The sequence below is a fragment of the Miniopterus schreibersii genome, assembly GCF_964146895.1.
Source record: "Miniopterus schreibersii genome assembly, chromosome: X".
NCBI lineage: Eukaryota > Metazoa > Chordata > Mammalia > Chiroptera > Miniopteridae > Miniopterus > Miniopterus schreibersii.
In genome coordinates, this window is record NC_138104.1 from 80,112,918 (window position 1) to 80,689,633 (window position 576,716).

Genomic DNA, 576,716 nt, shown 5'->3' on the forward strand with positions numbered 1-576,716 from the left:
AGGCTGGGCTCAAGTGGGACTATCCACTAGAACACCTATATGTGACCTCTTTGTATGGCTTGGACTTCCTCCCAGAATGGAGCCTGGGTTTCAAGAGGCAATGTCCTGAGAAGTAGCATATGGAGAGTGAGTATATCAAGGGAACCGGACAGAAGCTACACGGTCTCTTTTGACATAGCCTCAGATGTCATGCAGAATTACTTTAATTACATTCCATTGGTTACAAGCAAGTCAGCCCAGAGTAAAGAAGAGGGCTTTCTTGAAGGGGAATAGCAAGCTCTCATTGCAAAAGAGCACATGGGATGGGAGATACAGCTGTAGCCATCGTTGGAGAAAAACAATCTGCTACAACATTTTCGATGGTTGTTTTTGCTCTCTGTTTTCTGACTGTTCAGCAAAACTCCTCATCTGGAGCCAGGCTATCTTCCCACCACAGAGTAATAGCCACCTCTACAGTAGCTTCTCTATTTTTTTTTAACACAAATTTATTATTTTACAGTTCTGTAAGTTCAACACGGGTCTCACCAGGCTAAAATCAATGTCTGCAGGTCTATGATCTTTTCTGCAGACTCTAAAGGAGAATCTGTCTCTGTTTATTCAAGTTGCTGGCAGAACTCAATTTCTTATGGTTATAGGACTGAGATCCCATTTCCTTGATGGATGTCAGCTGATGGTTGTTCCCAGCTTCCAGAGGTCTCCTGAACTCCTTGGTCCGCAGCCCGTTTCCACTGTCTTCAAAGCCAGCAATAGTGGATGGTTTGAGTCCCTGTCACATTTTGAACTTCTCCTGCCTCTTCTTCATATGCTAAAATCCATCTGCAAAGTCCCTTTTGCCAGATAATATAACATACAAAGTTATAATCCCAGGGATTAGGGTGTGGACATCTGGGGGGGAGGGGGAGGCATTATTTAGTCTACTACAGTGACTCCAGGTGAGAGCATCACTTCTCTATTTCATTTTTTTATTATTGTGATATATATATATATGTATGTATATATATATCATAAAATTTGCAATTTTAAGTGCTCTATTCAGGGGCATTAATTATATTCACAATATTGTGCACCCATCACCACTAGCCATTTCCAAAGACCCTTTCATCATTTCAAACAGAAACTCTGTAACCATTAAGAGATAACTCCCCACTTCCCCGTCCTTCCAGGGAACTACTAATTAACTTTTTGTCCCTATGAATTTGTCTATTCTATATATTTCATAACAGTGGAAACACGCAACGTTTGTCCTTTTGCATCTGTCCGTGTTGTAGCATGGGTCAGAACTTCATTCCTTTTTATGGCTGAATAATATCCTAATGTACGTATATACCACTTTTTTTTTTCATTCATCTGTTAACACTTGGGTTGTTTTCACTCATTGGCTACTGTGAATAACACAGTTATGAACATTGACATACAAGTATTTGTTTGAGTCCTTGATTTCAATTCTTTTGGTTAAATACCTAGGAGTAGAATTGCAGGGTCATATGGTAATTCTATGTTTAACTTTTTGAGAAAAGGCCAAGCTTCTTTCTAGAGCAACTGCATCATTTTACATTCCCACCAGCAATGTACTAGGGTTCTAATTTCTCCACATCCTCACTAATACTTACTATTTTTTATTTCTTTAAAAAACCATCCTAATAGGTATGAAGTGGTATCTCACTGTGGTTTTGATTTGCATTTCCCTAGTGACTAATGATGTTGAGCACCTTTTTATTCTTATTGGCCATTTGTATTTGGAGAAATGTTTATCGAAGTCCTTTGTCTATTTTTTTTTTTTTTTTAATACTCACCCGAGGACATTTTTTCCATTGCTTTTCAGAGAGAGTGGAAGGGAGAGAGAACGAGAGGAACATCAGTGCAAGAGAAACACACATCGATTGGTTTCCTCCTGCACGAGCCCTGACCATGGCCAGGGATTGAGCCTTCAACCAAGGTATGTGCCCTTGGCCAGAATTGAACCTGGGACCTTTCATTCCCAGGCCTATGCTCTAACCATTCAGTCAAACTGGCTATGGCTCCTTTGTCTATTTTTAACTTAGGTTGTTTGTCTTTCTGTTGTTGAGTTGTAGGAGTTCTTTATATATTCTAGATATTAAATGCTTTCCAGATATATGATTTGAAAATATTTTCTCCCATTCTATGGATTGGCTTTTTATTCTCTTGATAGTATCCTTTGATGTACAAAAGTTTTTCATTATGATTAAATCAAACTTATCTTTTTTAAATCTATTTTTTCTTTTGTCACCTGTGATTTTTGTGTCAGATTTCAGAAACCATTGCCAAATCCAATGTCATGAAGCTTCTCCCCAATGTTTTATTCTGAGTTTTATAGTTTTAGCTCATTACATTAGGTCTTTGATTCATTTTGAGTTAATTTTTATATATGATCTAAGGTGGGGTCCAACTTCATTCTTTTGTATGTGGTTACCCAGTTGCCCCATCACCATTTGTTAAAGAGACTCTTCTTTCTCCCATTGAATGGTATTGGCACTATTGTTGCAAATGAATTGGACACTTCTCTACTTTTGAGCAACTTTCTTAGGATAGTCACTACTTGTTGCTTCCTTAATTTTTCCCCTTTTGTTCTCATTAGCCATGTTAAGTCTATCCTCAGAACATCACAGTGGTTCCTCTAAACTAAGGTCAAGGCTATTTCTCTCGGTGACCAGTGATCAATCCATTTGGTCCCTCCCCAAGCCCTATCATACTGTCATGTAATTTTTCACTATATGTATTCTCCCTGGTGGAGGATGTCCTATTGACTCACAGTACATAAATTGTCCTCCTACTCCTCTTTCAATGGCTTTTTAAAAGGCCACCGCCCCTTCTTTGTTCCAGGTTGTCAGAACAAGCTCAAAGAACATTTTCAGGCCCTGCTTCTTATTCTCCCAAAGTAACAGGTTCCACTGTGGCCCCAAGTTAAAGACTCACTCACTCATTCATTCATTAAATATTTGTTAAATACTTCTAAATGCCAGGCACTGAATTTCATGCTGGAAATTTCCATCCTCTGCCCCATTTCTTTAGAGTGATATTTCATTCGGGCCAGCTCTTTGGTTGTCGACTGCAGCTCTGCCCCGGTTATAGTGTTTTAAGTACCTTTGACTCTATGCCTATCCTTCCTCAGGTTCCTGGGTTTGATCCTGATGCCCACTGCTTGGCTAGAAACAGAGATCACATAATTTTCCTAAAACCATTACATTTCTCTTCATGATAATAAAAGTGGCTACCTTGTATTGATACCTACTATGTGCTGGGTGCTGGGCTGGACACTTGACAGGTTATCACTAATGCTTATTCTGCCAATCACTGTTCCAAACACCGAGGATACAATAGTGAACAAAGCAAAGTTCCTACCCAAAAGGGACTTATGTTCTCTCGCAATCCTTGACATGGTTCAGCAGGGTACAGAGAAGTTAAGTAACCTGCCCAAAACCACACAGCTATTAAGTGACAGAGCTGGAATTTGAACCGAATTCTCTGATCCCAACACTTATACTCTCTTTACTGAGTCAAGCTACCTCTCATGATCACACTCCAGGCAGTAACTCACTTTTTCTAATACAAAATTGCTCAACACCAAAAATCTCATATTTTATAAATCTATTAAAACCTTGATGAATGATAACTGCAGAATGCATATTAAGATACATATAATTTGGAAGTTAACTAGACATTTTTATTTGTTTCAACCTTAATTCTTAACATTCTTTAAAATATATTAGTTGCCCTGGCCAGTTTTGCTCAGTAGTTAGAGCATAGGCCCGCGGGCTGAAGGATCCCAGGTTCAATTCCAGCCAAGGGTATGTACCTCGGTTGCAGGCTCGATCCCCAGCCCAGGTGGTCAGGAATCAGAGTGCGTGTGGGAGGCAACCAATCAATCTCTCTCTCCGCCCCCCCCCTCCTTCTAGTCTTGAAAAAAAACAATGGACAAAATATCATATATATATTAGTTAACGTTGCTTCTATTAGAATAGTAATAGTACTCCCTTAGACAATTCAGGGTTTTCCTTTATCTTACAGTTATTATTCTAAGTAACATTATAGATTCTCAGTGTGGCACTATAGAGAAAAAACAATGGAGTAAATTGGATTAAAAATTCACTTACCCAAGGACATATAATAGAAAGTAATTTTTACATTTTTATTATATTCTTGATATAAATCTATTTTGTCTTTTGTCTTTTATCTTTTTCCTCAAAATGGGTAATGCTAAAAGAAATCTGTTCAAGTGTAAGTGAATACACCTTGAGTTAGTAGACAGTATTCTAGTTTTGGCTGCTACAGTGAGATAAACTTGAGCAACTTAAGCCCATAAAATGAAAGATAATGGATTACCAACAATACTGTTTGTGCAGCACTTTACAGTTTGCAATGCAATATATTTATGTTATCTGACTTGATCATAGCAATAACTTCATTATCCCAATTTTATATATGTTTCAAATTAGGTTCCGGGACATGCCCAAGTGGTAGAGACATAATTTTAACCTTTATCGTCAAACTCTAATCCCATGTTCTTTCAGAGGTGAGAGGATCTCCAATGTCCTTTGAAATTCTAACAATCCAAAATTCTTACATTCTTACAGCCTGGCTAGTTGAGCTCTGGTTAATCAAGGTTTTATTTACTCCAGCTTTATTTTATCATCTTTCTAAATATGGGCTAATATGTCCATAAGTATAAACAGTATAATTATGTCAAAATTTGTTGGAATTTGCGTTCCTAGAAATGAAAAACTTTTTACTTTGCTTAGAAAATAGCTTGAGTATGAATAATTGATACATATTGAGTGCTTACTATGAGCCAGGCACTATTCCAACTACTTTACACATGTTAACTCACTTAAGTCTTCAAACAACCCTATCAAGTAGATAAAATTATGATGCCCATTTTTCAGATGATAAAAACTAAGGAACAAAGAGGCTCAGCATCTTAAGTGAGGTTCCATGGTGTGTTAGATTACATTATTTGCTCACAATTTTTCCTTTTTGCCCTTTCCTCTCTCCATGGAAGAAGTATTCTTCTCCATTCCATTGGTATAAGCTTTGGATAATGGAATGTTAGTTGGCGTGACACAAGTAGAGGTTTTAAAAAGGTCTGTGTAGTTTGACTTTCTTTCTTGCACTTACACTATCCACCATGAGGGAACATACCTTGAGTAGCTTCTCCAGAAAGAGATATGTGGAACAGACCAAAACCCAACCTACAGCCAAGCCCAACTGATCTCAACTGAACCTTACAGAGCCATATTCAATCCACCGGCTTTCAAGTGAGAAAAATAAAGGAGATTTGATAATTATTTGTTATACAGCATTATTTCAGCAAAATTGTGACTAATACATACAGCTCAAATGGGACACAACCAGAATTCAAACTGCATAGCCTACATTTTATTTGAACCACTTCAAATCATCAGAGCAATGACTCTAAAAGTATTCAGTTCATAATACAGGGATTAGTGTGGCCCATGAGCAAGAATAACATGCAAATTTGTGAATTGTTCCATATTTTTAATGTACAGTGTAGCGAATATAGTCAATAACATTGTAATAACTATGTACAGTGTACATAACTATGGTTATGAAACATTGTGGTGATGATTTTGTAAAGTATATAAATGTTGAGTTACTATGCTGTACACCTGAAACTAATATAATATTGTATATCAACTGTTAATAAACAAACAAAAAAACAAAGTTCACAACTATTTGACCTGGAATACTCAAAGTATTGCACCTTGAAAGCATGTCAAGGATATAAAGGGGGTGTTATTGCTACCATAAAGAGCAACTCAAGGCAGACAGCCTTATATTTATTTAGATTTGCTCTAATTCTACTAAAAATAACTGATGGATTTTACTCTTGGGGGCCACATAGCCCAATTCAATATATTCTGTAAACTAATTTGGACAAAGAGATGTGTAGTCAGTATCTTTTCTTAGGTTTACTAATGGCTTTATTTTTCTTTTCTAATAGAATCATAAACTTGGACAAGATGTCCTGTTTTATGATGCTGAACAAAGGACATGTGAAGTCTTATAATGGTTCTTTCAAGATGTTTTCCCCCTCTGCTAGCACCTGAAACAATGCTATGAATTGTGTTTGACTCCATGTGGCAACCATAACATCCAGTAGTTGCCTCTGCCCACTAGTCTGGCTCGGTTTGTTTGTATGAGGACAATTCTGATGGTGCCTTCACTCTCAGATAACCTCCCTGCCACACCTAGATGCCTAGCTCAAGATACTGGAAGTCTTAAGTAACCCGGAATGTAAATCTATTCACTCACTCAGTAAATATTTATTGAGCATTTGCAGGATGCGACATTGTGCTAGACGGGCACTGAAATGTTATTTATTCCTTCTACACCATAAACGGGTGACAAAAGAGGATGCAAAATTGAGATGTGGGCAGAGTGAGCCTGCAAAGCTTTCCTGCCTCTTCTCTTCACTTCTCTTCTAGTGAGTCTTGTTGTCAGCCCTCCCCCACCACTACCACCCCAGGTATCCTTCCAGTCTTTCCCAGCCCTGTGGAACCCCTGGCTACCCTCTTTTATTTCCACCCCACACACGTATGCCCTTTCCACAGGCAGAGGGTCTTTTACATATAGCCTTAAGGAATATCATTTCCCCCTTTACATGTGAAATAAGGCTCCTTAACTCCAACTCAGGAACCTGACACTTAGGGACAGCTGATATTTCTGGTATATGTAGATAAGGCATCACCATTGGTAGGATGAAACTGCTATTGACAATATTTCAGAACACAGAGGCACAGAACATAGTGTGACTTTGATATGCTTAGCCTGCCTTCACCTCTTTGAGCCTCAGCCCCCTCACTTACAAAATAAATACACACATATGCACACACACAAAACAACCTGAATGTCCCCCAACAAAAGACTGGTAAAAGAAAATACGGAATATATGTGGGATTCTATGCTAAAATGAGTAGCTTTATATAAACTCATGTGAAGAGATAACTGTTATTAAGAGTAAAAAGCAAGTCAGTATATACATGATCCCATTTATAATGCAAAACATATATATTATTAGGGCTTACTATAGTCAAGACCTGTGCTAAGCACTCCTCAAGTGTGGTCATATTTAATTTTCATAATAACTCTGCAAGTTAGGTGCTATTATCCCTTCCACACATACACATTACAGGTGAGGAAACAAGAGGTGATAAGTAATTTCCAAGACTAGTAAGTGTTGGGAAAAGGATTTGAACTTCAGACCCCCTATTTTCCTTGAGGAATAATTTTCCTATAGAGAAAATGGAGTTTAAAAAGAGTAAAGCATTGTTCCTGGTCTCTCCCTGCTTATAGGCTTTTAGTCCTTCCAGAACAGCAGTTTCTCATTGTGCAGAACTTGTACTACTGCAGGAAGTAGAGATAATTTCAGGGATGGCTTTAGCAGTCCTCACACCCACCATTAAATAACATTAAGCCACATAGTGAGAGCATTAGTCCCGGTACAATACTTTTTAATCCTCTGATTACATCACTACCAAAGCTTCAACTTAAGGCTGGTCTTTTAACACCCTCTAACAATTGTTGATCTTGTGGGGGGTTTTGTTTTGGTTTTGGTTTTTTTTTTACAGAAAGTCAACCTCAAGCTCTGAGAGTGAACAGAGTGTTATCTAGTTAGACTTTAGTAACCTTGTGCTGTTTTCATTGTATTTATATTTATGGTTATCTTCTATTTAAGATAAGTGATACAGGATATTTATTTATTGTAATGATAAAGTATTTACTCTTTTAAGGAGATGTAGTTAAGACTTTTCTTCATTTAAGTGTGTTAACTTAAAGAAAAACATTAACTAGCAGGATAGGAGGTATACAAATATAACAAAGTCAGTACTTCTAGGGCTAAAATATTAACTACTTCACTGTGCTAAATAATAAAGCAAATAGCCCAAATAGCCATGAAACTGAAGTTACCGTCTACCACACCAACCATTTGTCAACCAGTTGATACCAATAAGATAACACAAATAATAATTATTTTTGTATAAATTTGAATTTTAAATGTAAATAAATTATACTGCTACTCAGTTAGGAACTCTAAGAAGAATGTAGTCAAGGACATAATAACCAATGATCATTTATCACTTAATAAAAGCCAGGCACTAATCTAAGAATTTTATATATGTTCACTGACAACAACACTGTAAGATGGGTACCATTATCTCCATTCTACCAATGAGTTAACTGAGATACAGAAAAGTTAAATAACATATCCAAGGTCATATAGATTATGATTCTGACTCCAGAGATTATGTTCTTTTTTTTTTAAGTTTTTTAAAATAATCAACTTTATTGTGATATAATTTATGCTTAATATAATGCACATATTTTATTGTACAGTTCTCTGAGTTTTTTTTGTTTTTGTTTTTAAGTTTTATTATTGTTTAAAATATTACAGATGTCCCTTTTTCTCCCCAATGACCCGTTCCACCCCGTTCCTTCCCCCTCCCCAGTCCCTCTCCCCACCATTGTCCGAGTCCTTGGGTTGTGCATATATGCATATAAATTCTTTGGTTACTCTCTCCCCCTCCACCCACCCGCCCTCCTCCATCCCTCTGACATTCATCAGTCTCATCTATGCTTCCATGTCATTGAATCTATTCTGTTCATCAGTTTATTAAGTTCTTTAGATTCCACATATAAGCGAGATCATGTGATATTTGTCTTTCGCTGCCTGGCTTATTTCACTTAGCATAATATTCTCCAGGTCCATCCATACTGTCCCAAAGGGTACGAGATCCTTCTTCTTTACAGCTGCATAGTATTCCATGGTGTGAATGTCCCACAGCTTTTTTACCCACTCATCCACTGATGGGCATTTGGGCTGTTTCCAGATCTTAGCTATTGTAAACTGTGCTGCTATGAACATCGGGGTACATATGACCTTTCTGATGAATGTTCCAGGACAGAGATTATGTTCTTAATCATTATTCTATACTAACTCCTGAAAATAAAATTACTGTAAGTATTTATGCAAATTCTTAATCTTCTTCCTAACTGCTTACTGGGACTCCAGAAACTGAATCCCAAATTTCAGTTGGCACGCCAATCATTACCTTGCCACCCATATTCTCTTCTTAGAAAACCCACTTCATTTTCCATCATAGAAATGTGATGACATGGCATCCCTATCCTAGTACAGGATCTACCTCAGATTTGGAGCTGAGGCCAAGCTTTTCTCAGGGGTTTACACCTGACTTTCTCCTGGGAATTCACAATTTGAACCACTATGAAACTTAATTCATAAATTGGAACACTGAGAGACTTAATCTTGGAAATAAAATCAAGTAGAGACAGGGCAGGAGTCAGTGCCATGGCAAGCCAACACCATACATGAAGTGAAGTCCTGAAGGTGTGAAAAAGCCACAAGAGATAGGACCCAACAACTCTGCCAAGGAAAGAAATTGTTCTGTGGCTCCACAAGAGTTGGCAAGACCCCTTACAGTGCCTGACATCCCAGTTCCCATTCCTGTGTAGCCTGACCATAATACAGTTCTTATCCTCAAGTGTCCATGAGAACGTTGCATTTCATGTTTAATCCTGCTTCACTTCAAGCTAGAGTGAGTCGATTTCTATCTCTTACTGTCAAACATGCCTAAACAGGAGTAAAGTTTCATACAATAGATCTTGAGAGAAAATGTAGAGTGATGGTAGTATTGATGGTAATAAGGTGCCCCCAGTCCCAAGATGGGAAAATGGTAGTCCGTACAGTGGCCGGGAAAGCAACGGCTTAAGTTATAGTCAGCTGTCTCAAGGATCTCCGAATAGGCACTTATCAAGGAGGAGGATTTGCAGGACTTGGTAGCCAAATGTAAGGATAGCTGAATGAGTTGGTTTCATCTGGTGGCTTAAATAAAGAATATCAAGAAAGAGATAAATTTCTTCTAGAGTGCCCAGCTAGAGGAAGATAAGGAAGGAAAAGCAAGACACTTAAATAAACTTCAGGGGCCATTCTTCCTATCTGTAGCAGTGTGTTACAGGGCAATACTGGAGACATCCTAAGGTTCAAAACGGCTTCAACAGTGAACTTTATCAGACTCTACGGGATGATGCTTTGGAAAGTTGTTAGTAGGCCTGACAGTCATAAATAAGCTATCTTGCAGAGGTTATTTAAATTATACATCATTGGTAATGATTATTCAGGTGCAATGAGTTTATTTGATTACAAGAGTGGGTTTTTTAAGATGATGTAATAAATTCTAGTGTTAGTTTGTTGTTTGAATTATGCGCTAGTGGGAATGATTTTAAATTTTAAAGCATTTGATTTGCATTAGTTGTGAGAGATATTTTAAAATATGTAAACAAGATTGGTGCTTTCCTGTAGCCCTGGATTACTCTACCTGTCACTAAAAGATAAGGCTTTGGTTAATGCTCAAAGGCTCCTATTTTGAGGCAGTTATCTCAAGCAAATTCACAAAGGCCAGTTAGTTATTGGTTCTTGTCCCCTCCAACCAAAGGGATGGAAAAGAAGAAGAAAGAAAAGAAATCTTGTTACCAACCACTCCTCAGCCAATTGAGAACGGCTGACAGCCCCCAGGTACAGTGAACTATTACATAAGCCCGTCTTCCTTGTTCTTCCCTCTCCAGCTTAACATGGACCAACTTGGAGATCCAGGGGTTAGTCAAAGTAACATTTCGGTGAGTATATATGTCAGCCATGGAGGTATGCTGCTCAGATCAACCTTCAAGCATGAACTTGCCATTCAGTGCCAAGGAGCTCAATCAGCTGACAGCCTCCAGCTGTAACACCTTCAGGATCTGCCTCAGCTTTACAGCTAAGGCCAAGCTTTTCTCAGGCAGCCCCAGCCAATGACTCAGCACTGCAGAAGTGCAGGGACTGGCTATTTCTGCCCAAAGCAAGACTAATAGCAACCTTTCTTCAGAGTTCATGGTTGGGTTGATAAGAGTTTTGCTAGATCTGCATCTCAATCTGCAGGCTTTCCCTGCCCAATGCTGTTTTACCCCCTTTTATCTTTCATAAGCTTTACTCTCAATAAACCTATTGTACTCCTAACTCTGTCTCCATGTTGGCTTTGCAGAGGACCCACTGGGACAATACAATTTTACATTTGGCTACTGCCATCCCTGAACAAAGACTTACACTATTTTTCATAAGGAGTTGTTAGATAGGAAAAGAACTTGGATGAAAAAGGTTCATAAAATCTTCCACTACTGATTTTAAGTCATAACTGACCCAAAATGATGGAGGTTTGGGTCTAGAGGGACCCAAATGAGAAGACTATTGTGAGCCTAGTTGCATGTAGTCGTGAGCCTGCTGAACAGCACTATCTGGCTTCCATGCTCTACTGGGTTCCTTGAGTTCAAATTAATGCCCTAATTGGAAAAGATTCAAATCTTGGTCATTGGAATGAGAATGTCATAGAAGAGCCAAAGGAATTAAACCCTGGGACTCCTCCAAAGTCCTGAGTCCTCCCAGATGTACAAATGTGATTATCCCTCCAAATATAAGGCCAAACCTAAGATGCAGCTGGGCTAGTTAAAAGCAAAAACCACTTAAGTGTCTTTGTGTCAAATACCAAGCTAGGCACAGAAGACATAGCAAGGGGGGAAAAAATTCCTGCCTTCATTAAATGTGCATCCTCGTAGGTAGGGTGGGGAGAAGGAAACATAATAAAAAGGTAAAGTTATATATTAAATAGTTATAAATGCTGTGGAAAAAAATTAGCAGAGAAGGGGGAATAGACTGTGGTAACAGAGCTGCAATTTCAAATAGGGTGTTAGAGAAGGCCTCACTGATAAGGTGTTGAGTCAGAGGTAAGGAAGTGAGCCATGCATATGTAAAGAAAAAGACATTCCAGGTAGAAAGAATAGAATTTGCAAAGACCTTGAGATGGAAATGTGTTTATTATATTTGGGAAACATTCGGAGTGGTAAGTAGGACATGAGGCCAGAGAGGCAGCTAATGTCATATCATCAGGGCCTTGGTGGCAACTATTAGGACTTTTTTAACTTTGATAAGAGCAAAGAGCCATGGGGGATTTTGATCAGAGGAGTGGCATCATCTGGCTCATTTTAACACGTTCACTTTGACTGCTATGTAGATTATAGACCATAGAGGAGCTTGAGTGGAAACAGGAAGGCCAGTGACAGGCCACTGCAAAAATCCACAAGAGAAATGATATAGTGATAATGGCTTGGAATAAATGGGGTAGCGGTGGAGGTGAAACGAAATGGTTGGATTCTGGAAATATTTTGAAGTAGAAACAATAAAATTTGCTGATTGATTGCATGTGTGAGGTATAAAAGAGAATTAAGGATGACTTCAGAGGTTTGGCCAGAGTAACTAGAAGGATAAAGTTATCATTTCCTGTGCTGAAGAACATTGTAGGAGGAGCCAGTTTAGAAGGAAGACCAGAAACTCCATTTAGGACACATTAAGTGTAAGATGCCAATTACACCCAAGTGGACATGTTGAGGAGGCAGTTATATCATCAGAAAATTCACAGGATCTTTTCTTGACTCAAACAAACCCAGCAAACAGTCTATCCAAGTAACTGCTAAGTTTCAATTCAAAGGATGCCAACCCTTGCCAGAAAGAAACCATTTTGATGATACCTGCCCTCCACAAGAAAATCCTCCTCAGTTTTCTTCCCCATATGTTCCATATCTCAGTAAGTAGTAACACCATATATTATGAAACCCTAGAAGTTACTATCCTCTCCCTAAATATCTCACCTACCACATTCATATCAAATCAACCACTGAGTTATTTGTTCTCCCTCCTCTATATGTCTTAAGTCCATCTACTTTTTTCATCATCATTGCTGTCCCTCTGGTCCAACTATCATCATTTTTCACTTGGACTGCTGCATTAACCTCCTATCTGGTCTCCTATGTTCTCTTACCTCCCTTCCATCCATTCTCAGTTCCACAAAGGGAGGGAAAGTTAACACAAAAGTTTGCACAGGAGTGCCCAGAATTTCCACCTCCCTCCCCACCAGCCATTGGACTCAAACTCTAGAGGGTGTGAGGGTTAGAAACTCACACATAGTTGTGTAGGAATTCAATAATATCAGGAGTGATGTTGCATAGTGGCAAATAATTGACACACTTTTGAATTGGATAATAACAAATAATGATCATTGAATTTGGGGGGAAAATAATAAATTGGAACAAGCATACTGGAAAAGGGATAGAATAAGTTATGTGTTTTAGACAGTTCTTTGATATAAAGCTGAGCTTGATCACATAAAATAATGTTATATTTCTTTGTACATCTGCATCACAGTAGGTGCTATCAACTTGGTTCAATGGGCCATTATCCTTCCATCTGTACATACTCTGTCCTCTGCCTGAATGCCCCCCCACCCCAAACAGATTGCTATTTATCCTTCAGATCTCAGCTTTAATGGTTTCAACAAAGAAACCTTCCTTGACCCCAGATTTGATCAGTTCCCCCTTATATCTGCTCTTATCATTTTCTATATGTCCTTTATAGCACTTATCACAAGTGCAATTGTACAATTACTCATTTAAGGCACATTTTAATGTTTATCTCCTCTAGAATGTAAGCACCTGAGCAGGGACTGTACGTACCTGTCATGGCAGATGAACAAAATGTACCCTATATCCCAAGGGCATAGCACGGTGTCTAGTATATAGTACATGCTCAGTAACTATGTGTTGACTGAATAAATGACTATGGATATTTTGCAATAGAAATCTGGAATTTTTCCTTCCTTTCTCATATCCACCATCAATCAGATAACCGGCTCTGTGCCTCAGGGAGGTATGTGATAGGGCAGAAATTTTAAAAAAGGATGTGCATCTTTCAGGTGTTTGTTTTCTAAAAGCCTAAGTCTTTTGGAGAAGAAGATCTGTAGGTCTGTATAGAGTTTCTTGAAGAAACATGTAGGGAAAAGGGTTTTCCTCAGACTAAAAAAAATCTCCCCAGACTGTCAGAGGCAAGTTGTTGATGGGTCCCTAGAGCAGGGAGACCATAGTCTCACTTCTCAGCAATGCCCTTGGGGAAGGAGCAAGACTGGAGAGAAGAATGGGTGCCACGTGGTCAGGGCTCTCCTATTTCTCAGTGTGTACCAATCACAGACGACCAAATGCACACACACACACACACACACACACACACACACACACACACAGAGTACCTTGACTCTGGCTAAGATCCCAGAGATGGATAACAGCCTTTAGGAAAGAGAAACCCAAAAGTGACTAAAGTGACATTTTAGAAAAATGTAAAGATCATTTCTTATACCCATGGGTTTGTGGAATGAGATTTGTTAAAGCTACACCCTTGTTTTATCAAAGATGTATTTATATACAGCTTAGCTTTCATGTCATATGCAATTTATTCTAGCTGAATAATTTAAAACTGGACCCCCTGTATAATGTTGGCAAAATCTTTTATACTTTACAATCACATTTGTTCCTTGTAATAACCCTGTAAGATAAAGAGAATATGTATGACTCCCACCACCATCTCATTTTTCAGGTGAAAAACCTAATTCAGAGAAGTCAAATGAATGAACAAAAGTCACACTATGCTAGAAGCAAAGTTGACCTTCTGACCTGTAATTGCATGAGATTCTTTATTTAATACCATGCTATTTCTATTAATCAACATGTTGATTTATGAGACAATTCCATCTCCTGACAACATTAAACAACTATGAGCTTTCTGTATTTTGGATCAATTTTTCCCTGCAAAGTTAATTTGCATTTTTCCAAATTCAGTTTCAATTTTCAAATATTCTGTATAGAACTGATGCTACATTATTTGTTAATTGTTGCTTAATTGTTGAATTTTCTTGTCTGTTGGTACAACTAAACTTTTTTTCTTTTGGATGGGACACATTCTGCTAAAATTACCTGCTGTTGTTTGTGATTCCGGTGGTGATGCAGCCAGCTGGAGAGAGGGGAGGCAGCTTGAGTGAAATTCTCATGTTTGATATCTTCAAAGTGGGGCCTGCAATTACTTCCCTCAATTTTAAATTTTATGGCACAGTGGGGCTACTCCGATTGTTCAATGTGATCCTAAGGTTTTTTTATGTTCTCCCAAATTCTGAGGCTTGTTTTAAAATCATGACTGCACAAAAATTCTCAGTGGCTTAGCAGACTAATTTACATGATTACAAAGAAAGCTCACTTCCATGAAATAATCATGAAATAAAAAACATTCTCTTGGTATTCAGCTATGTTAATGCCATCTGGAGGATGATCCCACGTTAGTCCCTCACCTTAACATTGTATATTGTTATAACAGCATTCCAAAGGCATTTGTCAAAAATAAAAATATGATAGGCCATTTCTTTCTAACATATTCATATAGAGGGACAGGGGGGGCAAAGTACTAAGCAGAAATTATTCTGTAAATACAAACATTGATCAGTGACTACTTGAACAACATGATTAAAACACACACACACACACACACACTATGATAAAAGGCCTGCTTTGTCTAGTTCTCCATTTTCATCCCAAAAGCAAGCATATGGTTTACAGTGAAAACCAGTTTCACTAAGCATATGACTATAAAGACAGAAACATGATGGTGCAGAGCAAAGGATTCTGGGCCAGGAAGACAGCCATGAGGGCTGCAGGCCAGGTTTTGTTGCTGGCTTGTCAGCAAATCATTAGCCTCTTTACGTGTAAGAGTCTTATTTGTGAAACGGAGATCCCTCCACCTGTTCTTAATCAAGTATAAATGGCTGTTAGGGGGATTAATTGTACAATCCCTTGAGCTCCACGGCAAAGGTGAGGTGTGCAGGCAATAGCTGAAGTGTTTTAACTGGATGCTAATATATCACTGTACCAGCAGGTTGCCTGTTCGTTCCCTTATTTAGGAAAGCTAAGCCATCAGAAATGAATGTTTAAACTAGTCATAGCTTTCGAATAAAAAAATAATAAAATATAAACATTATTTATCATTATATTAGAAGAGCCTCATCAATTAATCCATCAAATTAACAACCAAGAGTAAATGCACCATCTAGCAATTTGCTTCTCCCTATTGAACCCTATATGAGAGATAGATATTATCCATGGACACATGGACACCAAATTCTTTTTCTCATACAAAGAGTTCCGTGCATAAGATCCCATGCTACCATGTAGAATCAGAATGAAAAATTGTAAATATAAAATTTCAAGCAAGTATTATGTCCTAAAAAGTCATCAATTTTTAAAATTAAATAAGCTATATCTGATCACTTATTGTTCTTATTAAATATATTTTAATGAATAATAATTGTTTTAATTGTCAGGGTTTTAAAAACTGGACTAAGGCAATAACATAAAAAGTTAAGAAGTCTTAGCCAGCACACTTAAAACATTTATAGGACCTATCAGTTTTATCTCTCAGGTAATTGTTGCCATATAATAGCTGGTCTTATACCCCTCATAAACTTTCAAATTAAGCTTCTACATGCTCTCCTGATTCATAATTTTGTTCTCATGGACACCACTGATATCAGTTAAAGTCAAATCGCCTAATGGCTTTCTCTCTAGGAAACTCACTTCTAGCTGTTCATCTTACTTAGAAGGAACAATTATCTTTATAAGAGATTGAAATGCACTAACTGCACACAAAGGGAGTGGATAATAAAGAACAATAACCAAATGTGAACATGGAGCCCTTAGCCTAATCTTTGACTGAGAGAGGGTTAGCTCTACCGTTCCTGAGTGATAGAACAAAATTTACCCAGTGCTTATAAAGTCAGATTCTGTCATTCAAAACATAATACAGTTAAGTTATTCACAAATTAATCAAAACTTGTTTTAAGGAAATTTTTTTTTTAATTTTTCTTAGAAGCAAGCAATGAGCATTTAGTAAATGCAAGGCCTTAAAAACATAAAGGGGATATTAAGATGCCATGTAGATTCTTCTGCTTGGGGAAACTGGCTCCTAGAAAGAAGATAAGCATTGAATCAAGGGGAACACAAATTGAATGATAGTAATGTAGTGTTCAAAGTGAGCAAATACTCATTTTTGTTTTTCATGACCTCTAAACAATCTCATCACTGTTTATCTCACAGGACATAGTATTCATATAGTGTATCCATTTTCTAGTGCTGCATAACAAGTTACCACAAACTTAGAGGTATAGAACAACACACATTTATTATCTCACACTTCTGTAGGTTAGAGTCTGGGCACAATGAGCCTGGATTTTCTGCTCAGGGTCTCACCAGGGTGACAACAAAGAGTTCTTATCTGGGGCCCAGGGTGCTCTTCCACTCTCACTGGTTGTTGGCAGAATTCAGTTCCTTGGGGCTGTAGAACTTAGATCCCATTTTCACGCTTGCTGTTAGCTGGGGACTGCTGTCAACTTCTGGATGCGGCTCCTAGTTCCTTGCCATGTGGCTCCCACAGGTAGTTCACATGGATGTTTACTTTTTCTGAGCCAGCATGGAGTGTCTCTCTGCCTTCCTCTTCTGTGACTCTAGCCAGAGAAAACTCTGCTTCTAAAGGCCTCACTGGATTACATCAGCTGCACTGAGCATAATCTCCCTTTCTTAAAGTTTTTATAACATAATCATGGGACTGACATCCAATCATATATATATATTTCCCTCCCACATTCAAGGGGAGAAGGTAATATAAGGGTATGAGCCATTGGGGGTCATCTTAGAATTCTGTCTACCAAATATAGTTTACAAAACATTTCCACATAGCTTATAATTTCACACTCTCAGAAACCTTATGCCCTTTTTAAAAAAAAAGAAGAAAACCAAAATAGGAGTAAGACAAAGAAGGTAAGGAACCCTACTGTGTTCTAGGACAATACTGGTGATCTAATGCAGTATTTCTTTCCATTTTTACAAAACATGTAAGATGGTAGCCTTATCTCATTTTTTAGATGAGAAAAACTAGGCTCAGGTTTGATGAGCAATTTGCCCAATGTCACAAGCATGTAAGAAGTGTATCCAAGACTTGCACCCAAGTCTTTTCATTCCAATTTCTTTTTATCTTTTCCTTTTAAATTTTTATTCAGAATAACAACAAAATGCTGTGTGTGATGTGTACTTGACAAAAAGAAGACTAGAGTTACTGATATAAGAGAATCTCTTAAGTGTGGCAGGTGAGTGGAAAACAGACAAATGTGCAAGTATGACTCAAATACAGCGGCGGTGCTCAGAAGAGAATATAGGACCAGCACACTGGACTAACTTTGTGGAGGACAATGTAGACACAACTAGCAAAACTACAAAAGCACATACCTTGAACTTTGCAATTCTACTTCCAAGAATGTATCCTACAGATATATTTGTTCGTGGAAAGAATGAAACACATACCAGTTTTTTCAGCACTGTTTGCAATAGAAATGAATAAAAACATCCTAATTGCTTATTTATATGAGGCTGGTTCAATAAACTATAACACATTCATGCAATGGGATGCTATGCAGCCATAAGAAAGAATAAGGAGGCTCTTTATGCATGAAAATGGAGATTATTTCACTATTTTGTTAGGTGAAAAAAGGAAGATGCACAATGGTATGCATAGTATGTCACCATTTTTGTAAAAACAGGGGAAGGAAATATAGATATATGTATATATATAATATACATGCTTGTGTGTGTGCATAACTTGTACATGCATAGAATATCTCTGGAAAAATGTACACACATGAAAACTAGTAACATAATCCACCTCCAGGCAAGGAAACTGAGAATAAAAATTGAATACAAACTTTTCATTGTATAGGCTAATGTACCTATTGGACTTTTGAACCATATGAATATATGTTATACAAGTAGGTGGTCTACTGGTGTGATAAAATGATACAAAAGGGGAAGAAAAGGCTCAAGAGACATGGGAAATATTTGCATATAGAAATGTTTACTAGGCAAGGGACATGGAGTCATGTCTAAAATTTTTGTTTGAGGAATATTTTAATGTACATCATTGTCTATTAAGTCCAAAAATAATAGCACAGAAAAATAATAGTGAGTAGAAGCCACTAAGAGAAGTATAAGGCGCAGAAAGTGCATTTAGAATGTAAATGAGCAACGAAGCAGTGTAAGAAGTCTGATGGAACCAAGACTGGAAATATGAGAAAAACACTGAAATGAAAGAAGTTACAGTATTACTTTTGGTTCATGCCAGGCAGGTAGAGTAGATTCAGTTTATTATCTTGAAACTTCTAATGTTCTTGATATATTTATGCTTTTCACTAGAACATAGCAAATACTCATTTGTTTTCCTAAAGCAACTACAATTCTTCGGAGCTGAATTGGGTGTGGAGGCTGTCACTGACTTAATAGCAGAACATGGGAGGGAGAAGGAATTTAGATATCAGTCATTGTGACCCACCTGGGGCCTGTCTAGTGCTGAGAAAACAGTTCATCCAGGCAGCCGATCAATGACGACTCTCTCATCATTGATGTTTCTATCTCTCTCTCTCCCTCTCCCTTCCTCTCTCTGAAATCAATAAAGATATATTTTAAAAATTAAATAAATAAATAAATAAATAAATAAATAAATAAATAAATAAATAAAAACAGTTCATCCTCAAACCTTCAACATAAAGCTTGGGGTTTCTGGACAGCATCTGTTTTAAAGGCTCCCGGGATTTGCACACACAACTTCTCTAGAAAACAGCCTCTTTGAGCCACACTCTTCTGAGGCTGTCTGGTGGTGTTTAGTGTCACGGGGCAGGGACGAATGGGGGAGAAACTCAAACAGTAGAAAAAGGAGCAGGCCCAGAGGTCAGATAGGATGCTTTCCTTTTTCGTACTTGCTCTGTCCTTAAAGGTATCGTTGCCTCATCTCAGAGCCAAGGAATATGAGATTTAAATATAGTTGGATTATGCCTTGTGTACCTAGGCTGACACCAGAGAGTATCTAGCGTTAAGGTCATGATTCTGTTATACCTATGCTCTCCTCATAACCCTGCCTTTCTATTTTGCACCAGAACTGTCCACCTACTGGACCCTCATGGTCTACTGGTAGTTTTTGGCCTTCTTGGATAGCCAATCTACTCCAGAGTACACTCCTCCAGCATTTCCCTGAAAAAGCCTTTCTTTTTATTTTTCATTTGAAAATAAAAAATGTCCCTGTAGGTGCTATGACCACAGGGGTTCAGGTCTCAGTTTGCCCCTGAAATTGTATACATCCTTTTCACCCACACTGTTTCTTAAAAACTTGGTTTCTGAAAAGTGTCCTTTATTTTTGTCCCTTCCTCTCCCTCGCAACCCTCAGGGGATGGAAATTTCGGTAATTAAAATCTGAAAGAAAAACTCTAACTTGCATTCCAGCTTTAAGATGAAATTATTTTGCTGCAGAAAGTGCCACTGCACTATATCTAAAAGTCGTGACATATAATGGGACCTGCAAAGTTTAGTTGAAATGAATTAACTCAGTGTATTGTAGCCTTACAGTTCACAGGACAGTAGTAGCTTTATGGAATTCCATGTTTAATCAATCCACTGGGGACAAAGAAATCTTTTCAGTTTAGTCACTGACTGCTTATTTGATGGGTTTAAGTTTGGAAAATCCAAATAAACCCTAAATATTTGTGCTCACATTGCTTGGGAAAAATTAGGCAAAAGGGCCATCGAGAGCTGTAAAGACAAAACTGGAGGCCATGTGTACCAATTGTTGCATATTTAAAAACCCCAGAGGACAAAGGGCGCATGCATCTGCCACATCTAGGATGCTGGAGGGAGAAAACCCAACATTCAAATAAGAACAACAACCTCTGTGCTTCAGAGGAAGAAGATTTTGAACTATGGAAGAATAAATAGCATTGTGAATGTTTTTGAAAAGTTTCCTTAATGATTTGAGACTAAAATTTCCACTGCTTATTATGAACTCTATGAATCTGAGAGCTATTTTGAAAGTAGTCTTAGGTAGGACTCAACTCTACTGACCTTTGTTTCTTAGATTGTAAATTGCAGAGATTATAAAAGCTACACATAGGAGTAATTCTGATTACAGGGTAGTTTATCATTGTAAAATGTAGGTGAGGAGAGCTTTTGGGCTCTCCCAAAAGCAGACCCTGAGACTGGAATATAAGTAGTTTATCTGGAAGGTGAATGAAACACCCAATAGCAGGGTGAAGAGGTGGAACATGGAAGGGAAAAGAGCCAACAAAGCTGCCTATTTTCACTGTAGGAGATTTGCACTCAGGTCCACTGGGAGCCAATGGAGCACATACACCTCAGAGTTATTCTACCCAAGAGGCCAGGGAGCTACAGTATTTAGACACCAATTCCTGTCATTTATTGGCTGAGCAATACTCCCAAGGGAGCATTAATTTCTCAGCACTTCTGGCCTGCCGGATGGAAAGCAAAGCAAGCTCTGGAGGCCAGGGAAAATCTTCAGGCCTGTATGCTTGGAAGTGGTAAGAGCGAAGGGATCTGGGCAGTGCACCATTAGCAAGTGCTACCCTCTCTCATTGTCACTGCAGTTTTCCACTGAAGTAGTGACTATAACTGCATTTGTAAATCTTTTTTTTAAGTTTATTTTTTATTGTTGACAGTATTACAGGTGTCCCTTATTTTTTCCCCCGCTTCCCCATTCCACTCAGCCCCTGCCCCACCCCAGGCCTTCACCACACCATTGTCTGTGTCCACGGGATATGCATATATACATATAAATTCTTTGCTTAATATCTTCCCATCCAGAATAGATTCAATGACATGGAAGCATAGATGAGACTGATGAATGTCAGAGGGATGGAGGAGGGAGGGGGGGTGGAGGGGGAGAGAGTAACCAAAGAATTTATATGCATATATGCACAACCCAAGGCCATGGACAATGGTGGGGAGAGGGACTGGGGAGGGGGAGGGAACGGGGTGGAATGGGCCATTGGGGAGAAAAAGGGACATCTGTAATATTTTGAACAATAATAAAATTAAAAAATATATATATCTTCCCTTCCCCCCAAACCCCTCCCCTCTGAGACTTGTCAGTCTGTTCCATGCATCCTTATCCATGTCATTGCTGACCTCTAATCCCCATCCCTTTGCACAGTGCTCTCACATGGCAGCTCCTAAGACATATTAGTTGAATGAATCAACAAATGATTTATTCCATCCATTATTATTATTACTGTAATTTAAAGGAAGCAAAAGCTCACCACACAATTTTGAAACTGTTTCCAAATGTGTTCACCTCCCAAAACAACATCTAAAAAAACTAAGCAGTATGGCCAAGGGTGGGAGGAAATAGCAATTTGCACACTGTTAGTGTGTAAATAGGAGCAAGCTTCCCAGAGACCAAATTGTCAATATTTATCAACATTTTAAAGGTACATATTTTGTGACTCAATGACTACACTAGCAGGAATTTTATCTTACAGACACACTTGTATAAAGGTACAACAATATGCATATAAGATGTCCACTGCAGCTCTCTTTGTAGTAGTGAAACCCCGGGTAATAAGTTAACTGTCCATCAACATCATCAAGGTTAAATAAATTATAGTGAATCCACACAATGAAGTGTTGTGCAGACCATGAAACAATTAAAAAGAATGAGGTACATCTATATAGGATGACAGAGAAAAAGTCCAAGATATATTAAAAGAAAGTACCCAATTCTAAAACAGCATGTTCCCTATGATCTCATATGTGTCAAATAATGAGGAGGTTGGATATTTACAACACATGGATGCTTATTTAGGCAGATAAAATACCAAGAAATCAAACACCTGGGTTTCCAAATCTAGTCTTTTAATTTAATATAGCCCTTACCCTCCAACTAAATTGATTGGCTATTTTGGCAACTATATGTTACATATATTTCGTCCTTACCAAAAGTCCCACAAAATGAGTGGTAACACCCTCAATAGTAGTCGCTGTCCATACCCTATCATATCCCATGACCCACCCCAGAGGTCTCCTAATACCTTCCTTCCTGCATATCTAAGCTCTGGGTGCAGGAGCCTACTCGACCTGCATGAAGTGTGGGCTGGAAGTGCCAGGAAATGACCCTCATGCAGCGAGTGATAGGAGTTGGTAGATAAATACCCCAACTTCTGTGGCTCTCAGGCAGAACATGTTCAAGGTGTGTTCTACACAGTGTCTCAGAAGCTCCCCAGCAGGACTGAGTCCTTGCCCACAGCAGTGACCTACTCATCATGCACCCTTTTTTGATTTCTCTTTTCCTTACCTCACTTTTCCCACTCTTTCATTGGGCTTCCTATAAAATCCTTCCGAATGAAACAATTGCACCAAAATCCTCATCTGAGAACCTGTTGACCAAATGTTTACCTCAGGGTCTGCTTAGGCTACATCCACATTTAATAGGCTAAGAAACTGAGAGTCTTAAAAGTTTAGGTAATGCACACGAGGCCACATGGCTACTAGGTTGAACTATATGAAAATGCCATTCCTAAAGGTCATAACTGGTTAAATATCAGCAATTTCACGGGGTTTAACCTCATAATATTAGAGCAGAAGTTTGAATCCACATTGAGAACAAAGCTTGTGGTTTCAAAAGTGAACCTAATAGGTGTGGCCCAGGGTTGAATAAGCTGTGCTTAAGTGACAGTAAAGGTATGTTGGTTAGGAGCTTGAGCTTTGGATTGAGTCAGACTTGGGTTCAAATCCTGCCTCTTACTAGTATGCAATGTTGAGCAAGTTACCTAATTTCTGGGAACCCCCATTTCATCACATATACAATGTAGCCACCTCATAAATTTCCTGTAAAAATCATATGAGATACTATGTAGCAAGAGCCTGGCACACAGTAAGCCCTCAATAAATGGGTACTTGCTCAAGACGGGGAAATCAAAAATTTGGGGTTTTTTTGTTTTGTTACAGTGGACAGAAACTTAAATAAGCTAAAGCAGAAAAGGGCTTGTGCTGGGTCATGAGACCAAACAAAGAACATGGCTAAGCTGGCTTTAGGTAACTAAATTCAGGGACTTTGGACACCTTTTTCTACCCATCATTCTTGCTTCTCTCTTTTTCATTCTCTGAGACATTTTTCAGGTGTCAGAGGCCATGGCTGTAGCTGACTACTGGTGAAAGGGAGCTCTTTTCCAGGGAAGGTCTCTGGCTTTGACTCATACACTCTGTACTAATTCCTGTGGCCAAAGAAAAATGGTCAGGCCTGAACCATTTACCCATTTACTGGGATGAGAAGAGGAGGCCTGCGACCAGCAGAAGTATGTAAAAGGAGTTCTTGGCAAACAAAAATCAAACCTGTTTATGTATATTTTAGCAGTCATTATCATAAACAGGAATCTTTTAATTACAGTAGTTCCGCCCACCTTATCTGTGGTTTTCATTTCTGCAATTTCAGTTACCTGTGGCCAACCATGGTCCAAAAATATTAAATGGAAAATTCCAGAAATAAACAGTTTGTAAGTTTTAAACTATGCACTGTTCTGAGTAGCTGGATGAAGTCTCTTGCTGTCCTGCTCTGTCCCACCTGGGACATGAATCTTCCCTTTGTCCTGCATCTCCATGCTGTTAGTCATTTAGTAGCAGTCTCGGTGATTAATCTCGGTGATCACATTCATATAACTTTTATTATAGTATACTGTTATAATTGTCTACTTCATTATTAGTTATTGTTATTAAACTCTTACTATGTCTATTCATAAATTAAACTTTATCATAGCTATGTATTTATAGGAAAAAACAGTGTCTATAGTGTTTGGTACTCTCTGCCGTGTCAGGCTTCCACTGGGGGTCTTGAAACTTATCCCTCAAGGACAGAGAGAGGAAAATACCGTAATAAATTTTAAGGTTTAAAGAAGTTGTAGGTTTAGAGGAAAAAATGAGCATAAAATACAAAAATTTCCTATATAGTCCCCCCCCCCCCGCCCAGTTTTCCCTATTATTAACGTCTGGCATTGGTATGGTACATTTGTTACAATTGTCAAACCAAGATTGATACCTTATAATTTACTAAAGTCCATGGTTTACACTGTGGTTCACGCTTGGTGTTGTACAATTATGGGTTTTGCCAAATGCATAAGGTCACGTATCCAGCATTATAGTATCACACAGAACAGTGTCACCACCCTGAACATCCCCTGTGCTCCATCTATTCATTCTTTCCTTCCATCCTCCCCCAACCACTTATCTTTTTACTGTCCCTATAGTTTTGACTGAAACATTATTTTGAATAAACACCAGCAGAAGATTTGAAAAATATATAATTTAGCTTAAACGAACTTTCCAGGACAGCATGGATGTTATTTTACAAACCGGTAAACTTACTTTTTTAAATAGACAACTTCTGTAGCAAGTCCTCTTGCGTTCTCACAAATTGTCTTACCCCAGTTTGCCTCTTCTCATCCTCTGCACTTGAATACTCCTCTCCCTCAGTTCTGGCATCTTCTGAGCTGCAAAACCCATTGCATTTAGGTTAATTTAGTGCCTGTTAATTGGAAATCAAAGCCTCAGTACTTGGCATGATGTTAGATGATTGGATAGGTAACTTTTTGTGGATTGGCAGCAGGAGGAAGGGCTTCAGGGGGATAGTAGTAAGGGCATGCTGTTTGGCACTTGTTTGGTTTTCTTTTTCTTTTTCTTCCAATTTTATTTCTGATCCCGATTGCAGCGGGAACTGATTTAGGAGCTGTAATGTCACTTGCAGCCTCTTGACATTGCTAGCAATTTGTTTATTTCTTCTCTTTATTGCTTCCTTCAGTTTCCCCCCCAACCTAATTTCTCTTCTAAAGCATCTTGTCCAAAAACAAACAAATATCTATTATAAGGAAAACCTATAACTAAAAATCCACACTGCATTCTTCATATTAAAAAGCACTTTAGGGATCGCCTTTATTTCTACTAACAAATAAACATTTTCCCAAGGCTTAAGCAAAGGTACCGCTTTTACAGTCTATAAAGAGACTGGCAAAGTCTGATGCTATATTAAAACACTGATGCTATCATGTTAAAATTTTATACAGATAAGGTATAAAGATTATATTGGCTGAATAATCTGTTTAAAGGTATTTCAGCACCACTTTATTACATTTTATTATTGGTGGTACATTTAACAATGTTAAAAAGCTTCACAGTGATTTTATCATATGGTTCTCTCTGAAAGGGAGAGAGAAAACCAAGAAAATTCTGTATTTTTCAAGTCCGTAGTAAGCTGTTGAGTTCAACCAGAATGGATTGGGTATATACTGTGGCAAGGTGTTACGATTCATGAATACAAAAGTGGTCTGTGTCACAGATTGGATTATCCAAAAGCAAACAGTGAGATGGAGTTTGGGGTACATGATGGTTTTAGGGATCAACACCTTGAAGGGAATGTGTAGGGGGCGAGGGGACAGGATTGGGCAGAGAGAAGTTGAACTGCAATGCAAGTCCTATAGAGTCTCCCCCAACCCAGCAGGGAACTCTGGAGCAAGAATTTTTCATAAGAGTGGTCCTGAATCTGGCTAAACTGGCTGTGACTAAATGTCCTGTTCGATCAGTCATTGATAGTGAGCTACCAAGGGAGAGACACAATCCAGGGCCAGGGGGCTGTCTGCAATAGAAGCAGACCCTGAAGGGGTTGACCACACTTCCCACAGCTAGGCAGCAAGTCCTTCCTTGAATGAGGATTGGGCAGCACATCTCCATGTCTACCCATAGTCTGATGGGAAAAACATACTGAAATATAATTTATCACAATGTAGGGTGAACTATGATACATGTATGTGCAGGTTGCTATGGAAGCACGGAGCAAGACTGGGCCAGGGAGGGTATCAAAAAATAGCTTCCAGCCAGGCTGGTGTTGCTCTCAGTGGTTGAGTGTCAATCCTTGAACCTGGAGGCCAATGTTCAATTCGAGGTCAGGGCACATGCCCAGGTTGCTGGCTCGATCCCCAGTAGGGGGTGTGCAGGAGGCAGTGATTGATGATTCTCTCTCATCATTGATGTTTCTATATCTCTCTCTCTAACTCTCTTCCTCTCTCTGAAATCAGTAAAAAAAAATTAAAAAAGAAAAAAAAGGCTTCCAGACTAGGGGCTGAAGAAGTGGAGGAAGATTTGAGTTTTCAGAACTTATTTTTCTAAGGCTCCCAAGCATTGACTTCATTTGGTACCTCACTGGATTGGGACTTAGAAGAATTTAATTATTTCCCTTTCACAGCAGGACTGAAATTAGCTATTGAAGGTAATTTAAGCACAGAGCCAGGAAGAAACTTCAGTAGTTTTTGGGGCCTGTGTGTTAACCTCTAATTCAATGGCAAGACTCAAATGGTTTGTCAGTTGAGTAAAATATTCCAATTTGCTAAGGACAGGCTTAGTGGGATGAGGGTTTCTGGAAGCATACAGAGGTTTAGTCTAGTCATCAAAGGTTGTGTTCCCATAGTTTGTTGTATAACATGAAATCTCTAGCTCTGGGGAAAGATCAAGGTAACTGAATGAATGTTGCACATTTTAACGAATTATGGTATCAAGAAGACACAGTCAAACTATTACTGTCAAACTGTACAGAGAAGAAATAACATCAAAAAGTGGCAGAGGTGGTTATTACCACACATAAAACTTTTTTTCATCACCAAAATTTGCAGAGGCTAGTTCTAGCTATCATATTTTGCCTAATGTGATAAAAAGGCCATTGTATCTATGTGTGACAATAATGACAACCAGGGCTGGCTTCATGGACGTGTGACCTATGCAGTTGCACAGGCGTCTGAGCTTAGAAGACGGCCCACAATTCATTTAATGTTCTGCTGTTTTTGCTGTCTTAGTATTTGTCACAATTTTAGAACAAGGAACCCTTTTTTTTTTTTTTTTTTTTTCATTTTATCCTGGGCCTCACAAATTATGTAGTCAGGCTCAATTATAAACAATTGCTTAAATTAAGCAAGTTTGTTTTCTGGGTGTATGTGAAAATCTAATTGTTAGCATGAATTTAAATTTTTTGATTTGGTATTAGAGAGAAGAATGGGGGGGGGAGTATTGATTGATTGGCTGCCTCCTGCGTGAGCCTGACCAGTGATAGAACCTGAGCAACCTGGGTATGTGCCACGACCAAGGATCCAACTCATGACCCTTCGGTGCACAGGATGATGCTCCAACCAACTGAGCAACACCAGCGAAAGATGAATTTGAATTTTTAAGACCTGGAAATTGGAAACATTTTGCCTTTTTATCTACTATATTTAGTTTGTTAGAAAAGTACGTGTTCATTGTAGAGCATTTAATAAGTATATAGAGTATAAAGAAAATCACCCAGAAATATTCTTTCTTCATGCCCCCTCTGTGAATGCAAGTAAATTATTAATAATGTTTTTGATTAATCTTTCTTTGATTATTTCCTGTAACATTTAAAACATTTCTAGAGAAATGTATTTTGTACTAGGTTCCCAAACTAGGGATGTGGAGAGAATACAGAGCAGATCCACAAGAATGCCAAAAATGTTTTTTTTTGGGGGGGGGGGGGAATGGTGAGAAATGATCAGGACAATGAGAACTTAAAGATGAAATATGTGTTTTCAGCACAGCTCCAAGCAGTTAGCAAAAACCCAGACCTCAACTGTGCTCCCTGGGGTTCCCCCAAGTTTGAGCATGGTGGGCAGGTTTCAGAGGGAACAGACATATTAGCAGAGTCTTGTTCACCAATGTATCGCCAAGTCTAGCATGCTATTAGAAAATATTTGTTCAATCACCATTGAATTGGATGAAGATTTTGATATGCAGAGAAGTAGCAGCAGAACACTCAGACAATAGGAATACATAGGGTGAAGCTGTGAAAGAGGAGGTGTGTTTGGAATGAGCCAATAAGAATGAAGCTGTGGTGGGCTGAATAATGTCCCCCCCCAAAGATGGCCAAGTCTTAATCCCAAGAACCTGGGTAAATGTTGCCTTACATGGCAAAGGGGACTTTCCAGATGTGATTAAGGATTTTGAGATGAGATTATTTGGTAAGCCCAATGTAACACAAGCTTCCTTAAAAGAAGGAGGCAAGAGGGTCACAGACACAGAAGGCAGTGCGATGATGGAAGAACACGGGGGGTGGGGGGGAGCAGAAGGAGAAAGAAAGAAGAGAAAAGAGAGAAAAGGAGATAAAGGAAGATGCTATGATGTTAGCTTTGAAGATGAATGATGGACCATTATGAGCCAAAGAAGGCAAGTAGCCTCTAGAACTTCGAAAGGCGAGGAAAGAGATTCTCCCTTAAAGCCTCCAGAAGAACACAGTCTTGCCAATTCATATTAGGACTTCTGACTTCTAGAACTGTAAGAAGAAAAATAGTGTATTGTTTTAAGTCACTAAGTTTGCAGTAATGTGTTACAGCAGCAATAGGAAGCTATTACAGAAGCGAAAGGTTAACTTGGGGAAATGGGGCAGATAATTCTAGAAAGATCAAGTTTTCAAGTAAATGAACATTTTATTCATAGTATAATGGTGAGCTAGTCTTAATCCCCACAGAAATCAGGGAGATGTATCAACTGTAAAATCATTAGGCACTTTCATTCATCAAAGAAGATTGTGGCATCTTCTTCAGGAAGAACTTAGAAACTGGAAAGGTTGTATTTACCACTCTGGTACAGATTAGGTGGAATCCCACTAAAAGCAGGGCCAATACTAAGCATTTATGAGTTGCATAGTTCACAAATGACCTTTCACTAAATTTGTTTGTATTTCCCTATGATTGGAAAGGGTTTAGGAGCAAAGCCCAGAGATTACTACAGAAAATATGTATTAGAAAAATGGATAAGATAATGGGAGAAATTCCTTTCCTACAGTTTGGATCTAGAGTTATATGACTAGCTTTCCTATTAAGATATTCGACAACAGATTTATGGATGCAGAAAACAGGCAAATTTAGAAGAAGAAAAAGGGAGGGTAAAAGTGGAATTACTGCCCAGCCAGTATGGATCAGTGGTTGAGTGTCTACCCATGATACCTGGAGGTCTCAGTTTGATTCCCAGACAGGGCACATGCCCGGACTGTGGGCTCGATCCCCAGCAGGGGGAGTGCAGGAGGCAGCCAATCAGTGACTCTCATCATTGATGTTTCTCTCTCTCTCTCCCTCTCCCTTCCTCTCTCTGAAATCAATAAAAACTTTTTTTTTAAAGTGGAATTACCAAACATTACTTTTCCATAGCCATTGTCTCTGTTTCACTATATTGGAACCTTGCTGCTTTTGAAAATCCTAATTCCCACAAATGATGATGACCACAAATATAATTTTTAGCGAATAGTCCCTGGCACCTATTTTGTTAGTGGGAAAAATAAAAGTACTATTACTATAATATTTTATGTCTATAAATAATGCTTTTTATAATCACTAATCCTGCTGACTTAATCTCCTAAATACATCTCTAATCTGTTCATTTCCTTGCATAGCCTGTCACAACCTATGTTGGTGAGGGTACTGACAGGAAACATGTGACATACTCAAGTTAGTATAATTGGAAGAATAATTACTTACAAAGGGGTGATGCAGAGAAACCACGTGGAATAGATAATAGAGAAACCTTTGGCAGTAAGAGCAAAGCTATCACAACACTTGGGCCTAAAAGGACTAGAGGACAGAGCAGTTACCTAGAAAGTGAGAGTCAGGTACAGAAAGTAGATTTGAGAGGAATATGAACTGATGAGGGACACTGCCAGCCAGAGGCAACCCAGGAAGGAGGGAATTGGAGAAATAAATACCCTGATATCATTCTCCTCCAAATGTCCAGTCTCCTACAGGGGCTCCCCATTGGCCAAACTCATCCAGAAGCCAGAGGCCACAGGATCCTATTTATCTAGTTCATACAGTTCAGCTTCCTAGGGCATAAAACAGGACAGAGAAGGTGGAGAGTAAACTTGGAGGGGCAAACAGAGAAAATCCAGCACACCACCCTCATACAATCTATTGTCATCTCTCTACTAAGCTACAGCATAAGTGGTTTCTCACCATCCATTTTTGCTTCCATCCAATATATTCTCCAAACTGCAGTTGAAGTCATCTTTTCAAAGTGCAAATCTGATTATGGCAAGTCCCTGTTTAAAACCCATCAATTGCTTCCCAAAGGGATCCAAATCCTTACCATGCCCCCAACCTGACCTAGGGTCGCTTTCCCCCTCATTTCCTTTGTTCCTGTACACAGGGCTTCTTTCAGTTTCTAAAAGCCACAAGGCCTTTGCAGAAGCTATTTCTTCTGTCTAGATTTCTACACCCCCAACCCAACCCTTGGCCTAGTTAAAGAACTATCCTGGAGAAGCCTTATCTGACCTCCCCACCAGACTCCCAGTGTAGGTTAAGTTCACACTTTATACACAATGGTGACTTCTCTGAAGGCACTTAACCTTTATTTACAATTCTATACCCATCTCCTGTGATCCTTGCAGGATGCTATCCTCCTTGGTTTTGTTCCCCCTGGTGCCTCCTGTGCTAAGTAAGTGTTGTGCCAGGCACTAAAAGAAAGAAAGAATGGAAGAATGGCTAATATTAAAATTACTTTTCAATTGAGTTTATGTCTTTGAATTCAAGCAGACGCTAAAATGAATATGGAAAAGAAAATTAACGTTAAACCCCAGTTATATAGGAACTTACTAAACAAAGCCATTTTTCCTTGCCAAAATGTGTTCCGTCCCTTCATTTCTGAGAGCTATGATGCCTTCCGTCACTCTGCTGTAACCGTTTCCTCCAGCACAGCCTCAGTGCCTGTCTCCCAGAGGAGGTAATACTTCCCACAAGTGCCTGGTAAGGTACAATAAAACTGCCTCTGTGTTCCAGACATAAATGATGACTTAACTGGAAGTCTTTCCCTGCTTTCCTCCTCAGCATTTGTCCTACCTCCCAGGTCACAAAGGATAAGGATTCATGATTCAGGAAATTTCAGCTTAGAGCCCAGCTGCAATGATTATTCCTCTCAATCAAAAGTCTGATGTAGAAGAGATCATAGTGGTAAAATTATTTGTGTGTATATTGACATGTAATGACTTTTAATGGTGGGTTTTGTAACTTTGAATAACCCCAGGTTTAAAAATATGATTCCCTATGTCTTAAAGTTCTCTGAATTCTAAACATTCAAGTTTTACCACAAGCCTACTACTTATTTAGTTGCCTTCATTGAACTGTTCATGAGGAAATGGGCATCTTTTGATTAGGCCTGAGAGCCTCAACTTGCCATCCCAAGTAGTCTATGTGATCTTTTATGTGATAAGCCCACTCAAATGATATTCCTTGTCTTTTTAAAATATTTATTTTATAATCAAGGACTCTAGTGTTGTTTTTAACATTTGTTACATTGTTTTCAGAAAAATTAATTGTAAGGAAAATAGTTCACCAGAGAGACAGTTTGCCCAGGTGTTTCTTCTAATTAAAAAGCATCACATTGGTTAGAGAAACTGCATTATCAAAAGAGCCAGAATCCTTTTCCAGTCCTTTTTATATTCTCAAGTTCATAGTCGTAAAGAATGGCTAGAGACTTTTAGGCCTTCTGGGAATGAAGCAATAATTTTCTTGTGCAACTGTGTGCTATGTCTATTCCTTCCATTATACCTGGATGTTTTGAGCTTATGGCAGGACTACATTCTTTCACTTGACCAAAGTCTTGTTCCTGTTTGTTTATACATAAGCAGATAGCACTTAAGCCTACCCCCAAGTCCATTCTTGCCACAGATGACTGGATTTCTCCTTCAGCCTAATGTACAGTCCTCACAATAGTATCAGCCTTGGTCTGCTCAACAGTATCAGCGTGGAGTGCTTTTTTAAACTTAAACTTGCTTCAATCAGAAGTTCCTCAGAAGTTTTAACATGTCATAGCCTTCCCTGACTCTCCAATCCCCCAGGATCCTCCAGCCAAGGTATCTGTCACCCTTTTTCCTCCTTTCTCTGGAAATAGTGCTCTCTGGCTCACATCCACCAGTTACCGTACTTAAGCTAAAAGCAATCTGTGATTTAACTGGAACTCCGGGATGAAACCAAGGGCTGTACCTTAGGGACTCACACTAGTTGCCATTCTGCCCTGCCAACAGGCTTTTAAGGCAGATACTCTCTTAAAAATTTCTAGGTTCTATCTCCAATGAGTTGAAGGTGTTATCTTTGGTGGAGAAAGAAAGACATAGAATGCTTATAGAATAGAAATAAGGAAACCAAACTGCCATCTTGATTCCATACTTAGAAGCAGTTCTCACTTGAGGGGGAGGGGAGAGGAAATGGCATAATTATGAGAGGCCTTTTGTCAGAACCCTTGACAACCACAGCTACCCACACTCTACCCTCAACTAGGTGCTCTGTGATTTCTCCAACCACAGTGACCAAACCTAGCAAGCAGTAGTTTGATTCATTTTTTTGAAGACCTGGCTAGCTAAGTCTGGTGACAGTTTAAAGCATGACTGTTAGGCTCAGGGAATGGGTTCAAATTCCATCTCCACCCGTGTGACTCACTGTGTCACTTTAGGCAAGTGATTTGGTCTCTCTAAAACTGAGTTTGCTCTACAAAATGGGCACAATAGAAAGTTCTATCATAGAGTTGTTTAAAAGATTAAAGTAGATAAATGTTTTAATTATACATTAAAATTTTTTAAATTTGCAATGATAACAAAGTACATATAACAAAATTTATCATTTTAATCATTTTTATGGCTTTTTAAAAATGTATCTTTATTGTTAAAAGTATTATAGATGTTTAATTATTTTTAAGTATACAGTGTTCAGTATATTCACATTGTTGTACAATCAATCTCGAGAACTTATTCATCTTACAAAACTAAAATTCTACACCCATTAAACACTAACTCCCTATTTCCCCTCACCTCAACCTTGGCAACCACCATTCTACCTATTGTTTCTGTGAGTTTAACTACCCTTCATACCTCATATTTGTAAAATCATACAGAATTTGTCTTTTTGTAGCTAGCTTATTTCGCTTAGTATGATGTCCTCAAGGTTCATCCAAGTTGTAACATGTGGCAGAATCACCTTCCTTTTTAAGGCTGACTAACATTCCACTGTGTGTACATACCACATTTTATTTATGCATTCACCTGCGGATAGACATTTGGGTTGCTTCTTCCACCTTTTGGCTATTGTGAATAGTGCTGTTATAGACATGGGTGTACAAATATCTTTGATACCCTGGTTTCAATTCTTTTACAAATATATCCAGAAGCAGTATTGCTGGATCTTATGGTAGTTCTATTTTTAATTTTTTGAGGAACTTCCATACTGTTTTCTATAGTGGCTGTGCCAATTTACAGCACCAACAGTACACAAGTGTTCCAATTTCTCCACATCCTCACCAACACTCATTAGTTTTTTGTTTCTGATAGCAGCCATCCCAATGAGTGTGAGATGATATCTTATTGTGGTTTTGACTTGCATTTCCCTAATGATCAGTGAAGTTGAGCATCCTTTCATGTGCTTTTTGGCCACTTGTATATCTTCTCTGGAGATATGTCTATTCAAGTCTTTTGCCCATTTTTAAAATTTTTAATTAAAGTATAGTTGGCATATAATAGTGTATTAGTTTCAGGTGTACAACATAGTGATTCAACATTTATATACCTTATGATGTGATCACCACACTGTCTAGTAACCATCTGTCACCATGCCAAGTAATTACAATATTGATTATATTCCCTGTGCTGTACACTACATCTCCATGGCTTATTTATTTTATAACTGAAAATTTATGCCTCTTATTCCCCTTCAGCTTTTCCACCCACCCATCCTACCACCCCCAGATTTGTTTTGTTGTTGTTAGATTGTAATGGATGTGAGAGTGATCTGGCTGCGACATCTGTCACCCCATTGATCACCAGGGTTGATTCGGTTGATCTGGCTGGCTCAGCAGGCATCCCCCTCCTCCCTCCCGATCCATGTTCATCCCTCCCAAAGCTGTATGCTCAGTCAAAGAAGATGACCTTCCCCCAGAGGAGAAGACTGATCTTAGGCCAAGTGTATATGAGTAGCTGCACTCCCCTGCTAGAACCTCCAAACAAGCTCTGAAGTTGTAAGAGTTCTTCATATATTTTTTACATTAACTGCTTATCAGATAGATGACTTGCAAATATTTTCTCCCATTCTGTAGGTTGCCTTTTTACTCTGTTGACTGTTCTTTTGATGCACAGAAGTTTTTGGTTTTGACGTTGTCCAATTTATCCTTTAGCTTTTGTTTCCTGTGCATTTGGCATCATATGCAAGAAATTGCCAAATCCAATGGCATGAAGCTTCTCCCCTGCTTTCTTCCAAGCATTTTAAAGTTGTAGGTCTTTAATCCATTTTGAGTTATTTTTATATGGTATAAGTTATGGGTCCAACTTTATTCTTTTGCATGCAGATATCCAGTTTTCTAAACACCATTTGTTGAACACATCATCCTTTCCCTATTGAGCGGTCTTGGCACCCTTGTGAAAATAATTATACATTTGCTTTTCTGATTATTTGATTCATGCCTACCTCTCTCACTAATTTATAAGCTCCAAGAGGGTAAAAATAAAGTTGCCTTTGCTCACTATTCTCCCCTCAGTTCTTAGTATATCATACAGTCTCAATAAAAGTTAATTGAATGAGCAAATAAATGCTTGAAAAACACTTTAGCACAGTTCTTGGCACTAAATACAATTTTATTTATTTATTTTTTTAAATATATCTTTATTGATTTCAGAGAGAGGAAAGGAGAGGGAGAGAGAGAGACAGAAACATCAATGATGAGAGAGTCATTGATCAAGCCCACAACCGGGCATGTGCCCTGACCGGGAATCGAACCCTGATCGCCTGGATCCCAGGTCGACCCTCAACCGCTGAGCCATGCCTGGCCGGGCTAAATACAATTTTAATAAGCAGGAGCTACTATTGTCATTGTTGTTGCTATTTACCCTATTTTACCCTTTACCTGAAATGCACATTGCTTAATCTGAAAAAAAAAAGAAAGAAAGAAATTAAAACTTATTGCCTCAGAGAAACACAAGAAAACCAATATCAGGGTGTGGAATGGTTCATGCTTTGGGATCTGGCAGATTTGGTTCAAACATTGGTTCATCTCTTTTCTAGCTGTGTAATCCTTGGCACATTACACAACCTCTCTCCAAGTCTCAGATTCCTCATCTGTTAAATGAAGGCAATAATATCTATCTCATAAAGTTGTTACTTGGATTAAATGAAATATGTGTAACATCTTTGCATAGTGTCTGACATTTATAATAAGCCCTCAATATGTGGTTCTTCTGTTATTTCTTTACAGACCATTAGACTCTCTATCCTTTCCCCTTAGTTTGCTATTGTCTTTTAAAAGGTTACTTTCTTAGCTATTGTCTTCATTTGCAAAACAATTTAAAATAGATAACAAGGGTAAATAAGCTTGAATGGGAAATATTTGATTAGAATACTTAAGGCAAAATATCACTGAGGAGTTCCTATCTGATCTGGGAATTGCCACAAAGAGTCTTTGGAAAAGCTAGTAGTTAATTTTTCTCTTGACCAAAACAGAAAACAACTTATTAGTGCAGATCCTGACACTATAGATTATCTCTATGAGAATAAAGATTTTTCAGGAAAGGAGTCTCCATTTTTTTTAAAGCTATCACTTATGAGAATGTATAATAAGAAGGAAAATATCTCCTTAAGAGTTTTGCAGGCTCATACTGCCAGAAAAGACCACCAGGATCTGCTTCATCCATGCCCTGAGGAGGGTAAATGATTAAACCTACTAGTGCTGATAGGCTTGTACTTCATATTGGTGACTTATTAATCACTTGACCTTTTCCACAGTGCACTTAACATAGTAAATTATACTCCTTTCTATTGAGGTCTGGGTGACTCACATGACTCTTTGCAACTTAGCTAGAGCTGGGCTTAATATAAGTCACCCATTGAACACGTTGCAGCTGATTGTGCATTTTTACCATGTAGTGTGACAGTTTAGTGGCAGCTTGGAAAGAAAGCACCAGGAAATACAGAAAAGGAAATTAAGGAGAGGGTACCAATTTAATTTCTCATTCTACCTTCAAAATCTCTCTTAGCTAAGAAAGAAGGAAAAATTCCAAATGCTGTGTGAGATTTTAATTTGTTTCTTCTACACAAACGATAGATAGTAAAACAACTTTCAATTAGTAAAAATAAATTCAATGCCCTTTTTTTTCTGTCCCTGCTCTCTTTGATACTTCTTCAGCTCTGAGACTATTGGCTCTCCGGTCCTCTGTGACAATTGTATTTCTTCTGTTACGCAGTTTCTTCACAAGAACACAACCACTGTAACTGTTTCTTTTGGCTCTTTGATCTCTTTCTGATAATGACTGGTTCTCTAATCCAATTCAAGAAACATATAGTCATTTATTTATTTAACAAACATACATGGAGTACTTACTATGTTCCAGACACTTTCTAGGTTCAAGGGTTGAAGGAGAAAGGCTATAACTAAAACAAATAAAAGAGAATTCCAGGAAGTGATAAGGGCTATGAAGCCATTCATTCATTTATTCACGTTCAAAAAATGCCTTTTAAATAACTACTGCATACCAGACACTGTTCTAGATGCCGAGAATTCCTTTCTGTGGACCTGAATTGGGCCTCTCCATGGTGAGCAGTATGGGAAAAGCAGTTGGAGGCAGGAGCCCAATGAGTAAAATGAGGCTGGGTTGATGGGGGAGTGAACTGGGGTGGAGACTGAAGAAGTGGAAAATAAAGGGAGAATCTAAAAGAAATTTTGATAGAAAAATTGACAAGATCTGATGACTAGCTGAACATGGAGAAAGTAGAGTGCTGAGAAAAAGCCAATGCCTGTATTTGGGTGACTGGGGGAACAGGGACCCTTCCCACCATTCATTCTGCCCTCTCCTGCCTTTTAAAGTGTCTTGATTTTCCTACCCCTCCATGCTCAGTCAGGAAAATGATTCCCATACCCTGCTTGAGGGAGGGGCCTGATTGGTTAAATTATTCAGTGACTCTCTCTCCCTGACTACAGTAATTGGTTCATGGATGGTAATGTGCCTTAATACAAGGCCAATGAGAGAGAGTGAATCCTACAACAATGGGCAAGATCTACTGAATAAGACTCCTCTTTTCCTGGATGTTGATATACAAGAAGGTGAAGTCTGGAAAGGTGGCAGTATTTTGCTACTTTAAGGTGAAAGAATGGAGCTTCGGGGGGCAGGGAGGGGCATCTTGTAGAGCCTAAGGATGAAGCCAGTACCACAGAATGCACAATAATGAATCTGGAAGAAAGTGGATCTTCAGCAACATCATTTGAGTACAACTTTTCAGTTATGTGAGCTGACTTTTCAGTTATGTGAGCCAAAGATTCTCTATTGTTAAGTTGGTCTGAGTTTTCTGTAACTTGCAAACAAAAGAATCCTGACTATTGAAGTCCACATTAGTGCATAGTACAGTGTTGAGTCTCCAGGAGGTCAATGAGTACTTGTGATCTTAAGTGGCTCAATGAATGGATATCTTTTGGTTAACTTTTAAGTTACATGTTCTGTGTATACAGGCACTGCGCTGTGTCCAAAGGCAATCTTGTTTCTGTCAGATAAAAGTTTCCAGTGACTTGTTTATTGATATTAAAGGAAGAAGGGTAAAATTAATCTTTTGACAGAGATTTACAGAAGGAAACATTTGTATTCAGATCTTTTTCTGTTCCCTGAAGTGTTCTTTTGCATTTGTTATGGTTTCTCCATCCTAGTGATGAAGTCAGCCCTGGATCCTTTTTTTACAGTGAGGTTATTCAATGGCCAGTGTTAAGGAAGTGGATCTTAATTTTCAGGTGTACAAAACTCACTTATAAATATACAGATCCCTGGGACATGCTCCAGAACATTCATATTCAGTAAGTCAGATTCAGTAGGGCCCAGGAATCAACAGTTTTAACATTTTTTTCATACACCCCCAGGTGATATGAATGCAGTTGTCACTTTGAGAAACACCATTGTCTTAGGTTACATTCACCCAAAGCAGATCCTGATAAGGGGATTCATTAAGGAACAGGTTCCCAGAAGAAACCTATCGGTGAATGAGAGGAGTAGGAAATGGAAGGGGAGGGAACTAGGCAAAGTCCTGAGGAGGGGAGCTCAGGCTATAAGTAATCCCTTAGAGTTGTCACCTCTCCCCTGGGGAAAGGAATTGGGCTTTCACATTCCTGCACTAACAGCCAGTTCAGGGAGACCTAAAGTCCCAGACACTTCCATGTGGGCAAAATGATCCCAGTAGCTTGTGAAAAGTCTTCTAAAGTCACAGGCATGGACTTTGGAAGAAAACATGCCGAAGCTGGGGGAGGGGCACGCAGAAAAGGGATTGGTGGGGATTTGAGTGGAGCACCTACAGTATCAGCTCAAACCATTTAAGAGATTTCATATTTAGTACAGGTGTGTCTGCATTTTAAAAGTAACTAAGGGACAGAACAGTGTGCACCAAGTACAAAGGGGAGAGTTACTTAAGATAGGATTCCGTTCATGATGGGGCTTCGGGGATCTTACTCTACACATAAGACCAGTGCCACTGAAGTCCAGAGTCTTTTAGTAGGTGAACTTTTTAAAATGATTGGTTGCCTTTTTGTTTTGTTGATGGTTTCTTTTGCTGTGCAGAAGTTTTTAGTTGCTATAGCCCCATTCATTTATTTTTGCTTTTAAAAACTCATAGACACAGACAACAATATTGTGGTTTACCAGAGGGTAAGGGGGCTGTGGGGAGATAGGAAAGGGTAAAGGGGGTCAAATATATGGTGCCAGGAGAATTGACTTTGGGTGGTGAACACACAATACGATATACAGATGATGTATCATAAAATTGCATACTTGAAAACGATATAATTTTATTAACCAATGTCACTCCAATAAATTTAATAAAAGTTTTTTAAAAATTGGAAAGAGCAGAGACCATGCCTGCCTTATTTGTAGCTGCAGCCTCTGTGTCTACCATAGACATTCATTGAATGAATATAAAATAAATGAGTTGCAACATGATATTGGAGTATAAATCTAGCATATGTAACTTTTTCTGGAGATATTAATGGTGTCTTTCATTTGCGCTTAAAGCATCCTGCTTATACCAACAAGCAATAACTTTGTTCCAATTTAAGACTGTCATTTTAAATTTTATTCAGTTATTCAGCAATAATTTATATGCTTAAGTAATCATAGCTACAGGATGAAGCTCAACCCTGAATTGCCTAAATTAACCCTCCACGCTAACCTCTGTGTTGTACTTATGCTAATATTTCTCTAGAGTGTGTTTTCCTCTTCTATCTGTGTCAATTTGAAATTAAGTGAGAGCCCAACAACCTGAGAATGTCCAAAGCAGTTGTGAGGAAGTCCAATACCTCTAAGTCACTGAAGATTTTCACTGACATCTGAGAATCACATTCTCATTTAGCATCAACCCCATCCTGGTGGGTTTTTAGATGGTTCTGATTTTTTTTTTTTAATATATCTTTATTGATTTCAGAGAGAGGAAAGGAGAGGGAGAGAGAGAGTTAGAAACATCAATGATGAGAGAGTCATCGTTCAAGCCCACAACTCGGGCATGTGCCCTGACTGGGAATCAAACCCTGATTGCCTGGATCCCAGGTCAACGCTCAACCGCTGAGCCATGCCCAGCTGGGCTGGTTCTGAATTTTTTAAAGGCCTATCAATTATATACTCAAGGTATATGTACACTGTGATTAAGATATGGAATTATTTTTCTTTTTTTAAATATATCTTTATTGATTTCAGAGAGAGGAAAGGAGAGGGAAAGAGAGAGATAGAAACATCAATGATGAGAGAGTCATTGATCAAGCCCGCAACCGGGCATGTGCCCTGACCAGGAATCGAACCCTGATCGCCTGGATCCTAAGTCAATGCTCAACCACTGAGCCACGCCCGGCCGGGCTGGAATTATTTCATTGATAATTTTATTCACCTTGGAAATACTGCTGATTGGCTGCCAAAGCACATTCTCCACCTGCTTCTCCCTTGCCCACCTTCAAAGAGGAGGCAGGAAAAGTCAGCTATCCATTTTCCCAGCTTCTCTTACAGGTGAGCTGTCATGTGACTCTGTTCTGACAGTGAGATGGGAGAGGATATTTTCTTTCCCTAATAAGAGATGGGAGACAAAGCAAAATGGCCTTGCCTATTCTTGTTGCCCTCCTGATTCCTGCCTTTGAATGCAGTTTGATGCTGGAAATTGTAACAGCCGTCTCATGATGATGAAGCAACAAGCCTAAGAATGAGAAACTAGAATATCAAGTATGGCAGAGCGGAAAGAAAGAACCTAGGTCACTGATCACACTGTTGTGTAGCTGATCCAATTTTAGTAACCATCCACCTCCAGACTCCTTGCTCTATAAGAAAGATAAACCCCTCATTTGTTTAAACCACTGTTATTGAGTATTCAGTTATTAACATCTGAACACAATCTAACTGATGCACCCAGTTACTTTAACATTTTCTTGGTGGAAACTAAAACAGAACTAAATTATTGACACCTGATCATTTATACTTAAGCTTATTTGTTGGCAGAGTATTGGATTTTTGGAAGAAACCAGAGAAGAATTATCTTCATTTAAAAGGTTTGGTCATTTTAATTGCAGAAGCAGAGAGTGGCCACCTCTAGCCACAATGCATGGTACAAGTTCTGAGGGATGTGTATTGCAGGTAACTTCTTTCTGACTAAATACCACACTGGGAGCTGGGAGGTCTAGGTTCAGGTTAGATGCTCAGCTAAATATGTGATCATGAACATATTATTGTCTCTGAACTCACTTTCTCATCTGCTGTACCATTTGTAGGATGCTTTCTTTGAAAGGAACAGAAAACTCAACTCAAAATGTCTTAAACAATATGGAAATTCCTTTCCCTATATGATGGAAAAGTGTAGAAAGTTGGCCAAACAAGAGATTGATAATGTCTTTGAAGTCATCTCCACCCTGCTGCCCCTCAGTTCCACCTTCATCTTAGGTCTAACTACCTTCATGGCTGCAAGATGTTTAATGGCAGCAACTGAGGCTGCATACTTGTTTATTCAAGGCGAGTGTGGTGTTTGGGGGTTGAGGGGGGGGGGGGTATTTCCTATTCAAGGAAGGGAAAGTCCTGAGCTTTGTGGTGATTATAAGACCTTGAACCAATCAAGGCCAGTGACCAGGGAATGCCAAGAGCTGATTAAGTTAGCTTAATGTGGCAAGGGGGCTGCATTTATTACTTTAATTAATCAGGGTCAACCTTTCCAGGTGAGATGGTTACAATCACACCTCAAACCCAGAGATCCTACCTCATGGTGGAGGGGAAGAACGGCTCTGGGAGAGCAACTCCCACATCCCCCACATCTGTAAATAACTGAGCTGGACTAGCTGACCTCTAAGGCTCTTTCCAGATCTAAACAGGTGGTGATTCCATGAGCAGAGTGTAAACCTATCTTTGTAGTCATCTTTTTTATTTAACTCCACTTTCTTTTATTTTATAATTGTCCTTTTCTACCTCTGAACATAGGCTTCTGTGGAAAATAACCCCAAAATGAAGTTGACAAGCCTTGGCATAGCTCAGACTGGGGCTGGGGAAAGGAAGTGAAGCTGACAAGGTGACTTGTGAGGGTCACTGCGCACTTCAGAGCAGAATGGAATGATGCCTTATTCATTAGGCACCAGGTGGACATGCCAACTTGGGGTGAGTGACTTGGAACTGTGGGACCCTCAATGGAGGAGATGTTTCTCAGGCTCTAAAGCTCCCTTCTCTAGAAAATGCCCAAGCTCATTAGGAAAGGAAGAAAACCTCATAAAATTATATTTTCCCTTTGATTTGCATTTTTAAAAGGTTTAGTATTCAAATCCTTAACACTGACAAATCTCTCAGCCTCTTGAGGGAGTGGTCAAGGATTTGCACAAAACGTTTTTGAATAGAAAATAGGCTGTGGGTCTCCACCCATCCCATACATGTTGGTAAATACTATCTTTTCTTTCTTTCTTTCTTTCTTTCTTTTTAAATTACCACACTGAGAATTTTACCAGATGATATTCTAGAAGCTGACTTATGAACTAATTGGGCACTTCCGCTGTGCAGAGAAACAAAGACTTTTTTTTATTGGTTCTCAACTGAGGCTTATACCTGTCTGATGGCGTTGGCTCGTTCCGCACATGCTCAGTCGGACAAAAATGTTCATATTGAATACAACCTAGCACAGCGGCAACACCCAGAACCTCACTCCCTGGCTGACCCGGTGCATACTCTCTCTAGTTGTATTTTTATCCTGAATTGTCTACAATTTATAGGGAGTATGGAGAGCAGAGTAGGTCCTGGGGGCCTGGGGAGGGCAATACACAAAGGGGCTTAAAGTCTATGTCCCTGCCTTCCTGACCTCTCTCTAGCCTGTCTCTAGCAGGGGGCAGGCGCTGGATAGATTATTTATTGAGTTTGGGCAGAATGCGGGCGAAGCTGTCTCTATAAATTGCCATTTGTTGTTGCACACCTTCCCGTACAGTTTTTGTTTGGTCTTTCCTTGTAGGTGGACGATCCTCCTTTCCCCAGGCCCTGTATTCATTAACGAATGACAATGGCACTAAAGGCATCCGCCGCCTAGCACGGTCTCGAGTGACAACTTCTACACCTTTTTTCTACCTTTCCCATTCATCAGGACTCGTTCCCAGCAAAAACTGGGAAAGGCTTCCAGCGGTTACAAAAGAAGGGGATGGGGGCGGCCGGAGTTCCGAGCCTCTCCCTGCAGACGGTCGAACACCCGCATTCCCTAGTGGACCTTTTGTCCCCGGCCCCTTCAGCCGCTTGGTCGCGGAGGTGACGACCCCGCCAACCCCCACCTAAGCGGCTGCCGCCCGCGCACACCGCGGGCCAACTCCCCACCCCTTCACGATCCCCCGGCGCCCGCCCATTCGCCGTGACGTGTCCGGCGGCGCGCGCATGCGCCGCTCAGTCCTGTTCCCTTTCTCCCCCTCCTCCCCCCGCTCCGCCACCGCCTCCCGACCGGCTGGAGTGGGCGGGGCCTGTGGGTCTGGAGGCCGCAAGGCTGTAGCGGGAGGAGGGCGTGCGTGCGCGAGTCGGGTGCGCGAGGCTCCAGAGCTAGTCGGAGGCTCAGGCGGCGGAGGAGGAGCTGAAGGCGGTGGCCGCAGCTCCCGCCTGCACTGAGAGCCAGTCCCGCGAAGCCCCCTCCCACTCCCAGGCGGGCGGCGGCAGCCGGAGGAGGGGTAGGAGGAGGGAGCGTCTCTGCCGCCGCCTCCTGGTCCCCAGCGGGGATCTGCCGCCGCCACCTCCCTCAGCGGCGATACTCCCTCCACGGTCCTGCCGCGGCTCCCCCTGTCGCCAGAGCTGCCCCGCGCCGCGCCAGAGCCAGCCTCGGCAGAGGGAGCGGTCGCGGCCTCGCGGCCCTCGCGGGCTGACGAGCGGAGAGCGCGGCGCCGCGCGGTCCCCGAGGATCCGCACGCCGGGCAGCGCGGCCCGAGCAGCGGGAGGAGCAGCGGGCGGGCGGGCGGGCGGCGCCGGGCCCGGGCCGCCCTCACTCCCGCGCCCCGGCCCCGCCGCCCGCGCCGGGGTGGTCGCCCGCAGGAAGGCGCCGCAGTCTCCGGGCCTCGCAGCCCCACTCGAGCGTCCTCAGCACCGAGGGCTCGCGGGTCCTGAGAGGAGGAGGCGAGCCAGGGGCCGGGCACTGAGCTCTTTGGCGCCCCCACCCCCGTTTTTAGAGCCCTCCACGCTGCGGCCGCTGTCCCCTCCGGACCATGGCCGACGACGACGTGCTGTTCGAGGATGTGTACGAGCTGTGCGAGGTGATCGGCAAGTGAGTCTCCACGCGAGGGAGCGGGAGTGTGGGAAAATGCATTTCAGTGATGCCGGGGTCTTGCCGCACCCGTACCCGCTCCGGGCCTGACCCCTGCCCTCCATCCCCTCCCCCGCCCTCGTCCTCCTCACCCCTGAGTATTTATAGACGTGTACCTGGACCTCCTGCCGGGAGGCGGACTGGGGGTTCCCAACGGTCGGTGGAGGCCCACGAGCCTAGGACGGCCACCCCACGAGGCGTGGAGCCGGCTGAAATCTGCTGTCTGCATTTTATCTGACGGTTGCACAGGGACGTGGCCGAACCGATTTTATAGTTGCTTCCTGGGAACAGTTGGGGTTATTGTTACCTTGCGTGTACCATAGACTATTAACGAAAAGAGCAGCTTGCATTTCCTTTGCTTTCGTGGAGAGAAAGAGAAAGAACGGCCAGGGTTTTTAATTGTGGGGTGTGTGTCTATTGTGCAGGATATTAGATAGATGCCTTTGTGTTCACCCCATGCCCGGATAGGAAGGGGTCATTTAAGAAAGGGTGGGTTCGTTTCAGCAAATTCCTCACCTGGTGTAGACAAACGTGGAAAGAGTTGGGGGGATAGGAATTTTTAATGCCTCGTTATGCAATGACTGTTAAATCAGTGTTCGAGGCTTCCCTCGACTGTTGTTTAGGATGGTGGTTAGCGTGGTAGAGCCGTCTGCTTTGAGTCACCGAGCTAGTCTAGAATATAGAACTGACAGTCCAAATGCTCATCCTTTCATCTGTGTTGTATAATTACACTAGGGAAAAGCAGGGAATCAGATTAATCACAGTGCTGATTGAGAATTAAATCTGCAGTTCCTCATCTAATTGTCCATTCCTTAAATCTGTTTTGAATAGTTTCCTTTTCATTCTTGTCAAACAGTATTCCAAGTGCACAATCTTGCTAATCTGCTTGTGAGGGAAATGCTGGCAATCTGAAGTTGATTTCCTAGTTCAGTGTGTATTCTGTGGCTTTTGAAGTTGAGGAGATAAGATTTAAGAGCAATTTTAGCTTATTTATGGATTGCTAGATAGCTATCATTGAAATATTTTACCTCTTTTTGAAAGTGGTGCTTTATTATCTATTTTAAGGTCTGCAGTTGGGAAATGAAACCAAGACCTTAGAGCAGTTGGCTCTTTCTCTTTTAAGTTGTCTGCAGTGCTGGATTTCAATTTGGTTAAGTGCTGATAACTCATTTTTTTTCCTTCTATGTTGAGGTATTACAATATTGCCTCACAAGGTGATTGTGGATAGAGCTTGCTACACACTTTCCTCAGACTCAGTTGATAAGACGACATGTTACTCCTTGCCCCTATTGTTTGTTACATGACCAGACTGTGTATTAGAAGAATATCCAAAAGTGATTGTGGAAGTGCCCTAGAGCAGCGCTGTCCAAAAGATATAGAATGTGAGCCATATTTGTAATTTTACCTGTGTAAATTTTACTTGTATAAATTTTCTAGAAGCCACATTTAGAAGATTAAAAACAAATAGGTGCAATTAATTTTAATAAAATATTTTCTTTAACCCCATAGATCCAAACAATGATCATCTTAACATGTAATCAGTATAGAAATTATTAATGAGATATTTTACAGCCTATCTTTCGTACTCAGTCTTTGAAATCCAATGTGTATTTTATACTAACAACACATCTCAATTCTGACACTAAGCTATTTTTTCAGAGGAAATACTTGATGTGTATTTAGGTTTCATAAAATTTGCATTTGCAAAAGTAGAGTCATATGCTCAAGTTGTTCCAAACATACCTAAAAGTTTTCTAATAACAGAATCAGGTATCGCTTTCTAAATTTAAATTTAAATGAATTAAAACTAAATAAAATTCAAAATTTTATTCAGTTGGACTAGCCACATTTAAAGTGCTCAATAGCCCTGTGTAAATAGCACAATTCTAGAGAGGCAGATAGGTCAAAAAAAATCCCCTTGGTTTCTTCATTCTTAACACCCAGTAAGGGTGAATTAGGTGTTTCCCCAAAGCCCCCAAATGATTGTGTGTGGGGGGGTGAATGATGTTTGTTATGTCTTAGTTATATTTGATTTAAATGAGCCAGCCAAGTCATAATTGGAAACTGTGAGATTAAAATGTTAATTATATTGTGATGACGGAATATAGCCATCATTGAATCAATGTTAGGCACTAGTTCTGATTCTTTAAGGTCTGGAAAAGTGATGATATTGCTCTTTGGATATCAAAAAGAAGTGGTCAGCATCACATTAGCACAATCAATATTCTGCCGACTTATAATTGATAGAATATTCTCAGGAAACACTTCTGATAGGACTAAATTCATCTCTTCTGTTGCTTCAGAGCTGCATAAGGAGAGAGAGCAAGCTAATTTTGAGGTGATAGGTAATCTCACTACCTTAACTACTGTGAGTATGAAATCTCATTCATATCCTACAAAATCTGACTTGGTCAGTGCCATTTACATCATTACATGCAATAATGAATTCAGGATAGCCTTTGTGGTAAAGAATGTAATGGGTTCCTTGTCCTGTGTAAAGGTTGAAGGTTTCTCCCTTAAATTGTCTCAGCATATATTGACCTGGAAATTGAAATTCACTTGAGATTTTCTTGCAGGGACCTTGACAGCATACATTTTAACTTAGAATTTGTTCAACTTTGGATTGAAACAGAAATGCCTTGAAGATGTTCATTTGTACTGAAAAGTTTTTTGTTGATTTCTATCCAAGTTCTCTGGAATTGTGATTTTCTTTTATGCCAAATTAGTATCACAAATTGGTTTTGACCCCTAGGTACTAATAGGTTTAAATTTTCACTAAGGTACTTTAAAATAGATCTCACTTTTCAAGATCAGCTGAACACCCACTGACTTCCTACCTCACCACTCTCATCCACTATCTTCAAAGGAATCACGTGCCTGATTCCTTATGAATGTTGAAAAGATGCTATCTCTTTTTTTAAAAAATTAAACTTTCCCCATGTTTCTTATTTTTGAAAGTCTTACAAAAGGTCCTTTGAATGCCTATTGTTTCCATAACATTTTCCTACCTAACATCTTTCAAGCAATTGAAACAAATCTCCAATGATGGGACCTTATCATAGTCCCAAAACTTTGTCTCAGCAAATGTAGCAATGACTGGAAAGGAAAGGTGTTATGCAAATATAGATAATTGGCTAATTTTTTTCATGGTCATTTACTGTATCTTTTGTAGATTTTTAGTTTTATAGGTAAGTAGTATACAATCAGTAATATTACATGAAGGAAATTGTAAGATGATTCATCCAAATGAAAACATAGAAATGACTACCTTCATAGTACAGCAGTTTCTGTGAAAGCAAATAGCAAAATGCACACAGTTTTCATCTTGCATAGGCTGAATATTTGCCCGAGTATTCAGTAACCTGTAACTTCTTACTTTCTAGCTTTGGTAGGACACATACTGAAATTGGAATGCTGCAGCATGACCCTGACTGAAGGATGACATGTAACGCATGCTGTATTTGTGAAGCATGATGTATTTGCTTACACCTCAAGAGTACTTATCATATTAATTACAGTTACTTATTTATGGATCTCTCTAGTTAATAGGGAGCTTCTTGAGGGCAGGGGACATATCTTGCACATCTTTCTCCATTACTTAACATAGTGCCTGCAATGTAACAGTCTTCATTAGCTATGGAATGAACTGAGTAGTTTTAATAAAATCTCATTAAAAGGCAAAAAGCGTATTTATCAGCCTCAGAGCAATTATTGTCTGAAAAGGCTGTATTAGTTTAAAGTAGTGGTTCTCCACCTGGCTGCATATTAGAATTACCAGGGGAGCTTTTTAGAAAGATCAATTGCCATGCCCCTGTGTCAGAGCAATGAAATCAGAATCTCTGGGAATGGGTCCTGGTCATTGATAATTTTTTTTAAGCTCTCTAAATGATTCTAATGTGTGGCTACAGTTGAGAGTCATTGGCTTGTGTATGTAATGTTTTGGGACTGGCTTTTCAGAGGCTTACAGTTTTTTAAAAGTAGAATGAATGTTTTGGGGGGAGATATTGAAGCCAAAAGAATAAAACATGGATTTTATTTTCTCTGCACTGTGTTTGTGCACCCTGTTGTGTAGGAATTTTGTTTTAGCCTGTGTTTGGCTTTGATTTCTTGGGTCTTTTAAGTCTCACATTGATTCATGACACTCATCTAATGATAGCATGATGATTGTCTGATGGTTGGAACAACACAGAACAAAGATTGCTTCAATAACAGTTGATGATGGCTATCCACTAGAATGACTCACTTTAATATTAAGAAATTTATCAATTTAGTATGGATTGTGTTTGCACATACACTCACTAAAGAGTATGGTTAAGTTGCTTATATACTTTAAAGTCCATACTTGTGGTTCCAGTAATGCTATTTACCAGAGAAATGAGTTAAATGCAGCCTTTATGTTAATACTGGATTAATAATATGTAAATATATAATTTAACATAGAGAAAATTTTAGCCTTACTATTTATACTAATTACTAAGGCTTTCACACATGTTGATTGACCCACTGATTTGGTTTTCTAGTACCACGGTGGGGGAGGGGGTGGATACTACATTATGTTGGAACATCTTTCCTAGAAATTTTATTTAGACATTGTAAGTAAACTAGTTTTTTTGTTAGGAAAAGGTCAAGTGTGAGCCTGAAGGAACTAGGAATTGTCCGGAAATGAGTAGTTATTCCATAAAGAAGTGCTTTATCAACTGACAATCATATAACAAGGTAAAAGAAACACAATCTCCAACTAACCTGCTGGTGGCCCAGAAGGATCTAAACTGTGGGGCTTAAATGGATGTTCCACAGAGGAAAAACCTGTTAAACATAGGGTGTGGATTCTTACACACAGCAGGCCTTATTGGGAGTAGGTAAGCAGTGTTGATCCTGGTGATGAAGTTTGATTCTGGTACCATTTTGGATGGAACTGAGCTACTCAGTTGCTTTTCTGCATTTGCACAACCTTCTCTGAGTCTCGTCATATCTGCTTTTTACAGACTGCCTTAGGAATTGGAGTTTCTGGAAGTGTGGTTTGCACGTTGTCTTCATAAATACTTCCTGTGATTCCCTTACCTTCCATGACTGTGACATGCTTCTATGTCCTTGACATACACAGTTCACTCCCCTTCATTTTCCCCTTGTATCTGCAGCAGTTTCACCTGGCAGTATCTAATGTTCCTTAAATTGTGTTCCTGGATATTTCTTTAAATTGAAAATTCTTTTGCCATATCCAGTTGTAGCTCTACTCAAGAAATTAAAGAAGCAAGTATAGCTTATTTTTTTAGATTGTTCTTGAATTAGCTCATTTTCCTAAATGTTTTCACATTTTAAATGTGGCAGAAGCACTGTTTAAAGGAGCTTTGACATAAGATTGTTTAAAAGGGAAAAAAAAAATCTTTATAACTTAATGCTTACTTCAAAGGGGATTGACATGTATGCCTTCTCATGTTAGGTGTTTTACTTGCATTATCTCCTCTACTTGTACCCATTTTATAGAAAAAAAAACCCTGAGATTCAAAGATGTGTGAGTAACTTGCCCAAGATCACATGGAATTCCAACTGGTTCTAAAATCCATTTATTTCATGATGTGTTGGGTTTCCTTAAAGTAAGGCACATGTCTTTAGAGTTTATTTACTGCAAATTTTAATTGTTTGATTTTCTAGTTAAATTTCTTACCTCTTCAGTAGAGGTTCCATACTACTATTCATTGTTTCATCAGTTTCATTTTTCTTTTGATCTTTCTCTTTAATGAAATATCAGCATTTGTCACCAAACTAGTAAGTATGCATTGTTTAGCAATGGAAATATATAATCTTGGCCATTCATCCAAAATCTAATTTGTTTTGAAACTATCTCTAGCCCTTTTATAATCCAAGTTTGCCCTTCCAATTCCCCTGCCCCAACAGCCAGAATAGTTGATTAATTACTTCCAGCTTGCCAAACCAGAAGTAATGAGGTTTCAGAGAGAGGTGTTTTTTGGGAATGGGGTGGGGTGGTTTCCACAGGGTAGTTGTTCCTATATCCTGTTATAAAAATACTGAAATTGTTCTCTCTGACTCTGAAAACCATGTACTGAACCACAGCTGCTGAGTTGTAAGCATCTCAGCTGTCAGCCAGCACTGCACACCTACATAATCAAGTGACTGAATTACTGCTGCAGAACAGGTACCTGACCCCAGCCAACAAACTGATGGGGTGTGCGGCTCTCACATTTGGGTTTTATTTTTTAGTTGCAACTGACAGTACAGACTCTAAAACTACCAACTATCGCTCTGGACTTATGCTACAGGGTTCAAGGCGCTGTAAGACCTGCTCTCCATTCTTTCTATCCCGGGAATGGGTAGCCCCATTTCAACTGAGTAAAATGGAATTACCTGATAGCCATTGTGATACTGTAGTATGATTGGTTGTAGAGCCCAAGTCAGTATTGGAAGAGTCTCTCTTTGACTTTCTATACCAGGAAGATTTCATTTCTAAAGCTATTTGACTCTTTTTCTATTACTTTATCAATTATCTAGTTTTTTATGAAATAAATTATAAACATGACTTAAAAATATAGATGATAGGTAAATGGCAAGTCTCTCTCCATTCTCCCACCATCTATAGCCCCCTTCTCCAGAGGTAACCGTTGTCCAGTTCTTGTGTACCTTTGTAAGGTTTTTGTTTAAAAAACAGAATGGGATCTTATTTGTACACTATACTAAAATATTCATTTTCAGTTGAAAAATAGTATATTTGATGGCCTTTCCATATCCATCTATGTATCTGTCTAACTCTGTCTCTTCTTAAACTGCTGCCTAATAGTCCGTGGTGTGGATTGGTACGTTGCCTTTGAATTAAGCGCAGGCCTATTTCTAAGGGGATATTTCTGGAAATGCCTGACTGGAGTTTGGGTGAGATACCTGGAATGACAGTAAAGATTTGGAAATCATCTGTGTGGAAGTGAAACTATGAGTGAATGAGTTCTTATGGGTTGACTGAGCTGGGGGATTGTGGTTTGGAGTATAACTCACACAGAATAATCAGGATAGCTCAGCATCACAGAAGTTTCAAAGAGTAAATGCCAGCACACTCTGACTGGGGACCAAGAAAAGGCTTGTCTTTAACAGAGATAAACACTTTTAAAGCATCTATCAAGATGAATGTAATGTGTTAATATTTGGTTCATAGTGTGAAAAGCAAGGATCTGGCTTCATTTCTGGGAATGTTGGTAATATACTATCTCTGTAAATATTTTTCAACACCAACATATTTAGGGTTAAAAAAGAGTAGATAATTTTTTCACTATAATTGTGTTTTGCAGATCGTGATAGCTGGCTTTTAGGTAAAACCATTTGGTTTTCCTAAGATTGGGTCTTCATGATTCCAGAGCTTGGTGTATAACTTTTTTCTTTCTTTCTTTTTGTTTTAAACATCTAATTTCAATTAAATGGAAACCTTTAATGAAATGATGAAGAGCATTTTAGATACTTTAAGTTCTTGATATTTGTCAAACTTTGTTATTTTCTTTAATACTTCCCCTATAGGGAACATAATTCTTTCTTGCCTCAAGGTTTTCGGTCCCAGTTGGATAAGTGCAGTACTCTCCTCCCCTTTCACATTCTTCTTTCCTACCCCCAATGAAATTTGTTTATTGCCCTTTTTTTAGTTGTCCACATCCATTCACAATAAGAATTTATTACTTTATTGCACCTAAGCCAGTTTTTTAAAATCTAAGTGCATATTATTTCATTTCAGCATCTTGTGTTCTCTTACTGGGCTGTTGCACATTCTTTTTTTCAATCTTTTTATTTCTTTTAATACATTTTTTTTGCTTTGAATATTTGAGTCATTTACAGGTAGGAATGATGATTGTCCCCCTCTTTTGGTGTAGTTTAATAATATCAAATAAATACTATGTTGAGTCTGTATCAGGCTTTTCATTTTAACCCTGAGTTGAGAGTATTTTGGTGTGTTTTAATATATGATGAAAGTATTATTATATAACCATATGCAGATGTAATGTTTTTTTAAAACACTCTTGATGTTAGAGGTCTCTAGCCTTGCTCTGAAATCCAGATTACCATTATACTGCTGCTGTTTTATAGAATCTAATTTGTGTTTTTAGGAAACTTCATAGGTTTTTGGCCTTTCTGCTTGCCCTTGGTATGTACTTTCCCCAAACATATGGATCAACATTGCTTTGTAGCTTGTAAGTCAGCCCCCTATGATGTGATCTGGTAACCTTTGGGCACAGTGTGGCCATTTTCTCCTTATTTATTGAAGGAATGATAGCTCCTTCACAAGCCATTTGCATGGATTAGTGATTGTAAAGTGCAGCATAAGTATTTTTTATTTCTAGAATGTCTCCGAGATACTCAAATTACTTTTGGCAGCTATGTAGATAAGTTTACACAATTTCCAAATGTGCACTTTCTCAGCACTTAAAACACAGACTCTATTACGTAAATGATATCGTGAAATGAACATTCTTTTCTACCCCATGCATGAAATTTTTAGTTAACTTTTATTTGTTCATTTATGTATTCATTTCTAGCTGTGTGGTCCTGGGCAAGTTAGTTAACCTCTGAGCCTCAGTTTCTTTATCTATAAAATAAGGGTGATAGAATATACCTTGAAGGGGTGTTGTGAGAATTGAATATAACATGATCTATATAAAATGTCTAACGGTTGTTATTTTAATTGCCATTAATATTATTATTCACCAAATACTCAAGAATCTCTCTGTAAATGGGAGAAGTTGGCAAATAGTTCATATCTAATCTAACTAGACCTTAAGTCCTGTTATGGCCAGGGTCATAACTGATTTGTTCACCTAGTGTCCTCAGCATAACTGGGTAACTGGCACGTGGTAAGTACTCACGAGTTGAAGGAGTGTGTTAAGTGAGCAATCCATAGACTACAGCCACTGCATAGAAGTAAGTTGGAGAAATCTTTACAGAGGATGTGAAGTTTAAATGATTTGTTGGTCTTCTTGGGTAACTCATTTAAAGTCTTTAAGTCTGTTTTCTAATTTAGAAAAAGGAGTAGAGGAATACAGGTAGAGAAAATAAAGAAATCTTTAAAAAGTTTTAAAAATGTTTATTCTATTTTATTTCTTAATTAATAAACCTCATTTTTAGAGCAGTTTCAGGTTCTATTTTCACACAGGTACTATATATAAGAAATTCATGTAATAAGTGTAAAGTTAAAGTTTTCAGGGACAACTTTAGGAATTCTTTGATTTCTTTTTGGTTCTCAAATTCTATGGCTTCAGTGCTCATTATATGTTGGACCAGATGTTACATTTTTTGTATTTTTCTAATTTAACCTTGACCACAACCCTTCCATTTCAGGCATTCACCCCCACCCCATTTTATAGATGAGAAAACTAGGAAAAGGGAGATTAGTAATTTACTCTGGGTAAAGTGGCAATAAGAAGTGGCAGCATGGGGATTCACATCTGGGGGTATACGTGACCCATCTAAACACCTGCTCTGCAGTGCTGTTTTACTGCTTGTAGTTCAGTATGAGCATAAACTGTTTGTTTTTTTAAGGTGTATTCCTAAATATTAGACTTTTATATTCTGATTTTGTATATTTTAGCTGATTAATATAATGCCTTTCTTGGTAACATACTTGAGATATAATTCACGTACCATACCATTCAGCCATTTGAAGTATACAACTCAGTGCTTTTTAGTATATTCACAGAGTCACGCAACCATTATCATAATAAATTTTTGAACATTTTTATCACTCCAAAAAGAAACCCTGTATACTTTAGCTCTTACCTCCTTTCCCTCCCTTGACCTAGGTAACAACTAATTTACTTTCCGTCTCTACAGATGTGCCTATTCTGGACATTTCATATAAGTGGGATCATATAATGTGTGGTCTTTTTGGGACTGTTTTTCTCTCTAAGCATAATGTTTTCAAGGTTCATTCATTTTGTAGATACATCAGTACTTTATTCCTTTTTAAGCCCAGTGATATTCCATTGTGTGAGTATACCACATTTGTTGATCAGTTGATGGGCCATTTGGGTGGTTTTCACCTTTTGGCTATTGTAAATAATCCTGCTATGGACATTCATGTACAAGTTTTGGTGTGGACATATTTTCTCTTGGGTATATACCTAGGAGTAGAATTGCTTGGTCAAATTATAACATTTTGAGGGATGCCAGACTGTTTTCCAAAGTGTCTGCACCATTTTATATTTCCACCAGCAGTGTATGAGGGTTTGAATGTTTTTAGTCAGGTGAGTACTATCAGAGTTTGCCTATAGAGTCTGTTCAACACATGAATGGGACATAAATTAAAGCAAATTTTATGAGTTGTTGACCAACATTTTTATCTCATGAGCATATTTGTAGTTATTTTCAACAATTTTAGGTATTATAGACAAAGAGTTGGCAAACTCTCTGTAAACTAACAGATAATAAATATTTTAGGGTTTGTGGGCCATATAGCGTCTGTCACAGCTATTCAACTGTGCCATTGTAGCATGAAGACAGCCACATGAGAACAAATGAGTGTGGCTGTGTTCCAGTAAAACTTTATTTACAAAAATAGGTTGTGGGATAGATTTGGCTCTTGGAATATAGTTTGCTGATCCTGTCATAGATTAAAAATGAAACCGGAGCTTATTGTCTAGTGCCCATTCTTGTTTACCCTCAAGGTTGGTATGTTCTTTCTATGGTCAGATTAGCCCCATAGTGAGTAGGTTGTTTTTGCAAAATGTAAAAATATTAAAACTAATCTACTGAACTGTTTTCACTGTTAAATGGGGAAATGCTATATATTTAGTAATTTTTCTTTCTTTTTAAAAAACTGCTTTTGGATTCCCTTTTTGATCCTGGGTTAAAAGGAAGAAAACCATCAAAATTCTTCTAAGTTGACTAGAGGCAATATACATGTAGAGTTCCTGGGGAAAAAAAAATTATTTCCTTCATTCTAGCTTAGTGCCTGTAGAATGGATGAAAATAGAGCTGAGAACATACTAAAAATTATCAGAAATGAACTATTTAAAATATCAGATTTAGTAAAGTTAGGAGGGAAATCGCTAACTAAATCTCCATTACTAATTGGAGAGTTGTGATATGCCATCCATGTCTATTTTATGACTTCACCAAGAGCCCCTGATAGAGTAATTATTTGGGATTAGGGTGTGTGTGTGATATGTAAATAAAACTTCAAATATTATTTTATATCTGACATCCATTTTACTCAATATATTTTGTGGTAGTAGACATACACTATTTAGAGTGCTTTGCAACTTTTAAAAAATTGTCATTACTTCTTATGTACATAGGAAAGAGTATTCTTGGGGGTTATAGATTTCATAATTTGTGTCACCCCAATAAATTTAACTAAAAAGACTGTTCTAGGTTATAATTATGTTAAAAGGGGGAATTTTGTATCACAGCCTTTGTCTTTGCATTTGGGCATACAGCAGATGATTTAATTGTTCAAAATGTGTGATTTCAGAACTGAGACAAGGAAAATCACAGAATATATATTTAGTAAACAGCCATATACAGGATTTATGAATATTATAGTGTTCTTTTATGTAACTTCCTCAAATTTTATTATATCCACATCTAACAGCAAGCAAAATGAGTTGCAAAGAGCCCTGGCTGGGTGAGTGGTTCATTTGGTTGGAGCGTCATCTCATCCACCAAAAGGTTGTGGGTTCAATTCCAGGTCAGGGAACAAACCTAGGTTGCAGGTTCAATCCCTGCTTGGGGTTCGTACAGGAGGCAGCCGATCGATGTTTCTCTCTCATATTGATGTTTTTCTCTCCTCCTCTCTCTAAAACCAGTAAAAACATATCCTCAGGTGAGGATTTAAAAAAATGAGGTGGAAAAATCCTAAAGTTGTAGTCAGTCTGTGATAGGATTGGGCACTGAATCTAAATTACCTAAATTTACAGAACAGCATTTCATCTATTAGATCACATTACTTTGTCATGTGGTGGGAAAGTGATAATGTTGGAATCTATTTAGACCACTTACTTCGATGAAAATACTTCTTAGGTTGGCTTCAAAGACAATAAAAGGTGTTTTCCTAAGATAATCCTCAGAAAGTATTATTTATATTGCACTATTTAGGTTAGATATTTTTGCTGAATTCCAGCTGAGCCATTAGTTCCAAAGCAAAATGGTTAGCCTTTATTAATATAGAATCTTACCTAGTCTTCTTAAGCTTAATATATCATCTTAACTGGGTTTTTGTTCCAACAGTAATATATGGCATTGAATTTGAAATTATCTTTTTAATGAGTAATTTTTCTTTAATTTAGTCCCTTGTAAAATAATAACTTAAAAAACAAACAGGAAGGTGTTTTCACTGAGGACTTTCTTTAATTATATTTCAGATAAATTATAAAAAATTGTTCAGATCACAGTTTAATCTCACATTATAATCAACATATATAATACTTTTAAATGCATGCTAATAAGTGGAAAAAACCCTCTATTGACCATATGTATTGAAGGTTATGCTTCTTGCCTTCTTTCTTTTTTAAAACATGTCCCTCTTATAATGGGTATGAAAATGATTTGTGTAAATATCTATTCAAATGAATACACTTTCATTATCATTATTGCAGAAAGAGCCTGGGATCTGGAGGGGGAGCATCTAGGTTTGCTGCTGTACGTTTTGGATTATCTCCATTCATAGTACTCCCATTGTTGAGTGTTTGTATTGTACTGCTGGAAGGAATCACCACATTTCCATAATCTGTGACCTACTTGCACTAAAGGTCGAGTGTGCTTTAAATTGCTCTCTGATTAAAGTTCAGGCTTCTTGGTAAGACTTGCCCAGGTGGCCTCAGAATTCGGCCCACGAATGTGAATATGGACTTGAAGATCTTAGAATATTTTTCCCCATGAAGATACATTCATAGACATAGTCCTGAAAAGATACGTATAAGTTGGATTTGATAAATAGTTTAAAACTTACCAGGAAATATATTTTAAGGAAAATTTTTAAATAATTGTGACAGATCACTAGTTTGTTTTCCTCAGTTTTTTCATCTTGTAAAAGAAGGGGATAGTAAAGGTTATATTATCTACCTCATTGGATTCTTTTCTTAAAATATATCTTTATTGATTTCAGAGAGAGGGAAGGAGAGGGAGAGAGAGAGATAGAAACATCAGTGGTGAGAGAGAGTCATTGATAAGCTGCCTCCTGCATGCCCCCAACTGAGGATCAAGCCCACAACTGGGCATGTGCCCTGACCGGGAATCGAACCCCGATTGCCTGGATCCTAGGTTGACGCTCAACCGCTGAGCCACACCCGGCCAGGCCCTCATTGGATTCTTACAAACATAAAATGACAGTTCTTCAAAAGTCTTATATGTATTATTATTTCGCTTTTATCGAAATCAGGCACTTCTAATTAGAAATGGGCTTAGTTGAATTTTCTTTGATTTTGCAAGAATCATTTACCTTTGTGTTTAAAACTGATTTTATTTTCATGTTTGATTTCTAGAGCTTAATACTTAGCTCTTTATATGACTTAGAACATGTTAGGTGAAAATGTTGAATAAAGAGATTTGGATGAATTATGTGTATTTTACTGATGGGACAATGTTTACACTAAAGTCAAAGCAAAGAAAAATTCCCAACCGGTGTGTTTCCGTTGCTTCTCTTTAACTTATTTCATTTTATTTGAGCTTTGAAGTTTGAAACTTACTACACGTAACAAATTTTTGTTGCCAAAATTAGGCAGCTACTTAAAATATTGACCTTCCTATTTAGTAAGGTCTAGAGCAGTGGCTCTCAAAGTGTAGACATCCTGATCATCAGCAGCATCACCTAGGAACTTGTTAGAAATGCAGATTCTTGGAGCCCCACCCCAGCCCTACAGATCAAAAGCTCTGAGGATGGGACCCAGCAATCTCTATTTTATCAGCTCTCCAAGGTATTCTAAGGCACACTAAAGTTAGAGAACCGTTGACTTAGAACTCTAGATCAGGGATTAGTGAAGTTATGGCCCATGAGCCAGATTGGTCCACTGTCTGTTTTTGTAAATAAAGTGTTTTGGGAATACAACCACTCTCCTTCATTTAAATATTGTCTGTGACTGCTTCCACACTACAAGGGCAGAGTTGAGTAGTTTCAGCAGAGACCATATTGTAGGCCCACAAAGCCTACAATATTTACTTTCTGGCCCTTTACGCGAAAAGTTTGTTGCTTTAATTTTTTTTTTACAAAAAGTTTTCTGCTTTCTGCTCGAGTTGAAGCTTTGGTACTGTTTTCTTGCCCATAATACTGAACTGCATACATCTAAAATTAGTAGGTAAACACCTCTTTTGCCTTTACATTTGACTATTATTTCTACAAACCCTTTCCTCTCCCTGATATCAAACTATTACTCAGTGATTAGAGACTTGTGAATGAAAATAATATACTACTGTGCCCTTTCCTTCTGTTTTGTAATAGTGATTGCCTATTTAACAATTCTGTGATATTTCCTCACTAATTCTGCACTGATATGCCCTTGGTTTTTAAGTACTCCAGAGTAATGTAACTTAATTATCTATTACAGTCTTCATTTCTCCCAATTCTTACTGCCTTTTTACTTCTTCAAGAGAAAGCCCACCTTGGGACTGCTAAGCATAGGAATTCGTGGGAACTGTTTGGTGTACTTTGAGCCATTGAAATAGTGCCATTTCATCTGGAAAATTTTTTTCCTTGGTCTGGAATGCTGTAGCCACTGTACTTCACAACAGTGTTTGTGAGCACATAGATACCAAATATTGTGGGTAATCTTAGAATGTCTACCAGACGAGTTTTTGTTAGCCTTCCCATAATGAAGAATCACCATTTCTTTCCTTCCTTAGTTGGAATATCATAATGCACCCTTTTTTTTTTTTAAATCCTCACCCGAGGATATTTTTTCCATTGCTTTTCAGAGAGAATGGAAGGGAGGGAGGGAGGAAGAGAGGGAGGAAGAGAGGGGGGTGGAAGAGAGAAAGAGAGAGAGAAACATTGATGTGAAAGTGACACATCAATTGGCTGCCTCTTGGGCACGCCCTGACTGGGGCCAGGGATCGAGCCTTCAACCAAGGTACATGCCCATAGCCAGAATCAAACCTGGAATCCTTCAGTCCTGGGCCAATGCTCTAACCACTGAACAAAACTGGCAAGGGCATAGTGCACTCTTGATATGCTTTTGTACTTCACTTTCAGTCAAAGTGATTGGTCGTCAGTGTCATATAAAATACAAGAACTGAATTTTGACATCGTCCTTGTTGATGCACTTGGAATTTTTCTCTCTACACACCACTGAAGGAAGTGTAATAGCTTTTGGGGGGAAAAGGCCTTCTCACAGTCTCCATTAGTTGTAGTAGCAAGATCAGGCAAAAGTGTTGTTTTTGTAGCTGTGTATCCATGGTTGTACATGACCGATGTTTTTAGTTAAGAAATATGACTTGGCCAAGTGATACTGAGCTATATTACTGGTGAGTTTGTTTGGTCCATGGTTTCTTTCAGTAAGTTCAAGTTGAATACTTTAGTAGGGGATCCAGGAAAGAGTGAGATTGAAACTGGAAATAACTGAGTTGGATCTTTCATTTAGGCTTTCCCAATCACCTTAATTCATACCTTTTGCCCTGCTTACTCATGGTGGAGGTGAGGTACAATGAGAGAGGGTCAGACAAAGGCCAGCTCTCAGAGTGTGGCTACTTAGGTTTGTTGCCAAAAGCAGCCCATCTACAGGAGAATTTGAGCTTTACTGTTTTGTACAATATAGTGTGGAAATGCTGTGTTGTTAAAATTAAATAGTTATTTATAGCAATGAATAAAATGTGAACTCTATAAAAGAGAGCTGTGTTCTGTAGCCTTATTGTCCCAGTCAACACAATAGCCACCCACACGAATCATCTGAACAACCTCATCATTTCTGTTTTATCTACCTGAAATAGGGGTCAGAGGTGGGTGGTGATGAAAACTGGAAATCATGCTGTACTTTAGGTAAGAGAAGAGAAATGGTCTGGTAACTCTTGCTGTGCTGTCCTTCCCTGTGTGCACAGGAGTCTGGGACAGTCCCTCAGAGCTGGAGGTAAGCTTTCATATCCCTGGTGCCTTGGCAGCTGGCCATGCTTGGGAGCTGGGTGCTACTTCCTTAAAAGAAACTGCTGTAGACAAGTCCTACCAAATGCGTGGATTTTGAGCCATTTTAAAGGCTATAATATTCACACTCAGAATTTCTTAGTAGGTACAGAGTGTCATTTAAGGGTACTTATGCTGCAGGGATAAGGTTCATTATGAAATAGACACGGCAACAAGGCCTCCATGTAACATAAACTTATTGGAGATTGTGTACTTTTAAAACCATATTTATAGATATATCTACATATATATCTAAATACATATCTTTAATATATATTTTAAGCTTCATTCGGTCAGGATTCATGGCTGTCATAGTCATTGCTGTATCTTTACACCTAGGACAGCATCTGGCACATAGTCAGTGCTCGTTATATAGTTGTTGAACCAGTTCAAAGAAGAGGAGGAAGTAGCTGAACACATTAGAAAAGATAAAATCTGGCCCATAATGCATAAATGACTTCAAATTTTCATTTAGTGCTAATATTTTGCTGCTTCAAAAACCATCTAATTGTCATCATGTCCCTTTGAGATAGGTTAATAGATACAGAATTTTACAATATATGCTGAACATAATGGTGGAATCCTGAATAACACTTAGCTTCCCTAGTTGAGATTTGTAAGATCATTGCTATTATTAAACTAGATGAAGAAGTTTCTAAGGTTAAAATGGAGATTTTTATAATGAGTAAAATTACTAATCCTTGCTTACCTGATCTGTCTAAAACTGCTTCCTTATTTGTAAAATGGAGACAGTAGAATCTATCTGATAGGATTGTTATAAGGATTAAATGAAACAGTGGGTATAAAGCACAGTTCCTGGAATGTTGCAAGTGCTTAATAAATGAGAGTTGCTTTCATCATCAAGAGTAAGTTTTGAGGCCTTTCTAAGTGCCAGGCTCTGTGCCAAGTACCTCTTCTTTCCAGGTGTTGCTCCAATTTCCCTTTCCTCTCTCCTTGCTGCCTCACTCCTGGTTCCATCTGGGACATCTGGAATGAGTCATGAAGCTGGGCTTGACCTTCATTCACCTAGCCATTCCCACCTGACCTTGAGCAAAGGTAAGGGAACAAGATGCTAAATCCTGCCATCTGCCTAATACTATAGCCACTAGCCACATGTGGCTATTGAAAGTTAATCAAAATTAAATAAGATTTAAAGTTCATGGAATATTTTTCCAAAGAAGATTTACAAATGGCCAATAAACATATGAAAAGGTGCTCAGTATCCTTAGTCATTAGGGAAATCAAAATCAAAATCATGAGATGCCACTTTACATGCACCAGGATGGCTATAATAAAAGAGACGGACAATAACAAGTGTTGGTGAGGATGTGGAGATATTGGATCTTTCATACATTGCTGGCAGGAATGTAAAATGGTGTAGCCACTGTGGAAGATACTTTTGCAGTTCCTCAAAAGTTATATTTTCCATACAACCCAGCAATTCTACTCCTAGATATATACCCAAGAGAATTGAAAACATATGTTTACACAAAAACTTGTATATCAGTGTTCACGGCAGCATTATTCACAAGAGCTAAAAGGTGGGAACAATCCAGATGTCCGTTGACTGATGAGTGGATAAACAAAATGTGGTAGTTGTATCATACACAGTAGAATATTATTCTGCCATAAAAGAAATGAGGTACTGATACATGCTACCACAGGATGAACCTCAAAAGCATTAAGCTAAGTGAAAGGACCAGATACAAAAGAGCACATATTGTGTGATTTCATTTATATGAAATGTCCAGAATAGACAGATCTGTTGAGACAAACAGTTTAGTGGTAGTCAGGGGCTGGGGGAAAAGAGAGGATGGTGAGTGGCTGCTAATGGGTATGGGGTTTCTTTCTGAGATTATTAAAATGTTCTAAAATGGGATAATGCTTACTGATCGAGAAACATATTTGTGACTATACTTAAAAAACACTAAATTGTATACTTTAAAAGAGTGGACTTTATGATATGTGAATTATATCTCCATGAAGATGTTATTTTTTAAAAATTCAGCTACTTTGTTGCGTCAGCCACACTTCAAGTAGTCAATAGCTACATGTGGCTTAGTGGCTACAAAGTGGATGGTGCAGACTTGGAACATTCCCATCACCACAGAAACTTCTATTAGACAGTGATGATCTAGAAGAACTGAGTTTCTCAGTCTGGGACAAAAAAAAAAAAAAGGAAGGAAAAACCACAGTCTAAAAATTGAGGGAAAATGGAAGACATATTACGTGGTTATGCTTTGGAGAAATGTTACTTTTGGATAATTTTATTCTTTGTTGCCTTTTGACTATTCCACTGGGTGACCTCAAAATTATTTTTATTTAATTCTCAAAACAAACCCCTGGGGTAGGTACTATTATTCTCACATTTTACAAATGAATTAATTGATGCTTTACTGAGTTTAAGAGATTTGCATAGCTAGTGAGGGCAGAGCCACGTTTCTAACCTAGGCTGCATTGCTCCAAAGGTACTTCACTTCTGTGTTACATTGTTTCCCTCTTTTCACAGTATTTGGGTTTCTTGCAATCCATCTTCCACTCCCACTTTGTTGCTAGCCCAGTAGAGCTATTTACAGTGCCCTAAACGCACAGTGCTTTCTGTGCCTTAGGAGATACTAGTCTGTTAGCCAACCCTCTGTCCTCCCCAGCACTAGTGTGTACATGTGCCCTACTTACCTGAAAGCACAGCTCAAATAGCTCTTGCTTTGTGAAACTATCCTACCCTTCCAGGTTTAGCAGCCTTTTTTTCTGTTTCCATTTCTGTAGTTAATTTCTAAATATTCCCCAAGTTAAAAGATATTTATCCACTAAGGAAACAATTATGTCAAGCAGTTTTGGGGGCTGCTGTCTCACCCCACCCCAGGCCTTCACCATACTATTGTCTATGTCCATGGGCTGTGCATATATGCATATAAGTTCTTTGGTTAATCACTTCCTGTTCCCCCCCTAAGGTTTATATCTTTTCTGATTCTTCACTCATGATTTCTAGAGGGAGGCAAATAAATTATTCTATTCAGTCAGCTCTGTTTAATCAAAAGCCCCTCCCTCCCTTGAAACACTGTCTTTTCTTGGATTTCCCATTACTTCTTGGACATCTGCTTCCACCATTAGAATATGAGCTGCATAAAGGCAGGAATGGGGCTTTTTATCTCAGCATTTGCATACTGTCCAGAGTGTAGTAGGATTATTAAATGAATGAACTTTAAATGTGTGCCGCAACCCACACATTCAAAGTTCAGGCAATTTACAAGTTTGCCTTCGCTTTTGCTTTCCCTTGTGCAGAAATTTCAAATCAAACAGTGAAATACTTCTGGTAGATAAGTTAGGAAGCTATCCTCTTTTCCTTGATCCTTATTTATTATCCACAGTGCATCTAATACAGGACCTCCCATGTGTTCAGCCTTCCAGAACCCCAAGAATATGTCAGAGCAAGCCCCCTATGGCTGTCTCATTCCCCAGATCTCCCTTTTACATGTTTGGCTTGTCTTGTTTGCCCCTAACCAGTATTGCAGGTTTAGGTAGCTGTGATGTTTGATTTTTTGCCAGCAATCCCTATTTTTTTCAACAGTGCTGCAGGCGTGGGGCTTTCCCTTGGAGCTCCAAATCAGGTCAGCTCCCTTTAATGGCAGGTGTTCACAGAGCTACAATGTCACAGACTTGTAGTGGGGGGAATGGAAGCAGCCTCAAGATAAAAAGCAACAGACCCTGCTTATCTTGCCTAGGCTTGTTAGTAGCTAAGGTCATCACTCTGCCATGAGAACTCCTACCCCCACCTTAGATTTTCAATGTATTTTTATACCCATTTATAGTTTGATAGCTTTTCATTTAGTATAAGCAATTCCTTATCTCTTTGATGGTTGTGTATCATCTCATCGTTTCAGTGTCTCTTAAGTTATTTGATAATTCCCCTGTTGTTGGACATCAGATAATTACTTGTTTAATTGAGCTCCCTTTCCCAACAGGCTCTGAAACTCAGAGGGTTGGGACTATTTGCTTACTATTGCATCTTCAGTGCCTGACACAATAATTTATGTTAAATAAAGATATTTTCCCCCAATTTTAAAATATTATAAATAATGCTTTGAGGAGAATCTTACTGCCAAAGCTTTATTCAGATTTCAGATTATTTTCTAAAAATGGTGTTCCAGAAATGGAATTGCCTTCCCCAAGAATATAGACATGTTTAAGCCTCTTGACATAGGTTACCAGATAGATTTCTCAAAAGGTTCTACCAAAATGTCTTCTTTCAGCAAACGGTATTCCTATCAGTTGCACTGTGCATTTGGTAACATTGAACATGCTAATTGCTTAAGTTTCATTAACCTAATAGGCAAAATAATGTTATCTCACTTAACTACTTTGTGTCTTTTTATTAACCAATGGAACTATTCATTTTCCTCATGTTTATTTTTTTGTATTCTTTATATAAATTGTCCGTTTGGTTTTCCCCCTATTTTCCTATTGTTGCCTAGTCTTTTTCTTGCTAATTTATGTAAACTTTATATATCAAACATATTAGCCTATTACTGTCTTTCAAGTATTTTTCAAGTTCACTTTTTTATTTTCCTGATGAGTGGATATATGGAAACTGAAAATCATACAGAAGAAGCCTCCTTATTTGGTGTGATTAGATCTCATAGCTGGTCTGTTTAAAAGGAAGTGGTATCTTTAAAAAGTTTACCTATGTATCTTCAACATTAGAGGTACGGAATACACATTAAGTAGCTAATCTTTTCATTTTGGGCTGCCTTGAATGAGTCTTAACTGATTAGAAATCTACTATATATTTATTTTTTATATCTCATTCAAAATGCATCATCAGTCATTTCTAATTTTGGTTTAAAGTAAAGTGGAGTGATACCTTAGTAAGCTATAATAGATGAATTTTTTGAGGTATCCTACAGATCCCCCCAGTCTTTTGCAGGTATGTCACCCACATTTAATTCAGCATCACCTTTGTCTGATCTTTCCAGCCAGTTCCTCTCTTTTTGCTCTTCCATTCAACTGATTTAACCTATAATTAAGAATTACAGTAACAGTTACACAACTGTCATGAAAGGAAACAAATTTGGGACTAAATATAACTGTTAGTAAGTAGGCAACTTAATTTATATGGCTTCATGGGCAGGTGTACTACACAGTAGACTGTTAGCAGTGAGCAGTCAGCATGCTATGGGCATTTATTAGGTTTCTACACAGGAGCTGGGGAATGGGACAATGTGAAACTGGTTAAATGGAGGTTGATTAGGAGAGCTTCTACCATAATCAAAATCTGTCAGTCCTTCCCCTTTATTATTTCTGTTGTTTTGCTGCTTAGACAGTCCTTCCCTTCCTCGGAGTCATGTGGAAATTCACCTACATTTGTCTCTTTGTTTTGATTTTTTTTTAAAAATATATCTTTATAGATTTCAGAGAGAGGAAAGGACAGGGAGAGAGAGAGATAGAAACATCAATGATGAGAGAGTCATTGATTGAGCCCGCAACCGGGCATGTGCCCTGACCGGGAATCGAACCCTGATCACCTGAATCTTAGGTCGACGCTCAACCGCTGAGCCACTCCCGGCCGGGCTGTTTTGATTTTTTATATTTAATTCTGATTCATCTAAAATTTATTTTGTTTTTCAGTATGAGGTAAGGATCTAAATAGATTTTCCATTATCAAATAATGTGCCATGTTTTTTCAGTATAGCAAGTGCTTTTCTTACACCTTGCTGACTGGTCCCAAGTATACACGTTTTTCTGTGTCCACACGTTGCTGACCAGTCATGAGATAAATTGTGTCTGCACTTACATTAATTTAAGTCATTTTAAACACCTTGCTGACCAAAGTAGCTGGCTGCACGGGCAAGTTCTGGCTTGAAATAGCTGGTCAGCAAGGTGTTAAAAGCGACTGAATAACAGTGTCATTTCTAGTTCTCAACTAGTCTAGTCTTGGGAGTGGAAGGTCAGTATCATCCTTGGGGGCTTAGGGCAAGGCAGATGGAAAATAAAGTGGGATTTTTTTTTTAACCTTACTGAAGGATATTTTTTCCCTTGATTGTATAGAGAGTAGAAGGGAGGGGGAGAGACAGAGAGAACCATTGATGTGAGAGACACATCTATTGGTTGCCTCCCACATGTGCCCAGTCCAGATTCAGCCTGCAACCAAGGTACATGCCCTTGACCATAATCAAACCTGGGATCCTTCAGTCCATAGGCTGAGGCTCTAACTTCTGAGCCAAACTGGCTAGGGCTAAAGTGGGATTTTATATGTACATGCTAAGGATAAAAAGAGAGCTGGGAAAGAAAATGGGTAAGAACAGTTAACAAGAAGTGGGTATTTTTCAAGGAACTCCTTTTTAGAACTCAGGCCCTGCCCCAAATGGTGCTTTGAAGGGGAAGCTAGGCTCTCTATTTGGATACTAGTGGGGTAAACTAGTATATTCAGCAGCTTAATAAACATAAACAATTAATAAGTAGTTTATTAATAAAGGGTATGCCAACAAAGGAAGAATTAAGCAAAGTTGTACAGATACTGTCAAGCTCAAAAGCGTGATTTACCCCCATCTATTTTACCAGTTTATGCTGGGACATTCTTATGATAATATCTCAGTCCTTTGATTTGTGGTATGTTTCGTGTAAGCCTTTCTCTGGAATAAATTGACCTCTCACTGTAATTATTGCTTTTTCCTGGGCCATGGCATTAGGTCAATTAGTGAAATACTGGCTCTAATACTGTTTAAGGCTGTGAACAGCTTCCAACTATTATGTGGAAAATATGGGATTAATATTAAGAAACTGCTGTAAAGCAAATGGTACTAATGGAAAATTTTATTATACAATGGTACTTATGCTGGTTTTACATTGTAAAATGTTTTCTCTTTAAATGCCACTGTATGAATTTTACTTTCAAAATATTGTTTGGTGTTGACCACTGTATGAATTTTACTTTCAGAACATTGCTTGGTGTAGATAGGTTCTATTTAATCTTTTTTTAATTTATTTTTTATTGTTGAAAATATTACAACTACCCCCCCCCCATTTAATCTTAACAACTTTTATTTGTGTTATAAGTTAGTCACTTCAAAGTGACTCATCAGCATTGTATTAAAGCAAACCAACAACCAGCCACCATGAGAGATTTGTTTCAGCTGGAGGGCCTTATTCTCTTAAAGCTGTTTTCTTGCCTTGTTCTGGAAAGTACCAATTGCAAGCCCTTTTTCCTTCTCAGTTTTATGTTATTGGGGTTCTTGCTAGCATGCATAACAGAGCACATATAGCAAGTGTCCCCAAGTTTTTCAGACCATCTGGAGCTACCTGTGGCTGCTGTGTAATCTAAAACTTAGATGGCTTTATGATCTTTTGGCAGGTGGCTAAATTGGAATCTTTGTGTTAGAGCTATAGTTTATCTTATGTTTTCATTACAGAATAGAAAAGTGAAATAAACAAAGAAGATGTTGAAGGTTGTGATATTTTTTGTGAATTTGAGAAGTATTGACATTTCTCAGATAAATATGACAATAGATTGATGTTTTACTGCTTTGGATTTTTTTCTTTAGAGTTATATTTCTTCACCTGGAATTAGCTGGGGAAAAGTGGCATTTGTAGTGGGTTGATGGTTTCAGGAGATTTGATTTTGTTTTTGGTGCCTTCAGAGACATGGCTTAAACTAATTAGAAAGATATCACTGCTTTGTGTGAGTCTTAAAAAGATTGTTGTTAAGCTTTTAATTCAATATCTGCTGAGCCTGCTGTACCTGATACATTAAAATAAAAGGTCTTATGATTTACTGGAAAAGCTAAAAGTTCCCTGATCTCAACCACTGCGATGTTTGAATCCAAGGTGATTCTTCAACTTGATACATTAAGTTTTGACATTTCACTGTATATCTATATAGGACATGTCTAGAATATTCAAGTGCATTTATCTTCAAAATGTACATATGTATCATACCAAGTTTTATTTGCTTAGCAAGCAGATAGACTTCAGAAATTTAAAATATTTGAGTATTAGGTTAGGAATATAACATTTGTACAAGAAAAAACACAACATGTGGACTCAGCTAGCCTAGAAAAAGATAAATGCTGTGTGGTCTGAAGCCGGGAGTGGGGAGACTTAGGACAACCTGATTTGGGATATACTTGTGGTGAAGAATTTGCCCTCTATCATAGTCTGTTTGGGCTGCTATAACAAAATACCATAAACAGAGTGGCTTCAAAAACAAACACTCATTTCTCACAGTTCTGGAGGCTGGAAAGTTCAAGATAAGATCAAGGTGCTGGCAAATTTGTTGTCTAGTGAGGGCCTGCTTCCTGTGGCCATCTTCTCATTGTGTCTTCACATGACAGATAGGGAGAGAGAGCTTTCCCTTTTATAAGGGCACTAATCCCATTCAAGAGGGCTACACCCTCAAGACCTAATCATTTCTCAAAGGCTCCGTCTCTAAATATTACATTAGGGATTAGGTTTCAGCATATGAATTTTTTTTTGGGGGGGGCATAAACATTCAGTCTATAGTGCTTTGATTTCTCTTCCATGTGGCTGAACTTGAAGGTCATGCAGTATTTTATTTTTATGTTTTGCTACAACTTTTATTTCTCCACCATTTTCCTCAGAAGGTGCTATTTTCAGTTTAGCAAAATCTAGTAGAATTTATTAAGTAGCAGTGTACAGATAACTTTGTACAGGAGAATATACAATGTATTTTAAATCTGTTTTTGCTTGTACAATTCTCTAAATCATCTCAGATGATGCCCGTTGTGGATAGTAATAGCAAGGGAGAAAGATGTTAATATCACAGCTTCTAGCATGTCTCCTGATTTTGCTGTCTATGCCCAGTGTCAAAAGTATGCTACAGCATACCTGTTACATAGAGTGCCTTTTAGAAGTTACTGAGCCTTTATCCACATTAGCCAAGCAGGAGGATGAATTGGACAACGGGATATATCTAGTAATTTTATCTGTGGCAGGTTTGAAAGAAGCTTTTGAAAGAAGCTTTTATCTTCTCATCTAGCCAGAATGTTTTGATTTTTAACTTGAAATTTCCTAACTCTGCTTGCATGTCCTTATTTGTTCATTTTTTAAAACTAAGCTCTTTAGGATGTAGAGGAAAGGGATGCACTGTTGGTGAGATTGTAACTTGGTGCAGCCACTATGGAAAATAGTATGGAGGTTCCTGAAAAAAAATTAAAATAGAACTACCATATCACCCAGCAACTCCACTTCTAGGTATTTATCCAAAGAAAATGAAAACACTAATTAATTGCAGCAGTATTTACAATCATTATTTTTAATAGCCAAGATATGAAAGCAACCTTGGTGTCCATTGACAGATGAATGGATAAAGATGTGATGTATGTGTATACACACACACATACATACTTACAATGGAATATTACTCAGCCATAATAAGGAATGCAGTCTTGCCATTTGTAATAGCATGGATGGACCTAGAGGGTATTATGCTAAATGAAATAAGTCAGACAGAAAGACATACCATATGATTTCACCTACATATGGAATAAGTTTTTAAAAAATCTAAAAACTAAGGTCCTTTAACATTTAGACACATTAATTTATAGTACTTGGAGAATAATCAGTTGTGCTAGTCACATATATGCCTTTTATTTTCTATAGTTGGGATCTGTGTTATATTTTTATATTCAGTGTGTAAGGTATTCCAAAAGTGATCTGAGCAAGCTTAAACTTAAAGATGTCTTTGCAGTTTTTTTGCACATTGTTAGTGTTTGCTTTGTAAAGTCTACTCAGTTTCCAAGCTTCTGTAAGTTACATTTCTAGGCTTTCTAAGAGGTTCTAAATGGTTTCAAAGTCTCGCCCGGCCGTGGACCTAGGATCCAGGCGATCAGGGTTCAGTTCCTGGTCAGGGCACATGCCCGGGTTGCGGGCTGCAGCTGATCAATGACTCTCTCATCATTGGTGTTTCTATCTCTCTCTCTCCCTCACCCTTCCTCTCTCTGAAATCAATAAAGATATATTTAAAAATAATAATAATAATAATAAAATAAATGGTTTCAAAGTCTCAAAAAGGAGGTTGAAGTAAGCACTGGAAAATTTCATTGAACTTCAGCTGGGAATATGTATGTAGATCCTATTTTAAAGGCCACTGACAGTAAGATGTTAATGAGTATAGTTTTGTATATTACCAAAGCTTATCTAAACATTGAAACTTTAATTACATTTTTGTCCTGGGTACTAAGACTTAGATCTCAGGGGTTACTTCACAGCACTCATTGAGGGTAGAGGTCATAGGTTATTCACTATTTTAATAATGACAAGTCATTATATTTGGTAGGCAATCAAATATTTTCTGATTTAATTAAGCTTGCCTAGTTATTTTTACCTTCTTGTAAATTTTATTCTGTAGAGCAGAAGAGATTTCTCCCCTCTGAGTTTAAGAAAATACACATATGTATGATAAACTTCACCACCCCTCTTTCCTTTTAGAAAGATTTACCCAATAGGATAAAAACAATTCTTCCATGAATGCTAGTGTTATTTCTGCCTGGTGGAATTAAAGCTGTGGAAATGTTTGTAATATACCCCTGATCTTTCTGTGCTTCCCCCACCCTACCCCAGTCCATTATTTCTTTGGTGTAAAATCAGAAGACTGAACTCTTTCTTAGTAGAGTTCTCTGTACTGCTACATAAGACAATTTAACCATGTACTGGAAATGAATTTAAATTTAGATGTTGAGTATTTCTAAAAGCAAATTATGCTAGTTATGAAAAATAAATGACATATTATAGACTTAATAATTTACATGTTCATAGTAATTTAAGGTCCAGTGTTTTTTCACACTCATTTTGTATATGATCTTTACATCAACCCTCTGAGGTAAGTAGATTTTCCTATTTTGTTCCATCTCACAAATGAAAGAACAAGTTTTTATTTTTATTTATTTATTTATTTTAAATATATCTTTATTGATTTCAGAGAGAGGAAAGGAGAGGGAGAGAGAGAGATAGAAACATCAATGATGAGAGAGTCATTGATCGAGCCCACAACCCGGGCATGTGCCCTGACCGGGAATCGAACCCCGATCGCCTGGATCCTAGGTCGACGCTCAACTGCTGAGCCACACCCAGCCGGGTGAAAGAACAAGTTTTTAAAGAAAATATGACTGGTCTGGAGTTTTAGAATTAGATTATATAATTTGATCTGAGTTACTTGACAGGTGTAGAAATCTTGACACTTTTTCTCCATTGTAAGGTCTGTAATTTTGTTTGAGAATCCTAGAACTCTAGAGCTGGGAGAAACTGAAATTGACAAAATGGAAAATAGGTTCCATGTTGGGTGTCAGGCAAATAGATAGATCAGTTGAAACTTGGAGTCAAAACAGTTTTGTTAGATATACTTCCAACTTAATTGGGAGAGAGTGCCCTGATTGATTAACTACCTCCGAAGTGGACATGAGGGAACATATGGATGGCAAACATGTGGCATTCAGGCTAAGTAAACCTAAGGTACCTGATATAGTTTTTTACAGATTCTATTTTTTACTAACATAAATTTGGTTAATTCTTCAGTAAGTTATAGGATTCTGTGTGTATCAGTTAAGGAATTGAATTTTGCTACATGGCACAGAAAACCCAGAGCATAGTGGCTTAAATTTGAGCTTATTTTTTACTCATGAAATGTGACTTCCAAAATTAAGCATTCCAGGGCTGGTATGGTGTCTCCAGTATATCATTAGGGACCTACATGCCTTCTAGACTTCTTCTCAGCCACCCTTAGTGTATGTTCATGGTTACAAGGTAGCTCCTGAGTCATCCCATCCCCGTTTTAGGCGGTCTGGAAGACAGAGGAGGAACAAAATGGTGCCTGCCAGATGAGTAAGATGTCTTTAAAGAACTTTCTTGTAAACCACATCCAGTGAGGTCTGCTTTTGTATCCTTAACCAAACTATTTCACATGGTCACTTCATCTGCCATGAAGCTGGGACATGTATTTTTACTTCATCACATTGGAACACAACAACTTTGGGTTTCTGATTGTGAGAGGGACAGGGAGAATGGATATTAGGTGGGTAATTAACAGTATTTGCCACAGTACACCCCTTTAGCTATCCAGTCCTTATTCAGTCATCGTCCCACAGAAGAAATATGCTCACCCCCTCCTCAGTGGAAACACCCCCATTTACTTTATTCAGTTTCTAAGTCCTCCTTATCTTGGTGATACACAGATACACTTGGGTCTTCCCCATTAGGTTTAAGTATGGCTTGTGGTCTGGTGTTCCATAAACTGCCTCCTCTTGCATTATTACACGTGTAGAAAAATAGGATAACTTTACTGAAAGTTCCCATCCCATCCTCCCAAAAAAGTAGGAATGGGAAAGGTAGCAGTGATCAAATCCTACTGGTCAGGAAGAGCAAAGACTCCCCATTCTGGCAAAAGAGAAAGTTTCTTGGATGGCCTATCCAGCAGTCCCTGGTTCTGCTCTCTTGTTGGATTTCCTTTGCCTGGGAAATAAGTTTGTGAGGGGAGTCCCAGCTTCTTGACGAGCTCTGTGATTGCTCTTCCCTGTAGGTCAGAAATTACAGTGGAAACTGCCACCACTGAATTGGCAAACCGCAATATAGCAGTGAGCAAAATTAGGTTTACAGTTGTGAGTACATGAAACACAGTTTATTCTCCACCACCCCCCCAAAAAGAGTGTACCAACATTTTTTTTGTGTGTGTGGTAAAATACACATAACATAATATTTATCACTTTAACCATTTTCAAATGTATGGTTACTTTAGTGGCATCAAGTACATTCACATTGTTGTACAATTATCACTGTCACACATCTCCAGAATTACTTTTCCATTTTCTTAAACAGAAACTTTGTGTCCATTAAACAATAACTCTCCATTCCCTCCTCCCTCTAGTTCCTGGAAACCACTAGTCTACTTTTTGTCTCTATGACTTTGCTACTCTAGGTATGTCATATGAATGTAATCAAATAATATTTGTTATTTTGTGACTGGCTTATTTCACTTAACATGCTTTCAAGGTTCATGTTGTAGTATGGAAACACAGTTTATTATTGTGTTATTCATTAATTATTGTGTTATTTGTGTTATAACTATAAGCCTACTTTTGCCCATTTCTGTACAGTGAGATCCTGGGGTGGCAGAGACCAAATAGCACTCATTCACCAAAGGCAAGGTAGGCATGGTTTTCTTAATGGATAGGAGGGTCAAATCAGCAATTGGAATAATCTGAGTAATACAGGGGGATTTCTTTTGCCCCAGAATAGGCCCCTAACTGTTCTCTAGAGATTTTTTTTTTTGTCCATTCTTTTCCATAGCCCTGTCTGAAGGTACTCATTGGGAATCATAATTTTCTTGGGGAATGTACAGCTTTCACAGCTAATGTTCTGTTGCTGTGGGTTTGGGGCCATGAATTATTTTAGAGACTTAATACTTGATGGCTGCTGAATGGAAGTTTGGGGTTTTTGTGATAATATTATTTTCTCAAAAACTTAAAGGTTTTTATATTTTTGCTTTTAGTAAGCTCCACGTGGGAAAAGTCACATCTAGACATAGTTTTTTTGTTTGTTTGTTTTTTAAATATATCTTTATTGATTTCAGAGAGAGGACAGGAGAGGGAGAGAGAGAGAAACATCAATGATGAGAGAGTCATTGATTGAGCCCGAAATCCGGGCATGTGCCCTGACCGGGAATTGAACCCCAATCGCCTGGATCCTAGGTCGACGCTCAACCGCTGAGCCATGCCCGGCCAGGCTAGACATAGTTTCTTAGCTTGAAAATTCTTCTGCTTACTGGCCTCTGTGCTCAGCAATTTTCCTATAGCTTTTAAATTAATAGTCATCTGCCTTGAGGTAGGCAATATCCTTAATCTGAGTTTTGCTGGCCAGTTTTCTTCCTTGTCCTGAAGAGAACACTTAAAAAGCTTGGAGCTGTGGTCTTATCCTGCTAAGATAGTTACTTTTCTGAGTTACTTCTTATAATCACTTCAATTTGAGGTACAGAGTCTGTTGATGTTTACAGCCCTACAGAGCTTCAAATTATGTGACTCTCAGTCCATCTAGATTGAAGACTGCAAGCATAGAATGACTAGCTTTAGTTTTATTTGGTCCCTCATAGACAAGGCTCGAAAGCTGTAAGAAAAAGCTGTCATACACCCATATCCTGAAGTTCTCCTGTATTTCCCTGAACTGTAGTCTTATTTGCTGTATGGCATTATTAAATGTTTTGCCACCACCTAACAAGAGTAACCAGCATTAAGAGTCACTAAATTGGTAAGAGACTGATGGCATTAGTTCTTAAGACTACTTTTCCATGAAGTCTTTCCTTTTCCTTGATATAGTTACGTTGCAGGCATTGATGGGCAGTTTAGGGTTCATTTGCTTTTTAGTTTCATTAATTAGGAGGAATCAGGACTAGGGGGGAAGCTTTTTTCTAAGGGCAGGAACATTTTGAAAAGACAAAGAAAAAGTATGAGAGACGAAATATATGGACATAATTGGCAAGAAGGGAGTTAATCAGTGATGGGTAAATAAATGGTAAAAAAAAAAAAAAAAAAAAGGGGAGTGTGTTCTTTGTATGATCCTGTTAAGGCTGAATAGATATTATGCCAACCATTTTCTTACTTCAGCCACCAGCTGATGAAGTTTACCCAGAGTCTTGGTTCCTGTCCACAGTGAGAAGTACCGTGGTTAAGTAGAAAGTGAACTTACTAATAATTTATACCTTCTCCAATGTTAGCACTTTTGGGGTGGGAGTCCCAGAAGGAGCAGAAAATGAGAAAGGTGTAGAAAGTTTATTTAAAGAAATGATAGAAAACTTCCCAAATCATGAGAAGGAAATGAACATCCAGATCCATGACACCCAAAGCACCCCAAATAGGCTGAATATCAAGAGGTCTTTACCGAGACATATTATAATCAAATTGTCAAAAGTGAAAGATCAGCCAGTGTGGCTCAGGGGTTGAGCATCAACCTATGATCCAGGAGATCGTGGCTCAATTCCCAGCCAGGGCACATGCCCGGGTTGCAGGCTCGATCCCAAGTCAGGTGCGTGCAGGAGGAAGCCAATCAATGACTCTCTCATCATTGGCTTTTCGCTCTCCCTCTCCCTTCCTCTCTCTGAAATCAATAAAGATTTTTAAAAAATGAAAAAATCAAAGGCAAAGGATATTTAAAGCAGCAAAAGAAACGTGACTTAGATATAAGACTCCTTTCTTCTTTTCCTTTCTTCCTCCTTTTTGTCCCCCACTCCCTCCCTTCCATAAGGATTTTAGCACATTTCTCACTGGAAACCTTGTAGGTCAGGAGAAAGTGGGATGATATAATACAAGTTATGAAAGGAAATAACTTCCAACCAAGAAGATGATCCAGCTAGTCCATATCTGGGTATTTATCTGAAGAATATGAAAATACTTGTTCGAAAAGATATATGTACCCCATGTTCATTACAGCATTGTTCATAATAGCCAAGCTTTGGAAAAAACTGTAGTGTATATCACTAATGGATGACTGGATAAAGAATACCTATTCTTAGGTCCAAGATGGTGGCAGATTGAGTGGAAGCTACAATGACAATCTCCTAGGACCAATCTGGATTTACAACTAAAACATAGAAAAACCATCCTGAATAATCAACTGGAGACTAGCTGGAGGGCACCCTCATAACCAAGGAGGAAAAGTAGAGACCGCACAGAGACTGGTAGGAAGTGCAGATGCGAGAGGGCTGGCTGGGCTCCCACAGGCAGCAGCTGAAGGTCCAGAGGGATATCTCAGCTGTGGGGATTCCCACTGAGGATACTGGGGCCTGACCCCAAGGCTGTGCTTCCCACACAAGAGCACCAGAACTGAGAAAGATGCCCACGTAACATCTGGCTGTGAAAAGCAGCAGAGTTTCTGTCTGCCAAGGAGAGGTAGCTGGAACTGCAGGCACCCTCTTAAAGAGCCAATGCATGTTTCATTTGCAGCCACTCACCTTGGGCTCCAGCAGAGGGGGCGTGGAGTAGACTGGAGCTGTGTGGGGAGAGCCTGGGGTTGTGAACTCTAGAGAGTGAGATCAGGGGACACCCATCTGGATTCCTGTGCCAAATCATTTCCCCAGACTGGAGGACATCTTTCTCGGGAGGGGAATTTTCAGCTTTTGCCTGAGGGGCAAGGCAATTGCCCCACCCTGCTGGGAAGCCTCTTGTCCTGCCCAGAGGAGTTTCTGCAGCCTGAGGCTTGTTAACAGACTGGTAACAACCAGCCACCCCGCCCTGTAAGGCTTCTACAGACTGAAGCTCATTAAGAGAATCAGATTAATTAGTCTGCAGGCAGAGGCAGACCTCAGGTTGATTTGAGTCTTTGCCTGATGTGCTTTGAGACCCAGGCCTTAGAAAAGCAGACTTTGGTGGCATCTTGGTCCTGTCAAAACACAGCCAGAGCCATAAGTGGAGACCTCAAGCCTAGGGTTGTTAATAGCTCCAAACAGGGTACTCAAGGCCAGTCACAAAGTGTGTCTGATATTGGCCTGTACCAGAGACCCTCTAAAAAGACTGAGAATCCTAGGAGATCTACCTAACACTTAAAAACAAAAACAAAAAGTAGCCAAAATGGGGAGACCATAAAACAAGCCTCAAATGAAAGAACAAGAGAAGTCTCAAGAAAAAGAGCTAAATGAAATGGACATAAGCAATCTCTCAGATATAGAGTTTAGAATACTGATTGTAAGGATGCTCCACAGCATGAAAAAAGATATGGAAACTATGAAAAATGACCAATCAGAAATGAAGAATGACAGCAGAAATAAAGAATACATTAGAAGGAATAAACAGCAGATTAGAGAAAGCTGAGGACCGGATCAGTGAATTAGAAGACAAGGTAGAAAAAAATCAGTCACAGATCCAAAAAGAAAAAGTATTTAAAAGACAGTCTAAGGGAGCTGTAGGACAGCATTAAACTTAACAATATTCATATTATAGGAATGCCAGAGGAGGTCAAAAGTAAGCAAGGGTTAGAGAACCTGTTTGATGAAATAATGGCAGAAAACTTCCCTAACCTGGCCAAGGAAAAAGCCTCACAAGTTCAGGAGGCACAGAGTGTCTCAAGCAAGAAGAATCCAAAGAGGCTCATGCCCAGACATATCATAATTAAAATGCAAAGAATTCAACACAAAGAGAGAATCTTAAAGGAAGTTAGAGAAAAGCAATCTGTTAACTAGAAAGGAGGCCCCATAAGGCTGTCAGCTGACTTCTCATCAGAAACTCTACAGGCCAGAATGGAATGGCATGAACTATTCAGAGTAATGCAAAACAAGGATCTGAAACCAAGACTACTCTATCCAGCAAGATTATCAATCAAGATAGATGGTTAAATAAAGAGCTTCCCAGACAAAAAAAAAAAAGGCTAAAAGACTTTATCACTGCAAAACCAGCATTACAGGAAATGTTAAAGGAACTGCTATAATTAGAAGTAGAAATAAAGAGAATGAGAAACATAAGCATAAAGAAAAAAATGGTAGTAGATAAGTAACTTTCAGTAATAACCTTAAATGTAAATGGATTGAATTCCCCAATAATAAGATACACAGTGGCTTAATGGATAAGAAAACATGACCCAAATATATGCTTTCCAGAAGAGACCCACCTCAGAAAAAAAGACACAGGATGAGAGTGAAGGGATGGAAAAAACTTTTCCATGCAAATGGAAATGAACAAAGAGCTGAGGTAGCAATACTCATATCAGACAAAGTAGACTTCAAAATGAAGACCATAACGAGAGACAAGAAGGGTCATTACATAATACTAAAGGGATCAATCCAACAAGAGGATATAACCCTAATAAACATATATGCACCCAATATAGGAGCACATAAATTTATAAAAAACTTCTAGAGGACTTTAAGGGAGAGATTAACAGCAATACAGTCATACTAGGGGACTTTAACACCCCAACTTACTTCACTGGATAGGTCTTCCAGACAAAAGATCAACAAGGAAACAGTGAGCCTCAATGACACCCTAGATCAGATGGATTTAATTGACATTTACCGAACATTCTACCCTAAAGCTGCAGAATATACATTCTTCTCAAGTGCACACGGGTCATTCTCAGAGATAGACCACACGTAAGGACACAAAGCAAGTCTCTACAAGTTCAATAAGATTGAAATCATATCAAGCAGCTTCTCGGACCACAATGGCACGAAATTAGAAACCAACCACAATAAAAACACTAAAAACATTCAAACACATGGAGGGTAAATAGCATGTTTTAAACAATGAATGGGTTACCAAAGGGATCAAGAAAGAAATAAAAAACTTCCTGGAAACAAATGAAAATGAACACACAACAACTCCAAATCTATGGGACACAATGAAAGCAGTCCTGAGAGGAAAATTAATAGCACTACAAGCTTACCCCGAAAAGAAGAAAAACTTCTAATAGACTCTAACCCTACAACTGAAAAATTTAGAAAGAACAACAAGAAAAGCCCAGAAAAGGGGAGGGAAAGAAATCATAAAGATCACAGCAGAAATAAATGACATAGAGACTAAAAAGCATAATACAAAAGAACAATGAAACCAAGAGCTGGTTCTTTGAAAAGTTAAACAAAATTGATGAAACTTTAGCCAGACTCATCAAGAAACAAAGAGAGAGGACCCAAATAAACAAAATCAGAAATGAAAGAGGTGAAATAACAACTGACCCAACAGAAATGCAAAAGATTGTAAGAAAATATTATGAACAACTATATGCCACCAAGCTGTACAACCTGGATGAAATGGATAAATTCCTTGAAAAATACAACCTTTCAAAACTCAATAAGGAAGAGTAAGAAAGCCGAGATAGGCCAATAACTGCTGATGAATGTGAAGCAGTAATCAAAGGGCTCCCAACACACAAAAGCCCTGGCCAGGATTGCTTCACAGAGGAGTTTCATCAAACATCCAAAGAAGAATTAACACCTATCCTCCTTAAACTATTTCAAAAGTTTCAGGAGAAAGGAACACTTCCAAACTCTTTTTACGCAGCCAGCATTGGCCTCACTCCAAAACCAGATAAAAACACTGCAAAGAACAAGAATTATAGGCCAGTATCCCTGATCAACAAAGATGCTAAAATCTTCAACAAAATATTAACAAATTGAATCCAACAATATATTAAAAAAGATCATACACCATGACCAAGTGGGATTGATTCCAGGAATGCAAGACAGGTACCATATTTGCAAATCAATAAACGTGATACATCACATAAAAAAAAACTGAAAAACAGAAATCACACGATCATATCAATTTGATGCAGAAAAAGCATATGACAAAATCCAACACCCATTTTTGATAAAAACTCTCAGCAAAGTGGGAATAGAGGGAGCATACCTCAACATAATAAAAGCCATATATGACAGACCTACAACCAATATCATGCTCATTGGGCAAAAACTAAAACCATTTCCCATAAGAATGGGGATGTCCACTTTCACCACTCTTATTCAACATAGTACTGGAAGTCCTAACCACAGCAATCAGACAAGAAGAAAACATAAAAGGCATCCAAATTGGAAAGGAGGAAACAAAGCTGTCATTATCTGCAGATGACCTGATATTGTATGTAGAGAATCCTAAAGACTCCACCAAAAAACTTCTAGATTTAATAAATGAATTGAGCATGGTAGCAGGATACAAAATTAACACCCAGAAATCAATGGCATTTTTATGCAACAATAATGAACTCTCAGAAAGAGAAACTAAAAAGACAATCCCATTTACCACTGCAAATAAAAAAATAAGATACCTAGGAATGAACTTAACCAAAGATGTAAAAGACCTTTACTTAGAAGACTAAAGGACACTGAAAAAAGAAAGAGAGGAAGATATAAACAAGTGGGAAATATACCATGTTCATGGATAGGAAGAATGAACATCATTAAAATGTCCATACTACCCAAAGCAATCTATAAATTCAATGCTATCCCTATTAAAATACCAACAGTGTATTTCACAGATCTAGAACAAACACTTCAAAAATATATATGGAACCAAAAAACACCCCAAATAGCCACAGCAGTCTTGAGAAAGAAAAACAAAGTTGGAGGGATCACAATACCATATATCAAGTTATACTACAAAGCCACTGTCATCAAAACAGCCTGGTACTGGCACAAGAACAGACATAGATCAGTGGAACAGAACCCAGAACCCAGAAATTGACTCACGCCATTATGGTCGATTAATATTTGACAAAGGAGGCAAGAACATACAATGGCGTAAAGACAGTCTTTCCAATAAATGGTGTTGGGAAGATTGGATATATACATGCAAAAAAATGAAACTGGATCACCAACTTACACTGTACACAAAAGTAAATTCAAAATGAATAAAAGACTTAAATGTAAAGCATGAAACCATAAAAATCTTAGAGGAAAACAGGCAGTAAAATCTCAGATATCTCTCGTAGCAATATGTTTGCTGATACATCTCCTAGGGCAAGAGAAACTAAGGAGAAAATAAAGAGATGGGAGTGCATCAAAATAAAAAGCTTCTGCAGAGCAAAAGAAACCATCAACAAAACGAAATGGGCGCCCACTGTATTGGAGAACATATTTGCCAATGACACATCTGATAAAGGATTAAGTTCCAAAATATATAAGGAACTCATACAACTTAACAAAAGGAAGACAGACAATCCAATTTAAAAATGGGCAAAGGACCTAAATAGACACTTCTCCAAGATGACATAGAAATGGCTAAGGGACATATGAAAAAATGTTCAACATCGCTAATCTTCAGAGAGATGCATGTTAAAACCACAATCAGGTTTCACTTCACACCTGTTAGAGTGGCTACCATCAACAAATCAACGAACTACAACTTCTGGTGAGGGTGCAGAGAAATAGAACCCTAGTACACTGCTGGTGGGACTGCAGACTGGTGCAGCCACTATGGAAAGCAGTATGGAATTTCCTCATAAAATTAAAAATTGACCTGCCATTTGACCCAGTGATCCCACTTCTTGGAATATATCCTAAGAAACTCAAAACACCAATCACAGAGAACTTTTGCACCCTTATATTCACAGCAGTGTAATTTACAATTGCCCATCAGTAGATGAGTAGATAAAAAAGCTGTGTCACATTTACACCATGAAATACTATGCAGCTTTCAAAAAGAAGGATATTTTATCCTTTGGCACAGCATGGAGGGAACTAGAAGGTATTATGCTAAGTGAAATAAGCCAGTCAGAGAAAGACAAATACCACATGATCTCCCTTATATGTGGAATATAATAAACAAAATAAACTGATGAACAAAGTGGATCCAGAGACATAGAAGCATGGAAACAGACTCAGGGATCTCAGAGGGATGGTGGAGAGAGGGGAGTGGGATGGGAGAGATTAATCAAAGAACTGATGTTTATAAGCATAACCCATGGACACAGACACTGGTCTGGGGAAAGCCTAGGGGTGGGGTGGATGCAGGGTGGAGGGAATCAATGAGGATAAAAGGGGACATCTGTAATATTTTCAACAATAAATATAAAGAAACTTAAAAAAAAATACAGAAAAACCATCCTGAATGATCAACTGCAACTGAAGACTAGCTGGGGAGCACCCTCATAAACAAGGAAGAAAAGTGGAGACTACATAGTGACTGGTAGTAAGTGTGGAGGTAAAAGAAGGCTGGCTCGGCCCCCGCTGGCAGCAACTGAAGATCTGGAGGGATGACTCAGCTGTGGGGGGTTCCACTAGAACTCTTGAGGTCTAAACCCCAAGCTGGGCTCCCCAGCCCAGAGCACCAGAACTGAGAAAGGTGCCCACATAACATCTGGCTGTGAAAAGCAGCAGGGTTTCTGTCTGCCAGGGAGAGATGGCTGGAAATGCAGGCACTCTCTTAAAGAGCCAACACACAAAGTTTAATGTGCATCAAGTCACCTTGGGCTTCAGCGGAAGGAAGGTATAGTGGACTAGAGCAGTGTGAGGAGAATCCAGGGAGCTGGTTAGAATAGAGCTCAGAGGGCACCCACCTGCACCCCAGTGCTGATTCATTCCCCCATACTTCAGAGGACATCTTTCTCACGCAGACATTGACCTTCCAAGCAGCTTTTGCCTGAAGGGGAAGCAATTGCCCCATCCTGCTGGAAAACCTCTGCCCCCCCCCCCCCCGTGGTGTTTCTATAGCCTGAGGCTCATTAAGAGACTGAATAATAGCCCCTGGGTGCTTTGAGTCTTTGCCTGATTTGCTTCTGGACCCAGGGCTTGGAAAAGCAGACCTTCTTACACATCTTGGTCCTGTCCAAACACACCCAGCCCCAGCAAAGGAAACCAGAAGTTGTGGAGTATGGAAAACTTCAGAGTACTCAAGGCCAGTCCCAAACAGCATCTGACATTGGCCTGCACCAGAAACCATCCAAAAGACTGGGAATCCTAGCAGATCTACATAATACATAGATGCAAACCCAAACAGGCAGCCAAAATGGGGAGACAGAAAAGAAGCCGCAAATGAATGAACAAGAGAATGCTCCTGAAGTGAGCTAAATGAAATGGAGATAAGCAACCTATCAGATACAGAGTTTAGAATACTGATCATAAAAATGCTCAACAGCATGAAAAAAGATATAGAAACTGTGAAGGAAGTTAAGAATGACATAGTAGAGAAAAAAAACATTGGAAGGAATGAACAGCAGATTTAGGGAAGCTCGGGATTGAATCAGCAAATTAGAAGACAGGGTAGAAAAAAATCACTCAATCCTAGGTCCAAAAGAAAAAACAATTAAAAAAACAGGAGGACAGTATAAGGGGGCTGTGGGATAACATAAAACGTAATAACATTCGCACTATAGGAGTGCCAGGAGAGGTTGAAAGTAAGCAAGGGTTAGAGAACATGTTTGAAGAAATAATGGCAGAAAACGTCCCTAACCTGGTCAAGGAAAAAGTCATACAAGTTCAGGAGGCACAGAGTCCCAAGCAAGAAGAATCCAAAGAGGCCCATGTCCAGATTCATCATAATTAAAATGTCAAAAATCCAAGACAGAGAGAATGTTAAAGGCAGCAAAAGAAAAGCAATCTGTTACCTACAAAGGAGATCCGGTAAGACAGTAAGCTGATTTTTCATCAGAAACTCTACAGGCCAAAATGGAACGGCTTGAAGTATTTAAGGTAATGCAGAACAAGAATCAGAAACCAAGATTATTCTATCCAGCAAGGCTATCATTCAAAGTAGATGGTGAAATAAAGAGCTTTCCAGAGGAAAAAAAGGCTAAAGGAATTTATCACCACCAAACCAGCATTGCAAGCAATGTTTAAGGGACTGCTGTAACAAGAAGTTGAAATAGAGAGAATGAGAAATATAGGCATAAAGAAGTAAAATGGCAACAGATAAGTACCTATCAGTAATAGCCTTAAACATAATTGGATTAAGTGTCCCAATCAAAAGACAGAGGGTAGCTGAATGGATAAGAAAACAAGACCCAAATATATGCTGGGTCTTGAGACCCACCTCAGAATAAAAGACTCACACAGGCTGGAAAAAAAAAAACAAAAAACAACTTCTGGAGGACTTTAAAAGAGAGACCAACATCAATACAGTTGTAGTAGGTGACTTACCCCACTGACTGCTGGATAGATCTTCCAGACAAAAAATCAACAAGGAAACAGTGACTCTAAATGACACACCAGATCAGATGGATTTAATTGACATTTACAGTACATTCCACTCCTAAGCTTCAGAATAAGCATTCTCCTCAAGTGCACATGGGACATTCTCAAAGATAGACCACATGTTAGGACACAAAACAAGTCTACAAGTTCAAGAAGATTGAAATCATATCAAGCACCCTCTCAGACATTTACATCATGGAATACTATGCAGCTATAAAAACAAAGGATTCCTCACCCTTTGAGACAGCTTGATGGGACCTGGAGAGTATTATGCTAAGTGAAATAAGCCAGTCAGAGATAGGCAAGTGTCACATGATCTTACTCATATGTGGAATCTAATGAACAAAATAAACTGATAAACAGGATAGATCCAGATACATGGAAGCACGGAACAGATTGACGAATCTCAGAGGGCAGGCAGGGGTGTGTGCGTGGGTGGGGAGAGATTAACATAAGAACTTATATGCATAGCCCATGGACACAGACAGTAGTGGGGTCAAGGCCTTGGGGAAGGAGTACATGGTGGAGGGGATCAGTGGGGGGGAAAGGGGACATTTGTAATACTTTCAACAATAAAGATAATTTTTTTAAAAAAAGAATACCTATGTAGATAGATATGTATATTTATATATACACACATATTTATATGTAATGGAATACTACTCATCCATAAAAATGATGAAATATTGCCATTTGCGACAAAATGGATGGACCTTGAGGATATTATGCTAAATAAAATAAGTGAAAAAGGACAAATACCATATGATTTCACTCATATGTGGAATATAAAAAAGATAAAAAATTAAAACTAAATAAAAACTCATAGATACGGACAAGAAATTTGTGATTACTAGAGGGAAAGGGAGGAAGGGAGGGGGAAGGTGTCAAATATATGGTGACAAATGGAAACTAGATTTTGATGGTGAGCATGCTATAGTATGTACAGATACCGAATTATACTGTTGTACACCTGAAACTTATATAATGTTATTTACCAAAGTTACCTCATTTAAAAAGGTCTTACAGATTTCACAGAAGTAATTGGTGTGTCTGCCAAAGGTGCTCTTTACAAATGAAGAAGAGATAAAGACTTTCCCAGATTTTCCTAGACAAACAAAAGCTTAGGGAATTCATCACCACTACACCTGCCTTACAAGAAATGACAAAGGAATTCTTCAAGTTAAAACGAAGGAACACTAATTAGCAACAAGAAAACATGTGAAGGTATAAAACTCACTGGTAAATGTAAGAATATACTCTGATTCAGAATATTCTAATACTTTATTGGTGGTGCATAAACCGCTTTCAGCTCTAATATAAAGGTTAAAAGATAAAAGTATTAGAAACAGCTATAACTCCAATAATTTGTTAATGGATACATAATATAAAAAGGTGTAAATTGTGACACTAGTAACATAAAATGTGAGGAGGGAGTAAAAATAGAGTTTGTATGTAATTGAAGTTATCAGCTTAAAGTAGACTTATAACTAAAGGTATTTTAAGCCTCATGGTAATCACAAACATGTATTAGATACACAAAAGATAAAGGAATCAAAGCATACCACTACAAAAACATATCACAAAGGAAGACAGCAAAAAAGGGGGAAAAAAGAAACTACAAAATAGAAAACAATAAACAAAATGGCAATAGTAAGTCCTTACCTATCAATTATTGTACATGTAAATGGATCAAAATCTCCAGTTAAAAGACCTAGAGTGGCTGCATGGATTAAAAAACAAAACAAGACTCAACTATATGCTGTCTACAAGAAACTTACTTTAGATTTAAGGACACATAAAGTGAAAGTGAAGGGATGGGAAGACATTCCATGCAAATGTAAACAAGAGGGTAGGGGTGGCTATAATTATATCAGACAAAATGGATTTTAAGAAAAGCTCTCACAAAAGGCGAAGTTGGACATTATGTAATGTTAAAAGTTTTGATCCATTAGGATGATATAATAATTATAAACATATCCACCCCACATCAGAGCACCTAAATATATAAAGCAAACACTGACAGAACTGAAGGGAGCAGTAGACAGCAACACAATAATAGCAGGGTACTTCAGTTCCCCACTTTAAATAATGGCTAGAACATCCAGATAAAATATTATCCAGGACTTGAATAATATTATGAACCAAATTGACCTAATGGTCATATACAGAACATTTCATCCAACAGCACCAAAATATGTGTCCTTTTCCAGTACACACAGAACATTCTCCAGGATAGATCATATGTTAGGCCACAGAGCAAGTCTTAACAAACTTAAGATTATTGAATTTAAGAAGTTGGATTGAAATCATACCAACCACAATGGTATAAAACTACAAATCAGAAACAGGAGGAAATTTGGGAAATTCACAAACATGTGGAAATCAAACAGCACGCTCCTGAACAACTGATAGGTAAAAGAAGAAATCAAAAGGGAAATAAAATAATGAGACAAATGAAAATGGAAACACAACATATTTAAACTTGTCAGATGAGGCAAAAGCAATTCTAAGAGAGAAGTTCATAGCATCACTCAGCCTCACCAATCATCAGGGAGTGTGCATCAGATCCACAATGAGATACCACCTCACACCTGTTAAAGTGGCTGTTATCAAGAATAATACACGTGTTGACAAGGATGTGGAGAAAAGGGACTCTGTACACTGTTGGTGAGAATTCGAATTGGTACAGCCATTAAGAAAAAGTTTGGATGTTTCTCAAAAAAATAAAAATGGAACTACCATCTAATCCAGCAATTCCATTTCTGGGTTTTATATCCAAAGGAATGAATCAGTATCTTGATGAGATAGCTGCCAACATGTGGAGACAACCTAAGTCACCATTGATGGGTGAATGGATAAGAAAATACTGTCTGTTTACACACACGCATGCACACACACACACACACATGCTGTAATATTGTTCAGCCCTTTTAAAAAGAAGGAAATTCTGCTGTTTGTAACAATATGGATTAACCTGAAGGACGTTATGCTATGTGAAGTAAGCCAGGCACAGATAGACAAATACTGATATGTGAAATCTAAAGTAGTCAAAATCATAGAAGCGGAGATTAGAATGGCGGTTCCCGGGGGGGGGGGGGGGGGGAATAGATGTTGCTCATAGGGTACAAATTTTCAGTTGTATAGAATGAATAAGCTCTGGGGACCTAATCTACAGCATGGTGACTATAATACTGTATTGCATACTTGAAATTTGCTTAGAGAGTAAATCATCATATTTGTTCTCCCCACAAAAAAGGTAATGGTAACTATGTGAGTTGATGGAAATCTTAATTGATTTGGTAATTTTACCGTGGTAATTGTTTCACAATGTATATGTACGTGAAATTACATTGTATACCTTTAACATATACAGTTGTTATTTATCAGTTATACCTCAATAAAGCTGGGGGGAAATACAACAGTCCCAGGAGGTAGGTGGTATTATCCTCATTTTATAGATATAAGTGAAGAAAGACTAAGACAGGTGTAAATCACCTGTTCAGGCTTACCAGGCTCTTGAGTGGTAAAGCTGAGAGCCTAAGGAAGTTTGCCTCTATAATTTGAACTGTTCAGCCACCTTGATATAATTGTATGCTGTCTCTGCCATTTGGGAACTCATTTAATAGGGGAAGTATTCACAATATATGTAAATCAAGCCATCATGCTGTATGCCTGAAACTTATACTGTGATGTATGTCAATGATATTTTAATAAAACTGGAAAAAATTTAAAATAGGGGAAGTAAACATGTAAATAATTGAATTATTTCACTTTTTTAGTTTGCCGTAGTTGTGATTGTTCCATAATGTCATAAATATAAGTTGTATATGTGAAGCAGCTTTGGCATACTAATTCAGAATATTATTTTTGAAGCAGTAAACCAAAATAACCTATCAGGTGAACCAAATGGCATGGGGCTTCTTGGAAACATTCATTCAACAAAATGTATTATTGAGCAGTTACTATGTTCCAGGTTCTTCTGAGCCCTAGGGATATGGTTGTAAATAGTATAGAAGGTGCCATTTCTGTCATGGAACTTGCAATCTAGAGAGGGAGACAGATGTTAAATAATTCTACAAATAATTGTTTAAAATTCAGTTGTGAGTACTGTGAAGGAAACCCAAAGGGGTACTATGGCAGAATACAGAAATAGAAAGGGAACCCAGCCTACTTGAAGAGTGAGAATTGGGGGAATGATCTAGCCTCTGAGTAAAGGTATCTTTCAGACTCATAACACATTTTAATATTAGTGAGTTTTGTGATCTTGACTCACTGCTCTTTCTATTGGTGTACAGCAGTCCAGGGCTTTGTGAGCACTAAGGCAGGAGAGAACACTTAACTTGATCTGAGGGGGAATTAAAAACAATTCCTAGATACTTGAGTTAAATCTTGAAGGATTAGTAGAGAGGGATTGGACAAATGGGAGGGTATTCTAGGCAAAGTAAACAGTTTGTATAAAGACATTGGGGACAGCTGAAGACCTAATCATCTTTTTTAAATGATTGTGGTTAATATAGATGGATATAATATGTGTCTAGATGGTGTTGAGAGATGATTGGAAAGATAGATGTGAAATATTTATGTGACCAAATCTGGCTTCTGCAGAATTGTTCCACTGACCTTTCCCCACCATTTCAGAGAATCTAAGAGATGTGGGGAATAGTATGACATTCCTGTACACACCCACACACACACTTCAAGTGTTAGTATTTTTAAAGAAAGTATAAGGATTGACTTAAACTTTTAGATAATGAGATATATTATAGTTAAAATCATAACTGTACACAATGCAGTGATTATTTATAAGGGTTGCAGTCAGACTACCAAGGCATGGTTATCAATTAGTGAAATACATTTGGGTCTCCTAGCTAGGATGAGGCTTGGTTGTTGTAGGGATACATATTACCACATGTGTGTAAGATTAAGTCGACATGAAGAGAAAGTTTTTTAAGGGTGGTCTTCCAGGCATATCCTGATGATGAGGCAGAATATTTTATTTGTTGATGGTCAAAGGAGAAATAAGAGAGTGGAAGAAAGTGATTAACAGAGAAAGCAACAAGGACAGTTGGATGTAGAGCACTAAATACTACCCGAGTCACATGGCTAGCATTTGGGCCAGCCTCTGCCACTTTAGGCAAGTTACTGTATGTTTTGGAATCTGACGCTAATTTTTTTCCTTTTTTGAGTTTTTTTACTCAAGTATAATATAATATACAGAAGAATATACAAATCATTAGTGCATGTAGCTTGGTGAGCTTTTACAAACTGAACACACTCCTGTATTCAGCACCCAAGTCAAGAAACTAGGACGTTGCTAGAAGCCCTCTTTGTGTTATCTGCACTTCCATTTTTATCTTTAAATTAGGGGTAGTACTCTCTTCTTCGCTTTTTAGGAATGTTGAGAAATGACCAAAAAAAGTGTCTTGATCTCACTCAGATAGTGTTGTGCAACTGAAATGAGATGGCTCTAGCATTATGATTTAGATCTAAGAAAGTACGACCAATTTCCACAGTTGTATAGAGCTTACTTACAGTATTATTAATAAACCTGTTAAATTGGGGGGTGAATGAGGGAGTCTGAAAACCACAAAGCAAAGGACAAAACAGTTGTTTAAAACTAATCATAAAGACATATAAGTGGAGTAGATGTGCTGCCTTATTGTATTATTTCCTACAAGGTGTCATTCATATTGAAAATACCCATAAGTCTTGAGTTCACCAAATATTTCTGTTTAAGGTTTCAAGAGGTCTGATGTTGAATTTCTTCATGTTAATCTGAATGTCAATGAATGTTTTTAAGACAGGAAATCCTTCTTCATGTTCTTAATACTATAACTGAAGAAGCTGTTTCTTGCTGTGTAATCAAATGAAATTACATATAAATACAGGCAACTCTTGTAGCACTTTTTGAAAAAATTTTAAATTTATTTAATGTGATAACAGATTAATAATTTGTACCATTTCTAACAAATGGCACTAGCTCCAGTCACTGCAATAATAATTCTACATTTTTCTATTGCTTCCAAATTCTCCATCATCTCCTTCTACAGAGCCTAATTGAATCCCCATTCTGAAATTTGCTCGTAAATGAAAGACAGTGAACTATAATTTTTAATTTCAGAAAGATAAGGTCATTTTATTTGCATATTTTTTCTTTCGTATTTAAACTTATCTTTGCTGAGCTAAAAAGTTTAGTAAATTTTTAATTATTTGGTGATTTACTTAGGAGATCCTTACAACAGACCATACAGACGTATCTCATTTTATTGTACATTGCTTTATTGCACTTTGCAGATATTGTGTTTTACAAATTGAAGGTTTTTGATAGCCTTGCAATGAACAAGTCTGTCAGTGCCATTTTTCCAATAGCATCTGCTCACTTCATGTCTCTGTCACATTTTGGTAATTCTCACAATATTTTGAACTTTTTTATTATAATTATATTTGTTATGACCTGTGATCAGTGATCTTTAATGTTACTGTTGTATGAACCAGGCATATGCAAAATGGCGAAATTGCTCAATAAACGTTGTGTGTGTTCTGACTTCTCCCCCAATCGCCTGTTTCTCCATCTCTATCCCTCTCTTCGGGCCTCCTTATTTCCTGAGACACAACAATATTGAAATTAAGTTAATATCCCTTAAATGGCCTATAAGTGTTCAAGTGAGAGAAAGAGCTACAAGTCTCTCACTTGAAATAAAAAACTAGAAATGCTTAGTGAGGGAAGATGCCGAAAGCTGAGACAGGTTGAAAGCTAGGCCTCTTGCACCAAACAGCCGTGTTTGAATGCAAAGGAAAAATTCTTGAATGAAACTCAAAGTGCTACTCCAGTGAACACATGAACGATAAGAAAGTGAAACAGCTTTATTGCCTCAACACTCGCTTAAGCCAAAGCCTAATCCAGAGCAAGGCCCTAACTCTCTTCAGATTTATGAAGGCTGAGAGAGGGGAGGAAGCTGCAGAAGAAAAGGGTGAGAAAGGTGAAGGGATTAAGCAATTAAATAAGTCTCCTGAACAGAGACAACAGTGATTACCAGAGGAAAGGGGTGGGAGGAAGTAGAAGAAAGGAAAAGGGGGATAAATGGTGATGCAAGGAGACTTGACTTGGAATGGTAATTAATGAAGGTAGCTACACTAAACAACAGAATTTCAGTGTAGGCCAAACAGCCTTATATTGGAAGAAGATGTCATCTAGGACTTTCATAGCTAGGAGGAGAAGTCATTGCTTGGCTTCAAGGTGTCAAAGGACAGGTTGACTCTCGTTAGAGGCTAATGCAGGTAGTGGCTTTAAGCTAAAGGCAGTGTATATTTGCCATTCCAAAAATCCAGGACACTTAAGAATGATGAGAAATCAACTGTTTGTGCTCTGTAATGGAACAATAAAGCCTGGATGACAGCACATCAGTTTACAACATGGTTTACTGACTATTTTAAGCCCAGTGTTGAGACCTACTGTTCAGAAAAAGAGATTTCCTTTCAAAATCTTACTACTCATTGACAACGCACCTGGTCACCCAAGAGCTCTGATGGAGACGTACAGCGAGATTAATGTTGTTTTCATGCCTGCTAACACAACATCCATTTTGTAGCCTGTGGATCAAGGAGCAGTCTCGACTTTCAAGTCATATTATTTAAGAAATACATTTTGTAAGGCTATAGCTGTCATAGATAGTGATTTCTCCAATGGGTCTGGGCAAAGTAAATTGAAGACCTTCTGGAAAGGATTCACCATTCTAGATGCCATTAAGAACATTTGTGATTCAGGGAAGAGTCAAAATATCAACATTAATTGGAATTTGGAGGAAGCTGACTTCAGTCCTCGTGGATGACTCTGAGGGGTTCTAGATTTCAGTGAAGGAAGTAACAGCAAGAGAACTAGAGTTAGAAGTGGAGCTAGAAGATGTGTTGACTTGCTACAATGTCACAATCAAACTTGAACAGATGAGGAGTTGCTTCTTATGGAAGAACAAAGAAAGTGGTTTCCTGAGATGGAATCTACTCCGGGTGAAGATGCTGCGAAGACTGTTGAAATGACCACAAAGGATTTAGAATATTACATAAACTCAGTTGCTAAAGCAGTGGCAGGGTTTGAGAGGACTGACTCCAATTTTGAAAGAAGTTCTGTGGGTAAAATGCTATCAAACAGCATTTCATACTACAGAGAAACTGAGAGAGCCAACTGATGCAGCAAACTTTATTGTTATTTTACTTTAAGAAATTGCCACAGCCACCCCAACCTTCAGCAGTCACCACCCTGATCAGTCAGCAGCCATCAATATCGAGGCGAGACCATCCACCAGCAGAAAGATTATGATTCACTGAAGGCTCAGGTGATGATGGTTAGGCAAAATGGTACTGTACACTTAATAGACTACGGTATAGGGTAAGCATAACTTATATGCAGTGGGAAACTCACTTTAGGTTCTAAACCTTTTGAGTCCAGCTGGCCAAACAAAAGGAAAAATATTGCCAGAGAAATTTACGGAAGAGGCAAAAGGGAAGAAATGGTGGAAATTGAGTAGAAAAAAAATTACCTTAATTTTTTACATATTGACTGATAACCAGAAGGAAAGCTACATGTTAATAATATCCTGAGCTATCATTTTATAGCTTAGTCACTGGGAAAATGCCTGGAGTTGTTCTCATGTACTATTAGCCCTTGTTTTATGTGTTACCATTCATGAGGTCTCCCCATTTTAGTTTTCTAGGATTGAAAGGCTTATTTTATGTGGATTGTCATATTTAATTTTTCTGTATCCTTAAACTTTATTGCTAAGTTACTGTACTCTTGAGGGTGTCTGTATGGTTTCTTTTGTAGATTTTGAAGCCTGATTTTGCAAAGCAAAACTTGGGCTTGATAATCATTGGGGCAGCTTGTATAAGTATACAACTTACTTTCCACCAAAGAATTGTCAGCCGCTGCTTGCTTTCTCTGATGCGCCTGTTGGCTTACCCCTATAGGTTTTTGAGAGCTTGAGTTAATTATTCAACTTAATCAGATTTTCTGGTTAAAGGATTTTTTTGTCTGAACAAGAAAAAGTGTATGTAATTACAGTTGACCCTTGAATAATGCAGAGGTTGAGATGCTGACTCCCATGCAGTCAGAAATCCGCATATAACTTTTAACTCCCCCAAAACTTAACTACTAATAGCCTACTGTTCACTGGAAGACTAACTGATAACAAAGTCAATAAACACACATTTTGTATGTTACATGTATTATATACTGTATTCTTACAATAAAGTAAGCTAGAGAAAATAAAATCATAAGGAAGAGAAGTACATTCACAGTGTTTATTGAAAACAATCCTTGTATCAGTGGGCCCATGCATTTCAAACCCACATTGTTCAAGAGTTAATTGTACATTTTATATCAAATTCCCAAAATTCCATGCTTGATATAAAAGTTAACAAAATGCTATCCTGATTGTTTATTGTGGATTCATCAAACCCTGCTGCCTTCAGGTTAGGAGGAAACCTATATAATCAGTTTAGGTAGCCTACAAATCTATATTATCACTTCAACAGAAAGACTGTTCCCAAAAGCCATGGGGAGAACATCAATCTTAAGAATATTTATTTGCCCTGGCCGGGTGGCTCAGTTGGTTGGAGCATCGTCCCACACACCAAAAGGTTGCGTGTTCGACCCTGGTCAGGGCACATACAGGAGGCAACCGATTGATGTTTCTCTCTCATGAATGTTTCTCTCTCTCCTTCCTCTCTTTCTAAAATTAATAAAAGTATATCCTTGGGTGAGGATTTTTTTTTAAAAAGTTTGTTCTTTGGAGTAGGAGTAGCATGTGTTCACCTATACTGTGTCATAATCTTGTTCTTTGAAAATTCTGAGTTTCTGTAATAAACATGTTCTATATCAGAACCTGTGTTTTGCTTTTTATCTTTAAATTTTTAAACTGTCAAGTGTTGAATAAAAATGATTTGTCAGAATTTACTCTTTTACTATGTAAGGTCTGTTATTTTTATACATTGTAATACATTTTTCTCCCCTAAGAATCAATTGTGTAGTTGATAGCTGTACTTTTTGTTGAAAATTTATTTGATGGGTTTTGAGTTGAATTCAGTTCCAGAGATACAAATATACTCCAGGGCTTTAATGAGGCTATAGGACAGCTTCTCCCAAAATATGCCTCAAAGAATATTGGTTCTATTTTTTTTTAAGATTATGTGCTAAGAAGTTTAGGAAAGGCTTAGTTTTAATGAAATTTAACAAGTCTCTTTTCCATAGGACCTTTCAGAGCCTTAAACTTGGTAATATGTGTTGAGTTTTTTTAAAGATAAGGATATTATAGAATGTTTCCTAAATTTACTTAAGGAACCCGTAAGTAGTAGAATATTTTGCAGGAATAGTGAGCCTCAGAATACACCTTGGGAAATGTGATAGGGATATTAAAAATATGAGTAACCATGTGTTTCATATGAATTAAAAATGTATTTGGCATTCTTGAGCCGTGATGATTGGAAGGAAAAGAAATGGTGAAAAGTATGAAGTGAATGAAGATTGATGCACTTTTGAGTTCCAGAGTTCAGGTTTTAGCTCTGTCACCAGCACCTCATGCGTTCATGTGTCCTTGAGTGTGCGTTTTGAGGTACCTGCAAGGTGATGGTTGTCTCTTTTACAGACCTAGAGTCTTCATCTATAAAATGAAGGGACTGGATCAAGTGAGTGACACCTGGAGTCATCTCTACATCTGAAACTTTTTTATTCTAGATGAGCCTCACTTTAACAAAACCATGTATGGAAGCCAGAATTTTAGGTACTTATTGGACACTTGCTTGCTTTGCAAAAAATAAAAATAAAAATCTTCACTGTAGAGAAATCACCTTTTCAAGCTGAGTTTTACCATTTTTTCCCTCCAATTCATTCATATATAACACATATAATTAAGTTTTCAGAAGTATAACAGGTATAAGAAATTCCACCTGTATCTATAGGCATTTACTTTCTGATTCTTAGGAGGCTTTTGTCATTATGTGATTGATGTTGATTAGTGCTATTAAGGAAAAGTTGGTCCTTCCTGATGGACACTTCTCCAGAGAAGTTATACAATTCTACTTCTGGGTATATATCTAAAGAAACCCAAAACACTAATCGGAAAAGATATATGCACCCCTATGTTCATTGCAGTGTCATTTACAATAGCCAAGTTATGGAAGCACCCAAGTGCGCATCAGTAGATGAATGGATAAAAAAGTTGTGGTACATGTATGCAATGGAATATTCATAGGTCATAAAAAAGAATGAAATCTTACCATTTGTCACAACATGGATGAACATACAGGATATTATGCTAAGTGAAATAAGCCAGTCAGAGAAAGACAAATACCATATGATTTCACTTACATGTAGAATCTTAAGAAACAAAATAAATGTACTAACAAAACAGAAACAGACTCATAGATACAGAAAACAGACTGATGGTTGCCAAATGGGAGGGGGGTTGGGAGCTGGGTGAAAAAGGTGAAGGAATTAAGAAGTACAAATTGGTAGTTACAAAATAGTCACGGGGATGTAAAGTACAGCATAGGGAATGTAGTCAATAATATTTTAATAACTATGTATGGTGCCAGGTGGGTGCTAGAATTATTAGGAGGATCACTTTGTAAATTATGTAATTGTCTGAGCACTATGCTGTGCACCTGAAACTAATATAAAATAATATTGAATGTCAAACAAAGCAAAAGTTTGTCCTTTAAAACTGAAGCATCATAATATACTTATTTCACTTAAAATATGTACTCATTATTTTTAAAAAGCATATGCTCATGCCTAATGAAAGCACATTCTGAGATGTATTTTTTGTTCCTTCCCATTTCTTATTATTATTTAAACTTGTGGTAAATGTATTAGTCATGAAATTTGTCATTTTCACCATTTTAGGTATATACTTTAGTGGCTTTAATTATATTCACAGTGTTATACCACCAACCATGCCTAAGATGTAACCTTTTTGGTGATTGATGCTTTGTTGTGACTTAAGTTGGTTGCATTTTACAGCATTGTACATCAGGACACCTTTGGGCTAAATTACAACGGCATTATTACCCAGCCTAGATATTGTAGGAAGGGATAGAAACTCATGGTAGAGAATGGTTAAATGATTTCTTGAGAGCCTAGTATTTTAGATCTGGACTAACTAAATCCTTTGGTAGATGTTATATTTTGATCTGATTGGTCAGAACTGAAATCCTCAGGTACCTATTGAATAGCTGCCTTTGTTAGTCACAGGTATTCCATTCACACAGCATCCTTTCAAGGTAATGAGTATTTCATGCAAAAGAAGCATGGAGATGTGTCTAATATTTATTAGCAGGCCCTTTCCCTCTGGACTTTGGTCTTTCTGATGATCTCAAGTAACCACTATAGGCTTTGCCCTTGCTCATAATATCTATTTGGTAATGGGGCTAGAATCTGGTAACTTCCATTAGGAACAAACCTTTCCTCCACTCTGGAAATGCTATATCTCCTGAATATTCTCCGCCTTGCTCCTGATTGTTAACCTTCAGTCTTTGGCTAAATGATTTGTCCCTACAAAAAGAGATTTGGGACCAGTCTAATTCCCCTACTTGAGGGAAGCCCCAGAGAGTTGGAAGTAATAGTGATGAGTTTAGAACTAGAACACACACGTTCCAGTCTTCAATCAGAGAAGATAATTGTCTTGTGGTGGTCGATGAAACAGAGAGGGATGGGCTAATAGAAAAACCTATGAGGAAATCTCTAGTGCCTTATGTTTTTTTCTAAAGTCAGAATTTAGAGCTTCGCAGAATGGAAGTATTTATCTACTTCTAACACCCTCTATTAAAGTGAGGAAACAGGCACAGAGTGACTGTGACTCAAAAATATATAACCCATCAGTTGCAAAGCCAGAACTGGACATCCGTATTATCTTGACTTTCACTCTAGTGTTAGATATACGGGATTGTGACTCGGTGTTTGCCTCTACTAGTTTGCCTACAAAATACTTGGTAAAATTGTCACTGCCACGTTTTTATAGTTACTCCAGAAGAAACAGTTTTGATATTCTAGTTCTGCATCACCTTCTAATGAACTAAGAACAAGATGTTTTTAGTGTCAATTAATAGTGTAATCATTCAGCAGAAAGGAAACTTAAGTCAGTATACAATGTTCAGTTTTGTAAGTTTGAAAATTGTTTTTAAACCAAAATTTGAGCAATGCTTTCTACAAAATACAGCATTTTTCTCATACAAGTGAATACTTACTGTATACTAACTTGTTAAAAAGAAAACCCAAGTACTACAGAACATAAATAAAACACATAAGGCAACTGAAGTATGCAAAATTTCCTGGTAAATACAGCAGGTGAGATTTTGCTTTTATAAAGGGGATGAAGATTGGATAATTTCAAAAGGGGACCTTGGGCATTTGTCTGATACAGGTGTGAGGCAGGGATAACATAGTGATGAAGAAAGTCATGAGCTCTCCCTGACCAGGTGGCTCAGTTAGTTGGAGCCTCATTTGGTGTATGGGTTCAATCCCCAGTTGGGGCGCACATGGAAGGCAACCATTCCATATTTCTCTCACATAAAGGTTTCTCTCTCTCTCTCTCTCCCCCCCCTCCCCCTCCCTCTCCCCCTCCCTCCCTCCCCCTCTCTCCCTGTCCTCCATCCTCTCTCTCTTAAAATCAATTTTTTAAAAACATATTCTCGGGTGAGGATTTTTAAAAATTAAAAAGAAAAGATCTGGAATTTTTGGATTTGAATTCTGATTGAACCAGTTACTAACACTGGGGCTATGTTCCTCAGTTTCTTCATCTGTAAAATGGGAATAAAAATACTGCCTGTATTCTAGAATAGTTATGAGAATTAGTTAATAATACCAGAAAGTCTTAGGAAAATGGCACATAGTGTTCATACTTACAATACTAATAATAAACTAATAACATATTGAAATATATACTTATAATACTAATACAGTACCTGTTACTAATAATTTTACTATTCCTGATGTTGCTCCTGAAGACTGTGGTAAATGTGACATGTGAATGAGTAATCCTTTTATGCTTCTTTGTTAAGTGCAGGACTTTTGACCTATGGAAACTTTTGACCACTTGGACATAAATATAAGTATTTTAATCAGACTTTAAACAATATTAATGAATTTTATATTGAGAAAGTATTTCTCAGCTCAAATTGTTCCACTAAGCCAATTTAATTCCTTGATCAATTTTTTGTACCATAGTTAGAACATCTGAATTTTTCCTGCTTTCATATTTATTTTTATGAAAGTATATTTATTGGGATTAATTTTTTTTCTTTGTAAATCCTAAAACCAGGTGTTTTAATTTTTGTATTGATTGATTTTTATAGAGAGAGGGAGAGAGAGCTAAAGAAAAGCATCGACTTGTTGCACTTATTTATGCATTCATTGATTGATTCTTGTATGTGCCCTTACTAGGGATCAAACCCACAACCTTGGTGTATCAGGATGACACTCTAACCAACTGAGCTACCTAGCTAGGGCTAAAACCAGTCTTTTTTAAATATCAAATTTTATTGATTGTGGCTCAACTATTGTAAATTTTCTTTTGTACTGGAATTGTAACACATTTTTTCTTTAGCTTTGTACACAAATATACTAACCAATATAGTGTTTTTTAAGGAAGCATTATTATGCCTTCCTGATTAGTATGCTTCATTTCACATGCATTATTGTTTCTCTGGCAGTCATCTCCACCAACTTCTCACCTTCTCTCCCCCCACCCTTTATATTGTTGTTAACGCTTCTTTCTTTAAAACATGTCATAACTCTAGAATCAAAGAGCATAAGCAGAGGTACATTTGTGGCTCACTAAGTGACTAGGAGTGAAGGTGTTCCCATAGTGATGTTTCTGATAAGGAGAGCAGCACATCTGAGGCTTGGAGTAAACAAATCAAGATGTTCTGTATGAGGAGCTAAGGGAAAAGAAGGAAGAAGGCTAAAATGGTTTTGCAAATGCTCTAAAGAAACTTGAGTCCCGAAGAGAGGAAACTCCAACAGGACAAGAAGGCCATAATGTTTTAGTTAAGCTGTAAAGAAAACTCACTGAAAAACCAAAAAGGATTAGTATGATTTTCAAGTGTGCATTGTTTCTGATCAGTTCTAATCTAGACATTGATGTAAGTACAGAATTTCACTTTTTAAAGAACACATTATTAAAGCTATTCTCTTGCCTTGGCAGTGACTTCCTGATTTAGAGTAAAAATCTGTCCAAGATTTTAGGTAAAGCAAAAAAACAACAGATTTACTCTAATACCTTTAGCATTATGCACTGCGATTGATAGTTTAATTTCTTTAATGTTTTATTACAATTGGAAAACAATAAGCATTGCATATTTGAATCAAGTACTAATGTTACCATTCCTTGTCTCTGCTCTGTGAAAAGCAACATTATGGCAAGACTGAGAATGTCTTGAGCAGTGATTGAAATAATAGCCTTTGCTAATTCCACTCATCACAACAATCTTTATTTTCTGATCACTATAATACATTTTATGTACTAGAGTTAAGGTTTAAGCTGAGCGATTTCTTTCAAAAAGAATTATTAGTCTTGATCAATAGTGTATTACCTGTAGTATATTTTTAACCTGATGTGATTTCCTTAGTTGGTAATTGAGATCCATTTCATCTGTTCAAGAAATAAAAGCAGCAGATATATAGTACTTTGGATTGTTTGTATTACAGATCAACTAAGTATTTGTGGTAAATCAGAGGTATAGACCAAGCTCAAAAATCTAGTCTATTGTATGGAAGTAACAAACTACAATCTCATTAAGAACAGTAACTCAGCCTTTGTGTACTGTGGAAGTGCCAGAATTTTTTCACAAATGGAATAGTAATGACTTTTTTAAAAATTTATCTTTATTGTTGAAAGTATTACAGGTGTCTCATTTTTCCCCCCAATTTATCCCCTCCACCTCGCTCTCACCCCCTCGCCAGGCCTTCACCCATAATTGACTGTGTCCATGGGTTATGCATATATGCATATAACTTCTTTGGTTAATCTCTTCCCACCCTCCACCCCCCTTCCCTCTTTCCTCTGAAATATGATCGTCTGTTGCATGCTTCAATGTCTCTGAAACTATTTAGTTCGTCAGATGCTTTTGTTCATTAGATTCTTCTTAAAGAAGACCCTTCAACATTTCCTGTAGTGCTGTGTTTGGTGGTGATGAACTTTTGCCTTTTCTTATCTGTGAAACTCTTTATCTGACCTTCAATTCTAAATGATAGCTTTGCTGGGTAGAGTAATCTTGGTTGTAGGTCCTTGTTTTTCATCACCTTGAATATCTCATGCCACTCCCTTCTAGCCTGCAAAGTTTCTGTTGAGAAATCAGCTGACAGTCGAATAGGTGGTCCCTTGTAGGTAACTATCTGCTTTTTTTCTTGCTGCTTTTAAGATTCTCTCTTTGTCTTTAACCTTTAGCATTTTAATTATGATGTGTCTTGCTGTGGGCCTCTTTGGGTTCCTCTTGTTTGGGACCCTCTGTGCTTCCTGGATTTGTAAGTCTATTTCTTTCCCCAGGTAGAGGAAGTTCTCTGTAATTATTTTTTCAGATAGATTTTCAAATTTTTGCTCTCTTTCTTCTCCTTCTGGAATCCCAATAATACGAATGTTGTGCCTCTTGAAGTTGTCCCAGAGGCTCCTTATACTATCTTCATATATGTGGATTCATTTTTCTTTTTGCTCTTCTGGTTGGGTGTTTTTTGTTTCCTCATGTTCCAAATTGCTGATCTGATTCTCAGCATCCTCTACTCTGCTGTTGGTTCCCTGTAAATTATTCTTCATTTCAGTTCATGTAGCCTTCACTGCAAATTAGTACTTTATTATGTCACCGATGGTCGCAGTTGTTTTCGTAATACTCTTACTAATATGTTTGAGCATCCTTATAACCATAATTCTGAACTCTGTATCTGATAGCTTGTTTGGTTCTGTTTCATTTTGTTCCTTTTCTGGAGATTTCTTCTGTTCTTTCCTTTGTGACATGTTTCTTTGCCTCCACATTTTGGCTCCTCTCAGGTGTTTGTTTCTATGTATTAGGTAGAGCTGCTGTGTCTCCTGGAATTTGTAGAGTGGCTTTGTGTAGTAGGTGTCCTGTAGGGTCCAGTGGCTCAGCCTCCCCAGTCACCTGAGCTCGGCCTTCTAGGTGCTCCCCTGAATGGGCTGTGTGCACTGTCCTGTTGTAGTTGAGCCTTGGTTGCTATTGGCGTCACTGGGAGGAATTGACCCCCAGACCAATGGGCTGTGAGGACCAGCTGCAACTACAACCAAAGAGTTGCTGTGCTGAAGACAACCCTGTGGAGCAGGATTTACTTCAGTGGGGCTTTGGTGTTCACCAAGTGCTCCCCTTGAGTGTGTCACTCGTGGATATGGTAGGGTTGTAATCCAGCGTGGTTGAGTCTGACCACAAGGTGCACTGTCTCCGGGGCTTCCCAGGAGGTGCAAAGGCAGCCTGTGCCAGTGCCTTGCCCAGGGCCACCCAGCCTGAACAACACAGCAAACCATAGTTGGCTGCTACTTGTGCTGGGCTTGGTGTTGTCCAGGAGATGCCAAGCTATGAGCCAATGTAGGCTGCCACTAGTGCCAGGCCTGGAGCCGCTTATCGAGCCAAATGGGGCACGTTGCTGCTTGTTTGAGAGATTTTAGGAAAGTCCTAAGCATGAGGCTCGAGAGGCCACTTGCACAGAAAAGCCACTTGGATGAGCTTGCAGGTAGGGAGGGGCGGGGCCTCTGGGAATCACAGGAGCAGGGCCAAAGGTGTGAGTCAGGTGTTGAAGATTCAAATATGGCGCCTGCCTGCCGGCTATGTGGGGGAGGGCTCACCAAAGGAGCAATGGCCTGTGCCAGCTCTTCTTTCTGGGAGAAAGCTACCCCTCCACCTCTTGCCCCAATTTCAGGCAGGTTAGTTCCTCCCTGTGTGTCCCAGGTTCCTTTCAAGCCTGCTGCCCAGTGCTTGGGCTCAGACGGAGCACGTCTGAGTGAGTCTGTGCAGGCCCTTTAAGAGGAGCTGCCTGGGACTCCCATTTCCTCTGTGACCCTCAGCCACATTCCCCGCTGTTTTTCACAGCCCGAAGTTGTGGGAATTTCTCTTTCTGGCCCTGGAGCCCTGGGCTGGGGGCCTTCTGTGGAGCTGAGACCCCTCACTCCTCTGGGAAACCTCCACCGTTGAGATGTTCCTCCCAGGTTTAAACCGAGGCACTGGATGTGGGCCCACAGCTGAGTCTCTGTGATCCAGCCCCGATCCACCTGCATCTCCGCCCCTCCTACTGGTCTTGATGCTTCTTCAGTTCCCTGGTTGTAGGACTTCTGTTCAGCTAGGTTTCAGGAAGTTCTGAGAGATGGTTGTTCTGTATTTTAGTTGTAATTTTGATGTGGTTGTGGGAGGCATTTGGTAGAGCTGTTACCTATGCTGCCATCTTGTTTCTTCCAGTAATGGCTTTTTTGATGTGTTCCTTAAAAAGGATTGTGGTCCATCATTTTTTCAGCTGATGAAATCTTTGTCGTTCAGTGCTTTCAGTGTTATTCACTATTAATGTTACAACCAAAATAAAAGTAAGACTGTGCAGTGGAACTCATTTCTTCTCTTCTATTATAGCTGGCTTTGTGAAAGATGTTTGAGGAAACCCTAATTGCCTATAGCCCTACAATGAATTGCACACCAGATGTACTGTTTTAAAGTCTTGGTTCTTAGTATGCATTTTACACCTTTTACTTCAGTATTAGCCTTTTTGTTTAGTGCACTTAATGTTAAGTGGTATGAATGTCTTTCTAGGCAACATAATTGGATTCTCATTTTTTTCCCAGTGAAAAAAGCCAGGTCAGCATCAACTTTACAGCTTCTTCTCAGGCTGTTCCTTGAATGAGGTCAGAGTTGGGTCAAGGTTAAAAATATTTCTTCATTTGGGGTAGTTTTCAAATAGCATCATTTTAGTCCTTTTGTTTGTCATTGCTTCTGACAAAAGCACTTTTCTGTAAGCTTTTCACTTATTTTACTCTTCAAGAGTATGGAAAGAAATGAGGAGTGAACCCATGACTTCAGCCAATGTGTTCTAGGTGAGTCACTTGAAGTAGATTTGAACTTTCTCAGCTGTTGGGTAATACTTGCTGACATCAGCAAGTCTGCCCCACCCTGAGTCCCGTGGATTCTGGTCTCCCCTCTGTTTGGCCTGTGAATGCCCGTCTTCTCTTGGGGAGGTAACTGGCCTACTGAGTCCTCTGTGAGCTCCTCCTAGAGTAGCTGCCACTAAGAGCTTTCCTTCTAGAGTTTCTCTTTAGGAGAGAGCCACCCTTGAAGGCTGCTTGTGTTGTCTGTGATTACTGGTAGCCAGCACAGAGGAAGAGAAGGTCACCGGCCAGCAGCAAGTGAGGAGAGGGCATCTGGAATGGGAAGAGTCGATGACAAAGACCAGCTTTCTTGAATGCCTCATTTTAGCCCAGGACCAGCTCAGGCTCGGCCTGAAAAAGATTAACAAAAATTTCTTCCACTTATTAAGTTCTCTTTAGTAAAGATTGTGCTTCATCAGCCACGTCCTAGCTTCGAGGGGAATTGGGAGCTACTGACCTTGATGTCTTTGTGTTCTGACCAGATTATCATAGTCTTAAGTAAGGGTACCAACCAAGCCTAATATAACCAAGAATTCTTAGTAGTTTTCTTCACAAAAACTTATCTAAATTCATTTTGCCATTCAGGGAGGGGGAAATATCTATTGAATTGTGAGATGGTGATGGCTCGTCTAACTTTGTACAAAATTGGGTAAAGTGGTAGATAGGAAAAATAGTCCAGAATCAGTCACATTTTTTTTTTCTATGAGAATTAAATCCATTTCTATTAAGATCCATCCTTCACATTTTGTTAGATTTTTTGCTTAGGAAATACTTGTGGAGATTTTGACTTATTTCATTTGGAAATTCTAAGATTTCTCTGCTTTATGTGATACCTTCAGAAACAATGAATCTTTGTAAGAATTGCCAAAGTACTAAGAATGAAAAAAAATTAAATATGCTAATGGTGTTAATTTCATCCAAATATGTAAATGCAGTTTGTTTAGCAAGAAGAAAATTTTAACTTAAACTTTTTACTTTTACGTGAATATTGTATTGATTCAAGTGAGTCACTTAATAAAATAAGGCACTTGGGAAGATTAAAGATGGTGGCAGACTGACTGGAAACTACACTGATACTCTCCTGGGACCAAACTGGAATTTCAACTAAAATATAGAAAAATCATCCTAAATAATCAACTGCAACTGAAGACGAGCTGGAGAGCACCCTCATAACCAAGGAGGAAAAGTGGAGACCACATAGAGACTGGTAGAAAGTGCGGAGGCACGAGGGGTCTGGCTTGGCTCCCATAGGCAGCAGCTAAAGGTCCAGAGGGATATCTCAGCTGTAAGGGGTTCCTGATGAGGGCCCTGGGGCCTAAACCCCCAGCTGGGTTTCCCAGCCAAGAGCACCAGAACTGAGAAAGGTGCCCACATAACATCCGGCTATGAAAAGCAGCAAGGTTTTTGTTAGCCAGGGAGAGGCGCCTGGAATTACAGGTACCCTATTAAAGAGCCAACACACAAAGTTTCCTGTGCAGGCATTCACCTTGGGATCCAGTAGAGGGAGGGCAGAGTGGACTGGAGCTGTGTGATGAGAATCTAGAGTTGTGGGCTCTGGAGATAGAGCTCAGAGGGCACCCCTCTGGATTCCTGTGCCAATTCATTCCCCCATACTGCAGAGGACGTCTTTCACAGGCAGGCATTTACCTTCCAAGCAGTTTTTGCCTGAGAGGAAGCAACTGCCCCACCCTGCTGGAAAACCTCTCACCCTACCCAGTGGAGTGTCTACAGCCTGAGACTCATTAAGAGAATCAGATTAATCTGTCGGCAGGCTGAGGCAGACCTCAGAGTGCTTTGAGTCTTTGCCTGATCTGCTTCTGGACCTGGGCCTTGGAAAAGCAGACTTTGGTGTGCATATTGGTCCTGTCCAAATGCACCCAGCCCCAACAGAGGAAACCTCAAGCCATGGGTTGTTGATAGCTCCAAACAGGGTACTCAAGGCCATTCACAAACAGCGTCTGACATTGGCCTGTACCAGAGACTTTCCAAAAAGACTGAGTCCTAGCAGACCTTCCTAATACATAGAAACAAACCCAAATGGACAACCAAAATGGGGAGACAAAATACAAGCCCCAGATGAAAGAACAAGAGAAGTCTCCAGAAAAAGAGCTAAATGAAATGGAGATAAGCAATCTGTCAGATGTAGACTTCAGAATACTGATTATAAGAATGCTCAACAGCATGAAAAAAAGATATGGAAACTATAAAAAATGACCAGTCAGAAATGAAGATTGACATAGCAGAAATAAAGAATACATTGGAAGGAATAAACAGCAGATTAGAGGAAGCTGAGGATCGGATCAGCAAATTAGAAGAGAGAGTAGGAAAAAGCACTCAATCAGATATCCAAAGAGAAAAAACAATTTAAAAACAGGAGGACAGTCTAAGGGAGCTGTTGGACATCATGAAACATAACAATTTTCATATCATAGGAGTGCCAGAAGAGATCAAAAGTAAGCAAGGGTTAGAAAACTTGTTTGAAGACGTAATAGCAGAAAACTTCTCTAACCTGGTCAAGGAAAAAGTCATTCAAGTTCAGGAGGCACAGAGAGTCCCAAGCAAGAAGAATCCAAAGAGGCCCATGCCCAGACACATCATAATTAAAATGTTAAAAATTCAAGACAGAGAATCTTAAAGGCAGCAAGAGAAAAGCAATCTGTTACCTACAAAGTTGTTCCCATAAGGTTGTCAGCTGACTTCTCATCAGAAACACTACAGGCCAGAGGGGAATGGCATGAAGTATTCAAGGTAATGCAAAACAAGGATCTAAAACCAAGAATATTTCATCCAGCAAGACTGTCATTCAAAATGGTGAAATAAAGACCTTCCCAGACAAAAAAAGGTTAAAGGAATTATTCACCACCAAACTGGCATTACAGGAAATGTTAAAGAGACTGCTGTAATTAGAAGTAGAAATGGAAGCATTGCAAGAAATGTTAAAGGTACTGCTGTAATAATAAGAAGAAATAGAGAGAGAAAATAGGCATAAAGAATTTAAATGACAATAAATAAGGACCTATCAGTAATAATCTTAAGGATTTTAAGGGAGAGATCAACAGCAATATAGTCATGGACTTTAACACCCCACTGACTTCACTGGATAGATCTTCCAGACAAAAAGTCAACACAGAAACAGTGATTCTAAATGGCACACTAGATCAGATGGATTTAATTTATATTTACAGAACATTTCACCCCAAAGCTGCAGAATATACATTCCTCTCCAGTGCACATGGGTCATGCTCAAAGATAGACCACATGTTAGGACACAAAACAAGTCTCTGCAAGTTCAAGAAGATTAAAATCATATCATGCATCTCAGGTCACAATGGCATGAAATTATAAATCAACTACAATAAAAACACTCCAAAACATTCAGACACATGGAGGCTAAATAGCAGGTTATTAAATAATGATTGGATTACCAGTAAGATCAAGAAAGAAAGAAAAAACTTCCTGGAAACACATGAAAATGAACACACAACAACCCAAAATCTATGGGCCACAGCAGAAGCAGTCCTAAGATGGAAGTTCATAGCACTACAGGCCTACCTCAGAAAGCAAGAAAAATTTTTAGTAAGCTGTCTAACCCTGCAAACTTAAAGAATTAGAAAGCTCCTCTGTGCAGCCATCTGAACCAGTGCTTTTGTTTGCTGGAAGTTTTTTTTATCACTGCTTAGATTTCATGAGTTGTTATTGGCCTATTCAAGTTTCCTGATTCTTCCTGATTCAGTTTTACATGATCTCACTCGCATATGGAATCTAATAAACAAAACAGACTGAAGAACAAAATAGATCCAGAGACATAGAAGCGTGGAACAGACATGAATCTCAATTGGAAGGCAGGGGTGGGGGAGTGGTTGGAGAGATTAATCCAAGAACTTCTATGCATATATGTATAACCCATGGACAGAGAGAATAGTGTGGTGAAGGCCTGGTGGGGGGGTTGTGGAGTAGAGGGGATCAATGGGGAAAAAAGGGATATCCATAATACTTTCAACAATAAAGATAAATTTTAAAAAATTGAGTAAGTCACTAATTAAAGTCTAGTAACTAAGAAATGTACTGTACCTTTGGACTGAACATAGTGACTTACTTCCAAAGACTATACAGTATGAAAAGGGAGGCAAAAAATAACTTTAGATTGGAGAAACCTGACAAACAGTACCTCAACCATGTGACCAAGGTCAACATCATGATGAGTCATGTTGACAGTACATACCTTTGATATGATGTGATGAAAGTCTCGCTTTACCTCTGTGATCTTCCTCCTTCAAAACACATAACTCCGGTCTAATGATGGGGAAAACATCAGAGAAATTCCATTTGATAAAATTCTACAAATCACCTGAATAGTACTCCTCAAAACTGTCAAGGTCATTAAAAGCAAGGTAAGTTCGAGAAACTGTCACAGCTGAGAGGGGCCTAAGGAGACCTTACTAAATGTCATTCGGTGTCCTGGATGGAATCCTAGAACAGAAAAAGGACAATTAAGTTAAAAACTAAGGAAATCTGAATAAAGAATGGACTTTAGTTAATGCTGATCTGTCAATATTCGTTCATTAATTGTAACAAATTTACCATTCTAATGCAAGATGTTAATGACGGGAACTGGGTACAAGGTATATGGGAACCCTGTGTATTATCTTCATAATTTTTCTTAAAATCTAAAACTTTTAAAAAATAAAGTTTTTTTTAAAAGTAGTCTCATAAAACGTGATCTGACTGTCTATTTAGAATGATCTATTGTTGATGAGATGAATAAAAGAGAAGCACAGATAGTGATGTTTCTTGAGATATAGATTCTAATAGCCCCGGTAATGGAGTGTCAGTTCTTTGACAAGAATAATTTCTTATTCTAAGTTGAATCAACATGCCGAATTTACCCATAGCAGAATCAAAGAGGTAAGAAACACAGTCAAGGGTAGGGGAGAAAGGGGAACATCTGCAGTACTTTCAACATTAAAGATGAAAATAATGAAGCAGTCATTTAGCATAATCTGAAACCTCCACTCTGAACATATTATGTGATTGAGATCAACACTTAGGAACATTTTTAGTGGGGGGTAGGCAACCTATTTCTGTGAACTGCCAGAGAATAAATCTTTATTTATTTTTTTAATATATCTTTATTGATTTCAGAGAAAGGAAAGGAGAGGGAGAGAGAGACAGAAACATCAATGATGAGAGAGTCATTGATCGAGCCCACAACCCGGGCATGTGCCCTGACCGGGAATCGAACCCCAGTCGCCTGGATCCTAGGTTGACGCTCAACCGCTGAGCCACGCCCGGCTGGGTAGAGAATAAATCTTTTAGTCTTTGAATGCCTTAGAGTTTCTGTCAGCCACTCAGTTCTGCTGTTGTAGCCAAAAAGCAATCATAGACAATATGTAAATGAACGCATGTAATTGTATTCCAATAAAGCTCTATTTACTGAAACAGGTGGCAGTCTGGATTCACCTGTGCCCTGTAGTTTGTCGGCCCCTGATCTAAGTGATCTTGTTGTACAGTTCTATTAGGTACACCGTAATTTCTCCTTTAAGAATTCATAATAGTAATAAACAAAAAGAACTCTCTTTAGTTTTCTTTCAGTTTTCTTTTTAATTATTCTGATAAGTTTGAGAAAGTCAAGGTTTGGTCTTAATATAACATTAACAACCAACATAGCCTCTTTTTCCCTCAAAGTGAGAGTAGCCTTCAAGCTCATAGCATTTAGAAGGAAGGCAACAGTACCTACCTAGAATTTTATAGTGCTTTTGTTTTAGTTCTATTTATTTTTAAGGTCACCATCTATTTATAGCAAGTGATACTGTTTTCTCTTAATTGAAGTGCTACACTTTTCAAAACAAATGTATTTAAGTAAAGAGGGCTGATTTAAAGGCAATTTCTTAAAGAAAGAGATATGGATCGTGAGAGGGATTTGATGCACATCTCCATTGCTGGCTTGAAGGTGGAATGGGCTGCCTGGCAACGAATTCAGACAGACTCTAGGAGTTATGAGCCTAGCTAATGGCCAGCAAGGAAATGGACCTTTACCCCTACAGTCACAGGGAACTGAAGTCTGCCAACAACCAGAATCAGCTTGGAAGTGGATTCTTCCCCAGAGCCTCCAGATAAGAGCCCAGCCCTGCTGGCACCTTGATTTCAGCCTATGAAACCCTAAGCAGAGAATTTGGCTGAGCCATCTGAACTGCTGACCTACAGAAACTGAAATCATGCAGGGATATTGTTTTAAGCTGCTGAATGTGTGATAATTTTGTTATGCAACAATAAAAACTAATATAGCCTATTGGCTTTATTATTTTTCTTCAAACAATTAGAGAGCATGCCTATTTCCCAAAGACCGCTTCTCCCCCTAAAACAAAAAGACTTGGTTCAGTAGTAGTCTGATTGTAAGTTTTCAGGGTACTCTTTCTCTGGGTGTAGCATGGCTGGCTTGATAGAACTGGGCACCGCATAAGAATTTCTCAAAACCACCATGCCTGGAGAAGTTAGTTCAACTTTTCTGTTTCTTATGCATTAAATTTTTGTTGTTTGGGGGAAATCACCCAGCATACAATACAAGAAGGAAAGTCAAGACATTTCAACTTAGAGAATGGGAATGAGACAAGAAAACACAGAGTACTGTCTACAGATTAAGAAAAACTAAGATTTCTTGGACATACTCAGGATGGCAAGAAGAAAGAAAAGAACCATTACAAACCAAAAGCAAGGCTAGAAGAAGACCAAAAAGGTGACAGGAGGCATACCTATCTGGGGTAATTTTTGTCCTGCTTGAAGTATCCTTTAGCAGTTCCTTTAGTGTGAGCCTTCTATGACACACTCTTTCAGTTTGTGTTTGTCTTTAGTTTGCTCTTATTATTGAAGTCCCTGGGTATAGAATTGTTTGAATGGTACTTTATTTCATTTCATTGACTACATCATCATTCCACTGTCTTCTGGTTTCTGTTGTCAGCTATCAAACTGTCACTTCTTTGTCTTTTTTTAACCTCTGGTTATTTTAAGATTTTTCGCTTTGTCTTTATTTTTCTATGATATGTCTAGGTATAATCTCTTCTTATTCATCCTGCTGTGATTCACTAGGAATCTTGAATTTGTTGATAGACATGTCTAATGAAAATTCTGTGAAAACATTCTGTGAAAAATTCTCAGCCATTTCCTCAAATATTGTTTCTACTTCATTCTCTCTCTTCTCTCTTGCTGGGACCCCAACTAACATACATTAAATCTTCTCATTATTTCATCTAATTCTCTTACCTTGTTTTCTATTTGTTTTTCTCCACGATAAATCTTCTGGACTTTTTCTGACTTGTTATTCCTCGTTACCAATTCCTTCTTCAGCTCTTAGTTGCTCTGAAATCCATCCATTGAGTTTTAAATTTTGGTTATTGTATTTTTTTGTTTCAATATCTCATGCCTTGGTCTTTTTCTTTTGTCTCTTACTCAGATTCTTGCTCATACTAAGATGACTATCTTTCTCAAGAGAGGATTTGCCTGCCAGATTTGTGGGGGAGAGTTTATGGCCAGGACAGCACCTAATCCAATTGTAGGAGTTGAGATTTCATGGACCACCAGATGAGAGGGAGCCAGGTGGCAAGTCCATGCAAGGCTAGGTTTACTTTTGGTCCACCTCCATTGTAGCCACATAATCTTTCAGAAGAAACCAGAACAAAGTGGGGGTTGGTTTATTAGGTAGATTGCAAGTCTTCTCATGACTCACCTATTTCCTATGAGACTCAATCCATCCTATGAGGCAGCTGCTTCCCAGGGGTGGAGAATTGCCCTATAGGCAAAAGTAGCTATGTATGGCCGAGCTCATTGCTGTGACTTCCTTTATTCTCCTAGAGCTTTAACTGGCAAAATATATAAGATAGTTACACTCTCAAGAAGATGGTGTGTGTGTGTGTGTGTGTGTGTGTGTGTGTGTGTGTGTGTGTGTGTGTGTCCAAGTTTTATTTTGTTCTTCGGTAGGAATGTTGGTCTAGGGTACCAATTTCACTCTTACTGGAAGCATAACTCTCCCTGGTTCTTTCCTGATTCTTAGTTTTTATAGTGAAATAGTACCCTAATAGTATGGGAGACAGTTTATATTTCTAGGGGAAAGCAGTAAAGAGGTACTTGTCCAAAATAGATCACCCCTTGAAGAAGTCTCCTCCTCTGCATATGTGCCAGGCACAGCCCTTTGTGCCTTCTGTTATCTCCTCCCAACCCTTTGAAGTAGCTGTTATCTCCATTTCAGAGTTTAAATAAAGTGGGCCCAGAGAGATTGAATAACTGGCAAATGTTGTCATAGTTAGTAAGGGGCAGATACAGGACTACTCAGCCCCAAGTCTTTTGAACTTTCAAGCCTGTGCTCTGTTTATGCTGTGATGGCTTTGATTCAAAGAGGAAAAGTTAAAATCGATCAAGGGTTAAAGTACCTTCTCTTAAAGGGTCTTTTTCATATGTAAGGAATGTTTGTAGATGGGGGTGTTTATACTTCAGGTTGCTTGGACATGCCAAAAGGAAGTTGTGAGTTCAATATATAATATTAATGTGCAAGTATTCTTGGCTCGTAGAAAAATATTTTTCCTTTAAAATTTTCAGTGGTCACTCACTGGAGCTGTCTAAAAATTCATGTCTTAAAAACATCTTATTCTATAAGATCTCAACCCATCTGTTTTGTATGTATGCTAGATATTCTTCATGCTTCATTCCTTAGTTCTTTTTCCTACTGGTTGCTATAAAATAAAGGATTTGGTTAAAGGACAGGAAATAGTAATTGCATATGTATTTATTTTTTATGAAATGATGAATATTATTGGCTAAGATGTTTCTAATTTTCTCATTCTATGTCTATTTACTGATTAAATAAACTTGTCCTTAAAATTGTCAGTCTTCAACCCAGCATTAATTAGAAACCATTAAGTTTCTTTGCCTTCTAAGTCTTGAGTTTATTTACTTGTGATGTTACCAAAAAAAGCGATCATATTGATAAAGTAATTTATTTCCATTTAGTTATATCTTGTGGTAGTAAACTATTATTGTGATTGAAGCTGATATTCAATCTTGCCAGATTATACAAACTGAAATTTATTTTAGTAAACTGTTTAAACATTCAAATAAACAGAAAGATTGAGTTAATTTTGAGCCAATCATTGTCACAGCTGATTCTGTGAACTTTTAGGTTGAAAAGCTTTCTGAATTTTAGCAGCTATGTTTAGTCCTCTCCCATTACAAAATACTGTTTTCATAAAATGCCTCAAGTTTACAAGGCCTGTTTTAAATAATTAAAACAAAGTGTTTCAGAACAGTTATTAGTACATGTTAAAAGTAAAAAATTAGTCTGCTTTTTGAGTTTTAATTATGATAGCATTAGAAGGATTTTGAATTGGCAATCAGCATCTCTCGTAAAACAAAAGAATTTATTTTTGGAGAAGTATTCAGAAAATCAATTAACGTATTATGATTTTTACAACTTTTCTCAACCTTCCAGTAATCAACATTGACAAATTAAAATTTTTATTTGTTAGATATGTGAAAATCTCCCCCCAAGAGATTAAGGAGCTATAAATTTAGATGAACTGAAAGAGAATATAAGTGTCCTAAAGATAAAGCTCAGGTTTGTGCATCCTAAAATGGATTTATCTCTCACTTGTTGATCCAGAAAGCATTCCTGAGTCTTCACTAGCATAATGTCAGGCATAGTTCTACATGCTAGAGATACAGGATGGATAAGAGAAAATCTCTGCCTTCAAGGAACTAGTAAACCAGTGATCCTTTGTTAAAAGCTGACCTTCAGTTATACATAACCTTATTTATGTAGATTACTATAACCCCTAACTTTGTTCACTTTCTGTGATATATAAGACCAAATAATGCGATTGTTATTTAAAACACCATTCCCCAACCAATGTGCCATGACTGAAATATGCTAAATAGACCCTGGTATCTTAGATCTCCTTTTAGACTCAGGAAGGCTGTCAAGGTGGGTGAGTGTGTGGGTGTGTATGCATGTGGGTGTGTGCATACATGTGTGTGGGACAACAGAAAGACCACCCCTATTCTAGTATACTTTGGCTAGTTTGATATTCTTCAAAACCCAAACAATTGAGAATCATCAGTTTCTTGTGTGAGACCCTAAAATTCTTAGCCAGGAATTATGGAAAACTTATTTATGGGTCTAATGAGTTTAATGGCTACTATTTTCAACTGTACATATTGGACATAAAAGAACTGTAGGTTGTCCCCTAGTTTTGAATAGAAGGAACTCCTCACGCTAGCCCAAATGAAAGAGGTTGAAAATGCACAGACTTCCATTTCTAGAAAAAGTAGCGTAGACTCACTTTTCCCTGCCCCTCCCCTATAACTACAACTAAATGCCCTGGAAATTTTTCAACTGACAGCAACAGAAAAGCTCTGAAAATTGAAAAGAAGAAGACTAGGAACCTTAGCACTTAAGGAATGACAATGTGGTGTGTTTACTGGGTTTTCTTTACCTTCCATTTACTCCTGGACTAGGTGCCAGAAAGAAACTACCCAGAACCAACAAAAGGCCTAGGAAACAAAAACAAAAAAAAGCCTGCTTTCTCTAGCCAAAGGATCAGGAAAAGGGAAGCCCAACAGAGACCTAGTTGGGCTCCACAACTGGGGCCCGGGGGGCGATCTAAACTGCCCACAGCACCAGCAGGAGCAGCAAAGCCCCTGGCCATCCCAGCCCCACAACCGGGGCCCTGGCCGGTAGTCTGATCTGCCAGCAGCAGTAAAGACCTGACCGTTTCAGCCTCCATCCCACAATCCAACCCAGTCGTCTGGTCTGCCAACAGCAGCAACAAGAGCTAAGGCCAAGCTGTACCAGTCTTTGCTCTACAACTGACCCCGGTGGGGGTCTGATCTGTAGGCAGTGGTGGTGATAGCATCTGCAGCAGCAGCAATGTGTCTCCCTGTGCTCCACCCCATGACAGGAGGAGATCCAGGCCCAGTAGCTCCTGATCCCCTCTCCCTTAAAGTTGCCCAGGGACAGCAAATGGCCCCAGGAAGCACCTTTTGTCCCTGCAGATGGCATCAGCAGGGATTGACTGGGAGTCCCCAGCAGCACCAGAAGAATGAAGCAGACCAAAATAGCATAGTAAGGGCTCAGAAAACTAAACTGTCATTGGAACTAAAGCTCACAAAAATAGTCTAGAACTTACGTACTAAACCTAGGCAGGGCAACTGCCTGCTGAAATAGAGGATCCTATGATCAAGCGTCTCCTTATGATGACCGAGATAACCAGGATGCAATGGAAAACCACTCATCATACCAAGAACCAGGAAAACCACAATTTGAATAAGAGAAGATAGTCAACTGAAGCCAGTACCATGTTGAATCAGATATTGGAATTAATCTTGCGAGGCTGTCATAAAATTGTTCCAACAATCAGTTACAAATTTCCTTGAAACAAATGAAAAGATAGAAGGTCTCAGCAAAGTAAAGCCAAAAGCATTTCCTAATGAATTAGAATTGGGATGTGAAAGAAAGAAAGGGATCTAGAATGGCGCCAGAATTACTGGCTAAGCAACTGGAAGGAAATAGGGAGTGGCCTTCAACTGAGATTGGGAGAGAAGAGATCAGGAGTTCAGTTTCAGACATGTGGAGGAATTTGATCGCCCTTTCTTTTCTTTTTTTCCATGCTCTGCTGTGTGTTCTTACATGAGCACTGAAAGGTGGATGCATCCTGTAACATACAGGGAGTTTGTTTTTTTTTACCTAATGTGAAAAATTCCCCATGTTTGAATATCCAATTTACTATCTTGCCTAAATATTTATATCTGCTTATCTTATACTCTTATTTCTGATTTTACCCCTAAAGCAATATTTTCCAGATCATCTACTTTACTTCTTTAGACCTAGAAACTGATTACTACAATTATGATTCAAAACCTATTTTCTGCTGCCCTGCACTGAGCTAAGTCATTGGATGTAAATACTTATTTTCTTTGTATGCTTTGCCTTTTTGTTAACTTTTTTGTTGTTGGTTGTTAAAAGACCAGAGGTTGCATTATTGCCTGCTGAATATGTTTATATTAACAGTTGTAAAAAAGTAAATTACTTTTGAGAGTATTAATGAATAGACCTTTAAATTGCATAGTTAAATCTTTTCCATCCTTCACTAAGCAAACAATTGAATTTCCCTTATCTCTGTAAAAGTTTAAACAATTTATATGCCATGTTTTGAGGGAAAATATGTGTTTCAGAAAAAAACTTGTTTGAAATCTGAATGATTCATAGCCATTACAACTTCATAATTTGTATTTGTATTATTTGTTATAAATATTGAAATTTAGATCATGTTCAAAGTATTTTTCAGGGAACACTAAATATTAATAAGTGCTAAATGGATGATGGGGGGGCGGAGTGTGATGAAGGAGAGAGATGCTTCCTAACTGCAAGACTTGGCTGCTAATGCACAATGTAAATATGGGGCGGAGATGGAGGGTATTTTATATGGTGTTTCTCAAATTTACCTAACAGAGAAAATTTTATTCTTTTTTTTAATATATCTTTATTGATTTCAGAGAGAGGAAGGGAGAGGGAGAGAGAGAGAACTATCAATGATGAGAGAGTCATTGATTGACTGCCTCCTGCATGCCCCACACTGGGGATCAAGCCTGCAACCCGGGCATGTTCCCTGACCAAGAATCAAACCGCAGTCTCCTAGATCATAGGTCAATGCTCAACCGCTGAGCCATACCAGCCGGGGAAAACTTTTATTCTTTTACGACTCCACAAGCTATCAATTTGGGAAATCCTGATTTAGAGTGTTAGCCAGTTACATTTTTGTTTCTTTGCATAATCCTGATGCAACTAAAATGAATAATAGAGAAATGAGTATTGCTGGCTTTGAGTTTCCTTTTACTAACTTATTTAATTTAAATTAGATAATTTAATTTGATTTAATTCAGAAGAAACAGGTGTAACTTGTTAGGGAGATCTTAAAACATGGTTCTGAATGGGAAGAAATTAACAGTACTCTACAGAAGTATTATTGAAAAAAATCTGTTAATGAACATAGAAAGTTCTGAGCACAAACATTCATTTCCCTCCCCCTCTTAGATGCAGAGTTGTAATTAATGGCAGGCAACAATGCTATTATAAGAAACGGAAACATTTGGAAAACAATCTATGTTAGTGACATTAACCGAGCACATTCATATTATAAATATGATTTACAATGTAATTTCATACTGTTAGACTTTCATAATTATTAGTTTTAATTTATAAAGACTAGATTATGTACACAGAGTTTGACAATTGTGATAATGTTAGTACTAGTTATAAATAAGTTCATGAACACTACTAGAAAAGTTCGGGAGCGAGTTTCTAAAAAGTTGTTCATTAAATATTTTCATTGGGCCAATTTCTATTATATAGTCCCACATTTAGAAAATAACAAAATGGAAGTGTGTAGTTCTGAATTTTAAAATGAAAATGACGCTTCTCTTGTGCAGCCCTTGAGAGGAATAGGACACCTGCGTTCATGTCTAGGGTGGACCCTACTAAGCAGTTGGTTCATGTCTGTATTTCTGCAAGATAGTGTGTTCTAAGAGCCTGCCTTTAGCATTTCTTTGTTCTTTCTGGAGGGATGTTTCCAGAAATTCTTTGGGGAGGCATTGGGGGATATGTTCATGTTTTCTGGGGCTCTGTCTTCTGTCCTTTGTGCTCTGTACTCTTAAGTACTCTCATTTACATCAATAGCTTCATTTACCTTCTATTCAGTCTTGCCTCCTAGAGAGTATGGAAACTGAGAGCATAGATTTTAGAGCTCACTAATGTCTGCGCTCTAGTCCCAGCTCTACCATTCAATACTCTTTGGCCATAGGCAACCTGTCTTAGCCTGAGCTTCCTGACCTATAAAATGAAGGCTAAGAGTATATTAGCTATTATGATAAATTATGATAAATAATGAGAGAATATATATAAAGTTCTTAGCAGCATTCTTGGCACATATGTTGTAAATGATGTTGTCTTTATCATCTACATGTTCACCCCCTTCCTTGAACTTTATACTCCTATCTAATTTCACCCTATACAGGGTAGGGGAAAGTGGTTTACAGTTGTGAGTATGCAAAACACAGAGTTTGTTCTTGTATTAATATTTATTAATTATTGAATTGTTTTCCATACAAACAACTGTAAACCTACTTTTGCTCCACCCTGTAAATCTGCAAGTCGTTCTTTCAACTTACCGTCAACCACCCTCTAGCTAATCATTTATGCTGCTCTCTTGTCAATTTGTTTTCTTAAGTATCTCTCAGTTGCCTCTACTGTATTGGTTTAGGTTTTAATCATCTCTTGTTTGGGTTAATGTAATAACTTTCTCTTTGGTCCCCCACCAAATTTTCAACCCATATTCCACTCTTCTGTCACAGCGATCTCTGGTCCCCTTCTCGAGCCACTTCTCCCCCTCCAGTTTTTCATGCCAGCAATGCCAGACAGCTTATAGCATCCAGTACACAGCGTGCTTTGACTTAGCTCTGGGCTGTTGCACATACTACCACTTATTTCTGGAATCCTCCTCTTTCCCTTGTTAGCCAAAAAAGCTCTTACGCATCTTTCTAAGTCCTCCTAGGTGTCCGTGTTTCATAGAGGCCTTCTCTGACCACCTTCCTGTCCACAGATGGTAAACTCTTAGTATTCTACTATTTCAATACTTTGTTCTATAATATTTTACTAAAATTATGTACATGTACTAACAGCAATCTATTAGATTGGGAGTTTCCTGAGGACAGTAATGCTTTATTAATCTTTTTTTGTTTGTTCTTTGTGTTTTTTGGTCTTTTCCCACTGGGAAAAATGAGGTAAATGACTAGGATGAAATATCAATAGAATTTTTAATGTCAGTGTTTTAATATTTGTGGAAGTTCTTTATATATTTAGCTAAAAAGCCCCAAATGTGTACAACCAAGTCAGAGTTCTTACTTTGGAATGTCTTTATCTTATAGATCTTCTGTTTTTTGGTGTGATTTTTTTCATTTCTTTCCTCCTGTGTCTACTCATCCTTTTCTTATCTGTTAAAAAAATTTTTTTTCACCCTGGCCAGTTTTCCCAGTGGTTAGAGCATCAGCCTGTGGACCAAATATTTTTTGAGGGCCTAGTATATACTAGGCACTCATTTAGTTTATATTCTAATATAAATACATGTAATATCACATGTAAATATGTATTACATAATATAAATACACATATATGTGTATATGTGTATACATGACACACACACACAGAATTGATGCTCATTATTTGTAGTTATTATGTTCTATAAAGTTGCCACAAACACTGAATGGGTGAGTGCTGAACCATTGTTCCTAGGGGAAATACAGGATTAGGTCACTTTTCTTCAACCAATCAATATATAACCTGTTTTATGGTATTTCTGTTTAAAGACACCTTATTTCATATATGCCAATTCTTTAACATTGAACTAATGGCTGGTGGCCCTATATCTCATGCCTGAATGAAGCTTATCTAACACATACATTTTCTCCGTAAGGAACATCACAGCCTGCTTTCATTTAGGAACACTAGACAGCACTTCAGCACTACACTTGGGGGCCATTTTAAACAGTGAAATCACCAACATAAATTACAAAATGTGAAAAATGCACTAAAAAAATGGCAAAAAAGAACACTTGATTACAGTTGGAGAGCTGAAACAAGAAGGCAGTTTCACCTTGTTCAACCTTAGTTGGTAATGGGCGTGTGAGGTGACTCAAATTTTTTACTGGTATGCACATTATCTGCCAATGACCATGAAAGTGTCAAGAATATTGATTCTGGATTCCAAATAAATTTTAATGAGTAAGTGAATTCACAAATACTTAATCTGTAAATAATGAAGATTGACTATATATCAACTCTGTGTGTGTGTGTATTTATTTTTGGTCTTCAATATCCCCACCCTTTTCTTTACTTTCGTTAATTGCTTAGTCTTGTTCACAGTTTTCTTACATCTCTTGTGCTTCATTGTACAATTCGTTATAAATATAATGAAGCTTCTAGGACTACAATATGGACAGGAAGTTCCCCCCATTTATCAAAGGTTTCCTGAGACATAATGTGTTTTGTTTGTAAACCTCTTATAGGATGAGAACTTTATATTACAGATGTCACCCCAAAGTTTATGTATAACAACTTAAAGTATTATTTTAAATTTAGTTCAGTTAGATGTAAAATTACAATTAACAAAATTCATATTTACATTATTATCTTTGAGATGCAAACATTTTTGTTCATATTTATCACGTCATTTAAAATAATTTGTATTATACAGATATGTAAAAAATTAAGACTCCTTTGATTAGCAAGATCTTAGGGATGTAGCACTCAGTCATTAAAAACATTATTTTTAACTGGGAAATATATGTGTTGGAGGAGTGTATAAAGTGTGTTATACATAGTGTAAAGAATAATAATAAAATGAAGACTCATTCACATTAAGAATAGATTATTACTAGTACCTTTAAAAGCCCCTTGTGTGCCCCTTCCCAATTATGACACCCCCTATAACCACTGTTCTGGCTTTTGTATTAATCATTCCTTATAATATTAATCATAAATATTCCTAAACAGTGTATTGTTTAGTCTTTAAAAACTGAGTAGCAAGCACAAACTTAACTGTGTAAGGAAAGGGCAATATTACCACTATTGTAGAAAGACTTTTAGAAGGGAAGCTGAACAGAAATTCTTGTTCCCAGGCTGGCTTCAGATATCCTGACAGCATATAAGAGACCCTGCTGGGAAGTCAGCAAGGTCCCAAGTAAATCCCAGGATACTTGGTTCTTCACAGACAGGGTGTCGATGCTGTAGTGCAGGGCTGAGTGCTGAATGTCCAGCAGGGATGCAGTCATAGCATAGGCTGCTCTGCATTTTCTGCTTTTCAGCTCACTGAGACTTGCCTCCAGCTCTCAGGAACAGGAGAACACTTCTATGGAGTGAAATGAGAATGCTCTGCTGATCCAGTCTGCAGAGAACAGGAATCTGATCAGCCCCTGGTCATGAAAAGCAAAACACAAGGACCTGGTCGTGGCTTACTTGGTCCTTCTATTTTTAGGTTAAAAAGGTGATCAGTGGCAGTGGAAATCTGTGACGACACATAACTGTCAGCCTAAGGTCTCCCTCCCTTGTACTCCTGAGGTTTGCCTTCTATGTTGGATCTCCTATTTGCTGTCCCTTGGCATCCTATTTACTTGGCAAACATATTCTACAATAATTTCTCCAGAAACTATGCATTGCAAATAATTTGAGTTCTTTGATATATAAAAATGTCTTTTTTTAAATTTTTTAATTTTATTTTTGTTTAAAATATTACAGATGTCCCTTTTTCTCCCCAATAACCCGTTCCACCCTGTCCCATCCCCCTCCCCAGTCCCTCTCCCCACCATTGTCCGTGTCCTTGGGTTGTGCATATATGCATATAAATTCTTTGGTTACTCTCTCCCCCTCCACCCACATACTCTCCTCCATCCCTCTGACAGTCTCAGTCTGATCTATGCTTCCATGTCATTGAATCTATTTTGATTATTGATTTTTCTGCTTGATGTAGAATTAAAGATTAGAAATAATTTTCCTTCAGGATTTTGAAGGTGTTACCCTGTTGTCTTCTTGCTTCTAGCGTTGCCATTGAGAGACTGGATGCCATTCTGGTCCCCTGATCTGTGTATGAACTAAGTCACCCTCCCCTCCCAGAGCGTCCTTACCCCCACTTCTGGAAATTTGAAATTCTTCTGGCCCACAGTGGTGTTAAATTTCAGAGTGGCATGTGCGGACATGGGTCTCTTATCTATCTTGCTGAGTACTTGGTGGATCCTTTTAATTTGTGCAACTCATGATTTAAGTTTTGGGATGTTTTGTTGGATTATTCCTTTGAGTTCCTTCCCTCTGTTGTTGTTGTTGTTCTTTTTGCTCTACTTTCTGGGAAATTTCCTACTTTCTGGGAAATTTCCTCAACTTGATCAGCCAGCCCTTCTTTGAGTTAAATTTCTTCATGTGTTTATTTTTCAAGGGCCCCCTTGTTTTCTGAAAGCTCTGTTTTTGTTTCATAGTTATAATATCTTTCTGAGGATATTAATGGTATTTTGAAGTTTTCTTCTTGTTTAGTCTGTTTCCTCTAAGTTGCTCTTTCTGTTTGTTTTGATTTCTATCTCCCAACTTAGAGACTCTTCAGATATCTTTGAAGCTTGGTTGTCTACTCATAATTAGAAATAGAGCAATAGTTCTTGATGTGGGGCAATTCCTCCCTCGCTCCTGGGGACATTTGACAATGTCTAGAGACATTTTTGGTTGTCAAAACTGGTTAAGGGAATGCTACTGGCATCTAGCAGTTAGAGGCCGAGGACACTATTAAGCATCCTACAATGCACAAGATATCCTCGCACAACTATCCAGGCCAAACGTCAGTGGTGTCAAGGTTGGGAAGCTGCAGTAGAGAGACTAAAAGCAGATTGAGAGTCTGAACTCAAAGGCAGAATTTGTTGACTTGAAGTGTATTTCAGTATCCTTTTGGTGTACTAAATTTGGTTTACCTTTGCTAACCCCTTGAAAATGCTTTACTTGTGACCGGTTTTCAGGTCATCAATAATTCTTACATAAAATTAATTTTTTGCCTCACATTATAAAATTAGCCTAAAGAATTTATTTGATTCAGAGATAGACCACAAATTAGGACACAAAATAAGTCTTAACAAATTCAAGAAAATTGAAATTCTATCAAGCATCTTCTCAGATCACAATGGCATGAAACTAGAAAAACCTACAATGAAAAAACTCAAAAACATTCCAACACATGAAGACTAAATAGCTTGTTATTAAACAATGAATGAGTTACCAATGAAATCAAGGAAGAATAAATTCAAAAGGGGTAAAAGACTTAAATGTAAGTCACAAAACCATAAAAATCCTAGAAGAAAACATAGATCTCTACCAATTTATCTTTAAGTTTGCTGATTCTGCCAGCTCAAATCTACTTTTGAGCTTTCTAGAAAAGTTTTCATTTTGATTATTGTACTATGTATTGAAAACATAGGCAGTAAAATCTCAGACATCTCACATAGCAGTATCTTCACTGATACATTGCTTAGGGCAAGGGAAACAAAGGAAAAAAATTAACAAATGGGACTACATCAAATTAAAAAGCTGCTGCACAGCAAAAAAATCTAACAACAAAATGAAAAGGGAGCCTACTGTATGGGAAAACATATTCGCCAAGGATACATCTTGTAAGGGGTTAATTTCTAAAATACACAAAGAATTCATACAACTCAACACCAGAAAGACAAACAATCCAATTAAAAAATGAGCAAAGGACTGAATTGACACTTCTCCAAAGAGGACACACAGATGGCTAAGAGACACATGAAAACATGTTCAAAGTGACTAATCATCAGAGAGATGCAAATTAAAATGACAGTGAGGTATCACCACACACCTGTCAGAGTGGCTCCCATCAACAAATCAACTGATGACAGGTGCTGGCGAGGGTGTGGAAAAAAGGGCACCCTGGTACACTGCTGGTGGGAATGCAGACTGGTGCAGCCACTATGGAAAACAGTATGGAGCTTCCTCAAACAATTAAAAATGGAGCTTCCATGTGACCCAGTGATCCGACTTCTAGGAATAGATCCTAAGAAACCCAAAACACCAATCAGAAATAACATATGCACCCCTATGTTCATAGCAGCGCAATTTACAATAGCTAAGATCTGGAAACAGTCCAAGTGTCCATCAGTAGATGAGTGGATAAAACAGCTGTGGGATCTTTACACCATGGAATACTACGCAGCTGTAAAAAATAATGATCTCTTATCCTTTGAGACAGCATGGAGGGACCTGGAGAGTATTATGCTATGTGAAGTAAGCCAGTTAGAGAAAGACAAATATCATATGATCTCACTTATAAGTGGAATTGAAAGAACAAAATAAACTGATGAACCAAATAGGGTCAGAGGTTTGGAAGCAGTGAACAGAATAATAGACCTCAGGGCTGGGGGCCCGGGGGGGATAGGGAGGAGAGGACAGGAAGAGGTTAGCCAGTGAACATATATGCATAACCCATGGACACAGACAATAGCATGGGGAAGACCTGGGGGTGAGGTGGGGGTTGGGTGGAGGGGGGCAAAAAGGGAGAAAATAGGAGACATTTGTAATAGTGTCAACAATAAAAAAAAATTTTTTAAAGAATTGATTTGATTAGATTTTTATTCACAGATTTAAACAGGTTTCTGTTTGCTTGGGTTTTTTGTCTCAATGTTTTATTTTCTCTCCCTTCTTCCTAGCTTTCTTCCTTTTACTGTTACTAAAAGGGTGGGGGGAGAAGCTGTGCTTTCTTCCTCATCTTTGTTCAAATGGGAAAAAGTAAAGAATTGACTCAATTGAACATAAAGAATCCCACATACAGATCTCAGAAAATTTCCAGAAAGATGTATTGTATTGAAGCACACTACACAAATGTAGAGAGAGAGTCCCAAGGGTTTATGTATGGACCGAAACCAATTACATTAAGCTTTTCCTGGAATTGCTTGCTATTGTCACGATAAATGATCACAAGTAAGACATTCAGATTGAGAATGAAAACATTTGTTTGAGTCCTGTCTCACTTTGTTATATTGTCTTCTCACAAAGGAAAATCTTTGAATAGTATTGAGTGATTATCAAAAAGGTCCTGTTTCTATAGAGCTCTGAAAGGTGTATTATTACCATTTCTTTTCCTTCCAGTTTAGCTTTGTTAGGTTGTTTCAAGAGAGAGATTTGAAGTTGTCGTGTAATTGATGTCCTGATGATGGCATGATGAAATCAGCTAATTCAAATCTTCTCAGAGAAATGTTTAAGTCTGGATTAGACTGTATTCTTTTGCTTGTTCTTTAATTGAAAGAAAAAAGACAAACATACTTTAAGGCAAGCAATATCACAACTATAGTAGCATACATGAAGAACCTTTCTCTGTGTGCTGATTGAGCACATGCATCCAGGTGTACAGTTTTTACCTGTAAAAGCCAACGAGAGTGTTTTGTTTTGTTCTGTTTTTGTTTTGTTTTTCTGAGGAGGGGGAAAATACACACATATACATGTGTGTGTATTTGATGAATTAAACCATTCTAGCTTTCAAATAAAATACTATAGTATATTGCTATTGCATTTGGCATTATTCAATAGTTGATTTAAAAATGTAGAAATCTACCTTTGACTTATCTTTAGTTCAGATACTTATTTGATAACTGTTAATCACAAGGGGCTATGTGTGTGTGCATGTGTGTGTGTGTTTTAATGCCTGGGCCTGGACATTGGTGTTTCATCAATTTCATCTCTTCCCAGTTTCGAGAGCTATCAATTTAGATTGAGAGGAGGACTGGGTAAGCAAATGATTGGACCAGTGGCACTCTGCTGGCACAAATTACTTCCTTCCTTATGGCAGTTTAGGACAATTCTAAATTAAAGTTTGAGAAGGTTGAAGGATTTCTCTGTGACTGCAGGTGAGACTGGAGAGGTTGTTGGTGACCAAATCATGGAGGGCTTTGAGGCCTTTCTCTTTGTGAAGTGTCTGTTCAAGTGTGTTGCCCAGATTTTATTTGAGTATATTTTCTTTTCTTATTTTACTTAAGAATTATTTATGTATTTTGGTTCTTGAGTAAATATATATATTGCACATACCTTCTCTCTCTGGGATTATAAGCAGGAACATAATATCAGATTTTCATTTTTAAAACATCACTGCAAGAATGAATAGGAAAAGTTTTTAAGTAGTTCTGGTAGAAAATGGTAGTAGCTTGGACCAGGGTGTGAGACATGGAGAGACGTGGACAGGATTAAGAGATATTTAGGATAAAGTCAATGGGACTTGTTAGTAAAGATTAGAAAAGTGGCAGGTAAGGTGAGAAGAAGGGGTCAAGAATGACTTAAGTTTCTGTTTCAAAATATAAAAGCTATGTATATTGCCAGTAATCAAGTTCTTATTTTGTTTAAGATGTTGATAATATATAGCGTGTCCCTCCCAAAATGTATACACACTTGAACAGCTAATAGCTGTTAAATGAAAATGAAATGTATTTTCATAAACACTGCCTTCATAATTATTCAAAGTGTGTGTATACATTTTTTGGAACACCCTATATATAGGATATTACAAAGATTATTTGCTTTGAATTTAAGAATGCTATTTAGAGTTTTTAAAAGTGATTTTGAAATGCAAATTTGTTTTCTGCTTTTATGGTTTAATAACTTTGTTATGAATTACCTCATGAATTATAGAAAAATATGTTCAAAATTACATTACTTAAATTTGATTTTAAAAACTATGGCTGTAGTAGACAGTGAAATATCAGTAAGATGTTGCAAGGAAATAGAAACTTAAGAAAATCAATGAATTAAACTTGGCTTTTTATTTTTTTAGGGGTCCCTTCAGTGTTGTACGACGATGTATCAACAGAGAAACTGGGCAACAATTTGCTGTAAAAATTGTTGATGTAGCCAAGTTCACATCAAGTCCAGGGTTAAGTACAGAAGGTAAGAGATGGATTTCAAGTAAGTTATTTGATGTCTGGCTTTATTTCATCTCCAAAATCCATTTATCAACCTAACCTTCATCTGGGGATGGGGAAAATGGAGGGTATAATGTAGTGAGAAGTGGGTGGAGACAATTTAAACTCCATTCTAGTTTATTAGAATTCTAGAACATAGTATATTTGAAATATAGTTAGAGTGATTTACAGATTTATAAAGTCATCTAGGATTGCTTATAGGCCTATTTTTTTTTATTAGGAAGAAAGTGCAATCGGAACATATTTTTTAAGGTCTAATTTTGAATCTTATGATATAGAGCATGGGATGGGAAGGTAGGGAGGGAAAATAATGGAAAAGAAATGATAATTGCAGATTCAGAAGAAACTCAGATGAATTTTCTTCAGGTCCATAACTTACTACCTTCAAGAATATGATCTAAAAGAACTAAAAGACTCATATTACATTGGGCTTAAGTCACATATGGTGTATATGTGAAAATTTGAAAGATCAGTGCTGTTAGGATTTGCAGAACTTGACATTTTGTTTCAAGACATTGATATAGGTGATCATATTAATGTAGAAATCTTTATAAACAGTATGTAAGCATTTAAAATTATTTTTTACAATTTTTAAGCCATAGTTTCATGTAGCCACAATTCAAATATGCCCATACTTCATATGGCGTAATTATTATATTCTTCTAATTAGCCTGTCTTCTAACTTTAGACTTTTTCATAGTCCAGTAGAAGACGTATCCTTTAGTTTTTTCCTTTTTAATCCCAAGAGCAGTACAGTTAACAGTTTAAATTGGAAAACCTAAGGCAGAGTGACCTATTTATATTTTATACAGTTACGCTACTTTAGGAAGTAGAAGTCCACATAGTATGAGCTCCAAGTTAATCTGTTCCTGCAGATCTTTTTTTTAGGATCCTTACCTTTAAACACTTTTGCAAACCTTTGAAATATTATTATCCATATACTGATTATAAAAGATTCCTGGAGGTTGTTACTCATAAAGAATCACTAATTGATGTTTTTAGTTATCTAATATTTGAAAATTTATGGTAAGATTTAGAGATTTTATATCTTATGGTCTCATACTGTGGAATTGGCTGTCATTACTTTTGAATACAAATTATTTTATAAATTTAGCAGAATTTAAAATTTACTTTTAATCAGGCTTTACAGCTAAATTTAACTGCATTTAAGTTTAATATACTGTATTTGATTTTCTGAAACCTCAGTTGTCAACTAATAAAGAAAACCTTCCTGAGTACTGAAGTAATTTTGCATAAACCTAGTTTATTAAACATATAGATGTGTTGAATCTTTATTTCTCTTAAATGTTCTGATACTGTTGAACTGTTAGTAAGATTCCAGTTTAAAATCACAAGTCTAAATCAATTACTCAATATACCTATAATATATTAATTTAGTTCATCTTTATACCTAATTCTCAATCTGTCCAGGCTAAAGAGAGTTTTAGGGAGACAATTCATTACTTTTTCATTTGGCTGAGGATGTTTATTGATAGATTTTTTTTCAGCAAGGGACCTCTAGAGCTATAGACCCAGACTGCCAGGCTGAACCTCCTTTTTTTTCTTTTTAAATATGTCTTTATTGATTTCAGAGAGAGGAAGGAAGAGGGAGAGAGAGAGATAGAAACATCAATGATGAGAGAGTCATTGATCGGCTGCCTCCTGCATGCCCCCTACTGGGGATCGAGCCTGCAGCCTGGGAATGTGCCCTGACCGGGAATCCAACCCCTATCTCCTAGATCATAGGTTGATGCTCAACCACAGAGCCACACCAGCCGAGCAGGCTGAACCTCTTTCAATTGTCACCTATCAGGAGTCAAATGCCAAATATTTTTTTAAAAGAAAGGGCTGGCATGTAGTTCATGCCTCTTAGTTTAAGTCTTGTCTTTGCCTAATATAATCTGTGGGAATTCGTAGCTCACTCCTTCATTACTTTGGCATTGCTTTGGCTACATAAATGTCTTCAGTCCTGTTCTGAAGACAAGGCCAGGTCATTCCACTGATCCTGTGTGGTAGGGTCACAACCTATAGATATTGAAAGATATCCAGTCGAATTCTGTGTATTACTTATCACTTTATCTCGTTTTCATCAGATTTGATGTTCTTCAACTGAAAATGTGCAATTTGTTTTTTATATTTATGACACCAAATGTAGCTTTAGCACAGTGACTGAGAAACATAATCAAAATTTTATCTCCACCCCCAACCATTTTTTTGCAATGGAGTTCCCATACCCCACACTGACAATGTTCACACTAGCTTGCTTTATTCTAATTTGAACACATTTTATTGTAAGATACATTATATATAATAAATAATAAAGTATTTATTTCATTAATTACAACCTCTTTGAACAGTGTCCCCCACTCCCAACTTCTTCTAACTCATTTCCCATCACTACAGTTAAAACATTTTATCTCCTTTGCCCTTGCAAGTCAATTTACAAATCGTTAGGGTACAAAATGACCTCATTTATGGCTAAAGATAGGAGATGCTATACTAGGAAGAAACATTTTGAAGCAAAATTTAACACAGCAAAAAGTTCAAATAAGTTGATAAAAGAATATCTAGAAATAATCTGTTTTTACCATTACATTCTCTTCTAATTAATCCTGTCTCTCAGGCAACAGATATTTTAACATCTATTATTCTTCAGTCTTTCCTTTTCTACTTTATTTTTGTCTTTGTAGTTTATTTGATCTTTGTCATTGCCTCAACATTTTTTCCTGTTTTCTTAGTGCATTTGTACTCAAGTATATTATTGGGTAAAATATGTTTTGTAAAGGGTCAAAACATGTGCTGTTTATTTGGATAGGTCTTTACAATACAAAGACAAATTTAAAAAGCATCTACTCTTAAGAGACTTATAGTTTAATAGTCTCCAACCATTGTATCTAACAGTTTTATGAGAAAACATGTATAAATTCTAAATATAATGTATAAACTAGCTTTTGAAATGAAATATGTACATTAGTTGGAGACCACTTATATGTTTCAATATTCTTATTACTCCATTGAAGATGAGATATTGTAATTATTTGAATGTCTCTTCTCTATTTTCCCATTAAAGTCATAATTTTTTTCTTCAGTGGGGATTTTTAATGTATAGGCTGCAGAATATCCAAGAACTCCTTAAATTGTAAGCAGAATTATATATATGTTCATTTTCCTAGGAAGAGAATTCACAGCTTTTATTATATTCCTACAAAGTCATATTATTTCTAAATGGTTTAGAACGTCTTTCACATTAGGATATTACTTCTGACTGGAGGATATTTTTATACTTACATACAGAACCCCCATTAATGAAATTTCTTTACTATTATCTTAAACTTTTAATTAATACACATTCTATCTCTTATTCTGCTGAGATACCAATGAAATATGACATTTTTCTTTTAAAAATAGATATCAAAATTAATACAGGCAAATTGCTATAAGAAACATAAGAAAGGCAAGATGTATTGGACACTGAATTGACAGAGTTCTGAGATCTTGAAGGGACTCAATTATTTATGGTTTAATTCTAAAAATTGAAACATTGTGGGTTTTATTTTGGAATATTATTAAGTTGTCTTCTAGAAAGAATATAGATGGCGTTCCAGTTTGCTTAGTCTTCAAGAATATCTCATTCTAAAAGTTCTAAATAGCAGATGATGTCAGCAAAGTTGGAGGAATAAGGACCTTCGACAATTCTCATCTCCATAGAAGCAAGGGTAACTCTTGCAAAAATTTCAAAATCAACATTTTCAGATCTGTGGAAATTCGCCAAAGGCTTGCAGCTATCCAGGAAGGTTTTTTGAGGAAAACAACTGATTCTTGATAAGAACAGTGAGCTTTGTGGCATTTTAATTTGCCTCACTCCCATTCCATTCTCTCCAGCTCCACAGTAACCTTGAAAACAGTTCATAATCATGGTTAAAAAAAGAAAGAAAAAGAAAAAAGAGCCTGGCTGTCACCAAAGAAGACAGAACAGAGATGGAACTTCTTCAAAGCCTCATACCCAGGAAATTGTCATTATTCGACCTGTCTGGAAGACTCCACTTACAAGGCTTGAGGCAGAAGATAACAGTTGGAGCAAACAGAAGGCTAACCTAAAAGCTTACAAATAAAAACTGATTAATAAAATGTCTATAGGGGCCCTGAAAAGTTTCAGTGTATTCTTGAGAACCAAGAAGGCCATGCAACCCTGCCTGGGTGGCTCAGTTGGTTGGAGCATCGTCCCATACACCAAAAGGTGATGGGTTGATTCTCCATCAGAGTACATACCTAGGTTGTGGATTTGATCCCCAGTTGGAGTGCATATAGGAGGCAACCAATCAATGTTTCTCTCACACATCCACATTTCCCTCTTTCTCCCTTCCTTTCTCTCTAAAATCCATAAAAGAACATATCCTCACATGAGGATTAAAAGGAAAAGAAGGCTACGCACATGCACACTGGCAAAAACTGGCAAAATCAACATTTTCAGATCTGTGGAAATTCGCCAAAGCTTGCAGCTATCCAGGAAGTTTTTTTGAGGAAAACAGCTGATTCTTGATAAGAACAGTGAGCTTTGTGGCATTTTAACTTGTCTCATTCCCATTCCAATTCTCAGCAATTGTAGTATGGTACACAAGCTCAGGAAAGATCTGAAAGGGACTTAAGCTCTCAACTCTAGCTGCCTTTCAGACTGTGGAAGCAGGAATTGAATGCTAAGGCAGAGTTGTCACCTTCCTGACTGAGTGTTGAAGGTGTGCCCCAGCACATACACAAAGCCTGTGAACAAAGACTAAGCTAACCAAGCTGAGACTTAGTGGCCACACACAACAAAGTATACAGACTTTACAGAATCATCTCCAAAATCTCACTAAACAAACAAACAGCAACAATAACAACAAACCCTGGAGAGGAGGTAATATCCTGATTTCCAGAGTTTTCACATTATTTCAAATGTCTAGTTTTCAACAAAAAGTTATGAGACATGCAAAGAAACAAAAAATATGGCTCACTAACAAGGAAAAAGCAATCGATAGAAACTATCCCTGAGCAAACCCCTAGATATTAGACTTATTGGAAAAATAGTTTAAATCAGCTATTTTAAATGTGTTGAAAGAAATAAAGAAAACCATGACTGAAAAACTAAAAGGGAAGTATGAGGATGATATTTCACCAAATAGGCACTATCCATAAAGACACGGAAATTATTTTTTAAAAGAGGACCAAATAGAAATTCTAGGATTAAAAATGATGATAACCAAAATGAAAGTTAACTGGAGGGGCTCAATAGCAAATTTGAGCAGATAGCAGAAAGAATTAGCATTCTTAAAAATAGGTCCATTAAGATTATTTATTTAGTTTGTCTCTGACATTTCTCTTAGCAATATTTTTTTCTAACATATCTCCTCAGACAAAGGAAAGAGAAAAAAAACAGATGGGACTATATCAAACTAAAAAGTTTTTGCACAGCAAACCATCAATAGAGCAAAAAGACAACCTACTGAATGGAAGAAGATATTGGCCAATGATACATCCAATAAAGGGTTAATATCCAAAGTTTATAAGAACTTATACAACTCAAAACCAAAAAATACCAACAATCCAGTTTTAAAAAGGGCAGAGGACCTGAATAGACACTTCTCCAAAGAGAACAAACAGATGGCCAATAGACATATGAAAAGATGCTCAACGTTACTCATCATCAGAGAAATGAAAATTAAAACCACAATGAGATATCACCTCACACCTATCAGAAGGCTCTCAGCAATAAATCAACAAATAAGTGTTGGCAAGGATGTGGAGAAAATGGAACCCTCATGCATTTGGTGTGAATGAAATGGAAAACAGTATGGAGGGTTTTAAAAAATTAAAAATGGAACACCTCATGACCCAGAGTTTACACTTTTGGGTATATATTCAAAGAAACCCAAAACATTAATTTGAAAGAATACACGCACACATATGTTTATTGCGGCATTATTTGCAATAGCCAAGAAATGGAAGCAACCAAAGGCTCATCAGTAGACAGGTGGATCAAAAAGGTGGGGTACATGTATACAATGGAATATTACTCAGACATAAAAAGGAAATTTTATTATTTACAACAGTATGGATGGACCTAGAGTGTACTACTATAAGTGAAATAAGTTAGACAGAGAAAGACAAAACCATATGATTTCACTTATGAGGAATCTAAAGAACAATGTAAACAAACAAGATAGAAACAGACTCATACGTACAGAGATCAGACTAATGGTTCTCAGAAGGGAGGGGTTTGGGGGACCAGATGAAAAAGGTGAAGGGATTAAGAAGTACAAATTGGTAGTCACAAATGAGTCACAAAGGATGTAAAGGACAGAATAGGGAATATAGTCAATAATATAATTATGTACAGCACCAGATGAGTATTGGAAATATCAGGGGGAGCACTTTGTAAAGTATATGATTGTCTAACCACTATGCTGTACACCTGAAACTGATACAAAATAATATTGAATGTAAACTGTAATTAGAGAAAAATATTAATTAGTTTGAGTAGCAGGAAGAAAAGAGATTGAGGAAAATTAACAGGGCCTCAGAGGCCTCAGAGTTGCCATCAAGTATATTAACAATGTGTATAACTGGAGTCTCAGAAGAAGAGAGAAAAGGATAGAAAGAATATTTGAAGAAATAATGCCCCCAAATTTCTCAAATCTGATGAAGAACATAAATCTACACATCTAAGAAGCTCAACAAACTCAAAGTAGGATAAACCCAAAGACACATCACAATCAAACTGTCCAAAGCAACAGATAAGAAGAGTTGAAAAGAGCAAGAGAGAAGCAACTCATCACAGTCAAGGGATCGTCAATAACGTTAACGACAGATTTCTCATCAGAAACCATGGAGACCAGAAGTCAAAAGGATAACATTCAAAATGGTGAAATAAAAAGATTGTCTCTTAAGAATTCTATATCCAGCAAAACCATACCTCAAAAATAAAGGATAAGTTAAGACATTCCCAGATAAACAAAACTGAGAAAATTTTTCACTAGCAAACCTGCCCTACAAGAAATAGTAAAAGTAGTCCTTTAGGCTCAGAAGAAATCACTAGATAGTAACTAAAACCATAAGAAGAAAGAAAGAGCACTAGTAAAGGTAATTGCATATGTAAATATAAAAGACAGTATAAATGTATTTATGATTGTAATTTTTTTCTCCTGATTTGAGAGACAGCTACATAAAGTAACAATTATAAATGTGTTGATGGGCATACAGTGTATAAAAATGTAATTGAAATGAAAATAACAGCACAAAGAAGGGAATGAAGTTTTATAGGATTAAAGTGTTTGTATACTATTTAAATTAAGTTTATATGTATTAATTTGAGCCATATTGCTATAAGTAAGATGTTAGTTGTTATTCCCAAGTCAAGCAAGATGAAACTAACCCAGAAAATATAGTGTTAAGACATGAAAAAAAGATTTTAAAAAATAATCATTAACAAAAGACAAAAGAATTAAAATGGTACACTAGAAAATATTTAACATAAAAGAAGGCAGTAATGGAGGAATACAGGAGTGAAAAAGACTTAGAAAGCAATAGCAAAAGTGTAGTTATAAATTTTATCTTATCAGTAATTACATTAAATATAAGTGAATTAAACAAATGCAGAGATTGGCAAAATGGATGAAAAACATGCCTCAACTGTATGCTGTCTGTTGACACACTTTAGAGTCAAAGACACAAATAGGTTGGCAGTAAATTGATAGAAAAAGATGTACCATGCAAACAATAATTGAAAGAGAGCTGAAGCAGCTATAGTAGTATCAGATCAAATAGACTTTAAAACAGAAATCATTACTAGAGATAAAGTAAATTTCATAATGATAAAAGTATCCATCAAGGAGATAGAGCAATTATAAACATATATTCACCTTACAACAGAGCCCCAAAATACAGGAAGCAAAAACAGGTAGAATTAAAGGGAGAAATAGATAATTCAACAATAATAATTGGAAACTTCAGTGCCCAACTCTAAATCATTATACAGCTAGCCTTAAGATCAACAAAGAGAACTTGAACAACATTATAAACCAACTAGACCTAACAGGCACCTGTAGAGTGCTCCACTCAGCAGCAGAAGAATACACATTTTTCTCAAGTGCACATAGTACATGATGTATGATAGACTGTATGTTACTCCATCAAATGTGTCTCATTTTAAAAGGTTTGAAATCATACAAAATGTATTTTCTGACCACAAGGAAATGAAATTAGAAATCAGTAACTGAAGAAAATATGGGGAAATCACAAATACGTGGAAATTAAACCACACAGTACTAAATAATCAGAGGGTAAAGAAGAAATTGCAAAGGAAATTAGAAAACACTTTGAGATGAATGAAAACAAAAACAATATACCAAGATTTATGGGATGCAACAAAAGCAGTGATTAGAGGGAAATATATTATTATAAATGCCTAACAAAAAAGATCTCAAATTAATAACCTAACCTTTCACTTTAAAAAACTGGAAGAGAGAGAGTAACATCAAAGGAATAGTGGCGTGAGAGATCCCTTGGTCTCTCCCCTCAGAAGTTTCAACAGTTTGAACAGCTATAATTCCAGAAAGGATTCCCTGTTCAACAAACAAACATGCCTGAGAGATCTGCCCATTGAAACATCTAACGGTGGCCAAGGGGAGCAAACTGGGGAGGCAAGAAAAGCTGACACAAGCCAGCGATGTAATCCTACAGCCAGGAGCTCATAGTGGGGCTCAGTCAGAGGGGGGAGGAATCAGGTTGTGGCTGGAACTCCCTATAGTCAGGAGGAGCAGAGACATTTGGTGGGCATTCTGCAGGAGTGGGCAATATGAGCTGCAGCTGAGCCCAGAGACCTGGGCACAGGAAGGCCCTTGCAGAGGTCCACCGTCACCATTACCAGGAGGGCAAAGCAACAAAGAGGCCAGCTGGGTTGCCTCAATTCATCCTTCTCCCACACATCATTGCTACACTGACAGCAACATCCAGCTGTAGAGGACAGCACCGGAATTTCACAGATTTGGAGTTCCATCGCTCACCACATTGCCCTGGGACCAGGGGATCAAGGGGAAAAACCACCTACCCAGGGAACACCACCCTGCAGAGATCTGAATAGCCAGAGAAGTGCAACAAAGCTAAAATCTTGTGATTCAGTGCCACCTACAGGCAAATAATAGAAAGACCTCTTTGTATTAATCTGCTAGAAGAGTTCCACTTATACATGCATGTCTAGACAGAGAAGGAATTCATCAAATACCATGAATAACCAAGGTAGCGAGGGACCTCAGAAAGAAAATGAAAAATCTCCAGAAAATGAACTTAAAGACCTGGAAATATGTCATATAAATGACAGAGAATTCAAGGTTGCAGATCTGAAAACACTCAGTGAGATGCAAGAAAATACAGACAGGCAATTTAATGAGCTCAGAAAACAAATCAGTGACCAAAATGAGTAATTTACCAAAGAGATTGAAACTTTAAAAAAGAACCAAACAGCAATTATGGAGATGAAAAACTCAATAAAAGAGATCAAGAATGAACTAGCGAGCATAGGAAATAGAGCCGACCACATAGAGGGAAGAATTAGCAATATCTGAAATGATACAGAAGGACGAAGAGAGGGAGTTGAGCATTTAAAAAAATGAAAGAACTCTGAGAACTATCTGACTACATCAGAAAGAGCAATATAAGAATAATAGGCATTCAGAAGAAGAAGAGAGGAAGAACTTCCTAAACCTATGGAAAGAAATCCTCAAATCCAAGAAGCAAACAGAGCACCTAATTACTTCAATCAAAAAAGGCCTTCTCCAAGGCACATTTTGTTAAAACTGTCAAAAATTAAAAACAGAATTCTCAAGGCAGCCTGGGAAAAGAAGAAAATAACCTAGAAAGGAAATCCCAGTTATATTATCATTGAATTCTCAGCATAAACTTTACAAGTTAGAAGAGAGTGGAACCAAGTATTCAAACTACTGAAAGAGAGATTACCAGCCAAGAATCATATACCCAGCAAAGTTATCTTTTAGGTATGAAAGAGAAAAAAGACTTTTCCAGACATACAGAAGCTGAAGGAATTTATCAACAGAAGACCTCCATTGCAGGAAATACTCAAGGGGGTTATTCTACCTGAAACAAAGAACAAAAGGTCACAAAACTATGAGTGAGATCACCAACAAACTTACAGCATAAACAGGGATAATTTGTGACAGTAAAAACATAGTAGGGGAGGGGATAAAGGTCTGAATTTGCAAAGGGGGATAGAGATCAGATACATTCAAAGGAAAAATGACCACTGTATAAATGAAACTTTCTTTTTCATAAACCTAGTGGTAACCACACACACACACAAAAAGAAACAAAAAAAACCTGAGACACATAGCTTAAAAAAAGAATAAACAAAAGAAAGAAGTATGGAATACCACCAGACAAAAACAGATAGAAACGTAAAGGAAAAGAACCAAAGGAGGTAGAGAGCTACCAGAAAACAAAAGATAAAATGTCTATAGGAAATCCTCATACATCAATAATTACCCTAGCCCAGCCGGGCGTGGCTCAGCAGTTGAGCATTGACCTAGGATCCAGGCGATCAGGGTTCGATTCCCTGTCAGGGCACATGCCCGGGTTGCGAGCTGCAGCCAATCAATGACTCTCTCATCATTGATGTTTCTATCTCTCCCTCTCCCTCTCCTTTCCTCTCTCTGAATTCAATAAAGATATATTTTAAAAAATAATAATAATAATTACCCTAAATGTAAATGGACTGAAGTCACCAATAAAGAGTACAATACTTGTAAACTGAAAAGTATAAAATGCTATTGAAACAAATTAAGGACATACTAAGTAAATGGAAAGACCTCCCATGTTCATCATTCAGAAGAATTAATGGCAATATTCCCTAAATTGATCTATACATTCAGTGCACCCTATCAAAATCCCTATCATCATTTTTGCAGAAATTAACAAGCCAAAAAACAAGGGGCTCCAAATAGCCATAACAATCTTGGGGGGGAAAGATAAAGTTGGAGGATTCACATTTTCTGATTTCAAAATTTCCTGCAAAGCTACATTAATACACATAGTGTGGTACTGGCATAAGGATTGACATAGATTAATGGAATGGATTAAGAGTCTAGTAATAAGCCATACATTTACAGTCAAATGATTTTCAACAGTAGTGTCAAGATGATTCAATGGAGAAAGAATAGTTTCTTCAAAACAGTGGTACTAGAACAACGGGACAAAAGCATGAAGGAGGACCACTACTGTATATCATACATAAACATTAACTCAAAATTGATAAAAGATCTAAATGTAAGAGTTAAAACTATAAAACTATTAGAAGAAAACATGGACATAAATCATGGTTTTATAGATATGAAACTTAAAGCACAACCAAAGAAAAATAAATTGGACTTGATCAAAATTAAAATATTTTGTTTTCAAAGGCCAATACAGTATTAAGAAAGCCAAAAGATCCTTCTTTTTGACAGCTGCATAGTATTCCATTGTTTAAATGCATAACCCATGGACACAGACAATAGTATGGTGAAAGCCTGGGGAGGGGGCAGGGGGAGGTTGGTGGGAGTCAATGGGGGGGGGGGCAAAGGAGACATCTGTAAAACTTTCAACAATAAAGATAATTTTTTTTTAAAAAAGGAGCAAAGTGAAACAAATCAAAAGATAAGGCAGAATGGGAGAAAATATTTACATATATCTGATAAGATTCTAGCATCCCAAATATACAAGAAACTCATAAAAACCAACAATAACCAAAGAATTCAATTAAAAATGACAATAGGTTTGAATAGACATTTATTCAATGTAGATTTACAAATGGTCAATAAATTTGTCAAAAGATGCTCAGCATCATTGGTCATTATGGAAATGGAAATATAAACTATAATGAGATATCATTTCACACACACTAGAATGGCTGTACTCAAAGTGAGAAATAATAACATTTGTTGGCGAGGATATAGAGAAATTGGAACCCTCATACACTGTTGGCAGGAATGTAAAATGGTGCAGCTACTGTGGAAAACCGTCTACCAATTCCTCAAAAGTTAAACATAGAGTTACCCTGTGACCTAGCAATTCCACTCCTAGGTTTATACCCAAGTGTATTGAAAATGTGTTCACGGAAAAACTGGTACACAAATGTTGATAGCGGCATTCTTCATTTTAGCCAAAATGTGGAAACAAACCAAATGTTCATCAACTGATGAGTGGCTAAGTACAACAGAATATTACTTACAATGGAATATTATTCCACTATAAAAAGGAATGAAGGGTACAGAAGGCTAGTTCAACATTTGAAAATCAATTCTTGTAATCCATCCTATCAACAGGCTACAGAAGAAAAATACTTGATCATATCAATAGATGCAGAAAAATCACTGGGCAAAATCCAACACCTATTCATGAAAAAATTTTTCAGCAAACTAGGAATAGAGGGGAAATTCCTCAACTTAATAAAGTACATCTACAAATAATCCTACAGCTAACATCATACCTAATGGTGAGAAACTAGCAGCTTTCCCTCTAAAACTGGGAACAAGGCAAGATGTCCCCATTCACCACTCCTATTCAGCTTCCTATGTGGAAGTCCCAGCTTAATACAGTAAGACAGGATAAGGAAATAAAAGCTATACAGATTTAGAAGGAAGAAATAAAACTGTCTTTGTGGTCAGATGATACGGAAAAATCCCAAAGAATCTACAACAAAAACTCCTGAGCTAATAAGTGATTATCACAAGGTTTCAGGTCACAAGGTTAATATACAAAAGTAATTTGTTTTTCTTTATACCAGCAATGAGCAATTGGAATTTGAAATTAAAAATGCAACACCATTATATTAACACCAAAAATATTGAAATATTTAAGTATAAATTTAGTAAAGTATGTGTAAGATCTATACAAAGAAAACCACAAAAGTCTGATGAAAGAAATCAAAGGAGATGAAAATGAATGGAAAGATATTCCATATTCATGGGTAGGAAGACTCAAAATTTTTAAGAGCTAGTTTTTCATGACTTAATTTTTAGAGTCATGCAATCCCAATGAAAATGATAGCAAATTAATGGATATTGGCAAACATTCTAAAGTTTATTATGGAAAGGCAAAATATCCAAGAAGAAGAAGAAAGTTACATCCACATGCAAGCAAAAAAAAAAAAAGAATTTACACATAGAACTTGGATCCTTCAGAAAAACTTAATTGAATTGCTTTTGCCCTCACAATGGGAAAAGGACAAGAATGTCCACTGTCACCATTTTTATTCAGCCTAGTGCTAGAAGCCATCACAATAAGGCAGGAACAGGAAATAGAAGCACATGGATTGGAAAGGAAGAAATGAAACTGTTTTCTATTTACAAATGACATGAAAATCTATGTACAAAATCCCAAGGATCTAAAAAAAAAAAAAAGTCCTGCTGGCTGGGTGGCTCAGTTGATTGAAGCATCATCCCATGCACCAAAAATTGTTGCGGTTTTGATTCTGGGTCAGGGCACATACCTAGGTTGTTGTGGGTTGGAGCCCCAGATGGGGCACATACAGGAGGCAACTGATCAGTGTTTTTCTGTCACATCTGTGTTTCTCTCTCTCTCTCTCTCTCTCTCTCTCTCTCTGTCTCTCTCAAATATCAATAAAAACATATCCTCAGGTGAGGATTAAAAAAAACCTCCCAGAACTAATAAATGAGTATATCAGTGATATGAGAGAAACATACCAAAATCAGTTGTCTCTCTTTATTTCTATATACCAGTAAAGAACTCCTGGAAACCACAATTAAAAACACAACATGATTTTCAGTTGCCCAAAATAAAATGAAATTCTTAGGTATAAATCACCCAAAACATGTATAAGACTTTTATGGTAAAATTACAAAATTCTGATGAAAGAAATCAAAGGTACTAATAAATAAAGCAATGTACTCTGTTCCTGGATTGGAAGTCTTAAGATGGTAAAGATGTCATTTATCCCCAAATTTATATATAGATTTGCTCCAATTAAAATCCCAGGAAGTTTTGTTGTGGCTATAGAAAGCTTATCCTAAAATGTATATGGAAACACAAAAGAACAAGAATAGCTAAAATAATTTTTTAAAACTGTAATAAAGTGAGATGAATCATTTTACCCCATTTTAAGACTCACATAGCTATAAGAAATAATGCACTGTGGTACTGGCAGAGGGATAGACACATAGATCAACGAAATAGATTAGATTGCCCAGGAGTAACCCCACACAAGTACAGCCAACTCATTTTTTTTTTTAAATATATCTTTGTTGATTTCAGAGAGAGGAAAGGAGAGGGAGAGAGAGATAGAAACATCAATGATGAGAGAGTCATTGATCGGCTGCGTAGCCCGCAACCCGGGCATGTGCCCTGACCGGGAATCGAACCCTGATCGCCTGGATCCTAGGTCGACGCTCAACCGCTGAGCCACGCCTGGCCGGGCCAGCCAACTCATTTTTCACAAAGCTTCAAACCCCATTCAGTGACGAAAGGATAGTGCTATATATTTTTAACAGTGGTAGAGCAGTTGGACATCCATAGCCCAAAAAGGGAACCTCATCTTAAACCTCACATCTTATATGGAACTTAATTCAAAGTGGATTGTAGATTTAAACGTAAAACATAAAATTATGTAACTTATAAAAGAAAACATACCAGAAAATCATCGACACCTAGGAGATGGAGTTCTTAGACATGACACCAAATGTACAATCTATAAATGAAAAAAAAACCTCAACAGTAAAAAGAAGAAAAAGAAACTATCCAATTAGACACTGGGTAAAAGACATGGACACTTTCCCAAAAAGGATTTTACAAGTTCCTAAAAAGCACATGAAAATGTTCAACATCATTATCTATTAGGCAAATAATAAATTTAAACCACAGTGAGATTTTGCTGCACAACTATTGGAATGGCTACAATTAAAAATAATATATTCTGGCAAGGATGTGAGAGGAAACTAGATCTTTCATACTTTGCTGGTGGGAATATAAAGTGGTACAGTCACGCTGGAAAATGGTTTGGCAGTTTCTTCTAAAAACTAAGCATATACTTGCCATTCAATCCGGCAATTGTACTTTAGGGAAATGTACATCCCAGAGAAAGGAAAACCTATGTTCACACTAAGACTTGTAATCAGGTTTTCATAGAATTTCTATTTGAAATAGGTAAAATTTAGGAAGAACTAAAATGTCTTACAATGAGTTAATGGCTAAATAAATCGTGGCACATCCATACCATGGAATACTACTGAGCAAGAAAATAAATAAATGAAACACTAAAAAAAACTATTGATGCATGCAGCTACTTCAGTGGATCTCAAGGGAATTGTGCCATGTTTTAAAAAACTATTTCTAAAAGTCATACACTATGATTTTTAATATGTTTCAAAGTCATAAATCAGAACCAGAAAATCGATTAGTGATTGTCACATGCTAGAGAACACAAAGTTTGTGTGGGAAGTGGGAGAAGGGGGTAGCTGTGACTATAAAGGGCTAGTTTGTTAGGGTCATTGTGGGAGATCTTTGTGGAACAGCTCTGTATCTCTGCCGTGGTTAGTGACTACATGAATTTACACATGGTGATAAAATTGAATAGCTCTACACATACACACATGAGCGGATGTGAAACTGATGAGATCTGAATGAGGTCTTTCAACTGTACCAATGTCAATTTCCTGGTTTTGACATTGTACTACAGTTAGTTCTATAAGGTGTTAATACTGGGGGAAACTGAGTTAAGGGTACATAAAACCTCTCTGTACTATTTTTGTACTTTCTGTTACGGTACAAGTATTTTAAAATAAAAATATTTTCTAAATTTCCTCATGATTTTTATGCTCGTCCACAAAATGGATAAGGAGCCCACAAAAATTTGGGGCATACAGGCAAACACATTTTCACTTCAGGTTTTGATTTTCCGATAATCTAAATTGCTCTGTATAGGCAGAACCCTGATTAATGTAACTGAGAGCATAATCAAAAACTGTCACTTATTTTCCTCAGGAAACATGAATATTTAATGGACTTAATTTACATTGGGAATTTATGTTCGCTTTGTGGGATAATTACTGATCTAGTTAATAAGTCTATACCTCCTCCTTTTACATGCAGAAAGCATTTGCCAAAACCTATTATTTGCAGTTGCATTTCCCTAGTGTCACCATTTCTTCCACTGTGGTTTACAGTTGAAATGGTTAGAAATAATCCAACAAATTCCAAGATGTTAAGGCTTATACTTCTGTTTTATTGTCATATAAAATACCATAAAATATGATTCCTAAATAGGTTCATCATATGTTTTTAAGCCCTGATCATAGATTTAATATATTATATTCTATAAATTAAATATTTGAAATGACAAGACCCATTGTTTCAAACATTAATGAAGTATCCTTCATGTGCCACGTCATATATATGTGCAGTGTTAATTTAATGCTATTTTTGAGTTATCAGATAATCATTCTGAGTATAGGTATTATTCATCATAGATGCTTATGGCTGGTGGAATCCTTAAACTTGGCTAGTATTTTAAAATCATATTCACTAATAGTGGTTCTGTGGCGAAAACAAAAGGATTTTGTATTTCATGGAGTAGTTTGAAGAAACTGCTAGAAACCAGCTTCCACGTAGTGGAATAATTTTCAGCAAAACACCCCATGATGAATCTCTAAAGTTGAGGCAATTTATAGTAACTATCATAAGATCAACTATGTGGGAAAAGAAACCCCTGATTTCTCTCATGTTAATTTTTTTACCTTTAAAAAAATGAAGAGAAGACTAAAGCCCACATTACTTACTTCTGAAAGCATATGGCTATTTGTTAAACTAAAAAATTATAATTCCTGCTTGGCTCCACGTGGCTCAGCAGTTGAGCATCGACCTAGGATCCAGGAGGTCGCGGTTTGATTCTCAGGGCACAGGCCCGGGTTGCGGGCTTGATCCCCAGTTGGAGGTGTGCAGGAGGCAGCCGATGAAGGACAACTCTCTCATCATTGATGTTCCAACCTCTCTCTCTCTCTCCTTCTCCCTTCCTCTCTCTGAAATCAATAGATACATTTATAAAAAAATTGTAGTTCCTGACCATAGTAGTCATTTAGTTACTACATGGCTCGCTGGATGCTCTGTGGCTCGCTGGATACTATATGTTCCTACAGGGGGTTTTCCCATTCGGTTTTTTATTTTTATTTTTAAAGCAAATATTTTTATATAGAAAATTATTTATTTCTGTAGGTCTTAGGCAATAAATTAGGAGTGCTATTTTAGCAAACTGCCTTGACGGTACATCTTTGGCTGTTTTTCCCGGTGGCTTTTTTGTGACTATATTAAAGCTTTTGAGGCTGAAGGGCCAAATTTAAAAACAAATACCTCTGTTTTTAATGACTAGATCATTTTGCTGTATTGTGCCAAGCATTTCCAGACAACTATATTTAAAATAAGATACCAATTTTACAAATGTGAAGTTTATAATTTTATTGCTAACCAAATCCTGTTAACAGTTACTGTTCTGTTAACTGATGATGAATCTCTAAAGCTGAGGCAATTTTTAGTAACTGTCAACTATGTGGAAAGATTGACTATGTGGAAAAAGAAAACCCTGATTTCTTTCATCTTAATTTTTTTGCCATTAAAAAAATTCAGAGAAGACTTAAGTATGCATTACTTACTTCTGAAAGTGTATGGCTGTTTGTGAAACTGAAATGACTCATACTTATTCATTATAATTCTAGGTGTAAATGTGGCTTGATATTACATATAATATGTTGAATAATATCAACATTATATTCATCATTATCTCTTAATATGTATTTCCCATCTCATATGACTTAGGTATGGCTCTCATGTTTATATACTAGAGCTCTCAAAGCTCTTGGCTTATATATTCAGTTTCATCTTAATACCACATTTAGAAAATGTAACAGTATGGAAACTGTGAAATGAGAAACTGCTCATTTTTTATTCTGAAATAAGCAGCTTGTTTTTGTTGTTTTTTTATTTTCCCCTCCACTATGTGGAGTAATTTGTGCTTCGTTATTAAATCTTTTTTTCTGCTCTCTACATATTTTCTTTCAGATCCACATTTTGCTAGCTTTATGATTGTGATTTAGAAAATTCCTCTGGAAGCTGTAGAAATAGAAAATAGATGATGGCAGAGATTTTGGTGGTTTGATGGATGCATAAGCCCTTGGTATATGAGTGATAGTAGGTGGGAAACTTATTATGTACACTAGATCACAAGAAGAATGTTGGAGGATAGTTATTAATTAAAAGTTAAATCTGAAAAAGTAGGTGAGAGGCACTTCTTGGATGTCTTGAATGATTGAGTTACCATTAAATTATCTACATGAATAGACTTGGAAATAGCATAAGAAATGCGTCTTCTGTGAGTACTGTTATTCTGAAAGAAATTTGCATTACAGAATTAAATAATGTGTGACAAATGAAAAACAAATTCTGACTTCCTTACAAAGACTTTATTTGAAAGAATTATTTCAAGGAGGCAAAAGAGAATATTGCAGTAGGGAGTAGGTCTATTTTAATAGAGAGAATGCTCTCACAATAAGATCTACAAGTATCTCAAGGGTTAGGCAAGAGGTTTTTTGTGTGTGTGGTTTTTTTTAAATCGGGAGAAATAAACAAGGCTAGAAAGAACCGAGTAAAGGCATACCTCAGAGATATTGTTGGTCTAGTTCCAGACCACTGCAATAAAGAAAATATCACAATAAAATGAGTCACAAATTTTTTTGGTTCCCCAGGACATATAAAAGTTTTGTTTACACTATACTGTAGTCTGTTAACTGTGCAATAACATTATGTCTAAAATAAACAATGTATATACCTTAATTAAAAATAAGTTAATGCTGCCCTAGTCGGTTTTGCACAGTGGTTAGAGCATCGGCCTGCGGACCAAAGGGTCCCAGGTTCTATTCCTCGGTTGCAGGCTCAGCCATGGTCAGGGTGCGAGCTGGAGGTAGCCACGCGATGTGTCTGTCACATCAATGTTTCTCTCTCTTTCTCTCTCTCCCTTCCACTCTCTCTGAAAAAGCAATGGAAAAGATGTCCTCGGATGAGAATTAAGAAAATAATAATAAATAAGTTAGTGCTAAAAAATGCTAACCATCACCTGAGCCTTTAGAGAGTCATAATCTTTCTGCTGGTGGACGGTCTCGCCTCGATATTGATGGCTGCTGACTGATCAGGGTGGTGACTGCTGAAGGTTGGGGTGGCTGTGGCAATTTCTTAAAGTAAAATAACAATAAAGTTTGCTGCATCAGTGGGCTCTCTCAGTTTCTCTGTAGTATGAAATGCTGTTTGATAGCATTTTACCCACAGAACTTCTTTCAAAATTGGAGTCAGTCCTCTCAAACCCTGCCACTGCTTTAGCAACTGAGTTTATGTAATATTCTAAATCCTTTGTGGTCATTTCAACAGTCTTCGCAGCATCTTCACCCGGAGTAGATTCCATCTCAGGAAACCACTTTCTTTGTTCTTCCATAAGAAGCAACTCCTTATCTGTTCAAGTTTGATTGTGACATTGTAGCAAGTCAACACATCTTTTAGCTCTACTTCTAACTCTAGTTCTCTTGCTGTTACTTCCTTCACTGAAATCTAGAACCCCTCAGAGTCATCCACGAGGACTGAAGTCAGCTTCCTCCAAATTCCAATTAATGTTGATATTTTGACTCTTCCCTGAATCACAAATGTTCTTAATGACAGCTAGAAAGGTGAATCCTTTCCAGAAGGTCTTCAATTTATTTTGCTCAGATCCATCAGAGGAATCACTATCTATGACAGCTATAGCCTTACAAAATGTATTTCTTAAATAATATGACTTGAAAGTCGAGACTACACCTTGATCCACAAGCTACAAAATGGATGTTGTGTTAGCAGGCATGAAAACAACATTAATCTCACTGTACGTCTCCATCAGAGCTCTTGGGTGACCAGGTGCGTTGTCAATGAGTAGTAAGATTTTGAAAGGAAATCTTTTTTTCTGAACAGTAGGTCTCAACACTGGGCTTAAAATAGTCAGTAAACCATGTTGTAAACTGATGTGCTGTCATCCAGGCTTTATTGTTCCATTACAGAGCACAAACAGTTGATTTCTCATCATTCTTAAGTGTCCTGGATTTTTGGAATGGCAAATATACACTGCCTTTAGCTTAAAGCCACTACCTGCATTAGCCTCTAACGAGAGTCAACCTGTCCTTTGACACCTTGAAGCCAAGCAATGACTTCTCCTCCTAGCTATGAAAGTCCTAGATGACATCTTCTTCCAATATAAGGCTGTTTGGCCTACATTGAAATTCTGTTGTTTAGTGTAGCTATCTTCATTAATTATCTTAGCTGGATCTTCTGGATAACCTGCTTCAGCTTCTCTATCAGCACTTGTCTCCTCACCTTGGGCTTTTATGTTATGGAGATGGGTTATTTCCATAAACCTCATGAACTCACCTCTCCTAGCTTCAGACTTTTCTTCTGCAGCTTCCTCCCTTCTCTCAGCCTTCATAGAACTGAAGAGAGATAGGGCCTTGCTCTGGATTAGGCTTTGGCTTAAGGGAGTGTTGAGACAATAAAGCTGTTTCAGTTTCTTATCATTCATGTGTTCACTGGAGTAGCACCTTGAATTTCCTTCAAGAACTTTTCCTTTGCATTCAAGCATGGCTCTTTGGTGCAAGAGGCCTAGCTTTCGACAAGCCTTCCTCATTAAGCTTAATCATTTCTAGCTTTTGATTTAAAGTGAGAGACTTGTGACTTTTTCTTTCACTTGAATACATATAGGCCATTGTAGGGTTATTAAGTGGCCTGATTTCAGTATTTCTGTGTCTCAGGAATAAGGAAGCCCGAAAAGAGAGAGAGAGATGGGTGAACAGCCAGTCCACATGGCAGTCAGAACACACACATTAAGTTCGCTGTCTTATGTGAATGCAGTTCATGATGTATGAAAACGGTTACAATAGTAACATCAGAGATCACTGATCACAGATCACCATAACAAATACAATAATAATGAGAAAGCTTTAAATATTGTGAGAATTACCAAAATGTGTCGCAGAGACATGGAGTGAGCAAATGCTGTTGGGAAAAAATAGCTTCATACAGGTTTTTCACAAACCTTCTATTTGTAAAAAACAGTATCTGAGAAGTGCAATAAAGCAAAGCACAATATAATGAGGTAGCCTGTATGAAGAAGTGGGAAGACCTAGGAGAAGTAGAGAAACTTAACCAAAGTTTGGTTAACAAGCATCTTGTTATGATTCATTGGTAGGAACAAGCAGTTTAATTACTTATGAGACAAAGAATGGGAATTCAAGGGGTCTATCTGGGCTTTTCATAGGTAAACAAGGGGGTGGGCATCTGTGAGTCTTTTTTTTAATCCTCACCCAAAGATATGTTTTTATTGATTTTTAGAGAGAGGGGAAGGGGGAGAGAGAAACATTGATGTGAGAGAGAAACATTGATTGGTTGCCTCCTGTTCACACTGAACCCACAACCTAGGTATGTACCCTGACTGGGAATCGAACTTGCAACCTTTTGGTGTATGAGATGATGCTCCAACCAACTGAGCCACCCAGCCAGGGCATCTGTAAGTCTTTTTTATGTTATCTGGGAAAGGTGTTTCCTTTCTGTAAGTTCTTTTCTGGAGCACAAAGGATATGGGGATTTCTTAACCTTCATTGTTTCCAGGATCTTAGGGCTTTGCTAAAAATCAGTATTTTCATATTTGAGGCCTTCAAAGAGTCATTTATATTCAGTACCCAGTTCTTGTGTCCCTAATTTACACAGGAATATTGCTGTGCCTGGTTTTCTTTGGCAAGGAATAGTGTTTAATGTTAGCAGAATATTTGCATACTGAATACCTTTTAACAAAGTTCATGCTCAGTAGTAAGAAGGGGATACAAAGAAACATAAGAGGCAGTCTGCCCCCTTGAAATTTAAAACATCTTTGGGACAATATGAGAGTTGTAGGCTTGAAATGTTAAGTTGTATTACCTACCAGTGAATAGAAGTCTAAATCAGGTTGATGGTGAGAAAAGAAAAGGGATGGGGGAGAAAACTAACATTTGAGTTTTAACTCTTTAACAGACACGCTTCAAACTGGGCACAGGTGCCCTAGGTGTTCACAAAGACTTCTAAGCAATATTAGGCATGAATAGTTTTAAGGGAACCAATTTCTAAATTCTAACTTCTCTATGTATTCTTTCTAAAGTTGATATGCCCAAGAAAATGCCTGTACTGGACATAGAGGTTCTTCTTTCTCATATTCCCTTTCACAATTTTCTCTCACTGTACAATGGGCCTTCCTCTCACCCATCCAGAATATTACTGTGATGTGTTGTAAGATGTGTTACAATAGGTACAAAGCCCTCCAGGATGCCAAACAGAGGGACGGTTTGAAAATTGGCATCATGTCGAGAAAGTGAGTGACTCTCAAAGACCGGGTTACACATACTTTTCAAGTCAAATTGATTCTTGCTTTGCTTTCAACAGAATTAATGGAACTTATCAACCTGTTAGCTAAAGGATCATTAAAAGTAATTTTTAAGCCATTATGCAGTTTGTGGCATATGACTCAGAAGAAATTCGCTTTCACAAACCTGATCGTGATGAGTGAAAGAAGCCAGGCATAAAAGGCTTTCCACCCTATAATTACATTTATTTAAAGTACAAAAACAGCGTAACTAATCTATGACGTTTGAAATCAAAATAGTAGTTTCCTCTGGAGGGGAGGCAGTGACTGGGAGGAAGCACTGCAGGGGCTTCTGAGATGCTGGTGATGTTCTATTTCTTGATCTGAGTGCTGGTTACATGGGTAAGTTCACTGAAAATTCATCAAGCTGCACATTTATGATTTATGTACAAGAAACAGGTATATGTTGTCCCAAGGGAAAGAGAGTGGAGCAGTTTTATACCATCAGCTCATGTGGTCAGAGATAAAGATTTGCCCAGACTATTTAGACATTTACTTTTTGCCTAGTAGGAGTCTGATTTGTTCACAGAAGAATATATTCAGTTTTGGGGGGAAAGGCTTCTTAGATACCTATTCTGTGCAGAATGATAAGTATTAGAGGGGGTATAGATAGGAATAAAACATAGATACCTTTAGACCTAGTAATCCAGGCGGAAGATCCTCATCCTTGATAGTAAGTAGTATGGGGAGCAAGTCAGGACACAGATGAAGCTTGTTATCTTTACTAGATACTTGGGAATAACGACAGAAGTCATTTGGTTTGAGATGCATCTAAAGTTTCAGTGCAAGAAGCGTGTTTCTGAAATGCTTTGGAAAGAATTCCACTAGCCTGTTTGAATTGGCCTTGCCTTGTCTGTGGTATTTGCCTTTATCTTGGCTTGCTTGTATCCCTCCCCCCTCCCCCACCAATAGAGTAGATTTTGTTTATTTTGTTTAATCTTAAGAAATAACTACCAGGGAATTTCAAGACTACTGTTTGAGGAATGGTTTTCAAATTATTCATTTTTTATTGCAGTCAGTAAATAATATAAGCTTTCTGAAAAGCTTTGCCAGTTTGTTTCTGTAATCTATACATGTTTTAACATTTCTAATATGTGAATAAAATGTTATCAAGTTTTTCCTATATTCCCACCTTAATTATTTGTTTATGCAATGATTTTTTTTTTGATTTTTTTTTTACTGAGCTTTGGGGATTCAACCTTTTATCGTTTCAATATGATCACCTTCTCCCCTCATGTCATTTGAAAATATTGGTCTCTTACGTGAGACTAAGTGAAGAACAAGACTGTCCTTTGTGTTCTTATTCAGTCCCAGGAGAGTGTGAAATTGTTAAATACTAAGTGGGTTATAGTTAAAGGTTTTACAATTATTTTAAGAATCTATTGTAGTAGGAAGAATTCCAAATCTGTCTGTGCAATGTGCCCTTAAGCTGTATAAACATCAGCTTTGCTAAGTGTCAAATGAGGGTAATAGTACTGTTCTCACAGAGCTGGTGCAAAGATTAAGGATGATGCCCTAGCCGGTTTGGGTCAGTGGTTAGAGCCTCAGCCTGTGGATTGAAGGGTCCCGGGTTCGATTCCAGCCAAGGGCCTGTACCTTGGTTGCAGGCTTGATCCCTGGCCCTGGTCAGGGCGCATGTGGGAGGCAACCAATCAATATGTCTCTCTCACATCGATGTTTCTCTCTCCCACTTCTGCTCTCTCTCTGAAAAGCAATGGAAAAAATATCCTTGAGTGAGGATTAAAAAAATAAAAAGATTAAGGATGATAATATCGATGAAGCGCCTGAGCTCATGCTTAGCGCATTGTTGGTGGACCCTAATTTCCCTGTCTCCATTAAGACTCATCCTAGATTCATTCTGGAGTTATCTTCATCTTACCCACCTCAAGCACATCTCTGCAATTTCCATTTGCTTAATTATTTCATCTTCCTCTTTTTAAAAATATGTTTTCATTGATTTTAGGGAGAGAAAGGGAGGGAGAGAAGGAGAGGGAGGGCGAAAGAGAGACGGAAGGGGATAGAGAGAGAGGGAAGGGGGAGGGGGAGAGAGACAGGGGAGAGAGAGAGAGAGAGAGAGAGAGAGAGAGAGAGAGAGAGAGAAACATCAATGTGAGAGCTAAACATCGATCGGCTGCCTCCTGCACACCCATTACTGGGGATCGAGCCTGCAACCTGGGCATGTGCCACAACCTTGAATCAAACCAGCAACCCTTCAGTGCATGGGGCAATGCCACACAGGCCAGGGCTTACTTTTTTTTAAAATAAAGTTACAGTAAAGTACTTTTTCTAGGTTCTGACAAGTTGTGATTTTTTTCTTCTTCTAATACTGTTGGACAAAACAAATTTCCAAAAATTTTTTTAAATGAAAAAGGTTGAATAGGCTCATGTAACTTACTCTTTTTTTCAAACTCTCTGCCCCCAGGATGGCTGACAAAATTAATTTTTCACTCATAAGTCTGAGGTGTTTATTAAGACTGCTGATTTGGGGAGAATGGGCCCTTTTATGTTCTGGCTGAATATATATTGACTGTGTCTGGCTAGTTTACTCATTGAAACCGCCCTTTAATGTATATTTCTATGTCTTATTTTTAGCTTAAGGAAATTTACCTTTTTTTTTTTTTTTTTAATTTCTCTCAAGATTATTAACTGAGATCATCAAGTAAACATCCAATGCAAGAAGTTTAAATTTAAATTTTTACATGAGTTTTCTTTTAAGATTACTAGTACCTGTTAAAACTTTTTTTGCTTTAATATACAGTTACTGCTTCAGTAAAGAAAAATTAATAACAGTTTACCAATATATATTAACAATGGAAATTTATCAGGAGATCCTGTTAAATGATTAATAATTATTAAAATTAAGCCAAGGAAACTGTCACAGTTTCATTTCCACTATGTCTTACTGGTCAGAGAAGTGACAGAGCCCGCCTGAATTGAAAGGGAGGGGGCATAGATCCTACCTCTGAGTGGAAGAGATGACAAAAAATTTCTGGCCATCTTTATCACACCACGTAATTTTTAAACTTAAACTTTGTTGCCTTAATGTTTGAATGAGGTTGCAGTAGCTGGTGCTGCTCCATTCCAAAGCACTACTAAAATTCTACCATTGGATCAAATATCCTCATTGGGCACCAATTCAGGATACATTTGACAACAGTGAATAATTTGTCATTGTGAATAGGAGACTAAAATAAGGACATATTGTGTTCTGCAATTAGAAGAGACTATTTAAAATCTAGTCTGGCACTGTTTATTAAAACTGAATTTTAATATTTTTGTACCCAAAGGTTAGGAAAATTACTTGAAGCAGGCTGTTTTTTATATGATTTTGAAACTCTTTTTAGAAGAATAATATTAGGAAATAGGTAATGATTACCTTTTGAACTGCAGAGTGCTTTTCATTTTAGGAAGAGTTTTGAGTCTGTAAAACAATTTAGAAGAACATATCACCTGTCTGTCAACCAGTGGTAGAGTGGTCACCAAAGGCTCAAGAGTCCTGGAACATGTCATAAAATTCTCATGCAGGGGAATCCTTAGAGCTGAGTGCAGAGCTCGTTGGATTTCATGAGCATTGGCAAGTATAGATTGATTTAAAAGTTCATGCAATTAAGTATACTTGCTGTTGTTGGTTTTATAATGCATTTTAAAATGTTTAATTCTAAAACAAAGAAAAATTCTAAAACTAATGTGTTTCCTCTGATTCTATATGTTACCAGTTTAATTTCCATAATTCTAGACAAGTTTGCTGTATATCTAGAGTGAATATTTTATCACTTTAGATAACCTGGTCACATCAAAGGCCTCTTAGAGCCCAGTCAGAACAGTTTGGGGTATTTTTCTGGCTAGGGGTGGTGTATCATCAGTCAGGGTCCAGTGAGGAGACAGAAATCAAACAGTACTTGGAACAGGCAAAGTATAATATAAAGAATGATTTCTAGGAGATTGGAGAACTCTGAAATATACAATTAACTCTCCAGGAAGATGGCTGGCCTCCCTCCCAGCAGGGCAGAAATCCAAACGATGTTGGAGAAGGCATGGCTAGGGCTCACCCAATCACAGAAAAGCTCACTGAGACACCATGCTGGCAGTCCTTAGAAATCTACCCTCTAGAGTCCAAGGGAAGCAAGCCATCCTTAGGGACATGCCTCACCTGTGAACTTGCAGCAAGCTGACCGATGGGTTTCCGAGGGAAGCTGTTTACAGGAGGTGGCCCATCAGTTTCATTCTTCTGTAAAGCTCCCTGGGGGTTCCAGGGGAAGTTGGTCACAGGGAGAGTGTCCTACCAGCAACACACTGCTGCAAAGCCACCTGCCCATGGAAAGGTGCCACATGCTGCTGACCACTGGGCACTGCAGATAAACTGCAGGAGCCTGATGAAAAAAACAGACTGGAACCAGAAGGGCAAACCTCTTTCTTCTCCAGTGCTCTCTACCGACAAAGTTTGTTTTTGTGCCAGCTGGAAAAATATTTTGATTCCATCTCAAATAATACAGGGCAGACAGTGAAGGGTGGATTTGGAGCTGAGAGACAGTAGATTGATAACTGGCACGGGGATGGTGTGTCTGACAGTGAATATAATTTTGACAAGCTATTGTATCAAGCAACCTCATCTGTAATACTTGGCAATGCTTTTATTTTTTACCTATTCCTTATTCCCTTTAAATGATTAGTAACTAAAAGTTATAGGTTATTTCAAAGTAAAATTTTTAGTATTGATTTTCATCACTTCAGCAAAATTAAATTTTAAAAATCATCCACTTAAATAGAATAGATCCATGATTTGGTTTAGAATATTGGATTCGTCCATGTTACATATTTGTTCCTGTGATACTTGGATTTCACAGATGTTACCTAAATAGATTGTATAGGATAATATTGAATGTCCAAATGAGTTGTGGTGAAAGCATTATTTCTCTGTATGTCCAAGTCAACGCCAGAATGTTTCTCTGGAAATAAAGTGAGTTTAAAGTACAATATGAGGAATAGGGTGTGATCAGATGGATCTCTCCAGTGCTGTGTATCATATAAATGCTAACAGACACATTGTGCAGTAGGGCCACTTAATTTATCTTATCATTTTTAATAACATGAATCTTGTACTTTTCTCTCTCTTTTCCATTCCCACTTACCAATGCCTCAGTCAGGCCCTAATCTTTCTATTGCCCAAATACTGCAAGAGTCTTCTTATTGGGTACTCTCCAGTCCCACCCCACCTCTAATTTATTATGCTTACTACTGCCATTTTATCTTCCTTAATTATTACTTTAATAATTTTTATAAATCTTGGAAACATATACTTAAAAATGGTTCTCCCTATTGCCTTAGGATTGAATTGAATTCTGATGTTCGATTTTCGGATGTTTGGTATCTAGACCCAGATTACCAGCAGTCTTATTTCTCCCTACTCCCAACATGTAGTTAGGAAGACCTGCATATAAAAGTGATTATTGTTACACTGTGTGGAAGACTGAATAATGCTCCCCCAACCCCAAAAGATGTTCCTATCTTAAGCCAGGAGCCTGTGAATATATTCAAAAGGGACTTTGGTGATGCGATTAAATTAATGTCCTTGAGATGTGGAGATTATTGTTTAGGAGATTAGACAAGGAGGGAGAACCAGCTAGGAAGTTGCAGTGGTCCAATAGGAGATAGGGGCCTGAATTAACATTTTGGCAGTAGTCCTGGATAGAGCAGAGGAGCTAAACAGAAGAAATAGTAAAGAGGTTTAATCAATAGGACTTGGTGGTATAGGATTTAAGGGAGAGGAAAATTCTAGGAAATGCCCACATTTTTGGCTCATGTGACTAATTGGATAGCTATCTTATTTTATTCAGATAGGCACTATCAGATGGTAGGTGGGTCAAGGAAAATAAATGAATTTTGAACATGTTGTGTCTGAGGAACCTTGGAAAGGTAAATGTTGTTGATCAGTAGGCAGTTAGATATTTTAGTCTAAAACTTGGGACCAAGTTTAGAGCAAAAGAGAAAAGATTTGAGAATCACCATGTAGGTAACAGAGGAAATCCCAGAAATACATATGATTGCTTAAGGACAAGATATTAAAGGACCACAATGAAAGTTAAACTCAGTCAAGGTCAGGATCTTGAGGAACACTTACCTTTACAGAAAATATGGGCTGAGGAGAAAGAGGAACCAGGAGAGGGAGTGAGAAGTAGGAAAATTATCATCAGATAATGCTGTCACAGAGGCGGAAGAGAAGATTTTCTCTAGTTTCAAATCCTATAGAGGCCAAATGAGGAAATAACTACGATGTCCATGGGATTTGTCAACATGGAAATCAGTGGGGATCTTGGCCAGAGCAGGTTCAGTGTTGCAGTGGGAACAGAAGCCAGATTGTAATAGGCGCAGGAAGGAACGGGTAGTGAGGAAGTGGGGAAAGTAAACAGAATAATTTTCAAGAAGCCAAACTGGGAAGAGGAGAGACAGTGGTAGGTGGAGAGGCATGGTGGAATTGGAGCGGAGTTTAAGATGGGAGTGACTTCAACATCTCTTTATGCTGGGGTAGAAAGAGCTAGCAGAAAGGAAAAGGGTGTGAGATCTTTGATAGGCAGCAGGTGCAGGATGGATCTAACTCATAGATGGGAGGTGGGCTCCTCTCCCACTGACACACTGTATTCCAGGGTCCAGATAGAGCTCAGCCCTGCAGGTAGGAGGAAGAAGCAAAGATGTCCCTCAGCTGATGGCCTGGTTTCTTGAAGTAGGAAGCAGAGCCACCCGCTGAGAGTAGCTGTGGTGGTAGAGAGAGTACAGATGAGAGTTTATAACAGCACTTTAGAGGAATGAAATGGAGATGTGAGGAGAAAGTGCTAAACAGTTTCCCTCAACAATACCAATTAGCATACAGTTTAGGAGATGAGAATTGTATGGGTGGATTGTGCCAGAGTGGGAGGTATTACGCACAGCAGACGTGTTGGATGCAGGAATCAAGAGCTCTAAAAGTAATGGCAAGAAAAAAGACCATGGAGCTGGACAGGGAAGATTTTAAAGGTGCAACAACAATGGTCTGGTTGGTCAATCTAGTCACCAGTCACAATATCTGCGGTGACACCACTGTAAAAGGAACTATACTGCCATGAGTAAGAACAAGGGACTTAATTTCAGGAAGACTTGTGTTCAGATTTGACCTTCTGAAAGATATTTGACTTTCAAGCAAACTTAAAGTATTATACATGGTAAATGTTTAATAATAAAGTAAAATGTCAAGAAGTGGGAAGGTACAATATGACGCATCGTCAAAGGTGCCACTCTAGCACAAAGAAACAAAATCAAGAATGCATTTTTATTTAGGGCTTATAGCCAATTTTGATCAGAGCATTCTGCTTCACCAACATGATGTTCTAGGTACTATGGCTGCATAAAATATTACCCCAACACTTAGTGGCATAAAACAGCTATTTAATATGCTCACAGATTTGGGGGCTCATCCATTTGGACAGGATGCAGCAGGAATAGAGTTTCTCTATTCCGTGATGTCTGGGGCATGAGCTAGAAGACTCAAGATCTAATGGCCGCAATCATCTGCAGGCTCACTTACATGTCTGGCAGTTGTTGCTGGCTGTTGGCCAGGAGACCTTAGTTGGGCCTCTTGGGCACACTTCACACAGCCTCTCCATGTTGAGAGGCTTCCTCACAGCGTGGCAGGTGAGTTCCAAGGATGACTGTTAGAGAGAGAAAGAAGCAAGTTGAAGTCATATCATCCTCAATGATCTAGACACAAGAGAACAGGAAACATGCCATGTCTTCATGGGGAATGGCATGGTCCTAGAAGAGCATGTGGTATCAGAAATATTCCTGTGGCTAATTTTGGAGACTACAGTCTGTCAAACATTTTTTTCAAAATTAGATACATATATTTTAAATTAATTTCACTGAGGTATAATTTACTAACATAGAATATAATGCACCTGTCTAAAGTTTACAGTTCAATGAGCTTTATCCAATGTACATATCCATGTAACCAGCACAACAATTAAAGTAAAGAATATTTTCATTATCCCCAGAAGTTCCATTGTGCTCAGTCGTGGTTATTCTGCCCCCTTCCTGCACCAAACTGATCTGCTTTCTTTTGCTACTCAATTAGTTTTGTGTTCTACCATTTCATATAAGTGAAATTATACATTGTGTACTTTTGCATATGGCTTCTTTTGTTTAGCATAATGGTTTTGAGATTCATCCCTATGTCCATTGTGTGTATCAGTAGTCCTTTTTTTAATGTTCTTATTTGATTTTTAGAGAGAGAGGAAGGGAAAGAGATGGAGAGGTAGAAACATCCCAACATATAAAATATTTGCATACCTGATCATAAAATGTGTGGCAGAGAAGTATGTCATATGAATGTATGTTCTTTCTAAGTATTCTCTACAGTCTGTCAAACATTTTTTTCAAAATTAGATACATATATTTTAAGTTAATATTAAAATTTAAATTAATTTCAGTCTCTATAAAGTCAGAATATAGCACATAGCCTGGATTACTGTAATTATACTGTCCTTTTGAAAGCTCAGCACCCCCTCTCTTCCCTGTATTACTCTAACCATTTCTTGTGCGTGACAGGTTCCTATTTTGCCCATCAACTCTCTGCTCTCTTCTCCAATATCCCTTATTTCTTTAACAGCCCCACCTCATAAGGTGCTGAACTTGCCCTTGAAGACTTTTGCCTGGCCATGTGGAAGTAGCAGCCCAGACTTTCGAAAGCAGCTCATCTATGGAACTTTGTCCTTTGTCACAGCAGTGGCCTTCCTGTGTTCTCTCTCTCCTGGGAATACTCTTCACTGTATCTCAGGGTCCTGGATTGGACTTTGCTTTTTTTCCCCTATCCTCCTGTAGTGGCCCTGAAGCAAATTCTTGGTATTGTTTGGCTCCTCACGCCCGCTATCCTAGTTGCTCCTAAACTCCGCATTTGACACCTTCTTTCCTTCTCCCTCCCCTCTCCCCACCTGCCCTCTCAGTTTCCCAGTCTCTTTTCACTCACCATATGTCGCTTCACTTCAGTGTGTTTCTATGGTTGCAGCAAGGTTAAACGGCTGAAAGCAGTGAAGGAACATGTTTCAAGTAGTTTCATTGATTTCATTACGTAAATGTAGATTTGGTAATCTGGTACCTACCACAGCGATTAAAGGATTTCCTCCAGTGAAGGTTTCCGAGAAAACAAATACTAAGCAAGAAGTAGCCTCACAAAACCCTTTTTAATTCAGAAAATTGATTCCATGCTCACGAAGTCAGCATTTTCTCTCAGCAGGCATCTCAACTAACGACATTCATGAGACCCATGCCATATTTTTTAAAAAGAGAATAAAAATGGTCAAAACTGAGAATTTTAAGAGGGAGTTATATTCCAGTGGTCTGTTTGAGCATTGTAATTACCAAGAAAGAGAACAAGAGAAAACAATTTTAATTGTGGTTTTTAGTACTCCATTACCAGTGGATCAAACAACTTCTATCTGGGATAGTATAAAATGGGTGCTTATGTTAAAGTAGGAAAGCTGTCAGTAGACAGGACAAAGCCTCGTATTTAGTTCACAGTATCCAAGCCCTTGTCTTAGAATGTCTCACCACAGGTTAGACAATACTTTTAAAATTTCTGTTCTTTTAACAAAGGGTTTTTTTCTTTTAATATTATAGGGAGAATAGACACTAAATTGCTAAATAAAGTTTAAACAATAAATGGAACAGTTCAGAATTGCTTCCTTTTGTTGGTGGTGGTACACTTTTGCAGCCCAGCGCATCCCATCAGCTTTGTTACTTTTTGCGGGCAGCTTTATAATTGGTAATATATAAAATAACAGCTTCCCAAAAAAGAGGAGAGCCGTGACTGGTGTCAGACCTCGTACAAAGCAAGCTTATCAGTGGTTCCTGGTGTCACTTTAGTAATTTTAGTTACAAAGATGGACTTTCTAAAAACACTAGTTCACAGCTGTGCTCTCTCTCTTTTATCTTCTGTCTTAAGGTGTTTTGTTGTTGGTGTTCTGTTGTTTTTTAAATGTGTGTGTCTCCATGTACATAGATATAAACAAATATTCAGCAAATGGTGGGTTGACACCTGTGTAAGAAAATGTTTGCTCCCAGCTTCAACAATTCTAAAGTTCAATGCGTTAAGGGAATTGGTGAAAGAATGTGATCAATTGAATATTTTTCCCAAATCACTTGAAAACCATTGTTATACTTCTTTAAAATAGGGATCGTTTATGCCCTGTAAATTGGACTACACCTTGGAGCCCAAGAACTGGGTTAGGGCACAGTGAAAAAAGAATATCATATACTTTATAAATGAAAATTCTAAAAACAAAACTATATATTTACTTTCCATATATAATATATTTGTATATTTTTCTCTGGTGGCTGTTATAGCAACAGCACTTTCGCCTTGCAGTATTATTTTAGTTTTGTTTAGTTTTTTAATTTATAGATGTTCGAGACCTCATCCATCTTGACTTACTTATGCCTTCCCTTTTTTCAATAATTATTAAAGTATGGGTTTTGATAGATTATAAAGTTCTATTCTGGTTATTTATATATTTGTTTTACTTTTATCTAAGTAATATAAGCACATAGGTTTTAAAAGTTAAATCATACTACTTCTAGGAACAACAAAAGGCAATTTCTGTCCTAATTCATTCCAACCTCACCAGTCTGTTATCTGACGCAACCACTTTAAACATTTTTTGCCGTTTCTTTTTTAACTAACAACACATGCTTATATTACTATTTCTTGACTTTATAGTTTTACATATTATCAGTTATTGACATGCTGCTGTCGAAGATGTGGCTTTATGTTGCTACTTGTCCCTCTTCACTTTCCCTCCCCCGTTTTTATAACATTATTTCTATTCGAGTCATTTGTATAGTGTGATTATATATCTTGTGTAATTTCTTGTTATACCTGGAGTAAATAGTTGACGTATTTTTTTAAGATGTGTTTTTATTGATTTTTAGAGAGAGAGGAAGGGAGAGGGATAGAGAGATAGAACCATAGATGAGAGAGAAACATCATGGATCGGCTGCCTCCTGCACACCCACTACTGAGGATCGAGCCCAAAACCCGGGTATGTGCCCTGACCAGGAATCGAACCAGTGACCTCTTTGTTCCTGGGGCAACACTCAACCACTGACCCACACCAGCCAGGTTTTGACCTTTTTTTTTTTTTGCCCCCTTTTAAGTTATTTTAATCGTGCAAACACTCACATGACCCCTCCACCCACATCAAGGAACTAGATGAAATCCTTTTTTGCAACAAGGCATAGTATATAAAAAAGATTTTTTAAAAGGTAGGTAAACATGAAAGATCTAGACCAGCTTAGAATTGCTGGGAAACATCTCAAGAAAAAAATGTTTGATCGTGGTATTGCCTCCTTCCTCGAGGGCAGAGCTAGAATCCCAAGCACAGTGGCCCCTGCTCAGCACTGTGTTCTGCTCCCAGAGGAGTTGAGGGCATTGTCACTTTTTCTGCAAAACCAGCTCCTTCTCTCCTCTGGTTAAGGTCATGTTCCTGTGAGTTCTCATGAACCCTCAATAGCTGGCTCATTTCCCTAACAGGATGTAGAAACCAGGGACTCTCTCTGTTCTTAAAAACTGACAGCCCCCCCACACACACATTTATTATCTGCTCCCTCTGTCAGATGTTTTACAATGTAATTTTTTTCTTTTTAATTTTATTTTTGTTTAAAATATTACAGATGTCCCTTTTTCTCCCCAATAACCCGTTCCACCCCATCCCTTCCCCTTCCCCAGTCCCTCTCCCCACCATTGTCCATGTCCTTGGGTTGTGCATATATCCCTATAAATTCTTTGGTTACTCTCTCCCCCTCCACGCACCCGCCCTCCTCCATTCCTCTGACATTCGTCAGTCTCATCTATGCTTCCACGTCATTGAATCTATTCTGTTCAGCAGTTTATTAAGTTCTTTAGATTCCACGCATAAGCGAGATCGTGTGATGTTTGTCTTTCGCTGCCTGGCTTATTTCACTTAGCATAATATTCTCCAGGTCCATCTATACTGTCCCAAAAGGTATGAGATTCTTCTTCTTTACAGCTGCATAGTACTCCATGGTGTAAATGTCCCACAGCTTTTTTATCCACTCATCTACTGCTGGGCACTTGGGCTGTTTCCAGATCTTAGCCATTGTAAACTGTGCTGCTATGAACATCGAGGTACATATATTCTTTCTGATTAATGTTTCAGGATTCTTAGGATACATTCCTAGGAGTGGGATCACTGGGTCAAATGGCAGCTCCATTTCTAATTTTTTGAGGACCCTCCATACAGTTTTCCATAGGGGTTGCACCAGTCTGCATTCCCACCAGCAGTGTACTAGGGTCCCCTTTCTCCACACCCTCGCCAGCACGTGTCGTTTGTTGATTTGTTGATGGCAGCCATTCTGACAGGTGTGAAGTGATACCTCATTGTGGTTTTAATTTGCATCTCACTGATGATTAGCGACATTGAGCATTTTCTCATGTGTCTCTTGGCCATCTGTATGTCCTCTTTGGAGAAGTGTCTATTCAAGTCCTTTGCCCATTTCTTAATTGGGTTGTGTGTCTTCTTCTTGCTGAGTAATGTGAGTTCTTTGTACACTTTGGAAATTAGCCCCTTATCAGAGACATCCTTGGCAAATATGTTTTCCCAGACTGTGGGGTTCCTTTGTATTTTGAGGCTGTTTTCTTTTGCTGTGAAGAAGCTTTTTAGTTTGATATAATCCCCAAAAATAAAAGGTTTAATTTTTTTGTTTGTTTCTCTTGCCCTAGGAGATGAATCAGTGAAAAGTCCACTAGGTGGGATGTCTATGACTTTACTGCCTATGTTTTCTTCCAGGATTTTTATGGTTTCGTGACTTACATTTAAGCCTTTTATCCATTTTGAGTTTATTTTTGTGTGTGGTGAAAGTTGGTGGTCTAGTTTCATTCTTTTGCATGTATCTATCCAATTTTCCCAGCACCACTTATTGAAGAGACTGTCCTTACTCCATTGGATACTCTTGCCTCCTTTGTCAAATATTAACTGACCATAATGGCTTGAGTCTATTTCTGGGGTCTCTTTTCTGTTCCATTGATCTATATGCCTGTTGTTGTACTAGTACCAGGCAGTTTTGATTACCGTGGCTTTGTAATACAGTTTGAAGTCTGGTAATGTGATCCCTCCCACTCTGTTCTTTTATGTCAAGATGGCTGCAGCTATTCGGGGTCTTTTTGGTTCCATATAAGTTTTCAAAATGTTTGTTCTAGGTCTGTGAAATATGCTGTTGGTATTTTAGTAGGAATTGCATTGAATTTATAAATTGCTTTGGGTAGTATGGACATTTTAATGATATTAATTCTTCCAATCCACGAGCATGGTGTATTTTTCCACTTGTTTAAATCTTTCTCTATTTCTTTTTTCAGTGTCACATAGTTTTCCAAGTACAGGTGTTTTACATCCTTGGTTAAGTTTATTCCTAGGTATCTTATTTTTTAGTTGCAATGGTAAATAGTACTGATTTTTTAGTTTCTCTCTCTGAAAGTTCATTGTTGGTGTATAAGAATGCCATTGATTTCCGGATGTTGATTTTGTATCCAGCTACCTTACCAAATTCGTTTATCAAATCTAGTAGTACTTTGATGGAGTCTTTAGGGTTTTCTATGTACAATATCATGTCATCTGCAAATAATGACAGTTTTACTTCCTCCTTTCCAATTTGGATGTCTTTTATGTTTTCTTCCTGTCTGATGGCTATGGCGAGGACTTCCAGTACTACGTTGAATAACAGTGGTAAAAGTGGACATCCCTGTCTTGTTCTGGTTTTTAATGGAAATGGTTTTAGTTTTTGCCCATTGAGTGTGATGTTAGCTGTAGGTCTGTCATATATGGTCTTTATTATGTTGAGGTATGATCCCTCTGTTCCCACTTTGCTGAGAGCTTTTATCAGAAATGGGTGTGGATTTGTCAAATGCTTTTTCTGCATCTATTGATATGATCGTATGATTTTTGTCCTTCATTTTGTTTATGTGATGTATCACATTTATCGATTTGCGGATGTTGTACCAGCCTTGCATCCCCGGAATAAATCCAAATTGGTCATGATGTATGATCTTTTTAATGTATTGCTGGATCCGGTTTCCTAGTATTTTACTGAGGATTGTAGCATCTATGTTCATCAGGGATATTGGCCTGTAATTTTCTTTCTTTGTAGTATCTTTATCTGGTTTTGGGATTAGGATGATGCAGACCTCATAAAAAGAGTTTAGGAGTTTTCCCTCCTCTTGAATTTGTGGAATAGTTTGAATAGAATAGATGTTAATTCTTCTTTGAATGTTTGGTAAAACTCTCTTGTAAATCCATCTAGTCCAGGACTTTTGTTTGCTGGGAGTTTTTTGATTACTGCTTGAATTTCATTAGTTGTTATCAGCCTATTCAGGTTTTCTGCTTCTTCCTGATTCAGCTTTGGAAGGCTGTATGCTTCTAGGCATTTGTCCATTTCCCCCATGTTGTCCAATTTGATGGCATATAGTTGCTCATAGTATTTTCTTATAATCCTTTGTATTTCTGTTGGGTCAGTGGTTATATCGCCTCTTTCATTTCTGATTTTATTTATTTGGGTCCTCTCTCTTTGTTTCTTAGTGAGTCTGGCTAAAGGTGCATCAATCTTATTTACCTTTTCAAAGAACCAGCTCTTGCCCGGCTGGGCATGGCTCAGTGGTTGAGCGTAGACCTAGGATCCAGGCAATCGGGGTTTGATTCCCGGTCAGGGCACATGCCCGCGTTCCGGGCTCAATCCCCAGTCGGGGGCATGCGGGAGGTAGCCGATCAATTACTCTCCCATCATTGATGTTTCTATCTCTCTCCCTCTCCTTTCCTCTCTCTGAAATCAATAAAGATATATTAAAAAAACAAAAAAAAGAACCAGTTCTTGGTTTCATTGATTTTTGTATTGTTTTTTTAGTCTCTATGGCATTAATCAATGCTCTGATTTTTATTATTTCATTCCTTCTACTTCCCCAGGGCTTTTCTTGCTGTTCTCGTTCTAGTTCTTTTAGTTGTTGTGTTAGATGGTTCTTTAGATCTTTTTCTTGTTTCTTGAGATAGGCCTGTAATGCTATGAATTTTCCTTTGAGAACTGCTTTCGCCGTGTCCCATAGGTTTTGGGTTGTTGTCTGTTCATTTTCGTTACTTTCCATGAAGTGTTGGATTTCTTCCTTGATCTCCTTGGTAACCCATTCATTGTTTAATAACATGCTATTTAGCCTCCATGTGTTTGAGTATTTTTGAGTTTTTTTATAGTGGTTGATTTGTAGTTTCATGGCATTGTGATCCGAGAAGATGCTTGATATGATTTCAGTCTTATATTTTTTAGAGACTTGCCTTGTGCCCTAACATGTGGTCTATTTTTGAGAATGTTCCATGTACACTTGAGAAGAATGTGTATTCTGCTGCTTTGGGGTGAAATGTTCTGTAAATGTCAATTAAATCCATTAGGTCTAGTGATTCATTTAAGGTCTGCGTTTCCCTGTTGATTTTTTGTCTTGATGATCTGTCCAATGATGACAGTGGGGTGTTAAAGTCCCCCACTATGATTGTGTTGCTGTCAATCTCCCCTTTAAAGTCCCCCAAAAAATTTTTATATATTTAGGTGCTTCTATATTGGGTGCATAAATGTTTATAAGGGTTATTTCCTCCTGTTGGATTGATTCCTTTAGTAATATGTAGTGACCATGTTTGTCTCTTGTTATGGTCTTTATTTTGAAGTCTGTTTTGTCAGAAATAAGAACTGCTACTCCAGCTTTCTTTTCCTTTCCATTTGAATGGAATATTTTACTCCATCCCTTCACTTTTAGCCTGTGTGAGTCTTTTGCTCTCAGGTGGGTCTCTTGTAGACAGTATATATTTGGGACCTGTTTTCTTATCCATTCAGCTACACTTTGTCTTTTGATTGGACCGTTTATTTCGTTTACATTTAAGGTTACTATTGATATCAACTTATTTAATGCCATTTTTCCCCTTCATGCTGATGTACCTTTCTATTACTATTCCTTCTTTTTCTTAAAGCAGTCCTTTTAGCATTTCTTGCAATGCTGGTTTAGTGGTACTGAACTCCTTTAGCCTTTTTCTGTCTGGGAAGCTGTTTATTTCACCTTCAATTTTAAATGATAGCCTTGCTGGATAAAGCAATCTTGGTTGCATGTTCTTGCTTTTCATTACTTGCAGAACTTCATGCCACTCCCTTCTGTCTTGAAGAGTCTCTGTTGAGAAATCAGCTGTCAGCCTTATGGGGGTTCCCTTGTAGGTCATTGCTTGTCTCTCTCTTGCAGCCCTTAATATTTTCTCTTTGTCCTTGACATTTGCCATTTTAATTATGATGTGTCTTGGAGTGGGTCTCTTTGGGTCCCTCTTGTTTGGAACCCTCTGTGCTTCCTGAACTTGTGTGGCTTTCTCCTTTGCCAGCCTAAGGAAGTTTTCTATAATTATTTCCTCCACCAGCTTCTCTATCCCTTGCTCTCTTTCCTCCCCCTCTGGCATTCCTATAATGCAAATGTTGTTTCACTTCATGTTGTCCCCAAGCTTCCTTAGACTGTCCTCATGCTTTTTAAGTGTTTTTTCTTTTTGCTGCTCTGACTGTGTGATTTTTTTCTACCTTGTCTTCTAAGTCACTTATTCTATCCTCTGCTTTATTGAGCCTGCTTTTAATTCCTTCCAGTGCATTCTTGATATCAGATACAGCATTCTTTATCTCTCTCTGAGTTTTATTTATGGTATGTATCTCTTTTTTCATGTTTTCACTAAGGTCCTCGATCTTATCATCTAGTGTCTTCTTAAGTTCCTTGAACATCTTCATCATCCATACTCTGAACTCCATTTCTGATAACTTGCTTATCTCCATCTCATCAAAGTCTTTTTCTGGCAATGTTTCCTTTTCTTTAATTTGGGGGTTGTTTCTTTGTCTCCCCATTTTGATAGGTCTTAGTGTTTGTATCTATATATTAGATATATTTGCTCTCCCCCAGTCTTGTGAGAAGGGATTTTGTCTTGTGGGTCCAGTGCAGCCCAGAGGTGTGTTTTCCTTATACTTCTGAGCTCTTTGCTCTAGGCATGTCCGTCGTGTGGGTGTTCCTTTTGTGGTTTCTTTATGTTCTCCTGTTGTGGTTGGGTCTAGATTGTCGTTGATCAGTCCTTGGGAGGACTCTCCTCTCAGGTTGGCTAACTGTGTCTCAGCCCCAACCTCATCATGTAAGCTGCTGTACGAGTGCTGGCAAGGCAGAACAATACACAACTAAACTTCCAGGAAACAAGAGGTATCTTACAAAATATCTTGACAGTCACAATGAAAACAATCCATGTGAAAATAGAACTGGGAGAGTGAAGGGAGAACACACACACACAAAAATGCTTAAAAAAAGAAAGAGAAAGAAAAGTCATGCTTAGAGAGAGAGAGATGTATATTGTTGTTAATACTGGTGAAAATTTAGAAAATAATAAACTAAAATGTAAAAATAGAGAAGCTACTGGGAGATAACAGAAGCAGAGAAAAGATTCTGAAAGAAGGGCAGCAAAAATTTAAGGAAGAGAATAGGGATAGGATAATAGTTGAAAATGAGAAAACAAAAATACAATAAAGAGAATAAGAGAAACTAACAATCGAAGAAAAAGACGGGAAGACAGAAGGGAGGATAATGAAAGAATGAAAGAAAAGTAGAAAAAGAAAAAAGAAAAAAAAAGTTATGCCAGTGGATCAAGAGGAGAGAGAGAGATAAAGCCCAGGCAGGGAGGGAGTCCGGTAAGAGATTTGGGGGAAACTATAGAGGAAAGCAGTAAACTTGGTTATAATGATAAAGTCCTAGTCTTTAAGCAGGGATCTCAAGAAAGTCTTGATATTAGAAGCAAGGATAAAACAAAACAAAGCAAATAACCAAAACAGAACTAAAAACAAGCTAAGCAAGACAAAAGTCTTTTATAAAAAAGTGGGGGGGAAATTTGGTTAAAAAATGTTTTTTTTAAAAAAAATTTTTTTTAATTATTATAAAATTTAAAAAAGAAGAAAAAACAAATTTTCTCCCCTTTCTCTTCTTCCTAAGGAAAAAAGAGAAAATATAAACAAACCCACAAACAAAAAGCAAACAAAAAAACCCCAAAACCAAAAAAAAAACAAAAACAAACAAGACAAAAAAACAGAAGAAAAAAAGGTAGTCAGTCAGGTGAGTTTCTTCTGGGCAACTTATATTGTCTGCGGGTCACTGTTTTGTATGCTGATTTCAGTTCTCCTGGGAGGTACTTGTGTATCACCCAATGTGAGGAGCCATCTAGGTTTGGCTCTGGTGTCCTTAGGTAGATGGTTGATCTGAGGCTTTCCGTGGGCCACCTCCTCTTGTCAGCTATTTTGCAACCTTGTAGTTGCCTGATCTTGCTCCAGAATCTTCTGTAGAGTCTTTAGGGTACAGGGTGGCTAGTGTAGTCCAGGGTATCACTCCCCTTAGAGGTGCTGCAGTCAGGCGCTCACTCTGCAGGAATTAGTCTCTACTCCACAGCCAGCTCCTCACTCCCTACCCTGTCCTCTGATTCTAGTTCCCCAGGCTCTGGCCTGCTGCAGCTTCAGATTGATTTCAGCCTGTTGCCTTTTCTGTCTGGGCTGTTTCAGCAGCCTGGGCTCAGTGGGTTCGATTTAAAAAACATTCTGGTGAGCCCTTTTCCTGCCCAGTCCCCAGCAGGGGTTTTCAGTGTTCCCTCCAGTTCCCAAACAACAGTCCCCGAGAGTCTTATTCTTGTAAAGGCCTCCTGTGAGCTGCTCTCCCTTCCCCCTCAGGACTGTGCCCTGCGGGGGTGTCTGGGGCTCAGTGAGCGGGACCCGCCCCTTTCCTGTTGGGGGCGGTGCTCCCGGCTGCAGGAGAGGCGGGCGGGCTCCGCCCCTCCCTGCTCAGCTCTGGTTGGCTGGTCGCCCCAGGCCCGCCCCTCAGCCCGTCTACTGCGCAGACCCCAACGGCAGCCTCCGCTGGTCTGTCCGCGCAGTGCAGGCTGGGAAGGTGGGAGCCCGTTCTGAAAAACTGGTAAACGCACAAAGCAACACCCACGCAGAAAGTCCGCCCTGCAAGGTCCCGCTGCCCTTGCTCCAAGGCACCCAGCGGGAGGGGACCCAAAGTCAGCTCCACGCAGCTCCCCGCACCGCTGGTCTCAATAAAGCTGGAGCGGCTTCACGGGCCACCACGGCGCCCCTCAGGGCCAGTCACAGGTCCCAGCCTCTGCACCAGGAGCTCAGGTAGGGAGGACACCCTCCGGGCTGGTCACAGATCCCGGCCTCTCGGCACCAGGAGCTCAGGGCGGGAGGGCTCCTCCCCTTCCCCACACGAGTCAGGTTCAGCACTTTCTGGGGCTCAGCACAGTGCCCCAGAGGGAGGCAGAGGGTCCCCGTGTGCGGGTGCTCAGCGCAGTCCTCTGGTCCCTCACCACTTGGGTGCCACAGGCCTTGGGACAGCCTTCCCTATGGTCGGCACCCGGAGCACTAGACGCCAGTCGCAGCTGCCACTAGAGGCCTTGTTTCCTAGAGGGCACCGCCCCTCCTCTCGGACTCACCCCTTCTCTGGGGCACTCCTTCCCCTCTCGTCACTCCGGGTGTGGGATCCCCGCTTTTGGATGCCGTCCCCACTCCCGAGGGGAGGGAGCTTTGCAGCCTCCAAGCCTCCAGGCTCGGTGCCCAGCACAGGCTTCAGGAGGGATCCCCCTTCCTACGGCCGCCCCCCCCCCTTACCGGACTCCGTGATGTTTCTTCAGTGCTCCCCACTCGCACTCCGTCCATTCAGGTATGTTTCTCTGGTTTTTTTTCAAGCTGGTTATGTAGAATTTTAGGAGTAAATCGAATCCGTGGCTGAGAGAGGGGACACTCTGCTGCTTCTCACAGGGCCGCCATCTTCCCTCCCCCCTTGACTTATTTTTTATTGCTTCATTTTCTATGTATTATAGCTAATTCATATCCATACTATCCCACTGAACTATATAACTACTCTCAGTACATTCAATCCCATTGGATAATTATCACATGTTTTTTATCTTGGCAACAGAGCCCTTCATCTGTCAGTTTCATTCTAAATGGGTTGCTATCTTGTTCTTTTGCACCATCATCATGGGGATTCTTTGCTTTTCATCTGTTCTGGATTCCCTGTTTCCTAGATTTCCTAGACTTGGGTTCATATCATACTTTCCAGCTCTGTGGCTTAGGCAAGTCACATAACCTATGTGTGCCTAAGTTTCTTCATCTAAAAATTGAGCGTAATAACCTACCTCTAGAGTTATTGAGAAGATTGAGTAACATAAGTAAAGCACTTAGACTAGTCCCTGCCCCTCTTTCTCTTTTTCTGAAAGCCATAATGATACTCTCTTTACCCCAGTACCCTGAAATTTCACATTGTGATTCTTTAGTGTTAGCCTTTTAAAAAATCATTATGCTGGGTTCTTGGAAATCTTTTTAAATCTGGAAACTCATTGTTCTTCAGTTCTTCAGAGAAAAAATTTTATTATTTCTTAGACAAGTCCCTTCCCTCCAGTTTCTCTGTACTTCCTTTCTAGAGTTGTTATTATTAAAGTAATATCAGGGTTCACGGGACTGATCTTTGTCTCTAACCTTTACTTTCCTGTTTCCATCTCTTTGTCTTTTTGTCCTAATTTAAGATATTTCCTCAGCTTGATCTTCTAATCCTTCTATTTGAATATCCTGCTTTGGCTCTCATTTTTTATTTTCAAGGGTATTATTCTCCTTGTGAATGTTTCTTTTTTTCCTGGGTTTTATATCATTCTTATCTATCTCAAAAAAGTATATTTCTTGCCCTGGCGGGTTTGGCTCAGTAGTTTGAGCGTCAGCCCACAGACTGAATGGTTCTGGGTTCGGTTTCAGGAGGAACACATACTTCGGCTGCATGCTCCATCCCTGGCCCCATTCAGGGCCCATGCGGGAGGCAGCCAATGGTGTCTCTCTCACATCGATGTTTCTCTCTCTTTCTCTCTCTCTCTCTCTCTCTCTCCCCCTCCCCCCTCTGTTGCTTCCACTCCCTCTGAAAAGCAATGGAAAAAATATTCTTGGGTGAGGATTGAAAAAAAAAGTATATTTCTTGACATTTTCTTTGCCTTGTTCATTCAGGAAATGGTTTCCTCAGAAATAATTTGTTTCTATTTCTTTTAGTCTCTTTCATTTTAGAGGCTTTCCTCAAATACCTGATGGTCCTTGGTGGTTCTTTTATTTTTAGGGGGAAATATTAAGTAGTTGCCCGGAAACTTTGTACATAGGTAACTAAATTATAGGTGATCCCATAAGGACTGGACCATTTTTCAAGAGCCCCGTAGATGTCTGTATCTGGAGGTCTTTTGTTCTTAAGCAGGTCAGTTCGACAGAGAACAACTTCCAGTCTTATACTTTGGACTATATGGAGAGCGGGGGTGGTGATACACAGTCTAAGCCTGCTTACAGTGGGTCCAGGATCCACCTCAGGGAAGGAAACTGAGGGTCTTTATTTTAACATGTGAACTTTACAGTTAATCCTTCTGTTTACATCCAGTGCCCTCATTTTGACCTAAGCCAGGAGTGTGGTGTCCAAAGTCTCCAAAGAGTCGGGGGAGGGGTAGTTGGCTTGGTCAAGGATATCTAGGATCAGACTATTTCTGGAAAGGTTTAGCCAATCCTCCTGTTGTCTACTCTGCCATGCAACCCTGCCTTCAAAGATACTTGGTGCTTTCTTTTCCTAAAACTTTCTTGGGAACATTTTGGTACGTATATCAGCTCACTTCTTACTGGCTTGCCTTGTTGCAAGCCTGGTGTTCAGGTTCTACAAAAAGCAGGTACCCACAAAGGATTATATGTGCAAGAAATTTATTGGGAAACTATCTGTGAGTGAAAATGAAAGAGAGGGGAGCCTGAGGAGGCTGGGAGAGCCATCGCAGGTTACACAGGCCTCACTCCTCTGGAGAAGAAAGGGTAGGGAGCTGAGACTAAGGTGTAGATCCAAGAAAGTTACGGTGAGGACTATTGGGAGTCCTTGAGCCAGTGTTGGCCATTACAGTCCCACATCTCGTACACATGAGCCTGCCTTAGTATTCTTGCTGCTGTTAGTCACTGGCCAAGAGTAGCCTGTGGGAAGCATGGTGCTGGTAGGAACAGTGATGGATTTATATAGTGCTGTACCTGGGGTTGTCGGTCAGTTGCAGTCCCTGCAGTTAGAGACTGAGAGCCCCATCTTCTTAATGGCTGCCACATTTGGATTTTAATTTTCTCTGATCTGCTAACTTTTTTCATTTACTTTCTACCACCCAAGCAAAATTTTGTTTACCTATCTAGTGTTCTGCTGCCTCCTCTCTTATTCTCTTTATATTTGTGGATCTATGCCTTTTTAATGCCTTTACTGAAATATTAATTGGGCTTCAAGAGGTAGCAGGAAAAAGCTGCATACATTTAGACCACCATGTTTCAGTGGGAGTACTGGTTTACTTATTCATACAGTTAAATTATGATTCCCTAAAGCATTATATGCATTATATATTTATGATAGTATATGAATCTCTGGTTACCCTCTTCTACAGTCTAGCCCTCTCTGGTCACATGGCAGTCACCATTTGGAAATTTCTGGGCATAACAAGAGTTAAGAATAAAGACATAAGCAGGGGCCAGTTCACTGTGGTCCTGATTCTTCACTGTGGAGAACAATTATTGGGAGGAGAGTGAGGGTGTTGCTTATTTAAATCATTCATTGATCTTCAGGCCCATTTCTAAGTGAGTCCAATCTAGTAGGTATGGGGTGTGGGCCAGGAACCTTTTAAAAAAAATAAGTAATGTAGTGATTCTGAAAAGCTCCAGATGGACGAATACACCATGTCTAAGGGGAATAGGGTTTGAGTGTGAGATAGGGGGAACTCCAGTCAAACATGATTGAATTTTCATTTTAGAAAGAATTTTTTGTAGTAGGAGGATGAGATAATAATCTAAACAAGATAAATGATGGCCCCAACTAACTCCCAAGTGGCAATTGGGATGGACAAAGAGAAGCAGATTCATGAAGTCTTAAAGAATAGACTCAGATAACCTGGTCAGTATTTGAATATCTCCTACATGGGAGGTTTGTCTATTTCTCCCATTTATTTGTTTGTTTAATCTTTGTATCAGTATATTTTTTCAGCTCTTTTTTTCCCTCTCCTCTCCTTATGGTATTCCTATTATGCATATGTTAATGTGTCAGTGGTGTCCCACATTATTCCAAGGCTCTGTTAATGGTTTTTTCATTCTTTTTTCCACTGTGTTCTTCAGATTTTATAATCTCTACCAATTTATCTTCAAGCTTGCCAATTCTGCCAGCTCAAATCTAATTTTGAGCTTTCTAGTAAATTTTTCATTTTGATTATTGTACTTTAAACTCCAGAATATACATTTTGTTCTTATTTATAATTTATATCTCTTTACGGATACTCTATTTGATAAGACATTGCATCACACCTTCCTAATTTAATTCTTTAAACATGGATTTTTTTTTGTTCTATTAATATACTCATAATAGCTGCTTTGAAGTCTTTTTTGCTAAGTTCAAGATCTAGGTTTCCTCAAAAACAGGTTCTATGTTCTGCTTTTTCCCCCTAAACCTACATAAGGGTCACACTTCCCGGTTTTGTCTCCTAGTTTTTGTTACAGCAGCTCTGGATAGTGATGCGCGCCCCTCCCCCCCCCTCCAGGGCTTGTTGTTCTTCTTTGATTATTTATTTGTTTAGTGATTTTCTGAATTAGTTCAGTGCAACCTCTGATGTCTGTCCCCAAAGGCAGCAGCCTTGGGCATGAGCACAACCTTCCTGACCATCAGGAATGACTGGCTTTAAATGGCCCCTCTTTGACTGTCTTTCCCCTGATCTCCCATTAAGATGATCTACCTCTTTTGGTATCACAATGTGCTAAATTGCTAGCTGATTGGTCTATTGTTTTTTATAATGCCCTATAGTATAATTTGTGCCATAGTCTGATACGATTAAAGTTGATCCTCTTGTCAGGGGCAAGGTTTGCTAGTCTGTGATGCTCGCTGTACCCTCCCCTCTTCACTATGGAACAAGAGCTGGGGGGAATGGGGTATTCACTCCTTACTGGCTGTTTTCACCCAAATCCTCCCTGTGCAGCAGGACTTTGTATTTTGGATGGGGGTGGGAGGCATGAACTGGTGCCCCATTCTGGCTGCTACTCCCACTCAATATGGATCTTTCACCCCCAAAGTCGGGGTGGAAGACATCTGCTGATGTTTACCAGGTGCCAAATGTACTTGGACTAATTCTTCTGCCTAGGAAGTTGAAGGAGATGGGAGCTGCCACTCAACTGCCAAGCCCACCTCTGTAGCTCAATTGCAGCAATAGAGCTATGCAGGAAAGGGGGTCTACACTCTTTACCAGCTGCCCCACCTGTATAATCTGTATTTAGCTGGAGTTAGGACAAGGGGATGGGTGCTACCCATTTTCACCAGCTGCAAAATTTGAATAGCTCTTCCACCTCAAGGAGCTGATCTGCCACTCAGCTGCTGGGCCCCTTAGAACAGTCCCTTTACAGGGCAAAGAGCTATGGGGATATGGATGCAGTTCCTATCCTGTATGCTCAGCCTCCCAATGTTCTTACCAAGTTTCTGTAGATCTTATTGAATAAGGGCTTCTCACTTTGTTCTAAGTGCTTTAATCAGCCTCTGGAGACTTTGAATGATTGTTCAGTTTGACCAGGTAATGTATGTCTGGGTGAGGGAGTGGTGAGAGGGGAGGTTTCCCTGAGCTCACACAGTCATTTCAGAAGCCTGCCTAGTCATTGTATTTTTAATAATTCTGTATCTTATAGCAAACTAGTTTTTCAAAAATAAAATCAGGTGACTTGAAAGGACTAAACAAAGACTTTTTAAACGGTATTATGATTTTATTACTGAAATTTGCTCTGATTGAACTGTGCTTTCATCACAACTTTATATTTCGGTTTTTAGAAATAATACAAAGAAATAGCTTACCTGTAAAGTTCATCTTCAGAATTGAGTAGTTGTAGACCCAAGACGCAATATAGCTGAGTGTCAAAAGTATAGGTACTTGGGCCAGACTGCCTAAGTTCAAATCCTTGCTCTGCAGTTTATTGGTTGTGTGAGTGAGTTACTTAACTGTTCCCTGCCTCAGCTTCCTCATATGTAAAATGAGCATCATCTGCCTTTGAGGGTTATAGTGAGGTTTGAATGAGTGGACACATTTAAAATAGAGCCTGACTCATAGTAGGTACTCAGAAAATGTTAGCTTATGGTTATTGTTGTTAGATATCTCAAAGGCAAATAATTATCTCATCTGTGTATTATATTATCAAGACCAATAATATTATTTATAGACAGAGATCTTGGTGATAGGGTTTGTCCAATTAGCTATTTGATCTTTAGTATCCTCTAGTGGAAGTAAATTAGATGTGCTTTTTTTTTTTTCATAAACCTGCCTTTTTTGGAGTTGTGATCATTTAACCTAATAAAATTATTCCTGAATAATTAACCAAAGACAAGATCCACATATATAAATGGATTTAAGAAATAGTTTAAATTTATATGAAACTTTAAATATTAATTATTTTTTCAAAACTAGACCTTTTGGTTATATAATTTATGATATTAAATAATATAGTACATATACTATGCAGTGACATAGAAATGTTAGGCATATATTGCTTTTTTAATATGTTTTTTATTAATGTTTAGAGAGAGAGGAAGGGAGAGGGATAGAGAGATAGAAACATCAATGAGAACATCATCATCATCATCGATCAGCTGCCTTCTGCACACCTCCTGCTGGGGATCAAGCCCACAACTGGGGCATGTGACCTGACTGGGAATCGAACCTGTGACCTTTTGTTTCCTGGGTCTGTGCTCAACCGTTGCACCACACCAGCCGGGCAGGCATATATTACTTTTGTTTAAAACTAGTCATTCAGTAATGGGAGTACCTTGAAGTATTTTATTTTAAGTCATGGTAATATACTACAGAATAACATTAACACCCAGTTACTGCAAGTAGGTGGTATTATTTGGGGGGGGGGGTCATTCTCTGAAAATTCTTTAGACAGTGTGGATGTAGATTGCCTCCAATATTGAACATTTTTAGAGTCCCTTTCCAATATGGTATAGGTTAGCAGAAAGTTTACTAGATGGGAATCAGAGACCTGGGTTCATCTTCCAGTTGTGTTGTGAACTAGCTGTGTGACTTTGGCCATATCATTTGCCTTCGTATGGCCTCATTTCCCTTACAAATAAAATGTGAGGATAGAGAGGAGCATGTGACAAATGGCTCTATTACTGTCCCTCCCATTTCTAGTGCTCTCTGATTAGTGATATATATACTTTGATGTGAGAAAGAAGATGTAATAAACATTGGTCAAATGAATTCTGGGTGTCTGGTGCTGCCTTCAAAGTTGGCAGAATGTAAATCACCAGCCATCATACAGTTTGATAAATACTGAGATATTGAGGCCTGTATAGGGAGTGTTGTTAGATCACAGCAGGGTAGGCCTGCCTCATCTGGGGGGAGAATGGTAAGGAGAACTTTGAGGCAAAGTGTGAGTGTAATTTTGATGACTGAGTTGGGATTTAGCAGCAAAGAAGGAAACACGGGGAGTCAAACAGAGGGAGCAACATTTTCAGGAGCAAAGAGTGTGGGGGGGTGGCGTGCACAAGCTGCAAGTAGTTCAGGATAGGGATCAGGGAGAATGATGGAAGAAGCTGGAAAGGAATGTAATATGAGTGACACCCCAAAAAAAAGAAACCTAAACTACTTGACTAAGAAGCAGGAAAACTAGGTTCTGTTTTCATTTATGTTGCTAAATAGCTCTTTGGACCCCAGTTAAGTTATTTGACTTAAAACAACAGTTTTGGAAGGCTTTCAGATCCAAGCTGAGGGATTATACATCTTGGTGTAGGGAATGGAGAGCACAAAGATTTTTGGAGTAATATAGTAATATCTGTTTTAGAGTAAAACTGATGACAATTTAATGAGTAAAATGAAAAGAAGGAAGTGGAAGCAAAGAATCCATTAAAAATTCTTCACTGTGATTAGACAAGAATCCATGAGGATTGAAACTAGGGTAAGAAAAGTATGGGGCAGATTGTTTTGACAGGTGTTGCAGAAATAGAATGGACAGGTCTGGGCCGCTGCGTATAGAATCCGTAGAAGAGAAGGAGTAGTCGGTCTGAGGGTGACTCCAAGGGCTGTCTGGAAGAATAATGATGCTGATAGTCAGTAGGCCACACCCATGCAGCTATGTGGCTTCTGTTTTACTTTTTTAAACTAGTGTCATTATTACTAGACACTTCAACTGTACCTGATTTTTACTTTTTTTCCAAATAATTCCGCGGTCAACTTCAGATTCAGTTCTTCTTGAGCTATTACACAATTCCCCCAAGAATTGTAGATGAAAAACTGCAAAATAAAAGTAGGTTTAGAACTATATAGCAGTGTGGTTTAATAATTGAATGTTCACATCCCCAACTTCTTGTCATCCCACTTGGCTTGATTGACATTTGGTAAAGGTAAGAAAAAATGATTTCCACCAAAAATGGTCAAAGGGAAAGGAAACAAAACTTGTGCGCATGCTCTGTGTCATGTGCCATGGCAAACACTTTCATGTACTTTTTTTTTTTTAATATGTTTTTATTGATTTCAGAGAGAGGAAGGGAGAGGGAAAGAGAAACATCAACGATGAGAGAGTCATTGATCGGCTGCCTCCTGCACCCCCACCCCCACTGGGGATCCAGCCCACAACCCAGCCATGTGCCTTGATGGGGAATGGAACCAAGATTTCCTGGATCATAGGTCAATGTTCAACCACTGAGCCACACTGCCCGTGCTCATGTACTTTATTAATCATTAAGGGCTAACTACAACCCAGTGTGGGAGCTTTTCTCCTACTCTTTCCATTTTATAGTGAGGGAACTGATGTTCTAAGGTTATACAGCTACTAAGTGATGGAGACAAGATTTAAAGAGGGTCCTTTTGACAAGTCTGTTGTTCTATCTGTTATATCATAAGTGCATCCCTGCAGAAGAGTGTTAGCATTTAAAAGGATAAGTGTCAGATCTGTGGAAATAGGGTGCCTAGGACTGAGGACAGGTTCACAGGACACACAACTTTCAGAACTACAACTGGAAGGTCCCTGAGTTGGTACCCTTTCTGGAAAAGTCACTTGTATAAAATAAATCATTATCTAGAATTAGCTAAATAAGATACTGATTGTCTTTGTTTTTCATAATATTGAAACGTGAATGAGGCCTTTTGTTACTACTAAGTGACAAATGATTCTTAAGTGAAGAGAGGTTAAGGCCCTGCTTTACTTCCTTGTACTTCTTTTCAGTGGCTCTAAACGTCCTACCTTGCTGGGATTGCACTCAACTCTGTGAATCAGGTGCGAGAAGCCTCCACTTCTAACAAAGGGAAACTTATATTTTACCCATTCCGAGTTTGATGAAATGGCAAAAGAGCTGTGAAGAAAAAATAAAGAAAGCAGGTTGATTGTAAATGTAAATTCTTTAAAGAGTAAGGAAATAGATTTTCTGGCATTTAACCTACAACAAATAAGGAAAACCCTTAGCATAAATGAAAACTATATTTATTTAATGTGTATAAACATTATACTCTAATAACTAACCAATTTATGTTGTTTTGGTATCAAGATGGGAAGCAGGATATTGGGCCACATGGAATGTCCCCAAGGGAACTTTTTGTAATTTTTCAAAAAAAAAAAAGAAGAAAAATACACTTTATGGCCCTGGCCAGTGTGTCACAGTGGTTAGAGCTTCTATAGGCATGCTGAAGGGTTGCCAGTTTGATTTCCAGTCAAGGGAACGTACCTGGGTTGTGGGTTCACTGTCCAGTCTGGGCGGGTGCAAGAGGCAACCAGTAGATGTGTCTATGTATCTCTCTCACATTGATGTTTCTCCTCCCTCCCCCCACTCCTTCCCTCCCTTCCACTCTCTGAAAAGCAGTGGAGAAAATATCTTCATGTGAGGATTAACCAAAAAAATACACTTTATGGTGGTTTCGTGCATTTCACACAGTAAAGTGCTAGGTTTGGGGCAGAGGCTAAAATGATTTGGGGGATATACTTATGTATTGTTTTTTGTCTCACTAATAGCTGTCTTCAAAATGTGCCCATTATTTGGATATACAAGAAACTAATGTTTCTGACTTTCCAGTCTCAACAGTGGTCTTGTGTCCTCAAGGAGATGGGTTAGATGATTATCTGTTATTTTCTTAATCCTTGAACATCAGTATCTAGATCAGTGTCTTGGGTTTTTGTGTTTCCCTTAAATTTTACTGTAAAATCTTTTGGAGCAGAGCATCTATCGCTTTTACAGATTTATAAAATGGTTTCTGGCCCCAAATAAGTTAAAAATTGCTGATCTAGATAGCTGTCACATTCTCAGGTACTTAAATATGCTGCCTCCTGGTTTTGTAGAAAAGATTAAAAAAAGACAGTTTATTCTAAGGGTAAAGCAGTATATTATTTACTTAAGTTTTTATTGAAACAAGGAGAAATATAGCCTTTTCAGAATTCCCGATATTTCTCTTAGTCCAGAATTTCACTGTGTATAAAAAGTGTCCTCTCTGCCACTCTTCAGCTACTACCAGTGACTCCACTTTGGAACAAAAAAATTCTATTACTACTCTTTGAGGCTTCTTTATCAGTTTTTTTTTTTAATTAAGATTAAAAGGCAAGCTATTTAAATTTCACACTCCTATTAGCCATTCACAGCTATTCATATAAATCAGGATTTTGGCAGTAGACCAACAAAATAAAATATAGAGATAATTTGGTGGCTGAGACCAGGAGTCTGCAGGGTCAACCATAATCCCTGATTTCAAGTTGTTGTTTATCAAAACAATTAGCTTATTGTTTTTATTGATTCATTTCAAAATGTGTCATATATTGATACTATAGTTTACTATAAATTTGTTTTTTACTATTTTTTCTAAATATGTCTTTATTGGTTTCAGAGAGAGGAAGGGAGAGGGAGAGAGAGAGATAGAAACATCCATGAAAAGAGAGAGTCACTGATCGGCTGCCTCCTGCACGCCCCCTACTGGGGATCGAGCCTGCAACCTGGGCACGTGCCCCTGACTGGGAATCAAACCTCAATCTCCTGGATCATAGGTCGATGCTCAACTGCTGAGTCATGCCAGCCAGGCTGTTTTTTACTATTTTTGTGAGATTTCTTGACAAAATGGTTCTACTGCTGGACAGGGAAACCCATATTATTTTTTTAAACTTTGATAATTATTTCACTGTGCCATGGAGAATCTTGACCTCCATCATTCATTTATTTATATATTAAAACAGACTACAACTTGCTTTCTGGGGAGACTTTTGGTCCTGCTGATAGATTTCCTGGCCTGGCCCCATCCCAGAGAAAGGAGGTGTCAGGGGAAGTGGGTAGTAAGGAAGCTTATCTTGCCACATAACCTTGTTGAACTACTCTACCAGCAGTAAATAAGTAAATATAGAATGTAAATATAGATAACATAATTAAGAAAGTAGAAAATGCAGGTATGTGAATAACATTTTTGACTTAGACATATTAGTTGAATTCCTTATTGCAATAACTTACTTTTTAAACTTTATTGAATAAAAATGTGTGCACAATAAAAGGAACCTATTTAAGTGTACAGGTAAATGAGCTTTAACAAATATTATATACTCTATCATCCTGCAAAGTTCCTTCATGCTTCTAACGTGTATGTTTCTTAAGGCTTTAATATTGAAAAGTATTGAGGTGTAAACTGGTACCTCTCGGATTTTCTTTTACAAAGGCAGGAGCAGTTTTGAAGTAGGGTCTGGTTTGTATAATGGTAAAAGGCCCCATCTTGCTCCCTGTTTCGTAAAGCATTTCGGTTTACATTCCCCAACACAAAAAGCAGCAGAGGAATCGGACCTTCTAGAGATGCATAGAATATTATATTTCTATTTTTATCATGTACAAAATAGGACCTTAATGATGACCACTCAGATATTTGAGAAACATTCTAATGCTAGGCCTTCATTTGACTGGGATTTCAGTCTATATCATTAACACCTTTCTGTTTTACTGGGTGAGTCCAAAACAGATTTTCACCAAATTCATGGCTGAGTAACAGCTTGAATAGGAGACTCGAGAGTTATATCTTCTAAAGGACAAATGATTTGATTTCTTTTTAACCTAATTTGTTGGCTCTTATCCACAAATGCCTTTTAAGCAAATGTTCTTCTTTTAGGACCTTTTAACACCTCGTAAGATAAATATTAGTAAAGATCATTGAATTGGCCGCCTGTTATCTTTATTAATATCTAATTAGTAAGCTCAATGATTTATAGTACTTCAGTATTGATTAAGAAGGACAGTTTTGCCCTAGCCGGTTTGGCTCAGTGGTTAGAGCGTTGGCCCTTGGACTAAAGGGTCCTGGGTTCAATTCCGGTCAAGGGCATGTACCTCGGTTGCAGACTCGATCCTGCATGCGAAAAGCAACCAGTCGATGTGTCTCTCTCACATCGATGTTTCTGTCTCTCTCTCCCTTCCACTTTCTCTAAAAAAATCAATGGAAAAATGTCCTTGGGTGAGGATTAACCAAAAAGAAAAAAGAAAAAGAATAGCAGTTTTTAAAATGGTACTTTAGATAATTACCAAATCCATCCTAATGAAGAGTGAGAGGGAAGAAAAGTAGTTCTCACCATAATTGGTTTTATTATATTTTACAGCTAATAGTTATTTATAAATATAATGCTGAGTTTACTTTGAATTTGGTATTCAACTGGACAGGCTGCTTTAATACATTCGTTGTACTTATCAGAACTGGAAATTCTTTGGGAACTATATTACAAAGCCTCATTAATCTGTAAATGCTTCATGCAGTTAAGATTGACTTCTAACTAATACTTTTGCCTATTTAAGAAAAAATTTTGGACAATTGGACATTCTCAGTGGTATGCTGCATCCTTTTTTTTATTCACTTGATAGATCAGGTTTTAGGCCATAGGATTTTTTTAAATGAGCAAAAATTCAAAGAAATTAGAAGCTGCTTGGATTTCTTTGTATGTGAAAAAAGATAATAAAATGTATAGGGAGGTAGTAAAATGTGTAAAAGCTCAGACAAATAGAGTTTGCAGTGAACCCAGACTGGTGTGTGGGCCTGTCTGGGCTTCTGGTCAGCCACTAGCTGAGGTCAACTCTCCTGATTTATAGGAAGATAGCCTCATTAAAGCCAACCTGACCTGTATGATTGCCAAAGGCAGCTGGGATCTTTAGTCTTGATTGTTAGATAAAGGTGGAACTCAGCAACAGAATTTGACTTTGCTGCTACAGGGTAGGGCAAAAGTAGGTTTAAAGTTGTGTGTATGGAAAATAATACAATATTTAATAAATAAATAATACCAAAATAAACTCCGTGTTTCACATACTCACAACTGTAAACCTACTTTTGGCCCACCCTGTACAATCCTTCCAAGGTTCTGCTTGGATTTCTGTCTTAAAATATCATATGGTCATTAATTTCAGTACACCAAGGAAAAAAATGTTGAGTCAATAATGGGATTTAAATAAGCACATTATTACTTGTCCTAATTATTTCTATAACTAGATTAGAATATATTCTTTATGTGCATTTGAAGGCTGGGTCAGCTCTTAGTGAGTTTTGTTAACTATTGAGTTTCTAACACAACCTGGAAATTGTTTAGAAACGAATGAGAATTCTTATGTATTCGTCAGGGAAGATCAGTGTCTAGTTTCTGACCACAGTGCAGCTGAAATAAGCTGCTTCTGTATCAGTCGTGATAGCTTCTCACCCAAGTCATTGTTACCACATTAGCACTATTGTGTGATTGGATCTTTAGGGCACACATGGCAACTATGCAGCTCCAGGAGTTATTGTGGTGTGATATAAAGAGCACTAGACTTCGGTTACTAGTCCTGCTTCCTCTGTTTAATACTGTGTGATTTCAACAACTTTTTTATCTCACTGAGCCTGGGGCCTCAGTTTCTTCCTCTGTAAGGTGGGAATAGATATAGTTATCTTGAAGGGTTATTATAGTTATGAAATAAAGACTTATAGGGGGGCACTTAAAATCTCAAATGTAGCATGGTAAACAAATGTTGCGCCGCATAGTCTAAGGTCATTCAATAAATTTTGAAGTGTACAAAGGGCTACTGTACAGTGGATGTTGACTGCCTTTTGCATGTTTGGTAGGTTAAGCAAGATATACTAATTAAAAATTGAAGGATGTAGATTAAGAATAGAGGGGAAATTTCTGATTTAATTATTAAGTGATGGAATTAGGTTACTCAAAGAAGCTGTAGCATTTCCCTCCATGGAAGTAATTTTTTATAAAAACACATCTGTTTTAGTTTAAATTCTTTTTTTAATGACTTTACAAATAACTATATACAAAATGCTGAAGAATTCATATTGGGAAAGTCAATTTATGTAGAGCTGCACCATTCCAGTGTGGTAGCCACTAGCCACATGTAGCTCTTGAGCACTGGAAATGTGGCTGGTACAAATTGAAATGTGCTGTAAATATAAAACACACACTGGATCTCAAAGACTTAGTACAAAAAGGGGATGTAACTTTTTTCATTAATAATTTTTAATATGATTATATGTTGGAATAATACTTTGGATATATTGGATTGCATAAAATATGTTAAAATAGATTTTACCTGTTTTTACTTTTTACTTTTTAATTTTATATATGGCTCACAATATATTTCTATTAGATGGTGCTGATCTAAATCCTTTTTGAATGGTTCTGGGCAAGCTAACTTAAATTTAGATCTTTTATATACTGAGGTCAAGATTGCTAATCCAATGCTAAGAATGTCATAAATCATTCCTTTAATCATACTTGTAAATACCCAAATTATTTTTGACCCATAGTCAAATTAACTTCTTGCAGAACTGTGACATTCTCAAAGTAGCATCTAACATTTAAAAGATACTATAAAGAATTCTATCACAAGAGCAGCTAGTGGTGCAATGAATAAGTGAGTACTTTCCAGGGAAATTGTTTTTAAAAATTTTAGGCCCAAATGTCTTAGGAAACTAGTAGTAGTAATAATAGGAATAGGAGTAGGAGTAGGAGTTTTTATGCCATATAGCAAGTTGATTTAAGTTGTGTGTTTCTGAGGTCAGAAAATTTTGGTCAGAAAATTAAGTATTACTCTCCATAGTACTAGTGACCCTTTTAAAGGGAAATAAATTGATAAAATATAGGCATATAGTTAAATATAAGGGCACCAAACATAGAAGTAGTTTATTTTTAAATCTTTTAAAATTTCCCTGAGAAGTTAGAAAAGGAAAAAGCACAAGGAACAGTGGAGAGAGTTACCAGTTAACTATAGAAAAAGCAGCACTTCCAAACATCCATAACTCCACCTCAGGTCACCCACAGGAATGTTCTGTGCTAGTATCTCTGAGCAGTCAGATAATCTCTATTTCAAATCATATTATTACCATCTACTTTCTCATTCTTTCCTACTCTGCCTCATGAGTGGATTTGTAGGCAAACGCAGACATACCTCGGAGATACTGCGGGTTTGGTTCCAGGCCACCACAATAACTCGAGTCTGTAATCTTTTTGCTGGGGTTGGGGGAGTCTTGCCTTCAATTTATTAAAAACATGACATCTGTGAATTGCAGTAAATGAAAGCGCAGTAAAACGAGGTATGCCTCAATTTTTAGTTTGCTATATCAGCACGGAATTAATAACACTTAATACATATATCTTTAATTTACATTTGTATTCTAAAACAAACATTTCAAGTTTAATATTCTTGGAATCTATAGTTAAAATGCATATATATAATACATTTGTTTTTCAAACCATGATTTTCTATTTGGGATTTTTAATACTCCCATTTAATCAGTACTTGAGTTATGGGAAATGGTGCCACAGTTATCCTAGATGTAAGCCAACTTATGCGTCATTGCTCTTATAATTTCAAATATATTTTTATGTTGTTAACTTTGTGCTATTCAATTAGTGATCTGATTTTAGTCACTGAAATGTCACATTTAAATGTTTTAAATGTGACATTTAAATGTTTTTAATCTTTGAAGGAAGGGTCCCCAGCACTTCTGTCTTCGTTTTGAGGGTGGATAGATGATAGTGACTAGACCAGGAGCATGTTCAGCCACATACCAAGCAGTAATGTGCAAGTTCAAATGGGAGGTTCTTTAGTGCATTCACGTCTACTTTCACTCTTTCAGAACAAATGTGGCATATGGCAAATGGTGAGTGTGGGGACTAAAACACACTGTAGTTACATAAAAGGGGCAAAATAAAAAATAAACTGAAAACAGGAGAAAAGACCAGTTTTCAGTGTGGCAAGCACTAAGTCTCTATTTACTTCTTGACTCCAATGTCAGAGCACTGAGTTAAAATCAGCTTTTATATCAGAATAGAAAGAAATGGAAAGAGAGAAACTAAGGTAAAAACTGAATGTATTAAAAGGGTGACTTCTAATAAAATGAGAAGCTAGAGGCAAACATAAAAACAAATACCAAAACTCCTAAGCTTTTCATAGCATCTGGAGAGAGAACATTCTTGAAGGGACAGAAAAACTGCAGGCATCTGATTTATGTTGTTCGGCTTCAGCCTGGCCCTCCAGCACACTGGTCAAAAGCCTTCCTCGCAGTTACAACTCCCAACAGAAAACCCACACCTGATTCACACCTCTCCTTCCCGGCAGGACCTTACCAACCACTTCAGGGGATGGAGACCATCCTTCACGTATGTCCCATCTCTTCCTTTACAATGAACACTGAGCCACCTTCCCCCTCAGCCCCACAGTGCTGCACTCACACTGTCCTTTCACATCCATTTTCTCGTTTGACTCTTACCACTGCCCTCTGAGGTCGATTTAGCAGACTCTGCAGGTCCTACATCCCCTGCCACGTTCCCCGTTTCATTTGCAGTAAGGAAGGCATTTGTAGAGGTTAGCAGTTGGCTGGCACGGAGCAATGACAGAGGCAGGCCTGGCACCAAGTTTCCCGACTGCAGATCCTGTGGGCTTTTCATCACTGCCACTTACAAACACACAGAGTGTTTCCTGTAAAAACAGCAAAATCAGACAATCAAACCTCCTTTGACATTTCTATTCCTTTCCTACTGCCAGATTCTTCTAACCTTATCATATCTAAACCCATCATCATGGCATTGGAGAGGCCAGGGCTCAAAGCTACCCCTTGTGATAGCTATGCAATCTTCAACCGTTTCCTTATCTGTAAAATACCCACCCCACAGGGTTGTTGGGACAGTATGTGACAGACTTTATTAAGTACTTAGCCCAGTGAGAGACATGACAAATTTCAATTTACCATTACTCAGTTATCTCCTGCATGCTGACCTCAAACCTGACCTCTCCACAGAACTCCATCTTGTCCAGAATGCTAGTGGTCTTTTCTGGCCGAATCTTACAACCTTTTCTCTGCCTTCTGCAACTACTCATGCCTTAATTCCCTCTGCTCCCTGGACTTTCTTGATATTGTGTTATTGATTCCTTTTCTGGTACCTTCTCTTCTGTCTAATTTACTGATTTGCTTTCTTCATTCTCCCCTTACGTAAGTCTTCTATGGTTCCCTCTTCAGCCATTGCTCTTCTTGACCAGACTAAGTTGGATTAATAAATCAGAGAGGAGATGTTATCTCCTCTGCTTTGGGCAATGTATTCTTACCCTTTGTTCTTCTTTACCTGTCTCCCTTCTACTTCCAAATATAAAAATGTCTTACTGGATTGTATTCATCCAAACAGGTAAAACCCCAGCACAATCTACACAGGAATGCTTTAATTATCTTGTTCCATGTACACATGGCAAGTGATACCCCTACCCAAACTGTTTTCATATGATGATGATATTAATAGTTTTATTTTCCAAATAGTGTTGTAGAACTTACACACTGGTCTTACCTACATTATCTGAATTTGTTCTTCAGAATAACACTGTAGGTATTGACCTGAATTATCCAACACATTTTATAGAGGATGAAAAAAAATTTCTGACTTTGACTCTGGGACTATCTTTTCTGTTTAAACCATAATCTTTTTTTGCCCCCCCTATTCCATATAACTTCTCTGATATGTCTATTAATGCTCTATTTTAGGCTATAGAATAGACAACATATTCTTATCCATTTTAGGGAAAACGAAGAAAAAGAGGTAAAATTCAAAACAGCAAATTGAGTTACTTATTAGCAGATTAAGAAAGAATTATAAATTTCAAAACTTGATTATAAGAGTTTCGGGAAAGTGTGCTATTTATATTTTTTATTAATAAGAGGCTACTCTATAATGTATATAGATTTAAGGCGGCAAAAGACATGGAAAAGTTAGTGTCAACGAGTTTAAAGGGTGAAAAGTTAGGCTTAGCTTAAATGGGGGATTTCATCTCTTTAGTTAGAGAAGTCTTCATGTTACCATAGATCATATCCATTCATTCATTATTCACTCTGGTTGTCTTTTGTTCCTACCTAACAAAGTATGTTGTGTGTTTGTTTTTCAGATCTAAAGCGGGAAGCCAGTATCTGTCATATGCTGAAACATCCCCACATTGTAGAGTTACTGGAGACATATAGCTCAGATGGAATGCTTTACATGGTTTTTGAATTGTGAGTGTACATTTTATTTTCTTAAGGGTTAAAGTTTTAAGCAGTGTTGGTTTTGGATAACACTAATACCTTCTTTTAAAATTTAATAATAATTGTGAACTCATCTATTTAGAAAGATCTAAAGTAATAAGAATAAAAGGATTATCTCATCTTAAGGTTCACAGTGGCTGAAGAAGCAAAAGTTGGTCATATTTAGTAACCCTCACATTTTTAGCATACTTCGGAGAAGAGGCTTTAAAAAGAAAGAGTTCAGAGAGATAAAAGGCCCCAAAATAGAAAATTCTGATCATAGGAGTCTTAGTGGAGAGGAGTAGGATGGCACTGGAGGCCTCCATGTAGCAAGCCTCTCTTAGCAACTAAAAACAGGTAATAACACGCTTAACTTCCTCTTTTGATACGATCACCGTGTTGGCACAGGAAGGAAATTCTGCAGATAACAGTGTATCTTGATTCAATAAGCCACTTGACCTATTTCTCACAGAATTATTGTCAGTAAGATAGAGAAATGTGAGCTAAGGAGAGGACAACTGGGTAATTTTATAGCTGGTTAGATGATCGTGTTCAGAGATTATATCCTTTATGGGGTGCCATCCTATTTTTATCAGTGACATTGATTAGGGTCTCTCACAAGGTAGTAATCAAGGAGTTGGCCAGGGCTAAAGTCATTCTAAGGCACCACTGGGCATAAATCTGCTCCCGAACTCACGCACATGGTTGTTGGCATTAGGCTATTAGACTGAGGGCCTTAGTTCCTCATGAGCTGTTGGTCTGAGGCTACTCTAGGTTCCTTGTAACCAGGTCCTTCCATGGAGCACCTCACAAAATGGCAACTGGCTTCATCAGAGCGAGAAAGCAAGAGGGCAAAACTGAAATCAATCTTGAAACCTAATCTCAGAAATCATACACCAGCACTCTGGCCATATTCTATTAGTTAGAAACAAGTCACGAGATCCAGCCCACACACAAGGGGAAGGAATTGCACAAGGCTGTGAATACCAGGAGGTAGTGATCACTGGGAACTGTGTCAAAAGCTACTCCCACAGAGGGCTAGCTAATACATTGAATAGCTAGATCAAAATTTTAAAATATTTCACAAGTTTGCAGCAAAGGAGCGGAAACAAAGAAGATGAAATTTAAGGCCTGTTAATGTAAACTTATTCATTCAAGTATGTAAGTGCAAGTTCACTGTGAATTTAGTTGTAACTGCTTAGGTGAAAAAGATATAAACATTTTAGTTAGTTGTTGCAACAGAGCTTTAACAGCTCTGAATGGAACCTTTGACTACATTAATTATAAGTACATGGTATTCAGAACCAGCCACACTCCTGCTGTATTGTACACTGCTCATTCTCCTGGCATGTTCATAGTAAGCAGGACACTGGCATGCTTCCAGAAGGGGAGGGGATAACCAGGGTGGGAAAGAGCCTAGAAATTCTGTCATAGAGTCTGAGCCTTCAAAATCTTTGTTGGCAAGCCTACTAAAAGAATTTTGAAAACTTTGTACCTCCTCACATATTTTTAAGTTGACATACAAAAACTTTTATTGTGAGGTTGTAATTTTCAGTGTCTCCTATATTGTTTTAAATGTTTTCTTCAAACCTGTAGAGCTGCATCTTTATCTCAATTTATGTCTGCTATGTGACCTACATGGCAAAACTAGTCATCATTGTCAAACCAGTGAGCCAAATCAGACTCACTTTCTGACAGACAAAAATCTGACTTCATTTTTCAAATAAAATTAAAGTGTTAATAGACATCCCTGTGACTGTCATGTTGCTGTTGATTTCTAGTTCTAAAATGGATCAGGCTTTGCCATGAATATATTGTCTGGATGGAATAGGATGGCTCTCCCCTTTCTTTCCCAAGTGTTCTGTTTTGCTCTCAAGGTTCTCTCCTTCCCTCGGGAGATTTGCATTCCATTCCCCTGTTGTCTCTTTGAAGCTAGGTGGACTTCTCAGGATAGATGAGTGGTTTGTCAATTTAGATGAGTTCCTGTGAGTGGAGATGTAAAAGGAAATCATTAGACCACAGACTTGTTTTCAGATAGACCAAATTACGGTAAATGAAGATATGGAAATTGATTGCCTTAAAAATACCCTAATCCCTTGGAAGAGCTTTGGGTACTCCCAGTGATACTTGGGTCCCAGTTTGAAGACCACTGGCATGGAAGAGCAATTGAAAAGATTGGGGGGGCTTTAGTTACCCAAGAATCTATTGGTTTTCTTTTTCTGCTAAAAGAGTCCTCAGAGCAGAAGCCCATGGTAGAACGTAATGAGTATCTTCAGTTATTTGAAAGATTGTCATTTGAAAGAGGATCATATGTGTATTCAGTGTAGGGTCAGGGTTGTAACTGGGATCAACAAGGTTGGCAGCTAGAGTTCACCTCTAAGCAATGAAAGCCTCTAATGATTAGACGAACTGCACAAATGAAAATAGGCCGCCTCACAGAGTGCACATTCTTCACTAGAGACACCCGAGCTCAAGCTGGATCCATGCAGGGGGTGAAGATAAGGTTTTAATTTCGGACTAGAGAGAGCCTCTAATGTCCCTTCTGATTTTAAGATATTATATTCTTTTCTTCTGCCTTTAATTGATTTGAGAGACAGAGACAGAGAGAGAGAGAGAGAGAAACATCAAGGTGAGAGAGAAACATCAGTCGGCTGCCTCCCACACGTGCCCTGACTGGGAATCGAAATGGCCACGTTTCGGTGCATGGGACGATGCCCCAACCAACTGACCCACACCAGCCAGGGTGATATTGTAATTCTTTTAAACACTTTTTCTGGTTAAATTTTATTCTTTATTCAAGAAATGTGTTTCTGTCCAAATTTGTATTCACTGAGAAAGGTAAAAAATAGGTTTCATCGTATATTATAAAGTAGTGAACATAGAAATCAAAATTTGCTTAAATTTCATCCTGTCTGCTATTTGTTTCAAAAGGATCTAAGAGCAGTAGAGAGAAAATGGTCTTTGGTGTCAGAAAACTGGGTTTAGTATCCCAACTATGTCATTTTTATTGTGTGACTTTGGCCAAGTCTTTTAGAGACTCATGTGTCTTATCTTTAAAATCTTCATAAGATTATGAGAACTAGGTGAGAAAACTATGTGAATTTACTCTTTATGAAATGGTAAAGCGCTCTACAGCTATAAGATATTGTTTTCAGTAGACTGAACAGGTTAGTTTTAGTTTCTCAGTGTTGAAATCTATATGAGATTTTATATCGCTCTCATTTTATATGATTCAGTTAATTGAAATAATTCATAATGAGATGAGACCTCATTAAAATTGCATTTTTACCAGTCCTAATAGCACCTGATCCCAGTGTTAACCCAGATCACTAGGACATAAATTTCTATTTGAATTTTTAACCCATTTTGGGAATTTTTAAATAAAAGGAGAATACTATAATGAACCTCAGTGTACCTGTCACCCAGCTTCAACGGTTATCAATATTTTGTTATTCTTTTCCTGCCTATCCTTTACTGTTGTCTTTTTTACCTCCTGGAGATTTCTAAAACAGTGTCATTTCAAGTATAAATTCTCCTGTTTACATTTCTAACAGTTAAGGACTTTTTAAAAATGACCATAATACTATTATCATACCTGGCAAAATCAATAATAATGTCTTAATATCATATATTCAATTGATGTTCAGTTTTCCTGATTGAACATGAATTTTAAAGGATATATGTCTAAGTTTAGAATTGTTTTATTAGCTCTAGGGATCTGGCAGTAGATTATAAATTCATAGTTAAAATTACTTTGGCCCGGCCGGGCGTGGCTCAGCGGTTGAGCATCGACCTAGGATCCAGGCGATCAAGATTCGATTCCCGGTCAGGGCACAGGCCCGGGTTGCGGGCTAGGCAGACGATCAGTGACTCTCTCATCATTGATGTTTCTCTCTCTCTCTCTCTCTCCCCCTCCTTTCCTCTCTCTGAAATCAATAAAGATATGTTTTTAAAAAATTTTTTTAATTACTTTGTTATTTCTCAAAAGGGTCAGAAACAAAATAGAGATATAAAATTGTTTTTTGTATCATGATTTTTCATAAATTCACCCCAGCTTTTTGCATTCTCTTTGATCTTCTGAGTTTAAAAAAAGAGACAAGCGATCAAAACCATTGATTATTGCAAGATTTCAGGTCCTGTGGATCAAAGAGCAGAGCAGTAAGTTTGTGTGTGCCTCCACCTACTGGCTAGGTAAGAGACTGCTTATCTAGCTGCATGTAGACGGAGCTAGTCCAGAATTATTAGTTCCATATTTCTGGCAATAGAATAGAATTACCTCCACTACTCAGGGACTCATTCCTCAAGTTATGCATAATGTGGATCCTTTCCACAATTTTATGACATGATACCAATACAGAGTGGACAAGGAAAGGGGAAACAAATGAAATAAGGTCAATTGACTTTGCTAATTTGTTGGCTACATGGAATCAGCTCTGATATATTTGATGGAGAAAAGGCTAAATCAAACAATATATTTGGGTTATCAGTGAGTTTCTTAATATGATATCCTTATCTGTCTTTGCCAGAGATTATCTATAACCAGCTCCCCCTTGTTTTTCCTAAACTGAAGTCATGAAATTATATGGCCTAATTATGTTAGAAAATTCTTAAAACAAGTTGATACACCCATTATATTACAAATGGTTTGTCAGTTTAAAGCATACTCAAATACTGAGACTCACAGAACCAGAATTTTAGGTCTGGGAAAAAATAGAGCAATAGATTTCAAAATTTAGCATTGGAAAATCCTGAGTAGAGTTTGTGAAACAAACATGTATACCCATTCCCCACCCCTAGATATTCAGTTTCAACAAATGTGGTCCAGAAAGCAGGAGGTCAAGAGATGATTGACCTTTAAAGTAGGGATAATACTATTTAGAGACTATGTTGTCATCTTTCCCAACACACATAGTAGTTTGTTGGAAATCTACATGTGTTTGCACTATATCCGTTGCTTTGGGATTACACTTAGATTTGGACTTGTCTATAGCAATTTTCTGAAATGTTTTAAAATGTAGAATCAATTTCGAAGACAGGGCTGTGTTGTGTCACCCCCTCCAAAGTAAATGTTTATTTCTAAGTAACACATCTGAGCTTGTCTTTAGTAGTGTCTGATACTTGAGTTAAGCTGTAAATCCTAAATTGGCTGGCCGAGGAATTTTAATTACCTTATTATAGAATGATTACATATACCACAGGGAGAGTTTTATAGTAATTAAATATGGATTTAAAACACATCTGACATGAATACAGTAGTTTGTATCTTTTAAAATAATATTAGCAGTTTGTATTTTTGAGCTCCCAATGAAGATAAATAGACTGAAGGCACTTTTATTTTTTAATTTTATTTAATTTTATTTTGGTCTGCTGTTTATGCTTGGGGATGGGAGCTTTTATAGAATTCATTTATACTGAGTAGAATTGATTAGTACTTACCAGAAAACTTGCCACTTAGAGGAAAATATATTTGTTTCATATCAAGCAAGAAAAATCTAGACTGTAGCATTTTAATTTATATGAAGATGTGTACTATTTTTATAGGTAGTCTGATCTATTTTGGTTTTTTGTTTTTACTTGTAATGATATAAATTGCTATTCATTCAGCACATATTTATTGAATGCCTGCTTAAGTGCTGGGTAATAGGAAATTGTTGGGAAATATTGTTTGGTCCTCGTAAACATAAAACTTGATCCTTACAGTAATTCAATAAGATAAGATATATGATAGGACCTAGCTGGGTGCCTTTGTAGGCCTTTGATAAATACTAGTGGAAAGAAGACTTCTGTATCATTATAAACATTTTAAAATTAAACATTTCTCTTGACTAGCTTTACCACTATATTAAATGTTTAGTTGCATTTTAGTTTTAAGGACTGTATGTTAGGAGTCCCCAAGATCACCCCTAGTGTTGATGATTTACTGAGAAGACTCAGCATAGAGTCTTATTCACAGCTATGATTTATTATAGCTGAAGGAAATAAAGCAAAATCAGCAAAAGGAAAAGGTGCATGGGTTGAAGTTCAGGAGCAACCGGGCACAAACTCCAAGGGTCTTCTGCCAACAACCAGTTGTGACAACACTTGTGAAATGTTGCCAACCGGGGAAGCTCATTAGAGATTCAACACCCAGGGTTTTTACTGGGAGCTTGTCGTGTAGGCACCCTCTGCCTGGCGCATACCAAATTCCAGACTCCCAGAAAGAAAGCAGGTGTTCGGGATAAATCATATTGTTTGTACAAAATAGTTTAGACACAGTGAGCCACTCTTTTCAGTTAGGAAGGGAAGAACTCATCCAAATTCCCAGATGCCAATCAAGAGCCAATCTTGTAAGCTTTTGAAAAGATACTAGATCAGGCCTGCTTTGTTAACTTTTTCCTACATGAACTAAAATAGAGATCAATAGAAGAAGGGTTGATAAACTCCTGGATCTGCAAGCAAAATAGAATTATCTATAAAATAATTGCAGAGTTTGAGATTTTTTTAAACTTTTAACTATAATTACTGTATCATTTTGACATCAATTTTTAAAATTTTAGGTGTCCCAATTTTGGCATAAAACAAATCCTAGATTGAGATGTTACAGTATATAATAGATTTTAAGCTTTGAATGCTACATTTGAAAACAAACTACATTCTGATGCCTACTGTCTTAGAAATATATTTGAAGTTGTCACTCTGGTAATTTTTTTGTGTAAGAAAGCTGATCTTCAACTACTAATACAATTTTGAATACATTTATATACACATAAAACAGAAAGAAAATTCCGTTAACTTTCTGTTACATAAAAAAAGTAGTTTGTTAATTTAAAAATAAAAATTATAGCCTGGCCGGGCGTGGCTCAGCAGTTGAGCCTCAACCTAGGATCCAGACGATCGGGGTTCGATTCCCAGTCAGAGCACATGCCCGGGTTGCGGGCTCGATCCCCGGTCAGGGGTGTGCAGGGGGCAGCTGATCAATGACTCTCTCATCATTGATGTTTCTATCTCTCTCTCTCCCTCTCCTTCCCTCTCTCTGAAATCAATAAAGATATATTTTTTTAAATAAATAAAAATTATAAGCAGTTTTTAGTGTTGACAACCTTTACAATACACATACTTTATACACACTTAGAACTTATGGAAAATTCTAATGACAAAAATAATACCATTTGCAAAAGTTAATCACAGTGAACATTTCAAAACATTTCCTGCTACTTACACTCATCACAATTGCACTAAATTGAGGTCATTTTATATACACAATTTTGTTTCCTAGTTTTCATTTAATAATTTTTAATATGTTTTTATTGATTTTTTAGAAAGAGAGGAAGGGAGAGGGAGAGAGAGAGATAGAAACATCGATGGGAGAGAATTATCAACATCGATCGGCTGCCTCCTGCACGCCCCCTACTGGGGATCGAGCCCGCAACCCGGGCATGTGCCCTGACCGGGAATCCAACTGGTGACCTCTTGGTACATGGGTCAATGCTCAACCACTGAACAACACCGGCCAGGCTCATTTAATAATTTTAAGCATTTTGCTATACCATTAAGTATTTTTTAGCCACAATATTTTAATGGCTGAATTAAGATGTCGAAACTATATGCTTGTGTCATATTTAATTTTATAATTTCCCTGTTTGGACATGTTATTGGGTATTTCCACTGTTTTCTGGTTTTCCCTATTAGAAATAATGTCATGATTAACAATATTCTTGTACATAATTACTTGTTCACACCCTATTAGAAATAGAACTACTAGATAAAAGAATATATGACTACATATAAACACCTGCATTACATGTAGAATTAATCTTTTTATAGGCTGTATTCCATTTAGAAAAATGCATACACAGAACTATACAGCTTAAGGGATTATTGTAAAGTGAGCAACCATGTAACTACAACCAGGTCAAGAAATTTTAAAAACAGCCAGCACCTCAACAACCCTTGCATTTCCCCTTTCTGATTACAGACCCCTACCTCTCTCAGAATTAATTTTAATCTAGACTTCACTTTCATGCTTTTATATCTATACCACCCAAATAGGTATCCCTGAATAATATAACTCAGTGTTATCTGTCTTTTAAAATCTTATTTGAATGGAATCATACAGTAAATACTCTTTTGGTCTGTGAGATTGATTCAGGTTGCTCTGTGCTCCTTCATTTTATCCATATATAGTATTGCAGTGAACATTCTCAATTTATTCATTTTAATGTTAATAGGTATTTGGATTGTTTCCAGATTTGGCTGTTTGGAACAATGCTGTTGTAAACAGTCTTGCATATGTATTCTGGTACACCTGAGTACACATTCATGTAGGGTATAGACCTAGGAGTGGAACTGATAGGTTTTAGCATATGTACAGCTTCAGTTTCCCTAGATGGCACCAAGGTATTTTCTAAAGTAGATGTATAAACTGACCCTTTACCTCTGGCATATGCCTCTCTAAGGTGATCCAAGTCCTGGTTTTCCTGGTACTGGCCCCTGCTTAAAAAGCCTCTTGTTAGTTCTCATTAACAGCACCTTCCTTTTATTCTCATGATTGCTCATGACCTCTGCTGCACACCCTTGCTAATACTTGGCATTTTCAGAATTTTTTTACTTTTGCCAATTGCTGTGTGGTGGGATCCCACTGTGACTGTTCCTCATTACTCTTCCCTAATTGCCACTTAGTGGCCTAGCTATTCATTCTTGTAATGGTATCTTTTGATTAATACAAGTTTGTAATTTTAATATAATCTAATTTATCAGTCTTTCCTTTTATGGTTAGTGTTTTTGTGTCTTGTTTAAGAAATATTTACTACTCTGAGATTATAAACATTAGCCTCCTATGTTTTCTTAGCCAGCTGGAATTGATTTGGGGTACACTGTGAGGAAGCCGTCCAATTTCATTTCTTTCCATGTGGATATTCAATAGTCTCAGCAAAATTACTGAAAAGACTGCTCTGCCATACCACTTTTGCTATAAATGAAGCATGCATATCCTGGTCCATTGGCCTTTTTGTCTGGTGTTGTGCCAAGAGCACCTTGTCTTATTTACTAAAGCTTTATAATATGTCCTGGGAACTGGTGGAGCAGGGCCTTCCTCCTTGTCCCTCTGTAGACATATCTTGAGGGGTGTACTTGTCTCCGCATTTTCCATATACATTTTAGAGTCAGGTTGTGAATTTCCATACACACACAAAAGGAAAAGGTGCATGGGTTGAAGTTCAGGGGCAACCAGGCACAAGCTCCAAGGGTCTTCTGCCAGCAACCAGTTGTGACAACACTTGTGAAATGTTGCCAACTGGGGAAGCTCATTAGAGACTCAACACCCAGGGTTTTTACTGGGAGCTTGTCATGTAGGCACCCTCTGCATGAAGGTGTTGCCTTGAATACTATATCAGATCTTAGCAACTTGAGAATAATTGACATGTTTACAATATTGAGTCTTCCAGTTCCATGAACATGGTGTCTGTCTCCCCATTTAGGTCTTTGATTTCTTGCAATAACATTTTATGCTTTTCTCCACTGAGGTTATATACATCCTTTGTTAGATTTCCTTTTAGGTATTTGTTTTTAACGGCAGACCCTTCTCTCTCCTCTCTTTCCCTCCTTCCTTGCATTGGCTTTGTGTTCCTTTCTATTTATGAAGCTTCAGCAATCCCCATGATTTATCTGTAGAATTGTTTGGGTTTTCTGCATACCTGATCATATCATCTGTGTATGAGGAAGATTTTGATTATTCAGTTCTTTTTACATTTATTTCTTTTTCTAGCCTTTACTGCAATGGATTAACATCCAGAAATGGTGAAAGCAGGGTTGGGTTTTTTGGGGGGGGGTTTTTGCTCATTTCTGATCTTAGAGTTTGCTAAGTGTGAATGGATGGTGAATTGTTATCAAATGCTTTTTTCTGTGTATGTTGAAATGATCATATGGTATTCTTCTTTAATTTGTTAATGCAATAAATTTCATTGATTCTTTAGTTAACCAAACTTGGTTGTGTTGTATAATCCTTATAATCCTTTTTATATAGTGCTATATTTGGTTTGTTTTTATTTTGTTTAGACTGTTTACGGCTATATTTATAAGAAGGTTGTCCTATAATTTTCATATATACTGTCCCTATCAAGTTTTCATAGCTAGATTATGCTAGCCTTATAAAGTGAACTGGGAGCGTTCTCTGTGGGTTTGGGGGGGGGTTTTTGCCCTCTTTATATGATTGGTGGAACTCACCTTTAAACCCATCCAGGACAGACTTTCTTGTAAGAAAGGCTATCATTTCTAATTCAATTCCTTAAATATTTATAGGAATATTAGGTTTTCCATTTATTACTGTGTCATTCTGGTGAATTATATTTTGCTCGGAATGAGTATTTTATTTAAATTTTAAACAATTTTGGCATAAAGCGGTTCATAATATCTCTGCAGAATCTTTTTCATTCTTGATACTGGTAATTTGTATCTTTTCTTTTTCTTTCTCAGCCTTCCCAGACATTTGCCAGTTTTATTATTCTTTTAAAAAACAACTTTAAGCTTTGTACATTCTTTTTATTGTGTGTTTATTTTCCATTTCAGTAACTTCTGCTTGCTATTTCCATTCTTCTATTTTGAGTTTAATTTTCTGGGATTTTTCCCCCCTTTTAATTTTAACCTCTTTTATCCTTGGATTTTTAAATGTGTCTCTTGTTAAAAGACATATAGCTGTTTTTATTCTAGACCATCAATCTTTGTCTTTTAATTGGAGCATTCAGTCCATTTACATTTAATTATATTTTGAGATAGTTTGATTTACATCTGTGGTCTTCTTATATACTTTCTGTTTGTACCACTTATTTCATGTTTCTTTTTCTTGCCTTTCCTGATTTATCTGGATCAATTGAATATTTTTTATCATTCCATTTTTCTTTATTAATTTGGAGGTTTAAGCATTCTTTTCTCTTATCTTAATGTGTACCCCAGAAATAACAGTGTGACTTCCTAATTCATCATACCTTAATATTGATCCCATTATTGCCTTCCTGAGTAGCACAAGCACTGTAGAACACATAAATCTCATATGATGCCTCCCTTGACTTATAGGCTGTTGTTTTTGTATATTTAAATTATATTTGTGTGCATAATACATAAGTTACATGTATTTACATCACCCTATTTTATTATTTTTATTCATTTACATTTACCCTCACACTTATCCTTTCTTTATTCCCTATCTCTAAGGTTTTATCTGGATTCATTTTCCTTGTGTCAGTCTGCTGGGTGCAAACTCTCCTTTTTTGTTATTTTCAGAATTTTCTTATATCCCCTTCAGTCTTGAAGGATATTCACTGAGTAGAGAATTCTAGATTGGCATTTTCTTTCCATTAGATATCATTCTACTGTCTTCTGGCTTCCATTGATATTGAGAATTCAGCCAGCAGTCTGTCATTTCTCTGAAACTAATCTGTCTTTATTCCTCAGGTTATTAAAGACAGTGTTTTCTTCATCTATTGTTTTCTGTAGTTTTCTCTGTGATGTGTGTGTGTGTGTGTGTGTGTGTGTGTGTGTGTGTGTGTCTGTGTGTGTGTGTGTGTGTGTTTTAACCCTGCCTTAGGTTCTTTAAGTTTCTTGAATCACTGTATTGATGGCACACTATATATCTATAATATGATATTCTATATATCTTCTACCTTCTTTTCTGTATTATGCATGTTTTTCCTTTGAAAATCTATATTTTCATTATTTTCATTTTCTTGAAAAAATTCATGCTCAGCTTTTATGTTCTGGGACATAGCAATATAGTTAAAATTCCTTTTACATAGTGTCATATTACTTTCCATAAATTTTATACCAGTTTACATTCAAACCAATGGTAGGGGAGAGTATCCATGTTTACATTTTGGTAAGTCAGAATGATAGGTTTAATTTGCATTTTTGTTGTTGCTAGTATGGTTAAATATTTTTAAGGTATGTTTACCCATTTTTCATTTGTTCACTTTCTTTAGTTTTTGGCCATTTTCAAATAATTCTTTATTTACTAAGGATATTTACTTTTTTCATGTATTTGCAAATATTTTCCCCAGATTTGCCTGTTTAATTTTGTTTATGGTATTGGATTTGTTTTGGTATATTTATTATTTAAATATGAAAAAGTTTAAAATCCATTCAGAGAAAGAAGGTACAAATAAGCAAGAGTGGAGCTTAGAATGAACCCTGTGGTGCTATATGAGTCTATACTGATATAAATAAATTTTGAATAAATTTTTTAATGGAAAAGAAGCAATAAACCTTTCTTACAGAATTCCAAATAATATATGTAGATACTACCCACTCCAGCAGATGGAGATAATCCCCCTCCTACCTTAAGTATGCCCTGGACTTGGTGATTTGCATTCAAAGAACAGGGTGTGGAAAGGGGAACACAATAACTTTGCAGTGAAAATAACTGGCTCACCCTCTTAACCATGGAATCAAGTTAACATCACCAGTGACAGGCATGTGGATACCATGTTCCCCCTGGGGTGATGTGAGAAAAGCACTTCACCTCTATGATATCCTTCCCCCAAAACCCACAACCCTTACCTAAAAATGGAAAAAAACTTCAGATAGATCTAAGTTGAAGGACAGTCTACAAAATACTCGTCAAGGTCATGAAAAATAAGGAAAGACTGAGAAATTGTCACAAACCAGAGAAGACTAAGGAGACTTGACAAAATGCAATGTGATATCCAGCATGGGATCCCCAAACAAAGAAAGTACATTAGTCAACAAATTGGTGATTTTCAAATACAGTATGGAATTTAATAGTAACGTGCCAGTGTTACTCAGTTTTGGCAGATGTCCTATAGTTACTGAAGATGTTAGTGTTAGGGGAAGTTGGGTAAGGGGGATGGATACAGGACTCTCTGTACTACCTTTGCATTTTTTATGTAAATCTAAAATTATTCTGAAATAAAAACTTGTCTTTCATCAAAACAAAACATACAAAAATGAACCCATGAGTTTACACCATTATTTCCAGTTAAGTAATAATCTCAGATGTTTATTTGTGAGACATTTATTAGATAATAAGGGATTGTTGTTAATGTGTAATTTTACAGTAGTTATTGTACAAAAAGTACTTACTTTCTGGAGATAAGTACTGAAATATTTATGCATTAAGTGATATTGATGTTTGGGATTTGCCTCAAAATCAGGGGTACTAGTTTTGCAAAATGTTAACGGTGAGAGAAACTGGGCAACATCTACAAGGATTTCTTTACATTACTTCTTACATCTGCTTGTGAATCTACAATTACTGCAACAAAATTTTTAATTGAAACAAACAAACAAACAAACAAACTGTAGCCCATCCAATGTGGCTCAGTGGCTGACCATCGACCTAGGATCCAGGAGATTGAGGACTGATTCCCGGTCAGGGCACATGCCCGGGTTGCATTGTGGGCTTGATTCCCAGCAGGGGGTGTGCAGGAGGCAGCCGGGCAATGACTTTTTCATCATTGATGTTTCTATCTCTCTCTTCCTCTCCCTCCCTCCCTCTGAAATCAATTACCGTGTTCATGGATTGGTAGAATTAACATCATTAAAATGTCCATACTACCCAAAGCAATCTATAAATTCAATGCAATCCCTGTTAAAATACCAATGGCATATTTCACAGACCTAGCACAAACACTCCAAAAATTTATATTGAACCAAAAAAGACCCCAAATAGTCACGGCAATCTTGTAAAGAAGAACAAAGTTGGAGGGATCACAACACCTGATATCAATCTCTACTACAAAATCACTGTCATCAAAACAGCCTGGTACTGGCATAAGAACAGACATATAGGTCAGTGGAACAGAACAGAAAACCCAGAAATTGAACCAAACCTTTGTGCTCAATTAATATTTGACAAAGGAGGCAAGAGCACACAATGGAGTAAAGACAGTCTCTTTAATAAATGGTGGTGGGAAAACTGGACAGGCACATGCAAAAAAAAAAAAAAGGAAACTAGATGACCAACTCACACCATACACAAGAATAAACTCAAAAAAAAAATAAAACACTTTAATGTAAGACATGAAACCATAAAAATCCTAGAAGAAAATATAGGCAGCAACATCTCAGACATCTCTCGTAGCAATGTTTGCTGATACATCTCCTAGGGCAAGAGAAACAAAGGAGAAAATAAACAAATGGGACTGCATCAAAATAAAAAGCTTCTGCACAGGAAAATAAACCATCAACAAAACGAAAAGGGAGCCCACTGTAGAGGAGAACATATTTGCCAATGACACATCTGATAAAGGGTTAATTTCCAAAATATATAAGGAAGCGCTAAGGAAGTGACTTTTGATCACACTTAAATTTTGTTCTATAAATGGTAGGGTGCATTGAAATAATTTACCAAGGCAATAATGTAATCAGATTTGTGCGTTAGAGAAAGACCCTTACCTAGACTCAATATGAAAAATGCAGTAGAGGGTTGAAACTAAAGTCAGTAAGGAATTTCAGGCCACAACTTTTTCATTGTTAAAGGAACTGAGAAACCCCTACAGGGAAGGGAACTAAACTGGAGTCCAGCTCAGCGCGTGAAATTTGAGACGGGACACCATCAGCCTCAAACAGTTGTTGAGAAAAGCTCCAGCCACCATATGTAAAAGGATGGCTCAGGGAGTCAGAAGGAGGAAAACAAAAAAAAGAGATCCCCAGTTAGGATTAATGTTCAAATGAAAATTTCAGAGTACACAAGGAAAAGCTAACATCCTGATACTAACTTACCAGAAAATTTGGTCCAAAGGAAATGGAAATAATCGAAAAATCTGAAAGGGACTTCAAAGACCTCACAAAGAGAAAGGGAGGGGGTAAACATCTATAGACAAAAGGCTGCTCGTTCCATTGGTAAATGCTGAATAATCCTTGAGAGAGTTTGTGCATGTGTGTGCGCGCTATGTCTCTCTCTTTGGAATTAATGTGGCCAAGTTGCAAGACAGTGTTTAAGAACCAATATAGAACTAAGCACAGTTAGAGAGAGATAAGTATGAAAAAGAAGCTAAGAGTTATGGAGGCCAAATTGAAAATATCCAACATACATGAACAGGAATTATAGAAGTCGAGCAAAGAGGAAATGATGAAGAGGAAAGGCCTTACTCAGATATAATAGCCCAAAACTTTCCCAGATTGAAGAAGGACTATCCCCTCAAGACAGAAAGAAGGTTTGGGGAAGAAAATGACTAATTGACTTTTGAATCATCTGAGTTTGTAGTGATTGTGGGTCACTCACCGGTAAATGTTCAGTATGCAGCTGCCCATATGAGTCCAGCCCCCAGGAGAAAAATCTGGGCTAGAGATGGAGCTTAGGAATGATTACCATTAAGACAGGGCCCATTTCACCTCTTGGTACCTCAGTTTCCCCTGCCAATTTGTGAGAATGAAATGAAATATCAAAACACTCTGATAATAAAACACTAGTCTTACCATCACCTTCATTGTCATAAATTCTGTTTATTGTAGAGCCTCAGGATTAGAGGTTAAGAGCTTAGTATTCTGGAGCCAGATTGCTTAGGTTCAAATCATGGTTCTGCTACTTTCTAACCGTACGAACCTGAACAAGTTATATAACATTTGCCTTAAGTCTCAATTTCCTCATCTGCAAAATAGTACCTGTCTCCTTGTATCGTTAAGAGGATAAAATAGTTATTACATGTAAAGCACTTAAAATGGCACTTGATATGTAATTAAGTGGTCAGTAAATCTTAGCTATTAGCTATTAACATATCTGCATTTAACAGGAACCTTCAATATCTCATCCCAGAAGAGGGACTAATGTGAAAATCGTTGTCTGTGAGTGCTGTGTGTCTTCCCGTAATACTCAAAGAATCTGTCTAGTTAACTGCTGACTTGTATCTACATAGAGTTTTGTTGCTGTTTGCACATTAGCTGTGATGTTATTTGAACATTCAAGAATCATATTTTTCTTTGTCGTGCTCGAAACTTGGAAATAATTTATAGGCACATGGAATCTTCTCATGAAGGCAGAATAGTGGTTCCATTTTTCTTGCTAAGTTGGAACAATTCAATCTTAGCAGATAGCTGTGCTATATGCCTGTTTTTGTTTATATTTGTACATCTATAGTTTGATAGGTACCAGCATTAACTTTTTAATGATAGGGAGGAACTTGCCTAGAAGTAAGAATTATATGAGCTAGTTTGATTTCAGAGTGCAATGGTAGTAAAATGAAAACAGAAAATCGGTAATTAGCTGTGTGATTATTTTTTAATCCCTGGTGTGTTAGTTTACAATGAGGTCATTTTCCAAATTAGCCCACCTTCCTCAGCTGTAAGACCATAGTGGAGTCTGGCGTGCAAAGAATGGCCCTGAATCCTTGAATTGCACAAATGACTGGAAGGAGCATGTTAGGATTTTCATATCTATGTTGTTTGAAGGTGTGCTCCCTCCTGCATGCCAGAGGCTTTGCTGTTAGTGGTGGCAGGGACTGCACTGAGGAACCTGCCTCTGCATGAAAAGAAGGCATTGAGGAACACAGGGGAGAACCGTATTTCTAGAGAGAAGGGGCAGAAAGAAGAGCTATAGAGACTTAGGAAGAATCTTAGTACTAACCCACACCAAAGTTATAAGAACTTATGCAGGATAGAAACTAAACTGATACAATGATTACGATTGATTTGGTTTTGCGTCGCGGAGGCACTATCATGGCTCTCACCTGCAAAAGTAAGTGGGACTAGATCGGAAGTCTAAAAAACTTAAAAATAAACAAATAAATAAAATGTGCTTAAACTAGCTGAACTAGTACATCCAGTAGATAAAGAATTGTATCTAAGGTGTTTACACAACAATTATTTTTTTAGAATTAATGAAGTTAAAAGATGGGGAGGGTTGTATAGAAAAGAGAAAAGCTCAAGGACCTGGCCTTTGGATACTTTACCCTGTGCAAACATAACTGGTGCCATTTAGTAACCAGTGTCTTAGGTGAACTCTGTAGACTTCGGGCTGAGAACAGAAACTTGATAGCTTGGAAGCTTGGTTCCTACCTAGCACCATGAAATCTTGTCTCCTGGATGGGTAATAAAGCACAGGTGAGATTCCCTTCGCTTGTGAAGATTTTCAGTAATTTTTTTTAAAGCCCCTTGAAAAAATAGAATATCACTATCCTCTCAACAACCCACCTAAGTCCATGTTAGGGCAGGGGAAAGGTGTACCCTCCTTCAAAAAAAGTGAACAGGAAGCATGGAATTGTACAGGGGTCTGAGACTCAAGAAGCTGAGGTTCTAGTCCCAACTGCAGCAAATCCTTTAAACATCCAGTTCTAAAATTCTGTGATGTGACTTATTGTGATTTATATCTGGAGGCCCCTCCCCTTCTTTTTTTTTTTTCCCCCATCAGAACCTAACTGAAAGATGAAAAATATGTGTATGTAAATGTGAATGTTGGAGGTTGGAAAGGTGGGTGTTTATCTATAAAGATTAGTGAGAACACTGAGGGCTAGTAGTTGTTGCTCCCAAGAATCTTCTTTTCTTTTCTGGGAATTTCAGAAAACCATACAGAGGGGCATGTTAACCTAAACAACCAATCTCCTAACTTAGTAGGATTATTTGCTATCTCTTATAACTGCAGTTTCCTCATCCACTAGGAGGCACCATTGTCAAACAGCATTGATTAGGGGTCAAGAGATCTTGATCCTTTAAGCAATTGGACAAGAGAAATGTCTGGAAAAAAGAAAAGGGTAGTAAATAGAGGACCCTGTAAATGGTGACAAATTAATCTTTAATATCTAGACTGGCATTAGAACAATCCTCAGTTTCTAAAACTTGATAAACAGTATCTTAGACTGCATCTCAATTTTAGAGGTAGCAAATTCTTTCAAGCCAGTTCTGTTTTCAAAGAATTAGAATTCTGTCGTTATCAAGAGACCTTACAGATTACTAAACCAAATCCCATCATTTTATTGAAGAGTCACCAGCAACCCAGAAATATTAAATGGCATGATCAGGATCCCCTAAGCAGTTAAAAGTGGAACTGGAGAATAGAACCCATATGTAGGGGACATTACTCATTGTTTTTGGCTGTTCAACACCTGAACCTTCTTCCAGTGTTTGGAGATCTTTCATCTTAAGAGTCTTCACGGGGGGCAAAGCCCACCTTCTACTGGAGACTCTAAAAATGCCAGATAGTTGCTCTCTTTGGCAGTTAGGCTATGGACATATGACCCATGCTGTAATAATAGCTACTGACAAAAAATAGGGACCATGTGGAACCCTCAGGTAGGAGCATATAGTAGAGGCTCTCCAACATCTCACATTGACAGGGACAGGAGTGCAAACTGCTGCAGCTGGTACGGGGCAGCTGCAGTAGTGCTCTTCTCAGATCAGTTCAGGGTTTTGTTTCTTACTACGTAGCACCAATCTTGGTTTTATAGGCCTCCCTACCACTCTGTGTGCAATCCAGTGTCCTATTAATAAACTCCATTTCTGCTTAAATCAGCCAGAGTTGGTTTCTGTTTCTTGTAAGTAAGAACCTTAACTGACCCAGCATTAAGGAACAAGAATGAGTAGAGGAGGGGTGGCAGAAGGCACTATTCTAAGAAGAGGAGTCAGTGTCCTCGTTAAGTGGTTATAAAATCTGCAGTTGGACTGCCAACTCTTGTACCTTGGGATGTCAACCATGGTCTCGGAAGGCTGTAAGATTAGGCACAGAGCTGGGGGTGGGGTAAAAAATGAGGGCAGGCCAAGAGTCAGGTACCCCAACATGCCATGTTCTGGTGAGAAATTCTGAGGAACCCAATAACTCTGTTTTTTTTATTAAAAAATATTTTTTAATGATTGTTTTAGAGAGAGGAAAGAAGAGAGAAACATCAGTGTGAGAGAGAACCATCGATCAGTTGCCTCCTGTATGCACCCTGACTGGGAATTGAACCTGCAACTTAGGCATGTGCCTTGACCAGGAATTGAACCAGTAACCTTTTGGTGCACGGGTCAACGCTCAGCCAACTTAGCCACACCAGCCAGGGCCCAAGAATTCTTAATAGAACCTAACCTTCCAGGTCCTTATGAATATATATTTTTCAAAGTAGGAGGATAGAACATAATTAACAATTTGTAAGTTTGATGTATAATTTTTATGGTGTGGCAAAAGTAGGTTTACAGTTGCGAATACTCAAAACACTGTTTATTCCTATTCTTTATTAATTGTTGTATTATTTTGCATACGAACAACTGTAAAACCTACTTTTGCCCCACCCTGTAGACAAAGAGGGCTCACTCCAACTGAAGTAACAATATTAAGCTTCATATACAAATGGGCAAGGACAAGAATAGACAATTCCCAGCAAAAGAAATATAACTGGTACATAGGTATATAGGGATATGCCCAGTCATTTTAATGTCTTTGACAATATATCAAAATTTCTTTATTAAGCAATTTCTGTTACGTGAACATCCCCTTTCCCCACTGAAAAGATGAATGTTTCTATCTCTTTACATATCATAGTTAATAATCCTGTGTAGGTACCTTCTCTTGTCCCTGTCCAAGTTCATACTGAAAGGACTTGATTGTATCCTGTTTACAGTATAAGTGGGAGAGGAGAGTTTAGCTCAAATTATAGCCCCTTAAATATTCCCACAATCTACTCCAAGCCCATATAACAAGTTGACTCATTTCCTAGTGCCCCAGGCCCTTACTGTTGTTTGCTTATCAGAAAAAAATGCCTTAAGATGCTGCTTTCCTCATAACTACCTATAGTCCCTATCACTTCCACACTCTCACTCTCTTTCTCATCCTCTCCTATTCTCCCTTTCCTCATCTGAGAATCTGCTGACTCCATGAAGACTGTCTGGATCCCTCAAACATGTACCCTTTCCTTCCATTGAAACTCTAACATGCACTGTTTTAACACTCCTCCCCACAAAAAAGGAGTAGTTTAGACAGAGGGGGGATTTTTTAAAAGGTCATGTGTGCATGACTCCTCACTTTTTCAGAAATGAATTTACCACCAACAAATATTTGTAAATATTCAATAATATGTGGAATATTATGCGAACAATAAAAGGCCTATTTTTGCCTTCAAGTTGTTTATAGTCAAATTGTACAGACCAGACAGGTGCCTATCCATGAAATAAATAATAACTGGTAGTGTATGTCTAAATGGCCATGGAGAGGCACAGATTCTTAGGGCCCTAAGAGGTCAGTGAGGGAAACGGTTGGGAGCTGGAACAGGCAGGCAAGCTTGTACAGAGTTGATGAAGGGCATGATCATCAGCGTAGGAGAGAGACAGGTAGAAAAGTGGGGGGAGGACATCCCTAGCAGGGGCGTAAAGAGAACATTGAGGAAAGATGGACATTTGAGAAGACTTCAAGACAGTACCACAAGCAATATGCAAGGATTAAAGCATTTATCTGCAAACTTATTGACTATAGATTAAACCATATCAACAGTGCAGTATTCATATGTATCACCTGGGGCGATAGGGATGGAGGCTTTGTATTTTGAAGATCCCCCTAGGTGCTCCAGAACCACCTTAGTGGGATCTTGATAAACAGGCATAAATATTGATTTGTTATACAGAGCCCTCCTTATACTATGATTTCACCTACTTAGCTGTAATCTTATCTTCCATTTAGTAACTCAGACCCTCAAGCAGAAGTTAGAAGTTTCCTTCTTTGTAACCTGAGCATTTTGAGGGGGACATTGCATAGACTTGAAAACCAGGCTGCCTGAGTTTGAGTCCTGGTTCTGCCCCTTAATAGCTGTGTGATCTCTTGGGCAAGTTAATTAACCTTTACTGTTTCTCAGTTTTCTCATAAATAAAATAGGGATGGTAATAATACCTACCTCATGGACTTCCTGTAACCATTCAGTGAATTAATGTATGTAAATGCCTGTCACATAGTAAGCACTCAATAAGTGCTAGCTTTAATTATTCATCACAACAAAATAGGATTATTTCTGTGTTTGAACCATATGTGAAAGAAATCAGTTTGTGTTCTGCTCTGTCTGCTTCCTTCACCCAGTGTTTTTCGGTTTCTGCCAAATTCCCTTGTGTGGCTGTAATTTCTTTTCATTGCTCTGTTCTATTCTGTTGTATGATTATACCAGTGCTTTAAGCCCTTCTACTACTGATGTGCATTTGGGTTGTTGACACTTGGTGGCCATTGTGAACAATGTTGCTATGAACATTCAGGGACACCTCGTCTGGTCCACATAAGCCTATGTTTATTTGAAGAGACCATCTCTGTCCAATACTCTGCAGTCGCCTCTTTGTCATCAATCAAGCATCCATATATGTATGGCTCTGTTTGTAGGCTCTCTGTTATGTTCTGCTGTCCTATTTGTCTGTCCTAGTGTCAGCAGCATAGTCTTAATTATTAAGCTTTATATTATGAAATTTTGAAATCAAATAGAGCAAATATCCCCATCTTATTATTCTCCCAAAATATCTTGGGTCTTCTTGTCCTTTTGAAATTCCACATACATTTTAGATTCTGCTTGACATTTTCCACAAAACCGGTTGGGATTTTTATTGAATTCCATTGAATTTATGCTTCAATTTGGAAAAGATTGGCTCTTTACAATATTGAGTCTACAAGTCTGTGAACAGGATAATTTTCTCTCCATTTATTTTACTTATTTAATTTATCTTAATTTAATAAATATCATACTTTTCTCCCTAGAGGTCCTATACATCTTTCTATGCTATTTATTTTTATGTTCTTAAAAAACATTCTTTAAAATTTTTTTAATTGATTTATAACAATGATTTTGCTAAATTCTAATTAATTCTAATTTTACCTTAGATTATTTTGGACATTCTATATATGCAATTATGCCATCTGTAAATAATGATAGTTGTTTCTTTTCAGGTCTTATACATTTTATTTCTTTATCTTGTCCTTTTGCACTGGCTGGGACCTCCAGAATATTGTTGAATATGAGTTGCTGGAGTGGACATTTTGTATGTCAATATTCAGATTCATAGTAATTGAATTCCAAATGTGAAAACAGTTTTACATTCCTCTAGTAAACCCTACTTTGTCCTGATGTAATTTTTGTATATTGCTGTTTTGGTTTCCTAATGTTTTGTTTGGGTTATTTTCATCTATGTTCATTAGTGAGATTGTTCTTTAATTTTCTCATGCTGTCCTTAATGTGGTTTTATATCTAGGTTAAGCTAGCTTCATAAATGAATTAGATACTGTTCCTGCTTTTTATTCATTTTATTTCTCCTCAAAATGTTCAGTAGAACTTGTCAGAAATTCCATCTAGGCCTAAAGTTTTCTATGCCAGAAGGTTTTCAATTACCGATTCAATTCCTTTAATCAGTAACAAATTATTCAGGTTTTCTAATCCTTTTTGTGTTCTTTATTATGAGTTTTATTTTTCTGATAGTATGTCCATTCAAATATGTGGCATAGAGTTTCAATACCATCTTTTGAATGTCTTGCAGGATATGAAATGATACCTCCTTTTTCACTCTTTTTTATTTTTATTTATTGATTTTTAAGGAAAGAGGGAGAGAGAAGTTATGGGGTTTGGGAGAGAGAGAGAAACATTAATTTGAGGTTCCACTTATTTATACATTCATTAGTTGATTCTTGTATGTGCCCACACTGAGGATCAAACCCAAAACCTTGGCGTATGGGGACACGCTCCAACCAACTGAGCTACCCGGTCAGGGCTCCTTTTTCATTCTTAATATTAGCTTCTAGCCGGCAAAGTTTCTGTTGAGAAATCAGCTGACAGTCGTATGGGTGCTCCCTTGTAGGTAATTAACTGCTTTTCTCTGGCTGATTTTAAGATTCTCTCTTTGTCTTTAACCTTTGGCGTCTTAATTATGATGTGTCTTGCTGTGGGCCTCTTTGGGTTCCTCTTGTTTGGCACTCTCTGTGCTTCCTGGACTTGTAAGTCTATTTCTTTCCCCAGGTAGGGGAAGTTTTCTGTCATTATTTTTCAAATAGGTTTTCAATTTCTTGCTCTCTTTCTTCACCTTCTGGCATCCCAATAATATGAATGTTGGGCTGCTTGAGGGTGTCCCAGAGACTCCTTACACTATCTTCATATTTCTGGACTCTTTTTCTTCTCGCTCTTCTGGTTGGGTATTTTTTGCTTCCTCATATTCCAAATTGATGATTTGATTCTCAGTGACCTCTACTCTACTGTTGATTCCCTGTAAATTATTCTTCCTTTCTGTTCCTGTACCCTTCATTTCTGACTGGTACTTTATTATGTTATTGATGATCTCACTAGTTTCCTTAATAGTCTTACTAAGATCCTTGAGCATCCTTAGAACCATTATTCTGAACTCTGTATCTAGTAGCTTGCTTGGTTCTATTTCATTTAGTTCCTTTTCTGGAGATTTCTTCTGTTCTTTCCTTTGTGACATGTTTCTTTGTTTCCACATTTTGGCAGCTTCCCAGGTGTTTGTTTCTATGTATTAGGTAGAGCTGCTATGTCTCCTGGAATTCGTAGAGTGGCTTTGTGTAGTAGGTGTCCTGTAGGGTCCAGTGGCTCAGCCTCCCCAGTCACCTTAGCTGGGCCCTCTAGGTGCTCCCCTAAAGGGAGTGGCAAGAAATATTCAAAGTAATGAAAACCAAGAACCTACAACCAAGATTACTCTACCCAGCAAAGCTATCATTTAGAACTGAAGGTTAGATAAAGAGCTTCACAGATAAGAAAAAGCTAAAGGAGTTCATCATCACCTGACCAGTGCTGCATGAGATGATGAAGGGTCTTCTTTAAGAAGAAGCTAATGAACAAAAGAATCTGACAAACTAAATAGATCCAGAGACATTGAAGCATGCAACAGACGGTCATATCTCAGAGGGAAGAGGGAAGGGGAGTGGAGAGCAGGAATAGGTTAACCAAAGAAGTTATATACATATATGCATAAGCCATGGACACAGACAATAATGGGGTGAAGGCCTGGGGAGGGGGTGGAAATGAGGTGGAGTGAGTCAGTGGGGGGAAAAATGGGATACCTGTAATACTTTCAACAATAAAGATAAATTTAAAAATATATATATAGGCTTCTATTATGTGTCTCCTCTCTTTTTAATCAGTCTTGCTAAGGATTCATCATTTCACAGGGAACAACTGTTAGCTTTGTTGATCCTTCTAATATCTGTTTGTTTTCCATTTCATTAATTTCTGTCATTATATCCTTCTAATTTGTTTGAGTTTAATTTGATGATCGTTATATAACTTATGGAGAATGGATGCTTAGTTCATAAATTTTCAGCCTTTCTTCTTTTCTAATATATGCATCTACAACAGTAAATTTCCCTCTAAGTACTACTTCATCTACATATTATAGGTTTTGATGTGTTTATGTTTGTTATTCAGTATAAAATATTTTCTTATTTTCTAATGATTTATTCTGAGACCTGTATAATAAAAGTATATTGTTCAGTTTCCAAACAGAGATTTTCCAGTTCCATTTCATTAATCTCTGCTCATTATTATTTCCTTCTATCTTCATTGGAATCAATTTGCTGTTTTAAAATATTTCTCCTGATTGAATCACACTAACTGTAGCTTTTATTTTTTAATATTTGACATCAATATTCATAATATTTCTGTTATTCAGTAATTTAAAGTTTTAAAACAAATTAATGTATACAGACTACTTTGTAAATACTGTTTAGCTGCATTCTGAAGGGGTATTTTTGCATTTTGTTTTTTTAACATTTAGAACTGTTTTTAGTATGACAGAAGTGGTAGTACCTGTTCATTTGTTACAAGTAGAAGTAAAAAAAAATATCCAAATACAATCCTACTCATGCACTATTTAACACCCTATTATGTTAAAAAACTACTCAATGCATCTGCATACACACATATATGCATATTATATGTTTATACATCCTAATCTATTTTGAACATCTTTCTATATCAGTAAATACTTCTGTAGCATCATTTGAATGGCAGTATAATATTCTACTCTGGATTTACCACAATTTATTTAACTATTCTCTTATGTTGAACGTTTAGGTTGTTTCTGACTTCTCTGTATTTTAAATAGATGTGATAAACCCTGGTCATTAAAACGTGGCAAATAGCCCTGATTATTGCCCTAGGAATGAAAGACTAACTTTCTCATACTGGAAGACTGAGATTGGACTTAAACCCCAACTCCTTTCAACCAGTTCTTTATTTGCTGGTCTAATAATGGCAACACCCCAATCATGAGATGTAATGCCTCAGTCCTGCACAAGTTTTGATGTATACTGTTTTCATTATCGTTGTTAGAAGTAACTTCTAATTTTTAATATAATTTTTCCTTTGAGTCATAGGTAATTTAGCATGCATTTTTCAATTTCAAGCATTTAGAGATTCTCTAGTTATTTTGTTAATTTATTTCTAACATAACTATATTATGATTAGGAAACATACTCTGAGTGCTTACATTCCTTTAAATGTTATTGAATCTCAGAAAAGCACTTATGTGATTTCTTGAGTTATAAGGTGAACTAGCAGTGTGTGTGTGTGTGTGTGTGTGTGTAGCATCATTTTTTGTTTGCATTTTTATAGATTATAGAGAGAGGAAGGGCGAGGGATAGAGAGAGATAGAAACATCAATGATGAGAGAGCCATTGATAGGCTGCCTCCGGAATGCCCCCTGCTGGGGATTGAGCCCACAACCCAGGTATGTGCCCCAACCAACCAGGAATTGAGCCTCGATCTCCTGATCATAGGTCGATGCTCAACCACCAAGCCACACCAGCCGGGCTGTAACATAATTTTTACTTGAAAAGGTGACTAACAGACAAACTAAGTTACTCTGATTTGGGTATGTGGCAGACATTTAATCAAAAATGAGCACATTTTTAGCCCTGGCCAGTGTTGCTCAGTGGTTAGAGCGTTGGCCTGCACACTGAAGTGTTGCAGGTTCGATCCCTGCCTTGGTCGGGCACCTGTGGGAGGCGACCAGTCAATGTGTCTCTCACATCAATGTTTCTGTCTCTCTCCCCCTCCCTCCCTTCTACTCTCTCTAAAAATATATCCTCTTGTGAGGATTAACAAAAAAAAAAAAAAAAAAGGAACACACTGGTCAAAAATGAGTGAAATAAGCCCACTGCTTCAAGGGAAACAACTCACAGTAGTTGGCCAGTGATGAAATTCAGATTTGCAAGTGAAAATTAGAATTTTGGAAAATGTATCTGCCACTGTAAGCTTAACAGCTTCCCAAGTCTTAAAGAATGTTTCTAATGCAGTCAGTGGTGATATTAACAGATGTGGTTTTTTATATCATATAATCAGATGTCAGTATTTGGAAAATCTGCATAACTCAGTGGACCAGTACAGTAGTTTTCAAATGACTAAGGCACAGTGTTACAAAGTCATGCACAGGTAAAAGACCTATTCAAAGAACAAGACAGAACAATTGATTATAATGTAACAGAGTACAGAAAGTTCACTGGTATGGTTTCAGATTCCACATTGCAATTTACCTTTAAGGAACTACCACTTCTTGAGTTTTGGTGTAGAATCAAAGAATATTCACAAGTATCTGCAAGGGCTTTTAAAATATACCTCCTTCATCTGATTATATTTCTACTTGAGGCCAGATTTTCTTCATTTACGTGAACCAAATAACAAATTGTAACAAATTGAATGTAGAAGCAGATATAAGAGTCTGTCTTCTATTAAACCAGAAATGAAAGAGATTTACAAAATGTAAAACAATGTTACTCTTACTAAATTTATTTTGTTTTACATTTTTAGTAAGCATTTGGTTTTTTCTAAGTTTTTAACTCTTACAATTTAGCAATAAATAAAAACTATTGTACATAAAAACAAATTTATTTTGTTTTAAAATATATAGTTATTTTTCATGAAAAATATTTCTGTTAACGTGCAATGGATTTATTATTTTTATTTTTAAATAAATGATTTTTACATTTCTGGATTTTAATTTTTAATACAGCAAATATTGATAGATAAAACCCACACAATTACAATCCCTTTGGGGCTCTCAATAATCTTTAAGAGTAGAAAAGGGCCCTGATATGTACAAAAAAGTTAGAGAACTTAATGGTTGTCCTAGAAATTTTAGTATGCCTCCTGATTTATGTTATTGTTGTCAAGTATTTTTATTTAAAATCAATCTCCTCTCTTTCTTTCTTAGAATAGTTATTGTTTTATATGGTCTCTCTCTGCAGATAGTGAGAAAATGGTTGTTTTATACAGTCATTGTTCATTTAGATTAATCTACAGTCACAATGGTATTTCTACAACCTAGGTGTGTAGTAGGCTATACTATCTAGGTTTGTGTAAGTGCACTCTTTAATGTTCAAACGATGATGAAATTGCCTAGCAACTTATTTCTCAGAACATAACCCATCATCAAGTGGTGCATGACTGTACATATTTACCACATTTTATGCTTTTAATGACTTGCTGCATCTCTGAGCTTTTATTTGACTTTATTTTTCTTCTACCTGAAGAATACTCTTTTGTATTTCCTTTAAGGATAGGTATGCTGGTGGCAAATTCCCTTTTTTTTTCCGTATCTGAAAAAAAATTTTTTGATTCATCTTTATTGTTAGAAGTATTACAGATGTCCCCTTTTTTTCCCCCCATTAACCCTCTCTACCCTGCTCCCGCCCCGTCCCCAGGCCTTCACCTCATTATTGTGTGTGTCCATGGGTTATGCATATATGCATATAAGTTCTTTGGTTAATATCTTCCCATCCCACCACACCCTTCCCTCTGATATTCAGCAGTCTGTTGCATATTTCAATGTCTCTGGGTCTATTTTGTTTGTCAGTTTATTTTGTTCATTAGCTTCTTCTTAAAGAAGACCCTTTGGGGTAGAATGGGTCTTTGGGGAGAAAAAGGGACATCTGTAATATTTTAAACAAAAATAAATTTAAAAATAAAATAAATAAAAATTAAAAATAAAGAAGACTCTTCAACATTTCGTGTAATACTGGTTTGTTGGAGATGAACTCTAGCTTTTTCTTGTCCTGGAAGCTCTTCATTTAGAATCTGACCTTCAATTCTAAATGATAGCTTTGCTGGGTAGAGTCATCTTGGTTGTAGGTTCTTGCTTTTCATCACTTTGAATATTTCTTGCCACTTTTCTTCTGGCCTGCAAAGTTTCTGTTGAAAAATCAGCTGACAGTCGTATGGGCACCCTCTTCTAGGTAACTAACTGCTTTTCTCATGCTTCTTTTAAAATTCTTTCTTTGTCTTTAACCTTTGGCATTTTAATTATGATGTATCTTGGAGTGGACCTCCTTGGGTTCTTCTTGTTTGGGACCCTCTGTGCTTCCTGGACTTGTAAGTCTATTTCTTTCCCCAGGTAGGGGAAGTTTTCTGTAATTATTTTTTCAAATAGGTTTTCAACTTGTTGCTCCCTCTCTTCTTCTGGAATCCTCATGATGCGAATGTTGGTACTCTTGAAGTTGTCCCAGAGACTCCTTACACTGTCTTCATATTTCTGGATTCTTTTTTCTCTTCTGATTGTTTTTTTGCTTCCTCATATTCTAAATCACTACTTTGATTCTCGGTGACCTCTACTCTACTTTTGATTCCCTGTAAATTATTTTTCATTTTAGTTAGTGTAACCTTCATTTCTGACTGGTCCTTTTCTATGTCATTTGATGTTCTCACTAATTTCCCTGAAATTCTCACTGTGTTCCTTGAAATTCTTATTAAATTTCTTGAAATTCTCATTAAGTTCATTGGGCATCCTTATAACCATTGTTTTGAACTCTGTATCTAGTGGTTTGCTTACTTACACTTCATTTAGCTCTTTTTCTGGAAATTTCTTCTGTTTTTTCATTTGTGACATGTTTCTTTGTCTCCACATTTTGGCTGCTTCTCTGTGTTTGTTTCTATGTATTAGGTAAAGCTTCTGTGTTTCCTGGAATTGGTAGAGTGGCCTTATGTAGTAGGTGTCCTGTAGGGTGCAGTGGCTCAGCCTCCCCGATCACCTCTGCTGGGCACTCTAAGTGATCCCCTGTGTGGGCTGTGTGCTCTGACCTGTTGTAGTTGAGCCTTGGTTGCTGTTGGCGTCACTGGGAGGGATTCACCTCCAGGCCAATTGGCTGTGAGGACCAGCTGTGACTACAGCAGAAGAGCTGCTGTGCAGGAGACACCCCTATGGAGCAGAATTTACTTCAGTTGGGCTTTGGTACTCACCAAGTGCACCCCTTCAGTGTGTCACTCATGGATGTGGTAAGGCTGTAATCCAGTGTGGTTGAGTCTGACAACCTGGTGCACTGTCTCTAGGGCTTCCTGGGAGGTACAAAGTCACCCTCTGCCTGTGCCCTGCCCATGGCTACCCAGCATAAGCTACATGGCAGTCTGTATATGGCTGCTACTTTTGCTGGGCTCAGAGGTGTCCAGGAGAGACCAAGCTATGAACCAATGCTGGCTGCTTCTAGTGCCAGGCCTGGGGCCATTTATTGAGAGTTATGGGGCACACTGAGGCCAGCTGCTGCTTGTTTGAGAGATTTTAGGAAAGTCTGAAGCATGAGGCAAGAGAGGCTAGTTGTATGGAAAAGCCATTGGAAATGGTTTGAATAAGCGTGCAAGTAGGGAGGGGCAGGGTCTCAGGGAATTACTAGGGTGGGGCAAAAAGTGTGAGCCAGCTTGATGGAGATTTCATTATGGTTCCTGCCAGCTCTGTGGGGGGAGGGCTCATCAAAGGAGTAATGGCCTCTACCAGCACTTTGTCTGGGAGGAAGCTGCCCCTCTAGCTCTCGCCCTAATTATAGTCAAGTTAGTTCCTCCCCAAATGTCCCAGTTTCTGTTAAAGCTGCTGCCCCAGTGCTGGATCTCAGAGGGAGTGAGTCCGAATAAATCCATGTGCAGGCTCTTTAAGAGGAACTGCCTGGGGCCAGCAGCCTCCATGTCACTCAGCCACAATCCCTGCTGGTTTTTAGATCCAGGAGTTGTGGAAACTTCTCTTCCTGGGCCAGGGGGCCTGACTCATGGGCTTGGACCCCTCTCTCCTCCACGAAACCTCCATAGCCAAGATATCCCTCCAGATTTTCAACCTCCACACATGGGTGTGGGACCAGCCAGTTCCTGGATTCTGCCCAACATCTCTGTAAATTCCCTAGTTGTAGAACTTCCTTTCAGCTAGATTTCAGGTGTTTCTGAATGATGGTTGTTGTGTATTTTGGTTGTAATTTTGATGTGGTTGTGGGAGACAGCAAGTACCACGTTTGCCTACTCCACCATCTTGACTGAAAGCCTGAAAGAATTTTTATTACCTTCATTTTTAAGGGTTATTTGGTGAAAATAGAAATTTAGATTGGCAGTTATTTCTTTTTAAGATTCCTTTCCACTGTATTCTGTAACTATAGATTTCTTTTATTTATCTTGCTTGATGTTTATTGGACTTCTCAAATCAGTGAATTGGTATTTTTAATTATTTTGGGGTAATTATCAGCCATTATATTTTTAGTATTGCTTCTGCTTCATTTTCTTTTCATGTTTGAAACTTCAATAAAATATGTACTGGCCTTCCCACTGTAATCCTTTGTTTCTTTTGCTTACTTTTATATTTTCCATGTTTTGTCTCTCCATGCATCGATCTGATGTAACTTTCAGGTCATTGATTTTCTCTTCAGCTATATAATCTGCTTACATTCTTAATTTTGGTACTATATTTTTCCATTCTGAAATTTTTATTTTTCAGATCTGTAGTGTCACTTTTTATAATTTCTTGTTTCTTGCTGAAATTTTAAGTTCAGATTTTATCTCCATGATAGACATTGGGACTTTTTTTCTGTGCTAACAATAACACATATCAGAATATTTTTCTGTACCCCATTTTCAAATTACAGCCCTTTATGGTCCCAGCCCAGAACATGGGGTATTTTATCAGGGCCTTAGCCTTTAGCAGGCTATTCTGAGGTCTGCCAAAAGAATCTCTCTGTCTCTCTTTGTATCATTATGGTGCAAAAACAGTTGGACCTTGTTGGTCTCCATTTGACTGACCCCAGAATTCCCCAAAAGTACAGCCACCCCCCTCCACATCTGCCTTCTTTTCATAGCCCACTCCCTACCCCCAGGACAGAAGCAGCTCTTGCTCACCTCTTTGAGCTCTAATTCTTTCCCCATTCTCATTAGGTAATTTTACGCTCATTATACTGTTAATTCTTTAACGCTTTTAAATTTTTTAAATTTTATTCAGTTTCTCTAGTTATTTTTGTTATTGTTTTTTGTTGCCTTCAGTGAAAAGCTGGTCAGAGAAATCCAGATTTGGTATGTTCTTTACAGGGTTCTTCAAAGAATAGCTTGCAGATGTATTCCAGTCTACCAACTTTTACCAGTCTATAATGAGTTAAGTACAGAAATTAAGAATAAATATTTAGAAACTGTTAGAGCAATTTGACATTGCTGGGAAATCATAGCACATGATTTTATTATCGTTTATAAAAGTATGGGCTCATAATGTACCTTATGAACAAAAATTGGTCCTTTACCACAGTTAATTTGAGAAACACTTTTTCAAGCCCCCCCCCTTCTCTGTTTTTGTAGAATACATTGCAGAGGAGGGTATAACCTCTCCTGTACTCTCTTAGCTTTAAGTGTCTGGGATCTGCAAGTTAAACTGACAAACAATAGATTAACAGGAGATGATTTCATATGCATACTTTAGGGCAATTGGGGTGCCTCACAGAAAAAAAGTGAAAACCACACAGAAGCAGACCTGGAGGCTTATATATCATTTTAACAAAGAATGATAAAGTGTGGATAAGAGACTAGACATAGGAACAGGGGTGGTTAGTTTGGGCGTCTGAGGTTGGAGGTAAGTTGTAGGAAGGTGAGCAGGAAATGTATGACAAATTAGAGTTGTTTAGTAAGGTTTGTTATGCAGATAAAAGTAGTTCTTCTCTTCCTGGTACTTAAGAGGCAAAGTACCAGGAAATTTATGCTCTAATTTGGAGCAGAATGGATATGAGCAGAGAATTCTTTCTGGGGTGTCAGCTGTTTTTCGGTTGCCTTCAGCTCAAAATAATCCGATGTCAAAGTGACCTACTGTATTTTCGGGTAGCATATTCTGATCCCTTCAACATACAGCCAACCATACCTTGTGCCTCTAGACCTGCGATCTAGTTTGGTTTTTTTCATGCATTTGTTTTTCAATAATTTTTTAATCATATAAATAATGCATGTTTATTATTTTAAAATTTTAGTTCAAATAGACAAAAGGGAGAAATGGCTAAGATCATTCATATCCCACCACTTTTCACAATTCAAAGTAAACCTCCCATAGTTTTTCTCCGCATATATTATGGAAACACTCCCCATACTGGTCCATAGCAGAATTTCTTCTCCCTCTCATTTCACTCCTTCAGAATGGAACCAACTGGGACTGGAGAGCAGGGTGAGTGTGGGGTGGAAGGGGTCAATGGGGAGAAAAGGGGACATCTGTAATATTTTGAACAGTAAAAAAGCAAACAAAAAACAAAATAGATGGTGAAATTAAGAGCTTTTGAGACAAAAAAAGGCTAAAGGAATTTGTCACCACCAAACCAGCATTGCAAGAAATGTTAAAGGGACTGCTTTAATAAGAAGTTGAAATAGACAGAATGAGAAACATAGGCAAAAAGATATAAAATGGCAATAGATAAGTACCTATCAGTAATATTAAATATTAATGGATTAAATGTTCCAATCAGAAGACATAGGGTAGCTGAATGGATAAGAAACCAAGACCCAAATACATGCTGTCTGCAACACACCCACCTCAGAACCAAGGTCTCACACAGGCTGGAGAGAAAAACAAAAAATTTCTGTAGGACTTTAAAGGAGAGATTGACAGCAATACAGTCACAGTAGGGAACTTTAACACCCCACTGACTTGACTGGATAGATCTTCCAGACAAAAAATCAACAAGGAAACAGTGACTCTAGATGATACACTAGTTCAAATGGATTTAATTGACAGTTACGGAACATTCCACCCCAAAGCTGCAGAATAGGCATTCTCCTCAAGTGCACATGGGGCATTCTCAAAGACAGACCACATGTTAGGACACAAAACAAGTTTCTACAAGTTCAAGAAGACTGAAATCATATCAAGCATCTTCTCAGACATTTACACCATGGAATACTATACAGCTCTGATAAAGAAGGATCCCTCACCCTATGAGACAGCATGGTGGGTCCTGGAGAATCTTATGCTAAGAGAAATAAGCCAGTCAGAGAAAGAGAAGTGTCACATGATCTTACTCATATGTGGACTCTAATGAACAAAATAAATCAATGAACAAAATAGATCCTGAGACATAGAAGCATGGAACAGACTGAGGAATCTCAGAGGCAAGGCAGGGGTGGGAAGGGATTAACATAATAACTTACATGCGTATATGCATAATCCATGGACAGACAATAGTGGGGTGAAGGCTTGGGGGAGGGGTACAGGGTGGAGGGGATCAATGAGGGAAAAGGGGACATTTGTAATACTTTCAACAATAAAAATTTAAAAATAAAAAAGTTTAAATATTCAGGTTTTGCGCGCTTGCAGTAGCCACGGCCATCCTGGCCCCTGACTTGCTGCCAGGTATGATTGGTGGGCAAGCACCTTCCCACATCACTCACACCTTGCTGGGCATGCATTTAAACTGCCTTTGTCCAGTCCCTTCCCCCAACGATCAGCAGGGAACAGACTTAGAGGGTGTTAAATACAGCTTTTTGGCAAAGCTGTAAAGTAGCATGCTTATGTTATTTGGTCTTCCCTCTGCTCCTTTCCTGTTAATTAATAACCAGATTAGTACAACACCGAAACTTTCACAGAGATGACTTACTTTCATACTAACCCCTCACAGAACATGCCTACATATTTAAAAAGTTACACAGGTGTGTGGTTTTTGGCACTCCTGCTTATGAACCATCACATTAAAAGATATGTAATGGCCAAAAGATCCCATTTATAATAGCGACTAAAAATATAAAATGCCTCAGAGGAAAAACCCAATAATTAGTATTTGGAACCAATTTGAAGAAAGTCTTAAAACCGTAACGTAGAGTCAAGAAAGGAACTGGAGAGGCATATCATGTTCATGGATGGGAATATTAGAAAAGTGTTAATTTCCAGAAGTTAATCTATAATTATAGTACCATCTCAGCTAAAATATAAAAAATGTTTAGCCTTTGACAAACTGATTTTAAAGTTCAGCTGGAAGAAAAAAATCATAAGGGAATATTGCCAAAGAATAATAATGAAATGAGACCTATTTTACCAAATATTAAAATATACTATTATTAAAAATGGTACGGTACTAGATACAAGAGTAGACAAGTCAGTGGAAAAGAGTAGAAACCTAAAAATAGCTGTGTGTGTATGTGCATGTATAGAGATTGCAATTTCAAGTGCTAGTATTTCAGATATGACCAGAAAAAATTGGATTGATCCATGCCAATAATTATAGCACAGTGCAGTAAATAATTTTCAATTATTTCTCACTGACTGGTTTCCTCCCTAGGTTGGCCTCTCTTCCTTCTACCCTGAAGACTCTGTTTCCTTATTCCAGGTCCCTCCAGAAGCCTCCCTCTAGCTCACAGGACAGCTCCCATATTCTTATTGCTTTACGATAGATGCAATCAGTTTAGCTCCCTCCATTGACTATCTTCTCTCTCATCTAAGTTGAATGGTGCTTATCCTCACATTTCACAGATAAGAAGGAAAATGCCTAAACAAAACTATGATTTTTCTTTCAGTGAGGTGTTTTTAGTTCTCATAGATCAGCCAACCAGCGTAAACTGCAGCCAGCTTTAAAAATAGTATTTTTTTCTCCCCACAATACAAGAAATGAAAAATATTCAACCTCTCTAGTAATCCAGGAAGTGCAAATTAAAGCAATCTCGAATGACTTTTTTCCCTCCTATATGATGGGTAAAATTAAAAAGAATAGTCATCTTAGTAGAGGCAAGATAGAAGGAAGGACACTTTCACACTCTGTAGTGGCCATATAGATTGCTAGTTTTTCCAATAGTGTGTGTATCACAGGCTTTATTTTATGTGCCCCCTAACCTAATAACCATAGCAGGTGATCAGGATTGTTCACAAAGTTGCATGGTCATGTTCATCTAGGCTTTATTTCTGATGGTGGAAAATAAACACTGCTATACTTCAGAGTAGACTAGACCATTATAAGAATTATTTTTGCAAAGAATCCTATTTGACATTCAACAATGTTTATGAGCTGTGAAATGGAAACTAGATGAAATTTGTAAAGCCTTGTATGAATGTGAAAGTATTTTCATTTACATTAGCCCTGGCAGGGTGGTTCAGTTGATTGGAGGGTCATCCCGTACACCAAAAGGTATGTGGGTTTGATTCCTGGTTAGTGCACTTACCTAGGTTGTGGGTTCAATCCCCAGTCAGGGCACGTAGAGGAGACAACCAGTGTATGTTTCTGTTTCACACTGATGTTTCTCTCTCCCCTCCCCATTCCTCTCTCTCTCTCTCTAAAATCAATAAACATGTTCTCGAGTGAGGATAAAAACACACACAAAGATTTAAATAATATAATAAAGTATTCATTAAATATTTACTGTGTGGCGGGTATTGGAGGTGAGTATATTGAAAATGTGAAATATACTAGTTCTTTAGAACTTTGTGCTATTGTTGAACTGTTGAGCTTGAATATGTGCATTTGGTCCTTGCACACCCAGTAGGTATACCTCCAGATAATGGGAAGAGCATTGAACATAGATAGACAGGGATTTGAATCCTGTCCTTGTCACATACTTGTCTACTCACTTAGACAAATTATTTGAGAATGAGAAGGACACTGACTTCATGGGATAATTGTAAGAATGAAGGGAAATATAACAAGGAAGTGCTTCCCATGATGCTTGATGAATGGTAATATTAGTAATGATTATTAGTTATTATAACTATTTAGTAGTTATTGGTAATAGTAATGAACAGTTAGTTCCTTTACTTTCCCTTCTAGAATTCTCTGTTTCCTCAGTATAATACCTGCAAAAGATATGTTAGAGCCTGAGCTACTGAATAAATGAATGAATGAGGTACTAGATTTGAAAACACTTTATAAGCCTTAAAGTATGAAAATGTTAACTGACTATTAATATATAAATAATTTCATTAATGTATGTAATGATCTGGCAAAAATTTCATGTATACACATATATATGTTTGTATGTAAGTGCTAAATATTATGATACGGGGTTGTTATAAAATTTAAGCAAAAGAAGGACTTAATGTGGCTGGTAATCATTTAGGGGACTTTGGGGGGAAGGTGGAATTGGGAATGGAACCTTGAATTAAGGTAGGTTTTGAATATGAGAAGCAATATATGTAGAAACATGTGGCAAAAAAAGAAAAAGAGAGAAAGAAAATGGTATATTCAGGGAGTAGTGATAGGACTAATGGGCCTAGAGAGTGGGGTATTCGTGAGAAGTCCTTAGACAGGGTAGGTAGAAGAGGCAAGATGTGGCCAAGACAAGAGGCCTTACTGATCTGGTAAGAAATCGAGAACCATTTTAAGTTTGGGGGCAAGGTAAGTGACACTATGTCACCAACACCTCATTGAGTTAGAATATGTTTGTAGCAATTAACTTTGGTAATAGAAGTGTAAATAAAAATAAATTATGGATTAGCCAATTATTTTTTTTCCTTCCACAGTTATATAGCTTGAATTCCCAATTAGTGATGATAACTATAGCTAAATGTTTTGGAATTCTTCTTGTATTCTTAGAATATTACATGACTTGAGTAGATACAGATTATTTCAGAATTTGATTCAAAAATGTGCCCATAATCCCCCGCATTGCCCTCTTCTGAAACCTCTTGCTGTGATAACCTAAAGAAAATGTATAGTCAGTTTTCCATACCTTATTTGATGATACCGTTTGCTTGTTCTTCCTGTTTCTTTCCCTGTAGATTTTCAGTGTTGAAATGGTTATAATGTTTTTTACAATTTATGTCCGATTTTCATTGAAAGAAAGGAGATTTAACTAATTTATCACAATCATTAGCTATAAATCAACTAATAGCTTAGTTACAATGTATTCCCTTCCCGTGTTGTTATCCTGGAATTTCCTCTTTTCTTACATTCTTTTTCACATTTCTCTGCAGTATGGATGGAGCGGATCTATGTTTTGAAATCGTAAAACGAGCTGATGCTGGTTTTGTATACAGTGAAGCCGTAGCCAGGTATGTAATTTGTATCAACTCCCCAGAGGTCAAGGTGAATGTAAAATAAAGAAATGAGAAAAAAAAAAAAAACCCGCATAAAGTGGCCTGTTCTTTGAACTGACGAAGAGCATGCTGGTACTCTTTCCTACGGGGAGCAGACCTGGTTCAGGGTGCATTAGTGGAACCAAATAGTGACTGGACATGCAAAATACTGAACAATGAATTTATCTATTAATATGAGTTTCCAGTTTCACATCAGCACTGCTGTCAGTTCCATTTCTGATAACTTTTTTTTCCTTTCAGCATTATTTTGTATTGGTTTCATGTGTACGGCTTAGTGGTTAGACAATCATACACTTTACATAGTGTTCCTCTCGATGTTTCCAGTACCCCAACTGTCACCATATATAGTTATTACAGTATTAGTGACTATATTTCCTATTCTCTACTTACTTCCCCATGACTATTTTGTGACTACCAATTTTCTTAGTCCCTTCACCTCTTTCACCCAGTTTCCCAACCCCCTACCTTCTAATGACTTTTATACAAGGAGGGATTTGATAGCTCAGGAACCATGTAAAATTAAACTTGGGCTTTTTCTTTGTGTGTTTGATTTTTGGTTTTTGGCAGATGTTGCCTCATTAGTTCTTTGATTTGCCTTTTAAGGATAGCAACTTGTTATGTGACCAGTTAATTAGAGGAAAAGCACAGAAGAGTAAAAGAGACAGAAATAAATGCACAATTTTTCTGCTGAATATATTTGCTTCAGGTGCCAGTGTGTGATCTCCCAGTCAAATGGTGACCATTGTTCTAAGAGGAGAAGTTGTAAAGAACTAGTGGCTCAAAATAAGGAGTAAATATGAAAAAACACAGGAGCCATGCACTGGGCCACTTGCTTATAGACTTAGAGTAATAAGTTTTATGCTTTGGTGACAATCATAGCATAAATACCACTCCAGTGGGTTGCCTTTCTAATACATGCGGTACATACATTAATAGGATACAACATCCCTCCTTAGTCAACAACCATGATATATTGCAGGGCTCAAGTCCACAGACCCATTAGAATTTATTAAAACTTTCTACCATTTAAGAAACAGTTACCACTAAATGATTATAACTTCCTCCCTCCTATCATTCTTTATTTTTCTTTTTATTGTTGAGAGTAATACAGATGTCCCCCATTTCCCCTCCTTACCCCCCTCCACCCATCTTCCCACCTCTCCCCAGGCCCCCACCTGTCCATTGTCTGTGTCCATGGGCTATTCATATATGCTTTAAGTTCTTTGTAACCGGCCCTCCTTCCAGCCTTCCCTCTGAGATCTGTTGGCCTGTTCCATGCTTGATGGATGGATAGAGCTGGAAACAACTTAGAACAGTGATTTTCAACCAGTGTGCAGCAAGAATTTTTAAAACATGCAATACCTGACTCTTTAGTCAGGGGCCCTGACCTCTTTCCCTGTAGATTGTCAAATAAAAACAATGACAACAGTGAACACAGTAGCCATCCGGTGTGAAAGAATCAAAATTATACCTATTTTTTGTCAGATCGGCAAAAAATATATTTTTTGATGTGCCACAGAATTTTAGTAATTAGTTTACATGTGCCATGAGATGAAAATGGTTGAAAATCACTTGCTTAGAAGACCACCTAATGCAACTTTGAGCTCAAGAGTGGCTTGACTTTCATTGCCCTTCCTCCTCCTAGCTGAGGAGCAAGGACCCTAGTCTCAGAAGGTGGAGCAGCCATAGCTGTAGCACAAGATAAAGAATATACTTAATTTGGGATAGCTGCTGTTTTGTATTACTGGGGTTAGGGAAAAGAAGCAAGTGAAAATTTATATATATTATAATTACTTCTTTAAACTCCTGACATATTCATGGTAGAACTCAGGCTAAATATCCTCTTTCCTTTTGTGCCATGGTCGTTCAAACACATTCTAGGGTTTTTAATCCCATTTTTCTATTATTTTGAGTTCTTATAACTTTCAGTTTGTGTTCTTTATTATGCTTCAGAACTAAAAAGCATTTTTAATACCAGAAATAGTCAATGCCATCTTGATTTTTCTTTTGACAATAGTGGTATATTACTTTATTTGACTATATGAAACTCTCAGACTTTTGCATATTGTTGTTTATATTTATTTCTTCAAGAATTTGAGGCAACTTGCATTTTGTACTTGCCTGTGTTGATATCTTTCAACAGCAGCATCAAGTAGGAAAAACTAAAAATTCTGATTGTTGATTTTATAAAATAGTGAGGTTCGATGGAGGAAGATGACCTTTTCCTTTTTTAATCACATTAACACTGGGTATCTGGCACATATGCTGGCAGGGTTGATGTTAAACCAGTACCAATTATACTCTGTTCCCACTCATCCATATTGCTTTTCCTTAACTTCAGGCTTGTCCCTGCCACTGGACTGGGTGTCAGGATAGGGAGAATAGTAGTGTATAGAGGTGATGTCATACAGTGAAGTGACTTGCAGTCTCTCCTAATCTCAAGATTTATAGAAAAAGTAGATGTTTATATACATCAAGATGAAAGCCTGTTGGTTTTAAATATATCTTTATTGATTTCAGAGAGAGGAAAGGAGGGGGAGAGAGAGAGATAGAAACATCAATGACGAGAGTCATTGATCGAGCCCACAACCTGGGCATGTGCCCCAATCGGGAATCGAACCCGATCGCCTGGATCCTAGGTTGATGCTGAATCGCTGAGCCACGCCCGGCCGGGCAAAAGCCTGTTGGTTTTAAAATCTACCTATGTTTTCTGTTGAAGTGGTGATTTAATGAAAGGAATTTTTCATAATGGTCAAAAAAGAGTAGCTTTAGGACCAGCAAGCGACACCTCAAAAAGAGAGGTTTGACACAATTTATTAAAAATCCTTCCTAAAAATGACAAAAGAGGGGGGGCAGCCTTAGAAAGTGTTATTAGGTATGTTCCCTATTACAGAGGATCAATGACCATGTAACAAGGGCACATGCGTCCTTCCTTTTGGTTAGAGTGTTAAACCAGATGACTTCTAATGTTCCTTCTTCTCTGATTCTGTGATTCATTAATGGGAAATTTAGCTTACATCAGTATTCTAGTGAGACCAACTGCAAGACTCTGAGACACCAAGTAATCAAATTGATAATGTTGTTTTTCTCCAACTGGCTGAACTTCAAGAGGAGCAGCAAAGCATGGCTAAAATAAAACTGTTCAGTCCTTACAACCCAATTAGTGATTACCTCTGTTCTTTCAGGGGTGATGAGTTATGGAGTAGGCTAACATACAGGATCAAATTATGAATCATAGTCTTACAAATCAGAGAGATCTTCTTACTTAGTATCAAGCTTTACTAAATAATTATAAGGATACAGGCAAAGGCTCAGCTGAAGCAGAAAGAGATCCAGACCTTTAAGGGCAGCTTCCCGTATTATTCCTTCCCACATCAGAAATGCACCTCTGGCCCAGAAGAGATGAGGTCTCTACATGAGGTTTGTGGGATTACACATGCAGAAGGGAGTATTTCAATATGAAACCTCTCCATTGTATACCCAGGGGGTTGTATAACTTACATGACATCCTCCAGGAAGCCATCCAAGCCTCAAAGAGCCTGGGTTCTCTTTACCACAGGTAATCCTTAATTAAGGGCCTTTCAGAGGTAAGTTCTCTCCTGCCTATCACAGAGCATTAATCTTTTTACCCGGAGTTGACAAAGAAAGTAGACTGAGTCACCTCTCTTTTCTTCTTCCCCCACCCCCACCCATGAAATCCCTCCATCCAAAGGAAGTGAGCGGATTGCTGGCCAACTCTTTGCTTCCTCAGAGTTCTCAGCATTCCTGATCCTTAGGGAAGATGGAGACAAACATGTATTGCTGAGCCCCTCTGAAAGTACAGGCCACCATGATGCTTCATGAATTGGAGCTCTTTGATTAAAGTTTTGTCAGGAACTCTCTAGAACATGTGGGTGGATTTTGGTTCTCTCTTTATTCCGCTTGCTTATACACTGTTCCCATGCAGAGCTTGCCCGGGTCATGACTGGGAAGGTGGAGAAAGATCAGTTTAAACCTTTTATGTCTGAGGAGAAAACAATTATACCCCACACATACACACCCCAGAGATTCTGATATGTATGATATTTGGGTCAAATCATTGAATACTCCAATTTTCAGATTTTAAAATACTCATTTAGTGAGGGGTTTTTTTTCATGAGACTTTGAGACAGGAATTTTCTTTAGGCCAAAGATATAAGCGTCTCTGTTAGTACCATATATCCAAAGTAGTCCATAGTGTAGTATAAGCTGTGTTCACATCTGGGTGCACAAATAGGCTGTTTCTAAATCTTTGACTAAATTTAACAATAATAGTGCTATTGTGATAATAATGACTTCACCTTTGTAGCATGGTTTAAAGTTCACAAAGCACTTCCACATTTGTTGCTTCTTCCATTTGAGGGGGTCACAGATCCTCCAAAGCCTGATTTGGACCAGGAAAGGGTCACAACACCAAGTTAAGAACCCCTAACTCAAATAGAAACTTAATTACAGGCTGCACTGACCCAGGCAAAGAGTATGTGAACACAGCCCCTTATGTGCACATTTGCAAAGTAAGAAAAATGGAACATCTAAGGACTGCATGGGCCTAGCTCTCTGCTTAGAGCCCACTTATGAGGAGACAAGAAGTATAGGAACCAAGTCTAGATTTGTGTGTTTTCCTGCCTTTTTTAAAATGGAACCTCCTGATCAATTGTAATGCATGAACTAATGCATATGTTTAATTAGAGGGACATTCCTATGAGTTTGGTAGATAATACCAACGAAAGAGGAACTTGATGGCAAAGTCTATTTTAATTTAAAGCAGCAGTGGGGATTTTTTTTTTTTTTTTGGTCAAGTCACAAGCGCACACACAAGGTCATTTGTGAGTACTATTAAACTATTTTTTATTTTAAAGGGCGGGGAATATAAGATCTGGAAAGATAATAAAAATCCAGTAAACACTATACGGTAAATAATGTTGAGTATATAGCATTTCTGTGTCGTGGCTGGTTGAGGAAGATAAAGGGGAAAATAAGAAAGGAGGAGGGATGATAGGAAAACAGAGAAAGAATGAAGGGAGTAAAAATAGAGAGAAGATGGAAAAGACTCAAAAAGAATAGCAGGGTTACAGAAGAACTTCAGAATGGCGGGAGGCGAGTCAGATCCCTGTCTGTGTTCGATGCTCTTCCTGTTACCTGGAGGCACACCTACTGGGTGTGCAAAGACCAAATGCACACATTCAAGCTGAACAGTGCAACAATAGCATAAAGCCCTACAGAACTGGTACATTTCATACTTTCAGCATCCTCTTGTCACACCCTGTTGCTAGTGGATCCTGTTACCACTTCTTAAGGACTGTTCTTCCTGCTGCTAACTCCTCCTGGACCCGGTGGGGAGCCTTAGCCGACCCCTGTTCGCCACGTGAGGAGTCTGACTTCCTAGGACTTAGGCCCAGTAAAGCCCTGCTTTGGTCAAGGATGCCCCAATTAAAAACTTGATAATGTTGCAAAAAGAAATTGTAGGCATAAAGAGGTTCTCCCCTCATGTTAAATTCCCCCGTAGAACTAAATGGAAATAAGGCCGAGAGCCAGCCTCTGCTGGCAGGCAAAAGGCTCACAACCCTTTAGTCCTCTGGTACCTCTAAGCACTCACTGTTCACTTAATAGCAATCCACTGTAACAAAGTAGTATTAACTGAGAGTCAGAAAATAGTTAGAGAGTTTTTCATGTTTCAAGCTTGAATTTTTAGTTTGCAAAGCTGTTTCACTTACGAACTATGTGAAATTCTTTTGACTTAGTTATCTTAGAAAATATAGAACACGTGATTTCTTCATAAAGCTCATAGGCTTATGAGTCTGCCAACATTTCATTATTCAGCCTCACAATCCACCAGTCTTCTCTACTCAAGTGAAAAGTGTCCATCGGCAGTGAATATGAAGATGGGAGTTACCAACTAGGGACAAATGTGTATTAAGTTTCAAAAATAAAAGGTTTTTTACAGTTTTATATTTCTTTTGTTTCTCTACAGTCATTACATGAGACAGATACTGGAAGCTCTACGCTATTGTCATGATAATAACATAATTCACAGGGATGTGAAGGTAAGTCACTTCTTTTTCTTTTGTTTTCTTTTTTAAATAAATCTTCATTGATTTCAGAGAGAGGAAGGGAGAGGGAGAGACAGAAACATCAATGATGAGAGAGAGTCACTGATCGGCTGCCTCCTGCACGCCCCCGACTGGGGATCAAGCCCACAACCCAGGCATGTGCCCTGACTGGGAATCAAACTGCCATCTCCTGGATCCTAGGTCAATGCTCAACCACTGAGCCACGCTGGCCAGGCAAGGTAAGTCACTTTTATTACCAATTTTAACATTTGTGAAGAGAAACTGACTTAAATTTCTGATTATTTCTTTAATATTCTTACCTAACTGCTTTATATTTGTGGAATCACTATACTAATTCTTAAAGCAGCACTTCTTATCATTTGTTTCCTTATTTTTGTTAAAATGTACATGCAGTCTAAAATTCTGTTATTCTTTTACTATCATGTATGTGTGAAAGGAACAAAAAAAAAAACCAACAAATAGAAAAAAAGCAAACAATATTCTGTGCTAAGTAATTTTTTTTCCCCTAAATATATCTCTACTGATTTCAGAGAGAGGAAGGGAGAGGGAGAGAGAGAGAGAAACATCAGTGATGAGTCATTGATCGGCTGCCTCCCACACACCCCCTACTGGGGATTGAGCCCGCAACCCTGGCATGTGCCCTGACTGGGAATCGAACCCCGATCTCCTGGATCCTAGGTCAATGCTCAACCGCTGAGCCACGCCCAGCTGGGCATTCTTTGCTAAGTTAATTGAGGGGGAGGGGAATGAGAATTTGGTTTATATAGTAAAAGTTCATCATACACCTATATTTTTGTAACGTTGCAATGTTAAATAGTCAGCATTTTATTTTCTTTGCAGGTAGTTTTTAAAAAATAGTCTGAAATCATAATTATGGATGTAATACAGTGTGTGTACCCTTTGGCATATGGATAGCACCATTACTCAGTCTTTCTGCATGTTTGATCCCAGTAACAGGTTCATGAGACTTGTCAGTCTCTGGCTCCTAACAGTGTCAGGCGGAACATGGAAACATGCAAGAAAGGAGACCAGTGGGCCTTTCTCCTGAACCCCAACCCCTTCCAAGGTGTTGAATCACTAAAAGCCTCTGAGGTCTCTTTGGCCCTCTTGTCCACTTTCAGTGCTCTGCTATTTTGTCATGGGCCTCTCTCTCTAACCCACAGCATCCACAGACGTGGTATTCTTCTTCCCTCAAGACATATTATCAAAGGCCTGGTTTCTTCCATGTATTTAATGGTTAAGAAAATCAAGTAGAGTTAAATTTTCTACAATGTTTGGGAAATTTTAACTGAAACTCTTGTGTTAAAAGCTGAGGAAAAGCATAAGCAATTCCAAAACAATCTAGTAGCATGTTATAATAGCAAATGAAAACTCATTGGAGAAATGTACAAAATACACATTAGTGTAAAATTAGTTGTGAAATATCTCCTTTATGCTTTTCAAATGTGGTGATGGGAAGATGGTACTGTTATTATCAACAGGCAATGCCCTTCGGTTATACAAAGAGCATAAGAAGTGTGGGAGGATAGAGGGGGGAGAGTCTCCACGGTGGTAGCCCTGTTATTCTTTTGCATTTAATTAATACCAGAAAGTGTGTATATACAAAGTAGGATATATCTCTTTGTGTATATATAAAACATATACAAGACAAAAATGACCATTTGAAAACTTAAATGGGTAAAACAGATTCTCTGTTCACATAAATAGCACTGTGTTAAAAATGCCTTTGCTCAAGAGGCAATTTTATTTTGAATTCTGTTCTTGAAAGCTAATTATATCAACATCATATAATAGATAATGATTGACAACATACTCTACTGTAATACTTTCATCAATATAGTCAGCTTTTGATTCGCCATGGCATTTGATATCATGACAACCTAAAACTAAATAAAATCCCAAAGTAGTTATATTTGGCTTCACCCTCTCATTTACATTCTGATTGATTTATTCAAATATTTGGGCACATACTTCATGCAGAATACTGCACTTGGAGCCCTAAAGCTATTAAGGTCTTACTAAATCTATTACTTTCTGCTGTAGATCAACACAAACCAAAACTCAGTGACTTCAAACCAAAACTCAGTGACGTCATTCTTTTGCTCACAGTTATGCAGTTTGGACAGAGCTTGATGGGGCCTCCTCGATTCTGTTTCACAGGCTGTTGGCTGGGGCAGCACAGCTAGTATCCATGAAGGCTTTGCTCACTTTTCTGGCATCTCAGCTGAAGTGACTAGAACAGCTGGGAGCTGGCTGGTCCCACTTCATAGTCTCTCATTCACGACATCTCTCTCTCTTTCTCTCTCTCTCTGGGCCTGCTTCATAGTCTCTCATTCACAGCATATCTCTCTCTCTCTCTACCTCCAAAAGAGCAAAAATGGAAGTTGCCAGGCCCCTTGAAGCCTTGGCCCAAAATTGGCGTGGTGTCTTGTCCTACCTTCTATTAGTCAAAAAGTCACAAGGCTAGCCTGGATTCAAGAGGAGGAAAACAGACTGCACTTTTGGTCACAGGAGCAGCATATATACACAAGGATAGGAAAACTTGTCTGTGGCCATCTTCACAGACAGGCAAAACAAATAATTATTGTCCAAGGTAGAAGGTGGGAAATATCATTAAAAGATAAAGTCAGAGGAGCTTCATGGAGGAGGTCACATTTGAGCCTGGTCTTGAGTCATGGGGTAGTTACACGGAGACAAGAGACATTTCCAGCAAAAGGATCAGTGTGTGCAAAGGCTCAAGATTAACATTGGGTTTTATTAAGTTAGTTTATTATCTCAAGGTACGTACCAAATAATTTTGAGGAAGCACCCAAAAACATTCTTAGGAAGGGAAGAGCAAAGTAATTCTCAAACTACAAAGAACATATTAATGATATTCTCTATGTTTGGGTTCCTGAAATTTATACATTGTGCATGGGTAAATGGAATACTCACATTTAGCTACTTGGTAATTTTGAATTTGGGTGTATTTTTCTTAAGACATTCATCCAGAAAATACGTATTGAGTGCCTACTGTGTGTCAGACACTATTCTAGGAACTGGAGCTACATAGTGAATAAAACAGAAGATAATCACTGCCCCCATGCGCTGACTTCTAGTTCAGGGAGACGGACACTAGTCCATGAGCATAAATAAGTCAGCTACATAGTAGGTTAGAAGGTGGAAAGGGCTGCAGAAAAAATAGAGTAGCCAAAGGAATAGGGCCTGCTAGAGAAAGAGCTACAGTTTAAATAGGGTGATCAAAGCAAGCCACATTGAGAAGATGACATCTGAGTAAGGACTCCAAGGAGAAGAGACAGTGGGCTAACTGATACGGAAGGAAGCGTGTCCTCGCTAAAAGGAAAAGCCACTGCGAAGGCACTACCGTGGGAGCATAATTGGCCTGTGGAGGTTAGGGGCACTGACCCTACCCACTCCCCAGCACAGTCAAAAATCCAGGTATGACTTGACTCTACAGTTAGCCCTTTGCATCCATGGATTCAACCAACCATGGATTGAAAACAAATTTTTGATCCACAGTTGGGAAACCCCAGTTGGAAATACAAACTGTTTCAATTGTTGGCGAAACCCTTGGATACAGAAGGGCCTACTGTACTTATTTTAAAAAATTCTGTAAGCAGACCGGCGCCGTTCAAACCTGTGTTGTTCAAGGGTCAAGTGTACATTCCTTTGTTGATACTACATTGAATAGGGCCTCAGGGGTGGAAGCAAGGAAACAGGAGCCCAACCGGAGTGGTAGCACTGGAGGTGGTAAAGAAATAGACTCCAGGTATATTTTGAAGGTTGTGTCAACAGGATCTGCTAATACAATGTTGGTAACTTAGCCTAAAGTAGTTTTATTCAGGACCTTGTTATAGGGGTTTTCCAACGTAGTGGTCATTATAAAACTTTAATAACAGAACATTTCACATGGCTAATAATTTAAAATTTCATTTGATATGTTAATGTTTTTGCTAATAAAACAGCCTATTAGCTTTTCTTCACATTCAGATATATAGTCAATGACTTGAATGTATGTAGATTTCATTTGTATGTAGATTTTGGTTTTTTTGTAGTTAAAGTTTTTATTGAAGTTTTCTTTCCTTGTACTTAGTAAAGAAAATAGAAGAGCAATGTTTCATTCCTTTTAGAAAATTTAGATTATTTAATCACCTGTTATATCTAGCCAAGATTATTCTCAGTCTCTCCCTCCTTCCTTCTCCCTCTCCCTCCCCATCTTCCCACTCTCTCTCCTCCTGTCTCTCTCTCTCCCCCTTCTCATAACTCTTGGCATTGATCTGAAAGCATTAGGTTTACCAAAGATCCTAGCATTATTTTGATTAATAATGTTTTTTTCTTTACTCAGTTAGCATTTCTTTTTGAAATCATCATAACTGAGTAAAAATTTTTGTTATATCAAGTTAAATTTGAGTTTATGATGCCGCATGACCTGTAGTGGAAATGGCTTGCTGTTGGAGAAGCAATTTCACATAAAACTGGGGGGGAAAGGACCCCTACAGGCATTCATTAACACATGCGTGAAAATTCCTATATTTTTTCTGTCACCTCTTTGATTCAACTCCTTTTCTTGTGAAAGGATGTGAACACTTTCATTATGTTTCAATGTTTTTCTCTTTCCTTCCTCTCACCCCTAAATTAAAAGTGCTTTAGAATGAAATGGTACAGTTGTCAAAGTAAATGCAGCTCCTGGCTCCTTGCCGTGCCTGCATTGGTTCTGTTAAGCACGTAGCATTGGTGGGGTTCTTTGGTCTCTCCTAACTCCTGGAAACAGCCTCTCAGTGCATCACCGGGGTGTGGGGAGGCAAGAAATCCTCACACCTCTCTGTGGCTTTGACCTACTGATGCACAATTTTAATAACTAAAGTTGAAGTTCAGCAGCTTCTCTAAATGCAGACTGCTACACACAATCGCTGTCTATTCTGAGTGGGGCCTGTGTCCAGGAGGTTTGGGGACTCAGTTTTTAATTCTCAGAACTGTGCAAAAACCCCAATCACACAGACACAGCCAGAAGCCTCCGCCCAGCATTTCTTCATACGCTTCCCTTAAATGGTTTTCCTCGCTAACCCATGCACACGCCTGGCTGCTCTCTGGTCCCCTTCTCGTCTCAGTTCTCCTTTCACCTGCTCCTGCCAGACTTTCTTATAGATGGGCGTTCATCATATCGTACTGGTTGCCATGGCATTGTGGATTTCTTATAGTAGCTCTTCCTCTATTGCTCTCAGTTGTTGACGTTTCTTTTACATCCCTTACCACAGCTCCCAAAAGTCCCCGCCCGGTATCATAAAAAAGCACTCTGGGTAATCATCTGCATTTCCTTTTGGAAGGTTGTTGAGCATAATATGCATGTTCAGTTTGAATGTGGGGTTTTAATAATTGTACTTTGGAAAGCCTCATGAATTATAAAATCATCTTAAATTTACCTTGTATTTCTTTTTTTTTAAATTATCTTTATTGTTGGAAGTATTACAGATGTCTCCCGTTTTTCCCCATTGAGCCCCTCCACCCCGCCCCACCCCCAGGCCTTCTCCACACTATTGTCTGTGTCCATGGGTTGTGCAGATACGCGTATACATTCTTTGGTTAATCTCTCCCCACCCCCGCCTAACTGTTATGCTTCTCTTCTCCTACCCCAGCCTTCAAAACCAGTCAACTCCTTGATTTCTAAAGAAAAGAAGGACTGTTTCTTTTGCTTATCAAATGTGAATCCTTTCGCATGCTGCTCCTTCTGAGCCAGGGGCAGCAAGCATGTATGATACAGCCGAAGCGAGTTTTCCTCAGTGTCTAACCTTTCTAGCTGTAGGAACTCCTCCCTCTAATATCAGTTCAGTTTGACTTTGGAGGCGATCTGAGGAAGGTCCACAGCATTAGGCTGCATGATTGAAGTGCTTGGCAGATGGCCAGTGTCCCTCTGTGCTCCCCTTGTGGTTTGCCAAGCAAGATCTCCTTTTAGCTTATCTTCCCACATTTGTCATAATATCTCCCACCCTGCAGCCTGCAGGCCCAAGGATAGGCCACAGGGGTCCTTACCAAATCAGAATGGGGTGGGCATTTTTTCTTCTACCCAGGGAGTAGAAACTCGCTTCCAGCTTGAGTATTCTATCTTAAATTTACTTGTCTAGTCTTAATGGTTTGTGTTCCTGATTCATAGTTTGAAAGTTTGCCTTAATGAGAGGTATGTCTATGGAAAGGATAAAAGGGGAAATAAACGTTTGTCATGGCCTGTTTTAAGACAAAATCTTGTTGCCCTAAATCAAAATGTGGGGTTTCTGAAATTGTTCGACTATAACTCACAGGCACATTAAAAACACTATTTTTCTAAAATGCACACTTTAAAGTTAGGGTAAGTTTAGAAAGTGATTATTTCATATAAAATATTTGCCAATTCTTCAGTTACACAAAAAATTCAACGTGATTTGCAATCACCTGTTTAGGAAAGCATCTATGGTGTAAAGGTAAACATGGTGAATTTAATATGCTCAGTACAGAGAATTAAATAGGGGTTTTCTGTCCGAATGAGCAACTAAAAGAGAAATAGCATAACTATTTGTGCCTGTTTTAAATGTAGGGAACTGTTTTGTCAATATCTTTTATGTTTTCTTTAAAGTAGTAGCAATGTAAAGTGACTTTTTAAAATAATGATTTGTAGAAGATATATATATTTCAAATCCTAAGTGCAGTGAGATTTAATACAGTATAGCTTATGTTAAATGAAAACTATTGAAAATCTCAGCTCTTCTTAATCTAATGAGTTTTGGTTTGAAAACTTGTATAAGAATAAAACTCCTGGTGTAACTGTGAAGAGCTGTGTGTCTCAGGAACTCTCCTGGTCAGCTTTGCACTACTCTTTGATTATGTCTATAAGTTACTAGCTTGGACGCCTCTGTTTACAGCCAGCACTCAGGGAGTCACCTGCAGTTCCCACGTCTGCCTTTGTCTCTGCAAATTAATCGGCCAGAAATCAGATTGCTACTATAAAAGAATAGACGTAAACATTCAAAGCCAGCATGTGTTTTTTTCAGCCTTTTCTCTCAACATTTTCTTCTCTCAATTAAGCATTGAAGTAAAAAAGGAGAAAAAAAATTACTGTTTATTTTCTATGCTTTTTAAATTAAAAGTATGCAGATGTGTTGGGAAAAGCTCTAGTGATATTGATCACATGGCCCTTGGGGACTCTGTACAGCAAATTGTTTCTACATTTTTTAATTCAGGAACAAAACTTGCTGTAAGTTTAAAGTCTTGGAAGTGCTGTGTGAACTTACTTGAAACTTCTTTCTGAGCAGTGAAGAAATTACTATGTAGAGAATAAATGAGTCTTTAAGCAGTCACTAAGTAACAGGTTGAAATTAATGTATATTCAACTTCATTTTTATTCAACTTTTTGTTTGGTTCTTATCTGAACAGAGAATGCAAGTACCATGGGAGTAGAAATAGAAAACACACTACAGCTCCAAAGGTGCTTATGATCTCTTTGGGAAGATAAAACATAGATTTTTTTAAAATAATTATTATAACATATATAATACAGAATATAGTCACCATCATTTGACTTACTGACAAGATTACATGGAAGAAAGAAATGACCATTAAGAAATGCTTAGTCTTTAAATATTTACTTAGACATTGGAGAAAATTTAGGCAACTTACTTAACTGTGCACTTTAGTTTTTCATCAGCAAATTGACATACTTTAGGGTTGTGATAATTAAAATAATAAATGTAAAGCATATAAGAAGAATGCCTGGCACATAGCAAGTGGTTAGTAAAGGTAGCTACTCATTAATGGTAACATCATCTGATTTAATAATAGTACCTATGAATTGTGTAGTATTTTTCTATTCTACAAAGGAAGAAATCAATACTTAAAGCGGGTAGGTTGCCTACAGCTGTCCAGCTAAATAAGAAATGGAGCTAAGAATGAACCCAGGGACTCCAGACACCAATCTCTCAACAATGATGCTGTTATACTGCCTTATCACTCATTCATTCATTTCACAAATTAATTGAACATATCTACGTGCCAGGACTGTTTGTCATTAATAACAACATTATTTCTATTAAATGCAGAGGAAATACAAAAAATGTGATGGAGATTGACATATAATGATGTTGTATTCCCTTTTTATTTTAACAAAGCCTAATCCAAATATTTAAGCGTATTTATAAATAACAACTGCTTAATAAATACTAAAATCAACGAATACTGCTTCTTGTAACGTGAGCCAGATGATACCAAATAAATAATGTGTTTTAATACCTTGGATTCTTACACTATATCATTCATACATTTAGATAGGACTTAAGTGAAGAAATTTCATACTCACTTTTTTCTTTTACTCATTTTTAAAGTTACCAGTAAAACACTATCCATAGAGGGGCCCTTGTATTCAAGCTACTAGAAAGCAGAAAAGTCGTACACCGTTTGCATCTTGAAATGCATAACACAGTCATGAAATGCTGTGTTATGAATAGAAGCATCCACAGTTGAGTTTAAGTAGAAAATGGCCTGTTGATTTCATTTGCAGTAGGATCCTTTCAATATGCTTACTTTGGCCTCTGAAAGTCTCTGTCATCTCAACCTTCAGTATAAATTAAACCAAAGAGGTTTTCTCGGTGCCTGTTACCAACCAAGTGATGACCTGTTGATCATGCAGTTTCGTGTTCCCAATAGAGTCGTATGAACACTTTTCTCTTTGGTGGCATTTTCCATTCAGAAGTCAACCACAGGGTTGCATACGTGTTGAATCAGATTTTGAAAAGAGATTATATATTGTCTTCTTGAACGTTTTATCTAAAAAAAGAAATATAATGGGGTCTGTGCTACTTCTGGCTGATGCAAGACAGGTGAGGATGTTTTTTATTTCTATCAAATAATTCAGTTGTTTACAGTTATCTGTTTGGTGTAGAACATAAAAAATGGGCTTAAAAATGCTATATGGGAGGAAACAAACTATCAAGAGAATCTGGATGACCAGAAGATGCCTTCTCACAGAAGTGTAAGTTAAATCTTTCTCCAAAATGGATGTACAGGTCCTTATTTTTCTCAGATGGCTGACAAAAGAGTAGTATGATGTTAGCACGACTAAAAATGAAAATCCGATAAATGTGGTTCCGATGAGGCCTGCAACCTGAGAAATCATGGCCCCTAGTTCCATCTTCCGGTTGTAGCACAGGATCTCTTCTCCTTCCGCAGCCTCTACGGCTGAGTAGTATATGATAACTGGAATAATTATGCCTAGTACAACTCCCCATATGTAAACACATAGTTTTTTAGCGAAGTTGGGCTGGCGGAATTTTTTCAGTAAATGGCCATAAAATATTTTCTCGTAGCACGAAGTGGTCTCTTGCGTAGAGTCCTTTTTCATTAAGGTGGCATAGCGGCTTATGGCAATCCAACTTAAAATTAAGAGGCTGACAAACATGCTTACGTGCATGGATAGCGTTCCCAAAAAATTCACCACCCTGCATTGTGTTGATCGATACTCCCATTGAAAACCTCTCAGGAAATAGGTGCCCATGAAAGGCATGGCACTGCACACAAGTAAGTTTGCAGTCACAAGATGTGCTAGGTAGATGTGAGTTGATGTTTTCTTACCTATTTTTGTTAAAAATACCCATTGAGAGAGAAAATTTCCAAAGAGGCCAATGATACAAAGGAAGATATAAATGATTGGTAAAGCCATGGAAGAGATCATGGATGGTCGAATACATGTCGAGTTGTTACTCATTTATATCAGATTTTCTTGAATTTTGTCGCAAGAGCTAGAACAGAATTGTAGATATTATTTTAAACTTTTATTCCCCTTATACCGTCTTCCACCTGCACCCATCCCTCTGCCCCCCGCCATATTTAATATTAAAATTATAGAAGGTGAATGGTTGTTTTATGTTTTAAAAAGCATTGGATAAAATAGTAACATAAATATATTGGATGGAAAGAGAAAGTATAGGTGCCTTCTCACCTTTTCTGATCACAGTTGTCCAGTTGAAATAAAAGCAAAAAAGTTGATTGTTGTGGAAAGTGCCTCTGTCTAAAAAACAAAATTTGATACAAATAGTTAAATACCTGAGTTTTATCACTTTATACTGGAGGAATTTATAGTCCTTATATTGATTGTAAAGCAATTTGTAAAAAAACAATTGATTTTTGCCTAGAAAGGTAATTTTAAAATTTTTAAGGCGCATTCAAGCAATACATACTGGCCAAAGGAAAGTATTGCAAAAGCATTTTGTGGGCACATTAATAGAGAGAAGACTGATCTTTAATTATCATCTTAATTGTACACAAATACTTTTCAAAATGGTGTCTTTTCATGGGTAGGTTAAAGCACTTCTCCATAATCTAATACTATCAGAAGAGTCTCTTTTCATGATTCCACATAAACAAATACTCAGACAAGAGTCTGAATTGAACAGAAAGAAAGTGTAGTAACTAAGGATAAACACCAAAATCCCAGGGCCTTTACCAAAGGTCATCAGAAATTTCTTATCTCAAATATTTAATGCTAAGCTGTTATACTTAAATGAAAAGTTTAATTTCAAATTCTATGTCAAAACTGTAGTTGCTGTGCTTGTTGGTTAGAGCGCCCTCATGTGTCTTTGTGTGTCATTGAGTATCTTGGGTTTTCAAAGAATATGATGTTTCTTAGAAGCTGTTTTAATCATAGCATAAATGCAGGTGTTATTTTTGCTTTTTTATGTCTTATTTTTAAATCTTTCTTCAAAGAGTACACATGAAGGGTTGAAGAGTCACATACAAATTGTCATTCTTATTTTTTCCATATCCTCATTTCTTTGGGTCAGATAAGGATCATGAGCTCTATTCAGAATGAGCGACGTTTCTTTGTGTTTTTCACCATAACTTTCTAGGCACCACATTCTTCGTTCTTTTGTAATCTAGGATGGGGGTTCTCAGTCTTATTTTTATAACCATATTCTCTCTTTTGATAAACATAATCCTTACCATACACTGCCTTCTGAGATTCTTATACGCCTCCCAGCCCCTCAGGGCTATTTTGTTCTCTATCCCTCTTTAGAATTATGGTTATATTTTTGCCTCTTGGATTACAGAAATAGTATATTTGAAAAAAAACCCTTTATAATTTTGAAATGAAATAATACCCACCTAAAGACTTGAAAGCTTGAGGGCTGTGCAGTGTCTTTAGGTTATTATACTGAGACACTTAATTAATGTCTACCAATGTCTTTGTCTTTTATTTTGTTTACTTGCAATTTTTATTTAGAGAATAGTCCATGTGCTTCACAGTTAGTGTATCTGAATCCACTGCCACCTGGCAAATTGGAATCTGGTTGCAGTTAGTGTATAAAACAGTGGCTTGTTGTAATTATATAAAACCTAAACAGTAACAAATCGGTCGATTCGAAAGCAAAATAAGCCAGTTTATTTCTTAAGAAAAATTTATCTAATCAAAGTAGTTTTTATTTTCCATAAGGAATAGAGCTTGCTTTTATGATGATAGTAAAGAAAAACACTAACCCCCTGCCTTGTGTAGATAATACATTATATACTAAAATCTGTACACATAATAGTGTTTCTGTATTAATAGGTAGTATTTCTTTTTTTAAGTAGACCACCTCATACAGCATCTGATATCTCATATTACTCATTACCATTGCCTTGCTTTTCTGTTTCACACTAGCATATGCTTCAGAACAGAAGGAAGGTGTAAACAACTTTCACAGAATCTAGCATTATGAGACGGACGACACTGAGACTCTAGAACTTCAATGTAACAAATGACAACTAGTTCACATCTTTAGCTTCCCAAACATCAAACTTGTATATACTGTGTACCTCTCCTTTAAAAATAAAGTTTGATTATAAAACTACTGGATAATCATTTTCTAAAATTTGGAAAATACTGTTGAGCTTAAGAAATCAAATGAAAATCACATCTTATATATACAGAATTGCTCTCCAGAAAGTGTCTACAAGTCTGCATTCCCCTCGGTATAGTGTCTGTCTTGAGTCAGGTACACAGTGTCTCTCTGCTAATCGGACAAATGAAAAAAGTTCTACAACTCTAACTTTAGTTACTAATGATTACATAATTAATATGCTGACTACCTTTCTTGATGATCCGTCTTCAAAATTTAAACATTTTAGATTTGTTAGAATTTTTACAGAGTTAACTTTTAAGTTAAAAGTAAGTGATCCGTCTTACCTGTAAAGTAATTTATGCAAACCAAGGCTCTGTTGTTCAGGGCGGTGATGCTAAACTTCAGACTTAAAGTTCTCTGGTCATCACTCTTTCAGTATCCTTCAGTTTTTGTCAGTATGAAGAGATTCTTGCATGATACCGACGACAGTGGTAAAAAAAAAAAAGGAATTAAAGCAGTTGTCGAAATTCAATAGTTGTAGTAAATGTAGCAACTACCTTCCCCTCACAAAAAAAAACCTAATATCTCTATTTCTGTAGCAAGAGGAAGTTGGTGGACCATATATATACCGTGCTTCCATGTGATTATTTTATGACCCACTTACACGTCAGCTGGCTTTATTAGCATGCTTGATTGAAATTCAAAGGTTTAATCCCCATGGGTAGTTAGTTTTATACAACACAGTGGTAGAGGGAACCATTCCATATTGACCCAAGAAAATATTGGTACAAACTTACCTGTAAAATCATCTGTGGATGGCTTATTTGCAATTCATCTTTACCAAGAATAAAGGGAAACAAAACTCAAAGTTTTCTTACTGAGAGAAGCTCACTAGAATCAAATATCGTAGTGCTAGAATAGAATTTCATGATCACCTATGGATATAAGCCCTTTTTTTTTTCAGGATAAAGAAGTGAGGCCTATCGCAGCACACTGTAAGCACAGACCGCACCCAGGGGTTTGGGTCCCAGCTTGGTTACTGAGAACCAGCTCATTCAACTTTGAATTGCCCTGTGCTGCCTCCATTCAAATTTAAAGTTGGTTTGGAGCAGCTCATAATGGATTTGGGGAATCCTAGAAAATGTTAGAATCTGAAGACCAAATATGCCTTGCAAAAAATGAATAGTTATATTATGCTATAAAGAATTGTGAAGCTAGTTTTATGTATAGAATTGTTTCACCAGCCTGAACTAGTAACTAAGTGAAAGCTAAGTGTATACAGCTGGGGAACCACACCTGCAACACACACTACCCTTTCTTGGGAAGTTAAACCAGTGAAAGTCTGAGAATGGGAACAGAAGTCTAGTTTCATGAAGCCTGAGTACCTTATCAGTAAGTCCTCATTTAAAATTAATAGAAGTACTTGGCCATTTCTCAACCCCCAATGCTTACCTTTTTTCATGTTGATTGAATAAATCCTCCCTAGTGTTTGCTAATATTTCTCTCTAAACCTAAGTGAGAACCACCTTAGTGTGTGAGTTTTGTTTGCTGCTGTTTATCTTTGCAATGGTTGCCATCGTTTAAGAACAGTGACTCAACCAGGGTTTCATGGCCATCGATGGCAGAGTAATATGGCCTCTGGAATTTGTGTCATTATTTTTAAAAATATGTTTTTATTGATTTTTAGAGAGAGAGGAAGGGAGAGGGATAGACAGATAGAAATATCAACGAGACAAACCTCATCACTGCAGTGCCTTTAACAACAACAACAAAAAAAGCCCAGCCGGTCATGGCTCAGCGGTTAAGCATCAGCCTAGGATGCAGGAGGTCACAGTTCAATTCTGGGTCAGGGCACATGCCCGGGTTTCGGGCTCGATCCCCAGCAGGGGCTGTGCAGGAGGCAGCCAATCCATGCCTCTCATTGTTTGTTTCTCTCTCTCCCTCTCCCTTCCTCTCTCTGAAATCAATAAAGATATATTTCAACATCTTTATTGATTTCAGAGAGAGGAAGGGAGAGAGAGAGAAAGAGTTGAAACATCAATGATGAGAAAGTTTTTCTATCTTTGAAAACTTCAGACTTCATGAAGCTAATTTTATCCCATCAATATCAGTATAAATTCTTTATGATTTAAGTGATTTTGAGTTCCCTAATTGAAATATAAGGAAATTTTCATTTCTGTTTATCTAAGACACTAGGAAATACTGCAATTGGTAGAAAAGCTTAGATGTCAGACAATACTAGAAGAACAAAAATATAACTCATCAGGCAAACATTTTAAGAATTACAAGTTCTCTGCAAAAGTGGCCCCTTGGACTCTTCACATTCAGGTCACCAATAGTTTTCTTTCTTTCTCATACATTTTCCCATCCATCTTCTCTTCAGAGTTCTGCTTTTATTATCCAAGTTCAAACGCTCTTGCCTAACATTTCTAATTACTTCCTATATCATCTGCCAAATACTGGCCTTCTAAGTGTTCTACTCTGACCCTTATGATTTACTCCTTGAGGTGTTAGAGTAGTTCCCCAAAATATAAGTCCTGCTTTATGCTAAGTTTCCTGCTTTTGAGATACTTGTGTATCAACTGTGTTTTTTACCCTGACTCCAGAATTCATCGGAGCGGTACAGTAAGAATGGGTTCAAAGGGCGGCCATGTGGTCAATCCATGGTGAGCTGGATGCAGCAGGGGTGCTTCGCCTCACGTAGATTATTGGGGTTAGGATTAAGAGTCCCTTATTAACTTCCCTCAGAGCCAGAACCCAGAGGATGCAGGACAACTCAGTTATACCTGCACCTCTGTGCTTCAGTTAGACAGTTATTTCAGGCTGTCCAAGCTAGTGTCTAAACTGGCTCCAGTCGGCCTTTTCAGGAGCTCAGGGCATTGGGAGGCTGTGCGCAGTGAGAGGAGACATGCCTTACGTAGTCCACATTAGAGCATCACATTCAAAAGATAATTATTTCTCCAAAAGGAGAGAGAGCAGTAGAAGCCCTTTTTTATCCAATTCAGTGCACACCCAAGCCCGTGGTTCCCTTTAGGAGCGAAGCGCAGGCCTGTTACTCAAAGCTGTGGTTTGTTCAAGGCTTGCTGAGCACCCTGCTGTCTTCAGGATGTGGTATCTGGCCGCAGCCCTGTCTCCAGTTACACTGCTCTCAGGCTCTCAGCACCTACTATGAGCAGCTATCGTTGTGGCCATCCCACCCTTAATCGGGGCGTGAAGAACCTCATCTTGCTCCTAAGAGCTGGTTTCTCAGCAAACCATGGGAGTATTTCCCTCAAGAACTATTATAAAGAGCCGAAATTACAGCCCAAAGTTTGGAAATTTCTGATAGTACAGAAAAATGATTCGCTTTGTAAGAAGGGTGTAATGACAAGACTTAAATGGGCCCGCTAATCAGTGTTTCACTATACTTCACCTTTGGCTTTTGTCTTGTCATATAGGGAGGAATGCCCCGGAGAGACATTGTCTTCTAGAAATGCCCACCACAGAGACACTGTAGCGGTGTCGGTGGCAGTCATAACAATTAGAATGACCCCAGAGGTTGCTGTTAGATAGCACATGGGAAGGAAGAGAAGAAACTTTAACATCGGTTTAGATGAGGCGAAAAAACTGAGGACAGGCAAATTTTGAATTTCACCATCTTTGATTCACTCAAGTTTGAGTCATACTATGCTTTAGAGCCTATGGTTCTTTTTTTTTTTTTTTTTTTTTTTACAGGTTCTTTGAAAAGCCAAAAGCAAATAAAGATTTCTGAAAATAAAACATGATGATAGAATTCTAAAAATAATTTAGGCCATCATATCACCACAGGTACAAACCATAAACACCTATTCTCTGAGAAACAACGGCTTGAATTGCAATGAGATTCAGAGAATTTAAAAGGCATCCTATATCACATATACCTGGCCATTTTATTACCAATCACTTCTTTTGCTTTTCTAAATAGAATTGTCTTGAGGTTAAGTCTCCTGCTCCATGTCACTTCCTACCCTTACTTATTCAAGGGGGGAGAAGAGAGAGGTGGCAAAGGAAGACAAGGAAGAGTTTGGTGTATGGTCTTACCTCCTGTACCTGGTAGTGTCTGTATTTATTTTCTCTTTTTAAGAGCCCTGGGTATTGAACTAACAAGCTTTCCTAAGAACTACTTTCAGAAAATTGTTAGTAATAATAATAATACTTGAAGCCACTGCAGGGTTTTTATATAAACTCATTTAATTTTAAAATATCTTTGAGATAGTTACCATTATTACTATCATTTTCCGGAAAGAAGATTTAAGTCCATAGAAGACAAATAACTTGCCAATGGTAATATAACTGGTATATTGTCGGGCCTCCATTTGAATCTAGGTAGTATAACTTCAGAGCCCATATTCTTAGCTGCTGTCAGAATCTGGTTTATTGTTTTGAGTACAGTGACCAAAAATGTATCTCACTATATACCTGTTTCTAGTTTTAAATCTGGAAATTTATTCATTTCTGCCAACTCCCCACTGTGAAGGTACTTTTTCCTCTTTGTAATTGAGAAGTAATCTGAGGGTAATATTTTGGGACTGTGAATATATCGTTTCCCTTTCACTCAGTGGGTTTCAGCGTTCATTGATAATCCTTCATGTTGGTGGTTGCATGTTGGTAATCTTTTGATGGATGGAGATATATTAGACTTGAAGTAGTTAGTTTCAGGCATCACTCTAAACAAATCTTAGGCCCAGCCAGGCATAGCTCAGCGGTTGAGCATCAACCTAGGATCCAGGAGCTCGCAGTTCGATTCCCACTCAGGGCACATGCCCGGGTTGCAGGCTCGATCCCCAGTAGGGGGCGTGCAGGAGGCAGCCGATCAATGACTCTCTCTCATTGATGTTTCTGTCTCTCTCTTCTTCTCCCTTCCTCTCTCTGAAATCAATAAAGATATTTTTTTAAAAAGAAACTGATCAACAAGTCTTAGTATTTTAGATATTTCTCAAATTGCACTATACATGGTATAGTTTCTGATAGTGCTATGTTGTCTTTCCTTTCCTCCATCAAAAACCAGACAAAAATGTATTGTTTTAATGAATCTGCAAGTAAAGTACTGAATCCATGAAATATAAGCTCTCTGGAGTTTCATATCTCCAGAGATATCTGGTAGAGAAAATTAGAAAGAAGAATCTACTGTTAAATTTTAACCCAGAAAAAGTCTTTGGTGGTGCTGTGTCCAGCAGAGGGCAATGTATTACCAGCCCTAGTTAAACCTCTTTTGCTATTAAAAGCTGAAGCACTAAGTTGCCTGCATTGTACTATTTTCCAACCAGAAATGTAAAAGAATTTAAAAGTTTAGTGTTTTAAACTCTAATGAAATTATAAACTTCTTTATTTTAGTAGCTGAAAAGCACTTTAAACATTATAGAATGAAAGTAATTGTACGGACAGTGGATTTCTGTCCTTAAGATGAAAACCCAGTACCATTCACCTGCCTTTAATAAGATACATACTTGGGGGAAGGAGGGTTGTGTTGTACTAGTGATTATCATAAGAGTCTCCTTTGTAAAACCTTCACAACTATAATTATCCTAGTGGTAAAAAGAAAATCTAACAGTGGAATATGTGAAAACTTTTATCATATTTTTAGCTTTTAAATTTTTTTTTAAGCATAGCAATTCATAGACATAGTTTTAAAAGTCAAATAATACTAAAAGGCTTGTAATAAAAACATGTCATGACTATTAATCAGTGTAATTTAAAGCATATTTCGCCTAATGAAGACCATATAGGAGAAATCACCTTCATCCTTTACTGTAGTCATGTCCTCCTGTCAGCCTAGCAAACAATGCAGATTGCTTCATCTTCAGCCTCTAACCAGTTGCCTCATGATCTCCATGGGGGAGGACATATGCTTGTTTTTATCCATGAGAACACATGGTTTGTTACTCAATTCAAAAACTCTGCCACTCCCCACCCTGCAGTAGTTTGGAAAATAGATCTTTTCCTCCCTCCCTCCCTCCCTCCCTCCCTCCCTCCCTCCCTCCCTCTCTCTCTCTCTCTCTCTCTCTCTGACACACACACACACAGCTTTCAATTAAAATAATTAGGAGCATTGTCCTTTTTGTTAACAAAATTACTAAATTTGTTGTCACCTTTTTAGAAATCAGTAGTACACATACTTTTCATTTATATTTTAAATACATAATTTATATGTTGTATACCAAACCACCTTCAGACTTGGTGACTTATGGCAACAACCATTTGTTTACTGTCAATTCTGCAATTTGTTCTGGGCTCAGACGAGCAGTTCCTCTGCCAGTCTCACCTGGGGTCATTCATGCAGCTTCTTAGTGATCTGGCAGCTCAGCTGAGGTGGATGGTCCAAGATGGCCTCACTCACATGTCTAGAACCTCAGCTGGGATGGTTGTGCAGGCCCAGCATCTCTCTCCATGTGATCTTTCACCCTGGATTTATTTACAACTTGATGGCCTCGGGGTTCCTAGAGGGCAAAACTGGGAGCTGTAAGGCCTCTTAAGGTCTTGCTCCAATGTTCTACAATGACCACCACATTTTATTGATCAAAGCAAGTCACAGTAGCTGCCCAGATTCAAAAAGTGGGCAAAGACTACCTCTAGATGGGAGGAGCTCCAGAGAATGTTAATCTACCATTTTTAATCTACCATACATCTTTAATGTTTTTGCAATTGTAATGTTCTGACTAGCTTTTTATATTTTTCCCTCAAAGTGCAGTGCATTGGCTCTTTCCGCGGGTCCATTGTTTTTTGGGTAATATTCCAAAAAGAAAAGTTACATTCATTTTGCAAAGGGACGTCCACCATGTCCCACTTTGGTCTTGGAGCTGTCAGATTGTTCTGATTATTTCTTATATTGAAAGGTGTATTAAAAGTATCATGAATCCAAACTGTTTCCTTTGTACTTTTTATCCTCTGTAAATAGCCTCTCCCTTTCTTTTCAATTTGCCCGATTTTCTGAGTAGCTTGATGAAATCTCTCACCATCCCCTGGGCCGTGAATCATCTCTTTGTTCACCATCTCCACACTGTCCACATTCCCCTCCTGTTAGTCACTTAGTATCCATCATGGTTATCAGATGAGTTGTCAGAGAGAGAGATCATATTTACATGACTTTAATGCAGTATGTTATAATTATTCTATTTTATTGTTGTTAATCTCTTACTGTGCCTAATTTATAAATTAAATGTTATCATAGGTATATATGTATAGTTAAAAACATAGTATATGTAGGGTTCTACCCATGATTTCAAGCATCCACTGGAGCCTTGGAATGTATCCCCCACGGATGGGGAGACTAATATAGGAAGGTGATCAGTCTTGCTTGCCCCTTGTAGCTTTTGTCTCACCTTGCTAGGTTGTTTCATTTCTTAAGGTTTCGTTATTTTCAGGATCACAAATGCAAACTGTCAGAGCATGAGACCCACATTTACTTACTTAGCTGACTTCTGTCGCTGCTTGCTGCATATATTTGGAACTCTAATCAGTCCCCACAAGAGCTGACCCAGTATGTTCCAGTGTTTTTCAAGTCTCGCTGGCCACAAAGGGGAACTGAATATGAGTAGGCATGCAAACCTCATCAGTTCCCTTGCAAGCAGCTGAAAGTTGTTTTTAATATAGAGGAAACTGTTTTTCTTTTGAGTAAAAACAATTTTCTACGGATGCGAAGCATTTCTGCTTCTGAAAGATCAGGGAACACACAAAAGAGGAGGGCACTAGGCTGTGAGAAAGGCGATTAAAAGAGAAAGTAAGAAAACAAAGACAAAACTGAGCTGGGGAAGAGAAAGGTGCTGCTGAGTACACAGGAAGGGAAAACAGTGAAGGTGTGGGTTGCTGGGGGTACTAGAAAAGTCTGGGCAAGTAATAGAACCGGAGAAGAAACAGGAAGTGTCGGTAAGAGGAAAGCGTCTATACCAGCTTTGCCAGCTGTATTAATGGAAGACATTGAGATCTTTTGGCCCAGGTTTGCCATTGCATAAAACGTGAAACTAGAACACATCAGAGTGATTACCATTCCCACCTGAGTTCATACCATTGAGCCAGGTGTGCAGGAAGGTGTCTTGTCCCCACTTCAGAATGCAACGTGGTGACCCGTTTGACCACTCTGGTCACACAGAAAGCCAGGGGTCAGTAGTAAGAAAGCAAGGAAATCTGAATACCTAACACGAATATCACAAAGCTCCCAGAATCCATCAACTTATTTTAGATATAGTCTAAACAGTCTCTCTAGCAGTAAATATTTCTGAATGCCTACTGTGTGCTGAGCAAGAGACATTGGACAAATTCACTATTAAAGAAGATTCGGGGAAACTGCTTGGGGACCATTGACCATACAGCAGGCAGCCTCCTTCCCCGAAGCTGCACACATTTGGGTGGCCCTGAGGGCGTTACTGCATTGGCACATGGTCACAGGTGGCCTCTGGTTTGCCACTCATTAGTAAGGTATTGTATGTTCTGTAAAACACAAAACTTCTATTAAAGGGATCTAAAGAACATCTCGTCCAAACTTTATTAAATGCTTGAAATGCTTTGCTACCTTCCCAGCCTGCTGGGGATCCATACTGTATTGAAACAGTTCTATTAGCAAACAACTCACTAGCTTTCTACTCCATTTAGATCTGTAATTATTCGAAAACCCTCCCTTACAATCTGGTGAGACATGCTGCAGCTCCCATCCTTCACTGGTTCTCTTTCTGCTTTCTCTCCAAGGCTACACACACACATTTATGCTCGACTGTCTTTCCTTTAGCCTTCTGCTTTAAGGCTGAGGAATTGCTTTCTTTCAACGGCCCTTCACCTGTCACCCTGCCGGGTGCCTTCATTCCCCTCTTCTACTTGCTCAAGTTTCAGAGTGTGGTTCTGACCAGCACAAAGTAGAGCGGGTCTGTTCCCATTCCTGCCCTGGGCGTTGCTGTTATTAACAAAAGCTAAAGTTAAACTGCCCTTTCTGAGTTCCTTCCCCCCCCCCCCACCTCATTTCATCCAGATCAGCTTCCGCTGTGTACCTTCCCAGTTCTAATGTTTACCTTCACCTGGCAATCCCATTTTATGTATTTCCCCTGCCTCTTCTTTGGTATTTGAGTATTTGGATAACATACGTTGAATGTTTTCTGCTGGCCAGGTACTCATTTACTCCTCATAACGACGCTATGAGTTACGTTCTCCTATTATTTGCTTTTCTCAGTAGAGGAGAGAGAGCTTGTCCGAGCTTACATAGTAAGTGGTGGAGCCAGAAATTGAGCTCCAGCAGTCCAACTGCAACAGCCACCCTTTTAACCTGTCTGTTATGCTGCCTGTCAGTTCATTATTTAATAATATTTAATGCCATTGGTCTAAGAAGACCTGTTAGATCCAGCTGCACTATAATCCTTGCCCTGGCCTTACCAATGTGATGATAACGCTCCTGGGCCACTGCTCAAGACTCTTCCCCTGGACTGTGCGTGAGTGGGCAATACCCACATCTTCCTAATCCGCCTCCCCTTTTTCTTCTAATTTCCCCTCACATACCCCCTAGTGAATGGCCAGTTCTTTCTTTAAATACACTCGTACATTTAACAGGTGGACTCCTGGGTCTAGGAGATTTTGTGTGCTTTAAAATTATTTGCATACCTGTATTCAGATGTTTGAATTTTATAGTTTAACTCTCAGAAAACAGTTCTATCTCTGTGTTCTTAGGGTACACCTCATTTGGACTCCTATGTACTATTTGTGACTGAAGTGCCAAACTGTCTTAATTATAAGATAATTTCATCTGTAATTCTTTAGCATGGTCCTTCGGGGGCGTATATCAAAGGGCCAAGGTTTATCTAGATTTATTGATTAGAAAATGTCTTACTTTGCCAGAAAATGTCTGGCAAAAGACACCGTACAAAAAGTAACAAGCAAGTCCCAGACTGGTAGAAGGTACTTGCAACCCACATAAACAACAAAAGATTAGTTTCCAGAATATAGAGAGAGCTACTTCAATTTGAAAGAAAGAAAAGAATAAAAGATAAGCAACTCCTTAAGGGAAAAGCGGGGAGAGGTGTAGATACAAACAGGTACACTTACCCAAGAAGAAATCTGAATGGGCAAAAGAACACGAGAGGATACTCCATTTCGCTTGTGATTAGGGAAGTTAAAACCACAGCAAGGTGCCATTTCGCACCTACTAGGATGGCAAAAGTTAGTAAATCTGAGAAAACCAAGTATTGGTGAGGATGTGGGTAAACAGGAACTCATATCTTACTAGTCGTGGGATGGGTATATAAACTGATAAAATTATTATGGAGATCAATTTGTCACAACTAAGAGAAACTGATAACCACCAAGCATCTCCACTTCTAGGTGTTAGCCATGGAGAAATTACACACATGTGCACAGGACGTACAAGAGACTTCACTTGAGCATGGTTTCTAATAGTAAAAAAGTGGAAACCACCTAAGAGCCCATTGTTAGAGGAAATGGAGAATTGAACTTTTGTTTTATTTGCACAACAAAACACTTTACGTGAAAAAGCCCTGCGCATCAGTGAAAATGAATGAGATTTATATATGCCAAAATAAAAATAATTTGAGTGAAAAAAGTTTACAAAAGAATGTAACAGTAAGATTCTATTTGTGTAAATTTTGAAAACAAAGACTAATGTGTATATGTCATAAAAGTATAAAGTTTAAAAATCAGAATGATATACACTAACTTCAGGGGAGAGGCTACATTGGGATGAGCTTTAGTATATCTAAACTTTTTGGATTGTGTGGGTACAAGGAAACAGTTAAGCGAAGAGGCCAAAACATTAACAACCGAGCAGTTTGGATGATGAGTGCTTAGCTGCCTGTTAAGTTCGGTTTTCTCTTTTTTGTATATTTGAAATGTTTCATAAAAAAATTATATGTGGAATTACCAAATTATAATCTAACTGTAACAGTTTCCTTTTGCTCCTGAAATAACTTGCATTGCTTACTAATGCAGAAAGATTTTATGCGTCATCAACATGTGTATCCAAACCATAATTAGAAACCTTTTTCAAAGCTCATCTTATGATGGTTCTTTATGCATTTCCTGGGCCAGAAGCAAAATTAATAAGGGTGAGATGCTCTGATTTGATTTTGTTCTTCGGTTCAACCCGTATCCTTTTGTACCAGATTATCGTCCAAGTTTCAGGCAGAGCTTTCACAGAATGTACGAAGGTTGATAGCTAGAAAACTAGTCTTTAAGATTTGGATTATTTGATATCACACAATTTTGATGAGTGATAAACAGAATCTTTTGCCACAAATGCATATTAAGGCCAATTTATGTTTTAAATAAAGACATCTCAGTAATTACCATTGTGCTTGGGCAGAATGAAATGAAAATGAAAAGCACTGTCTCTGCAGAGACAATGTCTATGGAATAAAAGTCTAACAACTTGCATCCCCTGGTGGAAAATACAGTTAATACATATGTTGCAGTGCAGTGAAGACTCAGTGATAATAGTGCACGTCAAGCACCTTGCACAGTAAAAGGCATGTAAATAAATATATTTTACTTTGCTTCCCATGTCCTCGCATGTAAATTTGAAGGGGGGAAATAAGAAGCAAAAGAGTTTAGGAGAAACCTAGCTAGCACTTCTCTTCCAGTTCTGAGTCGACTGTTACCACAGCCCAACCAGGCCTCCTCGTCTTCATCTGCAAACCAGACTGAACTGAAGCACTGCCGCAGCCGCTCAGAGGAATGTGTTCTCAACTGGGCCATGTAGCTATGAAAAAGACATTTCTACCTCATCTGAGTTGATATAATTCAGATTATAGTCTGAGTTTCCATTACTTTCTTCTTATCAAAAATACAAGTTCCTTGCGAAGATCATGGTGTCTTGTGGTGCCTGGCAGAAAAGTTTCTCAGTCAATGTCATATCTGGTGTGAATATTTTCCCAGTTTGTGCTTTTGCTTTTGTTTTTATGGTTTTTGACAAAAAACGAATCTACTTTTTTGAGTCAAATCTATGCATTTTTCCCTATGGTCTTATCGATAGAGAGTTCTTTCCCATCCACAAATGAATTAGTTACTTACATATTTTTTAATCTTTTTAATGGTTTCATTATTTACATTTAACTCTTTAATCCACTTACTGTGGGAGGGGGTGGGAAACAAGGTGAGGCTATAAATTGGCTTTTGATTTTAAATAAGGACGGCACTCTATTAATCCATCCCTTCCTTCCCTGATGATTTTTGTGGTGTCTCCTTGATTTGTGGTGATTCTCTCTGAGGGAGGAAAGTATATTAGAGCCACTCTGGAAACTTTTACAAAATTCAGTTAACCACCACTTTGCAAGATTCTAGCACATCTTGACTAACAGAATCGTAGCTTTCCCTCTGATTTGTTCCTGCTCCCACCCTTTTGAGAGTCATTAATTTGTCAAATAATGTTTTTCCTGTACCACTGAAGATCTGCTTAGAGGTGTATATCCTGTTCCGGAAACTGAGAAGTTAATCTTGGCATCTGTCCCACAGTGTTCTCCTTATTAAAAGATAAGAATATGTTTTAATATCTGGTAAAATAAATTTCCATTTATATTTCAAAAGGCTAAAAAATAATTAGCTTGTTAACATGTTTCTGCAGAATCCAGGTTGCCTGTTGAGAGAACTCAATTTCATGCTGTTTTTCTCTTGTGGATAACTTTCAGTAAGTCTTTGCTTCAAAGAGTTGTAATTATATTAGTTCTACTTTTATATCAGCAGGACTGAAAAATCCATTTTAAAAAGAAGTTGAAAACAAAACCTTTTGTACTAGAACAGAATCTTCTTTTTCTAGTGACCCGATCTTAGAAATTCAACCACCATCAAACCAGTTCTGCCCAGAATAGTTTTTCAAAACTGACAGCAATGCTCAGCATTTAGGTCTCACTCTGGCAGCCAGGAAGATAATTTTGCCCTTATTTGGTTTTGTATATGTGAGATGTTATTTAGAAACTTTTTCTGGAGACCTTTTGTAAAGGGAGGATATAGTACTTCTGAGTTTCCTTTTTCTATGTGCTTCTAAAACTAAAACTTGGGTTGGGGGACGTAGGGACAGTGTTTCCTGCTCGCATACACTAATGCTTAGTGAGAAAGAAAAGGTTATATGTAATAAATAGCCTTAAATTTAGTCAGTCAGTGGCATGTTTTTTCCTACAAATTTAGAAACATTCTCAGGATTCAGGTCACTCTAAGGCATGTTCTTAGTGAAACTTCTTTTGGTAAACAAGATTTGTTATGAGCTTATAGGCAGGTTGACTTTTACCAAAATGTATCTTACCACAAATATAGCAAGCATTAACTCAGTGTACTTTTTAACTTTTTTAAGAATGCCATTGTGCAGGGCTTTATAGAGATCATCTCAAATTTTGAGACAGATTCTAGAACTATTAATGTCTTTGTTTCTTTTAACATTTCATAAAACTAATAATAATAATGTAGTTTAACCATTCAAACTGTATGTGTACAATAGATACATGGAGGGATATAAAATATTTACCAGTAATATAAAAAAGTAATTTTGAAAACATGAGGGAAAAGCAATATTTAAAATCATATAAACAGAAATGCTAATTTTTTTTATTGTTCAAAATATTACAGATGTCCCCTTTTCTCCCCATTGACCCCTTCCAAGAAATGCCAAATTTCAGTTAGGTGATATTTGTTAACATTGTCAAAGCAAGGCAATTAATATAAATTTTATCACTTTTTTCTGAGCCTCTAACTTTTCTGCAAATTTTAATTTTTATTCTCAAATATTTTTGTTTTTTAAATATAATTCTGCATTGGCCTATTCTTTATTCAACCAATTGTGTGCACTTATTGAAATAGAACTACCTGAGCACTAATTGTATACAAGCCAGATCTCATGAAAATAAATTCAACCCTAACAAAATTCTTCATACTCTTTTTTTTTATATACTGTTGCATATTGATTTCTTAATCAGTGGCCTACCTGAAGTTCCAAGAAGTGTTCTGACTATAAATAATTCGCATACTCTGTGAGAGAAACTTATGAATGGTTCCTCAGAGTTTGTCCTAACAAACTTTTACGTATTCAGTCAGTGGCATTCTGATTCTGTCTGACCAAAGAACAAATGCCAGCTGAGCTTTTGAGAATGGCTGCCTTGATGACATCTCCTTATTACAACTGTATGATGTTCTGTGCAGCTATGTCCAGATAGGACTAGGGGAAAAAATAAAATAGACCCCATCTTTCAATTCTGTTAAGCACCTCTTCCTCCCCTTCTCCATTTCATTCAGTCTTCCATTCATTCACTCATTCATTCAATTATTCAACAAATATGTACTGATTTCCTATATGCCAGGCAAGGCATTAAACTCCGGGGAGTCAGTGATGAATAAGACCCCTTTCTCTTAGATCTTACTCCAGTTCTTTTTGAACAGTCATGAAATTTTCAGAATTCGTTCCTTTTCATTCTAATCTACAGTGTTCTTTTATGATTGTGAGCTTTTTCAAACAGACATATACCCAAAACAGTGTAACAAATGCTCGTACACTACCACACACGTTTAACGGACATTAACATTTTGCTTCAAATCCCTCCACATATAACCATTAACTTTCAGCTAGTGTGCATGTTGTGTTTATTACCATGCATGGTTTTCATATTTATTGTGTATCTGTAGATCCATAAAGAATATGGTGCTGCTTCATATGTTTTTGTATTTTGCATAACTGCTTTCATATGTCACATGGCCCTTTGCAGTTTGTTTGTTTTGCACGCGACATTCTTTCTGAGAGTTCCGAGAGCTCATTTCATTAAAGCGCTGTGCAGAATTCCACTTTGTGAGCAAGCCACTGTTTCGTTCCCCATTGCTTTGCTGATGCACACTCATTTAGGCTGTTTCCAAGTGTTTAGTATTATGAGCAGTAGTTCACTGAGCATCATTACATGCTTTCTTGTGTACATGTTTGAGGTTCTGTAAGATGTATAGGGTGTGCACATGTTCAGTTTTACTCTACCAAAGTGTGGTTCAAGGTGGCCAAGTTTTAAGTCCTGTTGCTAGGCTATTGCATTCTTAGCTCATCTCTTGTTTGATTTTACTACACAATATTTAAATTCCTTCCATTTTATCTAGACAGTGATAAATATTGGGTGATTGCATTTTTTATTAGAAGTTTATTATCATTTCATTTATTATAGAGAGATAGGCATCAATGAATACAGCGGCAAATTTACAAGCTTAAGTGGCACTCAACATATATTTTCTGACATTTTAAATCAGTCCTCAAATCATTTAACTTTAAACACACTTTAAATTAGTATCAGATGCTTAATTTTCAGTAACTACTTTAGTGACTTGAGAAACTATAACATTTCCTTTAATTATTCTATTGTTAAAGCCATAAATTTCACTTAACTTTATAATCTATGTCATGAGTGTTAGCTTCACAATATATTTTGAAAAGATTTACATGCAGATTTAAAATCTAGTGATAAGCGTAAGCTTTTCTTTTTCTTGAAATATTTTACAATTAAGCAAATGAAATATCACAAAGAAGAAAAGAGCTTTGAGAAGATCTAAGCCTTATAAATGCTAGAGTTTTGTTTTGTAATTTTTTAGTTCTTCAAGGAATTAAGAGGCTTTTTAATATGTTTAGCCCCAGTGCTTTAAGAAATAGTGTGGATCTTAGCTGCAGTCGACATCTCATGAAGGGAGTATCCTGGTTTATATTCCGAAGTGCTTTCACTCCTGCTCGATTCCCCTTGAAATCCTCTAGAAAGAAGTTGGCACATTATTTTGCGGATATTACTGGACATCAGGAAATACATGACTGGATCTAAGCAGCTATTGAAAGATGAGAAAACCAGCATGATCTCATTGGTTTTGTGAACGATTTCCTTCCAATAACAAGATGACACATTTAGCTGTATAGAAATATAGACAAATCGGAAGGCGTGATAGGGAACAAAACATATAGTAAAAATGATAAGCACAATAAAGGAATTCCGGGCTGTAGTGGCATATTTGCCAGAATTAGGAAATTTCGACCTCCTTTTAGAAATCCTCAATAGATTCTTGCCGATCTTAATATATGAAAGGATTATGAGTAGGAAGACTAGCCAGAACATTACCACAAGAACTAAATTAAAAATTGCTTCTCCTTTTGCATTCAGCTTATCTCTATAATGGAAACACATTGTGGAATTGTGACCTCCTTTCTTAAGGGTTAAAATAATCATAGTTAAAAATCCAACAAGAGCAACTGTCCATACTGTACAGCAAACATAAATGCTTTGTTTGGTTGTTAACGCCTTCCGCTGTTGTATGGACCGATTAATTTTTATGTAGCGATCCAGACTGATGAATCCAAGCAAAATAATGCTAATGTACATGTTCATATAGAATAGTGTTCCCACAACCTTGCAAAGAATCACACCTAATGTCCACTTGTTTTGGTTAATGTGATACATTATTCGGAAAGGGAGGCAGAAGATAAGTAAGAGGTCTGCAATGGCTACGTTAAGGAGGTAAATCTGAATGGAATTTCGTTTGCGGTGAATACCCAGAAATACATAGAGGGCAATTATGTTTCCAATCAGTCCCACGATGAAAATAACCGAGTAGAATGCTGTTAACACACTAGAGAGTAATTTCTCATCCATGGGACAGGCAGTAAAATTCGATGCTCCTGAGAAGTTGTGTGGCGATTGGAGGCTGTGGTTCGTTATAAAGCACGCTCCCGGGGAGGAGCAGGGCCGGCTGCTGACTGGAGTCGTCGTTGTCATTGTTAAGACGTGACTTCTCATCATCTTCTGTAGGGATCAAAAAGGGAAGGTACCAAGTGACATGTTCCTTGTGTGTAGCTTTTATAAGGTCTTCAGATTTTTTCCTACAACAGAACGCCAAACATTGAGTCATTTGCTATTTTAATACGTTGGTTTAACTCTGAGCATAAATAATAAATGATTTCTTTTCAGACACTGTAAGAAGCTTTACTTTTATCCTACTTTGGACCATTTGAGTGTCTACACTATATATGTAGCAGCATTATGGTATCAAAAACAAGCAGCCAGAATATAGTAGAATCTCATGGAATGTCCTGCTCTAACCTTTCCTATGGCTGTGGTATATGTTCAAGGTTTGTTTTATTTATTATATTAAAATAAATAACTGAAATATGAGATCATCTTCGTTTAGGGAAGTTGTTATGGGAATAGAGATGGAGGTGAAGAGAGACGACAGCTCATGTTTTTCAAAGATGAGCATCAGTTTCCCTAAAGGTAGTTATAGGCATAAGTAAGCTGGGTCCACTGATGGCCCCTGCCAGGCTTCCTACCTTCCTTCCTTCCCTCATATGAGGCATTCATTCATTATGACATGCGTTGCCACGTGGCATGTGACAGGTAAACTGTGGCAGTCTCTCATTCCATGGTAGGAATAGAAAAAAGGGTCCTAAATGTCTTCCTTTTCAACCTAAGACCAAGTTGGATAAATTAAAATGATTTGCCTACAGAGGCATGCAATCAACATAACAGAGCCAGGGAACACAGCCCCTGCCTCGTTAGGTGGACTCTTGCAACACTGCACAGGAGAGCACAGTCTCCAAGCAAAACCCAGTTAGGTGGCGACACTGCCAGTGAGTCAGGTCAGAAAGTCTCCTGACCTAGAAGGGTAGAGCATACAGTGATAATGTAAATGGGAAACAAACGTGCATCCAAGACTTTGCAAGTAACTCACTTCAGCCTAAATATACCCTGAGTTAGGTAATTCGAGACTAGAACCTTCTAAGAAGATAGTGTGTGAATTCCACCTGTTTGCGGCAGTGGAGAATGTTAGCAGTACTACTTGTCACTGGCCCTTTCCTGGGCATCGCCTGCTATGAAGAGCTCAGTCTGAGAGGTCATCATAAAGAGCTAGATGACATGAGGAGAGGGTTCCAGGAGGTCTCATCCCATTCCTTTCTTGGAGTGACTGCCCTTTCTACAGCAGCCTCTTAGCGGGTATAACAAAGACATTCAGGCCAAGGTTATCAAAATCAGACCTAACTGACTCTGTGACCTTGGACAGATAATTTAATCTTTTCTAAGCCTCAGTTTTCTTGTTTATAGAAATGCAAAAATGAGTACGAAGAACTTAACCCTGGCAATATAAGCTCTCGATGAAAGTTAGCTTTTTTTAAAAAAAGTACCTTTTGATTCATCTCATTTTAGTAAATATTTCACACCTGGCTGAGTACTGCTTGGACAACAAAGGTGAAACAAGACCGAGACCCTGCTCTTGGTAAACATTTTTGTAGGCATGTGCATTCAAATTCTGAATGCTGTAATGTAAAGTGGATTAGAATTACAGTAATAATTTCCTGAGTTGGCATTTTGCTTAAAGAAAAATATTTGGAAGAACTTAGCGTTTCTTAAATCTAGCTGTAATTTGATCAAGAAGAAACTACTTTCGCCCGGCTGGGTGTGGCTCAGCGGTTGAGCGTCGACCTAGGATCCAGGCGATCGGGGTTCGATTCCCGGTCAGGGCACATGCCCGGGTTGCGGGCTCGATCGATCACTCTCTCATCATTGATGTTTCTATCTCTCCCTCTCCTTTCCTCTCTCTGAAATCAATAAAGATATACTTTTTAAAAAAAGAAGAAGAAACCATTTTGGTAGAGGGTAAAATTGGAAGAGGAACTGGTAAAGAGGAAGCTATGTAATCCTTGGTTAAGAGTTTTTTTCCAGAGTTCAGGGCAGTAAAGAGAGGAAGGCAAGAGGACAGAGTCTAGTCTTGCGTGTGCCTCAACTGCAAGAAAACATATTTTAGTTTTAGTTTTTCAATTCATCTTTATTGTTGAAAGTATTACAGATATTCCCCTTTTTCCCCCACTGGTCCCCTCCCCCCTGCACCCCTCCCCCCAGGCCTTCACCCCACTATTGTCTGTGTCCATGGGTTATGCATATATGCATATAAGTTCTTAGGTTAACCTCTCCCCACCCACCCCTGCCTTCCCTCTGAAATTCACCAGTCTGAGGAAGACAGATTTTATAAAGTTGATAGAAACTTCCAGTCATGTTTTTTGTTATGAAATTCTAAAAGGAAAGGGCAATCTAGGAAGAATGGCAGGCTGCCAAAAATGAAGCTGATAATGCAACCTAAATTACCAGGAAGGGGGGGAAAGGCGCCTATAGAGGGACCTGCAGTGTGTGGTTCCACAGGGAGCTGGCAGAGGCTCAGGTAGAAGCATCTCAGAGCCACTGATGGAAGGAATCACAAGTGATGCGATTTTGAGAGCTCGGGTAGCTGAAATGACTTTAAAAGCTATCGTGTTTTTTTCCTTCTCCCATGCTATATTTTAAACTCCATTAGGATTAGGAACCAAGTCTCTTCTGTTGTCCTCTGTGTACCAAGTGCTTAGCACAATAAATATTGTTGAATGGAAGGTAGAATTTAGTAGAAAACTATGTAAAGGTCTACCTGTGTATATTAAAATCAGCTGTTCAAGTATAGGAAGGGCTTTAGCTGCCTTAATAAAAACACAGTTACGCAATTACAATTGATTGCAGTTGCCATATCAGTAGTGTGATGTGGCAGCAACGAAAAATAACCCCTTCCTCGGTTGAATTCATAGATCTGGAGTGTTTAATTTTTATTTTTTTTAATATATCTTTATTGATTTCAGAGAGAGGAAGAGAGAGAGATAGAAACATCAATGATGAGAGAGTCATTGATCGGCTGCAGCCCATAACCCGGGCATGTGCCCTGACTGGGAATCGAACCCCGATCTCCTGGATCCTAGGTCGATGCTCAACTGCTGAGCCACGCCCGGCCGGGCGATCTGGAGTTTTATTAAGTGGAAATTGTTACTGCTAATCTGGTTCTGTCCCAAGCTGGTAGGGTTCCACCCAGAATGCAGAGTTTCACCTTCACCAGCACACTTAGAAGAGGCCACAGAGCCAATGGGGAGGAGAGTCCAAATCATGTCATAGCAGCAAGTTGAGGGAAATAGGCACTTCCCTGGAAATGTCAATGCTCTACAAGGATGTGCAGAAAAGGATTTCACCTTATAATCCGTGTCTTCAGAAAGCAGAACAAGAACCAGTGAGCAGAAATTGCAGAGACAGATGTTGCCTTCTTTTAAGGAAATACTTTTTTAGAATGAAACAATCTATCTTGGGAGGCAGTAAGGGTCTTACCACCAGAAATTGTCCAGACTACCATGGATTGGGTACTTTGTAGAAGAGATTCGCAGCGGTTCTCAATCCTGGCTGCATATTAGAATCCCCTTGAGGGCTTTATAAGGATACTAATGCCTGGCTCCGTCCCCAGATCTGCTTTAATTGGTCTAGAATGGGCTTCAGGCAATGGCTTCCTTTTAAAGTTCCTCACGGGATTCTAATGTGCATGTAGAATTGAACCCTTGAGCTAGATAGCTGAACCACTAAGATTTATTTTGAATTTTCTATGTACCAGGCAGTGTGTTAAGCACGTTTATGATATTTCATTTACATAATCCTTTTAGTAACCATGCAAGGTAGGTATTACAAAAGAGGTCATGAAAGATCAAGAGGTTATGATCTTTGCCCATGAGGTTATGATCTTTGCCCATGACCGCACAGATGTTAAGTGGCAGTCAGTACCCAACTTGGGACTCAGTTCTGTCTAGCTTTTAGGTGCCCATGAGCCTTTTCACCAGGCCTCTCTCCTCCTAATCACATATGATCAGCATTTAGTTCTGTCAGCAGTGTTTTGACATGATTCCTTTCACAATATCCACAATTCTAAGAAGAGCTTATGCCACTTAGCTTTACTTCTTTGGAAAAGATATTAATCTTTTTATTTGCTGTGTCCATTACAGCAAGTAATAAATATAGTTTACAGAATCACAAATCATTCGTCAGAATGGTCAGCGCGTCCCCCAGAGCATATCTTTTCCAACTTACTTCTAGGACTGATAACCTTAGTCAAGATGTTTCTAGAAAGCTGTTAGTACAAAACACATATCCCGAAACCATTTGCCTCAGCTCTAATCTGCAAATAAAATAAATAATAGTTGGACAAGATTGCGAATAAAGCTTTCTGGTTTTGCTTTATTTGCTATCTTTTTGAGCTTGAAGAAAATACAGCAAAAGCAAGGTGTTTGTTTAAATAGTAATAGTAGCCGTCATTTAGAACCATGTATTAGTCGGCTGGTGACCAGTCATTTATTTACAAATTGACAGGCTAAATTCTGCTTTAAATTTACTGGCTGCTTTTTGCCTTCTTTGCAATGTGTCAATCAGGTTAAATCTGCTATTTAACCACTATCTGTGTTCTTAAGGCCATTTACTGATTTTTTAAAACAAGCTGTTTGATTTGTTAAGAATGGCCAGTGAAGACAGGAAACAAACCACTGCGTTCACATAGTGGACTAATCTTCCCGAGGCTGGCTGCCTGCGACTCGCGCTGTGTTGAAGCGGTCACAATGGTTTTCTGATAGCAGATGGTAAATGATTTTGTGATGTTGTTACTTAGACAATCCTGAGTTTGCAGCCCTGTGTTAGTGCTGCGGTGCGCCCTCCATCCCGCCTTTGCCAGTATTTTTCAACCGGTTCAGGTAGGAGCTTCGTGAACCCAACAGATTCCACTGTGGCATCCAAGGAGCAAAAGCTGTTTAAATGCAATTTGGGTATGTCTGTGAAAACATCACATTGTTACGGTACAGTACATACCTGTTTGGCAACAGTAGCAGCCTGTCACCACTTGTAGTTTGACTGAATCATCATAATGACTGAATCATTCAGGCCATGCTTCAAAAATTCCATTAATTGCTGCATACGGAACGGAAATTGAAAGCATGTTACTTTGGGAATAAAACTATTAGTAGTATATTAAGTTTTGTTATAAACTTAACTATGTCTAAAATACCATTTCATAAATTTGAGTTAATTGAATTAACACAAGTGTCTTTTGCTTTTGCTTTTTCTCTTCTGAAGCACAAGAGTTAAAATTTAATAGGTCTGGTAATTACCATAAAACAGTATTTTTTTTATTATACTGTTACTATCATTGAAACAAGGGAGACGGCATGACTTAATAACGTTAATAAGTTAAATGTCATTTGTAATACACTGGAAATAAAATCTGTTGCATATGAAAATAACTTTTAATTAATCCAAGCAGATCTACAAGCCTTTATGGCAATATACAAAATACAGGATGCACAATGTGACAATATTTGGAGTATGAGCTTAAATACCTCCAGTGTCCTAAAGTTACTTCAAGTAACTAAGAAGACAAGTCAAGTTAAGGCAGAGACATCAACAAGCAGCTTATTCAAGTTTCTAAAAGCAAGGTGTCACCATGAAGCAAGTTTCACTTTTAATATTCAGATATATCACATTTTAACTGAAATAAAGAATCACCTGTGTAGTTGAAATCAAGGAATACTCACAGCTCAGGCTCTCTCGAAGTAGAAGGCACTGAACCCAAGCTTCCCTAGACAGAGACTCTTGGTGTGTCAGCTGGGCTCCTCCATCCGGTCCGTGGGGCAGCTGGTTAGGGTTTTCTTCTTTTTTTTATATTTGCGTGTGGTAATTGACTTTTTTTTTCCTTTTCTTTCTTTATTCAACTTGACAACCCTCAGACTTCTTGTGAAAACACTGAAAAACTCCACCACTATGTAACAACTTTATCTTTAATCTCAGTGAACACTTAACTTTAGGAAATTATTTATATCTTTTATATGAATACCTTCACCTTGGCAGTTGTGGGAAGTTTCCCCTTATGCCTCAAAACAAAGAAGCTTTATAAATTCTAAGCAGAAATATACATTTTCTGGTTTTTTCTAAGAAATGATACAGAACATGCTATATGGATTTTTTTTTTCCTTTAAAATATTTTAGTATTTATAAAGCACAACAGTGGGGATAAAGATACGTAAGTCAAAACATAAACTCCTTGTAGTTTACAAGAGTTGCTGGTTCTTGGGGGACAAATTTTTTTTCCTTTTCTTAATGTCCAGAGTTTGGACTTTATTTTGTAGATAACCAGGAAGCCATAAAGGGTGGTAAACAGACCCTTATTTCATCAGGTTTGTTGATGACCTACTGTGAAGAGATAAAGCATAAGTTGACTTAGAGTTTCCTGTGTGGTTATGTGTTACGTGGATTTTTAAAACATAAGCATTGAATTTGTTTCTTTCTAAATTCATTTTAGAAATTTAGTTATTCACATACAAATGGCATTACTGTGTTGAATGATACTAACCTTAATAATGAATTATTTTATTCATTAATTTTTAAAGTTCTTTTTTATCTGTACATTATCTTAGTATATTTCCATGTATTCCTTTAAGACCTTGGATTTATTTTTTATTTTTTTACATATATCTTTATTGATTTCAGAGAGAGGAAGGGAGAGGGAAAGAGAGAGAGAGAGAAACATCAATGATGAGAGAGTCATTGATCGGCTGCCTCCTGCACGCCCCCGACTGGGGATCAAGCCCGCAACCCAGGCATGTGCCCTGACCGGGAATCGAACCCCGATCGCCTGGATCCTAGATCAATGCTCAACTGCTGAGCCACGCCTGGCTGGGCTCTTGGATTTATTTTCTAAAATAATCTTATAATTTTAGGACTAGATGAGATTTGTGTTAGTATTCTTCCCATTTTATCACCATGATAAACTCTCCCAAGTAAATTGAAATATCTCCTATATTTTAAAGAAAATAATGGAGTGCTGCAGTTTTTGTTTTCGTCCTAATCTGATATTTAATCACTATCTATCCAGTTATGTAATTGCTGGCCCTCCAGGTTAATGTCATTTTTTGTTGTTGCTGTCGTTTGAAATGAAGAGAAGTTAGTTTTTATTTCCCCCATAATTGCTACTCTGCAACTTCGTTTAAGCTTAATAATATTTAACTCACTGAGCTTCAGCTAACATTCTAATTATTTCTGGGTACATATACTTTTCTGCATATCATATTCTCCAGAGCTTTTAGTTTGTTATAAATATGACACATGGGAGAGAGTATTTTTAAATTACTAGAATAAAATTATTTTGTAGCTTTAAACTATACCCCACGCCCCCAGCCAAGAACCTCTGAAAAGGAAGGTGATTACTGCATTGGCCTGGTTTGATTACTATATTAGTCTGGCACGAATTTTGTATGTATATGCTGTTTTAAAAAACATAACATTAGCCCTGGCCAGTATGGCTCAGTTGGTTGAGCATTGTCCCGTGCACTGAGAGGTCACTGGTTCGATTCCCAGTCAGGGCAAATGCTCAGGTTGTGGGTTTGATCCCCCAGTAGGGGGCATGCAGGAGACAGCTGATCAATGTTTCTCTCTCCCTCTCTCTGTAAAAAAATCAATAAAAAGATATTTAAAAACACACATAATGTTAAATTTTACCATCTTAATGATTTTTACATGTACAGTTCAGTAGTGTTAAGTATATTTATATTGTTGTGCAACAGATCTCTAGAACTTTTTCATCTTGCAAAACTAAAACTCTATATCCACTAAGTACTAATTCCCCCCCCCCCACACCTGTGGCAATCACCTTTCTACTTTCTTTGATTTTGATTACTTTAGATAATTTGAGTGGAATCATATAGCATTTGTCCTTGTATGGCTGGCTTATTTCATTTAGCATAGCATCACCAAGGTTTACCCATGTTGTGGCTTGTAACAGGATTTCTTTCTTTTAAGGTTGCATAATATTACATTGTATCTTCACACTTTCTTTTTCCATTCATCTATCTATAGACATTTGGGTTGCTTCCACCTCTTGGCTATTATGAATAATGCTAAACATGGGTGTGCAAATATCTTTTCAAGGTCCTGGCAGGATTTTTTAAATTACTAAATGTTTATCTATTAACATTCATAAAATCAAATATAAATATTTTTTTCCATATTATGTTAGCCATTTTTCCACACCTAAGCGATCCCTTTTCAAAATACTAGTTCTGTTTTTTAATCTTCACTTCCCTGGCCCTACTATGACCAGGTTTGAATATAATTTTTTTCTAATTCTTCCTTTATTTGAGCTTTTTCCTGTTCATTCTGAACTTTCTTCTTTCTGCCTCTATGTTCTTAGCTCATTCCTATATATCCTCTTCCCCTCACCCTTCCTCTTCTTCCTTTGTTGGTATCTTGGCTTTTTATTTATATAAAGATAAAAGTAAAAAAGAAGAAATAAATGGATATGCTTATTTGGCGCCATCTCTTAACTGATATCACTGTCCTCTCTTTATCTAAACCCCCACCCTGGTTAAATTCAGCTTACCACCACCCCCAGGCCTGAACCTTGCCAGGCAGAATGAGGACTGCTGGGTTCAGACACACAGTCATGCTAATTGGTCCCACTTAAAGTTCATGACCACAAACCTCAAGTGGGTCCATGTGCTGCCAACAGTCTTGCTGTATTTCCTTAGTCTAGTGATTCTCAAAGTATAGTTCCCAGACCGGTAGCATCAGCGTCACACAGGAACTTGTTAAAAATGCACATTCTTCACTTCATCCCAGACCTTATGAAGCAGAAACTCTGGGGGCGGAGGCCAGTAAATCTGTGTGATTCTCATGCTATGGTTTCAGAGCAACCACCTTGGTCAATTCATGCTCCTATTCCTTGAAAATACTTTTTCACACCTTCACTCTGCTCAAATTGCCAACAAACCCCTCCCCTTTCCTACTCCCACTTGATGACCACTTCTTATTTCAAAGTAAATGGAAAATAGAAGTGCTCAGAAGAGGACTTCCTCATCTTCCTACGTCGACATCTGTCTGCCTCTACAGGTGCCCTGTACCCTGCCCGCTTCGCTGACACCAGGGCCAACTCCCACCCCACTTGTGCATTATGTCCCTTCCCCCGCCTCTCCTGGGAATGTATTTCCTCTCTAGGGATCTTTCCCATCAGCACACAAATGTCTCTCTCTAAAAAACAAAACACACCCCAAAAATTTTCGTTTAAAAAGGAAAATAAATAAACAAAACAAACACAAACCTCTCTGAACATCTCTAGGTACTGCTGTGTACTCATCTATTGGATATATTGTTATGTGAAAGTTTTGAATATATGTATTTCCCTATTTTCAAAAAAACAGTGGAAGGATAAACCGAAAACTAATACCAATAGTTACCAACGGGAAGGGAGAGTTTGGGAATAAAAGCTAGACCTCTCTGAATGGTATTTATTGCAGTTTTCACGTGGGAACTATGTACATGTTTTACATAATTAAAATATCAAATTAGATCAAAATCTAATTGAAACAAATTGACCTCACTATGTAACAAATTGAAAGCATAACCACAGAATTTTTTAAGTGACTTTAAAATAGGATGGGGTTGTTTTTTCATAATTTTAGACTTACAGAAAAATTCAAAGGATAATACAGAGAACTGCAGACACCTTTCACTCAGATTTCCCATATGGTAACATTTTCCTACATTTGTTGTATCCCTGTCATCTTTCTCTTTACCTATTCATATGTTTACTAAAAATAAGAAATTCTCTAAATAGCTACAGTAAAATGATTAAAGTCAGGGAATTTATATTGAAAGAATACTATTATATAATCTGTAGATCTTTTTCCAATTTCTTGGCTAGAGGCAGGCCAAGTGTCTCCTTTCCCTCTTTTGGTGTCTCACCTCCCATTCCCACAGAGAGGTAGGACAGGTCCAAAGAAGAGGCATGCCCAGGGAGGGCTGTGCATTCCCTAGGAGCAAGGCTCAGTTGAAGTCATTTAATCTGACTCTTCTTACTTAGGGGTGAAATGAATAAAAACAGAAAGAGGGTGGCAGGAGGGTGGACAAAGAAAGGCCCATCAGTGTCCCCTAAGGGCCAAGATACAGTGTAGGTAAAGTCAGAGGTTTCAAGAAGCATTTTAGCACAAGGTGTAAAATAATTTTCCTTAAACAACCGTAGACTGTCTCTCGAAGGAAGAGAATGTTGCATACAAAAGGCAAAAACATACCGCCCAGCCGGGCGTGGCTCAGCGGTTGACTGTCGACCTAGGATCCAGGCGATCGGGGTTCGATTCCTGGTCGGTGCACATGCCCGGGTTTCGGGCTGCGGCCGGTCAATGACTCATCATTGTTGTTTCTGTCTCTGTCTCTCTCCCTCTCCCTTCCTCTCTCTGAAATCAATAAAGTTTTTTTTTTAATTATAAAAGAAAAATATATCTTCCTTGAGCATCCATGCTTCCTGAGTAATTCTTTTTTTTTAATTTAAGTTTTAATTATAGATTACATACAATATTATATTAGTTTCTGGTGTACAACAGTGATTAGAATCCTGAGTAATTCTTAGCACCATACCCTAATCTTGGAAGCAAATAATTCCTGAAAAATATTAGATAGAACAGATAAGTCTTTGGAGAAATCAGCCAGAAGTGAGAATTGGACAAATAATTTAAGCATCTAAAATAATTCCAGAAGTTTTTAATGTATTACTCTATTATCATGTTACTCAGTTTTGTGTAAATTGGATTGTTCATCTTAAATTAATCCTTATCTTTGGTTTGTTTTTTTGTTTGTCTGTTTTCCTTTTCAGCCCCACTGTGTTCTCCTCGCCTCAAAGGAAAACTCGGCACCTGTTAAACTCGGGGGCTTTGGAGTAGCTATTCAATTAGGGGAGTCTGGACTTGTAGCTGGAGGTAAGAACACTTTTTAAAAATATTCTTCAAAAGCTGGTCACTTTTATTTTTTATTTTTAAACACTATTAAATTTCTTGGGGTGACAGTGGTTAATATGAACATACAGGTTTCAGGTGTGGGTTTCTACGTTGCAAGATCTGTATATGGCTCTGTGTGCCCACCACCCAAAGTCATATCTTCCCCGTCACCATATAATAGGCCTCCTTCACCCCCACCCTCCCACCCCCTTCCCTCTGGCAACCACCACACTGCTGTTTGTGTCCACGAGTTTCAGTTTTATATCCGACATATGAGTGAAATCATATGATTCTTAGCTTTTTCTGACTGACTTATTTCGCTCAGCATAATATCCTCAGGGTCCATCCATGTTGTTGCAAGTGGCGGTATTTTCTCCTTTCTCATGGCTGAGTAATATTCCACTGTGTACGTGTCCCACATCTTCTTTATCCAGTCCTCTATCGCAGGACACTTTGGTTGTTTCCATGTCTTGGCCACCGTAAGTAATGCTGCAATGAACATAGGGGCGCATATATCTTTGCAAATACATAAAACCTGGTCACTTTGAGGCTGGTGTAAAACTTTCAAACTAAAGATTAGCCTATCTTCAATATTTTATACCCCATTTCATCCAACTCTACCGCACCCCCCCAAAAGTGCCATCATAGTTTTGAATTTAATAACTCTGTAGTCATAACTAGAATTTTAGTCCCTTAAGAATAGGCTGTCTTTTAGTCTTTGTATCCCCAGCACTTAACAGAGAAGACACCTTACATACAGAGATTAAAACAATGTTGGAAGAAGATGATATTTGAGGCAAAGTGACTTTTAAAGTTGAACTGATCGGACAAAGTCAAATAAAAAAATATGGGTGATCCGCTTTCAGACTTACATCTCTGGCTAATTTTTAATTTCATACTGTTTTACTCTTTCCATTTGTCAAAGTACTGCTCAGGCCATAATCTGTGTATTTGGGAAGAGCAAGCAGATGTGAATACAGACTGATTTTATTATCAGCCAAAGAAAAACATAACTAGAAAATTCCCAGGCCCCAGAAAATGAGGAAAGTTAAAATAGAGACTTCACTAGTGTAGAGGTGGATGCTAATTACAGATTCAAGTATTTGGTTTTTTGTTTTTTCCTTTGAATAGACTCCAGCTCAGAATGCTTTCCTGTTTTTAGTTCTGTCCCTTGGTTTTGCAAATTACTTAGTTCTCTATTCTGCAAGCTATCAGTCTGCTAATCATTTCCTTTTATTTTCTGTCTACAAATACTACCAGCCTTCACAAAGAGGAAAAATACGGAAAATACCAACAGCACCTTTTTTAAAAAACCTGTCATCTTTCAAGAATGCTTATATTAAATTCAAATACCTGACAAATGATAAATATCAAAATCATAATGTTACACAGGATATTTTATTTCTTTTTTTTAATTTTATTTACTGATTTGTAGAGAGAAACATCCATTTGTTGTTCCACCCATCCATGCATTCATTGGTTGCTTCTTTTTTAAAATAAATTTTGTTTTAAATATGTTTTTATTGATTTGAGAGAGAGAGGAAGGGAGAAAGAAAGGGAAACATCGATGTGAGAGAGAAACATCATCATATGCCTCCCACATGCAACCGGGGCATGTGCCCTGATCGGGGATTGAACCAGCTACCTTGCAGTGCACAGGATGCCTCTCAGCCAACTGAGCCACACCAGCCAGGCCATTGGTTTATTCTTGTATGTGCCCTGACTGGGGATTGAACCTGCAACTTTGGTGTATTAGGATGATGCTCTAACCAACTGAGCTACCCTGCCAGGACCATTTTATTCACTATTACTAAAACATCAAAGTGGTATTAACACTGACCATCTTCTGAAAAATGAGCTATGAGTCACAGTTGTATTCTTTAAGTCATTATTATAGCACATTGCCCTATAAAATTAAATTAGCTTTAAATTTTCTTGTTTTGCATTTTCTTCCAGCTAATAGTTTCCAATAATATGAGAAACTGCAAGATGACTATAGTTTTAAAAACTGATTTTTTTTCCCTAATTCAAAACTTTTCATCCATGATCAGAAGACTGACCAAAAGATCAGGTAGTAAAGCATAGTTTAATCATAAAATCATTAAATCTCAGTAGTCAAAGGGGCCTTAATTTCTTCAGTCTTGCAACTAATTATTGAATTCTCTCATAAAATTCCCAGCAAAAGGTTGAGCTCTAGTTTAATTCCTGAGATGGCAAAGAATTCACCGTGTCCCAGGACAGTTTATTCCATTTTTGAAAAGCTCTTTAAGTATTAAAACATTGGAAAAAAAGTATCGAAGCATTCATCCTTGCATTGGATAGAAATCTTCCTTCCTGTAACTTCCATCCAGTGATCCTAATAGTGAGTTTTGGAGCCATGCTAAACAGTTTTAATCCTTCCATTCAGATGTTTGAAGACAGCTGCCATTTTCCCTGAAGTCTTGTCCAAGTTAACTTGCCTAGGTTAATTTAGCTGTTCCTCATATAAACTGGCTCAGAATCTCCTCACTGTGCCCAAAGTACAGAGCCAGCACTGGACACAACTGCGGGTACAGTCCAGCACACGGGAACTTGGGACTATCACTTCTTTTGCTTTGTGTCTTAAATTTCTGTTAGGCTCCCCAAGCTGCATTAGCTCTTTGGACAACCACATAATGCTGCTGGCTCTTATTAATCTTGCAATCAACTACAAATCCTCAATTGTTGTTATCTTTAAACAAATGTTAGTCTTAAACTAACATTCAAATCTAATATTTATATAGATCACCCCTGCGTTAAGACTACACAATTATAACAAATAGTTTCTGATATATACATCCCCAAGGTTGATGGGATAAAATGAAATGAAACTAATTCCTCTTATCTGTTATATACTGACCACATATAATGACTTAGTTTCTATTGATCTGGATCTGTACCCTATTGGTATTTAGAATGGCATGGGCTTCATGTGTGCATCTTGATTGGAGGGGGAAAACAGATTCATTAAATTTACGTGGACATTTTCCACATGTTAATCTATTTTCCAAAAGCCCATGAACTTTTCCCCTAAATTGTATATTTTTAAAGCTGATTTTTGAGCCAAAAATGTGTAAGTTATGCAAAATTCCTTTTTCTCAGTACTTTTAGAGTTAAAACACTTTCTGATGGTCAAAATATTAACATACCTTTCCTTACAGTCTTGAAATGACTACTTCAAGCATTACAGTGTCTTTAAAAATATGATAAATATGGATAGGGATAAATGATTTCTCTCATTAAAAGCTTTCCTATTGTTTAAGGTATACTTTTGAAAATTTTGCTAATATTTATCAGCTACCTTGCTGATTTTTAGCAGAAAGCTACTTTCCTATCAGTTGGAATTTTTGATCACTCAGTCCTCTAAATAGAAAAGAATTCTCTCCTTTATATGTTCCATATGGTAAAAACCATTTACATGTATGGGATAAGCAAAAGTAGGTTTACAGTTGTACAAATAGATAATACGACAGTTAATAAATAATAATACAAGAGTAAACTGTGTTTTGTGTACTCACAACTGTAAACCTACTTTTGCCCTCCCCTCTATTTACACTTCCTCTATCTAAAACTCAGCTATTTGGAAAACTCACTTATCCAGAAGATAACTAGGAACCTAGAAAATCATTATATTAGTAGCAAGACTCCTTCCTGCCTTTAAAACCCACATGTTGTCCTCAAGTGAGCATCTAAAGACACTCTATGAGGCTGGCACGCTCTCATTTTTCAGAAAGTTTTTTGCATTTGTGTTCTTTATACCTTGCACCTCTAGCCCCCCTGGTTGGAATGCCTTTGGTCATTTTATCTATCTAGTTAACTTTTACTGTCCTTGAAGCCTGAGCTTACAATGATCTCATCTTAAAAGCAGGCTGAACTTCACCATCCCAAGTTAGGTAACCTGCTCCTTGTCTTCCATATTATCATAACCCCCTGCGCTACATACCTCCATGTAGCATTTGATGCAGAGGTTTGTAATCATATCAAAGACTAAGCTCTGTGAGGGTCCAGGGGGACCGTGGCTTGTCCCTCTGTATGTCCACAGCACCTACAATGGTTGTCTGGGACCTCGTAGGCACTTAGGAAATTATTATTAAATGAAAATACTGGTTGCTAATTAGTTTCCAGTTAATAGCAGATTTTCTGCAACAAATTAGAAACTGAGGCTGGAGTGAACATAGTGAGAGAAAAGAAACAAAAGCCAAACAGAAAAAAATATGTCAGTCAGATACCAAAACTGGGAAAGCACAGCAGCCTTCTAGTACTGAACAAAGCAACCCTTACATACCTCTGAAGTCCCAGAGAGGGTTTCCTGTTCTATAGCATAGGTCTTTAATTGATATCTACAATGGCAATTCTGAGTCATCAAGAAAAGGTTAAATTATGAGTAGCAACTTGTGTAAAAGGAAATTGTAGGAAGGTAGCCATCCAAAAGTATTAAAGTAAAAAGGTTTAGGTGCATAAAGATTCAAGTCCTGTAGAACTGAATATGTGGCTATTGAAAACAATTCCTTCTCTGGGGTCCTTGGTAATAAGGTCTTCTTATAGTATCAGACAATTAAACATTTAAATGTTTATCTGAGGTATGTCATACGCAGTAACGTTTAGCTTGGTTTGGTAATTGACTTCCTGTTCTTAGAATTTTGTGGTCAAAATCATGAAAATCAAGTGACCACAAAGAAGGAAAAGTTAAGAGAGAACAAACAAGGAGTTTTGGGATGTCAGTTTATGTTAAAGGTTAACTCCAGTCCTTGTACATTCTACCGGTCTGTACAAAATAAAAATAAAAAAATCATTCCTGTATATTCTTTCTACCATTGTCTTTCCTTCTATCATCCGTGAGCAAATTCTTGAACCAAAATACGTGCATCTTTCTCGACGATGAACACTAATTCTCCACATCAGTATAGTCTTCCATCCAGATAAGTGGAGAGAACCTCCTCAGGATGACTGAGGCTGGCCGTGGTGGCTCTGACTAATCCCTAAGTGAGGCCCCCATTTTGAGCTGCTCAGACCTTTCTTGTGTGGGAAGTGGTAGGAGGTAAGTTGAGTTTCAGAGCATCATGCAAACGGTCAGCAGGTCCCCTAATCTCTTGTCCTGCTCTTCCCTACTCATGCCAGCTTCTGTGCATCAGAACAAGGTGAATCTCCAACGCCCCCCCCCCCAAGCTGTTAACAAAGTCGGAGGCTTAGGTCTCATCACTTCAGCTTCCCTTTGTTACTTGAGGAAGCAAAATGGGACAATATGGAAATAAAGATCTTTTCTTCTAACCAGTAGAGTTTTCACTGATCTACTGTACATCTTAAGTGAAAATACTTTGACTCTCTGAACCCTGAATTTAATCTCTATTATGAGGGGAACCATAATGAGCTGCATGCAGCAAGGTACAGCCCCAGGACACAAAGAGTTGCTTTATCAGTCTCCATCCCAAGCGAGTTTAACAATTACTAATAGGACTTTATGATACATTCTCTCTGGCTGGATTAGAAGATCTCTCGGGCCTTTTTTTAACTCTGAATCACAGTTCTGAGCTGTATTATGTAATGTTCAAAGTAAAAATGAGCTTGGACTCCGTATAATGAGAGAGAGAAGAGGAGGAAACTGGGCCTACATACAAGTAGAAGAGCTGCCAAGACTGTTGGGCAGTGCCCCCTTCCACAATAATTTCCCTACAGGGTACAGTAGAAGAAAGGATTCCCTTTGGAATACTGAGTTAAAGATGGTTACTAGTATACAGACAATGGCTATCAGATTCCTTCCTGAAAGCTAATTTCAATAGGAAAAAAAGAAAACTCTTTAAAGAAAATGGAAGTCAAAAAGATTGAATGGGAGCTTCATGACTTTTGGTTTATATCATATATTTGCCCTCATTCTCTTCAAATGTTAGCATTACGGGGAAGCTTTAAAAATCCTATAACAAAGTATTACTAATCATTGCTAATTGCTATAGTCAACACCTAAAATCTTAAGAGGATTTAAGATTCAAAGTCATATTCTAAATAGAAGTTTTCAGCATTAGGTTTAATTTGGCAGTCAGAAGTAATCTTTTTCTCCACAGGTTTCTTCTCACCCCTGCACCACCCATTCCCTTCCTCCCCCTTCCCAGGGCAGGCCCTCCCAGCTCTTTCCTGGGCAGCTACACTGCCTGCTGACTCTTCTACCTACCTCTGCTCTGTATTTTTAGTGATTTTATAACATGAAAATTAGAAAATTTAAACAACTTCTTCATGAAGCAGGAAATAGGTAAACACTTGCTGGGCACCCTGCTGAATTCAATAGGAAGGACCAGTGTTAGAAGACCAAGTTCCTATCCCGGGCTCTATTTTCAAGAAGTGATTAGATAGGTAATTTATTTCCTTCTGTGAACTTGATTTTATGGAGGAAGGCAGAGGCGGTGAGAGAATATTTATATTGTTAAACTTTTCGTTCAAACTGTTACTGTTCTATTATTTTCAGTTTTCAAGGGAATAAAAGCTCATTTTTAAGTAAATTATTTTTTTCTTGATGTTGTTGTTGTTTTAAATGTAGGACGCGTTGGAACACCTCATTTTATGGCCCCAGAAGTTGTCAAAAGAGAGCCTTATGGAAAACCCGTAGATGTCTGGGGTTGTGGCGTGATCCTTTTTATTCTGCTCAGTGGTTGTTTGCCTTTTTATGGAACCAAGGAAAGATTGTTTGAAGGCATTATTAAAGGAAAATATAAGGTAATATATTATGAATGTTTTACTTTTTCCATTGAAATTAAATTATTTTGGAAAATGTGTTTGGAAGTAACTATCTGTCTTTGGATTGCTTGTGAATTATCATGTAGTTACCAAGTCAGAGAAAAGTTCTTCGCTTACATCACTGACCCACTAGCCTTGGTGGGCAACATAGGCCGCAAGTAAATTCCTGAATCGCTGTCAACTGAACTGTCATCTGGGTAGAAGGGAGGGAACTGGCCTTAAAACAACCATTCCCTTGCCGCTCCCTTCCCCTTCCCTCTGTGCTGCAGCTAAAGTCTGTCCACCCTTTCTGGATCCCAACTCTGTGTTTAGGCTGGAAGACAGGGACCCTATTCCTCTTTCATACAGCGTAAAAGCCAGAGACCAGTTGGATGTGCCCCCTTCCCCCACGCGCAAGTCAACCGTTTTAAAAGTGCTGGGCCCTCAACTTCACAAACCACACTCACTACAAATCAAATTCTTTTATATATATATATATCTTTATTGATTTCAGAGAGAGAAAAGGAGAGGGAGAGAGAGAGAGAGAGAAACATCAATGATGAGAGAGTCATCAATCGAGCCCACAACCCGGGCATGTGCCCTGACCGGGAATCGAACCCTGATCGCCTGGATCCCAGGTCGACGCCCAACCGCTGAGCCACGCCCGGCCGGGCTCAAATTCTTTTACCACAAATACGTTCCAGCAAAACTGCTCATTTAGTTAGGTGAAAGAAACTGTTCGGTTAGTGCCATACTGATTTCAAATAGAATTCTTGTTCAGAGAAAGAATTTGGAATGATCCCTAGAGTTTATTGTGATAGAATTTGACTTTTTATTTTACCCCGAGTAAGGTATTTGTGACAGACTTGAGCCCAGACTTAAAAGTATCCATTAGCTGTCTGGTAACCAAACTAATTTATTCAGGATAAGCTGGAAAATGAACTTCTTTGTGTAATTTTTTTAAAGGGCTTAATTTTTAAAACTTCTGGCTTAATTTGTAAAGTTAAAATGGAAATTTCATCCAGGTAATTTTAGTAATTCTTTATCTTTATTTTCTATTCAGTATCTATCAGTCTTTATTTGTTTTTGCTTTATCACCCTTTTACGTATTGCATTTTATGTAGTCAGTGAGCCAGCACAGCTGAAAAATTTGCCATTTACATTCCAGAATAAACTGAAATAAATGCCAGTCTCACAGCTGCGGTCCAGAATATAATACAGAGCCATCTTGGTGCGACTTAAACACTCATATTTTTCTTTAGCTAATGTGGATTGGAAACCACATGTGCAATTCACAGACTTCTGATTAGGAAATTATTACTTTCATTATTTAAAAAGTAAAAAGTCATTACTGACATTGTGAATAGCAATACCAAAAAATACTTAAGGAATTCTTGGAAACCAACAAGCTCAAGGGGGATCTCACTACCCTGGCTCTTCTTAGACTTTTTGCCCTGAGCCACCACACATGGCTGATGGAATAGGATGCCGTGCAGGGGAAGCGTGGGGGAGTGTGTCTGGATATCAGATCAGGGCAGCTTATGTTGGGGAAGTTCTGTTTCCTCCCACTTTTACGAAAACCTGTACTTTCTACACAACAGAACCACAGTTTCCTTTTCAGCCATGCCTGGCAACATAAAACCAAACACAGGTTTATATAACACTAGACTCCAAAACCGTGAGCTCCCTAAAGTTTTCTTTTCAGTTCTTCAGTAATGTTAGGATTTTATATGGGACTTGGAAAAAAGTAAAGAAAAGGGGAAGGAAAAAAAGAAAAGAAAGGTAAAGCAGTTTCAGAGTTACAGCCTTATTCTTTTAAGCCAAAATTGAAGCTTGTGGAGTTTAGAAGGTGAGACTGGTTTGTACTATTTTCTTTTTTGGCTATGTACCATCTGCTTATAATGGCATATGGGTTTGCCTAATTTTATTTGGATTAAGACATAAGCCAAAACTCAGTTAACAGAGAGAGATGTTTTAAGTTAAAGGTGTTTCTGCTACTCTTAGAGTCAGTTGGCCACGGGAATAAATCAGTCCCTTCAAGGTAACTCAGTGTCTCAGGAAACTGCTTGTAAGTCATCATTCCCCTCCAATCCCTGGAGATTGTGAATGGCTATCAGGAATGCACACCGTGGCTTTCTGGTTGAGCTTCGCCAAGAATCACAGATACTACCATATGAAAATAAACACAATTAGTAATGCATCAGCATCATAATAATGCTAGCAGTAAGGATAGCTAACTCATACATGGCACCTGCTTTGTGCCATGAACTGTTCTAAGCACTTATATTTAACTCATTTCATCCTCGCAGTGACTTGTGACGTAGGTACCATATAATAAAATCTCCCACCTGCCTTTTTCAGTTACAAGCAATTTGCTAAAAATAGAAGTCTTCCTTTGTGTTTCAGTTGCGAAATTCCTTGTTTCCAAGGCAGCGTGCTTCATTTCAACAGCTTCTGGTATTTGATTTTGTCTATATTTAAAGCATTGAATAGTTATTTTTGTTTCTTTGTAAGAAACTGGGACCATTCACACATGTACAAAGTTAAGTTATTTTTAAGTTACCTATTCTTACCATTATAGTAAGTCAGATGGATGGTGGCAGCTATGTCATAATTTCTGTACCTGAAAGCTTGAAGCTTTGAGGTTTACTTGGCTAACCTGACCTCTAGCGTGTATGCATGGCTTTTCTTACAAAAGCCCCAGGTTTTCAGCAGTTCGGTTTGAAGTATAGATTCATCTCTACCATCAGTGATGAACCTGGCAGATTTTTAAAAAGTATACTGTGCTGTGGTTCTATCATATGTTTATGGTATCATAGGGTGTATGGTAATAGTATATTTTTCCCTAAAGACTGAAATTGATATACAGTGACCAAAATATTCTATTACTAACTTTGTATAGCTTCGCAGTTACTGCTAATCCTAATTAAAGCACTTACATTTACATTTTTTATTATTGAAAATTTCAAACAAACAAAACCAGTAGAGATGACAATATCACAAAGCCCAGCTGCAGTATTTATCAACATATAGCCCACCGTGTCTTCTCTGCATTCCACGTCCTACCAGGTTATTTTCCAGCAGGTCTCAAAGATACCATTTTCTCACCCTGGTGCTTCCTAACGGAACTATTTCCAAAGTCCCTGATCTCTATGGGCATTTTCAAGAAGTTTTTTTATGGCATCTTTTAAATGTAGTACATTTAAACTGTCATAGTTTATAAACTACTGCTGGTCTTAAGTGATATTGTTTCAACTTTCTATTCTCATTTGCTAGCTTACTTGATTTTTTAAAGTAGATGTGAGAGAATACCATTTAACTGGAATATATGCTAACATTTAATTTCAATTAACTTTTTTTTCAATTACAGTTAGCATTCAGTATTATTTTATATAAGTTTCAGATATACAGAATAGTAGTTAGATAATTACATAATTTATGAAGTGCTCCCCACACACATGACATTTCAAGCACACACCTGGCACTGTATAATAGTTATTACAATATTATTGACTCTATTCCCTGTGCTATCCCTTTTACATCCCCCATGATTATTTTTAACTACTAATTTTTATTTCTTAATCTCTTCACCTTTTTCACCCAGCCCCCCAACCTCCCTCTCATCTGGCAACCTTCAGTTTCTTCTCCGTATCTTTGAGTTTGTTCAGTAAACTTTTCTATCAAGGACAAAAATATATTTCCCAACATATATAAAAGGTACAGTAGCCCCGGCCGGTGTGGTTCAGTTGGTCGGGCATCATCCCCGTGCACCCAAAGGTTGCCGGTTAGATTCCCAGCCAAGCGCGTGCCCAGGTTGCGGGCTTGATCCTAGGGGACAGCCGATCAATGTACTGCTCTCACATCAATGTTTCTACCTCTCTCTCCCTCTCCCTTCCTGTCTCCAAAAAGTCAATTAAAAATCCTGTTTACAAAGATACAGTATCATCTTATATCGTTGTTACAGATAACCAGTTGGTGTCTACACAGCAGAAGGCTAAGCTGCCTGGCTTTCGTATTTAAATACGCGACGTTTTATAGCTTTGATCTGTTCCCCCTTATATACTCAACCTCCCAAATTAATTTCAGCTACTCTGCTGAGCCAAAGGAAGAGAAACCCCTAGGTTGGGCTCCCTCATAAAAAGGATGGGAAAGTATACTTCTTGACCCCTACTCCGGAAATCTTACCACCACTTGCAGAGGATTTCTCAAACCCTTTCCCAAGGACCAGTCATTCAGACTTTAACAAGAATAGCAGATAGGGAGGCGGGAACAGGCTCCCTAAGCTCCCTCTAAAAACTCACCTCCTTATTTCAAACTGGTCCATTCATCACAACTTCAGTAGGATCACATTATTTTAACAACCTCATGGCATTTGTTTTAATGGGCTCTGACAAGCAGAAGTGAGTATCATTTGGAATTCTGCCTCTTAGAAAAAGAAAATGGAGCATCCTCCAATATTAAGAACTAAAGACATTTTTTATTCCCCATGTACAAGTACAAAGCCTCACATTAGCCAGAGCGAAGTGGCTGATGCTAACCCTTGACCAAACTATAGTGATTCATATGTACTGTGATGCAAGTTGTGATTTCATTTGGCTTTAAATTGTCATGGGCTTTATTCTCCATCTTTCTCCCTTAGAAGGTGACATAGGTTTCTGCCGGTTAAAGTCACAGCACTGCTTAAAGCTCCTGGCGCCAGGCAGCTCGCTTCAGCTCACTGATCAGTCGGCTTCCTGACATTAAATAGAGAAAGACCCTCCTCTTCTATCCTCCTGACCCACTTGCCTTCCCCACCCCAAACCTGAAGCATTCCTTTGCATTTTTTTCTGGCCTCTGGTCTCAGACTTACCCCTTTTCCAGGAGCCTCCCAGCTCTTTTCCTCACAGATCCACAGCCTTTCTCACAAGTCCTGTGTCTTTTGAACAACTCATAATATTTTTTGTTTGACTTTAGTCAGATTACCTTGTGGTTTATATGTCTCCAAAAACAGGCCGAAAGTGAATTGCTTATGTCATAGGGTATTCAGTAATAGTATATTTTCCCCTAAAGACTTAAATTGATATACAATGACCAAAATATTCTGTTAATAACAGTATAGCTTCGCAATTGCTGCTAATCCTAATTAAAACCAAAATATTAAAATATCTTTAATATTTTTCATTTTAAAAAAAATAAAATTTTTCATGTTTAAATTTTCTTTTACTCCTTTCTAGGTCAAAGTATTCTAATCTCTTTAGCTGAGGCAGGAACTAGAATCATAAGCATTCTCTTTTTAAATTATTAAAAATATTATAACTTACATAACAACAAGGAAACATGTAAGGAATATTTACTGATGCAAAAATCTCATATAATGAGCAACAACAACAAAAGAATTTCTTTTGTCTTCTTCCTTAGAAAACAAGCCTTTGGAATTAGATTTCTGTTCTTTGCTCTGAGAATTTCATTCACATGGAAACAGTAGAGGAATATTAAATAATAGTGAATGTTAACGTCTCACTGGAAATAACTGTCATGTTCCTTTCCTGCTCTTCAGATGAATCCAAGGCAGTGGAGCCATATCTCTGAAAGTGCCAAAGACCTAGTGCGTCGCATGCTGATGCTGGATCCAGCCGAAAGGATCACTGTTTATGAAGCACTGAATCACCCCTGGCTTAAGGTACATGTGCTCATAGGTGGCCTACACTGTGTTTGAACACTTCCAGTGACAGCAGTGTCCTGCTCTCTAAGGTGGCCCTTTCCACCTTATCATTTTTTGAGCACTATTTATTACAGTTTTGTTCATCTGGTTTGCTGTTTCTGTGCATCCTCTGTAAAAACATCTAAATCGAGGGTGTACCACTCAAGTGACATTCAGACAACAGACAGAGGGTACAGAAGCGGACTGAGACAGAATCTATCCAGTAAGAAGGCCTGTTTCTCTCCCAACACATGTTCCAAAGACATGCAACATGAGTAACTGAAATAGTACTGCTATGATAAATTAATTATCTTTATTTTGCGTGTGACTGTGCTTTATAGCATTATTTTTATTTCAATAGATACTAAATATGGATTTATTGTCTTAGGGAAAAGGCAGATTAGATTTTAAAAATTCTTTTTATCTTCCATCTTGCCAATAAATATTAAGGAAAATTACAACTTGGGACTTCAATGAAACAGTAGTATTTGATGAAGACATTACACAATTCTATAATTTCAAGAAATTCTCCCTTTACAGGTGAGAACACTAAGGCTCAGAGAGGTTACGAATCTTGCCCCAAGTCACAGAAGTTGTCAGTGGTGGAACCAGGGTTTTAGTTCAGCCTACCACAACCCTTTCCTTTTACACAAGACCCCGTCCCTTTTACTTATTTAAGGACATTGCTCCAGCAGTTTCCCCTTCCTGCACGATCAGTTTTCTATCTCTGTTGGGTCTAACATGCTACGTTTTATTTTTATTATACACACATCTTCTCTTGACCCTATAACCCACTCCAGCTTCTATCCTTAGTCTCTGCTCCCCTTGAGAGCAATAGTCCTAGAAAGAGTTGTCTGTACTCACTTTTTCCAGTTTCTCCCATCCCTTCTTGAACGCACTCTAGTGGGTTACAGTCCTACCAGCTCCACTAAAACAGTTCTTGTCAAGCCACGAATGACCTTCACACTGCTCAAGTTCAAAGGTCAAATCTCAGGCCTTCTCCCACAGTAGACATCCATCCTCCTCAAACACTGGCTTCTCTTGGCTTCACGACACTTCACTCTCTTGAATTCCCTTCTGCCTCTGTGACTGCTCCTCACATCACGCTAACTCTTCCTCATCTCCCCCCCACCCAACTCTTCACATTGCAGTGCACAGGCCTCCATCCCTGCTCCTCTTTTTCTCTGTCTACACTCAGGCCCTTGGAGACCTCATCTAGTTTTAATGGCTCTACATGTTGTCCGTACCCCAGGGACTCCTGAATTGATACCTTCAGTCCAGGCCTCTCCCCTGATGTAGTATTTCTTAATCTAATATATAGCGTCACTCCCTGATACCCCTCTGATTTCACCCCTTACTGTTTGTTCTCTCACCCACTTCCCCTCATACTGGCCTCCACGCCCTCTGTGTCAGTCGTGCCCTTTCCCTCGAGCACTCTTTCCCCAGGTATCTTCAGGGCTTATTTCCTCACCGTCTTCAGGTCTTTGTTTGGATATCAGCTTCTTAGTAAGATCTTTCCTGAGCACCAAATTTAAGACTTGGGAAGAGGAATGCCCCTGCCACCAGTATTCCCTATTCCCCTTCCTTGCCTTAGTTTTCCCCATAGCATAAGGCACGTTACCATAAGGCATACTTATATTTTACTTGTTTGCTGTTGGTTGATCCCCATAAAATATAAGCTGCACAAGGGTGGGAATTTTTGGCTATTGGTTCACTTTTGTCTAGCACCCTAGAAAGGGTTAAGCATGTAGTAGTTGCTCAATAAATATTAGTTAATGATTTAATGTATGAACAAATGGATGTTCATTATATTATGTCATGCTGCTTGTCCAGAGATTATGCAAAACAAAATATATTAAAACGTAGATTAATGTATCTTAGTGGCAATGACATGAATAATAATATCACAGAATAATTTCAAGATTCCAATGGATATTGATTCTCCTTAAGAATATTACTTCTCAAATCTGTGTTCAATACTCTGATACTCAGTTCTAGTTATTCATGACTTGAAATATCCAGTTCTAGTTCTTCCTGCTTCCCACAGAAAAGAGAAGGTAAACAGTTCTTAGATAATTGCTTAGTACAGGCACACCTTGTTTTATGGCGCTTTGCTTTATTGCACTTCATAGACGATGCATTTTTGATAAATTGAAGGTAAGACTCTCCAGCAAAAAGATTCTTTCTTACTTGCTAAAGGCTCAGGTGATGATTCCATTTTTAGCAATAATGTATTTTTAAATTAAGGTATGCACATTGGTTTTTTTTTACATAATGCTATTATACGCTTAATAGACAACAGTACAGTGTAAACATAACTTTTATATGCTCTGGGAAACCAAAAAATTCATGAGACTCACTTTATTGCGGTGGTCTGGAACCAAACCCCGCAATATCTCCAGGGTATGCCTGTATTTTTTTTCTCCCAGAAATGAAGAGTGTAGGGGGCACTTCTATTTCTCCTTTGCCTTTCTCAGTTTCTCCATAATGGGGTCTTTTGTTCATTAGAAGCTAGTTTGAATGTCAAATAACAATGACATATTTGGGTAATAACATTTATTTTTCAAAACCCTTATCCTTGCGATGATTATAGTTCTCGTTCTAAATAATGTGAGCTTAATACATAATAAAGATCTCTGGCACCAGAAAAACAAAAATGTTAATCAGTTAAATGGAAAATGTCGCAAGGCTATTTGCCCTCAGAGTTGTGTGCCATGTATAAACTAGTTTACCTTCACTGTGTATGTGTCCTCTAAAGGTAGAAGAATTCAGTGAGAATGTTATCTAGTTGATGAGAACAGGCTTATTACATTTAAGTACTTGTTCATGTTTACTTTTAAATCATTGCTGTGGATATAGTGGTGTTAATTCAGTAATGACTAAAAATTAAGCTATGGTTTAAATACAGAAAGCTCCTGAGTAACTAAAGCGGAGAAATAAGATGATGAAAACCCTTCTAATAAAGAATGCCCCAAAAACATACAAGAATTATTTCTTTGGTTAAAAAAAAAAAAAAAAAAAGATGTCCTGTTCAGTCATTACATATCAAAAAACCAATTTGAGTGAACAGACCAAGTAATATGTGAATGTCTTATGATTGTTAAATCATACCGTTTAACACTGTTACGTGTCTAAATTAGTGGTGCTTGCTGTGAATATTCGCTGCAACAGAAGTAAGACCAACTAAAATTACGTTTTCCTCTTAGGTGATTGAGCTCTTTTCACACCCTTTGTAGTCGTAATGTGTACACCCTAAAGTATATTATTGTGCTGAAACATGAAAGGGATATGTCTGTCAGGCTAATCAATTTGAATTTTGTAAAACTCAATCAACATGCCAATTAAATGTGTATTCAGCATCCAGTGTGCACAAGGGATGGTGAGTCAAGTGCAAGGCACATTCTGTACAAACTTCTCTGAATTCATATGACATTACTATTAGTTTCAGGTAGGATTAGTTCATCTAGAAAATATTGTTTTTATTCTTTTGTCTCATTTATAATGTCTGGGGTTCTGTTACTGCTTACTTGTTTTCTGGTAAGTGATAAAAACATTTAATAAAAAGCATTTTTTAAATTTTTTTATTAAATCTATTGGGGTGACATTGGTTAATAGGATCATATAGGTTTCAGATATGGGTTTCTGTGTTATAAGATATGTATATTGCACTGTGTGCCCACCACCCACAGTCAAATCATCTTCTGTCACCATATATTAGGCCCCACCCCACCCCCACCACCTTCCGTCAGGTAACCACCACACTGCTGTTTGTGTCGATGAGTTTCAGTTTTATATCCCAGATCAAATGGTTCTTAGCTTTTTCTGCCTGACTTATTTGGTAAGAGATACCTTAATAGACTTTTTTAAAATCTCATTTCATCTGCTTAGAAAATATCAGAAATCATAATTTAAGCATAATTTTATAAACAAACATATTGTTTTACTGTGTCCTTATCTCTTTCTCTATTTCATCTTTGTGAACCGTGAGCAGAAAAGCTGTTCACTAAAAGCCGAGTTCACATTCTGCTGTGTGCTTTGGTTAGAGAGAGAAAGGCATAGTTGGGCTCTGAAACGGATTTTCAGGTGATACTAACATAACAGACAAAGAAAGATAACCCCAGAGAGCCACTCGTGGGAAGCACCACACAAGAGCACTGAAGTGCGGCTCAGGAAAACTAACGAGCAGCGTGAGAGATCGCTGTAGGCTGGAGCTCCAGATGTCAGGGGGGCTGAAGGGGACACGTGCTCCAGGTGGGACGTATACAGGAGCACAGACAAAGCACTACAGAGCGTTCAGGGCCTGCAAGGGTGGGCGCAGGAAGCAAACTGGTGTAATACGGTAGCTCCCCCTTATCCTGGAGGGATACATTCCAAGATCCCCAGTGGATGCCTGAGTCCGTGGATAGTACCGAACCCTAGATATATTAGGTTTTTTCCTATACATACATACCTATGATAAAGTGTAATTTATAAATTAGGCACAATAAGAGATTAACAATAACTAATAATAAAATAGAGCGTCAGTCTGATAACCAAGATGCCTACTAAGCGGGACAACGGGATCATTCACATCCAGAGTAGAACACGTGGGACAGCATGAGATTTCATCACACTACGACGAGCGGCGCACAATATGAATTGTTGATTTCTGGAATTTTCCACTTAATATTTTCGGACCGCGGTTGACCACGCATAAATGAAACACAGATAAGGGGGAACTACTGTATACATTTGAGCTATTTGAAGGATTGTAGCAGTAGACTGGAAATTTTGGTTTGAGGGAAGAATATATAGCCTAGAATGCCAAATTAAGTGCTTTGCATATTAGGGTGTGAGAGTAAAAAGCTGCTGCTAGCTTTTGAGTGATGATACAGTGCAAGCAGCATGCTCATGTAATTCCTTAGGACGCCGTGCAGGTGGATTGCCTGTTGAGATGCAAGCAGTGGAGGCAAAGAGATCCTATAAAAGCTATGGCTGTCCAGTCAGGGGCCTGGATCAGGGAGTAAAAGTGGGAATGGGAAAGAAATACCCAGACTGAGAGGCTTTAAGGAAGGAAAATTGATGAGGCTCAGTGAGTAATTCGAGGTATTTAGGATTAGGAAGCCCATCGGAGGATTAAACATGTAGAATGGACATGATGTATTTTAAACATTTTATTTTGAAATAATTTTAGACTCACATAGAAGTGGCCAAAATAGTACAGAGTCCCCATGTGCTCTTCATCAAGTATAAAACCATAACACAATGATGAAAACTAGGAAATCGACTTTGGATCACTACTACTTACTAAAGCGCAGGCCTTATTTGAATTTCACCAGTTTTTATATATATTCCCTTGTGTGTGTGTGTATAGTTCTCTGAAATTTTATCACATGTATAAAATTATCCAACCACCAGCATAATCAGGATATAGAACTGCTCTGTAACCCGTCATACTATTCCTTAATAATCATACCCTCTTCCCAACCCTGCCCCTGGTAACTACTGATCCATTGTCCATCACTATAATTTATGTGCTCTTGAGAGGAATGGAATTATACAATATGTAACTGCTTAGGAAAAACTTGCTTCCCTGTGTTTCTCCTTTATTCTTACACTACTACCTCACTCACAACACTTCTGACACCAGATGTGTGGGGGTTTTCCCCACACCAAGCAATTCTCTTGACACCAGCAGGGTGTACTACATTTCAATTAAATTCTGGCACTACCTGGAGCTAATGCAGACCCCACAGGTTAAGGGCTCAGTCTACCAAGAGTGCCCCTCATTCAGAGGCGATTTGCAAGTAGGAGGTTCTCAGGTTAGCACACCTTTTACCTTATTTAGCTACAAATTGGAGATTTCCATGATCCCCCTCTCCTTGGATTTGATTATTTGCTAGAACAGCTCACAGAACTCAGAGAAACACTTTATGTTAATTAAACATCACCAGGCATAACACAATTAAAATTTATACTCCATAATCAATAACAGCAATCCACTAAAAGATTCCATTGCTTGTTCTAAAATCGTAATTTTATCCTTTTGTCTAGTTAATTATTTAGTACATCCTTGTGTGTTCTGTATTGGTGAACCTGTTTGGGCTCAGTGCAGGGGGAGAAGGTTAAGTCCCTGAAGATAATGAAATCGCTTCCAAGATGTTTAGCAATAGAACCTAGCAGAGATGAAACTTGTAGTCATTTTGACATTGACTGGTGTACATGTACTCCAAAAATATATAATTTTGCTCTCCAGTGGAACTCTTTTACTTTTAGTACTTAATGTAGAAAATAAACTTTGAAGTGTTTGTATTCATTTCTTACGGATTTTCAGATAAGGTGAAGTTTTGGCGGGGCTAACTGTAAAATTCTACGTTTAAGTTCAAAAATAAATTTTGTAAGTACATGATACCAAAACTTTGATTTTAGAAGTCACTCATATGCAAACAAGAATGTCAGTTACAAAATTATAATAATATCATCTTGAACTTAATTTACAAATATTATATCTTACCCAGATCAAGGAAAGTAAGAGCCTCACTTCATTCCATCCTCGTTAATCTTCATCTGGCATAATGCATTGCATTTTCCTCAACTGTGTAATAGATTAGTAATGATGTGTACCTCATTTGTGAGAAATAAGTAATAGAAACACGTAAAGCACTAAAACAGCTTGGCTCATAATAAGCTCTCAGTAAACGCTAGCTATGATGATGACAGTTATGTCCGGTTTGAGCCATGACTTTTGAAATAACTAATGTGATAGCATTGTCTGCTATCTTATATAGTTGTTTTAAAGAATAAATGGGATAATGCCTGTGAAAGTCCCAAATTCAGTGCCTGGGACATAGTTAAGTACTAGCAATACTTAATACCTTCCAAATGTTTGTGACCCCCCCCCAAAAAAATTTTATTTCCAGCCCAGACTTCTCTCCTGAACTCCAAGCTTATTTGTCCAAGTACCTACTTGAATCTCCACTTGAACTTTATGTGTCTCAAACATAACCTATCCAGAACTGAAGTCTGATGATCTCTTTCTCATCTCACCCCCCCCCCCAAAGTCCATTTCATCTTCAGTCTTTCCCATCTCCGTTGGTGTCAGACTTCCAGTCAGTTCCAGTTGAAAACCTTCATATAGTCCTTAACTCTCTCACACCCCATGTCCAGTCTGTCAGAAAATCCTGTTCTCCCTACCTTCAAAATATAGTGACAAGTAAGAACTTCTGTTTTTAGAAAGACATTGTGAGAGAATGAAAAGACAAGCCACAAATTGGGAGTAAATGTTTGAAAATTATATGAATAGATAAACAAATTATAGTACAATCCTTACAACAGAATACCACTCAACAGTGAAAAGGAATGAACTATTGATACATGCAACAACAGGAATGAAGTTCAGAATCTTTATGCTGAGTGAAAGAAGCTGGACAGTAATGAGTACATACTGCCCTAGCCCATTTGGTTCAGTGGTTAGAGCATCAGCCTGTGGACTGAAGGGTCCGGGATTCGATTCCGGCCAAGGGCACCCACCTCAGTTGCAGGCTTGATCCCAGCCGGGCGGCAACTAATCCCATGTGTCTCACATCGATGTTTCTCTCTCTCCCTCTCTTTCTCTCTCTCTCTCTCTCTCAAAAGCAGTGGAAAAAATATCCTCAGGTGAGGATTAAAATAATAATAATGAGTACATACTGTATTTCCACTTGTGCTAATTATACCTTAGTAAAAGCTTTGGGGGAAACCAAAACAAAATATACCCAGAGTTGACCTCCTTTTCACCCTTTTTATTTTTTCCATCTCATTTCCTCCACTATCATCTCTCCCCTGAATTACTGCAATAGCCTCCCAACTGGTCTCCCTGCTTTTTTAAAAAAACCTTCACTCCTTCCAATCTCGTCTCAACACAACAAGCAAAGTGTTCCTTTAACGTTGATAGATCATGTCACTCCAGCTCAAAACCCTCCAGTGGCTCCCTCTCCCTCTCCGAATAAAAGCCAGAGACCCTTTATGACCTACCCAAGCCTTGTCGCCTCTCTGATCTCATCTACTATTTACTCCACACATGGGTCTCCTTGCTAGTTCTCAAAAATTCCAGGTACTCTCCCCACTTTGGGCCTCTGCATTGATTGTTCTCTCTACCTAGACCACTCCCTCACCTCTTTTTGATGTCACCTTCTCAATTGGGCCTACTTTGACCACCGTATTGTGTGTGTGTGTGTTTGTGTGTGTGTGTGTGTGTGTGTGTTCAATGAAGCTTTATTTGTGAACACTGAAATTTGAATTACAAATAACATTAACATGTCATGCATGAAGTATTATTTTTATCTTTTTCAGCTCTTTAATAATATAAAAAACACTTCTATCTTGTGGGTCATACGGATACAGGCAGTGGGCCAGATTTGGCAATAGATCATAGTCTGCCCACCTCTATCTTAAATTCTAAACTTTGGCCCAAAAGCTGCTTTTTACTATCCTAAGGAAATTGGGATTAGTGACAAATTTTTTAAATGTGACAAGAGATGATGAGCTAAATTAACAAAAATATTAGTGCTAATGCAAAGCCTTAAAAATCTAATGTGAAATTTTAAAAAAGTAAATATGAAACTGCAGGAGTATCTTTTATAGGACAAAAATGAGATTTATATTTAAATAGCCAACTGCACTTATATTTAACAATATAATTACAAGTATTTGTAAATTTTTTTAAGAGAGTGAGAGAGAGAATTACCAGTATTTTTATTTTTTTAATCCTCACTGGAGGATATTTTTTCCATTGCTTTTCAGAGAGAGTGGAAGAAAGGGAGAGAGAGAGAGAAACATCGATGTGAGAGAGATACATTGATTGGTTGCCTCCCCCATGCACCCCGACTGGGGCTGGGATCAAACCCACAACCAAAGCACATGCCCTTGGCCGGAATCGAACCTGGGACCCTTCAGTCCAGTGGCCGATGCTCTAACCACTGAGCAAGTAGGTTAGGGCACAAGTATTCATAAATTTAAATGATCAATTTTACTACTGACTGCCCACATTAGGAAATATACTACAGTATATTCAGCAAGATTAAAACCTTTTGGAGGCAGACCTCAGGGTGCTTTGAGTTTTTGCCTGATCTGTTTTGGGACCTGGGCCTTAGAAAAGCAGACTTTGTTGTATATCTCAGTCCTGTCCAAATGCATCCAGACCTGCACTGGAGACTTCAAGCCTGGGGGTTGTTGATAGCCCCAAACAGGGTACTCAGGGCCAGTAACAAACTGCATCTGACATTAGCCTATACAGACACCCACCAAAAAGACTAAGAATCCTAGCAGATCTACCTAACATTTAGCCAAAATGGGGAGGCCAAAAACAAGCCCCAAATGAAAGAATAAAAGAAGTCTCCAGAAAAAGAGCCAAATGAAACAGAGATAAGCAACCTCTCAGATATAGAGTTTAGAATACTGATTGTAAGGATGCTCAACAGCATGAAAAAAGATTTGGAAACTATGAAAAATGACCAGTCAGAAATGAAGAGTACATTAGAAGGAACAAACAGCAGATTAGAAGAAGCTGAGGATCGGATCAGTGACTTAAAAGACAGGGTAGAAAAAATCACTCAATCAGAGACCCAAAAACAAAAAACAATTAAAAAACAGGAGGACAGTCTAAGGGAGGTGTGGGACAGCATAAAATGTAACAATGTTTGTATTATAGGAGTGCCAGAAGAAGTTGAAAGTAAGCAGGGGTTAGAGAACCTGTTTGATGAAATAATGGCAGAAAACTTCCCTAACCCAGTCCAGGAAAAAAGCACACAGGTTCTGGAGGCACAGAGAGTCCCAAGCAAGAAGAATCCAAAGAGGCCCATACCCAGACACATCATCATTAAAATGTCAAAAATCCAAGACAAAGAGAGAATCTTAAAGGAAGCTAGAGAAAAGCAAACTGTTACCTACAAAAGAACTCCCATAAGGCTGTCATCTGACTTCTCATCGGAAACTCTACAGGCCAGAAGGGAATGGCATGAAGTATTCAAGGTAATGCAAAAGAAAGATCTGAAACAAAGACTACTCTATCCAGCAAGATTATTAATCAAGCTGGATGGTGAAATAAAGAGCTTCCGAGACAAAAAAAGGTTAAAAAGATTTTATCACCACAAAACCAGCATTACAGGAAATGTTAAAGGGACTGCTATAATTAGATGTAGAAATAAAGAGAATGAGAAACAGCTATAAAGAAACAAAATGTCAGTAGATAAATATCTTTCAGTAATAACCTTAAATGTAAATGGGTTAAATGCCCCAATAAAGAGATATAGGGTGGCTGAATGGATAAGAAAACATGACCCAACTATATGCTATCTACAAGAGACCCACCTCAGAACAAAAGACTCATACAGGATGAGAGTGAAGGGATGGAAAAAATTTTTCTATGCAAATAGAAATGAATAAAATACTGGGGTAGCAATACTCGTATCAGACAAAGTAGACTTCAAAATGAAGACCATAACGAGAGACAAGAAAGGTCATTACATAATACTAAAGGGATCAATCCAACAAGAGGATATAACCCTGATAAACATATATGCATCCAATATAGAAGCACCTAAATTTCTCTTTAAAAAAATCTAGAGGACTTTAAGGGAGAGATCGACAGCAATACAGTCATATTCAGGGACTTTAACACCCCACTGACTTGACTGGATAGGTCTTCCAGACAAAAAATCAACAAGGAAACAGCCACCCTAAATGACACACTAGATCAGATGGATTTAATCGACATTTACAGAACATTCTACCCCAAAGCTGCAGAATGTACATTCTTCTCAAGTGCACATGGGACATTCTCAAAGATAGACCACATGTTAGGACACAAAATAAGTCTCTATAAGTTCAAGAAGACTGAAAACATATCAAGCATCTTCTCATATCACGATGGCATGAAACTAGAAATCAACTACAATAAAAACACTAAAAGACATTTAAACACATAGAGACTGAAAAGCATGTTTTTAAACAATGAATGCGTTACCAAAGAGATCAAGAAAGAAATCAAAAACTTCCTGGAAAAAGATGAAAATGAACACACAACAACTCCAAATCTATGGGACACAGTGAAAGCAGTCCTGAGAGGGACGTTTATAGCACTACAAGTCTACCTCACAAAACAAAACACAAACTTCTAATAGAATCTTTAACCCCACAACTCAAAAACTTAGAGAACAAGAAGAAAAGCCTAGAGTAAGTAGAAGGAAAGAAATAATAAAGATTATAGCAGAAATAAATGACATAGAGACTAAAAACAATACAAAAGAGCAATGAAACCGAGAGCTGGTTCTTTGAAAAGATAAATAAGATTGATGAACCTTTAGCCAGACTCATCAAGAAACAAAGAGGACCCAAATAAACAAAATCAGAGATGAAAGAGGTGAAATAACAACTAACCCAACAGAAATAAAAAGGATTTTAAGAAAATACTATGAACAACTATATGCCACCAACCTGTACCACCTGGATGAAATGGATGAATTCCTAGAAAAATACAACCTTTCAAAACTGAATCAGGAAGAGTCAGAAAGCTTAAACAGACCAACAACTGCTGATGAAGTTGAAGCAGTAACCCAAGGGCTCTCAAAACACAAAAGTCCTGGACCGGATGGCTTCACAGGATAGTTTTTCCAAACATTCAAAGAAGAATTAACACCTATCCTCCTCAAACTATTTCAAAAATCCAAGAGGAAGGAACACTTCCAAACTCTTTTAACGAGGCCAGCATTAGCCTAATTACAAAACCATATAAAGATACTACAAAGAAAGGGAATTACAGGCCAGTATCCCTGATAAACATAGATGCAAAAATCCTCAACAAAATATTAGCAAATCAGATCCAGCAATATATTAAAAAGATCATACACCATGACCAAGTGAGATTTATTCCAGGGATGCAAGGCTGGTACAAATTTTGCAAATCAAAAAACGTGATACATCACATAAACAGATTGAAAGATAAATATCACATGATCTTATGAATAGATGCAGAAAAAGCATTTGATAAAACCCATCACCCATTTGTGATAAAAACTCTCAGCAAAGTGGGAATAGAGGGATCATACCTCAACATAATAAAGGCCATATATGACAAACCTACAGCCTACATCATACTCAATGGTCAAAAACTAAAACCATTTCCCCTAAGAACAGGAACAAGACAGGGGTGTCCACTTTCAGCACTCTTATTCAACATACTACTGGAAGTCCTAGCCACAGTGATTAGACAAGAAGAAAACATAAAAGGCATCCAAATTGGAAAGGAGGAAACAAAACTGTCATTATTTGCAGATGACATGATACTGTACATAGAAAATCCTAAAGACTCCACCAGAAAACTACTAGATTTAATAAATGAATTCCGCAAGGTAACAAGATACAAAATTAACACCCAGAAATCCATGGTATTTTTATACACCAATAATGAACTCTCAGAAAGAGAAACTAAATGAAAATCCCTTTTACCATTGCCACTAAAAAAATAAGATACCTAGGAATAAACTTAACCAAAGATGTAAATGACCTGTACTCAGAAAACTATAGGACACTGAAAAAAGAAATAGAGGATGATATAAACAAATGGAAAAATATACCATGTTCATGGGTTGGAAGAATTAACATCATTAAAATGTCCGTATTACCCAAAGCAATCTATAAATTCAATGCAGTCCCTGTTAAAATACCAACAGCATATTTCACAGATTTAGAACAAACACTTCGAAAATTTATATGGAACCCAAAAAGACCCCAAATAGCCTCGGCAATCTTGAGAAAGAAGAACCAAGTTGGAGGGATCACAATACCAGATATCAAGTTATACTACAAAGCCACTGTCATCAGAACTGCCTGGTACTGGCACAAGAACAGACGTATAGATCAGTGGAACAGAACAGAGAACCCAGAAATTGACCCATGCCTTTATGGTCAATTAATGTTTGACAAAGGAGGCAAGAACATACAATGGAGTAAAGACAGTCTCTTCAATAAATGGTGAAAAATTGGACAGATACAGGCAGAAAAAAGTGAAACTAGACCACCACCTTACACCATACACAAAAGTAAACTCAAAGTGGATAAAAGACTTAAATGTAAGACATGAAACCATAAAAATCCTAGAGGAAAACATAGGCAGCAAAATCTCAGACATCTCTTGTAGCAATATGTTTGCTGATACATCTCCCAGGGCAAGAGAAAGGAAGGAGAAAATAAACAAATGGGACTGCATCCAAATAAAAAGCTTCTGCACAGCCCATTGTATGGGAGAAGATATTTGCCAATGACACATCTGATAAAGGATTAATATCCAAAATATATAAGGAACTCACACAACTTAACAAAAGGAAGACAAACAATCCAATTAAAAAACGGGCGAAGGACCTAAATAGACACTTTTCCAAAGAGGACATAGAAATGGCTAAGAGACATATGAAAAAATGCTCAATGTCGCTAATCGTAACAGAGATGCAAATTAAAATCACAATGAGGTATCACTTCACACCTGTCAGAATGGCTCCATCAACAAGTCAACGAACTACAAGTGCTGGCGAGGGTGTGGAGAAAAGGGCACCCTGGTACACTGCTGGTGGGACTGCAGACTGGGGCAGCCACTATGGAAAGCAGTATGGAGGTTCCTCAAAAGATTAAAAATTGACCTGCCATTTGACTCAGTGATCCCACTTCTAGGAGTATATCGTAAGGAACCCCAAACACCATTCGCAAAGAACTTATGCACCCCTATGTTCACAGCGGCACAATTTACAGTAGCTAAGATTTGGAAACAGCCCAAGTGTCCATCAGTGATGAATGGATAAAAAAGCTGTGGCACATTTACACCATGGAATACTATGCAGCTGTAAAGAGGAAGGACCTTTTGGCCTTTGGCACAGCATGGAGGGAACTAGAGAGTATTATGCTAAGTGAAATGAGCCAGTCGGAGAAAGACAAGTACAAATGATCTCGCTTATATGTGGAATATAATAAACAAAATAAACTGATGAACAAAGTGGATCCAGTAACATAGAAGCTAGGAACAGACTTGGGGATCTCAGAGGGAAGGCAGGGAGGGGGGTATGGGTGGGGAGAGATTAATTAAGGAACTTGTATGTTTATGGGCATGGTCCATGGACATTGGTGTGGGGAGGGCCAGGGGGTGAGATGGATGTGGGGTGGAGGGGATCAGTAGGGTTAAAAGGAGGACATCTGTAATGGTCTCAACAATAAAGATAAAGTAAAAAAAAAAAAAAGAAGAAAAGATTAAAACCTTTTAACATTATTCATGTGTCTCCCCAATGTTTAGCTTACATCACTTCACTGTAAAAGGAGGTGGCAACACCAAAGTATTACTATCACTTGAAGAAGAAATATATTTATCTTCTTTCTGGGAACGTTGGGAATGTTCAAGTTTTTGTTCCTGTACTTACTGCCTATTTTTTTTATTATTTATTTTTTATAGTTGAAAGTATTACAGATGTCCCATTTTTTCCCCATTTTAAGTTGCAATATTCCCAATCCCTCTTACTCTACTTTACTTTTTGCTTTATTCCATAGCATTTTTAACATACTCCATAACTTACCTTTTTGGTATTTTTTTATCTTCTCCCACCAGAATATGAGCTACATGAGGGCCTGAATGTTTGTTGGTTTTGTTTATGTGTGTATCCCAGGTACATGGAACAATGTCTGGCATATAGTAGATCTCAAGAAATCTTTCTGAAGTGAATCCTTATAGCATATAAATCTTTAAGATAATTAACAAATTAGTGTAGAACCAAAGAAGAATGACAGGTGCTTTGAAATATACATGAGGAATAGTTGAGACAAGTGGAGGAGACATTATCACAGAGGAGAATAGATTTAGTGGAAGTGTGATCCCTCTCTTAACTACCGAAGGGGTATTATATGCAGGAAGGAGTCTGTTCTGTGATGCCCCAGGAGACAGAGCTAGCCCAAACAAGCCAGATATGGGCCCAGGCTGAGTAAGAACTTTTTCACTTTCTTAAAATTGTAATGGGCTGCCATAAAGTAATGCCGCCCTACTGGACAAGGTCAAAAAGAATGATCATCCATCAGGGATTGAAGGGGATCCCACATGGGGAAATGGTTGAATTAGATGGCCTTGAAGTTTGCTGAGGTTCGAAGATGATGTGATTTTTTTTAATCCAGTTTTCGCTAACAACTCAGAATGCCGAATCAGTTGTGGAGTTAATTTTTCAAATGCTCATTTTACCTGACAAGATCATGTCAAAGGTAACTTCATACCTTAATCATCATATGATTAATTATTTTAGCCATATATTTTTAAATTATATCTCATTATTTCTGGCCTTTATTATTGCTGAAAATAAAATGTTGTTTTTCTATTAGTTTTGACCTTCATATGCCTCATTTGAGAATGTTTACCAGTATCATGGAACAGAATCTCCAGAATTCAATCTGAGTTTCACATTTGAGAACTTAGACTTTATTGTTTGTTTTAGGTTAAGCTTCTTCACTTTCTAAAACAGTTATGGGTATTCATTCTTTTTCTTCTTTTATAGGAGAGAGATCGTTATGCCTACAAGATTCATCTTCCAGAAACAGTAGAGCAGCTGAGGAAATTCAATGCAAGGAGGAAACTAAAGGTAAATGAAATCATCGAAAAGCCAGATACAGTTGATGGTAATGTTTTTATTCTGTTTAAGGGCCCATGAATATATCCTAGTGTTGACCATTGTTTTTCAGTAAGATTTTGATTTTTTAAGTATATAAGGTAATACCTAAGTATGAATCTAAACAATAAGTTATAATAACCCTGGTCAATGTGGCTTAGTGGTGAGAGCATCAGCCAGCACACTGAAGGGTCTCAGGTTCGAATCCCAGTCAAGGGCATGTACGTGGGTTGCAGGTTCAATCCCCCACCCCAGTTGGGGCATGTATGGGAGGCAACCAGTCAATGTGACTCTCTCACATCGATGTTTCTCTCCTTCCTTCCCTCCCTCCTTCCCTCCCTCCCTCCCCCCCTCTCTCTCCCCCCTCTGTCTCTCTCCCCCTCCCTCCCTCCTTTCCACTCTCTGAAAAGCAGTGGAAAAAATATCCTAGGGTGAAGATTAACAAAAAATAGTTATAATAAATGGAAGATAAATCATATTTTAAATTTATATTATTTTTAAAGTCCCTAGCAGAGATAAAATTACTTTAAAAACAGTAATTTACTATTATTATTCATTATTGTTGAATATAAATCTAGGCGACGTTTTCTCTAACTAATACTTTGACCCAAAAATGTGAGTTTAGTTCAATGGAAAAAACACCAAATTAGAATTGGAACTAGGATTGACCAACCAACACAAAGCGGTAAAAATCCCCACTACCTTGGTCTACTAGAAAATATTTTTATTACTTTTCTCACCTTTCTTTATTCTTCCTAGGTACCTCTCCACTTTTAACACTTTCCTTAACCTTCACCCCACCTAAAAAACTTGGTAATTACCTCATACGGAAAGCCCATTTGACTATTTTTTTTGAACATTTTATTTATTGGTTGATTTTTAAGTTTATCTTTATTGTTAAAAATATTACAGATGCCCCCTTTTTACCCCCATCAATCCCCTCCACCTCGCATCCATCTCATCCTCAGGCCTTCCCCAGACCAATGTCTGTGTCCATGGGTTATGCTTATAAAAATATGAGTTCTTTGATTAATCTCTCCCCACCCACTCCCCCAACCCCAACTGCCCTCTGAGATCCCTCAGTCTGTTCTGTGCTTCTATGTCTCTGGATCTACTTTGTTCATCAGTTTAGTTTGTTTATTACATTCCATATATAAGTGAGATCATGTGGTACTTGTCTTTCTCTGACTGGCTTATTTCACTTAGCATAATACTTTCTAGTTCGCTCCATGATGTTCCAAAGGATAAAAGATCCTTCTTTTTATAGCTGCATAGTATTCCATGGTGTAAATATATCACAGCTTTTTTATCCACTCATCTACTGATGGGCGCTTGGGCTGTGTCCAGATCTTAGCTATTGTAAATTGCGCTGCTATGAACATAGGGGTGCATAAATTCTTTGTGATTGGTGTTTCAAGTTTCTTAGGATATATTCCCAGAAGTGGGATCAATGGGTCAGATGGCAGGTCAATTTTTAATTTTTTGAGGAACCTCCATACTGTTTTCCATAGTGGCTGCACCAGTCTGCATTCCCACCAGCAGTGTACCAGGGTTCCCCTTTCTCCACATCCTCACCAGCACTTGTCACTCGTTGATTTGTTGATGGAGCCATTCTGACAGGTGTGAAGTGATACTTCATTGTGGTTATAATTTGCATCTCTGTTACGATTAGCGACATTGAGCATTTTTTCATATGTCTCTTAGCCATTTGTATGTCCTCTTTGGAAAAGTGTCTATTTAGGTCCTTTGCCCATTTTTTAATTGGATTGTTAGTCTTCCTTTTGTTAAGTTGTATGAGTTCCTTATATATTTTGGATATTAACCCTTTATCGGATGTGTCATTGGCAAATATGTTCTCCTATACAGTGGGCTCCCTTTTCATTTTGTTGATGGTTTCCTTTGCTGTGCAGAAGCTTTTTATTTTGATGCAGTCCCATTTGTTTATTTTCTCCTTAGTTTCTCTTGCCCTGGGAGATGTATCAGCAAACATTGCTACAAGAGATGTCTGAGATTTTGCTGACTATGTTTTCCTCTAGGATTTTTATGGTTTTATGTCTTACATTTAAGTCTTTTATCCATTCTGAGTTTACTTTTGGGTATGATGTAAGTTGATGATCTAGTTTCTTTTTTTTGCATGTACTTGTCCAATTTTCCCAACATCATTTATTGAAGAGACTGTCTTTACTCCATTGTATGTTCTTGCCTCCTTTGTCAAATATTAATTGAGCATAATGGCATGGGTGAATTTCTGGGTTCTCTGTTCTGTTCCACTGATCTATATGTCTGTTCTTGTGCCAGTACCAGGCTGTTTTGATGACAGTGGCTTTGTAGTATAACTTGATATCTGGTATTGTGATCCCTCCAACTTTGTTCATCTTTCTCAAGATTGCCGTGGCTATTTGGGGTCTTTTTTGGTTCCATAAAAATTTTCAAATGTTTGTTCTAGATCTGTGAAATATGCTGTTGGTATTTTAATAGGGATTGCATTGAATTTATAGATTGCTTTGGGTAATATGGACATTTTAATGATGTTAATTCTCCCAATCCGTGAACAAGGTACATTTTTCCATTTGTTTATATGTTCCTCTATTTCTTTTTTCAGTGTCCTATAGTTTTTTGAGTACAGGTCATTTACATCTTTGGTTAAGTTTATTCCTAGGTATCTTATTTTTTCAGTTGAAGTGGTAAATGGTATTGTATATTTAGTTTCTTTTTCTGAGAGTTCATTATTGGTGTATAAAAATGCCATCGATTTCTGGGTGTTAATTTTGTATCCTGCTCCCTTGCTGAATTCATTTATTAAATCTAGTACTTTTCTGGTTGAGTCCTTAGGATTTTATATGTACAATATCATGTAATCTGCAAATAATGAGAGTTTTACTTCCTCCTTTCCAAATTGGATACCTTTTATGTTTTCTTCTTGTCTAATCGTTGTGGCTAGGACTTCCAGTAGTATGTTGAATAAGAGTGCTGAAAGTGGACACCCCTGTCTTGTTCCTGTTCTTAGGGGAAATGGTTTTCGTTTTTGACCATTGAGTATGATGTTGGCTGTAGGTTTGTCATATATGGTCTTTATTATGTTGAGGTATGATCCCTCTATTCCCACTTTGCTGAGAGTTTTTATCACAAATGGGTGTTGGGTTTTATCAAATGCTTTTTCTGCATCTATTGATATGATCATGTGATTTTTGTCTTTCAGTTTATGTGATGTATCACGTTTTTTGATTTGCGAAATTTGTACCAGCCTTGCATCCCTGGAATCAATCCTACTTGGTCATGGTGTATGATCTCCTTAATATATTGCTGGATCCGATTTGCTAATATTTTTTGAGGATTTTAGCCTCTATGTTCATCAGTGATATTAGCCTGTAATTTTCTTTCTTTGTAGTATCTTTATCGGGTTTTGTAATTCGGCTAATGCTGGGCTCGTAAAAAAAGTTTGGAAGTATTCCTTCCTCCTGGATTTTTTGAAATTGTTTGAGGAGGGTAGCAGTTAATTCTTCTTTGAATGTTTGGAAAAACTACCCTGGGAAGCCATCTGGGCCAGTGCTTATGTTTTCTGGGAGCCCTTTGATTACTGCTTCAACTTCATCAGCAGTTATCGGCCTATTCAGGTTTTCTGATGCTTCCTGATTGAGTTTTGGAAATTTGTATTTTTCTAGGAATTCATCCATTTCATCCAGGTGGTACAGGTTGGTGGCATATAGTTGTTCATAGTATTTTCTTACAATCCTTTGTATTTCTGCTAGATAAGTTGTTATTTCACCTCTTTCATTTCTGATTTTGTTTATTTAAGTCCACTCTCTTTGTTTCTTGATGAGTCTGGCTAAAGGTTCATCAGTCTTACTTATCTTTTCAAAGAACCAGCTCTTGGTTTCATTGATCTTTTGTATTTTTTTTTTTAGTCTCTATGTCATTTATTTCTTCTCTTATCTTTATTATTTCCTTCCTTCTACTTACTCTGGGCTTTTCTTGTTGTTTTCTTTCTAAGTTTTTAAGTTGTAGGGTTAGAGAGTCTCTTAGAAGTTTTTCTTGTTTTTTGAGGTAGGCTTGTAGTGCTATGAACTTCCCTCTCAGGACTGCTTTCATTGTGTCCCATAGATAAGGAGTTGTGTGTTCATTTTCATTTGTTTCCAGGAAGTTTTTTATTTCTTTCTTGATCTCTTTGGTAACCCATTCATTGTTTAAAACATCCTATTTAGCCTCCATGTGTTTGAATGTTTTTTAGTGTTTTTATTGTGGTTGATTTCTAATTTCATGCCATTGTGGTCTGAGAAGCTGCTTGATATGATTTTAATCTTCTTGAGACTTGTTTTGTATTCTAACATGTGGTCTATCTTTGAGAATGTCCCGTGTGCACTTGAGAAGAATGTATATTCTGCAGCTTTGGGGTAGAATGTTCTATAAATGTCGATTAAATCCATCTGATCTAGTGTGTCATTTAGGGTCACTGTTTCCTTGTTGATTTTTTTGTCTGGAAGATCTATCCAATGAAGTCAGTGGGGTGTTAAAGTCCCCTAATATGACTGTATTGCTGTCGATCTCTCCCTTAAACTCCTCTAGATGTTTTTTTGTAACTTTAAGTGTGCCCAGCCGGGCGTGGCTCAGCGGTTGAGCGTCAACCTTGGATCCAGGCCATCAGGGTTCAATTCCCGGTCAGGGAACATTCCCAGTTTGCGGGCTGCAGCCAATCAGTGACTCTCATCATTGATGTTTCTACCTCTCTCTCTCTCTCTCTCTCTCTCTCTCCCCTTTCCTCTCTCTGAAGTCAATAAAGATATATTTTAAAAAATAAATTAATTAAAAATAAAAATAAATTTAGGTGTACCTGCTTGCGAGGTTGTGGACAAAGAGGAACCCTAGTACACTACTGGTGGGAATGCAGACTGCTGCAGCCACTATGGAAAACAGTATGGAGGTTCCTCAAAGAATTAAAAATGGAGCTGCCTTTTGACCCAGTGATCCACTCCTAGGAATATATCCCCAGAATCCTGAAACACGAATCAGAAAGAATATTTGTACCCCTATGTTCAATAGCTAAGATCTGGAAACAGCCCAAGTGCCCATCAGTAGATGAGTGCATAAAAAAGCTGTGGGACATTTACACCATGGAACACTATGCAGCCGTAAAGAAGAAGGATCTCATACCCTTTGGGACAGTATGGATGGACCTGGAGAATATTATGCTAAGTGAAATAAACCAGGCAGAGAAAGACAAACATCACATGATCTTGCTTATATGTGGAATCTAAAGAACTTAATAAACTGATGAACAGAATAGATTCAATGACATGGAAGCATGGATCAGACTGACGAATGTCAGAGGGATGGAGGAGGGCGGGTGTGTAGAGGGGAAGAGAGTAACCAAACAATTTATATGCATATACGCACAACTCAAGGACAAGAACAGTGGTGGGGAGGTGGGGACGGGTGGAATGGGTCATTGGGGAGAAAAAGGGATATCTGTAATATTTTAAACAAATATAGGAGAAACAAGATGGCGGCGTAGGTAACAGTTGCACCCGCCACCTTCCGCAACCACATCACAATTACAACTAAAATACAGAACCACCATCACTCAGAACCTCCTGAAATCTGGCAGAACAGTAGCCCTACGACCAGGGAACTGAAGAAGCACCAAGACCGGTAGGAGGAGGGCAGATGCGGGCGGGTCAGGGCTGAATTCCGGAGACGCGGCTGCGGGCCCACACCCTGTGTCTCGGGGTAAACCCGGGCGGACATCTCTGCAAGGGAGGTTTCCCCGAGGAGGGAGGGGTCCCAGCCCCACATCGGGCTCCCAACCCAAGGCTCCAGGCCAGGAAGAGAAGTCCCCACAACTTCAGGCTGTGAAAACCAGCGGGAACTGTCTCTGAGGGTCACGGAGGCTGCGGGAGCCCCAGCAGCTCCTCCTAAAGGGGGCTGTGCACAGACACACTCAGACACGCTCCCTCTGAGCCCAGCGCTGGGCAGCAGCTGGAAAGGACCTGGGACACTGGGGAGGAACTAACCTGCCTGGAATCTGGTCGAGAGGTGGAGGGGCAGCTTCCTTCCAGACAGAAGAGTTGGCAGAGACCATTGCTCCTTTTGCAAGTCCTCCCCACACACAGCCGGCAGGCAGGCGCCATATTTGAGTCGCCAGCACCTGACTCACACATTTGGCCCCACCCCAGTGATTCCCGGAGGCCCCGCCCCTCCCTACCTGCAAGCTCATCCAGGCTATTTCCAGTGGCTTTTCTGTGCAAGTGGCCTCTCGAGCCTCATGCTTAGGGCTTTCCTAAAATCTCTCAAACAAGCAGCAGCGTGCCCCATATGGCTTGATGAGTGGCCCCAGGCCTGGCACTAGTAGCAGCCTGCATTGGTTCATAGCTTGGCCTCTCCTGGACAACGCCAAGCCCAGCACAAGTAGCAGCCAACTACGGTTTGCTGTGTAGCTCATGCTGGGTGGCCCTGGGCAAGGCACAGGCAGAGGCTGACTTTGCACCTCCTGGGAGGCCCCAGAGACAGTGCACCTAGTGGTCAGATTTGACCACACTGGATTACAGCCCTACCACATCCACGAGTGTCACTCAAGGGGCGCACTTGGTGAACACCAAAGCTCCACTTAAGTAAATCCTGCTCCATAGGGGTGTCTCCAGCACAGCAGCTCTTGGGCTGTAGTTGCAGGTGGTCCTCACAGCTGATTGGCCTGGGGGTCAATTCCTCCCATTGTCGCCAACAGCAACCAAGGCTCAGCTACAACAGGACAGTGCACACAGCCCACACAGGGGAGCACCTAGAAGGCCTAGCTCAGTGACTGGGGAGGCTGAGCCACTGGACCCTATAGGACACCTACTACACAAAGCCACTCTACAAATTCCAGAAGACATAGCAGCTCTACCTAATACATAGAAAGAAACACCTGGAAGCAGCCAAAATGTGGAGGCAAAGAAACATGTCACAAAGGAAAGAACAGAAGAAATCTCTAGAAGAGGAACTAAATGAAATAGATCCAAGCAAGCTAACAGATACAGAGTTCAGAATTTTGTTTATAAGGATGTTTCAGCATATTATTAGGGAAATAACTGAGAAAATTGGTAACATAATAAAGTACCAATTTGAAATGAAGGATACATGAACTGAAATGAAGAATAATTTACAGGGAATCAACAGTAGAGTAGAGGACGCTGAGAATCAGATCAGCAATTTGGAACATGAGGAAACAAAAAACACCCAACCAGAAGAGCAAAAAGAAAAAAGAACCCAGAAATATGAAGATAGTATTTGGAGCCTCTGGGACAACTTTAAGACGCCCAACATTCATATTATTGGGATGCCAGAAGGGGACGAAAGAGAGCAAGAAATTGAAAACCTATTTGAAAAAATAATTACAGAAAACTTCCCCTATCTGGGGAAAGAAATAGATTTACAAGTCCAGGGAGCACAGAGGGTCCCAAACAAGAGGAACCCAAAGAGGCCCGCAGCAAGACACATCGTCATTAAAATGCCAAAGGTTAAAGACAAAGAGAGAATCTTCAAATCAGCAAGAAAAAAGCAGTTAGTTACCTACAAGGGAGCACCCATATGACTGTCAGCTGATTTCTCAACAGAAACCTTGCAGGCCAGAAGGGAGTGGCAAGAAATATTCAAAGTGATGAAAAACATGGAACTACAACCAAGATTGCTCTACCCAGCAAAGCTATCATTAAGAACTGAAGGTCAGATAAAGAGCTTCTCAGACAAGGAAAAGCTAAAGGAGTTCATCACCACCAGACCAGCACTACAGGAAAAGTTGAAGGGTCTTCTTTAAGAAGAAGCTAATGAATAAAAGAATCTGACAAACTAAATAGATCCAGAGACATTGACATATACAACAGACGATCATATTTCAGAGGAAAGGGGGAAGGGAGGTGGAGGGTGGGGAGAGATTAACCAAACAAGTTATATGCATATATGCATAACCCATGGACACAGTCAATAATGGGGTGAAAGCCTAGGGAGGGGGTGAGAGCGAAGTGGAGGGTGTCAACTGGGGGGGGGAAATGGGACACCTGTAATACTCTCAACAATAAAGATAAAGAAAGGAAAAGTACAAGTAAATAAATAAATAAATAAAATTTTAAAAAATAAAAAATTTAGGTGCTCCTATATTGGGTGCATATATCTTTATCAGTCTTATATCCTCTTCTTGGATTGATCCCTTTAGTATTATGTAATGACCTTTCTTGTCTCTCATTATGGTCTTCATTTTGAAATCTATTTTGTCCGATGTGAGTATTGCTACCCCATTTTTTTTTTCTTCCATTTGCATGGAAAATTTTTTTCCATCTCTTCACTCTCATCCTGTGTGAGTCTTTTGTTCTGAGGTGGGTCTCTTGTAGACAGCATATATTTGGGTCATGTATTTTTATCCATTCAGCCACCCTGTATCTTTGCATTGGGGCATTTAATCCATTTACATTTAAGGTTATTATTGAAAGATACTTATCTACTGCCATTTTATTTCTTTATGCCTATGTTTCTCATTCTATTTCTACTTCTAATTAAAGCAGTTCCTTTAACATTTCCTGTAATGTTGGTTTTGTGGTGATAAACTCCTGTAGCGTTTTTCTGTGTGGGAAGCTCTTTATTTCACTATTTATCTTGAATGATAATCTTGCTGGATAGAGTAGTCTTGGTTTCAGATCCTTGTTTTGCACCACCTTGAATACTTCATGCCATTCTCTTCTGGCCTGTAGAGTTTCCGATGAGAAGTCAGCTGACAGCCTTATGGGGCCTCCTTTGTAGGTAGCAGATTGCTTTTCTCTAGCTTCCTTTAAGATTCTCTCTTTGTCTTGAATTCTTGCCATTTTCATTATGATGTGTCTGGTCATGGCCCTCTTTGGATTCTTCTTGCTTGGGACTCTCTGTGCCTCCTGAACTTGTGAGACTTTTTCCTTGATCAGGTTTGACAAGTTTTCTGCCATTATTTCTTCAACGGCTTCTCTAACCCTTGCTTACTTTCCTCTGGCACTCCTATAATGCAAATGTTGTTACATTTCATGTTATCCCACAGCTCCCTTAGACTGTCCTCCTGTTTTTCAATTGTTTTTTCTTTTTGGGTCTCTGATTGAGTGATTTTTTTCTACCCTGTCTCCTAATTCACTGATCTGATCCTCAGCTTCCTCTAATCTGCTGTTTATTCCTTCCAATGTATTCTTTATTTCTATGTCATTCTTCATTTCCTTCATAGTTTCCATATCTTTTTTCATGCTGTTGAGCATCCTTACAATCAGCATTCTGAACTCTATATCTGAGAGGTTGCTTATCTCCATTTCATTTAGCTCTTTTTCTGGAGACTTTCATTTGGGGCTTGTTTTTTGGTCTCCCCATGTTGGCTACCTTTTTGGGTTGTTGCTTTTTTCTAAGTATTAGGTAGATCTGCTAAGACTGTCATTCTTTTTGGAGAGTCTCTTGTACAAGCCAATGTCAGACGCAGTTTGTGACTGGCCCTGAGTACCCTGTTTGGGGCTATCAACAACCCCAAGCTTTAGGTCTTTGCTGTGGCTGGGTGCGTTTGGGCAGGACCAAGATGCACACCAAAATCTACTTTTCCAAGGTCCAGGTCCAAAGCAGATCAGGTAAAGACTCAAAGCACTCTGAGGTCTGCCTCTGGCTACAGGCTGATTAATCTGATTCTCTTAATGAGCCTCAGGCTATAGAAGCTCTACAGGGTGGGGCAGCTGGTTGTTATCTGTCTCCTAACCAGCCTCAGGTTGTAGAAATTCCTCTGGGTAGAGGGAAAGGTTTTCTAGCAGGGTGGGGCAATTGCTTCCCCCCTCAGCCAAAAGCTGAAATTGTCCTCCGGAGAAAGATGTCCTCCACAGTCTGGGGGAATGATTCGGCACAGGAATCTACACAGGCGTCCTCTGATCTCACTCTCCAGAGCCCACAACCCCAGAGTCTCCCCACACAGCTCCAGTCCACTCTGCTTCCCCTCCGCTGGAGCCCGGGGTGACTGGCTGCACACGAAACTTTGTGGGTTGGCTGTTTAAGATGGTGCCTGCATTTCCAGCCATCTCTCCCTGGAGACTAAAACCCAGCTGCTTTTCACAGCCAGATGTTATGTGGGCACCTCTCTCAGTCCTGGTGCTCTGGGCTGGGAAGCCCAGCCTGAGGTTTAGGCCCCAGAGTCCTCAGTGGGAACCCCCACAGAGATCTCCCTCTGGACCTTCACCCGCTGCCTGTGGGAGCCCAGCCAGCCCTCTCGCGTCCGCACTTCCCAGCAGTCTCTCTGTGGTCTCCACTTTTCCTCCTTGGTTATGAGGGTGCTCTCCAGCTCATGTTGAGTTGGTTTTCAGGATGGTTTTTCTGTGTTTTAGTTGTAAATCCGGACTGGTCCCAGGAGATTGTCAGTGTAACTTCCACTCAGTCTGCCACCATCTTGGATCTCTCCCCCATTTGACTTTAAAGGGTGTTTTTATAGGATGGCATTTCCCCCTCCTCCCAACAGAGGAAACTATTATATTATGATCTTAAAATTAACTTATGTTTACTTGCTATTGATTGCAATAAAAAAAATTTAACTATGTCTTCTAAATAGTTGATTGGATAGTAGTCCTTAGCCACGTGACTCCTGCCAACTATTAAACTTTTTTTGTAAGTATTTTCGGGTATATCTTAAGTTGCAATAATATTAGTATTATTCAAGCCCTCAAATATGTGAATGATTGTATACAACTTGAGATTTATAAGAACCTTTCTTTATATGAATTTTAGGGAAACTATATAGGCCACAATATTCTCTTGTGGAGCTGAACTGTCCAACATAGTAGCCGTAAGCCACGTCTAGTGATTTAAATTTAAATTATTTAAAATTAAATTAAAAGGTCAGTTTCTCAGTCACACTAGCACATTTCAAGTGTTCAGTAACCATCTGTGGCTAACGGGTGCTGTATTGGACAGTATAAGTACAGACACTTCCATCATTGAAGAGAGTTACCGTGGACAGCACTGCTCTAGCACAAGGGAAATTTTAACTTGTTGTTGCTGATGGTTACTCCCAGTTAAGCCTTTCTCCCAGTTGTTTCTGCAGCAGGGCTTCAGACTGGCTTTTCTCTCTTTGTTTTAGAAGTCCTTGGTAAAAATAATTATTAAGATGGTACACAAAGAAGTTTCCCAAGACTTTAATTTTTTTGCTTTGATATACACCTGAACCAGTATAACCTACAAAAGAAAAAAAATCTTATTATCCAAAGTGAATTTTGGTCAGCTGTTTTTGAAGTTAGTTCTCCCCACCCCAAAAAGCATTCATTATACTATTTTCTCAATCGTTCCCTAAAATCTTCTGAACTGTAATGCTGTGCTTTGGCCTATGTGACATTACTCTGTCTGAGGTTGAACCTTTCATTGCCCACAGAGAGGCCTTTTATCGTAGGGCTCAGGTATGCCACATCCCAAGAAACGTGCTGTATTTCTCCCAGTGCTGCAAAATCAGACTTGGGCCTAAAATAGCCAAAGTGGTGACTAAGATTTATTTGGACAGGGCCAAGCTGTCACAGCAGAAAGGGGTCATGTGAATTTACCACATCCCTTTGCAGGGATATTTAAAGTTTCATGACCCACCAACCAACCTTGAATTAGGAACATCAGCAGAGCTGAGTTTTCCAGCTTCTGCTACAGCTGTATGCCTTGGAGTGATTCAACCACTCTGGTTAAGGCACACTGCACCTACCGACAGGGAAGTAATTTTCATTCTGCCCCTTCTGCGAGCTTCTAGAAAAGAGACTGCAATTTCCCTGGCTTCCAGAGCCCACCACACAACTTATTTTCACAAATGAACACCTAGGTATCCATCCTTCCTCCCACTGTTTTTAAGCTTCTCAAAGTGGTGGGCAACAGCTGGTTTTTTTATTACTCCCTTTGAAGTGATTAAAAAGGAAGTTCACAGAAAGCAGTAGAAAATTGCTTTTGTTCTTAGTCAGAGGTAGGAAATTTTTATGGTTGGTGGCAAGAAGAAAGAGAAGGAGTGCAACATTGTAGGAGAGTGGGCTCTGGAGCTGCCTTGCCTTAGGTGAATCCTGGCTCTGACAATTACACGCTGTGTAAATTGGATAATCTCTATTTCTGTATTTCATACAAAGTAATTATGCTTAGGCATTTCTGTTTATTTCGATCATTTTCCTTCACGGTATCTAGAAAGAGAGGCTCTTACACTTGTGATATATTATAATACTCACCTCTTTTCCATTACTTCCCTCTAACATCATATCCATTATGTGATATACATTCTTTTTTTTTTTTTAAATATATCTTTATTGATTTCAGAGAGAGAGATAGAAACATCAATGATGAGAGAGTCATTGATTGAACCCGCAACCCGGGCATGTGCCCTGACCGGGAATCGAACCCTGATCGCCTGGATCCCAGTTCGATGCTCAACCTCTGAGCCACGCCCGGCCGGGCATGATATACATTCTTTAGATCAGTGACTCTTCAAGTGTGATTCCCAGACCAGCAGCATCACCATCACCTGGGAACTTAATAAAAATACAAAGACTCAGGCCCTAGTACAATCAAGCAAGAAAACAAAATAAAAGGCATCCAGATTGGAAAGAAAGTAAAATTGCCTTTGTTTGTAGTTGACGATTCTGTGTGTAGAAAATCTTAAGGAATCTTCAGAAAGCTATTAGAAATAACAAGCTTAGCAAGGTCACAAGATACGAGATCAGTATATAAAATTGAATTGTATTTCCGTATATGAGCTATGAACAATCTTAAAATGAAATTAAGAAACAACTCCATTCACAATAGCATCAAAAAAATGAAATACTTAAGACTAAATTTAACAAGAGAAGTGTAAGACTTGTAAACTAACATTGCTGAGAGAAATTAAAGATCTAAATCAATGGAGAGATATTTAATGTTCATGGATTGGAAGACTCAACATTGTTAAAATGACAGTTCTTCCCAAATTGATCTATAGATTCAACAAAATCCCTCCCAAAGTTTTATCAGAAATTGACAAACTGATTCTAAAACTTATATGGAAATGCAAGGGACCTAGAGTAGCCAAAATAGTCTATAAAAAAGAACAAAGTTGGAAGACTCATACTTTCCAATATCAACTCTGTAATTATCAGGACACTGTGGTACTGTTTTGGTATAATAGACATGTAAATCATGGGACATAATTAAGAGTCCAGGAGTAAACCCTTATATTTATGGTCAGTTGATTTTCAACAAAAGTGCCAAGGCAATTCAGTGGGGAAGGAATAGTCTTTTCAACAAATGATGCTGGGACAATTGTATATCCACATGCAGTAAAAGACATGAAAGGCCAGATGTTGGATAAGTCCACTTGTTCGCAATACTAGAATCGGTATTTATATCAGAGAAAGCAAATTGGTGGTTTCCTGGTCCTAGGTAGTGACTGCTTAATGGGTATAGGGATTGGGTGGGGGGCAGTGAAGATATTTTGGAACTAGACGGAAGTGGTGGCCACACAGCATTGTGAGTCTACTAAATATCACTGAATTGTACACTTTACAGTGGTTCCTTTTATGTTATGTGAGTTTCATATAACCCAGATTTTTTATGCCACGCGACAACATATTCTTAAATACTGGCTTTCACTTTGGTGCACGCAAGGGGTAGGACATATTCCCATAGTAACAGTGGCTCACTGCACCACTCAACTCATCTGAGAGACTACCACTTCCTCCCTCAGCCCCAGGCACGCAGGTTGGAGGGGTGTGTGTTTTTTGGAAAAGCTCCAGGGGTGATTCTGATATACCCACCTTATTGAGAGTTATTACTCTAAAGCACAAAGAGCTCTACAAAAATCCATCATATGTACATATCATAATTTAATTAGCCAGCAGTTAGGCATGGAGATTGCTTCCAGTTTTCCATGGCCAGAAATACTATTGCATTGGCTATTTTCGTTAATCAATCTTTGTATAGTTCTGATTATATTCTTTGGGTAAGTGCTCTGCTACTGGAATTGTTAGCATCCAGGTGTATACATGTATTTAAGATTTTTGATCTCTGTAAATAACTTGCCCTTTAAAAGGCTTATACCCAAACAGGTATTTTTGCTAGTGAGTATTGTTTTTGCAGTCGAATGCTTTTCTCATTCAAGAAGTTTTGTGAAACTATTCCATGCCAGAATATAAAACATTACTCACTATACTTTGCTGAAATTTCAAGACAGTTAGTCATTATTGGTTATAATAGCGTCAACACTACAATCAGAAATTGTTCCTTTCCATATTTGTATTTTCATTTTGGCATTGAACGTCTACAACAGGCTACAGGAGACAACAAATCCCTAATGAGGAAAGTATTTGGATAAATGAAAAGCATTAAAATCATGTCTCAAACTAGATTTTTTTTAGAAGTTTATGGAATCCTGCATGTGATTTGATTAAATCACACTTTTTTATTCTCCTTTATTTCATCATTTTATTTTACATCTGTGAATGATGATGGAGAATTTCTTTCCCCCATTTTGGTTACCAGGCATTTCTTATGTTGGTTGGAGGGGCTTTTATTGAATGCTCAGCTCTAGAATTTTAATATTTCAGTTTTTAAAATCCTCTAGAAACAATACTTCCTTTAGTAAACTGCATAGACCCGAGCGTGGGACTGGATATGATGAGGATCATGTTTTCTCAAAGTGAATATTAGGATGTGTGGGCCACAATGTGATCTAGGCTAGAAAATCTGCTTCGTGTGTCTCTTAAGGAGGCACCTGCACTATAATAACCCTGGCTGCCACCTACCTGGAATTGCCTAAGAAGATATGGGAGAGGTGGAAGGGGGGAGGTCTTTGAGTGTCTCAACTTGTCTACTTTGGGAAGAGGCTCAGGAAGAAATCTGTTCTAGAAATCATCCCCTTTGCTTCATGAATTATTTCTATATTTAGAAAGCAAATTTCCCTACAGTGAAGTATGTTGAAGAAATTCTATATAAATAGAAGCAAGATTCTGTATTTGGGTAAGTTTATTGTAGTCAGCTCGGGACATGGTGAGTTGAGTCCATGTGATTCAATATAGGGGATAAAAATCATTTATGCTTTGTATATATAGAAAGTGAGGGAGATTTCTGATAACTTTCTACAATTTTCTTTCATTGATTTTGCACATTGCAAAAGTATAGCCTGCTTGCGTCTCTGGCTTGCCACTTGGTCTCTGGGGTTTCCTGAACTTTGCAGAACAAGAAAAAGTTTGTTTAGGAATGCTGTTTTCCACTACTTTACATAGGCCTGCACTTTCCAGTGCACTACCCACTAGCCATATGTAACTACTTAAATTTTCATTTCAATTTATTAATATTAAATAAAATTTAGCCTGGCCTGCACTGCTCAGCAGTTGAGCATCGACCTATGATCCGGGATCGCACTTGCCCAGGTTGCAGGCTCCATCCCCAGTAGGGGGCCTGCAGGAGGCAGCCGATCAATGACTCTCTCATCATTGATGTTTCAGCTCTCTCTCCCTCTCCCTTCCTGTCTCTGAAATCAATAAAAACATATTCAAAAATATATTAAATAAAATTTGAATTTAAGTTTTCAGCTGCAGTAGCCACATTTCAAGCGCTCAGTACCACACGTGACTGATGGCTGCTGAGTCGGATGCACAGATAACAGAGCATTTCTGTTAGGAAGTCTTGTACAGCACTGCTCTCTGCAGTCCTGGCACCTCCAAGAGGAATGTTGACGCCTCTGTAGCACCTTTGGAAAGGTCAAGCAGGAAGCTCTAGTAGCTGCGTTTTGACATTCTTCCCCTTGCTATTAATTCAACAAGAGCTAACATAAAGATTCATCGAGGACCCCTGTGCGCTCCTGAAAGGCAGCATTTACATCAAGCCCTGCCTGTAGTGAGCGTTTGTGAGAGGCAGTCGGTTACATAGCAGCTGTGGGCTCCAGCTACTCAGAGCAGTAAATCTGGTATCTAAAATGTACCTTTGATTCTAAAAGCTGAAAACTATTATTCTGGTAGGAGCAGTTTATAAATAATAATTTAAGTGGTTTTGATCCTCCTCTATTGATTTTACAAAGCAATTCTATTAACTTGTGATTCTGAAATGTAATATTATTACTTCCCAAGTTAGGCAATACGGTTTTTAAAAATTACTATGTAAATTAAAAGACCATCTTTATAAAGTACTTTTTCACAGACCAAAAGAATTCCTAAGATATCTGTGCCGTGCAATTGCTCTTAAATATAGTCTACTACACTTACAAGTCTCATTTTTCATTTCCTTCAGAGGAGATAGCATAGCCTTCTTTAGTCATATATTCTGACTTAATGTAAGATTTCAGGTCGTAAGTCTGTGTTTAGCTTATGTTTGAGTATAGGCTATGCTGACTATACTGAATAATAACTTGGGCTATGATTATATGGAGAGAGATCAGAAATTCTGACTTAATCAATGATTTCACCTCATTTCGGACCTAATTCTTAAATGTAATCTATCGAAATCCTTTAACATTTCTACCTTGGAATAACTTTCCAACCTTTTGGTTATCTCTGTTCAGCCTCACGCTCTCCAAGTTTAAGGCTTTGAGTTCAGTGTTCTGCATCCTAATAAGATGACCCTCTCTTGAATTCTTTGTTACACTCATGTTAGTATGTCCCTGTGATGGGCTTTCCCCCCTCAGTGTATTACACTGTGACCGCGTGTTACCTTGCTACTTGAGTACAAAGCCAATTATTCTACATATTATACTTGTGTTTTGTATTTAGACTTGTTAAAATGTGCCTGCCCTGTGCCTATCAAACTTTATCAAACTTCATGGTTTCTGAGCTCAGTTAGGGAGCACCAAAAAAGGAGTATGTATTGGTTTTTTGCTGTTATCTTTAAGTCAGCTATGTATCTGTGTTCAACCCACATTTTCCTTACTTACTTTGTTGCCTCCTTAAGTGCATGTAGTAGTTTAACTTAGCAGAAGTCTGAGCTATTTGCCTGTTTTCACTTCCTTAAATGAGACACAGAATCATCTAGCTGGGGGCAGTCCATTTTAATGTTTGACATATGGACTATAATTAAGATTAAGTTAAGAATTAATTACTTGTAGTTTTCTTTTTCTTTGAGTTTGAAATCTACCTTCTCCTTTTTAGGTTAATTTGCTCAGTAGAAAATTGTACCTTTCATATTAGTTGTCTTAACATATTGTGAATAGTCTGCTTAACTCAAATTGATATGTTTTATTCTCAAAACATACTAAAGTATTCCTAGTAAACTAGATAGAAAACGTTTTTATCAAGGATTTAATAAAGTAGGCAGTTTGAAGAACTACTTGTATAAGATCTGAGCTCTTTAATAGCAATAGGGGTTAGCAAACTACAGACTGGAGACCAAATCTGGCCCACCACCTATTTTTTACCTATAAAGTTTTATTGAAACACAGCATATACCTCATGTATGTATTATCTATGGCTGCTTTCGCACTATAATGGCAGAGTTGAGTAGTTGCAACAGAAAACATATGGCTTTCAACCCTAAAATATTTACTCTCTGGCCCTTTACAGAAAAAAGATTGTTGACCCCTGGTATAATAAAAACCCTTGAAGTGGAGAAAATAGTTAAAGGTCCTCAATTCTATCTACTTTTGATTCTATCTCAAAGTTGGTAGCAACCTTAACAGGTTGCTAAGCCTGCCTGAACCTCAGTTTCCTCATCTGCAAAATGAGTCTTTTAGAATTAATCATCTCTAAGGTTGACTCTCAAACACTAATAAAATTCTATAAATCCATAAAGTGTTTAAGAACCATTTTTGCTGTTTTACTATAGCTTTGTGTTGAAAATTCAAACCACATGCAGTCACTAAGTTTAGAACACTAAATAAACAAAACTACTAGCCATGAGACATAAATTAGGAACTTGCTACCATGTTTCAAAAGAATTTACCTTTTAGTACCCTTTCTTAAATAGAGCTTTCTTAATAGTATGAGTATTTCTAGATCTTTGACTTCAGTGGTAGTTAGAACAGGCCTTGATACATAAAACTAACATATTAAGAAACTCAATTGAACTTCATTTGGAAATAAAAGTAAAGCATCTCTAAAATTGTAGTTTCTGTGTGTGGGAAACATGGTTTGCTTCATAAAAATTCCATTCCCACCCAGCGTTTAGGGAACACATATAATATGTGAAGTGAAATAAGCTTCTACTGTGGAAAGAAGAACTCAGCATTTTCATCATGGTAGCTGACCATAAAATTCTGCATAAGAACCTCCTGTGCATTAACCCTAGACTGAGAAATCTAAAAAGTCACCTGGAATAGTATCATCATGATCACTTTTCTGTTTTTTGTTCTTCCCTTTCTGCAGTCTCTCTTTTTCAATTTCTATTCGTAGAAAGAAACCTTAACATGACCCCTACTCCACAGAAAAAGAATCTTGTGGAAATGTATTTCTAGTAATGTTTTCATATATTTATTAAATGTCTACACACGTAAAAGATTTCTTTTTCTTTGAAAAAAAAAAAAAACACACAAGAGTTCAATATTTTAAACTTAGGACTACTTGAGTGAATTTATACTTAGATTACCTAAATGAGTGTTTCTTGCCTAGACCAGCAAAAGGTTGTGCTCACGTTCTAGCTGTATGTTAGTAGGGTTAGTAAGGATTTGCATTTACAAAATGCTCTACACTTTGCAAGCACTTTCATATACATTATGACTTTCGACAATCCCATAAGGTAAGTGATGTCAGTTTTAATATCCTCACTTTACAAAGGAGAAAACCTGAAGAGGTTAAATGATTGGCTCAAGTAGCCTCCTCAACCAGAAAGTGGCAGAGCCAAGGAACACACCCGCAAAACTGAACACATTTTACAAAATAATTTTTGTGGTTTTTCGTGTTACTGAAACAATAATTCCCAGCCATGTTCCACCCAAGCGTCCTAAGGGATGTCATGCACTCAATATGACTCAACTAGGAATTGGGAGAGGCTAAGCATGTGGTGTAACGGAGTCATGTGTAGTTGATTCTTCTGTGTGGCCTGATTGAGAAATGCTATACAAGAGTAACACATAGATATTGTTAACATCAAAAGGAAAGGCGGGGAAAAGCTTAAAAAAGAAAAATGACTCATTCCTACTACCCAGAGATAATTATCACTAATAACAGTTTGGTTTATGTTCAGTCTCTTATATCTATATTAACCTTTTTTTCCCCAAAAAAAAATGAGATCATACTGTAGATTGTTTTAAAAGCTTTTTTATGTAATTCATCGCAAGCGTCTTTCCGTTTCATGAGACATTCTTCTGCAGCATCATTTTATAGAAGCTGCAGACTATTCCATTTGTGGTATGTGTTTGAGTTCCAGATGTAAGTGGTTGCATACACCTTTGCGGTCCCCGACAGTGTTACTGTGGTGTATGCACATGTGACTGCTTTGAAGGAACCGAAAATTATTTAAAAGCTACCCCTTTTCCAGCTGTCATCTCCTATATATTTGACTTTCTGAATGATCATTAAGTAACCATTTGTTAATTAACTTTATATTTATGTATTTGTTGTAATATTTTTTTCATCTCTTTGCTTTAGGGTGCAGTACTAGCAGCTGTGTCAAGTCACAAATTCAACTCATTCTATGGGGATCCCCCCGAAGAGTTGCCAGATTTCTCCGAAGACCCTACCTCCTCAGGTAATTGGATCATTCGTTCATTCAGCAGTGTGAATCATTTGGTGTCTACATCCTTTCTTTCCCATTCTGAATAAACCTTTTCCTGTGAACCTAGCCAGATCCTCCAAGCAATTCTAAGGAAGTTTGTCAGCAACCAAATACCATCCACATGTGTCTGGTTCCTTTTAATTTTAATACCAGAGTTGCTCTCACCTACTGCTCCAAAACCAACATTTCACTTTTTTCTTTTCACCTCAGAAATACTTCTTCCCCTTTCCCCACTCCAGACCCAACAGTGTACTTCATTCAATCCAACATTGTAGACCATCTTTTTGGATCTTTCAGATTACCTTCTACCTCAATAAAAAGTTCTGGTGTAAGATTTCCCCCATGTCAACCATAGTAGATCAGACTTTGGGACAACACTGCTTTTAATTGAATCTTTCATTGTAAAGTTGTCTTGTGAGTTATCTCTTGAAACAATTTACAGGTTCTTCTCCTTTTCTAAAGTTGTAACACATGTATACAAGCATTCAAGGGAGAAGAACACAGAAGAGTTACCCGTTTTAATGAAATATATATAGGTAATCCTGAAAAACCCACCCATGTTCACAAAATTATATTATAAAATGCTCAGACTTTCATCTTACCAGTGAGATATTCTCAAGTATCATTTACTAAAAATTCATAGGATCCATAATATATATGTAAATGCATGCATGTTATAGTATTTTAATTTTATTTATATATTTCTTTATCAGTTTAACTCCTGCATCATATGCCCTCTGCCCTTGGCTTTTCCTCTTTCATTAAAGTCCCTCAGCATTTGCCATGTGGTTGACTTTGCGCTGTTGATATGGTTTTTGTACTCTTGAACTGGCTCATTCAATATTCACATATTGCCATTGGAATCAAGGCCCAGGGCCCCTCCTAAGGCATGAGTTGTTTATCCCTCGCAGTTAGCAATGTAGAAAAAATGGACATGCTGGTGCTTCTTTCCTGTTGGAAGCATGAGCACTGGTCCGTATTTGCTTCTTTCTTCCTTTGTTTATATGTGTATGTGCATACACGCTTGCATGCTTATGCCTTGTGCAGAAGAACAGGATCAGCTTTCCCATTCCAGCAGCTGTACACAAGGTGGGGCAGAAGTAGGTTTACAGTTGTGAGTACATGAAACACAGAGTTTATTCTTGTGTTATTGTTTATTAATTATTATATTATGTCTCATTTGAACAACTCTAAACCTATTTTTGCCCCACCCTATAGTTCCACATTTTGACTTTAACCAATTGGGATGTGAACCTTCCTCTTCTAAGTGAAGGGGGTTTCCCAAAAAAATAAAAAATGGGAATCTTAGAGAAGAGAGTCTGAGGAGGCCTTGCTCTTGTTCTGACGTGGTAATTGCCTGGAGCCCTTACCCCCTGAAAGGCAAGGCCCTGGTTGTGTTTATAGGTATAAGCACCTGGTTCCCCAGTGCTCCCCACTGTTTCCTGCCAGTCTTTTTGTTCCTTCACCTGCAGCTTTTTGTTGTTGTTGCTTAGCTCAGAACCTCTTTCTTTACTCCTCACAGTCAGATTACAGTTGACCCTGTCTCTGAGGAGTGGATCCAGTAATGGTTTTATGTTGTACTGTGACTACCTGACATGGTCATATACGTGGGATATATTTAGAGATTTTAGATCAAAATCTCAAATACCATTTTCATCTTTAGAAATGGACCTACAGATCAGTGTGGGCCTTGCAATGGCTTCACAGACCTGGTCTTTAATGCTTCCCCTTAATATGTACCTCTGCCTAATAGTATAATGAGCTCTTACATTTCCTTTCTGTGAAAAGTTGGGTTTTTCTTTTACGCAAAGGAATTGTCTTTAGTTATAGACATGCTTATTTTCTATTAAATACATTTTTATTGCCCAAAGTATTCCATTTTTCACTCCAGTCTCTAAGTGATGTGATTGAAATAGTTTCTGATTACAGTACTTGCTTTTTAAACAAAAATGAAATATATTACACTGTCTTGCAGTTAGCCTGCAAGCCCTGGCTTGAATTAGCTGTTCAGTTTTGCATTTCTTCTTCCCTTTCCTGCATTCACACCCTATTTCTTTCTCTTTTTTTTTTTTTTTTTTTTTTGTCTTTTTGTCTTTTAAAAAATTTCTGGATCTTAATGATCTTGCAAGCAGTCTATATCTTCATTTGATGTGCTAAATGGCTGTTTCTAAAATATTTTTAAATAGCACTGTTCAAGTGCTGCAATTAAAATATAGAATTATTATGCAGTCACATGTCTGATCACCTACCATAAACGAAGAGGAAGTTTTTATATACTTACAAGTCAAAGACAGAGAAGAAATTTGAAGAAAATTCTAATATTTTCCTAACTTTCCCATAGCTATCAGAAACCGTTCATATGTTCCTAAAAACTAAGCCATTTAAAGGGACACATTTTACTATTTTATCAGCATTACTTATCAATAACTATCTGCCAGCAAGTTTCCTTTCCTGCAACCAATGGTTGTGTGGGTGGTTACATAAAACTATCTGGATTCACATAAGAGCTTTACACTTTCATAAATTAACTCATTTTTAATCTCATTTTTATCTATTAATATTTTCATTCATTTTCGAACCAAAATTGTTCTCTAATTCTAATCCTTAAATTCTGCGCCATTTATTTTAAGTGCCCAACATTATCCTTTCCACTGTCTTTCTGTTTAAATTTGCATGGGTTTGTTTTACAGTATAAAACACAAAGCACCTGAAAGTTCTTCCAAGCTCATGGCAAAAAGAGAAACCTGATGATGGAGCAGGTCCCTATAGGGCGGGGGCCAGAGGGCAGGGAAGGAGGGCTTAGAGAGAGCAGTGCAAGAGCACCAGCTGTGCTTTCTTGAGATGCACTGTTTTTCATCTTTACATGATGCCTTTTCTGTTCTTTCTATGAAATGATAATAAATGATAAGTAGTTAGATGTTTTAAGGACCTGTCGGGCAAAATTAAAAGCTGACAATCCTATTTTGGTCTCCCCCAAAATTCTATCTAAAATCACAATTTGAAAACGAATTTAAAACAAAGCAGCTTCCCAATTTGTCATCTAAAGAAGAGTCTCGCATGTTTAGGTATGCTGTTTACATTGTAAAACAATTTTTATATGAGATTCATTTCTACGTTGATTATTAAAATGAGTTCATTAAAACATTCACTAGAATTGGTTTAGTTTAATCTTCTAATAAACAGTACATGTTGCTTTGTTACGTAATAATCCAAAACGGAAATGTTCTGTTCTCATTTTCACATCCAAGAAGTCAAGAATCGGAACCCAGTATTTTGACTGAAATCCTTACAGTGCCAGTGAAGGGAACACGGGGGCTCAGGGGACACAAGGGCTCACTTTGGGCCCAGCTGGGGGACCATGCTTCTTGTGGCTCATCTACTGGGCCCAACTGTGGCTTTGATAACCTGCTTGCTCTAAAATCATACTGTTTGTTGTTTGTCCATATGCTGCCTTCCTCCTAGGACTTCTAGCAGCAGAAAGTAGGTATCCCTTTGTTTTCCTCTAAGGTTTATCTTTTATGCAAAAGTATTTGGCTTTGCATGGTTCATAGTCAGCTTGACTTTTTCCTTGGCTGTTTGTGTTTAGATATTTAATTATGAATTTTAACACTGCCTGATTATAAAATAAAAACTTGGATACATTGATTTCCTGAGGCATTGTTATATAAGTAATATTAACTTCTCACTTATGTCATAAGAGGAAAAGGAGGCAGTGTTAAAATTTTAACTGCACTGAATTTTATTTCACATCTGAATTTCAAGCACAAACATTAATTCTGGGGGAAGGGTAACATTTTACTTTATAGTTTGCTTTCAAGAAAACGCAGGGTAAGTGAATTTTCCTTTGACAATTACATATGTATAAGCAGTTTTTATTACTTTCTGTTATTGACTATTTCCAGTTTATTAATATGAAGCTGTGAAATAAAATACTGAATTTATGTCTCTTAACTTTTACCTTCAGAAAGAACATTTATAAAGAATAATGTAGTATCTAGATTTTAATTACAAAGGGATGTGATTTGAGTATGTGAGAATATTAAAGTAAAAGGTATGTAAGAAATTACACACAAATAAGTACAAATAAAATTAAGGCAACCTGAATAAGGTAGATTATATCAGTGTCAGTATTCTGGTTGTGATATTACACTGTAGTTTTGTAAAATGTTACCAATGGGGAAACTGAGCAAAGTGTACGATGGATCTCTGTGTTATTTCTTAAAACTGCATATGACTCTATAATTATCTCAATAATAATTTCAGTTAAAACAAAAGAATAAACCTTTACCTTAATGTTGTGCTTACTGGAGGGAAGGTATATAAGAGACAAAGATAAATTAGAAAATCTGGAAGCTAATAATTGAATTAGTTCATTTATTTTGAACTAATAGAAACATCATTACATCAGTTACATTAGTTACATTAGTTAGTTGTAGCTCAAATTACAGCTGATTTAATACAGTCAATCGCCACTTAACAACCTGGGATAGCCCGGCCGGGTGTGGCTCAGTGGTTGAGCCTCAACCTAGAATCCAGGAGATCGCAGTTCGATTCCCAGTCAGGGCACATGCCCGGGTTGCAGGCTCGATCCTCCATGACTCTCTCATCATTGATGTTTCTGTGTCTCTATCTACCTCTCCCTTCCCGTCTCTGAAATCAATAAAGATATATAAAAAAAAACAACCTGGGATACATTGTGAGAAATGTGTCATAAGGCGATTTTGTTGTTGTGCAAACACCAACAGTGCACTTACCTCGGTGGTATAGCCCACTGCTGTGATTGTAGGCGGTACACTTTTATATGACTGGCAGCTCAGCGGGTTTGTTTAAACCAGCATCACCACAAATGTGTGAGTAATGCGCTGCACCGCCACATTATGGCAGCTACTTGATTAGGCAGTCGGAACTTGCAGCTCCATTATAATCTTATGGGACCACTGCTGTATATGTCATCTGCTGTTGACCTAAACGCCACTAAGCGGTGCATGACTCTATAAAAACCTCATGGCGTATTAGCTATCTGTTTCTATGTAATAAATAAGCACAAAGCAGCATTTATCGTCTCACAGTTTCTCTGGTCAGGAATCTGGGCATAGATCTTGTGCCTCTGGCTCAAGATCTCTCTTGAGATTGCAGTCAGGCTGCCGTCCAGAGCTGCGGTCCCTTGCGAAGGCCCAGCTGCAGGGCAAACCCTCTTCCAAGTTCCCCCCGCGTGGCTGTTGAGAGGCTTCCGTTTCTCACTGGCTGCTGGGCCTCTCCGTAGGGCTGCTCACAGCATAGAAGCTTGCTCCCCTCAGCATGAATGATCGGAGGAGGACACAAGTAGGAGGGGAGCTCAAGACAGAAGCCAGACTGTATAACCCGATCTTGGAAGTGCCCCCCTATCACTTCTGCCCTGTTCTGTTCATTTTCAGTGAGTTATTAAGTCCACCCCACACTCCAGGGGAGGAACTGCTTATACAAGAGCGTGACTACCAAGAGGCAGGGATCTTGGGGACTCTCTTAGAGGCTGCCTACCATGTAGAAGTTAATGGCTATTGAAATGGAAGACTCTTCCCACTTCTGCTCTTGTTTCTACAGATTTAGCACCCCTCTCCTTTAAAAAATAAATCAGCAGGCCCACTATGTCATTTGGGAATGAAAGCATCTTGGAGGTATCAAGGAGGGCTTTTCCTTAGTTATAAAGCTTTACACGAATGGGCACTTAACAACCAGCAGAATGTTATTTACAGTGCTTTGACACTGAAACTCATAGACACGGACAACAGTGTGGTAGTTACCAGAGGGAAGGGGGGGTAAAGGGTAAATGGGGCCAAATGTATGGGGACAGAAGATGATTTAACTTTGGGTGGTGGGCACACAATGCAATATACAGATGATGTATTATAGAATTGTACACCTGAAACCCATATAATATTATTAACCAATGTCACCCCAATAAATTCAATAAAAATAAAAAATAGACTCAGAAAACCATTTTAAAACAATTGACAGTTTTATGCTCTTTTTATTATTTCATAATAGTAGCAGAAAACTTTTGAGACTCTTAGAAATAGTAGAAATATTCAAAGTTAAAATGTGTAATTATCACCCGGCCAGGCGTGGTTCAGTGGTTGAGCATCAACCTAGGATCCAGGAGATAGTGGTTCGACTCCCGGTCAGGGCACATGCCTGGGTTGCGGGCTCGATCCCCAGTTGGGGGCATGCAGGAGGCAGCCGATCAGTGACAGCTCTCTCATCATTGATGTTTCTATCTCTCTCTCCCTCTCTTTTCCTCTCTCTGAAATCAATAAAGACATATTTTTTTTAATGTATTATCAACCTAATTTTTAGATACAAACTTGATTACCAAGTGAAGTATGCAAAATTAAAATACTATTCTGAAGGCAAAGCTTGATTACTTTCTAATAAATTTGTCATTGTGCAAGTTTGACCAAGGCCTAAGAACGTAAACCTTATATCAAGGGTGGGGAACCTTTCTTTTGCCAAGGGACATTCAGATATTTATAACATCATTCTCGGGCCATAAAAAATTACCAAATTAAAAATTCGCCTGCTATATTTGGTCAAACATTTAATTAACTCACCCCTAATGTGATGACTGGAACTGCTTCTCTTTGGTGAGGCCTTGGCAGGGCCAGACCTAATGATTTCGCAGACATATATGGCCCGCGGGCTGGACATTCCCCACCCCTGCCTCATATGGTAAAACTGAGATTAAAGAGAGAACAGAAATTGGATATCATACCAAATGAGAATTATTCAGGTACCTTGCTGAGGGAGAAACATGGTTTCAGGAGGGGCCCATCTGGAGTGGATTATTAGAGACTGAGTTCTGGGACTCACTCTTCTGCTCACTGCTTTTGCCCCAGGGTTATTTAACACTGCTGAGACTCCAGTTCTTCAACTATAAAAATATTCGTCTACAGGGCACTGGTATTGTGAAATCACAAAAGGTAATAAATGTAAAAGCACTTTGGAAATTATGAACTACTATATAAATATAAGTATTAAAATAATTTTTTATTTTTATTGAATTTATCGGGGTGATATTGGTTAATAAAATGATATAGGTTTCAGGTGTACACTTCTATAATACATCATCTGTATATTGTATCGTGTGTTCACCGCCCCAAGTCAAGTCTCCTTCCATCACCATTTATCCCCCCTTTACCCTCTGCTTCTTCCCTCACCCCCTTTCCTTCTGCTAATCACTGTACTGTTGGCAGTGTCTATGAGTTTTTAAAATTAACTGTTGTTTTTGTGATTTTTGTTACAATACTTTATTTTCAATTTTTCGGAATTTGCTCAGAAAAAAATAATTTTAATGAAACAGGTTTTGTAGTGTGTTTTTTTGTGCAAAGCACAATGCAAGTGCAGCCTGGAACACAACCGTGAACAGCATCCCTACAGTCCTGCCGTTAGTTAGAGGGGCGAACTCATGTACTGTTTGTTTATTTATTTATTTATTTTCTTCAAGGTAGTTACAAGTTTATACAAAGGTCTTATATAAAAACATCCTTTTCAGTTTTTGAGAAAAGCGAATAGATCTTTCTGATTTGACATCATTGATCACGAAAATAAATGCTAGTAGCAGCTTAAGAGCCTGTGCATGTGTTGTGTTTTGTGTTGTGTTGTGTTGTATTAATTATTACTACTCCTCAGTATAAAACAAATAGCAATGGTAAAGCCCCCAAAATGTATGTATGTACATTTAGATTTTATGATGAATTGAAAAAGTATGAAACTTTTAGATGGGCTTGATATTGAACCACACATATCAATTATATACATCCGTCAGGCTAAAAATATGCCTGTGGTTCTGCTGCTTATACCCAAAGGAAGAAATAACAGAACTAGAAGATGTCAGCGGAAGGTGTTAAAATGATCAACGGTGAACAAAGATTTTGAGGTTAGAACAAAAATAAGTGTTTATTCAGTTTGAAAAGACAAAGGAGAAATGGAATGCAAACTCATTTTCCTACCTAATTTCAGAAACTTAAAATTAAGGGCACTTTGCAGAGTTTGAAATAGATAGGCAACTTGAGTACAGCCATGGAAGTGCTGTCCTTTCATGATTGAAAAGTCACAAAGTTAATCACATTAGGGTACAAGATAAGACTATAAGTCAGGTCAGAAAAGGTAGCAGATTCAAAGAAGTTAAATAGACCTGTTGTCCTAGTGGGTCTTCCCTTCTGGAAACAGGCTAAGAGATGCCTTTGTGTTTTCCAGCAAGCATCCACTGGGCCCCTACCAGCAGATTAGACTCTAGGTGAAGGTGTTGAATTCCTCCTGCTCATCCAACTCGTCTGAGACTTTCCCCTAGGCAACCTATTTCTGTGCCCATTTGCTTCAGGGTGATGACTTTACACAGCAGCCTGAGAGTCTCTTCCTCCAGGCCAGAGATCATACCTGTTTTCTCTGAAGCTCCTGCCTAGCATCTGGCAAAAAGCAGGAATGTTCAATCAAGGCTTTGGTTATTGTCTGACTCAATAGGGTTCAAGTTCTTTTCTAACTACCATATCCATGCATAAACCACAGGTAGCTTTTTGTTGAGGGTTCCCCCTGTTTTCTGATACAATATGGCCAATTAGTGTAGTCAGTCAGGTAGGGCATAGACACACCAGAGTTGAGTCCTGGCTCCACCACTTCTAGCTGTGACCTTCCTTGGCCTCTCTGAACCTCACTTCACTATCTAGAAAGGTCGGGTAGTGTATCTACCTTCCTGTATTTTCCTGAGGATGTGCCTGGCACATAATAAACACTTCAGAATTGGGAGCTGCTGTTGTTATGATGTTTCTTTAGTACTTCATACATGTAGTACATTAACTCTTTACCTTGTAGATGTTATAAAATGAATCAAATATAGACCTGCCTTAAGGACCTCACAGCACAGGAAAGAAGAGTAAACAAGTGCACACGGAGGGTAACCCATGGAGCCTGTTGGTGGGGCAGGAATTGCACAGAGCTTTGGGAGTTCCCAGACCAACACATGGCACACCCTTGGCCTGGTACAGCCAGAATTACTTCCCAGCAGTTACACTTGCCACCTTAGTGTTCACCAGATACAAGGTTGTTTTATTTTAATCCATAGTATTAATAAACTTCTACCTCATTATATATCAGCATAAGCGATGCTGGGGGGAAAAACAAAAATTAGATAAGATTTCACTAAAATAACTGAGTGAAAATGACTATTAGGGTTCGGTGGCGTCTGTTGGGTTTTTTAATATGCAAAATAAATTTCACTAGTATTTTTGTTATTGAAGTTTCATGAGTCCAGAAGTTTAGAACAGGCTTTAGTAACTTTATAAAGCTGATGTCATCTCATTCTGCTATTGATGGTGCCCTGGGGTCAGGAATTCACTGGCACATTTGGGACTAATTTATTCATATCATCTCTTGCTTTCCAAGGCTTTCAATAAAGGATGATGAATGAGCTGACTTTGAACCAATTTCCAGATTTTGTGTTCTTACTCAGAACAAAGTAAAAGTCCTGAGAAGAGCAGGTAGAAGGAAGTGGATTCAGTTAATACCTTTTCAGAAACAGCAGGGAAAATAAGGATTGATTTCTGCTGTGGACCTTTTTTTATCCCCTTAATATCCACTTAATGTTTTCAGTGAAAGAATACCAATAGCCTGGTGGGCGTAATTATTCAAAATTAAAAAGTATCCACAGTCCCTTGAACAGTGAGTGATCAAACTGTGGTACATTCATGCCAGGGAGTACTACTCAACATTAGAAAGGATTAAATTATTGATACACACAACAACCAGGACGAATCTTCAGAGAATTATGCTGGGTCAAAAAAGCCAATCTCAGAAGCTTACATACTGTGTGTTTCCTTTATATAGCATCTTTGAAATGACAACATTATAGAAATGAAGAACAGATCAGTAGTTGTCGGGGGTCAGGAGGGAGTAGGGTAGGCGGGAGATAAACGTGGCTGTGAAAGGATCCTTGTGGTGATGGAAAGCTTGAGTTGTATCAATGTCAGTATCCCAGTTGTGGCTTTGTATGATAGTTTCCCAAGATGTCACCATTGGGGGAAACTCAGCAAAGCATACGTGAGACCTCTCTATTTTTTCTTAAAACTGCATGTGAATCTACAGTTACCTCAAAATAAAAAGTTAAATTTAAAAAAAACAAAAAAAACTGGCCACAGTAATTTCCATGTGGATAACCCCTTGATTTATGACTTAATCCCCAAACCTTTAACATAATTAAATAGTACTGCAAAAAAGCAATTGCTTATTTAGCAACTTTTTTTTCTAATGTAGAAAACTTGGACCATATGGACAAGAACAGAATGAAGTATAAATAGGAAACTAAAGATAACTGCTGTTGCCCTTTTGGTGTGTTTCATTTGGGTTTTTCTGAATTTGTATATGTTTTCAGTCATAATTGGGAATATACAGTTTATGTGGTTTTATATTCTTTCTTTTTAATTTTATATCATAAGAGTTTTTCTGTTTTTAAAATTCTTTAAGAGCAATTTTCGTTTGGCTGCATAATCCATTATATAGATGTTCTATAATTTATGTGATCATTCTCTAATTATTAGATTTTTTTTCTTCCATTTTGTATGATAAATATCCTTATACATAGATTTTTTTTCTACATTTGCTGTTTTTCCATAAGGTGGTTTTTTGTAAACAGAATTACCGACTCAACGTGCATGAGCATTTTTAAAGCTCTTTCTTCTGTTTCCAGATTGCTTTCTGGAGAAGTGGTAGCCATTTACATTCTTACCAATAAATACATACAAATGGATGAAAGTCCACGACCAGAAGTAATTAGAAACGGCATAGAGTTCCAGAACAGAAATATCCAAGAGTTTTATCTTTATCTAAAGCAAGGTTTCTCAGCGTCAGCACTATTGGCATTTTGGGTGCATAATTCTTTCAGGGGGAGGGGGCTGTCCTGGACATTGTAGGATGTTTAATAGCATCCCAGGCCTCTCCCCCACCAGATGACAGTAGCAGAACCTGTCCCCCCCCCACCACCACAGTTGTAACAACCAAAAATGTGGGGCAGAGTTGCCGCTGCCTGAAAACGGCTGATCCAAGACTTACATGTACAACAAGACACTTATTCTTAGAATTTCCCTAACGTTGTGCACACTAATATTCTGAAGTCTCACCTCTCGGGGTTCTTGTCTTTCTCTGGAACATGAATGTACAGAATTAAATTATTCATGCAGAATAAAAGAGGCTAATCATTTCTTTAAGGCTGTGTAAGTGACTTTGTTACTACTCAGTGTGTCTCTTTCCCTGCTGATACCTCTTGGGATTCCTGGTTATATAAGAGGAAATTTGAAGAAAGTGACCACACTACCATTTGCTTTGCCCTGTGAGAGTGATTTGCCCTAATATTTAATGTGGTATTTGGAAGTGCCCGTCAGTCTACTTGCCCTTTGTCTTCTAAGTAAAAAGGGCCCAACAGACTGAGAACGACTTGGTTCTCTTGGCGTTGTGTGTGAACGAAGGAAAAAGAATGGATTGGGATATTTGTTAACTTAAGTTTGAGCCTTAAAAATCCTAAGAAGCCTGTTTTATACCGCAGGAACCCCCAGTTGAAGGTGTTTGTCCCTCAGATCTCCAGCTGCGTTTACCTTCAGTTCTTGATGGAATGCACCTATATGAAAGGTTCACCTGTGTTATTTCTGTAATATTCCAAAACATCCTGGGGTCACAGAACCCACATTCATCTGATGTATAGCTTGCTGCACCCGGATCTTCTAGTAGCTCAGTTATAGTTGATGAATTTCCTTAATTCAAGTAAGACAAGCTTCAGTTTACTTTGAAAAATGAAGAGCACACACTGCATTGTTAAGAACATACACTCACTGAAAATACCCTATCCTTAAAGGTATGAAAATCTAGTTAAGTCTGTCCTTCACTAAGGACACTAACCTTTGAAGTTCTGTTTGTTGGCCCATTGTTCTGAACTGCAAGGTTTAGATTACCAAGGTTAGTCTGACATTGACTTTCTGTACTGGCTGTTTCTTTTCTGTTTGTTCCCCTCAGGAGCAGTCTCGCAGGTGCTGGACAGCCTGGAAGAAATTCACGCACTTACAGACTGCAGTGAAAAGGACTTAGATTTTCTACACAGTGTTTTCCAGGATCAGCATCTTCACACACTACTAGATGTAAGTCTTTCTTTTTTTTATTATTTTTGGGGAGTAAATATTTAGCATATCATTTTACTTCATATTAATTTTTCAATGTCCATCATAACGGTCCTTTTTTGGTTGCTTTAAGTCTGTGGGAAATCATCAATCACAGATTCATAGCTAAAAGAAAGCACTATATTATATATAGCACAATGCAGTATAGCCTAACAAGTCACGGTGAAAAAAATTATGTGTGTGTGTATTTCTATTAGAAGAATCCGTTGATCTTAGCTGTGATTACTTTTTATTGCTTTAAACATTGTTTTGAAACATTGCACCTCAAGCATGAGTATAGGAAAGAGAAAAGCAAATAAAATACTGTGTAATGGACTGTATTCACACATTTCATACTTAATATTGCTGGCTTTCATAGATTCAGTGTCTTCTTAAAACATAAGAATATACCTCATTATTAAATAGGACAGGCTCCATTGACAGCAGATTGAGATACAAAGAAAAATCAGAAGCCGATAGTTCACATCTGCCTTCATTTCAGTCACTTTTCTAGTAAAATGCCTTTCTTAGAGAACTTGGTTCACTTCAGCAGTGAAAACTTTCTTAGTACATATTAGTCTACTAGTACATAGTAGGGTATTTTAACAAGGAAAACCTTCCCTTAATAAGAGAACAATAATTGCTTTGGGGTGCCTAGAGCTTTTGGTGCTAACTCTGATCAGTCCACCATATGATACAAATTCAACTAAAGCAAAATTTTCTAGAATGTATTCTATAGAACATTGCTCTGGGAGAGAGTGATGAGTATTGCCATTGGGGAAGGGTAGATCTTAAATTTATTGGTTAAATTATTGGTTGACTAATTAAGTTTAGGAAATGCTACATTCTTTATTCCCTTTGTACAGATTTACAGTGGATGTTAGCATATTAACACCTCTAAGATGTCCTATAGCAAAGAAACCCGGTTAAGAGAATTTCTCAAACTAATTTGAGCACAGACCTTTTATTCACAATCCTGTCGAATTGACGAGCACTAGTTTGGGGAAAGCTAAACTAAGAGTGTTGCATTATGTTTCAACTTCACACTGGGTGTAGTCATAGGTATCTGACATGGACTTCTTTCCATAAATGTGGTCAAATTAAATTATCAAATTTTAAAAATTAGTTTGGCTTTCTTATATTTTATTTCTTGCTCACATCACAGCCTAATGCAGGTAGATGAGTGGAGGTCTCTTCCACATAGTAATTCAGGGATCCAAGTCTCTTCCACTGTGTGGCTCCGCTATCCCCCAGCACTTTGGAATCTTCCACTGCATCCTCTGCACGCAGCCAGCAGGTGCAAGAAAATGGAAAATTTGGTAGGCTCAAGGTTGGAAATGGGCTGTATCACTTTTGCCAATATTTCATTGGCAAGTACTAGATACGTGGTTACCTAGCTTCAAGCAAGCTAGGAAGCATAGTTTTTAAAATGTGGTTAGTGAAATAAGTCAAAGAAAGACAAATACTGCATGGTGTCATGTATATGTAGAATCTAAAAATAAAAAAAATAAAAACACACAAAAAAACCTGAACTCATGGAAACAGAATGGAATGATGGTTGCCCCTGACTCGGGAGTGGGAGGAAATGGAGAGAGGTTAGTAAAAGGGCACGGACTTTCAGTTATAAGTGAATAAGGTCTGAGGGTCTAATGTATAACGTGGTGACTGCAGTTGGTAACCCTGTATTTTATAGTTGAAATTTGATAAGAGTAGAACTGAAGGGTTCTCACCAAAAATAACCAAAGGATCAATATGTGAGGTGATGGATGTGTTAATTAACTTGATTGTGGGACTCCTTTTACTACGTACACATTTATGAAATCATCATGTTTAAATCTTTAAATATATTACAATTGTATTTGTCAATTATATCTTAATAAAGCTAAAAATGTACTCAGGAAGATAAGGAAATGATTCTTTAGTGTAGTTTATCTCAAGTGATTTGAGGACATTTCAGATTAAATTTATTTCAAATAACTTATTTTCCTTTGGCACCACAATCCCTTGAAATTCATTCTCTTTTGTGACTCACGCCTAGCATTCCTCCTCCACCACCACCACATCCTCATCATGGTTGTCACTATTATGTGTTATTTAAATTAGAGTTTGACCTCTGTTCATTGGCTACTTGCATATCTGTTGTTCCTCATCATTGCATCATATGATGCAGAAAGTTTTCACAATTGTGTGTATTTGCCACGGAAGTCATACACTTTCCTAGACCTAGTACGTGGGATATATGAAAGAAGCTGCAGCAGAGCATGGAGATTTAGTTTATTTCCATGTAGTCTGTGGTTAGGTCTTTGCTAAGATTTACTGACCTTTAGATCAACGACTTTTTGTCATGTAAAGGCTCAAAGAAGCCCAAATTGGTTTTCGAAGTTGTATTTTTCTTACTAATATAGCAAGGTATCTGAGCATGCCAAGCTTGAGACTGCAGGGGAAATGCAAGAACATTTTTAGTTTTTACAAGGAAGGGCAGATGGTCAGAAAGAGACTGGCCTTTGGAGCTGAGCCAGGCCGCCAGTTATTGCCCAATACTAAACTTCTCAGACCTCACTGAAAACATTTATTTTGAATAACTGCTGCATTCTTGGGTAGACTTTGTTATAACTCCAGAAAAGACTCCGATTTTAGAGAAAGGAAAACATGCTTAAAGTTCTTTTGGGTGCTTATGCATTTATAGACTTCAGATGTGTCTACAGCATCTGCCCTGTCAATGCACCTGGATTTGAAAAGGAGCTGCTGGGTTGAAAAGGAGCTCTGCTCAGTGAAAAGACGCCACGTCTGTGGAATTTAGCAGACAAGTGCTACACGTGAACCCCAGTCCCTTCCTGAAATGCCTGACTGTAAGGCCGGCCCTGGGCAGTGTTGGGATGCATTTATTTGGTTTTGAAGAGCCAAACAGCCATCCCTCAATGAAAGCTGAATCATCATGGATGACATAGGCCATCATGGTCTACAGTCCATAAATACGGTTCATTAAGCTCTTATTTCAGAGCTAAGAGGCTACCTTTCAATAATGTAATCAATTAAGTATTCAAGTGCCTGCCATATAGAGAAACCTAATCGTTAAAATTTGTTAATACTTAAATGCTTGTGGTATACACAAAAAAAGGAACATAGTGTAACCAACTCTTGAGAGGAAGTTTTTCCAACTTCTACGACCGTTCATTATTCTTCCTCCTAATGTTTTACATCCCGCACTTGAATTTGGATTGTTTTGTTTTGCAAAATCAATGTTGATTCCTTTTTAAGGATTCCAAGCAGTGACACCTAGTGGCATAGTTTTGTGGACCATGGATTGGCTGTTACTTAATCCCACTGAGCCAGTTTATAAAATATCTTAATTATATTTGAATAATTCCTGTTAATTCAAAAATAGATAAATTTGAGGCCATAATTTTTAAGCTGGCAAGAACCAGGATTAAGTTCCTACAGAAGACAAAAGATCATCAATTATTTTATTTTTTCCAGTCATACTTTTAAAACAGTAACGAACTCAAAATTCAAAGAAACATGATTAGCATTTGTTTGGAGGAAACAAAACATCTGTCATGTTGGAAGAATTTATAGTAAAACAAAAGAAATACAGTGGTTCCACTGAGGGGGAAGTGCTTTCTGATTTGAATTCTAATAAAACATACCTAGTTTAATCTGTGGTTAGAAGTAGGTCCAGAATCTCTAAATATTTACTACCCAGCCAGTTCCACCTGGCACACACATGCTCCTACTCACTTTGTAGGAAGAAATAAAGAGGCTTGAGGAGGAGCTATGCTTAGCCCAGCTTGATCCGGTATGTCTGCTTTCAGAAATTAAAAGCACTGGTGCAGAGATGGTCTGTATATGAAATATATAGATCGATTTTAGTACAATACAATTTAGCATGTGTATTAATTTACTAAAGCTGCTGTAACAAAGTACCATAAAACTGGGTGGCCTAAAATAACAGAAATTATTCCCTCACAGTTTTAGAGGCCAGAAGTCCTAAATCAAGATGTCAGCAGGGCTATGCTCCCTCCAAAGACCCCAGGGAAGAATCCTTCCTAGCCTCTTTCAGCTTCTAGTGGTTGCCTGCAATTCTTGGCATTCCTTGGCTTGCAAATGCATCACTCAAGTCTCTGCCTCCATCTTCACGTGGAATTTTCCTCTGTATGTCTGTGACTCTGTGTCTTCACATGGCCTTCTTATAAGGACACCAGTCATTGGGTTTAGGGCCCACCCTAATGCAATATGACCTCATCTTAATTACATCTGCAAAGACCCTGTTCCCAGATAAGGTCACATTCTGAGATTCCAGGTAGACATGAATTTTGAGAGGAGAGTATTCAGCCCAGTACAGCATGGAAAACTGACTTTGCCCTGAATTGGTTCTTCAGGTGTGAGTGCGAATTACACAAATCTAATATAAAATAGTGATATGTTATCCTGTCATTCATTAATTAGGCTTTCTTGGGAATTGGTGCTAAAGTATAGTTATAATATTAAAGTGTATTTTAATGATTGATATTTTGAACCAGTTTTGGGTTGGAACTTGTATGCGAGACATGGGATGGACAGATGGTAGATGTTTCTTTTGATGGACTAAAAAATCAAGGTTTTGTGGGGGGGCTTTAGCTAAAAGGCATTTTGCAGATTTTATTCGGTGGTGGTTCTCATTCTTCTCAATGTCTTGTAGAAATGTTCCTATTACGGAATAAATGTTTATTTTGTAAGTCAACAGTGTTATAAAACATTGTTAAGTGACACATTTATCTCTCTCTGCCAAACTCTCACAACTGAGTTTTAAACATTCACCCACCATCTGTCATACCTCCGAACAGCTGTTAGCATTTATTGCATACTGCTGTTTTCATAGTAAATATGACACCCCACCTATTGAAGATTATTTTCGTGGGAAGTCCTAAAATTATGTTTTCTGAAAATATAACTAGTTATTAGGTTAATAAAGCAAAAACTAATGGCAACAGACACTTAATTTAGCAGTTTTATATTAATTTATAAGTAGATTTTCATAATAGATCAAGTAATATTTTCAAATATTGCATTAGAAATAAACTGGCGTCTGGAATCCTCCATATTTTGTACTATTGACATCTTAAATTTTTTACTGTTTGGGGAGAGTTAGAGTTAGAGATTTTTTTCTATCTGACCTGGAGTTGGTACTGGAAAACTACAACTCTTGATTTACTAGTTTGCTTTTTTTGAGATGATTTTAAATTAGTAGTCATATTTGGGAACAGCATATTTTTAGAACTTGGAAGTTTTCTAAAAGAACTTCTGCAGTAATTTGATGTTTTTGAGCAATTTGGGGTCTGAGAAATAACTTACTACACTGTTAAATTTGGACGTTTAAATAGATTACCAGTCAGGAAATGCCAAAGCGAAGTTTCCCATGAATTTATAGTCCAGTCAGTTCGCACTTAAATGTCTGGAATAAGAAGGCCTATCTGAGGACCTTCAAAGGCTGAGCTACTGGTACCTTCTCAGGGTCCCATTCTGTCTTAAGAATGAGCTTCAGCAAATATGAAACCAGCTGGGCAACGGGCCAGTGGTGGTGGCTCTTGTGCTACTGACCCCTGGGGCTGGAGATTGAAGTGCTCTGCTGCTCACTTTGGGTATTGGGGTCTCTCATTCCACTATTACTAACTGGATGGGCAAAAGCCCCCATATCTGTTTCCATCAGTGTATCGAAGTATTAGTGTAAGAAAAGTACCACGTAAAACAAAATTCCTAGGATAAAGAGAGCTAGAAATATGATTTATCATGAATATTTTAAAAGTAGTTATTTCTTCATTTTAAATGTAGATAGCAATAGACGTAGCCCAAAAAAGCTACTAAGGTACCTGGTCATTTGATAAGCAACAATAAATAACTAATACAAGCGGAAACGAGGACTGTCCACTCCTGCCACCTCTGCTTAGCATTATACTGGAGATCTGGACATGGGTGAGTTGTACAATTTATAAATGATACCTCCATAAAGCTTTTAAAAGTGAAAAAATGAAAAGTAATATGTTTTCTTTTTATTTAAGAAAACCTATTTTACCTTTTTTGTCTTCTTAAAGTAAAGCACTGTTAGAAGTTTCTTCCACGTACTGTGGGTTCTAGTGTACTGTGAACCCCATAATGTCATTTGCAATCAACTCATTGCTCCCACTATAATGTCACTTTCCAGTGTCTCCGGGCATTGTCCCTGTGTCCTAACATCAGTCCTGCAAACCCAAGCTGCCTGCCCTCTGCAGTGCCCACAAAGCCCACTGAAGGGATCATCCCAGTAGATTTCACAGGGACATTGCACTGATTTCCCCATCTCGATATTTAGCTTTATGGCTAACATTTTACTGTTAACTGGCTTTAAAATGCTAAATTTGTTTTTTTTCTCCCAAGGACTGTTTTATTAACCAATGTATAGTTGTGCCTTGTGGAAGAAATCCAGATTGTCTTTTTTGTTTAAAAACATTATGAATTACATAATTTTATGTCTTTTTCAGTGAGAGGAGGTGTCTTCTCAGAGAGGCATGCTTTAGCTTATTCTTTTAGTTCATTTCTTCTTCATTCAAATACTTATCTGTCATTTCCCAGAGTTCACAGCTTTTTTCCAGATTTTTCCATATAATATTAATTTTTGTCTTTTTACTGTGGGAAAATATACATAACATAAAGTTTACCCTCTTAACCATTTTCAACTGTACAGTTCAGTGGCGTTCATTACATTCCCATTGTTACGCAGCCATCACATCTCCAGAACTTTCTTCAGCTTCCCCAACGGGAACTCTGTACCCATTAAACCACAACCCACTATTTCCTTACCTCCGGAAGCCTCTATTCTACTTTCTGTCTCACTGAATTTGACTAATGTAGAGACCTCACAGTATAAGTGGAATCACACCAAATTTGTTCTTTCGTGTCTGGCTTATTTCACCTAATATAATGTGCACAAGGTTCATCCATGTTGTAGCCTGCGTCAGAATTTCCTTCCTTTTAAAGGCTGAAAAATATTTCATTGTATGTACATACCACATTTTGTTTATCCATTTACCTAATAGCAATGTTTTATGGTAGATAATTATATAATAGGGAAAAAACAAGTTCTCCAAATAAAGCTGTCTGGTAGTAGGGAATTTAGCCTTAATTCCATCCCCAGGCAATTGTTCTAGCTGGGCTCCAAGTTAGCTCCTAGGTTATACATATTTGTGAAAGGAATGCGTGATTTTTCACTGAAAGTATTATTAATTACAGGAGTCCCTCTAGTTACCTTATTCAGATGAATTAATTCTTAAAAACAAGGATTGGAATTCATTCTAAAATACCAAAAATAATGAACCCACTTGTCCCCGGTACCAGTGTTTCCCAGTGAGTGCCATTCTCTTTTATGACACCACAGAAAACTTTACCAGAAGGCAAAGGAATGTTCAAAAGCCTTCAAAGTGCAGCAAGCACTGATTCTTCTTCATGCTGTTCTCAGGGAAAGGAAAGATCCCCCTCCCCAAAAGGAATGTGATTCGCTCATTTGAAAAGCATTCGATGGTGTTGGCTTCAACATTCACAGTCCAGGAACATAGCTGCTCCTTCTCTTTGTGGCCCTTCAAACGTTATCTCATAAAACCACTTTTGCAGGACTGTCTTTGTTTTGTGCTTTTTTAACTTCCCACAACAGGAATTCATTTTTGCTACATCTACTTGTACAAACCTTTGTGTTTACTTATGCAAAATAGAGGGCATCTCGTAAGTCAAGAATCATTGTATTGCATCAGTTATTAAATAAAATAGTATGTGACATACATAATATAAATGTTTTCTTTTAAAGCGGCAAATTACTAATAGCAAATTCATTTAGTATAAATATCATTTAAGTATTATTGTGGATGCTTCAATATGTAAAGCACATTAGGAAATGAGGTTTTTAACACTTTTTAACAATGTTTTTAGTGTCTTTTTAAAATGGAAAATAAATTTGTATCATAGTGAAATTTGTCACAATTGGGCGAACTCTTAGATCTGGTATTCAAAAGTGCACTGTTTCAGAAGATTTGATTAAAAGCAAAATAAAGCCATATCATCTACATAGGCTTGTTTTTCCTCATGCTTCTTTTGCTTGCTCAAGAGTAGGCATTATGATTTGTTTCTTACAGGACTCAATTTTAGAGCTATTTGCCAAGTGAAAAAAAAGGCCCAGAGAACAGTCCAAGGCAGGTCATCTGACACCAGTGTTTGAATTTCTCAGAAAGAGCTGTGAAATGGCCAGAAATCCGCCACAGTGGCCTACACTGTTAGTCCGCCAAAGAGACGGACTTTTTAGATTGAACTAGAAGGTCAAGCGAGTCTTAGTTTCTTGAATTCAAAACTAAATCCTTGTAAGTGCAATGTTCTCATGGGATTGAAACAAAACGAAGTCTATACAGACAAATAAGACCTAAGCCAAACAAGGGCCTCCTTAGGGGTACTTTCACTGTAAGATCCAAAGTATTTTACAACTCTTTCAGGAAATCTTCAGTTGACCCAGATATACTGATTTTTCAGTTTCCTCTTTGCTGTCAGAAGAAAACTCATCATGGATTTAGTTAGAGTAGCATATTACTAAGTCAGCTGGGTCTTTTTTTAAGAAGACTTCAAGTAAGGATATATACTCCATCGTGATTTTCTGAAGCTTCATTTAAGCTAGCATTTCACTGCTATACTCTTAGGTTAACGCTTCTCTGGGATTTCTAATTCAAGGGCTTCCAGGAACATTCTTATTGGCCACTAAATACAATATACAGTACATCAGATATCCATTTCTAACTCGAGGTGCCCAATATAAGCTGGGCCATAATATAGGTAGCAGCCCCGAGCCTTTCTCCAGGGAAAATCTAAATTCCAGAGTGGGACTTCTACTTTATGACGGTCACTAGATTTGTGGATTTGATGCCCTTTTTTAAAATGTGAGAAACATGTTTAAGATTTATAAAATTTCACTGTTTACATGTGTTCTGAACTTTCAGAGGGAAAGTTAAAACGTGGTAAAAATTATGAAAAATAATGTACAAATTAAATGGAAGTACATTCTTCAAATGAATGGAGCGTGTCATCTCCATCCAGATGGCGAGGCATCTGCAGGACTAATCTTTGGGTGCTTCTTCAGTTTTGTTTGTTTGTTTGTTTTTAAGTTAAATTTATTTATTTTTTTAATTTTATAAGGGTGTGGGGAGTGGTGGCAGGGAGAAGGCACCCCGGACCCCTCCCGGGACTCCCTCAGGTTGAGGGGACAGGAAGTCAAGAGCTCGGCCCTGGGGCCTTAGGCGTCCAACTCCAGGAGCGACCACAGCATCGAGGAGGCCATCCTGCTGTACCAGCTAAAGAAAAGAAAGGAGGCAAGCGGGGACCCAGTGCAGAAAAGCCCACCGGGGAGGAGCAGCCTGACCCTCCTGCTCACCACGTGAGCCAGGCCCCAAACCCACAAGAAAACGCCAAGCAGGTAGAGGCCATGGAGCTCGGCCCGGGTGGCCTTGACCCTGACCATTCCAGCAAGCCACCAAAAGAAACCCAAGCCCCTGCACCCCCGGGAAACAGAGCGGCCAAGAGCAAGTTTGTGGCAGTACCTTCCAGGGAACAGTCCTCGCCTCGGCTTGGCCCTGGGCAGGGTCCCTGTCCTCTCCCTGCGCTCTCAGGATTTGAGCTCAAGATAGTGGTGTCCTGTGCCTTCTGGTCTTCTCTGCAGGGGTGTCCATGGCTACTAGACGCAGGAAGGACAGCTGTGTCACATGGGGCTGAGCACTGACTGGTCACCACGTTTACAAGCGATTGTCCGGCAGACTTGCCTCAGTTGCCCCAAGTTTTAGAACTCTACGTCATAATTTGACGGTGATGGCCCCGGAGCAAGGGTTACTTTGCAGCCGAGTGGAGTTGGTATTCTAACCTGCAAGTGAATTTTCTGCACGTCCTGCACCCTGGGTTTTAGCAGCGACTCACTGCTGTGCCCAAATGCAGGCCTAGGCCAGCACCGCCGTCATTGTCCGCCTGCGTGACGTGCGCTTGGGGTATCTGTCAAATATCCATTCATTCAAGTGCTTCCAGGAAAAACAATTCACGTTGTCCATGCTTTAAACTTTATTTACTTTTTAAGAAATGCATTGAACACCCAAAAGCAAAAAATCAGCTTGTCTTGTATAGGAGAACTGGTTTTTTAATGCTAATCAATTAAGCTCTACTTACGAATCAAAAAAAATTTATAGAATATAAATTTTTGGAAAAACAATTTTTAGTGCTGATAGAATAGGCATTTTTTTATCCCATAAGAGAAAAGTGCCCTAGGTGATTTTAAATTCTTTTTGTAAGTCATGCTATCCCAGTGATGCATAATTGTTCTTAGATTTGTAAGATGGACAGATTAGATATGTTCTTCCCAAAGTTCACTGTGGCTCCTTAAATTTTTGAAAATGCCATTTTAAATTTTGTAGTGTGTTTCTTTCACACTTAAGTTTCCCATCACCCAATCTTTAGATCACTGTTAAATATACTGCTCTTTTCCTAGTTTGGATATGTCATATTTAATGATGCCAAAGATCTTTGAAAGGGCGTTTTCATATTTGTAACCAAGATACAGCAAGTTTATATATAAACTTGAGCTGGAAGAAAACAGGTTTTAAATCTCAGAAGATTTTCTCCGATCTCTCCTGAAAATCAGCTCCAGCATAGTCGTTGAATATCAGTTATATTTTAGTATTAAATCTCCTTTCCCTAACATTTTGCCAGGTTGCAAATGTATTTTTTAAAAATACTGTTGGATATTGATGGCTGAGCTGCTGGGTTTACTGATGTGACATTGGAACTTTGTTCCTAATCACTCAGATTCTTCAAAGAAAATGTAAAGAAAGCTCTTATTACATAGTGTGTGTTTCCAGAGCAAGTCATTTCAGTTCCCATTTGTTGCTCAGCGTGAACTCGAGAACACCATTCTCATCTGCCTTACTAGGATCACGGGCACATTTCATTACATATTTTGCAGCTAAAATAGTTGACCCTTGAAAACTTGGCTTTTTCCCCAGTGAGGAGCTTATTCGCTGTCTCTGGAGTAAGTGCTCAAATGGTGGCTGCCATTGAACTTCAGTGTTTCCTGCAAGTCTCCCGACCCACTCATTTGGTCCATGTGTGCAGTCTAGTTGCAAAAGTTATCCTCTTTCTCAACTAACATACATTCTGGTCCTTACATTTGGTTTTCTCTGTGCTGAGAACTTAGTGGGACACATAACCCAGTGACAGTAACTTTATAGATTCTCTGGCAACCGTTCCATTTTAAGTGTTGACCTTGCTAAATGCTGTGTATAAACTATGAGCAAAACAAAGGCTTCTGTTTGAGGACTGGAAATCAGAAGGAAGTGAGATATAACGGAGTATGGTAAAAAAAATGAAATGATTTAGTGTTTTGAATGTAAATTAAAAGAGACATATTAACTGATTCCTTCATCCTTGTATTTGAACGTGCAGTCTCAGGAGAGTTGAATTTAGTATTACCACCACCTTTATTCTGTTTTGTTTAAAACAGCCCATCTCAAATATCAAATGTGGCCTCCTAATGGAACTGCATTCACGCTCCTCAAGGCAGGCACATGAAGCATGTCCACGGAGCTGTGTGTGGTTGTATCTGACCCAGCGCCAGAAACTGGCAGAGAACCAGCCTGCCTGGGTGCGAGACTGTGAAACAGTCTGTTTCCTTTGCAGCTGTTTACATTTCCTCTTTTTGGTCATTTTTTTAAAATAAAAAGTGCTGAGGTTAGGTAGCTATAATCTCATTAGAAAGAAAAAAACTAATAGATTCATTCTTGTTTCCTCTCTAGGGATAATTTATTAACATTCTTCCCTCCCTCCATCTCACCTGCTACACTTCAGCTTTACAAACACATTTGATAGCTTCAAATTTCAGAAAAGCAAATAGCAAAAGGAATATATTTTGACATTTTAATCCATCTTGAACTTAAGCTTCTAGCGCAGTCAACTACAGTTCTCAGGCCAAATCCAGCCAGCCACCTGTTCTTGTAAGTTTTATTGTAACACAGCCATGACCATTCATTTATGAATTGTTAATGGCTGCCTTCACATACATGGCAGGGTTGAGGAGCTGTGACAGAGTTCAGATGGCCCTCAACGCCTGAAATATTTACCATCTGGCCAGAATAGGATTAGGATTCTAACATTCTTTAACAGGGCAAGGCTTGTAGTTGATTGGCTAATATCTTTTAAATCATATTTAGTGAGTTTTTTTCCTACAGCCTATAAGTGACATTTTTTACAGTTCTTTCCCCAAATATTTGCTGAAAGTATCTCCCTGAAGGCACGAGACTTCGTGTATTACTGAATTATAACATACACCGAAGAGGTCTGGTATGAGAGAAAGGACATCACATCAGGAGGCCACGGTTTTGTCCCTGCTGCTGTGGCTGCAGGACCCTGAGCTTCACCTCACTGGACCTCACCTTGCCCTTCTTAAAGCGGAAGAGTTGAACCATGTTAATATCTAAGATCTCTTTTACCCTGACACATTTTATGAAGTGAGTCATACTTGAAACATACAAAAAAAGAAAAGGATTAAATCCGGTCAAAATATAATTCCTTAATTTTGAGGAAGATCGTTTAACTGCACAAGCAGGACTAAAGATAAATGGTATCTGATTCCTAAAGAAACAAGCTAAGAAATAACTCTTCCCACTGTTTATTTTTGTTCCTCTGAATTTTTTTTAAATATCTATTTACAGTTCCTGTGTACCAGTTCAGATACTCATTTTTTGAAGAAACATGTATACTCAGCCCCATGCCAAGTGCTGTTATGAAATGTCAGAGAATTCAAGAGTCTGATCGTGGAGAAAAGAAAAAGGCACCTAAACAGGGGGTTCTGTAAACTTGTCCCTTACACAGCCATTGCCCTCTTGGTTGGTAATGCCCTTGGTGTGGCAGGCATCCAGATGTTGGCTCTGTCCTGGGTTACTTCTGCCCCCAGGTGTTACTCCTCAGCTACTTGCTTCTGGGTCCTCTTGTGCTGTGCAGACACCCTCTCGGGCAGGGCTCCGTCAGGATGGCTCCAGCCAGATTACTTTCTGAGACAGAGATGTGACTGTGGGAAACACACATTCTCTCCCCAGCATACAAGTGTGGGTGGCTCTATCACTGGCCTCCCCCTGCCTACCCTACCTACCCCCAGGCAGCCTCCACCCAGGAAAAAGGCAGACAGCAGTCTCTTTTCATTGGGACCCCAAATACCACATATCAAGCTGCCCCAAGGATTCTGTCACGGGGGGGGGCTCCTTCCCGGTGCACCAAGACAGGCCTTCTAAGTTGCTGTAACTCAGCAAGCATTCCTCTAGAGCAGGGGTGGGGAACATCCAGCCCTGCCAAGGCAACCGCAGGCTGGACTCGAAATTTAATAAATCTAGGAGCTTTTTTCATAGCAAATTTTTAAGTTGATAATTTCGTATGGCCCTCAAATGATCTTATAAATATTCAAATGGCCCTTGGCAGAAAAAAAGGTCCCCCACCCCTGCTCTAGAGACTGAGCTAGTGAGCTCTCCTTGCTAGTTCTCCTAGTTGGTGTGAATGGTTCTTTTGGAGCATCCACCATCCTTCACTTGCATGGGGAAGGGGGCAACTCCCTCTCCTTTCTTCCCCATCGAGAAGGAGAGGGGAAAATCAAATACTTGCTCTCCTCATGACTCCTACAGATCCCAGGCTCCTACCTCTATAGGCAGAGTGGGGTGCTGGGGTGAATGTGGAAGGACAATTTTGGCCACCTTTCAGCAAGCCCTAGGGGGATGGTCTGGCAGTTTCATAGCCCACTTGGTGCCACTTTTACTTCCTATTGACCTTAGCTCTTGGCTTTAGCTAAAAGTCCAAATCAGTCAAGTCCCAAATCACATTATTCTGAATATTCTTTGTACGTCATGGACTCGGTTGCCCTCAGACTTTGACTCTACCTGAATTTGAACTTTGAGTTCTGAATTTCATCTCATAGGCAGCATACAATATGAACATGACCCATAAGAATGAGAAGTTGAAAAGCTGCATATTTCTCACTACTGTTTTAAACGCTTTAATGTTACATCACATTCAAAATTTCCTCCTCTCACTTTGCATTTGCTTTGCCACATTTCTCAAATACTTTGTATTTGTTACGGTATCCCTAAAATATTTTGAGTCCCTAAGGCAAAAATACAGTCATAGAAGTTGATGGGGGAAAGTGAAGGTCGGCATGTCATGCATTTACATCCAGATAGTCCCCTACTCCCTTCCAGTTGATATTGCTGGAGACCAAACTACTCTCAGGTCCTCAAAGGGGTCAAGCTGTCATATGTTTCTGGGCCATTGGTTATACATGTCTTTGAAATTTGTGAATCCTTTGAGGACAAAAATTCTCATCTTTTTCATCTTTAACTCTAGTAAATAGAGCCCCACTGCCTAGTGCATAGTAGGACCTTAATAAATATTGGATGGATAAATGATGGATGGATGGATGGATGGATGGATGGATGGATGGATGGATGGATGGACAAATCAGCAAAGGGTCACTTCTTCCCACTGATACTGATGTAAGCTTCTTCCCCACCCCTTCTTGCCTTGGATCTTAGTTGCCTTTTTGGTTAATGAGCAGACAGTTGAGATTTTCCATCTATTCGTAGCCACGTGGACACTATCTATTCTGTCCAGTGCCTGCCTTGAGAGCTCCAGTCCTGTGCTCTCCTAGGAGCTGGAGGAGCAGAGCCCAGTGCTCCTACCTCAGACAGAAGACCTTTTTGTTTTTAATTCCTTACTACTGTATCTGCCTTTGACATTAAGCATCCCACCTCCCCCTCATCTCACCACTAGTTAAATTGAACTTTGGGTGAATGTGTAATGAATTGGACCAGGCCAGACCAAAGGAGCAGAGGAAATTTTGGTCTGAGCACTTTCCTTGGAGCAGGGCCTTCAGAATCACCCCAGCTGATTATGCTACGAGTCCTCAAGAAATCACCCTGACATAAGACCTAGGGAACCGTACTTGGCATAGTAAGACAGAACCAAAAATAAAATGTCTCCAGTGACAGTGAGTGCAATTCTTGGAGCTGTGGGATTTTTGTTGCTTTGTGAGTAAAAGCAAATGTGTATCTATTAAGTGTGTAAATAGAAATATATACTAATCATAGTTGAGAAATTTGAAAGTAGTTCTAGTAATAGGCCTTGGTCAAGAAAAAGACAAAATTTTTGTGGTGAAGATAGGCCTCATAGAGTGATAGTACCGTCAACTTGTGAAGCCTCTGATTAAGTATTTTTTCATACAGTAGTATTCGAGTTTTTAAAATCTTTATTTTTCATGCGGTTTTTTTATTTTGTTTGATTGTCAATATTCCGACATGTCAGGTGATAACTATGTCTACTTTTTAAGTGTTACATATTTTTCAACGTGTTTTTTTAACTTATGGGTCCTTCCATTGTGAGAAGCAGGTTGACCTCTCAGCTAGCATGGAGGAGTTAAGAAAGGACAAAACCAACCCCCGAAAGAATCCCCACATATTTTAGAGAAGTTAGGAAATAGAAGTGGCAGACCAGCCAGGATCATTTTTAACTTGTTACTTTACAAAGCAGACTGTTGAATGAGACATTTCATCTGCGATAGAAATTAATATTTCAATTGCATTTCTACACTATAGAGATTTTTCTGGAACAAAGTAATTTTCTCAAGAAAGTTAAATTTTGGGATCATTTAGATTTGTGGGGTTTTTTAATATATTTAGATTCTTTCAACGTCTTCTCCTACTCTGTGCATTACAAATTCAAAAGGAAAAAAGTTTATGTCCCTGATTTCCTGTTTAAGGATGCCAGCACTGATACTGTTAATGAACAGCCCTAGTAAAACAAGCATAAACCTTTTGTGAGAACATTCCTTCCTGGAAGGAGCTGGGTTTGCCCTTTCCCAAGATTTAGATTTCTGTGAAAATTCTTTCAGTCGTGTCTTGGCCAGAAAGCGTTCTTTCATTTTACTCTGTATTCATCTTATTAAATGTTGCTTCTATCAGAGGAAAAAATACAGTGATTACAGAGATATTGATGAATTTAAAATGACAAGGCAGTCACCACATTGACAGGATTTTGGACCATCTCTTTGAACAGTATTTTTTAAAAGATACGCATACGAGTTATATTCCAACAAGTTTCCTTGAATGAACAAAAGATGATTAACCAGAAGATCCCACTGAAATCATCAGCCTGCCTTTTTAAGAGGAAAATATTGTTTAGTGAAGTAATAAATATGAAGGTCTGAATTTTAGCAAAGAATGATGAATGTTGATTGGATTTTCTCCTTTGCTTTTAGCTTTATGACAAAATTAACACAAAGTCTTCGCCACAAATCAGGAATCCTCCTAGTGATGCAGTTCAGAGAGCCAAAGAGGTAAGTGATGAATTTTGTAAACGCATCTGGGTGCATATTTGCTACCTTTGTTGAAAACATTTCTGTACAGGAAGAGGCAGTTTCCTTGGCATCACAAGGGGACCATTATACTCAGATTTAGTATTTCTAAGTTTATCACTGAGCATTTGCATACAGAAAAGAAAAAATATCACAGAGCAACATTGCCTAGATTTCCAGTTCTGGTTCTGCTGTGTAAACTTGAACATGGCAACATATCAATTCTGCTTCTCTTTTTTAAAGAAAAATAGTTATTTTACTGCACTAGGTAGAAACAGACATGCTCTGAAAATCTGAGTCGCTTTTCTAAGGTGGTAATGTTTGAAAGTTAATTAAATATCTATAGCATCTAAGTTCAGAGATGAGTCATTTCTGTAAGTTGTTGGTTAATGTACATCTGTCACAGACATTTTTAAACTTTTTAAATATAGTAAGATGATACTGTAGAAAGTTTGGAAAATAAAAATTCATCCACAACCCTGTCACCCTAACATAGTAATTTTCATTTGCATATCCTTTTCCAGTCACTGTCCATTTGAATATAAATTTTTATACACAGTCAAAACGTATCTTTTTTTTTTCTAACATTATATAATGAGCACTTTTCCATGTTTCTCATTGGTCTTTATAAATATAAGTTCTAATGACGGCATCATTTTTCTTTGTTATTACTAAATTATAATGAATTAGCAATTCCTCCTTTGTTAGACACCTAGTGGGGGGGGTTCACTTTTTGATGTTATAGAAGTCTTTATGCAAATAAACATTTCTATTTGAAAAAAAATTTTTTCTTATGAAGTGAGATTACTAAATGCAAGAATATGAAAGACATAATTCCTTCCCTATCAGATGTTAAACACAAGATCTATACTGGAAAATATCGTATATTCATTGAGAAACAAGACCTAGGACGGGGGGCTTTGCGGCCTGCCCTCATCTTGGTCAGGGCACCAGCCAGAAGAGGGCCTCTCTGACTTTGGAGACCATCCCTCAGCTTTTAAAAACATAGATTGTGAGAATAGCAGGACACCAGAGAGAGTATATGGTTTCATCCTTTCCTTTTCTGGTAGAGAAACTCGAAGCATAAAATACAGCAAGGAGAACTGGTTTATTATTATTAACAAAATTAATTACCAGCATAACCAGTACTTGTTAAACATGCATTTAGATAAGAAAGAAACCCTGTAGTTTCGGTTTGTCCCCTGATGTGGTTGAGTAGCACTTTGATATGCTGCTGAAACCTAAGCCTTAGGCTCAGTGACCTCACCACATCCCTCCCTGCCCCAGTACTAAGTCCTCCTGGGTGAGGTGAGAGGTTCCTACTGGATGGATGACTTTCGGGCCCAACATCCAGTCCTGCTGAAGCAATCCCCCGATTAGCTCAGCTTTTGGAATTGAGTGCAATTTGTATAACCTGAGTCCAACCATCTACAGTTAAGAATCACAGCGGTATGTTTACTCTGAAAGACAGCAGAGGCTTTCCCCTGGGCTCAGATCACGATCAAATTTTAAATGAGTAAACTCCATCTCGGTGGTAAGGGAGAGCTTTTGAAGAACCATTCCATTTGAAAACAATCATTTTTACCTGTGCAGAGAAAATGTTAACAACGAATTAGTGAAGAAAATTTGAGTGCAAAGAGAAACGTTTGGGTTTTATTATTATTATTTTATTATTATTATTATTATCATTATCAGTCTCTTGGACACCCTGTCAGTGAATCCAGGAACCACTGGCAGAGGATGGTTCTGTCTGTGTGAGGAGATGAGTGCGGAGACTAACTCTGATCCTGCCAGGCTGCAAAGAAAATTACTTGTGTTTCTCCTTTAAATTGTTTTTATTTGAGCCTATGTCATTGTAATCATTTTAAAAGGAATTTATAGTTTCGTTACTGTAAAAGAAAGCTGTTATTAACTTTTTATTATAGATTCATGTTGATAGTGAGTTTGGAAAAAAGTTTGCAGAGGTATTTTACCGTTAAGTTAATTAAGTTACTTACACTTGTAATAAATATGTGTTGTGGGCTTGCCATTTTATATTTTTCAATAACCTTTTAGGTTAGAGTTGGATAATGTAGGCAAGGAGTATTACAGCAATTTTTAAATTTTTATTGCCATCAATGTAGTTCTTTTATATATTAATAACCTTTGAATAAAATGATGGATTTTTTTCCAAAATAATTGTTTTGCTGCCATAAAAATTCATCCATAATTTTTAATTTAAAAGACTTCTCTATTTTTTAAATCTTGACTCTTGTCTGCACTATTATATATTGTGCTTATTTTTTATTTTTTAGGTATTGGAAGAAATTTCATGTTACCCTGAGAACAATGATGCAAAGGAACTAAAGCGTATTTTAACACAACCTCATTTCATGGTAAGTAATAATCAAACTTCCACGGAACTGAAGCCTTACTTTCAAAAGAAGTTCTTAATACTCTTAATTTTTTTTATTAAAGTATAGTTGGCATTCAGCATTATGTTACTTTCAGGTGTACATCAGACTGATTTGACATTTTTGTACCTTACGCTGTGATCACCACAAGAAGTCTAGTAACCATCTGTCACTGTACAGAGTTATTAGGATATAATTAACATATTCCCTGTGCCGTATACTGTGTCCCCATGGCTTATTTATTCTTTAACTAGAAGTTTGTACCTCTTACTCCCCTTCACCTTTTTTTAAAAAAGTAGTTTTTAACAGTCCTCATGAAACAGCCATCTTCATCAAATGCATTTTTATCCGTATATCAGACTGTTAAAATTACATTACAAAGTAATACCAGCGACATTAAGATTCTTTTGTTTACTCTGTGTCGCAGTTATAAAGATGCTATTTTTGAGGTGGCTCCTCAAAGACTGTGCAGTCATCGGACAAGGAATCTGCTTCCTGACAGGACAGCCTGAAGTCGCTAGGGCTGTTTATGTTACTTAAACCACAGAGAGCTCAAATTGGAGTCAGTGTTCACTCATAAAGAATTCTCTGAACGTAGGTGATATATTGGAAGAGTTACAGCTCTTTACAGTGCTTTTCTTCATTCATTTCTACTGTATAAATGGGATAGTATCTGTATTTAGGCAGTTATTATAAAGCTAAATAGTTAAACAGAACTCAAGATAGATGAGATACCTTTCTGTAGAAGAAGGTTCACAAGTTGTCTATCTAACTGTAATTCAAAAGCATGATTACAGATGGAAATTTACGTTAAATATAACATTTTTGAAACATGACACACTGGTATATGTGGAATATATGTGAAAAGTGGACAATCCAGGTAACTGCCCTTTGGGAGAAAATATGACTTAAAAGGTATGTTCTTATTATTACTATGAGGTGATATTTTTAAAATAACAGTACCCGGGCTGGGCGTGGCTCGGTGGTTGAGCATCGATCCAGGATCCAGGAGATCGGGGTTCGATTCCCAGTCAGGACACATGCCCGGGTTGTGGGCTCGATCCCCAGCAGGGGGCGTGCAGGAGGCAGCCGATCCGTGACTCTCATCATTGATGTTTCTCTCTCTCTCCCTCTCCCTCCCTCTCTCTGAAATCAATAAAGACATATATTTTTTAAAAATAATAAAATAACAGTAACAGTGTAAGTGTACCATATCAGTTACTGTGCATTTTGGCACGCATTGTCCTATATGACACAGTGCTTTAAAACATTCACCCAGCCATTGAAGTAGAATTTTTCCGCAAAGTGACCACTGGAAAGAAACAATGGCCATGTTCACCCCAACTCCCACCCAAGCGTGAAAGGCTGAACTCGAGTGTCATCCTTGAGGATGGTCGCCTTGATTCCATGTGGTTACGGGAAACCGGGCCCGGCCGGCTCCTGTTCATACTCACCTGTGCAGCATTCTAATCATGCTGGCAGGTCCCGCCCCAGTGAATAGGCACATTTCCCCTCAGCTTCACTGTTCTCATTGACTTTATGATCGTATTTAATCACTATTATTATCTGTCTCACGGGCCAGGAAAATAAACAAACTCAAGGCCTTAATAGTATCCTCAAGTTTGAGAAATCAGGAGTTAATTACCCGTGCTTAATATTCTCATGTTCCCTGAAATATTCACATGTTTCATGTGTAGGCCATTTCCCCCAGATTATAATTAATTTCCCTTTAGCCACCATGTCTTATAAAGTGTAAAAGCGGTTAAAGCTGTGGATTCAGATGGACCTGGGGTTGCCACCCCTAGCTCTGTGAACTCTGACTCTCTGAGCCAACCTCATGAAGTTGGAGTAAAAATTAAATAAAAAATTAAGTAGACGATATGTCTACCATGCTTAGCACAGTGCCTGACATATGCTTGATGCCTAATAAATGGTAGCTAACAAACATAATTAGTTATCCCATAGTGTCTTATCATGTGTAGGTACATAGTATGTTCTCAGTAAAACACTGAATGGATTAGGAACTTGCCCATTTGCAGATAGGTTAGCCTCACCTCAGCTGTTCTGTGCAGTGTATTTTCCATAGATAGAAACCTGTACATTTTGGACAGACATGTCTTTCTATAAATTGCTAAGTAATTTCAGTTCAAGTCAGAGAATGATATATGACCATTTGAGAACCCTAGATCTTTCAGATTTTATGTAAGCTAAATAAAGAAATTAATATATACCCAAATAAGAGCCTTTTTTTAAGGTTGAGGTTTTTTCAAAACCATCAATGCTCTGATGCCTCTGTGTCTCACAACTTACCTACCTTCAGAGCCCTGATTTTTTTTGCTTTTCTGAAGTCAGAGAAGTTAATACGCGCATTGCTATTAGTAAACATTTCAGAAATAATAAATAATTCTTTTAATTTCTGAATATCTAGATAGATACTTAAAAGATATTTTCATTCATTCATCAAATATGTAATTGCCTACTATGTGCCAGGCACCATGCTAGGCACTAAGGATAGTGGTGATTGGGACAAACAAGGTCCCTCATGGAACTTCCATTCTAATGGGGGTGGGATGACAGTAGATTGGTGAGCAAGTAAACTAACAAGGTAATTTCTTACCATGATAATAACTTTGAGGAAATGAAAGGATAATAGAGCAGAGATGATAGTAAAATGGGAACTACTTTAGATAGTCAGGGGATAGCCCTTCAGAGGCGTTAACACATGAGCCAAGACTTGTTATATGAAAGAACCAACCCTCTGAACTCGCAAACCTGGGGAAGAGCGAATACAAAGGCCCACGGGCAGGAAGGACCTTTGTAGGGCAGAATACAGAAGGCAGGCCCATTGTGGCTGGGACACAGTAAAAAAGGCAGCGAGTGGTCCAAGAAGAGCTAGAAGATAGGGCCTTCCCGGCCAGGGTAAGGAGTCTGGATTTTCTCTTGATCGCAGTAGGATGGCCTGAGTGATTGCAAGCAGGAAAATATTACCAGATCTGTGCTTTAGGGGGTAAAGATAAAAGTTAAAAGAAGGAGACCAATGAAGAGGCCGTTGTGAGAGGTGGTAGAGACTTGGAGAAGGATGGAGATGGTAGAATAACGGACAGATTGAGATTCGGCATCAGAGATGGTTGAATACAACAGGACTTGCTGACGGTGGGGATGAGAGGTGGTGTGACTCAACCCTTTTATAGTTCCCAGAGGAAACGGCCCTGGAAAGGCGAAGAGGCTTGCTTGAGGTCGTCCACCTAGTCAGTGGCCTCCCTGAGGTCCAAAACCCAGATCTTACTGACTCCAAAGCCCATGCTCTTAAAAGCGGGCTGACTTGTTATGAGGATCAGTTTTCCTATAAACTTAACTTGAGCTCATTGGTCATTCCCAAGTAAGCATGTTTGGATAATGCCCCATGTGGGAAATATTATTCTGAGCTATATATACTATGTTAAATAAACTTTTAAGTGCAGAAACTTTCTGTCTTATAAACATTTTAAAATCATGGGTTCAGAATCTTAGTATTTTTAAAGAAATATTAATAACTAAAGGGAAATATCTCAATGCTTGTAATATGTTGTTATTATGCCAAGGTTTGGGAGTTATTCTTAGTACATTTATAATTTCACACTTACTTGTTCAATTATCTGGCTTTTTCTTTGTTTTCTGACATGAAAAACATGAGGCTTTAACATTGAATTGCCTAACACTTAAAAATGCAGAGTAATTAAAGGAGTAAATAAGTATAGATTTAAATTTTTTAAAGCCTATAATCTAAAGGTCATGATAAAAATATATATATATTATCACTCTAATACCTTTTTCCGTTATTCCATTTGAAACACTGATTTTTTAAAAAGAACAGATCCTGGCCCTGGCTGGGTAGCTCAGTCGGTTAGAGCATTGTCCCGATACACCAAGGTTGCAGGTTCGGTCCCTGGTCAGGGCACATACTAGAAGCAACCAATGAATGCATAAATCAGTGGAACAACAAATCAATGTTTCTCTCCCCCTCCACCTGCCTCTGTCTCTCTCTAAAAATAAAACTTTTAAAAGAGAACAGGCCCTTTGCTTATTGCAATTATAAAATATAAAACAACAAGGATAAAGACAAATATTAATAGAAGTTAATGCTTTAATTTTTTTTGTTAAAAAATCAGATCTAGAGCAGAAGATTTTAACACCAAATTTGTATCATACTTTCCCAAAAAACAAAATGGTTAAAATCACGTTAGATTGTCATGAAAATTTCGTTAAGTGGTAAGTTTTATGATTTGTAATTAAGATGCCAGAGGAACTACTTTTTTAACCTGAAATTCATATTTTTTCTATTCATTTTAAAGTAGTCAGATTTTTTCACTCTCCTCTGAAGTTGTTGCCTCGTTCATATCCTTATTACAGTACAAAAAGTGAAAATGTTTCTTTCCTATTACATGATTCTTTTTATGTAATTAAAAATAACAGCTATTTGAACTTAATACCAATTGCTCAATCATCCCTTTTTTTTTTTTTTGAAGAAAAATATTCCAACTTTGAGTTTCCTCTTTTTTTTTTAATGTTTCTTTATCTTTATTGTTGAGAATATTACAGATGTCCCCTTTTTACCCCCATCGATCCCCTCCACCCCACATCCATCCCACCCCCAGGCTTTCCCCAGACCAATGCCTGTGTCCATGGGTTATGCTTATAAGCATATAAGGTCTTTGATTAATCTCTCCTCACCCACTCCCCCCTCCTCGCCTTCCCTCTGAGATCCCTCAGCCTGTTCCATGCTTCTATGTCTCTGGATCCACTTTGTTCATCAGTTTATTTTGTTTATTACATTCCACATATAAGCGAGATCATGTGGTACTTGTCTTTCTCTGGCTGGCTTATTTCACTTAGAATAATACCTTCTAGTTCCCTCCATGCTGTGCCAAAGGCTAAAAGGTCCTTCCTCTTTACAGCTGCGTAGTATTCCATGGTGTAAATATATCACAGCTTTTTTATCCACTCATCTACTGATGGGCACTTGGGCTCTTTCCAGATCTTAGCTATTGTAAACTGTGCTGCTATGAACATAGGGGTGCATATATTCTTTCTGATGAATGTTTCAGGATTCTTAGGGTACATTCCTAGGAGTGGAATCACTGGGTCAAATGGCAGCCCCATTTCTAATCTTTTGAGGAAGCTCCATACTGCTTTCCACAGTGGCTGCCCCAGTCTGCATTCCCTCCAGCAGTGCACCAGGGTCCCCTTTCTCCACACCCTCGCCAGCATGTGTTGTTTGTTGACTTGTTGATGGAGCCATTCTGACAGGTGTGAAGTGATACCTCATTGTGATTTCAATTTGCATCTCTCTGATGATTAGCGATGTTGGCATACTCTTTTTAATGGCGTTTTGTTTTGTTTTGTTCTGTTTTGTTTTGTTTTGTTTTGTTTTGTTAATCCTCACCCAAGGATATTTTTCCCATTGATTTTTTAGAGAGAGTGGAAGGGAGGGGGAGAGACAGAGAGACAAACATTGATGTGAGAGGGACACATAGATTGGTTGCCTTCTGCATGCACCCCCACCGGGGCCGGGGGTCAAGCCTGCAACTGAGGTACGTACCGTGCACTTGGCTGGAATCGAACCCAGGACACTTCAGTCCGTGGGCTGCGCTCTAACCACTGAGCCAAACTGGCTAGGGCTAATGCCCTTTTCTTTCTAAACAATCTGTAAGTGGTCCCTTGTTTTCTGTTTGCAGACACATTGGCACTTCAGGTTAAGTTTGATTTTGTGGTAGCAGTCTTTTACAGTGGCAAATTATGGTTAACATCAAATATAACATCATTTGGGGACATAATTTGAGCACTTTTCTTTTAAAGTTCAATTTGGGTGTTATTTGGGAAACCCTAGTGATTCCTTATAAGTAATACATTAAAATACAAGCGTTTGCTTATATATTTAAAAGGATAAATAGAAATCATTTGCAAAACACAGCATAAACACTTTCTCCAACCCATGTAACTGGCATTATAACTTCATAAAAGCTTAGTTCTCTGTTTGCCTGGCTCTATATCCTCCAGCCATACAAAGCATCTTTTTTAAAATTCACTGATTATGGAAGACACATCTATAACTGATACAATTAACCTAATTTTAGCAGATGACATTTTCAGTTTGTCCATTATTGATTTTTGCTTTCTGCACTAAGTCTTAGTCTCTTAAGTGGCCACAATTAAACCCGAAAAATAGGCATTTACCCACGTAGCACAACCTCCACCCTTGGGCTCTGGGTACCAGTGCAGGGTGTAGTAAGGCAGTGGAGCCAAGATGCCCAGGGCCATGGTGGAGCCCTGCTCTCAAGCTGTGCACTGCTTAGTGCCCCTTTCATGCCCCTCACCCAGACCCCCGTTTAGACCAGCCCTCTGAAATCTTGGAAATATCTGCCATTTCCTTTAGAAACCCAAATGCATGTATCGCTCCAAGCACATGCTGTATTGATGACAAATCAACACCATCTTCTTTATAACTGTATTGCATTGTTACTTTATTTTTGCCTTGTATGCATGCCTTTAAAATTAAAATAGCCAAGTCATAACTTTGATAAGCCTTTTAATTAAATAACTTAATTGGAGATGCTAAGGGTTATACTTTCAAAGCAGTTCTGATTGCATTTTATTATCTCCAGATATTTCATTACCACGCAGATCACAGATTAAGGCAGAACTGAATTTATAGTTAGCACACAAGAAAACATAATCTGTGTAAAGCTCCAAACATACTGATAGTCGGCTGTAAAATCTCTTTGAAGTAGAAATGTCCAAATATTCATGCTTATTAAAAACTTTTTTATGATGGTACCAAAAGCATAGTACATGAAAGAATATCCTTTTTTAGGGAAATAAGGGGTATTTGTTATCCAGTTCCACCAAGATGACATATGCAGATATCAATACAAAGAAATCACTTTTTCTTTGTTAAAAGGCTTTGCAAAAGGAAGTCATAATGATAATTGTCAACTTATTTTTCATTTAGTCAAGTGCTCCAAAAAAATAGAAATGAATAAAAATATTAGGTAGGTTTAGATTTTAAGCTCTGTGTCATATGTGATATTTTAGAAAACTACTTTTTTTTTCAGGTTCACTTGTCTGTGTTTTCATTTCTTTTGCTAAGTCATATATTATAAATTATCTTCATCCTTTAGGTTATGTAACAGAGTTATTGTTAATACTATCAATGAAAGATTTTCTCAGCACACCAATTATTGCACTGTTTCTTTTTTTAATGTATCTTTATTGATTTCAGAGAGAGGAAGGGAGAGGGAAGAGAGAGATAGAAACATCAATGATGAGAAAGTCGTTACTGGTCAGCTGCCTCCCCCCGACTGGGGTTCAAGCCCACAACCCCGGGCATGTGCCCTGACCAGGAATTGAACCTCGATCTTCTGGATCCTCGGTCAATGCTCAACTGCTGAGCCACACCCAGCTGGGCTCACTGTTTCTTATTTAATTTATTTCCATTTTAAGCCCTGGAACAAATTTGCCACCTCTATTTACAGATGAGTCTTTCTGCTAAATTATTTGAAATTGCATTATGTCAGCCTTTATTTGAGCAAGTTAGTTGGTACTTTCTTATAACATCAGACAACACGTCTAACCCAGGTAATCAACAAACACATGCATTCATTGATTTACTCATTCATTCATGCATTCATTCTTTTTTATTCTATCGTGATTATTTGTCATAAAGAAATCAGGGTATAGTTGTACCTAGGTGTAATGTGTTTTGAGTTCTCTGCAGATGAGATATACCTTTGAGAGGCAAAAAGTAATTTTAGGTATGTTTATAGATCTCTGCTGGAATAGTACTATTATTAATATTTTACTTCCTTCATAAAATACTAGGCCTTACTTCAGACTCATGACGTAGTGGCACATGAAGTTTACAGTGATGAAGCATTGAGAGTCACACCTCCTCCCACCTCTCCCTACTTAAATGGTGATTCTCCAGAGAGCGCCAACGGAGACATGGATATGGAGAACGTGACCAGAGTTCGGCTGGTTCAGTTCCAAAAGAACACAGATGAACCAATGGTAAGTAAGAAAAGGAGGTTTTCTGTACTCTCATAAAATGCCAGCATGAGTTAGAGTGCCTAACTTCAACCTATATTACCAGGAGATGGAGAGAGAAGTAGGGCATGGATAGTGTTAAAAAAAAAATCAGTTTCCAGATCCTCATTTCACCACAGGCCCCCCACTGCTGCCTAGAATTGTGCTGACATTATGCCTAAGGCAGGTTGGTTCTCCTTTCCACCTCTTCTTTCACAGTTGCTCTTCAACTTTACAAAAACAAAACAAAACAAAACGAAAAAGCATACCTGATACATGACTCCAGAGTGTGAAAACCTCTGGGCAGCAAAAAAAGGGACAATTTGAAATCTTGCCATTGGTGTTGAAAAAGTGAATGTCTAATAACATTGTTTAAAAAACATCCTTTTAAATAAGTCTCATGGTTTCCAGATCTTCTAATTAAGATGAGTAATTTGGAATGCATTCAAAGAATTGAATAATGTTGCTAAAATAAAATGGACTATGCAGTTACTTCCAAAGAATCCTACCCATGGAAGGAATTCCATTCACATCTACCTATTTAATATGAATTAATTTTCGCAATGCTTAGAAATAGCATTGAAATGGAATCGATGCTGACCCCTACCTCATTCTCATAGAATTGACATGGATTAGGAAGATCAAAGAAAGGTTCCTTGGTGTTGACCGAACGAAAGTGGGACCCAGGGTGGATAGGGCAGAGTAGAGAACATCCAGGCAAACCAAGTAGCATGTGCAGAAACCTGGAAGTAAAAAGGCTCTTAGCATAGTTTCAAAATGGAAAGAAGAAACCACAACTGGACTATAGAAAACAAAGTGAGCCCAGCCAGCATGGCTCAGTGGTTGAACATCAACCTAGGATCCAGGAGGTCGCAGTTCGATTCTCCGTGAGGGCACATTCCCTGGGTTGTGGGCTTGACCCCCAGTGGGGGCGTTCAGGAGGCAGCCGATCAATGACTCTCTCATCATTGATGTTTCTATCTCTCTCTCTCCCTCCCCCTTCCTCTCTCTGAAATCAATAAAAACATATTTTTTTTTAAAAAGAAAGAAAACAAGGTGAGTGGCAGGAACCAGAGCACACAAGTGTTGAAAGACATGTTAAGGATTCTGCTCTTTATCTTTAAAACATTAGGAAACTATTGAAGAGTTTTAAGCATGGTGATAAAAGCAGATTTTCATTTGAGAAATCATCATTCTGGAAAATGGATTAGAGGAGGACAAAATAGGGTATGGAGCCCGGCCGGGCGTGGCTCAGCGGTTGAGCATCGACCTAGGATCCAGGCGATCGGGGTTCGAGTCCCAGTCAGGGCACATGCCCGGGTTGCGGGCTAGGCAGCTGGTCAATCACTCTCTCGTCATTGATGTTTCTCTCTCTCTCTCTCTCCCTCTCCTTTCCTCTTTCTGAAATCAATAAAGATATATTAAAAAAAAAAAAAAAAGATAGGGTATGAAGAGGCCAGTTAAGAGGCTATTATTATACTAATACAGGGGAGAGATCATGGAGCTGTGAACTAGAAGGATGGATATCAAATGGAGAGAAGTAAAAAGATCTAACAAAAGAGTCAAATGAATAGACCTCAATAATGGATTCACAATGGAGATGAGGGAAGGGAGAAGCAAGTGTTGAGGATGACCCTAAACTTTAGGTTTTCACATCTGGATAGACGATGATGCTACCTTACTGAGACGGAATATTGGGAAAGTTCCAAGTTTGGGGGAGGAATCATATCTGCAGGGGAAAACTTTAAATTTAATGCATTCGTATCTTTTCTTCAGAGCACAAAAAAAGGGATATTGGGATATATAGAGAAAAACAAATTATCTTCTTAAGAAAGCTGCCCGGTAGCTCTACAAATTAAAGGAAGAGTTACAGAGCAGTGATTTTATGACTGCAATTTCCAGAGAGCCCTCAACTGTAGACACTTCAGCTTGTAATTCTCATTTACTATTCTTTGCCAGTTTTACTATATTATCCCAGCACTTGCAGCAGGCAAGGGACATGTGAATTACCTCACCCCTTCTGGTGCTCTCCAAGCAACTCTTTGACTTAAGAGCACGAGCAGTAGCAGCTTTGGGGAACCTTGGACAAATCATTTCATGTCAGTGGGCCTCAGTTTGCTCATATGTTTGCTTGGCAAATATTGCCAAAAGCATACTTGACTAACTGATCCCCAAGATCCCACCCACCTCTGAAAGTCTAATATTCCATTCATTCATTTATATATCTATTCACTCATTTAGAAAATATTTGTTAAGTGCCTACTATGTGCAGATAAGTATATTTAGATGCCTCTGGCATAGTGGCAAATAAGACACTGACCCTTTCCAGAGGTCATTTTCCACGGGGATGCCTACACTGAACAAGCAGATATGCAGTTTAGCACAGTTTGTTTACCAAGAACAGTGATGACAGAGCTGTAGAGGAGAGAAAGCTGTGTCAGAGAGGCAGGAAGAAGGGGTGATGAGCCAAGCAAAGGAGACAGGAAGATGAAATTAACCACAAGAAGGTCGCCCAGAGTGTCTTGTGATCATCATGTTCTAAAGCAGCCAGGTGACAGTTGCTTGGTCTTTTATATGAAGGCTGACGACCGAAACAGACTGAGTAAAAGTATGAAAGTTACTCAGAAACAGACTGAGTAAAAGTATGAAACTGCATTCTCAGGTTACTTTTTTCGGAAAGTATAAAATGGCCTTGAATCCCCCCTAAAAGTCTCCTTAGAGAAGCCATTCTCTCTTCTGTCTTCTATGATCCTAGTGAAAGTATATGTATTTATTCTCTTGTTGACCGGTTGCCATAAAAAATGGGAATTATTTTATGGAAAGTACTATAGTTCTCTATTAAATTTAATACAGCTTCATTTGCTTGCTTAGCTGTCTTTTTTTATTCATGTTGAAAATATTACAGATGTCCTCTTTTTACCCCCATTGATCCCCTCCACCCCACATCCACCCCAACTTCAGGCCTTCCCCAGACCAATGTCTGTGTCGATGGGTTATGCTTATAAACATATAAGTTCTTTGATTAATCTCTCCTCACCCACTCCCCCCTCCTCACCTTCCCTCTGAGATCCCTCAGCCTGTTCCATGCTTCTATGTCTCTGGATCCACTTTGTTCATCAGTTTAGTTTGTTTATTACATTCCATATATAAGCGAGATCATGTGGTACTTGTCTTTCTCTGACTGGCTTATTTCACTTAGCATTATTCTCTCTGGTTCCCTCCATGCTGTCCCAAAGGATAAACGATCCTTCTTTTTATAGCTGCATAGTATTCCATGCTGTAAATGTGCCACAGCTTCTTTATCCACTCATCTACTGATGGGCACTTGGGCTGTTTCCAGATCTTAGCTATTGTAAATTGTGCTGCTATGAACATAGGGGTGCATGAGTTCTTTGTTATTGGTGTTTCGGGTTTCTTGGGATACATTCCCAGAAGGGGGATCAGTGGGTCACATGGCACGTCAATTTTTAATTTTTTGAGGAAATTCCATACTGCTTTCCACAGTGGCTGCACCAGTCTGCATTCCCATCAGCAATGTAGTAGGGTTCTCTTTTCTCCACACCCTCACCAGCACTTGTCCTTCGTTGACTTGTTGATGGAGCCATTCTGACAGGTGTGAAGTGACACCTCATTGTGGTTTTAATTTGCATCTCTGTTATGATTAGTGACATTGAGCATTTTTTCATATGTCTCTTGGCCATCTCTATGTCCTCTTTGGAGAAGTGTCTATTTAGGTCCTTTGCCCATTTTTTAATTGGATTGTTTTCCTTTTGTTAAGTTGTATGAGAGTTCTATATATATTTTGGATTTTAACCCTTTGTCAGATGTGTCGTTGGCAAACATGTTCTCCCATACAGTGGGCTCCCTTTTCATTTTGTTGATGGTTTCTTTTGCTGTGCAGAAGCTTTTTATTTTGATGCAGTCCTATTTGTTTTTCTCCTTTGTTTCCCTTGCCCTGGGAGATGTATCAGCAAACATATTGCTACAAGAGATGTCTGAGATTTTGCTGCCTATGTTTTTCTCTAGGATTTTTATGGTTTCATGTCTTACATTTAAGTCTTTTATCCATTTTGAGTTTACTTTTGTGTATGGTGGAAGTTGGTGATCTAGTTTCATTTTTTTGCATGTACCTGTCCAATTTTCCCAACATCATTTATTGAAGAAACTTTCTTTACTCCATTGTATGTTCTTGCCTCCTTTGTCAAATATTAATTGAGCATAATGGCATGGGTCAATTTCTGGGTTCTCTGTTCTGTTCCACTGACCTATATGCCTGTTCTTGTGCCAGTACCAGGCTGTCTTGATGACAGTAGCTTTGAAGTATAACTTGATATCTGGTATTGTGATCCCTCCAACTTTGTTCTTCTTTCTCAAGATTGCTGTGGCTATTTGGGGTCTTTTTTGGTTCCATATAAATTTTCAAAGTGTTTGTTCTAGATCTGTGAAATATGCTGTTGGTATTTTAATAGGGATTGCATTGAATTTATAGATTGCTTTGGGTAGTATGGACCTTTTAATGATGTTAATTCTTCCAATCCATTAACATCGTATATTTTTTCATTTGTTTATATCTTCCTCTATTTCTTTTTTCAGTGTCCTATAGTTTTCCGAGTACAGGTCATTTACATCCTTGGTTAAGTTTATTCCTAGATATCTTAACTTTTTAGTTGCAATGGTAAATGGGATTGTCTTTTTAGTTTCTCTTTCTGAGAGTTCATTATTAGTGTATAAAATGCCATGTATTTCTGAGTGTTAATTTTGTATCCTGCTACCTTGCTGAATTCATTTATTAAATCTAGTAGTTTTTTGGTGGAGTCTAGGCTTTTCTATGTCCAATATCATGTCATTGGCAAATAATGACAGTTTTGTTTCCTTTTTTCCAATTTGGATGCCTTTTATGTTTTCTTGTCTGATCACTGTGGCTAGGACTTCCAGTACTATGTTGAATAAGAGTGGTGAAAGTGGACACCCCTGTTTTGTTCCTGTTCTTAGAGGAAATGGTTTTAGTTTTTGCCCATTGAGTATGATGTTGGCTGTAGGTTTGTCATGTATGACCTTTGTTATGTTGAGGTATGCTCTCTCTAGTCCCACTTTGCTGAGTTTTTCTCAAAAATGGGTGTTGGATTTTGTCATACGCTTTTTTTGCATCTATTGATATGATCGTGTGATTTTTGACTTTCAATTTATGTGATGTATCATGTTTATTGATTTCTGAATATTGTATCCGCCTTGCATCCCTGGAATCACTCCCACTTGGTCATGGTGTATGATCTTTTTAATATATTGCTGGATCCGATTTGCTAATATTTTTTTGAGGATTTTAGCCTCTTTGTTCATCAGGGATATTGGCCTGTAATTCTCTTTCTTTGTACTGTCTTTATGTTTGGTAAAACTCCCCTGTGAAGCCATCTGGGCCAGGACTTTTGTGTCCTGGGCGCCCTTTGATTACTGCTTCAACTTCATCAGCAGTTATCGGCCTATTCAGGTTTTCTGACGCTTCCTGATTGAGTTTTGGAAGGTTGTATTTTTCTAGGAATTTCTCCATTTCATCCAGGTTGTCCAGCTTGGTGGCATATAGTTATTCATAGTATTTTCTTACAATCCTTTTTATTTCTGTTGGGTCAGTTGTTATTTCACCTCTTTCATTTCTGATTTTGTATTTGGGTACACTCTCTTTGTTTCTTTTTCTTTTGTTTCTTTTTTTTAAATCCTCATCTGAGGATATTTTTTTCATTGCTTTTTCAGAGAGAGAGGAACACTGATGTGAGAGAGACACATCGATTGGTTGCCTCCCGACCAAGGCCAGAGATCCAGCCTGGAACCAAGGTATATGACCTTGGCTGAAATCGAACCTGGGACCCTTCAGTCTGCAGGCTGATGCTCTATCCACTGAGCCAAACCAGCTAGGGCTCTCTTTGTTTCTTGATGAGTCTGGCTAAAGGTTCATCAGTCTTGAATGTCTTTCCAAAGAACCAGCTCTTGGTTTCATTGATCTTTTGTATTGTGTTCTTTAGTGTCTATGTCATTTATTTCTGCTCTGATCTTTATTATTTCCGTCCATCTACTTACTCTGGGCTTTTCTTATGGTTTTCTTTCTAAGTTTTTAAGTTGTAGGATTAGAGAGTCCATTAGAAGTTTTTCTTGTTTTTTGAGGTAGGCTTGTAGTGCTATGAACTTCTCTCTCAGGACTCCTTTCATTGTGCCCATAGATTTGGAGTTGTTGTGTGTTCATTTTCATCTGTTTCCCTGAAGCTTTTGACTTCTTTCTTGATCTCTTTGGTAACCCATTCATTGTTTAAAACATCCTATTTAGTCTCCATGTGTTTGAATGTTTTTTAGTGTTTTTATTGTGGTTGATTTCCAATTTCATGCCATTGTGGTCTGAGAAGCTGCTTGGTATGATTTCAATCTTCTTGAACTTGTAGAGACTTGTTTTGTGTCCTAACATGCTGTCTATCTTTGAGAATGTCCCATGTGCACTTGAGAAGAATGTATATTCTGCAGCTTTGGGATGGAATGTTCTGTAAATGTCAGTTAAATCCATCTGATCTAGTGTGTCATTTAGGTTCACAGTTTCCTGGTTGAGTTTTTGTCTGGAAGACCTGTCCATTGAAGTCAGTGAGGTGTTAAAGTCCCCTGGTATGATTGTATTGCTGTCTATTTCTCCCTTAAAGTCCTCTAGAATTTTTTTTAAATAAATTTAGGTGCTCCTATATTGGATACATACATTTTTATCAGGATTATATACTCTTGTTGAATTGATCCCCTTAGTATTATGTAATGACCTTTCTTGTCTCTCATGGTCTTCGTTTTGAAGTCTGTTTTTTCCAATATGAGTATTGCTACCCCAGCTTTTTTCCTTTTCATTTCCATTTGCATAGAAAATATTTTTCCATCCCTTCACTCTCATCCTGTGTGAGTCTTTTGTTCTGAGGTGGGTCTCTTGTAGACAGCATATATTTGGGTCATGTATTTTTATCCATTCAGCCACCCTGTATCTTTGCATTGAGGCATTTAATCCATTTACATTTAAGGTTATTATTGAAAGATACTTATCTACTGCCATTTTATTTCTTTATGCCTATGTTTCTCATTCTCTCTATTTCTACTTCTAATTACAGCAGTTCCTTTAACATTTCCTGTAATGCTGGTTGTGTGCTGATAAGCTCCTTTAGCCTTTTCTTGTCTGGGAAGCTCTTTATTTCACCATCTATCTTAAATGATAATCTTGCTGGATAGAGTAGTCTTGGTTCCAGATCCTTGTTTTGCATTACCTTGAATACTTCATGCCATTCCATTCTGGCCTGTAGAGTTTCTGATGAGAAGTCAGCTGACAGCCTTATGGGGGCTCCTTTGTAGGTAACAGATTGCTTTTCTCTAGCTTCCTTTAAGATTCTCTCTTTGTCTTGATTCTTGTCATTTTAATTATGATGTGTCTGGTCACGGCCCTCTTTGGATTCTTCTTGCTTGGGACTCTCTGTGCCTCCTGAACTTGTGAGACTTTTTCCTTGACCAGGTTAGGGAAGCTTTCTTCCGTTATTTCCGACCTCCTCTGGCACTGCTATAATGTGAATATTGTTACATTTCATGTTGTCCCACAGCTCCCTTAGACTGTCCTCCTGTTTTTTAATTGTTTTTTTCTTTCTGGGTCTCTGATTGAGTGATTTTTTTCTACCCTGTCTTCTAATTCACTGATCCAATCCTCAGCTTCCTCTAATCTGCTGTTTATTCCTTCCAATGTATTCTTTATTTCTGCTATGTCATTCTTCATTTCCTTCATAGTTTCCATATCTTTCTTCATGGTCTTGAGCATCCTTACAATCAGTATTCTGAACTCTATATCTGATAGATTGCTTATCTCTATTTCCTTTAGCTCTTTTTCTGGAGACTTCTCTTGTTCTTTCATTTGTGGCTTGTTTTTTGGTCTCTCCATCTTGTCTACCTTTGGGGGCGGTTTTCTATGTATTAAGTAGGCCTGCTAGGACTCTCAGTCTTTTTGGAAGGTCCCTGGTGCTGGCCAATGTCAGATGCTGTTTGTGACTGACCTCTAGTACCCTTTTTGAGCTATCAACAACCCATGGCTTGAGGTCTCCTCTGCTGAGGCTGGGTGCAGTTGGACAGGACCAATATGCACACCAAAGTCTGCTTTTCCAAGGCCCAGGTCCAGAAGCAGATCAGGCAAAGAATCAAAGCACTCTGAGGTCCATCTCTGCCTGTAGTCTGGTTAATCTGATTCTCTTAATGAGCCTCAGGCTGTAGAAACTCCACAGGGTAGAGTAAGAGGTTTTCCAGCAGGGTGGGGCAGTTGTTTCCCCCTTAGGCAAAAGCTGCTTGGAAGTTAAACTTCTACTTGAGAAAGATGTCCTCTGCAGTATGGGAGAATGACTCAGCACAGGAATCCAGAGGAGTGCCCTCTGAGCTCTGTCTCCAGAGCCCACAACCCTAGATTCTCCTCACACAGCTCCGGTCTACTCTGCCCTCCCTCTGCTGGAGCCCAAGGTGAGTGGCTGCACATGAAACTTCATGCATTGGCCCTTTAAGAGGGTGCCTGCAGTTCCAGCCATCTCTCCCTGGCAGACAGAAACCTGGCTGCTTTTCACAGCCAGATGTTATGTGGGAACTTTTCTCAGTTCTGGTGCTCTGGGTTGGGAAGCCCATCTTGGGGTTTAGGCCCCAGAGTCCTCAGTGGGAACCCCCCCCTCCCAGCTGAAATATCCTTCCGGACCTTCAGCTGCTGCCTGTGGGAGCCCAGCCAGCCCTCTCAGGTCCACACTTCCTACCAGTCTCTCTGTGGTCTCCACTTTTCCTCCTTGGTTATGAGGGTGCTCTCCACCTCGTCTTGAGTTGGTTTTTCTGTGTTTTAGTTGTAAATCCAGATTGGTCCTGGGAGAGTGTCAGTGTAGCTTCCACTCCGTCCACCGCCATCTTGGATCCCCCCTTAGTTGTCTTATTGAAAGCATTCTGTTACTATGCAAGATATACCCATATCTTGCTTTTTAGTGCTACAATGTGAGGATGATATACTCCCATCACACCCTTTTTTTCTCATTTGTAACATCACACTTGTAATTACTTCTCTATTGTTTGAGACTCCCTTAGTTGCAAGTGATAAAGATCATACTTGAACTGTTCAGACAATAGGAGCAAAGCTTATGTAAACAAGGAAAGGCCAGGAATTAGGAAAGGTTCAGGAGTAGGCACGCAACCCAAGCTGGGCCAGTTCTTTCCCTGGAATTTGGCAACTTGGGAACAGCAAGAACATGAATCAGTTTCTCTCATCAGGGGAATGTTTGGGGCAGACAAAATAATGAGTGTTAACTCTGTTTGGTTTGAGGTGAACTTACCCTAGCCATGAGAGGCTTATTTGTCTCATTCGCTACTGTGCCTAGTAGAGGATCTGCCACAGTAAGGTTCACAGTAATGTTGGCTGAATGAATACACTGATTTATTAATTTCAAGGATGGACCCCACCACCCACTGTATTATCATTTCCCTTGTGAAATTAGATTTGCCAGACACATTAATTTACAATGTTTTTCCAGAATCACCTCTCTTGGTAACCGTGCTACTGATTGAATATGTAAGGGAAATGAAACATGTCTTACCTGCCACTTCTAAGAACTACAAAATAGGAACCATGTGAAGTTATATTTCATATAATTGTACAAATTAAGAGCCTAGATTTAAAATCTCAAATATTTTCATGACGCTTTCTAACAGAGTGCTATTCCCTAGTGAAGATTAAGACAGAGCCCTCCTACCCGTAATCATCTCAAATGCAGATCAGTTTTCACCAAAGGCGCTAGTTAAAATGTAGGTTTCTGGGCTCCATTCCAGACTTGCTGACTCTAATCCCAAAGAGTGAGTTTAAAAATCAGTATCATTTAAAAAGCCCCTGTGTGCTTCTTAAAATCAACCAGTTCTAGTACAAAAATATGTTTATGAAAACTTGTCTTATAATGGTGAATAATTAGAAAACCAAAAGTAATGCATTCCATAGGATAGTATTCGGGCATTATATACATCGAGCTTACACTTCTAGGCCAAGATGGAGTAACAGAGACCAGATTTACCTTCTCACCTGAAACAACCAAAAAATTTTAAAACACAACAAAATTCCATGGAAGAGCCGTTTTCAAGACATTGGACATCAGGCAATAAAGGACAGTGATCCCTAAGAGACAAGAAGTAAACAAGATGAGCCCTGTGATTGCCCAATCTTACTGACTTGAGAGAGTTTCCAGGCCACAGCACAGGAAAGGGTAACTGAGGCAAAGCAGGCAGACTCCTTGAATTGAGGAGACAGAACTGAAAGTCTGGGGAAACCAAGGCACCTAAAGTTCATAGGAAAGATTACTGAAGAAGAGAGAGCTGCATAGAGAGAGAACCCCAGAGATCTATAGGGAGTCCTCTTCAAGTATTATTCTGAATACTGATCATCACATTTATGAGAAGAAACTACCCAGAGCTAAGGAAAGACCATCCAAAAGGATGAGAGAGAAATGCCCAACACTGACTGCCTGTTCCCACCCACCAGACTGGCAAAACCAATTTGTGGGTCATTGTGTAGAGTGCTCAGGAAGGTCTTGCCTCCTTAATGGGAGATAATTAGCCCTAGATGGAGAATTACTCCACACCCACCTAACAAATCATGAAAGCAAGACCCAAGGATAAAACTATTTCTAAGTAACTGAACTACATCCCAGAAAAAAAGCTTAAGAATATTTACAGAAATTAAAAAACACCAAGCAGGCCCTAGCTAGTTTGACTCAGGGGTTAGAGCATCACCCTGTGGACTGAAGGGTTTTGTTCAATTCCAGTCAAGGGAATGTACCTCGGTTACAGGCTCGATCCCTGGCCCTGGTCAGGGCGTGTGCAGGAGGCAACCAATCAATGTGTCTCTCTCACATTGATGTTCTCTCTCTCCCTCTCTCTCCCTCTCTCTCCCTCTTTCTTCCTCTCTCCTCTTTCCTCCTCTCTCTCCTCTCGATAAAATTTATAATATCTGGTATCTAATCAGAGGTTACGAGGCATGTTAAGAAGCACGAAAATGTGACCTATAAAGTGGAGAATAGTCCATCAAAACTGGCACAAAACTGACAAATATATTCGAATTAGCAAAAAAATATACTGTGGGATTAATGGCAGATTAGATATTTCAAAAGAAGAGATTAGTGGATCGAAGACATAGCAATAAAAATTATCTAAAACAAAACAGAGAGAAAAAGAATTTTAATAGTCAATAACAGTGCAGTAACAGTATATGGTACCAGGTAGGTACTAGAAATATTTTGGGGGGGGGGGGTTGACACTATGTAAAGTATATGATTATCTAACCACTATGCTGTACACCTGAAACTAATACGAAATAATATTAAATATAAACTTTAATTGAAAAATAAATTTTTTAAACTGAAAGATAGTAAAGTTGAGTTGTTTCAAGGTTCATACTAAAAAAATAAAATAAATTTTTTAAAATAATTTTAAAAACTAAAAGAGTATTACTGAGCTGTGAGACTTCAAGCAGGTTAATTTAAAGAAAAAGATATTTGAAGAAATAATTGCTGAAAACATTCCAAACTTGATGAAAACCATATATCTGTAGTTACAAGAACCACAGTGAACTCCAAGCACAAATACAAAGAAAACAGCACCAAGATGCATCATAATCAAATTGCTTAGAATCCATGATAAATAGGTCTTAAAAACAGTCAGAGATTTAAAAAGAAAAAAAGAAGTGTTACTTACAGGAGAACAAAGATAAGGATGATATTAGATTCCTTATCAGAAACAATACAATTAAGAAGAACAATACCTTTAAAGTACTGAAAGTTTTTATTAAAAAAAACACAAACTTTCAATTTACAGTTCTGAATCCAGCAAAGGTATCTTTCAAAAGTAAAAGTAAAATAAAAACATCTTCAGCTATACCAAAACAAATAATTCAGTAGACCTACAGTATAAAAGAAATGTTAAAGGATATCCTTATTATTTAAATCTCTTTAAAAGATAATTGACAGTTTAAACAAAAATAATGGCAATATGTTTGGGGTTTATAACATATGTAAAAGTAAAATATATAACAACAGTAGCACAAAGGTCAAAGGAAGGAAGTGGAAGTATACGGTCATAAGGTTCTTATACTATTTGAGATGTGGTATAATGTCATTTGAACGTAGACTGTGGTAAGTACAAAATGTATGCTATAAACCCTAAAGCAATCACTAATGCAGCAAAGTAGAATTCTAGGTAATGAGACAACACAGGAGAGAAAATAAAAATAAATCCAAAAGAAGACAGAAAAAGAGGGAAAAGGGAACAAAGAACAGATGGAACAAATAGAAATCAAATAACAAGAAAATATATTTATAACAGTATATCATTAATCATATTAAATGTAAATAATCTAAGTTCCCCCAATTAACAAGCAGTAATTGTCAGATTGGGGGTGGGGGAAACAAGAACCAGTTATATATTGCCTGTAAGAAATGCTTTATACATAAAGACAAATAGTTTCAAAGTAAAAGGATGGGAAAAGATATACCATGATGACACTAATCAAAAGGAAGCTTGAATAGCTATATTAATATCAAAGTATATTCTCAAGCCACATTGGGATTAAATTAGAAACGAAGAACAAAAAGATCTCTGGAAAAATCCCCAAGCACTTGAAAACTAAATAACACAATTGTAAATAGCACATCAAACAGAGATGAAATCAAAAGGGAAATTAAAAGGTATTTTGAAGTGAATTAAATTGAAACTACAACATACCAGCATTTGTGGTGTGCTGCTAAAGTAGTACCTAGGGAGAAATGCACTAAACATCTATATTAGAAGAAAAGAAATGTCTTAAATCAATGACCTCAACTAAAACAAAACAAAAAACAAAAAAACTCAAAGTGAGTGAAAGAAAATAAATAATGAAGATCAGTGTGGAAATCAATGAAATAGAAAACAATAGAGAAAAATCAATGAAACAGACTTTTTCTTTGAGAAGATCAGACTGATCAGGGGAGAAAAGGCACCAATATCATGCATTAGAGAAGCAACATTGCTACAAACTCTACAGACATAAAAAGGATAATGAGGAAATATGATACACAACTTCATGCCAATAAATTGAGCAACTTAGATGAAATGTATAAATTCCTTAGAAGACAGAAACTACCAAAACTCACTTAAGAATGAATAGCCTGAGTCACCCTGTACTATTTAAAAATTGAATTCTGTAGGTAAAAACCATGCCTTAAAGAAAACTCCAGGCAAGATTGTTTCACTGGTGAATTTTACCAAACATATAATAAAGAAATAACACCAATTCTACACAAACGCTTCCCAAAACATTGAAAAGGAGGGACTTCTTCCCAACTTATTTTTTATTATTATTATTATTATTATTATTATTATTATTATTATTATTATTATTAAGCTAGCATTACCCTGATACCCAAACCAGATAAAGACATTAAAAGAAAACTCCAGGCTGATAACCCTGTTGAATATAGATGCAAAAATTCTAAACAAGTCCATATCTTTTTTCCTTTTTATTGAATGTATTGGGGTGACACTGGTTAACAAAATTATACAGGTTTCAGGTGCACAGTTCTACAACACATCATCTGGACGAAGGAAACCTTACCCCTTGGGAAGCATGGATGGACCTGGAGCACATTATGCTCAGTGAAATAAGCCAGTCAGAGAAAGACAACTACCATATGATTTCTGTAGAATCTAATGAACAAATCTATATCTTTTTTAAATTTTTTTATTTTTATTTATTTTATATCCTTGCCCGAAGACATGCTGAGAGAGAGAGAGAGAGAGAAACTGAGATTGATTGGTCCCCCTCCATACACTTCCCAACAGGATCAAGCCCGTAACCCAGGCATGTCCCCTGACCTGGAATCGAACCTGCAACCCTTTGGGCCAGGGGTTGATGCTCAACCAACTGAACCACTCCTGCTGGGCAACAAAGCCATATCTTAAGAATAAGAATGAGGCATAACCAAGTGGGGACTAACCCAGGAATACAGTTTGATTTATAATAGCCAAAAGCTAGAAACAATTTCATAGGTGAATGGATGAACAAAATGGTATATCCATACAATAGAATATACATGCAACGATGATTGAATCTCACTTTGCGAGTGGGGGGAAAAGCAACCAGACTTTATTTTGGGCGAAGGGTGCACAACTCAGTATGCAGATGATATCTGTTGAGTTGTACACTTGAAACCTGTATGGTGTCGTTAACCAATGCCACCCCAATAAATTCAATTGAAAATAAATAAATATATAACATTTTGAAAATAAATAAAAAGAATTTTATCCATTCAATCTTTTTAAAAAAAAGTATATACTGTATTAGTTCATCTGTAAAAAAGTGCAAACTAATCTATAGCCAGCGAAAGCATATCAGTAGGTGCTTGGGGATGGGGGCAGGGCATGGAGGGATGGGAGCAGATTACCAGCAGGCATGAGGAAACTTCTGGGGCTGATGGATGTCTTCACTCTCCTGATTGTGGTGATGTTTTCACACATATAGACATATATCATCAAACTTATCATTGTACACTTTAAATAAGTGTATGTCGATTATACATCAGTCACAACTTTTTTAAAAATTATTAACAACATGAAAAATAAAGCAACATGGAAAATATAATTAGAAGATTAAAAAGCGGTATATAAAATGTATCTATACTATATAGCAATCAAAATATCAAAAATAATTTTGTCATGGCAAGGTGGAGTAATGGATGGTTTTCTCCTCCATTTTCCATATTTTCCTTAATGTTTTTCTAACTCTTATAATTAAAAAATTATCTACAGCAAAATCACAAATACAAAAACAAGTACCATCTCATAGTAATTTTATTTTTAACTTTTTACAGGGAATAACTTTAAAAATGAATGAGCTAAATCATTGTATTGTTGCAAGAATTATGCATGGGGGCATGATTCACAGGCAAGGTAAGTTTATATATGATTCTTTTTTTCCTTTCTTAACTTTTTTCCTGTAGCCTAGTGGAGAAAGTGTTTTCATGAGCCATATAAAATATCTGTTAAATATACGGTCCATATAAATGATCCGTTTATCTTTTGGTTTTAATCGCTGTTGGCCTCCATTTGTTCTTATTCACCTACACATGCTCCAGCCTGTAGATAATGGAAAGAGAGTGTTTCTGGAGCATCTGTGAATCACTGTTCAGATCCTGACTTATTAGAGGTCATGAAAGATAAAGCGAAGTATCCTAGTGGGCCACAGGATGTATGGAAGGTGTCTATTCTGGAGTATAAGATATATATTTGAAAAATTAAATGACAGTTCAAGAATTGCTCTCTCATTCTTTCAGGAATGAGATATATTATATATAAATTAGGAAATTAGAGTTTAATAAATAACAACATAAAAAGTCAATGGTAAGATCAGACTGATAGTTGCCAGAAAGAGAGGAGTTGGGGACTGGGGGAAAAAGGTGAAAGGATTAAGTACAAATCTGTAGTCACAAAATAGTCATGGGATATAAGTACAGCACAGGGAGTATAGTCAGTAATATTGTATTAACTGTGTATGATGCCAGGCGAGTCCTGGAAATATCAGGGGGAACACTTTAAAGTATATGATTGACTAACCACTATGCTGCACACCTGAAACTAATACAAAATAATATTGAACATAAACTGTAATAGAAAAATTTAAAAATTTTTAAATTTCAATGGTAAAATAAGAGAGATCAAATTTATGATTAAGTTCTTAATACCTGCTAGAGTAGAGTACAGTCATTCGGAGGAGGGAGTTCAATAAAGACTGAAGTAAACAAAGAATGATCTTTTGAGAAAGTGGATTTTTGTTGACCTAGGACATGTAGATTTAGGCTCATTCTTTGAAAGGGCTGAGTTATATGCACTAGTACTTAGAGCCTGATCCAAAAATCATTCTCCTGTCCAAAAATTAAACTTCCTTTCTTTGATATCAGGTTATTTTTGTGCTTAACACCTTCTTTCCTTAACCCCAGAGAGCAAGAAGTAACACTGTAAGCATTGTAGGGCCTTCCTGTCCTCTTTAGCTGTGTGCAGAGATGGTGTCTGGCATTAATTACTGTTGCCTTCAGGGGAATCTTTGCAGACTTAGGGAGTGGACAACACTCGCACAGGAAAAACGTTCGGTTTTAGATTCCAGTATGATTTTTTTGTTATTTTTAATCATTTGCTGAAAATTCAGTAAAGTCACAATATCATCATTTCTTTAATTTCTTTTTCTTAGATAACTGCACTGGTTAGGATAGCTTTCCAGTGTTTCCCCACAAAGACCAATGTTTACTGTAGATTTTTTATTAGGGCTGAGGAAGTTCCCTTGTATTTTTAGTTGCTGAGCACTTTAATTATGATTGGGGTCTGAATTTTATCAAGTGCTGTTTCTGTATCTGTTGAGATGAGCATTTGATTATTCCTTTTATCTATTAACGTGGTGAATGACTTTTAAAGATTTCCTCATGATAAACCCCCCCTTGCATTTCTCAGTTAAACCCAGCTTAGTCATTGTGTATTAACTTTTATATCTACTGCTCAATTCTGTGTAGTAATGTCTTGTTTAGGATTTTATATTTTGCAATTATGACTGAGACTGGCCTGTAGTTAATTTTCCTTCCTTGTGTTTCTCTGTCTGGTTTTATTGTCAAAGTTACATTGGCTTCATAGAATGACTTAGAGAGCCTTTTCTCTTCGTGAGTTCCCTGAAAGACTTTGTATAATATTGGAATGATTCATACCATGACAGTTTAGTAGAACTTGCCTATAAAACTATCAGGGCCCAGTGTTTTGTTTTTGGTTTTGGTTTTTTGGTTTTTTTAGGAAAGATATTTTTTTTTTTTACAACATTCATAGGGCTATTCAGGCTTTCTATATCTTGAGTGAGTTTTGGTAAATTACATTTTCCTTAAAATTTTTAATTTTTTTTTAAATTATTGCAGTAAGCTTCTTTATAGTGTTCTCTTATCTTTATTCTCTGCTGGCTTTGTAATTGTCGCCTCATTCGTTCCTAATATTGCTTATTTGTGCCTTGTCCTTTTTCTCTTGACTGGCTTTGCCAGAGGTTTGTTCAAAAACCCAGTTTGGGTTCTGTTAATTGTATGTTTATTTTCTATTTCATTGTTTTATGACCTAATTTTTATTATCTTCTTCCTTCTTTCTATCAATTTTATCTAACTTTTTAAATTAGATACTTAGTTTACTTATTCTAGTCTTTCTTCATTTCTAATATATGTATTTAATACTAAACTCTACCTCTAAATTCTGTTTTATCTTTATCCCACCAGTTGTTTTTGTTTTTGTTTAACATATCTTTATTGATTTCAGAGAAAGGAAGGGAGAGGAGGAGAGAGAGATAGAAACATCAATGATGAGAGAGTCATTGATCGGCTGCCTTCTGCACGCCCTCTGCTGGGGATTGAGCCCGCAACCCGGGCATGTGTCCTGCCCGGGAATCAAACCTCGACCTCCTGGGTCCTAGGTTGATGTTCAACTGCTGAGCCATGCCCGGCTAGGCCCACCACTTTTGATATTAAGCATTTTTATTGTAATTCATTTCTAAGTATTTTTAAATTTCTATTATGATATTTTTCATTGACCCATAAGTTATTTAGAAGTGTTTTTTTACCCACATTTAAGAGGATTTTCTGTTTATCTTTTTATAATTTACTTCTAGCTTAATTGCACTGTGGTCAGAAAATGTGGTCTGTATGACACCATTTCTTTGAGGTTTGTTGAGACATACTATTTAGAAATTAGGAAATTAGAGTTTGATAAATAACAACATAAAAAGTCAATGGTAAGATCAGACTGATGGTTGCCAGATGGGAGGAGGGTTGAGGGGCTGGGTGAAAAAGATGAAGAGATTAAGAGGTAAAAATTGGTAGCACTTTAATCATTTTTGTAAATGGTCCATGTGTACTTAAGAAGAATATTTCTTCTTTAATTGTATGTAGAGTTCTCTATATGATGGTTGCCTTAGGTTAACTTTTTTGTTCAAATCTTCTGTATCTTGACTTATTTTTTTGTCTGCTTGACCTATCGATAATTGTTAAAATATCTCATCATAGTAGTGTTTTTTTTATTTCTACCTATAGATCTCTCCATTTGGGCTTTATATATTTATATATTTATTAGGTGAATAGAAGTGCCTGGTAAGCATTATCCTTAATAATACTTTCTACTTAAAATTTATTTTATCTAATATTAATATAGTTACTCCAGCTTTATTTTAGTTTTTAATACCATGTCTTCTTTCGTCCTTTTACTTCCAACCACTCTGTGCTTGTATATCTCTTCCAAACATTTCTAAAGCTAGGTTTTTCATTTTTTAATGCATTCTGATGATCACTATCTTTTCATGGGCAAGGTTAGTCCATTAATATTTATTGTGATGATTACTGTCATCTTGCCTTTTTATTTATGTGTATTCCATTTTCTATTTGGTCTCCTTGTTCATTTTTTATTTCATTTGTTCCCCTGGTAGTATAGAATTTCAGTACCCTACTTCTATTTTTTAGATAGTTACCTTGAAATTTTATTATATGTATTGAACTTTAAATATACTAAAGAAAAAGTGTCTTAATCCTGCTCCCAAAGAATATAAAGACAATGAAACACTAAATTTCATCACCTAACATATATTATTCTTTTCCAGTTCTATCCTGTTTTAAATCCACAAATTTGAAATTACTATTAAAATATATCACCATTTTTGTTTGGATTTACATAAATGTTTATGCCTTTTTTGTTCACCATTCCTTCTTGCATCTCAGACCATCCTTTGGGGAGCATTTTCTTTCTTCCTAAAGTACATCCTCAGAAGTTCCTTTACTGCTTGTCTCTTGTTGATAAACACTCTTAGGTGGTGTTTATCTGTAAATATTTTACTTTAGCCTCAGTACTGAAGATTACTTTTTCTGCTAGCCCAAATTTAGGTTGATGGTAACCATTCTGTTATCTTTTGGCATCCATTGTTTGATATTGAGAAATCTGATGTCACTATAATTGTCCTTGCTTTGTAGGTGATATCTCCTTTCTCTCTGGATGTTTTAAGAGCATTGTCTTTGATTTTCGGTAGTTTCACTACCTCCCAGCATGGATTTCTTTTTATTTATCCTGTTTGGGACACATTATTCTCCCTGGATCTGTGTAATCATGTTTTCATCAGTTCAAGAAAATTTGCAACCATTATTTCTTCAAATATTGCCTCTTCTTCATTCTTTCTGTTCTTGCCTTCTAAACTTTAGGTAGAGGTATGTTAAACATTCCCTCCACATCTCTTAATATCTTTTTTCTATTTTTTATTTCTTGTTTCCTATTTCCTTATTTTGTTATTTCTCTGACCTGAAGTCTAGATAATTTATTTGTTTATATCTTCCAGTTCACTGAAACTCTCTTCAGCCATATCTGAACTCCTGTTCAGCTCATCCATTTATTGGCTTATATCACCAGTTATATTTTTCTTTTCTAGAAGTACTAGACATTTGTTATACTTATTTTCAGATCTGTCCGTTCACACCTGATAATCTCTTATTGCATGCTCACCCTTGCAACTGGGTCATTACTTTTTTCTAATATTTAATATATAGCTATTTTATATTTTGCATCTGACCATTCCAGTATCTATCCTCCTTGAGGACCTAAATCTGTTTTTCCTGTTTCTTATGGCTCGCATAGTAGTTTGGCCTTATTGTATGTTTGGTGATCTTTGATTTTTGAGCTCATTGCTTGTCTAATCAATGGAAGTCCTATGAGTGCCACTGATCTGGGCCTTGGCTTCCTACAGAATCCCAGGTTCCACCTCTAACTGTCTGTTAGCCCAGTGCTCAGAATCCAGCCAGCAGGCATTGCTACTATGGCATTCACCCTTCCCACTATTTCATTCCACCTTTAGTTTGCCACCACTTTGGATCAAGCTCACAAGGTTCTTTTGTGTGAAGGTGAGAGTGGGGATGGAAGTAGGAAGTATCCTTAGGGATTTGCACTCCATTTATGAGACTAGTAACACTTCAAGAGGTTTGTCCTAGGCAAGATATAGCTGTGAGAAATTTTTTAAGTGACCAATCAGCCATGTTGGGCACAAAAGTCCCCAGCTAGAATTATTGTTAATTCATGGCTGCACTAGTTTCATCTGTACTTGCCCAACTGCTCACTCCCCTGGATTACTTTGAAGCAAATCCCAGGCATCTGATTTTATTTATATGCATTTTAGAATGTGCCTCTAAAAGATACTGTGGGCTTTTTGTAACATCAAGTCAGTACGTAAACAAATGTGCACAATTTATAAATGAGGCAAAACTTTATATAACATTGTATTTATGCATTGGTTCTTGGTCACTTTTTCCAGTTAAAGTATTACAGGATGCTGAAATGCCAAATTACTATAAAAATATTGCAGTGTGTCTAATAGAAGTTTAGTGTTACATAGGTATTATCATATCACAATTCTTTGAAAATCAAAGCCTTTGTATCATATTTGTTAGATAATAATGATAAAAATTACAGGAAACACTTAAATGGTACTTACTTTACTATGTGCCAAGAACGGGTCTGAGCCCTCTACATGTATTAAACTCATTTAATCCTCACAACAGTGCTATGAGATAGGTACTTTTCATAAATGTGAAAACTGAGACACAGAGAGTTTCAGAAACTTACCTGGGCCCTTAAAGCTAGTAAGTGATAAAGCTGGGATTTGAACCCAGACAGGCTGGATATAGAAACTGTACTCTGAAACCACTATACGTACTGCCTCTCAGAAAAATGAGCAGATTTCCATAGCCATCTTTCAAAACTGTCTTCCATTGTAGATGTATCTGTTTTAGAGTTTACTTCATGAGCCAAACTTGTACCTGTTTCTGAAATATTGGCCTTCAGTATTTAGCTTAATTTTTAAAAATCACTTACATTGCTGCCTTTGGGTTTTATTATTATAAAAGTATATGTAATTTCATGTTTATAATTTCCTATAATTTCTTAGGTACACTTCATGTCGGTGATGAAATTCGAGAAATCAATGGCATCAGTGTGGCTAACCAAACAGTCGAACAGCTGCAAAAAATGCTTGTGAGTAGATGGAAGTTTCTTTTCTTTGTCTAAGGTTGACTCTCAGTTTCTTAGCTTTCTTTTTATTGCACAAATAAGGGGTATTCTTTTGCAATCAAGGTATTGCCGGTACCATCATGTGTGTGACTTGAACTTACACAACATTCATGAAAACTGACAACTGGGAAAATGTTTACATGCAACAGAGTTTTGGAACGGTTTTGCCTGTCTTTAGCAGTGCGGGCTTTCACGCTCTCCTTTCATCCTCTATCTTCTGTTTTTATATCGAACAGATGTTTAAGAAAACCTTTCCAGCTGTGCATAACTGTGAACTAGTTTCTTGCTGACCTCAACCCTGCTGACATCAGCAGTGTCAGAAACCTCTTGCCCGTTTAGCTGAGTCACAGCCAGCTCTATTGGATTTCTCTACAGCAGAGAGGGGAGGAAGGTTATAGAAGACCAGGCCATTTCTGACCATACATTTCCAAAACCTGTGTTCATATTAGGCTTTGGATTTTTAAAGGGGTGGGAGAGGGAGCACAAAGGCAAGCCGAGGGAAACGTTCTGGCCTCTGATCCCAGACCCTCTTCCCGCCGCAACAGAGCGGCCTCCCCTGTACGAATGTCTATTAAGTGCGACATAAGCGCACAGACTTCCCCATAGTCAAAACGAGGTCAAATTATGAAACACAGAGCAAAAATTTTATGAAGCGTACCATCACAACGTAGCCTACCAACTATCATTTTTGTGCATTTGCTTGTTCTGTTGTCCAGTTGAGCTTCGATTCCCTTTTGAAAGGCATGTCGCTCAGAGCTGCTGTATGCATGCCCACGAAGAGGTGACCGTGAGAGGCCTGCTGCAGGGACAGGGCAGTCGGCCTTGACCCTGCAGGCTTCTCCCAGGCAGGAGCAACTCAGCTGTTACTAGGAACAGGCCCTGCTTGGTAACTGAGTTTCGTTTTAGGCCCAGGTGCTCTCGGCTGGCTCACATTCATTGCCCCCAGACGTTTTCAGTGGCTTCTTACATGCTTGTCGCGCGGCGTCGGTTTGTTAAGAAAGCCGTCTTTTCTTCCTGCAGCGGGAAATGCGGGGGAGTATCACCTTCAAGATCGTGCCAAGTTACCGCACTCAGTCATCGTCCTGTGAGGTAATGGCTTTAGCCAAACCCCCTGCCTCCTCTGGGTTCTTAACTAACTGTCTGCTCATGGCTGAATGTTTTGGCTTTCCGGGAAATTGTTTCTGCCTGTGCTGTTGATCACTGCACACCAATTTTACAACAAAGATAACGGAACAGAGTAGGTCCCATCCACCTGCTCAGCCCTACTTCCATGGGGACCTCCTTAGCGCTTGAACTCTCTGCAGGCCGGAATGGAAGCAAGCTATAGGGAAGCCGCAGATCGTGACGTAAGCCTTGATAGAGAACAAGTCGTCTGGGGGGGGGGGGGGGATTGAAGATCAGAATTACAGTCATGTTTCCAGGAAGTACATTCACTTCCCTTGTTGAGAAATCGCACAGCTAGTTCTTCTTTCCAAGAATCCGAGAAGCAATCTATCTGCCGAGATAGAATCGCTCACATGATTGTAACAGGTCTCTAGATGGATGTGAAGCCTGTGAGGAGCTGATAAGTGACATTATTAGAGGGATATAGGCTTTTTGCAACCTTTTGTGAAATTGTTTAAACTGAGGATGTTAGGATTTTTAAACAAGTTTGCTAGAGTAATACAACCCCAGAGTTTCTTACGACGGGCTTAGTCTATAGAAATGGCCACTTTTTCAACCTGCATTATTCAGTTTTATGTTGGTTATTAAATGAGATTGGAAAAGAAATTTTTTTTTTTTATATTTGGAAATACAAACTGGCATGAATGGTATCATCCTTCGGTCATTGCACATTCAGCTGGAGTATTATTTTTGAAGCCTGTTCCTTCATGTGCATCTTCCAAGTATGTGTACATCAGTAGGAAGTGCACATTTCCTACACATAATTTTTAAGACTGACAGGTAACTTATTGGAACTCATCTAGAAAATTGAATCTGTACTGAGAAGTTGAAGGAAAAATTATAATGCTTCTTCCATTCTCTAGCAATGCTATAAATTTCACAAGAAGAATCAAAGGTTTCCTGTGTTTCTCTAAACCTTTTGAAGATATGCATAAGGATTTGTAGTTTTGTCAAGTGTATCTTTAGAGAGCCATGACAATTGGGGTTTCTGTTTATATCAGGTCTTGAGCTCCTCTTGGTGGCTTTTTATGGAACTTCAATTAATACTATGTTTTCAAAGAAAATGCATAACTATTTCTGCTCCAGGGTTTGTAGTTTTGAAATTTGTTACCTAGAACACTAGCCTTGCTGGGAAAGAGAGAATGTCACACATACATTTTATGTAAAGCATTTGAATATTCTAAAATCACAGATGGTCCTCAGACCATTCATCATTATTGAAGAAATTTAATAAACATAATGATTTTGGCCCCCTTTTCGCTAACTAAGCAGAAGGTACTATTAGTTTCATAACATAAGTTTCTCTTATGTTTTTTAAGTGGTTGAAATCGTTTTGGGGTGGGATCAGTATTAAGCATGTAAATTCTACACTCTCGAGTAAGAAGAGCCTCCCTCTTACCTTCTTTACCTCTGAATAGTAAGAAAAAGGATATCCTCTCCCAGCCCCACTCCCGACCTGTTTGACCTCCTGTGCTCTGGCAGAATTCAAGCCTGTGGCTGGACTTTTCCCGGCTAGGGCAGTACTTTGCAAAGGAAGGCTCTCTGGCTACCAGCATCAGCATCCCCCTGGCCCTTGATAAAAGAGGGGGCTCCTGCCCCTCACCCTGGTCTACTCACTGAAGTCTCTGGGGGTGGTACCTAGAGATCAGTCTGCTCACTGACATTTGAGAAGGTTCATCTAAGGGATCCCATTATTTAAAAGGCTAACGAGTTCCAGAAGTTTTCTTTAAATCTTCTGGGGTGAGGGTTGGAGGCATGTCTTTTGAGCAGGCTTGCACATTTCAAAGGTTTCAAAGAACTCTACTAAACAAAACGTTTTTAAACACTTACTTTTCTTCCTCTCCTTGGTCTTATCGTTAAAATTGACTTGGACAATAAGGGAATGGAGCCTGGAGAGGAGTTTGAGTCTGTCGAATAGTATAGAGAGTGCAGTTGAGGGTCTAGGGATGTGGCTCCTGGGATCTTTGCCAGAAGTGTAATATTTTCAGAGGCTCAAGATTATTGTTTTAATCAAACTGCTAAAGAATAAAGGTTTCTTCTCTAGTATATATCTGTTTTTTACCCTTATTTGTAATATTTGTCCTAGCAAGATCCCAAGGTGATTCCAACATGAGAAGTCTTTTTCAAAGTGAAGGTTAGTTTCACTTCAAATGGAGTCATTCAGTAATTTTTGACATTGAGGTACCAAAAAAATTACTAAATGCTTTTTAAACCTAATTTTTTTAAAAAATATATATCTTTATTGATTTCAGGGAGAGGAAGGCAGAGGGAGAGAGATAGAAACATCAATGATGAGAGAGTCATTGATCAGCTGCCTCCTGCACGCCCTGCTGGGGATCGAGCCCGCAACCCGGGCATCGAACCGCAATCTCCTGGATCCCAGGTCGATGCTCAACCACTGAGCCACGTCCAGCCGGACTTTAAACCTAATTTTTAATAAAAATTAAGCAGTTGGGATCTTCAGCATAATGATTTTATAGTAATATTTGTCATTTTACAGCACTAGACAGGATTTTAATATCAAGTCACTCTTCTGGGTCTCATTTAAAGAAAGCAAAGGTTAGAGAATGTTGGAGACAGGAAAGAAACGGCTGATGAATGACACTGTCATCACTTACCGTATATAAATCTTAAACTGCAAGGTTTTTTTCTTCTGTAAAATCATGCAACTAAGTCGGCATGGCACCTTTGCAGCTAAAACCTCAAAGGAAATGGTTGTCAGACTGTGGTTGTAACTGTTAATGTGAATATCTGTTTCTGTGCTGGTTTCTGTGTTAATGAACCTTGTGTCTTATTTCAGAGAGATTCCCCTTCCACTTCCAGACAGTCCCCAGCTAATGGTCATAGCAGCACTAACAATTCTGTTTCGGTAAGAACTCTAGCTTCACACGGCAAAGTGTGACGATTTTGTTGGTGCCACCTGCCATGAGTGTTCTAGTTACATGTGTTCAGTGGAAATATTGTCTTCTGCCGATATACGAGGCTACTACAGCTACAATGCAGTTTACTCCTGGAAAATCTCTTGCAACATTTTCTTCTCAATAAAAATCCCTTCCATTAGTTAAATTTGAAGAAACGTAGTTCAAGACTGCTTTGGTCACTCTCAGAATATTTCCATGTCACCTCACTAGTATTTATGACTTTGCTCGAACTTATGCAAAGGATACAAATGGAAATTCGTTGAAATTTCTAAATATTTTTTTAATCTGAGAAAGAGAAAGAAATGTACAGATTTTGCAGAGTAGGCATTTGGGTCTTCTTGGGCTTTGTAGTTGTCTATTCTGAGTGATATCAGCAACATGTCTTAGTTTCCGCTATCTAAGTTTACGAATTGGTGTGCCCTCTGTTTTTGTGGTACGTGCACATATTTTTGTGAATTATAAACCTTGCCTGGATATGAAAAGCAAAAGGAACTGGCTTCAAACTGCACTTAAACCACGCTGTTATCACATCTTTAACACAAAGTACTTTATGTTTTCACTTGAACTTGGAATTTTACTTTTTTTCAGAACTATCTATTTTGAAATAGAAAAAGAACTGGTTTTAGTTTATTTAAACAAATGAAAGCACTTACATGTGCAAGCATGCAATATTTGGGGGTAACAAAATCTTCTCTAAGTTGCTGGTATTGCTGTTAAAATTATTGCAAGTTCTAATAATGCAGCAGTATCACTTTTTTCTATTAATTTGCCCTTTAAAAATATATCAACTTTTTGCAAAAAATAATAAATTAAATAAAAATATATCAACTTTGTTATCAGGTAAAACTTTAAATAACTTACAGATCATCTCAAATGGAATGGTATCAGTAAGTGAAATGATGGAAGAAAATTCCTATTACTTTTATTTTCAACTTCAAATAGGCTATAAAGGAATTCATTATAACATTAACATTTAATACTTTTAAGATGGTGAAAATCCATATAGCCATCAAATTTTTCAAAATATAAATGGTTGCAGTGACTAAGTTGAAAAGGGCAATAGCTCTTTTTGGTTTGGGTTTTTTTTTAAATAGGGCTGTTTCACTTGCAGTGGCTTTTGTGTTGAAGATGCTGAGTTGTTTCTTAAGAACACATTTTCTCTCTGCTTAAACTTACCTGCTTTCTTCAGCTTGCTGCTAAATGGCCTGGGTCTGATTTTTTTTCTGATAATTCAACATTTCTGAGAAATGGAATAATGTATATTATCTCTTTACAACTTAAATCTAGCTCATTTTTTTAACCATATTGTAACAGAACACACAATTATCTTGTACTCTTGAAAAGTAAATGAAAATTTTTCTCCTGGGTTGGCTTTATTCTACAGGACTTGCCATCAACCACCCAACCAAAAGGACGACAGGTGAATAGATATCCTCTCTAGAAACTTCTCTAAACTGAGCTGCTAATAGCCGATCCTTTATTAACCCTTTCCATCCCATAATGTCTGCATTTTGGACCATAACATTTGAGCATTGAGAGCTTGTACCATTTCATTTTAACACATTAAACATGACTAATTCTCTATAAAGATTTTTCCCTCACATCCTTGTAGCTATGATGGTTATTGTAATTTCAACCTGATAATTGTGTCAGTGATTAATAATAATTCAGCCTTTTGAGGCTCTGGCTGGGGTGGAAAAAAATTTTAAAGGTTACAAAATTCTTAGAATTCTAAGAATAACTAGAATGTACATGTTAATGAACATTCTTAAGCAATAATTTTCTGAAATTTGAAGGCTTTTTCTAAATTTGCATTTGCATGTATATTTCTAAAAGCTGTTCACAATGAAAAATAAGGACATAAATGTCCTGGCTTCACGTCCTTGTGTGCCTCTCTTGGTCAAACATGAAACGTTAAGCACCGCCTAACACTGGCAAGTAAGCTTCGGTGTGCCAGCTCCTTCAGAGTATGGATTTTAGGTGCAAATGCAGAGACTTGTTAATTTTGTAGGCTGGATTTCTGAAAAGAAACTTAAATAGAATAATTACACAATAGTTCCAAAGCCTTCAGGTTGGTTTTACAGTGACTTGAACATTAGTATTCGAATTTAATTTCAAGAGATAGAATTTTTATGGGCTTTTCCTTGAAATGTGGTATTAAAAAATAATCAGATTTAGAGGTCAGATTTGCGTAAGTTAGCACTTGATGGAATTCGCCCAGTTTAGCATTAGGACTGCGTAAGTGATGCAGCATTATATGCCTAGCACCTTACTTTAAAGCATTTAGAAATCCAGTAATTCATAAAATGCCACATGATAACCCCTAATATGCTAGTCTGTTTCCTTTTATAATATTAATAATTACATTTACATATCCTAAAACTCAAAGCCTTGAACTCTGCTGACTTCAAGCATTCCGTTGGCAAAGCTAGGACTCACATTCATTTCTCTTTAAGAGTAAAATACAAATATAAAGCCTAAATGCTTCCTCAAAAATAAAACCATTTTTAAATGCCTTTTCAAGTTGTTTGAATTACATCCGAGTTTATCAGCAGTGTGTAGACACACTGCCAGTTGTCATGTAGGCATTTTACAGCAAGATACCAACACAGTGTTCTTGCTAGTTTTGTACCATGTGCTGCTTTACATCTAAAACCTACCCCGAGTGCTTGTGTTTATGGCTTAAAGGCTGCCACGTGATCATGACAACTAATCTGTAACTTCAGCTAAACATATGCAGATTTTAAAATGGTAAGCATACATCTCTAATAATTATAGGCCTATTCTGTCATAGTAAAAGCTGAAATTATGTCTTTAGTTTCAGTAAACAAGCATCTTAAGTGTTCCCTCCAAATGAAAACAGCAAAGATGTAAACCCGGACACGTCAAAAGTAGTACATTGTTTCTAGTGGTAGCACTTTTTTGTGTTATATTTCCATGCATCATTTTCGTTTTCACCATCTAGTGTCCTGTTTGTATTGTAAGTGTTGGTATGTGCTTATTTGGTTAGCACTGTTTTCTTTCCCATCACCATGGCATCCTTTCTTACAAACTCCTGTTTTATAGATCTATGTAAGAGCACAATTTGAATATGACCCAGCCAAGGATGACCTCATCCCCTGCAAGGAAGCTGGCATTCGATTCAGAGTTGGTGACATTATCCAGATTATTAGTAAGGATGATCACAATTGGTGGCAGGGTAAACTGGAAAACTCCAAAAATGGAACCGCAGGTCTCATTCCTTCTCCTGAACTTCAGGAATGGTATGTTTTTGTTGTTTTGCTTTGTTTTATAATAAGAACAAAACCCTGCCCGTTCGTTTTCAATTTTATACCATTGTTTTATAGTGTAAAATCTGTTTTATCTATTCCTTGCTCTACTAGCCAAACAAAATTCAAGTTAATCGTCTAAGAATTCTAAATCCTCAGCATCTAGTGACCTCCTGCTTATACAGTCAGATCTGTTTCACATAGCAGGAGAGGAGGGTCTAGAGAGAGGCTGGGTGGCTGGCCTTGGGTCCCTGTCACATCGTGGTCTCTTTGCAGAGCCCTCCCCTCCTATATGCTCTTTCAGTCCTGTTAGAATTGCATTTTGTAATTGCAATTGCATTTTGTAATTTTGTAATTGCTCCTTGCCCCTCCGCACGCTCTCACCACCCCTATTCCTCTTCACCACCAGCAGAAAAATCAAACGCCCCGATTCAGAGTCACTCGGGGTATTTGAAGGTAAAGCGTGTTTCACTGTTACAGGGAAACGGCGGTCAGGCGCTCTGTTCTTTACCATGCCGGCCTTTAGATTCGTGTCTGTTAGACAGCTTGAGCTTTGAAAGCAGGTTAAAGTCAGACTGTTTTTAGACACTAGTTTTAACTGAGAGGAGTCACAGATTACTATATATCTTGTCTATTCCTGCTATTATTGTTACAATTTGCTTCGCTGAACTATTTTTTGAATAATGTTGACGGTTTTACCTTTGTCGGTCCTTTGACAATCTACCAGAAATCTGATGCAAAAGTGATAATTTTATGTCTCAGTTTGGTTTCATGTGACAAAAAATAACCATTAGGCATTGTGCCAGTTCCTCCCACAATACTTGAACCTATAAAAGAAACAAAAGGCATTGAGCTCATAGATATTTATAACTCCTTTTTCACGTATTTTTCTCACTAATTAAAGGGATTTCTCAGTTAATCACTCTCATTTGATTGCCTCTTTCAGTTATCCCATGTTTTCTAAAAATATTCTCACATTTAGAATGTTAGAGCTGATAAGAACCTCAGATGCCATCACTTTACAGGAGGATTTGTAGGCCCAGGTAGAGGAAGTAGCAGCCTTCCACTTAGGATTGTCTTTCATTTTGATCTTCAAGAAACAGTTCAAGCATTAGCAGGAGGAGTCCTTTTGATGATGATGATGTTGTTATATTATTACCAATATTTATGTTTTAGAAAATATATTGTTGAATGTTACCATATACCATGAGCATTCACTGGAAATAATTATGTAGATTCTAGACCTCTTCTGCCTAGTCAGATCATTTGTATAAATCATGTTTCCTCAATACCTAGAACTCCAAATCCTCTGGAGCAATCCTGAGAGATGACAGTGGAGAAAGCAAGTTTGCTCCCTGTGATGGTAGACTAGGTTATTTGAGTCAGTTCTGCTGAAAAAAAGAAAAGTGCTGTAGAAAATACGCTTTTGAAAATTACCTTAAAAGCATTGAGTAGCTGAAAAGGTAGTGGGGAACTCAGTGACCAATTTTTCTATAAAAGCCATCAATCAAAGCAATAAAAATTAAAGTACCAAATTGGCCCATTTTGCCAGGAGGGCATTTCTCTTACTGAAAACTTCTCTGCCAGAGAACCAAGGTTAAGACCCAAGGCGCATATAAGTAAAGGAATCTGTTAGGAGACCCTTTCCCCATTGTTAGGTCTGCAGAAGGCTCTGCCCCAGGGTAAGAGAAGGCAGGAAAGCATGCCCTTACAGCCCATCAACACCAGGGGACCGCGGAGAAAGCTGCTTTGTCATGGAGCAAAGCAAAATACAACAGTAAAAGGAGAACAAAAAATTGTGGCCCTCCGTCCACCTTGAATAGATTTACAGCCAGGGACACGCAGCCTGGGACAGCCAGGGAGACTCCAACCATACACTTGATTTGAGGTTTCCCCTTTGCTAATAGTTCCAAGTATCTGTTAGAAACAAAAGGATAGCCTCACAAGAACGCATTTATCTTGGGCCTCATCTTAGAGCTCCTCCTAATCACCCACATAAACTTTTTCAAGGGCAGTGACCAGCAAGTGGAAATAACCAGGCACACAAAGAGTCCCAACTGAAATGACTATAGAAACAGACCCAAACTCAGTTCATATATTGGACAAAGTTTTTTAAACAACTGTCCTTTTTAGCAGGTTTTTAAAAATCAATAATAAGCTTGAAAAATATCTTCGGAGAACAGGAAAAATTTTTAATGGCATAGAAGATTTGAAAAAGAACCAAAAGAAACTTCCATGAAAAAAAAATATAGCAACAAAACTCAGTGGCCACACACCTATTAGAATGGCTTAAATTTTTTAAAGTTTTCATCAACGGGTAAATGGATAAACAAATGATGGCATATCCATACAATGGGATGCTATTAAGCTGTTTAAAAGAATGAACTATTGATTCACAAAACAATAGGGATGAAACTCAAAATCATTATCTGAGTTTCCAGTCAAAAAAGAGAACGAGCTGTGTGATTCCATTTACATGAAACTGCAGAAAATGCAAAACTAATCTATAGGCGCAGTGGTTGCCTGGAGTTCCAGAGGAAGGAGAGAGGGATTATAGAGCATAAGGAAATTCCTGGGGTGATGAAAATGTTTGTTATTTTGATTGTAGTGATGGTTTCCTGGGATATGTCAAAATTGATAAAATTGCACACTTTAAATATATCCAGTTCATTACCAAAAGAAAAAATAAAAATAAAACCATAACTCAATCAAGTTGCAAGAACTGTAGAGGGAGAAAGGGATTCTAACTGGGATCATGAGGAAGAGGCCCACTGGGCAGTATCGTATGTGCCTTCAGACCTGAGTAGGACTTTGTAGGTGCAGGAAGGCATTCCCGGCTGAGGGGAAAGAGCAGAGTCCCTTGTTGGAAAACTGAACTGGTCTCTAGAATCTCGGTAGACATGCAATATTAGCAAGAAGGATTTGAAACAATACTCTCAGCCAGGCCTGGAAGCTTTGTTCAAATAACGTTGCTACCGTCTGACATTTTTCACACACTATAGGTGAGAGATCCATTTTTTGTACCCAGATGTTTACCTTATTTATCCTTGTTAAATTTCATCTTGCTTGACAAGGCTCATCATTCTGTTCCTTTGATATGAGTCCCTGAATCTGTCATCCCTTTCCTTGCCTCAGCAATAACCCGTTAAACTTGTTTGAAATTTCCCCCCAGGTTGACCTAAACCCTAACACAGTTTCCCTCCACTTATTGAGCTGGAAAAAAAAAAAATAGCATTCATTTCCTGAGTGGCTGGTAAAAATCTATTTTATTGCCCTGTCACTATACCACATGTGGCCACACCACAAATTTTTACCGAGACCTTTTCGTTTTTATTTTTTAAGCTTAAAAACATTTATTATAAGATACTCTGTATACTATAACGTAAACTTCACAAGGTCAGGATTTTGTCTCTTTTAACCTGTCAAAAAATCCCTCAGTTCTGTTTATGTTTCCAAAGATTCTATGCCTCACAGAAGCTGAAGTTATGGCCAACAGCACATACTGGCTCGTACTGGAAGAATCCCCAAAGGAAAAGCTTCATCAGCCGCCTCTGTATTCCACTTAGATAATTTGTGGAGATTGACTTTGATGCTGTTGCTGAGAGCTCACAGTATTTCCCAAGAAATGTGTTTCTCCTAACCTAAAGTAAAGAAAGAAATAAAAATAAAGCCCTCAATTAACAACAAGACATGAAGGACGTTCTCTTCAAGAAAACAGGAGAACATTTCCCAGCTCATCTCATGATGCCAGCATCCCCTAATACCAAAATTCAGTAAAGGCAATTCAAGAAAAGAAAACTACAGACCAACATCCCTCGTGAACATAGATGTAAAAATTCTCAGCAAAATATTAGCAAACTGAATCCATCAATATATTAAAAGGATAATACATTTTTTAAAATATATCTTTATTGATTTCAGAGAGAGGAAGGGAGAGGGAGAGAGAGATAGAAACATCAATGATGAGAGAGTCGCTGATCGGCAGCCTCCTGCATGTCCCCGACTGGGGATCGAACCCGCAACCCAGGCATGTGCCCTGACCGGGAATCGAACCGCGATCTCCTGGATCGTAGGCCGACACTCAACTGCTGAGCCACACCCGGCCGGGCAGGATAATACATTTTTACCCAGTGGAGTTTGTACTGGGAATGCATGGATGGTTAACATTTGAAAACCAGTCAACCCAACCCTCCATATTAATGGACTAAAGAAGAAAATCCACCTATCAATAGATGCAAAAAAAGCATTTGATAACATTCAACACCCACTCGTGATTAAAACTCTCACAAATTGTGAATTGAAGGGAACTTCCTTAACCTGATTGAGAGTATCCACAATAAACCTACAACAAACATTACTGGAAAAGGGAAAAAATATTGCAAGTGATATGATTCTGTATGTAGAAATTCAAAGGAATCTATAGATAAATAATTAGACTTAATACGAGAGTTTAACAAGATGGCTGATATAAAGTCAATATACAAAAAACAATTATATTTCTATTTACCAGCAACAAACAGAAAGCAAAAATTTTAATATACCATATGTAACACCACCTGCAAAACCATAATACTATAAAGTATTCTTGCAAAAAATATAGAACTTAAATTTGATCAGGCCTCTTGATCTAATTACCTATTTGCAGGAAATGCAAAAGGCAGAGGGACTTACTCCACAGAGATGAAGTCAGAAAAATCTAGACTTGGAAACTACAGGACAGATAACCAGTTTCTGTAATAAATAACTTGCAAGAAGAAAAAGAAGAGAGGGAACCTATAGATTTAAAGGAAATTTAAGAATATTTAAGGAGGAAATAATACAAACTTTGATTTGTTTCAAAAGAATCTGGGGTGGGTAGGTTGTAAATAAAACAAAATAATCTATGAGTTAATAAGTGTTGAAGCTGGATTTTAGGTATTTAGGGTTCATTATTCTCTACTCTTGTGTATGTTTAAAATTTTCAATATTACAAAAATTTTTTAAATACCATTTATAAAACCCTTCTTTTAAATGCACAACCTAGGAACAAATCTAACAAAGATAATCAAGACATTTACAGGATAAATTATAAAATTTATTGAGACACTGAAGACCTAAATAGTCTGGCCGGGCGTGGCTCAGCGGTTGAGCGTCGACCTAGGATCCAGGAGATCGGGGTGCGATTCCCAGTCAGGGCACATGCCTGGGTTGTGGGCTTGATCAATGACTCTGTCATCATTGATGTTTCTATCTTTCTCCCTCTCCTTTCCTCTCCCTGAAATCAATAAAGATATATTTTTTTTAAAAAAAGACCTAAATAAGTGGAGAGACATGCTATATTCATGGACTAGAAGACTCATATTGTAAAGATGAGTCTATTCCTCTCCGATTGAATCATAGATTCAATGTAATTCCAACCAAAATCCCAAACATTTTGAAACTGATAGGCTAACTTTAAAGTTTTCATGGAAATTCACAATATCAGGAATAGCCAAGAAGAAGGGCGGTCTTACTCCACCTGATACCAAAACTTATAAAGCTATAGTGATTAAGTTAATAAGTTACGAGAATAGAGATGCTCCAATAGACCAATTAGAGAGAACCTCAAAATACTCTCATACATAAAGAGTCACTAGTGAGGAATGAATAAGCTTTTCTATAAGTCATGCTGGGAAATTGGGTATCCATGAGAATTGGGGGAAACAAGAAAGATAACCCCTAACTTCACCATGCACAAAAATCAGTTCTAGGATATTGAAAACTAAAATGTGAAAGACAAAACTGTAAACCCTTGAGAAGGTAATATTGGAGTATAATTTAAGGGACAAAGAAAGATTTCTTAAATAAGATATCAAAAATACCTCCCATATCCCCACTGGTGTGGCTCAGTGGTTGAGGATTGACCCATGAGCCTGGAGGTCATGGTTTGATTCCAGTCAGGGCATGTGCCTGGGATTCAGGCTCAATCCCCAGTAGGGGGCATGCAGGAGGCAGCTGATCAATGATTTTTCTCTCATCATTGATGTTTCTATCTCTCCCTCTCCCTTTCTCTCTCTGAAATCAATAAAAACATTTTTTTAAATACTTTCTATAAAAGAAAAGATTGCTAAATTTGACTAAATTAGAACTAATAAGTTATATTTATCAAAAGATACAATAAAAAGGCAAGCCACAAAGTAGAAGAAGATATCTGCAATATGTATAACTAACAAAGGTGTAATATCCAGGCCATATAAAGAATTCCTACAAATCAAAAAAACAGGCAACTCTCCCTGCCAGTTTGGCTCAGTGGTTAGGGCACCAGCCCTCAGACCTAAAGGGTCCCACGTTTGATTCCAGCCAAGGGCAGTTGCAGTTTCAGTCCCCAGTTGGGACGCATGCAGAAGGCAACCAATCGATATGTCTATCTCACCTCGATGTTTCTCTCCCTTCCACTCTCTCTGAAAAGCAATGGAAAAAATATGCTCAGGTGAGGATTAATAAATAAATAAATAGGTCTACTCAATTGCAAAAAAAAACAAAAAAAACAAAATGACACAGTTCTATAGGAAAGACTTGAACAGGCACTTTACAAAAGAAGAAAGCCAATAGTAAACATGAGAAGGTGCTCAATCTCATTAACAATCAGTGAAATGCATACTCAAAACACACTTATTCCATTACTTGCCCACCATGATGGCTAAAAATTAAAGACTGACAATGCCAAGTGTTGTCAAGAAAGTGGAACAATAGGAACTCTCATACAGAAGCTGGTGGGAGTGTAAATCAGTACATCCTCATTGGAAAATAACGTTTTTAATAACATTTTATGGCATTCTGATAGTGATTTTGGGTTCTCCTTATATGTGGCTCACTCGGGGACCCCTAGTTGATCTGTAAGCAAAATAATTAAGTAAGCAAAACCTTCTATGGAAATATCACACAATTATTTGCTTAGAGAGCAACTTTTTAATTTTTAACAACATTTGTGCATATGTTACAAATGGTGAATATTATAATCATGTAGAACAAAATTATAATTTTCTGGTTGTAATTCTAACTGTGGATTTAATTGTAGCATTATTTTTTTTCTACCTTAGACTAGAATCGCCATATAGTAATAGTACCATTTATTAAGCATCTACTGTGCCTGCCACTGTGCTAGGGACATTGTTAGCATTATGGAGTTCTAATCCATCCAAAAGGCTCTAAGAGGTTAAGGAACTTGCCAAAAGAATGTACTGGCTAAGAGCATGAGCTCTGGTGCCAGACTGTCCTCCTCCCACTTATTAACTGTGTGATTTGGGGCAAATTATTTTTTTAATATATTTTTATTGATTTCACACAGAGAGGAAGGGAGAGGAAGAGAGAGATAGAAGCATCAATGATGAGAGAGTCATCATTGATCAGCTGCCTCCTGCACGCCCCCTACTGGGGATCGAACCCGCAACCCAGGCATGTGCCCTGACTGGGAATCAAACCGCCATCTCCTGGATCCCAGGTCGATGCTCAACTGCTGAGCCATGCCCGGCCGGGCTGGGGCAAATTATTTCATCTCTCAGTCCTTCAAGCCCCTCATCTGTGAAGCAGTGATGCAATTTTGTGTGTTTTAAAAGATTGAACAAGTTAATACATGTAAATTTCCCAGAAAAGCATCTAACACTAAATTAATAAAAGCTAGTAAGTGATAGTCAAACCAGATCTGTATCAACTCAAAATCCCATGCTCTTTCCACTGTATGTCATGACCATATGTTTAGGCTTCTCATCTGTGTTATCAGTTAGTATGTGCTCAAGGAACACAATGCCATTTTATTATAAGCCTGTGTTTTTAAGACATTTCTAGGAAATTGTCATGAAAGCCAAAGAACAAGCTTTATCTGAATGCCTTGAAAAATGTGTGAGGAGTGTGTTCGTGCAGGTTCATGTAAACTCAAATGGGTAATTTTTCTCTTGTATCAACATAAAACCATACATTAGGTTTTTTCTCTTTCTTTGTATGCTAGGCGAGTAGCTTGCATCGCCATGGAGAAGACCAAACAGGAGCAGCAGGCCAGCTGTACTTGGTTTGGCAAGAAAAAGAAGCAGTACAAAGACAAATATTTGGCAAAGCACAATGCAGGTAGGGAAAAGTACAACTGTTGCTGAGGCCGGTTACACATCTCAAATACCGAAATAGATGTCACATCTCAATTCAGTCTTCAGAGTTCGCTATCCAAAAATTCCACCATATGAGATCTTCATAGCTTGCAAAAACGTTTAGAAACCCCTACCTTCAAATATTATGTTGGTTGCTTGCCCGATATTTTACAGAGCTATATTTTATAGGAAGAAAATGCTATTTGGAAATAGTATTCTCTGGAACAAAAAGAACCCAGTACATTAAGTCCTCCCCTGAGAAATGAGAGCTCGAGAGTCTGCTGAGTCACCAGGATTCTTCTTCCTTGCTGACATTGGTCTTGAGCAAATACCCTTGCTCCTGGCTCCTCTCTGGCCCTTGGACTTGGCCCCAGGACACATTTCAAAAGGCAGAAGTGCACTCTTAACAGAGAGCTGTGCTGCAAATGGGTCAGTGATTTGTTTGAAAGAACACAAGTGACACTGGATGCTAACTCGGTTTAGTAGGTTTCTGTAACTAGTCTTCTTCACTCATGGTATTTCCGTGGCCCCTAAAAGACCAAGAGCATTATCTTGGCCTTCCCTTCATGGTATGTTTGTCTCTATGGAAGCTTGCATACACTTAAGACAAAATACCCACTTTGTTTGCCAAAAACTGAAATGAATGCCAAAAAAGCATGATCTGTCATTGCAGTAGAATTCCCCGAAGACTCACAGGATGTAACTTAAAACACCTTGCTGACCGGCTATTTCAAGCCAGAACTCGATCATGCGCCAGCTACTTTTCCTCCATAACTGGTCAGCCTGGTGTTTAAAATTACTTAATTAATGTAAGTGCAGACACTAGTTATCTCGTGACCGGTCAGCAAGGTGATAATTATTAAGATAAAGAAAATGCATGGTGATATACAGAGTGGGATTTACTTGTTTTCCATGACTTCTTAATATGACTCCTTTTATAAGGAACTTTTTGTGAGGAATTGCAAGTCCCAGCATTGGCATTAGATCAGTTCCCAAGGTTTCAGAAATAACTCCAAAAATCAAACATGTGGCCAGAAAAATCAAGTGAATGCAATCATGCATACCTAATTTGACAGGATAATATTTCTGACAAATAAGAAATGCACTTCTCTCTCTAGAATGTTATAACGTATGTAATTAGCATTCATTAGGACAAGTTATGTAGGAACTCTGAATGGTTCATTTGTTATTCGGGAGAGTAAAAGTAAACATTTTGAAGTACTGTGTAACGTGGAATAAATGTGAGTGACCACGTTTTATTTCCAATAAATTGTATCATTTCTGATTATGGACCACTACAGAACACTAGTCTGACAGTGTTTTTTTTGTTTTGTTTTATAAAAAGGGAAGAAATATTTAAAGCAGATTAGTTAAACTTGATTTAGCAACTATTCATTATAAATGCTCAAGTAGTACTATTTGAAGAAATTCACTGTAGTATCAGCAGAATGTTATTTAACACAAAATATCAGTGGTTATTGTCAAGGCTCCATAGTCACCTTTTTTTCCATCAACTTCTAACAGGTTCACAAGATGTGTCAACATTTTATATATAGATATAAATATAGTATAGATATAGATCCTTGTATAACTTTTGCAATAATTTTAAATGATACAGGTAGATAGTATTCAGTTTGCCAATATTCTTTAATTCAGCTCTGAGGAAAAATACAAAGCCAATTGATTGAAAAACTAGAACCTCTAAATCTTGACAAAGAATCCATTGAATTGTCCACTTAAGAATTTTCCCTTTTTCCCTTTTTCCCTTTTTCCATTCTTCGGCACCCTGGGGCATCACTGATCTTCCATCGCCCCTGTACTCCTGATGCATCATAAGCGATGCTCAGTTGTCCTGCAAACACACCCATAAGCTTCATCGGCAGCCTGAGCTAGAACCAGGCGTTAGCCCACCCGAGCAACTCTCCAACTTTTGAAAATCACATGGCTCCTGTGGGCTTCAAGGGGAATCTTAAATCACATCAATCAAGGATATCTTTTCTAATTCTAAAATTCAGTGCATCTCAGGTTCTTCCATCACTGGGCCTGACGAATGGGTATCATTTAATGGAGTCAAGTGCTGATTCACTGTCCTTTATCTCAGGCTTTAACTCTGGTAAACATTACCTATCAAGTTTGAAAGGTATCACCCTCGGTAAAGAAGGCAGGAGCCTCATGGGGATAGAATAGAATTGCTCTTTCTCTTTTGACATTACACCTCCTATCCAAAACCATGGCCCTTTCTAAGTTCTTGTAAACGTAGAACTAAGAAATTGGGGGAGCTTCACCACCACTGCCCTTTGTTATCTTCAGCGTTTTCCTAAGCAGTGGGCTTCTGAGCTTCAGAGCCTTCCTCGTCAGGCTCACAGTTCCCTCTTACATGCCCGTCTCTGTCACTGCGAATGACACGCTCTTTTCGTGCCCTTTGATAGACAGTCTGAGCTTCTCATAAGGTCCTTGCAGAGCCACTCAAGTTTCTTTGTAGAACTTGTATTTAGGCTTATTTCTAATTGTCTAGTCAGAATGCTATTGTTAGGGTTCCCTTCCCCACAAAATCATCACTCATGAGGTCTCCTATTAGTTTTTCTGGTCGGCAGAAGATGCAGGACTACTTTCCTGGACTTTCTGAAGTATGCTGCCTGGCAGGGACTTTCTGTCACAGTCTCTTCAAGTTCTTCCCCTGCACCAAACAGCTCTTCCACTTTGTTCAGTATAAAGTGCAGACGATCCATCTGCTTAGTGATCATCTTGACAGGAGGTGAAATCAGAGGGGGAAGTCAGGTATTTTATCAGCTGCTCTGCTTTGAGCTGTAATGAAAGTTCTCCTGATATGCAGCATTGGCTACATAAAGGATTGCTGTAAAGGAGGAAAACAAATACTGGTGATCTCTGTCGGTAAGGTGGGTATTTTAAGAACTTTGAAATACCATTTTCTTTTTTTCAAAAAACTAAGGTCCATTTTCTTTTCTTTTTTCATTGATTTTTAGAGAGAGGAAGGGAGAGGGAGGGAGACAGAGACAAACATTGATTGGGTGCCTCCCACACGTGCCCTGACTGGGAATTGAACCCTCCACCTTTTAGTGTTCAGGACGGTGCTCCAACCAACTGAGCCACACTGGCCAGGGCTAAATATCACATTCTTTAATACCAAGAACTAGCCAAATGGGCTCATGGGTTACAAATCAAACTATATTTCTGAAGGAATTTTTTTTTTTTTTTTTTTGCTTTTTCAGAAGTTGATTGTAAAATATAGTGGGGGATCTTCTCATAGTCCTCAGTAAATTAAAAAAAAGGGGGCCATATGTTTTGTTTCCTGCTTCAAATATTTGAGAATTCAGCATATATTAATGGCAAGATCCAAACTTTATCGTCATTCTGAAGTTGTTTATATTTTTAGAAAAATGAAGAATGGGAACTTTGTCAATATCTAGAACTGATGGGAATGATGATACTAAAATTAATTATTTCCATTTCTGTCACCAGGAGATTTCACATGTCTAGTTAAAGCAGAATTCCCTTCAAACTGTGTCGCCTACATCTCTCACATTATAAAGTGGCAGTCTGTTAGCTTAATATGACCCATAAATAAGTTTTGTTTTCGCCATACATACACGGTGTTTAAAATAATAGCACATTTGAAAATCCAGCCCAGAAGACCCAGAAGAACAGAGGATATGGTAACACAAGGCCCACTCTCTTCCTTAACTACTGTAGGCTCTTGATGTCCCTTTTGAATTGGACATTTGTTCCCTAGACACTGTCTAGGACCCAGTGTTACCAGTGTGTCATCTTTTCTAATTGAAGGTTTGTATTTGAAGAGACTTCTAGCTTTTCAAAACTGAGGCAAGGAATCAATGTTAAAGCCTTATTTATGAAAAAGATTTAACTGGAAAGTAGTTACCTAAATACTTAAAAGTGTCATGAATATTGAGTAGCTTACCAGGAAATCAAGATATGAGCCAATTGTACCAGACAGTATTTCTGAAGCCTTGGGAATAGATGTGATTATGGTGTGTGTAGTGTTTACAGCAAGTATATTTTCTGCAATGCATAAAAGTTTTTAGCCACATAATTTGATGGGGAAAGAAAGTATTGTCCTACTGCTAAAGGAACTATACTCTTGAGGCATTGAGATTCCTCAGCCCTAGGACTTCCAGTTTAAGATTAAGTTACTAATATAAACTTTGGGGGGGAAAATTCACTAATTCATTCTTTCAGTGTTAGAGCCCTGAGCAAAGGTATTTAAATATCCTATGAGACCCTATTTAAACCATCCATATGAGCATAGAGGATTTCTACAGTGCTGTTCATAGGTCTGTTTAAATTATGCTTAATGCCACAAGTTAGTACTGTTGACTTTAAAAAGCTATAACTTTGTTTTCTTTAATACAGACAACAAAAAGCGGCCCATAATCTCACTGCTCTGTGGACATTTTTCTTTTTAAACAATAAAAGTAATAGGCACACGTGATTAGAAATTGCAGACAGTACAGGAAGGTACAAAATGGAAACCAAAGGCTTCCACACCTGCACCCCCTGAAGAAGGTTTCTTGTGACTATTCCCAGACAGAATTTCTATGCATGTGCTAGTATATAAAACCACTGGCTTTTATATAAGGATGTTGTTGAATTTTTATTAAATGGGTTTGTTTCTTAATGTGGTTTATTTGCCTTGTGTTTAAATATTGCATGGTAAAGTTTCTTTTGTGCATATTATACTTTTATTTTACTAATATATTAAAAGCCATATTTCAATGACCCCTGTACATTTTTCATGCTGTCTTACTCCCAATGGCCTCTGTGCATGTAAGTAACCTGTTGAGTGACTATGCCTCTTTGTTTTTGATGGTTTCCTTTCATTAAGTCCTTTTTGTTAAATCAGCCAACATCTTAAAACCTTTAAAAGTCCCATCTTTATCTGTTCTCCTTATAGTCCTTGTATGTCTTCTTTCAAAATACAATTTTTTATTGTTTCTCAATCCTATGACCATGTGTTGATTTTCTTTAGACCAGAGTAACCTCTCCATGCCACTCGTTTATGGTTAAGATATTGATGTGTAACATACCTGTTCATTTGTTTGTGGTGTTGATGGTTAGTATCTAACTCATTCCTGTGTGCGTGTTTTTTAAATGGCAAGTCTTATTTCAGTAGGATTGGAGTTAGGGCTCTGTAGAGGGAAAATGGGTATATATACCATTCAGAAAGCTTGTGTCATTTTCTATCATCTTGCTCTTTTGTGAGATGCTTATTTTTATATATTAAAATCTGTCAGTTCGTTCATGCACCTCTTCCATAAGCATCTGTTTTCTTGATGGAAATATCACTCAGAGGGCAATAGGTAGAAAAAAGCAACACCGTAAGCACTCCTGATTTTATTTTTGCAATGCTCATCACTCCATTACCACCGCAGCATGACTAGCCAGCCCTGCTATGCAGAGAGCCTCATGTTCATTTTTATTTTGTAAGTCTGCTGTTCTAAACACAGAAAGCATTTCTTGGTTTTTAGCTGTTGCTAGAGAATATGCTCTAAAGACTTTTAGCCAACCTTTATGGAATCGAGTTATCAAAAGAAAACAAATGCATAAATACCCATTAACATGCACTAACCCTTATTTTAACATTGTATTTTTTTTTAATATTTTGGGAATGAGACTTTTGTTCATTTTGTTTCTGATCTGTTTCATTCCAGAGTATCCTATTTTGCATTTTAAGGTTCTTTACTACTGACATGATCACAAATGTCAAGGGCTGAGCTGGTATTCAAAAGCACTTGGCCATATTGTTTCAGAGAGTAGAAGCTGCTCTTAATGATTAACTGAAAGGCCCGATTCCTTTATTATACCAGGGAATCAATTTTGTTGAATTTCTTTCAACCCCTCTAAAATCCATAATATATTCCATAGCCTTTAAAAAAGAAATTTCAGTGTGCCTGACAACATTTGGGTATTACCACACAGAAAAATATTACAGGAAACATAGATATATGATTTTCACCTTCTTGTGAGAATTTTCAAATGTGTATGAAAATTGGACTACCTTGAACTTCAACAGGAATGGTTATCCTCTCAGGAAAGTTTCTGTAATAGTTTTGTTAAGAAGCAAGTTTCCCAAAAATATTCTCGAAGTATTTCTTCTCAGTCTGTAATGATTAGAGAACTCCCTTTTGCAAAGGTTTTCAGGCTCAGGCTCCACTTCGTGCTTCTTTCCATTCTGTTCATCCTGATTTACTACACACAGGCCGACAAAGTCTGGGGCCCAGGGAAGCATGTTCTCCTACTTCCATTCCCAAGACTTTCCATCGGATGGACAGCTGGGTTACAATAAAACTCGTAAGGTGCTCATTTCAAAAGCCTGTGAAATCATAGTCACAGGACTTGACCTTGAAAGAATCTACCATGCTGCCTTCAGCAACTCTTGAAAGAAAGAACCATGAAGTTAAAGACCAGCTGTCCATGCATCCCACACCCATCCCTGGAATATCTAGCTGGCCCCTTTCTCGGTTCACTTTAGTTGCATTCATTTTACATTCATGTCGGTCACTGTCTGCAGACTTTTTCCTTTTAGTATTGCTGATTTCGTAGAATTCCAAAAATATGAACAGCATGTGGTTTTGAATGAATTCATACAATGTGTTGGATACTGCATGAAAAGATATGCAGTATCTTTTAGAATTGGACTTTTATGCATGTGCTCAACATATCTTTGGATGTCCCTGCTTCCAAAGTGCATTTTCATGGGCTTAAAAAGGAAATTTTCTCCCAAAGGTTGTATGATTTAAATGTATTATAAGTTGGATTCATATTTTTTAAGACACGGTTTTACTATTACTTTAGTTTTGCCGGTAAAATTATAATTTATATACATGAAATATTCTTTCTGCAAATTTATCTCTTCTAACTCTTTGCATTTTAGTGTTTGATCAATTAGATCTTGTTACATATGAAGAAGTAGTAAAACTGCCAGCATTCAAAAGGAAAACACTAGTCTTATTAGGTAAGTCTAATTGGGTAAACACCTGGCTGTCTTATTCTCATCTTCAAAACATTTTGTGAATATTATTAACAAATGTCCATTTTAACTTCCTTTTTTTAAAACGGCATAGGTGCGCATGGAGTTGGGAGAAGACACATAAAAAACACCCTCATCACAAAGCACCCAGACCGATTTGCGTACCCTATTCCACGTAAGCAATGTCTCTCTTTTTTTAACTATATTTTTTCTAGTACTTGTTTAATATTGTAATTTATATATTTTTTGAGATTACACTAGTAATAATGGCTCACCATAAGAAATTTGGAAGATCCAAAAAAATAACAAAGAACAAAATGAGTTCATAATCCCAACCCTACTCCCCTAATAATAGTACTATAAATAGTTTGTTTTATACCCTTCCAGGCTTCTCTTAGTGCAAATATGTGTAATGTGTGTTTGGTGGTGGTGATTGTTTTTGAACCAAATTGGGCTCATCCACTCTGTTTGTAACCTGATTTTTTCAACAGTATGTCATAAAAATTACTCAGATAAACTATTCTTTAGAAAAATAGGTTTTAATAATAGCATAGTTTTCTTTGATATAACAATATTTTTGTTACTTACTAAATTGTTGACTTTTATCACTTTCAAAATCCAGTCAATGTGCTGCCAGTTGTTTATTAGAAAGAGCTTTAAATCTATAATATTTTTATCCTCCTTAATCTTCTACATCTTATCCTTAACCTCTTGCCCTCTTTGTTCCCTCAACTATAAAATGAAGTAAGTCTGGAGATATAAAGAGGATTTGAGATCATGAGAAGCACTTAGCAGATACTAGATAAATAGTAGCCATCTTACCACTATTATAGTATTACTACTGCAAAGTTTAAAATTTGAATCCCAAAAGCTTTCTTGTAGTTAGAGCTTTGTTCGGGATGAGAAGAATTAGAGAATGAGTTTTAAGAGCATCAGGAGACAAATGTGAAGATTGGCTCTGTCCTGTAGGGCCTTCCATGTTTCCTGAAGCCATGTAAATACCACTTACTATTTTCTCTACACCCCAGCGAGCCATGAGGCTTCATAACACCGCCCTCATCCCAAACACTGTCTGATTTACACACACAAAAAGAAATTCATCCAATATTGTTTCAACTGGTGCCACTGGGGTTTTCTGATAAAACACCTTCAAATGTTCCTTTAATTCTCTTTATGTCTAGATCATGAATACAGTAAGCTGAGCCAACATTTGGTTTCTTTTCGATTACATAACAATTGAACACATAACAATTTAATGTTATTAAGTGGCCAATTAACTAGCTTGGTTTTATTTTTTTAATATTTTTTTATTGAATTTAGAGGAAGGGAGAGTGAGAGAGGGATAGAAACATCGATGAGAGAGAGTCATTGATCAGCTGCCCCCTGCACACCCCCTACTGGGGATCGAGCCCACAACCTGGGCATGTGCCCTGACCAGGAATCAAACCGCAATCTGGTTCATGGGTCGATGCTCGACCACTGCGCCACACTGGCCAGGCACTAGCTTGGTTTTGAAGTGTACCATTGCTGACCTCAGTCATGTCTACTCTGAAGTATTTGGCCCCAGCTGTGTATATATCATATGTTTACCTACCAAAATGACTGAAAATAGTACAGCATCCATGCAGTATATGCCATTTATTCAGCTTTTCTTGTACCTGGAGAAGGTATTCCTTTTTAAAAACATCTACATTTTGATGTCCATGAGCACATGGTAGTTCTAATAGTCTAGTTGGGGCAGGAGAGGGGGAATTCTCTATGGGTTTGGATACACCCACACAGCAAAGAGTAGCATAAATTTGTCCTTGCCGCTCAAGGAAGGAAGCAAGAAAGCAAGAAGGGGAAAAAAAGGAAATTGAAAGAAAGAAGGGAGAAAGGAAGGAAGGAGAAGGAGGGAGAGAGGGAGGGAGAAAGGGAGGGAGAGAGGGAAGGGGAGGGGAGGGGGAAAGGAGAAAGAAATGAGAGGAAAGAAAGAGGGCAAAGAAAGGAGGTGGGGGTAAAGAAAATCAAAACCAATGTTCCTGGCTTGCCTAGAAAAATTTCCTAAACTGTGTTTTGCAGAATACTGGTCCTATTAGTGTCCCACAGAACTAGGATTTACCAACAGACATTTCAGTCTATACTCCCTTAGGTCAGGGGTCAGCAGACCTTTTCTGTAAAGGACCGTATAGGCAATATTTGAGGCTTTGAGGGCCATACGGTCTCTGTCACAACTACTCAACTCTGCCATTGTAGCATGAAATTAGCCATAGACAATATGTAAAGAAATGGGCATGGCTGTCTTCCAATGAAACTTTATTTACAAAAACAGCAGGCCATATTTGGCCCACAAACCATAGTTTGCCAATTCCTGGTTAAGGTCTTTCTTAACTATTATGGCCACATCTGGCTAAGATCATTGTGTTTTCAGTATGGTATGCCTTTTGCTGTACTCTAACTTTCTCCTTTTGCTAGATGCTATAGACAAGCAGTGCCCAATAGAACCTTCTCTGATAATAACATGCTCGGTATCTGCACTGTCCGGTACAGTAGCCATTGGCCACATGTGGCTACTGAACCCAGGGAATGTGGCTACTGAGACTGAGGAACTGAAATTTTAATTTATGTAATTTTTAATTATTTTAAATTTAAATAACCATATGTAGTTTTCTATCTTTTAAATTCTTTTTTCCTTCTGCCTAACTGCATTAAAGCATACAGTGAGTTAAGTTAATCTTGGTCATCTTGTGTTTTTTTCATGTGGTGACCCAGGAAGGAATGAAAGAGATCTTATCTAAACACTGAAAGATGCACCAAATCACACAACTAACTAGCTACTGTGGTCTGATGTCACGCAGATAAATACGACTTCTACAATTTAGTCCTACAAAGCTACTGGGTGTGGGAACAGGGCATGAGGCATACACTACGGAATCCAGAGCTTTTAAGCAGAGATTGGGTTGGGGTAGGCCCACTGGGAACGTAGGCTCAGAAGCTCAGCCTTTTAATCCTCTCTTGACATGTGACTGTGCAGATACAACCAGACCTCCAAAGAAAGATGAAGAAAATGGAAAGAATTACTACTTTGTATCTCATGACCAAATGATGCAAGACATCTCTAATAATGAGTACTTGGAGTATGGCAGCCACGAGGATGCGATGTACGGGACAAAACTGGAGACCATCCGGAAGATCCACGAGCAGGGGTTGATTGCGATACTGGACGTGGAGCCTCAGGTAATGCCCGGCCACACCCAGCCCCCCATCATCCTGCCTGCGTGCTGAGCTCAGGTCTTGAAATCAAAATGCCATCAGAACGTCATGGGTCACATAATTGAATAAACTACAGGAAAGTGTCAGTAATGAAGGCATCATGGGCTAACAGTCTAGACTACAAACTAATTGTTGGAGTCAGTGCACACACCGTGTATTTCAGAAGCAGAGACTATTCTCTTACGAGATTCCTTATACTCGGGTGCTCAATGAAGTACCTGATTGGTCTGTGCCTGCCAGAAACCCTACAGTAATCTGACCTCGGGGTGAGACTCTGGCACTTTGTTATCCCAACGGCCACCTCTGCATCTCGGTACAGCTCATGCTGGACCATCAGAGCCTCTGCCGGCATCTTATGTTAATCCCCAGGGAGAAGCTCTGACCCTGGGGTCTGGGTCTGAAACACAGCACTAGCTTTATGAAAGCGAGCGTGAGTGAACCCTGGGGGGGTGGGGTTTGATGGAGCCAGAATGGAGCCCCATGGTGGTTGTCAGCCTCTGTCACCTCTTTACTGAAGATGATGCCTGACCCTGAGCTAAAACTAAGAGGGATATGGAGAATGTGGAGGGGACTCAGGGAACCAGATGCTGGTGATTAGATGATGTGTAGATAAGTCCTATGCCAGAAGCAATAGAAGTTATTAAACTTACAAAGGAAAACGCCGGAGGCCTTACTTCAAAAATACAGATGAGCTATTTTTTTCCTCTCCGAGGACAAACCAAGCAGAAGTGGGACTTAAAGCCCATCGGAATGATTTGGGAGTTGGAAACATCGGGGCAGGTTGCAGGAGAGGCTTGTGTGTGCCCCGTGACTCCTGGGCTGCCATTTCTAAAGACCCATTTGTACCCAAAAATCCCTTATCAGATGTAAATAGAATCAGTCTGCCGCCTGCTGGAATGGTAGACAGGCATCCCTCAAGCGGCTCCATTCCATCAAGAGGCTTGCCTGGCTATCCCAGGCAGGGAAGATCCTTGTTCAAGGGCCTCTGTATGAGACTTGGTCCCCTAGCCATCCCCATAGGGAGGATGGAACCTGCGGTGAGGGTCTATGTGACCTGGGGCCTGACAGCTCAGTTACTCAGCTCCAAGATCCTAACATCATGGCCAGTGGGTTCACCCGTTTCCGTTTCACAGCACCCGATGGGCTTCTCGAACTTGGAATCCGGTTAAGTGGCTGGGAGGAAAGCACCAGCAGGGTGAACACTATCCAGTTTACTTAACAATTATCTCGGACCTGTATAGAACTAAATATATGATGTGTGACACAGATTGATTTTTTTGTTTAACTACGAATCCCTCCTTACTAGGGATTGGAAAAATCTTCTGGCCAGGGGTGGCTAGAGGCAAAGTCTCAATCCTGGTCCTGGTCTTCGACATCCTCTCCTTGGGTTCCACACTGGTCTTCACCTGAACGTCGTTTTCTGCTGGTAGTAATGTCTCTAGCAGTATGCTGGCTGCAGGGCTCCTCAGACCCCCCCCGCACTGCCCTGAGTCCACTCTCCGGGCCTTCCGGCCTTACCCGCTGCTGCTGCTCCTGCCCCGCCGCTGCTGCTGCTGCTGCCCTCCCCCCTGCACAGTCATGCATTGCTCTGCACTGCTGAGCGGGCGACACTTCTCTTGGCCTTATCAGGACATCCATGGCGGTCACTTTTACATGTGGCACTGGGCACCTGGGCACCAGAGCACCCCCTCATCCCAGGCTGGGCACTTTCCCTACTCCCCCTGACTGCCGGGTGAGCTCACTGCACTCTCCTCTCCTGCTTCCTGCGTCCCCACCCCTGAGAACCGTGACCGCTTGGGGCCACCATCCCCCAAGGACAGGCCATAGGCGTCCTGTTCTCTGCCTGAGCCTCTCTGGGCCCGTGGCCCTGGGGACAGGGATTGCCCAGGTCCTGTGACTATCATTAGTCTGGTTGACCACTCTGGTCCCGGGCTCTCCTGCCTGGGGCCCCACATGCCCAATCTAGACTTATGCCCAGTCCTGCTTTCACACTGCCTGTCGTGTCTAATGGCACAGCTGCAGGGGCCCGCAGCGTCTCACCTACTGGGCTTCGCCCTGGGGTTTCTGTGCCTTCAGTCCACTCTCCCCCCAGACCTGGCGAGGCCGGCCTCCTAACATTAGGATGCCCGCGGCCATGGCCCACTTGCTGTCAGGCAGAGCCTTGGTGCTCCAGGGAGGCTCTCTCCTTGGGACATTTTTCTCCACGCCCTTCACCCCCCAGCCTGTTAGGTTACTTCCTCTACTGTATCTCATGGACAGTTTGATTCAAGCAGCATATATTAAGCACTTACTATATTCCAAACATTGTGCCAGGACCTAAGAATACAAATGGGAAGGCAAGCTGGTGAGAATGAAATTCTTTCCTCTGTGTGCATCACAAACTGTCCATAACGGGAGAAATGCCATGTGGCACTTTTTAAAACCTCATTTCTCTCACTGCTGACACCACTTCTACTGTGTGGACCATAGAAAGCACCTGATGCTGGTGTTCAGCTCTTTTAGTTCCTGTCTAATACTTTGGGCCATCTTAACTTATTTTAGACAGTTCAGGCCAAATTGAACACATGTCTAATAATACTATATGAAAAGACATTGTGGTCCAACTTCAAACCTAAAGAACCATGATGAAGACTTTAAACTAGGGAAAAAGTTGTAACCTGGCTTCTTTAAAATAATACTAATAGATCATGTTCCAGTAGAGCTCTATATTTTGCCAAGCATAGTACTCCTCACTTAACGCATGTAACCCTGAGATAGATCGATATCTACTTTTGTAGATGAAGAAACCAAGGCTTAACATAATTTTGACTCAACCAAGGTTTTAAAGCCAAGTGAAAATGAGGTTTGAACTTGAATGGCGTTGGTTTGGGTTTTGGTTTTTTACAATAAGTTCTAGCCTCCTTTCATGGTATCATCCTAGGAGAGTTAACCCTGAGGATCCTGAAGCTGATCCATCTTATATGGAGTAGTGCAACTTAAATTTTTGGGGTTTTTTTACAATTTGGAGAATCTAGAAGGCAGTCCAACCTGAGAAAACTCTGGCACTTATTTCTCATGGAAATGAAGCCATGGCTCAGAAAAGAATCTGTGTCTCCAAGCTGAAACTGTAATCGCTCTGGTATATAATCAGAACTTACGTGATGTTTTACATTTTAATTTTATTCTGATTTATCCATTTGCTGCATTAAAAAGTTAAGAGTAGCAGAATGTTTGTAGTTTTGCTTTCACCCACAAAGGGAAAGGTTGTCCTCAAGGCGTAGCTGCAGTCTTATTAGGAATGTGCACGCAAACAAGAGCCAGCTTCTGAACTAGGGGCTGTTGTGTAAAATCAGCTGGCTCTCTTAAGATTGTTTCTGGGCTCACTGTGCTCTTCCTTAAACCCTTAGATATTTGTACAGAATGACTCAGGTGCCTGCTCTTATGTACTTTTTAAGTTTGCAAACCAAATAAATCTTAAAGGTATCTGCATCTTAGATACTTGGTCAAATGGGGTTTTATTCCTTGAAGAAAATAACCTGAGAGTAATTATTGACCATAGATGAGCCATAAAATCAACTTATCTCCCCAGAAGAGAACTAAAGAATTAGCTTTAAATGTTCATTAGCTTTGGCTGTTTGAATCCAGTGTATTTTCAGAGATATTTCTAGACTCTCTCTCCTCTCAGGGATTCAGAAAAGAGGCATTTGCCTGTAAATATTAACAAATTTGTGTCTTATCTAAAGTCAGAAAAGAAAAGGGTATAGAGATCATCTTCAAGTCACCACTTAACGGCCTGGAGAAGGGGGATCCTTGTGAAGCAATTCCATTTCCTGTCCCTGAAGTGGCCCTGAACCTCAGGCAAGCTGTTACTGCACAAAAAATGACCCCCACTTGAGACCCATAAGTTAAGCAGGGGATGAGGACAGAGACCTTCAAGAACTGAGGGAACGTGCAGTGACTCTGCTGAAGATATAAGGGCAACTAGACAAGAAAATCTCAGTCAGGATTCGAGGCAGCTTATACTTTTTGGAAATATAATCATATAGGATAGAAATAGAAAATTAAAGCCATAGAAAGGGGGAGGAAGCAAATACACTCACCACAGAGGCTGCATTCATTACTGTGATAAACAAGAAATTTAGCTCTGAACTTCCTGGCAACCAGGACAAAAAGGGAAATGTCATGGGCCACCTGATTCTCATCGTAATAGACGTATGCCAGGCCTTTCCTTGGAATTCATTGCTAAAGGATCTCGTGCTGGTTCTTAGCACCGGAGGCATTTGGCAGTGGGATAAAAACAGTCTTCATTGGCAGGTCCGTGCAGTAAGTGCACAACGACCTTCATGTCTTTATGGATGAAGACAAAGGCCGAGCGTGCAGGGTGCAGAGAAGGGCAACGCGCAGGGAGCTGATGTCGTCTGAGTGGCGTGTTTTCTGGTGGTGTAATGTGGTAGCAGGCTGGAACCAAAAATATTCAAAGAATTGTGTGGCCCTCAGGCTGGGTCACTGAGCAGAGAAAAGACCATTTCACGCCTAGTGTGTTGTTCTCGACTTCATCCCTGGGTTCCGTTCAGCATGCAGGCTGTGTGGAACTCCATCTGGTGCTTGGAGCAGCTTCAGGGATGGAAACAAGGGTAGGAACTGTGCATTAGGATTGCTTCCCCATCTCACTTGCCCAGAAGCTGGCTGTGGGGTGGGTGTGCGGTGATGAAGAAACCTTATGTCTCAGCTGACCTGTAGTCTTCCCTGATCTGCGAGCACAGGAAGGGCAGGGGAAAAAAGGCCCAAGATAATACTGGCAAAAAGGACATTTCTAAGTGAAGATCCCTGTTAAGCTCCATTGAGCTATGTATATATCGACTTGTTCGTGTTTGTTCCTTGCTAAAGTCTTCAGTCACAAAAGGACTGGCAGAGAAATTGCCAATTACCTCTTTCAAACATGAGCATATGCAAGCTTGAAGAGCTTTCTCACAAGGGGAATCTGAGCCTGTGCGTCGCAATTAAAACACTTTGATGGACAGGTGAAACTACGTGCCAGGTTCCCTTAGCCCACAAGGAGAGACTGTGTAACTAAAATTTAGAAACATAATCCTAGTGAAGGGGAGCTTGCACTGAAAAAGAAAGTGAAAACCTTTCTTCTCCAGTTTGCCTCTCACGTGCCTGTGTATTCATAGAGGCCAAGAGATTCTCTTCAGCCACCAACGCATAGTGCCCTCTAGTCGAACCTGCCTCGGAAGGCAAGGTAGATTTTGTGCAAATTATATGTAATGCCTTACATTTTTATTTTGTCATAAAGACAGTTTTTACCAAGTGCTGTTTGAGGCATGAGGAAGACAACGAAACAAGACGCAGTCCCTGCCCTCGAGAGGCTTACCCTCCAGCATCCAGGCACTGGGTTGCCACTGTGATCGGCGCTGCAGGTGCAGAAGTGCAGGGACATCAAGAGCACATGGGAGGGGCGCAGGACCTCAGCTCAGGGCCCACATAGGACTTCCTAGAGAAAGAAAAATCAGGACTCTGTTCACTAAACACTCAACCAAGCGGAAGGCAGAGTGAGGACAGGGACGAGGGGGTAGGAGGTCCAGGCAGAGGGAGTCATAAGAAAAAGACCAGAAAGCCAGATAGAGTTTGGCCCTTTCTAGAACTGAAAGTAGTTCAGCAAAGCCAGTCCTTGGAGGAGCAGAGAGAGGCTGACAGGTAAGCACGGGGCAGCTCATGTGGGGGGATGACATTTATGCCAAGGATCACCATGTATTTTATCGCAACACCAAGAAGGAGCTGTCGAGGGGTTTGAAGTAGAGGAGTGATACATTGGGACTTGTGTTTTCAAAAGATCATTCTGGTGGCAGACTTTAGCGTGGATTGGAACGTAGCAAAATGGGAGGCAGAGAAACAGGTCTAACTGCTACTATAGTCAACCAGGCAAAATAAGGGAGGAAAGAAATAGGGCAGAACAAACCATTGAAAGGCCATTTGGAAAGCAAAATATGTGGATAACAGGATAGACATGGTAATTCTTATATAAAGGACAGCAAGATATTTACCCCTGTTACATACAAATTAATTACATGTCAGTTACTTGTGAATTGTGTGCCTATATACGTTTAATTTCGTTCCATAGAGAGGACTTTGTAACCTCTAGGAGCGGCATGTGCTAGTGGGGAGGAGCTGAAGCAGTAAGCCCCTACCAGGATCAACTGCCACATCATCCGATGTGAGCTCTGCACTGTCCATGCTAACGCCCAGCTGGCACAGTTAGAGTTTTTGATGCCAAGGAAGGGAACTGAAAGGGGCTTCAGTGGGCCCTGTGTCTTGAACGCTCTGTCTTCTCATGGGCCTATGAATTGCTTACAGCCCCAGAGCTCCTGTGGTGGCTCCAGCCTCCAGATCTGGATAGGGCCTCCTTTCCCCCGAGCCCCACGGGAGCCTTTCATCAGGACAACGCATAAGCTGCGAACACAGCCTCACAGTGACAGTGGCCAGGATTTGCTAATGCTCGTTAGCAATTTGAAGTTTGGAATGTGAAGCGGGCTCTAGATCAGCAGCGAAGTCCCAATCTACCCCACGATGCATTTCCTATGAATTACAGTTTAGGCTGCAATTAATAAACCAGGTTTAAGTGAACATTAAACCGACATAATCAGTGTTAACTTTTCTGAAGAAAAATAAGTCAGATTGATTCATGAGATGCATAAGAAAAATGTCCAGTTTGTCACCTTTTATTTGCTGATGGCTGTTGTCTATCCTTTGGAAGAAAGGGAGTAATATGTTATTTTTAAATCGGTAAATTTAATAATACCTTGCCAAAATTTTGAATCAAGGGCTTTTCAGTTGCGTAACCTTTTGTAGACTCATTTGAAAGTTGCATTCGTTATTTCTTCTAAGTCTCAGGGGTTTTTTTACACAGGCACTGAAGGTCCTGAGAACCGCGGAGTTTGCTCCTTTTGTTGTTTTTATTGCTGCACCAACTATTACTCCTGGTTTGAATGAGGTAAGAACTGGTCATTGTTTCCCCAAATTAGCACATCCGCCCATAGTCAGGATCCCTTTGTGTTGTACGTTAAAAACCATAGCTCCATGTCATTAAGGCGACTAAGTGACTAAGCGAAGCTGTGCTTCCATCTTGATGCTGGCTGTTAAGATTTCTGGAGTTTGAGGTCCTCTTTCAGTATTAGGAATTAGGCCATATAGAGAGGTGTGGTTCTTCTGAGATCAGAGTCATTAGGCAAATTCAAGCCTTCATCCCCAGCACAATCACCCTGTGGCCTAATCAATAAGTCTACTTTTAAAGTTTAAAACCCTCCAGGGCAGAGGCTTTCCAGGCAGCTCCCTCCCTCCAGGGTTGCCAGCCCTCCCCCCTTCTCCTGATAAGGACCGTGCCAAAAAAGCAAAGCTGCAGCCCCAGGCCCAGCTCTGGGTCAAGGATTGCTTTGCCAGAAAACAGTTGTAAGGAATGCAGAGGTTCTCCTAGGCAGCCTCTGGAGTAGAACCCGTGCCGAATTTCTGTCTGCGCCCCTGGAGACTTCAAACCTAGGAATGAGCTCTGTCCCCTATCAGGACAACTCAAGTCAGCAGCTGCCACAGAGATGGTGGCTGTAAAAGTTGGCTGCACACTCCTCCTACCAGGCTGACCTAGAAGGCCCCCCTATTGGTGGGCAGATAAGAAGGTAGGTAAGATATACATTGGTGCTTGGTGCTTATCTGCTGTAGGGTAATTATTAAATTAAGAAGAGACTCCTCCGCAGTTATTCTGAAGATCATTACTTCTGCAAGGTCCCGAAGCCACCAGAGGGCTCTTGGTGTCCTGTTCAGTAAACACTGGCTTAAATGCCCGAGCTTATGACAATAAAATCAGGACTTGGAACTTTTCACCCCGTGTACCCTTAAGGAAGATTAAATATTGAGATTTCTATGTTCCTTATATTTTCAGTCATTATTTTCTGGCATTTCACTGGCAAAAGGGGTATCCCTTTGTAAATTTTACTTTTTTGTCTTATTTCATGAGCAAACGTGTTTGAAGTTCCACATTGTGGTTCGCTTTTATTCTTTGGTTGCCATGTATTTTTCCTGAATTATCATCTTTGCTTTGTTTTTGTTTGCCTGTTTTCCTGCCCTTTTACTAATTTTCCATAGCTGCCAAAATGGTGCAGAAAATTGCCTGTAAGTACCAGCTAGGAGGTGATGAAATACGGCCTTGTTTATTTTCATAGACTTAGAATGTAGACATTTTGTTCCCACAAATCCTTGCTTTTGCTGTTAGAATAAAGGCATTTTGTTTTCACTGAGTTAAATCCTGCTCACATGGAAGTCAAGCCCACAGACAAGCTGTTGTCGAGGAAGAAACCGTGACAAATACTTGTAAGATCCTTAAGAGGGAACTTTATTTTTCTATGAAGAGAACTACATTAAAACTTTGATGCTCTCAGCCATCAATTTTTTTGAATGTTTTTATCAGCCCAGCTTTATGGGCGGATCATAAACTCTAGTAGTGGCTTTTGAAGCCCAGGACTTTATATTCCAATAGGACCCCCTAGCCCAGAGTGATACGGGAGGAATTGTGCCTTGTCATGCTGGTAGGAAGCACTCCTGTCTTTGGGTGAATGCATGTTTCCTAAAGTGTTTTTTGTAAAGTAAAGCCACAGTGAAAATACTATGCTTTTTAAGTGCCAGCAGAAAGTGCGTTGATAGGACCTTAGAAAGTGACTAACTGAGGTCTTATCAATACTGTAGTAGTTAACAACCTAACACCCAAAGCATGCCATGTCCTGCTTTGAAATTCTGGTAGGAGATGACAAAACAGGTAGAATACTCTCATTTCAGAGTGTCCTGTAGAAAATATTGAGTTCCCAACTTCCCTGGTATCTGTCTGTCCCCATGATGGAATCAATCATGTGTCGCTTTTGGTCCCCTTCCCAGAGAGTTGCACCCGCAGGTGCACCAGGAAAGGTCTCTTACAAATAACAGGCCTCAGAGAAGAGGAGGGATCCTAAACCATTGCTGGGTGCCATGGCTCCCAAGTCCCTGAAAGCACTGCATCTTTTAGTTTTTCCGAAATTCCGTCTCTGTCATCATAGGTCCCCATTTCCTGGTAGAATTGCTCTGTCTCTTGATTATAAATGTAACAACACTCATCGCATCATGTAATGGCCAGTACTAGTCAGCCAAGTGCTTGTTCTTTCAATCACATTTATTGAGCAGTTAGTGTGTACAAGGCACAATGCCAAATGCTAGGCACAGCAATGACAGACCACAAGACAAGTTTACGGTCCAGGTGGGGAGAGAGATACTACTCAAACAAACAGGTACTTAATTGTATCTGTGTATATTTTAAGACTCAGCCCAAGAGCTCACCTACCTAGTGTTGGGGGAGATGAGGGCAGTTAAGGTGACTAACCAAGTTGCCTGGTTTCAGATTTGAACTCGTCCATTGAATGTTCAGCATAACATGATCTGACCCATGAAGATGCAGAGGCAGATTTTCTGGTGGCTCTTAAGAGACCCGTGTCTCAAAAGAACTGCAACTCTGAGGCTAAAGTTAGACCTACATGACAAACTAGGGACCCTGAATTTCCTCCTTCTATGGGCTCTGGTGAGAGTTCTCAAAATCTGTAACGAGTTGTGGGAGTTGAAAGTTCTTTGGTCTAGCAAAACTCCCTAGAGTTCAGTGGCTGCTTTTCCTTCCGAGTGTTTTCCATAAGAGACGTGCATACTTACGAACAGTAACATTTGGCCATTTCCAATACAGACCAGGTTGAGGGAGTTCATCAGATGCCAGTTGCTGTTGTATCTAGGCAATGGCCTTATTTCATCCTTTGTTTGTAACGTCCAAAAAGCTTTTGCCTCTGGCATCCACTGCTGTTGAGTGAGGGCCATCATATGTAATTGAATTCCTGCAACATGTTGAACCTCGAAGCAGAAAAGAGAAAAATACAACTTAATTTGCTGTCCAGAGGCAGGAGCTTCTTGGTGCAAATGCAGCAGGGCCCTGTGGCATGGTACAAGTGAGTGCAGAGGGCCAAGGGAAGGCAGAGGCAGGGCTCTGACGGCACCACCAAAGTCCTCCCACCCAACAGGAGAGTGCTGGGGATGAGAGGAATGTGGGCCTCCAGTAGAGGAATGTGGACGGAACAGCTCCGCTCTGCCAATCAGTCCCCAACTGACCCTGGCACAGGCACAGCTAGGCCTGGTGGGGCAGTGTGTTTGCCGAAGAGTGTGTGTTTTCTCTGGTCCTTCCAGTTTGGCGTGGAGCCCTTTGTTGCATGGTGAGCGGTCTGGGTTGCAAGCAGTAGTTCTGTAACCCTGCCATCCCAGGAACGGTCGTCTCCTCTGTCATGAAGCGGCCTCGGCCTCGTGCCCAGACGTGGCACGCCAAGGTCCGGCCTTGGCTGTTTCTGACACTGGGATGAACAGAAATGTGAAAAGAGAAAGAATCCCGCTGACTTGTCTCTTCTCTCTGCTCTTCCCTTCTCCCATGCCCCCCCCCACCTCCATCCCATCGCCGTTTAGGATGAATCTCTTCAGCGCCTGCAGAAGGAATCTGATATCTTACAGAGAACATACGCACACTACTTCGATCTCACAATTATCAACAATGAAATTGATGAGACAATCAGACATCTGGAGGAAGCCGTCGAGCTCGTGTGCACAGCCCCTCAGTGGGTCCCAGTCTCCTGGGTCTATTAGGCCTGTCCCCAGATATCTGATGCATAACTGGGAGCCACCTCATACATGGAAACGCCTCTTTGTTATCGGCCTTGTGTCAGCAGGTCGTGGTCCCTAGAGACTACCTAGTTGTAGTGTGACCTACATTTATAATTATTGTCATGTCCGAATAGGTAGGAGGAGAAAAACAATTACACACTAATTTAAAGAGACAGTATCTTTTTTAATCAGTTCTCCTAAACTTTAATAAAATGTACCTTCAAATGTATGTATTATTCAATCCTTTGGAATGTTATATTTTTGGAAATCATAGCTTTTTATTTCCAAGGCCCCTAAAAACTGCACAAAATAGATGCTGCTTTCTATAATCTATTTTAATAATATAAACAATGATTCTGTTACCTTGACTGGGGGTGGAAAACTACATTCTTTTTAGAGTCTGATTTTATGGATTGGAATATCTTTCTTTCCTTTATTTATTTGAAATAATCAGTCTAGTGATTACAAAACAGTCATAAATTTTTAAAGGCCTTTTTTCTCTTTCTTTTTTTTAGAATAGTATTTTTTTTAAGTCCTTTATGTAACATCCAGATAATGTGATACTGTCTCTTTGAAGCACCCTGTAAACCTTTTAGAGATTTGAAGTTGGGTCTTGACTCTTAATGCATGTGGACAGTCGCGAGCGTTTATGCTGTTGGTGTGTCTGTGTTGGACAAAACGATCTGTAATCTACAGCCAAGTACATTCCGTTCACGGGGCACACCCAGGGGAATAAGAATAAAATGCTATTATGACTAAGTTGTAAAACCTATGCACATCCCTTGCATTTCGGGCAACTTTATAAAAAAGAAAACAAACAAAACTGATTTTTATTAATAATCATATAGTGAAATGTGTTTGTAATTTTGTCTCAATTTAATTTGTTGTAAGGTGGGAGGGGGAATTGCTGGTTTCACCATTTCAGATCTGTGTTGTCTGAGAGTATTAACGTTTTAATTAAGCAAAGAAATGAGGATTTTTAAAATGTATGTAATTGTTTTAAAGCACCCATTTTAAGAGAATATACTGTGCAATGAAGAAACCAGTTTAGGCATTTGCTATAAACTGAATTATTCCAAAAGAATAATCTATAACAGCCCTGTAAATTCCTTTAAAATGATAACTAACAGGACAGTTTGACCAATTTTTTAAAATATACTTCCTTTTATGTGTTCAATATTAAATGCCTTTGGGTCCTTCATTTCATTATAGATTTGTTCAGATATACAAGCCAATAATCTTTTAGATTTTATAATTCATTAGATGCTCATTGAATCATCAAAGGCCCAGGAGCGACTATCAGTTGGCAGGAAAACAAAATACTCTGCCAGAGCACAGCTCAGACCATGCCTGGCTCCCAGAACACACGCAGTGCACCCAAAGGCCACCAATGTACTAGGGGCCATCTGTGGTTTTTCCTTCCTCTTGCTATATCCCTTGGCACAGGAGAATCATCTTTCCTTGTTGCTTTAGACACTTTAACCATCTCATCACCCTTACATGAGGTCACATCCTTCCAATACAGCGGATTCAGGCTGGAGGTTTTCCGACTCTTGCCAGAGGTCAGTGGAAGGTTTTTCATTAGAGTGTCAGGGTGTGTGAAGTGGTTCTATTAACCTGTGATCCTTGAAAAAACTACCATCATGTTTGCTTCTTGAGAGTTAGATGGCCTCATCGCTTTGTGCCTTGGCAGGATGTGCAGGGTGTGTTCTGAGCTGAAAAGCTCCTCTTGAAGGACCACACAGAGAAGACATTTGTATACTCCTTTTACAGTGTCATCCCTCCCTACCTACTCTTATTAAATGATGCTGATGTTTTTTCCTCTGATGTTGTTGTTTGTCAGTGACCGGATGAGTCTGCAGCTTACCAACAAGATGTTGAGTGAACTGCTTCTGTTGGGGCTCCATAGCAGGGTAACCAAACTATCACCATACTAGAGATATCCTGGATGGAAAGAGAAACCCTGTGAGTTGTTTAGGGCTGTGTTAGGATTGATTCAAATCTAACCGATGCCAAGACCAGGTAGTCGTTCCCATGATGGTACTGACCACAATCCAGGCTCTTCTCAGTGTGAAAGGGCCTGCTCTACCTCTTTTCCAATGAAGCACAAAAAAAGAATACAGCTAACACACAGGGAAGAGAAACCCCCTCCCTCTGGTAGAAACCCCCATGCCCCCACTTGCACTTTTAGACCAAATCTCCAGAGATGCTGACGATGCCTGGCTTAAGCCCTCCTCCACGTCGATAAATGTGCATCAAGCAGAGAAAGAGAAAAGCAATGCCGATTTAAATGTCTGTGTCCCAGAACTGAGAAGCATTGTAGTGCTAGTCCTCTCTTCCCGATGGCTTTGTGCAGGTGGTTTTATGGGTCGCTGGGGAAGCATACAGGCAGGCATCGCTCTTCCCATTGCATAAATGGCGGAATTCCTGCACTCAGAATTCATTCTATCTGACTTCTCGACGGGATCATCTGTTCCATTCCACTAATACACATCTTTTCTAAAGCAGTGTCTTTATGACCTAGCAGAAAATACTGAAATATCTGAATTCGGAGTAATTTCAGTATGTTGCTGCTGCCACTGCGTTACGATTGTCCGCTAAGCAATCACAGAAAATTGCTAAAAAGCTGCTTTATTGCTTCCATTCTATCAGCAAAACCATCTTTTTTTCCTTTTAAATACTGGAGCAAATGCGTAGATTATTAAATATTATCACTGCTCAAATGAGCCATATGCTGAGGGTTCGCAACCCCACTCCCCACAGCGAAAAGGGGGTCTTTTTAATACGCTGAATTATTTGTTAAAAAGAAGAAATGTCCTGATTTTTTAATCATCAGGCAGTAATTACTTTGCACATGTATCATATTCAATTTTAACACTAAAATGGGAAATGCCATTCAATCCATCTGGAAGTTTCCCAGTGTCAAGATAATATGGTAGCCTTTTAAAATGCAATTACATGTATCTCCTGTCAGCTGAGATGGTTTAAAATATTTGCTCAGAGAGGAAAAGGATGACCTACTTCTCGCAATTTGCACTGAGAAGACATCTTCCGAGCCCATTCTATTGGTGTCCGAATATCTAGAGATGCTGCAAAGCCCTCGCTGCATGGAGGCAAGTGCTCCTCTTCCCGCATCCAACCCCATCTCACTGCTGGGGCCAGCCAGTCAGCTGGGACTCGGTGCTACGGTTGTCTTTTAAAAGCCTTTGATCTCATTACTGGGGGGGGGGGGGGCTGTGTTTTGTTTTGAAATCACTTGTAGTACATTAAGGCTTTCAGTGCATCCCTAGAAAAAGTGTAGCCAGTTGAGCGTCCCTCGGGGAAACTGAACACAGGAGATGCTGACAGGTGGCCCAAAGCAAACTCTTGTATTCCGCTAATGCAATGTCCTTCACTTCAGGTCCGTGTCTTAACTTGGGGCAGAGAGACATGCTGCTATAGCTAGCAAGAAAAAATGTCTTGATTAATAAACTCTTAATTATAATGCTTCCCATGCTGTGTCCTTGGGAAGAGGAGAAGGGACCTTCCCAGCGGCCTACCCAAAGAAGCCCCTTAAGGTCCTCATTTCTCCTCCTCGCTCCCTATCATTAAGCTGTGTGTGTATGTGTGTGTGTGTGTGTGTGTGTGTGTGTGTGTGTGTGTGTGTCTGGGGAGGGAGCGGGGAAGGGGTTTGTTTTTCCAGAATTGAGCACAGCCTCCTAATTCCATCCTCTTTACAAGGGCTTATAAATACTGAGGCTGATTACAGCATGTCATAGGCTAAAGGTCCCTGAGCGCTTTTCTCTTATTCTGCGCCTCGCAATTAATTCTCCTCTTAGGAAGATTTTGCTTCTCGCTGCAGCTTACATAAAAGGGCTACAAGCTTGAATCGTGAATCCTTTGATTTGGTAGAACTTTTCCCCTCTTACCCCTTTAGAACTAAGGTTTGCCTCTCCACTTGGTGTCTTCCATTACAGGACTATGCCCAGAAGGCTTAATGCTTGATTGGCTTTGCCCACACTCACTTATCAGTTTGCCTTAAACTTGGAGCAGTTGGAGGTCTCAAGTCTTCCAGCTCAGTGAGTGAAGTTTACCTGTGACACGTGTCCAGAAAGTAGAAGAGTATGTTCAGCAGCCCACATCCCTTTTATCTGGTCTTTTCTCTGCCACTCTTGGGCCGTAGCAGGTGGGCGGACCCAGCCCACAGAGAGAGGAGGAGGGCCACGCCATCTCTCACAGAGGCACTGCCGAGTCTTCCCTCTTGGGGGGTGGGATTGAAAAGCCAGAGCTCCCCCCACCTTTCACCTGACCCTCCATCAGTTCTCTTGAACCTGTGCAAATGGACCGAGCAAAAGAAAATGGAAAGAGATGTTTGTCACCACACAAGAGACCTCGTTTCTGGCCCCAAGCACAACTCCGTATCTGTGTGTGCTCAGAAACTCAAAACTTTGCTGCCACTTGTGTGTTAGTTCCGGTCTCTCTGGCACGTGACCTAGGGGACCTGCCAGTGTTCTCACCAAGACAGGTCTGGGGGGCGTGGCCACCTCGGGACCCAGAGGACGTGCGACCTCTTAGGAGTCCTGTTTTGGGAGTAGAAATAGGCGTTCCTCCACAGTGAGTCGCCCTACCTATTTTTTTTTTTTTTTTTTCATTTTGAAGAGACCAAGAGTTAGGGGAATTAATTTCCAGTCTCAGCTGTGTCCTAGAATGGCAGCCATGCAGGCGGGGGGAGGCTGCAGGAGCAGCAGGCAGGGTAACCGACGCAAAGGCCACACGAGCCTCAAGTGCTCAGACCAGAGTGTCGCGTTTCATTGAAATGCAGGTGCGTCGCCATTCAAACTCAGTACTCGGGTTGTTTTGCATAAAGTTTTGCCAACGTGTTCTTTTTTCTGTATGTATAATTGCCTTTTTATAAAAGGTTTTGAAGTATTGTCTCAGTGATAAAAAGAGAGCGATGTTAATGGTTGTTGTATATTTCACCGTATCCAATTGTAAGTATTTGCAGGGTACAGCAAAGCCTTAGCGTGCAAGAGCGTTTGTGCAGGAGGTGTCCTTCAACACCCAGGAGGTGAAGGGATCGGAAAGGTTCGGATTCTCTGTAAATGTCCCGCTTTTCTTTCTCTCTGTGTGTATCTATTTACATGCCTTAGCACACGCCCTCCCGCCCCGATCCCTTTGCCCTGTCGCCAGAACTACCCGGACGCTGGTGCACTGCCAGTCCAGTACAAGTCGATGGAACCCTAATCAGTTATCTTGTGTGACAGGGGAGGAAGAGAATCTCCATAGTATTCTTTGTAGAATATACATACCTGTAGGATGCTGTGTAATGGGAAATCATAGAATTGGGCTTTTGTCATTTCAAAGTTGGAGAAATGTATGAATAAAATGTATAAAACATAAAAAGGCGGTTGTCTCCTCGGATTGCAGGACAAACAGCTTGGGGACAAACAGCATGCACAAGGGTCAGCGGAAACTCCCTCCCAGAAAGGTCTGGAACAGAGGGCGGCACCCGGGTTCCCCGGGTTCACCCTGGCGGTCTCGATTTTCAGCATGGCTGGCGGAGACTGGCACAAGAGCTGTTCAAGTTCAGTTGCTTGCGTTTCAACGCAGATTTAAAATAGCTGCAGGTTTAAAGAAAAGATGAAAAAAAAAATCCAAGTAGGGACAGCTCCTAGAAATAGAAGTCTAAACTCATTTGAGTGGTGTAGGCACCCAGCATGGAAAACACATCCCTTGTTTGACACTGCACAGAAAGCCTCAGGAGGAAGCCTGCTGCCCTTGGTGTGGGGTGGCTGGCTTTGGTGGTTTGCTGGAGTCTGGGATGCGGCCCCTCGAGTGCCTCAGTGACCTACTTTACACCCTCCCTTCCCCACCCTTGCCCTAGGCTTTGCCCAAGCAAAGAACCATGGTGGCTTCAAACACCCGCACTTGCATGTGTCCAAACACGCGTACCCCTAGAAATAACCCAGCCCACATGTGCTCACAGTTCCCACTAAGAAGACACACCCATATTAAGGAAACATAAACTAGGAGCGATTGCTTTATCCAAGTAAACCATGCTACCAAATTATACAGAAGAGTCTAGATCATATACAGACATAAGAAATTGAGCCCCTGGCCTTTTTTAAAAAATATTTTTTTTTTATTGATTTTAGAGAGAAGAAGGGAGAGGTAGAGAGAGAAAAACATCAATGATGAGAGAATCATTGATCAGCTGCCTCCTGCAACCCCACAGCCTGGGCATGTGCCCTGACTGAAAATTGAACCTCGATCTCCTGGATCATAGGTCGATGCTCAACCGCTGAGCCATGCTGGCCGGGTGCCCCTGGCCTTTTGATTCATGGTATCCCAAGTCATCTCTCTGCAGACTTCTTACCCTCAATGTAGAGAGCACCAAAAGCATAATCTCCCATTGAGTTCATTTTCTGCACTCCATGGCACTGAAAACACATCCAGCATGCCAGTGCTAAGCTGGTCGAAATGAAAGAAACATGTATGTCTGTAATTTTCCTGGTTTACTGCCATATGATAAGCTGAATAAATAACACCAGGTATCATTCCGTGAACCGCTGCTGCAGAGACTGGGAATCTGCGAAACAGGACGCAACAAGATTGGTTCAGGGAAGTAAACGGTGACCTTGAGTTCAAGGTCACTGAGGGTAGTAACCTTGAGTATGCTGAGGTAGCAAGCCCCCTAAGGACAATGTCGTAGTGCGAGCTAGCAATCCAGCCAAAGGAAAGGGTGCTCCAGGAGAGAATGTTCCAGAAGATGACATCTGACCTTATCAAGGAATGAGCATAAGACACGGAGCCTGCAGCTGCAATCCCGTGGTTATGGCTGTGCCGGGGATGCTGCACCCACCACGCCTGTCTCTAGGCGCCTCCCCATCTTAACCTGTCAGCGTGTGGTACCCAGAAACAGTTTTGCCATAGACACTAAAAGCTTCATGCCCTCTTCATGCCCCAGAAGGCAGCTTTATCTCACCCTCCCCGTGACCACTTGCCCCACAGAGAACCTAGCTCCCTTCTGCCACCAACATGGTCTGATGAACAGCTTGATAAGGGGCAGCCTGTTGGGGCCTCTCCTGTGGCTCCAGGCCCTCGAGGTGTTAAATTGAGGCAGCAAGTGGGTAAATGCAGACTGCACAAAGCACAGCACCTCACCACAGAACTGCCTCTAGAACTTTCTGGGGAGGTGCAAATGTTCTATTTCTTGTTTGGGGGGGGGGGGTTGTATGGGTATATACAATATGTCAAAACATCAAACTGAACACCTAAGATCTCTGCACTTTATTATATATAAAATACACCTGTTTAAAAAAAAGAAAAAAGAAAAAAGACGATCATCTTCGCAGCAGAAAAAAAAATTGGCAAAATTCAACACCAGTTCTAATTTAAAAACATACAATAACTCTAAAAAGTGAGACAGAAAATATCCTTAGCAGACGACAAATAGCTGTTTCAACCCACAGCCAACATAACCCACCTAAAGGGGACACAAAAAGGCTTTGAAATTGCCATTATATTTTTTAATTACCTAAATAACACATGAACTTCGTACAATGATTAGAAAATATGGATAAAGAAAAAGTAGATATTCAGACAGATTCTGCCACTCAACTGCTACAAACACTCTGTGCCTCTCTGTCAGGCCAATATACATACACACATACAGGGCGGGCAAAAGCCGGTTTACACTTGTGAGTACATAAAACAATTTATTCTTGTATTATTTATTTATTATTGTATTTTTATTTGCAAACCTACTTTTGCCCACCCGTGTATATATATACTTATATTTTTCAGTGCAGTGAGGGGCCATACTAAATACACTGCTCAATGACTTATTTAACATAGCGTCTTCCTTCCATTATTATCTAGTATCTCTTTTAAAGCGCTGCCCAGAAACAGACATATAAACATTGAAAAACACAAAATTGTTCGTATTTGCTAATATATACCTTAAAATGCAGAGAGCAACTGGACAACCCATTCAAGTTCATAAAGAGCAAATGCAAAAACACAGAATTCAATAGTGTTCTTATGTATCAGCAATGAAGTTGCAATATTTTAATGGTAAATGGATGCCATTCTCAATTGCAACAAGCTTTTTGAAACCAACAAAATCCAAGGGATTTATATGGAAGAAAATAAGACAAAGCTGCCCTGAGGATACAAAAGACTTGAATAAGCAGAGAGAAATGTTCTCGGATGGAAGAACTAAATATTCCAATAGCATCAATTTTTTCCAAATTAATGTGTAGGTCTAATACAATACCAAGTCAAAATCCAGACAATTTTTTCGACCTTTACAAAATGACTGTTTAAAAAGAATAAACAGTATTTTGGTTTTTAATTTGAATTAAAGGAAATACTAGGGGGAAAAGGATAAATGAAGGGTGAGTGGCCCTTCTAGATTTTAATCTATTCTAAAAGTAAGACAATTATGAAATCATACACCAAAATTAGTTTCAGACAAAGAGTTCAATATAAAAGTTAAATGACAGGGCCCGGCCGGGCGTGGCTCAGCGGTTGAGCGTCGACCTAGGATCCAGACGATCGGGGTTCGATTCCCGGTCAGGGCACATGCCCGGGTTGCGGGTTCGATCAATGACTCATCATTGATGCTTCTATCTCTCTCCCTCTCCCTTCCTCTCTCTGAAATCAATAAAGATATATTTAATAAAATAAAATAAAAATTTTTAAGTTAAATGATAGAAAAGGAAAAGAATACAGAATTAAGTAGTCAGGAAAACTCTGGAGAGTAACCTTTTTAAGTGTATATAGGAGAAAGAAGCCACAAAGCAACCGAAAGATTTTGTCCCATAAAAACATAAACTTTTATATGAAATAGTTGTAGCCCACAGACTCGGAAAGACATTTTGCAGCAAATATGGCATACAAAGAGTTAATATATTTATTATATAATGAACTTCTATAAACTGGTTAAAATACTAACATCCCAATATATAAACATAGAGCGTGAACATTTAACAGACTATAAATGGAGCTACTATTAAAAAACAAACACTGATGCCTCGGCCAGTTTGGCTCAGTGGTGAGAGCGTCAGCCCTCAGACTGAAGGGTCTCGGGTTTGATTCTAGCCAAGGGCACGTACTTCAGTTGCAGGCTAAATCCTCAGCGCTGGTCGAGGAGAGTGCAGAAGGCAACCAATTGCTGTGTCTCTCTCACATTGATGTTTCTCTCTCTCTCTCTGTCCCCCTTCCACTCTCTCTGGAAAAAACAATGGAAAAAATATCCTCAGGGGAAAGAAAAAACACATTGAAAAATATCTCAATGGTCAAGGAAATACACGTTAAAATTTAAAAACTTGACATATTATGTTAACCTATTAATAATTAGCAGATTTTTTAAATATAGCACCCAAAGCCAGTGTGTGTGAGTTGATGACACTGGTATTCTCAACACTTGCTCCTAGCACCGCAAGTTATATGGTGACATCTACCAAGAACCATAAAAATTAAAGTTCATATTTTCCATGCAATAATGATATCTCTCTGAACCAATTTTAATAAAACAATCTAAAAATAATCAAGGCAACCCGACATTTACTAAGTAGTTACTCTGATGTTCCAAGCGGCACGGAGAGCCTGACACACCATAGTGGGCCTCCTTCCTCGGCCATTTGGCCAAGAGATCTCAACCATAAACAAATACCCCCCAATTCAAACAGCAGTGGTATTATGAGGATAGGATAACAAGTAAAATATTTCTCTATTTTCCTATTTTCCTTGTAATATTCTAAAATATATATATCATTTTTTTTACTGTCTCTTAAACTCGTCCCCTTGCCTCCTTAGCTCACGTTGAGGCAACATGGCAGGGAGAATGCCATGGCTCAGTCACATCTGCATGTTGAATTCTCCTCCCCCCCCCCCCGCCAACCCCCCCCCCCCGCCCAGAGCTGGGTGGCATGGCTGGTAGCAGAGCAAGTCCAAGCTGTGTACAGTCCAAGTGCCACTCCTTCTACCTGGGTGTCTTGGGCACCTGGCCTCACCTCCCAAGCTCAGTTTCCCCGTGGGTAAAATACAGAGAAGCTCATCCATCTCACAGGTTTCCTGTGAGCAGTAGAGCATGCAACTGCTGGGAACTTACTTGGCCCCTTCTTCCTCCCTGAACCCCTCTATATTTCCCCTCCTTTCCTATGTGTATGCCTAACACGCCCCGGTGGTACTAGACCACTTGGCCGGAACACAATTTGCATTAATGTGCACATGATTACATGTATAATGATCACAGTTATCATTGTCAAGTGAAGCCCAGGTAGATGGAATCTAGTTACAGTTTTTTGTTTGTTTTTGTTTTGTTTTTGTTTTAAATATATCTTGATTTCAGAGAGAGGAAAGGAGAGAGAGAGAGAGAGAAACATCAATGATGAGAGAGTCATTGATCAGCTGCCTCCTGCATGCCCCCAACTGGGGATCGAACCCGCAACCCCGGCATGTGCCCTTGACCAGAAATCGAACCCCGATCTCCCGGATCCTAGGTTGACACTCAACCACTGAGCCATGCCCCGCTGGGCAAGTTGAATTAATTTAAATTAACAACTAAAAAGTTCTGTTTACAAAAGACACCATAAACAAACAGAAAAGATAAGCCACAGACTGAAAGATGCTAGCGGCACAGTAACTGACAAAGAATCAGGATCCAGAATTTATAAAGAACTTCTTAAAAATCACTTTAAAAAAGAAAAATAGAAGCAAAGATATGAACAGGCAATTCACAGGAGATAACATCTGAGTGACATTTCTTGAAACTCACAAATAATCAGGAAAATTAGAAATTAAAGTCTTTAATAAAGATTTCACATTCCACTAATAGCAGACTACGGAACTTGGACCAACCCTCATACTTAAGACAACTAAGACAGCTGATTGAAATATTAAAAACATCTGTTAGGAGATGTTAACAAACTAACACGATAGTGAAAAAATTACAGGGCCAGGATGTGGAAGAAAACTGACAACCAAGGGAGGGAGCATTTAAGGCCATTTTTGCCCTGGGGACATTTCTCCATTCCAAAGGAGGAGGCCCAGAGACTGAGCAGCACTTGGGATGGCTTGTCAGGGGTGGGGGGAAGGGATTGGCATCAGAGCAGGTGTGGGGGCTGGGGGTGAACAAGGGCCACTGAACTTCCCTCACTTGCTGTGGGGACCCTGAAAGTTTGCCTCCTAGAGGTGAGGGTGAAGCACTGCTCAATTCAAACTTTCTCAAGCCCTGATATTCAATTGAGATGATCTTAGATTGCTTGTGCCCAGGTGCCTCACAGACGAAAATGTCTTTCATCTCTGGCGGAAGATAACATCATCTCAGGCCTCAAATATTTTCTACAAATAATCTAGCAGATACAATGTCTGGCAGACAACAGAAGATAACTAGGCACATGAGGAGGAAGCAGGTAAATAGATGAATACATCTGTATAAACAAATAAAGATAATGTCTTGTTGGGTTTTAAATCTACATCAAAGTAAAATAGATGCTAACTGCCCGGCCAGTGTGGTTCAGTGGTTGAGCATCGACCTATGATTCAGGAGATCGGGGTTCGATTCCCGGTCAGGGCACAAGCCCGGGTTGCGGGTTCGATCCCCAGTGAGGGGCGTGCAGGAGGCAGCCGATCAGTGACTCTCTCGTCATTGATGTTTCTATCTCCCTCTCCCTTCCTCTCTCTGAAATCAATAAAGATATATTTTTTAAATAACTAACTAAATAAAATAAAACAGATGCTAACTCTGACATTTAAATTGAGAAGAAGGTGAATTAGGTTAATGCTTTAAGGTCTAATGTACTGGGGGAGGGCACATTAGCATTAATTAATGTTAGACTTTTGTAAGTCAAGGATGTAAGTGTAGAGTAACAACTAAAAAAATTAAAGAATGTATAACTGCCAAACTAATAGAAAGTGGAATAATAAAATATACTAAATCAATACAAAGAAGGCAGGAAAGAAGATAAACAATGATATAGAAAAGGGGGGACATATTAAAGGCCCTTAGTAAAAAGGTAAATGGAAACCCAAATATATTTTTTAAATTTCATTAAATGCAAATAGACTAAATGCTCCAATTAAAAGAAAAAGGTCAGACTGTAATTTTTCAAATTTTAGCCTCTAGACTTATAAAAGACACACCTTAAGCATAGGATAGAGAATGGTTTAAACTAAAAGGATGGAAAAGATATGTTATGAAAACACTAAAAAGAAACCAGTGTAGCTATATTAATTTTAGATAAAATAGACTTGAAAGCAAAAAGCATTACTAGAGATCATTTCATCATGATAAAAAGGTTCAATCCACCAAGCAGATATAACAATTCTACGGTAATCACCTAATAACCTAGCCTCAAAGTAAAGAAAATAATGCACAGAACTTCAAAGAGTAATAGGCAAATCAATATAATAGTGGGTATTTTAATGCACCTCTCTCTTAATGATAGACAAGCAGACAAAAAATTGCTACAGATATACGAGATTTGAACATCAAATACCGAGGAATAAGTCTAACAAAAGACATGCAAGACTCCAATGTAGTTTATAGTTTATAAAACTATGGAAAAATTTGAAGAAGACCTAAATAAAAGAAGAACTATACAATAGTCTCAGATAGAAGGTGCAATATTGTAAAGATGTCAATTCTCCCCAAACTAGTCTACAGATTCAATGCAATCTAATTCAAAATTCCAACAAGTTTTGTTTGTTTTGTTTTGTTTTGTTTTTTGTTTTGTTTGTGGAACTTGACAAGGTAATTATAAAATCTACATGAAAATTCTGAGGACACAGAATAGTGAAGACGATCTTGAAAGAGAAGAACACGGCATGCGATATTCCTCGAACAGCTTTTAAGACTGTTTTAAAGCTACAGCATGTAAACTAGTGTAATGTTGGCCCAAGGACGGATATATAAACCAACGAAAAAAAACAGAGAGCCCGAAGCAGTCCCAGCATATTTGGACACTGGCAGAGATGTGGGCAGTGGGGAAAAAAGATGGTCTTTTCTTTCTTTTTTGTTTTATTTTTTTTTTTAATTCTTCAGTTACAGTTTCCATTCAATATTATTCTGTATTAGTTTTAGATGTACAGCATAGTGCCTGGGGAAGGAGCCCCTCCTGATGTTCAGGGTTGTGCTGCAGTGAGCGCTATTTGCACTTTTCAGCTGTTTTTGTAAAAGTGAAAATCCTCTCCAGATTTATTTCAGCTAGCGAAAACAGGGGCGAATGTAGGTCTGTCGCAAAAGCAAAGTGGTGTTAACGCAAACTTTCAAAAAGCCGGGATACCTGTATAGTCAAACAATGGAATATTATATAGCAAGGAAGATGAGCCAACTAGAACTACACAAAACACGGATGAATCTCAAGAGGGATGTTGAATAAAAGAAGCCAGACACAAAGATTACCTTCAGCATGATTTCATCCATATAAACTTCAGAAACAAGCAAAACCATAGTGTCCAAAGATGCACTCTATAAAGAAAAGCTAGGAAGTAATTACAGTAAAAGCCAGGCTAGCTAGGGCTTCCCTTTCCAGGGGAGAGGATGGGGCAGGGGGATTGGGAGGAGCTCTGGGGAGGTGCAGGTTTCTAGATCCGTGTGGTGGTTGCCTGAGGGTTCATTTGTTGATAAATTATTGAGCTGTACATCTTTTCTGTGCATTTTTCAAAAGGAGAAGATGTATTATTGCCTTCGGGTACTCTACTAATTATTAAGTTATCGTCTCTCAGCAACAAACCCGCACTCCTATGCTCGCTTTGTGATCTAGGGCCTGGGGCTCCACAAACCGCTTTGGTTTTGCCAGCTGCTCCTTATTAAGCTCCGCCAATAGGGGGTGCTAGAGGGAGGCGTCAGGCCAGAGGTGGGGAAGGACGTGCCCAGGCCTGTTTGCTTCCTGCGCCTAAGAGCAGCGCCTCGGCAATGCTTCTTAGCACTGCTTGCTCCTAGCAGCGGCTGACTCCAGTTTGCAATTTCTCCAGCACTTGCAGAACCGGTTTCATTGTGCCCACTTCCATCGCAGTCTGGTGCCCCCCCCCCCTTAGAGGTCTGTGCTTTACCCCCACGTGCTGAAACCAGGCCCTAACACTGAAACCTGACCCTCATGGGTTTTTTTCTCTCTAGCGTTTTCAGTGCCTTTCAGAAGATAACAGCAGGCCTCCTCATAGCTCTCAAGAGACCACCAGACTAAACTGGATCAGACTGGTTCCAGAGGCTTGAGGGGGCGGTTAGCAGCCAAATGACCCTAAGCTGACCTCAAGAGCATAGTGGAACCAAGATTCCTGGAACTCAAGTAACAGAGGTGCCTCTGTTTGCCATCCAGAGCCCGTTAAAAATAGAGAGGCCCATCAGTAAGGAAGATCCCGTGCGCAGACCAAATATGGACACATACAAGACTGATCGATCAAAATCACCTTGTCCCCTCCTGCCCTCTTTCAAGTTCCTTGCCTTAGAGGCTTTAGTTCCAAGACTATCTAATCAGGCCCCCTAAATTAGAATTAATGAATATATATAACCCCTCCTCACCTTATTCTTTTGTGTGTGTTTGTGTTTTAATATATCTTTATTGATTTCAGAGAGAGGCAAGGAGAGGCAGAGAGAGAGATAGAAACATCAATGATAAGAGAGTCATTGATCGGCTGCCTCCTGTGCGCCCCCGATTGGGGATCGGACCCGATTGCCTGGATCCTAGGTCGATGCTCAACCGCTGAGCCACACCGGCCAGGCTCACCTTATTCTTTAAATTTGCTTCAAACCTTTGTTCAGGGAGGCATTTTGGAGCTTTCTCCTTGTCTCCTTGTTGGGTGTTGGACTTATGGTTCAACTCGAGGACCCCTCCAAGTTTCTTTTTTTTAAAATAATTTTATTGATTTCAGAGAGAGGAAAGAAGAGGGAGAGAGAGGAAAAAAAGTCAATGATGAGAGAGTCACTGATCGGCTGCCTCCTGCACGCCCCCAACTGGGGATCGAGCCCGCAACCCGGGCATGTGCCCTGACCGGGAATCGAACCACAGTCTCCTAGATCCTAGTTCGATGCTCAACCGCTGAGCCACGCCCGGCCGAGCCCAAATTTCTAAATTTTAAGAATTCCACCATCTTCCCTTTGTTCCCTCAGCCCGAGGGGCAGTAGCTGCTTCCTGCAGTTGCTACCTCCTTGATGCCTTTCTGTTCACTTTCGTTGCATTAAGAAGTTTATTGAGATCATCGTGGATTCATACGCAGTTTTAAGAAATAATACAGAGAGATCCCTTGCACACTTCACCTAGTTTCCCCCAATGGCGACGTCTTGCAAAGCTTTGGTATAATCTCACTGCCGGGATATTGACATTGATACAATCCGCCATTCTTATTCATATTTCCTCAGTTTTACTTGTATTCATACTCGTACGAATTTCTGTGTGTGTGTCTTTAGTACTATACACTTACCAGTGTTATGTCCGAGAATCAGATCCCCTATGCGGCGGAAAGACAATCACTCCAGAGCCGATAATGTAACAGCAAAAGGGACTTTTATTCCAGCTCGCTGGGGTTCGGTCGTATCCAACGCAGTGGAATTCTGACTCGAACCCTGATCTAAATTTACAACAAGCTTATATAGGGCTACAGTGAGCAAGCAATCATTGTCCTTAGAAGGGTTGTAAATTCTTCAGGAAGGGTGGGCTCAGGATGTTCCTCAACCACAGGCGCCTGAGGCTTGAGTGCACCTGGTATTTGTCAAACCCACCGGTTTAAGTTAATTCCTGGAACTGCCTCCCCCCTCTGCAGTTCACTGAGTCACTCCTATAAGCCTTTTGTCCTGCCCCGGGGCCTAGGGGCCTGCCTCTGTCTTGGTGGGTCCTCACACCACATGTGTAGGTTTGTGAAGAAGACTGATAATGAAAAAAAAAAACGACTCCTTTGAAAGATGGTGATGGAGGAGAGCCCTACAGATACCCTGGGCCACCAGAAAGATGAACAAGTGGGTCCTACAGCAAATTAAGCTGTTATTGCTGGAGGCGACAATGACAAAACTGAAGCTGTCCAACTGTGGGCACGTTGTGAAAAGGCAGGATTCTTTGGGAAAGACAATAATGGTGAGGAAAATAGAAGGCAGCAGCGGCAGCAGGGAAAAAGAAAGACTAAATAGAAGATGGACTGACTCCGTAACAAAAAAAGCCATAGGCACGAGGCCACTGGAGCTGAGCAGCTGCTGAGGACAGGACATGTGGACACCACTCATTCATAGTGTTACCAGGAATTGGAGTCAACTCAACAGCCTGTGACACAGGTCTGGGTGTCCACCACAATCAATATGGAACAGCTCTGTCACCACAAGGATCCCTCTTGTTGCCATTTTTATTTATTTTATTATTTTTTTTTTAATATATCTTTATTGATTTCAGAGAGAGGAAAGGAGAGGGAGAGAGATATAGAAACATCAATGATGAGAGAGTCAATGATCGAGCCCACAACCCGGGCATGTGCCCTGACCCGGAATCGAACCCCGATCGCCTGGATCCTAGGTCGACGCTCAACCGCTGAGCCACGCCCGGCCAGGCTTGTTGGCCTTTTTATAACCACATCCACCTCTTCTCTCTCACCCCCCAACCACCCCATCCCCTGGCAACCACTCATTTGTCTGAATTTCTAAAATTCTATCATTTCAAAAATCTTACCTAAATGGAATCATATAGTATATAAACTTTTTTCACTCAGCATAATTCCCTGGAGAGTCATCCAAGTTGTTGTGGGAGCTAAAATAACATTAACGCTTTTCCTCCCACCTTCTCCGAGTTCTGGCTGGGCTAATAACCAAATTAACAGAGACAGATTACCAAGAGAAAATCCAAGTTTAATATGTGAGCATGGGGAATTCACATGGCATGAAAATTCCAAAGACAGTGAGGCAACACTGAGCATGTAAGACATTTTGGGACAAAGGAGAAAGAGGGGACAGGGCATTAGATTTCAGAAGTGAGAGTGGGGGATTTCCAGCAGAACACCCATGGCAGGCAAATCCTCTCTAGGCAACTCAGAAACAATGTGACATCGGATATCTAGCTAAGGGGCATCTGCCTGAAGCCCTCTTGTTTACCATATTTCACTCAAATTAGGCATGCCCGGCCAGCGTGGCTCAGTGGTTGAGCATCAATCCATGAACCAGGAGGTCAGGGTTGGATTCCCTCCCGGTCAGGGCACATGCCCGGTTGCAGGCTGATCCCCAGTAGGGGGCGTGCAGGAGGCAGCTCTCATCAATGTTTCTCTCTCTCCCTTTCCCTCCCTCTCTCTTGTAAAATCAATAAAAACATAATATATTTTTAAATGTTCACTCTCCACCTCCCTGGGCCCAGCCCCTGAATTAGATAAGCCTCATGACATTTCCTTCGGAATTAGATAAGCCTCTTGACATTTCCTTGAGCCTCTCTCTAAAACCTCTTTCCTTGTTATGACTTTAATTATTACTCAAGTCCAGAGTTTTCTGCAGAGTCCTTGCTTCACTGGAGCTCCATCTCCCAGCCCAGCACCAGCCAGTAGGCCGGGCTTTTCGTCCTTCCTAGGGACAGCTGTCACACACAGGAAACCTTTTCATTTCTGGGGGGAAACTGACAAAAAGAATCAACCCCGAAATTTCATGAAAACAAAATTTGATAGTGTAATATCATTTGTTTTATACGTTTTTTAGGGTTTTTTCTCATTGCAATATTATTGTGCATTTTTGCATGGCCTAGGTGTAATCATTTTTTTTGTTTAGAGTATAATGCTGACAAATATGCATGTATGGAAGGGGGAAAGATACTACTTTGGCCTTTTATTACTCCTCATTTCATTTTGTTTGGTTTTATGCCCTCAATGTCTTAGGAAACTTTAGAAGAGATTCTCTGCTACCACACGTGGGTTCTTTTGCGCAGAAATATTTAAAATAGGATAGTCAAAAATGTAACAAAAGACTCCTTGCCAATACTTTATGATGGTATCACTTAATATTAACCAGACTTTGATGTATTGCAATAAAACAAGGAACTGTTAAAAAATATAATCAAATTAGGCTAAGGCCACATTCTAAGATTTCCTTCCTTAAGCAGGTTTCTCTGTCTGAATCTCTTGGGCAAGAAAGGTGGGAGAGTTAAAGGTTCTTTCTGAGTCTTTTGTTTCTTAATAAACAGCTTTAAATCAATATCCAAAAAAAGCAGCTTCAGGGTGGCAGAATTCTGATCCCTTCACTGTGTGTATCACTAGTTCATTTCTTTTCATTGCTGAGTAGTATTCTGTGATATGGATGTACCACAGTGTTTTTAACCATTCAAGGACACCTGAACTTGTTCCAGTTTTTGGCTCTTAAAAATAAAGCTGAACATTTATGTACAGGTTTGTGTGAACATAAATTTTTGTTCATGTGAGATAAATGCCCAGGAGTTTCGTTGCTAGATGATATGATAGTTGCATGATTAGTTCATAAGAAACTGCCAAACTGTTTTCCAGAATGGCTATACCATTTTATAGTCCCACCAGCAATGTATGAAAGATCCAGTTTCTCTGCATCCTCTCCAGCATTAGATGTTGCCACGATTTTTTTATTTTAGCCATTCCGATCGCTATATACTGATATCTCATTGTGGTTTTAATTTGCATTTTTCTGATAGTTAATGATGTTGAACAAGTATTTACCTTTTAGCTTTTCAGGTGCTTAGTTAACAAGTTTATACTTAGGTATAAACTTATACCTAATTTATAAATGTCATTTATAACTTATAAATGTCTTATATTAAATGCTTTCTTTTCGAGCCCTGGCCAGTTTGCTCAGTGGTTAGAGCGTCAGCCTGTGGACTGAAAGGTCCTGGGTTCGAGTCCAGTCAAGGGCACTTACCTCGATTGCAGGCTCGATCCCATGCCCAACCGGGGCCACGTGCGGAAGGCAACCAACCCAAGTGTCTCTTTCACATCTAGGTTTCTTATCTCTCTCTCTATATATATACCCCTTCCATTCTCTCTGAAAAGCAATGGAAAAAATATCCTCCGATGAAGATTAAAAAAAAAAAGAATAGTAATTACTTTATGAGAAAGAAAATAAATAAATCAATGCTTTCTGTTCAAGTCCATATGGTAAAAATAAATAATTCAATAAATGACTAAGTAAGGGAAAAGGGATAGCTCTTCCTTACAGCAGAATTTCAATTAATAAATATAAAACAAATGGTAGAAATAGAAAATCACCATCTGACAAACACTATGGTAATCATTGTTGCAGGCAAGAAGCAAAAAGGATGCTGATGCTGGCGAGTGAAAGTATGAAGAGAAATAAGGTATTTGCAGAGACTCAAAGTATCTCTCCATAAGATATTCATCAATTACAAAGGGAAAAATAGTATGTTTACAGTGGGGACACCTGGCAGGCGGATACCACCTCAATAAAGTGACTGAAGTTAACATCACCAGTGATAAGACATAGCGACATCGTGTGTCTCCTTATAGGATATAAGGGCACAGCACCATTTCTGTGGTATTCTTGCCAAAAATGTATTAAGTTCAAGGTAATCATGAGAAAATATCAAACAAATGGTAACCTCATAGAAACTCCATTTCTTTAATGGGCATTTTCTCCTTTCTTTCCTTTTGATTGAAACTGGCTTTGCCCAGCGCCCTGACTCACCTGCCGCCTCCCTACCTTAGCTCCAACCAGTCAGTAGAGATCATGACCCTGACCAGGACCCCAGGTCCCTTAGTCACCATGATTAATGAGTGCGTCCCTATATAACCCATCCCCTGGAAGCCAGGGGGAGCCAGGTCTTTAAGCATTAGTTCATTGTCCCCAGCCCCCGCCCCCGTCCCCCAGCCTAAAAATAAACCCTTACTGTCTTTGCTGTGTAACTGTGTGAACAAAAAAAGGGGCCACCTACTAAACCTGACAAGCTCAAGGGAGGCCTGCGCGGCAGCTTTACAAACCCAGACACCACATAGGACGGTTGAAAATTAAAACTTCCTAACTCAAAGCAAGTCATGGCAGGCAGTCATGGCCTAGGCCAGTATCTTCCTTGTCAAAGGTCAACCTTTAACCTTAACTGAGCCTGTCTACGAGTCTTTGAATCTATGATAACATACTTTTGGGAATGTCAGGGTAATTTCCTTTTACCAGACCCTTCAGGGCACATCTTCTACCGGAGACCACAAACCCCCTCATTGTTATTGAGTTCATTGTTGAATGTTAACTATCCTGCACCCACCTAAGTAAAAGAAATGTGTCCATCGTTTTACTTTTTACCCAACCCCAGAGGTTTCCCCGCTCTGCTTTCTCCCACCTCCCTAATCTATCACCAATGGATTTCACGTCACCCACTTATGTCTTCTCCTTTGATTGTAATGCATAAAACAAGGTGCAAAACTGCCATTCTCAGGAGCGTTATCTCAATCCCTTGAGGTTTTGCTTCCCCCAATTGCCATCAGATTGGCTCAAATAAACTCACAAAAATTCTTACAGGTTTGGACGTTTCTTACGTTGACGGCTGCACGCTCCTGTTCATGTCTCACTGGGCTTTGCTGCACGCAGGCAAACAGGCCCCTTTACTCCGGTGACAAAATTGGGAGGGACATTCTGCAAAGTAACTGGACAATAATCTTCAAACGTGTAGATGCGACCGGAGGGGGTGGTAGGAATGGGAGAAGCAGTGCTTCCCTGCAGAGACCCGGGCAGGGGGGAGAGGCCAGGCTGCAAGCAGGCTGGCAGCACCTGGCAAGCGCAGGAGCCGCGGCAAAGAAAGGAGCAGAGCCCTAAGGGTGGGCAAGGACTGGCCTCTTGACTTTGAAGTAATCAAGCCAAAGCCTGGCAAGCCCCCTTAGGGCCTGGGGCCTGGCCAGCACATCCCCCAGCTAGAGTTTTCTCTTCATTTCATCTCTCATTAACTTTTCTAAATCGTTTACAAGGTTGGGAAGTGGGATGAGTTTTTTTTTGGGGGGGGGGGGAGAGGGTAGAGAAGTGGGGGAGGGGAGCTCCACTTTCAGGCCAGACGTGACTCTCGAGAAGACTGGCTTGATGTGAAAGCACACCTGTGAGCATTTTTGTTGCTTTGATCAAATACTGTTGACAGAACAACATTCTCACTGGTTACTGGTGGAAGTCACCGGACAGGCCTCCAGTTTCTTAGGGTGCCAGCCAAGTTGTGGCATCTCCCTTGGTCCGGTCCTGTTTCTGGCACAGAGCTCCTACAACGCCAGGAATTTCCTAAGCGATAAGAGCAATGAAGGTGTCTTTTGTTATTCATAACAAGTGCCTTTCAAGCACACCTTAGCACGTTAATACGGTGTTGAGGGAAAAACTCCCAGATAGCCTCAGGATGGCTGGTTGCCAGGGAAACCAACCTTGTGATCAGAGGGTTGGAAATTTCAGCCCCAGGCCCCCAACCTCCTAAGAGCCCCTGGAGGTTGAATTAATGTCAAGTGGTCAATGATTTCATCAATCATGCCTCCGCAAAAACCCAAAAGGACAGGGTTCCGAGAGCTTCTTGGTTGGTACACCTGCCCACATGTTGGGAGGGTGACGCACCCCAAGCTCCGTGGGGACAGAAGCTGCCGTCCTCGAGACACCTCCAGACCTCTCCTATGTACGTCTTCATCGGGCTGTTCACTTGTGTTCTTTAATATCTCTTCTAATAAACCAGTGATCCAGTAAGTAAACTGCTCTACTGAGTCCTGTAAGCCAGTCTAGCAAAGTAATTAAACCCAAGGAAGGAGGGCATCTGAAGGGGTAGGGGGTGGGCGTGGGTATGAAGCAGAAAGAAGAACATGTTCCCCAAAATTGCCCCATTGAGCCAAGCCCTTCCAGGACCACGGCAGTTATCATCAGGTAGCTATAAAACAATGGCCCAGGAATTAACCTGACTCCTTTTAAGTTTGTTTTTCAGATCTCAAGCCAAACCGTGTCCCTTCTTGCATCCCATAATAAGTGCTGCACAGTCCCAGAAGCCCTCGCTTGGCTGGCATGTACCAGGACGTTAGTGTTCCTAAAAAGGAGGAGCTTGCTGACCCACAGCCTGATTGGCAACCCCACCAGCTTCCACATTTTCAAATAATAAAAACCCCTAAGCCCCACATTTGGGACGCACAACCTGAGGCCCTGTCTCAGGGTTCTCCTCCTGTGCAGAGCCTCGATAAATCTGCCTCTGCTTTTTATCAGTGTCCCTGGTCTCAATTCTTTTATATCAGGAGACAAGAGCCCAGACTCATCGGTAACATGTAGTCTTGTGGGACTGAGTCCTTAACCTGTAAAGATACCTCCAGGTGGTGTCAGAATTGAGTTAAATTGTTGGACACCCAGCTAGTGTCACAGAATTCCTTGGTACGGGAAAAACAACCACACATTTAATGATCAAAAGTGAAGGACTAAGTAGAGGAGACACACGGCAGTGTGATTTGCCTTAGAGTTGGCTGGTGTGGATGAAAAAGGAGTTTTACTGCCCAGCCGGGTGTGGCTCAGCGGTTGAGCATCGACCTGGGATCCAGGAGATCACGGTTCGATTCCCGGTCAGGGCACATGCCTGGGTTTTGAGCTCGTGAATGTTTCACTCTCACATAGATCATTTCTCTCCCTCTCCCACTTTCTCTAAAAATCAATAAAAAATATTTTTTTAAATTCTCAGTAGGTTTGAAGGTTCTTATGTCAACACTGGTGTTCTGGCAGCCCTTTTGGATCCTGAGATGGCAGCGAGAATAAAAAGCTCACACGTGGAGCAATAATACAGAAGGCATCTGAGTCCTAAGAGCTTTGTGGAGCAGAGCTGCCACACACGCTCAAGACTTTGAAGGGTAACAGAAAATGCCACCCCAAAATCCACCTCCTTGTCAGAGGATTATTTTGAGCTGATTATTTTTAGAAACAACAGACAAAGGGGAAGCTCTAAAAAGAGAAGCTACCCTTCTGTGAGGGATATTTAAATTTATAAAGGAAATCTTATGTAAGGGTGTCTCCCTCCGTGTACCAGGAAGAGGAGACTAGCTCTACATCACAATCTTATCAATGGAGCAGGTGTGGACTTAAATCTGTATAACAACCTTCTCCTTGTTCACTGTGCTTTTCCTGGTCTACTCCCAGAACTGGCTTTCCTTCTCGGATCCCCTCCCTTTTTTTTTGTCTTTAGCTGAAGATGGTATTTAAACTCGTTAAGCCACTTCAAGGAGTCAGTTTCCCTAGGTCTCTCCCATGTATACCTGAGGTATACGTGTTATTAAACTTCTGGGGTTTTTTTTTCTCTTGTTAATCGATCTTTTATTACAGGGGTCTCAGCCAAGAACTCAGAGGGGTTGAGAAAACACTCCTTTTCCTCCCCTGTAACTTTTCCCTGGGACTTTATCATGAGAGAGAAATAAGCCTCTACCTTATTTAAGCCCACTCCTATTTAAGATTCAACTGGTGATTCACATTTCCTTGGCCGGTGCCAAGTGCTTCACAGCTATTTCTACTCATGATTTCTCTCAATAGCTCTTTGAGGTAAAATGCATTTTCCTGATGAAGAAATGGAAGCTTCGGCACTCAGTGGTGAGGTGAGACAAGTGATGCTGGTTTTGTCTTTGTTTTTTTTAACCCTCACTTGAGGATATTTTTTCCATTGCTTTTCACAGAGTGGAAGTGAGAGAGAGAAATATCAACGTGAGAGAGACACATCAATTGGTTGCCCCCCTGACACCCCAACTGAGGCCAGGATGGAGCCTGCAACCGAGGTACATGCCCTTGGCTGGAATCAAACCTGGGACCCTTCAGTCCACAGGCCAAGGCTCTAATCGCTGAGCCAAAGCGGCCAGGTCTGGTTTTGTCTTTCCAGAAGGCTGTACCTGCCTGCAGTCTCTGCATTAATCACAACGAGTAAGCCCTGTGATGTCAGCCCTGTGCCAGAGAAACCAGAAAGCATAAGTCGTTCTTGGTGAGCCATCACCTGAAATTAAGTGAAGTACAGTGGTGGGTTTGTCCATCTGGAAACCAGAGGATGCTAGTTCACAAGGCCAAAGAGCAGGCCAGAGAAGCGAGCGATGCCACTTCTCAGCTTGAGACAGAACCCTTTCAAACCCCCAGGGGGAGCTTTCTATGTTCTATATAATGGGCAGTGTTCTGTTTTCCTAATGACTATTTTAAAACTAGAGGAAGCTAAAAACATCAGCAGAGAAAGTTACTGGTGGGAAGCAGGGGAAAACAAAAATGCAACCATTATTTAGTAATGACCGTTTTCCTTAGAATTCGTTGGGAAGATGAGGGCCACAGGTGGCTCAGCCCCATCCCGCCGTGGAAGGGGTCCAGCCTTGTTTTCACCAACCCCAGAAGAAGGGCCAGGGGCCAGGGATATTGTGCCATCTCCCTGCATCGGCAGGGCATCCGAGGCTTTGGGAGTTCAGCTCAGTCCATGCCCAGGCTTAGTCCAGCTCAGTATCTGTCCCTGTCCAGCTAGCTTAGCCTCTGTTCCCAGCTGTGCCCAGGACAGTGCTGCACTGCCTCAGCCAGGCCTGGGCGGCTGCCACAAAGACAACCTGCGAATAAACAGGCCCAACTGTGTGCTACCCGGAATGGCCTTTGTTAAGCTCTGATTATATTATCTTGGGCTTGTGAGAGAGAGGCTTTCTTTCAAACGAACCAGTCCCTTTCCTAATCCTTCCCAGGCTTGTGCTGGTTGCCTGTATCGCTAGTTCATTCCTTTTTATTTGAGCAGTATGTCGTGGTATGGACGGTTTGTTTAACCAGCCACCCAAGGAAGGACATCTGAGCTGGCTCCAGTTTTTAGCTAATATAAATAAAGCTGCTATAAACATTCGTGGACAGGCTTTTAAGTGAACATGTTTTCATTTACTGGGCTGAATGACCAGGAGTGCAAATGCTGAGTCATATGGTCGTTGCATGTTTAATTTGGGGGGGAAATGCCTTTTTCTAGAGTGGTTATATCCTTCCACATCCCCACCGGCCATCTCTGAGGGTCCAGTTGCTCCCCACCTTGCCAGCATTTGGTGTTATCTCTATATCTTAGTCATTCTGGTGTCATCCCTTGGTGGTTTTAATTTGCATTTCTCTGCGGCTAATGACGTGGAGCATCTTTTCATGTGCTTATTTGCCATTGTATATCTTCAGTAAAATGTCTGTTCATGCTTTTGCCCATTTTCTAATTGCATTGTATTTTTACTGTTGAGATTTGAGATTTCCTTGTGAAATATATGGTTGGCAGATATTTTCTACCAGGCTGTATGTAGCTTGTCTTTTCATCCTCTTCATGTGGGCTTTTGCACAACGAAATTTTTTAATTTTGATAAGATAAAATTGTAACTGAGTGAAACGCTGGTTCTCTCAGATCCGATCTTGTTCGGGCCTGCTTTGTTCCCAGGGCCTTCAGGCTAATCGCTCCTGCTTTAGACATGCTAATCAGTAGAGGAATTCTGCTTGGGGCTTGAGTTTTTACAAAACCAGCCCCTCCCATTTTCCCTTCCCTTGATTTAAAAGAAGCCTGAACTTCTTTGTGTGTGCTTGCTTAAGATGGATTTGAGGAACCTCTGAGCCACCCCCCACACCCCGCCCCGTCTTCTGGATTAGGTGCCTCCTCAATCAATAAACCTTTTCTTACTCCGAACTCGGACGTTTTCAATATTGGCCTTTTTGAAGTGTCATGCACACGAACTTTTGGCCCGGGAACAGATTCTTCCTTTTATGCTTTGTCCTATTGGTGTCAAGCCTAAGAACTCTTTGCCTAGCCCTAGATCCCAAAGACTTTCTATTTTTTTCCTAAAAGTTTTATAACTTTGTATTTTACACTTAACTCCAAGATTTATTTTGAGTTAACTTTTGTATAAGATGTGAGGTCTAGGGCAAGGTTCACTTTGTTGCCTATAGATGTCCAATTACTCCAGCACTATTTGTTGAAAAAGCTGTGATTTCACTTATATGTGGAATCTAATGCACAAAATAAACTAACAAACAAAATAGAAACAGACTCATAGATACAGAGAATAGAGTGACAATTGTCAGAGGAGAGGGAAGTTGGGGGGCTGGGTGAAAAAAGTGAAGGCATTAAGCAAAAACAACAACTCTTAGACCCTGCCAACAGGATAGTGATGACCAGAGGGAAAGGGGTTGGGTGAGGCAGGAGAGGGTAAAGGGGGGATAAATGGTGATGGAAGGAGACTTGACTTGGGGTGCTGCACACACAATGCAATATACAGATGATGTATTATAGAATTGTATGCCTGAAACTTAGATAATTTTATTAACCAATGTCACCCCAATAAATTCAATATAAATAAATAGCTATATTTCATTAAGATGCTTTTGCACTTTTGTCAAAAATTGGCCAAGCCTGTACGGGGGTCTATTTCTGTGTTCTCCATTCTGTTCATTGATCTGTTTCTATGTGTCTCTCTCTTTGACAATACCACACTGTCTTGATTACTGTGGCTGTATAGTTAGACTTAAATATCACATACAGTGAGTCCTCCTAGTTTATTCTTCTTTGTCAAGATTAGTTTAGCAATTCTAGGGCCTGTGCCTTTCTGTATAAATTGTAAAATAAGCTTGTCTATGTTTACAAATAACCTTGCCAAGATCGTGATAGAGCTTTTCAGTCCTTTCCTCTGAAATTCAACTCTTAGCTCCAGAAGAGAAAAGTTCCCAGAGGTGAAAAGCTTCACATCACAGGTAAGTTTACTCTGGGTCTGGAGCTTAGAGACCTGGATTCAAATCCTAATTTTGCCACTTACTAGCTGTGGACTCCTGGCAAGTCACTTAATTCTCTAAACCCCAGTTTCCACATCTGTGACATGGAGATAACAATGTCCAAATGGGATAATTAGATGGTTAGGCATTGACTACCTGGCACATAATAGTTCGCCAATAATGGCATCCATTTGAATTCCAGAGCAACGAGTATTTTGGAGCCAAATTCGGAACATTTTAGAAAGGCAATTATATATAATGTCAGGTACAGGGCACAATCTCTGTAATCATTTACCCTTGGTGGAGGTTTTTTCATGTTATTGGATGCTTTAATAAAAGATATCACTGTGAGACACCAAGAAGATCGTTCAAAGACATTCTCATTAGTTATTAACTTATTAAATGAAACAGCCATTAGTGCTCTGTGGGCCGCTGCCGGAGCCGCACGCTCATTAGCCACCCGCGCCGCACACCCCACCTCACCCTCCTCTTCAGGAGGATCAAAGGGCACCTCGATTCTAACTTTAATTGCCCAGGTGCTCTTTGAAATGCCCAGTCTTGTGTCTTTTGATCTAACTAGGTTTTTAAACAGGAAATAAAGAAGGCTAGTCCACTTTTTGGTGGTGACGCAAGAAAATTGACTGGGAAAATAGTCAACAAATGAGATGCAGCTCTGCACTTGACTTTTAACCTCACATGTGTTGGAGAAAAAAAAGAAATCAAACTGATCTATGGCCCTGGCTTTCAAATATTCATGATCGTGACCCACAGTGAGAGATATATTTTTATATTGTGCTCCAGTACACACACACGCACACACTCTCTCTCTCTCTCTTTCTCACGCACTCACACATATATAACTAAAGCAAATTTTAATAAGATAATTTTTTTTACTATCTGTGATGCATGCTGAAGTTTCCCTTGTCTACTTCGTCGCTGTCCTTGTTTAATGCCATGAGCCACTAACAGATCGCGAGTGAGCCGTGAGGAGGCCTGAACCCCAAGGTCCTGTAGGCCCAGAGAGCACTCCTGCTACTGGGAAGCCCTCCACAGGCCTCCCTGCGGCTTGGTGTTTCACTCAGTCTGGCTGTGAACAAAAGCTCTCTTTTTCTCCCGTCAGCATCACAGTTGTAAAAGTCAGCAACATTTCAAGGAAATCCCCCTGAAAACTGCAAATGTTCGTCTGAATGCTTCTAAATTTTCTCTGCCTGGAACACAAATAGAAGGAATATGAGTAACTCATTCAACAACTGAAGTTGGCCAGGCACGGCGTGGAGGGGCCATGTTTCACTGCAGCCTTGCACCCCAGGCTGCAGGACACAGATGCCAAAGTGAGACCAGGGGCTGCTTGGGACTCCTCAAATCAGCCCAACCCCCGTGTGTGTGTGTGTGTGTGTGTGTGTGTGTGTGTGTGTGTGTGTGAAAGAGAGAGAGAGAGAGGAGAGAAAATAAGAAAATAGACGATGGGGAGCAGAGATCTAGCTGATTGCTGCTTAAAACATAAAAATACTACCTCCCTGGTATAATGGAATGACTCCTGTCCCCCTCGGCCTTTTCTGATCACGTTGGCCACAAGACTGTACAAGGACCCTCGGCCCGCATCACCCAGGAGAGCCAGTAGGTGCAGAGACACTCCCTGGCCAACAGAGTGAACAGGGTGGAGCTGGAGCTCTCAGACTTCTGGAACCTGGAAACCTGTTGATTATCATAAGCACTTTCTGCCCCCAGGGGGGGAGACTCGAGTGGCCCTCCAGGAAAGACAGGACCCACCCCTTGCTCTTGTGGGGAAATCTGAACACAGTCTCAGAAGGGGAAGTGGAGTGTCCTGTTTGATAACAGAAAAAGGGAATATCTGCCCAGCCAGCGTGGCTCAGTGGTTGAGCGTCGACCCATGAACCAAGAGGTCACGGTTCGATCTCCAATTGGGGCACATGCCGGGGCTGTGGGCTCGGCCTGCAGCAGGGGGCGTCCGGGAGGCAGCCCATCAATGACTCCTCCTTGATGTTTTTCTCTCTCTCCCTTCCTCTCTCTGAAATCAATAAAAACATATTTTTTTAAAAAGAAAAAAGGAATATACTTCTAGCTTAAAACAACATTGATCATACATGTAGCACTTTAAAAGGAGAGGGAGTTGCTGTATCTTTTACAGAGCTAGGTCTCCCAATTCCCCAGACGTTGCAGCTTTATGGAGAAACATGTTACTTGACTGTGCAACTTTCGGCTAGCTGGCGTCCCCAGAACTATTGTTTGTTCTTTTGGAGCTCTGAGCAGCAGCTTTCTGGCAATGTGGAACTGGGGTGAAGAAGGGACTGGCAAGCAGGCAGGTGCTGACTGGCCCTTTTGGCTCTGACGCACCCCACTGTGGGACAGTGTGTGACATCATATGGGGAATGCTGCAGAGAGCAAGACCAGCCTCTGCTCCCTGTGGGGCTGGGGAGGTGGGCCTTAGACTGTGGGACATGAAAAAGTCCACCCTGGCAGTTTGGGGTCAGAAACACAGGGAGGCCTGGGCATTCCCAGTGCTTGTGGTTGGGGGAAGGAGTTAAACCAGCCCAGCCACAGGGGCCTCTAAGAGGGTTGGGGTCTGGAGGTTCCACATCCAGCAGCAGTCAGAGAGGCTACTTACTTACCCTTTGGGAAAGTCTCCTTCACTTCTCAGCTGGTGTCCTCTTCTGTGCTGTGGGGGACTGAAGGGAAACGGGCCTAAGCTGTCCTTGAGTCAGAGGATCAAAGGGGAGAATAGAGTCGCCTCCCCTGAAGTTGGGGTGAAAGCAGCAGAGGGGATCAATAGCCCAGAACAGCTGTGCCCTCTGGAGGGCAGCCTTGTGGTGGCCTAAGAGGTGAGTGGACTGGAGGGCTGTTGACCATCCTTGTGAAACCGTGGTCAGCAGGGAGAGATCTCTTAGAAACAGCAAGGGGGCTTTAAGAGAGGGAATTTTTCAAAGATTTTTATGGGGATTTGAGCCTTTGTGTGGAAAACATGTTTTAAGGGGAAAATATGAACCTTTTGTTTCTACATTTTCTCTCCCCTTCCTTGAAAGAACCAATAATACAATGAGGCCTTGGCATTCCTATTGGCTCAAGCAAACACTGTTCAAAGCCTCGTTAGGGTGCTGGGAGGAGAGAAAGACTGTGGCTAGTGGCCTGCTCACCCGACTTCTCCCTCAAGCCTCCACTTCTTCTGACAGTTCTGAGAAATCCAGACTTCATTCTATCAGGATTCTATCAGGTGAGCTGCCTGGAGCCACTAGTGTTTTGTTTCTTTCTTCTTCTTTTTTTTAATCCTTTTTTTTAAATTTTTTCCATTGCTTTTCAGAAAGAGTGGAAGACAGGGAAGGAGGGAGGGAGAAAGAAAGAAACATCAACGTGAGACACATTGATTGATTACCTCCTGCACTCGGGGTGCTGGGCATCAAGCCTGCCACGGAGATACATGCCCTCGGCTGGAATCGAACCCGGGACCCTTCGGTCTGCAGGTGGACGCTCTAACCACTGAGCAAAACTGGTTAGGCAACGCCAGTGCTTTGGAGCATTGCTAGTGCTCATTAACATTCCTAGCTCTCCTCTCCTTCTGGGCACATGAGAGGACCATGCCTCCCTGCCTTGGTGAAGTTGTGCGGCCATGTGACCTTTTGGGCCCATCGAACGTGATAAGCAATGTGTGTCACATCTGGGTGGAAGCATTTAAGCGTGACGCACGGTTCTGCCAAGCTTTCCTGCTCTGTTGCGGCAAACCCTAGAGCCTGTGTCTGAATAACAATGTCCTAACATGGCAGCTCCTTCATCAGCCCTGGAAACCTAAGTGACTCCAATGAGCAGAGCCCCCCTAACAAGCCCATGTTGGGCATGTTGCATAAGCAAGAAATAACCCCCAGTAAGCCAGGGAAGACTGGGAGCTGTTTGTTACCGCAGCATAACGTGGTCCATCCTGACAAGCACACATAGTTTTGCTTAGCAGAATCCATAGCACCTTAATATTTCTCAAGGCGCTAATAATTAGCTCACAATGGGGTGAGAAACTTAATGAACTCAAAACTGTGAACTCTGCACTGCCCCTTCTCTCAGAGCTCATAATGGCCACAATTCCCTGGGAACTCGTTCCAGGCAACTCTGGATCTGTTTGACAGTAAGTAACTCCCACGTTCCCAGAATTCTTCTGGGCTGGGTAGCTCTATAAAAATCTGTCTCCCCAGAGGCTATTTCAGTGTTGCTACTTGTTCAAAAAAATTCAGCCAAACAAATGCTCCTTAAAAAGCTGGCCATCTAACCAGCCAGGCAGAACTGGAGCAGCATTTTGAGGCTGGCTCTCAGGAACCCACTCCAAATGAAAGGAAGGACATTCCTCCCAAGGCAGCATCTTGCTCCTCAGTAACTCAGGCTGTGTGTCTGCTGTGGGCTCCCATGGTTACCAAGAGATCTGGTCTCCACAATTCCCGTGATCCTCACTCTGTTACCATGGCCACAACACGCAGCTTAAACAAACATTTCTGACCTCATCTGGGTGTCACATTTGAGGAGTAAGACATTTGGAGAATGAATTCACTTTGAAACATTAAAATCAATCGAGGGATTTAGAATTTTGAAGATTTTGTGATCAAATGAAAGCAAGCCACACCCTAGGAACCTCATTTTTCCACCCACGGGAAAAAGAATGACTGCTTAAAAAAGCATTTAGACCACTGTTGAGGTTTCAGTATAGAGTATAGTTTAAATAAAAGTATCACATTGATGACAAAGTTCCCGATTTTGATATAATGATACTGTAAATAAGAACATGTCCTTGTTTTTAGGAAATACATCCTGAGGTATTTCGGGATGAAGGGCTGTGATGTTTGCAACTAACTCAAACTGTTAGTAAGAAATAATAATGATATGGAGAGTAAGAGAAAGCAAATATAGTAAAATGTTACCAACTGGAGTGCCTAGGTGAATGGCCAAAGTGTTCATTCTACTATCCTTGCAACTTTTCTGTAGGTTTGAGGTTTTTCAAAGTAAGAAGTTTTTAAAAAAATCACGCATGTTCCAAATTAGTGTGGACAAAAAGGGGCCACATGCTAAACCTGACAAGCTCAGGGAAGGCCTGCAAACTCAGAGACCTAAAATAACCACAAAGGATGGTCTGAAATTAAAACCTTTTCACTGAAAAGCAGTTTATGGTGGGTAGTCATGTCCTAGGCTGGTATCTTCCCTGACAAAAGTCCATCTTTACCTTTACTGAGCCTGTCTATTGTCTTTTTGCATCTATGATAACATATCGTTGGAATGTCAAAGTAATTTTCCTTTTTCAGGACCCCTCAAAGCACAGACACTGCTCTGCAGAGACCACAAATCCCCTCATTGTTATTAATTGTTGACTGTTAACTATCCTGCACCCAGCTAACTAAAAGAAGTATATCCATCATTTTACCTTTTATCCAATCCCAGAGGTTTCCCCGCTCTGCTTTCTCCCACCTCCCTAATCTATCACCAATGGATTTCACGTAACCCACTTATGTCTCCTCTTTTGAATGTAATGCATAAAACAAGGTGCAAAACTGCCACTCTCAGGAGCATTATCTCAATCCGTTGAGGTTTTGGCTTCCCGGCAATTGTCAAAAGTTTGGCTCAAATAATCTCAGGAAATTCTTCACAGGTTTGAATGATTTCTTACCTTAACATTAGTGACTTTAAACTTTTTTAATGCTAACCCACAATAAAATATAGACTGTATGAAGTGATCCAGACACATACATATATAATCCTAACAAATGCATACAAATTAAATAAAAAGTTTCACAAAACAATACTTACTCTTATAATATTACATGTGATGCTCTGTGACTTTTGCATTCTATCTTGGGTTTTTTAAATATTTTAGTTAATATTTTAAAAAATATTTTTTATTGATTTTTAGAGAGAGAGAGGTTCTATCTTGTTTTTTTATATTTTATTTACTTTTTTTTAAATATTTTTTTATTGATTTTTAGAGAGAGAGGAAGGGAGAGGGAGAGAGAGAAACATCAATGCAAGAGTGAACCATCCATTGGCTGCCTCCTTCCCATCTCCTACAGGGATGGAGCCCTGACTAGGAATCAAACCAGCAACCCTCCAGTGAACCCCGACACCCAACCAACTGAGCCACACCAACCAGGGCTCTATCTTGTTTTTTTAAATGCTGGTTATGATCCATTACATTGAATTGATGACCATTAATGGTCACAACCTGTTTGGACACTCCGGCCTTCAGTGATGCTTTCTGCGGCATTCCTAATATTTACTATTACCTAGAGACACAAAAGTACTGTCACCATGAATAACTGACAACTTGATACACCTTGAATCTGTGTGGGCTTTGAAAATCCACCGCCTTTCATAACAATAGTAGAAAATATATTTCCCATTGGCCTAAAAATGAAATTAAGGAGCACACAGGAGTCACATCTATACTAATTTTTGTTATTATTTATTTATTTTTTGTAATCTTCACCCAAGGATATTTTTTCCATTGCTTTTCAGAGAGCGAAGGGAGAGAGAGAGAAACATCGATGTGAGAGAGACACATGGATTGGTTGCCTTCTGCACACGCCCAGATCAGGGTCGGGATCTGATCGAGCCTGCAACCAAGGTACATGCCCTTGGCCAGAATAGCACCTGGGACCCTTCAGTCTGCGGTTTGATGTTCTAACCACTGAGCCAAACTGGCTAGGGCTCTATACTAATTTTTAAATTTTTCCAAAGGAAAAGTTGAATGAAAGAAATGCACCTTGAGTTTCTTTCTTTTTTATTTTAATATGTCTTTATTGATTTCAGGGAGAGGGAGAGAGAGAAAAACATCAATGAGAGTCATTGATTGGCTGCCTCCTGCACGCCTCCTAGTGGGGATCGAGCCCACAACCTGACTGGGAATCGAACCTTGATTGCCTGGATCATAGGTCGATGCTCAACAGATGAGCCACGCCAGCCGGGCCCACGTTGGGTTTCTTTATTCCATACTTATAACTACTTCCTGTTCCTTGGGCTAGTATATTTACAGAATTCAAAAATATATATGAATGTATATATACACATACATACTTTAGTAGGGTACATGCACAATTGTCCATGCAGTTTTGAGTATTCATCTGTTGTGCAAATACAGATATTTGTAATAGGTGCTTCCCTTTCTAAAATAACTATGATATCGTCTCATTTATCTGGGTGATATCTCAGTAGAAACTTCTTTAAAGATTTAAAAAAATAAAAAGATAAAAGAAAACCTACCTCTTCAAATACAAAGAGAGGAGCTCAGGACACTAAGATTAGGGATTTCCAGAATGTTGACAAATGCAGTCATCATTGCCTGCGTATGGAGAACAGCTTGAGCAAGTATTTAGCAGACATACAGCCTTTGCTGTGACACTCAGGCCTGGGGGCTTACAGTTGGCCAACACCCTCCCTGGGAAATATCTCAGCCCCCTTCCCAGCTACTGGCTGCCTCCTTTCCTCTTGGCCATTAGTCAGCCCCCAAGTGTGCAGCCCATATTCCACATCATCCAAGCTGGAGACTCCTGCCCTGCTAATACAGCATTTCGGTGTCTTCTGGACACTCTTCCCACAAAACAGTAAGAAAAGAAGATTGTATGGCCTGCCCAAAGGATTCACAGTGCATGTTTGTATATGAAAGACTCTGAAAAGTCCTGCGGTCGAAAAACCTGCTAATTTCTTTTTTAATCTTAAGACTTTACAAATTTATTTGTCCACAGACACTTCCCCCTCTTTTTCCCCCTAACCTGCTCTGAAGTTCCTTTCTGTCTAAGGCCACCCCTGGGGATAATTGTGGAGCAAATAAAATGGATCTTTGTTTTATTTCTTTTTCTTTTTTTTTTTTAAAGATTTTTTATTGATTTTGAGAGAGAGAGAAAGGGAGAAGGAGAGAGAAAGAAACATCGATGTGAGAGCAAGACATGGATCGCCTGCCCCCTGCACGCTCCCTATCGGGGATCTGGCCTATAACCCTTCTTGCACCAGAGGACACCCAACCAACTAAGCCACACCTGCGAGGGCTGGATCTTTGTTTTAACTGCCTCCTAAGGCATCTCAGACTCCAGGAACTGCAACCACCCCCTTAGGTCTAAGTCCTTCTCCCATCCCCCTTCTCTCTTGTCCTGTCCATATTCCCAGACCCTAGTGTCCCCAGGCCCAGAGGGAAGGGGATTGTGGTAGAAAACAAAGGAATTGGGCCTGATGGATTGCCCCACCAGGAGAATTGGCACAGTTCTTAATACTTTGCCAATGGACTGACTCTGATTCAGGCATTGCAGTCCCTTTCCTGGAAGACAGGGATGAGGGGAGGGATGGAGGTGGAGCTCTGAGGCCCTAGAGCTTCCAACGCTTAGCCTTCAAGTGGGAGGGTCCACGTTCATTCTTGTGTCTCTTTTCCAATGGATGCCCATGTGACATGAACAGAAATCCATTCCCCACCCCCACCCACCATGTGACATTTCTCAGGGTTGTCCTCTTCCTGGGGCCATCTCTAGAAGCAAACTGCCACCTCTGCTGGAATTTCACCTCCCACTCCCATCCTGTTCCCCTCTCCCCCCCCCCACAAACACCTTCCAGCCCAATTAAGTAAATTATCCCCCACTGGCCAAGGCAGTCTGGGTCACCCCAGTGTGGCAGGGTCAGTATGTCTGTAGGGCAAACACCACGTGCTGGACCACACTGAGCAGGAGACCAGAGCCCACTCGAAACAGGGTGTTGTGGCCTGAACCTCCCACCCCACCCGAGGAAAGGCTGTCGGACAGCGAGGCATTGACCGGCCCGGTGGTGGTGTTGCCCGCCTCCCCCACTGGGGCCCTCGGCGCCAGCAACTTGGAGAGGAGGCTGCTGAACCTGCTCACGGTGGTGGCCACGGGCTCTGAGGACGGGCCTGGGCTGGATCCAGTGAGGTTCAACTCCTCAGGGTCCACACAGAGACCATCGGAGAAACGCCCAAAGACCACGTGGCTGAGGTCCAGGCCGGCCACTGAGCCCGGAGAGGCACACAGCACGTCAGCGACTTGCCCGGAGCTCTCCATCCAGTCCTGCAGCCACTCGAGGCTGCAGTCACAGCGCCACGGGTTGCGGAAGAGAAAGAGGCGGCCCAGGAAGACGCCAGGCTGGAAGGCGGCCCAGGTGAGCACGGTGAGGTGGTTGCCGTTGAGATGCAGGGCAAGGAGGCCCGAGAGGTTCCGGAAGGCGCCCTCCTCCACGAAGGCGATGCGGTTGCGATCCAGGTAGAGCAGCTCCAGCTCGGCCAGGCTGGCGAACCAGGTGCGCGCCACGCGGCCCAGCGAGTTGCCCCCTAGGTTGAGCGTGTGCAGGCGGCGCAGGCCGCTGAAGGCGTCGGCGGGCAGCTCGGCCAGCCTGTTGTCGTTGAGCAGGAGGCGCTCCAGGGCACCGCAGTCCCGGAAGGCCCCCGCGTGTACGGTGCGGACGCGGTTGGCCTGCAGGCTGAGCGAGCGCAGGCGCCGAAGGCCCTGCAGGGAGCTGGAGGCCACGGCCTCGATGCGGCTGCGCTCCAGGTGCGCGTGCGTCAGGTTGGCCAGGCCGCGCAGGGCGCCGGGCACGCGGCGGAACAGGTTGTCGAAGGCGGCGAGCTCGCGCAGGGAGGGCAGCTCGGCCAGGAGGCGCTCGGGCACGCTGAAGAGGCGGCAGGCGGCCAGGTCCAGGCGGTGCAGGCGGCCCAGCGCGGTGAAGGTGCGCGCATGCAGGTAGCGCAGGTCGCCGTTGTGTGCCAGGCGCAGCTCGGCCAGGCGCGGCAGGCCCTTGAAGGCGCCGGGCGTGATGAAGCTCAGATTGTTGTGGCGCAGGGACAGGCGGCGCAGCGACGGCAGCGTGCCGAAGGCCCGCTCGCCCAGGAAGCGCAGGCCGTTGCGGTCCAGGTCGATGGAGGCCACCTCGCACGGGAACTCGGCCGGCACCCGCAGGAGGCCGGCGCGGTCGCAGCGCACGGAGCAGCCGCGGTCCCCGCTGCTGCAGGAGCAGGCCTCCGGGCAGGTGCGCTTGCAGGCCTCCTGGGCCCAGGCGCCGGGCCGGCTGAGGACCACCACTGGGGCGGGGGTTGGGAAGGGAGAGAAAAGACAAAACTGGAAGCAACCGTCAACCGGAGGGTCACTGCAGGCGAAATCCTACCTGTCCGCGTGGCGGGATGCGGCTCTCCACCGAGTTCCCATACCTCCTGCGTAGCCGCATATTCCAAATGGTCCCTTTGGCCTTCTAGACCTTACGCAGGGTTCCCCGCCCCTTTGTGACTCAGCTTAATCAGTAAAACGCACCTCTGACCCCATTCTAAACCCCCTCCTACCTATATCATCCTTTGTGCTTTCCTAGAATTTGGCCCAGCGGGTGTGTTGTCTGCATGTGTAGGGGACCCTGAAGGCATCACGGTGACCCACACTCTAGGCCTACACTGCCCAGTCTATCCACATGTGGCTCTCAAGCACTTGAAATGTGGCTAGCCTGAATTGAGATATGCTGTCAGTGTAAAATACAGACCAGATCTTTAATACCAAAAAAAAAGGTAAACTATCTCATCAATTTTTTAAAAATATATATCTTTATTGACTTCAGAGAGAGGAGGGGAGAGGGAGAGATAGAAACATCAATGATGAGAGAGTCACTGATTGGCTGCCTCCTGCAGCCCCGACTGAGGATCGAGCCCACACCCGGGCATGTGCCCTGACCGGAAATCGAACCCTGATCTCTCCGATCCCAGGTTGAGGCTCAACCGCTGAGCCACGCCGGGCCAGGCTCTCATCAATTTTTATATCGATTACATGTTAAAATACTTTAGATATATTGAGTTAATTAAAATATTAAAAATTAATGGCAACTATTTCTTTTTACCTTTTTCACGGGGCTACTTGGGAATTTAAACATACGTGGGTGCCTAATAAATTAATTTTTCTTTTGAGCATTTGAATGGAGGACCAGATAAAGATGTCAAAAGCCCTCTAAGTAGACTTGCCACCTGCAGCAAAGCAAAATGGCATGGCCTGCTTCCCTGTGGTAGCCAGAGATCCCAAGCCCTATCTTGAGTTCCAACGGAAAAGGCAGCGTGGAAGATGCACAAGTTTTATTTTCTGGGCAGGAGCAGGTCACAGGTAGATTGTATGTGATCTGAAATTCCTCAGCAGTACTCCCAAATTCCTAGCTAACACTATAGGCCTACCATTCTGTCCCTCCCACGGTGTACTCATGACCCTGCCTAGCCTACCCAAGCCCTTGTGGGAACCTGAAGGTGTGGCCACACAAGGAGTGTGCAGACTATGCTTCCTGCCTCTATAGGTTTGCTCAGCTTCCAGTGTCTTTTCAGTACATCGGCTGTGGACACTCCATGTTTTTTCAGCTGTTGGGAAAGGGATCCAGCCCTTTCAGACACGGCAGGAGAACACTGAGCCCTTTGAGCACCCTTTCAGTTGTAAATTGTAGCTAGTTCAATATTCTTGATGCAGAGGCTTGACTTAGCTTTTCCCTGTCCCTAAGAACTATGAACTAGGTACCAAGCTTACGGCAAGGTTCTTGGACCCTGCACTGAGCTTGGCTGTAAACAGGGCAGCTGCTGACCTGGAGAGATACCATGTTAGAGAGACAGGGCCAAGAATATAACCTTAAGTCCAGGTGTCAGCTGAACATAGGCGGGACTTTTTTCTATCAACTCTTCCAACTGGGTCAAGTAGAAGGAATCAGATTTCTTTACAAATAGTCCTTAATTCTCCTCTCTTCTCCTTTCTAATTAACAGAAGTGCACTCTCAACCATATGACTCATGTTTCTGCTGCACAATAGCTAACATTGTTCCGGGCACACTGCATGGCTCAGTAAATGTTTACAGAATTAAATGGAATTGATGCCTTCTTGGGTAATGATTCTTGCCGGAGGATGTCATTTATTTAAAAACAAACAAACAAACAAACAAAAAAACACTCTTTGTCAAGGAATTCATGGGGTTATGACATATAGGATACAACCAATTTGCTTGTATAATGTAAGAGATCAAAGATGTAGCTGCCAATCTTTTTAAAAGCATGCAAGAGGAGTGAATTTTTTATTGTGTATCCTTTTTACCTTTTATTTATTTATTTATTTATTTATTTATTTATTTATTTATTTATTTAATATATCTTTATTGATTTCAGAGAGAGGAAGGGAGAGGGAGAGAGAGAGCGAGAGAAACATCAATGATGAGAGAGTCACTGATCGGCTGCCTCCCGCACGCCCCCGACCGGGGATGGAGCCCCGCAGCCCAGGCATGTGCCCTGACCGGGAATCGAACCCCGATCACCTGGAACCTAGGTCAATGCTCAACCGCTGAGCCACGCCCGGCCGGGCTCCTTTTTACCTTTTAAAGTTTGACCCATGTCAGTATAATGCCTGTTTCAGAATGTAGATTAAAGTTTATTTTAATCCTTAAATATTGAAGATGTCACTATTAGAGAATAATTTTCAGCCTTTGAAACTTTGATAGCCATTAAAAATAACTAATGTACTGGGTTGTTTAGTGAAACTTAAATAAAGTAAATTCTCAGAACAGACAACCAGACTCCAGTATTGGCTTACCCAATATGAAGACTAACTATGTGTCTAATAATCCAGAGGAGAAAGCACCAAAACAAAATTTTAAATAATAATAACACAATTGGGTGAGTTCTGCTTGCAATAAGTGGCAGAGTAGTTTGTATCAGACTAATATTCCTGCCAATAGCTAGTGTAAACTGGGGAAAAGTACTTTTTCCTTTCTTTTTTTAAAATTGATTTTAGAGAGAAGAAGAGAGAGAGAGAAAAACATTGGTAGGTTGCCTCCCACAAGCGCCCCAAACAGGAATCAAACCCGCCACCTTTTGATGTATGGGAGGATGCTCCAACCAACTGAGCCACACCTGCCAGGGTGAAAAATATATATATATTTTTAAAATATATCTTTATTGATTTCAGAGAGAGGAAAGGAGAGGAGAGAGATAGAAACATCAATGATGAGAGTCATTGATGGGCTGCCTCCTGCACGCCCCCGACTGGGGATCGAGCCCGCAACCCAGGCATGTGCCCTGACTGGGAATCGAACCCTGATCGCCTGGATCCTAGGTTGACACTCAACCGCTGAGCCACGCCCGGCCGGGCGAAAAAAATATTTTTAAAAAATTGTTTGAAGACGCCCTGGCCGGTGTGGTTCAGTTGGTTGAGTGATGTCCCATGCACCAAGAAGTTGCCCTTCGATTCCCAGTCAGGGCACATGCCTGAGTTGTGGACTCAGTCCCCAATAGGGGGCATGCAGGAGGCGGCTGGTTGATGTTTCTCTCTCACATCGGTGTTTCTCTCTCTCTCTTTCCCTCTCCCTCCCTCCCTCTCTAAAATAAATTAAAAATAATAAATAAAAATTGTTTGAAGGCACTGAAAAACAAGCTAAACAGGCAACTAGAGTAGATACAACCCTTAAAAGGAGAAGCTGAGTAGGTGAGAGCCACATTTAACTGGCTTTCCCTCTCAGGGCGTTTTCAAGTGCACACAGCACACAGGGAACAGAGCTTAAGCATAAAGCAAGAGTCTCATTGGGCTGAAAGTTACAGATCAGAGTGTTCAGCTGCCACAGTGGCTGGAAATTGAGGAGGGAAAACATGGAAAAGAGGGAGCCACAAAATTGGCATACAATCTCCCCTTGGATCCATGTTTGGAGTCCTAAAGTGCATATCTTATGTGTGGGGTGACTCCGAGGAGCCAAGAACTGAAGGTCAAAAGAACTCAGCAGAGATTTCAGTAATTTCCTAGTAATGGGAGACAGATTAAGAGTTCAAGGTCCACCCAGTTAGAAGAGTTTGTAAAAATACCTGGAGTTTTCCATTGAAACCCAAGAGGGTCACACCTTGGGACTGAAGACCGTTTCTCAGGACAAAGGGCAAAACTAAATTAGGCCTAAAACCAAGCCTCCCAGTATCAAGGTGATCTGCCTGCAATTGAACTAAATCCCAGAACAAAATTCAATACTCTTCAAAGGAAGATAAGAGAATCTAGAGTTTCCATAACTACCACCTATGATATCCAGTATACAGCCAAATAATACAAAATACGTGAAGAAGAAGCAGACCATGACGCTTATCAAAAGGAAAAAAATAGTTAATAGGAGCAGACCCAGAGATAGCTCAGATGTTGAAATTACCAAACAAGGATTTATTATAAATATGTTAAGGAATTTATAGGAAAAATATATTTAATGGGTGAAGACACAAGAATTTGAATTTTAAAAGAGGTATAAAAACTAAAAATGAACCCAATTCTTAGTACTGAAATAATACAGTATCTGAAATTTTAAAAAATCATTGAATAAGAAAAACAGCAGATTAGATACAGCAGAAGAAAAGATTCATTACCTTGAAGAGAGGGCAATAGAAATCAACCAAAATGAAGCACAGAGAGAAAAAAGATTGGAAAAAATATGATCAGGGATTCAATGACCTGTGGGATAATATTGAGCAATTAGATTTACATGCATGTATTTTGAGTCCCAGAGGAGAGAAGAGAGAGAATATGGCCGAAAAATAATTGAAGACAATTTCCAAAATTTGATTAAAAACAAGTTCAGCAGCCCTGGCTGGCGTGGCTCAGTTGGCTGTAGCATCGTCTTGTACACCAAAGATGGTGGGTTCGATCCCTGGTTGGGGCGTGCTTGGGAGGCAACTGATTGATGTTTCTCTCTCACATTGATGTTTCTCTCTCTCCTTCCATTCCTCTCTCTAAGATCAATAAAAATTAAAAATTAAAAAAAAACAAGCTCAGCAAATCCCAACTAACATCTCACACACACACACATGCACACACACATACACACCTAGGCACACCATAGTCAAACTACTGAAAACCAGATAGAGAGAAAATTCTTTAAAGAAGCCAAAGAAAAAAGACACATTACATAGAGTAAACAACAATAAAAAATGATGGCTGACTTATCAGAAACAATGGAGGCCATAGAAAATAAAATTATATCTTTTAAAGTGCTGACAGAAAAGCAAAATCTGGCAACCTAGAATTCTATAGCCAATGAAAATGTCTTCATGAATGAAATAAAACAGAAATACTTTCAGGTTAACAAAATTTAAGAAACTTCACCTCCAGCAGATCTTCTGCACAAGAAATGAAGACATTCTTTAGCCTGAAGGAAAATGATAGCAGAGGAAAATTAGATCTACAGGAAGGAATCATGAGCAATGGAAATGGCAAATATGTCACTAAATATAAAAGACTACTCTTGTCTCACCTTAATTGCTTAATGAACAAGTTACTGTTTAAAGCAGAAATAATAACGTATTGTGCAGTTTATAATATAGGCGAATGAAAAATTTGACAACAATAGCATAAAGGATGGGAAGGGAGGTAAACTGAATTATACTCTCATAAAGATCTTACATTATTCATGAAGCAGCATAAGATTGAATCAAGGTAAGCCATGATAAATTAAAGATGCCTATTGCAATCCCTAAAAAATAAAGAAGAATCTTGACACCCCTATTTCACACCATACACAAGAGCTCATTTTATTTATTGATTTTTAAGTATGTCTTTATTGATTTCAGAGAGAGGAAGGGAGAGGGAGAGAGAGATAGAAACATCAGTGATGAGAGAGTTCACTGATCGGCTGCCTCCTGCCTCCTGCACACCCCCGACTGGGGATCAAGCCCACATCCCAGGCACGTGCCCTGCCGGGGAATTGAATTGTGATCTCTTGGATCCTAGGTAGATGCTCAACCGCTGAGCCACGCCCGGCAGGCAAGAGCTCATTTTAGATGGCTCATAGAACCAAATGTAAAAGCTAAAGCTATAAAGTTTCTTGAAGATAACATAAGAGAATATCTTTGTGACCTACTGGTACACAAAGATTTCTTAGGACAAAATAAAAGCACTAACCATAAAAGAAAAAAGTAATAATCTTGGGGTGACAACTATGTTCATGATCTTGATTGTGCCGATGGTTTCATGAAGGTACGCTATAGCTATGTTCAGTATGTTATATGTCCAATTATATCTCAATAAAGCTGCTTTTAAAAAAGATACCATTAAGGAATACTTTATGTATGGCTTGTGTACAGAATATAAAAACATTTACAGATGAATAATGAAAGACAGACAACTAAATAAAAATGGGTAAAAGACTTGAACACTTTACAGAAGAATATATTAAGTAGCCACTAAGTACATGAAAAGGTGTTCAACATCATCAGCCATTAGGGAAGAGCAACTAAAGCTACAATGAGATTTCCCTACACACCCACTAGAATGACTAAAATTCAAAAGACTGACAACCCCAAATGTTGGTGAGGATACAGAACAACTGAATTTTCTTACATTATTGGTGAGAGTGGAAAACAGTTCGATAACTTTGGCAGTGTCTATTAAAGCTAAACATATGCCTACCCTATGACTCAGCAATTCCACTCCTAGGCATTTACTCAAGAAAAATGGAAAAAAAAAAAAAGTTTACATAAACTCTGTATAAGAATGTTCATAGTGGCTTAATCATAATAGATAAAAACTTGAAATTACTCAACAGTACAGTGGAGAAGTAAATTACAATACATTTATATAGCAGAGTAATAGCCACTAAAAGGAACAAACAACAAAAACGTTACGTTGAGCAAAGAAATTTGTCACAAAAGCATACATGCTGTGCGACCACATTTATATGCAGTCCTAGAACAGAGCTGCTGGCAGTGGCTCTGGGAACTTGATGGAGCAAGGCCTACAGATGGACTCCATCGCAAAAGGCAGCAAATATCTATAGGACATAGTTTGGGAATGTTATCTGGGTGATATGAACATGTAGAACACTACTCAAATTAATCAAATTTTATGGGGTTTTTTGCTCTTCTAACAATAAACTTTTTAAAAAAATTTTTAGTCCTCATGGGAGGATATTTTTCCCATTGCTTTTCAGAGAGAGTGAGAGAGAAGGACGGAGAGAGAGAGAGAGAGAAGCATCGATGTGATAGAGACACATCGATTGATTGCCTCCCTCACGCCCCCGGCCAGGGCGATTGAGCCTGCAAACGAGGTAACTGCCCTTGACTGGAATTGAATTCGAGACCCTTCAGTCCAAGGGCCGATGCTCTAACCACTGGGCCAAACCGACTAGGGCATAGCAACAAACTTAATTAGCGTTTGCTCAGGGCTAAGCATTATTTCATTTACAATGACAGTCCTGCAAGGTATTAGTCTCTTCTCACAAAAGAGGAAACTGAGGTTCAAGGTGGTTAACCAACACCAACCTTTGTTTTTTGTCTTTCCACTACACTGTGCTATTCCCCATCCCACATACCTAGCCTTTCTGAGCTTCCACTTCTTTGACTGGAAACTGAAGGGCTTGCACTTTCTGACCTTTGGGGGCCCCTCTGGCTCTCATTTTCCATGGTTGGACAGCAGCTGTTGCCAACCACGGCCTCTAAATAAAAAACACCCCACTCAGAGCCCCATGTGTCCCTCCTGCCTCCTCCCAGCCACAGCTGTTTGGGCCGAGGGTGAACATGTGGCCTAAGCAGAGTCAAATTCCTTCCTTCCCTGTGAACATGGAACAGACAGTGAAATCATGGCGTTGGGGCTGACATTTCTAACAGCCACATGCGGGTGAAAGCTAGAGGGAAGCAGGAGTCAAGGACAAGGTGAGGGAGCTGGTGTGCAGAGAGACCAGAGCCAACGTGAGAATCGCAGAGCTAGAGATCAGGGGAGTGGGAAGCTGCTGTAGCTCTCTAGGTCCCCTAGGGCCCTGCTATAGCTGTTCCTGTGACACTTCTGTTTTCATTTCAGAAACCCACTGAAACCATCTGCATGGACAAGTGGGTTTCTGTTTTTTGTGACCAAACCATCTGTGAGAGTGGACATTGGACACCATCTCTGGCTCCCCAGCACCTTTTAAGCACTCCTTCTGCATTTAGGGAATTTCCTACTTTGTAAATCCTGCCCGCTCAAGGTTGAAACCAGAAACTCTTTCCCAACTGCCCTTGCAGCTAAGGTCCAAGCACACGACCTAGCTTTGTGGATCACACACACCCAGCAAGACTTGGATTCAGAAGTAGGCATCAGGGCAGTAACCATTTTCGGGCCAGGATGGTGGCACAGGCGCCTGGCTTTTGGGCTCCCCTGATGGAATCTCTGACACCCAGCACCCAGCACCCAGCATGATTTCTGTGAGCTGCCAGGTGTGTGTCACCAGTGGTGGTGGCCAAAGGGTCTTTGCTGGAACTGCCCCAACTATCTGGTTTAGGCATCGCTCCGGGCAGTGGGCCTCCAACCAGGAAGCCTGGGAACACCCAACATACCTGAATAAACCCCTTCTCAGCTTCAACCACCTAGAGTGGGTTCTATGGTTTGCAACTAGATTCCTGAGCAACGTCCTGAGTAAGGCAGTTTCTCAACAATGTAAGAGAATCCATCTCCCCCTTTCCCTGAAGAACCTTGTGAACTCTTCACCTTGAAAGAGAAAACAACTTAAATTCAGGACCAGGCAGTGCCCCTCAACCCAAAGGAAGCTCCTTGCCATCCATTGCCAGGAAACAGAAAAAACTGAATTCAAAATTGTTTAGGCCATCCCTGATTTTTCCAAATGCAGATGAAAAGTGGCCTCTCCTGGAATCGGCAGTGATCATTCCAAAAACAAATCTCCTTGTCTGTCCAGAGCTGAGTTCCATGGGAATACTTTGGCCAGAAAAACATTTACCAAATTAAAATAAAGATCACAGTTTGTGAGAAGAGAAGGTCAAATTCATTGGCAGTTCTTAGCAATTTCTCTTCTCACCCCAGTATTTTTGGGAAGGCTCCATGCGAAAATCTGAAAAGGCTTCAGTGCTTTTATTCCCAGTCTGAGGTAGGGAGGGGTAGATGAGAAATTCAGCAGGACTGGCCTGGGCTCAGGGCTGGCCCCAGCTCAGCCAGCCTGTCATAGCTCCAGGATTCACATGTGGGACTTTCCAATGCACTCATCCTGAGGGTGTGGTCTCTCTAGTTTTCTCACAAACTCTCATAACACTGCCTTTCATCCCTGCTCTCTCACACTGCTTTGTTTTTAACCTCAGACAACCTTTCTGCATCTCAGTTTCCTCATCTGTAACAGATGGACAATCATGAGGAGCAGAGGAGTTGGAATGCTTGAAACAGCTGTGAAAGCATTGAGCAAAGCTAAGAATAGGGTCCATGAGCCAGTGTTGTCACAGGAGTAAATCTCACCAAGGCACTGATACTTCAGGGACCATGTGGAAATCTGCCCCAGTATCAGAATATTGAAGTTATTACTACAAGTAGACTGCAAGGAAGAGTCTAGAATAGTTCTCTACCTGGGCTGCACATGAGAATCACCTGAGGAACTTTTAACCAACTCACAACTCACAATGCCCAGGCTATATGTACACCAGGCCAATCACACATCAAAATCTTCAGGGGTGGAACCAGGCGTTGGTGCTGTTAAAGCTCTGCAGGTGATTCCAACATACAGCTCAAATCAAAAACCAAGAGTCGAGATGGACCAACTTTATAAAAACGGAAATCACCTGTGTGGTATAAAATGTTACAAGGTGTAACACAGAGTCACCATATGCCCCGACAATTCCACTCCTACATATGTACCCAGAGGAAGTGAAAGCAGGTGCTCTAACAAATACTTGTACACAAATGTTCATAGCAGCACTATGTACAGTAACACAGAGATGGAAACAACACATGTCCATCAACAGATGAACGAATAAACAGAATGTGCCGTGTCCACATAGCGGAATATCATTCTTCCACAAAAAGGAACCGAGCACTATGCATGCTACAGCATGGATGAACCTGGAAAACATTATGCTAGGTGAAAGCCAGACACACAAGGCCACATATTGCATGATTCCATTTACATGAAATGTCCAGAAGGGGCACAGCCATAGAGACAGAGGGTGGCTCAGTAGATTAGGGAGGAGTGAGGCAGGACTGCTTAATAGGGAGTTTCCTTTCAGAGTGATGAAAATATCTTGGAACTTGATCAAGGGGATGGTTGTACAACATTGTGAATGCACTAAATATCACCGAATTGTATACTTTAAACGGGTAATGGTTAATTTTATGGTATGTAAATTTTACTTCCATAAAAAAAAAAAAGTCACGAGGTGTCCCTGAATTTAGGCAACCCGGGGAAATGGGTCCCTGCTTTGGTGTTCTGGTCAGCGTGCTGGCCAGCCCTCCAGCTGCTGGGAGGCAGTGACGCCTGGGCTCACACGCCGCACAGATGATGTCTTAATGCAGACCAGCTGAGGAATTTCTCCTTTGCAGGCCCTTAGCTTTTCGAGTATGTGCTTTTCCCCCTTGAGGTTCGCTAGAACAGTTACTCATGCAGTTTCCAACCACAGACTTAGTTGGAAGTGTTTCTTCATTCTCATTGTTTTCAATGAACTTGTGCCTCACGAAACCAAAATAGCAAGGGAAAATATGGTCGATTTTCTGGTTTCAGCAAAATCTATTCAGCCACTTTGGCTCTAGAAGTCATTCCCCTTCCACTCCCAGCAAATGCTACCTCAATTGCTCCACAGTGTTGGATTTTCAAAACAATGTGCTGGGGCAGGACAGAAATGCAGTGGGGGAAACCATTCTATGGCAACCCCAGAACTTGCTTCTCATATCTTTTGGGACAGGAAAGAAAGGATCATGAATTCATGCTCTGGCTTTTCTGGCTAATGCGCATCATGGGGAATGGAGAAATCAGTCTGTCTGCAGAAGGGTGGTCTGCTGGTGGCCTCACAGGCCCTGTGGGTCGTGAGGTGGAAAGCTGTCTCATCTAAGGAGAAAAGCACAAGGCCCCAGAAAGGACTTGGGGTCTATATTTTGATAATTGCCCCAAACTAGAAACAATTTCAGTGCTCAGCAATAGGGGAATGAATAAACAAATACAACCATACAAGGGAGTACCACGCAGCAATCAAAAGGAAGGAGCTCCTGATCTATGCAGCAACACTGATGAATCTCACACACACACTGCCCAACACTCCACAGTGCCCGACTCTCAATAATGCGGGATTTGTTCTCCCTGGGCTGCAGCTGCTCTCTCCCTAGAGCTTTCCTTCTTCCTTTTAAATCAAGTTGATTGAGGTATAGTTTGCTTACAATAAAATGTACCTATTTGAAGCTTACAGTTCAGTATGTATAACAGATATATTCATCCATGTAACCACCACCCCGATCATGATTTATAACATTTCTACCACCCAGAAAGTTTCCTCAGGCCCCTTTGACAGTGGTCCCCTCCCCATCCTCGACTCCAGGCAACCAGAGATCTGCTTTCTGAAATATAGATTCGTTTTGCCTGTTCTAGAGCTTCACATAAGTGGGATCAAGTAGTTATTTTAGTTAACATTATGTTTGTAGGTTCATCTATATTGCTCTGAATATCAGCTGATCATTCCTTTTTATTACTGAACAGCATTCCAGTGTATGAATGTACCTCGATTTGTGTATTCATTCAGTCACGTGTTGCTGGGCGTTTGGATTGCTTCCAGTTTTCACCTATTTTGACTAAAGCTGATGTAAAGACTGGCAAGCAAGTTTTCTTGTGGACATGTGTTTTCATTTCTCAGTTTTCTAGGAGTGGGATTGCTGGGTCAAATGGTAAGTAGATGTGGAACTTTAGAAGAAACTGCCAAATTGTTTTCCAAAGTGGCCAGACCAACTTGCGTTCTCACCAGCGGCGTATGAGAATCCCAATTGCTCCACATCCTTATCAACACTTATTATTGTCTGTCTCTTTTACTCTAGCCATCCTAGTGGGTGTGAAGCAGTATCTCACTGTAGTTTTCACTTGCATTTCCCTGATGCCTAATGATCTTGAGCATCTTCTCATATTAGCCATTTGTATATCTTCCTTGATGAAATAGCTATTCAAATTCGTTTGCCTGGTTTTAAAAATTGGATTATTTGCCTTTTGTTGAGTTTTAAGAGTCTTTAAATATGTGTGTGTGTGTGTGTGTGTGTGTGTGTGTGTGTGTGTGTGTGTGTACACTGTTGCAATATCCAGGTTCTAGATGCAAGACCTTTATCAGATATTGCAACAGTTCTAATCTGGGTGATTCACCCATTCAACAAACAAACCCTTATTAAGTACCTACTGTGTCTTGGACTCTAGAAACTATTTGGTGAATAAAATACAAATCCTGGCTGTCTTTGAAGACTCACAGTTTAGCTCGGCTGCCGTGGCTCAGCAGTTAAGCATCAACCTATGATCCAGGAGATCGAGGTTAAACATCGACCTAGGATCCGGGAGATCATGGCTCGATTCCCGGTCAGGGCACATGCCCGGGTTGCGGGCTCGATCCCCAGCAGGAGGCAGCCGATCAATGACTCTCCAATAAAAAAAAGAAATTAAAAAAAAAAAAAATAGACTCACAGTTCAGAGCAAGCCAATGGTGAAAGACTCCGTAAAGCAAGTTAATGAATTGGGATATTTTGCTGTGAGAAGTAGGATTACCCCCTTGCAGAGGAGGGTGACATGGGGGAGGGGGGAGAGTCGTGGCCCTTCCAGGAGACCCTTGTGTCCGGAGAATTTCTGTTTTCATTTTGCCCCAGATTCGCCCTGCTGTGAGCCACTTCTGATTCATTTTCTCAGTTTCCTTTAGCCATTTTTATCTTTTTGAGGAGGTAGAGCTCTAGCCCTGCCTGCTTCTCAGGAACACGTCGTCCCTAATCCTTGTGACTTGCAGTCAAAGGAATATTATCTGTGCTGCTGAGTGTGTCTTAAATGAAATGCCAGGGGATGTGGAGACGGTCATTAATTTTAAGTGCATCTATTGTTAGCAAATGATGTCACCGCTAAGCTCTCCAACTTGTCACAAGAAGTCTAGATGTATTTCGGTTTCCTGCAGCAGGGACAGTTCCTGTTTTGCAGGCTGTGAATATTGTCTGCGTTCTGTGAGGAATGAGAGAGCTTTTCGTGCACATTTAAAATAATATTGGCTCTTGGAAATAAACACTGTTCCAATGAGTCAATCAAACTTCCTATCCTTTCTAGGTAAGGGGAATGGCAAGGAGCTGGCTGTTTGTATTATACGAATGTCAACCTCTGTCCTTTGCAGGTTCCTCGAGGTAGGCAGTCATGTCCCATTTTTCATAATGTTCCCTGCACCTTGTTCCAATTTTGTTCTCATTTACTTGTTGGGTCTCCCATAAAAGAATGTAAATTTCTCAAGGACAAAGTCTATGCAATCATCTCTCATAATATCCTTTGAGTATATTGAAGGTACAGTGTGTACCTGTTGACTCATTGAATAGGGCAAGTTCTGCTTTTTCAAAAGATAGAATATAGAGTAAAAAAATTCCATTACCATTTTAGAATTCTCTGGTAATATTTTCTCTGCCAGCACTGCTATTACATGGGTTTTACAACCTCAAATAATTATATTCACCCCAGGGTCAGAAACACAGATTCTTTGTTTAGGATTATTTACTGCAGAACTTAAACAAGGGATTTTTCCTTGGGCTATATCAGATTTGAACACCTAGAGCTGTAGAGGGGAAAAAACTGTGATGAGTCTCGTGGTTCTATTAAAAACTACAGAACAACAGGGCAAAAACTTGGGGAGAGTTTGCAACATCTGTAATAGCACAGTTCCAACAGGGTAGCTTTCATTCTTTCTCCTTCCTTAAGGAAGATGGTTTCTTTACAAGATTTTTTTTAAGCCAAATAAGCTTAAAATAATGTGATTAGAAAGTCACTGTAGTGTTTGGTGATTACATCAATGAACTCATATCTGAAATTAGAATAAGAAAATTGCCAAGAGGTTATTTCATATATTTGGCTTGGGAGTTTTGTTTTTTTTTAAATATATCTTTATTGATTTCAGAGAGAGGAAGGGAGAGGGAGAGAGACAGTTGAAACATCAATGATGAGAGAGTCATCATTGATCGGCTGCCTCCTGCATGCCCCCTGCTGGGGATCGAGGATCGAGCCCACAGCCCGGCATGTGCCTTGACCAGGAATCGAACCTTGATCTCCTGGATCCTAGGTCGATGCTCAACCACTGAGCCACGCCCGGCCGAGCAGGAAATTTGTTTTTAAACAAGCAAAACTCCCACCATCTACTGTTTCTCTCATTCTTCCCCCGCCCCCCCCCCCATGACCACACATTCACTGAAACCTCATCTGCACTGGTGTCCAGGTGCAGCTTTCATGGAAGCCACTTGAAGACCATGCCACTTGGGTTTCCACACATCTGCTAGCATCTTCTATGGGCTTCCCAACCTCTGCACCTACTGGCAAAAGACTGCTGGGGGACAGAGGGATCGGGCCTCAAAACTCACCATGCAACAGCAGGACCAGCATCCTGTGACCTTTCACGAAACTGGTGGCTTAGAACCACCCAGCTGTGGGATCCCTACCTGAGGGGAGAGAACACAGGTCACCAGGTGCCCAGGAGCGGTCCCTGGAGAACCAGGGCACTCAGGCCCTCCTCACACCTCCACACTTGCTCCTCCACTGCCCTGCTTTCCCCTCTTCTTCACGCTCACTCTCCCCATAATCTTCGTGTTGGGCTAAGAAAAACCAGTAACAACAGCCAGGCAGAAGCTCCCTGCTTGAATCTGTTCAGAAGCCCTTCATCAGGCTAAAACCCTGACAGCCACTCAGATGGACTCACTGACAACGCAGTAAGAAAATGGACAGAGAGAAAACCCCTGCAGAGAAGCCTAAGTGAATAGTCCCCAAATGTCGCTTACCATCCTGGGAGGCCGGCCTGGTCCCGCTCCTCCTTCTCCGAGGCACCCTCTGGCTCCCCCAGCCCATCCATCTCCCAAATCAGGCAGCCACAGACGTTAAAAATGGTCCAACAGAGAAGGAAGGCGGGGGACAGTGAGCAGGGGGCGGGCGAGGAGGAATAGTTGCTTGTGCAGGTTTGAGCGCCTATTTTTCTTTCTCCAGATTTAATGGCAAGAAAATCCTGCATCGGATGAGGATTACCAGAGATGAAAGAATGTGTCTGCCTTTCGAATCACAGAGCCAGTGACAGATTTTGCTGACACACCAATCGGCTTTATCCCCGGGCCTTGGCCTCTCCATCTGCCTGGCCCCTTTCTCTCCTTAAAACCCTCTGCAGACCCCACCTCCAGCCCTGACCCCAGCCCCAGCCCCAAGCAATGAGCAGCCAGAAATTGGCTTCCTGCCACACAAATAGCATTATCAGCATTTTCCACGAGGACATATTATATAACTTGGAGAGATGGGAAAAGGCCAGGGCAGCTTAAAATAATGATGTTTTCCCCGACATGCAGGCTGCTGATTTTCCTTTCTTTGCAGTGATTGATGCCACTGTCATGACAATCAGACTAGAGACCCAGTTTGGGGGTTGAGGCTGTGCTGGCCACCGCCTCCTGGACCATTTTCAGAACCTGGCTGGGGTTTCTCAAATCCATCAGGCCTCAGTTAGGCCCTCGCTATTCAAAGTGTGTGGCCCAGCGACCAGCAGCAGCAGCACTGGGAGCTGGTTAGGATTTGGCCTCTCAGCACCTCACCCCCACCCAGCCCTCTGGAACCAGCACCTGCATTTGAAAACGATTCCTATGCTCGGGAAAGTTGAGAAGGCCCTGGTTTAGGGGAGTGATTAGGGGGTCTGCTCCAAGTGTGTCTGCAGTTCAGGTGTCCCCACATTTTTCTGGCCCCAGCACGTCCATCAAGCCTGGCTGTGGGGTCTGGCCATCTGATCTGCTGGGACCGAACTCCCAGGTATCCATGGCCATCCTGGATGTCCTGGCCACGCTGGCTTTGGTGGTGGAGGAATCCTTTGCAGTCTTCATCCTGAACCTGGGCCCAAGGAAGCTTCCCCTCCCTTCCCCAGCAGCAGGCCAGAAGCTGAACCCTGGCCAAGCCAGCAGCCTGTCTGCACCTACAACCGTTGTGTGTGGCTTATGGGGTGTACTTTGCATTCAGCCTTCTCCAGGCTAGTGGGCCTGCTGCTCTGGGCCAAGAATCTCCCTGGGGGAAGACCTTCCCTGCCTGTGAAATCAGACATTTCTCCTGAATGGAAAGTAAGGAACAATCAGAGACCCTGGGGAGAGAGGAAGGGGTCCATCCACCACGTGACTCCAACTGGGGGACAAGCAGCCTTGGAATAAAAAAGTTGTTCCCAAGCGGGAGAAAAGCAAGGGGGAGGGGTTGTCACAGGAAGTGCGACTGACAGGCGTGCCCAGGGAGAAACTTCAGACGGGACCCTTTGATCTAAAGGTCTAGTTAGCCCCGCCCCCAGCCACTCAGGGGCCTCAGGGCAGTTTGCACCCCGCTGGCTCAGTCACAAAGCTTTTGGCGGCTGATAAGAGGGGGCAGAAAAGGGGAGGAGGGCTGTGCTAAGCGAGCACGTGAAATCAAGGTGGCCTAGGATACAACAACTTTGCCTTTGCAGGTGGCCTTCTAGAAAAGCTTCCCTCTCCAGAAGGGGGGGGAGTGGGAAGCCCCAGCATTCCTTTGTGATTGCTGCTGCATTCACAGGTGGGGGTGGTCAGCAGGGACTCGGCAAGGGGCCTCTAATGAAAGGAAAAGACAGAATTCCTCCCACGGTTCAGGAGTTCAGCCGGTCGGCAGCCTCCTATGGGGGCTCCTAGATAGGACTTGAGTATTAAACCAGATTCCTTCTATTTCTCTGCTCCTGACTCCTGGTGCTTACACACACGCACACACACCACACAGAGACAAGACCACGCCACAGGGGCAGAGGGCAAGGGCAGGTTTACCCTGACACTGAGTGAAACAAAGTCAGGTGCCCCAGACCATCTGATACAAGACCCATGTGGCCAACTCTGCGATCATTTCCTTCCACGCCTTTATTTACAGACGAGGAACCTCAGGCTCAACTGCAACATGCAATGGCCTTATGCTTAGTTCAGTTCCCCAGAAGCAGATCCTGAGACACAGATACACATGGAAGCACTAGATTTGAGAGGTGACTGCGGAAAGCACCAACCGGGGAGCGGGGAAAGTAGAAACTAATGGTGCAATCAAGCAAGTTTGCACTGTGGGCAAGGGCAGCCTGATCTGTGGCAAACCGGGCGACGGGGTACAGCACACAGCTCAGAATTATCTCAGCTGCACGTCAGGGAGCCTGGACGTTTATCCACCAACTTCAGCCCTGGGTAGAGGGGCTGTTCCCAGAGGCCATGAGGGCTGTTCATTCTGCAGCAGCCTCTGGCTACCAGGCAAAATGATGCAGGTGCACTGATCCTAAACAAAGCTTCATTCCAGGGTCCTCTCTTTCGGCAAATCAGGGGGCAGAATTCCTTCGGAAAGTTCTTAGTAGCTAAGCTTCCCTGATGGGAATGGGTAAGGAAACGCTGATGACCAAGGTGGCAGGATGTGTGGAGGGACATAAGGACTTTTGCCCAGTGCAGAGCTGCCTGGGATGGGCTGTAGGGTCTCATCGAGCTCTGATGGGTGAGGCTGCCCCTCACCAGCTCCAAAGCCTTTCTGCACTGTGGTCACAATTTGCAGACACTCTGACCCTGAATGGCAGGTCCCGGACCTTTGCTCCTTTCTTTTCCCATTTTTCTTACCTGCTGAAAGCCCACCATTCCTGGCAGGCTTAGCACCTTCTCTAAGAAATGAACCCCTTCCTGGCACCCTCTCTCCTCCCGCAGGCATCAGCCTTCTCTCTGATCGTGTTTGGATGGCCAGGGATGTCCTTCACCCAAGTCCTCATACTGTGGAGGGAGGCACAAAGGCAAGGAGTCATGGGGCCAATGGACATGCCCACCGAAAACTGCATTCTGGGTACCTGAGCCCTCAGAACTCCCTGCCTAACAGATTCTGAACCCACTTTTCTTAGTCCATCTTCCTGAAGGTAGACTGTGCCACCCAGCACTGCGCACACTGGAGAAGTGGCCCCGTAGAGGGTAGCTGCTTGCACCTGAGGACATGTGTGGGAAAGGGCCTTCATGGTGTGGGATGGACCGAGGGAAGCCGCACTATGGACCCGGAGCTGGGGCCATTCTCTGCCACCATGTTCCAGCTCAGAATTGGTAAAAAATAGCCAATACAAAAATCCCAAACTTGAACTTGTCTTTCCAGATCGTTATGGAGGTATCTCTGCCAAGGTAGGAGGACAGAACATATTTTATTTAAGAGTTTGTTAGCTTGTCTTATAACTTTTAAATATATAGTATGTGGGCCCATGTGTTCTCTTGCCCCGAGTCCCACAAACACTAAGGGCGGGCCTATGTTCTGCACACAGGCCTGGTGCACAAATGTTTGCTAATGAAGCCCATGTGAGAACCGGCGGGAGCTACAGAAAGAGAACTGGGATGAGTGACAGGCCCCACTTTTTTCTCTGCCCCACTGGGTGGTCTCAGGAGAGGCATCCTCACTTCCTGGGCTTATCCTACTTAAAACATATTCCATAATCTAGCCCAGACCATCATTCTTCAAGTGAGGAAACTGAGGCCCACAACGGTTAAGTGACCTGCTCCCTAGGGTGACAAGTGGAGGTGGAGCTAGGGCCCAGTCCTCCTGCCTTCCATTCTCCGGGTTTTTTCTGGGACCCTAGCAAGACAGGGACATAAAGGATCCCCATCCCTGTGGCCACTCCCGCTGCCTGCATGAGAAAGGGAAGGGGGAGACTGCCACTCCTCTTCTTGCCGGGCACCCCTAAACTACCTGATTGAACCCATCCTGTGTCTAAAGCACCGAACTCCTGTGTCCTCTGCTAAGAAACCATCCTACTTCCCCTGTCGTTTCACTTCCAACCTTCCAATCGAAACCCAGCTCCACGGGGACTGGTTAGATGAGCTTGGGTTCAAGGGCTTTGTTTCTGGAACTGGGGAAGGGAAGGGGCAGATAAAAGAGCTTCATTCCGTTCCCCCCCCCCCCCGTGGAGTGACGTCACCCCAACTGCAGGCCAGGACACAGTCTGGGGTGCGGGCTTGCGCCCCCTTCCGTCCCTCGGGGCGCAGGGCGCGCCACCGAGATAATGGAGAGGCCATCTGCAGCCAGTCACATGTCCGGACGTTTCAGCCCAGCCCCTCCATCCGCCCCTCCCCGGGCGTCAGAGAACTAGTTCAGCTCGCTAACCCCGGTTAGCAGCCCCGCGTGACACAGTGGTTTTTCCCCGTAAGGTCACGTCCTTGCGAAACCTCTACAGCTTCTGCGGGCACCCACCCGCCCAGCCCCGCCCCCCGGGGCGAAGGGGCGGGGCCGCGGGCCGCGGAGCTCCTCCTGGCCAGGCGTGGCCGCCAGGGGGCGCCGACGCCGCGGAGCCCGGGCGGGGCGGCTCCCCGAGCCCCGCTCCCAGCCGCCGCCAGCCCGCCGCCCCCGCCGCGCCATTCTCACCAGCTCCGCGGGGCGGGGCGGGGCCGGCCCGGGAAAGTCCCAGGGCGCGTCACTGCCGGAAAAGTTAGTCACGCACCTGCGGCTGCGGAGCGTCCTGCTGGAAGGGAAGGGACGCCAGGGCTAGGGGCCTGACTTAGCAAAGGTCACAGCCTGGGGAGGGTCTCCCAGGACCGTGCCCTCCTGAAGTTCTTTTTTTTAACAAATTCTTTTTTTCTTTTTTTTTTAATATATCTTTATTGATTTCAGAGAGAGGAAAGGAGAGGAAGAGAGAGAGAGAGAAACATCAATGATGAGAGAGTCATTGATCGAGCCCGCAACAGGGCATGTGCCCTGACCGGGAATCGAACCCTGATCGCCTGGATCCCAGGTCGACGCTCAACCGCTGAGCCACTCCCGGCCGGGCTGGACTCGTAGTTCTGATGGTGGCTGACACCCTGTTTGGTTTGCTCATCTGTAAATGAGGAGCTGGCCAGGGGCCCCTTCCTGCCATTTCACTCTACAACACTGCCCACTGCCAAAAGATATACCTCCTTGGAACCTCTTTTGAATTCATGGCTTTTTTAAATTTTTTTTAAATTTTATTATTGTTTAAAATATTACAGATGTCCCTTTTTCTCCCCAATGACCCGTTCCACCCCGTTCCTTCCCCCTCCCCAGTCCCTCTCCCCACCATTGTCCATGTCCTTGGGTTGTGTATATATATGCACATAAATTCTTTGTGAATCCATGGCTTTTTACATCACATCAAAAGCAGGTCTCTTTTCATTTCCCAGGAAAAGGAACCAGAGCTCCTTGAAGAAAAGACTGCTTCCAGGTCTGGGGCAGGCGAAATACAAGATCCTGGAGCATCATATTATTTCAGAAGGACAAGCCATCAAAGATACTTGGGTGGAAGGAAAGTCGAGTGGTTCCGCTGGCCAAAGGTGGGACAAGTATCAAAAAGAATAGTGACAGTAACGAATTAAAACACATCAAGTAACCCAGCCGGGCGTGGCTCAGCGGTTGAGCATCGACCTAGGATCCAAAAGATCGGGGTTCGATTCCTGGTCAGGGCACATGCCCGAGTTGTGGGCTGCAGCCGATCAATGACTCTCTCATCATTGATGTTTCTCTCTCTCTCTCTCTCCCTCTCCCTTCCTCTCTCTGAAATCAATAAAGATACATTTTTAAAAAAATAAAATAAATAAAACACATCAAGTAAACTAAATGTGTTTGTTCGATCCATGAGTTTATACTTTAAGAGCTCTCATCAGTAGACTCTGGAGGTAACTAGGGCATTGTTCTGAGAGGCCATAACTAAAGGGAAGGAATCAAGCATTCACCTGCCTTTCCTTTATGGACTGATTTCAGGGTAACCAAATACTCTAGTTGATGAGCGAAGGTTTTCTTTATGAAAGAATGACAGTTAGCCCTGGCTGATGTGGCTCAGTGGGTAGAGCGTTGGCCCACTCACTGAAGGGTCTTTTCCGGTTCCATTCCCCTGTCAAGGGCGCCTACCTGGGTTTCGGGGTAGGACCCCTGCCCCAGTCGGGCCCCTGCAGGAGGCAACCAATTGATATGTCTCTCTCACATCGATGTTTCTCTCTGTCTCTTTCCTCCCCTCCCTTCCACTCTCTCTAAAAGTGAATGGAAAAAATATCCTATCCTCGGGTGAGGATTAACAAAAAAAAGGAATCACAGCTAATAAATGCAGATGTAATAGAATGAGTAAATCACTATGTTATAATGAAATCATGGATCCTACTGATCATTCTTAACATGCCCCCGAAATGGCACAATCAGACATGAAGAGCCTCCTGTTGTGACGTAACAGAAAGTACGCAGCACTACCCCTGATGTATTCTGGGCCAAAAAAGAAAAAGAAATTGAAGCTAATCAAGCCTCCAGATCTAGCTACTACTTGAAGAAAGATGAAGGGCGGAGGGAGATGTTTTTTAAAAAAACACCAGAGATACAATCAGTTAGACTATGGAAAGTTCTACAGGGCAAATGATCCAGTTTTTCCAACACAGGAATGGAACGCAGGAGGAGGGGAGAGAAGGGACATCTGTTAAGTAAAAGGCTTAAGAAACATCAATCAACCTGACTTTTGGACAGTTTTGAAACAATCAGTAGAAAGAACATACAGATGATTATTAGATAATATACAGAATTGGTTTTCTGTTGGGTGTGGTAATGGTATTATGGTTCTAATTTTAAAGGTTCTTCTCCAGTAGGAAAAAATACAGAAAATTTTACAGTAAAATGATATGATGTCTGGGGTTTGCTTAAAATACTCCTACAAAACAAGTGACAGGGGAGAATTGAAACAAAAATAGCTGAGCCAGGCTGGGTGTGGCTCAGCAGTTGAGCATCGACCTATGATTCAGGCAATTGCAGTTTGATTCCAGGTCAGGGCACGTGCCCAGGTTGTGGGCTCGATCCCCAGTCAGGGGCGTGCAGGAGGCAGCCGATCACTGATGTTTCTCTCTCTCTCTCCCTCTCCCTTCCTCTCTCTGAAATCAATAAAGATATATTTTTTTAAAAATAGCTGAAAGTTGATAACTGTGGAAACTGGGTGATGAATACATGAGGTTTCTCCACTTTTGTGTGTTTGAGAATTATTTATTATAGCTTTTTAGAAGTATGCCCCTCATTTGGCCCCTTTCAGATATATAGCTAAGTAAACTCAATGGGAAGAAAATTTTCTATTTTTCTCTGCATTAACTGCCATGCATTACTATCAACTGTCCTATAGCTCCTTCATTTGAAAATAAAAATAACCTATAAAGATTTTTTTAACTCCTTTTTAAAATCTTGAACAGTTCTATGCATAATCCAGAACTCAAAATGGTTAAACTAAAGACGAAACTGAGAATCAGAATGTCTGAGTTATATGGCCCACTTGATTTAGTGTTCCTTTTCTCTATCTTTTTTTGTTTGTATAAATAACCTTAGGAGGTGGCTTATAATAAGGACTAATTTCTTATGGACCCCTAAATGTGCTGTTCTGATTCGGGTATCTAGCATGTCAAGGTATGAACAAATTTGTGCTGTTGGTTTAAGCCTGTGAATGTCAATTCTTGGTTGAAGCAAAGGAGAAAGGTTAAGCCCATTATTGAGCGGTGGGGAGGCAGCTGCTTTCCACCAAAATCCTTCCCCCAAACAGGCCCCTTCTGTGTTTCGCTTTCCTCTTTTGTAAAATGGGGCTGTTTCACTTCTTCCTGGTAGAGTTATAAGGGATAATTAAAGCCTGTGAAAGCATTTTTAAAGAAGATCCTAAGATGTACCAGGCTTGAGAAGTGAAAACCATCATTAATATATTTTAATCATCACATTAAATACCCACAGAGACACACCCACCCCTTCTCCATTCAGGCGGATTTTTGCAAAGGGGTAATTAACAGAGATGATGTCATAACCACAGATAGCTGCTTTCATCCCGAAAGCTGCAAAGTTTCCAAGTGCTTACTAACTCCTCATTAGACTTTTAAAACATATGAAATAAGTACAGACTCCCCACACCTTCGTGAAAGCATGCTGGAAAGAGAAACATTTTTCTTTGTAAACCGAGTAAATGAACATTTAAGAGTGGCCAGTCTTTCGGGTAAGCGGTATTAAGGAAAAGCAAGAAATCTCTGCAGTAAAATGCAGAGAGTGCGTATTTGGCAAATCAACTACACCGCCTCCAAAAAGACCCCTATCCCCCCCCCCCCAGACCTGTACCTGCCTTTTAAGCCCTCACCAGGAGGTGAGGAGCTAGAAGATTCCAGTCTCCCCCCACCTAGCAAGGGGTGCCGGCCACTTTGCAGCAATTAAATGCCAAGCCCTGTAGAAAACAGCTGACGGTGCATGGCTAACGCAGACACCAGCGATGCTAATGGAGCTCCTGCAAATTCTAATATAATGGTTTCAAATTCCCTGGTGGTGGGAAACCCTGTGTCTTTTCCCAATAGCTAAGGAAAAGCACCCCAAGAGTGGGGTGGGGCCAGAGCACAGTAGGGTTTACCTAGTGACTTCCGGCTCTGTTTCCGGCTTGCTCAGAACCCTGTCACCCACATTTCAGCTCCTGTTTTTCTCTCCACTCCATGTCAACCTTCACATGCACTAAAGCTGCTTTTCCTGCATTTCCCCGAAACACCACTCACCCGGGCTGCTGTGAATGTGCAGCAGACATTTCTGAGGATTTGGAGGCGGCGGGGGGGGGGGGGGGGGGGCAGCGGGGGGGGGTAGTAGCTCCCAGAAGAGCTCAGAGGAGCGTTTAGCACAGATTAGCAGCTAGCCCCCCGCCATTCTTCCCCCCCGCACCCCCCCCACCTCTCCCTCCCCCTGGGTTTCTCAGCTCCACCTCCCCCCACTTCGCAGGACATCTCCCTCTCCTTTGTTCCTCTCGCCAGCAAGCTCACCCCCAAATCCCCCAATTCTCATTTTTTTGCTTCGGCTCAGAAGGCTGGCTCTCTTTGTCTCATTCATTCCCGGGTGGTCCCCGGCCCTGCTATCTTTCCACAGTCACAAGGGCCCCTCAGTTTGCTTTTCTAAACAAAGACAGTTTTCCCCCCTCCAGAAGAATTCGGTGAACAGGAATGCTTCTCCGAAGTTAACCATTTCGGCAGCGATTCGCAGAAAAATGCGTGCAAGAATGCCTTATAGCAGCAGCTCTCAGACTTTTGGTGTCAGGACTCCTTTATACTCTTAAAAATTAAAGCCTTTGTTTGCATGGGTTATAGCTATGAATATTTACTGTATTAAAAATTAAAGCTGAGAAATTTTAAAAATTCGTATTCGTGAATTCATTTACAAATAATAAGCCTATTACGTGTTAACATAAATAGCACATTTTTATGAAAAATAGCTCTGCTTTCCAAAACAAAACAAAAACGGGTGAGAATGACTCTGTTTTACATTTTTGCAAATGTCTTTGTCTGAGTTAATAGGAGACAGATGGATTCTCTATCTGCTTCTCCCTTCAGTCTGCTGTGATATCGAACATCATGTAGCCTCTGGAAAATTCTCCTGTACGCTCATGAGAGAATAAGAATGAAAGGGGAAAAAAACGTCTTAATATTATTATGAAAATGGTTTTGTCCTCATGGGACCTCTTAAAGGGTCTCAGAGATCCCCAGAGACCTCCTTTGAGGACTGCAATCTTAAAACATAAAGACATGTATTGTTTACTTCATTAGGGGCTTGAGGTAGGTGGGCTCAGGGTTGGTTTGGCAGGGATGTCACCCAAGACCCCGGTGCCTTCCTCCATCCCGTCCCCCACCACTGAGGGCTGGCTTCTCGTCTGGTCTGCAGGCTGCTTGCAGGAGGGCAGACACTGACTTTGTGCACATTACAGGGCAGGAAGCAGGGCCTGCATACAGGGAGGGAGGCGGTATTTAAACAGAAATAGGATACGGTTAAATTTCATCGCTTAAAGTATTAACTGTAAACAGGCTGAACTCTCCTATAAAAAGAAGGCAGCTCACTGACAGTTAAAAGGACAAAACCGAACGATTTGTTGCTACAAGAGACACACAAACCAAAGGAAATCAACAGAGTGGCAATGTCAGAGGATAGTCCCACGTGAACAGAAGAAAAGCCAGGATGACTATTTTGGAAGCAGATAAAGCAGATGTCATAGCAAAAGACGGTACAAGAAATAATCATGAGTTCTAAAAACCATGGCCACAAAGTCCGGAAAAGAAAATGGACGGAAAAATAAGGAGAAATAAAAGCAAATATTATTTTAATTGGAACCCTCACGTTCCATTTTGAGAAATAAAAAACAAAAAAGAGATCGGAAAATACTATATGATTGAATAACTCATTCAATCAAAATGGGGACGGGGGGAGGCTCACCAGGTTCCAGGGCCTGTGCTACGTGCTAGAAGACAATTCCATAAACAGTAATGAGTTTAACAGACATGTGGAATAATTAAAAATGGGACAAGTTAAGATAGTCTCTTTCCAAGTGTACATAGATCATACCATCTGAAAACAGCATACAAAACACTATGATCCTATCCTGGATCACAAAGACTCATTCTTTCATTAATTTAGCACACATTAGCTTGTTTATTCAACTCATTAGGTTTGGTATCCACAGAAAGGCAGAAATGCTATCCATCAAATGGTCAAACCACAAGGCATTATGATTTAAGGGGGGGAAAAATACCAATAACATAAGAATGTTTTTGAAACATTTAAATGGTCTCTTTGGCCGTGCTTGGGTTACACAGGAAATCCAGAACATATGTAGTGGACATCTGTTATTTTCGCCTGGCCCCATTTCTTCTCTGTTACCAGAAGGGTAACAGAAGTCATCTCTTTCTTTGGGGAACTTTCCCTCCCCGGTTCTGGTGAAATTATCATTCCCCTGGTTCTGTAATAAGATGACTCAGGTGGCCAGAGCACCTCATTCTCCTGAAGGCGGTGATTGTCCTAGAATGGGCCTGCTATCCAAACTGGCAAATCAGAGCCATTTTGTTTTATTTTATTATATATATATATATATATATATATACATATATGTTGATTTTAGAGAGAGAGGAAAAGAGGGAGAAGGAGACAGAAACATCAATGGGACAGAAACATCAATTGACTGCCTCCTGCAGGCGCCTTACTGGGGATCAAGCCCAAATCCAACTGCTGAGTCACACCGGCCGGGGGATCAAAGCCCTTTTAAAACACTGATATGGACCCTGGGAAGAGGTTCCTGGTCAATTCTCCAGGATTATTAGGATTAAGGAGGACATAAACCTAGTGACACTGGCGGCTATATCAATTGCCCTATAGAGAGAGTCTGTCCGAGATCGAAACCCACAAAAGAAAAAAAAAAAAGAACTAAGATACGGGAGTGAGAGGGCCAGAGTCCTAATGATAGTGCGTGAACCCTGGATCCATCCATGACTGAAGCAAGAGATTCAGTGCTAGAGCCAAGAAATTCTGCCCCCTATTTAAAAAATTGTGGTGATATTTTAAACAATAATAAAATTAAAAAATAATAATAATAAAAGAAAATAAATTTACTTCAAAGGGAAAAAAATGAAGAAAAAAAATTGTGGTAAAATATACAGAACATAAACTTTACCATTGAAACCTTTTAAAAGTGCAATCCAGTGGCAACCATCCCCACTATTCTCCAGAACTTTTCCATCATCCCAAACTGAAAGTCTGTACTCATTAAGTAATCCCCTTATCCTCTTCCTTCAAGAAATCTTCTTTGAACCTTAAACTGGGTTTTGTTGTTTTTCAAATATATCTTTACTGATTTCAGAGAGAGGAAGGGAGAGGGAGAGAGAGATAGAAGCATCAATGAGGAGAGAGTCACTGATCCTCCTGCAGGCCTCCCGCTGGGGATCAAACCCTCAACCGGGGCATGTGCCCTGACCGGGAATCCAGCGGAGATCTCCAGGATCCTAGGTTGATGCTCAACTGCTGAGCCACGCCGACCAGGCTAGGCTTAAACTGTTTTGAGTTGGATTTGTGTACCTTGTAATCAGAAGAGTCAACATTGTTTATTTTTTAAACAATGAAAGCATAATACAAAATATACAATTATCATATATAACAAGAAGTATAAAAGAATTCATACTCTTTGGCCCAATCATTTTATTCCGGGAAATATAACTCAAAGAATCCCCCCACTCAATAAGCTTATATTGAACAAAAGCACTCAAGCTACTGATAGTACTGAATTATGAAAACAAGATGATACACAGCAATATAGGTGACAACTAAGCAAAAAATTTAATGACATCACATAGATTATGTAAAAACATGAAAATGTTCATATAAAATAATATAGAGTGAGAGCGCCAAATCCTAACCACTAGACCACCAGGTCATTGGGGAGAAAAAGGGACATATGAAATACTCTGAACAACAATAAAAATTAAAAAAATAAATAAAATAAATTTAAATTTAAATTTAAAAAAATAAAATAAAATAAATAAATAATAAAATAAAATAATATAGAGTGAAAAAAGAGAAATAACAGGCACACATTGATGATATATGTATAGGGATGAAAGACTTGAATACACACTCCACAAAAACCCATGTAAAGTTACCCAGCTTCATTAATTACCAAGGACTTACAAATTTAAAACAAACATAATGTGACACCACTTCATATCCACTAAAAAGGCTCCAAAGAAAACCCAATACCAGCTGTTGGTGAGGGTATAAAAGAGCTGGAAAATCTCATACATTGTCGCTGACGGTGTAAATTGGTCCAATCATATCGGAAACCTGTTTTGCAGTATCTAGTCTGCTCCCGGGTGTACACCCAAGAGAAATGCCCATACTAGAACCTTCACAATAGCAGCAGTGTAACAACCCCAAGTCAAAAACGACTCGAATGCGCATCGGCAGGATGGATCCATAAACTGTGGCCGTCCGCACAGTGGAACACTGTGGGCAGGGGTCTGCAGCCTGCGGCCTGGAGGCAAACCCCACTCGCTGCCTGTTTCTGTAAATCAATGCTTGTGTGTTTACGTATCGTCTGTGGCTGCTTTCACGCTGCAAAGGCCAAGTTGACTAGTTCTGCCAAACCATAGGGCCCTGCACAGAAAAAGTTTGCTGACTCCTGCTGCCTAGCAACGAGAATGAATGAACTCCAGGTACGTGGGGCAAATGAATGGTTCTAGCCACTGAAAAATAATAGCGACTAGGTGTTTCGTCACGGCCAAGGGTTTCTTTGGAAAAAAGAAAGGATTGCAACCCAGTGCATGCAGACATGGCAAGCACCGGCTCCCTCCGGCCTGCGTCACAGGATGAAGGGGTATTTATGTAAAGGAAAGCAGAAGTTAGGGCAAGGGGAAGTTAGAACCTTAGAGTTTTATTATAAAAATAGAGTTCTTCCTGTAGGGATCTCGGATTACAGAGTGTGTGTGAGAACTCCTCCCATAAGCCCCCCCCCCTTCCCATAGACCCTCCTGACTGATTTTGTTCCCTTAAAGTTCCAGTTAGTCTTCATCAAATCTCACAAACAGATTGTTGGGCAGAAAAGCCAGACACAAATGAGCACACAGTGTATGATTTCATTTACATAAATACAAAAGCAGACAAAACTCTTCTATGCTTTTAGAAGGCAGGATGGTGGTTCCATTTGGGGAGGTTGTGTGACAGGCACATCTCACAGACACCAGAGAGGTGCAGCCCCCTGGAACAGCCCCCTGAGTCGGGGGGAGAGGGCTGTCCCCAACCTCAATTCTTGTCTTCTCATATAAATGAATTTAAATGAAAGGCTAAATTGCATTGTGATAAGCCAATTTATTAAAGCAATTAAAGCAAGCACCTTTATTTTAAAAAGCACAGCAAGCACATCTATACATCTGGCTTATGAAGCACAGACGGGCTCTCAGCTAATCTGAAGGTTTCAGGATGCCTCTGCTGAATATTGTGGTACAAATTAATTCTCAAAGCCCCTTTTTACTTTGTTGTGGCCTTCCCAGAATTCATGAGAAGCACCTGGCAATTTTATCTTGTCAAGCCTTGATAACTGCTGGCTTTTCTGTTTAGGGGGGAGGGGGGACCTGCCCTTTTTTACTTTCCCCTCCCCCCAAACGACTGCTTTCTTTGTTTAATGGGTGAGAAAGGCTCCCCCCTTCTCTCCCCCTTTCCTGCATTCTCTCGTCAGGAGGCTTTTAACCATTTGCTCTCAAGTGTCCTTGGCTGGGGAAGGTAATGGCTTGTTATTTGCAGGCCAGCTGCAAATTGCCCACACGGTTTGGCCTTGTTTTAACTTTCCTGCCTGTTTCCCTATTCCTCCTGCCCTGGAATTTTCCGAGCTTCTTATTCTCCTGTTAACAGTTGTATCCAAAATAGAGCGTGAGGGGGCTTCTGGGCAATGGCCATGTTCTGGTTCTGGTTCCGGATGCTGTTTGTGAGCAATTACCCAGCTCTGCTCTTACCATATGTGAGCTTATCACACGTCCCAGCTGCAGAGCCAGGTGAGTGCTATGCATTCCCCATGATGCCTACATTTAAGAAGCATGGAAAGGCCATTACTGAAATTTGGAAAATTAAAAAAAATGATACACACTCAATGGAACGTGCTATCTGAAATTGGATCCTGGAACAAACAAGGACATTGGTAGAGAAACTGAGGAAATCTGAACAAAGTCTATAGTTTAGTTAATAGTAATATATTAACATTGGTTCCTTCATTTTGGTTAGTGTACCGCGTACACGATGCAAGGTGCTAACATTAGGGGAAGCTCGGTGAGGGAGCAGGGGAACTCTGTACCGGCTTTGCAGCTTTTCTGTAAATCTAGAGTTATTATTAAATTAAAAGTTAAAAAAAAAACTATAAAGCCAGCAGCAGTTCACAAATTTTTGGTCTCAAAACCCCTTTACACTCTGAAAAAGTACTGAGGACCCCAAAGAGCTTTTGTTTGTGTGGGCTCCAGCTATCAATATTGACTGCATTACAAATTAAAACTGAGAAAATTTAAAGTATGTATTTGTTAGTTTATTTAAAACAAGATAAGAAACTCATTACAGATTAACACAAATCATATAGTTTTATGAAAAGTAACTACCTTTTCCAAAACCAAACAAAAAATAACCAGAAAAGTGGCATTGTTTTGCATGTTTGCAAATCTCTCATGAATGACTTAGTGGAAGATAGCTGCGTTCTCCAAGAGCTTCTCCCTTCAGTCTTTCTGTCACCAAACACATGGAGCCCTTGGAAAAGGCCACTGGACACTGACAGAGGATGGCACTGGGAAAGGCGAACGCTGTCTCAGTGTTATTACGAAAGTTCTTTTAACCTCGTGGGACCCCTGAACTGCACTCTACAGGAATTGATTTTTTTTTTTTTTCCCATTTGATTCCGTGTTCAGTGAAATTGCTGAAATTAGATAATGTTTTTGATGTTAAAAACAAACAAAGTCTCTTGCAGGAAGCTAATGAAGCATCACCGCCAAGAGGCCAGCAGCTCCTGTTCTAGCTTGTGTTTTTGCATCTCTCCTGCAACAGAACCAGGCTCCTGTTCTGGGTGCCAAGGATGCCCTGCTCCGGATGGAAAGCCCCGGGTTCCAGCGGACGTCCATGCACAGATTTTTAAACGCAATACCCAGAGGCCGATGCTGAGGTCATGCCTGGGAGGCGAGTGTAGCCTGCTGGGGTTTTATTCCAGGCCTGACACTGAGGGCACTGAACTCCAGGCTTCAGTGCATGTATGTGCCCAGACCTGCACTTGAACAGTCACTGCCAACAGGGCCCCACTAGCCAGGACAGGCTGCCCCAGCTCTGCCCAGCACCACCCGGCCAAGCACCACCTCCTTTCTATGTTAATTCTTTATATCATCTAGATTTGGCTTAGAACTTTTTATGGAACTGTAACCTACATATGGAAAAGTGCACATATGATAAGACACAGATCTATGAATTTCCACACACGGAGCATATCCATGTGGCCCTTACCCCAGAAGTCCCCATGGAGCCATTCCCAGTTAAAACCCACCCACCCATTAGATGACCGCTATCCTGACTTCTAACACCATAAATTAGTGTGTTTTTGTTTTTTCTTTTTTTAAATTTTTTTCATAAATTAGTTTTGCCAGTTTCTATACTTTACATAAATGGAATGAACTGTACATATTCTTTTCTGTGCTTCTTTTGCTCCATATCATATCTGTATGCGTATCCATGTCCATACATTTAGTGTAGTTCATTGATTCTCTTTCCTGGATAGTAAGTTTTCCATTGTATGACTCTACCAGAATTTGTTTATCCATCCTCCGTGGACATCTGGGCTATTTCCAGTTTGGGGCTACTATGAATAAGGCTGCCATGAATGTTCTTGTAGAAATCTTTTTGTGGAAACATTAGCTAGTTTTAAATTTACACTTACCATGGTCCTGGTTTTGTTTTGTTTTTAAATCCAGCGTTACAGACTGTAATGTGAAAAGCAGAAATTGCCTCCCCCATCTCTGCCTCCTTTCAACACCTTTGTTGTAAGCCTTATTAAGTTTCTCATGAATTCTTCCAGAAAGTTCTTAAGCATATAAACACACACGCATACAAATGAGATCACTCTTTTTGCACTTAGGTTTTTTTCTCTTGGAGATTATATTAATCATGATAGACTAGAATAGGCCGAGGTGATAAAAAGATTCACAATCTCAGGGGTTTAAATGTTTCTTTCCCACTCCAGGCCCCACCTCAACGCTTGTGTCCACAATCACTGGGGCAGGGAGAAGGCCCTGGTGCACTTAAGGTGTTTACCCAGAAAAGACATATGTCACATCTGATCAGATCTTATTAGCCGCAAGCCACATGCCCGTAGCTATCTTCAAAGAGGGTGAAAAGTGCAATTCTACCCTGTGTGGGAGAGGAGAGAGAACACTTGGGAACATCGCTAATGACTACCTCGGAGATCTTTCTACATCAGTACCCATAGATACACTGCATTTTACCACGGTAACAATGGGCTGCAAATTACTTAACCAATGCTTATCATTGGACAATACCAGCAATGCAACAACGAACATCCTTTCACATTAATCTTTGCCTGCTTGTTCAGTATATCTGTGGATAAATTCTTTGCAGTGGAATTGCTGGGTCAAAGAGTTTGTGCATCTTCAAGCTGTGCTAAATATTGCCAAATTGCTAGGTATTGTGGAATTGTCTCCTGAAGGAGTTGCCAGTTTACACACATACCATGAGAGAGTGAGAATTCTATTTCTACTATATCTTGGTTCTATCTAACTTTGAAGTCTTTGACCATGAGCCCTAGCCAATTTGCTCAGTGGTTAGAGCATCAGCCCACAGGCTGAAGGGTCCTGGGTTCTATTCCAGACAAGGGCACATACCTTGGTAGCAGGCTCTATGGGGCTGCTTGCAGGAAGCAACCAATCCATGTGTCTCTCTCACATCGATGTTTCTCTCTTTCTCTCTCTTCCAATCTCTCTGAAAAGCAATGAAGGGGGGAAAAAAATGCATAAATCTTTGACCATTAAGTAGGAAAGTATTATTGTTTTAATTTGCATTTCTTTAATTAAGAATTACTTTGAGCATCTTACCACATGCTTATTAACCATTTATATTTCTTTTTCTGTAAGTTACCTCTTCCTGACCTTTGCCCATTTTCTGTTGGGTTACTGGTTTTAGTTCTCATTGATTAGATCTCTTCGTATAGTCAGGAAATTAGCTTATAGTCTGCCATATGTATTTCAAAGATTTTCTTTTTGGTCTGTGTTTATCTTTTGTCTTTAGTTATGGTATTTTTGTTTGCACACACATTTTAAATTTTATATAATTGAACTACCCATTTTTTGCTTTGTGGATTCTGGGTTTGGGAACTTGTTTTCCCAACAAAAATATTTTTTTACATCACAATGTAGTTTGGGGGGGGGGCAGGGGGGAGGTTGGAGCAGCTCCTTCAAAGGACAGGCTGGTGTTAATAAAAAATTGTTTCTTACAGAAAATGGGTAGATAAATATTGAAACGAACTCACATTATCTTGCATGTTAGGCTTTAAAACTCTTTTCTTAAATTCACTTCATTTTTTTCTCTAGGAAAATACCATGCCTGGCCTAATTACAGATATTTCACTTGGAAAAAATTGATCTGGGTCAGCAGGAGCTGTTTCTGCCTCCTTTTTAAGTCTTGTTTCCTGCACACAGGTCCCATAATTATCGGTGGACCAAGTTGAGCTGATAGAACAACCACAAAACAGTCAAGATAAAAAGATCAAGAAAACAGAGGGTAGCTACTTTTTATTCCTTTTTTCCTAGGCATGGGAACTTCAGAAATCCACAAACTAAAAGCCTCTGAGACCTAAATTTAAGTTAAAGAAGCAAGAGGGAGTGGCACTATATATTCTCACATGTACAGAGAAATGACACCACTTTCTGGCTTAAACTTTAACAAGTATGTAAGTGCTCCAAACTGGAAAAACCTCAACTGCCCATTAACAGCAAAAAGATTAAATAAATGATGTGGTATCTGTACCATACAATACTATAGAGCAGTAAGAGTGAACAAACTAGAGCCAAATGCCACAATGTGTTTAGTCCCTGCCCCCAATGCATACAGTATAATTGATTTTTCTAAAGTTCAAACATAAGCAAAGTTAAACCATATTGTTTTAAAATGCACACGAGTGGTCAGAATATAAGGAAAAGCAAGGAAATGATTACTACAAAAATCAGGAGAGGGATTATCCCCTCCCCTTTTTTTGAGGGATTATTTGTTGAGGACAAACAAGGACTATGATTGGGAGAGACACCTGGAAACTTCAAGGGTGGAGCCAATGTCCTAGTTCTTGATCTGGGTGCTGTTGACATGGGTGTTCGCTTTATAAACATTTCTTAAGTCACAAGTGTAAATTTTAGGCACTTCTCTGTTTTTTTTACTTCACAATAAGAAAGGATTTAAAAAACAAAAACACCTCGCAGGTTACACAAAGTTGCATTACAGTAAAAATTTGGAGCAGATCAAAGTGGTTGTGGGGAAGTCTCCTTACATTTGAGGAATTCAGATAGGGTTGCCAGATAAAGTAGAGGATGGCTGCCCAGTAAATTTAAATTTCAGACCAACACCACATAGTTTTCTTAGTATATTTCAAGTATTTCATGGAACAAGCTCAACCCCCGAAAATTATTCATTGTTTATTTGAAATTCAAATTTAGCTTGGCTTTTGTATTTTTATTTGCTAAACCTGGTCACCCAAAACTGTCTAGGACAAATATTGGAACAAAAGATGTTCCGAGTGCTCTTATCACTTAGGAAATTACAAGGGTTTGGGGAGCTCTGTGCCAGGAACTGGGGACAGAGACCAATATATCTATTTTCTATTATCTCACAAGATGTAACTGCGTTAAAACTGTACACATTTTTAATATATTTACATCAAATTTTTTAATTGAAATAAGTGATAAAAATGAGAATATTTGAACATCTTCATATGTTTCAAAAATAGTTTTCTTCTAAAATATTCAAAATTGTATATTGAAATTAAATGATAGTAGTCACCAAGGGCTGGGGCAGGGGGGATGGGGAGTTAGTGTGTGATGGGGACAGAGTTTCAGTTGGGAAACATGGAAAAAGTTCTGGAGATGGATGGTGGTGATGATTGCACAAGTGTGAGTGTACTTAATGCCACTGCACTGTACAGTTAAAAATAGTTAAGACGGTAAATTTTGTATTATGTGTATTTTATCACAGTCAAAACAGTTTAAATTAAATGGTAAAAATAATCAACAGATATCCGATTTTTACCTAAATTATTTAAATAAAGGCATTTTAAATTAAAGTTTTTGAAAACCTAATTCGTTCTTATTAGATATCTTGTAACAGTAGAAGAACATTAAAAAACTGGTGTCACATTTCACATATTTGGTCAAGACCTAGATAGATATGCCAAATTAAGAGTAATGGAAATTGTTTTTAATATTGTTATATGTTGTAAACTATTGTTTATGTTTTCAAATACTGTTCCATATTTTCTGATGTTCCTCCCCTGCCGTGTTGTGGAAAAATCACTTTAATTCATGAGTACCTTCAGAACCATGAACTGGATTCTAAGAGGATCAAGAAAATGGACACTCAAAACCACTGAGGAAGCTGCTTGTATTTGTGTGTTCTGAGAGAAAGGCCTGGCTGAATTTGAGGATGTCTTTTCTCTTCCCGAGCATTGCAGTCCCTCAAACCCTCCTCCTCACACTCCCAAATGCTCTTCACCTCTGGTGTCTTCAGTAGCACAACCCACAAATCTCCACAGCATGTGGCCATGGTTACCTTTTGTTTGAAGGACACAGGATGTCTAAACATCCCGTCAGCATGGGAGTGGATGCTCAAGGTCAAAACCAGCCCGTGCCAATGCTGACTCGCTGGTCCTCAGCCAAGAGGTGCCCTTGTGTTAATGAATGTGTTTTGTGACCTGTGGGGCTCTCTGAAATGTGGGTCGCAGGACAGGGGCCTTTCTTGCCCATAGCTAAGAATGATACTAGCCGTAAGAACCTGATCAGATCCAAACCAATTCAAGCAGCGAGTAATCATCCAGAATTTTGGCAAGGGTAAGTGTGACAAGCTTTCCTCCAGTTCTACAAACATGAGGAGACAGGAGTGCTTCTGTAGGAATTCCCATCAGAGCTAAAGTTAAATGTCAACCAGGAAAATAGTTGTGCTGGTTTGACCACACCCTACCCAAAACCTGCTGGTAGGTAGCAAGGAGCTACATCCCATTTAAGGTTCTCTCCTGCAAAACCCACAGAGAACTGTAGGATGAAGCTAAGTGGATGGTGGTGAGGAATGGGGAGGGGTAGAAACAGGAGGTAGACTTAACTCTGAATTCATTTGGGATTCATTTATTTGGTCTTACACATAAGCCTCGCTATCTATGAAATGATTTCAATATTCTTGTACACAAGTTTATGCAACAAAGGCTGCTATGGTTCTAACCTCAGCTTGACTGGGGGACATTATCCACCTTCCAACACAAGTGACCTTCTCTCTTCAATGTGGGGCAAATTTACAAAATATTCAAGTTCTGAACACCTAGGCTAGGGGTTTGGCAGCTGACCAGGAAGGGGCATGAGGCCTGGACTGAACTTTGTTCTTCTAGTTAGTTGAGTGTCTCCACCCTGCCTGCCCCTTTCAGCAGTTGGCAAGTTCCGGCTTTATCAGGGTGTGCCCCATAACACCCTCACCCCACCCCCACTGAGGGGATTAGAGAACCTTCTCTGCTATTCCTTTGAGCAATAAGCTGCAATCGCTGACCATTGCAAAATCTGCAGAGGGCTTCTCACCTAGGGAGGTGGCTGCTGGTCTTCTACCCTGTGACTCCATAAATAAGTCTGATTGCAATTATTAATCATGCTCACTGAGGCTTTTAAAAATATATCTTTAAACATAAGTATCTGTATGTCACAAAAACCCATCTCAAAAAATGACTCTATTTCTCCCTGCCAGCATGGCTCAGTGGTTGACAATCAACATAGGATCCAGAAGATTACGGTTCGATTCCCAGTCAGGACACATGCCCAGGTTGGAGGCTTGATCCCCAGTAGGGGATGTGCAGGAGGCAGCTGGTCCATGATTCTTTCATCATTGATGTTTCTATCTCTCTCTCCCTCTCCCTTCCCCTCTCTGAAATCAATAAAAAACCTTATTTTTTTAAATGACTCCATTTAATTGTAATAATTACTAATTATCCATTTAAAAGAGGGTTTGTTGCATAAACTTGTGTACAAGAATATTGAAATCATTTCACAGGTAGAGAGACTTAGGTGTAAGACCAAATAAAGGAATTCCAAATCAATTCAGAGTTGTCTACCTCCTCTTTCTGCCTCTCTCCATTCCCAACCATCATCCCCTTGGCTTCATCCTGCAGTTCTCTGTGAGTTTCGTTTCAAAAAGTGAAAACTTTGCTACTGTATCCCCAGCCCCCAGAATGGTGCCCGGCATGTAGTACACAGTCAATAGTCACGGAGTGGCTGAATCAATTCTCTTAAAATTTATTGGGCTTTACATGAATCAGATTCCTGATCAAAAAGAGTTGTATCCTGCTCGACAACAGAAGTTTGTTGGGTTTTTCCTTTATTTATTTTTTCAGATTATAAGAGTAATTAGTAAAATTTGAAAATTTAGAAAAGTAGAGAATTTGGGAGCAACTGAAAAGTACAAAGAGAAGAGATCCTCATGTCTTACTACTCCAGGCTACCACAAACAATTGAAGGTTTTAAGATTGTAATTAATCAAGGAATCTGTATTCAGAACTGAAATCAAAATAGAGGCAAAAAAGAAATAAGGAGGAAACAATGGCCTTCTCAAAGAGAATGGCTCAGGCTTTGAGCTTTAAAGAAAGCAGCTTGCAATTATAGCAAAGACTTGTTGAGACGTTGCTCTGAGCTGCCTTACAGCTTGGAGCCTAAAGACAAGGTCTGGCCCACCCCCCGCAGTCCCATAGTGCGTGCAACTATTTAAAATGTATACATCCGAATTTAAAGTCCATGTGATTGAAATCATGCTGAGATTTTATTAATTTGAAATTTTAATTAAATCTTGTTAAATGTTTTAAATAAATATATAACTTTTTGCATTATTAGTGGTCAGTGTCCATCCAGGTTCCATTGTAGGAACCAATATCCTGTTTCCTGTATGAGTGTTAGTGTGTGTGTGTGTGTGTGTGTAGATATTATACATACCTATAGATTTAAGAGTAATAGGAATTGTTGACCGTCTCATTGTGTTCCTTAGCCACCATATGGTACCTCTGGAACCACAATTTGAAACACAGAGAAGAAATATGGAAATGATACTTGGGTCTGTGTCATTGTCTTACATTCCTGATATCTGGAAGGAAAGGGTTTGACAAGTTCATTTGTCTCTTCTCTCGCTAAACCCTCTGCGGCTCAAATCCTCCCTGCCCTTGGAAGCAGGGGCCATCTCCAAGATCAGAGGAGGCACAGCCCACAAGCCTTCATGGCAGCCATAAATAGTTGCCTTTGGTTTTCAGAAGGCAGGGTGAGCACTGGGCAGAAGTTATTTCCCTGGGGCCTGAATAGTGTTAGTCATGCGAGTGGCTTTCTCTACAAGGGCATAGCTCGGGGCTCAGGGTTACAGCTGGTACTGACCACAGGTCTCCAGATGGAGGTAGGCATGGAATATGTGCTATGTGGATTCTGCATGCTCTCGTGGTATGTGGCACAAGGTTAGCAGCCTCCTTTGTCACCTGGGGCAGCCCAGCCCATGTTGCAGGCCCACCCGGGACAGGGCAATAAGAGGCTTCGACAAAGAATGCTTTTAGGCAATCACCTGTGCTTCACGGGACACAGGCTCGTGTTTTTTTTTTTAAGGAACTTGCTAGGGGCATTACCAGCAGGCAGAGATCACCTAACCTGCTGCAATGTTGTTTTGCGGGAAGACAGGCCCCATTCCAGGCAGGCTTTACAGCATTTTTTTGTGGAGACAGGCTGGCTGCTTCCCCCACCACCTCACTAAAGCCAGACAGAGCTGGGAATGAAGCCAGGAGACAGTGGCTGTGCTCGAGGTCCCCTGGCCCTGGGATGGGGTGGGGAGCACTGGGAGGGAGCTCCATGAGGGAAGCTGGGCTTGCTGGGTCCCATTGATCAGGCTGAGGAATTGGGAGCAACCACAGCCATGGAGAGGTCCATATGCACCAGCCCCTTTCACAGGATTTCTGGGAAAAGACCATGGATGAGCTAGAGAGGTAGTCACATTCACCATTCCTCCTTTTCACAACCCAAATCTCCTCTGATGGAGGACAGAGGAACACGGTGAACAGCGCCATGAGTATAAATGGGCACCATCCAGACTATGGGAAACCCTACAGGCCAAAATGGCTTAGGCCCTTCAACAGATAAATTGTAAGGAAAAGAAAAGGATAGAAGGGGGGAAATAGGTTAAAAGTGATTTAGAAAACATTTAAATAAAAACTTTCAAGGGGCAAGCTAAACTATAGTATGTAGGGATGCACAATTGGATGACAAAACTATTTTTTGTTTTGTTTTTGAGATTAGCATAACAGTTTGGATACTGGTTACTTCTGGGGGAGGGAAGGAGCTGTGATTTGGATGGGAAACATGAAGGGGTTTCTAGGGTACCTGGCAAAACTCTACTTCTTGACCTGGGTGGCGGTTACCAGGATCTTCGGCTCAGAATAATTCATTAAGTCATGCGTTTGTTTTGCCGTGTCTGTGTTTTATTTTACAGTAAAAAGGGCGTTTTTTTCATCTCCTCTGAAATATCAACTTGCCATATAATTACAAGGACTTTGTTTTGGTGTTCTTAGGACCCAGAAACCTTCAATTCTCTGGTATCTGTTGTGGCCACATCATTCATGCAGATGCTTTCCAGATGTCGATCATATGTTCCGGCTATTCTGGGGCAGCTGTGATTTTAAACAGTCTATTTGCTTGTCATTACAAATCAGCATTTTTCCTTAAATTCTGAGATCCTGAATAATTATATCTAAATGAGCTAAAACATTAAGCATTTTTAAGATCTTAGGGCTGAAAAAAGCCCCAAACACCACTTCCCCATTATTCATAAAGTTGAGTTCATGGTGAGCCATATTCTGTTCAGGGAAAACTTTGTGTGCAGCATGTTCTGGTCAGAAGGCCTGGAGCAAGAGGCTGAGGAACATAAAAGAACGGTGACGAATATTTCTAGACCCTTTTCCCTGAGCAATATCCACCTCCTTGGGGTACAGTGGTTGACATCCAGGAGCTCAAAGATGGTACACAGATTTCTATTGAAGTAGGAAGAGCTGCAGGGGGGGCCTGCTTCAACAACCATTGGAGCCAAGGATGGGACAATAAGGTCAGCAGGCAAGTCTCCAGGTTAGAAGCAGAGAGGGAAACAGAGGCAAAAACAGGGGCCAGGAGATGAACAGGACAGGAGTGGGCATGCGTGTGGAAGTGATGGCTTTCTTTGCTGGCCATCCATTCTTGGTGGGGGCCAATAAGATGACCTGATTTAAGGGCAGCCCTCATCCCTGTGTCCTTTCCCACCTGGGCAGCTAGGCAGAGAAAGGCAGAATCAGGGCTGCTCCAAATCTGTCTGGAGAAAGACCTTTTCCTTTTCCTGAGAAGGAAGGCAGGTTTCCTCTGGTCCACCTCCTATTCCCACAGTACATCCTAACTAGGGCTACCAGGGTCACTGCCACAACCCAGTACCTCTTCCTCACATTCTCCTGCTTCCCATCGCTAGTGGTAGGGCCTTTGTGTTTGGAGGTATGTTAATCCCCAGAACCTGTGAATATGTCATCTTATGTGGTAAAAGAGACTCTGCAGATGTGATCAGGTTAAGGATCTCACAATGGGGAAGTCAGCTTGGATTATCTGGGCCCAATGTGATTACGAGAGTCCTTCTAAGAGGAAGCCAGGAGGGTGAGAGTCAGATAAGGTGATGTGGTGGAAGCAGAGGTCAGGGAGTGAGGGAGGGAGAGAGAGAGAGAGAGAGAGAGAGAGAGAGATGGAAGGAGTCACCATGAGCCAAAGAATGCAGCAGCCTGTAGCTGGAAAAGGCTAGGAAATGGTTCTACCCTAGAGACTCCTGAAAGAATGCAGCCAACACCTTGATGTCTAGACCTCTAACCTTCCAAACTGTAAGATGATAGTGTTGTTTTAAGTCACTAAGTTTGTGATAATTTGTTACAGCAGCGATAGGAAACTAATACAGGAAGGAATAGGGCAGGCTCTTGATGAGCCAAACAAGCCAGGGAGTGTTAGAAGATGCTGTTGGGTGCCTGGACAAAGGTCACAAACTGGAATTGCAGGAGGCTGAGGAAGCGTGTGAGCTTGCATGGGCCGAGAAAGTGGACTTCACCTTTTCAACAGGAAGCCCTTGGAGCCCATGCCATATATGGCCCATGCCATATATTCCTCTTTCCTCATATTGTAGGGTATCCTATTGGCCTCCCTTAAATCTGACAGGGCCTGAGTCCTATTTGGACAAGAAGAAATATTGCTAGATATTAACAGGCAATTGACATTAGGGTGCGGCACATTAGGGTGACCGAGAAATGGTATGTTCTCCATAGAGGGAGGCAAATTTACGGGCTACCTGTTACCTGGATGATGAGTGTGGGGCCACGGGCCATTCGATCTGGCTGTCAGGCATGAATTGGAAAGCGGTGGTGACTTTTGCCCTGTGACCAAAACTCAGGAAGCTTCAGTTGCCTCATCTGTGAAATAGGCGGAACACAGTACCCGTCTCTCAGAGTTGTAACTAGGCTTAAGGAGATAACCTGTGTGACACACTTAGTGTAGTGCCTTGGCACACAGAAAGCACTCAGTGAAGGCTGTCATTATGCAAAACTGCAGCCTCGGATGGAAATCTCGTGGGGGGTGGCCTGCAGAGGTGGGAAGGCTCTTTGATAAACAGGGCAGACAGAGGTCTGTCAGGTGCAGGTAGAGAGGTGTGTCAGGTCACACTGACACTGGGATTCTCCGGGTCCATCAGGAAGTCCAACAGATGGCTCTGTACGATGCTCAGTGGTCAGGAGTGGATGTCCAAGCCTGTCTTCATCAAGGGCACTTGATGGTACACACTCCCGAAGGCAGGCCTTGGGGCCCGACAGCCACTTCACCCCTGTTCCTATCACATGAGGCATGTCTCTGCCTTGGAGAAAAGTTACCCAGGCAGTCCAGTGCTGGGGGTCCCATCCTGGAGCCAGGCCAGGGCAGGACACCTGCAAGGCACAAATGGAGCAGACAGAGCTGGGGGCAAGGCCAAGCATGGTGAGTGCCAGGCCTGAGGTAGCTGAGATCTTTTGAGGATCCCAAAGGGATCTGAGAGAGAAAATCCAGCATCAAGAGCTGGAGTGCAGAGGGGCAAAGTCCAGTGGGAGGCTGGGAAACACTGAGCAACTCCTGACCAGCAGAAGGTCTGGGCGCCCACGGTGGGGTGTGCCTGAATCAGTTGGGTTAACTCTGTCAACAGTTCCAGACTGTTTGAAGAGTTTGAGGAAACATTTAAACGCAATTTTAACTTTCAGTGTCAACATGAGTACAAAAGGCATGAGAAGAACACGTAGTCTTACAAAGTTGACCTTGTAACCATTTTTACTCAGTGGAAAAGTGGCATAAATGCCTTTCAGGGTGGGAAGGCTGACTTCACGAGCACGAATGAAGAACCACCAGTTCTGCAGCTTCTATTGTGTCTGTGAAGAAAATGTTCATGAAGTTATTCTATTAAAATGAAGAATAATTTTATAGTCAGACAAACAGTTCTCTTTTGGACAGAATGGATCACCTCATAACAGCCATGATTTCAGGTTGTACTAAACATGAATTTTCACATTGTTAAAACCTACATATTTCATCAGCACAAAGAAAAAGTAGAACAGTTGTAAGAAAGTTTTGTTCCAAAGCCTTGTAAGAATTTACCAATGGTATTGGATGAAACTTTATCTCTTATCTAAATTCAAACATGAAAAGTTGTTTCTATCATTACTAAAATGTTTTATGAAAACACTATAGTCAATGTGAAAGCTCTTGAACTGAACGTTCTACTGTGGGAGTTCACTGACTGATTAAATAACTATTTTTATTGTTATGAGCCCTAAAGGGCATGCAGCTAACACTGCTGACATGTTTACTCAAAATACAGGGTTGGACAAAAGTAGGTTTACCAGTTGTTCATATGGAAAATAATACAATAATTAATAAATAATAATATAAGAATAAACTCTGTGTTTCTCATACTCACAACTGTAAACTTACTTTTGCCCCACCTCATATAAATAATGACTCTGGAGAAGCAAAACTTAGAAGTTGTAGCACAGTTTAGAACAACAGGAAAAAAAACACTTCTGAAATTTTTTAGCTCTTGACAGCATCTACTGATTATTCTAATTCCAGTAGGGGGGATGGGAAAGAACCTTAAATGGAATAATCTGAAAAAAAGTATGGAATCTTTCTATACCATAGTGTACTCATCCTTCTATTATTTCCCAATTAGAACAGTAGTGAAAAGAAACATTCTCTTCAAATCAGGAATGGTGGAATGTACCTAAAGGTGTTCATCTGAAAAAAACAAGAGTATTTTGTCTTTTCACTTCTGGGAATGTGAGTTTGTTTTGTTGGTTATCCAGTTTGAGAGATCCGAAAAGTAATTAACCATTGAAACTGTAAAACTTCTCCTAAGAATTCAAACTGATTACTCAGAGACGGGCCTAGAAATGTTTGAAATGTTAAAGAAGAATCAATAATTGTTGAGCAAGCTGAGTTCTTCCAATAAGTACAGGTAGACCCACTTGAAAATTGTAGGAGACGATTGCTAGTGACAGTTTAGGGAATTACCAACCAATCAATGTTCCCAACCTGTATAATCTTGTTGTAAAGCCCATAAAGCCAAAGACTAAGTTTTTCTTGTTCAAGAGGAATACCCAAAACCTAGAATAGTTTCTCAAATTTCGTACAGCTTCAATAAATATTCATGGACTAAAAAAATAGGTGAATATGTCCGGCTGATGTGGCTCAGCGGTTGAGCATTGACCTAGGATCCAGGAGATCTCCACTGATTCCTGGTCAGGGCACATTCCCCGGATTTCGGGATCGATTCCCAGTAGGGGTTGTGTAGGAGGCAGCCAATCAGTGACTCTCATCATTGACATTTCTCTCTCTTCCTCTCCCTTCCTCTCTCTCTAAAATCAATAAAAACATATTTAAATATAGATATAAAATAGGTGAATAAAAAAAATCAACACAATTATAAACTCCAGGAAAAATGAAAGTGTAACAGACATTATGTGCTGCCTTCTCAATAGCCATCTCTCCTCTTTCCTTGTTAATGGAACTCCAATTTAATGTAAGTACAGGTCAGTTTTATCTATTTCAGGAAATGTTGGGACTCTGTCCCTGAGAGGGAGAATTCTGATTAGTCAATCATGGTCATTTATTCCCTTTGATGGTGACTGGTTTACAAATAAACAGGTGATACAATACTGGACAATGAGACCTGAGAATAATCTGTTGTGAAGTTTTTAAGACGGTTCTTACTTTTAAGAAAAGGATAGGAAGGCAGGACATTCTCTCTTCAATTCAATTGTTGTGCTGTGATCCTTGCAGCTGTTGCAGCCCTTGAATCTTTGCTGATACTATTTTATTGCTGACTCAACCAACCTTGGAATTCCCTAGCTCTGGACTTCTTTTTATATGAGATGACAAACTCCATTATTGCTTAAGCCATTTCAAGTCGAGTCTTCTGTCAGTGGCAGAAAAAACAGTCCTGTCGGAGGAGTAGAAGGAGAGAAAAATGGGATGAGGGTATGTAAAAGGCCCAGTCTTCATCAGCATGGCAGGAAATCACAGATAATGTTTAAACTTAGAAAATAAAACAAGATGATTTAATTGTATTAATTAGAAATATGGAGCTATGTATCAGGAGAAAGAGAAAAAAGGACCGAAAATATTTGTGTTGGAAGAGAAGTGAAGAGGGTAGGGAAGGTGAGGCAGTGTGATTGGCCTGATTCATTATGAACCTTTCAGTTCCACTTGACTCTTTTAAAAAAATGAACACATGTTCTCTGATAAAATCTTACCTTAATTTCAAACCAATGAAAAAAATGTAGATCTGTAGATTTGGAGGCAAATTTTACTAATTAAACCATGCCAAAGAGAAACAAACTAACCAAAAAAAAAAAAAAAAGTGATTACATGAGAGATTACTCATTAACATGCTCTAATATCATTTACTAATTCTAAAAATAAGTGGAAGTTAAACAGACAAGGCTGTTTCGGGTAGATGGTGTCTTGTATTTGTAAGGAACATAAGAAATGTGGAGACAAAGTTCAAGGCACCATTTTATCAGTTGGCACTTACTAGTTTTGTGCATATGACACTCTCAGTCTTATACTTGAATCTTTTTCTTTAGATCTCTGTCATAAAAAAGCTCAACATCTCAACTGAGGAGCCAAGAGGAACCAACAATCATAAATCATACAATAGCACAAGAAAAGAGTCAAGAGGAGTTGATGAGTGGGTGTTGGTATGGTCAGGCACGGCCCTCTGGGCAATGTGGGTTTGACCTGGGCTGTAAAGAATGAATGGTGTTTCAGGAGGCAGCAAGAAGGAAGGTGGGGTTCCAGATAAAATAAATAAGACAAACAAAGTCATTAAGGTAGGAAAGTCTGGGTCAAGATAGCCGAGTGGGTAAATGCTGTGCTCACCTCCTCCCATGACCACATCAAAATGACAAGTAAATTAGATAACAGCCAACCTGGAGAACCATCCAAAGACAAGCTGGAAAGAAGCTCTATAACTGAGGATATAAAGAAGACGACTGCTTGCAAAGTCTAGGCTCTGTTCCTTTGTCTGCTAAATAAATATGTGCTAAACAGCTTGTAGCTTACCATCATCCTTCTGCATTTGTAAAAGAGAGAGAAAGACCAAGAACCCAGTAGAAAAAAAGACAAGGATATTAGCAGGTATCGTTCACACACACACTAAATAAATGCAGATGGATCTTAAATATATGAAAAGATTTGCTGCATGCTAAGAGAAATACCCAATCGATTCCATTTTTATTTCTCGAATTAACAAAGATCAAAAAGTTTAATAACTCATTGTGTGGCAGGCAGAATTCTAAGATGGTGCCTCAAATTCTCACCCCATGGGGTGCAGTCACCCTCTCCCAGTTATTCATCAGACACTAATTTAGGTGTTGTTGTGAAGGGATTTTGCAGATGTGATTAAGTTCCCAAATCAGGGATCTTAAGATGATTTGGGTGAGTTTGACCTAATTGCACAAGCCCTTTAAATATAGGTCTAAAGATCACGGACAGAGAATTCAGAAATCCAAAGCACAAGAAGGATTTGATTCAATGTTGTTCACTTGAAGATGGAGGGGGCCACGTAGCAAGCGATGTGGGCAACCTCTAGGAGCTAAGAGTGGCCCCCAGCTGACAGCCATCTCTGGGGGGCAGACCTCGGGCCTACAACCATGAGGATCTGAATTCCACCAACAACAGACACAAGCTTGAAAGCAGATATTTCACCAGAGCCTCCAGACAAGAACTCAGCCCAGCCGGCCGACACCTTAATTTTAACCTTGTGATGCCCTGAGTGGAAAACTAGCCATGCCGTGCCAGACTCCTGACCTACAGAACTGTGAGCTAATAAATGGGTGTTGTTTTAAGCCACTGAGTTTGTGGTAATCTGTTACGCAGCCATAGAAAACTAATATGCTATGCTTAAAAGGGTGTGGAGAAGCTGGTGCATTTATTGCTCCTCAGAGTGTAAATAGATATAACCTTTATGGAGGGCAAATTGGCAATATCTATGAAAATTAAAGTTGCTCATCCGTTTGACCCAGCAACTCCACCTTTAAGGATTCATCCTGCAGATATACTCTCTTGTGAGCAAGATGATCTCTAAACAACCATATACATTGCAGCATTGTTTATAACAGCAAAGGGCTGTCTGCAACCTAAATATCTATCAATAGTAGGCTAGCCAAACACATGATGATGTGGCCCCCAGAATGAGGCCACTTCAGATACACCGATATGGGAAGAGCTCCAGGAATTATTATTATTTTTTTATTAATTTCAGAGAGAGGAAGGGAGAAGGGGAGAAAGAGATAGAAAAATCAATGATGAGAGAGTCATCATTCATTGGCTGCCCCCGACTGGGGATCGAGCTCCCAACCCGGGCATGTGCCCTGACTGGGAATCAAAGCTCGATCTCCTGGATCCTAGGTCAAAGTTCAAGCGCTGAGCCACGCCAGCCGGGTCAGGAATTTTTTTTTTTTTTACTAACAATGTAAGGTTTAAGTTGTGTATAGAACGCTACTATTTGGTGGGGCCAAAAAAAAAGAAAAATACAATCAGATATGTTGGTAAATGCACAGAATATTTCTGGAAGATACACAAGAAGCTGGTCCCCAAAGTTGCCTTTAGGGAGGGACCAGTTGACTAGAGGACAGAGGAAGGAGGAAGAGTGTTGTCTTTTAAGAACAAAGGTGTGTGTATTACTTGTTCAGAAAAATGAATTTAAACAAAAGAACAAGATTAGCTCTGTCTTTGTGGGTACTTGAGGAGAATATAACTACATTTCTTTAAAGGAGGGAGGGAGGGAGGGAGGGAGGGAGGGGGGGAGGGAGGGAGGGAGGGAGGGAGGGAGGGAGGGAGGGAGGGAGGAAAGGGTAAGTCTGGACTTCTTGCCACTTACCCTCTGTTCAACTTCTACTTTGTACCAGCTGCTATGGCTCACTTTCAGGCAAAGGCCCACTTGCAAGGGGGCTTACGGACTTCCCTTGGAGAAGGATTCGCTGCCATTTCCTTGTGCTGACTGTACCCACCTGGCTCCTAGCAGGTGCCACATAAATATTTACTGTGGGCCCGGCCGGGCGTGGCTCAGCGGTTGAGCGTCGACCTAGGATCTAGAAGATCAGGGTTCGATTCCCGGTCAGGGCACATGTTGATCAATGACTCCCTTATCATTGATGTTTCTATCTCTCTCTCCCTCTCCTTTCCTCTTTCTGAAATAAATAAAGATATATTTATATCTTTATTTATATCCAAGCAAATCCTGTGTTAAAAAAAACAAAATTCAACCCAGTAAACTTGAAGATCTAATTGGCTTTATTAAGCAGTTCATGAATTGGGCAGCATCCCATCTAGCAATTAGAAGGATGCTCTAAGGGGTTGTCCAAAACGGAAGGTTTTTATAGGAAAATGGATGGAGCAAAGGAGCTATTAACAACAAAAGGATTATTTTTAGACCAGCTTATCTTCTGGGCGGGGGATGGCAAGGGTTTTTATCTTGAAGATTGCTTCTTGTTTCTATGGAGGATGGAGAGGGCCCATGTGACAGATGATCTTACTGGTACTGACCAGAAAATTCCAAGCTGTTTGATTAAGATTATGTTTCTGGCCTAGCTGGGAGTGGCTCAGCAGTTAAGCATCAACCTAGGATCCAGGAGATTGCAGTTGATTCCCAGTCAGGGCACATACCCGGGTTGCGGGCTCGATCCCCAGTCAGGGGAGTGCAGGAGGCAGCCGATCAATGACAACTCTCTCCTCATTGATGTTTCTCTCTCTCTCTCTCTCCCTTCCTTTCTCTAAATCAATAAAGATATATATATATATATTTTAAAAGATTATGTTTCTGGGGGTGCAAGTAGAGATGGGAATGATGTACATTGAAGATGTACTCCACCAGCCAAGGAGTACGGGTGGCCACTAGAAGCTGGAAAGGGCAAAAAAACGGATTGTCCCTGCTGAGCCCACAGAAGGAATCATCAGCCCTGCCAACACCTTGACTTGAGCCCAGCAAAACTGATTTCAGACTTCTGGCCTCTAGAATTATGCAAGGCTATGAAAAAAATATATTACAAAGGTATCTGCAACTGTTACAAAGAAAAGGGACCAGGGAGACTCTTTAAAGAAGACAAACTACCATCATCAGCGCATGTCATATAAACAATGAGTGGTTGGAAACCCATTTGGACGCTTCTATCAACGAGCTTTTTGAGCAGGAACAATTGGAAGATATTGTGACTCCTACCTTCACAAAAATGGCTACACTTCAAGCGAGAAGTGCCAGATCTGTAGTCTAAGCCATGGTCAGAAAAGAAATCAAGGCCATACATTCTACTGAACATATATTTTCTAAAAAGCCACCTTTTCTTCTGTTTGTAAAGGCAAACCTATTCATGACCATTGAAGTTGAGAAAGTAGACGTGGGATTTTATAAAAATGAAAGTATGAAATTCTAAAAAAGATTATGTTTCAGGGAGAGGCTGAAACAGCAATGAGATCAGGTATTAAATCTAGGTTTGGTATCATGGGCTTTATCACAAGTGACACTATCTTTGGGCCTGCGGTTGTCTCTTTAACACCTGAGACAAGGACTTTGGGTGCAGCTGGTTTACTTAAGAGGTGATCCCAGTAATCATAAGTGAAAGAGTGGGGAAAGTGAGCCAAAGAGGGAAGCCAATAAAGGATGAGTTTATGAGCTGATTACCACTGCGGGCAATGGGGCTCAGTGCTGCTAGAGATCACCTGACAGCCTGGAGGAACAGCCTCCAAATTAGACCACTGGAGGACCAGGAGGCTGGGGCATTTCTCCACAAACCCACATCCCCTATTGGTAGCCACTGACCCCCTCCCCCGCCAAGGTGCTTCAGCTGAGAAGCTGAGAGAGGCAGGCCTTGAGGTAGCCTACCTACCACAACAGCAGGTAAGCTCAGGGGTGGCTCAGGGGATACCAGTGGTCTGCAGCATCTAGCATAACACTTTGACATGGAATGGTACATTTGTTTCTATTTCTTCCCTTTCCGCCCTGTATTTTCCATCTCTGCATCTCAGCTTCAAGCAGTATATTGCCACCCATTTTGTGCTCAAAAACTGTTTACTGAATGGATGAATAGATGAATGAATGAACAAATGAAAGAACAAGCTTGGAGTTTACATTACTGACTAAGTACTGGGGGGAAAGACTGATTTTTGCCATCTGGGAGCAAACTGCAGCAGCTTTGAATGCCAGAATGAGTTGTCTACATGAATAACTCGAAGGAACGATGTTCACATACAAAAATTAGCAGGGAACACAAGAGTTTCAAATCATAAAAAAAAAAATCTCAGAACAACTTGGTAAATGAGACTGTTCCATATTCATGTTGGGTCACAGTGCTTTTTGTAATTCTCGTAGTATCCAAGAGCCCCAGGAATTTTTTTTTTAATCTTTATTGATTTCGGAGAGAGGAAAGGAGAGGGAGGGAGGGAGGGAGAGAGGGAGGGAGGGAGGGAGAGAGAGAGAGAGAGAGAGAGAGGGAGAAAGAGAAACATCAATGATGAAAGAGTCATTGATCAGCTCCCTCCTGCACGCCCCAGACTGGGAATCAAGCCCGCAACCTGGGCATGTGCCCTGACCGGGAATCGAACCCCGATCGCCTGGGTCCTGGGTCGATGTTCAACCTCTGAGCCACGCCCGGCCGGGCGAGCCCCAGGAATTGAGGTCCCCATTATTTCCTTTTGAAACCAGGGGCTTCAAAATCCACCCCCAAACGTCCTCCTGAGCCCAAATAGAAGGGTTATTTCTTTTCAGTTTCCTTTTCAATCCAAGCGTTATTGAAAGTAACAACCAAGCAAAAACCTAAAGTTACCCCAGACAGGAAGAACAAGAAGTGGCAAGTCGTGTGGAAATCGGGGGTTGTGTACACAGCCACGGGGCTGCCGTCCTCAGTTAATTGCCTGGCACGCCCGCCTGGCCCAGTTCAGGGATCCGGACCAGGCAGGCCTGGCCATGCAAGTGACCTGCCCACTGCCTTTGGGCACTCCCACGGCCTCTGCCACCGTGGCACCCGGATCGGGCCATCCTGCCCACGTTGCTAGACAAGTGGCAAGGAACTGAGTTGCTCCCATGCCCTCTGGCCAGGAGCCAGGCCCCGGGCTCTCCGCTGACAGGGAGTGCTCCCCTGGGCTATTGAAGGCCCTGACTCATCTGACCCACCTACGGCAGATGTGGCCTTAGCAGGGACTCTCCCAGGAAGGGCCTGGGTGGCCTCCAGAATTGGGACCTGCTTTCCTGTCAGCCTGGGATCCAACAGAAGTGCTCTAGGTCCCTCAGAAAAGAGCACATTCAAGGCCTGGAGAATTCAGCTTCCCCACCCTGAACCATGAATTGGGCACAGTGCTCAGGGGCATACAAAGAACACAGCTCTTTCCCCAGGGATTAGCCTCACTTGCCCCCTGCCGGGGCAGTGGGCGTGCACCGAGCTCTTATGGGACTGAACACCCGTCACTGAAGCTCTGGCCTCTCCCTGCTTCTCTGACACAGCACTTCTCCAGTTTTCCTGCTACACTTCCAGTCTCTTCTGTGACCCTGTCCTACCTCTTCCCCTTGGCTGGGGGTGCTCCCACGCTTCTGACCTGTCTTCCCTCATTTCTGGGTCTCCTCACCCTATTTATCAGTAAACTCATCGAACTTGGCTTAAAGGATCATTTTTTGAAAGCTCAAACTGTAGTTCACCCTTGTACCACTCTCAATATACCGGGTGTCCCCAAAAATGTATATACACTTTAACAGCTGATAGTTCAATTTTGAAAATGAAATGTATTTTGATAACCACTGCCTTATAATTATTCAAAGTGTATATAAATATTTCGGACACCCTGTATTTCCCAGGGCAGAACTTTCTAGGGGCTCAATAGATGTTTACTCCTAAATTTCTACCTATAGCCTGACTCACTCTTCTTGGCCTAAATCCAGCCAAAAGAGAACTTTCTGCCCAGGGCATGCATCACCCGAGGACAATCTTGGACAACTACACTCCTGTCCCCTCTATCTCAGCATGCTGTACCTTCAAGACATTCTCATGTGGCCCCTAAGTGTGTGCGGGAAGGGGAGGCAGTGTGGGCCACACTCCTCTCAGGGTCCCAAAAGTGAATTTAATCAAAGGCCTCCTGCTTCTGGCTTCCCTTTCAACTTTTCCAACTTTCCACCCTTTCTCTGGCCATAAGCCCAGAAAAGTAACCTTGGGACCCACTGCCGTGCCTTTTCTGGCCCTGCCTCTCTGTTTCTTCTGCCCACAACTCCTAAGGAGCGGAGGGGCAAACGTTGGGCTTTCACTTCCTTTGGGTCATATCTACTCGAAGGCAACAAGGTTTGAAGCCTGACCAATGTTGATGGAAGAGGGATCATCTCTCAGCCATGGAAGAGCTATTGTGATCTGAATTCTCCAGGATTAATTTTATTATTATTGAGGTATAATTGACATATAACATTATATTAGTTTCAGGTGCACAATATAATGATTCAATATTTGTATATATTGTGAAATGATGCCACAGTAAGTCTAGTTAACATCCATGACCATACATAGCTACAATTTTTTTTCTCCTGATAAAAACTTTTAAGAGCCACTGTTAGCAACTTTCAAAATGTACGATACAGTATTATTAACTATAGTTGCCATGCTGTACATTACATAGAAGGATTTACTTATGCAATAACTAAGAGTTTGTACCATCTGCTGTAGCTGGTTTGCTCAGTGGTTAGAGCATCGGCCTGCAGACTGAAGGGTCCCCGGTTCAATTCAGGCCAAGGGCACGTCCCTGGGTTGCAGGCTCGATCCCCGGCCCAGTCAGGGCAAGTGCGGGAGGCAACCTATCAATGTGTCTCTCTCACATTGATATCTCTCTCTTTCTCTCTTCCACTCTCTCTGAAAAGCAATGGAAAAAATATCTTCAGGTGAGGAATAAAAAATAAATAAAATAAAAGTTTGTACCTTTTGACACGCTTCACTCACTTCTCTCACTCCCCACCCCTTATCTCTGGCAACCACCAATCTATGCTCTGTATCTATGAGCTTGGTTCTGTGGGGGTTTTGTGGGGTTTTCCCCCCTCTTTTTTTAGATTACACATATAAGTGAGATCATACAGTATTTGTCTTTCTATGTCTGACTTATCTCACTTAGCATAATGCCCTCTGGGATTTCATTCTTTTTTATGGTTGAATAATATATAATTTCTTTATCCATTCACCCATCAGTGACACTTAGGTTGCTTCCATATATTGGCTATTGGAAACAATGCTGCAATAAACAAAGGGGTGCATATATCTTTTTAAATTAGTGTTTTCTTTTTCTTCAGATAAATACCCAGAAGTGGAATTGCTGAATAAAAAATAATCCTATTTTTTAAAAAGTTTTTAGGAACCTTCATACTGTTTTCCATAGTGGCCGCACCAATTTACATTCTCACCAACAGTGCATGAGGGTTCCCTTTTCTCCACATGCTCACCAACACTTGTTATTTCTTGTCTTATTGATAATAGCCACTCTAACAGGTGTGAGATGATAGTTATCTCATTGTAGTTTTGATTTACATTCCCTTAAAGATTAGCAATGTTAAGCATTTTTTCATAAACCTGTTGGGCATCTGTATGTCTTTGGAAAAATGTCTATTCAGATCTTCTGCCTTTTTTTTTTAATCCTCACCAGAGGATACTTTTTCCATTGCTTTTTCAGAAAGAGTAGAAGGGGGGGGAGAAATATTGATGTGAGAGAGACACATCGATTGATTGTCTCCCACACGTGCCCCATGCCCCGACCGGAGCTAAGGATTGAGCCTGGAACCAAGGTACGTGCCCTTGGCCGGAATCAAACCCAGGACCCTTCAGTCCGCAGGTGGACGCTTCTAACCACTGTGCAAACCAGCTAGTGCTCTTCTGCTTACTTTTAATCGAATTCTTTGTGGTGTTTTTTGCTATTAAATGGTATGAGTTCTTTGTATATTTTGGATATTAGCCCCTTATCAGATACATTATTTGCAAATATTTTCTTCCATTTAGTAGGTCGCCTTTTCATTTTGCTTATGGTTTCCTTTGCTGTGCAGAAACTTTTTAGTTTGATGTAGTCCCACTTGTTTATTCTTACTCAGGATTGACTTTTAATTCACTCAAGAAATTTGGAAAAACCTTCCCTACTCCCAAGCAAATGGCTCCTCAGGCTGCCCAGGGAGAAGGTGGCTTATAGAAAAGCAACAGAGAAAAGCTCTCTGCATTCCTCAGTGCTCCCTCTGTTTCACACAAATTTTCTCAGTTACTCATCATGACAACCTATGGGGCAGTTGCCATTGCTTTTTTTTTTTTAATTTTTTTTTTTTTAGAGAGAGTGGAAGAGGGGGAGAAACATCAATGTGAGAGAGACACCGACTGGTTGCCTCCCGCACGTGCCCAACCTGGGCCAGGGATCGAGCCTGCAACCGAGGTACATGCCCTTGGCTTGAATCGAACCCAGGACCCTTCAATCCAAGGGCCCACACTCTAACCACTGACAAACACTGGCCAGGGCTCGGGTAGTTACTATTGTTATTTGAGTTTTACTGTTGGAAGATGAAAGCACAGAGAGGTAACTAAATAAATAAACAAATCACTTGACACGGCCAACAGTGGTAGAGCTGGGATTGAAACCAGATTCTGGCCTTACTCCCGAAGCAGCCGTGTTTCTTCCCTTTGTGCCCACGATCATGTAGGCTTCTCTCCGATTCTTCTCTTTCTTTCATTCTGCCTTAGCCAATCTCATGCCAATTTTCTCTTTAAACTCTGAGTTTGATCTTGCCATCCCTCATCAAGCCACTGGCCCAGACCCTCACCATTGTTACAGAACAGAAAGAGTTCGTCCACCCAGCACTAGCAGAGCCGAACCCTAAACACCGAGAACTGCGGTGGAGAAAGACTGGTTTTTGTGCCATAAATGGCACCAACCAGGAGTACGGGAAGCTAATGCTCAAAAGCCAGAATTCCCGGATCCAGGGTCCAGGGCGGGTTGTTGAGGGTCTAGGGGGACAGGTGTGCAGAAGCACTGGTGGGCAGGTTTTCATCGGAGGACCTTGGAGCTTGGCCATTTAGGGTAAGGGGCGTCATCACAAGATCTTCCTGGACAAGGGACCCTCTGCTTCGGAAGGGTTCTGGTGTTCAAGTTCTAGTTATGTCTTGGTCCTTTGGTGGGTGGGGCAGGGGGTGAGACTTTGGTCCGAGCGCACCCGGAGGTCAAAGTTCTCTCCTCTGTGCATGCTTCTGCTGCGTGACTGGCAGTTTTGGTCTGTTGTTTCTGAAAAGCAACTCAGTATCTCGTTCAGCAGGATAGGACCATTTTGAGCTGGTTCTGTGGTTACACCATTTTATTTCTCAATTCCTGCCCGAGCTGCTCTATCAGCCTTTTATTGCCATTCCTTGCTTACAATACATTTTTTACATAAAGGTCAGGCTATTTCTCCTAAAATGCTGCTCTCTTCACGTCACTATAATTGTCTTTGGCACCACATTCCCCCGCTACAATGCATCCTGGAGTTTAGGGAGGACCCCAGCCCACTCCTCCAAATCTGTCTTCCCCAACTCCCCCAATTTCACCTTCGGTCAGTACAGCGCACCCCAAACCACTCCCAGCACATGCCATGCTCATTCCCACCTCCGAGTCTTGGCCAGGCCCTTTCTCCTGCCTGGGCTGTGTCCCTTCTGTCTTTGTAATTCTGTCCGTCCCCGCAGGACTCAGCTCAGCACCTCCACTGCCCCCAGGCCACCTGGATTCACCCTGTCCTCTCTCCCAAACTTCTTATGTACTCTCTTCTAGGACCACAAGGTTTGACCTGGAATTGTCCCCTAAGAGGCTCCTGTGTTTCCCCAGGGTGACTGAGCTCCTCAGAGACAAAAGTGATGTCAAAAGCTTCCTCGTAAACCACTCCCTCCCCAACCTTTAAGGGACTTGATTAAAAAAGCAGATGCCCAGGTCTCATCTCAGACTTGCTAAGCCAGAATTTCTGAGAGTGGACCCAGGCATATGTATTTTTTAGCAACAGTTTAACTGAGATATAATTCCCCTTTTTAAAGAGTACAAGTCATTGGGTTTAGTATATTCAGAGAGTTGTGCAACATCACCACTGGCTAATTTTAGAACATTTTCGTCACCCCAAAAGGAAATTCCATGCCCATTAGCAGCCACTCTCCATTGCCCCCTTCTCCAGCCCCTGGCGACCGCGAATCTACTCTCTGTCGCTGTGGCTGTGCCCACTCTGCACATTTCACACACTTGGAATCATATAACATGCAGTCCTGGGTGTCTGGCCTCTGCACTCAGCAGAATGTTTTCAAGCTTCATCCAGGCTGTAATGCGTGTCAGTACTTCATTTCTTTTAATTATTGAATAATATTGCACTGTACGTTATACAGATATATCACATTTTGTTAATCCATTCATCAGTCAATGGACATTTGGGCTGTTTCCATTTTTGGCTGTTATGAATAATGCTACCACGAACATTTTGTGTACAGGTGAGAAGCATCCAAACCTGTAGAGAATTTTTATGAGTTTATTTGAGCCAAACTGATGACAATTGCCGGGAAGCAAACTCTCAATGGATTGAGAAAATGCTCTGGAGAAGGGCAGTTTTGCAGTTGATTTTATACACTACAATCAAAAGAGGAGGAGTAAGGAGGGTTACATGCAATCCATTGGTGGTAGATTAGGGAGGCGGGAGAAAGCAAACGAGGAAACCTCTGGGATTGGATAAAGAATAAAATGAAGAGACACGTGCTTCTTTTACTTAGGTGGGTCTAAGATAGTTAATAATTAGCATTTACAGCAAGTAGAGATGGTATCTGGGCAAGAAGGTAACAATGAGGAGTTCCATGGCCTCAGGTTCTGGTGGGAGATTGTGCCCTGAGGGGTCCGTTAAAGGGGATCACTCTGACATTCCAAGGGTATGTCATCTTAGCTGCAAAAAGACAATAGACAAGCTCAGTAAAGGCTGACCTTTGTCAAGGAAGATACTGGCCTAAGACATGACTACCTTCATGACTTGCTTTGAGTTAGGAAGTTTTCATTTCAGACCACCCTCTGTGGTTACTTTAGGTGTCTGAGTTTGCAAGGCCACCACGCCGGCCTCCCCTGAGCCTGTCAGGTTTAGTATGGGGCCCCTTTTTCATCCACAATACCCAGGAATAGAATTGTTGGGTCACAGGTTAACTCTATGTTTAACCTTTGAGGAACCACCAAACTGCTTTCCACAGCAGCTGCACCATTTAACAGTCTCACCGGCAATGAATGAGGGTTCCAGTTTCTCCACATCCTTGATATATGTATTTGTAACATGCTCTACAGGTGTGACACACTTTGAGCGCTCCTGCCCTAAATTCTGGAAACCCTACATGTTACCATTTTGAGAATTACATGAGACTACCCAGAGGTGTTAGGTGGCCCTGGGTTGGATCACCTTCCACAGAGAACCACAGGTTGGGGGAGGTGGAAATGGCATGCCAACCCCTGTGAGCAATGCCAAGGAATTCATCACGGCAGCCTGGGTGTGAAAACTAAAGGCCCCAGAAACTGAGTGCTTGGAGATATTTAGGAAGAAGTGGCTGGTATGGGGAGAGGGCCAAGATCAAGCCAGGTCCTGACTCAGACTTTCAGTTGCTATTTGACATTTAGCCTCCCAGGACAGCTCTGATCATTTAATAAAATAAAATAAAAATAAAATAAAATAAAATAATAAAATAAAATAAAATAAAATAAAATAATAAAATAATATAGCCCCGGTTTGGCTCAGTGGTTAGAGAGTCAGCCCGAGGACTGAAGGATCCCAAGTTCATTTCCAGCCAAGGGTATGTACCTCGGTTGCAGGCTCGATCCCTGGCCTGGGTCAGGACACGTGCAGGTGGCAACCAATGTGTCTCTCTCACATCGATGCACCCCCACCCCACCCCACCCCCCGCTCTCTCTGAAAGGCAATGGAAAAAATATCCTCCGGTGAGGATTTAAAAAGTAATAATAATAATGATTGTATCTGCTCCCCACCCCAGTAGGATGCTGTGAAGTTAAAATTAGCTCATTGAAAGCCTCTGGTACCACTGGGTAACTCCTCTGCATTATTTGGTACTATCTCTATCTCGTCCTCAAGTGGGGAGGGAAGGGCATGGCTTGAATGGTGGGACAGGCGATTCCACAATTTTTTTAGCCTGATCCAGCAGTTTTGATTCTGAGTGGGACAGCTGTGGTTTAAATCTCCAACCCAGCGGCTTTAAGGGGCTGAAATAAACAAGTTTCCATTTCACCCAGACCTCCAGAGGCTTAGGCAACCTGTGGCTTTTGCTGTTCGGTTCCTTATCTCTCTGGGAGGACCTTTCAGGCTGAGGTATAACTATGTTTGTACTCACAGCAAACTGTTTTGTTTTTTTTTCCTTCTTAAATAACTTCCTGTCCAGAAGTGATTACAGTCCCCCCCACACACACTTTTACAACATGGTGAGGACGTGTGCTGAAATCAGAGGCTGAGAATTCATATCAAAGCCCAACCTCCAGGATTTCGTTGCAGATCCAGACAAAGCTATTCATGTGGGCAGAGGCAGACAGTTGTTACTCAGAAGCTCAGTTCTGCAGAACAGGAAGAGAGGTTTTTGAACCAAGTGAAACTTTAGTCCCTTGAGCAACTCGAGGCTGTTTATTTTCTTGCCTTGCCCGACACAGGCTCCCTGTGGGGTATTGAGACCTCACTTTTCTTTGTCCCTGGGCTTGTCATCGAGTCCCAGGGAGGACTGAACCAGGGTCACCATGTGTCAGTCAAAAAGAAAAAGAGAGAGAGGGTGACAGCTATATGCAGCAACTGGAGGGTCGTTTCCTTTCTGCCCTGTGACGAACAGCAAATCCCCGAAATGGGTCGATGTGCAAACAGTCACTGAGAATAAACAGCTGTTCACATATCAGCCACGTAGGCCTCCTTCTTTTGCTTCCTGGAATTGTACTCCTTGGCCGGGAGATGAGCAGATGGTGTAAGTTCATTTGTGGCTTTGGAATGAAAAAAAAAAAAAAATTTTTTTTAATAGAAAAACTAATGGATTCCTCATGGGCTGCTGCCCAAGACTGCTAACTTTTGTAAAGGCCTTGTATGTTTCTCATATTGCCTTCTCATCCAAATTTCAGTCATAAATAAATAAGCCCATTGGAACCTCTGATCCTTTCTTTCCCAGAAATAGGATGAGTCACCCAGCTCCTCAGACTCCCACTCTCGGGAACCAGTGAGAGTGTGGCTACAGGGGACTCTGCCCTGAGGGAAAACCAGGGAGGACTCTGCCCTGTGCCTGCCCTGCAGTCCTCTGGCTTTCTAGAACAGAGTTCCAGTCCCGATAGGGGGAGAGGGAGCTCTGTTTCTGACTGGAAGAGTCAAGAGAACTAAGAGGGCCAAGAAACTCCCCAGAGCTCTGAGTACCAATGAGCAAGGTTGTGTCCTTGCCCCAATTGAGCCTACTGGGTCATCCCTGAAAAACAGAGGCCATGTAGGTGCCCGGGCTATGTCCCCAGAGCGGTGTCCTGGGGATAGAGTCTCTGCAAAAGAGCTTTGAACTGGAGGTAGAAATCCACAGGAAAGCTCAGGGTGCACTTTCTATTTGCTCTAGCTTGCTTAGGGTCAGGCCTCAAACCTCAGCCAGCCCCAGGCTGGGACTGGGGGCGGTAAGATTGTACTCTAACTCCACTCCCACTGACCTCCAGGAAGCTTCGGCTTGAGCCTGTTCCAGGGCTCCTCCTTTGCAGCACCAAAGGATTAGGGCTGCTTGTTCCTCTCCAGATGCCTTGCCCACCACCCTGCCCACCCAGTTTGACGGGTTGGGGGCCACTCCCTCTCCGGGGGCAGTTTCTAGCCTGGAACTAGCGTCACTGCACCTGGCACCGACAATGCTCAGACTCTAGGGCATTATCCAGAATGTTGATGGTTGAGAGATGGCTCTGGAAACTAACCAGGGTTTTAAAACAACAACAAAAAACAGTGCCTCTCACCTTGCCAGCCCAGCCCCCCTGCCCAGCCATGTGGAAAGGGGGACAGAGATTCATTTTCCAGGAAACCAACACATTGGCTAATGATACAAGCTCAAGATGGAGAGTGCTGAGAAGGCTACTGAAGGCCTCTCAGCCATTCCTTTGCCCTAAGGGTAACACCATTCTGACCCCAAGGAGGCAGTGGCCACTTTTTATGACACCAGCTCTTCCCAGACTCCACCCACATCATTTCCTCCACCTTTGGACTTGTGGGTATTAATGAATTCCTGCTGTTGCTAGTTTCTGGATGCCTCAATATGCCCCATTAATTCCCATAATCCTGCCAATACCTTTGTAAATGGTCTCTTCAATAAAAAGTCTCCCCAAAATAATCTGTGTAAGGAAAAAAGGAAGTTCTCACAAAATGAGAAGAGCATGTTGAAAGATCACAGGACCTAACTTGAAGGAGCTTCCAAAAGTCAAAATTAAAACAATTTGAGCAACAAAATAAATACTGACAGTATTGGATTATAACCCATAGAATAAAATAAATATCCAGGAGTCCATGCTGATGTTAATAAATAACTGAATAAATAAATAAATGAAGAGAAGGAACAGCTCTTTCTTGCAGAAGAATTTCATTTAATAAATGTAGAAGGAATGAGAGAAATGCAAACAATCCCATAATAACTATCAAAGGCAACATCTATCACTGGATGCTAAAATCAGTGAGCAAAAGACTGAAGAGAAACAGGACATACACATAGTCTCAAAGTATGTTCCCTAAGATAGTTATTAATAACAAAGGGGCAATAGTAATTTTGCAGTGGAGAAACCATCTTAACCAGTGATCAGGGTTAACATCACCAGTAATCAGACATGTTGATATCTTGTAACCCCCAATACGATGAGAGGGGCACAACATAAATTCTGTGGTATTCTTGCCAAAAATGTATAACCTCAATCTACTCATAAGAAAACATCAGACAAACCCAAATCAGGGGACACTCCACAGGTACATGACCAGTACACTTCAAGAATATCAAGAAAAGCGAAGATAAGACTGAAGAACTCAGAAATTGGGAGAGACTGAGGAGATATAACAACTAAATGCAATGTGGAATCCTGAGTTGGATCCTGAAACAGAAAAACATTTGTGAAAAAATTGGTGGCATTTGAATTAGGTTCATAGTTTAGTGTATACCGTCATACCAAGGTTAAATTCCTGGTTTTGATGTTTGGATAATGGCACTCCTCTCCTACTATTGCAAGACCCTCTCCCTCGGGCTAAAGCAAAGTCCAGGGGATTTAAAGGGCCAGCACCCTTTTTCTTCTTCCCCCACCCTCACTTCATTTTTCTCTTTTCCCCCTTTTAAGGGCCAGACATTTAAGATATTCAAAAGCAACCACATACATGGGGGGATTTATAAAGTCACTGTACACACCCAGGGAAAAGCTCAGGCTTTAAAAAGCTCTTAGAAGAAAAGTTTGTATCTCAGGCTGATGTCTGGCACTGACACAGCTTACAGCAATCAAAAAACAAAAGCAAAAAATCAGCAAACCTGGGGAAGGAGGAGAATCTGATTTCCAGTTACCATTATTAGATTCAAATGTCCAGTTTTCAGCAACAACAAAAAAATCACAAGGCATACAAAGAAGTGGGAACATATCACCTATTCAAAGGGAAAAAACACAGAACAAAAACCATCCATGAGAAAGATTGGATGGCCCATTTGCTAGACAAAGTTAAACAATTCCTGTAAAGACTCTCAAAGAACTAAAGGAAAATGTGAAGAAAAATTTAAAATGATGCATGAGCAAAATGGAAATATCAGTCAAGAGAGAGAAAATCTGAAAGAAAGCAAAAAGAAATCTGGAGCTGAAAAGTATAATAATTGAAATGAAAATTTTACTAGAGGCATTCAAAGGCAGATTTGAGCAGGCAGAGGAAAGAATTAGCAAACTTGAAGAGAGTTCTGTCTTCAATGGACCTTATCTAGTTTGAGACACAGAAAGAAAACAGATTGAAGAAAGAAAAGTGAACAGAGCATAAGAGACTGTGGAACACCATCAAGCAGACCAACATATGCACTTATCCCTTCCAAATTCCCTTTGTGGCAATATGCATTTTTGGTGGCTCTACCTGCTAAAGGTTGCTTTTTCCAAACAGTGATAAAATTGAACCCTCACTTTCTACTCTTCCAGCCTCTGCTGGCTCCACTGAATTTTTTTCATCCTCTAACTTCTTTTTCTTCTTTGCTTTTCGTTCTACATTAACTTGAGCAATCTCTTCATTTTCCTCTGTGATATATTTTAGCAGTGAATCACTCCTCCTGGCTAAGAACTTCACATCTTCTGTGTTAATTGTGCTGCTTTTTGCATGTCTTGCAAACATTTCAAGGTCTTTGGCCAAATTTTCATACTGTCCGAACATCACCTCCAAAATTGCTGTGACGGTCTGTTTGCTGAGCTGCACCTCCTTGTCTGAGGCAATGTCGCAAAGACAGCCTACAGTGTAGCGGACTGCTGCCTTCGCTGCTGCTCCTTGGGCCCCTCCTCCAGCACAGCAACTGGTCCAGGCAGGTGAGCCAGTGCCCCAATTTTTTATTTAGAAAAAAATTTAAACCTGCCAAAGAGTTGCAAGAATAGACAGCCCAAAGGATGGAGATTGAGATGTATGGAGGTTAATTTTTCTTATGTACTGAGAGTTCCAAAGGTCCCAGTTCAAGATGGAGCACCAGCTTCACCGGGTCATGTAGGATATAGACTCGCTCATCTTTCTACTCCACCACTGTCAGCATATGGTTTTTGTCCATTGTCCCAGATGGTTCTTTCACCTCCGGGTTTTGTGCTCCAAGTTCTAGAAGAGAAAAAACAGTAAAGCCAAAAGTCTTCTCATGAGCCCGGCCAGAGGTGGCTCAGCAGTTCAGCATCAACTTATGAAAGAAGAAATCATGGTTCGATTCTCGGTCAGGGTACATGCTCGGGTTGGGGGCTCGATCCCCAGTCGGGGGCGTACAGGAGGCAGCCGATCAATGACTCTTTCATCATTGATGTTTCTATCTCTCCCTTCCTCTCTCTGAAATCAATAAAGCCATATATTTTTTAAAGTCTTCTCATGAGGTTTTGTTTGGGAATGGACACCCACCCCAGGGACTTCCACCTATATCTCATTGACCAGAGATTGAGAAATAAGTCTACCCTAGCTGCAAGGGAAGCTGAGGAACCAAGTATTTTTAGAGAGGCACATCCGCTCTAAACCAAATTGGGGTTCTGTTAGTATGGAAGAACAGAAAGGGATATGTGTCACAGAGAAGGAGAGAATGGAGAAAGAGAGGCAGCTATTTCTGTGATCTAGGCTGAAGGCAACAGGCAGAAATTGTAGACGTGAACAATGTTCAAAAACGGCAAGCCAGCCTTGGGTAACTGGCTAGTGGAGTGAGGTGGTGAAATATGGAGTTGTTAGCAAGGCTCTGAGCTTCCTACCCTGGGATAGCAAAGAAAGGATTAGGAGCAGGGACAGTTTTTGTGTGTGTGTGACAGTTGTGACAGCTTACTATTATATGTCCATTGAAATCATAGGAAGATAAAAAAGCACTTTAAATACATCTTCCCTTAATTGTCAAAAAGTATATAGGGCATGACCTGTTATTTCTACTTCACAGTAAAGAAAGCTGTAACTCAGAAGTTAAGGCACTTGCTGAAGGTCACAGTCAGTAAGGTGGTCTTCTCTTGCTCAGGAATAGACAACATCTTACTTTTAGGAACTAAAAGTAGCTTCATGCTATAGATCTTTTCATAGCAGTAAGACAGTAGGTGAGGATGGTCCGCAATACAGGAGCATCAAGAGAACCAGGAAACTTGTATCTGCCTGGGGTGAGGCACATCTAGTGACCAGGAGAGAGTGGAAGCTCAGATCTCTGTGACCTGTGACTCAGAAGCTGAAAATGAGGTGGCCAAAGAAGAGTCACCAGCCTCAGCAGCTCCTGCCCCACCTTTCGTAGAAAAGATGTGGGCTCCAGGCCCTGTCAGAGGTTGTACATCTTCCCTTTAGGGCATCCTTGACATTTAAATTAAAGTAGTTAGCTAGGAATGTCAGGGAACTTTTGAGTTTGGATCTGAATGAGGAAGAAACAGCTATACTAAGAAAAAGGTTCTAGCAGAAAGGATGAGGTTGGATTGAAAGGAGACTGGTATGATAGAGTGCAACTGATGGCACCAGTGAATGGAAGATTGGTTGAAACCAAACTGAATAGCGTCTTATAGGCCATAATGAAAGCAAGGAGGACAGTTAAGGAAGCTGTCACAGTTGTTCGGATGAGAATAGAAATTAACTTGGACCAGGATTTTACCAGTGGTGATGATAAAGTGGTCAGGCTTGCAAGTAGAACTTCTGAGATTTGCTGATAAGTCGTGTGAGAGATAAAGAAAAAAAGAGTGACTTCGCAGCTTTTTTTTTCCCCCTTTCTCTTTTTTCTTTTTTAATTTCTTTTTTAATTTAAATATCATTGGTATGCAATCTTACATATTGATAGTTCCATTTAATGAAATGGGAAGGACTTTGGAGAGGTCAGAGAACTATCTATTGTATCCATGATCTATTCAGTTCTTTGATTTAGAAGGTGAAGAGTACCACATAATTTGAATATTAGAAAAACTATTGCCCGGCCGGGGTGGCTCAGTGGTTGAGCATAGACGTATGGTCCAGGAGGTTGTGGTTCAATTCTTGGTCAGGGCACATGACCGGGTTGTGGGCTCGATCCCCAGTAGGGGGCTTGCAGGAGGCAGCCTACCAATGACTCTTTCATCATTGATGTTTCTCTCTCTCTCTCTCTCCCTTCCTCTCTCTGAAATAAAAATATGAAGAGAAAAAAAAAAAGAAAGAAAAGAAAAGAAAAGAAAAGAAAAGAAAAGAAAAGAAGAAAAGAAAGAAGGAAGGAAGGAAGGAAGGAAGGAAGGAAGGAAGGAAGGAAGGAAGGAAGGAAGGAAGAAAGAAAGAAAGAAAGAAAGAAAGAAAGAAAGAAAGAAAGAAAGAAAGAAAGAAAGAAAGAAAGAAAGAAAGAAAGAAAGAAAGAAAGAAAGAAAAGAAAAACTATAGAAAGAAAGAAAGAAAGAAAGAAAGAAAGAAAGAAAGAAAGAAAGAAAGAAAGAAAGAAAGAAAGAAAGAAAGAAAGAAAGAAAGAAAGAAAAGAAAAACTATTAAGGCCCTGGCCAGGTAGCTAAGTTGGTTACAGCATTTTCCCTATATGCCAAGGTTGTGGGTTCAATCCCCAATCAAGGCACATACAAGAATCAACCAATGAGTGCATAAATAAGTGGAGCAACAAATCAATATTTCTTCTTCCTCCTCCCCACTTCCTCTCTTTCTCTAAAATCAATAATAAATAAAAATTTAAAAAAAGAAAAACTATTAAAACACACGTATATTAATAAATCTAGGGAGGAAAAACAAATCATTTCCACAAAATCTGAAAAGGCATGTGACAAATTCAACACCCATTCTTGATAAAAACTCAAAATATGAATAGATTGATACCCTTAACATGTTTGATATTATTCTAGCATCACACTTAATGGGAAACACCAGGAGAATTCATAATTATTATTTAACATTGTACTGGAGATCCTAACTAAAGTAATTAGACAAGAGAAATAAACTAGAGGTCTAATAATGAGAAGGGAGGAAGTAAAACTATTATTATTTCCAGAAAATGTAACTGCATCCTTGCAAAAGCCAAAAGATTCAACTGAGAAACTAGTAAAAACAATGAGAATTCAGTAAGGTAGCAGAACATAAAATATAAAGAAATCAATAGTTTTCATATAGGGTGGGGCAAAAGTAGGTTTACAGTTGTTCGTATGAAAAATACAATAATTAATAAATAATAACAATACAAGAATAAACTCTGTGTTTCGAGTACTCACATCTATAAACCTACTTTTGCCCCACTCTGTATACAATTACCAGCTAGGAAGTATAATGGAAGAGGATATCCCATTTATAATAGCAACAAATAACATAAAATAACTTAGAATAAAATTGACATGAAATGTACAAGGTCTTTATTTTTTTTAAAACCCTGAAAGATTTTTTTTTTTAAATATGTCTTTGTTGATTTCAGAGAGAGAAAGGGAGAGGGAGAGAGAGACAAAAACATCGATGTTGAGAGTTATTGATCGGCTGCCTCCAGCACGCCCCCGACTGGGGATCGAGCCCTCAACCCAGGCATGTTCCCTGACCATGAATGAACCGTGACCTCCTGGATCATAGGTCGATGCTCAACCCCTTAGCCATGCTGGCTGGGCCTAAAAGATTTTTAGAACTAGACAAATGATTGTAAATGTTGTCTTTAAAAAATAAACAGGCAAGAAGAGCAATAATAAAATTCTAAATAAAAGCCTCAATAATTAAAACTATGCAGTTCTAGCCCATGAACCAAAAGGCCAGTATTAACACAGTAGAAATTCCAGAAGTAAGCCCATTTGTATAATGGGAGTTTTGTATCTGATCATTGTTGGCTGTGTTGGAGACTGTTAGCTATCCTCTCAAATGCATTCTCCCCTTCTTTTATAGTAGTAGAATGTGCTCAGCTAGGTTACACTTCCCAGGCTCCCTTGCAGCTAGATGTGGCCATGTGACCAATATTTTACCAAAATGGCATATGAGTGAAGTTACGTGAGCCACTTCTGTACCAAAACCAACACAGGAAAACAGCTGGTGTACCTCCTCTGAGCTTTTTTTTTCTTTTCCTGCTCCCTGCAATGCACGCTTATTTGAACCAGACAGATGAGAACAATGACCTAGATCAGCGGTTCTCAAATGCCAGAGGGCATGAGAATCCTCTGGAGAGCTTGTTAAAATACAGATCACTGGAACCCATCTCCATTGTTTCTGATTCAGCAAGTCTGGGTGGAGCCCAAGAATTTGTATTTCTAACAAGTTCTCAGGTAATGCTGATGCGCCTGGTGTAGGGACCATATTTTGAGAACTACTGCCTTAAAGGTAGAGAAATAAAACGAAATGCGCCTCAATCCTGAATGACCGAGGGCACCAGAGTCATCCACTGACCTGGGAACACAAATTCTGAAATGGTAGGTAAGAGGAAGTATTTCTATCTTATTTAAGTCATTGCATTTCAGAGCCTCTTTGTTATAACATTTTAACCTTACCCTAACTAACACAGTGTAGAAAAGACAGATATTTCAATAGATGGTGGTTGGGTCAAATTGAAAAAAACATTGGATCCATACACCATTATCATACAACAAGATAAGTTCCAAATGGATAAAAAAATTACTGTGAAAATATAACCATAATAGTAGAAATATAACTATAAAAAAAATACATGGGAGAATTCTTTTTTATTATCATTAATTTGAGAGGGGGGTGGAGAGAGAGATTAATTTCTTGTTCCACTTATTTATGCATTCATCGGTCATTTCCTGTATGTGCCCAGACTGGAGATCAAACCCACAACCTTGGAGTATGGGGAAGACACTCTAACCAGCTGAGTTAACCTGGCCAGAGAGAAATAATTTTTTTGTTGTTGCTGTCCTCACCCGAGGATATTTTTTCCATTGCTTTTTCAGAAAGAGTGGAAGTGAGAGAGAGAGAGGGAGAGAGGGAGAGAGAGAGACATTGATGTGAGAGAGACACATGGATTGGTTGCCTCCCACATGCATCCCAACCAGGGCCTGGGACAGAGCCTGCAACCAAGGTACATGCCCTTGGCTGGAATTGAACCCGGGACCCTTCAATCTGCGGGCCAACACTCTAACCACTGAGCCAAACCGGCTAGGGCAGGAAGAATTCTTTTATAACATGTTGGAGTAAGAAAAAAACTATGGCTCAGTATTCAGAAGCCCTAAAAGAAAATATTAATGAAGTAAACCACATTTTAAAAAATTCTCTGCATAGCTGAAAAAATACCATAAGCAAAGTGAAAATACAAATAACAAAGTGTTTCTTAAAAATTGGTTACTCGTATAACAAGAAGCTAATCTTCCTAATATATCGAGCTCCTAAAAATCCATAAAAATAAACCAATAACACAAAAGAAAAACAGGTAAAAAATATTTGTGAATAGATGATTTACAGGGGAAAATTAAAATAGCCCTTAAACATTTGGAAAGGTTTTTAAACTCACTCAGAAGAGAATTATAAATTAAAACTATACAGGTAAAATATAGAATCTCCAATCACATTGGCAAAAATGCGAGTTTGACAATATGCCCATAGACAAAGCTATGGGAAAAGAAACATTCTGTTACATTACTGGTAGAAGTGCAAATTGATACAGCTCCTGTGGGGAACAACTTGATCATATGTACCCAAATTTCAAGGAAGGTACTTATGTGTACAAAGTTAATCATTCAGTGAAGTGGTGTTGGTAATAGCAAAGGATGGAAAACAGCCTATCTGTTCATCAGTAGAAGTGTAGTTGCGTAATTATGTTATAGCCACACAATAGAATATCCTGAGTATACAACTGTAAAGAAGAGTGGGCTCTTTCTATGTATTAATATGCAAAACTCTCCTGTACATATTGTTTAGTAGAAAAGGTATGGAACAATGTTTATGGTGTGCTACCTTTTGTGCAAAATAAGGAGAAAGTGTACTCTCATATGCTTACGATTGCATAAGAATATTCTGGAAGGATATACAAGTAACTAACATGTGGTTACTGGTTGAGATGGGGGCAGGTGGGGACAACACTTCACTGTATAATTTCATATATCCATGTGACTCTTGAAATAAGTGAATGTATTATCTACATAAAATGTTTACTAATAAAAGATGATATCCAAAGGCATGAAAATAGCTGAAAGCACTTAGGGAGAGACAGGAGAGAGTCAGGCTAGTTAATGAGTGAAGACGGGGGCCCTTCAGTATTAACCCTTTGCGGTCGTATTAAATTTGGACATGGGTGTCGTACTGGTCGGAATTAAGAGCTTTCAGAGAAATTATGAACTGATACATGAATGAAGAGAGTTAAGATTCGTACGGTTCCTTGCTGTGGTGGCTGAGAGCAGCCATACGACCGGAACGGTAAAAAAGCTTTGGTGGCTGAGAGCAGACAAACGACCACAAAGGGTTAAAGAGCTGTGGGTTCGGTCACTGGCTGGGGTGTGTACGGGAAGTAACTGATTGATGTTTCTCTCACATTGATGTTCCTCTCCCTCTCGCTCTCTCTCTCCCTCTCCCTTCATCTGTTTCTAAAATCAATAAAAACATATTTTTAAAAAAACTGGATGGTTCCTACGATTATGTTCTTTCCTAGGTGAGGTCAAACAACAAACAGAAAAGGAAGGAAGAGGGCTCGGCAAGAGAGACTGAAGGAGGAGTAAAAGCAGCTAAATGCGAGCTCCTGGAAACCTGGGTGGAATGAAGGGTCAAAGAGGAAGTGCTCAGTGTCAAGTGCTGCTGAAAAGCCCAGTAAGATGAGAGAGAATAGGCAACTGATTTTTTTCAAAAAAATATGTCTTTATTGATTTCAGAGAGAGGAAAGGAGAGGGAGAGAGAGAGAGAAATATTGGTAGGCTGCCTGCTGCACGCTCCCTACTGGGGATCGAGCCCCCAACCCAGGCATGTGCCCTGAGCAGGAATCAAACCGTGATCTCAACCCCTGAGCCACGCCCGGCGGGATGACTGTGACATTTTTAATAAGAGCAACATCAGTGGGATGATGGAGAAAAAAAGTTATTTAGGGCAGCAGAAAAATAAAAGGGGTAAGGAAGTGGACACGGTGCATTTGAGGTCTGTGGGGGAGGGAAGTATAGAATAGAAAAAGGGAGGAGTAAGCTAGGAAGGGGCAAGAGAGCACTTTGAGATGGGTGATATTAAGGGAATGATCCAAGAGAGAGGGAAATATAATGTATTAATAGATGAGAGACCACCACAGTGTTAAGTCCTTGAGAAAAGCACAAGGAGATTGGGCCTTAAACAGGAGCACTCCACTCTTCCTTCTCTAGGAGGTCACGGCAAACATGTAAGAGGAGAAAAAGCATCCACATGGTCAGGGGTGATGGCAGTTCCTCTCTTTATTTAGGGCTTTAGACAGAGCTACTGACAAAATATATACTTGTCTTTTGGTACTAAACACCTTTAAGTACACCTTCATTTTGGCTGTCTGATCATTAAAACACAGTAAGCCTGTAGCTGTGTCCACCCTCTTGACACTACCATTCAAAACAAATCTCATTAGCTGTTTGACCTCACTTACTAAAGAACACAATCATAGGAACCATCCAGTTTTTAAAAATATGTTTTTATTGATTTTAGAAAGAGAGGAAGGGAAAGGGGAGAGAGAGAGAGAGAGAGGAACATCAATGTGAGAGAAACACCAATCAGTTACCTCCCATACACACCCCAACTGGTGACTGAACCCACAACCTGGGCTTGTGCCCTGAATGTGCCCTGACTGGGAATTGAACCAGCCACCTTTGGATGTCTGGAATGACACTCAACCAACTGAGCAGCATCAGTCAGGGTGGAACCATCCAGTTTTGATGAGCTTCTGGAAAGCCACAAGAACTGAAGGTAAACCCACTTCCCAATAGAATTAGATAAAACCTGAGTTGTATTCTACCCAACTCCAAAGCAGGAAAATGAATAGGATTATCTGGGTTGCAGTGTTCCATTTTTTCTTTTTATTATCATTGCTAACTCTAAATTCCATTTCAAGGTACTCCTACTTGTTTGATAAGAAATCAAAGCAACACACTATAAATAATAGCTTTAAGTTTCATTTTGTATACTTATTCCTTATCTCACTCCAAAATTCGGAGGCAACTTTTAGGTGTCTATGCAAGAAAATAAAAACAGTTGGAAAAGAGAAAATGAATAGACAAAGATTCAGCCAGGAGTATTGTTAATAAATGTCATAGACTTCATTCCTATGAGGGAGCCAAAGTGAAAACATGTATAGTTTTTGTGTCTATAAGAGAAAAACATGTTTCTTAGAAGCAAAGCCTATTTGTGACACAGATACTCAAGATAAATTTATCCCACAGCTTCTCTTACAAGGAATACTTTTAGCCTGGGCCGGGTAGCTCAGTTGGTTAGAGCGTTGCGGGTTTGATCCCCAGTCAGAGCACATACAAGAATCAACCAATGAGTGCATAAGTAAGTGGAACAACAAATCGATGTTTCTCTCTCTCTCCCTTCCTCTCTCTCTAAAATCAATAAAAAATTTTAAAAATATATCTTTATTGACTTTGGGGGGGGGCGGTTAGAAGGAGAGAAAGAGATAGAAACACCAATGATCGGCTGCCTCCTGCACGCCCCCGACTGGGGATCGAGCCCACAACCCAGGCACATACCCTGACCGGGAATTGAACTGCGATCTCTTAGATCCTAGGTCGATGCTCAACTGCTGAGCCATGCTGGCCAGGCTAAAATCAATAAATTTTTTAAAAAAGAAAAAAAGAAGAATGCTCAGTGTGGAGTGACTTAAGGAAAAAAAGGAATAGTGCTAATGCTGTAGATCTCTTCAAAATCCACAAAATAAATAGAAATGCAAATTACACATGAGAGCTCTGTGCCCCTTGTGAAAGAGAAGTCTCTGCCTGTGTGTATGCCAATTAAAGAACCTCTACAGGAAGTCACCACAGTGCAATCCAAGGACAAAGTTCCTTGATGAAAATTGACATTAAAATTTTAAGTGTTATTAAAATTCTGGGACATTATGGTAATTAAGTTCCGTGCATGCTGAGAATTAATATTCAAGTAAGACTCCAAAGTGTTCTCAAAATGATGAGTTTTAAGAAGATGAAACTGAAAAGGTGTAAGGTTTCTCCTAAGTTTGGGATTAGCTGAATATTGCATTTTCTGCACAGGCAGTTACTAATTTATTTGACTTATTGGGAAACCTCTGTCTCTGTCCCTAATAGGAACCCTTCCAGAATGTGTTTACTGGCTCAGAACAGGAATGCCCACATGATATTTACATGGGCTTTTATGGTTGTCTTCAGCAGGAGAGTTGGTCTTAAATACCTAGGCTGCCATGACTAGCAGCTGAACTCCTTAATATATTCCTGAATGAACTTTCTTCACAAAATGTGACAATTCATGGAGACACTTGCTCCATGGATATACTCCAAATGAGGAGCATGATCCTAGGATGAAGAAATAGGAGCGTTCCATGTAGGAAGTACCAGGTAATCTTCCCTGTTGGCTGGATATTCTGAGTTTACAACTTAAAAATACATTTTAGACTCAACATAATGAAGATGTCAATTCTCCTTCAAGTTGATCTATAGGTTGAGCACAATTATCATCAAAATCCTCACAAGATATTGTGTAGCTTATTCTAAAATTTATATGGAGCCCAGCCGGCGTGGCTCAGTGGTTGTCAACCTATGAACCACGAGGTCACCGGTTGGATTCTTTGTCAGGACACATCCCAGGGTTGCAGGCTCGATCACCAGTAGGGAGCATGCAGGAGGCAGCCGATCAATGACTCTCATCATTGATGTTTCTATCTCTCTCTCTCTCTCTCTTCTTTCCGAATCAATAAAAACATTTTTTAAAAATAAAATTTATATGGAAGGGGAAAGACTAGAATAGCTAAAACAATTTTGAAAAAGAATGAATTGGGAGGAATCACTCTATCCAACTTTAAAACTTACTACATAGCTAGAAATAATTGAAACAGTGTAGTGTTAGTGGATAGACACATAGATCAATGAAACAGAAGAGAACCCAAAAATAGATTCATATAAGGATAGTAAACTGTTTGGGTTTTTTTAAACCTTTATTTATTGATTTCAGAGAGAAAGGGAGAGAGAGAGAGAGAGAAACATTGATTTGTCATTCCACTTATTTATGCATTCATTGGTTGATTCTTGTATGTGCCCTGACCGGGAATTGAACCTACAACCTTGGCATATCTGGACAATGCTCTAACCAACAGAGGCACCTGGCCAGGGAGTCAACTGATTTTTTTTTTTATCCTCACCAGAGGATTTTTGACAAAGTTGCAAAAGAAAGTCAGTGGAAGAAGGGCAGTCTTTTCAACAAGTGGTGCTAGAACAATTGGACATCCATAGATCAAAAGGTGAACATCAACCTCAATCTAAACCTCACACCTTTAAAACGGGCTCACCCAGCCAGTCGCGGCTCAGCGATTGAGCATCGACCTAGGATCCAGGTGATCGGGGTTCGATTCCCAGTCAGGGCGCATGCCCAGATTGCAAGCTAGGCGGCCAATCAATGACTCTCTCATCACTGATGTTTTTATCTCTCTCTCCTCTCCTTTCCTCTCTCTGAAATCAATAAAGATAAATTTTTTTTAATTAAGTAAATAAATAAATAATCAATCAATCAATCAATCAATCAATAATAAATAAAATGGGCTCAAAATGGATTGTAGCCCTGGCTGGCTTGGTTCAGTGGTTAGAGCGTCAGCCCGCAGATCAAAGGGTCTCAGGTTCAATTCACCATCAAGGGCACGTATCTGGGTTGGAGACTAGATCCCTGGCCTGGTCAGGGCGAATGCGGAAGGCAACCAATCAATGTGTCTCTCTCACATCAATGTTTCTCTCTCTCTCTCTTTCTCTTTCCCCTTCCCTCCCTTCTCTCTAAAAAAAATCAATGGAAAAAAATATCCTCAGGTAAGGATTTTAAAAAATGGATTGTAGATTTAAATGTAAAATTACTAGAAAAAAATAGGAGAAACATTTTTAGGATATAGGGCTACGTGAAGGGTTCTTAAACACAGTCCACAAAAGGAAATATTGATAAATTGGACTGCATCAAAATTAAAAGTGTTTTAAAAAATTTAAAGCATTTGTTCTGCAAAAGACTGTTAAGAAGATGAAAAGACAAGCTATGGACTGGGGAAAAATATTTGCAAACCACATATCTGACAAGACTTGTACCTAGAATATATAAAGAACCCAGCAGTAAAGCAATCAATTAATTTAAAAACGGGCAAGACAGGAACATATATTTTACCAAAGAATATAAGGATAGCAAATAAGCATAAGAAAAGATGTTTAACATCGCTAGTCATTAGGGAAAAATCAAATTAAGACCACAATGAGATATCACTTCGCAGCAATTAGAAAGGCCAAAAGAAAATACAACACCAAATGCTGGTAAGGATGCAGAGAAACTGGATCTCTCTCATGCATTGCTGGTGGGAATGTAAAATAGTACAGTCACTCTGGAAAACAATGTGGCAGGTTTTTTTTTTTCACACATATCAGACAAATGGTACATCTCTACAGGAGTCAATCCACTGAACTATGTAACCATCATAGTATTGGCAGGTTTTTAAACTAAACATATACTTACCATATGATTCAGCAATTGCATTCCTGGACATTTATGCCAGAAAAATGGAAAATTATGTCCAAGCAAAAACCTGTTCACAAATGTTCATAGTAGATTTAATTTGTAATAGTAAAAAACTGGAGCCCTGATCATTGTGGCTCAGTTGGTTGGATGTCATCATGTGCACCGTCCCAAACACCAAAAGGTTGCCGGTTCGATTCCTGGTCAGGGCACATACCTGGGTTGCTGGCTCGATCCCTGGCAGGGGGCATGCACGAGGGAGCCAATCAATGTTTCTCTTTCACATCGATGTTTCTCTCTTCTCTCTTCCTCTCTCTCTAAAAATCAGTTAAAAAATCTAAAAGAACAAAAACAAAGGAAAACCCAACTGTACACAAGCCAAATGTGTTCCAGTGGCTGAATGGATAAATAAAGTATGGAATATCCATACTGCTCAGCAATAAAAAAGAACAAACTTCCCAGCCGGGCGTGGCTCAGCAGTTGAGCATCAACCTAGGATCCAGGAGATCGCAGTTCGATTCCCGTTCAGGGCACATGTCTGGGTTGCAGGCTTGATCCCATCAAGGGCGTGCAGGAGGCAGCCCATCAATGACTCTCTCATCATTGATGTTTCTCTCTCTCTCTCTCCCCCTCTCTCTTCCTCTCTCTGAAACCAATAAAGATATCTTAAAAAAACACACACACACACACACACACAAAACAACAACAAAAACTGCAACGACTTGAATGGCTCTCAAGTACATTATGCTGAATGACAAAAAGCCAGTCTCGAAAGGTCACATACTGTACAATTCCATTTTGTTAACTATTTTGAAATGACATTTTAGAGATGGGAAACAGGTGAGTGGTTGCCAGGGGTTAGTGACAGAGTGAGGAGGCAGAAATGGGCAGGTGTGACTATTGAGGTAGCACCAGGAAGATCTTGATGATGATGATGGAAAAGTTCTGTGGAGGTGGCTACACAAATCAGCATGTGATAAAACTGCATAGAACTACACACACACATACACTGACACACAAGTAAATGTAAAACTGGAGAAATCTGAATAAGGTCTGTGGGTTGTACCAATGTCCATTTCCTGGTTTGATGTTGTACTACAGTCATGCCAGATGTTACTACTGGAGGAAACTGGGTAAAGGGTACACAGGACCTCTCTGTACTATTTTCACAACTAAAAAAATCAAAAAACATGTTTTATTGGAAAATATATTCTGCCCTAGCCGGTTTGCTCAGTGGTTAGAGCCTCAGCCCGTGGACTGAAGGGTCCTGGGTTTGATTCCGGCCAGTAGCACGTACCTGGGTTGCAGGCTCCATCCCCGAGCCCTAACCAGGGCCCGCGCAGGAGACAACCAATCGTGTTTCTCTCTCCCTTCTACTCTCTCTGAAAAGCAATGGAAAAAATATGTCCTCGGGTGAGGATTAAAAAAAGAAAGAAAATATATTCTAATTGTATAAAATTTGTTCAGTATAAGTATGAAGAATATCTTTTTAAAATTGCAACCATCCCTCTTGGAGTGGGTCTCTTTGGGTCCCTCTTGTTTGGAACCCTCTGTGCTTCCTGAACTTGTGTGGCTTTCTCCTTCGCCAGCCTAAAGTTTTCTATAATTATTTCCTCCACCAAAATCTCTATCCGTTGCTCTCTTTCCTCCCCCTCTGGCACTCCTATAATACGAATGTTTCACTTTATGTTGTCCCAAAGCTCCCTTAGACTGTCCTCATGCTTTTTAAGTGTTTTTTCTTTTTGCTGCTCTGATTGTGTGATTTGGAGGGGGAGAGAGTAACCAAAGAATTTATATGCATATATGCACAACCCAAGGACACAGACAATGGTGGGGAGAGGGACTGGGGAGGGGGAAGGGATGGGGTGGAAGGGGTCATTGGGGAGAAAAAGGGACATCTGTAATATTTTAAACAATAATAAAATTTTAAAAAATAAAAATTAATACTGAAAGCTCCATGTCCAGTAAAAAAAATAAATAAAATTGCAACCAGAAGCAAGAACTGTCACTATTTTAGCAGAGTTCTTCCTACTCTTCATGTATTTTCTAAGTATTGACATCATTCGGCACACTCCAATTGTAACCTACTCTTTCCTCCACATATTACAGCAATTATTTTCTCCACATCACTATTGTAAATGTATATTCTGAGTACAATATGTAAAATTATTCTAAACGTTAATTTAGCTCCAGTTCTAATTACAAGGAACAAGAGTGAACAAAAACTAAGGCAGAGAGTGCAGGATATGTCTGGACAATAGCATTATACTCAGCTAACAGTATAAGGAATAGGTAGTAAGTTAAAGGCTGCACAGGTAGACTAGTACCACATCATAGGGGCCACTTTATAGAATGCCATTAATTTGGTTTCAGTACCTATTATAATTTGGAATATAGAGCTGCTTCTGACATAAAGTCCCTGAAATATAATAATGGCAACTGGAAGTTTTGGAAGAGTTGATAAAGGGTAGAGAACAGTGGGCTCCATACTTAAGTTTGCTGCACCAGAATTTCCTGGGGAGATTTAGGAATAACAAAAGTAGAAGCAGAACAGATACCTGAGTGCACCCCAGAGATGGAGCCTATTAGGAGTTGCCCTAGAATCACTTCCTAGGTACTTCTGTTGCAACAACCAGCTCCAAGATGGCAAGGACTACATATGTATTCATTGCTACTTTCCCCAATGCCCAGTACTCAGCAGACCCCCAAGTAGTTTTTTAAATGAACCCTAAATCAACCTTTGCATTGCCAATAGAGAACTAGATAACCCACTAGGCCCTATCAGGTGACTGGGTCAGTGACCATTCTGTATACCACTGATCAACTGATGGCAAGTAAATGAGATGGGCTGTTGAAAGTCTCTACGTGAGTGTGGTGTGCACCTACACTAGAATGAGTGGAGGACATCTAGCCAAAGATGAGATATTTTTACTCATCTTTTAGGAAATTAAATGTCATCTTCCGTGTAATAAGGAAAACAGGAATAACCCCAAATTATAAACCACAACTACATCTGCTAAACACAATAAAATCAGGAGTGAAAACTGAACATGTATCTACAGGAAACCTTGGAATATAGACATGTCACAGCACTGACAGGTATCCCTAATGATCCTTTGAGGTAGAGGAAATTAGGAATATGGTTGGGTCCCCAGAGAAAATAGCATCAGTACTTCATTCTTTTTATTACCAACAGCATCACATTATATGTATGTATGTTTTATCCACCCATCCGCCAGTTGATTCTTGGGTTTCCACTTTTTGGTCACTGTGACTAATGCTACAAACATTTACACACATACAAAAGTTGTAGGTGTTTCTCCTGGGTAGAATTCTTCTAGAAGCAAAGTTACCAAGTCATATGGTAATTGTTTAACCCTTTGAGATATCTCCTAATAAAGATGTTCATCTGTTTTGTTTTCTCCCATAATCAACATGGTTCCAAATAACAAGTCACCCTAGCTCTGGCCTGGTGGCTCGGTTGGTTGGAGCATCATCCTGTGCACCAGAAGGTTGCTGGGTTGATTCCATCAGGGCACATGCCTAGGTGGCGGGCCTGGTCCCCGGTGGGGATGCATACACAAGGCAACCGATCGATGTTTGATGATTCTCACATTGATGTTTTTCTCCCTCCCTCTCCCCCTAAAAATCCATTTTTAAAAACATAAAAATCATCCTAAAGAAATCCCAGTCAGGTGTAGGTAGGGAAAATAACGAAAATGAGGAAAATGGAAGTCACTATAGAGAGGAAAACCACATTAAACTAAGACTGAGCACACTGAAAAATAGATCATAAAGTGACATGGGGACCAGATAACAAGCCAGCAGGTTTAAGCAAACCCAGAATCATGACCAGAAGAGTAAAAAAGCTAAACTTTCAAAGTCTTGTAACTGCAGTGAATGAAATCTGCATTCCGCTGGGGAGGAGGGTAAGGCCACTGTCAACAGATATGTTACTGAGCTTCAATGGGCGAGCTCCTCACCAAACCACCAGGTCACTCAAGAGCATAAGGGGCAAGGGAAACAGCTACCCATGACATCAAAAAATTCATATTGTTTAAGCATAAAGACATTGGAAAATTTCAAACATGCTCCAAGACATTTTTGAAAAAAATTATCCGGTGTTGAAATTCAGCCGAGATTGGGATTTATGATAGAGCCAATACTTTGGTTACCATAATCTCAGTTTAGGCAGTTCCCCCCAGCAGATGTTGTATTCCCTCTTGTAATTTACACGAGACCTTGAACCATCCTTAGAAGAATCCAATTTCACTCTATTTGACTCACCTTCAACCATTGACTATCTTCTCAATCTAGCCCTCTTCTCTTTCCACTTATTTTGACCGAATTCAACTACCTCCTCTTTCCTATCTCCAACATCAAGGGCATGTTATGCTTCCAAATTGTTCCATGAAAGGCAACTATGCAGAAGCAAGTCTCTTACAGTGTAAAAAAAATGTTCTCAATCATACTGCAAACCTAGAACTCAAAGCTCAACAAAAGCTCAATATGTGTATTCATTAGGTTGAACTGGATCAAATTGTCAACTTTTGACCATTTTTGAGCCCCAAATAGCTGTGTCTCATGGTTCAATTTAACTTCCTATAGTTATCTCCTCAGTAAACGGCTCTCATACCATCGTTAGTTGGTAGCAAGGTGCCTGCAGCAATGTGTGATAATAGGCGTCAGCAAAAATTGAAGGTGGACAGGGGGTACCCATGCCATCTCTATTATCCTTACCCCAAATACATTTTTAAAAAATGATTTGAGGGGAGGGAGAAACATCAGTTTGCACACTGAAACCTGCAACCTGAGCATGTACCCTGACGGGGAATCGAACTGGCAACCTTTTGGTGCAAGGGATAGGATTCCCAGCCAACTGAGCCACACCAGCCAGAGCATGAACACATTCTTGATCCCTAAGTCCTTACCACTTGTTTCATTACTAATACACTGATTTTACCCAATTCATCCTTACACTTCAACCATCAAGTGCTTGGCTACAAATAACAGATCCCAACCCACAGTTAAGCTGTTTAAAGTAGAAGCCTATTTGTAATAAATGCTGTACACCAGTATGGACCTTCTAGATTTCCATTACAGAAGTCCTTTTTTCACTCTATTATAAATACTTAACAGAACCAGAGTGATTCTGTCTCCAAGAGGAAGCTCAAAATTAGCACCGGACAGTAACCAAAAAAATAACACCTTACAAATTCAGGCAAGAGCACAACTTTATTTTCACCGCTAATAATAAAACCACAATTGACAACAACAAAGGAGACTGCGCAGTTCAACTTTTTATTTTAATAAAATCAGAATATGCACAGCACATGCAGTGCTAGCATCTAAACTAATACAATAAGCAATTACTAAAGCTACAGTGACTTGAGGTTCAATCCTTACATTCAGCAAGTTTAAATCCATTCTTACATTTTTTTAAACTTTATAACTGAAAATATTGCTTACTGATAGAACTTGCTCAAATGCTATTGCTGAATGTACAAGTCACTGATTATGCCAATACAACAAAGATAACCACATGTTTGAGGATTGCAATGTGCCAGACATTCACTGGAAAAAAAAAATACACACAACTAAACAAAACTCACGCAACAAACATCTGAGAATCTGGACACTTCATATCAGTGTTTTGAAGTGTTTCATTAATATCTTAAGACAAGTGTATCAAAACCTTGGCATGATTTAATTTCAAGTCGCCAATTTTGTTTTTACTAACATCAGAAAGTTATGGCTACACTGCCAATACCGGGTCTGCTTAATTTGACTTAAGAGTTTAATATGACTTAACATTAAAAGCTCACACTACCCCGAAATATATAATTTCACGCATACGGTGACATTCAACATTCAAGTGCCAGTGTTTTTGTACTGTCTTTTGGTCAAGTTTCTTTAAACTTTCAAAGAATCGCTTTTAGGCTTACAAAAATAAATATTTGTCAAAATGTTCAATAAATATTACATAAAACTAGCAGCAAAAAGTATCTAGAAATCTGTCGTGTGCAAATAGTTTTCTTCCCAACCATCACTCCCATGGTCCCAAATAAATTTTAGAATCTAGTCCCATTTCCCCTTCCTAGACAAGCTGCGTTCAACAATCTCCAAGAGACAAAATAAGATTGGAAGTTTAAGGACACGCACACAAGACATATATATAAAATTCTCTGAATGTGCAATAAAAGAAGTATTTTGTAAAAAGTTATGGGCAAAATGTACAAGGGCCTAAACCTAGACTAATTGAAATAGCACCATAACAAATGACCTCAATACTGTCAAGTGCACCTACTTAATAAAAGTTTTAGAACAAGGCACAATACACTTGAAAATCTATTGCACTTTAGGAAATTTTTGCCGTCTCCCTATGCCACTGTAAAAAGATTGAGCGTTTTGATCACCGCATTCTGGCCACAAAATTAGCACAGAATTCAGAGTGGCAGAGGCATTTTAGTGGTGGACAATGCTCATCTTTGGCCAGATTTAGCATAAACAGACTATAAATACAATGGAAACCTATGCAACTAAAACTGACTAAAACTGCACTGTATAGCAGAATTGACACCTTGTGCAGTTATGTACATATTTCCAACCTGTGTGATCTCAAAGATTTCAGTTTACTCTTCTGGAGCCATTTTTACAAAGTCTATAGTAAGCCAGTTTAACATCTCAACGCAGCTTGAACAGAGTAATGTGAATCGGCATTTAAAATAAAGCCTGCTGCATTAATTCTTCCTGTTCATACCCTCTTGACCAAAAAACATCAACACTAGCATGCGTTATTAGACCAAAAATCATCCAGGGCCCTAATGAGGGCTGGTCATTGCTGTGGTCAGCCATTCTACCATTTCAATTTCATTTATGGCAGGCATTTAAAAAGTCTAAGTAGATGAATTCTCCTAAAAACCTATTTCATGTTATCAGACCTTTAAACGTTCCCTGTAATAGTATGCCCACATTTGGCTAGCTCATAATTAATGATCTGCCTAAACATTGAAAGAGGAATTGCTGTATTTACTTGCATTAACTTTGAAAACAGTGCTTTGAATGTATGCATGTATTCATACATCACCTCATCATGACTGGAATGGCTTGTTTAAAGACTATCAGGTTCTAAATACCTATCCAGGATAGAGTGAGCAAATCAGAACTTTAACTTAATACAGTTTGCCACATTAGAAACTAATTCCATTAATATGCTTCAAGACATTTGTTGTTTGTTTTCCCCCAATCTGCAAGTATCAAAAAGCCCTAATGCAGGTTACCGCATAAGTTTTTTTCCTTATAATATTTATGGATGAATCGATGATTCCTGTTAAGTTGTATCACACCTGTGTGCCAAGGTTTGATTTTAGCCCAAGTTCAGTAAATTTATTTTGTCAAAACAATTGATATCTTGAGCATTACTGAGCCAACAGGACATCAAAATAAAAAGTTGTCTAAAGTTAAAGGCACAGTACATTAACAAACAAATGATCCTCAGTCACAAAATTATAAATGCAGTTTGGGATGGGGGTTGGTGGGAGGGGAGTTAATCCAAACTACAGCAATGAAGTCTTCAAACCACCTTTCGAACAGGGCTGCTGATTGTTCATCTCTTCATGTGACCTTGAGCTCCCTTTAAAAAAAAAATTTCAGTGGAGAATCACAGCTGGTAATGTACTGCGAGTTCTTGAAGCTACACAAGGTATAGTCTGGCTAAGTTACATGTGGTTTCCATATTAGCTTGTTTGGCAGGGTGACCTACTGCAAAGCAGGTTCAGTTACCCCACCAGTCAACCCCCTGGGAGTTGTAATTTCCTCCATATCCATCACTGTTGTAAAAGCCTCCATAGCCACCTAATGAGAGATTTAAAAAGGAGAGAAGTTAGTTAAGTCATTCACTATTAAATATAATCTTTCCCTTCCATAAATACTTTGACATAAAATTATGAAAAGCAATCTACGGAGCTTAACTTCCCCAATGTTTTAAATTATGCTTTGAAAAAGATGACGAAAAGGAAAAAACCGTTCCCCGCAGACCTGAGGTTAGAAATTAATACTTACCTCCACCAAACCCTCTGCTGCCGCCATGGCCGCCTCCACCACTGCGGCTGCTGCTTGCACGGCTGCTGCTGAAGCTGGAACTGCTGGCACCACTACTCTGTCGATAGTCTCTGGCACCAAATCCTCCGCTGAATCTACTACTACAAGGACAAAAATGTGTATTGGGTCACATGAAGATGAAATCCCACTAAAATCCGAAATTGCTGCTAAAACTTCCGAGTAACAACACACTGATGCCTATGTTTCAGTATCTAATGTGGCCACAGTAATCTTGATAAGCAAACTCATTTTTTCCATCTTTAGAAACCTACCCAGGAACACCATACCCAACAGATCAGGCTACTACTGTGTGTGTGAATCCCTTTTATTTCATACCTGAATGCTGTACATCTATTTCAAATTAGATGTTGTGTTTATGCTTTGATTCATATTAATTTATGTTAAGAATAAGAAATTGAACACAAACTGTAAATAAAATTACGCTTGCTAAACTAATATTTGAAAAGTTATCCTTGGACATAGCACACATCTCCCTCATTATGTACCATCTGTAACTCACCTCTTAGATCGTCCACGACTGCTACCCTTGTAGTGGTGTTCATAAGCCATGCTTTCCAACCAAGATGGCACTTCTTGTTTAGCTTCAACGAGCAGATCCAACAAATCCTTTGTGATGTTTACATTCCTCTCATTAAAGAATGAGGTGGCAAGGCCTGGAACAGTTCCAAAAGTACATAAATTCACGTCTTCCATAAAGTAGCACAGGATTCTCATTTTCCTTAGTAGAATATTAAGTATAATACTAAAAAAAATTTGCAACTTGCTATTTAACTAACTCCAAGTTCTTTGAACAAAACCTGACTATGCTGAAATGTATTTTAACTGCATTCCTCAGAAACAGAAATTCTTGTGATTAAGATCCCGAAAAGTTCTTTGCTGCATGAATCACACTGAGAAACAACCAAAACATTAAGTAACCACTTACCAAGGTTTCCTACACGTCCTGTACGGCCAATGCGATGCACGTATTCTTCAATATCACTTGGCAAGTCAAAATTGATAACATGTTTCACATTCGAAATGTCCAGTCCTCTTGCTGCTACCTGGAAAATAACTTTTGTTATATATGGCTCACTTATAAGAAAACCAACAGCTGAACATGAAAACAAGATTATATTATACATACTGCTGTAGCCACTAGAATTGGGCTTTTTCCTGAGCGGAACTGGTGAAGGGCCTCTTCTCTATCTCTCTGAGATCGGTCTCCATGGATACTGGTACAAGCATATCCTTCATGGTATAAGAAATCCTCCAGAGAATCTGCACCCTTTTTGGTCTCCACGAACACTAATGTCAGTGAATCCTTGCCTAAATTTGAAACATTACAAGGTTTTTGTCACTAATAGTGGCTTTTTCTTTGCACTTAGTAAACATGCACATAAAGGCAATATTTAAGACCATTTTAATAGAATGTTTTGAATGAGGAAAAGCAGTAACAGTGACCCAAATGGAGTCTCATTACCTAAGGCATCAGAGTAATGCTAAAATTATCATTTTACCTGTTGCATTTAGAAGGTCAAGCAGAAATGACCGTTTGTCTAACTCTTCCACCCAGACTACTTTCTGTGTGATGTTCTCAGACGTAGAGCCAACTCTTCCTACAGCCAAAAAGATATATTCATCCAAGAAATCACGAGCAAGCATCTGAAAGAAGAAAATTTTATTATCTACTGAGACAAACAAATTCCTAAAACTAAATTAAGTTTGCAGCATCAAACAATACCTGTATTTCCTTAGGGAAAGTAGCACTAAACATCATAGTGTGGCGAACTCCCTTTGGTGGCATAGTATCTTGCTCAACTATTCTACGAATCTGAGGTTCAAACCCCATATCCAACATCCGATCAGCTTCATCCAACACCAAGTATCTGTCATAAAAAAAATTCAGTTTAGAATTCGAGAGTAGTTTTAGTATAGCTGTACCGTTAAGTACAATTATATATTTATTCAGATAGTTAAATCCCTCACACAATTTGATACATGTACACGACAGCACAGGATTTTGCCACTAAATAAATCATCCAAGATCAGTCAAATTAGCTCTTATTACTTCACTACTTGTCCAAGTGTGGTTATTCTCAGCCTAAAAATGTCACGGGTTTTTCAACATTAAAATTACAATAAGTAAACTTTTTTTTTTGAAGATATATATAGAATAAGTAAACTTCTTACAAAAGTTAAAGACAAAGTAAACTACTCAAATTTTAAAACTTAGACAATGTAAGTACCACAAAACTAATGGCCAGAAACTTTAGAAATAAACATTGCATTCCATAGATTTAAAAATTAACATACTTGCAGAAGTCTAATCCAATCTTTCCTCTTTCCATCATATCCACTAGACGTCCTGGAGTGGCTACTAACAAGTGGCATCCACGTTCTAAGTCTCGAATCTGCTGACCAATATCAGCGCCACCATAAACGACACAAGGACGCACTCTAGATCTATATGAAAACTATAGGCAAAGAAACGCTATCAACTTCAAAGCCGAGATTTTTACATGGTCATTTAACATTTTCTTGGAGTCAATAAAAAAGCCAATTATTGCTAAAATGAATACTTACTTTCCTGGCTTCCTCGTAGATCTGTACTGCCAATTCTCTAGTTGGTGCCAATACCAAGGAGATTGGGTATTGTTTGCGGCGCCCATACCTTCCATTTTCCTAAGAAATTAATTTATAAATTGAACTCAACATACTTTTTAGAAGACTCATTACAACATAATTCCTTTTTGTAATTTATGGATTACACTGGAAAACAGTTTTACACTAAATAGATTGGAGTGAATCTTTGTGTCATTTAGAAAGCTCTCTCTACAGCCACCTAAAAAGTTCTACTATAATTTCCCATTTTATAAAGAAATATTTACCTTCATGGCCCTCAAGGCCTCGCCTGGACCATCCGAATAAATCTGACTCAAGATGGGCAAAAGAAATGCTGCAGTTTTTCCAGACCCTGTTAAAGAGAATGCATGATCACTCAACCACAGAAAAGCCCGATTACTTTTGAATACATATTGGTAGATGACAGCTTTATAACTGCCCCATTAACAGCTAAGTTAAAAATACCAAGTGACTTCTTCGATCCACTTGTAACAGGAGTCCACAAACTAAGTAAGGCCCAGACTATCTTTGTAGATACAGCCAGGCTCAATAATTTACATATTGTCTATGTCTGCCTTTACACTACAGAGCTAAGCGGATGCACTAGACCAATTTTGTTCCTTTACAGAAAGTGTGCCAAAACATAGTGTTCACTTCTTTGCATTTGTTTATAAAGAAAAAAAGAATTTTGCCTCAAAAGTGGTATCAATTCCAACTTCCAACACTTTCTTGTTGGTACATACTGCTAGTGTATGAAGCATGACATTCTCACTCTTCCTAAGGCCAAATGATTCAAATGATGTTTATTTTTAATGGGGGAATTTTGCCACCCTCTTTCAAAATGGTCAAACTCACAGATATAGCAAAGCTTATACTGAATTCAAAGGCTAGTTAACTACTCCCATTTATAAAAGATGGGAGGTGCTACTTTACCCATGGAGGTGCCTTTCCCTTGGCCACATTCCTATGGATCACAGGCTATTTTCTATTCTTTTTACTTTAATCAAGTGAGCTTACCTGTTTGGGCACAAGCCATCAGGTCTCTTTTCTCTTTGATAATAGGAATAGCATGCTTTTGCACTGGAGTCGGGCGAGTGTAACGAGTAAGCTCAATGTTTCCCATAATAATTTCTCCCATCTCAACATCACTGAACTGTCAAGAAATTCAGTAACAGGGTTAAATTGCTAGAAATGGCCATTTTTGTTTTTTACTAATATAATGGGGGGGACTAATAGCTGATTTGTATTTTAGTTTACAGCTGCTTTAAGTAAAAATTATGTTACATTGGTAGTGGGGGACCTTGACCTACACTGGAGAAGTTTTGGGTATTTTCTATATTTGACCCATTTCCTATTTTGTATTAATGGTGACACAGTTCAATCCCTTTCCACAAACCAATGTGGCTGGTTTTTAAAGTAACCTTAAAGAATTGTTGAAATAAGACAAGCATGGACTATATATGCCTTTAGGAAGCCTACCTCATGTTTACATGCTGTAGAAAAAAATTACATTTCCCTGTCTTAAAAGATTTAAGTATAAATACTTACACTTTCAATATGTGGAGGACAGTTGTTGCCTGTTGCCTCAACTGGAATATCATCGTATTTCTCAAAGTTAATCCCAGTGTTACCTCCAGAAAAGAGCTCCCTGAAATCAAAAGATTGGAAAATTTGTTATACTAGGTAATAAGGCTGCATTGTAGCATCACAACACATTTTTCAGAAACTTACTGTTCCAGGCGTTCACTTGGTGGCAGTGGTTTTGACCAATCATCCTCATCCGATTTATCACACCAGCGACTATTTCCACCACGTTCAAATTTGCCAAAGCCACTTCTGTCACCACGGCTGCCAATGCCATCATAGTCACCTCGTCCACGATCATCAAACCTGAACAGCACAAACAATTAACCAGAATCCTCATTTAACCAGTTACCGTATTCCTACCACTACTCTAGAACGGTACCTGGAGAGAAGTTGAATTATTCATTCATTGTAGTTAACTTCAGGATGTCAACAGTCCAATTCTGGCTTACTCTTATTGGACAATAAGGCCCTCTAACCAGACTGTACGTATAATTTACATAACTTTATTTTCTAAAATCAGTATCCTTTATTTCTATGAAATTATATAGCCTACACAGTCCTCATACATGCTGAATTTATTTTATTTGAAATCAGCATATAACTTACACCTTTATAGTGGTAGGGGAAAAATAGTACACCAAGTATCAATTGTCCCAGTTATACTAGGATATCATTTAAAGGACAATTCACCTGTGTGACAAATTTTGGATAAAAGGTAGAAAATAATCCTTACCTGAATTAAGATGTTTTTAGAGTTTTAGGCCTGTTTGCGAAAAATCAGGACACACAGGACTAACCACAGCTATTAGGCGCATGAGGTCAGTTCACCACACTTATGTAATCAAAAATATAAGGTGTTTAAAAATTGTCATAGAATATCCACAAAAATCTCAACCAAATTAGGCCATTCACTAGATAAACTTACTTTTAAACAGAATATATAAAACTAGAGAGAAATATAAAAATAACTGATTTCAATATGCCAAAGGGCACATTCTTAGTCTCATCTAATTTCTACGTAAAAAGCTCAATTTAGTAAAGACCTCTTACAGCTAAGAAAATACGATTATAACAGACATAATGCTTAACATCCAAATAGGTGGTCTATTAAGGAGAAAAAATATGCTTAATGATCAGAGAACAAAGATGAGGGCTTACCAAATTAAAGTTCAATTCCTAAATTGCTATCCTGTACACACATATAAGGTGAGAAGGTAAGAAATCACTTACCTTCCCCTTGACCCACCACTTCCACGATCACTGAAGAAACTGGACTTTCCTCTCGAATCACCACGAGGTCCAAAGCTGCTGTATGCATCCTTATCCTTATTGGAGCTCCAACCTGAACTGTCTTTATCGTAGAATCCTTCAATTAAAATAAAAACCCATTTTAATGTATTATTAAAAATTGGTAATACCTTAACATGATTCTTATGTTCCTGAATTTGAAGCACTCTGTAGACTGGGGGGGACAATGGAAATTATTCCTATCACAGCACTAGAAAAAACCAAGATTTAGAGCTGGTTTACACTGGCACACAAAATGTTTTAGATCTTTAGTTCTCTCCATTAGAAAATACTGTACACTAAACCAAGCAATCTGATAATCTAAAAATGTTCTGAATGAATACCACCTCTAAAATGTCAATAGCTTTGCCTGAAACTCAACTATGGCACCGTTTATGACCATCACAATTTCATTTCAGAGCACTCTCCCACTCGGGAGCATTCCCTTGCCTCTCATACCCCTCCTTCTTCTCCCCAGGTGTGTTACCCCTTTGCCTTTCTCCTAAGCTCCAATGGCCCTTTGCTTCTGTAACTTGTTTCCTGAGCCTACGCAGACCAGCTGACTCACTTCTACTACCTCTGTAACTTTCTAAATAAACTTTCTCTTATAATTTGGGGGAAAAAAACACTTAATTTCCATTCATGTTATAGGTATGAGTGAGTTTACTAGGAATCAGTTACCATGTTTCTTAGGGTTAATATTCATTGGAAACATTCTTAAGAGTGTCACATTACTTGATTTAATATAGTACTTTTAGGTTTTAGCAATAAAAAGTTTAAGAACAGTGTTCTGTTCACGTGAAATACATACTGTCAGATGAGAATCAAAAACATCTAGAAAAAAGGAAAATCCTCATCCTTACTCAGTGTGGACAGGTTCATAGGATACAGCTGTTAACATTCAGTAAGAGGGGATGACAAAGGTATAAATAGGGTTTAAAGACAAGTAGAGGGTTTAACTAGCTTCAGTGACATTTTATTAGTCAGAGAGTGTACAAGTTAATTAAAAGTTACTTTCACTCAGCCTTCTGCCAGCCTGGTGACCCAACAGCTTTAGCTATCAACAAAGAATTGAGTTAGGGTTCTAAGATCTCTTTCAGCTCTAAAACCTGATACCGCCTCTTCCTTGTTTTGGGTCACTGCAACAAATGGGGAAAGAAAGCACTAAATATACACGGGGTCAAGTCCATGAAATACATTCTAAGGAATGACAGCAACACCTGTGATGATAAAGACAAATTGTGTTGCAGGCACTAAAAAGAACGACATGATAATCAAGTGATGTGATAAAAACAATAGATTTTATTTTCACGTATTGCCAGGGACAGTGAAGCCAATACACACCACATATGGATATGGAGTGACGGCAAACAACAGGTTCCTATAGACTCTCCTTCTCTACCCTTTCAATCCTACCTTTCTTATATCCAGTATATTCCCTCCTGAACTTTAAGTAATTTTCCTAACCTTTCCTTTTCCTCCAAATCTCAGATCACCCATTTAATGGAATATACAGCACCCAAACAGTGTCCCATAATGTGAGACATCTATCACTACATTACAAACCAAATGAGAAAAGACATGTTGTAATACCTTTTGGACAAAACCTTTCAAATGAAGCAGTTAAAGCAAGTAAATGAAACCAGAGAATCACTCCCAACTTACTAAGTGTGCCCAATGCTATATACCCTGCCAACTATTCCACAATAACCCCATCTTTGTTTTGGAATCTCTGCAATAAAGAAATAACTGGGTTATCATCACCATGCAGTTTGGTTTACATAGGGTGCCCACTCACCTTTTTCAAATTAAAATCACGCTGATTGATTACAAACACACTAAGCACAAGAATAGTGAACTGTAGCCCAGCCGGGCATGGCTCAGCAGCTGAGCATCGATCCAGCAGATCAGGGTTCGATTCCCGGCCAGGGCACATGCCCGGGTTGCAGGCTAGGCAGCCGATCAATGACTCTCATCATTGATGTTTCTATCTCTCTCTCTCCTCCCCTCCTTTCCTCTCTCTAAAATCAATAAAGATATGTTAAAAAAATAAATAAATAACAGTGAAATTGTACAAAACTTTGCCCTTGGCCTCAAGAGTATGCATAAGAAATGCAGAATTTTCTACTGTGTGACATTCGGTGAGATTTTTCCAGAGTGACTAAGTCCTAATATTTGAACCGGCTGACAGAGAGCACAGTGTTTACAGACTTCCCAAGGTGTCTCATTTTCCCTAGGCTCAAACTTCTAAACGTAGGAAGAATTAGGTCTACAAACTGCTCAAAGGACTTACCTTTAGTAGCTTCTCTGTTCCTTAAGTGAGGAGGAATATAGCGCCCTTCTAGAAGAAAAAAAAAAAAAAAAATGCCCAAAACATTCAAGTTAAAGGTGCTTACAAACACTTGTGCTATTAATAAATGGTTGTAGAAAAAAACCTCTAGTCTAACTTGGAAAAGGAAGGGGGTGGGGAATGAATCCACTTTTATTTTAAATGGGTTAAGGCTTTATAAGGATAACTTTAAAAGAGGGGGAGGACAAGTTTGGCAAACAAAAAATTGACTTGGAACCTAACAGTTAAACTGTACGAATTAATATAATTTAATTTGCCACTAGTGGTTTATTGAACACAATTAAAGGCCTGCTATGATTTCAGAGAATTGTTATAAACAAAAACAGTTAAAACTGAAGTACTATTACTATAACCACCTAAAAAACTATGTAATAAATCACACAATTAGACACTAAGAGAGGCTTTTTTTGTTTCCATCCCGGTAATTTCCAAAACAGAATAAATATATATATGGAAAAGCTGAAAAGGGGAAATGATTTCAAAGAATTGGGGGTTTTAATTTGGGGCTTGCTGAGTTTATGGAAAGTTAACTGTTGCTCTGTATGCAGGCAAGAATATGGCTTAGAAAATAGATGAGAAGGCAAAAACAAATAATGTATATCCACCAAGTAAAGGAAAGCCAACTCATTTTATTACTAAGCTACAATTTAACTTTCCTTTTCCCTTCTGGGTTGAATTAAGTATTAAAGATCTCTATTAGGAGGACCAATTCCTAACATTCTTAGCGCAAATGGCAAATACAGTGAAATTTAAAACAAATACTAAATGGCCATGGCTGGGTAGCTCAGTTGGTTAGAGCATTTTCCCAATACACCAAGGTTGTGGGTTCGATCCCCAGTCAGGGCACATACAAGAAGCAACCAATGAATGCATAAAGTGAAACAACAAACCGATGTTTTTGTTTCTCAAATAAATAACAAATACTAAGTATGTGCCCAGTGAGGCCCTTCTTGCCCAAAAATGAGGACACACCCTTTACTATGTAATACAGTACTCGAAGAAATACTGATTCCAGACGCTACAGCCCATACCCTTCTCTTCTATTTAATAGGTTGGAAGAGACCTAAGCTGAAGCAAGTCTACTGCCAAATAATGAACTACCAAAATCCCCTGCACCTCAATACTAATCTAACAAGCCTCAAAAAACAAACAAAAAAAACCTCTGGGGAAAATAAAACCTTTCATATCTAATTTTTTTATTTTATTTTATTGTAGACAGTACTACAGATGTCTCCCATTTTCTCCCTTTTTGCTTCCCTCCATCCAACCCCCGCCCCACCTATGCTGTTGTCTGTGTCCCTAGCTTATGCATATCCGCTCTTTGGTTAATCTCTTCCTGTCCCCTCCCCCAAACTGAGATGTGTTATTCTGTTCCATGCATCCATACCTCTGGATCCATGATTGTGTTTATTGTTCTTTAGATTCCACTTGTATATCTAACTTCTTTTCAAAAGAATGACACAGTGACACAGCATTTAAAATCCTAAATCACTACCGCAAGCTTCAATTCAGCTTTGTTCAATTAGTTTCATGTTCTTCATGGAACAGGAGTAGCCATAGCAATTGAATGTGAATGTTCCCTTTATTATTGAGTTTAATTCTGATAGATTCACTCTAACACAACTCCACCACCTCTAAGCTGGGCTCAGGATTCATAACGGACAAATTCTTGTAAATGTACAATTTGTATGTTGTATGAACTTCTTTAAATGATTATTTTCACTCAAGAAAACCAGCCCCTTTTTTACTACCGAAAGGTTACCGTGCTTTAGATTGATCACTAATACATAATTCTACATAACACTGTCTATGTAATTCTTTACACAGTAAAAAATCAGAGGGGAAATTGTTAAACGTTAAATAAGTAAATAAAAATTACAATATTAAAGCTCTAATATTCAGTAAATCCCTAAAACATTTTACTTACTGCTGGCTGTACTTCCTCCACTCTGATTATCTGAAGAGTTCAGGTCTAGGCCAGCAAACTAGGAAAAGAGAGTTAAACGGTTAGTAGCAGGAATGGTGAAATATTACTAAAACTAGTCTGCCGCCTCATGGGACTGGATTGAAACTCTTAATGCGAATGTGACCAACAACGTGCTTTTAAGACTGTAAAGTTCTAAACAAATACAAAACAGTATTACTGTACATACCGCAAAAGGCAGCACACACCAAGATGTTGGTGCTATCCAGTAGAAACTGGGCCCATGTTAGTCATTCCCTCAGAATGACTTTCCCCTATATCATTCTCCATAGTAAAAGCTCAAGAAACATTTTAAAATGTCAAATACACAAAGGATTAATTTTAGCTCCAATCATATTTGACAAATGTTTTCAATGCCAACTTTCTACTTTTAATTATTTTAAACCTACAAAGCATACCTGAAAATGTAAGAACAAAATTTTAATTCCTTTATTACTAAATACTGCGCAAGTATTTTTTAACTAGGGTAGCACTCTTAAAGAAAATATATATCCACCACTTACAAAGCACTATGTTGAGGACAACTCTGTGAAGTGAGTACCTACACATTCTCCCACTTTCACCATTGAGATAAGCACAAGTGGCACTCAATGCCCTTAAAGACTAGGACTGCCTTTAATCCCCATTTTTACCTATCCCCTTATTATATTAGTAGTTCAAAGCCTCAACAAAAGACCTGCTATCTTCATCACATTGTGTTGTTACGACTAACCAAGAATTAATTACAAGCAACAGAGGGGGGAGAACTATACACACCAAAGTATTTTAAAAGCCACGAGACCAAGTCACACACTACTGTTGCCACCTGCCTGCAAAGGTGATGCACTATACTGTAAGTCTTCCGTTAAAAGGTCAAGATGATTCTGTCTAATTACAAGCATCAATGGAGTCACTGAAAATTGGAAACAGAGGCTAAGTCTTAAAAAAGAAAATGAGCTAAGACTTAAGTGCCTTATTTCTATAATTTGTTAGCAAAAATGCTGTCAGGCTTTCTCTCTAGCAGTTATCTCTAAAGCACACAAGAAAAAACTGCACTTATTACAAGTTTTATTAATTTTACACTTGAAACATGAAAAAGCCTTGTTACGATTAGGCTGTTGCAATTTTCTGTTGAGAATTTGCTTGCTGCTGAATTCTAAGGACTGCCTATTCTTTCGAATTACATCAGTTGCAATTTTAAAGTTCATTCCTGCGTAGAATCTTAAAAAAAAAACGCACTGCCCTGGCCAGGTGGCTGGAGAGTGTCCTGTACAGCCAAAGATTGCAGGTTTCATTCCCAGTCAGTACACATACCTAACGTTGCCGGTTGAAACCACAATCAGGGCACCTAAGGAGGGCAACCGATCTTTCTATCTTTCTCACATAGATGCTTCCCCTTGTCTTTTTCTCCCTTCCCCTCTCTAAAAAATCAAAAAACATCCTCGGATGAGGATTTAAAAACAAAAAACACGGCACCACTTACATACAAAATGTTAAAGCTAACCCAACACCAGATTTTTTTCCCTGCTCCATTCAACATATGACGTGAGAAATTAGAGAATTTAATATAATTGATCCATTAATTTAAAAAATGCTCATAGAAACATCATTAATTCCCTAAAAATTATACATGACTACTTGTGTCACTAAATTTCGTTTCAGGATTATTCCGGAGTTCATGGAAAGCAGAAGTTTACTTCAAGGCTCCGAACATCCTATTGAAGAGCTTATCTGAAGAGCTGGGCCACTGTTGCAGAGGAATGCAGACTTCCTGCCACTAAAGCCCATATCGCCCGCCCCGCACCCCCCGGTCTCCCAACTTACACATTCTCCTCTCCCCTACCCCCACACCCTTAGAAAAGAGGATTCCAGTAAGACAACACACCTTATTTGACCTATTCCAAAATTTTACTCCACGGGCAGCAACAAGTCAACAAAACTTTATTTTCCCCTCAATAAAAAGTCTTCATTTTATTGAAGCCACACTTGGGGTATTTTTTCCCCCCACACTAGATCTTAGCCAAAAAGCTGAGAAGCTGAGGTATTTTTTTCCTTTGGCCGACCTCTGGATCAAACGCCACTAACATTCATACAACCCGTGGTCTCTCAAAAAAAAAAAAAAAAAACACACCAAAAAACCACGCGTGGCCATCGGCTAAATCGCCCCACAGTGACTACCTGGAGGAAACACCGAATCTCCGTCTCTAGAGACCAGAGTCGACGCTCACGCAGCGGCCCATTACTCCCTCCCCGCCCCCCCTCCTCCCCGAATCTTCTGCGTCACAAAACTTTCCACTCCGGAAACGCGGCCTCCCGGGCCGCAGCGCCGGGCCAGAGGAAACCGAGCTGGAGCGAGAAAGCCTGCGGAAGGACGCCGGGGATGAACAAGATGCCCATTCTGTCTCCTTTCCAGGACCTCACGGGCCAGGGACCCGCTGATCCAACCTCTCCCGCTAGTGGGCCGCAGCGCCGCCCAGCCGCCCAGCACCACACAAAGGAGGCCGCCGCCATTACCCCGGAGCGCAGGCCGCCCCCGCGCCGCCCCCTCCCACATTCCAGGGACCCGTTCCATCTCAGGGGCGCGCGCGCGCGCACACACATACACACACACACACACACACACACACACACACACACACACACACATACACACACACACACACACACACACACACACACACACACACACACACACACACACACACACACACACACACACACACACACACACACACACACACACACACACACACACACACACACACACACACACACACACACACACACACACACACACACACACACACACACACACCAACGCCGCCGGACAAGAATCCGGGCCGCGCGTGCACGGAAGGCTGAAGCCCTGGATGCCACAAAGAGTCCACGCTCGCGCACCAAGCACCCCACCACCACCACCCATGGGTCACTAGTCAATCGAGGTTCGCGCGTGCGCCTCACCGCGAGAGCGCGCGCACCCCCCACCTCAGCAAGCCTGCGCACGCACACACAAAAGCCGCCATTGTACTCGTCCCAGGGACAATACCGCCGGCCAAGCCGGCTACCCGGCCCGGGCGACAGTCACAACCAGCATTCCCGCCACCTCCCCGTTCCTCCACAACCCCGGGCCCTTGGCACTCGTCAGCCCGAAGTAGCCAGGAAATGGGAACATAGGGTCTCGGTCAACGCTGCGCCATAAGCTAAGTTAGGTCAGGGGAGGGAATCGTGCAATACAGAGGGCTCCTAGCAGCTCACCTGCTGGTCCAGCCCGAGCGCATTTTCCACCGCCACATGACTCATCCCTGAAGAGTACCGAGAACTCGGAGTCTTCGGCTGCTGAGCGAGTGTGTTTGATTCACCGCGAAGATCCTCTCACGGGAGAACTGCGGCTCTGGAGCGCACGGCGCTGCCACGGATCTAATATACCATTCGAAAGGCTCTTACGTCAGCACGTAAGACGTATGCCCTCCCTTTCACACCCCCACTCCCCCTGCCACTTCTGCCTAGCTACTGCGCGCTCCTTCAGTCCTAATCTCGCGGGATTTCCTAGTTTCCCGTCCCCGGCTCGTCGTCCTACCTGGCAGCTCAAAGCGCGAAACGCTGTCCTAGTTCACTTGATCTTCCCCCTATTCTCCGCTAATGCCCTAGCTACGTAAGGCTGGGAGTTCTCGAGATCTCGCGAGAACTCGTCTTCCCGCTTTTCGCCCGCTGGGAGGCCTTAAAATTTCACTTAGGCCTTTCACCTTTCTTTCGTTTACACCCGAGGTTTTTGCTGTTCCTTTCTTCCTAGCAAGCGCCCTCTCTCTGTTCTTTCCTTCAGTCTCCGGACTTGGAGATGTCGTGAAATTTTTCTAAACTGATCAGCCCTCGCAGGTCCGCGGGCAGCCCTCCCCGAAATCGGAGTCAGGCAAAAGATGCCTGGGACCGAGAGTCACGTGACCGCCGGTGCCCGACGCGGTGGCCATTTTGTGGAGCAGGGAACCGTGACTTAAATAGAGTGTTCGGAATGCGGGGGCGCGAGGGGGAAAAAGGAGAGAGGAGTGGGAAGAGGGGGAGTTGGGCGAGAAGGGAAAGAAAGAGGAGGAGGGAGAAACAGGAGGAAGGGAAGAGGGATGGTGGCCGGGTTAGGGGTAGTGGGGGGAGAGAAGGGGAGCTGGCGGCATGTGCTGGTGGCCGACGCTTTACACCGCGGTTGCCTAGGGAGCGGGGACGCCGCCTATAAACGCAATAGTCCCTCAGTGTCACCCCCAGACTCGAGCGCGCTCTTGCGCGCGCGCCCCAGACCCCAGCGGTGAGGAAACAATAAAACAATCGCGCGCTGAACTTGAGCGGGTGGTTGCTCATCCTGAAGGGACCCCAGCCCTGGGCGGGTGCAAGTGCTACATCAGGCCCCTAGTTTCCTCCCGCGGGGCGCCCAGCCACTTATGGCCCGTGACCTCCAGCGCGGTGCTGCCTCCCCCCAAAGCCAGGAGACCCTGGGTGCCGAGAATGGCTCCCCTAGGGAACGGGTTTTGCGCTGGGCCTGCCGAAGAAAGTGCTATGGCATTATCAGCCTGGTGTCGGGGTAACCCTCAGGCGATTGCGGTGGGTGGGGAAAGGGAGCAAATGTGTTTCTGCCGTCGGAGGAGCCCCTTGTGGCCCCCCTCCTAGCACGCCACCCCCAATTTCAGCTTCCATGCCACAAGCCTTGATGTAGAAGAAAATGTGTTGATTAGCGGGTTCCTGGCTTTCAGCGAATGGCCGCACCGACACGGTTCTTATAAACGCTTCCTCCTCCCTTCTGACCCTCAGCCCGACACAAATAATACGCAGGGTTTTCTCCACCATCCCCCAAAGGGCCGTCTGCTGCCAGAATTCAAATAGCTCATTCTCATCACACAATTTCCCACATACCACTCTCCCTTTGCGATTTTTCAAATTGAAATAATTCTAAAGAGATGGGGAGATATAAAACACGTCTTGGGGTAAGTTGCTTAACTGCTTTGAGTATCAATTTCCTCATTTATAAAAGGAGTGCGCTGGACTACATAACCCTGTAAGAGACCCAACTCCTTTTTATAGCAATATTTTGTAACGCCCCCAATATGCATACTGAAATAACAAATCATAGATAATAAACCTAACGACACAATTTCAAAAAACATGATCTAACTGTAGAATAAAAGCTGTGTATTTTAATATGTGAATGCTCCCACGCAACAACACTGATTATAGATACCTGCCCAGTGCAGTTAAAAATGCAAACTGAAGCCGGCCGGCGTGGCTCAGCAGTAGGATCCAGGAGACTGGTTTGATTCTGGGTCAGGGCACATGCCTGGGTTGCCGGCTCCATCCCCAGTCCGGGGCGTGCAGGAAGCAGCGGATCAGTGACTCTCTCATTTTGGATGTTTCTCTTTCTCTCCCTCTCCCTTCCTCTCTCTGAAATCAATAAAGACATTTTTTAAAAAAAGAAAAAAATGCAAACTGAAGCCCTGGCCCGTTAGCTCAGGTGGTTGGAGCATCCTCCCATGCACCAAGCTCCAAGGTTGCGCGTTGATCCCCAGTCGGGGCAAATGCGGGAGGAGTGGACCAATGGATGCATGGATGGGTGGGACAACAAATCAACGTATCTCATCTCTCTATAAAATCAATTTTTTAAAAACCATGAGCAGTTTTGCCATTGGTGACTTTATTTTCCAACATGGTGAATTCTTGGTAATGTTTGAAACAAAACCGGACAATGTTCCCTCCGTTGATAGAGCAGCTACATTCCTAGAGAAGTGAGTGTGTATCAAAACTAAAGAGCCCTGGCCAGATAACTCAGTTGCTAAGAGCGTCCTCCTCATACGGCTGGTCAGGACACGTACAAGAAGTACCCAACGAATTCGTAAATGAGTTGGACAACAAATCAATGTTTTCCTCTCTAAAATCAATTTTTAAAACTGGACAAAGACATTTTATATTTATATGTAAAATAGTGTTGGTTCTGAGAAACTTATTTAAGTGAGTGTCCAGCATTGTAGACTATCTAGCATGCCTGGAGCCTGCTCACTAAATGCCAGTAGCCCTTGCCAGTCATTGTGACAACCAAAAAAACATTTTCACGGTCCTTGAGAACCATTACGCTTAATGACCATTCAGGTCCCTCTACGCCGAGGTTCGTGGATTCTCAGGAAAGGCCGGTGAGGTGTTTTTGTTTGGTTTTGCTTCAGTTTCCTTTTCATACAGACCAGGGTAAACATTCAAAAGCTGTTAGTTCTAACAGTTCAAACTGCACATAGCAACAATGGGATGTACTGACTATTCTGATTCTGGGCTTTATTTTACTTTTGAGTAAAGCCTGTGTACAGAGTAATGCCTGGGAGTACCTAAAAGAATAAATTGTACAGCAGTTTCCTATTTTCAGTTTACCCATGCTTACAGGCGTACTCCGTTCAAATCAACAGGGTGTTTTGTTAATATGTTATAATTGGAATATCAATTGGAAAGGGATCGGGGAAACATAGAAAGCTTTGTCTTTCAAACACATTCACTCTAAAAAAGAATGTGCGTACTTGAGGCAGCTAAATGAGCCAATTTTCACAGCACTCCTGACGACTTTTCCACTAAGCAGTCATTTGCATGTCTTCACTGGGCAGTCATTTGCAAATTTTATTTAAAGTGAACTAAAAAGGGTTAGGAAAAGCTAAAACGTGGGAAACTTTTTTCATACTCTTTTTTACAATCCCAGGCATTGTTAAATTGAGAACCCATTTTGAAGCAAATAACTGTGTACTATTTGCACCACCCCACCCCCACCCTATTCCCCACCTCTGGAGGCAGCGGAGCGGATGAGAAAGAGCCTGGAAATTGCAGATCCTTGACCTGGCAGTTCAGATCCCCGTGTGACTGGGAGCAATTTACCTGACATCTCAGTGCCTCGGTTTCCTTGTCTATAAAATTAGAATTAAAACAGTTTTTGCCTCAAAAGGTGGTTGGGATTTAAGGGCTCCTGCATGAAAATGCTTTGCAGAGAGTAAGATCTTAGTACACCGTGGATACATGTACATATACACTTCTCTCCCCACTGTCTCAACTCCCCCAGCAGAGTAGGGTGCTCTGGCAGTGGGTTCCCACAGCACCCACTGTTCAAGTCTCCACTTTAACACCATGTTGCACTGCAGTCGGGTGTGAGCCTACAGAGAAGGAGAAACTTGTCATACCCCAGAACCGTGCAAGGTGCCCCACAAAAATGCCCAATAGATGTTTGCTGATGGGTAAATAGTGCAAATGCCCACCTTCTGTAAATTGTAATGTGGGCATATTAAGGGGTCTAGATCCATTATTTTGTTTCCACAGATGAGTTTAAGCAAATTTCATCACCACTCTCTGAGACTCGTTTATTTTATTGTTGACGGTATTACAGATGTCTCCCATTTTCCCCCTTTTTGCCCCCCTCCACCCAACCCCCACCCGAGGCCTGCCCCAAGCAATTGTCTGTGTCCATGGGTTATGCATATGTGCGTATACGTTCTTTGGTTAATCTCTTCCTGTCCCCTCCCCCCCACCCTCCCACCCCCACCACCAAGGTCTGTTATTCTGTTCCATGCATCCATACCTCTGGGCCTATTTTGTTGGTCAGTTTATTTTGTTCTTTAGATTCCACTTATAAGTGAGATCATATGATATTTGTCTTTCTCTAACTGGCTTATTTCGTTTTGCATAATTCTGAGACTGATTTTTAGTATATGTGCTGCCAAAGCAAGCACTCTCTGAGACTGAGACAGACTGAAATCACATTACCGTGATGCAAACAAACAATGTGCCTGAGTAAACCTAAAACCGTGCAGAAAGATAACCAGATAATTCTGCAGCTAGAACAGCAGTACTAAAAGGGATTCCGAGAGAGAGAAACCTCAGAGCCTTCCGTGAACTTCATGATTGCCAGTCATTTTTTTTCTGCAAGGTCCAGGGGGGAAAGGCCTCCTGAGTCCAACTAACCCACACTTCCCTTTAGGGTGGATAAAGAATAAAGTTCAAGGAGGGCGGAACCTGTAATCAGAGGTTAATTATAGGTGTGAGGGTAAAAGCAGTTGCCTATTGTGTCTCCTTTCATGTTTGAAAGTGTAATAGCCTTTTGGGGTTTCTGTTTGTTTGGGGTTTCAGATACAGCAGATTCCCTCCCAATGCTAGGTAATTTACAGTAATTAGGAGAATGTTGCTATGATGGCTGATAAAAGTTCTAAAGGGAAAAGAGGAGTCTTAGACTCTAGGATATTGCTGTACACCCTTATTATCCAAGGGTGAGAGCTGCTACATATAAAACCGGGAATGTTTTAGGCAATTATTATATTCCTAAGTAGCAGATCTGGCTTGGAATCCCACAAAAATGGCAAGGCGAAAATCAAAATTACGTCGGAAGGCATCTTTACCACTAACAATACTGAAAATACTTTCAACAGAAAAATCCACTGCAAAGTGACTGCATAGTACAAGGAATAAATATGGAAGCCCTGGGTCGAGATCTGAATGGGGTTGGGGACGGGGAGTGAGCAGGGAGGCTTCCTTGCCTTGGGAGAAAAGACAAGAGTCTTGGAAATACAACGAAGGGGGCCCACATGCCCTCAGGAGCCCATGCTGCGTCTTAGGTAATAGGGCGCTTTTAGCCGTTTCTCTCTCAGGTGATGTAGAACTTGAAGTTTGGCCATAACCTCACAGACAGGGCGGGGTACAGAGTCCTGTGTTGAAATTATAGTACATACTCTGTGCTTTATAAAATGAATTCACTCTTTCCCCTGCACCTTCCTACTTAGTGACTATTTGTGTCATTGTCCTACAGACTTTGATGGCTACTAGGTTTAATCATTTTTAAAGTTTTTAAAACTTTTCAATGTTTCTTTTCCCCCCCTTTTTTTTTTTTCTCCCTTCTCCTGCCCATCCCACCCCCACACTCCTTTGTGTGCCGGGCACATGCCGCCAAACCTCTTTAATGTTTCAATTTTTATTTCTTTAAAGACATCTTAAGCCGTGGGCGGCTAGCACAGTTGGTTAGAGCGTCCTCCCCATATCCCAAGGTTTCAGGTTCAATCCCTGGTCAGGGCACAAACAAGAAACAGCCAATGAATGCATACATCAGTGGAACAGCAAAACAATCTCGATCTTGCTCTCTCCCCACCCCTTCCTTTCTCTCTCTCAAGTCAGCGAATAAAAATATAATAATAAAATAAAGACATCTTAATATGACTGCCTGCGATGGGATATAGAATGAGAAATATATATTGGGCCTCCACCCGTTCCTAACAGAGCTTCTAAAACCCTTGGAATTTCCTGTGAGGAGAGTGGGAAAGGTCTTTTGTTATGTTAATGCAGCGGCCTCGGGAAAGTATCTCAGGATGCAGGCTGCTGGCCGGTGGAGCCAACTATGTGACTAGAGGGTTGAAACTTGCAGCCCCATCCCCACCTCTGGGGAGGGCAGGGGAGGGGGGCTGGAGATTGATTTCGGTCGAAAAAGGCCAATGAGTTAATCCCGCCTATGTAATGAAGCCTCCCGAAAAACCCAAAAGCGGTGCTCCTGGAGAGGGCATGGAAGCTTCTTGCCCTTTTCCCATACCTTGCCCTATGCGTCTCTTCCATCTGGCTCTTCCCGAGTTATATCCTTTTATAACAAACCAGTGATCTAGTAAGTAAACGTTTCTCTGAATTCTGTGCGCCTCTCTAGCACATTAATCAAACCCAAGTCACGGGGCTCTTTGGAACTTCCAATCTATAGCTGGTTGGTCAGAAGCAAAGGTGTTAATCTGGATTTGCTGCTGGCATCTGAAGTGGGGGGAAGGGTAGTCCTGTGGAACGGAGCCCTTAACCTGTGGAATCAACACTCTCTCCAGGTAGATAGTGTGAGAATTGAGTTGAATTGTAGGACATCTAGCTGGTGTCAGAGAATTGCTTGGTGGTGTGGGGAAAAAATACACATTATAGTTGGAATCAGAATCCTACTGTCCAACCCAGTGTTCTCTCTTAAGAAATACAGAATTGTGTGCTCAGGTAGAACCCTGACCTTTTGCAAATTCACCCTTCATGTTGGCCATCCTAATGTTATGAAGCAAAAGACGGGGAAGATTTGTTATGAAAATACAGTTTAATTACAGACAGCCTATGAGTGTCACCACCCACACAGGGCACGTGACTGACCCTTCCTGGAATGTGGCGACTAGCAGGAAAGGTGCTTTGGAAGTCTTTACATTCTCTGGGAAGATAAGGAGCTGCATTTTCAACTGTTTTCTGTGTCTGTTTAGAAGCAGTGTTCTAAATGCTTCACGCATTTTTTTAGCTCATCAGCAGTCCTAGAAGGAAGGTACCTGCCCCTCCACCCCCACCGTACAGATAGAGGCCCAAGGACCTGCTGTTATTTATGTGGCTAGTGAGTGACAGAGCTGGGAGTCAAACCCAGGCCAAGTGAAGCCAGGGCCCCTCATACACCTTGAACTCAGCAAGTCCTAAACAGGATTCCTCATCTCCCAAACAACTTCCTCCCTGGTCTTTATCTCAGAGAATACCATCTTTTTTTTTTTTCTTTTTTTTTTTAATATCTTTATTGATTTCAGAGAGAGAAAGGGAAAGGAAGAGAGACAGAGAAACATCAATGGTGAGAGAGAGTCACTGATCAACTGCCTCCTGCACACCCCCGACTGGGGATCGAACCTGCAACAGGGGCATGTGCCCTGATGGGTAATCGAACCATGATCTCCTGGATCCTAGGGAGATGCTCAACTGCTGAGCAACGCCCGGCCGGGCCTAACTGTCTTGTATTATATGCAATTGTGCACAGGTCTATTTCTTCTGCGGGTACACGTCCACTGAGGGCAAAGGCATTTTCTTCTCATCTTCACATCTCCATGGAGCCTAGCATCTCTTAAAGGTCCTGCTCTACCCAGAAAAAAGATGCCCCAAAGGAGAAGCAGGAGAACTAAGGAAATGGAGAGCCTGAACAGTGTCAAATGAGAGAAAGCTAACCCCAAAAGGAAACACTTGCCAGGGGTTATGAACTCAGGTGCCTCCAGACCAGATGGGTCACGTAGATGAAGAAAAGCAGCCAGATGGACAGAGTGGAATGTGGTGAACCCAGGGGCGACCCAACTCACTGTTTCCCTATGAGAATGCAGAACCCATAGTGCCAGGTTTTTAAAGAGAGGCTGGACTTCTACAGTTTTGTGTGCAGTGTCAAGATTTTTAACTGTTGCTTGTTCATTCAGATTGTTTCATGTACTGTGTGTGCCTAGAAGGCTTCAGGGCTGCTGGTCCTGTTCTAGTTGTTAGGCTGGGTTGATGGGTATGTGATGGGTTTGTTCTTCCTGATTCTTCTTGCCTCATAGAAAGGTTATAAATATCCCTTTGTATGTATTCCAAACTAACTTCAAAAGTCCCTAAACCCTTTATATGAGTTCAGTTTTGCCAGCAGACCGCCCATTTGCATCTTCTACTGTATATTAGTTTGTTGCTTTGCAAAACTTGCAGATTAAATGAAGGTTTGTGGCTATACACCTCCACTTGAATAATAATTAGATTAGTTAAGTGTTACTTCGTGCTGAAAATAGAAGAAGGCAGCAATGCTGTTTCTTCCACAAGAATTGTTCTATGAAAGGGAGACTGTTGCAGCTCACCAGCTGCCACCCACTCTTTTCTCCCTGGAATGGTTTTGAATCTATTGTGTGTTACCTTTCACACAACTTGATATTGAATATAAGAACATTAATTATTCTGCAAAGCCAAACTATGACTTTAAACATATACACGTCCCTCCTTGTAATTTCAGTGAAGTCTATATGTGTGTAATAGGGCACAATTTGTGCTCTGCGTCTAAGAGAGGTATATAAATGCTTGCACGATGGAGACAGAGCTGTCTTTGGTTCCCAAACTGTGCAACCTCAATTCTTAATAAGCAACCAGTTACTCACTTGCAGTCTGAAACAAGTTACTTTACCATTCTGTGCCTCAGTTTCCTCATCGATGCAACATCAAATCAAATCAAGGTATTATTTTAATCATTCAAAAGATGTTTATTGCCCTGGCTGGGTTGATTGGAGCATTGTCCTGTGTACCAAAAAGTTGTGGGTTCCATTCCCGGCCAGGGCACATGCCTAGGTTTTTAGTTTGATTCCTGGTTGGGACCGGTATGGGAGGCAACTGATGGGTGTTTCTCTCTCACATCAATGTTTCTCTCTCTTTTTCTCTCCCTTCCTCTCTCTCTAAAAAAAAAGTGTTTACTGAACACCATGCTAAGGGCTTGGGATGGGGGAAGAATCCAAATAAGTTTCAAACATGGCCTCTGCCGTCATTAACCCAATGCGAGGCAATAGCTGGTAAATGTCAACTAGACTGTGAGCTCCTCCACCGCAGGGCCTGCATCCTGATCATCTTAGTGCATGTGGAATGAATGAATGTGTGGTACCAAAAGTGCAGTAACTGTTCTAAGGAGGAAGATACCATGGTGGGCTAGAAAGTTATGGAAGCTTTTGAAGTTAGAGCTTGACTCAAACCTGGAGACATAAATAGGATTCAGATTATCAGAGGGGAGGGCCAAGGCTATTTCTGGCTGTAAGGATGAGGGGAAAGATACCTAGTATGTAGAAACTTGCGAGGATGAGGGATTGGAATGGCCGAGGAGCTTTTGGAAATGGCGAGTTTGGAAACAGTGGTTGGTGGGGACGGTTCATTCATTAATTCAACAAAACCCACAAAGCAGGAATACAGTGGTGAATGAGAAAGATGCCAGTCCCTGATGGCACGTCATGAAGCTATCTGTTGACCATGGTGTTTAAGTGTGTTTAGGAAAAAAGTGGGAGATGAAAAGGTAGCTGGAAATGTAGATTGGGGCTGATGGTAGAGAATGAAGCATTTGGAATTTATTCTGTAAGCAGGGGGGAGCAACTAAAGATTTCAAAGCATCAGAATGACAGGAGGAAATGTTGCATTTGATATATAAGTCTGACTTTCTTGTTGTCTTAGTTCAGGCTGCTATAACAGAATATCGTAGACTGGGTGGCTTATAAACAACTGGCATTGATTTCTCACAGTTCTATAGAAGTCCAAGATCACAGTGCTGATAGATTTGATGTTCCTGGTTCACAGAGGATGCTTTCTAGCTGTGTCCTCACATGGCAGAAGAAGCAAGGGAGCTCTCTGGGGTATCTTTTATAAGGGCACTGATCCCATTCATGAGGGCTCACCTGCAGGACCTAATCAGCTCCCAGAGGCCCCACCTCCTAATGCCTCACATTGAGGATTAGGTTTCAACATATGAATTTAGGGGAGACACATTTAGTCTATAGCAGTTGTGTACAAGGTGAGTTGGGGCAGAGAAAAGCTGCTGGGCAGCTGGATGTCAAGTGTTTCTGGACCAAACTGCAGTAGGAGTAGGAAGGAAGGGAGAATATAAGGAGTGGGAGAGGGAGACATCACCAAGGGGGGATTGACAGGACGAGGTATTGATTAGACATGATACTAAAATGCATTCTCAGATTTGAGCCTCAAGTATTTGTTGTAATGATAATTTAATCAGTCCTATATAAGCAAGAACAGGTCTTATGCTTTTTTTTTTTTAATATGTCTTTATTGATTTCAGAAAGAGGAAGGGAGAGGGAGAGAGAGAGATAGAAACATCAATAATGAGAGAGTCATTGATCAGCTGCCTCCTGCATGCCCCCTGCTGGGAATCAAGCCGGAAACCAGGGCATGTGCCCTGACTGGGAATCGAACCCCGATCGCCTGGATCCTAGGTCGATGCTCAACCGCTGAGCCACGCTGGTCAGACTGGCCTTATGCTTTTAAAAATTCTTGGAGGAGAACTGTAGCCTAAAACAATGGTTCAATCCTCTTTTCTAACTTAAGGATCTCTAAGTTCCTCTCAAATGTGTCACTGGGCATACTTTTCTAGTTACCTGGGTAGGGAACATCATCCTCTACTCGGAATATAGGCCACTGCATAATACATCTTGTCTCGCCTTCCTTAGAGTCATGCAAAATGAGGTAGCTTGTCATGTGAGTCAAGTCCTTTCAGCTTCTCAGATGAACGTTGCTATATTAGGACCAAGGACTGTTATACAACAAGACCCAGCTACACCTTTCCTTGATGCTTGTACTTCATAGTGAAGACCACCTGTTGAACTAACAGGTGTCGTTCTTATTTTGAAAAATGATCACATCCCGAGGTGAATTCTGTGTTAATCTCACAAGATCTCAATTTTGGTATTAGTCATTTTTAAATGTGGAAGGAATATTTTACAAAATGAACCAGTAGTAATTTTGATGAAAAGAACATATGGATACGTTTTTACACAATACACTATGACCTATATATAGCTAGAATAATACTATGATTTCAACTGGCCCATAGCTGGCAGTCCCTCAGTTGTGTGAAAGAGACAAGCAAGGAGTGGCCTTCCCCACCTCTCCTGGCCACAGCAAGTGCTCGGTCTTGGGTTCCCACAGCCTGTTTTATATCCCTTACCACACTCCAATGGAAGGCATGTGCTCCATGTCTCTGTCCCCACTAGACCGAATACTTGAAGGTAACTATTTTATTCCTTTTCGAGTCACTAATACAAGCCACTGAACCTGTAACATAGTAGGTACTGGATAAACATTGGCTGGATGAACAGACAGATGGATGAAATATGTACATGCCCCTTTTTGGCATGGAATACAGGACAGGGTAGGCTAGGAGATGACTATTATTTTTTAAAATTTTAAATGAGATCATATCAGCCTGGCCGAGCTTGGCTCAGCAGTTGAGCATTGACCTAGGATCCAGGAGATTGAGGTTCGATTCCAGGTCAGGGCACATGCCCAGGTTGCGGCCTCAATCCTCAGTCGGGGGTGTGCAAGAGGCAGCCGATCAATGACTCTCTCGTCATTGATGTTTCTATCTCCCTCTCTCCCTCTCCCTTCCTCTCTCTGAAATCAATAAAGATATATTTTTTAAAAAATGATACCACATCAAAAATTTAAACTTTGCTCTGCCAAAGACCCTGTTAAGAAGATGAAAAAGAAAGCTTAAGGAGTACAAATTGCCAGGTGCAAAAACAGTCAGGGGATGTAAAGTACAGCATAGGGGATATAGTCAATAAGATTGTAATAACTATGTATGGTGCCAGATAGGGTACTAGAATTATTGTGGTGATTACTTCGGAAGGTATATAAATGTCTAATCACTATGTTGTACACCTAAAACTAATATAATATTGTATGTAAACTATAACAGAAAAATAAAGTTAAAAAAGATGAAAGAACAAGTTAAAGGCTGGGAGAAAATATTAGCAAATCACATATCTGACAAAGGACTTATATCTAGAATATAGTGTATAAAGAACTCTCAAAACTCAACAGTAATAAACAATCCAATTAGAAAATGGGCATAAACAGATATTTCAATGAAGAGGATATACAGATGGCAAATAAGCACACGAAAAGATGTTCAACATCATTAGTAGTTAGAGAAACACAAATTAAAATCACAGTGAGATATCACCACACCCCTATTAGAATGGCTAAAATTAAAAAATAGTGATAATACCAAATGCTGGACAGTATACAGAGAAACTAGATCATTGACACATTGCTGTTGGGAATATAAAATGATGCAGCCAATCTGGAAAACAGTTTGACAGATTCTTTTAAAACTAAAAATGGACTTACCATATGACCTAGCACTTGTGCTCAGACATTTATCCCAGAGAAATGAAAACTTCTTTTCACACAGAAACTTCTACACAAATGTTCATAGCAGCTTTATTTATAATAGCCAAAGACTTAAAGCTACCCAAATATCTTTCAATGGGTGTTGGTTAAACTTTGCTACAAGCATACCGTGAAATAATACTCAACAATAAAAAGAATTAACTAGCATGTACTCAATATTTGTGCTCCCTCCAAAGTTCATATGTTGAAGCTATAATCCTCAATGTGGTGGTATTTGGAGGTGGGGCCTTTGGGAGGTGATTAGGTTTAGTTGTGGTTATGAGGGTGGGACCCCCATGATGGCATTAGTGTCCTTATATGAAAAGGAAGACACCAGAGCACTCCCTCTCTCAATTCTCCTACCCACTCAAGCCAGTATGACGGCCCTCACCAAGAATCAAATATGCCAGGAACCTTGATCTTGGATTTGCAGGTTCTAGAACTGTCCATTGTTTAAGTCACCCAGCCCTTAGTATTTTGATATAGCAGCCGGAGCTGACTAAGACATATTGATACAGATAACAACATGGATAGAGCTTCGAGGAATTCTGTCGAGTGAAAAAACAAGCCAATCTCAAAAGGATGCATACTGTATGATTTCATTTATACAACATCTGTGAAATAACATAATTCTAGAGATGGAAAACAGTGTAGGATTGCCAGGGGTTAAGGATGGGGGAGGGGAGGGGAGTGGGTGTGGCCATAAAGGGTTAACCTGAGGGAGCCTTGTGGTAATGGTAGAGTTCATTATCTTGATTGTGGTGATTACACAAAGCTACATATGATAGCATTGCATGGAGCTACACACACACACACACACACACACACATGCACGCAAATGAACCCATGTAAAACTGGCAAAATCTCAGTAAGGTCTGTAGATAGTACATTTCCTGGTTTTCATTTTGTACTGTAGTTATGCAACTTCCTGTGAATCTATGGTTATTCTAAAATTAAAAGGTTTTTTAAAATGAAACCAGTAAGCATTTCTGACATGCGACTTTGTTTTTTCTTTATGCACACCCTCTCTTTTAAATACTGTTTGTTACATCAAGATTTGTGAGGACCTTGAGGCAATTAAAATATATCTAGAGCCTTCATATGTGCCTCTAAAGTTGTAATCTTTTTGTTATTGTTTTGTGGTGGTAACAGCAGATTTCTTTTAAAGGCCCAATCCTGATTCCTTCCCCTTCCTTTCTGGTTATTGAAAGCATCGCCTTCCTCCTTGGTAAACTCTTCTGACATATGTTGAGCGGAGTGTTTTCTGAGGATCCTGGAAGATTAATAGTGTCCAGAAATGTGAAGTAGTCAACAATGTACATGCTGAACTTTCCTTCTGTCATTGCCCCCAAAGGTTTATTGGACAATTATGCTCTACAATTAACCTAACTTTAATAGCAGGCAGGGCTCCTTACTTGGTAATTAACCATCACAACCTACATATATTATTTCTTGACCTCATAGACAACTGGAGAACTGTCTTAGCCCCTCCGGGCTGCTAGAACAAAATACCACAGACTGGGCAGCTTATGAACAACACACATTTATTTCTCACAGTTCTGGAAGCTCAAAGTCCAAGATCAAAGTACCAACAGTTTGGTGTCTGGTGAGAGCCCACTTCCTGATTCATAGACAGTTGTCTTTCTTGCTGTTTCCTCACGGAGTGGTGGGGATAGGAAGCTCTTTGGAGTCCCTTTTATAAAGGCACTGATCCCATTCATGAGGGCTCCACCCTCAGAACCTAATCACCTCCCAAAGGCCCCATCTTCTACGACTGTCACGTTGGGGGTTAAGATTTCAACATGAATTGGGGGGGGACACAAACATTCAGTGTATAGCAAGAACATTTCTCCTAGGTCTTCCAGTGTGAGGGGACTCAGCCCTGGTTGGTTGGGGAAGTAGGGAGAAAGAAAGGCAAGTCCCCTTAGGAGAAATGTTTCTCGAGAAAGCCATCAGAGTCCCTGGCTATGGGGATGGGATCAGGCCCCTTGCTGTCCTGCTCCTGCCTTGCCTGCCATTACTGCTTCTAAGGGACCAGCTGTTGGTTCTCCAGCTGGCACTGCTGGGGAAGGACTAGAGTGCGGTGAACCCTTCCTAGTGTGTGGCTGTCTGCCGGTTCCTCTGGCTGCAGGCTTATGTCCTCGCCAAGCCCTTTGGGAGCTCAAGACAAACTAGCTGTCACAGCCCGGCTCACTGAGCACCTTTGTCACTTCTTAGCCCCTCTGTGTGAAGCCCCTTGGCAGTGTTGACAGCAGGGTTTATGCCGCACAGGGTTTTGAACAAAGCCTTCCAGAACAAAAAAGATTTGTTATATCCTCTGAGATCAAACAGGTACAGGATCAGAAACGTTTGCTGTTGATAATACATGGTGTCCGTAAAGTCAGGAAACATGGATACTTTTTTTGTCTGAAGATGTCCTTGATGACATTCTATATTTCTGCGTGTTTCTAGCCTGGATGAATACCCTGTATAGTTAGCTGGGGTGTAACTCAATTACAGCATGAATGGAGCTGTTTTCAGTCTGGCTATTTATAGTATCCCTCTGCGTTACCTGATTCCGAGCTACTCAGTTTCAAGACTTCTAAGTCATAGATTCATTCATTAGGCACACTTTCTGGTACCACCTGTTTCATGACAGCATCCCAGGTAGAAAGAGGAAAGCAATGCCTGCTGGTTATCTACCTTGCAGGGGGCACTGACCCCCTAGACAAATTCTCTGTGTCTTTTCAGCTCCTCTAACATAATCACATTTTCTTTTTTTTGAGAGGAGGGAACTGGTGGAACTAGGATCTCGGTCATCTCGATGACTATGTTGTCCTGACTGCTTTAATTTATGTAATTAATCCATGATGAGTCTACCAGGTGTGTCATAAAAACAACAACAACAATGCAGTGAAAACTCACCAAGAAAATGACTGCTCTGTTAGAGTCATTTCCACAGTGCAAGGAATTCAGCCAGTGTGCTTAGATGGTCTTTCTTAACTCCATTTCTTAAGCCAGTCTCTGGAGCACACCTACATTGTTCTAGGTCTGCAGAAGGAAAGAGAAAGTTCTTAGAAAGAGATCACAGAGAAACACATAAGAGATTTAAACTAATAGCAGTAGCCCTGGTTGGTGTGGCTGAGTTGGTTGAACATCATGTCCCATGCACCAAAAGGTCACCAGTTCAATTCCTGGTCAGGTGAGAACACATACACAGGTTGTGAGTTCAATCCCCAGTCAGGGTTCTTACTGGAGGCAACTAATCAATGTTTCTCTCTAGCACTGATGTTTTCTTTTTCTCGCCCTCTCCCTTCCTCTCTCTCCAAAATCAATAAAAATAACCCGGCCAGGCATGGCTCAGCAGTTGAGCATCGACCTAGGATCCAGGCAATCGGGGTTCGATTCCCGGTCGGGGGCGTGCAGGAGGCAGCCGATCAATGACTCTCTCATCATTGATGTTTCTCTCTCTCTCTCTCCCTCTCCTTTCCTCTTTCTGAAATCAATAAAGATATATTTTAAAAATAAATAATAAAATAAATATATATGTATATTTTTTAAATATGCTTTTCTTTTTTAAAAATATGTTTTTATTGATTTCAAAGAGAGGAAGGGAGAGGGAGAGAGAGAGAGAAACATCGATGAGAGAATCATTGTTTGGCTGCCTCCTACATGCCCCCTACTGGGGATCGAGCCAGGGTCTCTTGGTGCATGGGTCAACACTCAACCACTGAATAGCACCAGCCAGGCTCAATAAAAAATATATTTTGAAAAAACAAACTAATGGCAGTGACAGTGTAGAGACAGGAAGCTGTCTTTCCAGTCAGCTCTGGAGCATTGGCCCAGAGTTACTTCAGGGGTTCCACCAAGGCTGCCCATCAAAATGCTACGAGTAGCTAATGTTACCTTTATTCATTTAAGAGATTCATGGTTGTTATTACTTAATTTCTATTCCTTAATTGTAACAGCTAGACTTCTAACCCAGCAAATGGCCCACAAGTGAGATTTAAGGAGAAGCGAATGGAGGTCTAAAAGCTGAGCTTGCTGGGAGATTCTTGATGTTCCCTTGTGCTAAGCAGGTTGAAGGATGGGTCAACACTTCCTCTTGGGGGTAGATGGTAGTTTGGGATGGAGATGTTGGTGTGCTTTGTGGAAAAGCAAGTTTTGGACTTAAATCTAGGTTCTAGTTATCTACTGGTATGTAAAAGACACCCCAAAACTTAATGACTTAAAACAACCATTTATTTCTTATTCCTTGCAGTTCTGGGAGATAATAACAGGCTCAGCTGTGAGGTTCTTCCTTGAGGTTCTGAGTTTGGTTGCAGTCAGATGGTGGATGAGGCTGCACTTAACTGAATCTCCTTCACTCGCATGTTTGGCACCTGGGCTGAGTAGTTGGAAAGCAGATGGTGGGCTTCCTCAGAGCATAGCAGTCTCAGAGTACGTGGGCTTCTCTAAGACAGCGTGGCAGCTGGCTTCCCCTAGAGAGTATATTCCAGGAGACCCAAGGGGTAGCTGCAAGACTTCTTAGGACCTAGCCTCAGAAGTCATGCATTGTCATGCCACAGCTTTCTATTAGCCAAAAGCACATCCCAGGGGCATCCAGGACCCAAGAGCATGAATACCAGTCCTATGGGGAGGGGGCATCTTTGGACATTAGCTCTGACAGTCCGGCACTACAGAGCAGGCATGCTCTCAGTCTTAAGCACTGGTATTAAAGCAGGTGTCACATGTGACTGGCTGGATATGTGTGGTGCCTCCATCCCTTTCCCCACACTCTAGGTACAGCAGCCAAGCTCTCAGGTGCTGATGGAGCCATTCTGCAGGCCAAGGGCACTGGCAGACCCAGGCCTTGCTCACCCTCATCACTCGTTCCCACTGCCATCTGTCACCATGCCAGCCAAAGTAATTCCACCTCAGACTATCTTTTTCCACTTATGTTCTCTTTTACTTTTTTACCTGGATCTCCTAGAACGTTTTTCTAACTCGTGCATAGTTACTTCAAGAAAATTATTCCCTCTTTAAGTTCCATGTATGACCCCAAATTCCACCCAATCATGGCTGATGTTAGAGCAGTTTTAGTGCTATGATTATATTTAAAAAGAAAGGCCATAAATAGTGAAGTAAAATTCAAGAAAGAGAACCAGTGACTTCAAGTCCTGAACCCTTTGAGAGTTCCTAGAAGTAACTATTAAAATCTTCCCAAAAGTTAATGAATGGCGTCTTCCCTACTTTCTTTTTTTTTTTTAATCCTCATGGGCCGATGTTTTAACCACTGAGCCAAACCGTCCAGGACTTCTTCACTACTTTCTATCAAGTCTGGTTTCTGTAAACACTAATGCTTCAGATGAATAAAACTGTCTTATTTTCAGTTCTAAAATTGTTTTTTCTTTGTTTTTTAAAAATTATTATTGCAAAGTGACATTTTGTTTCCTGCTAATTTTTAATTATAAGAGATGGGTATTGGAAATTAAAGATGGTGGCAGACTGAGTGGAATCTACACTGACACTTTCCTGACCAAACTGGAATTACAACTAAAACATAGAAAAACCATCCTGAATAATCAACTGCAACTGAAGACAAGCTGGAGAGCACCCTCATAACCAAGGAGGAAAAGTGGAGACCGCATAAAGACTGGTAGGAAGTGTGGAGGTGCGAGAGGGCTGACCCAGCTCCTACAGGCACCAACTGAAGGTCCGGGGGGATATCTCAGCTGTGGGGGTTCCCACTGAGAACTCTGAGGCCTAAACCTTAGGCTGGGCTTCCTAGCCCAGAGCACCAGAACTGAGAAAGGTGCCCACATAACATCTGGCTGTAAGAAGCAGCTGGGTTTCTGTCTGCCCGGGAGAGACAGCTGGAAATGCAGGCACCCTCTTAAAGGGCCAATGCACGAAGTTTCATGTGCAGCAGCTTACCTTGGGCTCCAGCAGAGGGAGGGAAGAGTGGGCTGGAGCTGTGTAAGAAGAATCTAGGGTTATGGGCTCTGGAGATAGAGCTCAGAGGGCATCCCTCTGGGTTCCTGTGCTGAGTCATTCCCCCATACTGCAGAGGACATCTTCCTCAAGCAGACATTTACCTTCTAAGAAACTTTTGCCTAAGGGGGAAGCAATTGCCCCACCCTGCTGGAAAACTTCTCACCCTACCTTGTGGAGTTTCTATAGCCTGAGGCTCATTAAGAGAATCAGATTAACCAGCCTGTAGGCAGAGGTGGACCTCAGAGTTCTTTGACTCTTTGCCTGATCTGCTTCTCTACCCGGGCCTTGGAAAAGCAAACTTTGGTGTGCATCTTGGTCCTGTCCAAACGCACCCAGCCCCAACAGAGGAAACCTCAAGCCGTGGGTTGTTGATAGCTCCAAACAGGGTACTCGAGGTCAGTCACAAACAGTATCTGACATTGGCCAGCACCAGAGACCTTCCAAAAAGACTGAGAGTCCTAACAGGCCTACCTAATACATAGAAACAAACCCAAATAGCCAAAATGGGGAGACAAAAAAACAAGCCCCAAATGAAAGAACAAGAGAAGTCTCCAGAAAAAGAGCTAAATGAAATGGAGATAAGCAGTCGATCAGATATAGAGTTCAGAATACTGATTGTAAGGATACTCAAGGGCATGAAAAATATATGGAAACTATGAAAAATGACCAGTCAGGAATGAAGAATGACACAGCAGAAATAAAGAATACGTTAGAAGGAATAAACAGCAGATTAGAGGAAGCTGAGGATCGGGTCAGCAAATTAGAAAACAGGGTAGAAAAAAATCACTCAATCAGAGATCCAAAAAGAAAAAACAATTTAAAAAGAGGAGGACCGTCAGTCAATCAATGACGACTCTCTCATCATTCATGTTTCTATCTCTCTTTCTCCCTCACCTCTCCTCTCTCTGAAATCAATACAGATATATTAAACAAAAACAAAAACAGGAGGACAGTCTAAGGGAACTGTGGGACAACATGAAATGTAAAAATATTATTCGCATCATAAGTGTGCCAGAAGAGGTTGAAAGTAAGCAAGGATTAGAGAACCTGTTTCAAGAAACAATGGAAGAAAACTTCCCTAACCTGGTGAAGGAAAAAGTCACACAAGTTCAGGAGGCACAGAAAGTCCCAAGCAAGAAGAATCCAAAGAGGCCCACACCCAGACACATCATAATTAAAATGCCAAAAATTCAAAACAAAGAGAGAATATCAAAGGCAGCTAGAGAAAAGCAATCTGTTACCTACAAAGGAGCTCCCATAAGGCTGTCAAATGACTTCTCATCAGAAACTCTACAGGCCAGAAGGGAATGGCATGAAGTATTCAAGGTAATGCAAAACAAGGACCTGAAACCAAGACTACTCTATCCAGCAAGACAAACATGCAAAATAAATGGTGACATAAAGAGCTTTCCAGACAAAAAAAGGCTAAAGGAATTTATCACCACCAAACCAGCATTGCAGGAAATGTTAAAGGGACTGTTGTGATAAAAAGAAGAAATAAAGATTAAAATGACAATAAATAAGGACTTATCAATAATAACCTTAAGGGAGAGATCAACAGCAATTTAGTCATAGTCAGGGACTTTACTACTTCACTGACTTCACTCGTTAGATCTTCCAGACAAAAAGTCAACACAGAAACAGTGACTCTAAACGGCACACTAGACCAGATGGATTTAATTGATATTTATAGAACATTTCACCCCAAAGCTGCAGAATATACATTCCTCTCAAGTGGACATGGGTCATGCTCAAAGATAGAACCACACGTTAGGACACAAAACAAGTCTCTGCAAGTTCAAGAAGATTGAAATCCTATCAAGCATCTCAGATCAGAATGGCATGAAATTAGAAATCAACTACAGTAAAAACACTCAAAAACATTCAAACACATGGAGGCTAAATAGCATGTTATTAAACAATGAATGGGTTACCAACAAGATCAAGAAAGAAATAAAAAACTTCCTGGAAATAAATGAAAATGAAACACAACAACCCAAAATCCATGGGATACAGTGAAAGCAGTCCTAAGAGGGAAGTTCATAGCACTGCAGGCCTACCTCAAAAAGCAAGAAAAAATTCTGTAAACTCTCTGACCCTGCAACCTAAAGAATTAGAATGCTCCCCTGTGAAGCCGGCCAGACCAGATCTTTTGTTTGCTGGGAGTTTTTTTTATTACTGCTTCCGTTTCATCACTTGTTATTAGCCTATTCAGGTTTTCTGCTTCTTCCTGATTCAGTTTTACATGATCTCACTCACATATGGAATCTAATAAACAAAATAGACTGAGGAACAAAATAGATCCAGAGACATAGAAGCATGGAACAGACTGAGGGATCTCAGTAGGAAGGGGAGGTGGGGGAGTGGGTGGAGAGATTAATCAAAGAACTTATATGCATGTGTGTGTAACTCACGGACACAGACAATTGTGTGGTGAAGGCCTGGGGGGGACAGATGCGGGGTGGAGGGGATCAATGGGGAAAAAAAGGGGAATATCTGTTATACTTTCAACAATAAAGATAAATTTTTAAAAATAAATAAATTAATTAAACCATTAAAAAAGAGAGAGAGATGGGTATTTTAGCCATCATATGAATTATGTAGAATTTTGAGGTCTAGCCTGGTAATCTAACAACCATTTTAAACATTGCCCTGCTTTTCTCTGGGAAAAAGTATAAGCAGCTCCAAACTACACACTTCAAAATATCATTTTTGTGGACATGTTCCACCTGTATCTGACTCCTGCCTGCTCATTTGCTTCTCTCCGTGGAGTTATATGATGAACTTGGATTTTGTTACATTATGTTAAGACATTGAAAAGCAGTGTTGATGAGGGGGTGTTAAGGAATGTTCTGTGTTGGGTCAGCACTGAGTTGCTCATCTCCACGTGCCATGCTCTCCCCATCTGTTGAAATCTTTAACCTTACTATAAACCAGAGAAGGGCAGGAATTCACTTTTATAAACAAATTTTCATTTAAACAAAAACTGCCTTTTAAGGTTGCTGGCCAGTTTTGGGACACTGCTGTCTGGGCTGGTGACCTCTGGGGTCATTTTCCACATTTATCTGCTTTTCCTCAGCTGTGCCCTTCCAGCTGCTGGCACCCAAAGGCCGAAAAGACAGTGGGAACAGTCTTGACAGCAGCAGTACCCCCAGCAGGAAGGAGGGACAGGAGTGGACCAAGCCTGGCAGTGACTCTGGCACACTCCTCAGTGAAGCCCCAAGGGACAGGACTGAGACCCCAAAACCAGAAACAAACACCCTCCCACAGCTCCTGGCACAATGTCCTTTACACAGTAGGCTAAGTGACTTTCAGTTCTCCGGCTAGATAAAAATAAGGATTTGTAAGAAATGTTATTATTCACTTTACAGAGAATCACCCTGGGTAACTCTAGAGAATTAGAAATAGGATTTCAGGCCCTGCCGGGCGTGGCTCAGCAGTTGAGCATCGACCTAGGATCCAGGAGATCGGGGTTCGATTCCTGGTCAGGGCACATGCCCGGGTTTCAGGCTCAATCCCCAGTCGGGGGTATACAGGAGGCAGCTGATCAGTGATGACTCTTTCATCATCGATGTTTCTATCTCTCTCTCCCTCTCCTTTCCTCTCTCTGAAATCAATAAAGATATATTTTAAAAAAGAAGATTTCAGTTACACACAACTTTCTGGAATCTCTCACATATCTGTTATGTAAAATAAATGACTTCATGCAGATTGTTAATCTGTTAATTATGAATGGTCTTTATTCAGACATGCTAATTCCCACCCCCCACCCCAAATTATCCAGAAAATTGGAGCATGCCAGGTAGGCCTTGGAATGAGCCACAATTCTTAAATTTTCACAGGACACAGAAATTCTGACTTAGGATACGGGTGAGAAGAAGGAGTCTTTTTAAAGGGCCACCAAATATTTATTTGCTGCCACTCAATGTCATGGACTCTAATCACTGCCTAGAAATTAAGCTGTCGCCATGTCTCAGGTGTCTTAAACAGGCAGAGAAAAGCAGAGTCATTTCTACTGAATAGCATGTGTCAGGAGGTTGCCAGAATCCTGGAGAAAATTCTCAAGCAATAGACTGTGCAGTCCACAGGCTGAAGCACAGGCCAGCTTCCACACGAGACTCTAGTAAAACCTGAGATGCAACGATTCCCCTATCAAATGACAAACATTCTCTTCCCACTCCCTCCAAAAGATAACACCCAATGGCTATTGATCACAAGAAAATGCAAAGGAATAAGTATTCCCACAAGCTGCTGGGGAAGAATAAATTGCAGTCAGTCTTTATGGAGAATGATTTGTCAATATCAAAATCCTTAAAAGTATTGACACCTTTTAATTAAAAAATTCCACTTCTATGGAATCTAAAGAACAAAATAAACTGATGAACAAAATAGGTCCCGAGGTGGTATGAATACATGGAATAGAATACCAGATCTTGGCGGGGGGGGGGGGGTCAGGAAGAGATTAACCAAAGAACAGATATGTTTAACCCTTGGACACAGTCAATAGCAAGGGGAAGGCGTGGGGTGGGGGTCGGGTGGAGGGGAGCAAAAGGGTAGAAAATGGGAGACATCTGTAATACTGTCTACAATAAAATAAAGAAAAAAAGGGGGGGAAAATCCACTTCAAGAATTGTATTAAAAGAAAACAAATAAATATTTTTTAAATGTATGTAAAAGGATATTTATCACATTATTTATAGTAGCAAAACAAAAGCAGAAAGCAAAGTAAAATAAATAAGGTACCCCACATGCTTGAATACTGTGAAGTCATTGAAGTCATTAAAAAGTTCTAGAAGGATATTTAATGAGCTGGAAAGATGCCCATGCTATGTTAATTAGGGAGAAGCAGGTGACAAAGGAGCATCTTGCCCAGATTTAGAGGGATAATGTGTGTGTGTGTTCTGTTGTTTTTTTTCAAATTATAAGAGAAAGTTTATTCAGAAAGTTACAAAGGTAGTAGAAATGAGCCAGTTGAGCTGCAGAGGCTCAGGAAACAAGTTACAGAAACAAAAGGGGCCCTTGGAGCTTAGCAGAGGAAAAGGCAAAGGTGACGAGTGGGGGCTGGGGAGGGGGGTGTGGAAATGCATTGGCCGTGCTCCTGAGAGAGGGAGCCCATAATGTGTGTTATGTTTGCACGAAGGAAGGGTTGGAGGGATGCACACCAAAATGCCAAAATCCTTCTCTCTGGATACTGAAATCCAGCGTGGTTTTAGAGTCCTCTCTGTGTTCTTATTTTCTAATTTCACAGCGAATAGGGATCACTTATATCATCAGGAAGAAACATGTTCTAACAAAACAGTGTGGTTCTGTAAGTCCCCTCTGTTCTCTCTCCTTTTCTGGACCTCATTTGTGTCACAAACACCTTTGTGAATCTGGTGAAAATCGTGACTCTTCTCCCCAGAAGTGCAAATACCCATCATCAGATTTTACCAATGATTTCTGGGGATTCACCAGAAATTTACCAATAATTTCAGGGGGTCATAGGTCCCGAGTTAAGAAGGTCCACCTACAGTCTGGGTGGCTTCCAGCCTGTGGATTTGGTCATTCTTTGCAGATGCTCCAATGGTGCAGAGGTCTCCTCGGCCACTCCAAGAGCAGGCTGGGCCTGCCCGTCAGCCTCCACTGATCCATGGACCCCAAAGTAGGTACTTTGAAAGTGCCCCAGGTTAATCTCTCAGAACATCAACTGAGAGGCGTGGGTGGAGAAGATCACAATGTTCCCGAATCCTCAAAGCCAGGGCACTGAGAGCGGAGCATGCAAGCCATTTGTGTGGCTTCCTAATGAGCCTTGACCACTCGATGTTCCCAGGGGACAAGAGATTACGTACTCAAATGATTATTTGGATGCAACCAGCATGATCCTGAGACTCTGAAAATTAATAGCAGGCAGTCATCATTGAGAAACCTGACTCAGTACAGAAGTAAGTTGATGAGAGCAGAAAGTAGTGACAGGACTGGAAAACTACTCACCCAGTTACTGTCAGAGACTGGAATTCAAGGACTTGATGGTGGAAGTGAGGAGGGACATAGAGCTTCACACCACAGTAGCACAGGACCCAAGACGTTGACCTTGGTAAAGGCCTCATATGTGGGCACAGGCTGAGGCTGAGGCTGAGGAAGGCTGTTAAGGCTGGTTTGTGAAGACTTATATCTCTCGCTGATGAATCGAAAGCTTGTTGATCTTATGGCCAACGGGAAGGCCACAAACTTTTCTAACCTTGACAATTGACGACTTCTGAGTTGCCTTGGAGGAAGATAACTAGAGATGTGAAGTCAGAGGAGGCAGTGAGACAGAGATGTTTGAGGCATAGAAAACCTATCCGGGGACAGGTGGGATCAGATGGGGAGAGGAGGAAGGGTCAGAGCCCTTAGGAAAGTCTCTGAGGTGGCTCGCCTGGTATATTGGATGACATCATCCACCAAGATCACAAATTCTGTACATGAGACAGAGCTCAACGGGAGGACTTAATGAACCACTGTGTACATGTTAAGCTGAGAAGTCGACAGGCATCCAAGTGGAAACGTCCAGCAGGCATTAGGAAATAGGGACTGGGAGCTACTGACTAAGCCAGACAACATGGCTGTTAAAATAAACACAGTATTAGGCTGCTTTTATAGCTGCATATAGCATTTAGGCAGAGGTCATCATCGACTGTTAGCCAGTCAGGTCTTAGCTGGAGTGCACCTCGTTTGTGTCACCAGCAGTAAGGAGCAGGCACAGTTGCAGACTGACATTAGTAACCCAGCTCAGAATAGGACCTGGGGTGGGGGCAGGGAGGAAACCTAGATGGTAAGAGAACTGGAAATCACGTTATATATGCTAAAAAAAACCCCTTAACAAGTCATTGTTTTCCGGAAAAGGAACTGAGTTCCTTTTTTGATTAGCGTGTAACAGGATATGAAAATGGAAGCTTCTACAGAGACACCAAATGACAGCAAATGTGAACTCTCAGATCAAGGTGCCAAATTGGCATATGTCACCATATACAAAAGCAATGGCTTCCGGACCTGGGCAGCAACTCTGGGGGTCAAGGATAGGAAAGCTCCATGAGTGGGAAGGCTGTCTGAGCCTGTCTCCTCACTACCTCCCAAAGCAGAGCCTGAGAATAAGGCTTCCTTGCATGGTCTATTTTGTGGAATGGTCCCAGAGAACAGGAGTGAAGGGCAGAGAAGGGTAAAGCAGGGAAGGCCAATTCGAGCTCATCATTATTGTAGGTAACGGGGGCCTGATGTCACTGGGGGCTTCCTGAGAAGCCACATAAAAGGTGCCTCAGAACTGTCTGCCTGAGACATGAAAGGAGACTGTTTATACACAGGCTCCAAGCCCAAATATGACAAGGGTTGTCGTTGGGGTGTTTGCACATGTATCAGAATGCCAAAGTGGGTTCCCCCAGCCCCCACCAAGCCACAAAAATGCCCAAGGCAGGGGGACGGGCTGTTGCCAGGGGCCACGTGGACATGTCAGCTCCACACCTGAGAAAGCTCAAGCAGACTGTGGACTGGGGTCTGCTCCCTCCTCGGACTTCTAAAGGGCAGATGATGGCCGGCTCATGAGGACAGTGGCCAAGACAGGGAACACTGCTGCATTGGATCTGCTGACCCTTCCAGAGACTGTTGAGAGAAAGGTTGTCTGGGTGTTTCCCAAAGGAGACAGCCTCTGTGGAGTTATCTTAGCGACTTCCCAAGAGGCCTTCCAAGGTGGTGATGGGGGGGGGGAGATTCATGGCCATGGCTGAGGGGGGCAACGCCCTTGCCACTGTATCTCCAACCTCAGCAGAGGCCCCCAGCAGGGAGAATCTTTGAAGAGCCCATGAAAACCCTCAGAGGAGAATCAGCTTTACACACCTGTCAGGAGCAGAGAGAGAATCAGGTCAAGAGAGATATCGAGATATTGTTCCTCCCTGCACTGCACCCCTCTCTTCCCCCCAGTAGCTAGAGGTGGGGGAGGGAAGGGGAAGTGAAACGTGGAGAAACAGGAAGCCAGCTATATCTCCTTTCTGCTGGGGGTTCCCAACCAGAAGCAGGCCTGAGCTGGGGGAGGGGAGAAGTGATGAAGATTATCTTGTACTGGATGCTCTAATTACGGGAGAGAGGCTACATTTGCGTTTAAGGGACTAGAAGGTTGCATATTACCTAAGACTGAGCTTCAAGTCATGGGGCCCACTGGAGTATTTGCCCAGTAATGGGGTTAATTTATCAAGCGTATTAGAGTTCTCCAGAGAAACAGAACCAACAGGATATGTGTATATATAAATAGATTAATAATAAGGAACTGTCCCAAGCAATTCTGGATGCTAACAAGTCCCAAGCCCTTCAGGCAGCAAGCTGGAGACTCAGAGAGCCGATGGTGTAGTTCCAGTCCGCTGATAACAGCCTGGAGACTCTGGAAGAGCCAGTGTCCCAAGGAAGGAAAAAAAACCAATGTTCCAGTTCAAAGGCAGTCAGGTAGGAGGAGTTTTTGTTCTCTTCAGGCCTTCAACTGATTAAATGAGGCCCACTCACATTGGGGAAATCTACTTTACTCAGTCTACCGATTCAAGTATTAATTTCACCCAGAAACACTCACAGATAGCCAGAATGATGTTTCACCACATATCTGGGTTCTTGTGGCCCAGTCAAGATGACAAAAAGTAAACTATCACCTCCAGGTAATGTCCAGTGAATGGATTTAAAGGAGACTCAATAAAAATAATGTTTTCATTATGTACAAGTCAAGAATCAGCTCAGGACTTCCTGTGGCATCTGCTGAGCCTGACCTTGACCTTTGGCTACCCTGCCCCTTCTGCCTTTCTCCTCTGCCTTGACACATTGTTAGTAGCTTCCTGGCTCTTGATTTGGGGCTCTGTCCTTCAAACTGCAGGCAGCACCCCTCCTCCAGCCCCCAGCCCTGGGGTAGTTTCTCCATAGTCATCACCCTGATGCTTATGTTAGACATGGTCTCAGAGTCATCCCCAAGATGATTCTCCCCAACTTGCTGGAAGATGCAACCCTCTTTCAAAACAGCCTCATGGTTACTTTATTTTTTATTTTTCTTTTTAAATATATCTTTATTGATTTCAGAGAGAGGAAAGGAGAGGGAGAGAGAGAGAGAGAGAAACATCGATGATGAGAGAGAGTCATTGATCTCCTGCACGCCCCCTGCTGGGAATCGAGCCTGCAACCCGGGCATGTGCCCTGATCAGAAATCGAACCACGATCTCCTGGATCCCAGGTCAATGCTCAACCCCTGAGCCACGCCTGGCCGGGCTCTCGTGGTACTTTAAAACGCAAGTGGTTGTCAGCCAGAGAGGTCCCCAAGCTTAATTCTAGTGACTTGGCTTGACTGTGATAATTCAAAGGAACTATGCCTTTTTTTTTTCCTTTTTTTTCTTTAACTTTTTTCCTACACAGCTTGGACCAAGGCGTCAAAAGGCTTCCTCCAGCCTAGTAGCTCCAGCACTTGCAAATCCTCTCCAGGGAGTACTTCAGGCCAGGATGTTTTTTGTTTCAACCCTTCCAAGTTGGATGGAGGAAACAAATATTTATGAGACTTGGGCTCTGCCTTGGGAGAAAATTAACCCATAATTATTACGTTGTGTTCTGAGGCTGATTATCAAGAGAGGAACAAACAGTGTGTGTGCACGCACTGTAAGGGAGTGAGGGAAGTAGGCAGAGAGGAGAAAGGGCCCGGCAAGAACGTGCTTTCAGAGGTCTGTCCACAGCCTGCTCCGTGGGCTCTGGAGCGCACATTGTATCTCAGAGCGTGTTCTGCCCTGAGGCAAGGGAAAGGAGCTTTCATGTCTCTATACCAACTGTGCCTTGAAGGTGCCTAACTCCAGGGCAGTCTGGCCTGAGTGGCTTTTATCACCTAAGGCCACCAGGTAAAGGTTGTAAGTGTGGAGCATTAGCAGCAGCTCCTTTGGCCCGTGGAACCAAATCAGTTACAGAGATCTCAAGGGAGCTAGGTGGAGCTCCCAACATGTCTGTCACAGCTTCTCAGTGGACAGACATCAAATTGGGTTTTCAAGAAGCAGATGGAATCTTTTGGACAAAGAGGCTAGGGGGAGAGTGTTCCAGGCCTGTGCAGGGGCTCAGAGACATGATGCCACAGCCTGGGTGGAAGAAGAAGACAGAGCAGGTGGGAAGGACAGCCGGACAGGTGTGTGTCTGCAAGGGGAGAGAGGCAGGTTTTACAGGCCTTGAATGCCGTGCTGAGGACATGGAGTCCATTATGAGGCAGGGGCAAAGTAGAATGGGCCGAGGGAAGGGTGCCTGGGATGGCTAAGGACCTGAAAACGCACACTGTCTCTTGACTCCACTGCAGAGGATTGGACTGTGGTGATGAAGCCATGCCAGGGATGAAGGAACAGGGTGGTGCCTCCTACAAACAATGGCTCCTCTGCAGCCAAGAGCCAGCTCGACTCCCAGCCCCCTCTCGGCCTGCCTCTCCTTTCCCTAGCTTGTAGAACACCCTTCCCACAACCCCTCCTCTCTTCTGTTCCCCCTTCTCATCTCAGCTTCTCTCTTTTTCCTCTCCTTTGCCAAGTGGCTAAAAACCTACCTGCAATGGGCCTGCTGTCTTGGACATACCCTTGATCCATCGCCTCTTCTCTTCCCTGAGGGCTCTCTGGATTCAGTTCTCTGTTACATGTGGTGCAGCAAGGGAGGCAGCTATACATATTTATGCATAATTTTTATTTTAATATGTTTAAACATTTTATTATGAAAATTACACCATATCACTCGGTTTTAAAAATTATCAACTCATGGCCAACTCTGTATCCTCTATACCTTCACCCACTTCCCCACCCCAGAATGCTTTGAAACAAGTCCCAAATATCATATCACTTCATCTGAAGATTTTTCAGTATGTATCTCTAAGAGTTAAGAACTTTTATAAAAGACTATAACTACAGTATCATTAACACTCCCCATAACAGTAATTAGTTCATATCACCAACTTCCTAGTGAGTGTTCACATTTCCCCAACTGTCTTATACAATTTTTTAAAAGATGTTTTATTGATATTGAGAGAGAAAGAAACCTTGATGTGGGAGAGAAACATCGATCAGTTGCCTCCCACACGCGCCCCAACTGGGAATTGAACCCGCAACCTTTTGGTGCATGGGATGATGCTCCAACCAACTGAGCCACACTGGCCAGGGCAACTTTCAAAAATTTTATTTTGGATTTTATCATTTGTGTTCATAAGTGAGTTTAGTCAATTTCCTTCTTTTTTAGAAAAATATATCTTTAATGATTTCAGAGAGAGGAAAGGAGAGGGAGAGAGAGAGAGAGAAACATCAATGATGAGAGAGTCATTGATCGGCTGCCTCCTGCACGCCTCCTGCTGGGGATCGAACCCCCAACCTGGGCCTGTGCCCTGACAGGGAATCGAACCCAGATCTCCTGGATCCTAGGTCGATGCTCAACCCCTGAGCCACACCCAGCCAGGAGTCAATTTCCTTCTTATCTTATTATGGTAGTTGTCTGGTTTGGATATCAAGATTCTAATAGCCCCATAAAGTAAGTTGAGCAGCTTTCCCTCTTTTCTACATTATATAACAGTTTATATAAGATAAGATTTCCTTTTTTTAAAGATTGGGTAGAATACAACCATGAAAGTGTCTGAACCTGCTTTCCTTCTTTCCTTTCCTTCTTTCATGGAGGGCAGGCTGGAGGCATTGGAAGAAATTGTTTACTTTCTGTTTCTTTCTTTCTTTTTTAACCCTCATCTGAGGATATTTTTTCCATTGCTTTTTCAGAGAGAGTAGAAGGGGGGGTGGGGGAGAGAGAAAGAGATAGAAACATCAAAGTGAGAGAGACACACTGACTGGTTGCCTGGTTGCCTGCCGCACTTGCCCCAACCTGGGGCGGGGAGCTAACCTGAAACGGAGGTACCGTATGTACCCTTGACTGGGAATCGAACTCAAGACACTTCGGTGGGTAGGCTGGCACTCTAACCACGGAGCACACTGGCCAGGGCTTTCTGTTCCTTTTTTTAAAGGTTATTGGTTGATTCTGATATTCCATTTCTTGTTTCATTGATTTTGTTATTTTACATCTTATTACATGATGTAATTCAAAGAGAATATTGTCTCTTTCATTTAATATTCTAAATTTATTGCCATAGCTGTAAAAAAGAAGAATCTCGTACCCTTTAGGACAGTATGGATGGACCTGGAGAAAATTATGCTAAGTGAAATAAGCCAGGGAGAGAAAGACAAACATCACATGATCTCATGTATATGTGGAATCTAAAGAACTTAATAAACTGATGAACAGAGTGGATTCAATGACATGGAAGCATAGATCAGACTGACTAATGTCAGAGCGATGGAGGAGGGCGGGTGGGTGGAGGGGGAGAGAGTAACCAAAGAATTCATAAGCATATATGCACAACCCAAGGACACGGACAATGGTGGGGAGAGGGACTGGGGAGAGGGATGGGATGGGGTGGAATGGGTCATTGGGGAGAAAAAGGGACATCTGTAATATTTTAAACAAAAATAAAATTAATAAATTAATTTATTGCCACAAAGTTGTTTATAGTGATTGTATGTGATTTTCAAGTCTATCCCAATACACTTTCCATTCCATCCTGCTGGCTTCTGTCCAGTCCTGTGCCATAAATCCCACCCTAAATGTGCAGTAAATGTATATTGTACATATATTGATGAGCTGAGGATGTTAACCAGATGTAGAGAAACTCAAAGTTCTTAAGGCTTGACACCTGTAATATTTTCAACAATAAAGATAAATTTTAAAAATATGATATACTATCAGAAGACATTTAATTTAGTTTCTTTTCCACCATGGAAAATACAGATCTGCATAAAATACTACTTGGTTTTGTCACTGCTGTGCTTAAGAATCCCCCATCCCCCTCAGCCCCCAACTCGGCCCAACTTGTTTGGCCAGGCTTTCAGGACTTTATAGAATAGGCCCTCCATGAATCACTGTGCCCAGTATTGAACCTAGAGCCAGGGAGATTATAAAGACAACGACCACATCTTCAAGGAGAGCTTACAGTTCGTTGGGAAGTCATAATAACACGAGAGGAAAATTCCGTGCTAATCTGTAAAGTGCTGCTGTGGATAAAAACAGCAGGAGCCATTGGACGAGGGGAGAATAGCACTATTGGGAGGAGCGGCAAGAAGGGATTAGCTAGGCAGGGGAGCTCAGAGGGAGTTTTAGGCAATTGAAACTGCTAGAGGAAAGGCAAAATCAGTGGACAAAGGCACAGAGGCAAAAAGCACTGCAGGATGCAGAATGTCAGAGGGGCCTGGCCAGGAGACCATCTGATTATAGGTTATGGACATGGAAGGAGAGAAGGCATGCCTGCTGATCTCCGGTGTAAAAATTAGATTGAGGGGAAAGAGAATGGGATTGACTGATATTCTTTCATATAAGACTATATTTTTATATATAAGAATACACTCTTGTGGAAACAATCCAAATGTCTATGGATGGATGAATAAACAAACAAAATACAGTATAGCCTGGGGGGCAGGAGAGATTAACCAAAGAATTTATATGCATATATGCATAGCCCTTGGACACAGACAATAGTGTGGGGAAGGCCTGGGGTGGGGGTGGATGAGAGGTGGAAGGGGTCAAAGGGGGGGGGAAACACCTGTAATACTTTCAACAATAAAGATAAATTTTTTTTTAAAATATATCTTTATTGATTTGAGAGAGAGGAAGGGAGAGGGAGAGAGAGAGATAGAAACATCGATGATGAGAGAGTCATTGATCAAACCCGCAACTGGGCATGTGCCCTGACTGGGAATCGAACCCCGATCGCCTGGATCCTAGGTCGACGCTCAACTGCTGAGCCACGCCCAGCCGGGCAAGATAAATTTTTAAAATATGGTATATTATCAGAATCCAGTAGCAAGAAGCTTATAACTCTGTAGCCTCTTACATTGCCTTTACTATACAGCATGAAGAAACAGAGCTTTTTTTAAATGACAAATCAAACTTTGTTGCCTTCCTAATAACATTCTTTAATAAACTCATTTTTTACAAAATATGGTATAGCCATGCAATGGAGTATCATTCAGCCTTAAAAAGGACGGAAATTCTGACACATGCTACAACATAAATTAACCTTGAGGACATTACGCTAAGTGAAATAAGCCAGACACAAAGGGAGAACGATGATTCCACTTATATGAGGTCCCTAGAGTAGTCAGACTGGTAGAGACAGAAAGTAGAACAGTGGTTGCTAGGGCCTGGGGGGAGGCACACAGGGGGCCT

The 576,716-nt window shown here is 39.7% G+C and overlaps 5 protein-coding genes and 1 long non-coding RNA gene across 11 annotated transcripts; 2 read left to right on the plus strand and 4 right to left on the minus strand.

Annotated features, from left to right (window-relative positions):
- The first annotated feature begins 44,457 nt into the window (after positions 1-44,457).
- On the plus strand, positions 44,458-414,827 carry CASK (calcium/calmodulin dependent serine protein kinase). Of its 4 annotated transcripts, none has more exons than XM_081126670.1 (26): positions 44,458-44,606; positions 125,859-125,989; positions 186,006-186,111; positions 223,135-223,212; positions 229,247-229,319; positions 268,637-268,739; positions 275,302-275,477; positions 281,014-281,136; positions 296,691-296,774; positions 316,313-316,412; positions 328,470-328,591; positions 344,925-345,002; positions 347,315-347,395; positions 355,271-355,459; positions 370,372-370,450; positions 376,491-376,576; positions 377,633-377,701; positions 380,577-380,645; positions 382,082-382,117; positions 383,764-383,960; positions 391,930-392,045; positions 398,973-399,053; positions 399,163-399,243; positions 402,082-402,284; positions 409,207-409,290; positions 412,806-414,827. In XM_081126670.1, the coding sequence occupies exons 1-26, from the start codon at positions 44,548-44,550 to the stop codon at positions 412,980-412,982; spliced, it is 2,781 nt and encodes a 926-aa protein (XP_080982796.1). In that variant the 5' UTR covers positions 44,458-44,547; the 3' UTR covers positions 412,983-414,827. The 4 variants fall into 4 exon arrangements, with proteins under 4 accessions (XP_080982796.1, XP_080982797.1, XP_080982798.1 ...); XM_081126671.1 differs by having other exon boundaries at positions 125,859-125,971; XM_081126672.1 differs by lacking the exon at positions 380,577-380,645.
- Positions 238,060-239,070, minus strand: GPR82 (G protein-coupled receptor 82; the record flags this gene model as incomplete). Its single annotated transcript, XM_081125452.1, has 1 exon — positions 238,060-239,070. One exon carries the CDS (start codon positions 239,068-239,070, stop codon positions 238,060-238,062), a length of 1,011 nt encoding a protein of 336 aa, XP_080981578.1.
- Positions 256,265-263,613, minus strand: GPR34 (G protein-coupled receptor 34). 2 transcript variants are annotated; one of them, XM_081125746.1, is made up of 3 exons: positions 263,532-263,613; positions 262,810-262,908; positions 256,265-258,005 (listed from the first exon to the last, which is right to left on the minus strand). In XM_081125746.1, the coding sequence occupies exon 3, from the start codon at positions 257,923-257,925 to the stop codon at positions 256,783-256,785; it is 1,143 nt and encodes a 380-aa protein (XP_080981872.1). In that variant the 5' UTR covers positions 257,926-258,005; positions 262,810-262,908; positions 263,532-263,613; the 3' UTR covers positions 256,265-256,782. The 2 variants fall into 2 exon arrangements, with proteins under 2 accessions (XP_080981872.1, XP_080981871.1); XM_081125745.1 differs by having other exon boundaries at positions 256,271-258,005; positions 263,503-263,589.
- A 33,390-nt stretch (positions 414,828-448,217) lies between the features above and the next one.
- On the minus strand, positions 448,218-463,938 carry NYX (nyctalopin; the record flags this gene model as incomplete). Its single annotated transcript, XM_081125412.1, is given in 3 exon segments — positions 448,218-448,265; positions 448,269-449,674; positions 463,917-463,938. Coding segments are annotated over 3 exon segments (1,476 nt in total).
- A 20,925-nt stretch (positions 463,939-484,863) lies between these two features.
- LOC308551243 lies at positions 484,864-494,668 on the plus strand. Its single transcript, XR_013997999.1, has 3 exons — positions 484,864-484,916; positions 493,437-493,634; positions 494,243-494,668. It is a non-coding gene; the product is annotated as an uncharacterized lncRNA (long non-coding RNA).
- A 33,466-nt stretch (positions 494,669-528,134) lies between these two features.
- DDX3X (DEAD-box helicase 3 X-linked) lies at positions 528,135-544,465 on the minus strand. Of its 2 annotated transcripts, XM_081126740.1 has the most exons (18): positions 544,408-544,465; positions 544,086-544,247; positions 540,795-540,852; positions 538,811-538,858; positions 536,461-536,596; positions 535,375-535,533; positions 535,192-535,291; positions 534,661-534,796; positions 533,910-533,995; positions 533,605-533,703; positions 533,335-533,495; positions 532,763-532,907; positions 532,539-532,683; positions 532,166-532,347; positions 531,965-532,082; positions 531,539-531,692; positions 530,980-531,119; positions 528,135-530,772 (listed from the first exon to the last, which is right to left on the minus strand). In XM_081126740.1, the coding sequence occupies exons 2-18, from the start codon at positions 544,128-544,130 to the stop codon at positions 530,693-530,695; spliced, it is 1,992 nt and encodes a 663-aa protein (XP_080982866.1). In that variant the 5' UTR covers positions 544,131-544,247; positions 544,408-544,465; the 3' UTR covers positions 528,135-530,692. The 2 variants fall into 2 exon arrangements, with proteins under 2 accessions (XP_080982866.1, XP_080982865.1); XM_081126739.1 differs by having other exon boundaries at positions 544,086-544,464.
- Between the last annotated feature and the right edge of the window lie 32,251 nt (positions 544,466-576,716).

What these genes read in the sequence shown, in the direction of transcription:
- CASK (XM_081126670.1), top strand. Translation starts at nt 44,548, where the DNA reads ATGGCCGACGACGACGTGCTGTTCGAGGATGTGTACGAGCTGTGCGAG. An exon ending in TACAGTGAAGCCGTAGCCAG is followed by an intron (nt 223,213 to 229,246) that starts GTATGTAATTTG and finishes GTTTCTCTACAG; the next exon opens with TCATTACATGAGACAGATAC. An exon ending in TAACACAACCTCATTTCATG is followed by an intron (nt 347,396 to 355,270) that starts GTAAGTAATAAT and finishes ATAAAATACTAG; the next exon opens with GCCTTACTTCAGACTCATGA.
- GPR34 (XM_081125746.1), bottom strand. Translation starts at nt 257,925, where the DNA reads ATGATGAGAAGTCACGTCTTAACAATGACAACGACGACTCCAGTCAGC.
- DDX3X (XM_081126740.1), bottom strand. Translation starts at nt 544,130, where the DNA reads ATGAGTCATGTGGCGGTGGAAAATGCGCTCGGGCTGGACCAGCAG. An exon ending in TGGAGGAAGTACAGCCAGCA is followed by an intron (nt 538,859 to 540,794) that starts GTAAGTAAAATG and finishes TTTTTCTTCTAG; the next exon opens with AAGGGCGCTATATTCCTCCT. An exon ending in CAGCAGAGGGTTTGGTGGAG is followed by an intron (nt 530,773 to 530,979) that starts GTAAGTATTAAT and finishes ATCTCTCATTAG; the next exon opens with GTGGCTATGGAGGCTTTTAC.